Source organism: Lontra canadensis, unplaced genomic scaffold (assembly GCF_010015895.1).
Source record: "Lontra canadensis isolate GAN:19392208 unplaced genomic scaffold, GSC_riverotter_1.0 scaffold32, whole genome shotgun sequence".
NCBI lineage: Eukaryota > Metazoa > Chordata > Mammalia > Carnivora > Mustelidae > Lontra > Lontra canadensis.
The window spans coordinates 6,127,748-6,669,932 of NW_022631026.1; the positions used below are offsets into that span (position 1 = coordinate 6,127,748).

The 542,185-nt window shown below is 48.2% G+C and overlaps 6 protein-coding genes, 2 long non-coding RNA genes and 1 other non-coding gene across 24 annotated transcripts; 6 read left to right on the forward strand and 3 right to left on the reverse strand.

The window, feature by feature from the left end:
• Positions 1-43,762: 43,762 nt before the first annotated feature.
• Positions 43,763-210,491, forward strand: ASAP2 (ArfGAP with SH3 domain, ankyrin repeat and PH domain 2). 4 transcript variants are annotated; one of them, XM_032866807.1, is made up of 29 exons: positions 43,763-43,963; positions 101,830-101,902; positions 121,059-121,204; positions 137,421-137,495; positions 139,211-139,260; positions 141,429-141,558; positions 145,978-146,063; positions 152,471-152,546; positions 152,812-152,898; positions 153,736-153,744; positions 162,207-162,310; positions 162,403-162,472; positions 167,666-167,753; positions 172,443-172,491; positions 172,574-172,740; positions 174,889-175,022; positions 182,702-182,796; positions 188,543-188,732; positions 190,063-190,148; positions 191,992-192,107; positions 192,971-193,038; positions 194,287-194,400; positions 196,385-196,637; positions 199,042-199,176; positions 200,445-200,616; positions 204,903-204,952; positions 205,371-205,462; positions 205,912-206,034; positions 207,991-210,491. In XM_032866807.1, the coding sequence occupies exons 1-29, from the start codon at positions 43,838-43,840 to the stop codon at positions 208,063-208,065; spliced, it is 3,039 nt and encodes a 1,012-aa protein (XP_032722698.1). In that variant the 5' UTR covers positions 43,763-43,837; the 3' UTR covers positions 208,066-210,491. The 4 variants fall into 4 exon arrangements, with proteins under 4 accessions (XP_032722698.1, XP_032722700.1, XP_032722699.1 ...); XM_032866809.1 differs by lacking the exon at positions 199,042-199,176; XM_032866808.1 differs by lacking the exon at positions 153,736-153,744.
• Positions 210,492-211,084: 593 nt separating this feature from the next.
• ITGB1BP1 (integrin subunit beta 1 binding protein 1) lies at positions 211,085-223,573 on the reverse strand. Of its 4 annotated transcripts, none has more exons than XM_032866812.1 (8): positions 223,432-223,573; positions 220,291-220,383; positions 218,783-218,886; positions 216,476-216,554; positions 214,542-214,678; positions 212,671-212,763; positions 211,783-211,932; positions 211,085-211,336 (listed from the first exon to the last, which is right to left on the reverse strand). In XM_032866812.1, the coding sequence occupies exons 3-8, from the start codon at positions 218,852-218,854 to the stop codon at positions 211,265-211,267; spliced, it is 603 nt and encodes a 200-aa protein (XP_032722703.1). In that variant the 5' UTR covers positions 218,855-218,886; positions 220,291-220,383; positions 223,432-223,573; the 3' UTR covers positions 211,085-211,264. The 4 variants fall into 4 exon arrangements, with proteins under 4 accessions (XP_032722703.1, XP_032722702.1, XP_032722704.1 ...); XM_032866811.1 differs by having other exon boundaries at positions 218,783-218,885; positions 220,273-220,383; XM_032866813.1 differs by lacking the exon at positions 220,291-220,383 and adding an exon at positions 221,984-221,988 and having other exon boundaries at positions 218,783-218,884.
• Positions 223,574-223,702: 129 nt separating this feature from the next.
• Positions 223,703-268,730, forward strand: CPSF3 (cleavage and polyadenylation specific factor 3). 2 transcript variants are annotated; one of them, XM_032866819.1, is made up of 18 exons: positions 223,703-223,874; positions 228,174-228,237; positions 229,376-229,473; positions 235,026-235,154; positions 236,383-236,560; positions 238,356-238,445; positions 240,211-240,361; positions 245,964-246,139; positions 247,371-247,529; positions 248,333-248,479; positions 251,346-251,498; positions 253,305-253,413; positions 255,973-256,071; positions 257,184-257,278; positions 258,792-258,879; positions 263,698-263,767; positions 266,249-266,345; positions 268,424-268,730. In XM_032866819.1, the coding sequence occupies exons 1-18, from the start codon at positions 223,825-223,827 to the stop codon at positions 268,523-268,525; spliced, it is 2,055 nt and encodes a 684-aa protein (XP_032722710.1). In that variant the 5' UTR covers positions 223,703-223,824; the 3' UTR covers positions 268,526-268,730. The 2 variants fall into 2 exon arrangements, with proteins under 2 accessions (XP_032722710.1, XP_032722711.1); XM_032866820.1 differs by lacking the exon at positions 223,703-223,874 and adding an exon at positions 224,220-224,278.
• A 2,293-nt stretch (positions 268,731-271,023) lies between these two features.
• Positions 271,024-281,828, forward strand: IAH1 (isoamyl acetate hydrolyzing esterase 1 (putative)). Of its 4 annotated transcripts, none has more exons than XM_032866821.1 (6): positions 271,024-271,149; positions 272,436-272,488; positions 277,252-277,400; positions 278,571-278,732; positions 280,194-280,315; positions 281,501-281,828. In XM_032866821.1, exons 1-6 carry the CDS (start codon positions 271,069-271,071, stop codon positions 281,681-281,683), a joined length of 750 nt encoding a protein of 249 aa, XP_032722712.1. In that variant the 5' UTR covers positions 271,024-271,068; the 3' UTR covers positions 281,684-281,828. The 4 variants fall into 4 exon arrangements, with proteins under 4 accessions (XP_032722712.1, XP_032722715.1, XP_032722714.1 ...); XM_032866824.1 differs by having other exon boundaries at positions 271,032-271,149; positions 277,284-277,400; XM_032866823.1 differs by lacking the exons at positions 271,024-271,149; positions 272,436-272,488 and adding an exon at positions 272,505-272,617.
• A 1,089-nt stretch (positions 281,829-282,917) lies between these two features.
• ADAM17 (ADAM metallopeptidase domain 17) lies at positions 282,918-335,700 on the reverse strand. Of its 4 annotated transcripts, XM_032866815.1 has the most exons (19): positions 335,462-335,700; positions 323,283-323,415; positions 318,917-319,047; positions 317,403-317,491; positions 309,911-310,079; positions 308,250-308,383; positions 306,362-306,451; positions 304,086-304,199; positions 302,423-302,567; positions 302,226-302,314; positions 300,515-300,667; positions 295,563-295,762; positions 294,423-294,526; positions 289,506-289,640; positions 287,831-287,961; positions 286,947-287,025; positions 286,124-286,212; positions 284,185-284,235; positions 282,918-283,718 (listed from the first exon to the last, which is right to left on the reverse strand). In XM_032866815.1, the coding sequence occupies exons 1-19, from the start codon at positions 335,544-335,546 to the stop codon at positions 283,368-283,370; spliced, it is 2,472 nt and encodes an 823-aa protein (XP_032722706.1). In that variant the 5' UTR covers positions 335,547-335,700; the 3' UTR covers positions 282,918-283,367. The 4 variants fall into 4 exon arrangements, with proteins under 4 accessions (XP_032722706.1, XP_032722707.1, XP_032722708.1 ...); XM_032866816.1 differs by lacking the exons at positions 323,283-323,415; positions 335,462-335,700 and adding an exon at positions 319,910-319,941; XM_032866817.1 differs by lacking the exons at positions 317,403-317,491; positions 318,917-319,047; positions 323,283-323,415; positions 335,462-335,700 and having other exon boundaries at positions 308,250-308,403; positions 309,911-310,001.
• LOC116873309 lies at positions 316,092-316,198 on the forward strand. Its single transcript, XR_004383782.1, has one exon. It is a non-coding gene; the product is annotated as a U6 spliceosomal RNA (small nuclear RNA).
• LOC116873156 lies at positions 332,403-339,303 on the forward strand. 3 transcript variants are annotated; one of them, XR_004383757.1, is made up of 3 exons: positions 332,403-332,587; positions 338,583-338,752; positions 339,022-339,303. It is a non-coding gene; the product is annotated as an uncharacterized LOC116873156 (long non-coding RNA). The 3 variants fall into 3 exon arrangements; XR_004383755.1 differs by lacking the exon at positions 332,403-332,587 and adding an exon at positions 336,263-336,662; XR_004383756.1 differs by lacking the exon at positions 332,403-332,587 and adding an exon at positions 336,263-336,412.
• Positions 339,304-358,767: 19,464 nt separating this feature from the next.
• YWHAQ (tyrosine 3-monooxygenase/tryptophan 5-monooxygenase activation protein theta) lies at positions 358,768-395,971 on the reverse strand. Its single transcript, XM_032866825.1, has 6 exons — positions 395,858-395,971; positions 395,107-395,464; positions 364,155-364,278; positions 361,545-361,708; positions 361,234-361,329; positions 358,768-359,505 (listed from the first exon to the last, which is right to left on the reverse strand). Exons 2-6 carry the CDS (start codon positions 395,398-395,400, stop codon positions 359,446-359,448), a joined length of 738 nt encoding a protein of 245 aa, XP_032722716.1. The 5' UTR covers positions 395,401-395,464; positions 395,858-395,971; the 3' UTR covers positions 358,768-359,445.
• Positions 395,972-420,900: 24,929 nt separating this feature from the next.
• LOC116873278 lies at positions 420,901-428,527 on the forward strand. Its single transcript, XR_004383768.1, has 3 exons — positions 420,901-420,941; positions 422,612-422,717; positions 428,252-428,527. It is a non-coding gene; the product is annotated as an uncharacterized LOC116873278 (long non-coding RNA).
• The last annotated feature ends 113,658 nt before the right edge of the window (positions 428,528-542,185 follow it).

The following is a 542,185-nucleotide window of genomic DNA, read 5'->3' on the forward strand; positions in this document are numbered from 1 at the left end:
ACCTGGGACCTGGAAACCCACCATGAGAACGGAGATCCGGACGCGGCCGCAGGATCCAGGGAGAAGCCTCACCCGCCAGAGGTCAGAGCCACAGACCAGCAGGGTCCATTTGCTGGTAAACACATGCGTGCGTCCACACGCATGCACACGCACACGCATGTCGGTGATGACTTACATGCATACACACCGGTACACACACACACATATACGTGTGGGTAAGTGTGTATGTGTGAATATTTTAGATGTGCATACTGGTTATTATTTATCTCTCCAAACGCTGGTATATGTGCGTGTGTGTACTAGTAAGCATATACGTGTGTGTTATACCCATATTCATCCTGGTGTACATAGACATATTAGTATCTATTCCTGTGATATATCAGTGTGCATATGTGTATGAGTATCTATTTACTAGTATTATGATGTCCATGTGTGTGTACTTACTGGTATGTACTCACGTGTGTGTTTACTGGCACACACAGGCACACACACACAGAATGCTTTCAGGCATACCGCACAGCCTCTAGTTCCCAATCCCCACCCCTCCCTTTTGCCCTACACGGGTCCCTTCTCTGAACTTAACTTGCATTTCCAGGTGCAGGGCTCTGACCCAGCAGCACCCCCTGCTGGTCACCTTGTATTTCTGGCAGAACCTGAAAGGCCACCAGCACTTTGAAGAGAAGAATCCAAGGGGAGACCTCAGGGGGTGTCAGGATCCCAGGATTCTCGGGTGACCCCAGAAGTCCATCTGCAACTCTAGAGAGGGACCCAAAGGGTCAGAACTGAAGTCAGTGAATCTGAGAGACTGGGGAAGGCTGAAGTCCAAAAGAGTCCAGGGGAGCTGGGAAGAGTGGGAGAATCTAGGCGGCAGAGGCAGGATGAGAACTCACACTTGCGTGGCTCAAGGGGTGAGCTGGCCCCAAGCTCTCGCTCAGCTCCGTTGCCCACCGCGGCCACGCCTCTGAACTGGACAATAGCACAGGGTGCCAGAGAGTTTCCCTTTCGGGGTGGGGTGGAGAGGAGGTAGTCTAGGGGGAGGGAAGGTTCCAGTGCCTTCCAGGGCTGGGATACTCAGAGTTCGAGGGAGTGAGCTGGCCCCTCAGGGACCCGGTTGTGGATGAGAACCCTAGAAGAATCAAGCCAGGAAACCAGAGCCTTAGGACATGAAAACCTGTCCCAAGGTGGCTCACTTGAACACGGTGGGGAGAGCTGGAGAGGAACCAGGGAGCCCCGAGTCCACCGGCTCCGGCCAGGGGAGCCCCAGAGCAGCACACATATGGGAGGTGGGCGAGTGAGGTCCCCACCAACGGCCACCCCTTCCCGGCGTGACCAGCTGACTGTGAACAGTCCTTCCTCACTGCAAGCGGGCAGCTGCTTTCCCAGGGCTCGGTCCTGCCTTTGGGGTCCTCCCAGGTGAGGGAAGGTCAGCGCATTCCTCTCCCAGAAGACAAGTTCCACCTTCTTGAACACAACCCACGTCTGCCTGGAGGTGAGCGAGCCTGGCCTTCTTCTGTCCTCTTCCAGCCAGGCTGCTGCGAGTCCCCGATCTCCCAGCTCCCCTGCACGGGGTCTCAACTCCCAGCTGCAAAACACAGACGCTAGAGGGGACAGTTTCAAACACCTTCCACTGTTCTCCAAAACTCAAACCCATCCAGCTAAGAGACTGCCAGCCTGGAAGGAGGTTGATGAACAGTAAATATGTGAGCAAAACCCCTCAGTATACAGATAGGAATAGAGTAAATACAGACGTTCCCCTGTGTCTGTCTGTCTGTGTGTGTGTTCACACACACACACATATGTTTCACTGACAGGGGCTCTATTGCAATGAGCATACGCATCCCCCCGATGGTGACTCTCAGTTCCATTCTCCGCTAAAGGGAACCGGGGTGCCTTGGAGAACCAGCTGACCCCAGGACTAGGGCAGAGAACACACACGGAGCTTTGATCTTCCATTGTACCAGAAGGCAAGGGGTGCTCAGACAGCAAGGGGACACGTCGGAAGGACACAGGAGCCACCCAGGGGCTCTTTGTTGGCCATTCTGAGACAATCTGGGCCCCAGATCAAGGATAATCCTCTGAGTAAACAGGAAACCGTGAGGCCATACTGACACGGATGAATGAATTGCACGTCTGAGGACGAACGGGGGAGTCACAGTTTCAGCACAGACCCCACAAGCGTTTACAACCCTCAAAGGGGAGACGAATGACTGCAGAGAAGCAGCCCGGCAGAAATCATTCAACCAAACCATCAAAGTGACCGTCGCATTGATGGGGACTCGTGGAAATCATGTGCCACTTGAACAGCACTTGTGGGATGTTCCTGCCAAGAAATTGGACCTTGTCACGATGGAACAGCAGGGGTGTCATCTATAAAATTATTGGCCTGACTCCTCAAGTGTCAAGGTCACAAAAGGCAAGACTGAGGATCTGGTCCAGCCTGAGGGAGAGTCAGGACAACTGAGGGCCACATGCCTCCTACATGTGGATCTGTTTACTCTCAAGGAATCCCGGGGACAGCTGGCGAGACCTGAAAGCCGGGCCGCCTCGCGCCCACTTCCTGACTTGAAGGGACGGCCGTTGCTAGGACCCAGTAGAAGGAAGTCTCTGCTTGTAGGGAATACGGTGAAGTAGTCCGGGCGATGCAGCAGCGGGCAGACAGCTTACCCTCAAATGGCTCCAGGTTACAAATATGTAATGTGTAATTTGTGATAAAGCTTTTCTGTAAATTGGAGATTTTCTTTAAAATCTTTTTTAAAAAGAATACATGCACACCTATGAAACTCTGGCAAATTCCGGAAAAGAGGAGAGCAGGGCTCTCTTCCTTCCAATGAGGAATTCTAACCAGGAAAAACTCTTTAATTGCACGTACCCAGCACAAGAATCTGGCCTGTGGAGTGGGATTCTCTGGCCCCACTCACTTCTTCCCGAAAACGCTGAGAGGACAGACTTCAGGAAGACAGGAGACGGGCAAATCTGGAAGCCCAGGCCTCAAGAATATTGGCATTAAGGGTAAGAGCTGCTTTTACTGAGCACTCGCTGTGTATGTGGGGCTTGGAGTCAAGTAGACCAGGCATTGAATCTTGGCTCGCAGTGGCTGTGTGACCTCGAGCAAGTTGCTTAACCTCTCTGAGGCTCAACTTTCTGTTGTATAAAATAAGGACTATAATGTTTACCTTATTGGGTTGTGGGGCAGATTAGAAAGAAGTATGCCCAACATCTGGTACAGTGCTGATTTCCCGATTGGATCTTTGGCAGGCTGCCTCAGAATCCCCTGGGCATCGTTTTCAAATACGGATTTCCACAACTCACTCCTAGAGAATCTGATCCAGTTCACCTGTCCAATTTCAGCTGCACCTGCCTTACCTCTCCCACATTCCACTTAGACCAAACAACTTAGTTTCCTAAACGCAGCACAGTCCATCTTACCTCCACTCTTTGTACACACGGTTCACCCACCCAGAATGCCCTTTTCCTTTGCCTGATTGGAAAACTCCTACTCACCCTTCAAAATCTGGCTGAAATGTATCCTCATTTGTCAAGCCTTTCTTCATCCCCACTTCCTCATACTCCCTCCTCTGTCTGACCAGTTGTTACTATATCAATGAAAAAACATAATTACCTTCCTTTTAGTGAACCTCATTATGTACTTTACAGTTCACATAAAGGATGTCATTTAAAAACGACCACATTGGGGATGGATTATTAGTCCCATTTTCCTATTTACATATGAAAAAGCTGAACTTCGGTAGCTTGCTCCAGGTCCCCCAACTGGCAAGAGACAGAGCCCGAACTCAGACTCCAAGAGTCCCTACGTCTTGTCATCATTGTCCTGCCTCTGTCTCCCAGATGGTGTGAGCTCTGGGGCATCAGTTCATCTCTGGTCCTTAACAGCCAGCAGAACCCCCAATACGCAATCAGTAGGGATCCATAAACGTCGGTGCCTAGCTCCTAGGTCCACACCTCTTCCGGTCACACCAGGCTTTCTCTGGGCTGGGCAAGGGGCAGAGCTAGAGACCTCTGAGGCTGGGAGGACCGTGCGCCTTCCAGCAAGGACTGAAGGAACCACACATGGACTCCTGAGGAAAGCATTGACCTTCCTCAGGTGCAGCACTCGTATCCACCAGCAGATGGCGCGCCCGCGCCATTCAGGCGCCGCCTCCGCCCACCGGGCGCCGGGCGTGTTTCCATCGGGCCTGGGTCTGAAGCCCTGATCGTCGTAATCTGTAAAATTCAGAGTTCAGAAGGAAAGAGTCACCAAGCAGATGACAGAATAACAACAGAGAGGGCCCGAAACATACTGAGGCGCTTCCCTTCCTGGGGGAAACCATACTGTTGAGGAGGAGCTGACTTGCTCTAGGGACACGCAGTGGTCAGGCTCCCGGTTTGGGAAAAAGGTGCAAAAGTGTGGCCTGGGAGCGCGGGCCACGGAGCCGCACGCGGAGGTCCCCTCCGCACCAGGCTCTGTGCTGGGGTGGATGAGACCCCGGCGTCCAGCTTCGTGGCACAGTCCCCTCGGAACAACCCTTGGAAACGGAATTCCGTGTTGTCGCGGTCTTTACAGATACGTTCTCAGGTTTCCCGCCCAGACTGAGAACACGTGGCCCGACACAGCACTCCAGGGGCAAACCGCTCTCTGGAAAGTGTCGCCGGGGGACCCCTGTGTTGGCATTTCTGGGCTGGTGACTCAGGGATGTGTGAGCGGGACTGAGAAGTTCAGTCCAAGAGCTGGGGGGGGGGCGGCTGCCGGCATCACGGTGTCCTTTGGGGGAGCTTGGGCGTCTCTTCCTCTCCCAGAACCTTCTCTTCCGTAGCCCAGAGCAAAGCTCTCTTCTTCCTCCCGTGTTCCATCCCAAGCTCCCTTCTCTCCCTCTGTGCCCTGTCCTTGGAAATCCTACCCAAGTCCCTGGTCTTGAGTATCTGGGAAGCCTCCAGGACCCCATAATTGAATGTACACGCATAAACAGTGTTGTGGTGATTACACAAATCTGTGTGTGTCCTGAAATTGCGCAGAACTACACACACACACACTATATATGTGTATATTAACTGGAGAAACCCGAAAAAACATGGTAGGTTGTACCTTCCTGGCTTTGATACCGTGCGGTAGTTCTCACAGATATTCTAACCATTGAGTGAACCTGGATGAAGGGTACATAAGACTTCGCTGTATGTTTTTTGCAACATCCTGTGAATTTGTAATAATTTTAAAATTTTTCAATTAAAAAAAAGTTGCTGCAAACCTGTATCTCCATGTTCAGCCCATACTCCGGTGCCGTGCCCCAGGCTTGTGTGTCCAACGACCACTCCCGACTCCAGACTCCCCCCGGCCCCGCCAGCTTCCTCAAACTAGCATGGCCAAAGGACCCCATCACCCTCCCCCACTTCCCAGTCCTCCGCCCGCCTAGTTGCTGCCCCGGGAACTCAAGGCCAGAAAGCTGAGGTGGGCCTCCCCTCTCTTTCTCCCTTGCTCCAAACAGGTCCAGAGGTCCAGGCTCTCTGTTCCAGGCACGTCTCTGGCCTGCAGCCCTAATGAACCTTTTTAAACACGAAAGCCATCCTACCATTTTTGGCTTCCAAGTGATGTATGTGCCCAGGTTTTGCTTTAAAGTCGGACTCTATAGTAGACATAGAAAATTAGCACAGGAAGTGACAAAACTCTCTCCCTGACCTAACCTTAGTCAGGCTCCCTGGGCCTCCAGACCTCGACGCGGGTGTCCTTCCTCATCGGGCCTGTATCACCAGCTGTAGCAAGAACCTGTTCAGTCAGTTTAAACACCCCCCCAACCCCTGCTCCCCCTTGATATCTGAGCAGGTTCCCATCCCCCGCTCTGCCCCAGGTGATGTCTGACCCCCCTGGCCTGCCTCCAGCAAGAATCCTGCCAGGGCGGGTTAACCAGAATCCCACTTACCCTCCACTCCCTCCGCCTCCCCTCGCAGCAACCCTCCGTCCAGTGGCCCCCGCGCCCCCTGTGGTTAGAGAGGCCCGCTGGTCCGTGCTGCTTCCAGAATGAACCGCCTCTGGCCCGGGCTCTCTTTCCCCGTCTCTCCACAGTTCTCGCTAAAGCCTATTTTGCCCCTTTGGCCCCAGGCCAGCTCTGGCTCTCTGACAGCTGAAGCACATTCGCTTCTTTCCTTGAACAAGGCTTGAGGAGCGAAGGGCTAGTGGGAGGGAGGCGTTGCACTTCAGACTGACCGGCTGTGGTAGAAAAGGGCCTCATCAGTCAAACCAAGTGGCAGAACTTGCACTTCCAGTTTCCAGATCCGTGGAGCTCAGAAAAAGCCTCCGGGTCAGCCCCCGGCTGCCAAGAAGTCACCTCATCTCTCCCGTTTGGCTTCCTTTTCTGTAAAGTGGGGACAATGGTGCGTGGAAATCATGCTTCACAGGTTAAATGAGACGACGTTTCATGTGACACAGGGTGTGGGCTCCAGCCATGACGGGCCGGCCTGGGACTCAGGCCACGCCGGGCCCTCAGGTCTGGTCTCCTCCTGCATCTGGAATTTCCCCTTCCTCCCCGGCAGGGAGGTGCTCCCAGCAGCAGTCCTCCCTGCTTGGCTCTATTTTCTGCCGTCTGGCATTTCTCTGCAGTTTATTGGACAGAGGCGTGTGGACTCTGAAGACGGAGTTCGAATCCCAGCACTAGGACCCGTGTGGTCTCGACAAGTCCTGTGTGACCTCTTCACGCCTCCACACGAGTCTAACCACACCCACAAGGTTTTGGCGAGAAAGTGAGAAGAGCCGCCTGGATGGAACAGAAGTGTGGTCGTTCAGGGAACGAGCTGCGAGATTCCGGCCGTGAGCCCTGGCTCTGCCCGTATCTGCGTGATTCAGGGCAGGGGATATGGCCACGTGTGCCTCGGTGTTCTCATCCATAAAATAGGTGCAGTGATGATGTGAAACAGTTGTGAATGGGCCTTACCTTTGTACAGTGATTAGCCCAGCGCCTGCACGTGATGGGCTCTGTGCAAATGTGTTGACAGCAACACAAGCATGGTCACGGTCGTTTCAGGAAGGATCTGGAAAGCAGAGAGGAAACTGGATGGGAGCGGCCGCAGAAAGCTGGACTGTGGCCAGCCTGGGCATGGACTGGCACAGAGCAAGTGTGGGGCCTGGTGCCAGGTGGGAGGTGACCAGGGCTGCTGGAGGGGGTGGGGCGAGGGCAGTGCAGCTGCTGAGGGTGTGGGCTCCCACCTGGTCCAAGTTCAGCCTCGCCAAGGGTGAGAGGGCAGGGGGAGTGCACCTCACTTCTCAGATCAGGAAACGGGCTGAAAACACCTTGACTGCTGGAGGTGAGTCCAGAGTCTCCCTGAACCTTCTGTCAGTACTCTCTCTCCTTCCCACCGCCCTCCCTAGGAGAAAGGTGAAGAAATGCACAGAGACAGAAGTGATTTCCAGACTTCAAGCCTAAGGAGCTAGGAGCCCCATGGCCAGAAGTTGGGAGGAAGTGTTGGGCCTGTGATCCGATAAGCCTTCCAGTCGTCGCCCGCCATATCCCTGCTGGGACTCCTTGCCCTGTGGCCCCCCCGTGTCCCACCTCCTCTGCCTTCTGTGCCCCACCTCCCCTGTCCCCCCTGTCCACTACCTTCTTCTCCCCTGCCCCCTCCCAGCCGCAGCTGGGCCCACTGGCTCTACCCCCTCCCCACCAGAACTGACCCCGCTGCAGGCCCCAGCAATCTGATTCTGACCCCATTCCTCCCTGGAGATCCCAAAGTGGAAAGACTGTCTGCCTTCTCAACCAGCCCCTATCCTGGTAGTGTTTGGTCCTCCAGTCCTCTTTCTGGAGACTCTCCCCTCCTGGGCTCTGGGACAGGATGCTCTCCTCACACTTGGTATTTTGTTGGTCTCCTTTGTGGTCTCCTCTCCCATCAGCTTCTAAAAGGTTGGTGGCCCTCAGGGTTTGGTCTTTGGTCGTTTCCCAGCTCCATACCCTCACTGCATACCACCAGCCCCTCTCCTCCTGCCTGAGCCAGGAGTGGGGTGGGAGTGGGTGCAGGGTGGGGGTGGGTGTGGGCACAGGGTGGGGAGGGGCTAAGATTGGGGGTAAGACTTGGGAGTTACAATCTCCAGGCCCCTCACCATCTGGACAACCAGGAGGGCAATTTCTGGTCCACCCACAGGTGTCGGGTCCACAAGTGGCCTTCTCCAGAGATCTCTGACCTTTCCAGGCAGTGGGTTGCTCCCTGGCCCAGTCCCTCACTCCACTACATTGTGCGGGAGGTGGGGGGGAGCCTCCGGTCCCTGCGATCACTGGATCCCTCGGGACATGAAAGGCGTGGCTCCCATCTCTCTCACTGCGGTTCCCCCGGCACCCAGTGCGCCCTGGCACAGGGAAGCATGAGTGTTCAATAACAATAAAAATGTCCAAAGCACGTTTCGCGCGAGGCCCCGTGCCGAGCACGTTAGCCATCACTGCATTCGCTGCCCTGCATGGCTGGTGCTTTAATAGCCTCCTTTTGCAGGGGAAGAAATGTGAAATCAGATGATTCGAGACCGCCGGGCTCGCGAACCGCAGTCGATGAAGAAGGCGAAGCAGGACAAGCGCTTTCGCGCCGCGGCCGCGCCCAGCAGAGCCGCGACCCAGCGCCGTCTTCTCGGCACAAATCACGTAGAAAAGGACAGACTATCCTCCACGGGTGCCGATGCCCACGATAACGGGGGTTCCTGCAGCCCAGGGAGGGGAGCTGGTACCAAGGACACCCAGTCCCAGCCGGCTTGGAATGACGGGGAATGCGCGGAGGCCGGGCACGGCGGCCCCGCGTTCCTTTACAGCAGTGGGGACAGGAACCCTGGGACCCTTCGCCACCTTGCTCACTGTCCCCAGCTCTGCAGACAGCTCAGCTGGGAAATTCGGGGGGTTCCCTGTTGCTTGCACTGTTATCGTCTGAGAAACCCTGGAGCCATGGAAGTAAAGACCCGATGACTGGTGGTCGTTCTAATCCTGGTTTCCTCACAGATTGTGCAATTTAGGACAATGCAATTCCAGTCCCCGTGCTCTGCTCTCCCCCTCTGCGTAACGGGGATGGTAACACCTCATGGCAATTGCGTGGAGACGAGTGGCGCCTGCACACCTGAAGGCCGGGAACAGCCCCGGGCATGCGGGAAGCTCGCGGAGTGTGTGCTGTGATGATACTAACCGCCGGGTCAGGGTCTGGGAGGGGAGACGGGCCAAGCCAGTCGAAGGAGGGGAACTAAATGTTCATCCACTCAGCAGGTACGTGTCTGGTGCCCCAAGGTCAGGCAGTGTTCAAGGTTGGGCCCCAAATGGCCCTGCTCTGGTGGAGCATATATTCTGGTGTGGAGACTGGATATGTGGGGAGGGGACGCTGAGCCTAGTAAATTTAAAACAATACGTGTTGTGTGCTTTGGAGGAGAGGAGCCCAACCCTGAGTGAGAACCTCACTCAGAATCCATGAGGAGAGGATTGGGCTGGGCCCTTCCCCCCACCCCGACACCACACCCCCACATCCACCTGAGCTGTGTCTCCCTGAACCCCGTCTTACCCTAAAGAAATGGTGGCTCAGAGAGGTTGAGTGACTTGACCAGGATCACACAGCCAGCTACAGACTGAGTCGGAAAGGTCAGTCCCAGGCTCAACAGAATGGAACTCAGTCCCCAACTTCCCACCGCTTCTAGCTGGGCTAACCAGGAGCGTGGCTCTAGAAAGGCCTCCCAGGAAGGGACAGACTCCAGTGCCTCTGAGGCAAACTGCTGTCCATCCCACAGCAGCTGGCCCTGGCTTTGGCCCCAGCCCCTCTGGATGGGGCCACAGGAAGAGCCAAATCATCCAGATCCGGAGAAGAGCCAGTGACGCACTCGGGCACTTGGCGTAGGGGCGGACATTGCTTCAGGTCCCCAGGCTGAGAGGAGGGCTGCTGGAGGATCCAGAAAGGGGGAAAGCTGACAGCTCATGTGGCCCACCGCTGCCCCAAAGATACGGAAACCATGGGGGGCGAGCTGCAGAGATACAACAACAATTCACATACGATGACAATGTGCACGAGGGCCCGATACTCAGAAATGACCACTCCCTTTGTTTGTGTCCCGTTATTTGAGAAAATTCTAGCACACATGGCTAGCTTGGAGGTGCACGTCACCTGCTACTCTTGCAGGAAATATCAGAAGCACCAGGCATGGCAGAGGCCCCCAGGACGGCTCTAGCAGCACCCCCACTCCTGAGGCACAGCATGTCCAACGATGGAGAGCTCAACCGCTTTAACTCACTTTAGCAAAAAGAACATTCTCTCAGCCGGGTTTCACGGGTGAGCGTGAGCTGAACCCAAATACTCAGTGTGAACACAGCTTGTGCTTTCCAAGCAGAGGGGAAGTTACTGACAGTCTGTAGGGAAGACTCTCACAGAGGGCCTGACCCCTGCTCTTCCCTTTCCGGTGCAAGCCCCGAGATGCAATGACTGTGGGCAGACCTTTGCTGAATCCCTGCGTGTTCCCTCCGCATCTGGGAGCACTACGGAATTTAGGAATTTAATCCTGCACGTAAGCCGCTTTCAGGAGCAGAGCCTCGGAGAGGCTGGATGCACTCACTTAGGTGTTAATGAGAGTCAGTCCAAGGACTTTTCTACTCCTGAAGCCATGGTTCTTGCCCCCACCCCCACGCGCCACTGCCGCCCTCACCCCATACCGGGTCTTCAGGAAGGCTGTCCAGGCCCCAGCCAGGCAGACAGGCACTCTAAGAGCCTCCCGTCTCCAGGGACCGTGGCTCCGTCCCCTCCTGCTGGGGCTTTTGCAATTTTATGACTCCATCATCAATAAGAGTGTGTTTTAATGAATGGACTTGGGACAGCAATTCATCAATTAGTTAATAATTGCATCTGATCGACTTTCCCATGAGGTTTGGCTCCAACCACTTTCCAGAAAGAGCACCAGCTGTTCCCTTCACCATCATCAGTCTCCGACTCGCTGGCCTGGTCGTGCCTCTGGCCAGAGCAAAGCAAACTGACTTAGGACTGGGGAGAAGAGTTAACTTGTACTTCACTAAATCATGCTCCTTTTATAGGTCATTTTTCTTAAATCGAATACTTTAAAATTCAAAAATGAAACAATCTCATTCAAATGGCATCCAATTGTGCAATGTGTTGATGTCATAAAGGGCTACGGTGGGGATGTACGGAGTCCAAGTGTGATGGGTCAGATGTGGGACAGGAGTGGCCGGGTGGACGTAAGTGAGCCGGCAGAGCACAGCTGCATCCCAGAGGCTCAGGAGCTGTCAGGAGCCTCTCCCAGATGCTCGGCCCGGGAAAGCGGTCGCCAGGCCCCCTGGCACCTGCTGGGAAGTTAAGCAAGTCCTGGGCTGTTGTCGACCATGTCTTCTCTTCTGGACGAGTATCTTACAACAGGGGTAGAGTCCGACCCAATAACCATTCTTTCTTGTTCACTTGTTCAATTGAACCTTGTTTCAGGTTCAATTCAAAGAAGCAATGTGTCTTGCTAAAAAAATTAAATTTCCCAGTCACTCAGCAATGACATGTGTTCCCATGACACAGTCTGCCAAAGGAGATTCTAATAGAAGATATCAAGCCAGTCTTCTAGGAAAGCCCCTTCTGCCTTCTAACCTTCCCCTCTTGTCTTCCTGGACAGGGACGACATGATGGCTGGAGGTCCAGCAGCCTGTGAACACAGGGCGACAAATCCCTACCAGGGAGAGCTGTGAGGAGGAATGGGGGGACCCTGGGTCTCTGAGAAGCCGCCATGTCAGTATTAGATCACCCTCCACTGGAAAGAAGAATATACCTCCCTATCTTCTTTAAGGTACTACCATCTGTGTTATCTCTTAACTGCAGCCAAGTTCAACCTCAAGGAGCTGGGAGTAGCCATACTCCATTATGGAGGCAGTGGGATGACCACTGCATGTTAAATATGAAAAAGCTCAGGGCAAGTACCCCGTCCAACCTCTTCTTGTTACATCTAAGGAAATTGATGCCTGGAAAGAGGAAGGCACGTTCCTAAGTTCACAGAAATAACTCGTGTCCAACTGGACCCTCATGCCAGAGTTCTTTCCACACGGCCAGTTGCTCTGCTCCAGACCACTTCTCCATAGCCCCTCTACCTTCTGCCCATGGAGGTTGGCCTGGTCTCTCTGGTCCTCTGGCTTCATTTGGGTTTGACCAATGTGGACTCCAGGTAGAGACTGAAAGGAGCGAGGGAGGTCAGGAAACTTATTCCCTGTGGGTCACGTGAGCAGGTCATGCCTCCTTTCCAGGAGGCCCTCTCCATGCTACTCTGGCTTCCCAGGTCCTGTAGCCCCTGGTCTGTGGCCTGCTGGCACAGCCCTGGGGTCTGCAATATCCCTGTTGCCCCCCGCCTCTGCTCACCTGTGTCCTTAGTGAACAGCATCTACTTGAACTCTGCTCTCATGACCAAACGACACATTTCACATCTCTCTGCTCTCCACTTTCTCCCTGCAGTTGCAGTTAAGGGCCCCGGGGGATGTTTAGCATTAGGGGATGAGGGTCGGTATCAGGTTCTTGGTCATCAAATACGTCTGAGCTAGCGTGATGTCCACGTGCCCATTTCTGCATTTGCGTAAGATGCTCCCACGCAGTGCTAACTTGTCGGCCAGACACAGTTCTCCGTACTTCGCAAAAAGCAATAGTAGTCTTCAGAACTATCCTATCCCGTGGCCACAGTACTATAGCAATCCTACAGACGAGGGGAGTAAGGCACAGAGCAGTTACGTAGCTTACACAAGGTCACACACCTAGAAGTGGCGGTTCTCTCTGTGCTCATGCTCTCTGTGCTCTTAGCTGCCACAGCCAGCTGTCCCTCCATGTGACTGTCAGCCCTGAGGTCCCCGCCACATCCCGTCTTCGAGGCCATAAGGATTTTCCAAGGCTGCTGATGTTACCATTCGTCCTGAGCCTATCTTCGTCCGTGTCATGGTCCCAACTGCAAGGCTGCCTTCAGGGAATCTTTCCAGAAGTTCTGAGCAGCCTTATCTGTAAGCCTAGTCTGCTCTGCCTTCAGGTCATAACCACAGCTGGGATTTCCCCCCAAACCCTACTCCAACCTGGGGCTCAGCCTGGGGACAGCGGTGTGCAGGTCCCCCACTGGTGGCCCGTCCTGGGTCCTCTTCCTGACTCTCTCTCTCCAGCTCAGGACCCCTCTCTAGTCAGCCAAGCGCAGGCGGAAGCAGGGAGAACCCACTTCTGCTGAATCACACACTATTCTAAACCCTTCTGCCCGTCATACGCCTTGATCATAGCTTTTGAAATGAAATCGATTCTCAGCCTTGATGCATGTTAAAATCACTTGGGGATTAAAAATACTTAGTGTTCAGGGGCACCTGGGTGGCTCAGTCAGTTAAGCCTTCGGCTCAGGTTGTGATCCCAGGGTGCTGGGATCGAGCCCCATGTCAGGCTCCCTGTTCAACAAGGAACCTGTTCCTCCTCTCTCTCCCCTGCTTGTGCTGTCTGTCTGTCAAATGAATAAAGAAAATCTTTAAAATAAATAAAAATAAAATACTTAGTGTCCAGGTCCCATTTGCCCTGGTCCGAGCAGGGATAGATTCTCAGCCTCCCAAGCGACTCTGATGTGGGTCCACCGCTGAACATCACAGCTTTAAAATCAAGAACTTGAAACCTTTGCTCTTGGATTCTGTTATAACCCTCTTGGAGCCATGGAAACCTCCAGTCTGGAAGGCGAAAGGGTGGGGTGGGAGAAGGTGGGGCAGGGAGGAGGACGGGAAGGAGAAGCGGGTTCCCATGGCTCATTCATAATGAAAAAGAGCAGAGAGGGTTCTCTGGCAGCGCCAGCAGCTGAAGGTGAGATAAAATCCCTGGCCTCCCGGTGGCACCACGGTGCACCGGCGGCCAAGGCCAAGGGTCCGCGGCCTCCTGGGAGGACTAGGGCTGCTTTGCAGCATGAACGTGGTTCTGGCTGCGGAGTGTCTGGGCCTGGTCCCCAGCCTTCCTAGAGACTCTGCGAGTTATCCGCCGGCCTACAAATACAGTCCTGTTCTACTCGAATTAGCCCGAGCTGCTGGATTCTGTTTACTTGAAGCCGAGAGCCTGATCGGTGCTGGAGCCGGAGGAAGAGCGAGGAAAGAGGGACGTGCTGCATTACAAGAGCACCAGCCGAAGACCGAGCAAGCGGGAGCGGAGCCACACACTCTCTCCCACACCGTCCCACAGCCTTGGCGGTTTGTCACATAAACCGGAGTCACTGGGTCATTAGAAAGGGCAGTGGGATGCCCACCCTCTGATCTTGGGAGAATTCAAATTCTTGGGCCTTGTCCCAGACCAACTGCATCGTAGACTTCAGGTTTGGAGCCTGTATTTCCTGCTTTCTTTTTTCTTTTCTTTTAAAGATTTATTTATTTATTTTGGTGGGGGAGGAGTAGAAGTCTCTTTAAGCCGACTCCCCACTGAGCGCGGAACCCGATGTGGGGCTCAATCCCACCACCCTGAGACCACGACCTGAGCAAAAACCAAGAGCCAACAGCACCACCCAGGCGCCCCTACTCCCTGCCTTTGGAATGAACTCTCCCAGCTGTGTTTGCAAACATCCGCTGGGCTAAAGGGTGAATTCGACTCCCCAGGTGAGCCTCCAGGATCGGTCACGGGTGCGGAGCTCTTGCGCTGGGAAGGAACGAAAGCCCACACCGGACCAAACGTGCATTCTATAGAGAGAAGTGATTGCCCAAGACCAGTCGGTTTGCCGGGGACAGGCGTGGAGAGAGCAGAGGAGTCTGGAAGACAAAGAGCATTGGATCCGGGAGGGAGGGAGCTTGTGGTCATCTGGTGTGATCAGTTAGGCTCCACCAGGAAGACAAACAGCTCCGATTAAGTAAAGCAGAGAATTTAATACACAGAATTGATTCCATAGATGGCAGAGAAGCTAGAAGAGCAAACAGATGGTGTAGCCATCCGGGGACGCGCGACAGCAGGGAGCCCCCTCCCTGGGTGAGAGGGAGAGAGGCAGTAATATTAGCAGAGGCCACGGGCAGGGCCGAGTGGCAGAGGCTGGAGACACTGGTGGCCCTTGCCTGCCATCCATCTCAGGGAGCTCACACCGGCCTCCCACCCTGCGCACTACATGGCCCAGGAAAAGGAAAACCCAAGATGCCTTTTGTCCCGAGCATTCCCCGCACCACCTAAGACACTGGCTGAAACCTGAGGCTTCCTGCCACACGTTGTGTTTCTCAGCTTGCTTGTGGAGGGAGGCCAACCTGGCCAAAACTGGGCAAGTGGAATTCTAGAAAGCACAGTCGGAAGGGCTGGAGCACCATCTTGAAGCCAGGGTCCTTGTTGACAGATAAAGGATCTGAGCCCCAAAGAGGGGACACGCCCTGCTCAAAGCCACAGCAGGACTTAGCAGTGATTCCACTTATCCCAGCATCTGCAGGAGCGTCTCTCCGTCTAGGTGACTCACTTCCCAGGGACCATGAATGAAGGAAGCAGGAGAGCTGTCCAGGAAAAGGGCAAGCCTTCGACATGCTCACCCCGCAGCCTGTTGGACGGGAAGGGGGCGTGACGGTCCGCAGCCCGGCCGGACTCAGCTGACGGTCCGCGGAGCAAGCCGGCCAGCATCAGCCGGAGCCGAGGGGGGCTCTGCAAGTCGGGGGCCCGGGTCTCTCCAGGGCTCTGCAGCTCGCCAGGCTGAACTCGGTGATCGTGAAGGTCACTTCTGGCTCTCGGATCTCACGAAAGCTGTCAGCGGCTTGCTGTTCTGCCTGTGTCATTTTATAAATCATGTCTGTTTGCAGAACGGACTGCTTTCATCTCAGGACAGTGCATTCGGCTCTGGCCGCTTGACCCTTCTGTCAATATTCAGCCCAGCTAAGCAGGGCAGCGCCTTCCAGCTTGGGTCCCCAAACACATCATTAGCTGGGAGGACACTGAAAGCAACACATCCTCCTGGCTGTGCTGTCAAATTTGACTTCAGAGATCCAAGGACATGTGACGCTTAGTTCCCTGTGAGCTGACCAATGCTTGAAAAATCTAAAGCGATCACACTGATGGGCTCTCACGATACTGCATGAAGTCTGTTTTTCCTAGTTCATCTAAGGCTATTTACTTTCCCATGTGTATGGGCAGATGAATAGAAATTCGGAGCATTCTCTTTGCAAAAGGGCATTTTTCTTGAGCTGATTTTTGTCTAGGAATGTCGAGGTACTTCACATCCCAAGGCATGATATCAGTGTCTGGGTAGAAAGCAGGAGCTGAGTTTTAATTTTGCCCCTAAGTTTGTCCTTCAGCCACACACTCCCATTGTAAAGCTGAGATTTAGTGTCTGGATCACGAAAAATGAGTGAACCTTTGGTGTGCACAAAGCTTTTTGAAAATCCATGCTGCTAACAGCACCTTGACCAGTAGTAGCTAAATGTTAGTCATTCAAATAACCAAGTTCAAATGCACTGTGTAGCCTCTTCCCAGGGCAAGGCACGAGAAATCAGCAAAGAGAGTAACAAATGGTTAAAAGGAGAAGCATGAAGAATGCGTTCTCCCAGTCTGGGCAGGGTGTAGCCTTGCCTCTTCAGAATAGGAGAAACAAGGGGCGCCTGGGTGGCTCACTTGGCTAGGCGTCCAGCTCTGGATTCCGGCTCAGGTCATGATCTCAGGGTTGTGGGATTGAGCCCACATCTGGCTCTGCGCTGGGCTAGGAGCCTGCTTAAAGTTCTTTCTCTCCCTCTGCCCCATCCCTACCCACCCCCCCACACACACATCTCGTGCACATATGGACTCTCTCTCAAAAAGAAGAAGGAGGAGGAGGAAGAGGAGGAGGAGAAGGAGGAGAAGGAGAAGGAGGAGAAGGAGAAGGAGAATCATACCCTTAAAAAAAAAAAAAAAGAATAGAAAGGACAACACAGTACAGAAATAGGTTTCTTTTGTTTCCAGGAGGCAATTCTCTTCCTGCGGTGGTTCCAAGATGCTGTCTCTCTGACAATTAGCCGGGTTTCCTAAGGGCTAAATAAGTAGCGCCCCCTGCAGTCAGGGCGAGTGAGGGGCTAAGAAAACCCTTGTAAGGGCAACTGAGCGGAGGCAGCCCAGATGTGCCAGGCAGCAGCCAGAGGGGAGGCTGGGGAGGAACCCTAGGAGCAGGAGAGAGGGTGCAGAGTGACGCCAGACAGACCGGGGACACGGGACCTACTGGACACCAGAGTGTGAGCCACAGGGCAGCGGACCCAAGTCAAAGGAGCTGGGTGTGTGTTCCCAGGACGGGCTTTCTGGACCGGAATGGTGGCGCACACCCCAGACAGCCCTTCTCAACTGGGATCCCGATACATTAAACTCAAATGTCTTAAGAAACCCACTGTACGCTGGGGTTCCTGGGCGGCACAGCTGGGTAAGCGTCAGACTCTGGGTTTCAGCTCAGGTCGTGATCTCAGGGTTGTGAGATCAAGCCCTGCATCAGGTTCCTTGCTCAGCACGGAGCCTGCCTGAGATTCTCTCTCTCCCTTTCCCTCCCACTCATGCTCTCTCTCTAATCTTTTTTAAAAAATCCACTGTATGTTAACATTGATGTGTCTGCCTTGTATGTACTCACACGTTAGGCATCCCCTGTAGGTAACACGTTCAGACACACGGAGAGTCTCACGGAGAAGGCTTACCGGAGAATCAGCACTTGTAAGGGAGGGATGCGCAGGATGAGGCAGAGGGGAGAGCCCAAGTGTGCTGTGAGGGGTCGTCACAGCAAAGACTTCAGCCGACCCCATGGGCGGGCTAGACTCGGTTGACCCTCCAGAGTTGTCTGCCTTGACAAGGGGCACCAAGAACATGTACCTCCTTCATTAACTGATCACTGGGTGCAGGCTGCCCCTGGGGAGGGCATTTCCTTGAATGAGAAAGTTTTCTATGACTAAGGGCCACACCTGAAGGATCGTCTGAGAGGAGTCAGCCACCAACGCCCCCAGCAGTCAGGGAGTGAGCGCCTCAGTCCAGGGTGTGGCATCTGGTCTAGAGGCTCTGGAGACGCAGATGGGATTGGCCCACGAGCTGGTGGAAGTTCAGAGCAGTCTTCTGAACGCCAACTACTGTTATTCTGGATTTGTGGATTTTCATTGTCATGGACTGCTCTGAGGCTTGCCTATTTTCATTTAGCCCGTGTTTTCTTTGCTATCTCTTTTCCTCACCCACCTGGGGCGGGGAGTAAGTACCCTGCCGAGTCCTGAAGGGACCGTCCGCACATCTGTAGGGGTTTGCTAGGGCTGCGGTAACAAATCATGACGGAGCAGGTAGCTTCATCTATAGAAAGCTCTGGAGGCTGGAAGTCAAGATCCAGGTGTCAGCAGGGCTGGTGCCAGGGTTTGGGGGGGGAGGGGAGGGACACAAGGGAGCTCTGTCCCAGGCCCCTGTCCCAGCTTCTACGGGCTTGCGGATGGCTTTCTTCTCCCTGCATCTTCACGCTGTCTTCCCTCTGCTCACGTCTATCTCTGTGGCCTCGCTTTACTCTGATTGCCTGGGTAAAAACACTCTAAGGTTGCTTTCTGAGGTAACGGGGCTTAGTTGCCTGTGGGGACAGTTCAAACCATAATGGATGTTAAACAAAGTTGCTGGCTCTAGCACGGGAAAGGAACAGTAGGAGGGAAGTTGCAAAACCCAGATTCTAGTTTTAGCAAGAGAGTAATAGGGGTTGAACTAGACGAGGAAAGGCAAACGGGTTTTACGTTACATGTCGTGTATCTTCATTCGCGGATGGCATGGGATCTGCTACTCACGTACTCCCTGAGTCCTTAATGATTGATTTTAAAAGATACAGTTGTGAGTATTACTCTCGATATGGAATATCAGCTGGGCACCTGGGTAGCTCAGTCAGTTAAGCGTCTGCCTTCAGCTTGGGTCATGATCCCCAGGTCCTGGGTTCGAGTCTCTGATCCACAGGGAGTCTGCTTCTCCCTCTCCCTTTCCCTGCAGCTCCCCCTGCTTGTGCTCTCAAATAAATAAGTAAAATCTTTAAAAAATAAAAAGTGAGTATCAACCAAACACCCATTGAGGAGACTTCAATAAGATCTCTTTTTCCTGTAGCCAAAAGCAGAAACAGAAAGAGAAAGGCGAGGACCCAGCCCCCAGATTCTTACTAGGACATCGGCATGAAACAGCAGAGGCCGTATCAATATTACATTAGCTCCAATAGTCCAAATGGCTGTGACCTGGGTTTCTCTATCTGGGCACTCTAGGTGTTTTCTTGTCATCGTAGGGGGCTGTGCTGTGCATTGTAGGATGCGTCGCAGCATCCCTGACCTCTCCCCACTAGACACCAGGGGCGCCCTCTCCCAGTATGACATCCGAAAATGGCTCCAGACATTGCCAGATCACCCCCAGCTGAGAACCCCCCATCTAGACCCTGTAAGGCAAGCCCGTCTACGGATTCTATTCTAACCCAATCCTCACGACTCTTTCCTCTGACAGTTCTGTCTTCCTGTAACAAGAAACCACTCTGAAGACCCAGATCATGTCATGACCAAAGCTGCTATAACCACTTCGCAAAAATGGAAACCAGCTAAAAATCCGCCACGGACAAGCACGACTGAGAGTCAGCTCTGCTCTCCACTGAGTGCTCAAGTGGGCAGACTTCAGGGTCGTAAACACAGGCATTCTGAGACAGGTGACCCAGGACAGTGGGGAAGTGCTGCCGTAGCAAACATTCAACCGCCGGAGGATGTTTTTACCTCGTCAGGGCTTTCTGCCCCACCGCCCCGTGTCTGAGTCTCGGTCTGCCACACACCAGCTGTGCGAACTGTCCTCTCTGAGCCTCCTAGGAGAGAACTGTCCTCTCTGGCTCCTCCCTGCAAAATGGGCATAAAAATATGCAACAGAACAAGAGCCAAACTATGGAAAGACTCCAGATGCCCATCGACAGATGAATGGATAAAGATGATGTGTGAGAGATATATATATAATGTGAGATATATATATATGTGTGTGTGTGTATATATATATGATATACATATCATATATATATACACACACAATGGACTATTACACAGCCACCAAAAAATTGAAATCTTGCCATTTGCAACAACATGGATGGAACTAGAGGGTATTATGCTAAATGAAATAAGTCAGTCAGAGAAAGAAAATCATCATGGGAGTTCACCCATACGTGGAATTCAAGAAAGAAGATCATAGGGGAAGGGAGGGAAAAATAAAACAAGATGAAATCAGAGATGGACACAAACCACAAGAGACCCTTAATCATAGGAAACAAGCTGAGGTTTATTGGAGGGGAGGGGGCGGGGGGATGGGGTAACTGGGGGATGGACATTAAGGAGGCACGTGATGTGATGAGCACTGGGTGTCATAGAAGACTGATGAATCACTGACCTCTACCTCTGAAACTCATAATGCACTACATGTTAATTGAATTTAAATAAAATAAAATACGTGGCAGAGACTGTTAATTGTCAACCCTAATAACCACTTTCGTCTTTCTCCCTGCTCACAACACCCCTATTTTAGCTGGTCATATGGCCACAGGGAAGAAAAGACTATAATTCCCAGCCTTACAAAGATAGAGAAATAGCCCTCCCTACTACTACCAGCCCCTCTTTCTTCCCATTGCTTGAAACAAGGATGGGGTCCCTGGAACTAAGGATATGATACCTGGAGCCCTTGCAACCACTTTGGACTCAAGAAGAAATTAAGAACAGAAGCCAAGGCTGAGGCAGCAAGAAGAACAAACAGATCCAGCAGAAAGGCTTCTGAGAACACCAGACATCCCTACCTCTAGACTTCCTTTACGTGAGAAAGAAATGTCATCTAAGTTAAACCGATCTTACATTAAGTTTTTTGGTCATACACAGTTCCAGCTAATCTTAGCTTTCGGTGAGGCTAATGAGACACACACGTAAATCTTCTAATGAGATACGGAGTGTGTTTAAATTGGGACCGGAAGCCACAGCTGGTCACTCCACCACAAGGGTGGGACAAAGCAGAGAGTGATGGAAAATGTTTTATTTATTCTTAAACATCTTATTTTAACTTAAAATGTGCATTTATTCCTTCATATTTTGAGTGATTTATCTAATTGGAGTTCCTCACATCTCATTGGAATTCCACATGTAGTAATTCACCCTTATTAAGTCTTTTATCTAAAATAAGGTTCTTCTTTTCTAGAAAACTCTATTTATACCCTCATGTGTTATTGGTTGCATTGCACGTGATTAAACTCTATAATTAAAATAGCAGGCGTTGCTGGCGGAAACGGGCTTGGACAACAACAGCGGACCCTCAGGAAGCGTACAGCTCTGCCGACAGAAACAGAGGTACGAGAATGTTCTTGGGAGTAGCCTGGTGACCATGAACTTCCAGTCTTTGGTGGCAGGGCCAGTAGGGTTTTTAGAGTTAAAAAAGCATGTCTGTTAAACTAGCAGGTAAATGAGCTCCACTCACCACCAGAGAAAGAGGGAACTCATCTGACCATGTGCCTTTTATATACCGCACGTTTTCTCATTTAAACTTCATGGCCGCTAGATTGGATACAATGTATTATTTCCATTGTACACCAAGGAGACTGAGGGTCAAGGAACTTAAATATTTTGCCCCACATCACACATAGTCGTGGGGCAAGGATTTCAATGTTCATCCGTGTAGTTCCAAAACCCCTCTCCCCTGCGCCCTATGTCTGCTTACGGAAGGAAAGAAGGGTCATCCCACTGAGCCGATTCGGTGTCTCGTGAATGGGAGAGGACTCTTCCTGCTCTGTCTTAGAATTGCTGGCAGCCAAAGTTGACAAAATACGTGGGAGATTAAAGAAAATCCCATACTTAGGAGACCTGCTCTTCCACAAACATCGCATCTTGTCACACCCACAGCTGGGGACGTGACATCCTTCCTCATCACATCCTTCCTCATCGTGAGCAGCCCCTTTGCCCGCCCGGGGCCTGCCGGCTTTTCACGTGGTCAATGCCTGTTCCTCTCCAGCTGTGAAATGTTTGACTGTCACCTCTGGCCAACCCTAACACCAGACACCAACAAGCCACCGTGCCCCACGGGGCTCCAGAGAGATTAATAAAAGTCAAAGAAGCTGAATCCAAGGCTGAACTCAGTTACCCTTGGAGAATAGTTTTGGAAAGCCCGTGTCAAGCAAGCGTGGTCTACCTGGGCCATCCATTCCTTCCGCTGGTGCTCTCTGGGCACTGAAGAGCCCTTAAGATGGTCTGTTCTGGGGCCACTCAGTGAGGCAGTGCCTGCTATCAAAGACTTTAATTTCATTACAAAGACTTCACACTCTGAGGTGACAGACAAAGAGCAGGAAGCAGGCTGATTGAGGTAAGCCCAAGGGGCGGTCCAAATAAGGATAATTCCTGCCATCCAGGTGAAGGGGAGTTTGCCCAGGAGTCTTCCAGAGGTGGGGATGGAGCGGAGCCTGGAGGGACGGGAGGAGGTCAGTGGGGAGGAAAGGATGGGAAGGAGAACAGGCTTCTGAGCAGAGAGCCCGGCTCACACAGAGGACCTGGGCATGGGGGGAAAGGGAGTAAGAGAAGGAGGGAGTCGGGCTCTCCAGAATGCAGGACCCTCCCAAGAGGATCTTAGAGGGCCTGGCCTTCCTGCTTAGCCTTTGATCAGGTAACCTGCACCTGCCATGCTCCTGGCCCCCCACCAGATTAAATCCGGTCCATCCTTCTGATTTCAGCTCAGAAATCACTTCCTCGAGGTCTTTCCTCTTATGTCCCCTGTTTCATAGGGGCAGAAACGGGGACTTTGCCTAGGGCTAGTACAGGGCCTGGAGCACACTAAGCTTCAAGTATATATGTGCTGAGTGAGTAAATGAAGGAGTGAGGGAATGAGTGAATCCATGAGTAAGTGAATGGGTGAGTGAGTGAGTGAATAAGTGAATGAATGAATGAATGAATGAGGGAGCGAGGAAGGAGACAGACCATCCGCGACATTGCAAACCATGCATAGAAGCTTCTGCGTGTATCCTAAAGCAGGAGGATCCCACTGAGGGTTTAGGAAGGAGACAAGAGACCCGTAAATAAACAGAGGGCGCTAACTCAGAACTGAGGTGAGGAGGGGTTGGGATTGGCCGGGAACAGGAGGTCCGTCGGAAGTCAAGTGGAATAACTAGGGAAGGCTCTGGGGGCTTGCTGACTGAGCAATCTGCGACAGGTGCCCAGTGCTTACCTGAGCCAGACGCCAGGTTAGCATTTCAAGCGCATGACATCATTGAATCCTCCCCTCACCCCTGCAAGAGGTCGTTGTTACATTATTATCCTCTGTTAGAAGCTGGTGAAAATCCGTGTGCAAATCCCTCAATAAAGAGTGGCCTGTGCCTGAATCACAGACCACCTCGCTCTGCCACCAACGTGCACCTGAGCCCGGGCATGTGGGCTCGGGTGTGCAGGGAGCTGAGAGAGGGGTGTCTGCACCACACAGGCTGGGGCGCAGGTGCTGGGTATCGGGGTGTCCGGACCCCAGCTCCGGGTTGCAGGACTTCACCCCCTACTCTCTCCTTCTGCCCTGCTGGCCTTTGTGTCGTCACCTGGGGACTGAGTTCGAGAGTTGGGGAGCTGCCCCCACGAAGGGAAAGGATGCTGGCCTGGCTCTTGAGCTCGTCATGAGATGCCGTGAGCCCATCTAGAAACGCAGCCTGGGCCCTACCGGACAGCAGAAGCAGAGGAGCACACCCCGTCACAGAGCTGTTTACATCTGTATGCAAATAATTCCAGCACGTTCAAATAACATTGACATTAGGAATCCAGCTGTCAGGGGACAACAGCTGCTATCAGGTGCTTCAGGGCACCTCCAAGGCATGTTTTCAGATTTCAAAAAACCTTGTGAGCCCACACTGTTTAAACTGTTTCCCCATGGAAGTTTCAGACTAAAGCTTCTTTGTTTCTGCCAAATGACTCATGAATGCCCTTTAAAAGAGAACGAAACAGACGTGTTTTGATGGGGAAAATTCATAAAGAATGCGGTGCATTTTTCCAAACGGCCATCAGACCATCTAATTTAGGCCACTAAGGTCAGGTCTCCGGCTGACCTTCCCCGTGAGGGCCTCGTCCTGGGCCTGGACCCGCTGGTGGGGGACCTGCCGACTGAGGCAGGGAAGGGAAGGCCAGCTTTCCCAGGGCTGTCAGTATTCCTGGGGTTCCATTTGAAAAGAGGCTTCCTGTTTTTCTAGAATGTTGTTTTTCTGGGTGCAAATCATTTTCAGCAGCATGATGTAATAATCGTCCGAAGATAAGCGAGCATTCAGATAGCACTTAACTGTGTGCGAACCATGGTCCCTGTGCAATGACTCCTTTAATTCTCACACTCTTCCAGATGAAGAACTGAGGCACAGAGATGGTGAGTCACTCGCCCCAGGTCGCTCAGAGAGGAAGTGGCATAGCTGGGATACAAACCAGAAGATCTGGCTACGAGTCTGGGCTCTGTGAGATGGAAAGAGCACTCCCCGTGGCAGCAGGGAATGTGGGTGTGAGTGTGGGCTCTACTCCTTACAGTCTGTGTGCTCTGAGTCTTGGTGTGTTACTCTGCCGCATGAGGTTGAGGCCAGCTCATGTTGTCGGAGGATTAGTCATTGGAGTGGGCTGGCTCTGAATGGCAGGTGAGCCCAGCAGACCCTCCAGGGACCTGACTCCACTCCCTCAGGCTTCCGGAAGTCATTCAGGCTCAGCAGACAGTGTCGTGTGGAATAAAGCAAGGGGGAGTATCCAGCAGGCCTTTAGGACATAGTAACTTATTGTTGTGAAATGTTCTGGATTGACATTAGTGGTGTCCCCTCACACATATACCATGTACATATGCAGGAGCTCCTACTATACACATACACACACACTACACATACACACATGCATGGGTTCCTAACACTTCCACACTCAAACAACAGACAACTGGAATCCAACACTGTATCACCTGGAGAACTTACTGTTAACATCAGTCTCGAGGTGTTACAGTACCTTGGCTTCGTAACCAAGGCCCAGCTTTGGCAAGTGGGGGCGCATATTTCCAGGAAATACAGCCACCCCGCATCAACCACAGGTCTCTTCCCTTTGCCCTGGAACAAGTTCTGAAATCAGAGCGGTGGAAGGCACAGGAAACAGCCCTCCGGGTCAGGTCCCTGGTTCCAGGTGTGTGTGTGTGTGTGTGTGTGTGTGTAAGTAAGTGATCCCAGACCCCAGCAGGGCTGGTGTTCTTGATGGGAAGAAAACAATTTTCACTTGGGTAAAGATATTACCTAAAAATGACTGTGTTAACTAGACAGAAGCTCCTGACTAATTCTACCTCCTGTACGCCATTTCCAAGCACCTCCCTGCACTCCCGTGCCCAGGTTGAGGCGTCCTGGCCGTTAGTCCTTAAACCCCACAGGGTGTTACCCATTGAGGCTGCTTTGAACAGTCCTGCCCTGTTCAGACCAATGTCCAGGGACTGTGTGAAAACCCAGAGCGCAGGATTTGCTTCAAGCAATTTCAGTGTAGGTTATCCTCCCCCCTGCCCTCCCATCCCCCACCCTCTCTGCCCCTCAGCGTCCATAACTACCTCCCAGATCTTGCCTCCGGCACCCAGATCCTATTCTTGATAGACCTCTCTCCTACAGGCCAATAAATCCCCCCTTTTTATGCTTAAATTCTTTGGAATTGGGTTTTTAATCTCTAATGCAGAAATACTTTATAAAGCATATTGAATGTCAGGCTAAGCAGTTTGCACACTAATTTGCTGGGGAGAGGAAGCCTTTGAAAATGTGCACGCAGACAAGCAGCCTCTTGTTGATCCTGTCGCACACACAACACTGGTGTGCCACCACGCACCCTGTGCTGAGTGGCGGGTTCCCACTGGTGTACCCAGCACACTCGCCACCCTGAGGAGCGCACCCGCAGTTTCATCCAGCAAATACCGTTGAAGGAGGATTATGGATAAAACAATGTGGTGAGCGCCTGCTGACACCCGGCACCCAGCTCCTGATGGTGGCAAAAAGGTGTATTGGGAAATCCAACTGGTTTGCATTCGTGTGCCTTGTTCTGGGTGGACCGGATGAAGTGGGGCACATTAGCCACGTGGTGGGGGGACCCCCCTCGCTAGAGCAGGGACAAGGGGACGGATAGCAGGGGCAGCCTGAAAACCAGGGACCAGGAAGGAAGTGGCAGTGTTTAGGATGACACTTCACAAGCAGAGGGCTAGAACTGGAGTACTCCTGTGCCCTTGCCTCGCTTGCTGCCCTTGCCTCGCTTGCTGCTCGATGACACTGAGCCAGTCCCTTAACCTCTCTGAATTTCAGAGCGGAGAAGAGCGCCTGTCTCGCTTTGCCTGCCGTGCAGAGAGAGGAGGGAAATGAAGTCACCGTAACGTGCCATCCACAGAGGGCTGTGAGAGCTGTCATAAAATCAGAGACACTGCGGAAGAGCTGCACAGACTGTGTGATGCGAGTAATTATTAACCCTTTCAGTAAGAACCTCAGGAGCATCACTGTCTCTTGCATAACTGCAAAGGCGAAGACAGCGGGCACTTGGGCCCTAAATGACAGGAATAATGACATCAGATCTCAGCTTGCCCCCTGCGCTGGGATGAAAGCATGAACACACATTCTCCCTCTCCCACCGAACAGCCCTCCCAAAGGCAGAGCCTGTCACTAACGAGAGAGACAGGCATGGGCCCAGGCGTGTCAAAACTTCATGTGTCGCAATGAACAGAAGTCAATTATCTAACCGCCCCCAGAAATTGCTTCCCTGGATGGTAGACGCAGCTATTAGCGGGTCCTTGGCAGCGACCTTGGTGGGCTCTGATGCTGCCTCTGGGCCAGGCCGTCCTGCAGCAGGGACCTCACCTCTCCCAGGCCCAAGGCCAGGACCAGCCAGCCCCCTTGTCATGGGAGGGTCCCAAGGTCCCATGGGTTCCCCACGGCCCAGCTACAAGCCCACAAGCTACCCCCTGGGCCTCTACCGGCCTAATTCCTCCCATTTGTGACTTGCTAAGTAACCTGGTTCGGCACAGTTAAACCTAGAACTTGGCGCCACAAAGAAAGCAAAAAGGACCAAATATCTGTCCCCACAGCAGCTCAGAGTGTGCTTCTCGACAGCTTCTCTCTCTGCCCAGCACCTCCGAACAGAGGTGGTGTCTCCGGGCTGCAGCAGGCCTGCGGGGGGTCACGGACCTCTGCAGTCAGATCAGAAAAGCGGCCATTTGGTATTCAGATTCTGTTTGACTCCCCTTTACTGTTCCACCAAGATGTTCTCTCCTTGACCTTGTGTGACCGGAAATATGAGGACAGGAAGCGGGGCTGGGCTGCACAGCGCCTTCCCCTTGCCAGTGGCCCCGTCCCTGTTCCGGGCCGGGGACGTGGGGGATAGCTTGGTGAAGGGCATTCAGAAACACCTTCCTCAAGGGGCTGTACCTGGACACATGGTGACATGTTCCTTCTGTGGATAAATGGAAGACAGCCTGCTGCTCTCCCTTCTGATTCACGAGGTTTTGTGTTTTTTTCCTTTTTTGACAGGGAACGTGTGATTTTTTAGTTGGTTTAATTTTAATGACATGCCACAAAATTCAAGAAACTTGAAGGGACAATTGCCTTATCATGGGGCTCCTGTCTTACTGTCTGGGTAGAAGGCGGGAAGTTCAGCACTGCACCTGACCGCTGGGTGCGACTTGCAGAAGACTGCTCACAGGAAGGCACTCGGAGCAGCAGGAGAGCATGGGCGTCAGAGCCAGGCGACCCAAGCACGCTGTCCCAGCTGAGCCCCCAACTACTTGGGTGTCCCTGGAAATCACTTCATAAAGTCCATTTCCTCCTCTGCAATACAAGGCCAACGTCCTTATAGATTGTAGAATCCCTAAATAAATCCCTAAATAAAGAATAATAATAAAGAATCCCTAAATAAAAAAGAGCACACACACAACATCCAATGAGCGATGTTATTACTTTTTATAAGAACTCTCACTTCTTACACACTTTATACATCCAGGGACTCCTGGTGGGCTCAGTCAGTTAAGCAGCTGCCTTCAGCTCAGGTCATGATCCTCGGATCCTGGGGTCAAGTCCCATATGGGATCCTTGCTCAGCAGGGAGCCTGCTTCTCCCTCTGCTTGTGGGCTCTCTCCCTCTCTGAACAATAATAAATAAATAATTTTTTTAAAAAACACAACTATCGACTAAAAGAGGTTACTTAAGAGGAAGAGACAATCATCAGAATCTATGTGATGATTATTTAATTCACATGTCAAACCTGATTCCAGAAATGGTTATGAAATAAAACATAAAGTGATCCTGTGTGAGAAGGATTCTTTTTTTTAAGATCTTATTTATTTGACAGACAGAGATCACAAGTAGGCAGAAAGGCAGGCAGAGAGCGAAAGGGGGAAGCAGACTCCCTGCCAAGCAAAGAGGCCAACACAGGGTTCAGTCCCAGGACCCTGAGATCATGACCTGAGCTGAAGGCAGAGGCTTAACCCACTGAGCCACCCAGGCACTCCAAGATCTTTCAAAGCATAATACATTTGAATTGCAGGCAACTCCACCCACAGACTTAAATACACTGGGCACTAAAGCAGCACTTGTAACAATGTTGCCTCCACATTAGAAACATTATCATAATTGGTTTCATGGAAAACAGGCACCTAAATACAAGCAGTCATTTCCCAGGAGAGGTCCGCAACGCACACCAGATGAGCTCTTTAGTTGAAGGTATTTCAGAAGAGGCAGAGCAGCCTTAAGGCCAAGTGCCGCGGCACAAGCCCGAAACCCCTACCCACACTCATCTTGCACACTCAGTCAGCCCGGGCACAAGGTACCTCTTCGTTGCAAGAAGTGCAATGATAACTAACATGCTATAAAACTCCAGAGAATTAGGAAAAGCCAGCAATCTGCCTTTCTGATTGGTGCCAGAGAAAAACGCTTCTCATTTTATTGCCTATGAAGATAAAATCAAACATTGCCTTGGCTCCTGCATGTTGTTCTGCTAATTCGACGCCCCCCTCCCTGACCTCGGGCTTGTATGGTGTGTGGCCACTTGCCTGCCTCTTGAAGCGCTGGCCACTGGGGCAGGGGCCAAGGCTTTTAGTACGCTTTCTCACGGAACTATGCCAAGAGAGATTCTCTAATAATTAGACCTGCTGTTCTGCCTTTCATTTTTACCACTTCCGAATATTTGCATCCTTCCAAGACTTGAAGCTCCAAAGCAGCTTTTAGAACCACCGTTGCAGGACTGGAGAGAGAGGGAGGTCTCATCCTCCTTCTGCGTATCGAAATCCCATCCAGTCCAATTCCAATGCCATCTCCTCCAGGAAGCCCTCTCGTATCTTGGCAGTCAGAAATGTTCTCTTCTCCTACTCCCAGAAACACTGTGAGCACCGCTATGGAGGCCACTTGTCCCTTTCTATGGCATTTATATGGGTATTCCTCTATATGTTTTGTCTGCCTTGGAAGACTTTAATTCCCTGGAGAGAGGGCCTAGTCTGGAGTCCTGGCTCCAGTGTGTCCTAAACACGTGGGTCTTCGCACAGGACTTCCCCTTTCCTATTTAATTCATAAGCTGTGCAGTGGGAACGACCATACCTGCATAACAAGGACGTTGCAAGGACATAACTTGTATAAAGCAAATGGCAAACTGTCTGGCCCCCAAGAGAGCCTCCACATATAAGTGAGTGAATAAAGGATTGAATGAATGCATGAACAGCTTGTAACTTCGGCAAAGTCATTTACTACTTGCGAGACTCCAGAACCCTCGTCCCCGCTCCCCACTGAAGGCAGGTGATGTAAATCAAACCTGTCCATCTGGCTGATGTTAAGACCCTTTCCAAAAAGGCAAGCCCACTCTTCCTTAAATTAGTCCTCACTGAAGACTGCTAGAAGCTACCATAAGCAATAAACACTCAACTAAACAAAGCTTCTAACATCTTCTCCGGAGACGCGCTCCTTCTAGTCTCTCAAGCCCAGATAGAGGCGTTTGTGTGGTTGGAAAGGGGACCCCTCTCTCAAGACGCTAATGCCGCCCAGTCCCCCACAAAAGCTTAATAATCAATGCTGAGCCTGACTTATTCACTTGCTTTGTGCCGCTCCAATGAGATCAAAAGTCAGACATCCTGACCAGACTTTTGTCCAAACTTAGGTGCAAAGCTGAGGATTTCCCCCATCACAAAAGATCAGAAGGCTACTGTAGAGCTCCCCATTCTCTCAGGAGCCCATTTGTTGAAATGTACTTTGTGTGAAAGAGAAAAGCCTTCAGGGACGGTAAAGTCTTGCGTGGTTTTGGAGTCTAGGGTGGATGGGGCCCCTCCAGTGGAGAAAGACATAATATGGGGAGGCCTAGAGGTCTTGAATCTCAGTTTTTCTGTATTCTCTTGTCCCTGGTATAAATTCATCTACTCAAGGAATGTTTTTTAAAATATTTTTATTTTTTATGTTATTTATTTATTTATTAGAGAGGGGGGGAGGGCGGAGCAGAGAGAATCTTAAGCAGGCTCCATACTTAGCGTAGAGCCTGACACTGGGCTCCATCTCGTAACCCTGAGATCATGACCTGAGCGAGACGGAGTTGGACGCTTCCTCCCCACTCCCCATGCCCTCAAGGTGCATGTTTAAAGCACTGACTAAGTGCCAGCCCTCGGGGCTATGAAGCTGAGTGGAACACAGACTGGATTCCCTCTGTGATCTCACAGCCCAGCGATGGGGACTGACACGTGATGTGAACAACACGCTAGTAGAATGAGGAACGATGCATCGTGGGATCCAAGACGGAGACGTGCCCAACTCGAGTAGGGCTGTGAATTGGAAGGATTTTGAGCTGCATTTTGAAACATGGCAGGAACTCACCAAGTAGACAGAACCCAAAGGGCATCCCTGCTGGATGAAAAGGTCTGTGCTAAGGCCCAGCTGTGCAGACGTGCGCGGCAGTGTGGGGAGCTACACACGGTTCAACCCATTCCCCAACGCGCAGCCAGAGATCTTCCAAAAGTGCCGGTCTGGCACAGCACCCGCTGAACTTGGCTGTACCTTCTGTTTAAAGTCTGTCCTGCCCCTTGGAGTGACAGCTCCAGGAAAGCTCTGGCAATCTTGCTCACCACCGGATGCTTGGAGACCTTGGGGTGGGGAGCCGATACGTAACAGAAACTCAGTGACTGGATGGATGGATGTGCCGAGTGAGGTCCGCAGAGAAATCAGAGTGAACGGTTGGGCGGGGTACATTGTGAAGGACCTTACGTAGCCCATGAAGGCATTTGGATTTTGTTCACAGACTATGCGGAGCCACTGGAAGATTTTTAAGCAAGCGCTGTAACTGAATTAGCATCTTCAAAGGATCACTTTCGGAGAGATAGCTCTGGCACCAGTGGGAACAGGATGGATTGGAAGGTTGTCTGGGCTGGACATAGGAGGACTCGTTCAGAAAGCTGCGTTCTCAGTGCTGGGAGGGCGAAGGCCTGGATCGGCTAGGGATGTGGAGGGGAAATAGGGCGGGGGCACCCCCGTGGGGCTGTTAAACAAGTAGAAACATCAGGGTCCGGGGGCTGACTCGTTCTGTGGGATATGGAAGAGGATTTAGGATGCTGCCCTGGTTTCTCTTTGGACCACCAGATGAGGAAAAAGAGCCAATTAAATCAATAGGACTATGAAGCAAATTATCTATTTCCTTTGGGTTGTTAGTCACTGGGACCTCCATGAAGGAAAGGCATCTTTTCTGCTCTCCTGATCAGCCTTTCCGAGCAAGGAAGCAACGGTTACCTGCCCTTGGCTCTGCCACAGATGCTCAGACTCCAGAAGCGTGAGAACCCTTGTTCGTCTGTAACCCAGGTGAGTCAGTCAGTCCTGTTAGAACACCGGCACCTTTCCATCTGATTTGAAGTCTCGAAGATGCGTTTTTTTGCTTCTACAAGCTCCAGGCTGCACTGCTGTGTCGTATTACAGAGCAAGGCACAAAGGAGGCATTGATCAGCAGGCCTGCCATCATATTCCTAGGTCGTTCCTCTGCCGTGTCCTGTCTCCAGCACAATGAGGGGCTGACCCAGGGTGTCCAGCAGCCATGTCCACAGGTCGGGTCCATTGCGGGTGGGGGCGGGGTGGGGGACTCCTTCCACATGCTGGGCACTGCCCAGAGAAGGTGGAGACTGGGAGCCCAGGCTGAGTTGTTATGCCCAGAGCCTTATGGAAAATTTGAACAGGGCCTGAGCAAACAGCATGGCTCACTTCTTGGCATCTGTAACTGGGACTCACCAAAATGCGATGTGGAGTCAGTAAGTGAGGTCAACTTTGGCTGAGAACCTCAGACAGAGGGGGAGAGTCAAGGAGGGGAAGGAAAGGGACACTGGAGCCGACGTAATCAGGATGTAGCCCTTGTTAGAAACAACTGAAAAAGGAACCCTTGGAGGAAAAGTGGTCACTCCAAATCCAGAGGCTGCCCACCCTTGCCCATCTGGTACCCACTCCTGAGGCTGCCCAAAGCCGTTCGCCAAACGCTGCTCTCCAGTCAAGTTCAAAGACCTGAGAAAACAACTCACAAACCCTTTCCAAGGAGAGTCACACATTCGGTCACACAGACTTCAGGAATTCCACGGAACTGGGAAACTGAAGTTTCTGTTTAAAGGCATGACTAGGTTCCTTGTACGACTAGGGGTTAGTACTTCTGCACAGAGGCAGAACTGTCCACAGCTCCAAATCCTGCAGGCAAACCCACCATTCCCTGGGTGGCTGTTAAGCAAGCCCTTCCAGAATGACTATTATGCACTTTCAGATCCCTTGGGAACGCTTTGCTCTCAGATCATAGTTTTGCCAGTGGTTCCCCAGGGAGCTGAAAAGAATTAGTGCGCTTATGGAAGGGGGCTGGCCCACTTAAAAACACCCTCCCCTCTAGGATTTGCCCCAACACGTGCTTGTAAAGAAGTCCAAAAGCCTTGGTTTTGCTCCCCAAACTTGCTTCCTCTAAAATCTCCTGGGGAATGTGTTAAAAACCCAGGTGTCCAGGTCCCTCCCCCGAAGACTGATTCAGTAGGTTTATAGGAGGGCCTCCCGGAATCTGCCTGGAAATTCTCATGATTAGGCAAGGAATAGCAATGCTTTCTAGCCAGCGGTCGCAGGTGTAAGGGGCAGGCCAGCCTACTCTCCTCCCACCACACCCCCAATAGGTGGGCAGTGACCCCAATGGGGAGGCGATCCTGCAGGCCTGGGTGACCACAAGGATCTGGTCATAGGAGAGGCCGAGGCAGGGCATGGGGACATTAGGGAGGAATGTCCCGGAAGAAGGAAAGAAGGACTCAGTTCAGAGATGAGGAGGTTTGCCGACGACCCTGCATGTCCTCCAAGTTCACCAGGAGATCATTCCTGAATAAGCTGTGCTAAAAGAGGCTGTCACTGCTCAGATTATGAGTCACGACCATAGGATGGTTTGGCCAGGACCTGTCCGGGGCACGGTGGTGGGATGAAATAAGGGAGACCATCTGGAGAGTTAGGAGGAAATGTGTTTTGGGGAAGGTTTCATCTGCGCTTCCCACGCAGGCGAGTGCCTGAGCACTATCTGATTCTCATTCTCCCTTGAACGTGTCAGGAAATGCTTCGTCCGTGGCAGGAACCGCTGTCTACTCTAATTTCATGTCAGTGACTTGGTCTGCAGGTGCCTTGCTGGCTTCCCGCTGCTCTCCAGCCGGGCGCGGACTCAGGCCAGTCCCTTGGGATGCCCGGCGCTGAGAAACCCTCCTGGCTCAGTTGAGTAAGCAGCCAGACGCTCCAATCCCCCGCCGCCTTGACTGTGGGCTCCTTCCTGAGGGGCCTTCTCTCTCTTTCTCCTACTCAGCCACAGGCCCTAGGAGTCCCAGCTGGAATTCGTCAGTGAAATACTGAGCTGCGTGAGCCTTCTCTGACAGCTTTAATTACCAGCTCAAGGAATCAAAACAAAAGTCGGGAAGAGATGTCAGAGGCAGAAAAGCAGCAAAGAGTTGGTTGGGTCCTCCTGTGGCATGAATAACAGGAGAGGGGAGGTTTTTCCTTCGAAGTTTTGGCTCCATTTGGGGAGTTCGCTTCCTAAGAGGCATTAAAAATCCCTTATTGGACCAGTTAAAAAAATAAATGACCCCAAGAACGATGTAAGGGACTCACACTCTATTTTCTAGGGTGGGGTATAAAATGTACGAATACAGTATCTTTTATTGAGCATCTACTATGAGCCAGGTATTTGACTGAGATAGTCTCCAATTCTTAAGAAGGCCCTCCTAGGCATGTGGCCTACCTCCCTGCCCCATCCGCACCTTTCCAACAAAGCTCAGGCTCTTCGAGAACTTTGCTCAAGGTAACAGAAGGCTACAAGGCCAGGATTTGGACTTTGGACTCCAAAAGCTAGAAGTCACACTTCCTTTTTTTTTTTTCCTCTTTCTTTTTTTCCCTTTTTTTTTTTTTTTTTTGGTCTTTAACACTTTTTATAACACTAATTTGTATTTTGTTTTGGTACCGGCTTTACTGAGATACAATGAACATACCCTACTATCCAACCATGGAAAGTGTAGCCTTCAATAACTTTTAGTGTATTCACAGAGTTGTGCAGCCGTCGTCACAATAAATTTAAGAACACTTTCTTTGCCAAAAAGGAACCCCCATATCCTTTTACTATTGCCTCCCTTATTCCCAGATCCCTTTCCCAGCCAGAAGCAACCACTAATCTACTTCTGGTCTTTCTAGATTCGTATATTCTGAATCTCTTCCCAAAAACGCAGTTATCCAATATGTGTCCTCTTGTGTCTGGCTTCTTTCTCTTATCATCGTGTTTCCAAGATCCATCCACATTCATCCATGGATTGAATTGTGTCCCTGCAAAACTCATATGTTGAAATCCAAACCCTAACACATCTGAATGTGACTTTGTTTGGAGAAACACTGTACATATAATCAGTCATGCTGGAGGTCATATATGTATACTCAGCCATAGTGAGTAAGTGGGTCCTGACTCCCGTATGATTGATGTCCTTATACAGAGGGGAAGTTTGGCCACAGAGACACGGATGCAGGATGAACACCATGGAAACACAAAGAGATGAGAGCCATGTGCCTGTAAGGCCAGGAATGCCAAAGGTAGCCACCATCCCTCAGAAGCTCAGAGAGAGGCACGGAAGATTCTCCCTCACAGTCCTCAAAGGTGCCAACCCTGCCAACACCTTGATCTTGAACTTCTAGCCTCCAGAAGTATGAGACAATACATTTCTGTCTAAGCCACCTGGTCTGTGGTCTTTGTCACGGCCGCCCCAGGAAACGAAGACACACTACGTGAATTCACCCCATTTTGTTTATTCACTTGTAAGTTGTCAGATATTTGAGCTCTTTCTACTTTTCAGCTATTATGAATAAAGCTGCAATCCACCCTTGTGAGCAACTTTTTGTGTGGACATGTCCTCTCGTTTCTTTTGGGTGTGTGAGTACCTAGATGTGGAATTGTCAGGTCATATCGGAAGTACGTGGCCAAACTTCTGGGGAGCAGGTAGACTGTTTTCCCAAGTACTTACACCATTTTCTAATCTTTCCAGTGATATACGAGGATCTGGGTTCTCGACATCTTTACCAACATTGTTATCGTCTGTCTTTATTATCATGCCCATATGAGTGAGTTTGAAGTAGTATCATATCGTGGTTTGACTTGCATTTCCCTGATGACTACTTTTATTGAGCCTCTCTTCATGCGCTTCATGGTCGTTTGTGCATCTCCTTTGAAGAAATGTCTATTCAGATCTGCTGCCCATTTTTCCATGGGTTTGTTTTTTATTATTGAGTTGTAAGAGTTCTTTATATATTCTAGATGCAAGTCCCTTATCAGATATTTGCAAATATTTTTCCACAGTCTGGGGGCTTTCTTCACTTTCTTGATGTATCCTTGTTAGCACTAAATTCTTTAATTTTGATGATGTCCAATGTATATATTGCTAATTAGTGTTTTATCCACCTACTTTGCCTCTAGCACTTGCCCCTCTGCAGTCAGTTTTCCAAGAACAGCCAAAGTGATCTCTTTCAAAGTATAAAGCAAACGTTGCCAGGGCCGGTGGCGTGGGAAAATCCTAAATATTCGCCTGTGGGATCTGGCACCATCCACCTCTCCAGCATCATCTTACACTCTCCGGCTCACAACATCCCAGCTGCTCTTTTCTCTAAGACCTTTCTCGAAGGGTCTACCTAGCTCCTGCCTTAGGGACTTTGCACTTGCTGTTCCATTGTTGTCAGCTCCTCTGGAATATACATCCACCTGTTCTTCTCCTCCTTCTAGACTCAGCGCAAATGCTGCTTCCTCCAGGAAGTCTTTCCTGATTGCCCTCTCTAATGTCGCAGCTCCTCATCCACCCTAAATCCTCTTTATTACATCACCCTGTTTCATTTCTGCAAGGGGACTCACATGAAACTTTTTTATTTATGTAATTACCATCTGTCTCTCTCTGCTAGAACCTAAGTTTGATAGCAGCAGTGCCCTTCTCTGGCTCGTTCACTGCTACATGTTCGTTTTGGGGACGGTGCTGGGCATACAGTAGGTAGTAGGTAAGTACTAGTGGAGTCCCAGAGCAATGGAACAGAGCAGCAACTAGAGTGTAGTATCGCACAGTGCCTCAGAACTGACAGAAACCTTCATAAATTTCGGGGTTGGAGAGAACCTTCATCCTTCCGGTTTTACCAAGTCCCTTCAGTACAGCACAGTTTACATGATTTGGAATATTGGGCCTCTGACAGGATGAAAAAGCTAAGTGGTGTATCCTTTATGTACGTGGGAAAAATCCTTCTCAAATTTTAAGACGCAGACAAATTACCTAGGGGTCTTGTTAATGTGCAAGGTCTGATTCACTAGATCTGGGATTCTGTACTTCCTCCAAGCCCTCAAGTGATGCTGATGTTGCTGGTCTGGGGACCGCACTTGGAGCAGCAAGGAGTGAGGGGACAGGAGCGCCTTAGTTCACATGAGATGATGTCACACCACCGCCATCTTGAAACTAGTAAGTCTTCCCATATCAAAGGAAGAAATCTCCACATTTCAGTCTTGGAGGGGTCGGGTCATGAAACAATCCCCTCCTCTCCACCTTCCAGTGCAAGATTTCCCTCTACAAACATATCTCTTCCAGAATACTGGAGCCAACAGAGAAAGCCCCATTGTGGGAAAAGTCCACATGCTTTCCTATATCCCAAACTATAGATTTTCTGTTGAATTGCTATGCCTTCTCTCATTTTGTATGCTGAAAGAGAAGCACTTACATGCGATTCAATTCCATGAACATTTACTGAGCACCTACTGTGTGCCTGCCTTGTGTTTGGAGCTAAAGGTACACAGACCTCCCCTTCTCCTCCAGGAGTCTAGTCCAGTGACCCCAGTGAGATGAGGAAACAAATGGGCTAATCATGACACAATGTGAACATTTCTGTAATGGAAGCATCCAGAGCTCTGGGGCAGCTGAAGTATTTTATTTCCAGAGTGAAGCGGAGACTGATCAGGTCAGTGAAATGAGTGTGCCCATCTTGTCTGACTCTATTTGGCTGACCCAGTTGCTTCACACACCAAAGAGAATGGGGGAGGGGATGGGCACAGGAGGGACCAAGGGCTGGAGAGGCCTTTCACAGCGTACTAAGGTATGGAGACCGGCACGCCATTCCATTTCCTAACCAGAGCACTGGAGACGATGTCCAAAGCACCACGGAAGCACAGGAGAACACGGTTGACTCAGCCTACAACATCTGTCTGTTCGTTTTTTAAGTAGGCTCCACACCCAGTGGGGGGTTGAGCTTGGGATCCCATCAGATGCTCTACAAACTGAGCCAGTCAGGTGCCCCTCAGCCTAGAATGTTTAAAGGAGTCCTGGAGGGGCACCTGGGTGGCTCCGTCAGCTAAGCATCTGCCTTCGGCTCAGGTCATGATCCCTGGGTCTTGGGATTGAGCCCCGCATTGGGCTCCCTGCTCAGCGGGGAGCCTACTTCTCCTTCTCTCTCTGCCATTCCCCCCACTTGTGCTCTCTCACGCTCTCTGTCAAATAAATAAATAAAATCTTTTTAAAAAATAAATAAATAAAAGAGTCACAGAAAGGAGGTTTGGGTTTGATCCTGAAAGATGATCAGAAGTTTGGCAGATGGGCAGGAGGTTAGAGGGCTCCAGGCTCAGGAGCACTGTGGTGAGGAATTACTTAGAAACTCATCGAACAGGGAGAGCTGGGCGTGGCCCAGGTGTGGGTTCCTGGAAGGTGAGTGACTGAGGATAAGGCCAGAGCCCAGGGGACGCTGGGAGCTAGGACATGCCCTCCAGGAAACAGAGGAAAGGCAGAAGACCATGTTCACTCCCTGTATCGCAAAAGGGCTCTGTGATTTGGGAAAAATGAGAAGTTTAGTGCAGTTAAAATGGGGTCAGCAAACTCTTTCTGTAAGGGTCCATATAATATCGTAAGCATTTTAGGTATATGGGCCTCTGGGTGTGGGGGTCTGTGGCAACTATTCAACTCCACCCCCACAGAGACTCTATAAGTGCATGGGTGCGGCTGTGTGCCAATAAAACTTTATCAACACTCGCATTTGAGATGCCTATTATTTTCATGTGTGACGAAGTGGTATTCTCCTCTTCTACTATTAGAAAGTGTCAAAACCATTCTCAGCTCAAGGACAGTATAAAATCGGGCTGTGGGCCATACCTGGCCCCTGGGCTGTAGTTTGTGGACCCTGGGGGAGAGCTAGGCTGAGAGAAGGTAGTAGTGGCGGAAGCTGGGGACAAGCCTGGCGCAGACTGTGACTGAGTCTCAGCTTTATCCTGTGGTCAACAGGGAATGGCTAGAGCCGTGCGGGGCCGGGATACAGTGTCCAGATGAGACACAAGTGGACATCCATGCCGCCTGAGGGCGTCCCAGGAAGCCCGAGAATGGAGCCAAGTTGAAGGGGAAGCCGGTGATTCGCAGCAAGAAAATAAATTAACGCAAGCACTCTTTAGCAAAATCTATTTGCATGCAGAGTGCTAATTAAACTTTCTTTGCTTTTTCATTAAAACAGACCACACCCTCTGTTGGCACTTAATTGTGTTGTTCTAAGTACTTAAAAACAACAAATGGCATTTGCTTAATTACCCTAAGATAATTTTTATTAACACAAGTTGCCTTTGCGTGTACAGTCCAATTTACTGAGGTTTTTGTCCCACTCCGGCTTGATCCTATTGGCATGACTCAGAGTGGGAAGGTCTCATGCTCTGCCTCCTGGCAGGGAAGATACAATTATACTCGGGAGTGGGCTGGTAAATGTTTAACAACTGCTGGGGTGGGGGGGGTGGAATGTGTGTATGCATACATTTATTTTAACTCTCACTGATATAAGGGATATGCAGTAGACAATTTATAAATAATACCAAATTATACAATATTCTTGATTATAAATTCCATACAGCTAATTGATTCTCACAGAATGCTTTCATTTCTTTTCAAACTCTTGTATTCACGGCAATCGGTGTGTGCGACTCAACCATGATTTGACAAAATAAGACTATGAATAAGTGCTTGATTATGATCCAGCTCAGAGAAGTGGCTCATGTCATTGACAAATGAATATAGTTCTGACATGAATGTTGGTTGATATTTCTGTCCATGTGAATAAGTAAAACAAAAGTGAAGCCATAAAGATGTATGTTGCAGCTTCATCATCTGTCAATGACATGATCGACTCTTCGCTCAATCGTATCCGTTTACCAATACTAGAACATGACCTCAGATGTTTTCACTGTTCACAACATAAGGGTTACAGACATGACATGCTTTTAATCTGCGTTATTAACATTTTCTCTACCGCTTATTTAAGTTTAGACAATTAACACGACAATAAATAAAACCTTGGTTTTTAGCCTTCGTGAATATTCCCACCATGGACGATTTCAAACTACCAGGGAAGAGATGTGTAGTAGCACACCACTAGAATAGTGTTTCTACCATACAGACACAATCAACTGCAAATTTTCTGAGAATCTAACTGTCCATTCTTTGCAAACAGCTCTAGCTGGTTCGGCATCGTGCCGAGTATGCCTCAATTTTCTAGAACTGTCTCTTGCAGTTCAGCAATCAGACTGTTACCCAGAGAAACTGTTTTGTTAAAACAAAAAAATGAACAGACCTCATGTATCTTAATATGAAGTCAGCTATGAGTAAATCAGTTTGTCATCTAAACTTATCAGTTTAACAAGATGACATCTCAAAAATTAGCTTTAAACATCCTCCAAAACATGCTCGTTCTCACATGTCTAGGACCAATGATTAAATTCTCAGTAATAATATGGCCCTTGTGACACCCTTTTGTGCCCAAACTAACATGAAACCTGGATCATGGAATCAGGGCATTCAAAACTAGCTAATCCAGCTTCTTTCATTCTACAAATGAACTGAGTTCAGAGAGGTTAATTTACTTATCAGAATCACAGAGAAGCAAAACTGATATCAAAACTCAAGGTTTCATTTGTAAACCAGTTTCTGTGTGCTAATTTTTTCCCCCTCAAGTGCAAGGTGAGATCATTGCGGTACACGTATTCAAACTTCTCTCACATTGGGATAAGTGCCTCCCTTTAGTAATACTGTTTTGGGGAGAATGTTGTTAAGCTGTAGAAAAGAAACTTCTGGTTATACTTACATGTTCTATCACTAGGGTTGTTGTGGGGTTTTTTCCCTCCTTATTTCATTATACTGTTTACCATAATTCTTTAAAAGGCACAGATCTACTCATTCTAAGAGTAGTTGTTCACAAATTAATAGCAAGTGAACTGGGTAAGTCTTGTGTTAAACCAGCCAACCCTCGAAAACAGAGTTAGGAACACATTTTACACCTTGACCTGAGAGTGAAAAATCCCAGGTTCTTGAGAACTACTGGAGACAGAAAATTCCTTTGGAAAATGGGCTGTTGGCCAGTCTCAGCAAGCTGCTGAAAATGTCATTTTTGAGAGGAGAGTTTCTTTCCTGTTCCCTGGAAATGACAAGTCTGCAACACCAAGTTTCTTTTCTTTTCTTCTTCTTTTTTTAAAATTATTTATTTATTTTTTATTTTTAAGTAATACAAGACTACAACCTCTTGTCTGAAATTCCTGGGGCCAGATGTGTGTGGAATTTAGAACTTTCCAGTTTTTAGAATGGTAATACAGCACATACACTGGACATTCTGAGTCGACCCCAATAGGGCCTGGGGCAATACCCCATAATCAAGCACATTTATATTTTGCAACAAAACATGAATATTCATAAGACGTGGGATAAACAAGACTATAAAGCTTCACGTCAGTTCACTTCAGGTCAATTTCACAACTGAGATTTTCAAAACTTTAGGTTTTCAGTGCTGTTTAGATGTGAAAGATCTTGATACAGGGAGTGCAGGCCTTTAATGACGTTATCTGCAAGTTCTTCCCTTCATGCATTAAAAAAATGTGTGTGTGTATGTGTGTAATGTTTTCTCAAGCCACGTTCAACTTTAATTTTATACTTTTTTGGGAACTACTCATTCTCATTGTATTAATCTTAGAGGCACATGAGCTGTGTCTTGCTCTGATCTTGCTTTAATTCCCCACGTTTGCATGGAACAAGGTTTTCTGTGATTCTCAGGGGTGTCTGTGAGAACACTGCTTTCGTGTTCTGTCACAAATGTCCTCTTTGCACCACCAATGGACCTGACAATGACTTGCTTCCCACCAGCCCTCCTATCCACTTGTATAATGCAATGCAGCTTTGCAATTTTATTTCTGTGGCTACTAAAGGTTCCTGTAAAGATACCTGAAAAGTTATATTAAACTACAGGAAACAAATACAGGAATGGCCTATGAAGAGAGAGCGGAAAAAGAACATCACACTCCACTTTGTCCCTGCAAAAGAAGTCTTGATCAGTCTGGATAACGCTGTACTAGACACCAAGGAAAAACACGACTTCCTTGTCTTAAATCCTATGGGCCTGCTAGACATTAGTCTTCTAAAAGTCAAGACTTGAAAAATTAACCAGAATAGTCTCCAATGTCGACAACGAAAGCTGTCGCTGGAAAACTAGCTGGGAGGAAAACAGAGTTGGCCTGGTGTAGGGGAGGATGTATTAATATAAATATGGGCAGGACTTGGATTGTACAAATTTGCATATAGAGGAAACCCACCAAACGCACCAGAAGAGTGAAAACACATAAAAGATAGAAGCAGAGATGCTATTCTTCTAAAAACTGTAACTTATTGCCTGGTGAAGTCATTCATAAAAGCTATCCACTAATACGGCTATTCCGGACAGCTAAATTTCACTAAATGCTACTAAAATACCAAAGGCCATACATAACGTCTGACCCAAGCTGCCATGTCATATAGCGAATTCTTACATGGGAGCTTAAAAAAAGATTGTTTGGTCCACTGTCCTGCAGCTTTGTCAGGAGACCGCTTTGTCTGACATATTGAATTTCCAGTGTCTCTCACACTTCCTCCTTTTCAGATGCACAAAAGGTTTTTGTCAAGTTTCTCTTGGTTTCATGGCTGGCAGCTACAGAAACCACGCCACATGCCTGGTGTAGAGTTATAGGATGTGACTTGATTGGACTAGTGTCTTCAGAGCTTCTGGATTTTTAAAAAAATAACTAGTAAAAGTTTCCTTAAGAGCTGTTAGGTGAAAATCTGTTTACGAATTCAAACTCTGTATTGGCCCAGTTATGTACGAGATCTGCCTGCCCTTGTTGCATGTTCTCTCTGAAACCACATGAAAAAGAGCTTCCTCTGGGCTCCCATGCCCTCCCGGGGTTCCCTGCCTTTCCTACAGAAATTCCACCTCGGGGCATCCAGTTATCCCCCCCCCCGATGGGTCCTGGTCTAGCACCCTAAAACTATTCCCAAGGAACCCAGAAAGATCTATGCTTCTGTAAGCTTAGGGAACACGACTGGGACATTCACTAGGGCCTTGTGAGCTCTGCAGCGAGACTAAATGTGAGTCCCCGCCGCCCCGGGGGCCTTCACTGTGTGCTCTCTGGCAAACTGTTCTCTGTATAAAGCAAGTAACCCTCGCTTTCCGTGCCTCGTGAGGCTGCGAGGATGAGGCGACCTTACGGAGAGCGCGGGAGCACTCACCATATGCTCATTTAGTGTGACTGTTACCGAACCCCAAACTGGCGAGGGGGTGCTGCCTCGCGGGGCGCGGTACGCATCTGTCCCGCAGTGCGGGCCCGGGGTGGGGGGGCACCGTCCGGCAGGGGGCGAGCTGCTCATACTTTCTCCCTCGCCCGGACGGGCATTCCCGGCGGTCCTGGCGGGGGGGACCCCAGGAAGGTTCCAAGCCCCGGGTGGGGTAGGGTCCACAGGGGTGGGCTGCGGCTCGGCCCAGATCGGGACGACTGGGCTCTCGCCTGCCCGCCAGGCCCGGGGGGCGCGCCCTCGAAGCACGGCGCGCGACGCGGGGCCCCGGGACGCCGAGACAATGCGGCGCGCTGCGGCTGGAGAGCGCCTCGGCGGGCCGGGGCGCGCGCCGCCTTCCTTCCTGCAGGCTCGGCTTCCCGGCGGCGGCGGCGGCGGCGAGCACGCGGATTGGCGGCCCGGCCCTCCGCCCCGCCCCGCCCCGCCCCGCGCTCCGCCGGCCGCCGCCCCCGGCCCGGACCCGCCCCTCTCCGCGGGAGTCGCTCAGGGCCCGCGGCTGGGTGGCCCTCAGTTCCCGCCGGCTCTGCGCGTCCGCCTCGGGTCTCGCTCGGGCAAGGCAGGCAGCGGAGCCCTCGGCGCGGCGGGCGGAGCGGTCGGGCCCGAGCTGCGCGGGGGGGCGCGCGCGGCCCCTGCTCCCGCCGCCTGGCCCCGCGGGCGGCCGACCCGCGCCCTGCGGCGGCTCCTGCGGCTCCTGCGGCCGCGGCCCGCGCCCCGGCGCTTCCCTTTGTCCGCGGGCCGGGCGAGCTGCGGGCGCGGCGGCGGCGGCGGCGGCGGCGTCCGAGCGGCAGGTCGGAGCCCGCGCGGCAGCTGAGGCGGCGGCTCGCCCGCGGCCGGCCGCCCGCGCCCGCGCGCCGAGGCGATGCCGGACCAGATCTCCGTGTCGGAATTCGTGGCCGAGACCCATGAGGACTACAAGGCGCCCACGGCCTCGAGCTTCACCACGCGCACGGCGCAGTGCCGGAACACCGTGGCGGCCATCGAGGAGGTGAGCGGCGCCGGGCGGGCGGGCTGGCGGCCCCGGCCTCAGGTGGCCCCGCGGCCCCGCGCCCTGCCCGCCGCCCGCCCCCGCGCCTGCCCCCGGCGCCCGCAGCCCGGGAAAAGTTTCTTTTCCTCAAAATCTGACGCGGCCGGGTCCCCCCTTCCCGACACAGAAGCCCTTTGTTCCGTGTAGGTGGCTCCGAGGAGATGGCTGATGGCTACCTTGGGCCTTTTTAAGACCCCCCCACCCCCGGGCTCTTTTCCCCCGCGGGGCCCGGGGCCCGGCGGCTCTCCGCGGCGCGGCCAACTTTCGCTGGGAAGGCGGGGTGGGCGGGGAGCGGGGACCCCCGGCGCGGCGGGGGTCGTAGGCTCGCCCACCCTCCCTGGGCGCCCATCTCCCACTTGTTCTGGAAGAGCTCCTGGCCACAGCCTGCCCCGCGGCGCAGCCGTGTGCTCCGAGCCCCGCTGCAGCCCTCGCCGCCTCTGCCCCACGGTCGGGCGGGCGGGAGGACCCCGGCGGTCCAGCAAAGGTGTGCACACCTTAGCGGGGAAGGCCTGAGCGCGTTCTCGCCGCGCCCGGGAGCCGAGTGCGGGGAGCTGTGTGTGTGCGGGGCCGGGGCTTCTGCTCCCAAGATCTTTGATAGCCTCCCCCAGGTGCGTGTGTCTCACCTGCTTGAACCCCTGATCGCCTCCCTCCCCATCAGCCTGGAAAAGGCCTGATTTTAGTCAAGTGCTTTCAAGGTGCAAAGTCATCATGCCTAGTGCTAACTGGTAAGCCCTCCACATCCTGCGGAGAGAGCACTTGGGAATGAACAAGCTTAGGTCCACAATCCCAGCAGCCTGCGGTGAAGGGCCGAGTTTCTGACCCAGGGCCCCCGCTGGCTGTGTGGTGTGGGGCAGCTCCTCACCTGTCTGCCCTCATTTTCCTTACCTAGCAAACGGGACTAGTAATACCTCCTTTCCCGGCTTATTAGGAAGGTTAGAGACGCCGTGTGTAAGGTGCTTCGCACTCTGCTTGGCTCATCATAGGTAATCGGTTTACCAGCCACACGTGTGCCCGTGTAGAATAGATGATTACATTTCTCGTGGCCAGAATGTCAAGTTACAGCCTTAAAATGGGGGTATTGTAGGGATTTTAGAAGATGATGATTGGGCTAGAGTGAGTGAGGGAAGGTCACCACAGAGCTTTTAATTAAGTGATCCCATTAATTTTTTTTTCCCCCTCTTGAACAAAGCAGCTGCTGTTAGGAATTGTTTGGGGGAAAATCCAGAATGTTTCCTTTAATGGGAATTTTTTTTCTTTGTAGACATAAACAGTCAATAATAGGCAAAATTATAAGTAATAGATTCAGCATTCTGAATGTTTTAAGTATACCTAGGGTATCGTCTGGCCCTCCCTCCTTCCTTGTCTTCTTTTTTTGGTGGAGGAGGGCTTCATGTAAACCTTTTGTAGTGAGTTCTGTAATCCCACATCACTTAATTCTGCTTGTGTCAGCAAGGCATGAAAAGATGGCTTTGAAAGAAGAGATGGGGATGACCCAAAGAAGTTTTTCCAGAAGTACTGGTTGAAAAGCAAGGGGAACATTTTCTCGATGTTTTGAGAATACACTATTAATAATGTCTATGGAAGGATTGCAATCAAGTAGCTGAGCATTTCCTTAGGCAAGGAAGCTTTGTACATGATGCCTTAAAGAAGGCTTGACTGTGTGTAAAGTTCTGTTTCTTTTCCCCGTTGCAGTTTGTCACTTAAATATTACCACTGGCAGATGCTGGGAAGCTAGGCAAATAGGAATTGCTCTTAAAATGGGCATCCCCTTCCTCTGATTAATTTTAGTTTGCTGTGTATAATTCCAAAGCTGTGCAGGAGATTACCCGAGAGCTCAGTTACTGAGCAGATTAAAAAGAGACTGGATTTAGTCATTTTATTAAATTGCAAGCTTGCTCCATGTTGTCGTTGAAGCACACAAATTGTTTAAACTCTCAAAAATGAAAAAAATTGAAATCGTTACAGGTCTGTCTTCACTTTAAGTAAAGCCACTATTCATACTATGATGATGAAATTTGTGAGTTTGGATGTATGAGATAACTCCATTTGAAAGGTGTTTACTCTCTCAGAAATCACTTGGATTCCTTTAAATGATGCTCTGTTCCCGGATGGTCAGTGTTCATTACCATTACCAAAAGTTTTTCCGTATACACTCTTATTAAGAAGTGATGCCCACATATTTTGGTTTTCAACAACCATTTACTTTTCATACTGAAGTGAGACAGAGAGTGGGTATTGTGACTTGTTATTCATTTAACAGAAATAAAATAAACTTAAAATTCGCAAGCTCTTGGCTCCATGTTTAAATAGATGAGTCATGAAATGAGCAAATTAATTTTAAACTGATAAAGCTTTGTGAACCCATTATTCCCCATATAGGTTGTGTCTGATAAAAATCACTGTACAACTGCAGTGTGCTTTTTTGATATGCATACCTGCGGCTGGACTGTTAGTACTTACTGGGTCCCTATCTTATACTATAAATGTCACATTTGTTACCTCTGTTTCTCATCCCGGCTTTATACATGAGGAAATTGAGACTCAGGATAATCTGCTCTAGGTTATAGAGCCTAGTAAATTGAAAAGCTGGAATTGAACTTGGCTTTGTGCTGTTTTCAGAAGTGTTGCTGTTTCCCGTTACTTTCTTTTTTAAGATTATTTTAAAGTAACCTCTACACCCAAGGTGGGGTTGCGTTTACAACCCTGAGATCAGGAGTCGCGTGCTCCACTGACTGAGCCAGCCAGGTGCTCCTGTTTTTTATTACTTCTAATAATGCTGAATTCTCAAAAAAAAAAAAATGATGTTTTCTCTGAATTCCTTATTTTTAGATAGACGTGAGTTCAAGTTCAGACTCTTACTACTTGCCAGTTGTCTGAACTTGGGTGAGATACCTAACGTTTTCTCACTCGCCCCAGCACTAAATGCTGGATGACAATACTTCTCTTCTTCAGAGAGTTGTGGGGCGGGTTTACCGAGGTAGTCACAGCACTGTACCGCACAGATGACTGGTTTAGTAAGCGCTAACTGCTTAACAGATTATATTATAGCCAATCCGTGGAAACTGGTGAGGGCTTTTGCACCAATATGGGATTTTCATGGGAGTTAGGAAGAGTCGGGGAAATGGATTAATGGTTGAATGAGTTACGTGAATGGAAAAACTATGTCTGTTAACCCATGCTTTTTTTTTTTTTTTTAACCAGTTTGTTGTCTTCGCAGCAGATCAGCACATAGCTATGTTTTAAAATACTCTCCCGGTGATCACTTTCTCTGGGTGAAGTAATTATTGTGCACATTTTTAGCAAAGTCTGCTGCTACCACTAGATGGAATCTGCCCTGTGTTTTTGGAAATAATGGAAAAAAATAAGTAGTTGTGGCATAACTCTGAAAAGTGAGCTTTTCCCCTCTTTGGGGGGGATGTTATTTCTGTCTCGGTTTCTTCGAGTCTCTAGGCACTTTAAAATATTCTCAAAATAGGAAAAAATCGTGTACATACTTGGAATATTCGTGATTATAAAACCCTCCTGTAGTGCACCATCCATTCTGTTTTGCTTTTTTGGCTTTGTTAGATACGTAGTTTTAAAAATAAATTTGATGTTGACTCGTAAGTATTAAAATTTAATCTACTTCCTTCCGGGGCCATAATTCTCTACTATGTTGTCCTTGGTTACCTTGGAAATCTCATTGCTGTCACAAGCACAGGGTTCTGACTGCAGGGGTAAAATGAGCATCTGGGCTGCCCAGATTCCCAGGGGCCTTGCTGTCCTTGGGGCCAAATGCCCCTCCCAGCAGTTAGAGTGGGAACCTGGCCCATGTGTTTTTCAGGCAAGAATGTGGTTCTGAATCTTAGCTGTTTGTGAAGAGGGCTCTTCCAAATCCCAGCCCACCAGATCTTGGGTCTTTTGTCAGAAGGACATCATCTTTTTTTTGTCCATGGGTTTGAGTTTTTGGAAATGAGGTTGTGTGGTCAAATAGGGCCACCTTATTTATGCTGTGTTCTGAAATCTGGACTTAATGTGTTTGGAAATTTTTGAGTCATTTAAGGAGGAAATGATCTTCTGTTATGTAATTCCCCCCCTTCCCGCAATTCAGTTTCCCTGTTTCTTGTGATTAACAGTGGAAATACTAATGGTACTCCTGGTGGGTTGCAGGCTCTGTCATGCAGTTTTCATTGAGTCTTGTTGCTCGCTGGGTGATGGGAACGGAATAGCAAGCGGAGTTAAGTTCTGTCTTTGAAGGAACCTGCAACTGAAGACAGTGAGGCAGACGTCTAGAAAGAAATCCATGCAATAAACCAAGTCAGTGTGAGGGCTTTGGCTGTTAAGATTGTCCAGCACCGCGGATGCCCGGGGATGGCATTGGTCAAGTGTGCTTGGGGCTGTGGTTAGGAGGGCTTTGTATAGTGTGTAATTGAGTCGTGAGGTGAAGGTGGTCGTCTGTGGGTTACCACATGCTTTAGTCACTGAAGTCGCAAAATGGCTGTGTCTGCCTCCCCGCCTTAGGTAAATATTAATCCACTCCCGAGATGGTGGCCAACTGGGCCTCTGATGGGATTTTCCTGGTGTGCAATTTATAAAGCGCTGCTCAGGCCAAGAATTCGGAGGGATCCGTAATTCTTCGCTTGGGCTCCACATTTCCAGACACGGCTGCCTTTCTTCATGGAGCGTGTACATCGTAGGCCTTACTCTTGAACATGGTAGCCTAAGGTTCCAAATTCCCTTTCTCCACTGGACTAACCGAAATTCAAGCGCTCGGTAGTATCTGTGTGTACGGACAGTGTAGATATAGAACATTTTCATCCTTGGGGAAATTCCTGTTGGTCAGTGCTGTTTCGGACCTTGCAACTCAAGGCGGGGCCCACTGGCCAGCAGCACTGGCATTACCTGCCGGCTTGTTAGCTCTGCAGAATCTCAGATCCCACCTAGACCCAGAGCTGACTACGTTTGACTACCATCCCCAGCTGTATTACATGCATATTAAAGTTTGAGAAGCACTGTTCTAAGAGCGTGACTCCGGGTGCACATTGGAATCACTTGGGGCTGGGGTTGAGGGGGATTTGTAGAGCACAGATTCCTGGGATTTTGTAGAACACAGATGTCTGACTTACTGGTTTGGGTGGGGCCTGGAGCACTGGCATTTTTTAAAGCCTTTTTGCAAATGGGGTTGGTAATCCCTGCAGTAAACAGATAATCACGTAGTGTAACTGACATTACGGTATCAGTGATAAGTGATAAGAAAAGTTGAGTGGAATTCAGGACTAGAAAGGAACTTGGAAGATTGGGAGACAGATCAGGAAAGGTCTCTCTGAAGAGGTGACATTAGAGCAGAGCCTGGAATGCAGTGAGGAAGCCAGCCAGGGCAGAGTTAGGATGGAAGAACAGCGTGTGCAGAGGCCGGAAGATGGGAGCGGGCTGGGGCATTTCAGGACAGGAAGAAGGCGGTGGGCGAGGAGGGAAGGACGAGGGTGGGCAGGGCCAGGTCACACAGGCCTCCATGGTGTTGGGAGGGAACTGGACCTTGTTCTGCTGGGATGGGAAGCTAGCAGAGGGTTTGAGTAGGAATGACATGATCTGAGTGACATTTTACAAATGTCACGGTGATGGTTCTAGGGAGAACAGACTGGAGAGGAGAGGGGGAGACTAGTGGGGCTGGGAGTCTGGTGCAGTCATCCGGGCCAGAGGGTCCTGGCCTCGAGAGGAGCGGTCTGGCGGAGATAGTGGTGTGCTGGGGAGAGGTGGGCAGAACGGACGGCCGTAGAACCTGGTTCACCCAGGCGACCTGGAGAACAGACCCCTGGTGTCTCTGGCGAAGCCAAAGCTCTCTGCTGCTGCTTTGTGTCAGCCTCGAGGCCGGCTGTGTGCTGCCAGCCTCGCCTGTTCAGGAACTTCTCTTAGGACCAGTCCTGAATATTTCTTTTGTTTCAAGGCAGACCGGGGTCAGAGAATATTAAAGCAGAGTTATGTAGACCTGGGCCGGAGGGCCGTGAGCGCGTCTCTCTGTGGTTTCTAGGCCGAGGGTGGCCGGTGACACTTTCTTGGCCGTCAGATGCCTGAGATGCTGTCCCTGATCCAGCTCCCCAAACGCTCCTCTTTCCCTCCTAAAAAGAGGTGCTGAGTTCACCTGTCACTACCCTGCGATAGGAACCTGCCTCCTTTGCTTACACTTGATTGTGTCCTATGGCCTTGATGCTGTTGCCGGGGCCCTTCCGGGTGCTTTTGTACCATTATCATTTTATCACGTGCATAATGTAGAATAAATGGGCCATTAACCAGAGCTGGAGTATTCCAGCTGGATTTTTATTTGTATTTGGTTTTATTGAGTTTATTGATTCGTAAATGTATGTTGGGCCCCTACCAATCCTTTGTCTCTGCCGGGGGCCAGCGTTGTGCAAGTGGACTGGGCTGGCTCTGTCCCTATAAGCCACTTATATTCTCATCTTTTAGGTGCAGTTGTAGTTTTTCCTCTTAGCCTTTTTCGTGCCATGGACCCCTTTGATACTCTGAGGAAAATCTTGGGCCTTTTTTCAGAAAGACGTCTTAATGCATCAAATACAATACAGAGAGATTCAAAGGGAACCAAATATACTGAAATACAGTTAGCAAAATCTTTGAAAAATCTGTTATACCAAGATATACTTCTTTTTTTTTTTTTAAGATATACTTCTTTACTAAAGCAAATATCAAGATTTGATAGTGGGTCTAATAATAAGTCCTTTAATTTTGAAATACCGATGAGTGTAAGCAACACTGTAAGATATTTCAAACTCCGAAGTTATATTAATATATCTTTTATTGGTGTCACAGATGCTGCTAATAGAACCGTGGCATGTTGCTTGCATTTGTAATTGAAGAAAATGCTAAATTTCAGTTAGGGACGAGATGTCATTCTTTTTTTCCAATCCAGGTTTATGGACCCCTTGAATTCAGACAAAGAATTCAAGGCTTGGTGGTAGGATTCTTTCAGTTGTTTTGGGACTGAGAGATTGACTCTGGAACAATGCTCTTTAAGCAGGCGTCCCAGTCATTACCCCGTCGGTCGTTGGGCTGAGCGGGTTCCCTGAGTCCAGCTGAGAAGTGTTCTGCCCGAAGCCAGTGTTAAGATGATCCTGTAGCAAAGGTGTTGGGAGGAACGGGGGTGCTGGGTGAAGCTGTCAGCTGTGGTTTGGCAGTCATGGTGGACCCGCCCGTTTTCAGGGTTGGGGCTTGGGAGTTTCTTATCCGGTCCCATAGGTTCGTTCACGCACTTGGCCGTGCCTCCAGGTTCAGCAAGACTGAATGCACCTGTGAGGCCTGTCCTCGGACCCCTGAGCTGGCTGTGCCGCCCTGCAAGCCAGCTCCCCCGTTTAGACCTTCCCTGTTTCACTAGCACGTACCACACACTCCTTGACTCTGTAGGGCAAGCTTGTCTGTGAAGCAGTGGGATGTTTTCAGGGAGCCGCTGCGCAGGTTTGAAGGGAGACCTCCCGACCGCTGTTCTCAGTGAGATGACGTGTTGGAAATGATGCGCGTGTCTGGGATGTCCGCAGCACGCCTGAAGTGTTCTCGTCTGTCCCTTTTTTCCTCTCGCCTTTCTAGCATTGTTGGGGTGCTTACTGTGTGCCCGACAGGCTTTAAGATCTCTCCCTGTACTATTACCCTGTTTAATTATTACAAAACCCTACGTGGTTCAGAGGACCTATGCTACTTTACCAAGATCGCAGAGCTAGGAGAAGTGGAGGCAGGATTCCAGCTGAAGCATCCTGACAGGAGAGCCTTCTCCGAGCAGCCAGCTTCCTCTGTTTCCTCTGGGCTGATGCCGTGTGGCCAGCAGCACCCCTCTTGCTGTTAGCGATAGTGAGTGGCTTCGGTTGTATTTTTCGAGTTGCTGCTTCTGGGAGATCCGTACTGCCCTTCCGCTTCCTCTCTGTCCTTGCTGCTCTAGAAATGGCTTCTCTTCCTCGCTTCACTGCTCTGCCGACGTGCCCAGCCCTGCCGAGCCAAGTGGCCCAGGGCTCTGCTCAAACCCTGGCAGGAGGCCTGCCCTACTAACGGTATTATTAATGATGTCACCTTTCCACTCGATCCCAAAGATGGTTTTGTCAGTGTGATTTTATACACAGATGCTGTCCATAAAATCAGGGGGCCCATGCAGACAGCTCCCTCTAATGATGGACGTCCTTGTCTTAGGATTCTAGCAAGGTGATCAGGATTTAGAGGCCTCTTTCATGAGCTTCCCACAAGAAATCACATCCTTATATTTTATACATATATATATATATTTTTTTTTTTTAACTGCAACAGTGGCTGACATTTCTTTGAGTCGAGCCTTAATTGTGTTTTAAGGACTGTGCTGTGTTTTAAATAGATCGAATCCTTTCAGTGATCCTTGAGGTGGGTCCCATTGTCTCTGTCCCACGGTTGAGGAAGTCAGGGCGCAGACCGGTCACCTGGCTGCAGCTCCCCATCCCACACCGCTCGTCGACGGCACCGCGGGCCACACGCTGACATCAGCCCGGCCGTCCTGGCTCTCAAGCCCCTTGGTCCTTGCGTGCATCACCTGACGTCTCCTGCTGGCGTCTCTGTTCTTCTTCAGGTCTCTCTGGGGGGTCTCTGTAGTGCAGGCTGATCACCGTAGACCTTCTGTGGGCTGCCCCCAGGACCAGCAGACACTGGGCCCTGGAGAGGTGCTGGGCGGCAGAGGTGTTTATTAAGTGACCTTAACTGCCTGGAAGTGAGTTAAAAGGAGAGATCTGGCTTCCTCAGCGCTGAGGGACTGCGAACATTGTCGCGGCTCTGTGTAAAGGATGCCACAGCCAGGTAGGCAGGGATCAGAGCCGTCCGGATTTCCCTCTTTGTCAGCAAATCTGTGCTTTGAGAGAAGGCCCCTGGAGGGTGAATCACAGATGCGGCGTGTCCAGGCAGACTCGGGCTGAGGCTCTGTTCCCTGTTGCCAGTCAGGGGCCTTGGGGGGAGATTCTGAGAGGAGTGGGGGATTCTCAGTCCTCCTGCTGTATCAATTCCGCCGATAGCCCTGACCTGCTGCTAACCAGCTCGTGGTCTAGCCTCAGCGGCCTCATTTGCGGAACGGAGAGGAGGATGAGCTGAGCTGCGGGGCTTCTCCGGCTCTTAACGTTGTGTGTCCACCCGCCCGCAGCACAGCTCACCTGCCTCTGGTCACTCTTCTCTGATCATCTGCTCTACTGTCGTTCCCGTAGCGGGTCACGCTCATACTTTTCAAGAGGTTGGAGGTGAAAATAAGCTTTACCTCTTCCATTCCCCTTCGGAGAGTCCCTTCCCCAGAAGACCGCTGGTGTCAACAGTGTCGTTGGTTCTTGAGCTGCGTTAGAAGAGGTAATTCTGGTTCTCATTTGGTCTCCGCCTTGCTTTATGACCTTGGGCAAGGCACTGCTCTGAACATCCGGTCTCTAAATTGAGAGCTTGGGATTAGCTGATCTCTGACTACTCTTTCAGCCTGAAAATCCCACAGATCTTTGCATTACATACATTGGGTTTGAAGGTTCTAGAATAAGTGGTGGCAATAAAAATCATCAAGAAATGGCTAATTTGTACTCCTGAAAATAAAGTGTAGGTTCTGAATTATATTTTCAACTTGAGTTTTTTTTTTTAAAAAGACCTTTCTGTGGCTTCCTGGAGTGTTTGTTATTATTGTTGTTGTTGTTATAAATTGAGATACAATTCACATATCATAAAATTCACCCTTTTAAACTAATTCATTGATTTTTTATTTTATTCACAAAGTTTTATGTCCTCCACTGTCCAGTTCCAGGACATTTTCATCACACCAAAAAGAAACCTCTTATCATTAGCAGGTACACTCAATTCCCCTTTCTGTCAGCCGCTGACAACCCCTGATTTATTTTCTGTCTCTATGGTTTGCCAATTCTAGACATTTCATGGGATTCATGAAATGAATTCATGAAATGGGATTCATCCATTTTTGTGTCTTCTACACATCCTTGTCAGTGCTTGTTATTGATATGTGTGTGTGTGTGTGTGTGTGTGTGTGTGTGTGTATTTTTTTTTTTTCTTTTAAACAAGAGGGAAGGAGGAGGGGCACAGGGAGAGAGAGAATCTTCAGCAGGCTTCACGCCCAGCACCAGAACCCGATGCTGGGCTTGATCTCAATACCCTGAAATCATGACCTGAGCTGAAATCAAGAGTCATTTGCTTAACCAGCTGAGCCGGTCAGGTGCCCCTGTTGTCTGTCTTTGTTTTTGTTTGTTATGATGGCCATCCTAGTGGCTGTGAACTGGTATCTCATAGGCTTGATTTGCATCTTCCTAATGGATGATTTATGGTCCTGAGCATTGTCTCATGTGCCTGTGGCCATTTGTATATTTTCTTAAGAGAAATTCCGCTTCAGATCCTTTGCCCATTTTTAAAATGGGTTATTTGTCTTTACTGTTGGGTTGTGAGACTACTTCATATATTCTAGAAACTAGACTCTTAGCAAATACGTGATTTGCACGTATTTTGTCCGGTTTTGTGGATTGTCTTTTTACCCACTTGGTGGTATCCTTTGAAGCACAGAAGTTTTTAGTTTTGCTAAAGTCCAGAATATCTATCTTTCGTTTGTTCTTTTGGTATTATATCTAAGAAACTATCACCTAAATTACAGTCACAAAGATTTATACCTATATATTTTTCAGAGAATTTTATAGTTTTAGCCTTGACATTGAAGTCCTGGATCCATTTTGAGTTAGTTTTTTATGGTATGAGGTAGGGATCCAACTTCATTCTTTTGCATGTGAATATCCAGTAGTCCCAACACCATTTGTTGAAAAGAGTTCTTTCTCCATTGAATTCCCTGGGTATCCTTTTTAAAAATCACTTGTTTTTAGATATATGGGTTTATTTGTGGACCCTGAGTTCTATTCCATTGATCTTTCTGTCTGTCCTTATGCTAGTACCACACAGTCTTGATTACTGTAGGCTTATAGTAATTTTTGAAATCAAGATGTGTGAGTCCTTAAACTTTGTTTTTCCCAAATTGTTTTGGCTATTCAGGGTCCCTTGCATTATTATGTGAATTTTAGGATCGACTTGTCAATTTCTGCCAAAAAGCCAGCTGGGATTTTGATGGATTTTGCATTTAAGCTGCAGATCAATTTTGGAAGTACAGACATCTTAACAACCCATTTTTAGCATTTTCTCATCTGTTACCTTGGGATGTTTTTCATTTATTTAAGTCTTTAATTTCTTTTCTTTTTTTTTTTTTTAAAGATTTTATTTATTTATTTGACAGACAGAGATCACAAGTAGGCAGGGAGGCAGGCAGAGAGAGAGGGAGGGAAGCAGGCTCCCTGCTGAGCAGAGAGCCCCATGCAGAACTCGATCCCAGGACCCTGAGATCATGACTTAAGCTGAAGGCAGAGCCTTTAACCCACTGAGCCACCCAGGTGCCCCAAGCCTTTAATTTCTTTTAATGATGTTTTGCAGTTTTCGTGTACAGGTCTTAGACTTCTTTTGTTAGATTTATTCCTGAGTGTTTTATTCTTTTTGATGCTATTATAAATGGAATTGTTGTCTTAATTTCCTTTCTGGATTATTTATTAATGCATAGAAATATAATAAACTTTTGTATATATTATATCCTGCAATCTCGACGAGTCTGTTCACTAGTTCTCATAGAGGTGTGTGCGTGCATGCGCGCCTTAGGATTGTCTCTATTTAAGATAATGTCACTTGCTAATAGAGATAGTTTTATTTCTTCTTTAACAATCTGGGTGTCCTTCATTTCTTTGTATTGTGTAGTTGCCGGGTCGGTTCCTAATCATCTTTAAATGTCCAGTGCGTTGTGCAGAATAGGGGCTTGATTACTTTGTGGGATGACTGACTTAAGAATTAAAACATTTTGTATGTACAGCCAAAATTCCTTATGTTTAATTTCTTTTGCTCCTTCTCATCCGGGCTCTGAATATACTAAGGAACTTGGAAGACTGGTCTGCTTGGTCTCTGGTTGCACAGTGAGGTTGGGCTGGTAAGTGGGTCCTGATACTTGCCTCGTTCAGCCGGGATGTTCAGCTTCAGCAGCCGCCTGGGAAGTTCACGGCCCAGGAGACGGCCTTGTCTGTTTCTGTAGCAGCAAATTCTGAACAGCCCGTTGTCTCTGCTGCTTAACGTGGCTTTTGGGTTGCTCCTTTTGAGAAGCATCGTCTTGATTTGTTCACTGCAGAGACCCCTTACTTTTTGATAGAAGGTAATTGTTGGGATTCCTGGTTTTCTTCTCACCTTGTGAATCTCTGTTTTGGCACATAGGAATGAGGTGTGTTTACTGCTGGAGCTGCTGGGCTGTCAGAACCTGTGGCTTTTCTTTGTCTTGGTTGTGGCTTGCCAGGTCGCCGGCTTTTGATTCAGAAGTGGTGCTGCTGGATTGCTTGCCAGCGGGAGTGGCCCACGGTAAAGATCGTGAAGGAGACAGAACAGTCCTTCACCCTTTTCGTCTTCCTCCTCCGTCCTCCACGCTCCTCTGTCTTTTCCTTGGGGACCAAGTTGCCTATGCTGCAATTTAGGTGGTGTCTGACGCTTAAAATTCTCTCCCTCTCTTTCTCCCCTGCTTTCTCGCCTACCTTCACTCCTTCCTTGTATTTCCAGGCCCAAGGGGCCGCCTTGTGTTTTCTTTTTAGAAGATGATATTCTAGCCAGAGGGGACTCAGGAGGGAAGCTTTAATTTGGGATTTCCGGCCGAGGCCTGCCTTCCTACATCTCTCCAGACCCACTGGTGAGCTGCTGCTTTGCTGATGACATTTAAAGTTGGCCTTCTTTCCTGCCATACTGCCTCCATTTTCCAGAACTGGGTTTATTGTTCTGTGTTTTAAAAAATGATTTATTATCTTCTGTGGCAATGTGGAAGGAACTTAATTTTTGAAGTGCACAGTTTTTTTCTTTATGGTCTCAGCAAAGTAAAGGAGGCTTGATTGATCTTAGGACAAAATTGCTTTAGTCATAGCTAATATGAAATCTCCTAAGGGCTCCTGTTTTATTTGCTCTTTTAATTTATGAACCACCTTGTGTCTCCTCAAGCGTCTGTGCATGAAGCCAGTGAGCCTGACGCGTCCCATTCTGGGCTTTATTTCTGCGAAATAAAGGCGAGCTGCTGCAGGGTTCTGATGCTGTTCGATTTGGGGTTGGATTAGGGAGTACTAGTGTCAGCCAATGAGTGTTTCAGGATTTTGTAATTGCTTTTTTCCAAAGTAAAATACAGCATAAGGTTAAATAATTAAAGCTGGGGACGTAACTGGGAAGTAAACAAAAGGACCCCCAAGTAAGTGTAAAGTAGCTGCTAGGAACCCCATTTTGTTTCTCTCTAGGTCATGTCATCCTCAAGGTTCTAGAAAAGACCATGGAGTAAAACAGAAATAGCAGAGACCAGTGCTCAACAGCTGAGGCCAGTGGAAGGGAGGAAAAGAAAGAATTAGACTCTTGCCGAACGTGGGGCCACCCCTGCTGCAGGAATTCCTGGGGCTCCTACAGTGCTATGGCAGAGCGCGAAGAATAGGTGCTCTCTGCTGCGGGGGGCAGGGAAGCATGCGGTCCACTGAGGAGAATTTGCATGAAAATAGTTTCTGGCTTTTGAGGTGTAATTTTGATGAGCTTTAGTTTCCTGAGAAAACTAATCTATGTAGAACACCTTCTTCCTTTGGTGTTGGCCCAAATGAGGCCTTTGGTATAGTTTTCAGGATGGAGTTTGGGCCGTGGGTAGCCTGATGTAGTAATCTGTTTCTGGGACACGCAGACGTAAGTGGGGACAGCCCTTGGCCCTCAGTTGTCTGCTCTTCAAGAGTGTGAGAGGGGGGAGAATGAGCCATGTGGTTTCCTGCCCGACCTCAGAGTGTTTCGGCACTTCCTTTTTGGGGTGAGGGAGCTTCCAGATCCGGAGTTCCCCCTGCTTGCAGTTCCGAGCTCTCATGTTGGACCTTCACACCAGACTGTGCCTGGCATAAGGTGTAAGTGTTACTTATCTTTGAATCCCAGCAGCCAACATGGGGCCCGGCCCATAGTTCTCAAAAGTGTCTATTGAATGTGAGAGCGCGAGAGTGCAGGTAATTGTTTTGATTTTGTGATTTTATATCTTTCCCTTCAGAAGGTTTTCTGTGTGTTTAGAAATAAATTTCTTTTTACTTGCCAAATCAAGATTGTCATGTCATCCTTTGAAACAGGAAAATCTTTTTCAGGGTTATCAAGATCTCTGCTCTAAAAAGCATCCTAATTAATATCTAATTTCTTTGTTGAAAAATATATTAATCATGTCTTTTCTTCTGTAAACCCTTCCCTCACATCCCCAGTCCATCAGGACCACTTTCTTCTCTGAATTCTTTTTTTTTTTAAATTTATTTTATTTTTAAGATTTTATTTATTTGACAGACTGAGATCACAAGTAGAGAGGCAGGCAGAGAGAGAGGTGGAGGCAGGCTCCCCGCTGAGCAGAGCCTCAATCCCAGGACCCTGGGATCATGACCTGAGCCGAAGGCAGAGGCTTAACCCACTGAGCCACCCAGGCACCCCTCTTCTCTGAATTCTTAAAGTAATTACTCTCTGACTCACTTTGTTGGTCCCTTTGTATCCATCTGTCCATTCCTCTGTCCGTCTGTCCTTCGATCCGTGTTTTGATCCATCAGTTGATCAGTCCATCTGTCCGTCCATCCATCCATCCATCCGTGGCACAGACCTGGGATGTCTCAGGTGCCAGAGCCCAAAGTGTTCTGCATGTGTGGAGTATGGTGGCCCAAGCAAACGTGGGCGCTCTGTGTATGCTGGGGGCGGCCTTGCTTCCCTCCTCGGTGCTGACACACTTCTGAAGCAAGAATCTCGTCAAAGGAGGACACAGGAAGGCGTAGCTTGAGGTGTTGTGGAAGTTACAGCAACGCAGTTTGGCTTTGGGGTACTTGGAGCTGCCCCTCTCTGGTCAGGGCAGAGGTTGGCATATTATAGCCCACAGCTTGTTTTTATATGCAAAAAAAAAAAAAAAAGGTAAGCTAAAAATAGTGTTTATAAGTTAAAATGAGTTATAAAAACCCAAAAATCTAAAGAGTATGCCACAGAGACTGTATATGTGCCCATAAGGCCTAAAATATTTACTGTCTGGCTCTTCATAGAGAACGTTTTCCCAGCTCTGGGTGAGAGCACGGAGTATGAGAACAGAGTCTTTGCCAGCCTGCGCCGGATGTGGGTACAGTGAGCTTTAGAGTTGCTTAGTCTAGCGGCCCATGTGTCCCGGGAGCCCCCGCTTCAAACACCTCTGCTTGCTGCGGTGACCTGGAGCTTGCTCCCTGTGGAAGCAGTCTTTTCTGTCCAGGCTTGCAGGGAAAAGGCTTTTGAGTAGGGGAGTGAACTGAGCAGAGCCGGGCTTCAGGAAGAAGGTTTGGCATGGGGTGGGAGGGTGAGTAGGACCCAAGGCAGGAGCCCAGTAGGGAAGCAATGGCCACTGCCCAAGGAAGTGCTCATTGGGGTCTGAAGTAGGGCAGTGGGAATACGGTGGAAGGGGGGGCGTACTGCAAGGGAATGAAATGGCGGCAACCCATTCGTCAGACCTGTCTTCGGGCTTCAGCCATCTCCTAGAGTCGGTTGGTTTGTGATTGGTGGTTTAGGCTTTCATCTTTCCTTCATTAAATACATAGATCACCTGCTCTGTACTAGGGTCTGGGCTCCACAGAGTTCACACCTTCAGGGTTCTCGTGAGCTAGAGGGGAGGAGAAAGAAGGATTGTTCCAGGGAGAGGAGGAGGGAAAGCTATGGGGGGAGGTGACAGCAGGCCAGCACCTTGAATGTGGGGTTTGTTTCATGCATGCACGTATTTGAGAGCACGTGGTACCCCCAGTGCCTTGCACGTAGTAGGAACTCAGGTTGAGTGTCTGATCTCTGGTAGTGTATCACATACGTAGCTATAATGCCATATGTGAGAGGTGCACATTATACCAAAAATATTAGAGATACAATCTTTCTCTGCCTTTAAGGAACTGACCACTTAACAATAAAAGATCAACCATGAGTTTATTCATTCAGTACTTACTTATTTTACCTAAGGCACATTATGTACCTACGGTCATATATGCTTAGTAATCACTGACATGCGTATGAAGAGAGCAGGGGCACCTCCTTTAGGCCAGGCGGGACTCACAGGTCTGCCTGCCGCCCCTCTGGAGCTTTTTCCCCCCTTATGATATCTTTTGCCTCGTTCCTTGGCTGTCCTGCCACCTGTTGCAGGCGTTAGTGACAGGCAGGTGGGTGCAGGAAGCTGAGCCAGAGACGTTGTGAACCCTGGCCTCTGCCAGGTGCTCCCTGGTGCCCCAGGAGGGATCATCCTGGATCACTTCTCCGGCTTCATACTGGGCTCTTAGCCTTGGGGGCGTGTCTGAGTGGCAGGGAGCACTAAGGAACAGGCACAGGCAGCCTGGAAGAAAACGCATAGAAGTCTGTTGCCCACCACTCGAATGTCAGCCATCTATAGACCGGGCTTTTCCCTTACTTGTGCATAGCTTTCCTGCATGTGCTCTCTGTCCGGATGCTGCCTCTCCAGTTCTCACTCCAGGCTTGAGAAGGGCCTGAGGTCTAGAGAGAGACTGCAGGCTGAGCACCCCTTGGTCTCGGAGCTGGTCCCTACCACCGGGCCTGACGGAGGCGTGGAGGGTGGCTGGGGCAGGGTGATTGTCAGTGGAGCCCAGCCCAGAGGGGTGAGGATGGGGAGTTCGGTGTGCAGACCAAGGTGGGATGCTCGAGAGTCGTATGCCTGGGGAACTATCAGATGGCAGAGGATTTCCTCCCCTGCGTGGCTCTATAATCCTACCCATCTACCTTCTCAGTCTTTCTCCAGCCCTGCTGTGCTTAAGAAGTTTCCATCCATCACTTCAGCCTCTGTTAGCTCCCCGTCCTACAGCCTGAGGACACTTCGCTTCTGCTGCACCTTTAGCTCTTCGTTATGAGGGCATGTGTGCGGTGAGAGGACGGCGTTGGTGTCCTGTGCCCTGTGCCCTTCAGTGCTGGGCACCGAGGCCCTCCCTGAACGTCTTTGGATGATTAATCTCTTACGAAGCGAGAGCACCATTCCCACTGTGGGCCTGTTTCCTGCGTTTGTGTTCTTATTTCCTGAAACCAAACTGCAAACTCCTGAGAGCAGGAGTGCTTTTTTTTTTTTTTTTTAAAGTAAGGTTCTTATTTTTATTTATACTTAATTTTTTTCAAAACACAAGTTGGGCGGGATGAGTCTTATGCCCATTTTGCAGCTGAGAAAACAGCCTGCCAGAGATTTAATGGCTTCGTGAAGTAAGATATTTAGTTTGGGGGGTAGTCGTGAGACTTGAACAAGGATTTATAGCTCTTGCCCAATGAATGACTGCTCTGTTACCCAGAACCATCTGAGCAGCTGAGAGCTGCTCAGTAACCATTTTATTGAGTTAAAAAGAAAACATGTGGGTATAAAACATTGAGGAGTACAGGTGCACAGCCACAGATTTCATACACTTAGAAACCTCATTGGCCAGTCTCTAATATATCTTGGAATATTATATCAAAAACTAATGATGTACTGTATGTTGGCTACTCAAAGTAAAGTTAAAAAAATAATAAAAGAGATTGCAAGTGTTGTATGTGCATTGTTTGTTACATGTTGCTATCTGTAGAAATGACTAGAGAGGACAGATAATTTAGAAATATTTTCACATCAGAGAAGAGCTAATAGTAGCCGTTACTATTAATACTAGTGGTATTAGCTGTTCCAGGAAAAGGTACTGTTTATTATTATAAGTAGATAATAGCAGGATTGGAAAGGAAAGCTCAGATAACATTATGAGTGTAGGTGTAATTATAATTTAAATGCAGTGGGGGGAATCTTTAAATTAAAATGTTTTTAAGAACTCCCGAATCTGAGTGTAAGCATCATTTCTGTCATGTCTGTGACAGGAGGTACTCTCTGACCATATAACCATGAGAAGCCATCACTCTTGAATTATTTATCATTGGAATGAAATATCCTTTTGAGAGAATCTTATCTTTCTTTAGTGTTAAAAATGTTTCTGTCGTGTGTCACAGTATTCTGGTTATGTCGCATGTTCCCTTTTTTACATCCCTCCCACTCACTTGGTTATCCTTAAGAAGAGAAGGGGATTCGAGGTGGTAGCTGAGTGGTACCCAGTGTTTGAGTCTGTAATCCCTTTTTTTATGATTTTCTCATTCCTTTTGGTTGCTTTGTTTTGATGTTTTAGATCTCTTTCTTCGGAGAAAGGTGATTGGGTGGCTGCGGGAGAAATGAGCCCATTTGGAGGCTGATGATGTATTTTTGTTATGTTGGACATAGTAAATGGTGCCCTTCCTCCTGAGCAGAGTTCATCTGTGAATGACGAGTGAATGGTCCTCCATCGTTCCAGCTGGCTGTCACATAGCCAAAAAACCATTGGTGCGTTTGAACACTGAATTTCTCAGAATCCCAAGGGACAACAGGATGTGTATGTGAGCCGGCACACCCACATGCAAATTATGTCTGTTGGTACCTAATACATGTAAATTTATGCTGCTCTGTTGACAAAGACACTGTGAGTGGTACTCTTTCTGAATAGTGCTCTGTAACTAAAATTTTCGTTTTATTGCCACAATCTTGAAGTACATCGATAGTCCTGTTTCCTGATGATTTTCTGTGACATTTCCAGCGGCACCAGAGGTGGAAGATTTCGGTGTCTCCTGGAGGGAGTGCTCCCCAGCTCTCTGCTAAGGGCCATGACTGTTCCTGGTGTGGGAATGTGTCACTGGTGGCAACAACAGGGGTGTTAGCCCCACCTCTGTTGTCTTCACCTTCTGAACTTTCCTGGGCCTTGAGGAGAAGCTCTGCATTTGCTGATACCCAGCCCGAATGCTGCCTCGAGCCAGTGCTGAGCTGGGCTCTGGGGCAGCTGTGCGGGAGGTCAGAGATGTGCGCGCCCTCCCGCGTGTGCTGCTAGCCTGGTGGGAGAGGGCAGCCCGTGTCTGGAGAGGAGGGTGGGACTGCTGTGGTTAGCACTGCTTCCTGCGAGAGCCTGGACCTTTACTGGATCTGGAAGCACAAGCAGGTGTGAGGTAGCCTGGAACAAGGCCTGGAGCCCACGAACACCACAAGGAGATCTGTGGAGTCAGTGGCAGACAAGTGATAACAGAGAGATAGGAGAGAGCCTCCTGGAAGGGACAAAGTACTTGAGCCTGGGCGGGCAAGACGAGTTGCCTGGAGAAAGGTAAGAAAGTGGAGGGCCAGGGCACCTGGGTGGCTCTGACTCGTGATTTCTGCTCAGGTCATGATCTCAGGGTCATGAGATGGAGCCCCGCGTCAGGCTCCACGCTCAGCACAGAGTCTGCTTTGTCCCTCTCCCTCTGTTCCTCATCCCTCCCTGCCCCATGCTCCTGGGCGCGCGCGCTCTCTCTCTCTTTTTCTCTCTCTCAAATAAATGAATAAAATCTTAAAAAAAAAAAAAAAGTGCAGGGCTCAGTTGGGGAGGGCCATGCGCACTGTGTTCACCTCTCCATCTGGGCAGGGGAGGTGTTGGGGCCTTTGGGCCCTGTGGGCTGGGGTGGAGACGTGTGTATGGAGTGAGGAGAGGTTCTCACCCAGCTCGAAGAGGAAAGGAAGGCGTTGGTTGGGAATAGCTTCATGATTTTGCAAGAAGAAGTTGTTGTGTTTGCTTATTTCACATCATTCACGGGAGCTCTGCCTATCCTGTTCAGGCACTGGGGCCCTTCCTAATGTGAATAAAGAGAGCGTCCTGGATTTCTAGGAGTTGACAGTTTTGGGGTGTAAACAGATGCGTAAACAAACAGTTAGGATGTGGTTTGATAAATGTGGCAAGAGACCAAGGCGGTCGCTATGGCAACATCAAGTTGCTCCTAACAACGTGTGGGAGTGAACGGGCTTGCTTGCCCAGGGCCTTGTGCGGAACCCGGCGACACAGTACAGATGAGCCGCTGTATGCTGGGATCTGCCTGGTCCTGGGTGTGCAGGTTTACTGTGGAGGAGTCTTACAGCCCCCCTTGGGCTGAGTCTGGGGCCTGGGAAGTCTGTGGAACCAGCCAGAAAAACTGTGCCATGACTGGCCCCCCAGAGCACAGTCCTGTAATCAGACTGCGGGCAGCTTTCCCTGGGTGGACGCAGCCTCCTGAAGAGGAGGGGTGGGAGGGTGGAGGGGTGGAGGCGTGGAGGTTAGCCTCTGCAAGTGGACCCAGGTTCTGACGAGAGCCAGGTTGCCAGGTACAGTGCCTGCATCTCCTGAACCGCTTGGTAAGGAGGCTGTGTCTTCCCAGCACTCGGTGAAAAGGATGTTTCTTGTTTTCCTTCGCGGCGGGGAGCAAGGGCAGGGCTGGGGAAAGCAGAGGGGAGGTGGTTAGGCAAACATATGCATTTTCTGATCCCTGGAGCAGCCCTCTCCGTCAGATCAGACAGGATCTGTGTGGGTCGCTGGGAGGACAGAGGTCAAGGTGGCAGCGGCATCTGTGGCAGACACGAGGGCCAGGTGCAGTGCCTGGTTGATAGTGCCATGAGCACAGGGCCGCAGGGTTTCGTGGACCGGCGAGTTGTGGAGTGTGAGGGAGGCCCTCGGCCTGCCAGCTTCTTGTCTCCCGGCAGCACGAAAACCTGCCAGTTGTAGAGAGGAGACCACTGCCTGGCTCGACTTGGTCTGTGGTTATATGTCGGTCACTTTCCCTGTGCCACTTCCTTCCTCCTCTGTCGTATACCAGCGTGGGCAAGAGCATTTCCCCTTCCTGCCAGCAGGATCGGTGGTGCCGTCCCTGGCTGCTGGGAGGGGGTTCCTGCGTGGTTCTGCCCCTCCCAGCTCTCCGGCCAGACTTGTTCCCTCCTGGGAGCCGCTGACAGTCTCCCTCGGACTCCCGCCTGGGCTGGAGGCTCTGCATCTTGTTCTGCGCTCCAACTTTCCCTTGCTCAGCTTTCCTCCGACCTCGGTCCAGAGGGACTTGTTAGGGGACTTCGATGAAGTCATGTCTAGGTCTGCACCCCTGGTTTTAGTGGGGTCTCGTGTGGTGGTGGTAGCCTGGGCTTCATGATGTCATGACCTAGGCCTGCCACTTGCTTGACAAATGCCAATAAATGGTTTTTACTTGCATGACGAAGCCGCCTCGGTCTGGAGGCCTGGGCTCTGCCTGGTACCCATGTTCAGACATCTGACTGCCTGCCCAGCTGGTATGGAGGGCGCCTGCCCTCACTGCCCACCCCTACCTGACTTTTGTCGCCCCTGCCTGTTTGAGGGCCATGTTCTTGCTCACGGACGCCCCTGAAGCAGGAGGCCTGGCTGGCTGGTCCTTTGGCGTTGCTGGATGTGACCCCTCCTGCAGTGCTTTTTGGAGACTTCCCGCACTTTAACGTGTTGCCATCGTAACATCTCCGCGTCGCTGGGGTGGGTCGGGGTGGGGAGGGGGAGGGGTCTTCTGGCAGCCTCGCCTTTTCCTGCTGCAGGCGGGAGTCAGGGCCACGCGCCGCCCCGTCGGATCTGGACCGGTGCTCCATTTGGAAAGTGCTCTGTGAAGCCACGCGGCGTGCCTCCGAGTGGTTAGGAGTCCTCTCCCCTCGCCTGCTCTGACTCTTCTCCTCTCCCTCGGCCGCAGTGGGCACTGGTTGCTTCTCAGCGCGCCTCCCCACCGGCCGCAGTCACAGAGCTCACCCCGGAACAGACGTGGGCTTTAACTTTGGAGCTTAAAGCTCCTCGTGACTCCCTCGGTTTTTTGGCTCATGACCAGACTCTGGCCCCAGCCTCTCCGGCCCGTCCCCATTCTCCCCAGCAGCCACACTTCACGCATCACCCGGCCGCGCATCCCTGTCTTCTCGCGAACGTTCTCTCAGCCGGCAGAGCCACTTCCTCGTCCTCTCGTCTCTGCCAGTCCTAGAAAGTTCAGCGGCGCATCTTTGGAGGCTGTGCTAGGTCCTTCTCCCGGCTTTGCACCGCCTCTGTGGCGCCCCTCTTCAGCACGTGAACGGTCACACCACAGCTGCCTCCGAGGACTGTGACCTCGCTGAGCGCAGAGACCTGCTTATCGTCTGATGGCCTGCACTTGGGAAACACTCGCTGAGGTACGGCGGCTGGTGTTCTGCCAGTGCTGCCCTCGTTTTCCTCATCACCCTCAGCCCTGTGATGAGGCACCGTGCATCATCTCTGACCTCCTGTGCTCCAGCCATGCCGCCTCCTGGCTGCTCCGCACACGCGGCCGCGTGCTTCTGCTGCACCTTTGCTCTGGCTGTTCCCTCTGTCCCGAGCTGTCTTCTTTCCTGCCAGGTGCTCCACGTGGCTCACTCCTTTTCCCTCTTTGAAACATCACCTTCTCAAGAGGCACTGCTCATGGTTTACACCAGTTGCCTGACTCTCCTCCCTTTCCTCCCACAGCATTTACCACCGCTTAGCCTAGTAAGTTCTTTACTCATTACACTGGTAATATCTGTCTCCTCCCCTCCTCCGCATTAGATCGTAAGCTTCATGAGGGCAGGTAGTTTTGACTCTTTTATTTAAGGATGCATTCCTGGGACCTAGATCATGCTTGATGCATAATATAAGTTTGTTGAATGAATAAAACTGGCCAGCAGGTGCAGCTTAGATCACAGGGAGTGACCCATGGTGTTCCAGAAACAGCAGTATTGCCGGTCCCTAGAAATCTGGTTTCTTTGGCCAAAGAGAAGAGACTCGGATTCTTAGACGGTAGTGCTGGAAAGCGGAATTCGTGAGTATAGATCCCCTAAAAAAGTGAGAGCATGTGTGAATGGCTCAGGCCCTTGGGAATTAGAGTGGTGACCCATGAAGAAGGGGTGGAGATTGCCTTGCTCCTCTGCAGGAAGGAGCTCGAGGGTGAGATGCGGCGCAGCCACGGTCTCTTCTGTTCCAGCAGGCTCCGAGGGTCACCTGTGTAGTTCTAGGTTAGTTCTAGATCGCTGCTCTTTATGAAGGGACAATGCTGCCAGTCTGTGCTCCTTATTTTATTTTATTTTTTTTTTACTAGTGGGACCAAAGTAGCTCCCCAGCTGAGTGCTTCAGAGACGGGGCTTGAAACTGTGTGAGTCATCTAGTTATGGTCCGTGATGCTGGGAGATTAATCCCCGGGGTTGCTTCAGTGACAGTGATTGGTGCCCACGTGACAGTTACAGGGGAAGCAGGTGTTGTGTTGGGGCGTGGAAGAGTCTCTCAGATAGTGAAGGCGCTGAGAAGCCCTGGTGACCTCCTGCCCTGTCTTCCCGTTGGTAGCACTGTCCTATTTCTCAATGTCAGGGTCTCTACAACAAGCGTAGTCAGGACAGACGTCCAGGTTCGAAGGTCCCCTTGGTTAGAGGCTTTTATGCTTCTCGAAGGTGTTTCTTTTGCAGGTCCTGGTAGTTCTTCGGTGTTTCTGATCTCTTTTCAGACACAGCTTTTTAGAAATTCTTCACATTTCACTCCTCAATTACGCTTGTAAAACTTGTGTGGTGACCTGGGACCAGCGTGCTTTGCAGGAGCTCAGGGATGCGGGAGGAATGGCGGGTCCCGGGAGGAGCTCCTGGCAGTGATGAGAGCATCGGTGCTGAAGCCAGCGGGGTCTGGACTCCCACACTGACTTCAGCAGGTTCTTACTGGCGTGACCTCGGGTGGGGAGGCTCCTTCACTCTCATTTAACAAACATGTAACACTTCCTAGTGCCAAGCACTAAGAGCTTCACAAAAGTTAGATGTATTTAATCCTTCTGACCACCTTGTGGTCATGTACAGGTGTCATCTGTGTCAAAGAAGAAACCGGGACACAGAGGCGAGGTAGCTGCCCAGGACGGCGGAGCTGGGCCAAGTGGAGCCAGCTTCAGCCCCGGCCCTTGCCCTCCGAAGCTCCTGCTTTCACCACGATACTCCCGCTCTGCCTCTCAGCCTTCTAGCTTGAGCCTCCTAAATCCGTAAACCAGGAGCCGCTAATAATGCTGCCTGGGTGTGGGATTGGTGTAGGAATTAAATGAGAAAAGTCCCGTAGGTCACTTAGCCCGAGCTTGTCCCGTGGAGAGGACTCATGGCCGCTGGTGCTGCTGCTGTGGTCTAGTGGAGGGAGGTAAGATGGGGTGCAGATTCTGGCACAAGGCAACGTGTGCCAAGTGTCCTTACGGAGCACGGATAACAGAGATTACTTCTGGGGGCGCTAGGATGCCTGCGGGGAGGGGAGGACAGGCATTGGATAGATCCAGAAGCTGGGGCTCTAATGGGTTAAAAAGCCAGGGTTTGACTAGCTGAGTGGGTGTGACAAGGTGCAGGAAGATGGATTTGTTCTGGGGTGCAGTGGGCGGCACTCTTGAGTTGAACGGGGGTAGGGGTTGGGAGGGTGGGGGGTTGGGAGAGGAGTGAAATGAAAGGCCAGGCAGCCACTGTGGGGTCAGGTCACAGAGGGCCCCCCGCCCCCCCGCCCCCCCACTTCCTGCCTTTTGAATGCTTCATTAGCTTTGCTTATTGTCTTTTTGTTCTCTCCCTTTAGAAATTTTCTCCCATACCTTCCTTCCAGAGGATTTTTAGAAATAACCGATTTTTCATGACTCACTGATCGGACACATCCTGTTTGGGGAAGTGTTGAGAGAGGAATTTCGCAGTGGTGCGAAGTGTGTTCCTGATGATGAATGGCGGGGTAGGAGGGAGGCAGGGGGAGCTGCTCTTCTGCTTCCCCCAGGAACACCCACTGCCCCCACCTGCTTCGCTTCCCCCGGTGAGTCGAGTTTCTCCAGGTGCACCCTTTCACTGCCTTGACCTGGACTGTGCCGTCTGGAATTCTCCCTTTTGTGTCATAGGCAGGGATCTGTGTGTGGCTGCAGAGTTACTAATGATGGTGTTAATCAAATTAGAGATGGGGCCTGGAGTTTTGAACCTGATGGAGTTAGATGACCTTTTGAACCAAGCAGATGGCCTGTCTTCGTGTGAGCCAGGGTGGCCGTGACAGTGTATCCCTGCTCCCCTGGTCAGAGTTGCTGTCAGAGCCTTATTATAAGAAGCAGCGAAGGCGGCCTTGCCTCTCAGGGCCGACAGAGCACATGCTGTGCACTCCGTTGGCTCTTTCCTTTGGATGGTCTGATTTTACCATAGCTTGCTGGTATTTCAGTTTTTAGGATAGGCCTTGCTCATTCTAACAGAGGCCGGATGTTTTAAATCACTGCGCAGTGGCTCTCTTTTGTATAGCCCGAGGCCTTTTGGCAGGCTGATTGGAAAGCTTGGTACATCAGGGAGGGAAATAATAGAAAAATCAGAGGGAGGGCTCTAGCGGTGGAAAGGGCTGCACAGTGAGGCCCAGCCGTGCTTTAGACTGGAGCGGGCTCTGGTGCGGGGCGGGCTGGCGTGGGGGCAGGGCACTGGGAACAGTGAAGATGCTGGGGAGGCTGTCTTGCCAGAGATTTGAACCCTGAGGGGGACCTGGAGACCTTTGCTGGAGGATGAGCCTGGGGAGGCTGTCCCTTGAACCACGGTGGGACAGCCGGAGTGGGCTCGAACAGAGCAGCCCAGCCTGGGCAGTTTGGCCTCTCGGGGACTCTTGGCGAGCTCCAGGGAAGTGTGTGACCCCGGGGGGGCGGGGGGAAGGGCTCGGGAGAGGCGGGGGTGCTGCTCAGCCTGTGGCAGTGCCCGGCCCAGGTGTCACTGGTACTGCTCCCAGAGCCTCAGGGCTAGACCATTGCCAAGGAACTGGGGGCTTGGCGGGTGCAGGGGCAGCCCCCTACACCTTGCTCCTCTTGGGCCGCGGTGTCCTGGTGAGAGGAGGGAGGTTCTTGACGGGCCCGAGTGTGTTTTAAGTTGGACAGGATGAAGATGATTTAGAAATTTTCATAAGCTGAAGTTTAATCAAGTGCCATGAAGAAAGATGGAGATTTCAGGGCACTTGGGTATGCTAAGTCAATGGAGATCTCTAGAGAGTTGCGTTAAAATGCTGATCTTGGACTCCGAACGTGTTCTCATCTCTGCCCATGTTATTTTTTACACCCTTTAACCTTGCACTGTGCAGAATGCCAGATGACCTCCTTTTGGGATGTCTTTTGATTACTTTTATATTATAAAGATGAATAAAATTAAAATTACCTAAGTACTCCTACAAAGAGCTTGATTTTAATTTGCTTTTATAATTATCTGTATTGAAAAATCTTAATTCAGTATATATGAAAGTGGGAAACTTTCCACTTGAGACTTAAGGGGAAATTGAAAGATTGATAGAATTTAAAAAATAATAAAATGCAGCCTATTACCCCATTATTGTGTGTGCATGTGTATGTGGGGGTGTGTGTGTGAGCTACACGATGCATTTTACTTTTTTAAAGAAAAAATGCCCTGCCTTTGAAATTTGAACTATAATTTATTTCCAGCACAGTTAAAAATTCTTTTTTCTGTTGCTTTTCTTTCTTGTTCTTCTTTCCTGCATCAGATAAAAGGTGTTTATTTTCTTCTGAGGGTGTGCTGACTTCTAATTTATTTCTTAATTAAAGTTCTGCCTTAAACTGAAATGCTTAGATGTTATCCTTCTAGGCTTTGGTAAAAACTGCTGTGTTCTTGGGCAAGTCACTGCTTCTTCCAGGAGCTCAGTTTTCTCATCTGTGACACCAGAGAGACAGAGGAGCCCTGGTTTCAGTTCTCACATTCTAGGGTTTTATAAACAAATGTCTTTGTTCTCAGCCTTGGTAGCAGCTGACGTGTCCACTTTGCAGAACTTTGTCTTACCAGAATGTGCAGAACCCTGATCACTTCATCTGACCTCAGGTGCAAAGCTGCTTTCATTTCTATATTACTTTAAGTTTGTTTCTCCAGGGTTTTCTGATTTATAAGTCAGAAATTTCCTCTCCAGATGGGAAACCACAGAGCTTCAAGTATTTCAGATAGAAGTATGGTGTCGCGTGTGGGGTGGGGGAGGCGGGTGTGCAGGGCTGCAGCCTGTGAGCGAGGAGTTCTCAAGTGTTGTTTCCTGTTTGGGTCACCGTCATTGTGGTGTAATGTACATATAATAAAACTGATAAAAAAAATTATTTATTTACTTGAGAGAGAGTGCGCACACCGAGGGGCAGAGAGGAGAGAGAGGAAGAGGGAGAGAATCCCAGGCAGACGCCACGCTGAACATGGAGCCTGACTCAGGGCTCGATCTCATGACAAGATCATGACCCAGGCTGAAACCAGCCGTTGATCGCCCAACCAGCTGAGCCACCAGGTGCCCCTAGAACTTAGCTGATTTTAAGGGTACAATTTGGTGAGCTCTGGCAAGTGTAGAGTCATGTGATCACTACCACAATTTCAATGTGAAACACTCCCATCACCCGGAGAGGTGATCTCCTGCTTTGAGCTTATTAGTTGGTGGCTCTAGTATCTTTTTTTTTTTTTGTAGATTCCTTAGCATTTTCTACATAGATCGTCATGTCATCTGCGAATGCCAAGTTGTACCTTCTTCCTCTCCAATCTGTTTGCCTTTATTTATTGCTCCTGCTTCATGGCACACTCCAGGCCGCTGGTAGTATAGTGTTGGGTAGTTGTGGAGAGAGTGGGCATCCTGGGAAATTTCTGACTTACTTGCTGACCCTAAGGGGAAAGCATTCAGCCTTTCAACTGGTGCGTGTGGCCGTAGCGGCAGATCTTTCATGTAACCCCTTCATCGGATTCTCCGCTATTTCTAGTTTGCTGAGAGTTTCCCTCGAGAATGACTGTTTAATTTTGTCAGATGCTTTTTCTGCATCGATTGAAATGACCATATGGTTTTCCTTTTTTAGCTTGTTAATGTGGTGAATTACATTACATTTTTAATGCTGTGACTACCCTTCAGCATGGAAGCCTTATGTGTAGGGTAAGCACGGATTTTGTGTCAGCATATTGGGATTTGAGTATTAGCTCTTCTGCACTTCATAATTTCCTCGTAGATTCAAGAGTTCTTGACAGCAGTTACGCCACAGTCATTCCAGTAGGGTCTCGTCTGTTTAAGGGTAACTCTGTTAACCTTTTTACAATTTCATTTTATTTGGGGTAGAGCGAAGCCATGTGTTTGTGTGGGAGACAGCAAACCCTTCTGTAGGTTTTGTTGTATGCCAGACAATAGGACCTCTGAGTTCCCACAGTGAGTGAAAGGCGTGGGTGCCATTTCCTTCACTTTACAAATGAGGAAATTGAGGTCCTGCTTCTTGGAGGTAAGAGAAGTAAATTTCCTTTCCCCTGACATTAACTGAGCACCACTGATGCCTCAAGTGTTTAGATCCATCCGACTGGTACAAAAGCTTTTCAGTAGGCAGCATCCTCATTTCTGTAGGTGAAGAAAGTGACTTTCCCAAGACCACACAGCTGGTGAGAAGGAGGGCTGGATTTTGAATTCAGATCTTCTGTTTCCAAGTTGAGTTCTTTTGAGGTTATTACTTTGAGGGTGGTTTAAGGGGAAAGGATTTTAGTCAGGATGAAAAATTAGACCATCTCCTAAAACAAGATGTGGACAGGATTTTCACAGTGGGTCTTCACAGACTTACCTGAATACCAAGAAGGAACAAAAATAAATTCCCAAACTAAATATTATTAGCTCATATATTTATTAGAACACCCATTTTCCTCCCTAACTCAGCTTAGGTTCAGGAAGATATTTTATCTATATTAAGCAATGCTTTTGCAGAATTTTGGTTGACCTGATAGGCATGTAAAGCATTAATTCTTTTCCTGATAATTTTCAGTGGAAGGTTTTCTGGGAAGCCATCGCCCTGTTGCCACTTTGTATGCTAAGCTGCGGTTATGGTTATGAGTTCTTTGAGTTCTGGACACATAGTCCGAGTTGAGTATATACGTACACCTGTGAAAATGAAACTGATTGAAGTACATGTTCATGCCTCAGCAAAAAAAAAAAAACAACAGGAAAAGAAAGAAAAAGTACTGTGATTTTCCTATGGTGGACATGGATATTTCAAACTCAGCCAACATGGACTGAACACCTATTTTATGCCAGACACTATGCTAAGTCACGGAAAGGGAGGAGAAGAGAAAGGAATGAAATTTTGATCTGGGCCTTAACGGATGCATTCAACAGACAAAAAAGAGGGCAGAGGGTTCTCTGGTTGCATGTGTTAGGGTCCAAATAAGTTCATTTTTTAAGGGAGCATGTTAGATTAAAAACTTTGTGTGATTGGATGGACACATGTGAATTTCAAACCAGATTCTGCTCTTTCTTAGCTCCATACTTCTGGGCAAGTTGGCTCTAGTTTCCTCATATGAAAGCAGAAGATGAAGGTGCAGGCTTTCAGTGTGTGTTTCTTGTCTTAGAAGTGGTGAAAGGTCCGTGCTGTGTGCTGGAATGAAACCGGATTTTTTGGCCAGACAGTGATGGCAAGTGTTCTGTGTGGGCAGTGATCTTGAGGAGAGCAGACTGTGGTGGTTTGCAGGTGGAATCGAATCTGGCCTGGACTGGGGGGAGACGCAGTTTCAGCCCCCTTGCCGGGACTCAGCTGACTTTGCAGATGCCTAACCCAAGCCGGCACGTTGGTTGCAGTTAGATGTTTGCTGATTCAGTACACTAAGGTTCTACAGTGACCTCTGGGTCTCTGCTTCTATGAGCCTTTCCTTCCAGGAGGATCAGCCCCTGGGAAATTGATGCTGCAGACCGGGAATGGTCCCAGCTCTGCGGCAGCTCCATACGGCCTGGCGGGGATGGGGGCTTGATGTGCCTCCAGCCTGGCCTGGAATGAGTATCTTGTGTTGGAACAGAGTGTTGCTTCTGTCCTCCAAGCCTTCTCGGTGAAGAACTTTGGGCAGATAAGTTGGTGGCCAGATCACTGTAGGAAGGAGGTGACCCAGAGGCCAGGACGGGAATCCAGCTGATCACCATATGATCACTTTTTTGCTGTTTCCTTTTCTGCTCCAACTTTTCTTTCTTTTCCTACCTTCTTTATGGATGAAAATTGCCTTCTCTAGGGCATATGATATTGGGGAAGCAGCTTATGATCGTGTGAAGACGGTCAGGTGAGACCCTTTTATATGTTCAGACCATTAGGTGTGAGACTTTGGGGAACATTGGCTCCTCCCTGGATGTAACCAAGGCCCAGTAATTTATGATTTTTTTTTTTCTCGAAAAGGATGCATAAGCAGTCTTGTGTGCTTGCTTTATTTTGGCCTAATCTGAATAATGGCTTTAAGTATTTATGGAGAGAAGGCATATGGATTAACAAAAGTTTGTACTTCAGGTTCCAAGAACAGGAATGGTTTGCTAGAGCTAGCCTTGAAAAAATTTTCATAAAGCACATTTTTGTTCATAGATTACAATCACAGTTGGTATAGGAAGTCAGATGGGAAATGTGACTAAATCAGAGAAGGAACTATTATCATGATTTTTAAAAAAGCATCTGCTTTCTATATGTCATGCAGATTAATTCACTTAAAATACTTTTGAGATCTAGTTCGATGGAAAGTCAAAGATATACTATATTTTGCAGGAGGGTATGGATTAGAGAATGAGGTAGCATTTCTACTTAGGGAAGCTAGAGCTTGTTTTGTTTTTATCTAAGCTAACGTGAGGTAGCGAACATACAACTAGGGCTTGCGGGTGTGCATCCGTTCGTTCCTTCATTTGTTCATTCATTTACACATCAAGCAGTTGGAGTGTGTACTGTGCCTGTTGCCCGGAGTTCTACAAATAGGGACCTTCCAGGGCTCATAGTCTGGTCCTAAGAGACAGATACAAGTCATTAGGAAATAGTATGGTAAAAATAGCCAGCAAATTTTGTTCTCCAAAATGAGAGGTGGTGCTGTGTGTTGGTTTTTATGAAGTGTGTGTGTGTGTATTACACACACTTATATTTTCCTTTTGGGAATTAGTAGAGAAATTACTTTCATGTAAACTCATTATTAAAGGAATTTGAGGATATTCAGGCCTTCAGATAGAGAGTACCTTAACACACCATTAAGATTAGGATTAATTTAAAATGCTTGATTTTGGAGTACCCGGTGAAGGTTAATTTGTGGAGGCAGAGAGGGCTCTGAAAATCCTTGAGTAAGGGTCTAGGGTTTATGACGCCAGTGGAACAGAGCGCCCTGTACGAGAGCACGGTTCCAGCTTCCGGCACAGAGCGTGTGGCTCAGTCAGTGCTCCTGGCAGAACTCGATACCACATCAGCTGAGGCACATTTCAGGTGGAGCCGTTCTGCCTCAGTGGCTCTGATATTTGCTTGGTTGGAGAACAGAAGCAGTAACTGGCGCTTTCAGGTGGTGTGACAGTGTAGACAGCACATAATGACTGTGCCCCGAATACTTCACCAAGCACCCATGTGTTTCCAGAAAGAGCAGGGGATGGATGTAATGTGTATTTTTTTTTATAGTATAATTGGGTTGTTTGACATGAAGGAAACACATTTCACTACGTTCTCTTTAAGGCGTCATACGAAAGAATGGCTTGGGTTTGGTTATTTAGCCTCCGTGCTGAAGTGTGTGCGCGCTGTACTTGGTGACAGGATGGTGCCCGAGTTCATTTGCATTTACGCCTCCTGTAAGGCAGAGGGGAAGGCGTGAGTCGCGCAGGCCTGGGTTCGGATGTGAACTTTCACCTTTTAATGGTAGCGTGGCCTCGGGCAAGTGACTGCGTTTCCCACTCTGCGGAACTGGGAGGTCAAGTGTAATCTCGCACGTTCTGCTTCCTGCTGCGCACGGGCAGGGTTCAGTACAGGGTTCGGTAGGAGGCGGTAATGAGATATTCCTGTCACTGATAGAGATTCCAGGAACTGGGCTTGCTTTTGAGGGCAGAGCTGGGATCCCCCCACGCAAGAGCGTCCGGTCTGGGAACGACTTGCGGTCCTGGCTGAGGAGGACGGTTTTCTGGACCCTTTGGTGGCTGTGGTGTGGGAGGTCGGGGTTGCTGCTGCCGTCGGGGGTTCTGGAGACGCCCGGGGTGAGGGGTGCCTCCCTTGGAGCTGGCTTGCTTGGCCATTCACGGCGCAAGACGTGGAACTTTCTGTAAAAACAGACCCTGAAAGATGAGTCATCACTTTATTTTTGGTCATTTCTCCAAGTGATGGCAGTTTCCTTCTGTAACACCCTCGGTTTCCAAGTCTTTTTTTGCACATACTGCTCAAATACCACCTCACTTCTTCCGAACTTCCGTGTCTAGAGCGGCAGCACTCCCCGCTGTCTGTGTGTTCCTTCAGTCAAAAAGCAGTTACGGAGCGCACCGGCGGCTGCTGCTGCGCTGGCCAGCGGGGCGGGGGTGGTGGTGCAGGGGCCCCTGCCTTGCGCGGTTCACGTTACCTGCCGTCTCCTGCCGTGAGCTTTCTCTCCTTCCCGGTGGTCGCCTCTGACAGTAGGTGCCGCGCACCTCTCCGTGCACTGTCTGTCTGTCCGCTGGAAAGACGTTAGGCGCTCCGTGACAGCAGACCCTTCATTTTGTTTGGCTTGCCCCCCGCTCCCCAGCGGCCAGAGCAGTGCCCGGAACATGACTGGTTCTTGGTCAATATTTTGTTCGGGCCTGGATGCCAGAAAGGTGAGCCCCCCTTTGGTAATCAAGCCTTTAACAAGTAGTGTATAGAGCGTGTGGTTATTTAAGTTTTGCAGGAGGACAGGCGGGTGGTGTGCCCTGGGGCAGTGAAGGAGCACTGGGCTGGGCCCTGCAAAGCTCATTTAGGGGCCTTGGTCCTGCCCCCGACAGACTGTGTGACTCTGAACAACTCTTCACGTTTGTGTGGAAAATCGGATGGGATTCTCTGTAGGGTCTTTTCAGAGCCCATATTCCCTACATGCTTACAATAGGCACACCTAAGCGCCTCTTGACGCCCGGTGACCTTTCTCGTGACCCATCTACTACCGGGCAGGTGAACCCTGCGACGTGTCCAGTCATTCAGCCGTGCCTGCGGCCTCGCCCCGGGTCCCGGCTTTTAAAACCCTGCAAAATGTCTTTAGTAATCTTTCGTACAATGCACCTCTCTTGCTTTTCTCTCCTTGATGCTCTTGCTCCGTATCTGCACATCCAAATCCTCCAGCCCGGATGGGTCCTCGGCATAGGGGAGGCTCGTCTCTGGACGTTCACGGCTTCCGCGCAAGGCTGCGTGCGGAAGAATCATCCAGTAATGTTTTGAATTGAGAAGGATCTTCTGGCTGACGGCAGTTTGTCTGTCTGTGAGTTTCTGGTTAGCACACCTTGCATGGGTCTGATATCGGGGGCAGCGACCGGAAGTCTTGCTGAGGACGAACCCTCTGCCCCTCAGTGACACAGGTGGCCTTGCCCTTCGCCGGAGAGGTGCCATCTTGGAATGGTTCCAGATCACCCGGTGCCTGGGGAAGCCGTCGGCCCTCCGCGGTCTTCCTCTGCACCAGGTGATCGTGTTACCAGTTTGCCTGTCTACTGGGATGTGCTCTCGTGGATCTCATTCTCTCATGGGCTCCCTTCTGTTGGTAGCTCAGCGTTTCGATTTGAGTGCTTCTCTGGATTTTCTGGCTGCTTCTGTTAGAAGGCTGTTTAAGGTCGTGTGACATGGAGGAAGGAACTCGGACGGCATTTGCATTCCACGGTGCGGATCCCACCTGTGCTGCTCACTCTGTCTCATGTCTCCTGTCTTTGGTTTTAAAAGCTCAGTCAGGCCTCCGCTTTCTGAAATTTAGGAACGATCCTGAGTCATTCATTAACGGAGATGGTGTTCAGTGAGCACAGGCTGGTGCCGGGCACAGAGTAGGTGTGCAGTGAACAGGAGCTCGTACCGTTATTTCCGCGCGGGCTAACAGTTCTGCATAGTCTCTCTCCTCCTTACTCTGTACTTCATGCTCTTGGGTTTAAAGTCTGGTGCTAAGTTTGGCTGATCCAGGAAACTGTCGCTCTTTGGCCTTGTTCCCCGCTCCACCCCCCCATACACACACGTAACTTCTTTATGATGTGTCCCCCAGCTCTTAGGCTTAATTATGCTCCACTTAGCTAGAGGTCAGCCTTTTAGCAGCCTCTGCCATCTGGAATGTATTCAGACGCCGGAAGTCAACAGAAAAGGCCTCTCAGCTCCGCGGCCCTCGTGTCTAGGTCAGACGGCAGGTGAAGGGGAAGGCCGCTGACGCAAGGCGGAGCAGCTGGCCGCGGAGAGGATAAACGCCCCGCGGAGTGGGGCCTTTCAGCGTGGCGGCCGGCAGCTCTGTTTCCCCGGCTGACCATCCAGCGTTATGAGGCAGCCAGGCTTTCGTTCTGCACGTAATCCTGAGTATCAAGGCCGAATCACACTGAGCCTTCTGTATGTAAGAAAACAGGAAAGGGGTGCCTGGGTGGCTCAGTTGGTTAACTCTCCGGCTCTTGATCTCATCTTAGGCCTTGATCTCATGTTTGTGAGTTCAAGCCCCATATTGGGCTCCATGCTGGGCATGGAGCTTACTTTAAAAAATACATATTTTTTATAAAAACCAGGAAAATACAAAATTTGTTTCTCTCGGATTACAACCAAGATCATTAAAAAAAAAAAAAACTTGTCTTTTTTCCTGGGTAACTAATTTATGTGGAACTCTCCATTTTTTAAGTATAAGGGAAATACTAGGATATCTTGATTCCTGCCACCTACTTGCTAGGTGATCCAACAAGAGTTAATTGTTTGAGCATCCATTTCTTCCTCTACAAAACAGGGATAATACCACCTAGCTCACAGGGTCGCCAGGACAACTGGTGAGACGCTGACATGAAGGTGTCAGATACGGGTGCTGGGTGGGTGTGGGAATTCACTCCTCTTTCCTGCTCTTTACTCTGTGTACAGCAGTGACACCTTTGTGTAAATTTTCTTACATCATTTGAAATGGCAGTCATATATTTCAGTTGGATTGTAAGTTCCGTATGGTGAGGGACCTTGTCCCTGATCATGGTTTCTGTCCCCAGTGGTCCCTGCCACTATTGTTGGCTCTCCCAAGAGCTCAGTGTTGGCAGTGAGTGAGGCTGGCCCTTGTGTTCGTAAGTCACCAGGAATTCGCCTTGTCCCCAAATCCGGAGGATGAAGTTTGTGTTAAGTAATGCTGTCCGATTTTTGTAATCACTCTGCCCCCATGCACATAGACTTTCAGACTCCTAGAGTTTTCGGTCTGAACGAGACTTTATTTTAGCATTCCTGTGGACAAACTGCGTGTTGTGAGATAGACCAGCCCAGACAGGGGCTGAGAGGTTGTCCACTAGCCAAGGCCACACAGCTGGTTAGTGGTGGGGCCAGGCTGGTCCTTGGGTATCTGTGTAGACCAGGTTTCTTCCCTCTTTACAACGCTGATGGGGCTTAGTGTCTTGTTTGTCTGCTGTGAAACTCCAGACCCTAAATGTGGAGTGAACTCTTAGCATGAACTTGGTTTGTGCACTAGGCTCTGTTGCTTACTGCTGCCCCTTAACCTCACCCTGTCCTTCTGCCCTCATGTCCCCAGAGGGCATGGCACGGCTTTCCTCTTAGCAATTTTCATGTCTGTGATGATTGCAGTGTCTGAAGGGTTTCATGCTTAGGAACTTGAGCCGCACATTTGGATTTGCCTTATTCTCAGACGGGAACCGGCTTGAGGGGATATCAGAAGGCCCGGCCTGCCACAAACACTCCTCTAGAAGCCTGCTGGGATTGTCCTGCAGGAAGGACCTTGCTGAGATCATGGGGGATGATTCATGGAAAGGAAATGATGGGGGGACTTGTCCCACAGATGGGTATATGGGGCCTTAGCAGATAGAGCAACACAGTGTTGAAATGGAGGGCAGAGCGTGGACAGCCTGTGTGGGGCTGGAGCCTGGGAGCCTGGAATCTTGGCAGGAGCTGGAACCTGCCTGCCACCGCTCGTGCCTGGCGCTCAGCTGAGTATAACCCTTGTGGGCTGAGTTGAGTTGGGTGCCCTGCTGGCTCCAGAGGAAGGCACAACCTCCCTGGGGACATGCAGAGGATGCCCCAGGGACTTGGTCAGAGAGGGGTGGCCATGAAAACAGCCTGCCAAGTTTCCAGACTTTGGTTTGGGGCCAGTCCTGCTTAGGTGGGGAGAGGGTAGGCATGTCAGGATGCCACCTCCCACCCTTCATAGGCTGCGTGGTGCAGGGGGGAGGGGACAGGAGCAGCGGCAAATCTGGGTTTACACCTCTTCCCCTTTGGACCAATTTCTTACTTGGAAAATTTATTTTATATCCTTAGCCTCAGTTTCATTGTCTGTAAAATGAGGAAGTTAATACTTGCCCCACTGCCTCGTAGGATTGTTGTGAAGCTAAAATGTTACACAGGATCTCCTTTCAACAGAAACTCTGTCGTCATCACTTTTAACATTTAACATGCTGCCTAACACAAAGTGGGTGTTCGACGTTTGTTGGGTAAAAATCTGTTACTGTAAGGTGTGTTATACTCCTGGTCATTATTGCTAATAATTCAGCTGATGGTATTTGACCACAGACTTCAACCTAAGCAAAGGGAAAAAAACAAGAAATGTAAAGCAGGATCATTACACGGTTGTTTCTAGAAGGCCCAGAGTTGCCTAGCGCTCCAGGTGCCGAGTGTGACGTTGAAAGCTGTCAGATCCATGCCTTGTGCAATGACTGGAGCCTTGGATCATGAATCACTTCCCGAGCCTTGGAACATGTCATGTTTTCCAGTGCTGTGGTGGATGTAAGATGCGGGGCACATTGCCTGGTCCCCAAGGAGAATAACACAGCAGGGTGGTTTGGCTGAAGCCAAGTCCACAAATAGCCATCCAATGCCACAGAAAGTGCTGCGAGCCAAAGAGAGGGACAGGTAATGCGCTGTGGCACTCAGGAATTACACTCAGAGCCTGGGTGGAGGGGAGGTGTTTCGGCCTCTGATGTTGATCTCCTGTTAATGTGCCTCGTAGAATCAGACAGTAGCTGCTAGAGGGGAAAGGTGTCACAGAGAGTCAATTAAATGCAACCTTTTAACCGTTCTGAACGGTTTGTGAGCAACACACTGAGGCCAGCATTGTAGGCCTATAGAAATGGAGAAGACACAGGCCTTACCCTCTAGCAACTTCAGATCTAGTGGGGAAGACAGTTTTTCAACAATGAATTACAAAACATGGCAGGGTTAAGTAGATTTTCTTAAAAAGATGGTAGGATCAGGGGCGCCTGGGTGGGTTGGTGCCTCTGCCTTTGGCTCAGGTCATGATCTCAGGGTCCTGGGATCGGGCCCTGAGTCGGGCTCTCTGCTCAGCGGGGAACCTGCTTCCGTTCCTCTCTCTGCCTGCCTCTCTGCCTACTCACGATCTCTGTCAAATAAATAAATAAAATTTAAAAAAAAAAAGTAGGATCAGGAGCGCCTGGGTGGTTTAGTGGGTTAAGCCTGTGCCTTCAGCTCAGGTCATGATCCCAGGGTCCTGGGATCGAGCCCCACATCGGGCTCTCTGCTCAGCAGGGAGCTTGCTTCCCCCACCCCCGCCTGCTTCTCTGCCTATTTGTGATCTCTGTCTGTCAAAGAAATAAATACAATCTTAAAAAAAAAAAGTAGGATCAGAGAACCCTGGGAACCCCAAGGGGATGGGGAGTCTTCAGACGAAGTGGCATTGGGTGGATCTTGAAGGCTGAAGGGTTTTTGTTGTTGTTTAAGATTTTATTTGTTCATTTGACAGAGGGCACAAGCAGGGGGAGCAGCAAATGGAGAAGCAGGCTCCCTGTGGAGCAGGGAACATGGTGCGGGACTCGGTCCCAGGACCCTGGGATTATGACCTGAGCCAAAGGCAGATGCTTAACCAGCTGAGCCACCCAGGCACCCCAAAGGCTGAAGGGTTTTAATTGGAGGAGGGATGGAAGTGGGAAAAGGCATTCCACTCAAGGGAATGGCTTTAGCACACAGGCTGAGGTGTGGAAACCCATGGCTTCTTCAGGGAACAAGCTGTTTGGTAGGAATGGAGTATAGTGGGTTGGCGAAGGGATTGTGAAGATAGGCATTGGAAAGAGCAAGGGGGTCACAGAGTGTTGAGAGCTTCAGTTGTCATATTAAGGGGTTTTATTCTATGAGCCGAATGGGCCTGCTGGTTTTCCACCGGGTCTCTTACTTTACAGAGAAGGGAGCTGAGGTCCTGAGAGCTGAACTTCTTCCCACAGGTGCCTCAGTGGTTGCACCATTGGCACAGGGCCCTGTGGGGCAACCTCTGGGCTCTCTGTCCTCCCAGTGTGTGCTGACAGCTCGGGAACTTGGCCTAACGCACACAGGACGTGCAGAAACTGAGAAGCTGGGTGCAGAACCGTTCAACCCCAGTGTCCGTTGAGTGGGACTTAGTATGTTTAATAACTAAAGAGAAAATGTGCATCTGCTAAAAATGTGTTACCTCATTTTTCCTTTCCTCCATCCTGGCTGGCAAGTGATGGGACCCAGTGCCCCTTGGGAGGAGGAGAAGGAACAGTGGGGACAGTAACCTTGCTCACTAGAGAGGACAGGCATCTTTCCCAGGGGCCTTCGGTTTGTGCTGGAGAACAGAGTGCTTGGGAAGATGGGATGCCTTCAGGAGGGATGGAAAGGGGAAGTCACCTTAGCTGAGCAGTATTAATAGCTGACAGGAGGGGGTTGTGTGGTAAACAGGGCTGGGGCGGGCCCCAGGTGAACTGAGAGGAGACTTGAGGAATGGGGAGTGTGTGCCAGTATCTCCATTTTTCCTTTCCTTACATTTTTTTTCAGTAGTTATCATGGGAATTATCATAATTCTTTGGTCAGTGGTTTGACCAGTAGAGGTTCGAGTGAGTGGTATGCTGCAGAACTCTCCCCGTCTGGGAGACGCTGGAAGTAGGGTCCTCCCCGGTGTCAGGACAGCCATTAACACACACCGCACAGACGCTGACAGGTGCTGGTGCCCAGAGCGGGCGGTGGGGCCAGGCAGGGCAGACGGATGGCTGATGATGTTGGAGCCGACAGCTGTCGCAACTGCATTAGACTTTGAACGATTGAAGAACCAGCGAATCCAGAGAATTTCCTTTTAAAGGCCTTTGGAACTTTCAGTTTAGGAACTTAGGGTGCTGGGGTATATTCTGTTGCATTATACCACAATTTATCAGCTCAGCAGTTGGTGGGCAGTGGGGTTCTTTCTGGGTTGTGACTATTATGAATAAAGCTACCGTGAACACTTGAGTGGAAGTCTTTGTGTGGACATATGTTTTCTTTTTTTTTAAGTTTAAGAAAAATTTTTATTTCATTTTTTTATAAACATATAATGTATTATTAGCCCCTGGGGTACAGGTCTGTGAATCGCCAGGTTTACACGCTTCACAGCACGCACATAGCACACACCCTCCCCAGTGTCTATAACCCCACCCTGTTTTCTTTCTTGATTTAGGCAAATACCTAGGGATGGGATTGCTGGTCATAGCAATGTGTGTTTCTAAGATACGGCCATACCGTTTTCTGAAGCGGTCTTGCCATTTTTCACTTCCACTGGCAGTGTGGGAGAATTCCCGCTTCTTCACGTCCTTGGCACCGCCAGCCATTTTAGCGGGTGCGTAGTGGGATCTCACTGCAGTTTTAACTTACATTTCCCTGATAACTAATGGTGTTCAGCATCTCTTCGTGTTCTCGTTGGCCATTGTGATCTTCATGTCTTTACTTAGACCATGTAAGTTGCTTTTTCCACGTTGCAGTACATTATGAGAGCAGAGATTCTAGTGAGTGTCAACTGGCTGTCACTGGAAGGGGCCGTTCAAGAGAAGCGGAACATTTAAGCGGAACATAACGGTCATCTGTCACAAGATGCTGAAAGGTGCACTCTGCAGAAAAATCCTGCAGGTATTCCGGGGAGCTGGGATAAATCATTCTTATCAGAAAAAAATTTAAAGAATCCATAACCTGCAATTTACTTGAAAAAATTCTCCTGTGGAGTGTCGAAGAGATGACCTCATATCATCTTGCCATTGTGGAATGATTTGATGTAGATGAACACTGGAGCTTAAAGTGGTAGCATGTTGGTTCTGTGTGTTCACAGCCATGGATCGTTCTAGGTGGTGCCTTACAGGGTATGGAGTTCACCTCCTCCCACTTTTCAGAAGTGAAGCAACTTGCCCAAGATTATGAAGGGACTGATGGGCAGATGCAGAGACCCTAGGGTTCCCCGGAAGTTCTTCAGGATTTCTTTATATTATTTTTATCTTTAATATTGCCAACAACTTAAAAAGTTATCGGAAGCCCATTGGACATAGCAGCATTTTTCTCTGCACGTCTCCCGAGGCAAGGGAAACGAGCAAAAGTAGACTACTGGGACGGCATGGAGATCAAAAGCTTCTGCACAGTAAAGGAAACAATAAAATCAACAACCTGTGGGATGGGAGACGATATTTGCAAATGATATATCTGATAAAAGGTTAGTATCCAAGGTATATAAAGAACTTATACAACTCGATACCAAAAAGCCAGATAATCCAGTTACAAAATGGGCAGAAGACATGAGCAGACATACAGGGGCCGCCAGACACGTGAACAGACAGAACCTCAGCATCCGTGATCGTCCGGGCAGCGTGGATCAAAACCCCAGTGAGGTAGCACCTCACACCTGTCAGTGGCTAAAATAAAAAACCCAAAGACAGCAAGTGTTGGTGAGTACGTGGAGAGAAAGGAACCCTCTCGGCACTGCTGGTGGAAACGCAAACTGGTGCAGCCACTGTGGAAAACAGTGTGGAAATTCCTCAAAAATTTAAAAATAAGCTGCCCTGTGATTCAGTAATTGCATTACTGGGTATTTGCCCAAAGGAAATGGAAACACTCATTTGAAAAAACGGACAACCATATGTTTTTTGCAGCCTTATTTACAGTAGCCAAGATACGGAGGCAGTGCAAGTGTCTGTGGATTGATGAATAGTTAAAGAAGATGTGGCGGGACGTCTGGGGGGCTCAGTTGGTTAGTGTCTGCCTTTGGCTCAGGTCGTGATCCCAGGGTCCTGGATTGAGCCCCACATTGGCTCCCTGCTCAGTGGGAAGTTGGCTTGCCTCTGCCCTTCCCTCCTCTCATGCTCTCTCTCTCTCTCAAATAAAATCTTTTTTAAAAATAAAGGACATGTGATACACACACGCGCGCGTGCACACACACACACACACAATGGACTATTATTTAGACATAAAAGAAGGAAGGCTTGCCATTTGCAATGACATGAATGGGGCTAGAGAGTATAATGCTAACCAAAATAAGTCAATCAGAGAAAGACAAATACCATATGATTTCACTTATATGTGGAACTTTAAAAAACAAAACCATGAATACAGGGGGGAAAAAGACACACCAAAAAACAGACTCTTAACTACAGAGAGTAAACTGGTGATTTCCAGAGGGGAGGAGGGTGAGGGGATGGGCAAAGAGGCTTAAGAGTGCACTTGTCTTAATGAGCACTAAGTAGGAACTGTTGAGTCATTATAATGTACACTTGAAACTAATACAGCACTGTATGTTAACTACACTAGAATTAAGAAAAAACAAAAATAAGTAACATTTTTTTAAAAGAGAAAAAAAAATTATCAGAGCAAGATTTATACTATCCTGTTTCCATCCCCTAGCAGTGAGGTGATGTCCCAAAACATTTTGAACTCCTGCTAAGAGTGGACTTTCCCATTCACGATGAGTGGAGTGCAAATTCACCGTCCGTATTTGTGTGTCTCTTGGCGGCTCATTTGGTGTCGAGGAACACTTATTACCTGGAGTTGTTCCAGGGCTACAGCTCTTAGGTTAGGTTATTTGTAATGCCCTGTTTTGATGAAGGAACATATGTAGATCTCGGTTCATAGAATGACCAATGCCGATCGAGAGCCCGATCAGCAGCCTTCCTAATCGGTGACACAGTTATAGGCTCGGACATACAGAGATTGCAGAAGAATTGCTGTTCGAGGGAGGAAAGCAGGTTATCCTGGAGGCACAATTCATTCATTCAGTGATTATTGTATTGAGTGTCAGCTATGTGCCAAGCACAACTCTGGGGTGACCAAGACAGAAAAAAACGGTGTGGGCCCCAAGATGTTAAAAGTTGGTGTTTAGGAGTGCCTGGGTGGCTCAGTCGGTTAAGTGTCAGTTGGTCTCAGCTCAGGTCTTGATCTCAGGGTTGTGAGTTCAAGCCCTGTGTTGAGCTCCATGCTAGATGTGGAGACTGTAGTTTAAAAAAAAAAAATTGGGGTTTAGCATGTGTGTATGTGCATACGCCGTCTTCAGTTACAAGTCAGGCAAAAGCAGCAGTCGATGTACAAGAAGGAATTGTTGTTTCACAAATTAATGCCACAATACGTGGCATTTATGTGTGCTTAGCAGTGACTAAGTTTTAGAAGCTTAGTTGTTGGACATACTTGAGATAAGGACTTGCAGAGGATATTAGATGGCGTGAGTGGTAGGGAGTTGAGATTAATGTCTTACTATTTCAAAGCTTTTGAATTAGTTTAAATAAAGAATATTGGGATGTTTTGTTTTGTTTTGTTTTTAAAGAATGTCTGTGACCATCTGTTTCTATTTATATGTGCAAATCAGAATTTTCCCCATCTTGAGTAAGAGCTCTGAAGGGAAAGTGCAGACCGTCCGCATCCACGCTGCCAATTTTCAATGAATGAAAACAGCCTCATTGTCTCACTGAGTCGCGTTGTAGGACGTGATTTTAAATATCTAAACAGTTTGTATACTAGGAAGATGAGCTTTCTAATCCACTGCATACAGACGAATTGTGTTCTAAAAATCTGCCACCAAGTGAACAAAATCCATCACAGCTCTCTCTCAGCCACTTGTCCTGCCCATTCACATTCTTGCTCTCTCTCCCGGATGCACCCCCCACCCTCACGCCAGCTGGCTGCCCATGGGAGACCCGCAGAGCCCTGCTTCTCTGGTGATCTTGCCTGTTCCATCTCTCTGCCTGCGGTTCCTTGCCTTCTAACAACCTGTCACATCTGCTTACCTCCTGCAGGAAGCCTTTCCCGGGCAGAGCCGGTGGTGATGGTGGTGGGTGAGTGCTGAAGGCTGGATGCGCGGGGTTTCACGCACTCCATATTTATGGAGCGTCTGTAGGTGTCACGCGCTGTACCAGGTGCTGGGGCTGCAGAGACAGAAGTCGTGGGTCCCCGGTAGGAGGGTGGTGGTCTCCTTGTCTTTATCCCCTGGGGCTCTGTTGCTGGGAAGTCTCTGTTGCCGTATCACAAACGTGGTTACGAACAGAATCTCAGACAACTACATGAAGAGTAGCTGCCCAGTCAGCCTTCTGGAATGCTCGCAGGTTTTACCCCGGGATGAAAATAGCTTTGTTTTCTCCATTTGTCATTCCTGGTTTCTTGACTTTTAAACAGTCGTCTGCTTTGTGCAAACGAAGGAAACAACACATGATTCCAGAAAGAACAGGCTAAGAGGATTGGGGGCATCTTTGAACTGAAAAGGAAATCGCAGAGATGGCATCTTGGTTTTATCGTTGCTCCGTGGCCTTGGAAAAGTGACCTCGCTTCCTTTCCAGGCCTAGTTTCTGCCTTGCTGTAACATCACCTGCGAAAGAGATTGCCTGCTCTCACCTCCACGACCCCTGCGAATATAGTCCTGTGTGTAGCTGACCTTCCAGTGAGCGGTCCCCACGGATGCTTGGCTGTTCTTCCCATCTGTCTGAGAAATCCACACCAGAGAAATGCAGTGGAATTTTAAAAAATTGTTAAAAATTACTTTTTTGTTGTGACCGAATGTTTGCTTTTACATATGGGATAGGATTCTTCATAGTATTAATAGCTAGCCATTAATTGGTTTTACTGACACTTGCAAGCAGGATTTTTCATTTCATCTGGAAAGTTGACTTTTATATCACATGTATTGGAACATAATTGTACTTGCTCTTGGGAAGCAGTGTTGTGAGAAGAGCGGTTTCATACAATTTTACATCTGGAACTTTGGAGAAATCACTGGTCATGGGCCAGATATGAGGGGTGACACAGCTTGGGTGGTGTCCAGTGGTCTTGGCCTCCCTGCTACCACACCCAGGCCCTTATCCCCACAATCCAGAGCATTCCCTGTTGCTAATAAATGGAAGCCTTTCGTGCCCCTGGGCCATATGGCTCATGGCAACAGAACCCATCACGCTGCCCTCTCTTCCCTAGGCTACTGCCGTGTCCCTAGCTTTCAGGAGGATTAGTGGGTAGTCTGTGTATTTGCTTTCTCAAGGGTCAGGAAATAAATACTTTGCACGTTAGCTTCAAGGCCGAGAGCACTCTGTTTGGAGAAACCTGGGCAATCCTTACTTGTACATTTTCTGTCTTTATCTTTGTCCCTCTCTCCTCTCCTTCACCCTAAACCAGTAGCACCATTATGTACAGTGTCTGTTTTTAGGACTCAGCATTGTGGGGTTCCCTGGGAAGCACAGGGTACAGCAGGGCCTTGTGTCTCCGTGGTAGGGAAGCGTGATGACTGTGGCCCTGGGATCTGGTCCTCCCTGCTTCCGGCATGTGGCAGGGAGGGCAGCCACCCCTCAGTATGGTGGCTCAGGGAACCCACGCCATTTCTTTCCTTCCTGTTTTATCAGCCGGGGTTTCGAATTTTCTTTTCTTTGGATGGAGACCACATAAAGAAGACTAATGGGCTGAAGCCCTTCCTGGGGGAGAAATGCTCACATCCCCAAATCCCGAAAATTAACAGCCTTCAGTAACCCACAGAAGCCCAATAAGGTTCTGAGCTGCCTTAGCCAAGAGCCATTCATGCCTTTTGCTGCGTGTCCCATCCTCTCCCACTGCTCCTCAGTGACAGGGACCCTGCCCTGCCTTTGTCCCCTCTTCCCCCTATTCCTGGCCTCACCCCTGCCACCTTGTTTTGCTCTGTGACCTGCCCTTCCTACCAGCTGGCCATGCTCTCTGGGCTCCTCCTAAGCTGGCCTTTCCCGAATTTCAGTCCCATCTTTTACTCCTGCTTCCTGGGTGAGGATAGTTACTCAGAGGGCAGAAGAAGGAATGAGGCTGTGGCGATCTCTGATGGGCCCTTATCTCCACTCCCACGTTGCTCCCCAGGGGTTCTCAGACCTCCCCACTCTGAGGCCAGCCCGCCGCTCACAGTGCAGCACCATTGTGTCAACTCCTGTCCTTCCAGGCAGGGGGACCCCGTGTTGGCATCTGTGTTTCCAGCAGGGGCATCTTTTACATGAACGCTGATGATGCTTGTCATGTACGCCGGCCAGGCAGCCCTGCCGTGTTTGAGGCTGGAAGTGGGCTGCTGAACTTCTCCACACCTCCTTCTCAGCTCTCACACCTGGGCCCTGGAGGGTTCTGCATAGTCCTAGGGTCAAGCAGAGGAGAGTGGGGGACCCCAGTTCTGGGAGCAAGGGGAACACGCATCAACCTGTCCCCTGCTCCCCCACCCTGTAGACTCCTTGGTATAGGGAACCCCACTTAAAAAGCAAGGCCTCTGGGCAGACTTTACCTGCTCACACCTTCTGTCCAAGCTCTGTCCACCTTCTCCCTACCCTTTGGGCCTGGGGTTAAACGCATCTGGGGAAAGTTCAGGGAAGAAGCCCACACAGACTCAGTCTGTTGGTTTAGGGGGTGGAGGGGTGCTGGGTGTCCATAGTGCGGTCTAGGAGGGGGAGCCGTGGGTTCCCTGTAGTATGGCCCTTCTGGCCCTTGGTCTTTACCATATGTGGTGAGGGGGGCAGCTGGAGGAGAGCTAGAGCAAGACCCAGGTCCCCGGTGCACTTGTCCTGCCCTAGAGCCAGTTACTAACTAGGCAACCTGCCTGCGCGCTGGGCTGTCTCTTGGGGTGGTGGGACGGCAGTGTCCTCGCTTTCGCCCAGATGCTTGCCGGTGGCCGGGGCTGTGCTCATACCTAGCGTGTGATCGTCACAAGATCCATATCAAATGGGTGTTAATGTCCTCATTTTAGAGATATGGACACTGGGGCCCAGGAGATCAAGGAACCTGTGTGTGGAGATGTGGGAACTAAGGCCTAGGTCTGTGTCTCTTGAACCCAAGTTCTCTTCTCTTTACTGCACCGCTGGCTGTCATGGCAGGCCTGGGTGAGAAGGATGAAATGGGGTGCAGGGTATGTTGTCTGGGGGCAGGAAAAATGCCTGGCGGTTCCTGCTCAGCTTCTCTCTTTCCCCTCACTGCACTTCTTGTATTACAGAAATAAAAGGTTAGTTCCTGGAGACGACAGACTTGGGGGCAGGGAGCTGTGGATCCAGGGAAGGCGCTGTGACGTCTGTGTGTCTGAGTAGGGGAAGGGGCACAAGAGGTTTAGTGAGTGTGTCAGCCTCATTTGCACACTCTCCCTCCTTTCTGGAAGAAATTTAGGGGCTGGCTTTGTGTGTGTGGCACGCCATTTGGGGCCTGAACGAGCCTTGTGGTTCCTTCCTTTGTTCTCCCTTCCTCATTCTGGGTTTCCCTCCTCCTCCCTACTTCCCATTCCATGGTAGGGCAGTGGGGCCAGGTCTCTGGGATGGGAAACAGGAACTGAGAAGTGGAAGATCAAGACATGGCGAGATTAAAGACAGTGGTCATTTGTCTTCCTCTTAAAGCCCAAGAGTGGAGTGTGCAACCTGGACACAGGTGAATGGCGGCAGACGGCCCACCACCACCACCACCACCACCTGCCTGCTGTCCACTCCCCTGGCGCCCTGGCCTGTGGGAAGGTCCTGAAACCACACAGTTGCTCACGTCAGGTGGTCTAGGTGGGTTCGCCTGCGCCTCCTGGTGAACGTCAGATGCAGCACGGCGGGGGTTGTGGGAGCGGGGCAGTCCTTCGGGCTAGGAGACCCCATTCTCGAGGACTAGGAGCAGACGGCATCCCAGGTGCAGGAGGAGCAGCCCCGAGTGGTTTTAACCCTGGACTAGGAAAAAGGCTTAAAGGAAGCCTAAGGGACAGGGGGACGAGGGGATGACTTACCCCCCAACATCAGGCGAGGTAGCCGCGGAAGTCCAGAGGGACCCTGTGCTCCTCCTGGCTCTGGTCCCCGAGCGCTTAGAAGCTGTGGCGGGAGGGTGGATGGGGGCTGGATGCTTGCTCCTCGGTCTGCTGGCGCTCTGCTGGCATTTCTTTCGTTCAAAGCCAAATAAACAGCTCTGGGCACGTCCAGCTCTTTGAGTCAGTTTTCTTTTATCTTGAACTGGGGAGATGGGTGGTGGTTTCGCAGATGCCGCAGATGCTGGGTGAGGTAGTGGAGGCTCTGCGTGGCCGTGGGACGTGGAATGCTCTGGCCTTCTCGGGCCTCGACGTCCCTCTTGAGACCACGCGGCTGCTGCTGTCTTTGGAACTGAAAGGCTTTTCTCTCCATTGCCAATGACTTTACCTGAGTCACTTTGTTTCTGTCAACACCCCTGGGGCCTGGAGACCATCCAGGGCCACCCCCTCATTTCAGCGTGGCCATCTGTGGGGAGAGGGGGCACAGAGCGTGGACTGTGCTGGACCGACGCACGTGTCACACACGTGCGAGAGGGCAGGCCTGCCTGGAGGCCTTGCTTTGTAAGTGGGGTTCCCAAGGAATCTGCAGAATGGGGGAGCCGGGGGCAGGCTGACCACAGCTGCCCGTCTGGTTCCCCTGCACCCATTCTGTCCCATTAGACCCTGTATGTGAAAGTCCAGAGGGGACAAGTGGCCCCCTCCCCCAAGGTGGCCCGAAGCACCCTGCTTTGTCACTTGCTGTGTGGCCCTGCCTCTGCCCATGTCACACCTTTGGGGAGCTAGAAACACATCAGGAAATGTTTTGAAGATTTCAAATGTTGATGGGGGTTGGGAAACCTCATTAATGCAAGTGAAAGGCTGGCATGAGCTACAAAGGTATTTTTTTCTTCGTTTTTTTCCCGTGTTACCATAACCATTATCAGGCCTGGAAATATTTTTCTTTCCAATTGCAACAGTACTGGGGTGATGGTGTGCCCGGACAGCAGCCCCGCTTACTCGGCATGTGGCCCCTCAGAGACCCAGAGGGCAACTGCGGAAGCTGTCAATGATGGAGTGCCCCCAGTGTCCCAGACAACTGTGCACGTTGATGACCTTACCCTAAGAAGCCAGCAGGACCACTCCCAGGTTCAAGATGACAAAACTGAGGTCAGGGAGGGGAGGTGATTTTTCTAAGGTCATGCTGCCCTTATGTGGAGTCTGGTTTAGAAGCCCGTCTGTTTGGTTAAAAAAACCAGTGACTTGTAGCCACACTGCTCTATTCTAAAGGGTCCAGCCCAGAGGGACCAGAACTGAGATCACATTCTGTGGGGTTCATTTCCTTTTGGTGTCTCCCTGGCGGTGACATGGTGGAGTTGGGGGTGTGCCTGGTAAGAGGGAACGAGGAGGTCTGAATGCAGTGATGGTTTTTCCCCTTTCCAGTGTGGGTATCACCCGAAGTGTAGCTCCCGTTATAAGAGGTACTTTCTGGAAGAATGCATAAAGCCCAAACGTGGCAGTGAGCTGACAGCAGAAAGGCCCCTGTCAAGGGCGCAGTTGGCATGGTAGAGCCGGTAGGCTAAAAGGCACGAGGCCGGGGACAGAACCCACAGAGGGAGTGTGAACGATGATTTCTGGGCGGACCTCCAGAGCCCCCGGAAGCAAAGTCCTGCTGAGTATTCCCTGCCTGCACGTGGGGCTCAGAGAAAACAGCTCTCTCACGTCTCCTCTCTCCTGTTTGTGTTACTGAAGTGTTCATATGGCTGGATCCTGGTTTCCTGGGGAAATCAGCCTGGCTCGCGATTACATTGTCTTCTGGAACTGGGACAGATGTGGAAGGCTGACCTCACTCCCGACTGAAGGTCACCTTCCCAGCCTCTCCCGCTGCTTCTGTGTCACCAGGCCTCCAGCGCCTGGCCCTGTGCATGGCCTCACCCCTTCCCTTCCTACTTCTTTCAGTGCTATGCGAGCACCTTCCAGTGTGATGTCCCCTGTTTTCTTTGTGATTGTTCCCCTGAGAGGGCCCATTTCCTGCTTGCCTCTGGGCTCTGCAGTCAATCCGGGGAGCAGAGCTGAGTAGTGCAGTGTGGAAGGTGTCGGGGGACTTCAGGCCAGGCCCTCTTCTGGGAACGGGGCACCAGGGGTTCCTCTCTTTGCTGCTGGGGTATTGTAGCTGTCTTGGCAAAATTCTCCTTTCTCTTTTCAACTCCCCCAGAGCTCTTAGAAGCTCTTTCTCCCGAAGTAGAAATCAGGATGTGAAGCATTTTTATAAAGCTAGAATTCATTATCCCCTGGTTCCGTTTCTCTGAGAGAGTGAACTAGAAAAGCCTGAGTTCCTGCCTGACGTCTCCAGCGGTAGGGCTCATGGGAGTCCCCGTGGAGGCTTGGTTCTTCAAGCTTGACTTGAGCCTCGAGGCTGTCCTTGCTTAACATGGCATTTTCACATAGTTTGTGTTCTCTTCCCACCGAATGTTTTCACGTAGTGTGACACAGTCCACTTCGGTCATGGTTAACAACTGCCCAGAATCTAACCGTGCGGATGCCATGTCATCTGTGTGGTTATTCCCCTTGGTTGGGCATTTGGGGCACTTGGGGAAGTCCTGCTGAGAACGTCTTTGTGGAAATAACTTGTGTGGAAAGGAGGGAGGCCGCAGGGCTGTGTTTCTGCAGTTGGGCAGGAGGCAGAAGGACAGGAAGGGCTCTGGTAAAGCCCTTTGCTGCTCTGGCAAGCTTACTTTCCGGAAGACCGGAGCAGGCTACGGTGCCTTCAGCTGCCAAGTCAGGGTGCGGCTTGGTGACACCAGTTTTGTTTTGTATTTCATTATTTTTTTAAGTTTATTTATTTATAATCTCCACACCCACCGTGGGGCTCAAACTCACGACCCCCAGATCAAGAGTCACATGCTCTACCAACTGAGCCAACCAGGTGCCCTGTTTTGTAGTTCAAACCTCAGCCTTACCCACCCCCCAGTGCCTTTGTTCTTTTGATTTGTATTTCTTTTATCTGCCCCGGGGGGCGTCAGTGATTTTTGTGTTTTTACGGGGTCTTTGCTTCCTGGGTGCAGCTTCTGCTGCTCTCAGCCAGTCAGTCTGGGTTAGTGACATTCCCTTGTACTCCAGAGAGCTGGTGATCTTCCATTAGCTATCTCCAACCATAGAGAGCACACACAAATAGATTTTTGTAGTAAATATTTCAAACAGTACCAAAAAATGAAGTCTTCCTTCTTGGTCTTTTCTGTCTCCTTATGGAACCCCTGTGCCAAATTCGTGTGTCTTCCAGGATTTTTTTTTCTGTGTACACATTTTTATGTATGGAAAGATGCCATTTTGAGTTTTTTTCTTTATTGTTTAATCAGATTCTTTGGCACATTTTTATGCTCAAATCCTCAATGTCCTACTTGATCTGAAAACTATAAAAGGTAATGTTGAAGAACTTTGTTTTCCTTAATTTAAAAAATTTCAAGTATAAGGTATTCATGTTGATGATAGTTTAAAAGTAGAAAAATCCAAAAAGCCCTTCCAATTTTCTCTGAGACAACAAAAATTATTACAAAAATTATTTGTTTCCTATATCTTTATATACACAGTTTGTGTGTATGATACAACACTTGCTTGTCCTCTAGTTTATAACAGTTTATTTCTTGGTTACAATTGTTTGTACGTGTGTGTGTGTGTGTTCAGTTGGTTCATAAATCACCTTATACCCTCCTGCTTTCCCAAGATGGTATTTTGAGAAAGGTCTGTTGCATTTTGACCTTTGGAAGCTGCCTTGTTTTGCATTCTCTGTGCCCTGTATACCCACGTGGGTCAGGGTCAGCCACATGCACACAGGCTGGGTGTGTGCTGGTGCCCCCTTCCCTGATGATCCCCCCCCCGCCCCCCGCAGCCCCAGGTTTGGATGCACTGTTTTGAGTACCTGTGATTGAGGACATGGTCAAGGTCTAGTTGACGGTTGGGGTTAGGGGGCTGGCTGTCCTCTGAATAGATGCCCACTGAGCTACCGACTTGGTTCTGGCAGAAATGCACAGAATTTGAGACATTCTGAGGAATAAAAACAACGTGTTGGAGAAAAATGAAAGAAATGTATCTTGTTTGCCTGTCCTCCAGAGCTGGCTGCTTTAGGAATTGGCAGGCTTGGCGACTGTCTTCACCTCTGTCTCCAGGTTACTGATTTGTGTCCTCTGCTCTCGGATGTCTTAGAAACGGGACTAGGGGATCTCTAAGTTCCTTTCACTCATGGTGTGTGACCAAAATGCTGAGCTCATGAATTACCCCTGTGAGGCAATTTCATTTTGGCAGCCTTTCTGGCTCTACCCCCAAACTCTGGTTGATCTTAATTTCTTTTCCATAAAGAAGACTTTAAATTTATTTTTATTCAAGTTAGCAAATCATACACACACACACACACACACACACGTAAGGAAATATACTACAGTTAAAGAGTGATTACGAGCAGACCCTCATCCAGCCATCCTGTCCTTCCTGGTCACGGTCAGCATTCAGAGAGCACTCCCCGCCCGCCTGCCTGTCAACACCCTCAGGGTGGTTGCCCGCCCCACCGTGCCCAGCCGTGCCCAGCCATGCCCCGCCATGCCCCGCCATGTGATAGACATCTCCTCGCTTCTGTTTGTAGTTTTATCAGCAACATTATTCATCCCTAAACATAAACCGTATAATCCGCTTTTTCTATCCCTTTAAACTTCTGTGGTAGCATACTGCATGTAGACTTCTGCAAATTGCTGCTTTTGCTTTACCATTTTTGTGAAATTCCTTTATGTTCTGAGTGGGTAACGTTTGTCCGTGTCCATGTGCCATTTCGTCCATTCGGGTTGGTCCAGTTTTCAGCTGTTTGCAAGAGTGCCACGAACCCCCTTGTCTTCTGGTGCAGATGTGTACATACTAGGAGTACCCTCAGTCTTATTGGAGAACACCAAGTGTGCCCTTCCAGTGTGTCCTGACGCATACGTGTCTCACACGGCTGATTTAGTTTGCATATTTATTTGATCGTGATTCTCTGTGACACCTGCTGTTCTCCAGGCCTCTGCTTTATTCCCAGAAGGAAGTCAATCCATTATTGGTCTGGCCTTAACCTGAGCCTGTAGGCCACAGTGCATTTCTGTGCATCCCAGAAGGCTTCTGGAAATGTTTGACACTGTCATTAATGTTTTGCTTTGAAAGCGAAGTGAAACGTGCGATGAGGCAGAGCTGCCATCTAAATGTTTGTCTGGCTCTTCCTCGGCAAAGCCATCCTTGGGCAAAGCCAACAGATCTGAGTGTTGCTTTGTTTTGTCCTTTGGTCTGTGTCTTTCAAAAATGTCATTGCCTCTCAGGTTAGCCTTTCATAAAAGGAGCGAGGGAGAGGAGCTGGGACAGGAGAGTGGAACAGGACTCCCAGGCGGCCCACCACGGGGGCGGGGGGGGGGGACCTGTGGTCTGCCATTTTCTTTTCCTCCAGGCAGCATCTTTGGGTTCCAAGGAGGAAGCCAGCCCCACCCTCCCCTTGCCGGCTCGAACTACTAGCGACCAAACCGATGCTGTGCCAAGAGGGACACTGGGCTGGCTGCCAGGGTTGGAGAAACCTCTGTGTGAATCCTCGGGGCCAGGGTCAACAGACTTTGTAAAGGGCCCGACAGTGAGTATTTTAGGCTTTGCAGGCCTGGAGGCAAAGTGGAACATATTATATAGATGTATTAATAAGAGAGAAAATAAATTTCCATAATTTTTTTTAACAAAGTTCACAGTATAACACTGGATGTAGCCCAGGTTTTCGGTAATGCTGGTCTGCTCATCAGAATCAGGGAGTACCTTCTGGGAAGATCTCTGCAGTGAGGTCAGAGCTGCTACTCCCCTTCAACTCATGGTCATATCGGTTGGAAACACCCATCTGTGCAGTTCCTCAGCTCGCGGCCCCACAAAACCCAGCCCGCCGCAGGGGCCCACCCGCTCCCGGCTCAGCTCCTCAGACACTGTGGGTCTCGCCCCCGCCGTCCAGCATGAGGAGGCGGGGGCCTCCGTGCCAGCACGGACGTCCCCGTGGACTCTGGGAACACAGAATAACTTCAGCCCTCTCAAGGGAAATGGGTGTGTCCCACGGCCACCTCTGGGCCAAGCCCAGGGCGGGCTAGGGGAGAGGAGAGGACCCCCCAGATGACACCAGTGACTTATAGGACCGCCTGCGAGGGTGGCACACACGGGTCTGTAGGCACAGGGGAAAAGCATAGAGGGGCTGGTGCGTTTAGAAACAGGGTGTTATGTGGGGCTGCAGCTCCTGAGAAAGGCGGTGAGACGTGAGGAGCTGGATTTTTTATTTTACTACATTTTAATTAATTTTATTCTCCATGTTCCTATGGGGCTAGGGGCTACCCTACTGGACAGCACAGGCCTGAGGAGGGAAGGAGTGAGTCGGGATCTCATGCCCCATGAGTCTCAGGGGCACCTTCCTTTTGCCAGCTGCAGCCCTCCCGGGAGCCGTGGTCCGTGGATGAGCCCCCGGGCCTGCGGGGCGCTGCTCGCCCGGATAAATCAGACCCGGGGCCCTGTGCGCAGTGGCTCAGGGATCAAAAGAGATGCTTTTGGAGTGGTTGGAAACGGTTGTTTATTTTCCTCTAAAATATCTGAGACACATCTCTGCAGTCTTGTTTATGTGATAAATTTACTCTGGGAAGCTCGTTTTATAAAATGCAGGTCGGCTCTGGCATAGAGCCTCAGAATTAATGGGGTTTGGCTGGTCTTGAACTGTTGCTCTGTTCCCGCGTAGGTGTGTGTTGGCCATTTAGTTTTGGCCCCTGTTTATGGTTTTTACACACACATTCTGGCTGGGGCTCTGGCTCTTCTTCCTCCTTTTAAGCTTGGGTAGATCTGGGGGGAGGAGGGGTGAGTGCCCGGTCTGCTAGGAATCTCGGCCTGATGACAGACACCCTTGGTTTCTTGAGGCTCTTAAGTTTTGTTGTTTTTTTGGTTTTAGGATTTCAGGGATGTTTTTGTATGTAATTGACAGAAGACGTTTCCTGGCACTAGGGTCTTAATCATTCTAACTTCTCCTGATCAAGTTTAATCTCATTTATCTGTAAATATGCACTATAATGAAGGGTGTGTTTCCGAGTGGGAAGGTAATTGCCTTTCCCTCTTGCAGTTTTAATTTAAAATTACCTCTACGCCTACCTCACCTTTATTTCCAGGCTCTGAACAGACCCCTAGAAAAGCAGCAGTAGTTACCGCTTATCCACTCTTCCTGAGTTCAGGAAACAGCACAGCCCCTTTAATAACAGAGCTAGAAGATTCCATATGGTGGCCTATTTTTACAAGACTTGTATGCAGGAGGAGATCAGGGAGGGGTGTGCCCCACAGTATAATGTGGGAGGAAATTTTCAACGGTGTTCAGAAGCGTATTTCGTCTGTGGTCGGCCTTCCACACCGAGGTAGACAAGGATTCTGGTGCCCATTTTTCTCAGCACAATTGAGTCAAACCCTGTGGGCACAAGATTACTCTGTCATCTTTCAGGGTGCCAGAGGCTGGAGAGCAAAATCGGTTGAGGAGGCAGAATAGGTCTCCCTGTTACTCACTGACTTTTCCAGAGTGTCTGCTGCCCTGTACCGATCCCATGTGGCTTCTCAATCGTGGGGCCCAGCCAGGTCCTTCACCCTTGGATAGCCTTTCCCTGAATCCACTTCCTGCCTGCGCAGGTCCATTGTTCCTGCTGGGGCCTGAATGACCTTCAGGTACAGCTCTCCCTTCTGTGCTGGGAAGCCTTCGGTGGCTGCCCATTGTCTCCAGATCAGCCAGACACCCTTGTCAGCCTCTTGAGTCCCTGCCTGGCTTTCTGGTCTCGGGGGCACTACTGAGCTGTTTTTTGGTCCTGTTGTATGTCAGCTTTCTGCTGGGCACTGAGGACACAGCCATGAGCAAGTTCCGGCCCTTATAGGAGACCACTGAAAAAAAGTAAAAAGACACAAAAAGCTAATTTTATTAACATTTAACCTAATATGGCCAAAATATTATCATTTTAATGTGTGGCACTGGCCATATGTCCGTGCTCACTAGGCACATGTGCCTTGTAGTTACCCCAGTGGACAGCACAGGTCTTGAGGCGAGTGGGACAAATGGAAAAGCCGGCCAGTACAAGACAGTCCGGGACTGCTGGCTTTGTGTTTATTTAGGGGATTATCTTGCTAGATTGTGAATTCCCAGCAGGCATGGGCATTGCCCTGTTTTGCTTACCCTTGTAGCTCTAACACCTGGCTTAGTACTTAGCACATAGTAGGTGCTCAGTAAATTTTATGGGCTGAACTACTGAGTTCAGCACAGGATGCTGCAGGAGGAGTGAGCAACCTGTACCAGAAGGCTTTGGGGGAGAGGGCGCGTCCCTGAATCAACTTGCAGAATGGGAGCTGGGTCAAGAGGAGGCAGGGAGAGTATGCTAAGGAGGGAAGAGAGTGCGTAGTGCTCAGAAGTAAAAGAGGAGGAAGGTTGGGGGGAGCTGCAGGAGTTCATTGTGACGGAAGCTTCGGGTACAGTTGGGGAAGGAAGGGGGTCAGGAGATGGGGCTGGAGAAGCAGTGAGGCCAGGTCACGAAGCCGTTTCAAAGCCGCCGTGGAATCGCTGCCTTGTTCTGAGGATGTGCAGAAACAGGACCAGCGTCCTGGGTGGGCACGGCCCCTTGAACTTGTGCGGTGCGTCTCTCTCCTCCGCAAGCGCCGTTTTCTCCCTTCATACCTCCTGGGCCACAGAAAGGGCTTGGTCGGAATGTTGGCTGACCTGCGGTTCCGTGGTGGTGTCTCCTGCTGCCTGTGGGAGGCTTGAGGAGGAGGAGCAGGTGTAATTACCTGAATGCAGGTCAGAGATTGTTCTAGCAATTCCCGACCAAATTCTCTGCAAGCGGGGGAGTAGATGTTGTTTAGATCAAATCTGTCTTTCAGTAATGGCCCTTCACTTGAGGATCGGGACCTTCCAGAGCTTTGATGAGTGATTGAACTTGGGTCTTTGTGAGGGTTGTGCTCTCGGACACACGGTGGCTAGAGCTTCAGGAACCAGTGTTTCTGACGCGGCCCTGAACAACTCCTGTTTCCGCCGTCACTGGCAGAACCCAGCCAGTGGGCACTCGCGTTGCAGGGTCCTGATCGCTGGGCGGCGGCCTGGGGCGGGAAGGTGGATGACGCTTCCAGAGATGGAGCTCAGCAGTGAGTTTCATGGCTTCTCTTCTGTCTCCAGATCCCTTTTCCCATCTCAAGGGAAGGCCAAGAACAGACTAAAGATGACCTAGGAAAATAAAAGCTTATTCCCTACGAGAAATTTTGACTTTCTTATGTCAGTCCTTACCTACCTTCCTACAGTATGTCAGCAAATAATGCTTTTTTTTTTTTTTTAAATTTCAAGTAGACTCTGTGCCCAACATGGGGCGTGAGCTCCCGACCCTGCGATTCAGAGCTGTATGCGCTACAGCGGAGCCAGCCAGGTGCCCCAATAATGCTTTCTATTTTTTAAATTTTTATTTATTTATTTTTAAAGATTTTATTTATTTATTTGACAGACAAAGATCACAAATAGGCAGAGAGGCAGAGAGAGAGAGGAGAAAGCAGGCTCCCCGCTGAGCAGAGAGCCCGATGTGGGGCTCGATCCCAGGATCCTGAGATCATGACCTGAGCCGAAGGCAGAGGCTTTAACCCACTGAGCCACCCAGGCGCTCCCCCAATAATGCTTTTTAGAACATAACTTCTCCTGGGGCGCCTCGGCCGGGTGAGCAGCGGACTCTTGGTTTCGGCTCAGGGTTGGGGGAGTCTGCTTGAGATTTGTCTCTCCCTCTCCTCTGCCCTCCCCATGCTCGCTCTCTTTCTCTCTCTCTCTCACTCGCTCTCTAAAATAATAAAGAAATAAAAATCTTAAAAAAATAGCCATTGCCGCTTTAGAATGGGACTCAGCATGCTGTTATTGAGAAAGTGGATTCAAGAAGGGATTCATCCGGGGCGCCTGAGTTAAGCTCACTCTGGGCACGAAGCCCACTTGGGATTTTCTCTCTCCCTCGACTTTGCCCCCCGCCGGCTTGCATGCTCACTCTTAAAAACATAAATATGTGAAGGCGATTCAGGAAGGCTGGACATGAGGAGCTCTGCTGAGGTGGTGTGCTCTGCCACTGATGACAGCGATTGAAACTTTATGATTAAAACCCGTGGCGAGTAATAACGATGTTCTTACTGAGTGTCACCGCATAGCAGGTGTTGGGCTGGGTGCAGTTCTTGGTTTCTTTATGGTGACCCTGTGATCGCTGTCACTCTCCCAGTTCATACATGCTCCCTTCCTCCTGTCACAGCCGAGAGTGATGCATTGTTCTTCTGCAGTATTTAATTGGGTTCAGAGGACATTTTACCCCCCGTGACGTTTGCGAGAGCAGAACTGTAATTAGAATTCCTGATCTGCGGGGTCATTGAGCAGGTACTGCTTGCGCTTCCTGTGGGCGAGGCTCTCCAGGTGCCATGTGCTGCTACTGTGTGGGGGTTGATCTCGTAAAGTGTGATATTCAACGGAGTATAATAGAGGAATATTAAGTACTTCAGTGTGTCCAATTAATCATTCAACCTTGCAAAGTAGGTTTTGTTACGCCCTGGTTCTGGAAGGAAGCCTGGGCTGGGAGAGGATTAAGAACATGCCTTCTAACCCAAACAAATTCCTGTCGGGGTCTTTGCAAGTCCGGAGTGGGTTTGCCTTCCCCCAGACCCTGCTGCCTCTGGGTGGGGTGGTCTGGCTGGGGTGGGAACACGCTGGTGGCAGATCTGCCTCACCACCCCCTCGTTGCTCCTCTCCCTGCTCCCTGCCCTTCGCCTCTCTTGGGAAGGAACACCTGGCAGGTGGGCACAGATAGAGCCATGCTTGGTCCCAGGGAGGACTGAGACAGGGTTGAGGTAGAGTCGGTCCCAGGTGAAACTCCTCGCTGTAGTGGGCCGGCAGCCAGTGCGCGGCGTGGGCAGAGGTGGCTCGCGTGCTTGGTGTGGGTCAGGCACCCGGGAGGGTGTGGCTTTGGGGATGACCCCATCGGCACACCACACTGAGGATGTGTCCCCCAGAAGCCGCTCACCGGGGCCTCCAGAGTGGCCGTCACAAGGCCATTCCCTCATAGTCGTGATCTAACCCCAAACACGTGTTAATTAATACCACTTCTCTATATTCTAGGCTTTGGATGTGGACCGGATGGTTCTTTACAAAATGAAGAAATCCGTGAAAGCAATAAATGTCTCTGGGCTGGGTGAGTATGCATTCTTTCCTAGGGGTTTCTTTGTGCACATCCTGGCGTTAGCAGTGACTGAGGCCCTAATAGTGATCACCAATAATGAATAATCAACCAAACCTTTTTTTTTCTAGGCATGCAAATTGTAAAGTTGAGTTGGGATGTTTCGTTTTTAGAAGTGTGTTTTGTTTTGTCAGTTGTCTAATTTTGGAATGGCGCTGTGTCTGCCGCCCCTGCCCCCCACCCTCCCACGGTCCCACGCGCTGCTTCCTGTTCTCTGAAGTGCGGCTGAATTTCCCACCACAGCCCTGCATGAACCAGCTTTGTCTAAGTGGTGGACAAGGACACCGGCCTCATTGCTGCCTCCGTTGTTTGGTTTCTGTGTTAATCATGTCAGAATGGCCCTTCCGTTGCTCTCATCCAGTGCTTGCCTTTCTTGTTGGGGATGATGATTAACATACAAGCACCATCAATTTTTTGAAGTAATTTCTGCTAGACTAATAAACTTTTTTCTGACTTAAAGATTTCAGGCTGCACACATGTGGCAGGTCTGCCCCCTGCTCAGAACCTTATAGGTGATAGACGTAATTTTTTTTAAGTCATGAAGTGACTGTGTCGTTTCTCTCAGAAAAGCCAGTGGCAGCCTTGGAGGGCTAGCAGTGGTGAGAGCTCCCAGAGACCGTGGAACCAGGTGACGGACTGCAGAGAGCAAGGCTGGCTTGAGGGAGAGCACAGTATTGCTGAGTGTGACAAAGACACTCCTGTTGCTTGTGGCTGATGGCCGGGAGGAGGACAGGGCCTGGGATCTGTGCCCACAGATGCTGTCAGGCCACAGGATCACCCTCGTGGTGTTCCCTTTTATGACAGCAACAACTGGAGTAAAGGACAGGGAATGCTACAGGTGGTTAAAAGGAGGGAGGGGCACAGATGGGTCTGGAAGTACCTCTTGTGCCCACCCCCCACCCTAGTTCTGCTGTTGTGAGCAGCAGCTCCAGGAACAGTGTTTGCCTCCCCCAGGGAGGGCTGTGCAAGCCAAGATTGTCAAGAGGCCAGTAGGAAATGTCAGCTACAAAGATGGTACAATAGTCAAGAATGGCAAGTATATTTAGGAAGAGATTTAACAAAAGATATGCAGGAACTCTATATTAAAAACCACAGAACACCACTGGCAGGAATTACCTAAATGCGAGGTATATGACGTATGTGGGTTGGAAGACTCGACGTAGTCACGATGTCTGTTCTCCCCCAAATTGATCTCAAGATGCACCACAGTCCTAATGAAAATTCCAGCAGGAGAATTTGATAAGGCGATTCCAGAACTTATGAGAAACACACAGGACCTGGACTGTCCCAAGTAGTCTTGGGACAGAGACAAGTTGGAGAACTTAGGCGATGTGACTTCAGGTCCTGTGAGACTGTGGTGGTCTCGACTGTGTTGCCAGCAGGGGGCCAGCAAAGAGATGAGCGGAACAAAAGACAGAGTCTAGAAATAGACCTTCACTGAGAGTTGTCTGACTGTCAGCACAGTTGTCGAGGCAGAGCCATGGGAGACGAAGGTGTTTCTAGCACATGGTCCTGGAACAACTGGATCTTTCCATCAGAACAAAGGAAGTACAGCCCTCTCTCCTACCCTGCGCAAGCAGTGCTGTGAAATGGATCGTAGATTCAGACATAAAAACTAAAGCTGTAAAGCTTCTTGAAGAACACAGAGGAGAACATCTTTACAACACGGGGCAGGCAAGGCTCCTTGGAAAGCACACAGAAGGCAATAGAGTAAAAAGAAAATAAAATTGTTAAATCAGACTTCCTCAAAATGAGACACTTCTCAGTGCTCAAAAATGCTATTAAGAATAGCCTAACGTTTGGCGGGTCCCCAGGCAAGAAGGTAGAGAGCTCACAGTTGAGGAAACTAAGTTAGTAGGGCAATCAGGGCAGGACTCCAAGTAAGAGTGTACGATTAACCCCCTTCAAAAGGCAAGGGAGGTATTTAGTTACTGGAACCGGAAAAGAGCCAGTAAAAGGTATGGAAATAGAAGAATATGTAATTGTTGAAATAAAGACTAAAATTTACTAAATGGCAAGCTGCCCACATAGGAGGAGAGGATTAGTGATGCCCCGTGTTGCCGGGACATGAGTTAAAGGAGTGAATGGATAGTGCAAAGTAAAAATCAGGCGCCTCAGAAAATAGACGGAGACGGACCAATATAGCACCCGTCGTTTGGGGAAAAGCAGAAAAAGGGAGAGTTTTTAAAAAGTAATAGCTGACAAATTCTCAAAAAACTAAAGAAAGATTTGCGATCTCAGGTTGAGGGGTACCTGGGTGGCTCAGTCGGTTGTGTCCAACTCTTGATTTTGGCTCAGGTCATGATCTCAGGGTCGTAAGATAGAGCCCCGTGTTGAGCTCCGCACTAGGCGGAGCCTGTTTAAGATTCTCTCTCTCTCCCTTTTTCCCCCCACCGGCCTCTCCATAAGAGATAAAATAAGACCTCAGATTGGGAGAGTGACTGAAGTGTGAGGAAAACAGATTATACACGCACATGTAAATGTGCATACACACTGTGTGGTATGTGTGCAAGTGCGCCTGTGTGTGTGTTTATGGGCGGACATGGTGTACATATCTCAGGACATACCCTATCTTGACCTCAGGGATAAAGAGAAGATTAAAAATTTATCAAGAGGGGGAAAAAGCATATATATATATATATATATATATATATATATATATATGAAAAAAGATTTGGGGGCAGGATGCTAAAAAATGACTGTATTGGTATTTTGACTTTATAGATACTTTCCCCCCTTCATTTTCCATTATTTTATGTATTGTAACATATTGATGTTACATGATTAAACAGGAATTGAGTTGTTTCTGGTTAAGTTCCAAAAGAACGTGAAAGAAGTTCAGGAAATCAAAGAAGTGGTGGGAGGGACTTAAGTTGTTCATGACTAAGCTTGCTTGTCCTGACTGAGTTCGAAAGCTTTTTGGACCTGGAACTTGTGACACTCGCTGTTGTACCCTGGAGCAAATCGCTGAGCATGTTTTAGCCCTGGTTTCCTTGTCTCTGAAATAATTCAGTTGGGTTAGAATGTGGATCAGGGTGATTTTGCTCCCCCCAGTTTGGTTACTAACAACTGAGAGGTGTGCGGGTGTGTGCACAGACTGTGGGCACTTGTGGATCTGGGACAGGGATGCTGCTAAAATCCCATGACGCACGGGACAGCTCCCAGCAGAGAATTAGCTGGGCCCACATGTCGGTAGTGCCAAGGTTGAAAATTCATCTCGATGGTCTTCAGAGTCTTCTACGGTTTCGTTTTGTTTTTTTTTTTAAAAAGATTGTATTCATTGGGGCGCCTGGGTGACTCAGTTAAGCGTCTGCCTTCGGCTCAGGTCACGATCCCGAGGTCCTGGGATTGAGGCCCATGTCGGGTTAGGAGTCTGCTTCTCCCTCTCCCTTTGCCCTTCCTGGCTTGTTTCCTCTCTGTTTCTCTCAAATAAGTAAATAAAATCTTAAAAAAAAAAATAAAGATTGTATTATTTATTGGAGGGGGAGAGGCAGTGGGAGAGGGAGGGAGAGATCCATCAGATGCGTCACTGAGCACGGATGGGGCTCAGTGCAGAGAGCAAGCCCGTGACTCTGGGATGATGACCCAAGCTGGAGCCGAGAGTCGGATGCCCACCCCATTGAGCCACAGGTGCTGTCACAGTCCTCTACAGTTTTTAAAACAAAACAAAACCAGAAACCACCACCGTGCTTAGCTTGCAAATGCATAAACATCGATTGATTGATTACCTGCCAACTACTGATTTTATGAAGGAAGTAGAATTAGTTTTCATTGAGTAACGCATAATGAAATAAATATATGTAGGAAAGTACTTTTTATTTAAAAGGAAATAACAAAGAGTATAAACCTCTTCACTCAACATTTCTGTACATTATGTTAATCTTTACAGCTGACTGTTCTCATTTGACAGACGAGCCACCTGAGATCAGAGGGCTGCACGTGTTCCTGGGCCGCTCCGTGGAACTTGGCTTCCTGCTTGCCCAGGGCTGTGTGCTGGGCCCGTTCCGTTCTGAGGCCACCGTGTTTTCGGGGTGTCTGGCCCACTGACCATCTTCAAGATTTCCAGAAATCACTCAAAGATGGATGCTTAGTTCTTTTGACAAACAATAGATTTCAAAAAATATCTCAGGAGTGGTTTTTCGTGTTTTTTTTTTTTTTTTAACCATGTTCCCTGGGGCTTTTGAGTTTGTAATGTAAGGCTAGTTTAAAAGAGGGAATTTTTTTATTCTGATGAGTTTCAAGAGTGATTTTGAAGTCCCGTGTCGAGAAGGCTGATTGTTTTCTGATCAGAAATAAAAATGAAGGACTGTGCTTCTCGTGCCAGCATTGGCCACGTGACCACGGCCAGTCCTGAGAAGGACCTGCGTGTCCCCATAGGCTAGCCCGGTACCCCGCCACATAGCTTTCACAAGCCAGCGTAGAGGGAGGAGGTGTAAACACACAGTGTCAGGAAGCTAGCCTGTACGAATTTAGTAACACTTGTGTCACATCTGCCTTTGTGACCTATATTGTCTAGCATGTGCCACAAACCTCCTTCCTTTACCTGCCCCAGAGTCGTTTCCTAAAATACAGCCCAGTGATGTTACTTCTCTGCTCGAGAGTCTGCAGCGTTTTCTCATTATCCACTTTGACGTTCATGAAGGCGAGTTCCAGATTCTGGGAGAGATGAGGAAGGCCTGCGTAGGCTGTAGCAGTAGGGAAATTGGGGTCAAGCACAGGTAAGCAGGTGTCTGTTCCTGCCGGACTGGCCGGAGACTTCAGCCTGCCCCTGTGGAGTGTGGGAGGAGGACTCTCTTAGCCTTTTCCAGATCTTTTTGCTTATGAGATCGCCACTTCCTCCCTTCATCGATCCAGCGTAAGCCTCGGCTCAGTAAACACAGCAGGACGCCAGAGGCAGACCGAGCCCCTCACACCTCCTGGGCCCACGCTGCCTTCCAGGGGTCCTTCTGGGAAATAACGTGCTGTTTCCCCAGTGTGCCACGTTCTGTGCCCTCTCCCTCTGCACTTGCTCTTCTGTCTGCCTGGAAGGGCGTTTTGCCACTTTCTTAGAGGAAAGGGAGGCTTGAGGAAGGGAGAAGCTGGTTCTGGAATTTTAACCTCACACTTCAGGCACCCAACCTGTGTCCTTCCTGAGGCGCCACACAGCAGGCTGACCGTTAGCGAGCCCTTGGTGGTGGGGCTGTGCTGGGGGGCTGCTATTTCTGTCATCTCTTACCCGTCTGGTAGATCCTGCCAAGTCTGACTTGTTATGAGGCCATGAATCTGAATTATTTTAAAGTCAGAGTACGGATCCCAAAGGCTTTATTTCAGAGCCTTGTGGTTGCTTCAGAGAACTCACCTTCTTCGGTGACTTCTGGAGGAAAACCCTTACCTTTTCTTTCGATGTGCTGACACCATACACAACATTTTTGGAACTCCTCTCCAGAACTGCTTTTAGTTTCATATTCCTTTGAATATTTTTGGTTAGAGGAGTGTGAGGATAAATGAAACTTTTTTAGAACTAGACACCAGCAATCCGTGGGGCATATTCAGGAAGGGATTAGCCGCGGGCGACCGCAGTCGGGCTGGGGCCCTGTGAGCGTCCACGCATGCTGTCTCTCAGGGCGGTCAGTTCCAAGAGGAGGCCCATGTGGTTTGGTCATGACTGTGCTTCATGTCCTAAGCCACTGCTTGCCTGGGAAGAGCACTCATTTCACGTGTGATTAAAAGAACAACAGAAAGAATTCACCATTCATGCCTTACACCGCCTCATACCTTTCCTGTCTTGAGTTCCTTAATTTCTCTGAGACTGGGGCTTTTCTGCCTGCTTTCCTGATTTGTCATGGGTTGGCCCCAGCTGACCTCTAACTGATCCCCACCTGTCCCCAGTGTCTCTCTGCTGTAGGCTGTCTCTGTCTCTGTATACCGTCTGCTGTCCAGCCCCACTCCTGGTCTGGACACAAGCCCTCCTGTCCCAGGCTCCTGTTGAAGACGTTAACCTAAAAAGGTTACTTACTCTCTTATATAAGTTTTCTGTGGCTGCTGGGACAACTTACTGTAAACTGAGTGCCTTAAAATGACACATTTCGTTTTTTCCCTTTTGTGGCCCTCACTGAAGCCACAGTGGCCAAGATGAAGTTTAATCCCTTTGTGACTTCTGACGGGAACCAGAACTGTGAAAGGCATTTTGGTGCGTTCTTCCACATTTGTGGGAAGATTACGTTTTCCCCCTTTGCAAAGAGCTGAGGCAGAAGTACAGTGTGGTGGAGTCATCCGAAAGCGTGGTGGAGTCCGGGTTGTGCCAGCTCACTCCAAAGGTCCGCAGATTGACAGAGTGGTCCGGGTTTACAAGAAGACCTACGGCGTCTACACTGCACGAGTACGTCCAGCAGGACAGGGCGCGTGGCACAGCTGTCCATGTGGGCATTCGCCCTCGCGAGGTGGTTATTACTGGACCAAAACCTGGCAGAGACCACAAAACGATCCTAGGATGGAAAAGCCGAATCTCGCCAAGTAGGAAAGGAAAAGGGCAGACACAAGGAGATAATTGAGAAGATGCAGGAATAAAGTAATCTCATATACAACTTTCAAGAAAAACTGTGAAAATGAGAAACGGACAGATTTATCTCGTGGCTCTGGAGAACCCAGGTCCGAGATGGGGCCCGTGGGGCTAAGGTGATGGCGTCGGCAGTGCTCCTTCTTGGGGGTCCAGGCGAGAGTGCTTCCTTGCCTTTTCCAGCTCTGCATCCTCGATCTGTGGCTTTTCATCTTCGAAACCCCTCACGGCCGGTGCAGTCTTTCTCACACTCGTCACTGTGACTCTGTCTCATTTTGCGCAGGCTGCCCTAACAGAACACCCAGACCAGGTGGCTTCATCCGTGGACGTCTGCGCCTCATAGTTCTGGAGGCCGGAAGCCGGAGGCCAGGGGGTCCACATGGCTGGGTTGTGTGCAGGCTGTCTCCCTGGCCGGCACGTGGCTGCCTTCTCGCCGAGTCCTGTCGGGGTGGACAGTGAGTAGGCTCTGGGGCATCTCTTCTTGTCAGAGCACTTACGCCACCCTGGGAGCCCCACTCTCGTGATCTCAACCAGACCTGATTATCTCCCAGGAGGCCTCACTACACATACCATCACCCTGGGGTGGTGGGGGCACCCTGACACCGTTTTGTCCATAGCGCACACAGACTCTTGCCTCCCTCGTGCATAGCTCAGGATCTTGCAAGCGCCCTGGGCCCGACCCCAGTGACCCAGGATCGCCTCCCCATCTCAGGTTCCACTGATGAATGACTTGAATTTCACATGCAACCTCAGTTCCCATCTGTCAAGTTGCAGAACATCTTCACGGGGTCCAGGCATCGGGACGTGCTCGTCTTTGGGGCGGAAGGGGGCATTCTTCTGCCTTCTGCATCTCACCTCTAAATTCGGAGTTTTGCAGTTGAGTCCGTTGGAAGAGTTCCTAATACACAGGCCCTGTTTACCCTTGCAGTGTTGTTCTTTATTGTTCTCGAACAGGTTTGTGTCTGCTGGGCTTTGCCCCTCAGTTAGATGGCAGGCCCTTGAGGTCGGCGACTAATTCTTGGAGGCGAGTGGAGTTTGGGATGAAGAGCACGTAGGTGTTAGAACCCAAGAAGCCTGGAGTAGAAGTTCGTGTGCCCCCCTCAGAAAGCCTGTCATCGGAAATTCTCGAATCTTTTTGAGCCTCCATTTCTTCACACATGAGACAGGAATATTAATATTTTGAAAATATTAGTGAAGATTAACTGAGCAACAAGGCAGAAGTGATAGGCATGGCTCAGGGCACGCAGTAAGCACAGAGGCCGCAAACACGCTCGCCGTGTGTTCCCTTCAGCGGCGGACACCGAGGCCGGCAGAGCCGTTGTCCATTTTCTTGAACCTTCCTTTGTGTGTTGTCACGTTTCTGCTGCAAGTTCTGAGACTGTCCTCCTCGTGTAGGAGAGAAACTTAGCATTTTAGATGTGAGCAGTCTACTTGCGGCCGACTGCTGTGCTCCGCTGGGTGAGGGTTTGTACAGACGGAAGCAGAAGGGGGTTCCGAGATGCTGTAGGGCAGCCAGATGTGTTTTTACAGCCGGGGAGCCGAGGCTGGCTTTCACCCTCTTCCCGGGTACCTACAGTGTCACCTCAGGATTGTCTCTTGGCTTACAAAGCCTGTTGTATATACTCTCTTGCTTTCTAGGAAAAAAGTTTGCCAACCTCTGCGTTAGGGTAGTGGTTTTGAAACTTAAGAGTGCCCGAGAATCCCCTGGAGGTCTTATTAAAACACGGGGTGCTGAGCGGCTCCATCTTTAGAATTTCTGGTTCAGTAGCTATAGGATGAAGCCTGTAGGATGAAGTATTTGCTGACTGAGTTCCCAGGTGACGCTGAAGCTGCTGGTCTTTGAGGATACTCCCCCCCACACACACACATGCACACACACGCACGTGTGACTTTTTAAACATTTGTCCTGAGCCAAAGTGTAGCATGTGTGTCCCCACAGATAAAAAGCAAGTTTTCCTACATAATAGCAAGTATATTACATTTGCTCCCATGTTTCAAAAACAATGACAGTCCAGCTATCTTCATTTTCTAGAAATCTTGTGTATAGGTTTGCAGAAGCCTTTATTATAATGGTTTGTTGAGAAACAGTTTCTACAGTAATTTTTCCCACTCATCATAAGCTGCTTTCTGACCTCTTAAAAACATCCAGTTTGTATTTGTTCTAAAACTTTTTAGTTTAAAATGTCTCAAGCTCTCTCTCAGTCCAAAGGTGTTCTTCTCCTCCCCTGCACTGGGAAGTTGAAGCTAACATTTTTTAGCTGTTTGACCTATCAGTGGGTGGAAAATTCATCTTTATCAAGAAGGAAACAACGGGGAACTTTCATTTTCACTTCTCTAAGAATTACTGTATCTTGAAGACTTGGTGCAGATCTTACTGAGAGAGGGATATCTTCTTTACCCTCTATCTGAATGTCCTAGAGTAGTTGTCACTTCCCTTGAAATGAGAAGTACAAAGAAAGAAATGCTGATTTTCCTGTAAATCCTTACCATCTTCCTTTTACAGAAGAAAATGAGAATTTAATAATTTTGTGTATGTATTTCTCCCTTTTTTACAGTGCTAATTAGAATATGGCTATTAAATTAATCCCGAGCTTAAAATTAATACAGAGAACTTTTTCTATTATACCTATATAATTTAAAGATCGAGCAGTTTGAAAGAAACCTGTGCAGTAGTTGAGGAAGTGATGTTTCATTGTGCATGAAGAAGGTACTATATCTGGCATGATTTTCTACTATTACGTGAGAAAATAACTAAATCATAGTAATCCCCAGTGATTGGCATGAGTAGGATGAAACGGGTATTCTGCTACTTTGTTGTGGCACTGAAAGCTAGGGCATGGAATTTTTTAAAAGCAGTTTGGTGGTTCACCTCAAGAGAAATAAAACTCTTTATGTGGGAAGATGCCCAGAGATGCTCATTGCATTGTCCCAGTTATCTCAGAGAAAACCTGAAAGCCTCCAATAACTGAATTAGGATATACTGCTTGATGGAACTGTGGTTATGTAGCAACATGAAGAAAAATGCTTATGATGACATTTTCAGAGTATAAAACTCAGGATACAAAATACATGTTACCATGTCTGTGATCAAAAGGAATAGGAGATTATGACAAATGATAAAGAAAAGAAAATGTTTCTGTGTGGATGTTCATAAACTTGAGAGTGGAGGCATAATAATCTGACACCCAAGAAGTATTTGTTGTGGGGCCAGCTCTGTGCTAGACAACTACCTCCATGAATATAGTCTGCACAACATCCCTGTGAGTTAGGTACTATCAGCAACTCCATTTATAGGTGAGGTCAGTGAGGCACAGAGTAGAAATCTGCCCAGGGTTCTCAGCTAGCAATTACAGAAGCTGAGATTCAGAACCAGATCTGCTTCCCCATCTTTGCTTTTGACCGTGGAACCCCACTTCCCGGTGCTCAGTGCACCTGCTGCAAACGAGGGTCCATAGTGGAGAACGAGCGAGCAATAAGGCTCTGGGACCCTCCTGGATATCAGCTGGCGGAGCCATGGTGAGCCTTTTGAAGAACTCCAAGTGGTTTTGTTTGACCACAACTCAGCATGAACCAGTGTGTGAGAAGCTCAAAGCTGAGTCAGGTGACCTTGGGGGAAGTATGTTTAAAAAAAAAAAAAAAAAGTTGGTTACCCTGTTATTGAATTGTAAAAGCAACATTTTAAGAGGGACCTCAAAATCTTAGAGCTGAAAACCTCAACATAGGAGGACCCTGGAAGGACCTAGTACTTAGCTTGGGAGGTAGGGAGAGGGCTTATGAGGGCATTCTCTAGGACCAGGAAGTGAAGCTTATTATCTGTTCCTTTCTAAACGGTATTTTCATGGGAGCAAGCTTTGACTTAAATATGAGAGAGAAGTGAGCTGGTCATTGGAAGGATTTCAGCAAAGGCTTGGTGCCTCTTCTACGGAAGTTGTAGGGGTGGTGGGGTCATGGACTCTTGAGACCTTGAGATGTCTTCCACTTACGAGTCTCTGAGATGCTTATGGTCTCTCTTCTGCTGGTTAAGAAGAATGATTAGAATTTAGGTGGGTAACTTGTGGAATCCTGTCAGCAGTGATCAGCATATTAATCACGGAAGGATGGCTAATCAGAAGGAACGCTAAGACGCGTGACTTAAAGTCCCAAGTATTAACATGAGTCATACTTAGGGTCACCATATTTATTTGGTAGGGAGTTTAAGCTCATCTAGGCTGGGTTTTTTCACCTGGTAAGTAGGGTCTGTGGACAGACTTAAAGGGTCTGTGCATCCCGAAAATTGTATGGGAAGTTACATAAAGATGCTTTGTCCTGGAGAGCTAATCAGAAACATTGTTCTGATTTTTACTGATGTCTGTGATAAAAGATTAAAGAACCAGTGATCTGCTAACCCCCCATGTTTTATAGATGTGGATATCATCACAGAGTTGACTGCCTTACTTACTGTAAAACATTGACTACATTTTTTCAGCATTGTTCAGGGGGTCTCCGAGCTCTGTTCACTCGCCCAGAGTCACAGAGCTGAAAGGTCGTGTGCGTGTGTACATATGTATATATGTGTTTATTGATCTAAAATCTTGCCTGCACGAGTAGCAGCTGTTACCTGAGGCTTGGAGACCATTGGTTTTTCAAGGCTGCTGGTTCCTGGGCGTGACGACTTGGGAGGTCTTGGCACACCACGGAGCGGTCTTTTCTCCTGGTCTGCAGTGCTCTCAAAGAAGTGGGGCGGGGTGGGGGTAGGGAGGAGTCTGGTGAGCATCTGTAAGTAATGGGAATTGTATCCTTAGGGATGGGGAGGCAGAAATCAAGGGGGGAAAAGGCTGAAAGCAGTTTGCCGTGACAAAATGAACACTGTGTAGTGTGGCTGGTCAAGCCGCTTTGCCAACAGGGGGCATCTGTGTAATTGGATGTAAGGTTTCCAGTAGCCGGGAGTCCGGTCAGCAGATGTTGTCTGCCTCCCTGCTTTCTGTGCCAGATACCTGGGGATCCCAGGCTAAAGGAGAGCCGTGCCAACTCTGCAGCCAGAGCCTCTCCCTCCTTCTCTGATGTGGTCGCAGAGCAGCCCTAGGATGGGAAGCCGCTCTTTGGATAACTTGTCTGGGGTGAGTCAAGCAGCTGGCTGCTTGCAGCTCTCATCTCCTGGACCGGCTTCTGAAGGACGAAACTCATAAGCTTTACCTCCTCTGGGAAGCCTTTTCCATCACCAGCCCCAGAAAATGTATTCACTTCCCCATTTCGAGCTGCAGTTCTCCCTCTTGTAATGTATATGGTGATGGATTGTTCTCGAGCATTTCTTGTTTCTCTTTGTCTTGCTGAGCTGTGCATTGGCAGGCACCAAGCTTTATTCATCTTTGTCCCTCCAAATCCAGCTTTCTTAGGTGCACGTCTTACCGTGTCACTTTACAGCCTTTGGGGGCCCTTCTTTACCTGGGATGCATCTGGGCCCTGCTGGCTGCTCCCTGTCCTCTGGCCACACCTGCCCCCCCGCCCCCAAGCCCCCCAGGGTCGTTCCGTCTCTGGCTGTGCTCTCTGCACCAAACTGACCGCCTGTGCATCTTTCTCCCTTATGGAGCTTTGCTTCTTGAGGGAGCGGCTCTGCTTCCCGGATCTCCGTGTTCTTCAGTGCTTGCTGCAGGAAAGGATTTCAACATGATTGGATTTTTACCCTTTAGTACCAAGAATGTTCTCGACAGAGTGTGGGTATTCGGGAAATACAGAAGAGTAAATAAAAGTGAACCTTGATGGGTTTTCTGTATCTGAGCCTGTAATCTGAAAGGACAAGAAACTGGCATAAAAAATAAACCTCGTCTGGTGCATCAGTCTCAGTCCCCCCACCAAGGCGCTTTCGCGAGCGGTGGGTGTCTTATGTTGAGGCATCTAGGGCTGCGTGGGGTCCTTCACACAGACTTCCAACGTCACCGTGTTGTCGTTTATCAAGGGCAGGATCAAAGAATACGTGGTGATCTCAGACGACAGTGTTCCTGTTTCAGCAGCCAGCCCACACCTTGACCTTAATTAATAACATCATTGCTCGCTTCCTGTGTTGGACGTAAGCAGACTAGATATGTCCGTGATCCCTTCCGTAAGGACTGGTGCTTTCCATAATGTCAAAGGGGACGCCCCAGGAAAGGGTTAGAAAAAATGAGCTTTGAAAATAGAAAAGAGCACAGGATGTTGGAGACGTTGCAGGTGACGGAGCTCCAAGAGAGGGACCACGTTTCTCTCGTCTTGCTTGTCTTGAGCGTGAGCTTAGTTAGGGGTTGTCAAAGAGAAGGGTGTTCGCATCAAACCCTTTCTGGTTTGTAGGTCCCTGTGTCTTGTCAGAGCCATTCAGGTAGGTACTCAGGTTCCAAAGACTGCCTCTGTCGTGGCGGCTTGTCCGGGAGAGCCTTCGGGGAAGCATTCACGCTGTGATACCCTCAGCAGGCACAGGCACAGAGAGCCGGAACGCCCTAGCCATGGCAGTGGGCATTTCAGTCTGTTCTATCGTATTGATTCTACATGTAGTTTTCTAGTTATAAAGATGATACACGCTTAGTTTAGAAGATTGAGAGGAGCAGTAGCACAGCCTCATGGCCGGAGGCCATTCCCACTCCCCGTGTGCGACAGGCTGCGGGGCGGGACGGTGACCGCGGCCCCCGGGCTGGCTGTTCCCACTTCCACGGGAGCTCCCACAGCTGAAGGCTGCGCACTGGGGGAGGATGCGGTGCTGCATAGACAGCGGGGCCCGGGCCTGTACGCCGGCTGCCCTGGTGGCGCACTCACCGTTTTCACCACCGCTTAGCATTTTGATGGATTTTCCTTTCAACCTCTTCTCTACTTCTAACTTTATAAAGTTGAGACTAAATATACAGTTTCATATCCTGCCGCCCCTTTTTTTCTTAAACGTGTTTTCTGTGCTGAGCTTATTCCTACTTCATGATGTCAGAAGCCTCCAGAATGTTCCATCTTATAGAGATAGCTCTTCACTCATTTGCACATTGTTGGCGCTTTGTACACTCTCTGTTTTCACTCTTGACAAGTTATTTTGCACACACACCTCTGGTCACCTGGATTATTTCCTTAGAAGGGATTTCTAGAAGTGAGATTATGGGATGTCAAAAATGTCTTAGACTTTTGATACAGATTACTAGATGGTGAACTGAAAGGTTTTCATCTGGGCTGACTCTGGAAATAAAGCTCTAAAAATGGTTTTCTCCCACGGGATGAAAGATCACAGGGCAGAGATCCTGTCGGAAACACGATTATCTTTGACTTGAAGCAGTTGTTCCCCCAGGAGCCTTTGTGCTCCAACTTGGACGCAAAACCAGGCGATGTATGGGGTCGTCAGCGCAAGAGGAAGTGGTCTCCTTCGGGTGCACTTGTGCAGATTGTGCTGACATTAAAATGGTGGCACACGGTTGAATATTAATCAGCGTGCCATTGGGAGTGCCTTTGTAAAGCTACTACCGGAGGGAACATACGTCTCTTCTTACGCGCCCTTGGCAAAGCAGCCTGCATGGGTGGTTGGTATGTGGGGGTGTCAGCAGGTGTTTGTGTCAGCTGGACCCCTGAGGGGCCCATGGTCTGGCCGGGAGCAGGGGCTTGGACTGTGCCAGTCAGGGTGGCCTGCCGACCCCCGTTTCTCTGGTTGTGGCCCTTGGTGTCTGGGTTACCAGTGTGTGTGCTTGGCTGGGGGCCAGGAGCACATTCGTGTTAGCCTAGAGCCAAGAATAGTGGCTGTGATGGACCCATGGGGGAATGTTGGAAGGGGCGTCAGGAGACCAGAGATCTTGTTCCAGCTCTGCCGCACACCTGCTGTGTGAATGCGGGCAAGTCAGCACCTTCTCTGAGCTTCGGTTCCCTGTATGTAAAGGGAAGATTCTGGACTAGGTCCCATTTCAACTGAGAAGACCCAGCAGTGGGTGCGGGTGGCACCTGGGGCCTGGGCTGCCGTGGGATGGAGTGGAGAGCTGAGAGCTATGGGCATGCAGGGACTGGAAACCTACAAAAGCATTCATAGCCTCTGAACACCTGGGGCTCCGCGCTGCTCCCTGGGGTTGATTACCTGCCTGTTCCTTCTCTGGAAATTGCTGCCTAACTTTGGAACCTCAGTTCAGATGTCCCCTTCTCGGAGGCTCCTAATCCCCACACCTGCCACGTTGCAGGCCATCGTGGTGTGGATTCATGTGTCTTTCCCTAGACATTGATGCCAGCTACGGTGCTCACTCTTGTGTGTGTCCCGCCCCAGCGTACGGCCTTACCCCTGTTGCAGGGTTGGAGGTGATGAGCGAAATATTTGAGGTGGATGTGGAGGTTGGTGGAGGGTGAATTGACTGGGGCCCGGGCTGACCTTTGGCAGTGCTGGGGCCCTGGGCTTGCTTCCTCCCTGCGCTGGGCCCGCTGAGGAGGAGTAAAGGGGCTGCCTTTTGTCCTTTTTGGATCCAGCTTTGAACTATATACACTGGGCCTACTCCTTGATAGGAGGGTTTGTTTTTTTTTAAAACAACAGAATCAAGTAAACTAAAAAGCACACAATAAAACGCAGTCCTTCTAAATGGATGCATGCTTGCTGGCCTCATAAGAGATTTTTCAGTGTGAATCTCTCATTTCATCCCTCTGATTGGATTGGTGGGAAGTGGGACTTTGGGGCTGTGAGGTGTGGGAAATGGAAGGGCTGTGGGGTTAGAATGGAGAAGAAACGGGGTCTTTCTTGTCCTGCTGCTGTGGTCTCAGGGACTTGGATTCTCATGTCCCTAAGTCCCTCCCACATCAAAGACGTTTGGATGTGGATCATTAATAAGAACCAGAGTTTAAGATATATTTGAACAACGGGGGAAGCAGGAGAGTGAGCTCTTTTTAGAGAAACAGCTTTCAACAATTTTGTAAATAAAAGCTGATAGACCAGTTTGGGCTCTTTTCCAGAAACTTTATTCCCAAGCTATTTATTTCAGGTTCCTATTTTAAGTTTATTTCTGGCAAAAGAAAGATAAAGGCACTCAACAACTTTCTGTTCTCGAGTAGGAAAATCTCAAATTTCGGGCGATCTGGAGCAGTAGCTCAGTCAGTGAATACGTATCTGTGGAGGGTTTACTGTTCCTACGGTGGGGACCCTGCTGGGTGTTTCAGGAAGACACGGAGAGATACGAGGCTCTCATATTTATCAAGAAGTTACAAATCTGTTTGCAAGAAGAGAAATTTGTGTTAAAAACCCCAAGTAGATCAGCATGAAGAAGTTTCCACTGACCGAAGCTGGGACAATTTGAGCATCAGAAAGTAGATTACAGTGGATCAGAACACTTTAAATATAAGTATAGGAAATCATGGTGATGATGAGCTCAGAACTTCACGGATCATGATTAGAGTGTGGGAATCAACACATTGTTTCAAAGACTTATAAGGGAAAGAATTTTTTAAAAAAGATTTTTATTAGTTTATTTCATTTGACACAGAGAGAGATCACAAGTAGTCAGAGAGGCAGGCAGAGAGAGAGGGAGAAGCAGGCTCCCTGCTGAGCAGAGAGCCTGATGTGGGGCTCGATCCCAGGACCTTGGGATCATGACCTGAGCCCAAGGCAGAGGCCTAACCCACTGAGCCACCCAGGTGCCCTGTAAGGGAAAGAATTTTTAAAAACACCCTATACCCAGTCAGTTGAGAAGCCCAGAAGGAGGGGTGATAGGAGGTTTGTTGGTACTTCTTGGTGCCGTAATGTGAGGTCTTGCTATTCCTCCTCTGTGTGCAGTTGGCTGACTGCCAGTGAAGGGAAAAGATAGGTTCCTCCTCCCAACTGGTGACCACGGGCTGTGAGGCAGCCCGCAAGGTGAAAAGAGTGGTATTCCTGCCTACGTCTTACCAACTGTGTGATCTCGGGCAAGTCTCTAAGCCCTCTGAATTCCACTGGATTTATTCAGAAGATAATAGGGATGATAATATTAAGACCTCACAGTGTTACCAAGTTAAGTTGAACAAAGGCTTAAAGGCCACCTAATCGGCATTAACGACAGGGAATTCCCTCCCCCTGCCTTTTGGGTATTCGCGTAGAGCGGCACAGGCACGATTTTGGGGGGCACCACGTGGCTCCCAAGGCGACTTTGGCCTTTGTATCCTGTTTCTCTAACCCAGTGGAGACCTCAGCCCCAGATGTCTGCTGTGGCTGTCACTCCCTTCCAAAGCCACGCTGGAATTGCCCACGTCTTGGCCACCAACTCTGAAACAGTTATAAAAGAGCATGTGGTTTGGAAGGAGCTTTCCTTTGCTGTTAAACCACATGTGCTCGAATTTTCTAACTGAAGTGAACTAGACGATGTAACTGACCCATCTCTGAAATAGAATTTTAAAAATCTAAAACGTGGGCCCCTGTTTGGGCTAGGGAAGCTGTTTTTCTTGTTGAACCGAACACTAGTACAGAGCAGCACAGTGGGCTTTGGGGTGAAATGCACTTGGATATGAAGCCCGGCTTGGCCGCTTGCCGGCCCTGTTTCCCAGGACAAATATTTGATATCTTTGAGCGCCCCGACTTATGTTCACCATGATGAGGAAGAATGCGTAGGTCTTATTACAAAGTTGTTGTGAGGTGTAGAAAAAGGATACATTGTCCGTACTCCGTAGAAATGACATCGTGCTCCTGTTTACCGTGTGTGCTGTTGGATCTTTGCTGAGCGTGGCTGAGCTCGTGTCCCCACGCTATTCTTTGCTTCTTACCCTAACCTTGTGAGTATCTCACAGCGGATCTCTAACCTTCATGTGGCTGAGACATTTGACCATTTACTCACCAGTCCCACGCCCCTGAAAGGCATGGGCCTGGAACCCAGATCTTCTGGGAGCGCTTCCTACTCTGACACACATTCTTCAGGGCCCCTGTGTGTGTTTTTCTGTCTTGTTTGCTGAGTGTAGTCTCAGAAATGCATTTAATTTATCTAGAACTCTCAGGTCCTTTTCTGAAATGGCAAAGAAAAAAACAAGGAAAAGGGCTCGAACAGCGAAATTAATTTTCTCTTATATTTGTGAGGCCAACGTTGGAATCCCCAGAGGCCAGTACTGGAGGTCTAGGGCATAGCTCCTCCCTGGTACAATGGACAGGCACACCATTCATGGATCACAGGAATCTGGCTTGGGGTCAAGGGCTGCCCGTCACAAATAAATGTTCCTCATGTTTCCCCGGTCACCAGGCCCAGGAATTGGCATTGGCCGACAGTGGTTTAATTTACCTGAGGAAGAATCTGATGGCATTCACATACAAGTTTATGCTACATGTCTGTCTGCCCCGTGGTGCTTACAAAGTGGTCGTGTTACATTTCTCGTTGAAATGAGGAAAACGTAGAAATCAGGCGCCTGGGACTCAGATGTCATTTAAGCATCTGCCTTCAGCTCAGGTCATGATCCTGGGATCGAGTTCCGTTTCGGCCTCCTTGCTCAGCAGAGAGCCTGCTTCTCCCTCTGCCTCCTGTTACTCCTCTTGCTTGTGTTCTGTTTCCCTCTCTCTGACAAATATATAAATAAAATCAAGAAAAAAAAAAAGAAATCAGGTGCTTGATGAAAACAACAGTTGTTTTATCACAGACTGGCTGGATTCACTTAGAAATGACCTAGAAGTACGGGGATTATAGTCAACCACATTAACTTACTAGAATTACCTGGGCCCCTCCACCTGCCTCCATTTCTGAATCAGAGTTCTGAAGCAGGGTGGCGGCTTCTACAGTCTGATAAGATCTATGTTATCATTTTGGTGTCCAAAAGGGATTGGGAACCACTGAGAGGGAGACTCAGAATCCAGGTTTCCATGCATTAAGGCCTAATGATAGTAAAATGCTGTCAGATAGATTACACGGGTTTGCTTTTTGTTGTTGTTATTCGGACAACAGTGTGTTGTCTTGTATTTAAAGCACAAAGATAAGTAAAATTTAGTCCCTGTCTTCTAAACATGTCTAACGTTGAGACATACGTTCCCAATTTCAATGTCCATGCTGAGACCAAGGACAGGGGCACAGGACAGAGTCATGGAAGGCTTCCTGGAGGAAGGAGACATCTGTGGGATGTATAGCAGTCGGGGAAGGCAGGGCACCTGAACAGAGGATGTTTATGAGCAGAACACAAGAGACACTCCGTTGACCTTTGTGGCCCCAGCCTGTGCTCCAAGGTCCACAGCTCCTGCCGTGTGGAAAGGAGAGCCGTGGCATGTGGCTTCTGGTTCAGGGCTCACTAGAGAGGAGCGGGCATGTCTTCCTGAGTTTCTAGGAGAGGACCGAGTCTCCTGGCGGGGCTGGTGCTTCCTGCCATCTTGTACACCACAGAGGGGTCCTAGGAGATGTGGGAGGCCTCGGGGTACCCTTGGCGCCTCATCTGACATGCTGGAGGCTGGGGGCTTGTTCAAGGAGGCTCTTTCCATCTTGGTCGTCGTCGCGCTCCTTCCTTGGGATCTGTTGCCAGTGCAACGGGACCGTTGTCAGGACAGCGAAGTGATTTCTGTTCCTGGTGCAGCTCGACGCTTTTCAGATTCGTATCCTGCTAATGTGTTCAGTTTTATTCACAACTTAGGAAGAAGCTGTTAAGCAAGAGGTTGGAGAGGTTGCTGTACTAACGGGGCGTCTCCCACTGCTGTTATAGCTCACGTGGAAAACGAGGAGCAGTACACCCAGGCTCTGGAGAAGTTTGGGGGCAACTGCGTGTGCCGAGATGACCCGGATTTAGGAAGTGCGTTCCTGAAGTTCTCGGTGTTTACAAAGGAGTTGACAGCACTTTTCAAAAACCTGGTAAGTGTCATCACACAAGTGCAGCTGTCAGGCCGCGGGTCAAGTGCGTGCAGTTCCTTTAGTCGGCAGGGTAGCCTGTAGAGGGTAGCCGAGGTGTGTCTGCTCGTCTGGAAATACATTTCAAAGCTCATGTGGTGCCTAAAGGAATTATATTTTCTATACCCATTTGGTCACTTTGGAATAAATTTTAGAATTGTAATTCTTACAGTAACATGGCTTTTTGAATTCAAGTGGGCATTTTAAATATACACGGCTGTGGGACAAAATGGATAAATGCGTTCATCTTCTTAAGGGCCCCTGACTTCAGTTTTCAAGTTTATAAACTACATAGAATCATCTGTTTCTGGTAATTATGGTGGGCATTTAAACTTAGAATATTTAATAAATATGTTCCAGGCCTGTCTTACACAGCAAGGTAACCTATAATCAAAGCACAGAAATTGCCATGAATATTTAAAGGCCTTTTATGCTCCCAAATGCAAAGCCTAAAAAAAGTCGCTTTTTAAGCAAGTGGGAACGTGGAGTTGGGACTCTTGCCTGTGGCAGGTGCCGGGTAACGTGGGTGAACGGGGTTCTTTCTTGTGCTTGGCAGCTCTGGGCCTTCCTTGCTGTGGGAACAGAATTCTGAACAAGTGGGCAGCCTGAGGGGGTGTTTGTGACCCCGCTGCCTGGCTTCTTCCACAAGGGGAATACACACTGGGATGGCCCCAGCCTCCCTTTCCTGTTTTTCTCCCCCGGCTTCAAAAGGTCATGGGTGACCGGAGCAGGTCAAGGTCGCAAACAGCAGTGCCATTCTCATTTCTCCTGTCAGCAAGCAAATAACAAGTGAAAAAGTAGCTCATCATTCTTGAAATGGTGATGATGGTGGGTTCGTACGTCTGGCCGTGGCGGGGCAGAAAGAAGGGAACATTGTGTAGGAGTTAAAACGGGGAAGGACAAGAACCAGATCCTTAAGGCTCTGGGTCTCTCTCCCCGTCTTCACTTGTAAGAGATTTCAGTTGGAAATGGTAAAATTAAAAAGCTGTTACTGTTCTTAAGTTTTTTACCTGGGCTCATTTGCAATCTCTTGGGGACTTTTGTCGAATTCATCACCCATTTCTTCCTGCTTCCAACAAGCTGGTGGCAAGCATCCTGACTGGGGATCCCTGGTCCCCCATTAGCCCAGCTCCCTGGACCCTGGCAGACATGCTTATTAGGCTGTCACCACGGAGTCAGATTGGAGCTTTTTTTTTTTTCAACTGTAGAAACTGAATGGCCCCAGAGACCTGTGGGGGCCTCTTGGGACACTGTCAGCCCACAGCCCACTCTCCCAGCCCCTCCATGGGTCAGCCCCTCCGTGACTCTGGGCACCTCACGCCAAAGTATGAGTGAACAGCCTCCAAAGTGAGAGACCAAAACAAGCAGAGAAGAGGACTTAGAGAGGAAACCGGAGTAATGCAGACAGCAGAAGAAGCTTTAAAGAAATTGTATTTAGGGGCACGTGGGTGGCTCAGCTGGTTAAGCAACTGCCTTCGGCTCAGGTCATGATCCTGGAGTCCCGAGTTTGAGTCCCACATTGGGCTCCCTGCTCAGCGGGAGTCTGCTTCTCCCTCTGACCACTCTGCTCTCATGCTCTTTCTCTGTCATTCTCTCTCTCTCAAATAAATAAAATCTTAAAAAAAAAAAAAAAAAAGAAAGAAAAGAAACTACATTTAATTCTTCTGAGTGATGGGGCGCCTGGGTGGCTCAGTGGGTTAAGCCTCTGCCTTCGGCTCAGGTCACGATCTCAGGGTCCTGGGATCGAGCCCCACATCGGGCTCTCTGCTCATCGGGGAGCCTTCCTCCCCCTCTCTCTGCCTCTCTGCCTACTTGTGATCTCTCTCTGTCAAATAAATAAATAAAATCTTAAAAAAAAAAAAAGCGAAACAATAGAAAAGTAGAAAACAGATCACAGACATGATGATGAATCCTTCAGGCCCATCAGTCAGTGGACAGGCGCCTCAGAAAGAATGAATGGAAGACAGGAGGGCGTCATGAGGACAAGATGGTCCCTGAACTTGAACCACTCGTGTCTCCAGATTGAAGGCTGGTCAGAGCCCAGAACAGGGAGGGAGGAGCCCTCTAGGCATATCTGTGTGAAAATGCGAACAGTCTTCACACTTCCAGAAGGCACATGGTGGATTAGGAATCAGTGGTTTCTGACGTCTCCTCAGTAGCACTGGGAACTTCAAGGCTTGGAGCAAGGCCACTAACCTCCTAAGGAGCAGGATTCCAACCTGGAGCCACAGGCAGCCGCGCATGCAAGTAGAACCAGAGATATTTTCAGTCAGGCTAGACTCAAAACGTTCAGCTCCTGTGCGTCATTTCTCTGAAACTCCTTCAGGATGTGCTTTAGCAAAATGAAAAGGAAAGCCAAGAAAGAGGAAGATGTGTGAGTGAGGAACAGGATTGAGCCAGAAGGGAGGCGGCGGGAGGGATCCCCGGAGGATGAGCAGGGCCTCAGGCAGGGGTCTCCCCGACCCCCTCACCCCCACCCCCACCCCACCGAAAGCAGCTACTCTTTCCTCTCCATTCAGCTGCTGTCCAGACCTGGCTTTTCTCAGTGTAGCATGGAGGGAGTAGTGCCACACCTGGTTTTGTGTAGAGACCCCCGCTGATTGCCTGACACGCTTAGTTTACTTAATCTTTACAACAGCTCCCTGGAGGGAGTCTGGTTCTCCCGCTCTGGAGACGGTGTAACTGAGAAGGCTCTGGGGTCTTTAAGGAGCTGGGGACGGTGGAGAAGGGCCCACCTTAGCCCTCCTCACGGTGGAATCCCCAGGAAGCCAGCTTGCACTTCCTTGCCAACATGAGCTGTTGTACAGTTAACGAAACTGCCCCTTCTGTTCTCAGTTTTCTGCAAAACTGAAGACCAGGTAGGCTGGGACCTTGCCGTGGCGGCTTTGCCACGTTGAGCATTGCGGGAATCAGGAACGGCGACAAGGCCCGGCTGCACACCTTTTTGCCCTGAGGAAGCCGGCAGTGGCCATTGCTGCTGAGCACCCGCGGGGTGGCAGGCCGCGGGCTAGGTATGAAGGGGACACTCGCTCGGTCCTCCTGACCCCTGTGCAGGACAGCTCCTGCTACCTTCGTCTAACGGGGGCACAGACTCAATAAATGACTTCCCGGGTCTGTAGCCAGCAAGCAATAGAGTTGAGATCACCAAATCCATGCTGTGTCCATGGCGGCATTTAAAGAAGTTAAAGTTTCTTGTCAACTCTTCCGGAGGGAAAAAGACGGAACAGGAAGGACGGCGGTGCAGGGAAAGCATCAAGGGAAACATGGGTCGGGCGGAGCTGCAGTGGCCTCTGCTGTGGGGCCTCAGTTTCCTCTGTGGTGGAAACACCAGGCCCACTCAGGGCCAGCATCGAGAGGAAAGCGGTGGGGGGAGGGGGGGTCTTTGTCAGCTAGAGCCCAGCTCGCGGGTGACACCCTCGTGTCATCAGGAAACAGGAACCCAAGTCCTGGTGGTAGTGGCTTTGAGTCTGGATGCCTCCCTTTGCTTTCAGCTTGTACTTTATGGAGTTAGGGTTGTTGATCCTGTCTCTGGCAAAGATCAGAGAGAGGGAGAAAATCTCTTACTTGTGCCAAAATTAAATTCACCAGGCCTGATTTTCTGGGCCAGGGCCCGTGGCGAAGCCATCCAGCCACTAGAGCACCGAGGGGCCTCTTCTAAGAAGCTGTTGCTGAGAGTGAGCCGATTACAGGAGAATTCTCCTTTTTTGGTATTTTGTATACCATTCTTACTCCTATTTTTGGTCACATCTGTCCTATCTCTTATTTTTAAAGCCTTGCTTTTACTTTCTCTCAGGCATTTAAAAACATTTCCATCTTGGGTGGCTAAAGATGGTCCATTCTCCCCTTGTCCAGAAAGGAAAATTACCACCTACCTGCTTTGTGGCGAGAGAGGATGTTTATAAAGCAGTTGGAGCGTCTCCAGAGAAAGGCCAACTTAATATAGAGTGAGATTTTGTTAGTAATGGGTGAGATTCTCACTTTCAGAGAGCCTATGAATTTTCTCTGCAGTTATGCAGGATAAGGGGAGAAATAAGGCAGCTCCAGAAATGTAACATGTGTGAAATGAAACTGGTTATGAAGTCAGCCCAGTTTCTTAGGTTCTTTTCCTCTTACCAGATGGATGTGAGAATCCTGGAAGGATTTTCCAGGGACCACTTCTGTGCTGGGAGGTAGCTTTCTAATGAATGGCTGCATTAGAGGACAGATTGTAGAAAGGTCATTCCCAGATATGCTGTCCCTGTCTTGGTTTCAGAGACTTGGGGGTGATATGTATGTGCTCCCCGTCTGCAGAGCTGCCCTGGGGGGAAACAGGACCAGCAGATGCTCAGGGAAGGACGTAGTCCCTATGTGAGATCTGGGGGCAGCCTTGGGGCTGAGGAAATCTTACTTCACTCACAATGAAAGAGGAATCTGAGGGATGCCTGGGTGGCTCAGTTGGTTAAGCCACTGCCTTCGGCTCACATCCTGATCACAGAGTCCTGGGACCGAGTCCTGCATTGGGCTCCTTGCTCAGCAGGGAGCCTGCTTCTCTCTCTACCTCTACCTGCCACCCTGCCTGCTTGTGTTGTCTGTCTGTCTGTCTCTCTCTCTCTCTGACAAATAAATAAACAAATAAAATCTTAAAAAAAAAAAAAAAGAAAGAAGGAGGAATTTGAAAATTCCACCGACCAACATACACCTAAGTTAGGAATTCATTTTAGGCAGCTGTTGGGTGTTACAAGATATTCTAGGAGCAGAGCAAAGCGCTAGTGAGGTTCTGTTGGGGTGTGGGGCTGCCTGGGACCTTGTCCTTGTGAGTGGGCAGAGCCTGGCAGAGAAGCGTCCCAGCCTGCCGTGTGGATATCAGCTGGGTTCTCCTGCCACATCCTCCGGTGTGGTCCGACTGAGCTCAGTCTCCAGACTAACAGAGCGTGTCACATCGCGTGGAGCACAGAGAGCTTTCTGCTAGGTGTCTTCACCCTCCGGACTTACGCACATGTCTCCTCTCTTTCTTTTTAAAGACATTTTTATTTATTCATTTGAGAGAGAGCATGTGCACATGTGTGAGAGCTCAAGCAGGGGGAGGGAGGAAAGGGAGGGGGGGAAGCAGGCTCCCCACTGAGCAAGGAGCCCGATGCGGGGCTCAATCCCAGCACCCCGGGATTGTGACTTGAGCTGAAGGCAGATGCTTAACCCACTGAGCCACCCAGGCGCCTCGTACTTCTTCTCTTTTAACTTCATTTATTGAAAATGTCATATATTAAAATGTCTTACCTTCTTATTATTAACAGGGGCACTGATCATGATCTCTTCTTTTTGGGAGGAAGACTTGTTTTGGACGTTAATTACTGAACTATGCTGAAATTTAGAGAACCCCTGGCATTTCGCACGTGGTCTATGGCCCGTCTCTGCCCCTAGACTGGTGCCAGACTACCCACTTTCCATTTCGGACATTTTAGTATCCTGACACTCTTGTGCCTGCTGATTGCTGGGTTTTACAGCCGCCGGCGTCTGCCTCCACTGTTTCTCCTTCCACAGCGCTGGGAGCTGGAGCACAGGATGGCTTGGCTTGCAGGCTCTTGTATGCAAAGTAAAGATCTCCAAGCTCTGAGTGCCGAGGGCTGGAGAGCTGGGCGGATGGAGTCTGTGGACAGGCCAGCTGCCGGTTACTCTGGATGCCCAGAAACCTTTGCGCTGACTTCTTAACTGGCCTTATGTGCAGCTGGAAATTCTTTGTCTTAGACTTGCAAGTCTTCAGCCCTGTAAGCTGCTTCCTACACTCCCAAGTCCCTGACCAAAAGTAAAAGCATGTCCTTAGTTTAACCAGAACAACAAAAGCAGCAAAGCTAATGTGAGAGCCTCTGTGTCTTGGTTGTAGCACAGACACCTCATACGTCTAAGTGAACTTTGATACTGTTTCTTCCCTTCTTCCTCTTGTGGAAGACATTGCTCCCTCCCTGTATTCCCCCGGTACACGGACCTGTAGAAGTGAGAGAACGTGGGAAAAGCTGGGGGTGGGAACGAGGCCTCCAGAGGTTGATCAATCGCGCGCTGGGTGACTGGGCCCGCTCTGGCGCTGTCCAGGCGGTGAGCGCTGCCCTCTGGCCAGGGACACACAAATGCTTTTATTAGAAGCATTGTGTGCTCCGATGGCCACGGTGCGAATGCCACAGAGCCCGAGGACGTGGCCCCCGCCTTGGGTCCTTGGGTCTCTGGGGTGGAGGTGGGGCCAGGGAGTCCTGTGGGCGCCACGAGGTCCTCAGGACCATCTGCACGTGGACATGGTGGCAAGTTCATGAACACGTGCCTTGCATGAATCTCTAATGACTTGTCAGATGCGTGGAGGATGCACTATTAGGGACTAATCAGTTGAAGCGTTAATGAGCTCCAGACAGGGTTTGTCTCTGTTCTCTCTCACCATCCTGTGTTTTCTCAACTGGTGGCTGCTAAAGGGACAACAGCCATGACATAGGGGACTCTGTGAAATCTAAGTGAGCATGTGTGGACAGACGGGTGTGGATGAAGGCGAGGGTCAACTGTCCTGGCCGCCGCAGAGCAGGAGGCCAGATGAGAGGCCTCAGTGATCGGGAGGCCACAGGGACTGTTCTCCTGCCTGGGTAAAAGCCGGGACAAGTTGCAGTAGCCCAAGGAGAAGCCATAGGGGGAGGAGGGGACGGCAGGTGTTTGCTGTTCCAGGGGAGGTTGGTAAGGAGAGAAGACTGATGAAGGGCCAGAGCTGGTGGCTGGACGAGGTGGTGGTACAGAAGGGGGTCTGCGAGCTGTCAGAGTCCTGCTTCCCGTGTCTCCTCCTGTTGGTGAGGGGCTCGACCCGGAGTCCGGCCCCGGCCCCTCTGTGGGGAGTCATCCGCCAGTCTGTGTAGATAAATTCAAGGTCCTAGCTCCTCTGTGTACCTTCCCTTCTGTCTGGGAATTTTCAGCTATTAATCGGTCATTCCTTGAAATCGAAAACTTGGCAAACCGCATCGGTACCTGCATGTCTCAGATCCTACTCGAAGAGCGTTTAGACATTGTCTCATCCCTGCCCCAGAGCCCCTAGCCTGGACTCCAGTGGAATCACCTGGGGCTTCTTAGAGATGCAGACTCCCAGGCCCTTCTCCAAGCCTCCTGCACCAGAATCTTCATTTTCGTTAGATCCCCAGAGGATGAGAAGCATTGATCTAGAGCAGTAGTTCTCACAGTGCGGTTCCCGGACCAGCAGCAAGGGCATCACCTGGAACTTGTTAGAATAAAAATCACGGCCCCACGCTGCACCTGCTGAATGGTGGTTCTCAAACTTTGGTGCAGTGGTAGCACCGGGAGGGTTGTTAGAACACTTTGTTGGGCCTATTCTCAGAGCTCCTAACCATGTGCACCTCTGCTGAGTTTCCCCGTGACGCTGACGTCACCGGTCAGGAGCCGGCCACCATAGAGGACAGCCGGTGAGGTGCCTCCGAGGCTTACCCCCAGGGAGACGGGGACGGTGATGCTCGGGCCTCGATGGAGCCCGCAAGTATCTCCCATCCTTGGATTCTAGGAGGCAAGAAGTTTGAAACACCCTAGTTGATGCCGTCGTTTTCATGTCAGGAGACGCTGTGGAATCCTGGGTGGTTCTGCTGCTCTCGGGGGCCTCGGAGTTAGCCGTCCGCGGGGTTCAGCGCGGCTGCGCGGAGCTGGAGGTGCAGCTCCCGCCCCTAATGGAGGAGAGGGGCGGAGGGTCCCTGTTTTCTCTCCACTTAGAACGTGAAAGATCAAAACAGCGTGACTTGCGGAGATGCAGCGTGGAAGGCAGAAACCGACCGCTAAGCTGTAGCCCGCCGCGTGTCTGGTGTGAAAGCCGCCGGGGTGTGTTTTTGGCAGCTGGCTGGTTGTGATCCTTCAGTTTGTGTTAAACTTAACCCGAGATCAGCGTGGCTTCCCCCGCCCCCTTTTTTTTTTTTTTTAAAGATTTTTATTTATCTGTTTGACAGAGATCAGAAGTAGGCAGAGAGGCAGGCAGAGAGGGAGGGAGGGAAGCAGGCTCCCTGCTGAGCAGAGAGCGCGCTGGCCTTGATCCGGGACCCCGGGATCATGACCTGAGCCGAAGGCAGAGGCTTTAACCCACTGAGCCACCCAGGCGCACCCCCCTCCCTTTTTAATTAAACAAACCAGCCGGTTCTTCGGCTTTTGGCGGCAGCCTGGGTGGAGATGGGGGTGATTGTGGGGCGATGTGTGCTTCAGACCCCAACCGGCCAGGGAAGAAGTCTCTGCACTGACCCCAGAAGCGAAAGTGACCTGGATGGTTCTCCTGATGAACCGCTCGTGTAACAAGGAACTAGAAGGGAGCTCCGATGTAGGTGGCCCCTCGGAGGGAAGCCCGTATTCAGCCTCCCAGCTCCTCCTGCTCCGGTCTTGGGGGATGAATCTGTCTCTGGCAGCGACAAGCTGTGGGACAAGCTGTGGCTTCAGCTTCTCTGCTCAACTCTGCTTCTTCTCATTGGGATTTGGGGACCAGATGGGTAACTTAGCCCTGTCTAGCTTTGCCCATCTGTAAAATGGGGATAGCAGCACCTACTTCTCAGAATAGTTGTAAGGTAAGGGTTAAATGACAGCAAACTGCCCAGGGCCATTTAGGGATTTAGACCATTATACCCAATACCATCTGCTTCTACAAAAACCTTTTTGCCTGCATGCCCATTCTTTCAAATAAGCCGTCTTTGGAAAGCACAGAGAAAACTTCTTTGAATCCACCAGGCACACTGCCGCCTCGGTGCCTTCATGTTAGGAATTCCCTCTGCCAGGAATGTTCTCCCACTGGATTCTCCCCCGGCTCTGTGGCTCCCTTGGTCCACTGCTCGAATGTCACCTTCTCAAAAGGCCTTCCGACCTTGATTTGAGAGTCCAGCCCCTGAATCATCATAACACCTTTCTTTGTAAGGTTTGTTGTAACCCCAAACTGAAAATAACTCTGCAGCCTGTGACAGGAGTCGTGATCCCCCGACTGTAGTCTTGCCGGATCGTGCAGCAGTGCTCAGCGAGGAGCAGGAGTGCACTGTTGGTGCCGCAGCACGGATGGCTCTCCAAGTAGGGAGCACTCACTCTCCAGGCAGATAGGAAGGCGGCCACAGAGAGGAGTGCGCGCCGCCGGATTCCGGAGATGTACAATTCTGGGGAAATGAAAACTGTTCTCTGGTGACAGAAGTAGATTGGTGGCTGCCCGGGGACTGAGGAGCTGGGAGATGGGGCTTGCAGAAGGGGCACAAAGAAACTTTTAGGGGGTGGATATGTTCACTGTCTGGATTTAGGCGATGGTTTGATGTGGGTGTTTGTATGTATATGTCATAACTTACCAAATTATATACTTTAAAATGTGTGTAGCTTATTATATGTTAATTATACTTTAATAAAGTTGCTTAAAATTTGTTTAAGCTGTTGGGTTAAGGCATTGCCATTCCGTAGAACTTTTGCATGGGTGGGACTGGCCAGTATCTGCTCCCACGTAATTAGCCAGTAGCCTCGTGGAGGTCTTGAGCACTTGAAATATGGCTGTTGCAACTAAGGAGCTCCGTCTTTAACTTGATTTAATTTTAATCCATTTAAATGTGAGCGGGTATGTGTAGCTGGTGCCTAGCACACTGGACAGCACAGGTGTATAGCTGTACCCGCTACCCCAGCACACCTAGCAACACCACCCACACGTCCTCCTGGGTCTTAGGCTCTGGTTCCCGGAGAGAACTGGAGGTTTCCAGCAGGTGGTGACTGTTCCATACATACTTATGCTTAGTAATACTGAAACCTCTGCGAAGAATTATGCCCTTATTTGAATCAGTGAGGTCTGAGGTCTTTTTTCAACTTTCCACCCCGACGAGGTGCTGGGCCTCCTTGTGGTTGGCCTTTCTTTGAAGCTTTGCTTTTTTATTTGACTCTGTGATTGAGCAGCATTTGCTCATGTTAAAAAGAAAAGAAAAACTCCACAGATCTCAAAGTGTCATTGCCTCTGAGGTTTCTCATGAACGAGACAGATTAAAATAAACTTCCGTGACACAGGTAAGTCTCAGTGAGATTCTTTAGCTGTGTTTTATATAGGGATCCATTGGCCTCTTAAGGACAAGCTGATTATCCCCAAAGAGAACTGGACCCTGTTGAGGATTTTGGAGGGGAGCCCTGGGAAGACCTGTTCTTTTCTAGGTTCATAGGCCTGGAGGTAGGAGGTCTGCCCAGTGACTTTCCCTGTAATGATTCTCTCTTCTTGTGCTGCTTCTTAAAAATAGCTCTGATAAGAGAATCCTGTCTGGGATTCTCACTTGGCAGAGCCATCTTCCTCATTGCCTAAGTCAAGGAGGTGGCAGCACTGAGGTTCCCAGGCAGGGTGTACAGTGGGACCAAGATGGAGCCTTGGCCAGGTCAGTAGCCAGTGGTCGCCAGTGACCAGAGCTAAAGGAGCAGGTGAGGCGGTGCCCCTGGGAGCTCAGGAAGCATAGGAGGGAAAGTGGAAAGATTTTATAGAGTATGGAAGTGACAGAGCAGGGACAAGGAATTTTAAGACCACCACCACCACTGCCACCACAAAAAAATAGGAAGAACAGCACAGAAATGTGGCTTCTGGATGGCTGTGCCCCCCCCCCCACCCCGCCCATCATCTCCTCATCGGTGTCTATTCCCCGGGTGGGTGACAATCGCGTACTGAGGTTTTTCCTGCTTTCTGCTCACTAGCCTTGTCTGCCCCACCGACTGAATCATTTTATTTCTCCTTGTGAGTTCACAAACCTTTGACTACTTACTGACTCATCTCGTCAGACTTTTCCAAGTGAACCCAGGAAAAGTGAAGACAGGGAGAGAGAAGAAAGGATTGTTACTTCCAGGATTGCCTATATGCAGGGCACCTGCCTACTCGGAGAACATGAGACTCTTGATCCCAGCCAGGGTCATGAGTTTGAGCCCCATGTTGAATGTAGAGATTACCTAAATAAAAACTTTAATCAGGGCGCCTGGGTGGCTCAGTGGGTTAAGCCACAGCCTTCGGCTCAGGTCATAATCCCAGAGTACCAGGATTGAGTTCCGCATCAGGCTCCCTGCTCAGCAGGGGGTCTGCTTCTCCCTCTGACTTTTTCCCCCTCATGCTTGCTCTCTCTCAAATAAATAAAATCTTAAAAAAAAAAAAAAAAAAGGTAGGGGTGCCTGGGTGGCTCAGTCGTTAAGCGCCTGCCTTTGGCTCAGGTCAAGAGCCCAGGGTCCTGGGATCAAGTCCGGCATCAGGCTCTCTGCTCAACATGAAGCCTGCTTTTCCCTCTCTCTCTGCTTGTGTTCCCTCTCTTGCTGTGTCTCTCTCTGTCAAATAAATAAATAAAATCTTAAAAAAAAAAAAAAAAGACTCCCTATTTGCTGTTGGTATTAGATCCCTAGTCAATAGCAGTGATTGAGCTTAATAGTCTATAATCCGATCATGCTAGGTGTTTCAGAAAGCCATGTTACATAATACATGTGTTAAAAAGTAAGTCAGACCACAAGAGAAAGCCCAGTGCTTGCTATCACTAAGGAAATATTCTGGTTGGATTACCCAGGGATGGTTTAATTCTTCCCATAGGTCATAAAAATTTCATTACTCATGAATTGAGGCCTGGGCTGCTGAGCACAAGGATGTGTACTGGTTTGGGCTGTGGTTTTCACCCCTGTGGGCCAGAACAGAAGATGGTTCGTTCAGCTGTGGCCCCGAGGCACAGGGGACTGCCCGATCACACGGAGAAAGAGTCAGAGCCCGACCTTCGTGCCTCGGGGCACTCTTGCCAAGACAGAGCACCTGGGCTCCTGTGTGTGTGTTCTCCAGCCCAGGCAGAGACTAAAGCCGTCATTTCCTGGGACGCTCACCCTGAGTCAAAACATGGAGCCTTAGAAGTGCAGAGGCCCGTGTCCAGGAGGACGAAGCTGGATTAATGAGTCCGTCCATTGATAGGAATTCTGTTAATATTTGTAATGGTATATTTTTTTTAATAAAAACAGCTTTATTGAGGTATATTTTACTTACTATCTCAAGTATATAAGTCAGTGATTTCTAGTAACTCTGCCAAGTGGCATAACTGTGACCGTACATCGGTCTGGAGATGGTTTCTGCTCTCAGTAAGGTCCCTCCAGTCCTCTCACAGTCAGCCCCTAGCCATCACTGATCTGCTTTCTCTCTCTTCTGTAATAATTAAGCTCATTATTTTCTGACTAGGGAAGTACTGGTTTCTTATTTTAGATCATTTGAATAACTCCAGCAAGAAAAAGCCACTGGAACGAAGGCCAGAACCCCCTTGGTCCATCTGGCACCTGGACGTCCCTTCTCAGCATTGTCTTCCCTGCCCTTCCCTGTCCCTCTGCTCACGTGGCTGCCGTGGGCCTCTGCCCACTTCTCTGTCCTGCTTCTTTTGCCCGGGATAGCTCCCCACCCGATCTTGCAAGACGAAATGCTCCCTCTTTCAAAGGTGTGTCTCACATAACCCCCGATCAGCAAAGATTTCCCTGGTGTCCAGGCTAAAAGTAATTTTCTTTTCTCCAAAATTCCGTGGTGGTTTATCTATGGCTCTCTGGAGTTCTCACAGGGCAGTCTGCTTACTTAATTCCGGGCTTTATCTTTCCTATTAGCCAGTGAGTCCCTGGGACTGAGGTTCTGTCTAATCCATCTTTGTCTGCTAACCCTCTGTGCCCCTTCGTCTTCATCTCCTGTCACTCCCTAAGGACCCTGTGCGTCTCCTTGGCAGCTGTGGTGGCTGTCGTGTCCCGGTCACTGTAGGCTGTGGGCCCCATCCACGACATCGGGAGGGAAAGCCGAGCCAGCCAGTAGGGTAGCCATCGGTGTCCACTCCTCAGCTTTCCCGTTTCACTCTAGATACCAAAGCTTAGTTTCTCTCTCCTGGACCTGACTCCTGTCCATCAGTACCTGTGTTCTTATTTGAATTAAATAGAAGATGGTCTTAAAATACATTTATAAACCAGACTCTGCATTCTTTCCCCTGCTGTAGAGAATCTTGTTTTCCTCACTTATTCATGCGTACACTCATACTTAAACATGCCTCTTGTAACAAACGCACTAGACTTCTTTCTAGTAATAAGATTTTTAATCTGCAAGCACCTTGTTTCTCCCCCCAACCTACTGTATAACCGAGTTGTGCTGGTGGCTTTGGTGCTCCCCTCGGGGCTGTGTTTGCTGCCCTTTCTTGCACTTGCCTCGTCCAAGATGGCGCAGTGTTGGCTCCTCTCTGGGCAGTGTTCAGGACCAAACTGATCTGTGCCTGACTCTTAGCCATGGCTCTTCGTGATCGTGTGGATGAGTGGGCAGCATCATGAGGCTCAGTAACTGGGACAGACCCCTCCTTCCCAAGCCCAGGTTAGCCTGCCTGGCCGCTCAGAGCCAAAGTCATTGTCTCTCTCCAGAAGGAGCCATTGGTGTCTGCACAGAGTAAAATACGCTGCATGTGTGATGTCTTAGACTTTCTTTGTTTCATTCTTGGTGTGTATAGGGGCACCTGGGTGACTCAGTCAGTTAGGCATCTGCCTTCAGCTCGGGTCACAATCCCAGAGTCCTGGGTTCGAGCCCTGCATCAGGCTCCCTGCTCAGCAGAGTATGCCTCTCCCACTCCCTCTGCTGTTACCCCGTGTTCTCTCTCTCGTCAAATAAATACATAAAATTAAAAAAAAAATTTTGTTTTAATTCTTGGTGGGTTTATATATTTATTCTTCCTGTGAGACGGCAAGCATTGTGTTTTTATCTTTGTAGGCAGCTGGTTGCTGTCTTTAAAATACATGCTCAGTAAATACGGGACGGACAGATTAATGAATTCACATATGCATTTGCTCTATGATGTTTGCTCTAAAGGTATTAGTGAATCTCTAGAGTCTGTCTCTTATGTATTAGATGCTCCAAATAATACTGCAGTATATTGATTTCCTCAGTATTTCTCAAGCACCTGCTCTGGGCCAAGTCCTGTGCTAGGGGCCGTGGAGAATATAACACGAGTACGCTCAGAGCTGTCCCTTAGGATGACGGTGTGAGACATGAGATGGAGCAGGATAGGACCTGTCAAGTGCCTGAAGAAATTTCTAAAAAAGAAAATATTGGAGGATTTGGGCGGGAGGGATCACTTCCTGCTGGCAACTGGATGGAGGGTGTTAACGGAGAAGGTGGCATCTGGGGAAAGCCTGATGGACGGGAAGCCTTCGGACAGGGGTGCGGGAGGACCCTCGGCCGGTGGAGCAGGTTACGTCCAAGTAGGGAACAGCAAGGCCTTCCACTTGGCTGGGTACGAGGATGAAAAGTAGAGAAGGAGGTTGGACCGTGGAGGGTCCCAAGGGCAGGAGTCGGCTCAGCCCTTATCAGGGGCAGCACCCGGGATGAATCCGACAGCACTGCAGGGGAGAGGAGGGTCACGCGGAGAGTAGGGGCTGGTGGCCAGGAGCCTCCTCCAGAGGAGGGGCTGAGAGACCCACCCAGGAATGTGGCAGCGAGAACGGCAGGTGGGGAGTTGGTGGAGAGCAGCTGGGGCGCGGAGAGGAGCCGGGCGGGGGCACCTGCCAGAGGCAGCAGGGCTGGCGGGATGGCAGCCGGGTGGGGCGTGCGGCTGCGGCTGCGGCAGGCATCCGGGCGGGGGCAGGTGTAGAAGCAGACAGGCGTGCGGCAGCCTCTGCGCTCGGGGTTCCTCCTGCCATGGTTTACGGCGGAAACCAGGTGTGTTTGCTGTCAGACGTGATTCACCGGCACAGCCTTCTTTCGTCAGTCTGCCTTCCAGTCATCCCTGAGACCTCGCCTTAACTCTGCTTCTCTGTTCCAAAAACCTAACCCTTCCGGCTGATCCTCGCAAGTCCCCGCTGATTCCGTTGTGCCATGGCGGGCTGCCAGGTGCGTGACAGACATTGAGCTGTGGAAGCCTTGGACCATGGTTACCCAGAAAAGGCATTTCTGTAATGACAGTCATGAATCGATCATTTATTTGGCAGGATTGGTGGTTTGGGACAGGCATTGTCACACACCTTTGTACTATTTTTCAAGTCAGTTTCTTCCTCCCATTTTGAGGATTCATATGCCAAATAGTGTATGAAAATCAGATCCCATGTTGCCTGAAAAATTGGGCCCAGAGTTGGTTTTCCTATTCAAAGTAATTCTACTAAAATTAAAATTTTCCTCTGCTCGGTGGTAAGAATAAATGCACATGGTTCCAAAGTCCTGACTTGCCTCTCCTCTTTCATAGGCCCACAGTCTAGGTGTGCGTATCCCAAAGTGCCACACGTGCCACACGGCCCCGGCAGTACCAGCTGGCAGTTGTGTTGACTTAGGGCGATGGGCTGAGCTGGGGAGAGGAGAAAGGAGATCTCAGCTGTGGCCAGGGAGGGACTCGGTGGGCCTCAGAACATGGGGAGCCGGTGCCTAATGGTTCCCAGCCAAAGCTTGGTGTCTTCACTTCCCACACTGGCAGCCAGCGGGGACAGCCTTGTTCACTGTGAGTGTGCTCCAAGTGTGTGTCAGGCTTGATTCTAGTCAATTTAATCTGTGGTGACAACGTGCTAAGCCTCCATCCCTTGCCTTCGTGCTTCAGGGAGAAGAATAGAGTACCTCAAGACCTCCCTCCCTCCTTTTCTCATTTTTCTCCTTTTCCAGCAACACACACACACGTCCCGCATACACCCCACACCTCACATGCACAACACGTGCAACACACACTCGTTTCTTTTCCTCTCTCTGAACTTTGACTCCTACATATTCACGAAGAGACAGGGGTCCCCTCGTTCTCTTCTTCGTTCTGAGTTCCCCTGCGGGGGGCTGTTCTGGGGAGATTCGGGTCTGTGGGCCCGAGACTTCAGTAAAGCATAGCCCAGGATGTTGGAGCTGTGAGTGAGAGAGGAAATGTGTGTTTGTGATTCTATTCGGTATCTTTAAAGTGGTTCTGCCATCGGTTTCAAAATAATTTTTCTTCATCATAATGATGATCTTTTTTGCAAACTTCATAGGTTAATAGTAGAAGGCTGTTACTGTTGTGAAGAGTTGAGAGACACAGACTTTCTGTGAGTTGTGTTTTTATCTGCAAGGTGAGTCCGCCACGAGGATCGGAGCGTAGGAATAAATAAGGCTGTGGCACTCGCACCGGCCGGGATTTCAGGGAAGGTTGATTATTACCAGATGTTCTCTAGCGTCTTGCTGTCCTTTCTTCAGATTAAAAAGGACATCAAATAAGAATTTTGTTTGTTTGCTTTTTAGATTCAGAATATGAACAACATCATCTCCTTCCCTCTGGACAGTTTGCTGAAGGGGGACCTAAAAGGAGTGAAAGGGGTAAGCTGTCCAGGACCCAGCTCACCGGGACAGTCCTTGGGGGAGGTAGAGTCGCGGTCATACCGGCCTGTCCAGGCATGACACACATGTGCCTTCCTACTGGATGGCAGGACGGCTACTTGCTGCCTCGGTTTCCCTCATTTTGCTATGTTCGCACCACCTTTCAGCCGTACTGCTGGTGACCCATGGCCTTTCTGGTCATCCTGCTGGTGCTGTAAACGTGGGAAGGGCAGGAGGGCGGGGCGGGAAAGAAGCTCCTTTGAGGCCCTTAAGTGGTTTTCACCCTCTCTCAGCTGAGTGGAGAAGCCTGGGCAGGGAAGCGTGGTTTTCTGGCCGGTGTGTCACTGGTTGACCACTGGGCAGAAGAGTGTCCTTGCAAAGACGTAGTTTCCCAGCAGGAAACTCTGCACCAGTAAGGCTCGAGCCGACTTTATATTTCTGTCCTCCAAAGGACGTTCCTTGTTCAGGGAGCGCCTTGCCACCAGTCGGCACCAAAGCTGTGCGTTGTTGCGTGTGCGGGTGCGGAGAGGGCGGCGCGACTGGGGTCTATAGCAGACGCCAAGCAGTACCCGCTCCAGCCGGTCACCAGCACAGGAGGTGTGTGATCCGAGGGGCCGGGGATTGTGCCCCGCTTCCTAGATCAGATTCTGCGGTTGGATCTGCACGTGATTCCCAGTCACATCTGGCTCATCCGGAAGCTGAGGCTGGCCAGTCTCTGCGACCTCTGCAGGGACCTCTCAGTATTTCGCTCCCAGAACCTGTCACGCAGGGCACCGGGCCTGGCGAGCCATTAGGACACTGTGAACATTCCTCATTGTCCCGGGCCAGGGTCCTAGAGAACACATCTGTCGAGTTAGCCAGTGGGGTAGGGGGGCAGGGCGCATAAAGCAGAGGGACACACACGCAGGTTGGGGGGAAGCATGATGGGGCGCTGCTTCTGAGGCTTTTAGTATGGCTTGAAGCCCTGAGTCTGGGGCAGGAGTGGGAGAGGAGTCCGTGGTGGGGAAGACTAGTTCCTGGAAGGCCTCAGATGCCGGGCTGTGAGCTTTGGCCTTGTCGTAAGGCCAATGAAGAGCCAAAAAATAAAAAATAAACCTCCTCCCCAAAATGAGATTCTTCTGATAAAAGAACCCTGTTAAAGGGCACATACATAGGTAGGAACCACTTGATAGAATTTCCAGTGGCTCAGTATGTGCTTTTGAGCCAGGCTCTATCAGAGCGTACGAGGTCCCAAGTTCCAGATCGAAGAGCAGAATCAGGAGACCCCAGGAGAAAGCGAAGGGCTTTGATGTCGTTGTTGTTGGACCCAAATCAGGGGTACATCTCTCAGGGGACATTCCCCTATTCATTGAAAAAGTCAGAATCCCTTTTTTTTTTTTTTTTTTTTTTTTTTTTGGTGGAGAGAGGTACTAAAACTCTTGCCAATGAGGTGGTTCTCTGGGGAGGATGTAGGTCACACACCATGGGCCATGGGTTCACACGCACTGTAGCGGACAGCGCATGCGCACCAGTGTTGTCCGCTTCCTCTGTGCGCGTGTGGCATGCCGCTGGGCTCACTCAAAGCCTGAGCTCTAAGTTCTTTATTTTTCATGGGATCGTATACATCATTTATTACAGAAATTAATGCTTCTTTCAGGACTAGTCTAGGAAAAAGTAAGTTGTCTTGCCCAGAAGCCAAAATTAGTTCTGTTTAATTTATGCCTCTCTGTTTACAGGATCTGAAAAAGCCTTTTGATAAAGCGTGGAAGGACTATGAAACAAAAATGTGAGTGTTTCCTTTTTTTTTAAATGCAGATAATTAGAGATCTTAATTTTAAATTGAGCTTTAATTGCTTGAAGGTATTTTCTAAATAAACCTTTGCCCAGGGAAGAATCCACTTAAACCCATGTTGCTGGGGTTCATGACGAGGCCAGATGCTTTCACACTCGGCGTCTAAATTCAGCAATGCTGCGGACCTCTTCAACGAGTTTTTCCAGGTCCCTTTTCTGCAATGTCATAATGGTTACAGAATGTAATTTTCAGAAAATCTAATTGAAGGACATTAAGGTCAGGTTTGTCGAGAGATGTTTCTTTCCTTTTTAAAAAAAAAAAAAAGTTTTCCCCACTTTGTCACCGTTAGGGCAGCAGCACCGTTTTTGGACTTCATGTTCCTGGTGATTTGCAAGAGTCGTCTGCTTTTGGCTTTGTGTCTGACTTTTCCCTGAAACACCAGTCCCTTGGTGTAGGAAGAGAGAAAAGAGAGATTGTTGCAGCTCCCCGCATTAGCCTTATCTGATGGCTCGGTCTGCCCTAAGGACAGGAAGAAAGTGTCGGTGGGTTCTGGGACGTGCAGTGCGGTGTCCGCTGGAGTTGGACCCGCTCCTGGTCGGCATCCGGCAGTCCTCGGCACACTTCAGATCACAGTCCCTCCTTCCGAGCAGGGGAGGGTTTGGCTCGCTGGGATTGGGCTGGTGATTGTGGGGATAGTGGTTTCAATTACTGTAAATACTTGAGAGGCAGAAAATATTTTTAAATGTCTCATGTTTGCTTTGTAATTACTGTGCGTTGGGTAATAATGTAGAGTTTTCTGAGTGGAAATAGAAACTTCAGCATGAAGCCATCTGGTAAAGCAAGAGGTGTTAAGAAGAAAGCGGTTCCAGATGTAGCTATAAGTATTTAACTGGACTTGGGATTTGTGGCGGGGGTCGGGGGTGTTGTTTTTAAAACCAGCCCTGGGGAACTCCTGCGTGGCTCAGTCGGTTAAGTGTCTGCCTTTAGCTCAGGTCGTGATCCTAGGGGCCAGGATCAAGTCCAGCATCGGGCTGATGAAGCCTTGGATGAAGGATCACAAAGCTCAAGCCCAGGAATACCAAACCTTTCATATTTGTCCCCTCCTGGAAATCCTGAATTTCCATGCCCAGATTTCCGTGCTCAGAGTTGTTTGGCTCCCCAGATTCCAGATCGCACCCATGGCATGTACTCACAGATGAACACAGAGAGAGAGTTAGAGTGTCTGAAGGTCTGTTCAAGCCAGAGAAGCTCCTGGCCCTTAGCGTCCTGCCTCTGGATACGGAGCAGTGCCCTCGACCGGGAAGGACCACCATTCCTGCTTTATAGACAGACGCCAGGACTCAGTGGTTTGCTTCTGGTCAGCTAGCGAGAGGGTCGTTGAGCCAGTGCCAGGAGGTGGCTTCCCATTCAGCTGCTGCCGCCGCCCTCGAGTGCCCCCAGTGAGATGCTTCTGCCCTTTACCAGACCTGGGGAGTGAGGGGTTTGAAGAGGGTTGTCAGAGAGACTCCTCGTTCCGAAAGGAGAAGCTTTGAAAGGAGAATGAGATCAAATTCTGTACAATGAGAACGTATGTAGAGCGGGGACAGAATCACTCACAAAATCACAGAACCTGGGAGTGCAAAAGCATCACATAATTCTCGGATTAATTTTTGAAAGTGACTCTTTCCCCACTTCCGTGCGAGATTTGTTCTACAACAACGAGCACTGCCCTAGTCGAGGCAGAGCCCGAGCAAGACCTCACTCGGCCAGGAGGCAGGCGGAGAGGAGCAGAGAACGTGGAGGAGGGAGGGAGTCTTTGCACCACGCATCCCCCCTTTGTGCTGCTCAGCGGACACACTGACAGACACCCGGACAGACGGACAACGTGCCGCCCTAAAGGAAACCTCTGAGGTGGGGCAGGCTTTCTGTCCTTCTGACCCAGACCCGGCACAGAGTAGGTGCTTAGGAAGGTATTTTTGAGCCAGTACTCAGCAAGAAGGGCCAAATCTGACACTCTTAGGACCAAACGCACTTAACTTTCCAGTAAGTTAAGAGGCCGTCTTATTTCCAAAAGACTCCCGCACGCTTGTATTGCAGGCCAGGTGACGGGATCCCTGCAGCCCGTGTAGTCTGGAGGGCCGTGCCTGAGGCATCTCAGCTCATCCTTGCTTTTTCTGCTGCAGAACCAAAATTGAGAAGGAGAAGAAGGAGCACGCCAAGCTGCATGGGATGATTCGCACCGAAATCAGTGGGGCTGAAATCGCAGAAGAGATGGAGAAGGAGCGGCGGCTTTTCCAGCTCCAGATGTGCGAGGTGAGCCCCCAGGTGCAGGCTGCGGCTCCACATGTGCAGGGTGCACCCTGGGGGTGTGGGCTCTGGCCCGAGATGTGCAAGGTGATAGCGGGGGGTGCAGGCTGCAGCTACCGATGTGTGAGGTGATAGCGAGGTGTGCGGGTTCCAGCTCCAGATGTGCTCGGGGAGCCCCAAGGGTGTGCGCTCTGGCTCCAGATGTGCAAGGTGATAGTGCGGGGGTGTGAGCTGCAGCTCCAGTGTGCGAGGGGAGCCCCGGGGGTGCAGACTACGGCTACAGATGTGCAAGGGGAGACCTGGGGTTATGGACTCTGGCTCCAAATGTACAAGGGGAGCTCTGGGGGTGCGGGCTGCAGCTTCAGATGTGCGAGGGGAGCCCTGGGGGTACGGACTCTGGCTCTAGATATGCGAGGGGAGCCCAGGGGTGCAGGCTGCAGCTACAGATGTGCGAGTGGAGCCCGAGGAGTACGGACTCCAGCTCCAGATGTATGAGGGGAGCCTCAGGAGTGTGGACTCGGGCTCCAGATGTGCAAGGGGAGCCCTGGGGGTGCAGGCTGCAGCTACCGATGTGCAGGGTGAGCCCCAGGGTGCCGGGGTTGGGAGGGGCCTGTGCAGATTCCAGCAGGTTATGGGTTCTAGGTGGGCTGCAGACAGCCTGCCTTCACCAGCTTGTGAACTCCTCAAGGAGCGCACACCTCCCGGAGGCTTCCACGGCACACCAATGCGTCAGTGGACTCCATTTGTCCAATTTCTCTTACTAGGGAAGCCTGAGTGTCCTGGAGGGTGGGCTGAGCTGAATCTAACACTAGCCATTAATTAAAGGTAGAGAAGGATCTAAAGAAACGTCCTGTCTGGCCTCCTACACGTACCCAGACTCACCTGGCGCTGGTATGTTGCTACAATTGTCTCTCCGTTAGTGTTTTTAATGAGGTGTCTCGGTTCCCATTATACGGTGGAATCTGTGAGGAGGGCCAGGGAGAAGGCAGCTGGAAAGCCTGCAGCTGGGCCCTCGTGGTCTGAGTGAGAGAGAGAGTGAAGCACGTTCTACAGGAAGCTGAGCCACCTGCCTGCAAGGTGCTTCTCCCCAGACTCACTCCTCAAGGCAGGAGGCCCTCAGGAGCGCCTCTGGTCAGCTCTGTTCTGCTGCCTTAGCCCTTGCCTCTGGGGAGGGGGAGGGAAAGGGCAGCACTGATGCTCTGGACGGGTCCCTGCTAGAGGCTGAGGGGTGGAAAATACCAGAAACCAAACCCAACCCTTTGCTTCCAGCCTTTTTATGCCTTGCTTGTGGGTCTTTCTAAAAAAACACCTCCGGAAACCACGCCCAGCTCTGCCTGAGGGTTCACTCACCTGGTAGTGGAGATGAAACCCCTTGAGCTGGACGGCGTGCGTGCAAGGCCTTGCAGACTTCAGCTTTCCGTGTGCACAGTGTGGGGACGACCATGAGAGCTCCTGAAGCGGACCCAGTGTGCTCTCAGTGCCCCGGGAGCAGGCAGCAGCAGAGCTAAGCCACACGGCACTTCTGGACTTCAGAATGTTTGTTGATTGCAACGGGGGTCTAGCTTTTAGAAGTGTCTATCTTAGGAGTCTATTTAAATGACTTTTTATTCCCAGAGCGATCTCTTAACTGGTCAGTGGAGCAGAACCAGTTACAGGATAGAGGACAGGCTATTAGCCTGACGGCCTCTCCAGCTCTCTTCTTTTCTGTTTGCATGGAATTTCTTTTTCAGCCTGTGTGTATCTGTGACTCTAAAGTGTGTTTCCTGTAGACAGTGTTTTTTACATCTAGTGACCGTCTCTGCCTTTTGATGGGATTGTTTCATCTGTTCACATCTGACGTTGCTACTGATGTGCTTGCGCTTATGTAAGTCTGCTGTCTGTCGTTTTGTGTCTCTTGTCTTCTTTGTTCCTTTGTTCTTCCTTTGCTTTTTTTTTTTTTTCATTAAGTGAATATTTGGAAAGTTAACTAAGCTCCCAGTCTTACTGTAGAGAGGAGAGTGGATATTTTTAGATCCACTTTGTTTTGCAAACAGATCTCATAGGGAACAATACCTGCCTGGCCCATTTCACACGGTGTTAGAGGAATCAGCCCAGAGGTCTGAGATGGGATGGGAAATTGCTGTCTGTTACACAAATACTAGGTATTGTTTTTGTATAATTGCAGTAAAATTACGTAGCGGTATTTTACAAAGAATGGGTTTGGAACAGGTGTGTGTATGTATGTTGTGTTCAGGTTATACTCTCTTTTTTTGGCTGGTAGGGAGGAAACACATTTGCTTAAACTGCAAAAGACTGCTTGTTGAAAAACGTCTAGTGAATTGTGAAACTCAATTAGTGTGTCTTTGAAGTAAGGGGTGAAGTGAGGGGTGCTGCACTGTTTGCTGTGCTGTGCACCAGACAAGTCACCTTTCCCCTCCAGGTCTAGGTGAATGCGTCCTGTGCACTGGTGAAATAGTCCGTTGTGCTGGAAAGGTACTGTCTAGAGGCCGGCTCTCAGTCACACACCTGCTGGGCCAGCCCCAACCCCCCGCAGGGGTGCGGGGGGTGGGGAGGTTGGGTCCTCAGGTGTGCTGAGCCTCAGAGCTCTGGCAGTTAGCCTGACGCGTGCAGAAGCAGAGGCGGAGTCACCAGAGGAGGACACATCCCATGAAGGATGGCCACGCGGGCCAAACAGAAGTGGGCTAGAATGTGCTGTCCACGGGGGAAGGAGGAACACTTGAAAAGCAGCCCCCGCAACGCACCCCCCCCCCCCAATCTGACATCTCAGAGTGAATAGATGGCTGAACTTGATCATGGTAAAATCGTTCAACCAGATCCTTGCACGAGATGTCTCAAGGTTCATAAATGCTTTCCACCGTTTAGATGTTTAAAATTTTAGTTGCCCAAAATCGAAGCTAGAAGGATGGCTTTCAGGTGTTTATTTTAAATGCAAAACGAGTTTTTTAGAGAATTCAGTTTGCCCTAATTAAATAGGTAGGACAGAGCATCTGTGCGTGGGGAATGTATGAGAGATCCTGTTGGTTTTCTGTGATTATAAAAATAGGCTCTTTTAAAAATTAGTCTATATATATGAAGTTAAAAATCACCCCAAATTTTACTCACCAGAAGATAAGTGCTTTGACATCTTTCATATATTCCTCTGTACCTTCATAAAAATAATTTGTATAAACAGGATTGTTCTCTACTGGTGCTTTCTAACCTGATTATTTTGACTCACTCGTATGTCATGAGCATTCTCGGTGCCGGAAAGTCTCTGCTTTATTGGCCTCATGGCTACATAGCAATTTTTGTGTGCGGCTGAACCATACTTTAATTTTCCATTCGTTACATTTGGGTTGCCATTCGTTACTTTTACAAACAAGTCTGCACTGAACCTTGTTTTCTAATCATCTTTGTAAACTTTTACAATTATCCTCTTGGAGAATAAGTTCCCTTAAGTAGAATTTCTGTGTCAAAGATCTACATTTTAAGTTTTGACTTAAATGTAAGTCAAAGTGAACCATCTTATTAACCACGTAAGCATTCTGAGGCTTTGCCAAGCATCTTATTCAGTTAACAGTGAGTAAGTGTCAGACCGAGGGAAGGAGAACACGTAAAGGTGCTTGATGTCGGAAAAGCAGATTTTGTTGTCAGCTGTTTCAGAGCAGCTTCCTCTCCGGCTGGACTCTGCGACTTGACTGTGAGCTTCCCAGGTTATGGCTGTGAAGCCTGTGTGGTCAGCAGGGGTGGCCCCTCTTCCGGAGGCATCCAGTCTCGGGGATGACATGTTCTTGGAGTTCTTTATGCCACTTCCTGACAGAGGAGGGGCCAGGGAATTTATGGAGTCTTTGTTCTGTAAAACTTTAGCAAAAAACAAATGGATTTCCTGAGGCTGGTTTTGTAGATTCCTGGGACTTCCGGATATTTTAGTGATCATTCCTGAGTTCTCCAAGTTAAAAATGACTTTCGCTCATTTTGATTTAAAATTTCGTTTTTATAACAATCCCATTTTCTTCAATGCCAGGATTAGAGACGTGGTGACAAGAGTCTCAACTACTGAACAGTGGCAGTTAGTGTTGCAGACCATGACCTGCCCGGAGAAGGGGCGGCGGGTGGCGCAAAGGATGCAGACAGAAAGAGCCCATTCACTCCAACCATCTGCCTTCTCTGTGCAGCTCCAAGAAAATGTGCTCTAGCGGGTTAAGATCCAGTACCTTACTACTAGGAGTTCTTGGTGCCTTAAGTTAAATATTTAATTACTTGGATGTCGGATATTTCATTTGGCACCAAAATGAGAAAAATACGTAGTTTCTGGTGTTTCAGAAAATACTCACCACCTGCCGTGACCTCTCCCCACAGTGAAAGCTGTCCGAGAAGCAGAGAAGCCGATCTCTGCTCAGAAGCCTGTTCTGGGTCTGACATACCCTTTTGTGTTTTTCTTAACAGTATCTGCTGAAGGTCAATGAAATTAAGATTAAAAAGGGAGTGGATTTACTTCAGAATCTGATCAAATATTTTCATGCCCAGTGCAAGTAAGTTCTTTTTCTTTGTTGTGATGTTATTTCAGCTGTTTCTGTCTTTATGGCCACTTTTGGTAGATAACATAGTGTTGGATCGGGGAAAATAAATATTCCTTTAAAAGTCTCATAAAGTGCAGTACTAACCCATGCTATTAACACGGCAACCCTTGGAAAAACATGTTAGACGGAAGAAGTCAGACACAAAAGGCCATATCCTATAGGTTTTTATTTACTTGGGAGATCAGGAATAAGTAGCTCTACAGATGAGTGATTGCCAGAGCTTAGGGGGAGTGGGGAATGACTGCTCATTGGGGTAGTGAAAATGTTCTGGAATGAGATGGTGCTGATGATTGCACAATTTTGTTAATATACTAAACCCACTGAATTGTACACTTTAAAAGGGCAAATTTTGTGGTTTAAGAATCTTTCTCAATAAACAATAAAAGTAAACAATATAAAGTCTATAGTACTGATCAGATGTATTTACTTTGCTCTTTTCTGCAGAGGGACATGCTATTTGATCTAACACATGATTCACAGATGGTTTTTGTTTGCAAGAAATTAAATGGGGTTAATGCAGTATATTAAATCAAAGAAATACTTCCACATATTTATATTTTTAAAGATTTTATTTATTTGAGGGAGAGGAAGGAGGGGGAGAGGGAGAGGGAGAAGCAGACTCCTGGCTGAGCAGCGAGCCCAAGCTGGGGTCGATCCCAGGACCCTGGGATCATGACCTGAGCTGAGGGCAGACACTTAAGCAACTGAGCCACCCAGGCGCCCCAATATATTATTTATCCTATAAAGCAAGTGATAATGCTGAGCTAAAGAGGCTGAATATGATAGAGGAGAAGCTTCCATCTTTGGGGCTACCTCACGTACTCAGCTTGGCCCGCACGTGGGCCCTACAGAGCCTGACCCTCATCGTGCCACGCTTGCTCCCCCCACTTCTGCCTGACCGCCAGTCGTCACACAGACCGGCCCCTGGCTCACCTCTCACTTGCTGAGTGGGTGCTGTGTGTCCGGCACCATCCTGGTTGCCGGAGACAGAAGAATGTACATCACAGACGTAGTCCCTGCTCGAATTAGGTAGGTAGGTGGGCTTAAGCAATAGGTTTATGATTGCATATTTGAAACGTGTTTGGAAGTGTTGGAATCTAAGAAAGAATAGAAGAGAAGGACCTGATTGAAATCAAGATTGAGGGCAGACACAAGATTTTTCTCCCTTTTTTTCCCTCTTCCTGCTGTGTTCTCCAGCCTCCAGACATAGTACCTAGAGCATAGTAGATATTCAAATTCATTTTGAACTAGCCGCACGCGTCTTTGAGGAGACATGTATTCGGAGATCTAAAGGATCTAGCAGATAAGGAGTAGGGGAAGAACATTCCAGGCAAAGTCTAGATCTCAAGGCAGGAAAAAGCCCAACGTGACATAAGCATAATGAGTGAGGGGGAGGGTAGTGTGACATGAAACCGGACGGAAAGGCAAGAAATGTGGACAGCCTTAGGAGCCTTGTGAAAGGTTTTAGATTTTATTCTGAGTGTATTAGGAAGCTCTCAAAAGTTTTAAGGAGGGGATTCATTGAGCGGATATTGAGCTCCTGCTATGTGCCAGGCACTGTTTGAGGTTCTCGTGGTACTTCGTACGCATGAACCTTTGGTTTTGATGGCGTGGATAAGCAGTAAACACAGGAGAAAATATGTAGCAGTTCTAGGGAGTGGGCATGGCTGTGAACAGGTGGAACATTGCAATGGGAGGAGAGAGGGCAGAGTTGATGGGAAACATCTGGGAAGACTTCTCAGTTCCATTCCTGTTGTCCTAAGAGACAAAGAGGAGGGGTATGGGCGATCACTTAAGGACACAGTCCTGCCCCGGCACCATCTGGGAACAGTGCTGTCTTGGCCTAGACTGCTGACAAAGCCAGCTGTTGAGAAATCCTTGGAGGTTGAATTGCCCCACCTGTCTGTCACTTGTCCCCAAACAGTCTGTGTCCCACACTGATATACTTTCGCACACACAGCTCTCTTTGCTAGAATGTCCTGCTGCTCCCTTTGTGCCTTCCTCTAGCTTCTGGTCATCCTTGAGACCTGCCTACTGCTCCTTTAATGTCGCCCGGTCTTCCCCTGCTGGAATTACTTCTCTTCCTTCTGCATTATCACTCTCCCAGCTCTGTATCTCCAGGATGGTATCTTTTACACTGTCGTGTCTCCCACCCAACTGGGTCTTCTCTGGAACGAGGCCATGACACTGATCTGTTTCATCTTCAGTGCGCGGTACATGTACCTGGCACATAGTTGTTGTGGTGAGTTGCACGGTTGACTCAGCTTGACTTTGGAATTTGTGATACAGCGTTGATGACTGTGCGTCTGTGAAGCAGTTGAGGTCCAGCAGCGAAGGAAGCTGTGCCGTATGGTTCGTCCTGAGTTAGAGGAAGGGCTCCAGGCTTGGAGGAAGAGTCTCGGAGGATGGAGAAAGACCCCTAATTTGTAGAATTTCCGAGATGAACTATTTTATAGAGACTCAAAATTCTAGCTTTGTGATTACCATGCGGATGACTTCTTTGGTTTTCATGCTTGTAACCTCGTGTGAGGCAGATTAGGAAGTGGGTCGCTTCCTTGCTAATATTTTATTTCTAAGATACTATTCTGGGATTTCCTTTTTTCTCTTTATTTTGCCCAAACTGATCCGTTGGGTAGCAACAAACCACTTGTGGAAAAGTGAACTAGTTGGCCTTTTATGGGCATGAGCTCAGTAACCTTTAAAAACGATGAATCTTCCATTACTTCCTCTGTGTGTGTGTGTGTGTGTATACACTGCCTGTGTGTGTACTGCCTGTTCTTCCCCTCACTTGCACAGCTTTGACTTTCCTAATTCCCATTCTGGGGGATAAAATGCAGAGCTGGAGTGACTCAGCCACTGGACAAAGGACCATGTAGCCGTGCATTTTTTGTTCTGGGAGCTCCTGCATGTTCCCCAGTTAGCGTTCCCAGTCTCCTGTCCTCACCCCAAGTGGGCGCTGTGCGCGGATGGCCTGGAGCAGCCTGCGTGGCCACCACGCGTTCTCCCACGCCGCTGTCTCTGCAGGTATGAAGAGGCCTCTTGGTGTAGACTAGACTCTGGAGTCATGTTTGGTGGTCACCCTTAGAACCGCCTACATATCTATTATCTTGCATTTTATTCATTTTTGCTTTTCACTTTCAGTGTTCTTGAAGTAGTTTCATGTTCTTTGTTTTTTATTTCGTTTAAAGAAAGAAGTTGCATCTCTGCCTAGCTCCTGGAATAGCCTTAAAATCTGTCTTAATAGCCTTTGCTGCTGAAGGTTGAGGCTTTGGAATCTAGAAGTAGGGCAGTCTCTAAAAGGATAATAAAACAAAAGCAGCCGTGTTCTAGTGGTGACGAATGTTGAGTTCACTTGTTCTTTGAGCAGTTACCCGCTGAGAACCACGATGACCAGCTGTTGCCAGGTGTACTTGGGATATGCCATTGAATGAGACACAGGCTGAGGGTGCGGAGGGCAGGTGGGTCTTGGGCCATGAGGAAGGGGTGCTCTCATGAAGCCTGTAGCCAGAGGGAGAGGCCACCCTGCTTGGTGGGAGCTTGAAGATTGAATCGCAATGGGCGTGTTTTAAAGGCTTGAGAGTTTGGTCAGACTGGGGAGAAAACATTTAATAAAAAACAAAATTGATATTTAGTAATATTGATGGTAAACATTGATTGAAGCTTGGGAAAGTGTCAATGGTTCAACCTAAGAAACATGTGCCAGGGTTTGTACTTAGAAATGTCACAGTGGGGGTGACCACGGGGCAGGGGGGACTCAGCTGATTAAGTGTCTGCCTTTGGCTCAAGTCATGATCTCAGGGTTCTGGAATCAAGCTCCACATCGGACTTCCTGCTCGGCGGGGGGTCTGCTGCTCTCTCTCTCTCTCTGCCCTTCCCACCGACTTGTTCTCTCTTTCTAATAAAGAAAATCTTAAAAAAGGGGGAAAAAAGGAAATGTCAGAGTGATGGGGCATCTTACTGGCTCAGTTGGTAGAGTATGTGACTCTCAATCTCAAGGTTGTGAGTTCGAGCCCCATGTTGGGTATAGAGAATAAAATTTTAAGAATAAAATTTAAAATAAAAGCAAAAAATAAAAATAAAATAAAAAATAAAATTTAAAATTAAAACTAAAAAAAAAAAAAAAAGATGTCACAATGGTAACAGCCAGCAAAGCGGTGACAGAGCCCCTTTCTTTGAAACTTTCTCTAAGGCCTGAAACTCCCTCCCTGAGGGAGGGCATACCTAGGTGCCAAAACATGCCTTAAGAAGGAGGGTACGACTCTGCCTACTTGTACTCTCTATCTCCGTGTCAAATAAAAAAAACCTTTTAAAAAAAAAAAAAAAGGAGGGTACGTGGGGCACCTGGATGGCTCAGTTAGTTAAGTGTCTGACTCTTGATTTTGGCTCAGGTCATAATCTCAGGGTCTCAGAGGTCAGAAGACAGTGGACACAGAGCCCTGGAGAAGTCACCATTGCCGTATCCCAAGCATATTCCATGTTCAAGAAAAAAGCATTAGGAAAAAAAAAAAAAAAGAAAAAAGCATTAGGTAAAATGTAGGGATGAGAATATAAAGTAAAGAGTTATGCATATATCTAAAAATTAAGCTTCGAACATTCTCATAGTGCAGGTTCTGTGATTCCTCATGCCTGGCTAGTAATGGTTCAGAACCCACATCCTGTGTGTGTATTTCCCTTCCTGCTCGGAATTACTGTATTCAGTGTCGTGCCACATTACCCTCACAGCCCCGTCTGTTCCTTGCATACTTCACCTGGGAAGGTCCCGCAGTACCCTTGCTGAATTTCAGAGTTGGTGAACGTCATCTCACATGAACACGTGAGAAACCCAGATCACATTTTGAAGATCATCTCCCTCCACTTACCTGGCTGAAATTGGAGACTCCTTCCTTCCTTCATTAATTTATGTTTTCATTCAACAAATACCGTGTGCTTGAAATGTGCCAGGCTTTGTGGATACCATGCTTTCAACCTCCTAGAACTTTGGGTCTAAGGGAGGGTGGGTATATTTTAAATAATCACACTAATGACTACATAATGCTAGTTGTGCTAAGGGTTTTTGTGTGTATGTGGTTTTTTTAAAGATCTTATTTATTTATTTGAGAGAGAGATTCAGTGAGAGAGAGCACGAGAAGGGAGAAGGTCAGAGGGAGAAGCAGACTCCCCAGGGAGGCGGGACCCTGACACGGGACTCGATCCCGGGATTCTGGGATCATGACCTGAGACGAAGGCAGCTGCGTAACCAACTGAGCCACCCAGGTACCCTGTGCTAAGGGTTTTGAAGCAAGAGACAGTGCTCTGAGGCATTATAGCAAGGAGACTTCTTTTAAGAGGTCATGGAACCCTCACTAACAAAGTGATAGCTAACTTAAAGTTTGAAGAGTGGGTGGGAATAATCTAGGCAAAACAGAAGATATCTGCAGGGAGAACTCTTTGGAAAACTGAAATAGCATATGCAAAGGGCCTGAGGCAGGAAGGATCTGATGGCCATTGACCGAAGGCTGTTACCTCTGGAATCTAGTGAATGCTTTAAAGGGGCAAATGATGCAACCTGAAGCTTGGGGACATAGAAGCTTGGGGACATAGATTTGGCAGAAGCCAAATCATACAGGGCCTTGTTATGTTTTGAACTTTGCTCTGAGCTTATGGGAAAGTGTTTTCTACATTCCCCTCAAAAGGGTTCTATGGCATGCATCAGAGGCAGTGCTGAGAGCATCGACCCGCCGTGGTACAGAGAAACTTGTCTAGCTCCTCTTATATTTCCTGCATCACTTATTATAAACGACTTCACAAGCATGGAGTTCTGGGCTTTAAAAAGTTTCCTTTTGATATGTGATCTCAAGTTCTCCAGCCACATTTCCCTACTCTGTAGATGGGGTGTGGCCATTCACCTGCATCAGACTTGCTTTGTTTTGGGGTTTTTTTGTTTGTTTTTTTCCCCCTCCGCCTTCTCTTTTCCACTTAGCTGTTGACTGTGCAGGAAGGTTTCTTAGTGTCTAGCTCTTACTTACTTCCCATACTTTTCTGACCTCAGACTTTTCCATTCCCAAACCAGCGCCTTCACTGCCTTTTGTCAGTAGGTGCCTACTTCCCATTATACACTGAAAATTTAGGGCTCCTTTCATACGGGTCAAGAGCAATTATAAACACACTTACTGCGGGTCCTTTTCTGTCACTTCTTGCCGATTTAAGTGTCATTTTATTCTTTGTTTGCCTGATACTTTGAAGTTTGTTTTATATAGTCTTTTCCCCCAGGAATTACATCATGAGTTCACTCACTTTCTTTTAAACGAGTGTTTTCTCCATGTAGTAGCATCGTTTCCTCTTTTATGAAACACTATCTCTGTCTCTTTTTTTCCTCTTAGTTTTTTCCAGGACGGACTGAAAGCAGTTGAGAGCCTCAAGCCTTCCATTGAGACACTTTCAACAGACCTTCACACAGTAAGTGGCTTCCCTCCCACATAAATGAGTGTTGAAACAGTTTTTATGCAACGAATGCTTTGATTTAAATGTTGCTTCTGTATGATCCCACATTTGTAAGCTGACAGCCGGGTGGCCCCGTGGACGATGGAGTCCCCGTGGCCATCGCTGTCCTGGCCGGTGGTGGGGAGGGAAGCATTTGTTGCATTTCTGTGGCCATGCCCTGTGACCTCCAGCACCTCCCTGCACCTCAGCCCTGTTTCTCTCTTTGTTTTGTTTTTTAAAGATCAAACAGGCCCAGGATGAAGAAAGAAGGCAGCTGATACAGCTTCGAGATATTCTGAAATCAGCTCTGCAGGTTGAACAGAAAGAGGTGAGGGGATTTAATTTTGAAAGATGGCTCTTGTATACCTGTGTCTCGGAGGCTTTGGGACAGACGAACGTGACATTCAGGTCCTCCAGGAGCTCACGGTCCACTCTGGGGCTCTATTGGGCCAGCACTGAGTGTGTGGTTTACTCCGTAAGTTTGGTTTTCTGAAACCCATCTTTTTAGATCTGTTTATTTCATGGGCCGAGTGTTTGTTTACTGGAGACCCAGCCTTCATGGCAGTGTATAACCCCTCCGCTCTCTAGTCTTAGATGAGTAGCTCTCAACATCTGTTACATGGGTACTCGGTATCAATGCTTTTGATTTTCTGCCTGGAACTTTGTGATTTCCGTGGCCCTGTATATGTGGCTGCAGCCCACTTGGGCATCACCAGGTAGCCACCGCACCCTCAGCCCTGAGATCCCACTCTAAAACATGGGGACCTAGACGCTCTTACAGTGGCATTTCCATGAGCAGGAGCCCTCAGTTTCTCTGGGATCACCTCTTTCCTATAATCCCTTTCCTGCATGCTGACACATCCACGGTGACAGTGTTTTGGAGGATTTTTAAAAACATGTTAAAAAGTAAATTTTTAAGGTAATTCTACGATCTGTTTACTACAGGGTGGGTATTATAATATGAAATTTAACATAATCCCCTTCCTTGTACATAAAGGAATGTATCTAAATGTATAGCTAGTCAATTTCAGATAAATAATGATTAAACTACTTAGCAGAGCGTGAAGGTCACGGTGGGCAGTTTGCTATGCTCAATTTTAAGTTCCTGTACTAAAACTGAATATTGTTGTTTCTCTCCCAAATGCATTTACCTTTGTGACCGAAGTCTAGGAGAGTAAGTAGTTCAGCATTTTAATCAATTGGAGAGTTTTGCATGCTTTCTTCATGAATTTAAATTACTTCCTTCCATGCATACATTAATAGCCAGTAGCATTTTTAACCCACTGAGCCACCCAGGCGCCCCCGCCAGTAGCATTTTTAATTTTAACCCTTTCTGTGGGTTTTATTAAAGGGTAAAGAATTTGGATTCACAAATACTACTGAATGGAAAATTTCCAAGTTTGAGGTTTATACGTTTGCTGTTGTCCCTTCCTGGAAGCAGAGTGACTCACCCCCTCCCTCCCCTTCCACTACCTAGCTGAATTCTTCATGTGCTTCTGGAGACCCCCTCTGCTCACCCCAGCCCTGGTGATCTGAGTTCCTGTTCTTTCAGTCAGGACAGACTCCTTATGGGTTATTGGCTGTATCTTCAAGTGCACAGATGCTTTTTCTCTAGCTAGACCTTGAGCAGCTTGAGGATGCCCTCCTGCCTTCTGTGCCTCGCCGGCCATCGCATTGTGGGACCATATTGCTCATTTACTAGGCTTTCGATAGACATGAGTCAGCTAAGTGAGGTTGGCAGATCGAGGTCATATGTGAGTGCTCGAAATTACCCATGGGATGGTGGCTTCCTCCCAGTCTGGAGAATATAGATCCTAACACTTTAATGTTCCCAAACGTGGGCAATAAGCAGAAAAATAAAATGGAAAAAAAGATCTTAGAGTATGGAGAAAATAGTGGCTTAGATGTGACTAGAAGCATTGATGCTGGTGTGGGAGCCCCAGCGCTGTCAGAGCAGCCAGCTCCCCAGCACAGCTCTTGGGGGCGCTGAGAGCCGCTCTGGTCTGAAGAGGAACATCAAACCCACAAAGCCAAGCTCAGGTTTACAATAGAGGAGAGCAGAGGCTGGAGTTGAATGGTCCTCTGGGCACAGTACAAAGGCCATGTTTACTTGGGCTGAGCCGAATTAGGAGGTTTGGGGAAACTGCCTGTCATCAGCTGCTAATTTATGGCTTTGCAGAAAAGTGTAGCAAATCCACCAGCACACACCAGAAGTCTTTACAGTTTGTGGAGTTCGTGTGTTTTTGCTGACCAGCCCAGCTGCCCACAACTGCCCAGAGGGATCCTAAGAACCTTCTTTACTGCTCCTCTTCAGCTTTCACCCAAAGATGGAACTCTCCAGTCTCCTGCCCGTGGTTGTGTCGTACTGGTTGTATTAATCTCTGCATTGCTTTTTGATGATGGTATTCCATAGATCGGATGGTCTTTGAACACAGGCACCGGGAAGAAGGAAATGTGGATAAGTGGAATTTTATATATTATTAAAAACATTTTACGATTGAGGTCCTGTCTCTTCCCGTTACAGCAAGAATTGACCATTGGGCTCTCTCCTTATTTAGCTCTCATTCCCTTTTTTTTGGATTCTCTCTCTCAGACTTAGAAAGCTGAAGGTGTTGATAGTTTTTATTTAACGTTTACAAAAATTCTTGCTGCATGATTTCAGTTCATGGGGTGCCTGGGTGGCTCAGTCAGTTAAGTGACTAAAGAATTTCAGTTCATGTGAATTAGGTAACATGCCCCAGGGAGACTGCACTGATGATTGGTGGGAGCTGCTCTCCGGTTTCCTTCCTGTGGGTCTCAAACCTCAGTCATGTGGTCTTTGTGAAGAACATGGCTCTTGTATATGGCGGCTTTGGGCTGCTTCTCTTTGTCACATTTTGGGAAGAAGACTGTGCCGTTATGATCCCGGTGCCCCCATACCTCCTGGCATTCGTATTTTTTGGTATTTCTGCTGTCTGTAAAGAAGATTGTGATGTTTGATTTTTGCACTTTTATTACGAAAATTTTCAGGCTTATAGAAGAAATACCTGTGCAGTAAATGCTTATATATGCATCGTAGTTTTTTGTTTGTTTGTTTTTTGTTTTTTAAAGATTTTATGTATTTATTTGACAGAGATCACAAACAGGCAGAGAGGCAGGCAGAGAGAGAGGGGGAAGCAGGCTCCCCGCTGAGCAGAGAACCCGATGCGGGGCTCGATCCCAGAACCCTGGGATCATGACCTGAGCCGAAAGCAGAGGCTTTAACCCTCTGAGCCACCCATGCGCCCCTGTGCATCGTAGTTTTAACACCTGGGAAAGTTAAAGCCGTCGTCCAGTATTGCTCATTCTTGCATGAGCCTTCTCTGCTTCCCCATCCACGTACGTCCCATCTCAGTGGAGTCCTGTGGACAGATTCCACTGCAGTGCTGGCAGGTTCTCTGACAAAACCTCACTGTCGGTGTGAGCTTCTCTGCTGTTCGCTGTTGAGAACCCAGACTTATGCCATTTGCGGGAGGGCTCGGCCTCTGGGAGCCAGTGTTGGTAGGCCAGAGGGCTGACACCACAATGATTTTCCCACTCTGGACATCTCAGGTGTGGTCTCTCTTTATGTCAGCTTTAGGCTCCCCCCGCCCTTTTCTTTCTGTCTCTCTCTCTCTCTTTTTTAAAGATTTTATTTATTTATTTGAGAGAGGGCAAGCACAAACTGAGGGAGGCACAGAGAGAGAAGCAGGCTCCCCACCCAGCAGGGAGCCCAATGTTCGGTCCCAGGACCTTGAGATCATGACCGGAGCTGAAGGCATACGCTTAACCGACTGAGCCACCCAGGCGCCCCTGTGCTCCCACTTGTCAAGTGTCCCTGTCCGGTAGGGATGTGTTTGAACAGTACGTGCTGTCCAGGGAGCATAGTTCTGTGACGGCCAGAATTTGCTTCTGGCTCGGGCTTTTCTGGTGTAGGCTCGCGTATCTTATCATGCCTGAATCTGGCTTTAATCACACCCCTCCGGCCAGGTGTTCACTTCCTTTCTGCCAAGCTCCCAGTGGCCCGACTGTCCTTAAGTTTGCCCTGCATGGAAGACTTGTTCGTTGGTCACACATTCAACTGCCATTTTCTTCTCTCCCCTCTCTCTCTCTTTCTAAGATTTTACTCATTTTGGGGAGAGAGCAGTTGCGGGGGAGGGAGCGGGAGAGAGCATCTCAAGCCGACTCCGCACTGAACACAGAGCTTAATGCGGGGCCTCATCTCATGACCGTGAAATCGTGATCAGAGCCCAAAGGCTCAACTGACTATGCCACCCAGGCGCCCTCAACTCCCATTTTCTTAGCATTTACTCTAGGCCAGGCACCGCACAGAGTAAGATAGGTAACAGTTCTGGCCTCTTGAAGGGCTTGCAATCTGGGGGTAGGGTCAGAAACTTGGGGAGAGCTCCAGGGGCAGGGAGCTCCCAGGACAGGTGTCTCCCCCGTGTGGGAGACGGGTGTGTGTGCCGGGCAGCTTCGTGTGTCGGGAATGTGGGTTTGGAGGGGATTCAGAGTCCGCAGAGTCCCAGCAGGTGGGGCAGGTGGGCCAGTGCTGACCAGGATGGAAAATTCGCCTGCGAAACTGTCCAGCAGAGCAGAAGAGCTTGAATTAACCGTAGGTCTTCACTTCCTACTAGGATGGCGTGGAGCAAGTTCCCTGATCCCCCCACGCCTTGGTCCCTTCTGTGCAACAGGAATGATACTGTTAGGAGCCATACAACCTCGGAGAGTTGTTACGAGGTCTAGAGCAGAGTCTCTATAAAGCACTCCACACATTGTCTTGAGAAATAGCTTGTAGTTCATTCATTTAACGGAGACTGTGCTTACAGATGCAGAAGAGCCTAAGTGAGCCAAGAAAATAAGTAATTCCCACCCTTGGTGGTTGCACAGTGATGGAAGTTGGGGTGTTGTCTCTGACAGGCCGTCCTTCGGCCCACTTGATGCTCCTCCCCGCCTTGACTTAGGAGCCACCCCACCCCAACCTCCAGTGATCGTCCCCACTCCTGATCCCCGGCTCTCCTGCTTCCCCGACTGCCTGCCTCCACACACCACTGCCTGTCGCCTCTCAGCATCAGAGTCTGTCTGTGCTTCAGCCATGCCTGCTTGCCTCATTTCTGGGTTTTTCCAGGCACTTGATAACTGCGACTAGAATCCAGACAACAGGCCGCGGGCAGCTGGGCTTAGTCCACAGGTGCAACGGGAGTCTGAGAGGGGAGAAAAGCGTACTTGCTGGAGCCCACGCAGCAGTGTCAGAGCCTGGATTTGAACCCTGGTCTATTCCACTGCAAGCCTGTTCCCTTTAGTCAGGTTATGTGACTTTAATAACACCACGTATCAGAAGCTTCTTAAAAAATACCCAGAGATAATGGAGAACGTGTGGGAGTGAGATTTGAAAGTGCTGTTCTTAGACCGTGGCTTGGCGCCTGCCTAGCAAAGCCTCCAGCTCCTGGTTGTGTCCGTGAGAGTGGGCCACCTGTTGTGCCCTGAGAAGGTGCCTGGGCGTGTGTGGGACATACTTGGACATGACCGCTCTCCCTTGGTAGAGAAACTTTAAGCATCCAGGGGTGACTCCTTGGCAATCCGTTCATCACAAGAATTATCTGAATACAGACTTTCTAAGAGGTCAGACAGATAAAGTGTGTGAGTTTGTTGTCATTTTTTAGATGGATTATTTATTTATTTATTTATTTATTTATTAGCGAGAGCATGAGCGTGCACATGACCGGGGGGGAGGGGCAGAGGGAGAGGGAGAAGCAGACTCCCCGCTGAGCAGGGAGCCCAATGTGGGGCTCGATCCCAGGATCTCGGGATCATGACCTGTGCTGAACCAGACACTTAACCGACTGAACCAGCCAGGCACCCTTAAAGTGTGTAAGTTTTTATGATGTTCTAGGGTCTTAGGGATCTCAGGGTTACTTCTGATGTAATGTGTAAACCTTTATGTGTATAACATATGCAACGTCATCACTCTTTTTTCCCCTGTCCTCAAATATTAAATCTGCTGCTAATCTGTCTTTGCAGGACCCTTATGTAACACTTCGTATGGCCACATGAACCTTAGGGTCACGGATGGTTCCAAGTCTGAGAACTTGCAGAGATGTCACAGGATAGAGGATATGTGCCTTGTGAGCATCCAGAAAATGCCCACTTAACCTGTGTGATTTAGAAATACGGATAGTCTCCATGTTGTAAGACTCGCTCAGTCAAGTCCTAGGCTTCCTTGGCTTTTCTAGGGAAGTGCCGAGTGTGATGGATAGTCTCCGAGAGCCCGGGTAACGTGGATAGCCCAGCCCCCAGCCACTTGCCTCTCTGTGTGTTAGATTTTTCTTTTCCTCAGAAATACAGGCTATTTTCTCTTGGATTATATTTCATTGAGCTGCAGTCTTGGTTATGTGAAAACACAGACTTCATTTGTTGCCCTTTTACCTGGTCAGGTATTGTATAAAATACCTGTATGAGCAGGTGAAGAGAGGCCGTTTTTGTTGGCTCACCTAGAGGTCACCTTAAAGATGCTGAAATAATTAGTTCTAAAGCAGATTCAATTTCATGTCAAACGGATTACGTTCCTCTTACTTACACATTTTAAATTGCACAGCTGCAGACTTGCTTCCATGTTTTAATTGATTAAGGAAATGCCTAGTGCAAAGAATAAAACCATAATTTCTTCCTTAAAGTCTCTGGCAAAGGGTCTGATTCTGCTGAAGAGAGGAACGCCCTTTATCCTGCTCACAAGGCCTGTGAGCGTCCTGATTAATATGCTTGGTGCGAGCACTTCCAGCGGTGTTGTCACATGACTCCCCACTCACTTTGTGCAGGGCTTTTTTTTCTCCCTAAATCAATAGTCGTATTTCTTGGTTGTGCGATTTAGTCTTTTGACAGGTTTATTTTTAGTCTTTCACAGACATTAGTATAGGTGAGCAACTTCTCTGTTTCTCCTCCACCGCTTTTATTCCCAGTAGTGCTTAAAGCTGGGTTTGCTCTAGATTTCTAGTGCTAACACTCTGCCCTTTTGAGAGAATGTGGAAACTGGCACCGTCCTCACCTGATGAATGAGTTGTTTGCCCTGGTTGTCTGGAGGCAGGAGTGCTGTGTGAACTCTCTGTGAAAAATGAGGACATTTCTCCTGTTTTGGGGTCTGATTTTTTAGGCTTTGTTCTCAGTTCAATAATGGGATGCTGAGCACTTTATTGTTTTCTCAGATCAAGATTTTCTTTTAATTTTCTTATTTTGCAGAGTTGTCCCATATATATTTCACAGTCCCCTATATATTAAAAAAAAAAAAAAAAAACCTGTGCTAGACAGACCATGTTCATGGAATGGAGGACTTAATACCATTCAGATGGCCACAGCCTCCGGACTGATTGGCAGATTCAGTGCCATCCCTGTCAAACTCCCCTCTTCCTTTTTACAGAAATTGACAAGCTGATTCTAAAACCTGTAAGGAAATGCAGGGGACCCAGAACAGTCCAAACAGTCTTGAAAAAGAACACAAGTCAGAGGACTCACACTTCCTGATTTCAGAACTCACCATAAAGCTGTAATAATCAAGACAATGTGGTACATTATGGTGACTAACATAACACAGTTTAAAAAAAAAAAAAGGACAGTGTGGTACTGCCGCAAGGACAGACTTATTGATAAGTGAAACAGAATTGGGAGTCCAGAAAGAAACCATTAGACATATGGCCAGTCGATTTTTCAGCATGGGCGCTAAGACAATTCAGTGAGGAAAGAACAGTCTTTTCAACACGTGATGCTGGGACCACTGGATGGACACAAGCAAAGGAATGAATGTGGATACCTATCTCACACCATAACCAAATATTAACTCAAAATGGATCCGAGACCTAAATGTAAGAGCTGAAACTCAGATTCTTTTTTTTTTTTTTTTTAAGATTTTATTTATTTGTCAGAGAGCGAGAGAGAGTGAGCAGAGGCAGACAGAATGGCAGGCAGAGGCAGAGGGAGAAGCAGGATCCCTGCTGAGCAAGGAGCCAGTTGTGGGACTCGATCCAAGGATGCTGGGATCATGACCTGAGCCGAAGGCAGCCGCTTAACCACTGAGCCACCCTGGCATTCCATGAAAGATTCTTAGACAAAAACATAGGTATAAATCTTCATGACCTTCGAGTAAGCCAGGTTTTCTTAGATGTGACATCTAAAGTCCAAATGACAAAAGAAACAATAGATAAATTTCATCAAAATTTTAAAATGCTATGCTTCAAAAACCTTTAAAACTATCAAGAAGTCAGGGGGCTTGCTATTGTCTTCAGATAGAAGTGGAACTCTGACTCAAGTCTGTCTGTCCCTTCTACGCCTTGGCCTACTTTATCTTAGCTACGCTAGCTGTCCTGGTTTCCTAGAGGACGACCACAGCTGCCGCTTTCCTCTCCATGCCTTCATGTGCTGTCTGCTCTGCCTTGAACACCCTGCCCTTATTCTCCTCCTCTTCTTGCTTTCGTCTTGAAAACTCCCTCCAGACTCCTGTGGCTTCCTCCACTTGGCCCTTCACTTCTAGAGTGTTTGTGTTCTTGGTTGGATCACATTGACTGTCGTGCGTTAATTCTTTCTTCATTCAGCAGTGCCTGGTTTCCCCAAGGATAGTGGAGATGAGACAGAGAGCCTCTGGTGAGGGCGCATGGAAGGAGCATCGAGGGGGCGTTGGAATTCCCTTCCATTCTCCTCTCTCGCCCTAACAGGCTCTGCATCTTAACTAAATCACTTATGTTCATCATGTTTCTTTTTCCCGTGTTACAAAATGGAGTGGGTGGAAGCTTCTCCGTAAACAGTTGGCCTGTGAACTCTGTTCATGTTTTGCTCCCCCATTTCCTTATGTCTGCCGGAATTTCCAGTGCTAGTATGGACAGCTCCTTTCCACACTTGGCTTGGGGCTTCGGATATCATCTGTTCAATAGTTGAGCACCCACTGGATACCCAGGGTTTCACTGACAGTCCTTGGCCTTGAGAAGCTGAAGACCAGAGTTTCCAGTTGGGGCAGACTCCGCCAGATTCTCTGCTGGCCAAGGGAACAGTCTACCCGCCAAGGCTGAGGCAGTTGGGTTCAGTGCTTCAGCCCCTCTGCTGGGTCGATGGGTCAGAAAGGGAATATGGTTCAATACTGTTATGTACCAGGTGTTCGCACATGTTCTCTTATTCAGGCCTTACTCTAGTTACCATTTTACTGGGTATTGTTTTCCTATTTTCCAAGGAAGAAACTGAGGCAGGGAGCTTACGTAACTTTCCTAAAAGTAAGAGGTAGAAACATTGGGGATTTTTCTTTTCTAAACGTGCTGCCTTTTCTAACACATCTGTTACCTTTCTTGTGGAGGCTGCTTTTGCTACACCAAGAGCTTCTTGCCATTATCAGGGACTTAAATCTCATAATTAAGTAAAATCCGTAACTTCCAAATGGCTCATTCTTCATCAGCCAGTTGGGGGATGCTGGTTTGACATTTACTTCAGCCTCACAGGTGGCATTAACGAATTCCTAGGTATGAGTTTTATGTCCATTTTTTTTTTTTTTTGGTGTGCCGATAGGTGACATTTCGCTAGTTAAAAAAAAAAAAACAAACTTAAGGACAGCTTTTTAAAAACTTGGAATCTGGACAGGATTAAAAACAACTTCTCGACCATTTTTAGGATTCGCAACTTCGCCAGAGTACAGCCTATAGTTTGCACCAGCCTCAGGGAAACAAAGAGCACGGGACCGAGCGGAATGGCAACCTGTACAAGAAGAGTGACGGGTAAGTGACCCTGTGTCTGGAGGTTACGTGTGTGAGGATCTCCTGTGTCCGAAATTGCTCAGCTCTTTTTTTCTCCCCCATTTATCTGTAAGGATCCGAAAAGTGTGGCAGAAAAGGAAATGTTCGGTTAAAAACGGTTTCCTGACCATATCCCACGGCACCGTAAGTATTCTCTCTTAATCGTGGGCTGCTGCAGTGGGGTGAGGGGGACGCCAGCCTCTGGGCACGGTTTGGCCTTGACGATGCCTTTTAAAGCCCTCCCTGCTTGGGGAGCATGTCGGGGGTCCTCCTTGACGTGGGGCACCTGACCCCGATGATGCTGCTTCAGCCGGGAGAGCCTTGTGTCCTTGCCTGCCTGACCTGGTCTGGCGGTCTTCATTTAGATGCCGGTGGCTTCCAGAAGCACACAGTCCCCCACTTCCCAGGTGTTTTTGTCTCTGGAAATGGAACATCCCACTGGGGAAGATTCCTGCTTTTCCATGAAAGGGGAAGCGTTTCAGTAGTCAGTACTCTGAGACTCCGAAATCTAAGAAACAGAGATTTCAGTCACGTTATTGTAGAAATCTAATACTCTGCGCCCAACCTTAAGACCTTTTTCTGTCATCCTGTGTGTAAGAATCTTTGCAAGAAACAGAGGCCTCTATGTGGGGCCTATTGATAGACCAATCAGTCTGAATAAAATGATTTCCTAATCTATCTTTCAGACCAGGGATTTTAGCCACAGTCACAGACATAGTTGTTCATACCATGGTGCTGTTTCCCACAGTGGCTCAGCTGTGTCCTCACCTTACTGGTAGGATAGGATCTGAGAAATACCATGTAGGCTGGGAGACACTTTTGAAATGGTCTAAAGGCTGCGCTGTTGCTGTTTTGGCGCTGATGAGAACACTGATGGTGGCCGGCCTTTCTGTTCCCCAAGCAGGAGGCCTGATACTTTGTGCATTCGAGCAGCCCCAGACCTGTCACGGGATTGGAGATAACCCCGAGTCTTTGTCATCCCCCCATCCCCCGTTCCTACCAGTTCCCACCACTTCCCCTGGTGACAGGCAGAGCCGGGCAGGAGCATAGCTGTAGACAGGTCTCGGCTCAACGTGGGTTTCAGAGAAACAGCTCTTCTCGTGACTCGTGTGAGGAAACAGAGGAGAACCCACGTGAGGCAGGAGCTGCAGCCTGGGTTATGTCCCACTGGGGGCCCCTTCGTTTTCACAGACTCCACGTGGGGAGGAGAGACCAGGCCATAGCATATGTCCAGTGTCTGTAGGCATATCTTGGGACCTGTGGTCTAGGGATTGAATGTGTCTTTTGCCTGGGCAAATAGAGATCGTGTCTCTTTTCTAAAGACCAGCCTTCACTGGCCTCCATCATGGTCATGACATCACTCCCCGGGCTGTGCACTTTGGATCCTGATGTGACGTTCTTTCCGTGTAGACGTATGCCGGAATGCTGGGGAGGAGTGCTCAGGCCATGGAAAGCCGGTTTATCTAGTCACTGTGCCGCTTTAAAATTAAGACCGCAGACTGGATGATGGCCAGGATCCCTCCCTGCTCCAAATGCCTGATTCTGCGCCCTGCTTTCAAATGATGGTTTTCTACTCAGTTGTTGTTTTAATTCAGGTTTATTGCCTCCATGCAGAAAATTTCACAGACTAAGACGGAATTTCATTTTGTGCCTGTTTACAGCTCTTAAGTCATTTGGTGTATTTGCCTCATTAAAGCCTTCTGCTAGACCCAGGGCCTCGGCCTCAGGCAGTGAGCGGTTCTCCCTCCGAGACAGAAGTGAAAACAGGCCTAGGAATCCTTTGCTCGCAGTGTGAACTTGGGCTCACAGCACGTGCATTACTTGAGTTTTTCTAGAAGACACAGAGGCTCCGTTTCCTTTAAATGCCAATGGGTCGCTCCCGTGTCAGGCAGATGATACGGTTACAGCCAGCTTTACCAGCGGGCCCACAGCTCACCTTGTCACACACCTTTCGTATTTAACAAAGCCTGTGTGTTTAGAAGGGGGTCCCTCTCGGGAATCTGTGCGCGCCCCATATGACTCATCCTGCCCTTCGCAGACTGGGCTGGGAGCTGTGGGAGCAACCGTTGCCTCTGGCCCTTGGCCTGGCCAGGAAAATCAGAGGGTTACTGGAGCAGGAGCTCTGCATATGCCACAGCGCTGTCCTTCTCTCCTTCTTCTGTATGCATTCTGCACACTCTGGAATGGGGGATCCCCCCCACCCCGCACACATGCACACACATGCATGCCATTGCGCCCACACGGTATTCCCGTGCAGCGGTGTGAATTCGCCTCTGCCAAGAAGGGGGTTTGAGAGATGCCTTTTTGTTTGATTTGGTTTGGATTTGGCTCCTTGTGTAACTTACCTTTGTAGCCAGCATCTCCCTGACTGGCTAATTTACCATCGGGGGAAAAGGGCAATTGTTCAAAGACCTGATCAAGTAAATGGGGACCTGAGAGCAGTATCTGGTGCTCAGCGGAGAATCAGATCTTGACGCAGCAGAAGCACAGGGTGGGTTTGCACTGTTTGGAAAACCAGTTTCTTCCCAGGAAGCTGGCAGCCTTTGGGAAGAAAGACTGTTGTGTTCTGCATTCTAGCAGAGGGACGGTGATAACATCCGGATGAATTCAGTGAAAGCCATAGTTGGTATTCCCCATTAGCCAAGATTAATTGTGTTTTCTGGCACTGGGAAGGAGGGATCCTTGGGACCAAATAACTAATTGAGTATCATCTTTGCCAAGTGCATCCCTTTGCCACACTGCCAAAGGCTGGGGTCTTTTTAAACTGGAAGAAATGTCCATTTTTAGTTTTAATGGTCATCAGTCATGAAGAATACAGACTTCCTATTTTAAGCTTGAGAAATTGGGAAAAAATCGAATAGCATTATTAAAATGAGAGGAGCTCTGATAATCAGTGCCTTGAGTCAAATACAAAAATCTTACCTGCTCCTTCCTTTCTATGAAGCCAGAGCTTTTCAAATTAAGCTCTCAAAGAGCTCTGGTGTCTGCTGCATTAGGTAGAACTCTTCTGTAGCCGAATTCAGTGATGACACCATTCCCCCCAACCTGCAGCCGGGGAGGGAATTGGAAGGAGAGCATTTCCTCTATTTAAAAATTTCCTCCCCTAGATTTTTCCTCACGGCTTTGGTGTCAGCTACCCCTTAACCTGGATGGACAAACAGCAAACCGTTATTCATGTAAAACAGACTGACACTGAGCAGGATCAGCCGTTGTAAGATTTGGGGACCTGCTCTGATAGCTGTTACTTTGAACTTGGAGCCACCTTCATGCCTTTAGAGTTCTTCCAGTTCACACAGAGGCACTGACTATCTCCCCATGCCTTCTGGTGTTTGTACGCTGTGAAGGACAGTCTGTCGTGGATGGTCGGTGTCTTGGTAAGAATGAGCAGCTCTCCCCGGGGCCCAGGGAACATGAAAGAGGACAAGTTAGAGGGCGCTGTGCTGCCTCGCAGCAGTGGAAGGTGTGCACAGGTATGTCCAGGCCCGGGCCTCTGCTTTCCATGGAAGGCCAGGAGCTGCAGTGAAGAGCTTGTGCCCTGAGCCCGAGCTGCTTGGCTCAGGTGTTGCTTCGCTGCCCCCAAACTCTGTAAGGCCCATCCTGTTCACCAGTCTGTCACCAGCCCTGTGTATATACCAGTACCTGTGCCAAGCCTCGGTGGACACCAGCAGTTTCAAGTAGGTCAGGAACGTCTCCTAGATGCATATCCACAGTTGTGTGATCACAGGAGGCGATGGGTAGACATGTGCTTTATGTGGTAAAGTGCATGGTTGCATCGTGGTCTGGTCTCCCGCTTGGCGCTGGAGAAATACATTGTTCGGTGTATGGGTTCCGGGATGAGCCAGGTAATTCTGTTGGTGAAGATCCAAAATTGGATTGATGGTACTTTCACTTGGAATTGTCGAAGCTTGCAGGATTGGATAGAGCTTGAAGCCTTTTAATACTGATTTCTGAAGGTCCAAGGCTTCTGTGAGGCGTCGCTGACTGCAGAGTATATCCAGTGAATTTCATGTAAGAGATGAGCCCAGAATGGCCACCAACCAGGAGAGTCTGGTCCACCCTGTTTACCCAACTTCTGCTTATCCCACCTTCCTTTTTATCAAACCCAAACTATTCTCATTGCAAGGATCCGTCCTCTTTTAACAGCCTATGCTCCCTTACACCTCCTCTGTGAGTTTAGTGGAAAGGGGTCCATAAATGAATGAAGGTCCCACAGGTCTGCCAAAATGTGAGCTCATTTGTGTTTCTCAACAAATCCCAAATCCAAGCTTTCGCATCCTATAAATGCGGCTGGTGGCCATGGTAGGGCGAAAAAGAGGTTGAAATATATGGCATTTTGTTTGATCTTTTCCTTCAGCAGCTTAGGAGGTGGGTGAGATAAGCCCATTCATATTTGGAGATTGCTCCAAGATTTCTGAGAGACATTTTACCATTTGCACTTTTTGTTTTCCTAAAATGATCTATTCTTTGATCTTTGCTTTTTTTGGACTAATTATGGTGGTTTTTAAAATTGCAATAAAATTCCCATTTTGACATCTCTCTGACAAAAATGTATTATGATCTTTTGTTGCCAGTGTGTTGGGGGATTTGGGGGTACTTCCGTGAATTAGACAGGTTTTGTTAAAACTCAGGTGACAAATGGTTAGCATTTAGGATTATCAATCTGTTATCCGTTGTGACTTCAAAAAGTAAGGAAAATAATTTCTCTGTCATTTTTGTGCTATGAGATTTCTGTCCTTGGAAGTGAGTGTTTACACTCAGGAAGATACTTCTAAGATCACCAGAAATTGAGCTGGGTGCCCAAGTCACCCAGCCAACCATCTGTGTCATCAGTAGGAGTTGGGACAGAATGTCTCAGAGCATTAGCCGTAGAGCATTTTGATCTCAGGGAGCCCACTGCCATCGACCTCAAAGCCAGCATCACTTGTCCCCTGGCCACCAAGTATCCCTCACAAGAAGTGGCAGCTGCCTTCCAGGGGGCTGAGATTTAAGGGAATGCTGTGTTATACCTTCCCGCGTAGTCTGCCTTCTGCCAGCTATCTTTGCAAACTAGTGGAAACTCTCCTCTTGCTATATATATATTTTTAAAGATTTTATTTGAGAGAGAGAGAGAGAGAGAACAGAGGCAGGGGGAGGGGCAGAGGGACAAGCCCAGCTGGGCACAGAGCCAGACATGGAGCTCGATCTCAAGACTGTGTGATCATGACCCGAGTCGAAGGCAGACCCTTAACAGACTGAGCCAGCCAGGCGCCCCGCGTTCGTGCTGCATTTTAATGAGAAACGATGCCCTGTGATTTTCACTCCTTCCCACGCATCTCCCTGTGTCTCTGTCTTAAACAGGCTAACCGGCCTCCTGCGAAGCTCAACCTCTTAACCTGCCAAGTGAAGACCAACCCCGAAGAGAAAAAGTGTTTTGACCTTATTTCACGTAAGTGTGTTTCTCAGGTGCTAGGCCACAGACAAATGATTTTCAGCTCTCTACTCGGACATCAGTCCCGTTTCAGAGAATGAATTATCAAGGAGAAATGCCTTCATTTCAAGTGATAGACATGCATCCTCTTTCCGCTCCTCACTGTTTGCTCGCCGGGCCCTCCCGTTGAGGAGCTGACGCAGAGGGCGGCCCCGCTCTCCTCATGGTCTCGTAAACTAGGAGAGGACACTGGATCTCCTCACCCCACGATCAAAAAGGACGATTCTGTTGTCAGGGCTTCCGTGGTTTGGGTGATGTTCGAAATGCTGGACAGCTAACATGCTCAGGTCCCAGCAAAAACCTGGAAACTTTCATTTTTGAAATTGTCTGTCTTCCCCACCACAGGATTTGTCTTTCTGCTTCTATATGCTTTTTTTTTTTTTTCCTGTGGTGTGCACAAAAGAACTGCTATAGAACCATCTGTTGTGAGGAGTGTCTACTCAGCATCCCTAAGAAGCAAGGAAAGGACTAGTGTGTAATAATGGAAACAGGATTGGCCTTTGCTTGTGGCACTTTCAGGTGGTAGGATTACAGTCTGGGGGAAGGAAGAGGGCAGATCCCCTTTCAAAAGGAGGTCTTAAGGGATTTAGGCACAAGAGTTGTGTTTATAGAGGAAAAGTCTAGACCATGCTTTTTCAGAAGGTGAGCACGGTCTTAATTGCCTCAGTATCCAGAGTGCGATGTGGCTGCTTTTTAAGATGTCTGCTGGATTATATTACTGAGGGCCAGGAAGGTACTTCCTCTATGAATTAGAGCAAGCTTAGGAGGGAATTATTACCACCTCCACTTCTCTGGGTGAGGAGACGGAGGCCCGTGGCCCTGCACCCTCGTACCCCATTGTCCCCGTTGTAGTGTGCGCTGTGCTAAGTTGGAGGAGAGCCTTGAGCGGTATGATGTGTGGAAAGGGTTTGGGCATTGTTCCATCCTTCAGATTCTAGACTAACTTGTAAGATAAAAATGGACCTTATCCTACTTCAACCCCACGTCTGTCCTCGGTCTCGTGAGGCCGCATGTGTTTTTACCCCTCTCTGCCCTCAGATCCTTCATCCTCATGAGACAGTGGAAACGTGCAGGACTGACTGTAGTTCACAGTGGGATCAAGGGGCGCTTGTGTGGCTCTGTGGGTTGAGCGTCTGACTCTTGATCTCGGCTTAGATCATGATCCCACGGTCAGGAGATCGAGCCTCACGTCAGTCTCCACTCAGTGGGGAGTCTACTCGAGATTCTTTCTCTCCCTCTCCCTGTACCCCCTGGGCTCACTCGCTTTCTAAAATAAATAGATCTTTTTAAAAAAAATAATGAAATGAGGTCGCTCCTGGGGTTACCTGCCTCCAGAGAGTAATCGAGTTGTATGTGAAGGGAGAGAACTTGATGGCATAAGCTGATGTCAGCAAGTGACTGGGGACCACTTGGAGGCTTTAGGCCAATTCTTTTTCTGAAGCAGTGCCTCATGGTAAGCAGCATGTTGCCCTTCAAGACCTCAGGGGCACTTAGTAGTTAACGGAGCGTGCCTGAGCTGCACGCACATGGAGAGGCAGAGGCAAACCCTTCCCTCCGCTTGCCCTGGTCCGTCCAGTGCCCCTGAGGGCCCCCTCCCCTACCCCGCCACCACCATGAGATACATTTATTTCACTCTTGTAAACAACCCCAGAGCACTCCCAGCCTACACGTTTTTAAATACTGCTCAGGCCCTGAGGAGGGTCAGTAGATGGTAAGTGTGCCTCACTCCCTACCAAGCGTGAATTATTGCATTCCTTGGACAGGTGGGAAGGTGGGCCTGTGTAAATCTGGTTTCGTGTGAATGCTCCGGTGAGCCAGCATTTGCCAAGATCCCATCAGTATTTTGCTCTACTACCTAATGCATAATAAATGTCTTTGGGCAAGGGCTTCCTACCTCTAACGCACAGAAGGGCTTCCTGATTGGGTTTGAGGTGCTTTTGGAAATTTGCCAGTCTTTTGTCTTTCTTTGAAAAAAAAGCTCTTGTTTCTTCTTCTTCCCACTGTCCTTCAGTGGGTAGAGTGAATTCCAATCCCACGAATTTTTCATCCTAGTTTTCAAAAGGTGTTACTCTCCTAGGAGTAGTTGTGGCGAAAATGCTTTGTCGCTGTGCTGCGTGGGTTTGGTTGTCCCAGAGAAGCCTGAAAGCTGGCCAGGAGTCCTCCAGGGAGACACTGCCAAGTGGTGAAGATGATTTCTTGAGCGTCTGGAGAAGTTTGGGGCTCAGGGTCATGTCTGATGGTGCCTGACTCGGGAAATGAGGCTGTCACCCTCTCTGTTCCTCCCCTGCCTGCTGGCCAGGCTAGTGGGACACATAACACGAAGATGCGTTTGAGCTCTTGAGATGTTTGGGTGGTTGGGGAAATAAAAGTCAAGTGGCACGTTGGGCAGTGAGGAAGATACTTTAGCTGTGGTCTCTCAGGCCCCCAGAGTCACCCTCCCCCTGGGACGCCATCCTGAAATGACCCAGAAGAGTAAGGGACTGACAGCTGGGTTCAGTTGGTTCCCTGCAGGGCCCTCCGTTACCGTGCTCTCCCCAGCAGGCATTCCCCACTCGGAGCCAGCTCTGACTGGGCCGGGGCTCCTCAAGGAGGGTGCTTCTGGGGCAAGGCTGGCCCTTCAGGAGTTTGTCCAGCTCTGTTGCCCTCAGATTGACCCCCCTGCTTTGCAAATTCAAGTCCTGTGCCACTGTCTTCAATCACGTAGTCACCCTTGGCAGAATGGAAGGTGCAGGAGAATTTGGAGGTGACCTAGGTCAGCGCCCTGAATAGGACGGACCCACCGGGAGCCGGTGTCTTTCCAGGTCCACGCACTGGGTCTGTGGCCGGTTGGAGCTCGAGCCTCAGGGAAAGAGGCAACCCTTCCTGGCTCCCAGCTACCATCTTCTCTTGCCTTTTCTTCTCTCTCAGAGTTGAAGCTGCTAGAAACTGTTCTTGAGTTCAGGAGCATCTCGAGCGTGTCTGTAGGAGGGAGTTCTCACTTGGGAGTTTTCATAGGCCGTTCCCCTGCTCCTCACTTGTCAGAATATAGCATTGGTCAGAGGAAATGGGCTGCTTCCCTGGCCTCCTTGACTCTCCTCCTCGAGCTATGCCCATCTGGCGGGGAGACGAGTCAGTGAGAGGACACGACCCCTGGCCCTACCCGCCACCAGCACAGCTTTCCAAGAACTCTTAGCCCCACTCAGCGTGGGGTGTGGCTCTGCCCCTCCGGGTCCCACCTCTGGATGAGGCCGTTCCCATCAGAGCCGGAGGTGGGAGACGTGAAGGGGCCTTGCCCTCTCTTTCTAGCACTGGCACTTCCACAGTGGATGGAAGTGGATCAGCCTCTAACATCCGAATCCTGAAATTCAGTTCATTTTTCTGAACTCGAATCTCTTAAGTCCTGTCCCTCTCCCTTAGTGTCAGAAAAAGGGTGGAAGTGGGTGGGAAGAAGCGAATGGGACCATCAATCAAAACCCTGATTCCTCTGCCGCTGGCTGCGTTCGTCTTTGCCACTTACCCTCCATGGGCCTCGGTGTCCCTCCAGCCAGCTTGCCCCGAGCTGCGCTCAGGACCAGCCTGCCCCAGGGCTGTGAAGACCACCACTGGAAGACTGACTGAGCTCATTCAGAGGGGCCCGGAGGGTTCTCTGTGTCCCTAAGGACAGTCGCTGCTCTGCTCTCTGGAGAAGTTGGGTCTCCTCTCTTTTTTCATTCTGTTTGATTTTAAAATTTAATTTTCCTTTTGGTCTTGGACTGACTATAGACAGAATCCTTGTATAGCCCTCACCAGCTCTCAACCGCTTGTCTAATAGTGCACAATTCGTGTTACCAGCCATGGTTACCTCTGTGGGAACCCGGAATTAACATCCTGATGCTGTTCATGAGGGGTCTCACTGGCCTTTCCACGGGTGCTCTGGGACTCCCTGAGGGTCCCGCCGTCCGTTTTCACCTCCTCTTCCTCTGCTACAGGCTGAAGCAGTGTCAGAGTCTGCCCTGGCCTTCCATAATCTTGATATTTGTTTTGAAGAAGCTTGATGGGTTTTTTGGTCAGATGTCCCTCAACATGGGTTTCCCTGATGCTTGCCCACAGTTGGACTGAGTTTCTGCCTTTTTGGCAGGAATAGCATATCCCATGCCGCTCCTCTTTGCTCCGTGCACAGGGGTCAGCAGTCTGGCCCGGCCGTGTAGACACGGCTATGTTTGCACACAGCTATGTGTGAGCTGAAGATCTCGTGTCCCGTCTTCGCTGGGCTGTTCCTCCTGCTGCTGGGCCCTGTAACACAGCCCTCCCACAGCCTGCTGGAACTTTCTAAGAAGGCCAGAAAACTTCTCAGATACTCAGGAGGGAAGGCTTTTATTATTCAGAGGGTTGTAACAGTTACTTCCGGAGGGCCTGCTTTGTAGCAGGCTTTTGAAAAGCTGTTGATGGTTTCCATCCTGGAATAGCTGCTGTTTGGGGGAACTGGAGTGGAGGACAGGGCAGGTTTGTGAATTGGGATGACAAAGCCATGATCCCCGAGAGCAAGGGCAAGCAAGGCACGGAAGGACACGAGGGAGGGCTCACCGAGAGCTGCTGTTACTCCCGGGGTTAATTATAAACCGCTTCCTGCGGGAGTTGTGTGTGGATTACCGTGTGGCTCGCAACTGACCAACCCCTCTTGCCGCACAGATGACCGGACTTACCACTTCCAAGCGGAGGACGAGCAGGAGTGTCAAATGTAAGTTCCTTGGAGGCGGGCCTTGGGGCCGGGACCTCATAGTCCTTGGGGATTTAACACAGCATTTCTGTTACTTTTCTAGATGGATGTCTGTGCTGCAGAACAGCAAAGAAGAAGCTTTAAACAATGCATTTAAGGGGGACGACAATACCGGGGAAAATAACATCGTCCAGGAACTGACAAAGGAGATCATTTCCGAAGTGCAGAGGATGACGGGCAATGACGTGTGTTGTGACTGTGGGGCCCCAGGTGACACCCGTCCCCCTCCCTCCCCCCTAGCTCTGGTATAGTCACATCTCATTCTGATTCACAGGGCGCGCGGCTGCATCCTGGGCTGTGTGCAGACGGTGGGAGGGGAGGGTGGGAAGACACCTGCCTCCAGCCCCCGCCAAGCAGGGCCGCGCAAAGATGGCCCGATGGAGCTGAAAAGATTTAAAGCTTTTTGAGAAATGAAAACGGAAGCACAGAAAGCGGGTGAAACCAAGGTCATCCACTCATTGTATTGGCTGTGCGGCCATGTGGGGGCGGCTTTTCCTGGGATTTACTCCCCCCTCCCTTTGTGCTACTTTGTAGAACTTGTGCAGCAGCTTTGAGCCTCTGTCTAGTCTGTGGCTCCAGGAGAGCCACTTTCTTTGTGAGGTCTGGGTTTTCCTGTATGGAAGATGATGGAACCAGCATGGAGTGTTTTCGGGTCCTTTCCAGAACCCTTTCGGGTCCTTGCCACGTTCTGTGAAATGAGATGTTTCTTTCTGCATTTTGATGAAGCCTCTCTGGGGCTTCATTTTTTTTAACCGACATAGAGCATCCTCGTAGATTTTAATAGCTAGCGTTTTAAAAGCTTACAGAGTGGATTTCTTCTGATTACGATGGAATGGTGCTGGGAGGTCAGGGGAGCTTTGGAATAGCTGTTTCTGGTCATTTACAAAATGAGAAAGATCATGGAACGGTCAGTTACCTTTTCATTCATCTTATTCTATGAAAGTTCTTACAAAAAACGAACACAACAAAAATAGAGCGGGCAGTTGAGAATTGCCGGGAGGTTCCTGTTGCCCCGAAGGCCATATATCTCGGGGTAGTTTGAGGAACTCCCTCAGGGTCAGAGACCCAGGAAAAATTATGTTTTGGCAAGAGATGAGGCCAGGAGCGGTAAGTAGTGAATCGTGCTTTTTCTTAAGAAAAGATGAGGACGGTGCTGTACTTGGACATTGAAAACACTCCCATAAAGAAGTCAAAGCTTTGTACATTTCTCTTTGCAAATGCCGAGACAAGACAGCTGACGTGAAAGTTGACATAAAGCAGTCGAAACACACTCCTACCTGCTGAGAGGGTGTACAGCCGTTAGAGTAGAAGGAAAAACACCGATGCCCAGGCGTATTTCCTAATGGATACAATGTTTTATAACTTGAACATTTACAAACAGAACTTGACAATAATCTGGTGACCCAGGTTATGCTGTTTCCCTGCTGTGAGTTTCCAAGGGCAGCAGGCTGTTCCAAAGAGAGTGGTACTTTCGGGTTCTGATGATGTGCTCGAGTAGGTTTTATTTTGAATGCCCTATTTGCAATCTAGCTTTCATCTGTCGAGCACATCTTGAGTGTCTGCCGTGTAGCCAGCGCTTAGTAGGATGCCTCAGTGGGTAGGTAACTGCTCTGAGAAGCACAGTGACCAGAGGCCAGCATGGCCTTGGGCCTCGGGACAGGCGGGGCTGCCGTCTGGTCCCGCACACCCTCTAGCAAGGCCCTTCTTGTCGAGCCTTCTGAAGACACCTGTCCTGGTCACCCGCTGGTGCTTTTGTACTTGCTAAATGAATTCTGTCAGTATCTGTAATTTCTGAAGCTCTTGGATCAGAACTCCTCCTGCTGCCCCCAGTATGCTGAGCACAGAGTATGGCATCAGCACGTAGTAGGTGTTCTCCATCATTACTGTTAGCATTTTGCGAAGAAACGAATTTTAAATCTGTTCCCCATCCAGCACTAGACTGTGGTGTTTTTTTAAATCTCCCCTTTGTTAGTCTGACAGAGGTTGGCGATGGGCATGGTCGGTGTTCAGGAGAGCCCTCAAAGGCCTTGCCCAGTAGAGGGCGCTGTGTGCTGTGTGTTCTTCCACGTGACACCTGTCCCTGGAAGTTCTTAATGAATGGAAGGGTGGGCAAGATGAGTACAGAATGAGTAAAGAAATGGAGAGATGGGATGAGGAGGGAGAGCAGACATGTGCACATGTGAGCATTGTGTGTGAATTGGTGCTAGTGCAGAGTGGATGGTGACTGAGAGCTCCCGCTGGGTCAAGGATTGAGAGAACGCTCGTGCCCGACTCCACATGCAGTAACTCTAGGAAAAATGTTGTGACCCTGGGCCGCCACTTACTGCAAATTCCAATTTTCCCTGTTCTCTTTGGCAGATCCTACATGGCTTTCCACCAATCTGGGCATCCTGACCTGCATTGAGTGTTCTGGAATCCACCGGGAGCTCGGGGTTCACTATTCCCGGATGCAATCCCTCACGTTAGATGTCTTAGGAACATCTGAGCTGCTGGTAATTCTCAAATCCTTGATTTTGAAATGGAAATGAGTGAGCTGAAAGCTGAGTTTTTATTTTGGTTTCTTGAAATTCCACTGGGCTTGATGGTAGCTGATTTTTGCCAGATGGGTTTGGGCAATTAGAACCTTCTCGGCTACTGGGAGCTGAAGGCACTTGTTGTAAAACTTGGTTCTTAATTGAATCAAGTGAAGTGAAACGAAGGCTGAGACAGTTTTAAGATTGTGGACTAGGGTGGTGGCGGCGTCTAGCTCACCCTCTTCCCAGTTCCTTAACCACATGCAGGACCGAAGCCCAGAGACAGGGATGCGTTCCCCCGGAGCCCCCACAGATTCCTCCCAAGTCTGTGGTCATCACTCGGCTCAAGCCTCCAGTGCTCTCTTCCTTGGCCCCTTACTGTCGCCCTTTGGGGGAGATACTGGTCTCTGCTTTTCCTGCCTTTGTTTCTAAGGAAGGCTTTCATTCGTGGTTTGGTGACGCACATAAGCCATGCAGTGCGGCGTACATCGGTACTAGGAGGCTGAAGCACTTTCTGTCACGTAACGTCCAGAGTTTTGAGACTGGCCGTGCTGAGGAAAAGGCACATCACACAAGGTGTTTGAGACCACCTAAATGGAGCTTTTGTGAACTGCTTTCAGAGTCTGTAATTGCTGGTTGGAAGCAGTGTTGGAACTCTTGGTGTAGCTGGGCCTTGGACGGTGAACGTTAGGTGGTTACAGATCGCCGTTGATTGTAATGAAAATAGCTGTAGTCTTGACAGGAAATCAATTACTGTGGTCGGTATACCTCTCAAGGGTCCGTATGTTTTATTGATGACTACTCTGGAACCAGCATGTCTGAACTTAGAAGCCGTTTTGAACTATCTTGTCAAATCCTTGCAGTCTTTCCAGAGGATTCCTTGATGGTCTTGAAAGACAAAGTTGGGAGAAACGACTGTGAATTCTGGTCTCCCGGTTAGTAATGTCCCTGATGACTTCAAGGTTAGGACTAAGCTGGACTTGGCAAGACTCCAGCGGTGTATCCTAGGTTCCATGGTGGGGTTATTGTTAAGGTCATGGTGTGCTCCACCTACGTCTTACAGCCACGTGTGTCCAAGGGCTGGTATCCTGGGCAGCTGATGGTGGCATAGGTTTGAGATTCCCATGATATGTTTTCAGAGAAACACAAATTCTCTGGTCACCTCCAGTAGTTCTGTACCGGCATTGCTGGTTTTCTCAAAACAGTGGGAATAAGAGTTGCTTATTTCGTACAAGGCCCTTCACAGAGCAATCGTTATATATTAGCTCATTTGCCCTTCACGACAGCCCAGTGACCTTGGTATTTATCCCCACTTTACAAGGGCAGGACTGAGGCTTAGAATGTTGCAATGTGCCCAAGGTTATATAGTTATTGAAGTGTAAGATCGGGGGTGGGACCCTTTCATCTGGTCCCAGAGCTCACACTTAACCTCTGAGTGGCCCGGAACATTAAATGGCCTTTGCGGAGGTGAGTCTTGGCATGTGGTAAGCATCACTGCCATCCCTCCTGTCCCTGTACCCATTCCTGTGCCCAGCCAGTGTTGAACATCCTCTCCACATGATGTCAATACTCCCACCGTGGCCTTTTTGTCAAATCCGTGCCGTCGTCAGTAACCTGCATGAGTTACTGGCTCTGTGTGGGGAAGAGGGGCTCGGTGACGCACCCCGTATGGGGAGTCCCCCTCATACACAGTGGTCTTCAGTGACTTCAGAAACAGAGCAGTAAAATGATTCAGTGATGAGTTTTGACTGTACTTTGTTTTTAATATAATTTATGTCATGGTGAGTTTATATGATGTAATTTTACTGATGGCTCTCATGAGCCTGTGGGCGCCTGACCCCAGCACATCTGTTACATCTGCTTAACTGTGTCCCAGAATCTAAGCTGACTGCTTCGTGAGACTCTTGCCCACTAATCAGGAAAAGGCCAAGAAAGGTGGAAGAGAAGACGTTCACATCTCAGTGAAACGATGAGGTGGCTTGACACCGGGTTCGAATTGGTTTCTCTCTCCCAGGGCCTCTGTCTACATGTGCTCACAGGAGTTTAACATTTGGGCAGCTGTCAGCCCTGCCCGGGAACCGTCAGGCAGAGCCTGCTTATGTAGTATCTGCAGGAGTTTCCAGAACCTGACCTCTGCTGTAGTTCCAGAAAAACAGAGGGGTCGGGGCACCTGGGTGGCTCAGTCAGTTAAGCACCTGCCTTGGGCTTAGGTCACGGTCCCAGGGTTCCAGGATCAAGCCCCACATTGGGCTTCCTGCTCAGCAGGGAGCCTGCTTCTCCTTCTGCCTCTGTCTCTCCCCCGCTTGTGCTCTCTCTCTCTCTCTGTTTAAAAAAAAAAAAAGAAGAAGAAAAACAGAGGGAAAAGGGCCCCGAATCTTGTGAGGTTCTCTCCCACCCTCTGCTTGCCCCTCAACTCTGTCCGTGTGGTCAAGTGGCTGCTCACAGGAGTTGGGCTTCTCCCCAGCCCTACCCATTGTGTGTCAGAACGGTGGGCCCGACATCCTGTCCCGAACCTTTACCGCTCGGCTGGTAAGTCAGGCGCTGCGTGGACGGTGTGTGTCAGGGCTTAGGCTTCATTTATAAAACATGAGTTCAAGCCCTTCTTAAGATTTTATTTCTGTATTTTTTAAAGATTTCTTTTAGAGAGAGAGAGTGTGTGCTTAAATGGGCAGAAGGGCAGAGGGAGAGGGAGAGAATCTCAAGCAGCTTCCGACACAGAGCCCAGGACGCTGACTGAGATCACGACCTCCCAAATCATGAGTCGGACCCTTAACCGACGGAGCCGCCAGGCGCCTGTATGAGTCCAAGCCTTTTTAGAGCACACAAGTTCTGTTCTGCGTAGATGGTCGGAAGCTTGCACAGAGAATGTCCCGAGGCTTGACACATAGAAGTCTCTGTGTGTGTATTTAGAATTACGTCTGGCACATCGTAAGAACCGCGAAGGATGAGCCCTCCTTATTCTCCAAGATGCCTTTAAATCCTGTCAGAAGAGCGATCCACGTGTCCTAACGTGTGAATCCATAGGGACATTCTGCTCGTGTATGAACCTTCAGGGGGCACAGAGCAGTAACCCCGGCCCTTTGGTTGAGTTGTTCGTCCTGGTGTGTGTTCTTGTGCAGCAAATGTTGATCAAACTGCTCCACACTCTTTTTTAAGAGGGTGACCTGGAAAGCAACTTTCCAGCGACTTCACGGGAGCATCCTGGGCAGCGTTGCTGTACAGGCTCAGTGAGTCTCTGTCCTCCAGGTGAATCAGCCCTAGAGCCCACATCCCAGGGTGGCGGGCTGTGGCGAGCCAGGATTTTCGTTCTCTGGCTGGCATGGTGCTCCGAAACAGACGGTCACTGTGTAGAATGTCGCTCCTGTCCTCCCATATGGCCTCACCATGTTCTTCATGATAAAAACCTTTCTGCTTAATTCTATAAATTATTTTCTGGTCTTAGGTTTGCATACGGTGCCCCTGGATGGAATGCTGTGGCAATTTCACCATTTCCTTTTTTATTATTTTGGGTTCGAAGCATGCTTGATTTCCGTATTACCTGAATGGGTTTCAGCAGCATCCGTGAAGGTGGCTGCTTAGCCGTCATCGTTTCTCCTCTCCACTTGCTTTTGGAATCACAGTTTACTCAGAGAGAAGCTGGGTCCGTGAGGGTACTCATTAGTTCCGGGAGGCCATGTCATTTGAGCTGGTACTCTAGCATGCAAACTGCTTAGTATCCTTAGATTTTAAAGCAAATCTGCTTTCGAAATCCTCCTGGTAAACATCGATTTTGGGGGAAGGTGAATTTCCTCCCTAACATAGGTCATCATTTCAGGGTTGATTTTCTGTTCATATGTAGAACACTGCCACTAGTGCTAAGGTCCTTGTATCATACAATCCACTTGACATCCTACATGAAGTTAATAAAGGAAAATTTGATATTATGAAATTGAATTGGGGTCAGTAATTTTAAAATCTTTTCTGTCAAGTTGAAGGGCAGGGTCGGTGAGCTCGGGAGCACATATTGGTGACTGAGAAGCCTGTGTTCCCTGACTCCTCCTGCCTCCCTTCTCAAGAGGCTGTTAACAAGCTGTGCAGTGTGAAGTAGGGGCAGCTGACAGCTGGCGTGAAGGAGCGCGCGTGGAGGGGAGGCGCATGGAGACCAATATTCATCTGGGACCGAATGAAGGCCACTCCCGGGGCTGCGAGGCCTGTGGTACCAGCTCCCACGTACTGAGCGACTCGGGCTCAGGCTTGACCTCGGAGCTTTGTGCACACTGCGTCTAACCTAAGCAAGGACCCTGTCTTACAAGATAGGGCTGGAGAGGTGAGGCCAGGATTTACGCTCTGGGCCCTGGACCCCAGAGCCTGTGTTCTCTTTTTCTTTTTAAATTACATCTCTTGACCTTTTTTTAGCCACAAACTGTCAGAAAGAAATCAAGGGGTGCCTGACTGGCTCAGCTGGAAGAGCTAACAACTCCTGATCTCGGAGTCTTGAGTTCGAGCCTTGTATTGTTAGAGATTACTCAAAAGAAAAAAGTAAACTTGGGGGGGAAAAAAAAAAGAAACTGAAGACCAACACACACACAAACGTGTGTGTGTGTGTGTGTGTGTGTGTGTGTGTGTATAATAATTTATAATTACAGCAGTATTACTGAGAAGCATATTATATACTTTGTAAAATATGTCAAAAATAGGATGTCTAAAGCCTTGGGTGAAAACATAATATTTTTAATGAAAACATAATTTCCAACATTCCCCAGAGTACCTCTTTTGTGCTCCCTCTCTCGGATGTCAAAATTGCGAGCTCACAGCATTTCTTAGCTCTGCCTGCGGGGTCCAATGCCCACACTTCCCGGGGCCTTCACCCACGGTGCAGGAACGGCCTGCCGTGCTCTCTGGCCTTCCACACTGCTGGGATGTGAGCGGCGCAGAAAACAACACCCCATTTCCCTGCATGGATCTGGAAGCAGCTGAGAGATGAAAAATCTGCTTTGTTACTGGGAGAAGCCAGATGGGTTGACGAGGCTCACATGCGTGGTAACAGCTCTAGGCTCAGGCAGGAGGAGCCCCCCGCCCCCAGTGTGGCGTCCTGTGGGCACAACGGGGCTGAGGTCCCCTCCCCGGGAAGTTCTTTCCCTCATTTGCCCACTCCTCCCCTTGCCGGGCGGCGAGGGGGGCATAAAAACAGGGAAGATCTCCTCCCTCCACCTGGAAACATGAAACAGGTGTTTTGCCCATCCTCACCCCAAACTCTAAACGCAATTTCTGGTAACACGTAAGGCCTCTTTCTGGCTCCATGGACCCCACACAGGTAGGGGCTGCAGATCTCCGGGAATGTGGGACCCCTGGTCCCCGGGAGAGGCACGCAGGGTCCCCCGCAAGGCCAGCGGGCTAAAGCGGCATCTGGACCGGGGAGCCGCCCTGGTGACGCGCGTCTGCCATCTCCACGCTCGTCGTGCTCGGCCCCGGGCCGCTTTCCCGGCCTCGGCGCGTGCATCTCTCTGCCGGCGTCCCTCGCGCTAGACTGAACTCTTGCCTCGCAGGGTCACAGGGTCGCATCTCACGCTCAGCACCCGGCACACCCGAGAACTCAGTGGGCGTTTGTGGACCGAGAGGGTCTGACGTTTGCTTCGCCGAGTGACGTGGCACTCCAGATGCCCCAGACCCTCCTCGATCTGAGCTGCCCTGTGTCTCCCTCGACGTCACTCTCAGGGTCCTCTGGGATTGGAAGGCGTGCGTGTTGGGGGCTGCTTCCCACCAGCCTTCCTGCTTCCTTGGCTCCTGCCCACGTGGCCCGCAGGGACCCACATTTTTTGGACATGACCCTGCAGCCTCCATCTGCAGATGCTTTGCTTTTGCTGGGGGTCCTGAAGGCGTTCTCTGCAGCCGGAGATACTCGCTGGAACTTGGCAGAACCGTGAGGCGGCACATTTCTCCGCATTGGACGAGTGTGACGCACGGATGTGGTGGCTCCCTGGACCAGCTGTCCCCCGGTAAACCAGCCAAGTCCAAGCAGAAGGGAAGCAGCTTTCTGAGTCCCGGGGAATTCTCCTCACAGCCCCCTCCCATCTGCTTACCGCAGACTCAGAGGCATGTGGGCCCCGCGCACAGAGGGGCGCTGTGGCTTTTCTCTCCTTTCCCTTCTGGAAAGGACAGTGCTCGGCGAGGGGACAGTGTCCACATTATGTCGAGAGATGGGGTTGGGAGAGCAAAGCTGGGTCTAAACAGGTCTGATTGTGAGGTTCAGTCCTGGATCTGTCACTGACAGTCCAAGAAATCCTTTGCAGGCGTTGACTCCGTGGTACGTCAGTTCTGTCACCTGACATGGTTGCCCATCAGCCTCATTCTTGGGGAAACTGCAGCGAGGCCCTGGGGTTTTGTCACCTGACAATGGCTTGAGACCACCAGGCCAGGACTGGGGACCCGGGTGGGGTCAGTTAGTGCTTGGTGCTCCAGGCCATCTAGAATGCTTTTGTTCACTTACCAGGATGATAAAATTAAGAAGGTTCTTCACAAAGTTAAATCCGACACATGTCCCCAGTCCTTCGGCGTCCCTCGCAATCCCATTTCGCTGTGTTGTGTTACCTGCCGCCAGAAAGTTCCACGTCCTCTGACTCAGACCCCTTCGGCCGCTCCTTCAGTCTGCTCCCTGTGGAGAGAGAAGGGGCTGCTCTAGCAGGAATCTCCCAGAACCTCCCTGGTTACTCTGTGTCCACTTCCCTCCTCGAGAGCAGAAGCAGAGGCCCCTGCTCCCTTTCGCGCCGTTGTCAACACAGAAGTTAAAATCGCTCTCCTCTCAAAAGCCCGGTGCTCAGGGCTCCCCCTCAGTTTTGTTTCATTAAGTCTCTGTCAGGTGCTGGGCTGCGTGCTGGGATACGACGATTAAACCCCTGCCTTTCAGGATCCTGGTCACTCAGAGTCCGTGCATCCAGTCAGAAGATGCCAGCCGCCGTCCTGTTCGCTGGTCTAAAATAGGCCGTGACATTTGTCTTCCCATCTGCTGCGTCAAGCACAGTGCTGAGTGTTCAATGAGCGTTAACTGAAATGTGTTCATTTAATTTCTGACAAATCAGAAGGTTGATTGTTGAGTGAGGACCTTATATGTGGAACAAATGCATTTTTAGTGCTTCTGTTTATAGAATGTTTTCACCTAAATTGTTCCAATTTATTATTACAACCCAGCAAGGTAGGTGTCATCCCCATTTTACTGATAAAAAATTGAAACTTGGAACTGACTTGCGTGTGGTCACAAAACCAGAAAATCGAACTGTGATTTAAACCTGAGTCTTGGCTTCCTGGCCCCACACGCTCTCCACTGTGTCAGAGCCCCTCTTTGCTGGCCTAAATAGGTCTTACTAGATCCATTTCACTTGGTTAGTGAGGTTTTCACGGGGTGGATAAGGATGGAAACTCAGATTGGACTAAGTTACTGCTTCTTCCTGCCCATCTAGGTGCTCTTTCCAGGGGATATTTTATGAGAACATTCCTCTGTAACAGACGTCTTACTTCTTATTGCTGGTTTTATGGGTACCTTTGGGGTGTGAGTTTTGTCTGTCTTTATTAACGGCAAACCACTTTATTGCTGTATTTCTTAGTAGCCATTAAATCAATCATCAGATGCGTGTGTAGTGTGTAGCGGTTGAATGGATTAATACTTGAGACTTCTGTTTTTGCAGCTTGCCAAGAATATTGGGAATGCAGGCTTTAACGAGATTATGGAGTGTTGCCTTCCAGCTGAGGACTCCGTCAAACCCAACCCGGGCAGCGACATGTAAGTATGAAACTGGCTGTTCTCATTTTCTGAGCAAAGACTGGCTTGTACCTGAGCCCGAGAGACAGGAGAATAACAAGCCTGGGGTATCCCAGTGGTTGCTTCTTTAAGGAATAAATCAGCCTGCGTGTTTTTTTATAAGTCACCTTCTTGGGTGTCCAAATAAAATTTGGGTGTGGCTGGTTTTTTTGAGGAAGAAGCCACAGGCAGGCGGCTTTGGCCGATGCTGTATGTCTGAGGATGAACAGCGAGCGGGTCACCCCCTCGCCTTCTGCCTCAGGGAAGTTCTCTCTCCTCTTCTCTCCGCATAAATTCTCAGCCACTGGGAGGCTAGTTGTCATAGAGACATGACTACATATCACTTTCTTTCTCAGGATCCTTGCAAATGTGGAGTGTTTTCTTCAACAGGAGTGTTTTTGGTTTTGTTTTACTGTTGACACAAAACCCGACCGAGAAGCTTTGATGCCTCACCCTGCATCCCGAGGCCCCGATGAGGCAGAGCTGATAGCAGGAGATTTTCCTGCCAGTCTTAGCGAACAGAGCACAATCACCCAGATCACACTGGTCTTTGAGAGTGAGAAGTGGAGGAGGAGCAGCAGGTCAGGCAGTGGCTGTCCTGTCGGCTCTGGGCAGCTGGGGGTTGCGATGCAGAGTGGGGGCAGACGGAAGGGAAGGGGGTGTCCCCAGGGCAGTAAAGTGCCTTCAAGTGGTGAGCCTGGATCCAGGTGTTCCAGCAGGAGAGGAGGAAATAAGAAAAATGTTTTAAGGAAGAGTAGGAAAATTCATTTACAGAGACAGCATCGCCCTTGGAAGATGCTTGAGAGGGCACGGATGGTGCAGGTGCTCCTAAGGGACGTGAGCGAGGACAGTGACCTGTGCTTGAAGACAGCTGCTGCACCCGGGAGGCCGCGCGCAGGCCCGTTCCAAAAGCTGAGAACTTGGGTGTTTGTAACCCGTTTGTTCGACGAGCCCTTGGGAAGCTGAGGTTGTAGGATCTGACTTCCTTCCCACTGAGGTGAGGTAACTTAGTGCAGTTAGACAGCCTCGACCTCTAAGGGCGCGAACCCGCCCCGACTGTCAGCTATCCGGCATCGGAGCCGAGCACTCGGTGGGTGTGGGGTTAGAGTCGGTTCACGCTGGAGTCCTACCGCTGCTGCTCGTGCTGTAGCATTTCTGTGAGGCTGGATTCCAGGGACGAGGTCACTGTCCTCTCTGGACGAAGAGCTGGGCTGCAAATCTGTTTTCTCACCAGACCTGGAGTCGCAGCCGCTCCCCTGTGGCGGGGCCGGGGCAGGCTTGTGGGCTTCTCGGAGCCTCTCCTCTAACCCTAGCAGGAGACCGCGCCCCTGCCCCCGGAGCCATCGGGGTGCTCATCGGTGCGGGGGAGGCCACACCGGCCCTCCGGTGCTGTTGGCAGCCTGTTTGCTGGCCGTGGGTGGGTGGTGGAGGCACCGTGAGGACCGCACGCGGATCCCGCAGGCCCCGGAAACTGAGGGGGCTCGCAGTTCGGGTTTCCCCCAGAGTTAGCCGGAGCCAAGCCAGCTCTTCCTGGCATAGCTCGAAGACCCAGCTTAGTAAAGGACACTCCAGGGTCCGGGACGGCACATTTAGTTTGGTCGATACCTGCGCTCAGAGAGAAGGCACCGGCCTCCTGGACTGCTGTAATAGTGATCGGCTGTGAACAAAGTGTACAGTAAGTGAAGTAGTTTCCTCCAAGTACCTGGGGTACCAGGCGGGCAGTTTGTTTATTCTGGGGATAGACGATTCTAAAAAGTGAACACTATCTGCTTCAAATCCTTCCGTATAAGCATTCTGTCTGCATTGAAACACCCCCCAACTGTGGCACAAATGAAAGGGAAGTTTAGCCCTCCCCCTCTTTCTTCCCTCCAAAATGAGGGCGGATGGCCAGTGTTATGGCAAAATGCCACCTGCTTTCCTACCTGCTCAGGTGGAATTGAGTACCAGGCTCTCTGCTCCCGTAGCATTTGGCTCATCGGGGCACCTGGGTGGTTCAGTGGGTTAAGCCTCTGCCTTCAACTCACATCATGATCTCAGGGTCCTAGGATCGAGCCCCGCATCAGGCTCTCTGCTCAGCGGGGAGCCTGCTTCCCCCCAATCCTCTGCCTGCCTCTCTGCCTGCTTGTGATCTGTGTCTGTCAAATAAATAAATAAAATCTTAAAAGAAATTAAAAAAAAATAAAACCCTTCATCCCACTTCCTACCATACTGAGGAATTGGTACCAAGTTCTCTGAGAAATTGCATCTTCCTAGCTTTTGTATTTCCCGCCCCAGCGTGTTGCTTGTGGGGGTTCAGTGCACACGTAATGAATGGTCGAGTCAAAGCTGAAGTCCCAGCTCTGTGGCTACTTAAACAGGCTGGCATTCACTAGCACGTGAGAAGGCGTGTGGCGTTGCTGGCTTTATCTCCGGAGAACACACCATCTGCAGATAAATCTGTTAAAAGGGAAGCCAGAGACCCTCTAGTGGCCTGTGAATCCCCAGATTTGGGATTGGGGGGTATGCCAAAAGAGAAAGGGGTGGGAAGGGGGAAGCAGGTGGGTTAATGTCTGTTTACAGAGGCCGCGCTGCTCCTCCTGTGTGACTTGGGACCCTGACACAGGCCCGTCCTTCAGAAGGACGAGAAACCTCTCCTGAACGTGGGCCAAAAGTGTTGTTATTCTAAGTTCACTGCTTTTCTCCAAAAGTCGAAGCCTTTCCAAAAAGCAAGAGGTGGGGAGGGGATTGGCGCTGTCGGAGGGAACTTCCCTCACAAAGCCATGGAGCATGGTGGTGCATAAAGCAGGTCTGTGCCCGGGCTTGGGGAAGGATGACCTTCAGGAGACACAGAGCTCTGGACGGATGAATAACACATTAAAAAATAAGTAAAGAGGCCAGTATCTCTCTAGCTCCTTCCCATGGAGGCGGGGGAGGTCACCGTGGTGATGGTCCCACAAGGATTATTGAAACTCCCCAAGCCTTGACGGCCATCTAGACCAACCACTCATCATAAGAGACCGGTAGAATTTGAATCACTGTCAGATAAGGCCTGTCGTCAGGCTCAGGAGGTCACTGAGCCGTTCCCTGTGTGCCACACTGTGCTAGGAGGCCCCCTCGGGAACTTGCCTGCTGCGTGAGGAAATAGAATCTTATGTCCCTCTGTAGACTTCAGTTGACTTCTCTGTAAGGTGGAGACAGGGTTCATAGCCCTGGTACGATGACCGATGGGACTACACGTGTCAACTCGACCTGTAAGCCTATAGCGGTGCACGTCTGTGGGGGGACACACATAAAGTTAGCACAGTACTCATAGTCTGCATTTCACAAACACCTTAGGTCAGGTCGTCAGCAGTGGGGAGTGACACCCCAGCTACCCTCTCGGACCCTGAAGGGAACCTGCTCGCTCCTGGCCCTGGGCCATTGCAGCCCAGGCCCTGGGTGCTGACCTGAGGGGCTTGGTGACCAGTTGGGACAGCAGAGGCCGTTGGCACAGCCCTGATGGCAGGATGGTGGTGGGTTGGGAGCTGAGAAGAGCCGTCCAGTTCCACTTGGCACTAAAAGCCTGTTCATACCGCGCTGGTGTTTCTAGAATGCTGTGCTCCATGCCTAAATGTGCTCTCTCGCAGCCCTATGAGCATGTGTTGTCACGGAAAGGGCTTTGCGCAGTGACCTTGATGGGAGGCGACAGAGCCCGTCTGAGCAGCCAGCCATCCAGCCGAGAGCCTGGGCTGTGCCGTCTCTCGGAGCCGACGCGGAAGGCCCTGGCTTTCCCTTCAGCGTCCCAGCCTAACTTTCTGAAACTTCAGGGCACTTCACTTTCCAGAAAAAGTAGTTTCTAGAAAGGAGCCCAGGACCTTGATCCTGTCATGCCATTCTCCCCGTGTCTCTGTGCATCTGTTGGCTAAAGTTAAGTTTTTGTAGTGTTGGTGGAATTTAGTTTTCGCGGACACGATTTTTTCTTTTTCATTTTTAATTTTTTTAAATTATTTTTATTAACATGTAATGTATTATTTGCCCCAGGGGTACAGGTCTGCGAATCATCAGTCTTACACAGTTCACAGCACTCACCATAGCACAAACCTCCCCAACGTCCATCACCCAGACACCCTGTCCTGACATGCTTTTTTCTAACAGATTTATTGAAATACAGTCCACATGCGTTCAGTTCAGCTGTTTAAATGTCAGTTCAGTACTGTTCAGCGTGTTCGCGGAGTGTGCCCGCATCACGGCGATTTTATTTAAAGATTTTGTTTACTTGAGAGAGAGAGAGCACGAGTAGGGGGTGGGGCAGGGGGAGAAGTGCCCGCTGAGCAGGGAGCCTGACGCAGGACTTGATCCCAGAACCCTGAGATCATGACCCGAGCTGAAGGCAGACACTTCACCGACGGAGTCACCCAGGCGCCCCATCACCATGATTTTAGAACATTTTCATTCCCCCGAAACCAAACCCCCGCACCTGTTAACCAGCAATACCCCTCCTCGCCCTCCACTGCAGGCCCTGCTAAGCCACCTTCTGACTCCAGAGACTTGCCTCTTCCCGGAGTCCCGTGGATACAGTTTCATACAGTGTGTGGCCTTGCGGGGCTCCTCTGACTCCAAGTAGTGTTTTCAGGGCTCAGCCAGGTTGCGGCCCGCCGGTACTCTGGCCCCTACACGGCTATGTGGAGAGACCGCATTTTGTCTGTCCGTTGGTGCGTTTCTGGGTTGCTCCCTGACCACCTCGCCCGGTGGCCACAGGGAAGTTAGCATCATTCACAAATCCTCTCCACGCCTTTTATTGATCTGCTGTTACCTTAAGGTCCTTGCAGTAAAATGCGGAGACCTCCTGACCAGGAGCTGCTGTCTTCTTTGCTGCCTGTCTTTGAAGTTCATCAGCAAGTCCAGGGTCCTGAGGACCTACCACGTGTCCTGCAAGTGTCAGTGCACGTGCTTGTCACAGTTCCATGAGGGGGCGTGCTGCACACTTGCACAAATAAGACTTGATGCCTCCAGGGGTGGGATGCTTGTCCCGTCGGTGTGGTGGGGGCGGGATTTGAAACTGTGCTGTTCTTGGCTTCCCAGAGTTGCTGCCATTGCATGCTCTGTGGGGAGGTAGAGTCTGTGAACGCCGTGCCACGGGAAGGCCAGAAAATAGACCGCAGAGACTGGCAGTTTGTTCTGGTTCACGAGACCTGTGGTGCGTGCCTTTCCTGCCAGGCACAGTGCCCATGACCGAGGAGATCGCGTCTTCCCCTTGTGGAGGACCTCCCGGTCTGCCTATCTGGGCCAGCTCCCATTGGCCCCTGAGTAAGCCCCAGGAACCCTGCACCAGGCCTTGAAGCCTCTTGGGTTGGAAACTGGAAGATGGCAGCGCTTCTTAAAAGGGCTCCAGGGGCGCCTGGGTGACTCAGTGGGTTAAGCCTCTGCCTTCAGCTCAGGTCGTGATCCCAGGGTCCTGGGATCGAGCCCCACATCGGGCTCTCTGCTCAGCGGGAAGCCTGCTTCCCCCCACCACCTGCCTCTCTGCCATCTTGTGATCTCTCTCTCTCTGTCAAATAAATAGATAAAATATTAAAAAAAAAAAAAAAAGGGCTCCAGGCATCACTGACATTGGCGCTGCCACAGTCACACAGCGGCCCCCTTCCTACCCGCCAGCTCTTCCCTCAAGGAGGGGCTGGGCAGGATTTTTAAAAGTTGTTCCTGATGATTGAAGGTTAGATGTTTGATAGAGGCCCTTAATCGTTTATAAGGCAATTATGCTTGATTTCAGGAATGCCAGAAAGGACTACATTACTGCCAAGTACATCGAGAGGAGATATGCAAGGAAAAGGCACGCAGATAACGCAGCAAAGCTTCACAGCCTTTGTGAGGCCGTCAAAACAAGAGATATTTTTGGATTACTCCAAGCGTATGCTGACGGTGTGGATCTTACAGAAAAAATCCCGCTGGCCAACGGACATGTAAGAGTGCGGCCCGCTCCTTCTCAAGAAAGAGGAGAAAGCGGAGGGAGTGTCAAGGCAGTGTCATCAGAAATGCTGACAGAGTGGGATAGTTCTCGGAAGAAAGATAGCATCGAGTTGTAGGGAAGAAATGGGTGGTTTATTCTTTTTTTTTTTTTTTTTTTTTAAACCTATGATGTGTTCCTAGCCCCAGGGGTACAGGTCTGTGAATCCTCAGGCTTACACACCTCCCAGTGGGCGGTTTATTCTTAAACCAAAAATAGAATGCCAGCCCCGGAAGGAAAGGCCAATCCTGGGTGGGGAGGGAGCGTCCTCTCAGGGACCCGAGTGACCCGCGCGAGGTTCTGTGTCTGGTGAGCGGAGATCTGAACTCTCAGTAGCAGCTGCTGGGCCTCCCTGGGAAGGAGAGCCCCCAGCCTGCGCCCTCCTCCCTGAGCGAGGAGCGGAAGAGGGACACCCTCCAGTTGATTGGGAGAACCTTGTTGAGCAGGGAGGTCTCAAGGTGGGGTGGGGTCTTACTGTCAGGATCAAGTCCACAGGAAACCGGTTACCAGTGTCCTGGGTTGGCATGTATCCTAATTCTCTTCCATGGGTGACTTTGGAGAGACACACACGCAGTCCCATGAAAGCTCCTTGCCGTCGTAATGAAGGCGCAGGGAGCTGTGCCGCGGCCAGAGCACGGCGGAGGCTGGGGGCAGTGGGTGGCCCTGGCTGGCTGGGCAGGCCAGGCAGGTGGATTGGGGACACACCCCTCTTTGCCCCATGTTCCCCATTGCATGGATATTGCTTTTGCCTCCTGCTCTCTCGCCTACCCACCTACCTGAGACAGCCCTCATCCGGTCTGTCCTCCCCACCTGCCAGAACTCACTTTTAGAAAAGGCATTGGGGTCAGGTGTCCCCTGGTTTAAACCGAAGGCAGTGTGGGCATTAACGCTGACAGCCCTGTCTGTACGTGTGGAATAGAAAACACAAACACGTATCAGACACTGTGTACAGGAGGCCTGGGGAACCTTCCTGGTGTCCTTCAACAAAAGGGCCCCACCCTTATATGCTGTTGGTTCTGGGGTAGGGACTTAGAGGTTGAGGAACTCTGAGATGAGACCCTGAAGTTCTCACTACTTACTGTGGAGGAAGGAGGACCAGTCTCAAAATCGTAGGTGCCAAGGGCAGAGTTTCCTCTGGAGACTAAGGGGGCTATATGTCTTAGAGATTAATGTTTTGAAAGAAAGAATAAAAGGCTTTCGGAAGAGAGATACACAATTTCACTTACATTGGACACAAAACTGAATGCTGCCCTTGGGATTCTGGAATGTTTCTGTTTGGTCTTCAGGAGCCAGATGAAACTGCCCTCCATCTTGCAGTCAGATCGGTGGACCGGACTTCTCTCCACATCGTAGACTTTTTAGTTCAGAACAGGTAGGTGTTCTAAAGTTAGGGGAGCTGTTTGATTTTATTTCCTGGTGTTTCCAAGGAAGGATCAGGTTCCTGCCTCATTATGTGGCCAAGATGCTGGGATTTTTTTCCCAGTCTTGAACATGAGCTGTGGGACAGGAAGAGAACTTCCAGGAGTGGGCTATTAGAGAGTAGTCCCCAAAAAGCCCTAGAGTGTGAAGACAGAGACCCTTCTTGGTACCTGAAAGACCTGTCCTCTAGCATCTGGGACTCAGGAGCTATCAGGCTCGTACATCTGAATTCTGGGCACGGGGGGACTATCTGTGTCCTCCACATGCCCCCACCTGGTGTGCACAGAGCCGTCCCCATGCTTGTCCCTCAGAGTGTCTCACTGGACCTAGGCAGGTGCCCTGAGCAGTGGGGACAGTAAAAGGGACGCACAGATCCATACTGGGACCACCCACCTAAGCTGGGATCGTAAACCTCATCACTGGACTGCGGGCATTTTGTTTGGTTTGAAAAGTTGTTTCTGTTTTTTAATTAGAAGTTCCCTTTCAAGAATGTGTGTGCCTGCTTACCCGGCCTCCGTAGTCCTGTCGTGTGCATTCCGCCCCGGGTACGGCACCCACCTGGGGTAGCCGGCCAACCAGAGAGGCCCGGCACGGTGTACCTTGACTCCCTGATCATGGTTTGGGGTGTGTGGAGGGGGAGGTGCTGGTCAAAAGCCACTGAAATTGTGCCAAACAGAGTGAAAAATTCCACCTGCAAAAGCAAAGTCGTAGTTTGCATTTTGGCCTTCCCTGCTGTTCGTGGTGGGGAGGGGATGACCAGGGTTAGAGGAGCTGAAGACAGGTAAGCAGTTTGCCAGACTCCGTGGAAGCCACCCTCTGCGGGGCCTGGACGCCTGCCGGCGCATGGTGTCACAGTGGCTCAGTGGACCGTGGATGAAACAGCCCCATGACGCCATCCTCCCTCAGCGTAAACTCTTGGAGTGTGAGAAGGGAAATCCTGGTTTCTTCCGGAGTAGAAGGAGGGCAGCAGGAAGAGGGGAGAGATCAGAAGATGAGGCTCATTTTCCCCGAGAGTGTAGCATGTTCTGTTTTGATGAAAGCAGTGGGTATCACCTGGGACAGTGCCCCCCGCCACGTGTCCTTCCACAGGCCACAAAGTCCCATGGTCCCTCCTGCTCAGAAGGACAGCCATGTTTCAGGGCTGCCTCCCCCAGTAGGCTGAGTGGCTTTGTAAGAGAAGCGCAGTGTCTTCTGGGGTAACCCGCACTTGTGTTTCACCAGAAGGGCTTTAGAGACCTCAGGACTGCCCCGCTGGCTGTCTGCAGGGCAGCCTGGGGCCCACAGACACACAGGCGTTTGCACATTCTGGGCTTTGGGAAAGTGGCTCTTCCCCTTCCTGGCAAGAATGTCAGTAATAGGATGAAAAAAAGCTCTCCCTGTCCTTCTGCAGGACAGGATGGCAAGTCCCACGGGCTTCCTGAGGCCCAGACGGACACTTCAGGCTCTGGGTGCTGATGGGGAAGCGGGAGGGATGCTGCGGTTCGGGGCTGGCCCAGGAAGCAGCAGGCTGAGCCCCCCTCGGCCCCCGCTCAGCAACAACACGGTGCCCTGCTCCGGCCTTCGCGCTCTTACTGCTGGTTCCCTGCTGGCCTCACACCGAGACCCCCCCCACCCGCGCGAGCGGGGCCGGCCTGTCCCACCACCTTGGAGGAGGATTGCAAGAACTCCGCCGCAGTGTTCGGTGGCTCGAGGCCTCTCTTGCTCACGTGCCCAGGCCCCTCCCCAGCCAGGCAGGGCTGGTCCCCTGGCCTGTGACTCACCGATCTTTCCCATCCTCGGTCCCTGTTCTTGGCCAGCGGGAATCTGGATAAGCAGACAGGGAAGGGCAGCACGGCCCTGCACTACTGCTGCCTGACGGACAACGCCGAGTGCCTGAAGCTCCTGCTACGGGGGAAGGCCTCCATTGAGACCGGTGAGAGGGCGGCCGCCGGCCTGGGCTCCCGTCCGCCAGGGACACCCAAATCCTGCCATCTGAAGTCGGGGGGCCTCTCCCGTGTGCTTGCCAAGGCTGCCATGGTCCCATATTGGCCAGCGGGTTCCCTCCATCTGGGACGTAGACTTCCCGTCATGGGCAGGCTTCATAGAGCTTATGAGAGGCAGAGCATGGGCCCTGCACAAGTTCCTTGTGCTGAGGTGACCTTGAACGAGGTTTGGGGCATCTCGCCCTCCTCTTCAGAACCCTTAACTCCTTTCTGGCTCTGGGTGGGAGGTTTACCAGGCGGTGGGGAGTCACTGTTCTCTGCCCCTCTTGGCACCGAGTCTCCTCCACAAGGGACCCTGATCTGCTGGGCCTTCGTCCCTCCCTCTACCAGGGGACCCTGATGCACTGGCAGCCGCCCGAGGGCAGGCAGCTGTGATTGTGCCCTGAGGGAAGTGTTCTTGAACTGTTGAACAGAGAGCAAAGGACAGAAAGGCGGCGCATGCCTGCTTGGCCAAGTTTTCTTTCTTTCTCTTCCTTTCTTTCTTTCTTTCTTTCAAATAAGCAAACCTTGCTGATAGATGCTTATTTGGAAGAAAATACACAATTTCAGATTCACAGACTGCTGAGGAGGGGTTCAGTTCTGCTTCTGTGGTCAGCGCAGACTGTCTTAAAATCTTTCCAACCATACGCTGCTGCGGTGTGTTAGGATGGGGAGACCGGTCAGGCCTCCCTGCCCCACACTGTGTAGCTCATTTCCACTTCGTGCTGCCTCCCTGTGTCTTGTAACTGCCTCTTGATGTCAGACCTCTGCTTGCTTTTGCCGTAACACCTCCATGTGTTGTCCTGCCTTTTAGCCAACGAGTCGGGAGAGACGCCCCTGGACATTGCTAGACGCCTCAGGCACGAGCACTGCGAGGAGCTGGTGAGTCTCCCTCCGGCTCGGATGGGTGAAGGCGCCCTGCCTGGGCCGGGGAGGGGCCCTGCCCTCTGGGAGGAAAGTCTTCCCACATTTGGACCCTAGACGAGACAAGCAGGAGAAAGCATACTCAGGGAGTCCTTTGAGATGAGGGGATCACCCCCATCATAGTGACGCTTGGAACACAAGTTGGAATTTGCTGGTTGGACACGTGGCTGGTGGCCATGGCATTGCCTGGGGCAAATGGAGCAGAGATCCGGAGGCCACCGCCGCTCTGCCCCTTCTCTGGAGTCTCTGAGCTGCCAGCCCTTCCCCTTGCGGCATCATCCAAAGCTGGTGTGCGGATTTTGTTCCCCAGTCCCAGATCATCTGGATTGTTCTGCACCATCTTTTCCTGTCCCGTTCTAGAAGGAAGGGCAGTGTGGCCAGTGGACAGAGCCCACGGGGTCAGGCAGCATAGGGGCTCCCGCTGGGAGCTGAGGAAGTCATGCCGATGCCAACTCTCCCACTGGTTCCGTATTTGTAAGGCGGAGTCCGCTATAGCCGTTCAGAATTAGCGTCGCGCTTTGTGACACTGAGCAAGTGCGCAGTAAATCGAACTAACAGTGACTGCTGTGGAAGGGTAGGAGAGTGAGGGGTGCTCAATGCTAAATACTTGATATCTGCTGATTTAATTTTGATAGCCCTTCTGACTTGGTTTCTTCTGTTAGCTGTATTTTACAGATGAGGAAACAGGCGCAGGAGGGTTAAGGACCTTGTCCAAGCGCATACAGCTACTCTGGCTGGGGAGAGAGTTAAGGGCTAACATGCTAAGACTCCCACTGAGTCTAACGAATTCGCTTCTCCTGTTACCTCACATGGAATTGGGTATCTGCCTTCCTTGAGAGAACGGCGAAAACACTCACTCACATCCTTGCTCTGCGGGCCTTAATCTTTCGTGCGGGCCGGGGGGCTGGTTTCCAGTTAGTGACACACGCATTATCCTCTGTTGAGTTTGCTCCCACGGTGCCCGTCAGCACCTGCAGGCTGGCCATTAGCCTTTAGATCTCCGGTAGCCCTGGCCTGCGCACGGTGCTTTACAGTTCACAGAGCACTAAATGGGCGTTTCAAGGTCCTCGGTGAAGGTAGGGAGTGGGGTCTCAGTGGGCTGGCCTTGCCCTGAAGGGTCCCTGCCTCCCCCCTCCGTGCCTCCCACCACCGCCCATGGGTGCCCAGCTCACGGGCGCCGGCGCCGACAGCCCTTCCTCTTTTCAGCTGACCCAGGCCTTGTCTGGGAGGTTTAATTCGCACGTCCACGTCGAATACGAGTGGCGACTGCTCCACGAAGACCTGGATGAGAGCGACGACGATGTGGACGAGAAATTGCAGGTCGGTGCCGGGCCGCAGATTGTCCGGGAGGTTCTGATGGGCTTCGCTCCGAGCAGGGTGGACCCCAGAGTGAGATTAGGGCACAAGGTGGTTTTGTACAAAACGTCGAGTTAACTCTTTGCTCCAATCTCAGTAGCTGGTTTTGCCTGTCCCGCAGCTGTGCCCGCCTCCCAGCTCCTGTGCGTGTGGATGTACAACAACGTTACTTGGGTCGTCATCAGCTGCTCACCTTTAGATCTAAGGGAAAGATATTGGGGAAGGGGTTGTTTCTAGTGGGATTTAGAGGAAGCCCCGTGCCGTGGATGTGGTCAAGAGCCAGGGCTCCCCAGTATCACAGGTCAGGTTCAACTAGCTGATCTTTAAAACCTTCACTAGAATTAAATGACCGTTAGAGCTCTGGGTCCAACTTTCTCCTGTATCCGATTGGGTCATGGAAGCTTCAGGAGAGGTTGACTCAGTCACGAAGCCAATATTTAGAGACCAGCTTGAGGCCAGAGGGCAGCTGGTCTCAGAGTCCAGCTCCCTGCTCATGACACTCTACCTGGCACACTTGGGGGACCCCTGGCAGGTTACCATCTTCACGTGGGTCTCAGAGCTTAGTCATACCCCAGCAGACTGACTCCAGAGCCCCCACTCCTAGCTGCTGGGAAATTTGTGGGGAATGCCGTGTCACATTTCCCATTGTTTACTGTAGGACTCGAATGTCCTGATGTCTGATTATATATATTTATGGCATTTCCAAAACCTTGACTGTCCTTGTGTGTGGCTCAGTTAACATTCATACTTGCTATTTCTTTGACTAAGAAACTCCTCCACTGAGTTAGCTATAAAATGGTGTCCAAGTGAGAGGTACTGACTGTTGTTATACTTACCGATCCTAAAAAAGACTGGAAATAATCAGCCCCAGGTCAAACCAATACAGCCGGTCCCATAGTCCACTTAAAAGTCTGACGGCAAGAGCTCACATTCTTCCTCCCACTTGCTCTGTTTCCAGCAGAGGGAATTATAGTTCATACAGCCTTGGGCTTTGTTGAATTTAAAATGTGTGTGAAGAGAACTAGCCATCAGGTTCTGCGTAGCTCAGCTGAGTTTAGGCCATTGGGTTGGCCAGAGCCTTGAGTGGGAGGTGGCCCTGCGAGGGGCAGAGCGGTATGACAGCTAGTACTGTTCCTGGAAGCCCGGGGGGCTGTGCGAGAGGAGCACAGTTCAACCCACTGAAAAGATGAGGGGTCGGGTCAGCAAGGTTAAGGTAGTTGCTCAAGATTGTAGCTCTTAGAATGAAGTTGATATTGGAAATGAATTAGATCTGGTTTACACGAGTCCTCATTTCATGGGGAGCAAGGGTCAGCAAACCAAAAGGGTCAAATAATTAATATTTCAGGTTTGTGGGCCTAAAATATCACCATCTTTACTGCAACCACGCAGACGTGCCAGTGGCTTGAAAGCAGCTATAGACAATATATTAAATGACCAGGCACGACTGTGTTCTAATAAAACTTTATTTATAAAAACTTTATTTATAAAAACCACGGGCCATGGTTTGCTGATCCCTGAGTTAGAGGAATCGCGAGACTTCATTTCATTTGGGAAGAGCACCTGATGTCCCCGGAACTTGGCGCCCAGCTTTTGGGGGTTGGCTACAGCGGGGTGCTCAGTTGGAAGTGTGTTTACAAACAGGAAGTGCGGTGGAAACAGAGGTAGGTTAAGATAACGCCGTCGAGTGAAGGTGAAACAGACTGTGTTCCCAATCCTTCCCAGAATGGTGGCTTGTAAATTACAAATCATGGCATTTGAGGCACTAGGGGGTGGGGGAGGGTGTCTCCATGAAGATAAAAGGAACTTTCAAATCTCACAGCTCTCATGTTACAGTTGAGAGCCCAAAACGCACCTGCCCAGGTAGCCGCGATGTGCACGAGGCAGTCACCCATGGCCTGGATGCTGTGACCAAGGGGTTGGTGTGTGTGCGTTTCCCACCCTTCTGCAGCCCAGCCCCAGTCGGCGAGAAGACCGGCCCGTCAGCTTCTACCAGCTGGGCTCCGGCCAGCTGCAGTCCAACGCCGCGTCTTTGGCCAGAGACGCTGCCAGCCTGGCCAAGGACAAGCAGAGGCCCTTCGTGCCCAGCATCTTGCAGAATGAGACGTATGGCGCGGTCCTCAGCGGCAGCCCGCCTCCCACCCAGCCTGTGGTCCCCAGCACCTCCAGCGCCCCCCCGCTGCCTCCACGAAATGTTGCCAAAGGTACTGCACGGCCGTAGCTCAGAGGGTGTGGTCTGGTGTTTGCTTTGAGAAGTTTATAGTTGCCGTGCCCCCTGCTAGGTGACATTTGGGGATTTTTTGTCTTAGAGTTGTGTTGTTGGTACCCTAAAGGAGCTCTTCGTTCTTAGGGTGCTGAATGGTGGTAGAGCATCTGACTTGATCCTTGTCCTGGGCAGAGGTGTGGCATCTGCTTGTCACGTGGGGAGTGCAGGGACTCCCCCGGGCAGGCCTGAGGTGCGTGGCTCGGCTCGTGATGCTGGTCCTGCGAGACATTTTCTTGCAGATCTTCTTTCTGTTCCTTTTCTCTCTGCTTTTACCACTCACTACCCCTCTCCCCGCCCGCCTGCATTCTCTCCTGTTTCCTTTCACCCAGCCTGCAGTCAGCCAGCTTGTGGTGCCTCTGATTAATTTTTATCTGTAATCCCCATGAAATGAAAGATAAAAATATGCTAATTTGGGGAAGGATACTCAGCTACACTTACCTTAGTTGCTCGGTCCCAGCAGAATGAGTTTGACTCAACAGATGCTTGTTTTTCTTTTTATGAAAATGGAAACTGAGGCCCCCAAAAGTTAAGTGAGTTTCCCAGGGCTGAGGGCCAACTGACCCTTCTGCTCCTTGAAGGTGGGTCCAGCAAGTGACCAGCACAGCTCATGGCCAGTGGCCTCTAGGGGGCATCCCAGGAGAGGGAGGGCCAGAGCCCACAGGGTGTGGTGTCCGGGCTCTGTGGCTGCTGTGGGCTGCTGCTGGTCCAGAAAGAGGTCCTGCAGTGCACTGGGGCCGCAGCTGCTCTCTGGGAGGGGGTGTGACTGAAGGTTGTGGCTTGGGTGGGGGAGCGAATATGGCAGCTGCCATCCGCTGGCCCTGTGCCTCACCCCCCACAGGATCCTGCCTCCAGCACCCAGGGAGGTCTCTCAGGGAGGCCAGAGAAGGTTGTTGGGCCTGTTGTTTAGGTCACTGACTCACACCCCCAAGAATGAGCCCCTGAGAGGAGAGCAGGCGCTGCCCAGGCCAGCCCCAGAAGCAGCTGCCTCACCTCCCCCATATAGGCCGTGGCCCCTGTGTGCCCACACCCCGGGCAGTGCCACCCCTGGGCTCGAGGGAGCCATTCCTGAGCAGGAGAGTAGCTGCAAGGCCATGTTCCACGGCTGCCCTCCTCCCTGTCACCTCCTTGCACTGGCTGGGAGGGGCCCAGGGCGGCTGAGGGCAGCAGCCACGGTCGGGTCCTTGTGGGGCCTCTTATTGTCTCCGCAGCCTCCCCCACACCCTGTGTGCGTGGATTAATTTTGTAATCCAGAGCTAAAGTGATGTGGTCCCCTCCACCCCGTTAGTGGCTTTTATTGACTTGTGTGTCATGGGAGGAAGATTCTATTTTGCTCTGTTCGTCATGTAATAGGAACAGAAAACTGTTCAATTTTTTTCCTTTTTTTTTTTTTCTTTTTTCTTTTGCTTTTGGTTTTGTAAAGTCTTAGAATGAGAGGGTTTGGGATTTTTTTCTTACTTTTTTTTTCTTTTTTTACTATCTGTGTAGTTAGCTTTTTGTCCTCCTCTGATGGTGTAGACAGTCCTTCATCCCAGTAGCCCCACAGAGAGTCCCTGTTGTTGACCGTCTAGGCCACACCTGGCCCTGCAGCGAGTCCCGCCCAACAGAACCGCAAAGGGAGTTAGCATTGCACTGCCCGCACCAGGACAGACACTGGGCACAGCAGAAACGCCCCATGCGGGTGTGCCCACATTCTCCCCAGGCCTGGCCCCCTGTGCGGGCTACGCACAGCCTCAGGCACAGGTCACCCCTGTGCACGGAGCTCTGTGGGGGCAGAGGAAGGACAGCGACCTTGGCGCTGCTGTCCCCCCCGTGTGTCAGCTGAGCCTCCTGGGTGTCATGCGTGCTGGCTTTTAGCCAGAAAGGTTTGCAGGAGGTGGGGAGCCCTTCACCGGTCTCTGTCTGCACCCTTCTTTCCTCGTGCTCTGAGAACACATGCTCCCCCGACCAGGGAGGGACGCGCACAGCCGCGGGAGCCTACAGCCTGAGCCCCGTGCTCGGGACGTGTCACTGTGGCTATTTGTTTCCCTCTTCAAACCCATATTTCTATTTGAGAAAGAAAATCAAGACTGTGAAAACCAGCTGGTAATTCCCCCAGAAGCATCCTTGGTCTAGTCTGTCTATATCGTCCATCAGATGCCAGAGACAGGAATTTTTTTTTTAAATTAGGATTCTGTTTGTGGTCTTAACGCTGTTCTAGAAGGGTCATACCGACCATTTTGCGAGTGAGAGGATCAATAATGCAGTGTTCTGTTTCTGTTTTTGTTCTGTGCTTGTGCGTGCCTTCCTGTGCGTGTGCGTGCGCGCGTGTGCATGTGTGCGTGTGCACGTGCATGCGTGTGCAGTTCAGACCGCCTCCTCCGCTACCGCCCTGTGGAAGACAAACTCTGTAAGTGTGGACGGTGCAAGCAGGCAGCGATCTTCGTCAGATCCGCCAGCTGTCCATCCACCGCTGCCCCCTCTCCGCGTGACATCTACCAGTACGTTCTCGCCTTTTTCCTTTCTTGCCAGTGGGCTCTTGGATCTGGATGGCTGGGGGGTGCTTTTGGCAGCCGCGTGGGGAGAGCTGCAAAGCCGCACGCCCACAGGCAGACGCTGTCCGGAGCCCGACCCCGTGTGTGCCCCTGGCAGCCCCTCCAGCCGCCCTGCCCGGCCGCAGCCTGCTGCCTGTCCGCACCCTCGCCCCGGGGGGCCTACGCGCTCCCCTCTGTCTCCCCCAGCCCTCGAGCTACACTCTGTCCTTTCCCCGCCAGCCCAGGGCTTCACTTCCTCTGGCCATTTGGTGGTTCTCGGTATTTGGGCACAGTCATGTGGATGTGATCTGGTTTGTGTTTTTCTCTGATGTCAACACGTGGGTGAAAGGCCCAGGGCTGGGGGGAGGGGGCTGGGGCAGAAGAATGTCTTCACGGGATCAGTGGGGCCAGCCCTGAGCCTGTCCCCTTCCTGCTCCGTGTGGCTGGGCTTTGGCAGGAGGAGCTCCGGCCTCTTGGGCAGGGCTCGGAGAGCAGTGGGTCATACCCGGCTTGTTCCTGTGGGTTTTAACCTCAGCAGCGCCCGGCCGCAGCTGCAGACAGTGCCCTGTGCGCGTGCACGGGGGACCTGCAAGGCTCCTGGGGTCCCTGTCCTGTCCTGAGCATGGCGGTGGCCTCAACAAGGATGGGGCGTGAGGACACTGGATCTTGGGGAACAGCACTAATGTTTGTCACAGAGGGGCAAGGAGGGAAAGGAGCCTGGGGCTTAGGGCCCAGCTCCCTGCCTTACCAACTCTCTAAGTTTCCGAGTCTATGGAGAAACAGTTACCTCTTTGCCCTGCAGCTCCCCTCACAGACTATGGAGGCTTTACTGTTAGTTCTTTGCAGGCCTCTCTGATTGCCCTGCTGGAAGCCTGGTGGAATGGGGAGGACCCATGGGTCAGCTGAGGACCCAGCTCACCTGGTGGGGGTGGGACCAGGGGCAAGACCCTGCCGCTGTCTCTCCAGGTCTCAGGGTGGCTTCTCCACAGAGAAAGATCCTCATGGGCTCATAGAAACATTTTAATCCTAACCTAAGGCTTAGAAGGACTCCGTGCCAATACGGTTTTCTAAAAATCTACAGTGAAAGGAGGATGTTTTCCCTTATGAAATCGCTGTTTAAAAAAAAAAAAAAAAAAAGAAGAAGAAGAAGCCCTTACCAGAGAGCCTCTGATGAGAAGGCTGGGGATGGTACGAAGCCTGACCCTCTGTATTCCTCTCCTTTTCTCTTTCCACAGATCCCCTGGCTCCCACACCGCCCCCTCCAGTAGCAAAAACGCCCAGTGTGATGGAAGCCTTGAGCCAGCAGAGCAAGCCGGCCCAGCCCGGGATCCCGCTGAACAAGGCCCTGCCCCCGCCCCTGCCGCCCCAGCCGCCCAGCCGCCTCCCCCAGAAGAGGCCTGCCCCCGGGTAACTGCCTGTCTTCAAGCCCCCCAGGGTCTGGCTGAATTGTCATCCTTGCTTCTTGCATTCAGGGAGCTTCCAAGTGGCAATGGCCCCATTACTTCATCTGCTGAAATTTCTGGGCAAACATTAGAAACCTCCAGCACTTCTACGGTATAACATTTGAGCTCAGGTGTCACCTAACGAATTCATCAGGGTCAAGTGTCTTAAAAATAACTTATCAAGCATTTTTTTAAATTGTAAAAATTTCACACAAATGTATATCTTACATCCACATAATGAATTTAGACTCTGTTCAGGAGACACTGGGTTTTGGGGAATTAAAGTCGAGATGCCGGGCCTCTACTTCCAGTTTATTGCTCACGCACAAGGTTATCTTGCTTCCTCTGCAGTGTGGGGCGTGTATTTCCTACAAACTAGGATATTTTCCTGCATCAACACAGTACAGCCAGCACAATCAGAGAATGAGCAAAGACGCATTACTACCTTCCTACTCTCAGCCCCCCCAACCCCAGGTTTGCCACTTGCTCATAGAACATCCTTTACCAGAGAGGGATCCAGTTCATGGTCTCAGGCTGAATCCTGATGGTGGGAAATGGTTTCTTTTAGTGGCAGTGATTTTTCAAAGCCAAGATCTGAGTGCTTCCTGTGCTCATGGCTCTCGGAGGGTTGCTGCTCCCAGGCAGGCCCCTGGGTGGTCAGAACCAGGGATACACACACGAGTATGTGTAGGTGATCATCCATGTAGATACACACTTAGGAGGGACATTTATCTCTGTATTTCCATCTCGTCTTGAAGTCCATGAGCTCACACTGTCTCTGTTTCAAACCACACCAAGACTTACTGACCTAAGACACAACCATTTATGATGCTCCCAGGTGTCTGTCAGGAATTTGGATCAGCAGAGCGAGGGTAGCTTGTCTTTTCTCCACAAGATCTGGAGCCCTAACTGAGAAGTCTCAGAGACTGGGCATGGATTGGCACAGGAAGTGACTCGTAGTCGACGGGCCCATTCCCCTCTCTGCTGCACATATCTGGTGGTTGCTGCTGGCTGTCAGCTGGGGCTCTTGGCTGAAATACTTACCCATACATGGCTTCTCCATGTGGCAAGAGCTTCCTCAAGTCATAGTGGCTGGGCCCAAACACGAGTCCCAAGAAACAGGCACGACCCTGGAAAATTCTGCCTTGTGTCCCTGGTCAAACAGCAGCAGAGTCCAGACTCAGGGTTGAGGTGGGGACAGTGCAGGAGCACAGGGTGGTCGCAGATTCCAGATCTCAGAAAAGAATTTGGGGGCAGTGTTTTCAAAGCACCACAGGGTTCATTCTCATCCTCTCTCTCTGTGTGCTCCTTACTCCCTTTTGCAGTGGTGAGAAATCTGGCTCCCGTATCTGCCTCCATCTCTTCCTCTCCCTGCTGAGCTCTGCGCTGTGGAGGTCTTCTTCACCTTGGTGGGGCTCTCTCCCTGCCCCGTCAGGCCTCTTGTCCCTGCTGAGGCTGTCACTCCCCAGGCCGCTAGGTAGATGATGGAGCCTTTCAGGATAGAAACTATATCCTTCAGTTCTAAGAAATTTCGTTGATTTTTCTTAATGTCTTAATTTCTGTTTTCTTCTTTTATTGCTTTTAATCGAATTCATATTATTCAGATGTCAGACTTCCTTGGCCTTTCCTGAATGTGTATTATCTTTTCTCTTTATTCTGATAAGCTGACATCTCTAACAGACTTTCCCTGAGTCAGTCTCCGTGGTTTAACATACGGCAGTTGACTTCTTACACGAAGCTCAGTGCCCTTTCTGTTGCTTGTACAAGCAGCGGCCCTGAGGGGTGAGTGGGAGACCCGGACCCCCTTCTACTGCTGGTGCCACTTTCCTCATCCACTCCTGCCCTTTACTTCCTTAAGGAGCGGCTGAGAAGGGTGCTTGGGACCAGAGCCAGTCCCAGGGCTCCACCTGGAGGCCGGGGCTGGAAATGCGGCTCCGTATAGCCCAGAGGGGGCTGCGCTGGGCCACCTTCTAGCTTCCGTTTCTGCAGTGCTGGCGGGCTGGCTTGCTTGTTAAGTCTGCCTTCTAGGAGAGTTTCTTCATTTGCTTCTTCCCGTTCTTTTACTGAGTTTTCATTCCAGGTGTCATAATTTTCAAGGTAATAGTATCCTGTTTGTTTCATGGAGTCATTTTCTCTCCTCTCAGATTATTAATGATGGGTTTGGGGCGGTGTTTTCATTTATGTTAGCTTTTGCTTTTCTGAATAATTTGTTTCTTCCATGTCCTTTGTCTTGTTTTCACTTCTGTTATGTTAGAGGCTCTTTCCTGTAAATCTGGCGTTCCCTACCCCAGAGTTGCCACTTTCGCTGTGGCATTAAAACGGACCACACACCGCACCCTCCGCGCAGAGCCGCCAGCGTGGGCTTGGCTGGTGAGCGTCTCACTGGGCAGTTTCACTGGCAAACCCTGAAGAACAACTCAGGTTCCTTAGAGAATAGTCTTTGTCTCTCGCCTGAAGGGATCAGGTTTTCTAGGAGTTGAATAAAGAAATAAAGTTGAGCTTTTACTTAGTTCCCCTCCTTTTTTTTTTTTTTTTTTTTTAGAGAGAGAGGTGGGGGCAGGGGCGGAGGGAAGAGAGAAAATCTCAAGCAGACTGATGTGGGCCTCGAGCTCACGTTCCTGAAATCATTACCTGAACTGACATCAGGAGTCAGATGCCACCCCAGCACACTTAGTCCCCGTTTTTTTAAAGATGCTCCTCAAAACTGCACTGGTGTACCCCCTAATCCAGACACCCTCTGTTCTGCCCTCTCCAAGAACAGAAACTTCTGTCTGCAGTGGGTTGAGAGAGGGTAGTTGCGAGGCTACTCAGGGTTGGGCTGGGAATCCAGGGGTTCCACACCTCCTTGAGCATATCTGGGGCCAATCTTTGTGTTTATTGCCGAGCTCTACCCGCCCCACCCCCCCGGAGCTTATAAGCTTTGGGGGCTCAGAGCACAGATGGGGGTCCTTCAGGGCCTCCTCAGTGTGCGGGGTCCCCCTCCACAGGCGAGCTGGCCTGGTTAGGATTTGTCCCTCTGGTGGCCACTTCCAGAATGTTTCCTCTTCAGGTTCTCTTTGTACTTCTTTTGGTTTCGGTTTTTTCTGATCTTTTCCTTGGGAGAAAGTGGGAGTAAATGTATTTCAGTCTGCCTTTTTTAAGCAGAAGACTCAGAACTTTTTTAATGCTCCTTTGTAAGTAAGGTCTCTTTCGACAATGTAACGTGTACATCCTCGCCTCCCTGTTGGGAGCAGCGCGTCCACGGTCTCCTTGGCTCCCGTGTTGAATTTCTGGATGCGAGCCTGGCGGTGGCGGGCAGCTCCAAGAACAAGGGGTGTTGGCTGCCAGTGCCTGGGGTTGGGCACGGCTGTGCTGGGAGTGTTCCCTGTCCAGTGTCTTACCTGCTTCTTGGGAGCGGCTTCTCTTGTGTGGCCAAAGGGAGAGCTGGGGAGGGGGACAGAGTGGGTGATGCTAGGTTAGCTCCAAGACCACTTCAGGGGGTGGAGGCCTGTCCTCGCAGCCTGGAGGGTTCTGTTATGAAGCAGCCACAGCCAGCTGCTGGGGCTGCTTGGTGAAGGAAGCTCCACCCTGGGTCAACTTCTGGGCTTTTACACGTGTTCTCTCAGAGCAGGCCTCATCAGCCGCACACCTATTTTTTTTTTTTTAAGATTTTATTTATTTATTTGACAGAGATTACAAGTAGACAGGCAGGCAGAGAGAGAGGGAGAAGCAGGACCCCAGGACCCTGAGATCATGACCCAAGCCAAAGGCAGAGGCTTAACCCATTGAGCCACCCAGGGACCCCCCCCACCACGCCTATTTTTGTATGGCCCACAAGCTAAGATGGTTTTCGGTTTTTTAAATGATTGAGAAAACCCAAAAGAAGTCTCTGTCATGACACACAACAGTTACGTGGAGTTCAGACGCCCGTGCCCACAAACAAAGCATTTGCGAGCAGGGCCCTGCCCGCGGGTTTCCGCGTTCTCTGCGGCGGGTGCTGTGGTGGCGGCGTGGGGTTTCATCCCCAGAGCCTGGAACATGTACCGTCTGGCCCTTCAGAAAAATGGTTTGCTGACTGGTGTCTTCGAGAATCAGGCCTTTCCTGTGAGTCTTTTCAGTTTCTCCAAAATAGGCATAAACTCGGTGTTATGTTTTCTTCACTTCAGTCTGAGATGGCACAGGTGGCTCCTTTGGAAAGGGGGTGAGGTGGGGGTCAAGAACGTGCCTGGGGGGGCCTCAGGCATCAGTAAATCTACTTTCCTCTTTTTTTAGGGCTGACAAGTCGACCCCACTGATCAACAAAGGCCAGCCGAGAGGACCTGGTAATTCTTTCCTCTGGACCCAGGGTTACTGCTGCTTCCATGGGGGCAGCGTGGGAGGGGTTCCCGGCCGCGGCCGTGACGTGCCCTGTCTTCCCTGGAGCCCCTGCTGCTCTGGACTGGGTCCTGCCTTCCTGTCCCCTTCACGTGGGGGCCGGGCGGGGAGGCCCAGGCAGGGACCCACATGCCTGTGGAGGAGCTGGCGACATCTGTCCCACTCCGTGACACTCACATGCCTGCACACGGGACAGGCTGCCTGGAAGTCACAGGCACTTGGGCCTTTGAGGGGCTTTCCCCTCCATAGATCCGGAAATCTCTGGAAACCTGCCTTTCCGGCTGGCGAGGCAGTTGCAGTCATTGTTTGCAGCTCCCTGGTCACGCCGGAGGCATACTGTGACGTTGCTTCTTACTGGCCCTGCAGGAGTGGAGCTCTCTGGACCCGAGGCTCTGGGCCCGCTGTGCAATGCTGCGGCCCTGCAGCCCCCAGCCCCCATGCCCAGGAAGTCACAGACAGTAAGTGGAAGAGCCCCTCCTTTCCGGCCTCTCGGCTCGGGCCGGCAGTGAGCAGACTCTCCAAAGAAACAGGTCTTTCCCTCTTCCCCTGGGGGGGTGGGTGGGAGGCCTCTGCCTGGATCTGGGCGAGACACGAGCCCAGAGCTCTCCAGCCGGCGGGCTCAGCACCCCCAACACAGCTCCAGGACTGACCCCCACATGCGCCCAGGCACCAGGCCGCCTGACTCCAAGCGCTCTGCACTCCGCTGGGATGGCTTAGCTTTCCCCTGGGCCTCCTAGAAGTCCCCCAGCCCCGAGCTACACGATCCACCCAGCTTGACACGTGTGGGCTCCCGGGCCTGGGGTTAGGACCCCTGGGATGAGTTAGAAACAAGGCGGCCCCCTCCTCTGCCCCAGGAGTTGAAGCCTCCGTGCCACACTGACCTCTGACACTTCCTCTTCCCGATCAGACCAAGTTAAAGCCCAAGCGGGTCAAAGCTCTCTACAACTGTGTGGCCGACAACCCAGACGAGCTGACGTTCTCCGAGGGGGACGTGATTATCGTGGATGGGGAGGAGGACCAAGAGTGGTGGGTGAGTTGGGGGCCAGGCCCGGGCCGTGTCTGGGAGGGGCGGGGCTGAATCCCTGCCCGCCTGGCCCGTGAGGCCCGCTGCCCATGCGACCCCAGGACTGCTGCCGCGCTGCCCCTCCAACGTCTCTTCCGCGGACACCCATTTCTGTGTGGGCCTCACTTTACCTGGCTGGGGTCTCCCACGTGAGGGCGCCGTCCCAGAGCGCACTTCAGGGCCTGAAATGAGGCTTTGAGTTTAGAGAAGGCGCCGTCCTCCCCGAGATGGCCCGCGTGCTGGAGGGAGGCGTACAGAGAGCTGACCGGGGGGCAGAGTCCGTGGGTGTCGGTCTTGGTCCTGAAACGAGTCGGAACATCCACGTGGGAGTGGGACGGCGTGAACAGGGTGTTCACCAGGTGTGACCCTAAGAATCCAGACGCAGCGCTTACCAGACTTGGTGACGTCATGTCACTAAATCTCAGTCCCCTCGTCTGTGAAAGGGAAGTCACCTCAGCACCGATGAGAGACAATACCGCAGGCCCCAGTAAGAGGCTGCTGTCAAAAACGAGGCCCGTGGGCCCTGCGTGGGAGGCTGGTGGGGTCCATCCCGTGGTGGACACGAAGGGCCCAGCGCCATAGGTGGAGCTCGGATGTCGCTCTGCTCTGTCGAGTGCGAGGCACGTCAGGTGGTGGCCCTGGCAGGGGCTTTGTGACCTCGGTGCCCTGTGGTACTGCTGGCTCTTTCCCCTCACAGGACTCAGGGGTCCATTGGCCAGAGCTCCGCCTTCTGTGGGCTTGCGGCGCCCAGCAGCCAGGCAGGGAAGGGGGCTGCTGCCCGTGGTCCTGGTTCCGGCCAGCCTGCCCGGCCTTTGTTCCCTGAACCCTCACTGGGTGGCCGGACCTCAGCAAACACCCTCCCCGCCCCCCGGACGCCCCTGTCCCAAGAGCCGCAGCACGTCTGGCTTTCACGCTCGTGTACAACGCGGCATGAGGGTGGGGCCCCCCGGCAGTGGACTCAGCCTTCTGGAAAATACCTGTTCGTTTCCACAACTGGAAATACAGAAAGGCGTAAAGAAGAAAATCGGTGCTGCCCGTAATCCCAGCACCCCACCCCCCATCTTACCAATTACATTACAGTGATTTTCTTTTAGCCTTTTACTTACCTGTGTAATTTTACATGGTTGAGGTCGTACTTGGGGTATAACTGACATATTTTACCCAGAGTGAAACTCAGGGACTCTCAAAGCCTCTGGTGAACGCTTGACTACATTTAAAGGAGCCAACTCACACACTTTCTGTGACTTTGCACCTCACAGATTTCTGACACTCAGTTTCTTCAGGAAAGAAAGGCATGCTGGGCGCAGGAGTCAGACAGCTGACCTGCCTGTGCTCCTGTCCTGTCCTACCAAGGATGCCAGGACCGGGGCGTGTGCTTCCGTGCAGGCCCCCAGCCCGCCTGCCCCAGCGCCCCAACAGTTGGCAGGCACTGCACTTGACCCTTGAACAACGCGGGGGTGAGCTGCGTGCGTCCGCTTACATGGGGGTGTTTTCTGATAAGTGCAGGACAGCACTTAAATGTATTTTTTCTTATGATTTTCTTCAATTTTTCTCTCTAGCTTACTTAACACAGGAGGTGGAGTACATGTAACGCACAGGGGTGTGTTAGCCGACCGCCCGAGTTACCTGTGAGGCTTCTGGTCAGCAGTCGGCCTTTTGTAGTTAAGATTTTGGGGAGTCAGAAGCTAGATGCAGATTTTCAACTGCAGGGGTGGGGGTGGCACGTGGAACTTCCGTGTGGTCAGGGTCAACCGTATTTGAAACAGGCAAAGAAAAAAGGGAAAACAGTTTATCGATGTCTTACCCAAGTCATTCTCTCTAAGAAATTCTTCTGAACACATTTTTTCCCCAAGTGCTATAGCATTGTTCTTTGAAGTCTCTAACATGTAGAATGTTGATAACCACCTATTTTATTCATTTCAGATTGGCCACATCGACGGAGATCCCAGCCGCAAAGGAGCATTTCCCGTATCATTTGTGCACTTTATTGCTGACTGACTTGCTACTGAACAAAAACACTTCTTTTATCAGTTGTTACGTTCCTGTTTGTTATTGGTACCAAAATTCTTGCCAGATGACCAGTTTCATGAGATGTATTGTCTGGTAGCCCACTTCTCTCTGACCCTGCTCTTCTCTTTTACAAGCTCAGAGGCAACTTGTATGTATAAATGAATTGTTTTTATAATTTGTGGTTTTCATGAAATACTGCCATACTTTTATTAGGGAAAAATTGAATTTCCTAAAAGGTGAACTGAAAAGTTATTTTAACTCTACGTAATCAATATCTTCTGTCTACAGAATTAGCTGAACCTAGAAGGATCTGAGTATTAGACATTCTTCCAGCTTTTCCCTGGCCCGCTGCTAGAGTCGGTGACCCTCAATGCAGTTTTTTAGGAAGTCGGTAAACTTGCTTTAGAAGTAGCCCAGCCCTGGACTTCCTAGAAAAAATGCTATCAGTTCACCTTTAAAGACATTTTTTTTTTTTTAAGATACACTTAAAAGATTTCCTTTGGAATCCACCCAAGGTTTAGTTAAAGCAACTTGAAAACTTACACCTTAGCATCGTGCTTTCCAGCCCTAATTTGTGAGTTCGCAGCTCTCATTGTGTTCTGCATGTGCGTGTAGCCTGTTGTGAGCAGTCCCACCTAGCACACCCGCCCGTGGCTTATTACGGCGTGTGGTAATAGCAGCTAACTCAGTTCCTGTTCTAGAAACCTGCATTTCCTGAATTTGGTTAAAAACTAAGGATGATGGATTGCAAAAACAGTTCTTTAAACTAGTTTATATAAGCTTTAGGTGTTTTGGAATTCGCCTTCTCGACCCTCCTGCGTGTCCCAGCTAGAGGACGGTGGGCCAACCCCCACTGTTCACACACACCTGCTGTTTCCCACTGAGCATACCACCACCTTCCCTTTTTGGCCCCCGGGAATGTTTCCTCAATTTAGCGTCTTGTATTTATATATTATACCAACAGGAATGGTAGATATACTGTTTTGAACTCGAATCTGTCCATCTGTTTGTAATCAAGAACATAACTGAAATCTGTAGGTCCCAGGTAATAAAATCTTCCTGAACAGACATCCCAGTTCCACAGCGGAAGTCCCATAACGTCATTCTTAAACTGAAGCTACTGGGCGTGGGGGGGTTGGGTTGAGTGCCATAAAATCGGAATTCAGTAGTTTCTCAAACTTGACTGTCGTACCTCTATTTAGTAATTGTGAGCATATGATTCATAGCAGGAATATTGGACACTTTGGCACTCTTTGAGAATAAATAGGCCTTGAATGCCCACTCGGATTTGGACCAGAAGTGAAGGGGTAAGCGTAGGTCTGGGCTTGGAAAGCGAGGCAGCGATGCCTCTGTGGTGACGATGGTACATTTGATGGGAGCAGCCCGTCCTCATTAGGCAAGACTCTTCTAAGTGCAGAGCTTTTTTTTTTTTTTTTTTTTTTTTAAATTGCGTTGTACTTTTTGTTGCTGTTATAAAGGAAAACAGAACAAACTGGAATGTTTTATGATGTTGTGTGGCGATTGCTTTTTAAAGCCTTTCAGAGTTCTGGGTAAAAATGTGTCAGCTCTGTAATTAAAGTTTGTTTTCTTTTTTTTTTTAAAGCACTACATCTGTTTTCACTAATTGTTAATTTCTGTTGTTCGAACCCTCCATTTAGTTAATTCCCTCACAGATTTAAGAAAGTAAATAGATTTTGCACAGCGCACTTATGTGTATTTTAACACAGTCCTCTCGCAACTGTGTCTTATAATCAGCCTTTTGGCCACTTGGCGCCAACTATCCAAGGAAGTAAAGTGGATTCCCGGCACCCTTTCACACCGGTCCCAGACTAATCCAGCAGGCTCACTGGTACAGAACTATCTCAGAAATACTTTCTCCAGTTGACAATTCGGTGGTGCTACTGTGCAGTAATTACTACTACTCTTGCCAGAGGAGAAATTATATTAACTTCCCTGATAACATCCTTTCCTAGTTATTTGCTCTTTGCAAATTAAAAAACAACGGAGAGGAAGGAAAACCTTGTAGATAACTATTTATATATAAAGTTCACGTTTCATGAACCTTTGCTGCAGGATTCTGGCATCCTGCGTGCTGTCTGCCATCAGATCGGACTCGTAGGGGCGAGGGCTCCCGCGTGCAGACTCCTGGGTCCCGGGTGATGCGCCCCGGGGCGGGGAGCAGCCTGCGCAGCCGGGGGAGCGACGTGAGGTGCACGATACCCCATTCGTCCACTTGATGACTTCGAACTAGTTGCAGCGCAACTGTATATATTGTATAACCCGAATCAGTTCTTATTTTCGTTGTCCGTAACGCGGTGACTGATAATTAGTTTATAATTGGAGCATGTTCAGTAAGTTGACTCCTCCTGTTCACTAGTCATTTGACTGGAAAAAATAAAATACTTTTAAATGGACGTGATGTTATTTGTGATGCTTTTAATCCTTCAGGCCCCACTGCATGTGAAAATGGTCCTTTAGAAAAACCCACCGGCCCCCCGTACAGGAGATGCTCTACGCTATCTGATGCGCGCGGTGGCCTTTCTTCTCTGAGGTAGAGACTCTGGTTGACCAGCATGCCATCCTGACCTATACTTTTAAAGTTTTACTTTTTGTGACCTGAGTTGGCCGTGTTGCTCTTCCAGACCAGGGTGACCAGAGCTCCCAGCCACGTGCTGTACAACCCACAGCCGCGGCCTCCTCAGAAAGCCCTCTCTGCTCACCCACTCACTGCCTGCACGTCTATCACACTTAGGTGTTAGGCTCATTGGGGTTTAAAAGTGACAGAGGAGGGGTACCTGGGGGGCGCAGTCAGTTAAGCCTCTGCCTTCGGCTCAGGTCATGATCTCGGGGCCCTGGGATCGAGCCTACCTCAGGCTCCCTGCTCAGCGGGGAGTCTGCTTCTCCCTCTGCCCCCACCCCGGCTTGTGCTTTCTCTTGCTCTCTCTCTCTCATAAATAAAAGTGACAGGTGAGGTTTCTTTTTTAGTCCCAGAAAGCAGACAACCTCATTGAGATTTAACTGTAATAAGACGTTTTAATAGAAAAGCAAATGACCACTATTTTATACACTGGTTTTCTTCAGAAAATCTCAAGCAAGGGATCACTTTCGATTTCCAGAGTAGTTCAGCACTGCAGATGGAAACCCACTGCCCTTCCGCACGAGGCTGGCTTCCACTGGGCTGCAGAATTCAGGCTTTCTCAGATGTTAATACAGAGTCAAAAGCGGTGGATAAAACTTTGCAGATGGCTTGTGCCTGTTCCTGCGGTAAGTGAAAAACACACAGTAAGAGACTTCACCGACCTCTTCCTAAATTAGCGTGGCCAGCAAATATATAAATGTGCCCCTCTCAGCACCTCCCCTCCACCGGCACACCAACAGCTCTGGGAGGGCTGGTCACCACGTCCCCTGGACCGCCTCCTGCGCTCCCTCTGGGAGAAGCCCCTGGAGGCAACGTGTAGGAACTGGGCCTTTGGGGACAACGGCGACAACCAGAAGGGGCTGCCCTGCCCTTGAGATAACTGCACAGGTGAGTGTTAATCCTGGCCCAACTGACCATGCACGCAACAGGTCCAGGCAGCCGGCCGACCGCCGAGCAACAGCCGGCCCGTGGCTGCCACGTCTCCAGCCGCTGATAACGCTGGCGGTCTCCTCTGGCTCTACCCACCCCCTGTGAATGGGACCAAGCGAGGTGGCAGGAAACCTCACCAGGCTGCTGCACTGGTAGACCCAGAGGCTGTACTCCTTGTTGCTGGCATCGGTGGTCTTCAGGGCCAGTAAGCTTTTTCCTGCCCCCAGGCCATCGTCGTAACATACCATGTGGATGATTAAATATAGAGCGTGCCGGTGTAAGACGTCCTGGGAAGTGAGGGAAGGAAAGCGTGACATATGGGCATCTTCTGAGCAGAATTTACTGTGAGGCTCTGAGCAGAGTGTATCTATGCATCTGGCAGAAAACAGTGGTAGAGGTTTTCTTCCCCCCCCCCCCCCCCCCGCAAAGAGATATTCCAGAATGGTCAGTTATGGGGCCGTCTGCCTTCAGGGTTATCCCTTCCTACTTAAGATTCCAGAAAGACAGGAGTAAGATCTGAGTTCACGGTCCTGTTCTTTGTGCCCAGCACCCAAGCTGACAGCTGCCCTGAGCCAAAACAGCCTCCTAAGCCAAAACAGCATCAGCGGCCCGCAGTGGGGGGTGCTGGCTGGGGGGCCCCACCATCCGGGAGCAGCACAAGGAGGCCTCTCTTCAGTCACCCTAAGAAATCGATCATTTTTTTAAGACCAGCTGCCAGGATTGTTTACCAACCAACAGTTCTGCAAACACGCAGAGAGAACAAGTGGGCCCTTAGCAGCCTGACTCCCAGCCTGGAACCCACTTTTCCCCTAATAAACTCTATTACTGGGCGCCTGGATGGCTCAATGGGTTAAAGCCTCTGCCTTTGGCTCAGGTCATGATTTCAGGGTCCTGGGATCAAGCCCCGCATCGTGCTCTCTGCTCAGCAGGAAGCCTGCTTCCCCCCCCCCTGCCTATTTGTGATCTCTGTCAAATAAATAAATAAAATCTTTTAAATAAATAAATAAATAAATTCTCTTACTTACATATTGATCTGATGATGATACTTTTATACCATACTTGGAAACTCCCATGATAAATTCTTCCTCCAGAGGAACGAAAGGCAACTTTCCATCTTGCTTTGAAGTAAAAATAAATCACGTGAGCTACGTTAAAAATCCGTAAATCCGTAAATCCAATTAGTCAAGTTTTACATCTGGCCATCACAAATCCATACCCTTTCAAGAACGTGGGTTCACAACAGCCCAGCAAAAACTGTTCCTCAAAGAGGCAGAAAAACTGTCTCCAGGGTTTGGTTTGGTTTTCACGGTCCACAGATCTGAGCAAATCTCACAGCCATTTGTCTTGATGTTATCCCTAATTTAAAATGGCGATCCCTCTCACAGATCCCAGCACGGCTTAAATATTCACATTAGAAAAATAAAGCTATTTAGCTGTCAAAATACTCAAGACTTGTGCTGACGTCAGCACAGGAAACCATCAGGAAAGGGCTGCAGGACCCACTCCTGAAAGCCATTTTACATCCGTCCCAGTCGGCAGGCACGTCCGCTTGTCCCCACATCCCAGGGCTGTGAGACTGATGTGCGGTTCCTGGGAAACAGAGCGGCAGGTGACAGCTGATGGCTTCCCAGCAGATTATCCAGGTTTACCCCCAAACCAGAACGCCGCCTAACTTGCCTAATACACAACAGAACGGAGAGAGTGGGCCATCAGTCGATGTCCGTGCTGAGCTGTCTGTGTGGAACCACCTGCCCGCGTTGAAAAAATTCGAGTAAAGCAGCCGTGTTCACATGCCCCGATTCCTGGGTCCTCACGTGGCTACGGTAACTCCTGGCCAGCGGTTTCTCACAGGAGGGCTTGAGCACTCCAAGAATCAAGAATTGGGATACACCAACGCGAGTGTGTTGAGGGGATTTCGACAGGCCCGAAGTCTACGGGCCCTGAGCAGCTCAGCAGTCCCGATGGCAGGAAGCTAATCCTCGCGCGCTTCTGGGGCGCAGATGTCATTAGCGACCTTTTCAGTGTCATACTTTGGGGAGGGCTTGCTTGCACTCGTTGGGATGACAGGCGTCAAACCAAACGCTGGGACACTGCCTGCACCCGGACCAGCAAGAGGTCTCGTGGGACGCACATTTGCCGGCTGCTTCCCCTCAGACGGGAGAGACCTCCTGTGCTCTCCGAGGGCACGAAGCCATGAATTTAGTGACCCGTTCCTCCATGAGTCACCAGCCACACAGCCCGAAGAGTAACCAGCGCTCTAAGAACAAGCGAGGGACTCTTCCCCTTGTGGTGATGACCCTTTGCTTAAACAAACACAAAGACCTGCGATGGCATTTTCTGGAAACTCAGGAAGCACTAACTGTCTTCGGCCCATCCACTCCGACACTGGCAGGGGTACAGATCTTACAGTATCTGAGGCCCTGACTTCACACCTTGGCTTGGTCGTCACTTTCATTCTTAATTTTCCTTCATAATCATTTCCTTTTTTTGAAATTCTTGACCGAGATGTGTCTGGAAGCCCACCTCCCCTCAACTCTGGTTGCTAACGGTGTGAGGGCCCGGACACGTCACCTCCGCTAGGAGCCACATTACTGGAGGGGCAGTGGCTAGTTGGGGGGAGATCTGGAAAGGCCAGCAGAAGTTTTCAAAGACAGACCTACGGTGTATATAACCCATCACCGTGCTCAGCTCCTCATTTAAACAAGGCAGTGAGCCCCGACAGAGTAAAAAGTGCTACTTTTGAAGGAAAGAACTCTCTGTTCTTGTGGGACTCCCCATCTCTAGGCACCATGTACCACCTATGATCACAGTGCTTGGTAAATATTTAACAGTGATAAAAGCGATTCTCTAGAATGTTCTAAAATTTAAATTTTTTTTTTTTTTTTTTTTTTTTTACCTGGGCAACATCTATGTAATTGATGAGGTCTAGAGGCCCTTCAAGACTTTTTCCTTCAGAGAATTTCAGTTTCTCAATGGCACCAACATATTTTATTCGAAATTCTGCACAGGTATCTGAATTGTTGTTGCTTTGTCCTAAAGGTAAAAGAAAAACCGTTAACAGTAAGACTTCAAAAGAAATATCTACATTAGAAAGTGTCCTCAATCCCTTCACAAATAAAAAACACTGTGTCATCAGAACTTAACCTTTAATGAAAATTTAAAAAAATTCTAATGCAGGATTACTTGAAGTAATAGGAAAGAACTTGGAATTTAACCTCTTCCTCCATGACTCACAATATACTAAACGTATAAAAATCTCAGTAAGAGGGGCGCCTGGGTGGCTCAGTTGGTTGGACTGCCTTCGGCTCAGGTCATGGTCCTGGAGTCTTGGGATCAGGTCCCACATCGGGCTCCCAGCTCCGTGGAGAGTCTGCTTCTCCCTCTGACCTCCCCTCTCATGCTCCCTCACTGTCTCTCTCTCAAATAAATAAATAAAATCTTTTTAAAAAAATCTCAGTAAGAGTAAATTAAAACAGGACAGGGGCGCCTGGGTGGCTCAGTGGGCTAAAGCCTCTGCCTTCGGCTCGGATCATGATCCCAGGGTCCTGGGATCGAGCCCCACATCGGGCTCCCTGCTCAGCGGGGAGCCTGCCTCCCCCTTCCCTTCTCTGCCTGCCTCTCTGCCTACTTGTGATTTCTGTCAAATAAATAAAATCTTTAAAAAAAAAGAGTAAGTTAAAACAGGAGAAAAATAAAATGTCGACTAGATAATGATTGAGTACCTTCACGATACATGAAGATATTTAAGCTTTGTTTTTTTGTCCCTCTTTACTATGTTCACTGTTAACTTGTTTTCCTGACTCAGCAAACCTGGTCTACATAATAATAACAGGTTTTTTCCTGCAGAATAATGCCAGACAGAATAATGCCAGACAGGAAGTCCCTTCACACGAGCAGATGTTAGGGTACATGACACAGGCAACAGGCTGAAGAACCGTGTGCTAGAAAATCGAGCCAGGGCCAACAAGGCCACCATGCGTCCCCGTATCTGCCACGTTAAGGCGATACTGTGTGGCTACTTCTAGGTTATGCGTATGGTTAAAAAAAAAAATGCCCAAATATAAAAATATATTATATTTTTATAAAATATATTAAATATAAAAATATATTAAATATTTAAAAAAATTAATATTTTTAAGGCATCTAGACCTGACACTACTGTGCTCTCTTGTACGTGATATGGTTCCTATCTTCATCCCCCGCCTCTGTCGTCCCCACTTTCCAGAGACTGTCGAGTCTAGGATTCTAAAGGGAAAAGTACAAATACACTTTCTTGTAGACAAGAAAAGGAATATTTTTTTTGTATTTCCAATTAGATGCTAGCTGTTCTCTGGCCTGGGTTAGAAGCCACCTTTTGATTTGTAAAGAGCTACTAATCTCAGGTGGCTGCACGCACGTTTGCAAGGGTCCGTGACAGGGGCTGCCCTAAGGACCGTGAGTTCCCGCGGGCCCCCAGCGGCTGGGTCTCTGCGGAAGCAGCTCCTCCACACTTTCAGTCCACAAGAGGCTTCCCCTGCACCCCACGAGCCATGCAATTCCAGTAGAACTCACACTCTGCCACCCCATATCCTAAAAAGCTGGTCTGAAACCTCTGAACTGTCACCACGACGTTGGCCACACGTTTGTGCTCCGGGCGCTGTGAAGAGCCGATCGCCCCCGAGCGGCAAGCGGCCGACCCCCTCTCACCAACCCACGTCCCACCAGATCTTGGGCCATTTCCAAACTCCCGCCCGACACGGCAGAGACCGAAAACCTCAAGTGCGCGGGGATTCACCGCGCCGCTGGGTGAAAGGACGTGAGCCTCGCAGAGCCGTCCCAGCTTCTCCGCACCTGAGCTCTTGGTCGAGTCCGTGTCGAGGCTGGCCACGGTGCTGGATCGGGAGAGCCCCCCGAGGCTGGAGTCCACGGACTGAGAGGCAGCAGACACACACAAAGGCAAACAGAATTAGACACGTCTTCTTGCGAGTTCTCTGCCAAACATTCGCATTACTCGTCGGGGACAGCTGCATCAACGTCGACAAAAGCAGGGCAGACTAATGGACTGGGGCAGATTTTTCTAAAGACGAATTCTACAGCAAACTTCAAAACCCAGGTAGCTCCACCTGCCCTCGCCAGAAGACAACATCAGGTAACTGCGGTGTGGACACTCCCAACATGAGCAAAGCCATTACCCCTGCCTCCTGGTGAGGCCCCTGGTATTTGGGTCGGGTGTGAAAATCTACACCTGGCTTCCACGCGATGCCCAAAAGGAACCCCGCGTGGCATGCAGGCGGCGAGTATGATTCTACACGATAAAACGAGCAGAGCTAGCCAGCGGGTGACCGATTTACCCGAGGTTACATCAGGGAACTCGCCCAGCCCCCCTCAAGGTCTCCTGCTCCCCACCCACGTGCCTCCGCCATTGGTCCCACGGGTACCTGGCCCGCTGGGTCACGTGCAGGCCACCTGGCAGACGGAGCACAATTACCAGGGTGAGATGCAAAGGAAAACCAACACGGCTGTTAAGCAAAACACGGAGACTCATACGTGCTGGCGCGGCTTCCACAGAACTGTGCTCTGGGTAGGCTTTGTTCCTTTGGAAACGACATTCTGTGAAAACTTTTGATTTCACAGTCCCTCACTTCTTTGCACCTCAAGTCAAAATTAGATATTAGAAGAGCAATATTCTCAGATTTTTTCCATGTTCAAGAAGTGAATCGAGGTGAATGCGAAAATGCATCAGGTCTTATAAATCCGTCTTTTCCCTTTTTCGGTAACTGCCCTTCTCAGAGTAAAACGTAAAGTGAGAAGAGAGCTGCAGGCACAGAGACGTTCCCCGTAATGCTACATGTGGGACCGAACACTGGAAACACCGCACACACTCCACGGGAGACGGGAGGGAACCGGAACGAAGATGCTGTTACAGCCTGGCGCAGACTTCCGGGATGAGCTCACCCCGCGGACTGAGCAACAGCGACCTTCTGTGCCCGGAGCTACTCGCCCACGCGGGAAACCACCCGTCCCCAGCGAACCTCTCTCTGCTCGAGCACAGCAGGAAGGGAGAAACTGGTCTGCTGTTCCCACGTCCAGAACAGACAGCAAGGAAAGCTTACATCAACCTAAAGCACAAACCCAACCGTCACAACTTGGCTTGGAGACCACACGGAGGGTCACCACCATCTCCGGGGGAAGTCCTCCCGCGCAGGGGGCCCCTTCTGCCCCTCTCCAGTCCCCATCCCCCCAGCCACATCGGAGAACCCAGGGCTTGGAGCTACCATCTCAAGCCACCAGCAAGTTCCCTTGGGAATCCGAAAATCTACTCCGCCGACAGCGAGCCATCGGGTCTCCCTTCATCCTTTCTCTGGTCTGGAAAACAGGAAGCGGGCCTGACCAGTTTCCCAGGCTGAGGGCCTCACGCCAGGGCTACAAAGCCAACAGCAGGGAGGGCCTTGACTACCTTCAGTTCAAAACCCTTCAAGAAAACTCCGTCTTCCCACTGAAAGGCAGGATTCCTAAAGCGTGAAGTTTCTGTGGTTCTGGCTAGGAGCATCTCTGCTCAGTGAAAGTCCCGAGTGGCAGTCATGTGCGTCTCCACTCCCTGTGGTATGGCCACTGGTACCCGGGGTGGTGCCCACAGGCTCCTCCCCGGCCTCATGGCGTCCTGGCACTCGCATGCTCTCAGGGTGGAAACTGAGAACCACAGACCGGGGCCAGGGATGAGGACTCAGGCCTCGACGGTCCCTTTGCAGTCACAGACCCCACTTCTTTAGCGTCCTACACATGGCATTTGCCTCACGATCCTAGTCACTCGCTATTAAGTAAACAGAATTCTAGTGGTGCGCACACACCCCACACCCCGAAGCTCAAGAGCTCTGGCCCCTGCACAGGCCTGCAGTTCCGATCACGCAGAACATTCAAAATCAGCGTTTCAGTGAGACCATTCTCACGCCCTGTGCCACCCGGGTTCGTGAATTTAATCACCTCGGGAACTCTCCAGAACAAAAGAAAATTAAATTAAGCACAGACTGTGTATCTAGTGACAAAAATGAATGTCAAAACACACCTAGTCTGAGGTGGTTAGGATGCTTTGTGTAGAATCAGTCATGAGAACCCAAATGCTCACTGCGTTACGATTCCGGTCCTGGTTTCACCCCCTACCTTGCTCTTAGTACTGATTTCACTACTCTGGGAACTGCTGCTACTGTGTCGCTTTTTGCCTTTCCGAAACATTTTTCACCATAGCTGGATCCCAACGAGCTCCTCTAGAAGAACAAATGGTGGTTAGTCAGAGCAAGAAAACCAACTTGAGATCACTTTATGCGCAACAGGAATAAAAATCCTCAATTCGGGGGCACCTGGGTGGCTCAGTGGGTTAAAGCCTCTGCCTTCGGCTCAGGTCATGATCTCAGGGTCCTGGGATTAAGCCCCACATCAGGCTCTCTGCTCAGTGGGCAGCCTGATTCCTCCTCTCTCTGCCTGCCTCTCTGCCTACTTGTGATCTCTGTCAAATAAATAAATAAAATCTTTAAAAAAAAAAAATCATCAATTCCTTCCCTGGCCGCAGTGTATTCCTCCTACTGGATACAGAAATCTTTTCCTCTGACCACCAAATCTGGACGCTACTGCTTCATTCTTTCTTTCCTTTTAGATTTCAAAAATCTAACCCAATGCACCAAAAGGACAGCAACCTTCCTTTCGTACTTGGGGCTGTGAAAGGCATTGCTCTCGGAAGTGAGAGACACACTCGGAACACTCAAGTGTCTTTCTTCTCTTTAATCAGCTCAAGAATGAGCAAAAGAGGTTCCGCGCTCATTGACCAACGGAGATCCTGACACCCAGCTGCTGTCTCGGGCTGGCATCCTGTGGGTCGTGGCGCTTAGCACAGAGGACATGGCTGCCTCTCAGAAATGGGCATTTTTCTCGATGTCCTGAGCGATCATTAAGTAAAAGTTGACACTAAAATGTTCCCAGGCGCCACCTCTCTCCCACAAGGCTAGGGAAGGAGGCGACCTTAAGTTGTCCAGAGTCAGTCTTACACGTATCCCTAAGTCATTGTTAATGCCCTGGAAACAAAATTTATCCTTGCGCATTTCACAGGAGCACATCTACTATACTTGAAAAATTACTGACTGGGGCGCCTGGGTGGCTCAGTGGGTTAAGCCGCTGCCTTCGGCTCAGGTCATGATCTCAGGGTCCTTGGATCGAGCCCTGCATCGGGCTCTCTGCTCAGCAGGGAGCCTGCTTCCTCCTCTCTCTCTGCCTGCCTCTCTGCCTGCTTGTGATCTCTCTCTGTCAAATAAATAAATAAAATCTTAAAAAAAAAAAATTACTGACTAACCTGCATAATAGTTCATGGTTCAAATGCTTCCAAAGACATTACGTCACTTTTATCCCCACGACAACCTGGTGACACATTCAGGTGCTCCAGATGTTTTTCTTTTTTTTAAGGCTTTCCCTTGCCTGCGCTGCATATGATGCTGGGGGCTCCCAGCCGCTAGCCTCAGCGGGCCTACGGAAGGGAGGTTATAATCTGCATTTTATAGATGACGGACCTGTCACCTGTTTTTCAGGAGGCGTCACGAGTAAGATAACCTCACAAATTTTTACTGAAGATCGGATTCTACAGAGGGAACGAGGGAATCTGCTTACGGTAGAAGGAATACTACTTTATTGTCTTCAAAGGTCCCACAGCTGGTATTGCGCACAGAGAACCTCCTCTCATTCTGACATGGTCAATTCTTTTCAGGAAAACCGGGTACCTAATGAAGGAAAAGGAATGAGTCAACCATGGGGCAGTCACTGAATGTCCTTGCTCCCATCAGAAGTTTCTCCCACTCTATCTGGAAACCCCATTCTCAGTCTACTCCCTTAAGCCACTTGCCTGAGACTGACTCCCAAAGCCCAAGCTGCCTCTTTTTCATTAGCTCCATCATACAACTTATTTCTAGGTTTTTGCTTGATTCGTGAAGTAGCAAGAAAATCTGATTTGTTCACTCATTCCTGAGGGAGTATCTCTTAGGTGCTGGGAGAGATAACGCCCCTGATCTGACCTCAGGGAGCCCATTGTCAGAGGGATGAGACAGCCCAACAAGAAAACCAAACACATGGCTAGAAACAACCGATACAAGGAAAGCAAAAGCGAGTTCAGGAGAAGCAAGTTCAGGATTTGCAACTGATGCAAGGAAGGGTGAGCATTTTAGACAGAAAAAGATGCTCTGAAGAAGTGAACAGTAAGGAGACCTGAAGAAGGAAGGGAGGGTGGCCACATAAGTGCGGAGGAAAAGCATTCTGGCAGAGAGTAGGGCAAATGCAAAGGTCCTGAGGGCACATGCCAGCTGCAAGGAACAGCGACAGGCCAATGTGGCTTTCGCTGGAGCGGGAAGGAGGGAGAGGGACAGAGCCACAGGAGGCCTTGGAAACCACAAGAAAAGTCTGGGGTTTATTTTGTGTTTGACAGAAAGGTACTGTTAAAAAGCAGTTAAGTGATAGGATGAGACTTCTGTTTCAGGAAGATGATAAGCTGCAGGTAGAGAACTAGCTGCATGTTATATAAAAAGAGAGAGATGAATTATCAGGCTATACTGGGGATCGCTTGCTGCCATCGATCACCTAGCCTTCAAGGGACAATGTTCAGACGGACGAGATGGCAAGAGAGCCTTATTCCCAGATCTACACAAACTGGGTTAACCTAGCAGCATAAAGTGACATGTTAGCACTCTCTGATTGGTCAAAATCTTTATATGTATTATATTTAAGGACATTATATCTTGTGTGTGTTTCAACATATGTATGTTTCAAGATATATGTTTCAATATATATAATAATTTTAAATGTGATTTTAAAATAAAATTTGATTCTATTGCTAGTGAAATCCTGAAGCATCCCTATAAGCCCCCAGAATACTAGAATGCTTGAAAATCACCCCATTGGTATTATCATGTCTTTGCAAGTCCTTAAGACTTTCCATCACCAGTCTAGGAGCTGAGGAAGGGAAAGGCATTTCATTAAAGTCTTTGAGATCTGCTGCTATTTTGATGCATGTTCTTAAGCAGATCATTCTTGTCTCTAAATTATTCATGCATGAAAATGAGGCCAAAGATACTGATTGTCACTTGGATGTTCCGAACTTGTCAAATGCAAAAATGCCTGAAACCAACCCTTCATCTCCCCTTCCATATCTGCTCCACCTCTCCTCTCTCCCTTTCAGGAAATTCTAGCATTTCTGGTAGAAGCCAGGAAATCACCAACTGCGCAAAGTCCTCCAGGCCCCACATCGAATAAAATACTCAGATCCACTGACTCTACCACCTGAACAGTTCGCTCCTCCACGCCTCTAACAGGCCATTGCCATCACTAGACCACTGCTGTGTAGGAAACTTTTTCATCAGCTGATGATAGCAGTGGCTGGATCCTGAACCCGTAACAATGCACAGATACACAGTTTGTCGTGCCATTTAAGGAATTCGTGTCCCAATGCGACTCCCTGACACTTTAAATCTACCACCAAGCTCCAGATAAAATGATTTCTTTCAAACTCAAATCTAATGTCCTTATCGGGCTTAAAATCTTTCGCTGACTCACCAACATTAGAGACCAAAGTCAAAGCACCCTGCCAGGACCCACAAGGTCCTGCATGACGGGGCTCCTATCTACCTCTCTAGTTTCATCTTCACAACCAGCTTCATACCTTATTCTCTAAGGAATACAAAGTGTTTCCAGGTTCTGGGCATGCACTCTGCTCTGTTTCCATGCTTTGCTCCTGCCATCCCAACTGCCTGGACGGAATGCCCTTGCACCTTTTATCCAGTCAGCTAATTACTCACTTTTCAAGACTCAGTTCGGGCTGCTTCTTAACTAGAAAGCTTTGGCTGGACCTTCGGGTTGGGCTAAGGGACTGGTACTCCACACCTCGAGCATATACCCAGACCCTAGCATTAGCCTGCTGTTGCCTACTTAGAACTACCTTAGAACTATCTCATCGTGAGCTCTCAAAGATGGGAGCGAGGTAATTCACCTCTGTGACCCCAATGCCTGGCACAGGCTGGCAGAGGACATGCTTAATGACCTGAAGAACCTTCGGGGAAGATGACGTCCAAAGAACTTCCTGTCTTGAACACCTACCGTGTATCGCCCAGTGCGAGGTGCTCCAGATACCAGTGACCCTCGCTAACGACCAGCAAGGGTGCAGTGGCACAGCCCCTTTCAAACGAAGAAGCCAAAACTCCAAGGGACTTGGCCAAGGTCGCCAGGCTACTCATGGATGGGGCCAAGTTCGGCACCTAGAGAGACCCCATCCTGCTTCCCACCTAGTCCGCGCTGTTCTGTTGTGCCTGCCACGTGCAGGTGCGCACGGTGACAGCAAACAAGACCCACTCCACCCGGGCCCTTCGCGGTGAGGGAAGAGGGGAGGGGGGACGGGTGCAGAAACCAACAGGAGCAGCACGAAAAGGCAGTGCTCCTCACGCCCCACAGGGCACAGCCTGACTCGGGAAACAGCCCTGCGGAAGCTCCCACTCCCGCCGCCGAGTCCCACAGGGCAGAACCACACACGACACCTGTCGTCGCAGGAGCTGCCCGCCCACCCCAGACAGGAACCGCGCACCGGGCGCACCGCATCCTCCCGCAGGCCCGCGCCCCGCAGCCTCGAGGCCTGGGTCCCGGACCCCGGGAAGGTGGATCCTGGGGGAGACCGCGGCCCCCGCGGCCCCACCCATCCGCCCCACAGCGGGCCTCCCCACCCGCGCCGCCTTCGGAGCCGGCGTTCCCGGCCAGGCTCAGACCCGGTTCGGCCAGGGCCCAGCTCTCACCTCACAGCCGCCGGCGCGCCGCCGGGGCCGCCTGTGGTCGGGGTCAGACACCCGGGGGAACCGACGCTGGGGCAGCCGCTCCAGTTCTAATTCCAGCGCCAGCTTTTCCGGCGCCCCCAGCCCCGCCCGCCGAGCCCCGCCTCCGAGACATCGCGCAGGCGCGGCCTGAGCCCGCCCCAGATCTCCGGGCTCCGCTGGGGGAGGAACCTCGCGCCCTAGCGCCGGCGACCGGAAGTCGAGGGGAGGGGCCTAGTGTCGCGGGCCCCGTAGTGCCGGAAGCTGTGGCCTTGGTGGATGGGGTGTTTCTACTATTGGCTCCCCGTGGCTCTGCTTTCTATTTAGAAGACTCCCGCCACCTGTTCCTCAGCCCCGCTTCGCCTTCAGACTTCCGAGATGTCTGCGATTCCTGCTGAGGAGAGTGACCAGCTGCTGATCCGACCCCTGTAAGGGCCCAGCGAGAGAGGGAACGAAGCCAGGGGCTGTGAGAGGCGAGGCGGGGTGGCCGGGTGGTTGGCCTTCTAGGTCGCCCCCTCGCCGGCAGGCCTCTGGAGCCGGCCCTTTGGTCCGCAGTTGCCGGCCAGGCCTCTCAGGCTGAAGGGGTCGGAGAGCGGTGGATCGGAACGGGCCGGCTAGGTGGAATGGGACTTGGCTTTATTCTTCAATCTCTGAAGATGTTGTGGGGGCGGGAAAAACTGTCGGGGCCCCTGGGCGCTGCAGAGTGGCAAGCCTGGGAAGGCGGTGATGCTGGTGGCGGCAGGATGAGAGGAGGAGCTGGGTTAGGCTGTGGCGGTGCGAAGAACTAAATGTGTTCATTATTTCCTCCAGGACTTGACGTTTGCCAAGCAAGGTGTGAAAGAGGGAATCAGTTAGCTGTGAGTTTTGACGTTCTGACTTCAGACCCTAGCAGAATAAGAAAGACAGGGGAGGGAAAGAGCAGAGGTGTTAAGGACAAAAACTCAGCTCTTGGTTGTCCATGAGAAGGCTCGTCTTTCGGTGGTGATGGCCTTCTGCCCGGGAAACACTTTGCAGATCTGGAATCGGGCTAAGAGGGGGGAAAAGCTGTGGAGAACCTTTCCTGATAGACACCAATTTGAATTCACAGACATATAATTAGATATAAGTTGGCCTCTCATTCACTTGAGCGTTTTTCAGAAGATAGACGGTGTCTGCTCATCCATTCGTAAGGACGAGTTGAGCACCTCCTGGGAACCGACCGCACGTTTCCCACTGCCTAGTTCACACCTGCCCTCTCTTCCTGTGTTCAGCAGACACTGAGCAAGTGTCCAGCACCGCACTAAGCACTGGAGATGCGAATAGGACAGCGCCAAGTTAACTGAATTCACCCTTTCAGAAAGAATTGCAGTGCAAAGTGAAAAGTTCCGGAGGGACAGTTTGGAATAATAGGAGACCCTTACTTTGGGATCAGACTTGGAATTCAGTCTCTACTCTCTCACTTGCTGGGACAGCAACTTCCCCAAACCCATTTTTCTCACGTGAAGTTAATATGGCCTCGTTTATTGTGAGGATCATGGTAGGTGCTCAGTAAGTGGTGTATTCTGAGTGTACGTACACATCGGCGTGCACTGAGCGCTGGGAGAGTTATGGAAAAGGGATTTCTAACAAGTTGAGAAGAGAAGGCTAGTTCCTGCATCCTGGAAAATACAGTGTGTGACCTGAGCCTTAAAGAACAAGTAGGAATTGAAGACAGGTCAAGTGCAGGGCAAGGATGTTCCAGGCAGCAGAAGTGGCACAGGTGAAAATGAGAGTGGCCACAGTTTGTGGCTGGTTTCCTCGTGGCTGTGGTTGAAAGATTAGCAGATGAGGTGGGAGAGGCTGTCAGGGACCAGCTTGTATATATATAACTAAGGAGTCTGGGCATTTATCATGTCTGTTCTAGGGAGCCAATGAAGGGTTTAAGCATCGAAGGGATATAGTAGGAACTGTGCTTAGGAAGCATCACTGCTATCAGCAGTGTAGCAGATGAATAAGAGTGGGTTTGGTGGTGGGAATTCAGGAGGACGAAATTGAAATAATGCCTGTGAAAAGCAGTGAGAGTTTGGAATGAATGAAACGAACATCAGTGAGTTGGAAAGAAGTAGGTTTCGGAGACTAAGGAAGTGAAATCTTTATTTATAGTTTTGTAGCTCGTCGGATATATTGGAAGGGGTATTTGTGGAGAGGAATGTTAGGATGCCTTGGATTCCTGGGTTGGGCAACTGGTAAAAGGTTGTTATTCACTCGAGGAGTGCGGGAGCTGGGGCAGGTCTGGAATAAATTTGGGAATTCTTTTGTTTTATAACAGCTTTACTGAAATATACTTTGCATACCATACAACTCATTAGACGTGTACAATTCAGTGATTTCTGCTATATTCACTGAGTTGTACAACCATCACCGCTATCGAATTTTTTTGTCATTCCAGAAAGAAAGCCTGAACCCGTCAGCAGTTACTCCCATTTCCCCCCAACTTCCCCAGCCCCTGGCCACCACTGATCCACTCTCCTTCTCTACAGATTTGCCTATTCTGGACATTTCCCTTAAATGAGATTATATAATATGTAACCTTTTATGACTGGCTTTAGCTTCTCCCACTTAGCATAATGTTTCCAAAGTTTATAATTGGGGAGTTTTTAGTCAGTAAGTATTTCTTGAGATTTCTTCCATATCAGGTGCTGCAGCTGAATAGTAGTTAACAACATAGGCGATGTTTCTGCTCATAGGCGTCTTCATTTTCATAGTGAGGAACAAACCGTAAACACGTAGATAGAGTAACTTCATGTAGTTATGTTATGATAGAGTTGTGCTAAGGGCAAACAAGAGAAGGTAGTCAAGAGGAGGCTCAGAAGGTGACATTTGGACTGAGACCCAAATAAAACAAAGGAGCCAATCCTGTCAATATCTGAGGGATATTCTGGGGGAAAAGCAAGTTAAAGGGACTTGAGGTGAAAACTAGTTTGGCACATTTGAACATAAGGTGCCTGTATGATAGCCCAGGAGAAAGAGCTAAATGCCAAGTGTATTTCAGAGGTCTGGAATTCAGAAATCCATCTGGGCTACAGATATGGACTGGGAAGTCATTAGCATGTCAAAAACCTGAGACCAAAGATCACAAAGCCTGAGAAGTGGGCCAAGGAGAGCCCCTGGCAGTATTAACATTTGAAGTGTGGGCAGAGGCTCTGAGTATGAAGGAAACTCTGGAGGAAAACCAGGGTCACCAGGGTCACCGATGAGAGCACGACTCAGAAATGTCAAGGGAGAAGCTCTCAAAGGGGGATGTCGCCAAGGGGTGATGGGCTGCGCAGAGAACAAGGGAAGGGCGGGAAAGGCTATTTGCACTTGGCGACAAAGAGCCACGTGGCAAGTACAGATCCAGAGGAGTGGTTAGCCAAAGCCCGCCTGCGGGGAACTGAGGCACGGAGGTGAGGAACCAGCAGCGGGAGCGAGCACGGCTCTTAGGGGGCTGGGGAAAGAAGGAAGTACGGAACTAAAGGACATCAAAGTGGAAGGATTTTAATTTTCGGGCAAGAACGCAGTAACACATGGCAGCTGTGAGGCGAAAGTAGATGGGAGGGGCAGAGTCGGTGAAGCAGCGGCGTCCGGGGCCTCAGGAGGACGGAGCATGTAGAGTGGAGAACGAGGTAGCGAGATGGGCCTCGGACAGTAAGCGAGCTCTGCTGTATCGCTTCGGGAAAAATGGAGGGAGACACAGTGCTGGTGGGTTGGTAAGTGAAGTCAAGGAAACAGGCAAAGATGAGCTGTAGAAGGCCCTTGCCTCGAGTGAAGAGGAAGATAGAATGGGGAACGGGGACAAAGTTTGAAATAGTTGCTATGGAAACCAGAAGAGGAAACTGAGCTAGGGATGCTTAAGAGGTTGCCTCGTGGGCCAGCGAGAGCGGGCAGCCAGGAATTCACGGTAGCACCATGGTCATTGATTTTCTGTATCAGCATGGCGCCCCGCGCTAGGATCTCCGCTTGGGGAGCCACCTCGTGTGTCTCCCAGGAAGTGGCCCAGGTTCCTTGAGATCATGGCATTTCCATATGATGCACTGTGGTATTGAATGAGTGAGTGAAATGTTACCTAGATGAGTGGGGAAAGACATCAGAGAAGGTGAGGGGTTGGAAAGACAGGCGAGGTTGAACTTCAGGTGCATCTTGTGATATCTGGAATTTAAGGCTGTTGTGCTCATTTAAGAAGAAAGGAAAATTGTCGAAGTGCTTGGCATCCAGTGTCTTGAAATAAGAAGTTAGAGGGCAAAGGGACTGAGATGCACGGCTATGAATAAAATGTCTATTTAAATTTAAGCTATAATGTAAAATGTAAATATATATTATGCTCTTAAAGGCAACGAAAGAATTTTGAAGTGCTTACAGGTTTACATTTAAGTGCTAATCCTGGAAGTATGAGCTCATCATCTGCGTAACTGCCAGATTTCCATTACATCATGATTTAACCTTAACCTTCAAAAGACTGAGCTTAACCTTGGGTTTCTTGTATCTGTACCATCTTCTCTGACCATCTTAGCAGCTGCAAAATCCCTCAACTCCCAAGGATCACTTTCCATCTTTTCCCATTTAGACACTGTTCTTCCCTGTCTTTGTGTAAGTTTCTCAAACTCTTAGCTGCCTCAGATAAATGCTATCATCAAAGGGGGCATAATTTACATTGTAAAAATGTTTGGATTTATTGGGCTTGATTTTTATTGTTTTTAATCATCTTTTCTTCTCCCCTTGAATGTTTGCAGTGGAGCTGGGCAGGAAGTAGGAAGATCATGTATTATCCTGGAGTTCAAAGGAAGAAAAATAATGGTAATTATGTTGTAGTTGGGACAACGGTACAGCTCTTTCTGGTTGGGGGTTCGATCTTTTCCAGAACTGTAGTTCTCTGTTTAGCTCCCAGAAAAATGTCATAGTCGGTATATGTAGTCTGTGCTGTGTAACATGAATGTGACTAAGTAGTATACACTTCGACTTAGTAATTTGACAGAACATTAAACTGAGAAGATGTAGTCTAAGATTGTAAAATTGTCAACCAGGTCTCCTGAACTATTGCTTCTTCAAGGTCCCTCTTCTACTCTTGGAGGGTCAAGCCAACCTGACTGCCCTCCCAGGTCCCCCCGCCCCCAGTGGCAGAGCGCCAAGGAACTGGGTGCCCACACCCACGCGGAGCTCCAGCTACCCCCGTGCAGCCTGGAGTGACAGAGCCCTGGTTCGGCAGCTTAGCTACCTAAGTTTGCATCAGGGCCCCGACCTTGGGCAAGGCAGTCTGGCTCTAAGCCCATTTCCTTCCCTGAAAGACAGAGGGATTAGAAGAGATGACAACATAGTCCTCACTAGATAGATACTTCGAAGGCTCGAAGGCTCATGGTGTTCCGGTGGTCCCACCTCTGTGTTTCTCCGAATCATTCCAGAACAGGCAGGTGTCAGGTATTGTCGGTTTTTTAGTCATTTATTGTATTACTGTGCTAGTAATGTCCCCGAAATGAACAGTTAAGTCATGAATGGCTGACTTTAAGAATTCCTTCCCCAACGCCTTAAAATACTTCAGTTGCCCTTTTCTGGTAAGTTTCCCATTTCTGATTACTGTCTTCTCACTAGAGCCAGATCTGGCAGTAGTGAGTCCATAAACTTAAAATGCTCACCGTCTTCTGATACCAAAGTTTTTGAACAAGAGTTCACGCATTGTTAGAGCAACCATAAAAACTAGCTGAAGAGAAAGTCTTTTATCTTGTATCCTGTGGCTTAAATGTGAGCTGTATTTTCTATTTGTTTTGGAAATTGAGAATTGTTAATGGCATATTTGAAATGTTTAGTAAGAATTGCATCGCGGATGTTACTGTATACAGTCCCTCTTGATTATTGTGTTGGTGGATTGTTATAAATACTGGCTATTAAGTAAGTGTTAATAAAACGTAGGGGAGTGTGATCCTTCTCTCTGCTCTTTCAGCTGGACTGCGGGATCCACCCTGGCCTAGAAGGAATGGACGCTCTTCCTTATATCGATTTAATTGACCCAGCTGAGATTGATCTCCTGTTAATTAGTCAGTAAGTTATTTCCTTTATTAACGACTCTGTTTTTCAAGAACTATTACTATAAAGATCATTATCAGGTTTTAAGATTCTGGTGTTTTATTTTATTTTTTAATATTTTATTTATTTATTTGACAAGAGAGCGAGCACAAGCAGGGGGGGCAGCCCGGGGGGGGGGGGGGGGGCGGGGAGCAGGCTTCCCGGCTGAGTAGGGAGCTCCATGCGGGGCTCAATCCCAGGAACCTGGGATTATGACCCAAGCCGAAAGCAGACGCTTAACTGACTGAACCACTCAGGCGCCTCATTCTGGTGTTTTAAAAGAGTGTTTTCTGGGACACCTGGCAGCCTCAGTCAGCAGAGCATGTGGCTATTGAACTCAGGGTCATGAGTTTGAGTCCCATGTTGAGGGTAGAGTTTACTTAATTAAAACAAATTTTTTTTTAGGATTTATTTATTTAGAGCACACTAGAGTGGTAGGGGTAGGGGCAGAGAGAGACGGGGAGAGAGACTCTCCAGCAGACCCCCCCCACCCAACAGAGCACGGAGCCTGACGTTGTGTGGCTGGTCCCACGACCCCGAGATCATAACCTGAGCCAACACCAAGAGTCGGATGCTTAATAAAAAGAATTTTAGGGGCGCCAGCGTGGCTCAGTTGGTTGAACTTCTTTTTTTGTTTGTTTTTGAATTGGGCCATTTTCCACCACTTACTTTTCAAAGGTCAGGCTTTAGTTGATTTGGTTTTTCTTGCAACGTATTCTTTGACTGCAACATTTTCTTCAGCTTGAAAAACTGTGTCCCCACGAGTGGACACTTGGTAAGGCTTTATTATAAAAAGACAGTTTTACACACTGTTGTCTGTTTCTTTCATATTTCAATAACTGTGTTAAAAACTGCTTTAAGGAACTGGGTTAAAACAGTTATTAGAGGGCGCCTGGGTGACTCGGTTAAGCATCTGCCTTTGGCTCAGGTCATGAGCCCAGGGTCCTGGGATCGAGCCCCACATTGGGCTTCCTGCTCATCAGGGAGTCTGCTTCTCCCTCTGGTCCTTCTCCCTCTTATGTGCTCTCTCTCTCAAATAAGTAAATAAAATCTTAAAAAAAAAATTCAAACCAGTTATTAAAATTGAAGAGTATCGCATTACACTATTTTGAAGCAATAACAATTTCCAATTAAATGGAATTCATCTTCCTCATAAAATATAAACATATGTCCATTAAGATAATGCAATGTCAGATGAACCAGTACCTATTTCTTCACCATTATTCCTATCAGTAGAGCTTTTAAAAAAAATTTTATTTAAATTCAATTAATTAACATGTAATGTATTATTAATTTCAGAGGTAGAGGTCAGTGATTCATCAGTCATACGACACCCAGTGCTCATTATATCACGTGCCCTCCTTAATTTCCATCACCCGGTTACCCCATCCCTCCACCACCCTCCCCTCCAGCAAGCCTCAGTTTGTTTCCTATGATAAGAATCTCTTATGGTTTGTCTCCCTCTGTGATTTTATCTTGTTTTTTTCCTCCCTTCCCCTATGCTCCTCTGTTTTATTTCTTAAATTCCACATATGAGTGAGATCATATGATAATTACTTTTCTGATTGACTTATCTCACTTAGCATGATACCCTCTGTTTGCATCCATGTCATTGTAAATGGCAAGATTTCATTTTTGATGGCTGAGTAGTATTCCATCGTGTATATGAACCATGTCTTCTTTATCCATTCATCTATTGATGGACATCTGGGCTCTTTTCATAATTTGGCTATTGTGGACATCTTTGCTATAAACATTGGGATGTAGGTGCCCCTTTGGATCATACATTTGTATCTTTGGGATAAATCCCTAGTACAATTGCTCAGTCATAGGGTTGCTCTATTTTCAACTTTTTGAGGAACCTCCATACTGTTTTCCAGAGTGGCTACACCAGCTTGCATCCCTGCCAACAGTGTAAACATAGTATATAGTAGGGTTCCTCTTTCCCCTCATCCTCACCAGCACCTGTCCTTTCCTGACCTGTTAATTTCAGCCATTGTGACTGGTGTAAGGTGGTATCTCATTTTGATTTTGATCACTCCCTGATGCCAAGTGATGTTCAGTAGTTTTTCATGTTTCTGTTAGCCATTTGTATGTCTTCTTTGGAGAAATGTCTGTTCATGTCTTCTGCCCTTTTCTTGAGTGGATTATATGGGTGTTGAGTTTGTTAAGTTCTTTATAGATTTTTGGAAAAGAGGCATTTGCAAATATCTTCTCCCATTCTGACCGTTGTCTTTTGGTTTTGTTGACAGTTTCCTTTGTTGTGCAAAAGCTTTTTGTCTTGGTGAAGTCTCAGTAGTTGTTTTTTTTTTTTAAGATTTTATTTATTTATTTGAGAGAGAGAGAGGTCACAAGTAGGCAGAGAGGCGGAAGCAGGCTCCCCACTGAGCAGAGAGCCCGATGCGGGCCTCGATCCCAGGACCCTGAGATCATGACCTGAGCCGAAGGCAGAGGCTTAACCCACTGAGCCACCCAGGCGCCCTCAGTAGTTCATTTTTGCTTTTGTTTCTCTTGCTTTGGAGACGTGTGTGGTAAGAAGTTACTGCATCAGAGGTCGAAGAGGTTGCTGCCTGTGTTCTCCTCTAGGATTTTGACGGCGTCCTGTCTCACATTTAGATCTTTCATCCATTTTGAGTCTATTTTTGTGTGTGGTGTCAGGAAACGGTCCAGTCTCATTCTTCTGCGCGTAGCTGTCCAACACCATTTGTTGAAGACACTGTCCTTTTTCTGTTGGATGTTCTTTTCTGTTTTGTTGAAGATTAGTTGACCATAGAATTGCGGGTCCATTTCTGGGCTCCTTATTCTGTTCCATTGATCTGTGTGTCTGTTTTTGTGCCAGTACGATACTGTCTTGATGATTATAGTTTTGTAATAGAGCTTGAAGTCTGGAATTGTGATGCCACCAGTTTTGGTTTTCCTTTTCAATATTCCTTTGGCTATTCGGGGTCTTTTCTTGTTCCATACAAATTTTAGGATTATTTGTTGCAGCTCTGTGAAAAAAGTTGATGGTATTTTGATAGAGATTGGATTGAATGTATGGATTGCTCTAGGTAGCATAGACATTTTAACATTTCTTCTTCCAGTCCGTAAGCATGGAATGTTTTTCCATTTCTTTTTGTCTTCCTCAATTTCTTTCATGAGTACTTTATAGTTTTCTGAGTACAGATTCTTTGTGTCTTTGGTTAGGTTTATTCCTAGGCATCTTAAAATTTTGGGTGCAATTACAAATGGGATGGACTCCTTAATTTCTCTTTCTTCTGTCTCATTGTTAGTGTATAGAAATGCAACTGACCCTTTTGCATTGATTTATATCCTGCCACATTGCTGAGTTCCTGTTTGATTCTAGCAATTTCAGGGTGGAGTCTTTTGGGTGTTCCACATAAAGTATCATGTCATCTGCTTAGAGTGAGAGTTTGACTTCTTCTTTGCCCATTTGGATGCTCTTTATTTCTTTTTGTCATCTGATTGCTGAGGCTAGGACTTCTAGTCCTATATTAAATTAACAGTGGTGAGAGTGAACATCCCTGCTGTGTTCCTGACCTTGGGGCAAAAGCTCTCAGTTTTTCCCCATTGAGAATGATATTCGGTGTGGACTTTCCATAGATGGCTTTTACGATATTTGACATGTGTTCCCTCTAGCCATACACTGTAGAGTTTTAATCAAGAAAGAATGTTGTACTTTGTCAGATGCTCTTCCTGTATCTGTTGAAAGGATCATACGATTCTTGTCCTTTATTTTATTAATGTGGTGTATCACGTTGATTGATTTGTGGATGTTGAACCACTGTTGCAGCCCAGGAATAAATCCCACTTGGTCGTAGTGAATAATACTTTTAACATACTGTTGGATTCTACTGGCTAGTATCTTGGCAAGGATTTTTCATCCATGTTCATCAGAAACATTGGTCTATAATTCTCCCTTTTGGTGGGGTCTTTGCCTGGTTTTGGAATCTAAGTAATGCTGGCCTCATAAAAAGAGTTTAGAAGTTTTCCTTCCATTTCTGTTGTTTTGAAATGCCTTCAGAAGAACAGGTATTCATTCTTCTTTACATGTTTGGTAGAATTCCTATGCGAAGCCATCTGGCCCTGGACTCTTGTTTCTTCGGAGATTTTTGGTTACTGCTTCAATTTCCTTGCTGGTTATGGGTCTGTTCAGGTTTTCTATTTATTTCTGTTTCAGTTTTGGTAATGTATATGTCTCTAGGAATGCATCCATTTCTTCCAAATTGCCTAATTTGTCAGCATATAGTTGCTCATAATATGTTTTTATAATTGTATTTCTTTGGCATTGGTTGTAATCTCTCTTTCATTCATGATTTTATTTATTTGGGTCCTTTCTCTTTTCTCTTTGATAAGTCTGGCCAGTGGTTTATCAATCTTACTAATTCTTTCAAAGAACCAGCTCCTAGTTTTGTTGATCTGTTCTAAGCTGGGGTGGCAATCCTTATTTCAGACAAATTAGATTTTAAACCAAAGATTGTAATAAGAGATGAGGAAGGACACTATATCATAATTAAAGGGTCTATCCAACAAGAAGATCTAGCAGTTGTAAATATTTATGCCCCTAACTTGGGAGCAGCCAATTATATAAACCAATTAACAACAAAATTAAAGAAACACATTGATAATAATACAGTAATAGTAGGGGACTTTAACACCCCCACTCAACTGCAATGGGCGGATCGTCTAACAGATCAACAAGGAAATGGGGTTTGAATGACACACTGGACCAGATGGACACCACAGATATATTCAGAGCATTCCATCCTCTTTAAAGCGACAGAATACACATTCTTCTCGAGTGCACAGGGAACATTCTCCAGAATAGATCCCATATTGGGTCACAGATCAGGTCTCAACTGGTATCAAAAGATTAGAATCATTCCCCGAATATTTTCAGACCACAATGCTTTGAAACTGGAACTCAATCACAAGGGGAAACTTGGAAAGAACTCAAATACCTGGAGGCTAAAGAGCATCCTGCTAAAGAATGAATGGGTCAACCAGGAAATTAAAGAAGAATTCAAAATTCAGGGAAGGAAATGAAAATGAAAACACAGCTGTTCAAAACCTTTGGGATGCAGCAAAGGTGGTCCTAGGAGGGAAGTACATAGCACTGCGAGCCTTTCTCAAGACACAAGAAAGGTCTCAAATATACAACCTAACCTTACACCTAAAGGAGCTGGAGAAGAACAGCAAATAAAGCCTAAACCCAGCAAGAGAAGTGATTTAATAAAGATCAGAGTAGAAATCCATGAAATAGAAACCAAAAGAACAGTCAGTTGAGCTTCTGGCTCTTAGTTTCAGCTGGGGTGGTGATCTGGGTGTTGGGCTCTCTTTGCCACCAGCCCTGCAGAACACAGTGCTCCATTCCTTCTCTCTGCACATAACCTCCCCTTGATGCTCTAAAAGTATTCATATGCAACTGTTACATAGGACTTTTCTGTACAATGAGCAGCAGTTTCATTCCAGATGGTATATGATGGGTAGTATTTTAAGAATTGACAATCTTTTTGTTTCTCTTTAAGTTTCCATTTGGATCACTGTGGAGCTTTGCCCTGGTTTCTACAGAAGACAAGTTTCAAAGGAAGAACATTTATGACTCATGCCACAAAAGCTATTTATAGATGGCTTCTTTCAGATTATGTCAAAGTCAGGTAAATTGCTTTATTAGATTCATACAGGAATTTGCTTCTACAGAATACATAAAGTTCAAATTGTGGACCCTTTTGTGTTTGGAAGTGAGACACTCTTTTTTACGCACAAGGCTGTCATTAATTTGTCATTCAGTATCAACTCCTTAAATACCCATCGTGAACACAGCACCTTCCTGACCATAAAGTGTTTATGAAGTTTTTACATCCTTAAATCTTTGTAATTTAGTTGAATTATAATGTATGCTAACAATATTTTGTAAACAGAATTTTATTATTTTATTAAAATTTGAGATCAAGTACATGATACACTAATAGAGACTGAAATCTTATTTTAGAGTATTTGATCAAAGCAGATTACTATCTTAAATGAAAAAGATTACTGAGGATTTTTTTTTTCTAGTTATAAGAGGATAATAAAAGTTAGAAGCATTTTTGTGATACCTACAGCATAAATTATTAGCCTTCAAAAGTTTACATCTGTATATTCCAAAAGTAGCTCAGAGGTAATTTGTTATTCTTCAAGTATAAATGTAAAAGAATGGAAGAGTTACCCTTAGTAATTATACTGCTTACCGCTTAAATAATGCTAACCATGTGCAGACATAGTCCTCACTTCTCAACGTATGTTAACTCATCTTCATTTTGACTTCATGCTGTAGGTTCTGTTATGAATCCCATTTTACAGGTGATGAAACTGAGACACATAGAGGTTAGGTAATTTGCCTGTGATGGTCATGGAAAGAAACAAAGCTGGGATTTGGACGCAAGCGATCTGGCACCAGAGTCTGTGGCCTTAACCACCACTCCCTTTTGCTTTTTTAGAAGTACATTAGCATAATTTCCAGGAGAAAACTTACACTACATTTTGTAGAGAAGTCTTTTCACATCCTGATGGGAAACTCTGCTGTGGTTCAACATGTGTGAGTGTTTGAGCGAGTTTATCTGAGGAGTGTTGGGGCAGACAGAAACATTGAGAAATACTATCATAAGAGTACTATGTACTTTGCTTAAAATCATGCTTTATAGCTGTACACACCAAACCTTTTTATTATTATAACTACCGAGTCAAAAAATACCCAAAACGTCCAAGAGATTCTAAGTCGCATAATCCATACACAGTGAAAGAACTTTTGTGGCTGTTCCTCCGATCACAGACAGTCTCTTCGAGTTGAAAGAGTTTAAAAAATCTTGCCCTTAATTGTTTGTGTTGGCCTTTTTAAATATTTAGTAATATATCAGCAGACGACATGCTGTATACAGAGACAGATCTGGAAGAGAGCATGGACAAAATTGAAACCATCAACTTCCATGAAGTTAAAGAAGTTGCAGGAATCAAGTTTTGGTGTTACCACGCGGGCCACGTCCTCGGAGCTGCCATGTTCATGATTGAGATCGCGGGTGTGAAGGTACTCTTGCTCTTATAGCTTCATCCCCAAGAGAAATCCGTGAGAGCTTTGTGCCCCCAAGTGACACTGAAGGAAGTTCCCTAGGACTGCAAGGTGTCAAACACTGAACATAGGATAAAATTTAGTTGATGCTTTTTCCTTTCATTTTTATTTTTTTTTTTTTAAGATTTTATTTATTTATTTATTTATTTAACAGATCACAAGCAGGTGGAGAGGCAGGCAGAGAGAGAGGAAGAAGCAGGCTCCCTGCTGAGCAGAGAGCCCGACGTGGGGCTCCATTGCAGGATCTTGGGACCATGACCCGAGCCGAAGGCAGAGGCTTTAACCCACTGAGCCACCCTGGCGCCCCTGCTTTTTCCTTTTAAATATCACAGTTCATACCCCCACAGTACGACTTCCTGTATCAAAATTAGAAAGAGTAAAGTAAGCTTCTCAAAAGACTAAAGTTCCTTCACGGTGCCATAGGATTGATTCTTTCTAGGGTCCTTTAGAAAAATGATGAGGGCAGAGCTTTCTGTGTAGCTGTACCTGTTTTGCTTTCAACCCTGGTTGGGCATTCCTCTGGCCTTGGTCTTCTGGGATTCAACAGGAAGCCCCAGAAAGGGATGGGGTGTTGCATGAGTGACAGGTATTCATCAGAATCCTTGCCACCATCCTTGTAAAACCTAGATGGATGACAGCACCAGCTTTTATATCTGCTGCACGTTGGAGTCACTTAGGGACCCTGTTTAAAAATACTCAAGGGGCACCTAGGTGGCTCAGTGGGTAAAGCCTCTGCCTTCGGCTCGGGTCATGATCCCGGGGTCCTGGGATCGTGCCCTGCATCAGGCTCTCTGCTCAGTGGGGAGCCTGCTTCCCTCTCTGTCTCTGCCTGCTTCTCTGCCTACTTGTGATCTCTCTCTCTCTGTCAAATAAATGAATAAAATCTTAAAAAAAAAAAAAATACCCATCAGGGCACCTGGGTGGCTCAGTGAGTTAAGCCGCTGCCTTCAGGTCATGATCTCAGGGTCCTGGGATCGAGTCCCACATTGGGCTCTCTGCTCAGCAGGGAGCCTGCTTCCCTTCCTCTCTCTCTGCCTGCCTTTCTGCCTACTTGTGATCTCTCTCTGTCAAATAAATAAATAAAATCTTAAAAAAAAAATACTCATCAAATCAGATTCTGAGGGTATGGCCTTGGCCTTTTTTTCCTTCCTTTTTAAGTTTTCTAGGTGATTCCTCTGTGTAGGCAGGGCTGAGAGTCAATGCTCTGGAGTAATATTGCCTTGAATTGTTAGCAGCTGCTCATTGATTTGAACTGTATACACATCCAGTTGTACTAAGTACTACTAAATCATTTATCCTTACCATTTGCTCAGAGGCACAAAAAATAAGCAGAAAGCCCAAATGCAGATCTGAACTCCCATGTGAAATTTGATGCATACCCTGTGTTTTTGTCTTACACTTTAGATGGTTTCCATATACCTCCGTAGATTTCTTTCCTCATCATGCCCTTTTTGTCCCCGGTGTTCAGAGCATTTCTTGGGTTTATAAAAGCACAGGTTGTCGGTGCTGGGTGCGTCTGGGAGTGTATCATTCCCCCAAGTTAGAGTGAATAATGGAAACACTGGGTGGTTTGTGTAACTCAACTGAGATATACACTTTTAATTAAACATAATTAAGTACTGCATCTAAATTTCATCAGTTGTAGGCTGTTTTTTCTACTGAACATCACCTTAAGATTTTATGAGCTTAATGTCTTCACTAGTAAAACAAAACCTTCCAAAATCCTAACTGTCTAGCTTTATTTTTTTCACAGCTTTTGTATACAGGTGATTTCTCAAGACAAGAAGACAGACACTTAATGGCAGCTGAAATTCCCAATATTAAACCTGATATTCTTATTATTGTAAGTATTTGTGCTGTTTGTTTTAATTAGTGTAATGGAAGCAGGATTTTTTCCAGTGGGGAAAAAATATGATATCATTTTCATAATATTAGTTATCAGATGTAAATGAACTAGTGTTTTTTTTTTTTAATTTTTTTTTTTTTTTAATTTTTATTTGAGAGAGAGAGCAAGAGAAAGCACAAGCAGAGAGAGGGGTGCAGGGAGAGGGAAAAGCAGGTTTCCTGCTAAGCAGGGAGCCTAATGCAGGGCTCGATCCCAGGACTCCACTGGGATCATGACCTGAGCCGAAGGCAAACTCTTCACCAACTAAACCACCCAGGCGCCCCTACTAGTATTTTTAACTTTTAATTTTTATTTATTTATTTATTTATTTATTTTGCTTCTCTTAGCTCAGCTCCACCTTCTTGCTGTTCAATGTGTTAACTCTGGTCTCCTATCAGAGATGATAGGCCACCTCCTCTAAAGACTTAGTATTTTCATCTAAGAGAATTACCCCAAATTCACAGAACATCTTAAGGGGGTTGTATAGAAATGGTGTGACCCCACTGCCTTTTCCATGGTCACTGTCTTTCAGCTCATCACCCCTGCTAACTTTCTATGTGTGTGTGGTCCAGCTGCCTGCTAGTTTGCAAGTCACTGTCCAGAGCTTTTGGCTTTTGATGAGGGGTAGGGTGGTGGCTGATGAGAAATTAAAAAATGTGTATTGGTGACAGTGAGGTCAGGGATTAGGAGAGAGATCTTTTGGGCCTATGGTATATATATATATGGTATATCTCAAATATATTTAGTAAGATGGAAGAACTGTCTGTCTCTCCCACACCACCTGTAACATCCCCCAACCACCCAAGTATGAGAGACCCCGGCATATTGCTGTCCCTAAGCAACACATAAAGGAATTCATTTTCACTCAGCTAATGGTACCCCACATATAAATTGATCTTAATTTAAGGGGAGCTTTGTGTTGTTTTTTTAACCATCAGAAAAAAGTTATTTTCATTATATCTGGTACTTTAGAGCAGTACCTCTCAAATTTTGATGTTGCATATGAATCACCTGGTCATACCGTTAAAATACAGACTTGGATTCAGTAAGTCTGGGCTGGGGCCTAATATTTAGCACGTCTAACAAGCCCCCGGGGACGCCCATGCTGCTGGCCAGTGGGCCAGACCTAGTGAGGTTTAAGGGATATTCTTAAACAGAACTATTAGAAACAATATCTATTTATGTTTTACAGGCTCTGATTTATCAAAGATGGGAGAAATACCCCTTTTCCCATCCATGGAAAGCAAGATGGTTTAAAAAAGAATTATCTTGGGGCGCCTGGGTGGCTCAGTGGGTTAAGCCGCTGCCTTCGGCTCAGGTCATGATCTCAGGGTCCTGGGATCGAGTCCCACATCGGGCTCTCTGCTCAGCAGGAAGCCTGCTTCCCTTCCTCTCTCTCTGCCTGCCTCCCTGCCTACTTCTGATCTCGCTCGTCAAATAAATAAATAAAATCTTAAAAAAAAAAATTATCTTGAATAGGGAAGATTCAGTTTTAAATTTTTTCCTGATTCCTCTTTCTAAAAAGTTCTTACTGCAGAGGCAGATCTGAATTCTAACGTTTTTAGTTGCTCTTCTTTCCAGTTAGTATTATAACAGTGTGTTCAAGTAAATGGCATGTTAATGGAGAAATGAATCACTTTGCCGCTGCATTTTACTGATGTTTAACTTTCGTATTCTTTGGGAATCGTCATTCTTGGTCTCATACTTCCGACGTGTCATTTAGGAATCTACTTATGGGACCCATATCCATGAGAAGCGTGAGGAGCGAGAAGCAAGATTCTGTAACACTGTCCACGACATTGTGAACAGAGGGGGCAGAGGTCTCATTCCCGTCTTTGCTCTTGGAAGGGCTCAGGAGCTGCTCTTGATTTTAGGTACGCTTTTTCCTTTTACGGGGGGGATTCTCAAAATCTTGGACTGCCTTTCTATCAAGATAATTGCCTGGCCTCGGATAGGTCATTCTGCCTTTCTGGGCTTCAGTTTCTGCCTCTAAAAATGTAATGCTGTAAAAGCCCAGAGGAACAGTGACCCTTGGGCACCTCTACTGGGAATATAAGTGGTTCCCTTTTCTGGAAGTTGCCAACAGCCTCAGAACTCTGCAGTGAGCTGAGTCCTAAAAATATGTCACCCTTTGACCCAGCAGTACCACCTGTGGGAATAAATGATACAAAGAAAATTTTATCATTAAGGGTATTCATCATTTTAGTAGTTTTTAAAAAGATTCATTTATTTATTTTAGAGAGGGAGAGAGACAGGTTGGGGGGCTGGGGCAGAGGGAGAAAATCTTGAAGTAGACTCCACGGATCGAGGAGCCCGATGCAGGGCTCAATCCCGTGACCCATGAGGTCATGACCTGAGCCAAAACCAAGAGTCAGATGCTCATCTGAGCCACCCGGGAGCCCCCATCATTTTAGTATTTTTAAAGAACTATCATGCCAGTAAATACCACCTTGTAGGAAAAAAGTCTTATCACAGTTGAGTAATTGTATACTTTCACATAAGGTATCATTTGAACAAAACAATTAGGGTTCAAAACAATATATACTCCAGTCCTAGTTAAAAATACACAGATGAGGGGCGCCTGGGTGGCTCAGTGGGTTAAGCTGCTGCCTTCGGCTCGGGTCATGATCTCAGGGTCCTGGGATCGAGCCCCGCATCGGGCTCTCTGCTCATCAGGGAGCCTGCTTCCCCCTCTCTCTCTGCCTGCCTCTCTGTCTACTTGTGATCTCTGTCTGTCAAATAAATAAATAAAATCTTTAAAAAAAAATACACAGATGACTGGTAAGATGTTAAATCTGGACAGTGAGAAAGTGGATGATTTCTTTTTCCTGCTTTTCTCTATTTTCCAAATGCTTCAATGAGCATATGTAACTGTTTGTAACCAGAGGACAATGGGTGTCACTCTCTGCGTATATTTATACTTAATGATCCTTCTAACTCGAACATTCTGTGACGCTGTTTGGGGAAAGCACTCCCCTTAAAGACTGTGTTTGCAGCTTCAGTGTGAAGAGCTAGAAATGGTGACATCAAGCTCTTGCCCTCACCTCCATCAGTAGGATGATAAGGATAAGTCTGTCCCTATTACACTGGGAAGGAAAAATGGGGAGAATCATCCGTGAGCAATAGGACGTAGTAGGGGCAGCATTTCTGGCATCCCTAGTCAGTCCAGGTTTCTCCCAGCCTTTTTTTCTCACTGCGCGTCAAACTCATCCTTAGAAGTGTTGAACTGATTGTGAGATGGAGCCGTGCGTAGGGCTCCGTGCTCAGTGGGGGACCTGCTTGGATTCTCTCTCTCCCCTGGCTCCTGCTCTCTCGAAAATAAATAAAATCTTTAAAATAAGCTAAATAGAGGCGCCTGGGTGGCTCAGTCGTTAAGCGCCTGCCTTGGGCTCAGGTCATGATCCCAGGCTCCTGGGATCAAGCCTGCTTCTCCCTGTCTCACGTCCCCCCTGCTTGTGTTCCCTCTCTCTGTGTCTCTCTCTGTGAAATAAATAAATAAAATCTTTTTAAAACTAAAATAAGGTAAATTAATAAATGAAAAGTCTCCATAACAAAGTAATTTAAAGAACAGAGGAAACTGGGAAGGGGAAACCATGTTGTTACCATCACATTGGGTTGCCGGATTCAGCATATAAAAATATAGGACAGCCAGCTAAACTTGAATTTCAGATAAATAACAAATAATATTTTAGCACAAGTGTCTCAAATATTTAATACACATTCTTACCCTGGAAACCTTTTTTTCTTTTATATAAAATTCAAGTTTAACTTGGCATTCAGCATTTTTCTCTGGCGAGACTACCATCAGGGCATGTGTTCTGGTTCCTTTTCTGAACCAGGACTGCTCTACTCGGTTGCTTATTCCTTTTCCCCTAAATTCTCCCTTTTGATGTAGCAAAACAGACAGGATGGTCATTGGGATGAGTGGTTTCAAACTTCTTCTGTGTTCTAGCCATATGATCTTGAGGCCAACTTATTTAACTTTTCTTTGACATTTGAAATTTGTCCGTAAAAATACAAAAAAATAAGAGAAGTGATATGACCTTGGGATGTAGTATGCATTGCAAGGTATTTGAGAAATATATGAAAGTGTATAGAAAACTTTGACGCTATTAACTTTAATTACATCTGTAAAAACATGAGCAGAATAAACTGGAGGGCAAAGCAGGAAATAGATTTGTCACATTGCATGACAGGAAAAGTCCCTGTCCTACAGAGTTTTCACTAAGACAAGTAGAAAAAATAGCATTCCCAACTCTTCAACCTTTTTTAAAGCCTGTTTCCTAATCTATAGGATGGAGATGACTCTTCATAAGGTTGTTTTTAAAAATTAGAAATAATATGTAGGGTGTCTGGGTGGCTCAGTCGTTTAGTATCTGTCTTCGGCTCAGGTCATGATCCCAGTGTCCTGGGATCGAGCCCCACATGGGGCTCCCTGTTCAGTGGGGAGCCTGCTTCTCCCTCTCCCACTCCCCCTACTTGTGTTCCCTCTCTCGCTGTGTCTCTCTCTGTCAATTAAATAAATAAAATCTTCAAAAAAATAAAAGGAAATAATAAATGTAAATTGGATACTAGGCACTTAATACATTTCCTAAATGCAGGTGTGCCTAGGAGAATAAATGATATCTTTTGGCCATTCTACTCTTAAAATATTTTGGAATTTAATGAGAGTTTTCCTCTAAAATGAGACTTCTTTAAAGGTGTATTGCCCACACAGTTTTCCTTTATTATCAGCAACTGGCAGCTTTTTAAAAAATATAGTCAAACAATAATGTGACTATCCTGTTTTTTGTTGTTGTTTTTAAAGATTCTATCTGTGTATTTGACAGAGAGATATCCCAAGTAGGCAGAGAGGCAGGCGGGGGGGTTGGCGTGGGAGGCAGGCTCCCTGCCTAGCAGAGAGCTGGATATGGGACTCGATCCTAGGACCCTGAGATCATGACCTGAGCCAAAGGCACAGGCTTAACCCACTGAGCCACCCAGGCGCCCTGACTATCCTGTTTTTAAGTGTTCAGTAACAGTTTTAACTCTGGCAGCCCTGTTTTGTAACTAACAAAGTCTGACTACAAAAAGCCTAATTTTGATAAGTCTTTGAAATATTGAGAGTACATTTCTATTTAAAGCTATGCCAGAATTTAGTGTCCCTCTAAGGTAATAAATTATGGTTTGTTACTCACCGTAAACTTCTATGTTTTTAAAAGCTTCCATGTGATCACAATGTTCTTTTCAGGAAATAAGTTTTGATTTTGTAAGCTTAATTAGAGCCAGGCTAATTTTCTTGAACTTTAAAATATGTTAAACAAAATGAAAAGGAAACCTGCTGAATGGGAGAAGATATTTACAAATCATACATCTGATAAAGGGTTAATGACCAAAATATATAAAGAACCTGCACAACTTAAAATTTTAAAAAAACCTGATTTTAAAAAAGGGCAGAGGACTGGAAGAAGTGTTTTCCACAGAAGACATCCTGATGGCCAACAGGCCCATGAAAAGATGTCCAACATCACTCGTCATCAGGGGAACTGCAAATCAGAACCATAGTGAGACACCACCTCACACCTGCCAGATTGGCTATGGCTATTTCCAAAAAGACCAAAAAAAAAAAAAAAAAATGAAAGATGTTGGTGAGCATATGGAGAAAAGGGAACCATTGTGCACTATTGGTGGGAATGTAAATTGGTGCAGCCACTGGAAAACAGTTTGGAGGCTCCTCAAAAAATAAAAACTAGAAAGGCCATACAATCCAGCAGCCCTACTTCTGGGTTTTTATCAGAGAAAATGAAAACACCAGTGTAAAGACATAGTTCATTGCAATATTGTTTACAATAAAGCCAAGACATGAAATGACTTAAGTGTTCATTGATGAATGAATGATAAAGAAGATGGGGTACATAGAGACAATGGACAGTGTTACTCCGCCATAAAGAAGAACTGTCTCTCCGTTTGCAACGTGTGTGGACCTAGAGGGTATTAAGCAGCGAAATAAGTCAGAGAGAAAGACCGTATGACTTCACTTAACATGTGGAATCTAAAAAACAGATGAACAAACCAACCAAGCAGAAAGAGGCTCTTAGATACAGGAAACAGACTGTTAGTTACCAGAAAAGGGAGGGCTTAGGGTTTGAGCGAAATAGGTAAAGGGGATTAAGATGTACAAATTTCCAGTTAGACGATAAAGATGTTACGGAAATGCTGTCCATGGCATCGGGAATGTAGTTAGGGGTATTGTAAAAACTTTAGTGACTGGTGATAGCTAGACTTACCATGGGGATCATTTTGTAGTCTATAAAAAATACTGAATTGCTGTGAAATACACCTGAAATAGGATATCATATGTCAATTGTACCTCAATTTGAAAAAAAAAAAAAAACGTTAGCCTAGCGAGGGCTGGGCACGTAGGAAGCCTTCAGAGCCTGGAAATTACTCCCTCGGCTCCATGATAGCCTCTGCCCCTTGCCCCAGAGCTAGAGCACAAGAGAGGCCAACATGTGTTGAATGAAGAAGCACCCTTTCCAACCAGAGGCTGCATCCCAGAGCCTTGGACCCCCTGTGGGTATCAAATCCTAGCTGCCCACATTCTGCTGTGTGCATCTCAGGCAAGGGATTTGTATTTCTGAGCCTCTGTTCTTTCTGTAAGATGTGGTCTGTGGGCGCCGACACTCTGGGAACCCTGCTCAGCACTCCCAGTAGATGGCAGCCGCTGCCTATGCTGCTCGCCTCCCTGCCTCCGAGCTGCAGGGCCACTAGGGAAGCCAAGGGGCAGGAGTTAGAGCCTGGATTACAAGCAGCCTATAGCAAGCTGACTGACTGAAGCAAGACTGAATGTATGGGAAGGTATTCGTGTCCCCAGACTGTCCAGGAACAATGGGAAGCCGGCACAGAACAGGGCCTCTCCTGTGGGCAGAAGGCAAGATCCGCTAGCAATGTGTCCCAGGAAGGACCCCCCACTTACTGTTACCTGGGTATCCACAGGCAGGGCCAAGGGCCCCTGTGAGAGGCCTACCAGGTGCAGAGCCACAAGGACGAGGCCTCCTGCTGAAAGGAGATGACCTCAAGGAAAACAACCAAGTTCCAAGACCAGCAGCCCCACCCCCCACTTTCCATCCCTGTGCACAGCAGTGTCTTAAATGTGGCTCACCCTTAATCAGGGTGATAATTACTGCAGACGTAGCGGGCATGTTGAAGAAATTGTGAGCTCATAATCAAATTGTATTTCTAATCCTCCAGGGGGTTCCAAACCTTGATATCTCTGCTATTAATACATAAATTAGTCATTTATAGAAATTGTGAGAGAGAGAGATATATGTAGTTGTATAAATATGTAAGTATTTATATATATAGGTTTGTAAATCCACATATACATAATTCTATGCTTTATTTCTTGGTTGTCTGAATTTCTTAAAATTCATTTATTATTTGAACTTTTTACCCCACATAACAAAATGAAATTTGTTTCTTATAAAATCTGTCTAGATGAGTACTGGCAGAATCACCCAGAACTCCATGACATTCCCATATACTACGCGTCCTCTTTAGCCAAGAAGTGCATGGCCGTGTACCAGACGTATGTAAATGCCATGAATGACAAAATCCGCAAACAGATCAACATCAATAATCCCTTTGTTTTCAAGCACATTAGTAACCTCAAGGTGAGTGCTGGGGAGGGACCCGGGATCATAGGTGAGTCAGCAGCACTCACAGCCGCCTGCCATCAATTCCGGGGCCCAGTCCTTCTTGCCGAGGTCTCGCTGTTTCTCTGGCCGGCACCGTTTTTCTGCAGGAAGACAATAATTTAGCAATTGGCATTCTTTCCTGCTTCAACAGTTTTTGCCCCTTGTTCCAAATCTGCATACATTCTCAGTATTTCCTATGCTGATTAAGTTGGGTCTCTCAGCCATAGAAATAGGAAGTCCTGATGAGGAAAATACCTTACGTTATGTATTAAGTTTTTCTATTCTTGCTCTAACCTAATCGTCTTTTCGATTCCCATTACCCATTCCATCTACGAAAACTTCCGTGTTTACTTTTGTAGAGCATCCAATAAACAATAAAACCTTATTTTCTTTAGTTAAAAAAATAGTTTTAGGGACTCCTGGGTGGCTCAGATCGTTGGGCATCTGCCTTCGGCTCAAGTCATGATCTCCAGATCTTGGGATCGAGCCCCACATTGGCTTCTCAGTTCAGGGAAGAGTCTGCTTCTCCCTCTCGCTCTGCCTCTCCCCCTGCTTATGCTCGCTCTCTCTCTCTCTCTCTGTCTCAAATGAGTAAATCTTTTTTAAAAAATAGGTTTAGAAAAATACTGTTTTATTAAAACTAATGCTTTAATCTTAGAAATAATGCCCCAAATAATTGAGGTTATAAGTAATTTTCTAGTTATAAATGGGTTCTATTCATAAAATACTGTTTTTTAAGTTACTTTTTAAGAATTAGAGCCAAGTTTTCCCTAGAAACAACGTTGAACTTTTTGGTTGGATTTCTAGGCCAGCTCAAAATACTCATGAAGCACACAAGGCCATTGTGAGTGGGGAAAATTCTTTCCGAGTTCTATCTTGGACAGATAGAAAGCCGTTTGACTCTTGCTTTTTTCCTGCCCACATATCTAGCAAAGAAAATGATCCTATTCCTGCCCATTAATACCAGCAGGAGGTTTAAAAGGTCCCTGTGAACTAACTGCCTTTTATCACTTTGTTCCCCTTTTATTCCTAGCCTAAATTGTTTAGGATCTTAGAAACTGGACTTAAAATATTTACTAGTCTCATCGAGACCCTTTCAGTAGTGTGATTAATCTTTTTACATAGCTTTTTGTTCTTTAAAAACGAGGAATGCCTTGCCAAACCCTGGTACTCAGCATGCCTCTACCTTTCCTTTTTCCCCTCCTAGAGCATGGATCATTTCGATGACATTGGCCCCAGCGTCGTCATGGCCTCCCCAGGCATGATGCAGAGTGGCTTATCCAGGGAGCTCTTTGAAAGCTGGTGCACGGATAAGAGGAACGGCGTCATTATAGCAGGGTACTGTGTGGAAGGGACACTTGCCAAGGTCAGCCATGGTCTTAGACCACTGTGTTCTTCCTAATCAGAATTGCCAAGGTGGCACAATAAAGCCTGAGAAGCGCCCATCCAGTCTCAGTAAAAACTATGAAAAGGAATCGATTTGAGACAGATGCAAAAACATGGATGCCCTCATTCACTGAAGAAGAAGTTTGCCAATGTGTGTCCTCTTGAAAAGTCACAGGAGGGTGTCTGGGTCGATTGCCTGTCTTCCTGCTGACACGCACAGTCGATGCTGGCCTGGGGATGTGCACATGGTGGGAAATGCGTGCAGAGCTCCAGAGGCCGTTTCTGAACATCCCAGCCTCGCATCCTCTTATTTCCTCTTTGTAGAACTTGCCTTATTTTTTAAAATACCTTGTGATTCCCCAGTTTGACCGTTTTTATTATTTTAGGGTATTCTCAAGTCACACCATGTTGGCCATGTATTTAAAATAGATTTCCAGAACAGAAACACATCTGTCTGAAAAGTGACTTTTTAGAGCAGGACAATAGCTGGGAATCCAAGTTTGCCTTTCTGGCCATAAGTTACAATTGCCACTTCCAGTACTCCAAGTACATTGAATTTTAGTTAACCTGCTTACTTTCCTGATTAAATATTTGCTTGACCAAGAAAATAAGTATTTGATATTTACTAAGTCAATGGTTAGAATGCTTTTCGTGCTAAAGGTCCCAAATTTAACGTAAGAGTTTGTGGCTGCATTAACAAATAGAAAATGTACTTTTCTTTTCTGATTGGGTAGTTTATTTGCTTTGTTTCTTTTATTTTTGTTTTGTTTTGTTTTTTAACAGCATATCATGTCTGAGCCAGAAGAAATCACTACCATGTCTGGACAGAAGTTACCACTGAAAATGTCTGTTGATTACATTTCTTTCTCTGCTCACACAGATTACCAGCAAACCAGTGAATTTATTCGTGCTTTGAAACCGCCTCATGTGGTTAGTCTATGACTTTGACTTATAACGTTAAAGAGGAAGAAAACATACCCAAGAAACCGCAGCTGGTTTTCAAATCAAACACTGCCTATCATTAAGGTGGCCTTTTTCATAGAGCGTTTCTGGGAGCACTTGGACCTGGCCTTTGCAGCTCCCTTCTGAGTTAGGCAAGCTGTGCGCTCTGTCTCCATTTACCCGAAGTCCCTCATCAGATCCCCTAATCCCAACTCCACTGCTCTTTCTGTCATTTTCTGCGGCCTCTCCCGTAACCTAAGAGCACAGGTTTTGCTTGTAACTGCTTGTTTTGAATCTCAGCTCCATCTCTTACATGCTGGGTAACCTTGGGCAAGTTACTTAACCTCTCTGTGCCCTATTAGTAATTAGGGATAATAATACCTCATAAGGTAATTGTGAAGAAGGGATGAGAGAACATAGATCTGAAGCATGTAACATGGTACCTGGCAGGGAGTAAATGCTTAATAAAATGGAAAGAAGAGAAAGATCATCTAATAGTAAAAATTCAAGATCCAAATAGATATGAAATCACATAGCTCCTTACTGATGTGATTTGTTTATGTTTGTAAGTTTCATGTAATACAAAAGTAACAATTCTGTTTTGGTGGGATTGGGGAGGTATAAGGGGAAAGCTTAAAAAAGGTATTTTTAATCAACAGAACACCTTGGGAATTTTGGGCAGGGAGAAACAGATGAAGTGTGCTTTCTAGATTTATTGAAAAGTAGTTTAGAGGAAATAACCTTTTGCTAGTCTTTTTCTCCTTAAATTTTTTCATTGTGGTAAAATATATGTGACATGGAAGTCGCCATTTTTATCTGTACAGTTCCATGGTTTCAATCACATTCACAGTGTTGTGCAACCGTCACCAACCCCTATTCCCAAACCTTTTCATCGCCCCAAACAGAAACTGCCTACTCAGCAAAAATTCCCCATTTCCTCCTCCCCAGCCCCAGGTAACCTCCAGTTTACTTTCTGTCTCTCTGGATTTGCCTGGCGTAGACAGTGCATGTCAGTGAAATCTTACAGCACTTAACAGAATGCGTTCAAGGTCGGTCCGTATAGTCGCATGAATCCGACTCCCTTTGTGTGGGTGAACAATGTTCCACTGTCCGTATAGACCACACGCAGGCACGCGGTGTACACACGCCCCGGTGAACCCTGACCCGTGAGCATCTGTGTGAGGCCCTGTTCTCACTCCTTCAGTATATGAACCGAGGAGTGGGCTCGCCGGCTCGGAGTCTCGTTCAGCTTCCCGAGGTGGCTGCGCCATTCTGCGTCCCCCCGCCCCTGCCAGGGCACAAGTGTTCCCATTTCTCCACATCTTCGCCAACACTTGCCGTTGCCTTTTGTAATCACAGCTGCTCCTAGTGAGCATGAAGTGGCATCTTGTGGTTTTGGTTCTCACTTTCCTAATGACTCGTGGTATTGAGCGTCCTTTCCTGTGCTCTTGTGTTAATTTTTGAGTTATTTCTGGCCTGGGAGTCCTCGCAGGGCTTTCCCAGTGGCCCTTACTCAGTAAGCAGAGTCTTGGGTGGAGAAAGATTTCTCGCCTCCTCTTTAGCTGTGCGAACTGTCGGATTTCGTGACGTGTGGGCCCCTCCCAGGCCCCCTCGTGTATGTGGGTCACGGATGCACTCGCACGTGTTAACGCCGGCGAGGAGGGACCGCACTGCCCTTTCTGTCGGCTCCACCGCCTCTTCCTCAGTCCCATTTCATTGCTCTCCAGGCTCGCTCTCTGCCGACAGCTTAAATTCCTGGATTGAACTCGATGCTTGCTTTCCTTCAGTAACCAGGTCAGCAACAGTATGATCTGCATGATAGAGTAACAGTAGTATTAGGGGTAACGACAAGTAACAGCTAGTGTTTATTACTTACCATGTGCCAAGTACTATACCCATGTTTTAAGTAATCTCTCCACCTGACACAGGGCTCGAACTCATAACCCTGAGCTCAAGAGTCACGTGCTTTACTGACTGAGCCAGCACGGCACCCAGTACTCTGGTTTACATGTATCAACTTGCTTACCCCTTACAACCAACAACTGTTTGTAGATGAGAAAATTGAGATGTTAAGTAACTTGCCCAAGTTGACATAGCTCAGAAGTGTTTAAGGAGCCAGGATTTGTGTTTGAGTGCCAGACCTCAAGGTCAGGGCTCCTTACTCAGCCATACGCCTCTGCCCGGTAGTAACTGCTGGGTAGGCTTCTGTGAGCCCTGGCGAGAAATCATCTGCCAGGAGTCTGTAGGTTAAGAATGATCTGTCTTGTAAAATACAGATTATAGAAGTGAATGGAGAGAGGCCGGTATCTAATACAGTTATTGTAAATACCCCTCAAAGGCAGTTTCATTTGGTTCAGAAATATCTTATTTGGTATTACTATAATAAATGGAAGAAAATACCAGAAGTCTTTTTCTTCCCCCCATAAGAAGCTTCTTTTGAACGTCTTGTATTAAGAGACCTAAAGGAAACTCTATTAGTAAGAGTAGCAATGGTTTCGTGCAAGAATCCTGCATCTGAAGCCAGTGGGGGTTACATATGTCACGGGCGCTGTCCTTTACAGTCGAGCATAGAAGTCTGGAAAAAGTCCAGCTTCCATAAAGTTGTGTAGCTCACTAGTGGAAACACCTGAAGTAGAAGGGTCTTTACTCTCTTAAAATAGTTCCACTTCAGGATTTTTAAAGCCAAGCAGAATGAAAATAACTGTACAAGTTTGACTGACAGGAGGTCCTTCAAAGTTGTTAAGTTTAATAACGTCAAGTATATGTCTGTTTCATGTACTGAAGTCAGATGGGGGCCATCGTGAAGCCGCACTCAGCATATTTCCCTGTGGCCTCTTACATTCATTCTCTGTAGATTTTAGTCCATGGAGAACAAAACGAAATGGCCAGATTGAAAGCAGCCCTCATTCGAGAATATGAGGACAACGATGAAGTTCACATAGAGGTTCATAATCCTCGGAATACAGAAGCTGTGACCTTGAATTTCAGAGGAGAAAAACTAGCCAAGGTAAAAAGGTTGTGGTTTCTAATCTTATCCAGGTCTTTCTAAAAGGAAATGTATGCTTCTTAAAAATAATAGTCTTCTTTTCATCAAAGCAAGTTAATGTCCTTAATGATGATTTCTCTCTACTTAGTATAGTATAAGAATTTTATCCATATGCTTTTTTAGGTCTTCTGGTCCTACTAATTCATTTCTTCACACAGAAAGTTTTCAAGTACATTAGATCTTAGTGCAGTTGAATTTGATAGCTTTGTTTTCTGGCTTTTGTTTTTGTTTATTTTTTAAGGTTTTATTGACTTTTTGAGAGTGCAGAGGGAGAGTGAGAGGGAGAAGCAGCCTCTCTGCTGAGCAGAGCACAATGTGGGACTCGATCCCCGGACCCTGAGATCATGACCTGAGCCCAAGGCAGAGGCTTAACCAGCCGAGTCACCCAGGCGCCCCTGCATTTGATAGCTTCGTAATCCTCGTCTCTACTTCTTTTCTTCCCTGTGTCTGAGAATAAACAAATATTTATTACTGTTTTATTACTATATCTAATAGTGTTCTGTCCACTGCTGTTTTTCCAGAAGAATCTAAAGATGGCTCATGTGTTTAAACATAAATGTGGAATGAAGGAATATATAAAAAAAACTGAAAAAATTTGTCCATTTTTGATGTGAAATACAGTGTTTTCAGGATTTAAAAATAAAATAGTTAAAAACCTTACCTGAGGGCGCCTGGGTGGCTCACCATTGGTTAAGCCACTGCCTTCGGCTCAGGTATGATCCTGGAGTGCCAGGATTGAGTTCCGCATCAGGCTCCCTGCTTGGTGGGGAGTCCGCTTCTCCCTCTGACCCTCCCCTTCATGCTCTCTCTCTTATTCTCTCTCTCTTTTTAAAATCTTAAAAAAAAAAAAAAATCTTACCTGAGATTTTAGAGGGATGCTATAAGGTATCTGTATTTGTCCTTCCTGTTAAGACTTTTTTTTAAGATACGTCTAAGGAAAACTTTTTCATGATTTATCTGAAGTTTTAAATATCAGACATGTATTAATGAGCAACTTTACAGCAATTCTTGTAATACATAGTGAGCCAGATGTAAGAAGGCTAAATGACGAATATTCTTCCTTGCAGTGAGTTCACGAGGAAAAAAGTCAGCAAAAGCTAAGATGTGAGGCTAAAGAAGGACAGATGATTGTGTTTCCTCCTCAATTAACTCCTATTCACAAAACTTTCCAGCAGCCAGTTTAATGGAAGCGACCTTGTACCTATAGAAAAATGTATTTAGTGAGCAATCTAAGAATTGAATTTCCCCAACTCTGCTGGTTGAGATTTGGGGAGGGGGGACTATTTTATAGTCTTACAATTTAGGAGAGGCGGAGTTGAACAAAATTAAGCTGATTTCTTTAGAGCAGGACTTTTCAGAGTTTTTATTTTTTTTTTAAGATTTTATTTATTTATTTGACAAAAGTGTGTGTACAAGCAGGGGGAGCAGCTGGCAGAGGGAGAAACAGGCTCCCCACGGAGCCAGGAGCCTGATGCAGGGCTCGATCTCAGGACACTGGAATCATGAGCTGAGCTGAAGGCAGATGCTTAACTGACTGAGCCACCCAGGTGCCCCCCAGAGTTTTTATTAGGCCATTATGCTTTATAAACCTTCAAGAAATATATTAAGCAGCATTTAAGCATTTTTTTAACTAGAGGGGCACCTGGGAGGCACAGTTGGTTAAGTGTCCAACTTTTCAAATGCCTAATGGTCATCATTATGATTGAGTATCTGAATAATTGCATTTTCCAAAATTCTCTTTCCTCCTCCTCCTTTTTTTTAAAATAGGTCATGGGCTTTTTAGCAGACAAAAAACCAGAACAAGGCCAGCGGGTCTCGGGAATACTTGTTAAAAGAAACTTTAATTATCACATACTTTCTCCGTGTGACCTCTCCAGTAAGTATACTATTAAATGTCAAACATAAATTGATTTTCACATTGGAAGAAAAGCTATGGAAACTTCTCTTCCTAATGGCCAAATCTTAAGTAACAGCCAAGTAATAGAAATTGAGTTAATAATCCACACAGTGTTTGAATTCTTGGTGAACTTTTTTCATAACTGGGAGCATAAGTTCACCTCCAAGGTTAACCGCTCCTGCTGACCCTTGACAAGCCTGTTTTCCACCTTTCACAATGGAGTCGTCGTACTTTTATTTTCTGAAGTAACTGTGGACTCCCCACATGTCCATTTTGATTCTTAAGACCTAGACTTCCACATCGCTTGCTGGGCCTCTACGTTGTGTGCCTGTGTAAATGCTGAGGCCGTTACCTTTGCAGTACATATGGCATTAGGTTAAATAACTGTGCTCCGTTTTATGCATACAGTGCTAATAAAGTATGAGTGCTTTATGAAAGGATAAGAAAAAAGAAAGGAGAAAAATTAAAAAATAAACAGAAAAATTGAAAGAAAGGAGAGAATGTGATCAGTCGGGTGAATAGAACAAAGCCATACACTAGATTGAGGGTGTATTTCGGTCTGTTAGAAGAAACTACATCCCAAAATTTTAAAGAAAGAAAAACATGTATATAAAAACTAAGGTTAAAGACAATGAAAGGATAGAATCTGACTGTAAAAATGAAAATTAGAAAAGATTTTTAAAAAGGAATTGATAAGTTGATTGAAAAAGGAAAAGAAGAAAAATTCAAAAAAAAATAGAGAAAGAAAATAATAAAAAAAATTCAACTTTGAAAGACTAAAGAATCATGGGGAAAAGCCATGAATTCTCCTGTATTCCCCTACCTCTGGAGTTCTGTGGTTCTCACTGATGGGTGAGCGTGGTCCTGGCTGGGTCTTCTTGCTGATCTTCTGGGGGAGGGGCCTGTTGCTGTGATTCTCGAGTGTCTTTGCCAGGGTCCAGGCTAAGCAATCTGCTCGGGTTTCCTCTCGGGAACTTTTGTTCCCTGAATGCTTTTTGCTTTCTGTACAGCTTTGGAGGCCGGCAATGGGCAGCCTCCCAGTCTCTGTCCCAGAGCCCCAGAGCTGAGAGCTCGGGGCCCTACTCCTCATGGCGCCCTCAGAGAAAAGCAGCCAACCCCTCCCGTCTCCCTGGTCTCCGGCCGCACTCCGAGCGCACCCGGCCTGTGACCAAGCGTTTCTGTCTCTGGCGCTCGGCCCCGTTTGGAGTCTCCCAACCCAGCAGCTTCCTGCCGCGCTCCCATGCTGTGCTGCTCCTCCCGGAGGAGGAAGGTGGATCTCTCCGGATCTGCCACTTGTGGGGTCCCTGCTCGAAGAGTAGTGGTCCGAGTGTGCCTTGGATCATGGTTTATGGCAACCCCGAGCTGAGAGCCCCCCTCGGCTCCACCTCTGCCGCTGGCATCCCTGCTCTGACACCTGGGGGCTCTGCCACCGTCAGACACCCCAGGTCTTCCTGTCACCCTGAGGGTCCTGAGACTACACTGTCCCAGCAAGGGTTCCACTCCCTGCCTAGCCTCTAGAGCAACATCCCTCCGTGGAGTGGACTTCTCAAAGCTCCGATTTTGTGCTCCGCTCCTCTCTCGCTTCCTGGCAGCCAGCAGACGGAGGCTCTCCCCGCCGGCCCCACGGTCTGTCTTCCCGTCTGTCTCCTCGGATTCACCTCTCTGCACGTCCCACCTTCCAGAAAGTGGTCGCCTTTCTGTTCCTGGAATTGCTGCTATTCTTTTCTTCCGTCTCCTGTGGAGGTCGTAGGTGTTTAGAATGGTTTGATAACTACCTCGCTGAAATTCTGGGATCAGATGAAATTTAGACCTCCTGCTCCTCCACCATCTTGGACTAGGCCTGTGGAAGGACAAGGAATAGCAGCATTTAGGTAGTCCTCTGTGAGCTGGGCCAGCCGTCAGCTTGGGCACGTGACGCGGTGGGGTATACCTTGTTCCCCTCTCCAGCAGTGAGAGCGGTCCTACTCTGAGCCACGGGTGCTGGAGGGTGTCGGGTGCTGGAGGACTAGGGATGCATTACAAAGCCCAGCCCCAACCCCTGGAAAGCTGCCTCATGAGAGAAGCGTTCTTGTCCAGAGCTGGTCACCGTGCTGATGAGTGACACAGAGAAGTGCCTAAGTATACGAGGAGAGAACCGGCCTAGAAGAGTCGGGAAAGGTTTTGCAGACCAGGCAACACTTGTATCTCACAGTGAAGGATTGTCGGGAGTGGCCAAGCCCAGAAGACAGCAGAGGACAGCTGGCATACTGGCTTGGAGACCTTCAGGGACCTGATGTTTCCAGGGCAGTGAGACTGCTGTCGTATAGCTGAAGCACAAGCTAACTAGTCAGGGATCAGGGGTGGCCATGGGAGTTCAGGGGGGAAATGTAGGGCGGGAACAAATTAAGGAGCACCTCACGCGCTTCCTGAGAAACATGTTCGGATTTACCTTGCTTTAACTCCCCTCCGTCCCTGTACATGCAAATTGTAGGTTGCAGATTGTATTTTGTGCAACTCGTAGTGTTACTTAAAGTGTATTTATTCTGATTTCCTCTTCAGATTATACTGACTTGGCCATGAGCACTGTGAAACAGACCCAAGCCATTCCCTATACCGGCCCTTTTAATTTGCTCTGTTACCAGCTACAGAAATTGACAGGTGTGTATATTTGTTAAAATGCACCGAATTGTTTTCTGCTTTTGAGTAAGATATGTATATATTTGGGAAAGGATGTTATTTAATTTGGGTAATGGTCCAAAAATTTGTACAAATTTTATTTGCACTTTGCTTGAACACGTTATCAGCTTTAGGTGAATTTTTGAAAATGTACTCATAAATTTTTTAAATTATGTTATACTTTTTATCCTTGATTCACTGAAAATTCTAAGAACATCCGTAATCTTTGCTGTGTGTTTAAAATCTGCTATTGTAAACTATTGCTAAATTTCATCTATTTCTTATTCAGAAAATAAGGTTCCTGGTTCCATCTAGTACCAGACTATACAGCAGGTTCTACAAAATACATGACCACTGGCCAAAGGCCAGTAGAACAGTAAACCTGTTCTCTTTTCATACTAGACTCTTCTGAGTTAGAGATTTTTGTGCGTGAACATAATGAGGGGCAATGACTAAGTTAAAGGGTGTGGCTTCCCTCTGATAAGCAGGAACTCCGAGTAACAAGTTACATTCTCTATTAATATGCTCTTCATAATTCAGATAGCAAAATACCACCATAAAATAAACCAGTAGAAGGAAAATCTTTTTTTTTTTTTAACTTCACATCCTCCTGTTAGAATTTATAGGTCTTAACACAGAAAGTTAATAAAATATGTCTGAATTAACCCTTAATTAAAAGGTTCCTGGGAGGACCAGAAAAGTCTCCTCATAGCAGAATATTCCTATAGAGTGATGAAGGCAGAAGTGACTAGTTGGTAGTAGCTGACTAGTCTCGTATTAAATTTTAAGGTGCTAGTGGGTAAATCTTTGATATAAATGCAGATTTTTGACAGTCACCAAAGTTAGTGACTGATAAAATGCTGAAGGTCCGAGGTAAATCCTGCTTTGTTATTTTTTTAATACATGTTGAGATCTTTCAGTTGCTACAAACATTCACATAAAGCTTAGTTATTTGAAATCTGACTACATAAATGAGTAAATTAACTTTTTTATTGAATATCAAATTTATTTCAACTGTCTATAAACGGAATAATGATGCCTCTGGAAGATTATCAGAAAATTATATACATCTTGATGGTACTTCTTTTTCTCAGGTGACGTGGAAGAATTAGAAATTCAAGAAAAGCCTGCTCTGAAAGTGTTCAAGAATATTACTGTCATACAGGAGCCAGGAATGGTGGTGTTAGAAGTAAGATAAGATTATTTACTTTAACTAGGAGGGGGAAAAAATTTTAAGACTTCACATATAATTGTAGAGAAAATTTGTTTCTTCTCAATCAGGAAACATATATAATGTATGTGTGCATATTTTTCTTGCCCGAATCAGCTTAAAATATGACACAGCTGGGCATTTTCTATGAGTTCCAATAACATAGAAACTAATATCAGGGGCACCTTGGGTGGCTCAGTTCGTTGAGCATCCAACTCTAGATCTCGGCTCGGGTTTTGATCTCAGGGTCATGAGTTCAAGCCCCACGTTGGGCTCCACACTGGATCTGGAACCTGGTTGAAAAGAAAAGAAAGGAAACTAATATTAAATTAAGGCTTAATATTTAGTATATGTAGTGAATATAGGTCTCATGTGAGAAGTTTCAACTAATTCTGAGATTGCCCAGGATATCTTCAGTTATATCAAAAGAGCCCACGTTCTCAAGATAAAAATCAAATTCTATTACATTGAAACAAATAGACTGGTCATGCAGCACTTTTTAGAGAGCGGAATTTTAAAAATCCGAATAAGCAAAAGTAAGGTGACCCAAATACACAATGGCTAGAAACCGTTGAGTATGATTCCTACTATTAGAATTTTAAATTCCTACTGGTAGAATTTGGAACCCAGACACCAAATTAATATGATGGTTGATTTTGATAACTTGGCACCTGTTAAGTTTGGAGAAGGACTTTCAGAGTGAATCCTGGGACTAAATGATCCAGGGAGATCCCTCCTCTGTTTCTCCGCCTTGGGGTAGAATCCGATATAACTTCCCCATCCAGATGGTCCACTGTTCTGTTCTTACACAATTTTTTAAGATTTTAACCATTTCTTTTAGAGAGAGGGAGAGAGAAAGCACGCATGTGCAAGCTGGGAGAGGGACAAAGGGAAAAATTCTTAAAGCAGACTACCTCCTGTGTGCAGAGCCCATGTGCAGGGCTCGATCTCACGACCCCAAGACCACGACCTGAACTGAAATCAAGAGTCGGACCCTCAGCTGACTGAGTCCCCAGGCACCCTCACACATTAAGGAAGGTGTTTGTTCCTGAAGTAATTCACCTGGTCCCACCCTAGGAAAATGGTCTTGGAGCCCTGGGCGTGTGCAGGAGCAAAGGGTCCTAAGCTTCGTGTGGGAATCCAGAGGAAGTGTTTAGAACTACTGCTGTGTGCTTATGAGGCCCAGTGCTCAGAGATCTGCTTTTGAGTCCCAGCACCAAGTTACTGCTGGGTTAGCTCATGCGCGACCTCTGAAAAAGGAAGGTGTTCTGAGGGCCAGGTGAGGGGATGCCCACAAAGCCCTTGCCACAAAGGCTGTGCTCAGCAGATGGCAGAAAAGCCCAGCGTTGTTAATTTCAGGTTGGTTTCACAGTCAGAGAAAATGCACAAAACAGAAGTCATGTGTGTACAGTCGGTGGATGAGCGGGGAGCGCTCACGGCTTTTGTGGTCAGCCCTGTTCACGCCTTCCTAATACTGCCTTTTGCTTTGCAGTGGCTGGCAAACCCTTCCAATGATATGTATGCAGATACAGTAACAACCGTGATACTGGAAGTCCAGTCCAACCCGAAAATAAGGAAAGGTACAGAATGATTGCATTTTGGTCAGTTGATTCTCTCATGTCTCCCATGGTCTGCGAATTAAAAAGCAGAAGACAAAATGCTAGAACTTGACATCTGCTTGTTCCCCTCCCGTAGCCTTCAAGATACAGTATGTGCGTAACACCGCATGTCACTTACGTTTTACTTCTTGTCGTGCGTCTTTTATTTGTGCTGTTGCCCAAAGTCTGGTTGCCCTGAACACTAGGATAAAATTCCTTAGTCACGGTCCTCTCAAAACCAATTTAATCAGAAATTCCAAACTATTGCTGAACAGAGCTAGCGTGTCTATCTAGTAAGAGAATCTGCGGCCCTCTTGGGGTTTGGTGAAACCTATGGAACAGAATGGAGTCTCCCTTTAGGGCAATTTCGCAGTCACTTTATGTTTCCTTTTCTAAGTCACCATTTTCAGTCACAGAAGACACTAGTGAAGACAGGTGTGTGATTTCTTTACAGCTGTGTCTATTTTGTACATAATCCAGGGTAACGCTTCAGTGGCACGGAAGGTAACCCTTGAAGAGTTTGGGGAAGCCTCCCAGCCTTTACCCTTCTCCTGGTGCCAGGTCTTGTCCTCCGAGAGAATGGTTCTCTGTCGTGAAATTAAAAAAAATAAACAAATAGGTAGTGTTTGATTGCAGGAGGAAAAAACGTTTCACTGGATACTTAATGATCCATCGTCTTGTAAGTGACTGCATCTGTGTAACGAAATGAATAAATATGTAGACAAATCTAAATTATTCATCTGAGGTGCTGGGAAGCGCTCGAATTTGTTTTGAGGAATAGTAAAACATCATGAAAACGTTCATGTGGACACCGCTGATGAGTTGTGTTCGTTGAATTGGCTCATGGGGAGTGGACACCCCTGTGTGCGTGTTGCGTGGCGGAGGGAGCGGTGCGTCTCCACGAGTCTCACTCAGTGTCACAGTCTGTGCCCCTAAACGCAGAAGTACACACGTGACAGAACAGCTCCAAAGGCGGTTGTCAGGTTTTTCGTATTTTACTATTTTACATTTTTCTTAGGTGATAAAAATAGAACAGGCAGAGCGCCAGGTGGGGGTGTGTGTGGGAAGGAGGGCTTTCCTTGTGTGGCTGTCCCAGCCCGTGAGTGGTGGCGCGGTGAGGGACAGAGCAAAGGGCAGAGAACAAGAAAAGGTTCAAACCCAGAGCTTTGCGGGGTGCGCCGTTCAGGATGGACGCCCGCTTCCCCGAGAGCATGGCCTTCCCTCCTACCGCAGATGCGGTCCGCCCAGACCAGATCGCTCAGACCTGAATCGCTTTAACCTCCCGGGCTCCTTTCTGTTCGTTGTGTTTTGATAACCCTTTTGTAAGAGGAAGTCTGTCTTGTGGTATAACACCTGATGTCAGTATTCTTGTCAGATATGTGGTTGCTCTTCTGAAAAATGAGACATCTGTGCAAAAATGGTGTGTTTCTAGGCTGGTTAGGATGCGGGGGCGTCTTCGGGCCGAGTCACGTCTTAGCCACCCTGAGCCCGTTCCATGCCGTGAGGGGGCCACGGGGCGTGTTGGGCCTGGGACTGTCCGCTGTGTTGTCCTGATGCCGCCTGCAGCTGTGACGAAGCCGCCGCTTAGCGACTGTGCTGGAAAGCGAAAACAGACGTCAGCAGACGTGTCTGTCCGGGCGGAGCAGACGAGCGCGGAGCTGCTGTGGAGCGGCCTGACTGCCTCTTCGTACTCGGGTGCGAGTGGAGGGCGCCTCACTCTGATCTGTGCTGGCTGACAATGGCTGCTCTATCCTTAGTGATCATTTTTAGTAACAGAGTAACAGTGCAGACATGGCTTCCTAAGGTTGGCCTCCGGGCACTTCCCAGGGATTCCGTGCACACAGGCCGGAGGGGGGTTGGTCCCCGAGCTAACTGTGCTCAATCAGCAGGCCGCCCTGGGTTCCCTAGTTCTTCCCCGCTTTGTGCTGTGTTCAGCAAAGGAGAGTCTGTTCTTCTGGAGTAACGAGGTGCTTGCAGAGCTAACATGCATTTGACAAATATTTATCGAGCACCTTCTGTTGGGCAGGGGTATTTCTAGGTGCTTAGGGCGCAGCAGTGGACACAGCAGGTGGCTGCCCCCGGGGAGCTGGTGCTCTAGTGAGCGCTGGGGCAGCTTCGTAGGGCTTGGAGCGGGGGCAGAAGTGTGGGGTTTTATGGACCACTTTAAGGACCTTGTAGTCTGAGTGAAGTGGGTTGCGTTGTAAGGTTTTTAAAGGATTAGGCTGGTGCTTGTTGAGAGACTGGGAGGGTGAGTAAGAAGGCAGGCGTTTCATTCCGGGGCTTTTGTGGCGGTGCGGGTGGGAGGTGGGCGGTGCGGGTGAGGGGCTGGCGAAAAGTGTTTGGTTCTGGAGAGATGCTGAAGGTCGAGCCCGCAGTCTTTCCTGCTGGGTTAGGTACAGAGGGTGAGAGAGAGCAGACAAGATGAATTTTAAAGAGAGAAGACAGAGACCTGAGGAGTGTTCGCGCTACGTTAGCCTGGAAAGCTGTCACCCGTGGGACGAGGTGACAGGGTTTTTAATAAGCAGAACTAGCTTCTGCAGAAGCTGAAAACAGCACGAGGCTGACACTCCCTTTCCTTTTGCTGCATGTGAGGGAGTGGAGGACTTCATCACATACATGTGTTGTGTAACGAACTTTCTCCTACCCAGACTCGGTATTTGAACTCCTAGAACAGAGTCAGCAACCAGGGCCCACAAGCCAAGTCCAGCCCGCCCCACTTTTGTAAAGTTTTATGGGAAGACGGCGATGTCTGCGTCGCGCCTGCCGCTGCTGTCCGGGTGAGCAGAGCAGAGCCAGCTGCTTACAGCAGAGACCGCGGGGCTCACCAGCCTCAGATGCGATCGGGCCGCGTTCGGAGCTCGGCTGGGTCTGTTCTAGAGATGCCCTTTGCGACCGGGCCGAGTCTGCTTTGCTAGCATCCCTTCCCCTTTGTTTCTCATCCTGCCAAGACTTGGGTCCAGACTCTGGAAACACAAGTTGTGTTTGTACCTGTGTGTGTGTTTAGCCCCAATTTCAATTTCCGTATCCCCTTGTTCTCGTCAAGGACACACAGCCAAGCTGAAGCAGTTTCAAAATGTGTTCTTTTATGTTCTTCTGTTGCATTACGTCCTTCTGTTTGGCCCTGCACCTGTTTTCAGCACGTCCGGGTGCTCACCCGCACCCCCGCTGGGCAGGCGTGCATAGCAACTGTCTGATTTCATGCCGTCCGCTTCCGATCATGCGGATCTCAGGAGTGTGTCACAAAGATCAGTGATAAATAAGCAGACAGGCGGGCATGAGCACTGAGTTTGGAAAGTTTCTTTCAGTAGTTTCATAGCTTAGATGTTTTTAGTGTATTTTATGAGATTTTACACGTCAGTTAAATGCTTGTTTAATACTTAATAGAATTAATGATTACAATTAAAGCATAAGTTGTATTATGTAGCTTTCTTGGAGGGCATCTGGTTCATTGTATATTCAGTTAAAACTCAGACTATTTCAACAGAAGGAAAAAAAACTTTCTGCCGCAACACTGTGTGTTGTGATGGATGGTTAACTGCACGTGTGATCATTTTGCTGTATATACAAATATCAGATCATTATGTAGTATACCTGAAATTGATATGTCCTATGCCACTAAGATCTGCATTTTTAAAAAAGAAGGAAAAACATCATGAATTAAAAGCAATCAGAGTACCTGTAGTCAACAGAATAATTGAGGAGAAATGACAACCTGGCTCTTTTCCACAGGGTAGGTTTGCTGCGATCAACCTGAAACCCTCAACATCACTCCACAAAGAAACGTCGTGTTCTTTAGCTATAAGCCCTCAGTCAAGACAGCGACCAATCTGCTTACTTTTTTTTCCTCCCACTTTCTCTGTGAATTTATCTCTTCTGGACCCTCCATAAAAATGGAATCGTAATACATGGGGTTTTATGACTGGCATCTTTCACTTTGCGTAACGCTTCCAGGTTTCATCCATGTTGTAGCATGACTCAGGACTTCATTCCTTTTCGTGGCAATGTAATTTTCCATTGTGTAGACGTACTACAGTTTGTTTCTCCTTTCCTTAGTTGATAGACTCGCGGCTTGTTTCTCCCATGTGGCTGTCATGGATAACGTTGCTCTCAGCATTCGCATACGTGTTTTTGTGTCGACATGTTTTCAGTTCTTTTAGTCTGCACATGGGAGTAGAGATGCTAGGTCACGTGCTAACAGAATGTTCGCTTTTCAAGGACCTGCCAGACAGTTCTGCACAGTTTTGCTGCTGGTGATGGGCGGGGAGGCACTTCCTGATGTCCTGGGGCACACTTGAAACTCCACATCCCTTTCCTGAACCATCAGGTTCCTGTGTTTTGGGGTGGGAAGCTAAGTAATCTAACTGGGGCATGGTGTTAAATAGTACTCTTATTAAAATCACTATAGGTGCGTTACATAGAGGAGAATGCGAAAGTTAAACCATGTTGTAGATAAGACAGAAGCTCTGGAGAGCCCAGACGTGCCCCTGGGAATCCTGAGTTACAAGTTCACTTTCGCTCAAAAATGAGATGCAGAAGTTTTGAGGAACATTGCAAATAAAGTGTAAAATGTAACATTACAAAAATAAATGTCATCTTGTGGTTCTGTATTTAACAAGAACAAAAGACGAAGCCAAGAAAACAGCGGTTTGCCTCGGTAGGAAGGTGGTGTGTTTGTCACTGCAAGGATTCCATGGTTGACACCTTATCTTCTCAGTGGCAGTCTGTGTTCTGATTATCGACTCGGGAACGAATCTCAATAAGAATTTAAGAAATTGAACTCTGTTGCTTTCTTTCTGCCAGGTGTGGTGCAGAAGGTTTCCAAAAAATTAGAAATGCATGTTTACAGCAAGAGGCTGGAGATCATGCTGCAGTAAGTGTTGCCCCCATGACTGCCCCCCAGGGGTGGCGAGGGCGGGGGGAGGGGGGAGGCCGGGACTGGGTTCTGGCTCACCAATAGTGGTGAAGCTTAGGCAGGTCGCTTAGCTGCTCTGGGGGTCTGTGTCTGTGTCCGTAAAGTAGTTTGAACCGCATCCTTCCAGCAAACACTCTAGTTAGTCCCAAATACCCGTGACCTTGGTTAGCCATTTCTGGTATAGTTGACTACGATTCACCCATCTTTACTAAGGACAAGTACTAAACTCTTGCCTGGTGTTACTGTGCCCTTAAGAATCACTACATATATATTCTCCTTAAGTGTCAGTTCTGCATGAGGAGTGGTTTTCTTCTGGACTCGTCTCAGATAGTAAGTCTGTAAACTATGAATTACCTTTAAACTCAGCATTTTTTTAAATACCAGATATGTAGTACTCTTTAAGACTGATTTTGGGGGGCTCCTGGCTGGCTCAATCAGGTCATGAGTTCAAACCCCACAATGGGTGTGGAGCCTCCTTAAAATAAAAAAATTTTTAAATACTGACTTAGGATTTTTTTCCCAGGTAAAATAATGATTTGCATCATAGGGGATAACCACCATTTAAGCTATGTATTATGCCAAGAAAAGGAAAATTAAAAGATTTGAATTTAATTTTATAATTTCCACATCTAGCACAGTGCGTTGAACATAGTATCTCTCAAATTCTTATCGAATAAGTGACTGCTTCTACTTTTTTTTTCCACTTTTACTAACTGCCTCTATTTTTTAAATTGAGAGTTACCTGACTAGACATCTTAACAAAAGAAGGTGCTGTGCATGTTTGGAGGTTTGACGTTAACATTTCTGTTCTTTCTGCCAGATTCCTTACCAACAGTCTTTTAAGGCAGCCAGTTAGCAGCTTTTAAAAAATGGACAGGCTTTCAGGGGTGACCTTGCTAGAAGAAGCTACCACACGGCTTCAGAAAAATGTTCTTGGTGCTGCCATTTTGATTTTAAAAAGCATCTCAGTCATACAGACCAGAAAGCAGCTCACAGGGCTTGCTTGCCCAGACCCACCGCCCTGGCCATCTTCCTCATGCTTCCACTCACAGCCTCGAACTGTGAGAAACAGGAATGTGAACTAAAGAGCCAAAGCTTACATTGATCTCCTGAACGTGCCAAACCAGCACGTTTAATCTCCCAAGTCGATCATAATCTAAAAACTCCAGTTCTTTAGGGGCACCTGGGTGGCTCAGTGGGTTAGGCCTCTGCCTTTGGCTCGGGTCATGATCTCAGAGTCCTGGGATCAAACCCTGCATCAGGCTCTCTGCTCCACGGAGAGCCTGCTTCCCCCTGCCTCTTGGCCTGCTTATGATCTCTGTCTCTCTCTCTGTCAAATAAATAAATAAAATCTTTAAAAAATTAAAAAATAAAATAAAAACTCTAGTTGTTTAAATCCTTAGGATTTAGGATTGCATAGGAATGCGTTTATTGGTTTCTTTAAACAAACCAATAATTGATTACATGAACATGAAATATTTTTCCCTACCTTTTGAATATAGTTCTGGTTAAAATATAGCATTTTTCCTTAGTAACTAGGTTTCCCAGTCAGTTTTACTCAGACATATTGATTGCCGTTAACTGATTACCGTTATTGATTACCTGAGAGAGCAGGAGGCTGGCCGGCCCTCCCCACGGCCCGGCGGACCTCCACGTGGTCAGCGTGGGCCCATCGGGGGCTGACTGGCTGGCTTGTCGGCTTTGTGGACTGCCCTTCCCGGCCTGTGCCCAGCCTGCTGCCTGGACACTGGTGGCAGGTGCCTGGGTACCTGACGTGGACGGATGTGGAAATTAGTGCTTAAACTCTAGCTCCTCGGTGACAGGCGCAGGGTCTTAGTGACGTCCGTCCCTGAGAAGACGGCACATAGCAGATGCTCAGTGAAAAGAGTTTAACTCAAAAGAGGCATTTGAAATCCATCCAGGGGAGCAGACAGCGGTGGCCTGAGTCCGTTCAGTGGCGATACCTGGATTTCAGTACCAGCCCCACGGCCTCCTAGCTGTTTTCGGGGGCTCCCTGCATCTTGTTTTCCTCCTGTGTGGAAGGGGCTTCTCAGTAAGATTACTGTAAGTTAAGATCGTTCGTATAAAGTGCATACACAATGCCAGCTGAACAAAGTTTTTTGTTGGTTTTTTTTTTAAAGTAAGCTCTTGGCCCAGCATGGGGCTCGAACTCATAGCCCTGAGATCAAGAATCACATGCTCTACTGACTGAGCCAGCCAGGTGCCCCTGAAGAAAGCAGTCTTAATGATAGCTATGTATTTTACCCATTTTATAAAATTAATATGCAATGTTAAAAAGTACATCTGAGGAACAGGTAGATGTATTCTACTTCAGAACAAGGGCAGTCTTCAATATCACTTTTCCCCCAGGACGTAAAAATGTATTTGACTTACATGTTAATGTATCTGCACTAATCTGGCATCTTTGTTTACCTTAAGGGACATATTTGGAGAAGACTGTGTAAGTGTGAAAGATGGTTCTGTCCTCAGTGTCACAGTGGATGGGAAAACTGCTAATATCAACTTGGAGACACGGGTATGTAGCCGCTTCTTCCCACATTTCAGGACACTTGGAAGAGAAAGCGAAAACAGAAGTACTCTCTGGTCTCCCACGCGACAGCTCACTTTAGCATTTTGACATTTCCTTCCAGTTTTGCTTTTTCCCCCTACATTTGCTCTTTATAGGCTGTTTGTTATTATATGTGAAGTTACACAGTCCTGCTTTTTTTTTTTTTTAATTAATTTATTTGACAGAGATCACAAGTAGACAGAGGGAGGAGGAAGCAGGCTCCCCGCTGAGCAGAGAGCCCGATGCGGGGGCTCAGTCCCAGGGCCCTGGGGTCGTGACCTGAGCTCAAGGCAGAGGTTTAACCCACTGAGCCGCCCCCCAGGCGCCCCAAATCCACTCTTTTTAAGCTTATTTATTTTTTTAGTAATCTCTACACCCACTGTGGGACTCGAACTCACGACCCCAAGATCAAGAGTCAGATGCTCTGCTGACTGAGCCAGCCGGGCGCCCCATGTTCTTGCTTCTTCCCCATCTGCACAGCACACATTTCCCGTGTGCACTTTCTAGTTTCCCTTTGCCACGAGAGGCTTCAGTCCACCGCAGACTTTCTCTTGTTTGGCATCCGGTTGATTCCAGATTTTTTCAGAAAAGCTGTTCCTGGCTTTACCAGCAAGGTCCAAGTGGCTTTTCCAGACGTCAGGGTTCAGGATCGTGGGGCCTGCCCTGGTCTCACACTACAAACCCTGCATCATTATTTAAGCATAAACGAATACGTATATCTTCCAGGCTCGTTTTTGAAGATTCAAACAGTTCTACTAAATAACATAGATTTTAAATTTCTTTTATATTCTTTGAGGAGACACTAGTTAATTTTATCCCACTAGACAAATACGCTAAGAACATAACCAAGTGGTTCACTAGGGAAGAAATCTGGACAGCCAGCAAGCACACGAAGCCAATGTTCAGCTCCAATCCACTAATAATTAGAGGAAATACAGATTGAAAGTCCTCACTGTTGGCTCATCACGCGGGCCCAGGTGAGCCAGAGTGCTGGGACCTGGCGCCGGGGAAAACCGGGCCATTTAGTCTCAGGGCATTTTGGGGCGGGGAGGGGACTGTAAATGAGGTGGCGTGTTCTTTCTGCAGGGGAGTTTGGTGAAATGCCTGGAAAGGCTCAGAAAAGTAAAAGCTTTACCCACAATTCCACTCACTGGATTGAATCAAAGAAAATAGACAAGTTAATGATAAAATAATTGGAGCAAAGATATATGTGCATGGATTTCTACTCTAGCATTGATAATATCGACAAAACTGCAAGAGACCGGATTGTGCAAGAATACGAGACAGTAACTAATTCACTGAATAAACAGATTATGTGTATGTTGTACACCTCGACACAGAGGCCCATACAGCCAGCTGTCGGTTGGGAAGGCGGCAGTGTGCATCACTGACGGGCACAGTTGTCCCCCGGTATTGGTGAGGGCCAAGAAAAGTTAGATCGCAAGTATGATAAATTGCCCTATTTTGGTTTTAAAGAAATATGTATGTGTAGCTCAAAGTCTAGAAGGTTATACACGGACATGTTCACAGGAGTTAGTAGGTTCTAGAATTAAGGGTGTTATTTTTTCTTCCCTTACTAAGTTGTTATATAAGCAGTATTTACAGTATGATAAAAAATATTTTTAAAACAGCATCTAGTGTTTTGTAGCTGGGAAATAACTAGATTATTGGTATGAATCAGATTTAATGGCAAATGTTGAGTACCCAAGGACACACATCGCTTGCTAAATAATTTGTGTTACACAGACTGAGTTCCTAGTAGTGTCATTTACTGGGTCAGAATATGGGCTTTGAAGTAAATATAGTTCACTAGATTTTCCATTTATTCCTTTTACCAAAGTGAGTCTCTAATTAGACCCAGTGATGGTGCTGTCGGGCATACGTGTGTGGTGCAGGCCCGAGGGCCGCAGCTTGGGGTCCCCCGGGGCCAGGCTTCTGTGACCCCCACCTTGTGGGGACATGATTCTTGAAGAGGATCAGCCTGTCTTCCACGTAGCACTGGTAGACACTTAGGTCGAAAGGCCTGTTTGTGCTTTCGCTTTCAGACGGTGGAATGCGAAGAAGGAAGCGAGGACGACGAGTCCCTGCGGGAAATGGTGGAGCTGGCCGCGCAGAGGCTGTACGAGGCCCTCACCCCCGTTCACTGACGACGGCACGTCTCCGGCTCTGAGAACGCTTTTTCTTACGCTTGACTCAACTTCTGTTACTTAAAATACATTAGTTTCTTGGGAATAGCCTAGTTACCTGTGATCTCAAACGGCCTCAATTCCAGCAGCTGGAGTGCTACTCAATTAGCAACTCATGTGTCCGTTATTCCAGAACTACCGAATAAACTATTATTTTAGAATTTGATTCTGCTTCTAGGCACGTGTGCTGCTGCCAGTGAAACCTTCCAGATCTGCTTGTAGCAACCGGATCAGAAGGTCTCGGTGTCCTTTTTAAGAAAAGGCGTGATGGTTTGTATTTTCAGTTTCATATTCTGAACGGGAATAGAGATTAGCACTTCAAGTGCCTTTTCTGTTTCTTCCCTCCTGATACTTTTGGCACATTCGTTAATTTGTACATTTGTAAAATTATGACTTTTGGGATTCAGTGATACTTTCTTTGTGTAGTATCTACACATGCCATTCAGAAATACTTGGGCTATTATTTTTATGCCTCAAGCTCCAGGGGATTCAGGTGTGAGTTGTTGAATTGCTCTGTGTATAAATTAAATCACTAGGCCAGTTTCCCGAAGCGCCTGTAATTCAGACTTGTGATAACTGGACACAGGAGCGTGGGGGGCGGTGTGCTGCGGGAGCAGGTCAGCCGGGGTGTTCCTTGGGGTCCGCTTCCACGCACAGGTCCGACTGCCCCATGTGGGGGACCGAGCACGAGAGAAGCTCGCCCTCACCTTCACGCCCACCTCGAGAGTCGGTCTCACTCACCATCAAGCTGAAGACATTCGCCAACCACGGTCTCTAAATTCCACTGACCCTGTTAGTCTCTCCTTGCCTCACCTCTTAGTGACTTGCAGCCACCAAGCGCTCCTTTTCTGCATTGCTGTGACAAGCTTGAGTGCACAAATCTGAAGTTTTACTTGAATTATTTCTGTAAGAGACCCTACTTTTGTCTCTAGCCCAAACCAAAGCTCTAAGCGTCACCTTTCGTGTCACCTAAGATTTTGTTATGATAGACTTTTTTAAAAGATTTTACTTTAGAGAAAGCAAGAGAACCAGTGGGAGAGGGAGAGAATCCCAAGCAGACTGCTCCTCACCACGGGGCCCAAAGCGGGGCTCGACCTCACAACCTGAGCCAAAATCCAGTCAGGCACTCCACCGACAGAGCCTCCCCAGCGCCCCTGTTTTGAGAGATTTAAAACATTTTTAATTAAAAAAAAAACTATCTTAATACAACAGAATATGTACAGTAGAAAGGGAATGTGCCTTTTCCCCTAGTCCCTCTCCCTGAGGTGACCGATTTAAAGATTCTAAACTGCTCAAGTCTCCCCTCGTCTTCCCCTCACGGTGGCTCCGAGTCCCAGTCAGCCTGGCCCCTCCGGTTCCTGCCACAGCGCCCGCTCCTCCAGTTGACTCGGAGACACACGCACCTGCTCCCAAGCCCGCCCTGCTGAAGGCCCGTCAGAGCTTCGCTGTCATTAGGGTCGCGTCCAAACGCCTTAGCCAAGCCTAACCTTGGCTACATGCGGGAGTCACCTGCGGGCAGTAAAAACAGACCGAGGCCCGCATCGCGGCATCAGACGTCAAGTTCGTTGGTCCGGAGTGAGGATCCTTTCCGAGCACATTCTGAAGCTCCCCACGATTCTAGTTGAAGCTGGGGAGCTGCTGGCGCGGAGACCTGAGGCTCTGCGTCCCGCCTCCTGCCTCTGGCTCCGGCCCTTCTCCCGCCAGGCGCGCCGCCCCCGCCGCTGCGCGTGCCCGCCGGGCTTCCCATGGCTCGTTTTTTAGCGACGGCCATCATACTGCGGGGCACAGCTGGGGGACGAGGACTCTGAGCAAACTTGAGCCCTGGAGCTCCTGGGGGTCTTCGAGGTAACCGCCCCCCACCCCACCCGCCCCAAGGCTCTGTCCTTGGCCCCTCTGGCGTCCTGCCGGGTACCTGCTCGAATGCCCCCTCCCCCCATCTTACCCGGCCCGCCTTCAGCAAGAACCCGGTTCCTAGTGATCGTAGATGCTTCTACCCTTCACCCCGCTCGTCGGCTGTGGGGCCCCCACGTTCCCTCATTTCTCCCCGCTCCTGCAAACCCCATCTTCGTCCTTGAACAGCCCGCCTTCTGCAGACGTCTCAAGCTGTTCTTTAAGGTCAAAACCTCGATAAATGCTTGAGTCCGTTTACTGAACGAGAGGCGGCCGTGCGGTGACCGCGCCCCTCGGAAGCACTTCCCCACGGTCTCCCCACGCGGGCCCTTGGCGGAAACCTCGCCCCGCCCCGGCACCTGACAGGACGAACAACGAGCAGCGAGTCCGACTTGGAAACGGACAAAAACGAGCGTTCCAAGGGGCAACGGCTAGCGCACGGCTGGTCGCCAAAGGGGTTCAGCCCGCGCAGCCCCGGGAGCGCGGCGGGTAGTCATCCCGCGGGCGACGCGACGGCCACCGAGCCGACCCACGGCTCCGCGGGCGGCCCCGCCCCCGGCCGCTCGCCCCGCCCCGGATATCCGGCCCGGCCCCGCCTCTCCGCTGGCGGCAATATGGCGCTGTGCGAGGCTGCGAACGGCGGGGCTTCTCTGGCCTGGCCGCGGGTGTTGCTCTTCGGAGACTCCATCACCCAGGTACCGCCGCTCGGTCCTCACGTGGCGGGTCACTCGGGCGCCCACGGCCGCGCCCTGCCCCGCTGAGAGCGGCGGGCCGGGCAGCTCCGCACCGGGCCCCCGTCCTCCGGTCTGCCCCGCGGTTAGCTAGGCTGCCTCCCTGCACCCCGCTTCCCCCGCACGGGCTGCGGGGAAGGCTGAGCGCCCCCGGGTGGGATCTGCCCGGGGATGCCTGCAGCCTCCTGCAGCCGCCGCCTCCAGCGCGCCCTCGGACCCCCCGGCAGCCGTCCCCTTTCCAGCTGCCCCGCCTTCGAGATACCGGTGTGGGTGGCGCGGGACTTGCACGGCCGTTCCGTTGAGCCTGTTTTACGGGCGGGGGGAGGTGCGGGGACTCGCCCCCGGCCGCGCCTCGGAGTGTCAAAGCCTGAGTTCGCTGCTTTGCGTCAGGTTTCGGGATAATCAGGGACCCGGTCCGAGGAGGGGCGCCTTGTTCTCACCTTAGAGTCTGTCTTTTCCGGACCGCGCTTTGTGTCCCGCGCGCGGGTTCCGGAGGGGTCCCCTGCGGGAGCGCGGTGGCGCCTGTGTCACCTGCTGAGGTTTCGTGCAGCCCGTTCCACGCAGAAAACACTTGGAACCAGTTTCGCCTCTGCTTCCTCTGGTGGAACAAGCTGGTCATGAATACAGTGTCTCCAGGAATAACGTAGCAGATCCCATTTTCACCCAATCCCATTAAAGAAAAATACATGTTCTACTTCGGGGAGGAAGTACGCTTTCAAAAATTACTCCCGCGGCGGTTGTTTTTTTTTTTTTTTTTTGTCTCTTCAAACATGACTTCCTCAACCACTTTTCTGTGTATGTACCAATTCTTAGGCAAATAGAGCAATAAGTGTTCTCCAGATTTATAAGAATATGTTTAAAAAAGGTTCACCCCGAGTTCTGTGATTAACTTCCTTATTTTCAATTACGGAAATGCAGTTCAGCCTGGACCTTCTTTCTTAACTGAACATACAATCGATTTTTTCTCTCAAACATAATTTTAAGTAGCTTTTCAAGGTAAAAATGACCAGTATTAGTTCTCAATAAAATGCCGACGACTGGCTCAAATCCAGTGGATAGGGAAGAAAACTCCGCCTAATTTCCAGAGTGCCACTGAGGTTTAGCTGTAATGCCTGCCTCTGAGCGGGGCTAAGGATGGCCAAAAAGTCTGGGAGGAGGAGAGGAAAACAAAAGGAGTTGCTGACCAAAATATCCCTCTCTAAAATGTGCCAATTACATGGATGAGTAGTAACGGACTTTTCCTTTTTCAGTTTTCTTTCCAGCAGGGTGGATGGGGAGCGTCACTGGCTGACAAGCTGGTCAGGTGAGAATAGTTTCTAGATTGATACTCGAGTGTTCATTGATGGAAAGCTGTAACTGCATCCCAGAAGAGAGAGTGAATGATAGAGTTTCGAACAGTAAATCCCTCCTTCATCTTTGCCAGCCTTTCCTGGTTAGTATATACAGGGTTGGGGAAGGGTAGGAGGAAGGGCAGGCGCTCGGGGTTCAGCAGAAGTTTTGCAGATATGAAATCAAACCCTAAAAATTGTAGAAAAGATACTGGGTTTGGAGCCAAACACAGTTATTCACCATCTGAAGAAGACAAGTTCTTTTCCAGTTATTACTGTGGGTGGGGTATGATTTAAACAAGTAGTAAGGAATTCGAGTGAAAGAAAGTAAAGTATATTCATAAACCAAAGTTAGAATCATTTTTAGGTAGAGGTTTTTGTCCCCCCAGATTCTCTTTATAAAATAGGTCAGAAATAGTAATGATTTTGGCATTCTCTTTGCCAGACTTAATGTAAGCATGTGCTAAGGAAGTCATCAAAAGGGGAACACTGCCCCAATTCAGGAGGTTAAAAAATACTTAGAAATATTTTCCATATTTAAAACACTAAACACAAGTATTTAGAATATCCGTCCCCTGATCAGGAGTTTTGTCTTCTTTTTTAGAAGAAATAAGCAGGATGTACTACCAGTTTATTAATATTTGAAAATTTCTTCACCAGTATAATTAACATACCAAGAAAATGTATTTTATTTCCAAATGTGAAATGTGTTTTAAAATGTCTTCACTTCCTCCTTCATTTTTATCCCCTAAACAAGAAATGAAAAAATTGACCTTCCAACTTTTTCTGTTCTCAAATGCTTTCCCTATTTAAGTGGACTTAATCTAGAAACATGGACGTATCACTCAGTTTTCCCTTCTGTAAAATGGGAGAATTATAATTGCTAAGTTTTACTGAGTGCTTACCAGGTGCCAGAAACTAAAATGCTTCCTGTGCATTGACTCATTTAATCTTTATAACCACCCTGTGATTTTATAGACGAGAAGAATAAGGTGCAGAGGGGTTTTAACAAGGTCACTCACAGCTAAGAAGTGGCAGGTGGTGGGAGCCGGAGGTCCTGAGCCTCCGGAGAGAAGGTCACCTGCTTTCATATTGGGAGGCTTGGAAATGCTAATGTGAGCTTGCTTGGGCACCTGGGACTTGGCAGTGCTCACTAAATAGTAGCTTTTACATTTAGTAATCCCATAACTGTTTAATTGGCCTATTAACCTTTTCTGAAAAGCTAAATAACTCAAGTGGCCTGGAAAGCTGCATCTCAAATGTTTTACCAACACATAATTTTTACCAAATGTTTCCTAGTGAATAATTTTAGTACTAAAATCCTGTGAGAATTGATAGTTTACACATATGCTTGCTAGAAGACCACTCAGAAGTTATTTTTCAGAATTGAGAGCAATTACAAGAAAAGACAGTCGGAGACCATGTGTGGTCTGGTCTGTTGCCTCCCGTCTCTGACTACTGACAAGCATCCTGTTGAGGCCCGCAGGGCAGAGTGGCTGCTGACTGAGCCCACGGAGAGGCTGCACCTCAGTGAACTCTTACCCCTTTGGGCTCCATCACCCTTCCCCCCCCCCTGCCTGGAGTGCCCGCCTCTGCTGGGCATGCACACCCAGGCCACGTTCACTGGATTATTAGGAACTAAAATGCCACAGTGGGGCAGCAGAACCCAGGCGTAGGGGACCCCTGTACTTTGACTGGGTCCACTGGGGAAACCGGGGGGGGGGGGGAGGGCTATGGTTGGTGCTGACTGGCATGGGGGGCTATGGAGGCTGAGAAGCCAGGCAATTCCACTCCGTCCCTTTTTAGCGTCAGAGCCGCGTTCTTTCTGGTCCACCCAAACCACTGGCCCTTAGGCGGGCGTTTTCGTCTTTAGCTATGCGAGCCCTTAGGGTGAATTTTCTTTTTAAGGATTTCAGAGGGGGAGAGAGAAAATGCGTGGGTGGGGGAGGGGGCAGAGAGTGGCACAGGCAGGCCGAGTACGGAGTGCAGGGGAGGGAGGAGGGGGGCGGTGGATCTCACAACCCCAAGATCCAGACCTGAGTGGAAACCAAAAGTCAGAAACTCCACCCACTGAGCCACCCAGGCGCCTCGGGGTGAATTTTCAGTGTCTGCTTCAGCCACTTGCACAGCCCTGAACTGATTCACGGCTGGTTTGGTGTTTTTTTGAAGTGTAATTAACATACAGTGTTATGTTAGTTTCAGGTGGACTGATTCAGTGTTAAATGTAACCCAGTTTCCAAGCTGTACAGTTAAATAAGGCGCTACTGTGAGTGCCCTTCCGTGCGCTGCCTGCATGGAGAGCAGTAACTCAAATACATCATCGTGTCCCCCAGGGACCTCTTCTGTGTTTTAGCGTTATAAAAGCATTCTAATAATTCTTAAATCTGTTTAAATCCTTTTAAAATTTATTGATATATTTTCATTGGGTTCTTTAGCCGTATCTCAGTATTTCTTTAACCAAAAATACTTGAAGGATTTGGAGGAGTTAGAATAAACTCAGCTTTTTGTTTTTTAAAGCTCCTGCTGTTTGCTTTTTTTTTTTTTTTTTTTTTTTGTGTTTTTTTTTTTTTAACTGACATAGATCACAAGTAGGGAGAGAGGCAGGCAGAGAGAGGGAAAAGCAGACTTCCTGCTAAGCAGAGCCCGATGAGGGGCTCCATCCCAGGACCCTGAGATCATGACCTGAGCCAAAGGCAGAGGCTTAAGCCACTGAACCACACAGGCGCCCTTGCTGTTTACTTTTAAAGATTGGCCCTGCTTGGTTTATAAAATGGCTTAATCTACGCTGTGCCTGGAAGGCAGTGTCCTCGAGCTAGATGTTTGATAAGGAATCTTCCAGTTTGTTCTCACCCTTTCCCTCTGCATCTGAACTTAGATGCTTGTTATTAGCTGAGAATTTAAGTAAGAGTCTTGAATTTGCCAGTATCCATAGCCTTCGGAGTAAGTTGGGCACTTCTGATGGTACTGTTCAGAGAAATTCATGTAGCCTTGTCCTTTCAGAAGGGAGCCTCAACAGCGTCAAGTCTGGGCCTCACCCACTTGGACTTTCTTTCCTAGTTCACAGCCTTATAATTTTTTTTTTTTCAGTATGTAATGCCTGCCATTCATTGAGCTCCCTATGTGTATCTGGCTACTTTTAATCTTCATGCTGCCTAACAGATTAGGTATTAGGTCCTGTTTTGCAGCTGGGGAGCCTGAAGGTCAGAGAAATGAGGTAAATGGCCAAGGCCTGATCTGCTAGTTCAGGGCAGGGAGGTCCAGACCTGGCCGCTCTGATTCCAGACTTTCAGCTTTTCCTGGCCACATCACCCAGGCCTGAAGGGAGGAAGCTGCCTTGCCTTCTGGTTTTTTAAGCATTGCAGTGACTAAACCATTGGAGGGATATGAAACAGATTCATCTTGTCAAAATTTTCTTTTCTTTTTTTTTTTTGGCCCAGTACAGGCTTGAACCCATGACCCTGAGATCAAGAGTTGGACGATTAACTGAGCCACCCAGGTGCCCCAGGAATATTCCGTTTTAAATTAACTGAGTCTTTAAAATGGCTTGTCAGCTTTTTGTAATCATTATGCATGAAAAACACCAAGACTCACACTTAGAAATAAATGCGGCTGAATTTTGTTATTTTGTCCCCAAGATGTATATAACGTTTGAGAGCTTTTCGAGAAGTGGTAAACCAAGTCCCCTCCTGTTGTCTCAGCATCTGCTTCCGGCCTTGTGGCCCTGTGTTCTCTGCTGAGATGCAGGAATTGGAACTACGCACCAGAGTAAACCACGTCAGTTTGCTGACTGTAACCTATACTCCGAGGGTTTTTTAATTTTCATTGTGGACAACTTTAAGTGTCTACAAACATACCTGGGTTCCTGGCCACTAAGTAAAGGAACAGGGACACGAACCCAGGCGACTAGCTCAAGATCCATGGTCTCTCCCTTGTACCGTACAGTACTGTGAATCAAACCACGTATCTTTAAGGAAGCAAAACAAACACTACAGACATGTACATATAAGTATATATATTAAAATTGACTCAAGACCACGGGTTGGGCGTTGGGGGGGGGGACACTGATGATGATGTGTCCGTGTAGGTTTATCACTTTCAACAACTGCCACCCGGGGGGAGGGGGGCCGTGCATATGGGGGGCAGGAGTGTGCAGGAACTCTGTTCCTTTGCCTTTGCTGTACCCCTAAAATGCCTCTCAAAAAATAGTCCATAAAAAAGTCCCACAAATCATCTATATATTATGTCCCCAAATAACCACTGTTAGCCTCAAGCCCCAGCTTGTAACTTTCTGCCCAGGCTTGCTCGGATTGACACCGGTCTGCTGTGACCTCCTGGTGACAGGACCTCCCTCCCCACCCCCCACACAAGTCCGCAGACAAGATGCTTGGCCCCTTTGCTGTTACTCATCACCCCTCTCGTCAAGGAAAGACAACCTAGATCTTGGAAAGACTTAAGGACGCCACGTTCAACGACATGACTGCTCTTCCCAGAGGGAAGGTGCGGCGGGGGCGCCCGGCCGGCTCAGTGCAGAGAGCCTGCAACTCTTGATCTCGGGGTCATGAGTCTGAGCCTGGGTTGGGTGTAGAGGGGACTTAAAAGTTTTAAAAAGTGAAAGCCACTCAGAGCCGCGTGACATCAGCAGGTGCAATGGCCTGGAGGGTGCATGCTGGGGGCTCCCTGCAGAGGGACTAGAAACTGTTCTTTGCCCACAATTCATTTTTTAAATTCTTCATTTCAGAAAATGTGATGTTCTGAATCGCGGATTTTCAGGTTATAATACCCGATGGGCGAAAATCATTCTTCCAAGATTAATCACGAAAGGCAACAGTCTGGACAGCCCAGCAGCAGTTACAATTTTCTTTGGTGCCAATGACAGTGCGCTGAAAGGTAAAGGCATTCTTATGTTTTTCTAAGTCATTTTTAGCTATTTTGTATTGAGAAAGAGCACGTGCGTGTGAGCATACATGTCTGGGGGCGGGGGCAAAGAGGGAGAATTTTTTTTTTTTTTTATATTTTATTTATTTGGGAGAGAGAACAAGCAGGGTGGGGGCAGAGGGGAAAGCAGGCTCTTCATGGAGCAGGGAGCCCGATGCGGACCTTGATCCCGGGACCCCGGAATCCTGACCTGAGCCGAAGGCAGATGCTTAACTGACTGGGTCCCCCAGGCGCCCTTGAAGGGATTTCCAAAGCTCTCATACTTGGAGCTGCCGAGCGTGGGGTGAGGTGGGCACATGCTTATGGAACTGGTGGGGAAACTTGGGATCTTTCTGGAAAGATACCTGGTGGCATGCGTCAAAGGACTTCCGCCACCTAGAAATGCAGCCTGACACTCGGGCGGCCGCGACGCCCGTGGTGGCATCTGCGGCAGCGAACGCAGGGGGGTTTGCGTGGCGAAGTGGCCGCGCCGAGCTGGTCTCCCGGCAGCCGACCGCGTTCGAGGGTCACTCACAGAAGCGCCCCAGTGTTCCGTGAGAGGAGAACAGCGTGGCTCCGCGCGCTCCGTGTCCTCTCCGTGTCCGGAGGCGCTCGGGTCAACGCGAAGTGCTTCGCAGCATCCGGCAGCCGCCCGGGGAGCTCTGCGCGGGGGAACCGCGGGTGCTTGGCTTCGCTCCTGTCACTGCACCCACGTGTGGCCTGCAGTGGGCCCGCGAGAGTCCCCGCGCGCTGCACGGGAGCCGGGGCGGCGGTGAGCCTGCGCAGCCCAAACGGTGGACTCAACAGCGACAGCGGCCGCGTGTCCAGTGAGCGCGGCCCCTGCTCCGGTGCACCCCGCGCTTCGCGGAGGTCGTTTCCACGGCCCCGTCGGGGGGACCCAGTTCACCCCTCATGTGACCCGTGAGATGCGAGCACGGAGAGGCTGAGCAGGGCCCCCAGCCAGGGCCTCGGGGGTCCGGGGGTCCACGGCGTGAAGAGCCGCCCCCCGCCCCGGTTTCTGTCCTTGTGCCAAACCAGCAACGTCAGGAGTCCCAGGATCTGTGACCCCATCTCCACCTTCACTGCGGTCACTTGGAGCAGGCGCGCGTGTGCAGTGTCCGTGTGTCCCCCCCCCCCCGACAGACGAGAACCCCAAGCAGCACGTCCCGCTGGCCGAGTACGCGGCGAACCTGCACACCATGGTGCGACAGCTGTCTGCCGCCGGCGTGCCCGCGAGCCGCGTCGTCCTCGTCACGCCGCCCCCGCTCTGTGAGGCCGCGTGGGAGCAGGAGTGCCTGCTGCAGGGTGAGCGCCGCGGGGGGCGGGGGGGGTCCCCGGCTCAGGCCACAGCTGCCGCGAGTCTCTCGCTGAGGCCTCGTCGCCGGGGCTGCGGGGCCCGACCTGGTCCCGCCGGAGCCCACGTGCACACGTGGCCAAGAGCCTGCGGCGGCGCTGAACCCCGATGTCCCCACGCGGGGAGGCCTCCGGACTTCGCAGCCGCTGCTGTGCTCGTTTGTGTGTGAACGTGGCCCCTTCTGCCGCCTCGCCTGTGCCCCCGCCCTTGGCAGTGGGACCGCTCCTGCGCCCGGACCAAGGCGGCTCTGCGCGCTCGCCGGCCCGGGCAGGCGCTCTTGTCCTCCCGGGGTAGGGAGACCGTGTGTGGCTCTCCTGCGGCACCCGGAGGCGCTTGTGTCCCCACCACTGCTCGTCTTGGTACCTCTAGGTGCTAAGTCAGGACCTGGCCAGGTGCTCCGGACACAGAAGTGACCGGAATCCGGTTCCTGCCTGTTGCAGCAGGGAGGGCGGCAGTGAGTGGGCTCTAACGGACGGGTTGAAACTGTCTGTTCCAAGTGCGGAAGCAGAATCTAGAGATGTCCAGAAAGTTCCCCAAAGGAGGTAAATAGGGCAAGTTCACCCTAAGAAGAGGACAGAAAGGGAGGAAGGGGCCAGAGTGGGGACCCCCAACGGCCGTCCTCAATGGTTTGGGAGCCGGCGAGTCCGTCCTGCCCGCAGTCCGTGCTAAGCCTGGGCCAGCAGGCTGCCAGTTAGAGCGACGTCGGCGCTTCTCAGACTGCCGGTCGCAACCCATCTGTGGGTCCCAAAACCGGGCGAGTAACATTTTTTGAGCAGAACAGAAAAAAGTCCGCATCTGGGACATAGTCGGCCTCGCTCTGTGAGACCCGTTCCACTCCCGTAGATGCGGCTGGAGGCCTGGGAGGGCCGCAGAGGTTCGCCAGCTGGGCTTTGAGCCACAGGCTACGAGCAAGTTCTCCCGAAGACAGGCCCGTAGGCGTCCTTCTGGCCACAGTGGCCTCTGAGCGAGGGCGGGTGGGAGCCGCCTGCACAGTCCCCAGCAGTCACAGCCCGGCCCTCTGCAGACGTGTCCACAGCCCCTCCCCACTCTGCCCTTCTCTGGCTGAACCCCAGCGAGCTTCACACCAGTGCCGGGGTCTCTCCTCACATACCCAAACTTAGGGTCTCGGCCCGGCGTCCCCCTTGCTGGCCTCCGACCCCCCTCTGGCCGCCTCTGGCCTGCGTTCCAGCCGCAGGGCTCTCCTGCCTCTGACTTCCGGTCCACGTCCCCTGCAGGGACCAGCCATGGCTCCCTCGTCCCCACGGTCCTTGGTCCCCCGTCAGGTAGCACAGCACGCGGGGACCATCCTCCCCCAGTCAGGGCCGTCGGTGCGTGCCATGGCCATGCCCAGGCATCCGGGTCAGCGGGGCTGGCAGAGGGCCAGCTGCCACCCACACACTCGCTCTCAACAGGCTGCAAATTAAATCGTCTGAACTCGGTTGTTGGCGAATACGCGGGCGCCTGCGTACAGGTAGCCCAGGACTGCGGGGTCGACGTGCTGGACCTGTGGACCCTGATGCAGAAGGACACTCAGGTGCGTGGCTGGCTCGGGCCTCAGGGTGAGCACAAGCCCACAGACGGGACCCCGCTCTGAGTAGGCACGACCCTTGTCGCTGTGACCACTTAAACCAGAAAGCCGGGGTTGGGGGGGACCCCTTGCCCAGCCCGGTTCCTTGGCTGCACCCAGCGGCTGGCACCCTTCTCCGGGACAGTCAGGAGTGAGCACAGAGTGAAATAAAGGAGCCAGAAATGGTTCATATTTAAGGACATGCCGGCCAAATTATTGTAATGCCCCCACCCCCATTATAAAACTCATTAAAAGGTAAAATGATTAAGCAGGCCAGGGGTGGGGGGCTAAAATTCATAGGTGGAGGTAGGTGGTTCTAAATCTTTTGAAGCCGGAAAGCCCACTTGCAACCATCAAAGGTGAAAGCCGGCCCCGCAGCGGTACAGCCCCGGGAGGGCAGTCGGACGCTTCTCCGTATCCGGTGTCCCCAGGACCCAGCAGCGGCTGTGCTGCGCGTTTCCCTTATGAGGCCAGCACTTGGCCTCCAGGCCTCCTCCCGGACCTCGACTGGGCCTGGCCCGCTTGTGGTGTCGCAGGCCGGGAGCAGCCGGGGCAGCAGCAGGAGTCCTGGCTTCGTCTGGGCTAAACGTCCATCCAGGAGGTCCGGGAGGGCCGTCCTGCTCCGGGGGGCGGGGGGGACTGTGCACTGCCGAGAGGGGCTCTTACGAAGTCCTTCGAGATTTTCTAGAGTGGGGTGGGAGGGGGTTTTCCTGAGATCTCCAAAATGCAAGAGGGGGCACTGAGGCCTGGGGCAGCGCTGGTCTGGGGGAGCTGTGGCCCAGCCGGCACCAGCAGGGCCGGGGGTGGGCTTGGGGCAAAGCCTGCTCCCCTGGAGCAGCGGCTCCTGCTCGGGCCTGGGGGTACAAGCTCCTTCTGCCTGGAAACCTGCCCCCGGGACTAGGGCCCCCAGACCCCGAGCGCTCCTAACAGCAGGTCGTGTTTTTGACATTAAGGTGCCACGTTGGCTCCTCCAGCCTCTTCCATCTGAGGAGCCGGAACAATGGCTCTCCCTGCTGCTAAAAGCTCTGGGGCAGGGGGCAGTGCACGGCCCACGGGTCACGGAGCTCAGGGTGCACAGGACAGTGGGGCTGCAGCCCACGAAGGGCTGGGGAGCAGCGGGTCTCCGCGGTTAACTTCCCTCTTCCCCTGCAGGACTTCTCATCCTACCTGTCCGACGGGCTGCACTTGTCGCCAAAGGGAAATGAGTTTCTGTTCTCTCACCTCTGGCCTCTCCTAGAGAAGAGAGTCTCCTCTTTGCCCTTGCTGCTCCCGTACTGGCGGGACATAGCCGAAGCCCAGCCGGAACGGAGCCTCCTGGGAGACGGGGACCATTAGCCACAGAAAAGCCAGTCTGCCCGGTAACTTATGGAAGCGGACAGTGCCACAAAGATCCCAGGATGAGTGATCAGACCTTTGCTCGTGACCTTGGAATACGGAACCTCTGCCACTAAGATCAATAAAAGCCTTAGAATTTTTAGGGAAGCTCTGCCCCTCGGTGTGCTATGTTGTGGTGACAGCTGCCTGAGGCAGGTGTCCTCAGTGCCTCAGCTACAGAAGCAACCCTGGGCCGCCTGCTAACTGTATACATGGAAAAAAAGTAAAGACAAAATTTGTTTAAAAAGTCTTAATTTTATAAAAAACGATTTTCTTACATGGAGCTGGGAACCGTTCACTCTCACATACACCCACTCACCTATCAGATTCCAGGAGCGTAACTAAACTATATGACGACTAGTTAAGACAGCAAACACCACAAGGTATCAGTTCAAGTATTAGTGTAACAGGCATCTGCATAATGAACGTCCTTAGAAGAAAAGATTTGATTTGTCACAGGTTCAGTTAATTGCCCTCAAAATTTACAAATTATCTGTTAGAATGTGTTGGCTGTGAGCACATTTCAGTACGGGGGGAAGGGGAGCTTTTAACTCTTAATTTTAAGGAAATCAGAGTTCAATTTGATGATTTTTATCCTTCACAAAGTAAATGCACACAGCCCTGAAGCACTAAAGCAGGAAGTAATGCAGTGTCCCCTGCGGTCCCCACCGGGGGTGTGCAGGAGCCAGCTGTGGCGGCAGAAAGCCGCAGGCCCGAGGGAAGCCGCAGGCCCGAGGGAAGCAGCAGGCCCTCCCTGCTCAACGGAGCAACTCGGCCTTTCACGACCACTGTTCTCTGATGAGAACCAGCTCACGTACCTCGTGGCCACTAGTGTTGCAAAGAGGAAACCACGCTCTCGTTTCGAAGTCGCTCAGGTTTTCTGAATGGCGCTCGTTTTAAGTGCGGCAGTGGTACTAGACAGACTTAGAAAACAAACTTCCCGGCAAACTGGGGCCCTGAACAGTTGGCAGGAGTCTGTCCATTCAGTTTGGCTACTTGTAAGCTAGACTGTTTTAATTCTAGAAAGTGCTAACCTCAGAATTTGGGAAACCATATTCACACATCTATCTTTAGGAAGAAGCTGGGTGGCTCTCCCTGCTGCTAAAAGCTCTGGGGAATGCCTAAAAACAGAACCCACAGTTGAGAAAGAACGTATAACTCTGTTTTCTCTCCTTTGTCTTTACTGAAGGCAAAAAATAAAATCTGTGTTCCAGTTGTCCTCACAAGTAACTGCTAAATGCCTCCCAAGAGTCAGCGGATCATTACAGTGTATTAAAAAAAAAAAACAAAACCCCAAAAACTGATCTCCTTAATCAGTGCTGTTCTCAATACAAAGGTAAATTTACAAAAATGTAAATATTCATAACCTAATCCAGCTGTATTTTCTGCTTCTGCACCACAGGTTGAAGGGTATTTTAAAAACCAAAAAAAAAAAACTAAAACCTGAAAGCCTCAAAATAAGCCAGATTCTCCTCACCTCTCCCAAAGGACAGGGCCCTCGGCACACAAGCAATTCCCGAGTGTGACGGGTCCAGACCCGCGACCGGCCTCTGCTGCGTGGTCCCTTCGTCCCCCGCCGACCCTCGCAGCACGGACGCGGGGCTCCCCAGTCCGCCGGCCGCAGCCCCGTGCCGGGAGCCGCGGCCTAGCACTCGGTCTCCTTGCTGCCCACGCGGTTCTGCCGCTGCAGCTTGAACGAGGCGGCCTTCTCGCTTCTCGGCACCGGACGGCCCGTGAGGTCCTCGAAGGACTTGGCGGCGGTGCCGCTGTTGGGGAAGGGATCCTTCTCGAAGCCGTCCTCGTCCGCATGCGAGTCCGTGCTGGGGTCCTCCTGGATCGTGTCCATTCTCTGGGGCTCCAGTTTGGGAGCGGCGGGAGGCGGCGGCGGCGCGGAGGCGACCTGCAGGGGCTGCGGGCGGCCGGGCGTCTGGGGCGCGGGGAAGGGCTTGATGATGCGCACCGAGGCGGAGTCCATGCTGCTCAGCATCTCCACGTTCTGCGAAGAGCCGGAGTCAGAGACTGGCCCAGGTCCCACAGCTCCCCCTGCCCCCCCCGGCACGTGGCTGTCCCCTCGGGCACAGTGACCCCTCCCGCTAAGCAAAGGCAGAGGTGAGGCTCCCCCACCTTCCACATGTCCTACAAGTGGCCATCCGAGTCCCAAAAGAGCGCTCAAGAAACAATCCTCAAGTCGGGGTCTCAGGACAGGGAAAGTCAAAACCTTAAACCAGGTCAGTGCTGAACAGCTAAGTCCCAGCCGGGGCGGGTGCAGCCTCCCTCCCGGCTCTGCCTCCCTCGAGCCACTAAGGGCGGCTCCAGCCTGGACCCTTCCCGCCGCCGCAGGACGTCCCACAGGCAGAGACGCGCAGCGGCAGAGGCCACAGGCCCTCGCTGGGGCGGCCAACGGGCAGCCCTGGCTCCAGCAGGGCCCCGAGCGCCTGCGGGACTGGCCCGCGGGTACTTACGCTGGGGTGGAACAGGGACAGGGACTCGTACTGCTTGTCCAGTTTCTTATCCTAGGAGGAAAACGAGCAGGGAAAGGTCATCCTTAAGCGATGAACTGCCTCAGAACACGAGTGTGCCGAGTGTCAGCAGGGCCAGTCGATGAGAAGAATTATTTTAAGACTGATGTATTTGAAAGAGTGAGCCAGCACAAGCAGGGTGAGGGGCAGAGGGAGAAGCAGGCTCCCCGCTGGGCAGAGAGCCTGATGTGGGACTCGATCCTGGGACCCCGGGATCATGACCTGAGCCGAAGGCAGACGCTTAACCCACTGAGCCACCCAGGCGCCCCAGTGACAAGAATTTCTTACAACAACTTTGTGAGTTCTGCCACCAGCCCGGAAGTGCTTCCTTTGCCCTTGGGGCCATCAGTGTTTTGATGTCAAGTAAGCAACTAGTCAAGAAACGCTTAAGTATGGCTCTTCTGGCAGAGTTCCCCAGAGGCAGGTCCCTGAGGGCAGGGGTCACACCAGGGCACTGCTGACCTCGGGGCCAGCTGCCGGGGGTTAGGGACGCTGCGGGCTCACCCACCTGGTACAGGCCTCCGAATGCCCCAGCCCGCCCCGCCTCAACACTCAGCTGTTCCCAGAGTTCACTGTGGCCCAAATTCTTAGAGGAACTGAGCCCGGAGCACCCGCAGCACACACGGCTCCAGCTGCCGCCCACAGTGGGCAAGGCAGGACGCGGAGCCCGGAAATCTAGGCCTGGCTTCCAGCCCAGCTGTCCCCGCACATTCCGTGGTCAGCGACCAGGCACCAGCCTCCGCCTATCTAGCGGCTTTGCTCCAAGACCCAGCGTCAGGCCTCGGGCACAGCGGCAACTCTCAAGGCAAACAAAGCAGACCGGCCTCGTCAAACAACGGTAACGGGGGAGCGGTGGGGGCGCCACTCTCGGCTGCTCCCGAGCTCTCCCTCCCCACGCCCACCACGCGCACCACCGAGGAAGAGCGGCTCAGGGAGGCCCCGGCAAGACTGGAGCAGAGGAGTAACACCTCATGACGCAGCTGCGCCCGAATGTTCCAAGCGCTCACGTGAGGAGGCGTGCCCGAGAGTTCCAGAGCACAAGTCTGCAAGCCTGGATCTGATCTCTCGTCTCGACAGCAGACAAATCATCTTTTTCCCACAGAAGCCAGGTGAATGAAGTTGTAAGAGTTGTTTAAAGTCTCCAAGTTGATGAATCACATGGAGTTCACGGGGGAAAGCCCAATGCACCTCGTTAGCGGTTACTCGTTTCGAAGGAAGATAACGAAGATTGCTCCCTCTTACCAGAGGGGGGATGTGACACCCGAAGCAATAAAGCAAACAGGAAACCACTTGGCGGAGGGGCGCGACTGCGGCGTGCTGAGGTTTGCTATTTGCTCTAACAAAGCCTGAAACGCTCTTATTTCAAAGCTTCACTCGGAGGCCCTAGGCAAGTCCAGTGAAACAGTCTCCCGGGCTCAGAAGTGTAACATTCCTCCAATTACACACGAGAACATATATCCACATACAAAAAGCATACTTCTTTTTAAAAAACGATTAGCTAGGGGCACCTGGGTGGCTCAGTGGGTTAGGCCTCTGCGTTCGGCTCTAGGTCGTGGTCTCAGCGTTCTGGGGTCGGGCCCCACATCGGGCTCTCTGCTCGGCGGGGAGCCTGCTTCCTCCTCTCTCTCTCTCTGCCTACCTCTCTGCCTACTGTGATCTCTGTCAAATAAGTGAATAAAGTCTTTAAAATAATTAAAAAAAAAAACGATTAGCTAAACTTCTCACAAAATAAGCTTTCCCAGGGAATAACACCAAAAAATGTCACTGGAAACATCAGGTCAGATCTTGCTAAGAACCAATTTTATCTTTTCCAAAAGTTGTAAGATTGCAATTGCTCAAAATTCTAATAAAATGTCTCATTACCTACAAGTTGGTGACTTACCACGCAATGGACAAGAATGCTGAAGGGGATCCAAAATATCAAGGAGAAAACCAGGACGGAACCTACGATGTTGTCCGCTAAAAACTTCCCTGTGAACAATTCCAAACAGTCAGTGTTCTGATCAAGTACTTTAGACACAAAATTAAACGCTCTTATTACCATGGTGTCAAATGAGACAGACTGCCGGCCAGGTAGTCCTACCGAGGCAGCCCAAGAGGCGTCTGTGTCCCCTGTGCCAGCCCGCACCATCCCCCGAGCTGTGGACACTCCTCCAGACAGAGCCCTGAGACCCTCATGCAGGACAGACCGCATCACACAGTGCTCAACACGATCCCTGAGTGACGGTGTCAGGAACCAAGCACACAGAAGGCTACTGCTCGCGACGATGCGTGACAGGACAAAGTCACTGTCATCGGGTACTATTTTTCTGACAATGAATTCCGACCCTGCAAGACAGAATACGTTGCTGCTTCTGCAAAACCCGAGGCCCACTTTTTGTCTGACCTGAGGCTCACATGAAACCGGATTCAGATTTACAACCTGCAGGACTGAACCAGGCTTACGGTTCCAGTGTCTACTTCTTAAAGATACCAGAATTTCGACAACGTGTGGGCTTCCCTTGTCTGAAAACCTGCGCATCCGCACGACACAGCGGGAGAGCCGGGTGTGTGCTTCATCTCAGCTGACAAAGCTGCGTCAGGAACACCGTGAATATTTCCATCTGCTTCAGGATCCGACGTAGTAACCCAAAAGCACACTTTCCTCATGTCATCACCAAACTCTGCTCACTTCCAAGCAAAGAGCCACTGGGGAAATCACCTACCAAAAGTATTGATGCTCAGCTGGTCGATGAAGTCCCAAAACCGCTCGATGACGTCCTGTACTCGCTTCTCACACTTGCCCTGTGAACACAGAACACAGCAGTGCCCAAAAAGGACTGCGTCAGGAGCGGCACGGCTGGGTACAAGGGACGGACATGAAAGGCTTCAGGAAATCACAGCTGCAGGGGCCCAGTTTTGGACACAGGGACCTAACGCAGCAGGAGACACTTTTCACTTCCACTTCCACAATCAGCCCATTTTTATAAGTGAATTTAGAATTCCCAGGAAACGAAACTTGAGAAAACCAATTTTGTTTAAGACAGGGCCCTCTAGCAAGGGCTGCACGGACCACACACATGCGCGTGCGCGCACACACACCAGGAGGAACCTAATCAGACTGCCTGGGAAGCCGGCCTAACCCCTTTAAATCCACGCCTGTGACTCCATGGGAATGAAATGTGTTTCACTGGAGGGTAAGAGGGCCTGATGCAGGTGCGTCGAGCCACCTCTGGGTCTTTCCTCTATCAGCACTGGTTTTAAATCAAAACTTGCAATTTCACAATCTTAGTCAATTTTATAATTAATCTAGAAAACCAAGTCATTAACACACACTGCCTAAAACGAGCCGACTCTAATAGAAAAGCTCCCTCCCCCGCAGTCACTGGATTCAGGGTCCCCTGCTCGGGACAGAGCGTGCTCCAGCTCCCCGAGAGCACCTGGCACCTCCCCTCGCGTCATGCCCACAGCCTGCCCCAGACAGACGAGAGCAGCCAGTGGGTGACAAGGGCACGGCAGGACTCTCGCCCCTGGCAAAATCAAGTCCTCATAGTATCAAAACTGCCCGTCTGGCTGTCACAGAAAAAGCTGTATGGAAGTAAATACTCACATTCATGTCACAGAAGCCCACCGTACAGGGCTTCCCTTTCCTCAAGAATAAATTCTTCTGTTCAGCGTCAACGTAGGGCACACACCGGCCCGAGGGGTCCCTGCAGCACACCTTGCAGGAGTTGTCAGTTTCTGGAACAGAACCGGGGAGCATATGGACAGCCGGACTGCAGCCTCGTTCCTCCTTCCCTCCTCTCCTCCCCACCCCGCTCCCCACGGGGAAGGAAATGCCTTTATTTTTCAACAGCGAACGAGCCTTCGTGCACCCCCCAAGACTAAATTCTGAGTTCAGGCTCCTCAGTCCTCAGGCCACAAGACAAGGACAATTGACACCAAAGAGCCTCCCTTAACGGAGTAAAAGCCGAATGAGTCTCCTTCAGATCCCTTATGATTCTCAACGTTTCTCTTCATCCCAACATTCTTGTTACACCGCCGACTTCAACCCTTGGTATCGCCGTTTCAAATGCTCCCCGGGAGAACCGAGGCTCCAGCGAGAGCCAGTACCGCTGCGACACAACAGCCGGGTGCGGGCCGCAGGGAGCCGCGGGGTGACGTGAGCGCAGGGGCTGAACCTCCGTCTACACCTACCGCCCACAGCATGTGGGTCACGGAACCAACTAGGCACCACATAGGCCACGTGGCACACACACCGACAACAGAAATGGCCAAAATGTCAACGGACAATGCAACTCGGGACAGTATGTGACCCAGAGGAATCCCTGGTCACTTACGTGGGAGAACCTGGAATCAACCAGAACACAAAACCCAGCAAAAGCGCTCGAATGGGAAAGGAGACCTTTCCATCATTCGTCCAGTGGTCAAGCATTTCCTGGGCGCTTACTGTGGGTCTCTCCAGGCATCCCAGGCCCCCTGCCGCTCCCTCGGGAAATGACCGGCTTGGGATCTACCGTGTGTCGTCTCCCGTATTTACTGCTGCTACCCCAGAAGTGCCGCTCCCTGCACCGTGCGCCTGGGGGTTCCCAACCCACTGGCTCCGACTTCTGCATGGTTTTGAAAGCAACAGAAGCCTCCTGAGGTGAGGCAGGGCAGGAAGCCGGGAGCCCAGTCGGTCCCTTCTCAGACTCGGGAGTCCCAAAAATAGAAGGTGGAAACCTGAGGACAAGCGTCTGAGAAGCCAGCGTGATGTCGCCAACCATCGCTAAGCGAGGCCCCTGCCCCAGACATCAGGCAGGGAGCAGAAGGCAGCAGGCTCAGCCCTGGTGACGAGAGCAAACACCCTAACGGGCAGGGTCAGACCCTGGGGCCAGCTCCCTCTGGCTGAGGTCCTGAGGAGCAGGAGTCCCCGGCCGGTGGCCGCAGCGGACTCCTGCCGTGCTCACGCGGGGTACCACGTGGCGGCGGGGCGCAGCGAGGACACTCCTCCACCCACCCGCCCACCCGCACCGCTTCCTCCTCTCCCGCCCCTAAGCCTGCCACTTGGTCTGAACGTGGAGAGGAAGGACGACCGACAGGCAGGCTTTCACGGACAAGTCAGCGGACCGGATGCGGAGCTGGAGGGCGCCCCCAGACCCCGCTGCCCTGCCCCGCCCCCGGCTGGGATCTCACCACCACCCCAGCCCAGCAGGGACTGCCGGGCCCCCGGAGGGAGGGACGGGCCCAGCAGGCATGACTGGCTCCCCTCCGGCTGCAAGGACGCGGCACGGACGTGTGCTCACCGTTACACGCGCAGGACTCCCGCTGCTGCTCCCGCTCGCAGAAGGGGACGCACTTCCCATCTTTACACTTGCCGAGATCCAAGCACACCGTGTCGTCCGCGGCGTTGCCGGGCGGGGGGCACTCACTGCTGTTACCTGCAAGCACGCGGGAAGCACACAGGTCGCCGTGAGTCACGCGGCAGAAGCAGGCCTCAGGTGCCCACAGAAGTTGGCACCGAGCTTCACAAGGGCACAAAGTGGCCCAGGGTCAGGACGCCAGCGGCCCGGGCCCAGCAGGCCACGAGCCAAGAGTGCCTGGCTGCGCGCCTAGCCCCATGCGGTGCACATCCCCACACTCCCACCCCGCCCCTCAGCCACTATTTAACATCTTGCTTTTACCTTTCTTTTGTGAAACGTAACTACAGATAACAGGACACACACACAGGAGCACAGACGCACCACGGAGCAAACGTCGCGGCCGCCACCGGCCTGAGAAGCAAGCTCTGCGGGAGGCTCACGGCAGCGGCCGGCCGGGCTCCTCCAACCTCACCAGCGGCCACTCCTGAGCCCTCAGCCGGCGTCCAGTGTCTTCCCCTCTCCAGGGTCTCTCCCTCGGAACCATAACATACGCTGTTCAGTCTACCCGGAATGTTCTCGTTTCTGCCCTGGAGGGCACTGGCTGGCTTTTTCTCACCCTTAGCTCTGGCTCCAAGACCTCCCTCAGACCTCCCGCGGCCCTACATTCCCCCACTGCTTCCATCCCTACAGCTGCTTCTCTCCTTCAAGCGCACATTTTGCAACTTATGGCTTTTTTTTTAAAGTAGGCTCCACACCCAGTGGGGAACCCAAAGTAGGGCTTGAACCCATGACCCTGAGATCAAGACCTGAGCTAAATAAAGGGCACACCAGGGTGGTTCAGTCGGCTAAGCGTCCGCCTTCAGCTCAGGTCATGGTCCCAGAGTCCTGAGATCGAGCCCCGCACTGGGCTCCTTGCTCAGCAGGGAGCCTGCTTCTCCCTCTCCCGCTGCCTCTGCTTGTGTGCTCGCTCGCTCTCTCTCTGTCAAATAAAGAAATAAAACGACCTGAGCTGAAATCAAGAGTCAGGCACTCAACTGACTGAGCCACCCAGGCGCCCCCAATTTATGTCTATGTGAGGATGTGGTTTCGGTTCAGACTGGTGAGCTCCACGAGAGCAAAGATCAAAACTAGGAATAAATCAACTTACGTCGGATCTCTATCACACGCCTAAGTACCCCAGAGGTATTTCTTAAATGAATCAATGATTCTGCCGGACAAAAGAAAAGCCACAGAAGGATGTTAAATTCAAGTGAGAGGATGGAGTGAGGGGCTCTTTCTGGAAAGCGAGCAGCACACGCAGTTAAACATGACCGCAAGAAGAGAACTACCACATGCGGACGGTGGCGAGAGCCGGAGGCCTGGCCCTTCCCCTGACAAATGGGACCAAAGCCCGGAGTCCGAAAGAACTCAGGACTTGCAAGTCAGTGGAGTGGCTTGGGAAACTCAGAGAAACCTGTCTCAAACAAAAGAAGCCCTCCACCAAGTACCTGATACACACTGACGCGGGCACGTCACCTGTGCCTCTGGTCTGACGAAACCGTTTATGCTGCTGGGCACTCAGGGTCAATAGGATGGGCACGGAACAAGTGTGCGGCTGCTGAAAGGAGGCCATGGGGACAGGGTAGCATGTCAGTGACGGGGAGACCGCACTCCCCGGTATTTTCAGTGCGTGCTGCTGCCCTGAACACACACGTGCAAAATGTCCCACAAGTATCCGCTGCACACGTGTTCTCAGCAGACTAACGTCAGGGCACCAGATGCAGAGGACAAGCATTAAACACACAGAGCCACCTAGTCTCCAGGCTCCCGAGACTCTGGGTGCATCGGACCCCACGGGTAAACGGAGTAGGTGGCACAGGTCACTGCACCTGTCCTCAGAGCCGCTGGGGCCCTGGGCCTGGGGGAATGCGGCAGAGGGACCAACAACGTCCACTTCGAGCAAGGTCCCAGGAGATGCGGATGCTGCTGGTGGTCAACGCAGGGTCTTTATAAGGAGTTAATATTTTGCTAGCTGCTCCTTCATAGAAAATAGCGAGGGAAAGAAAGGCTATTCGATAAGAACGAATAAATTTTTTCCAAATTGCTTTGATAATGCTTATTTAAAAAGAATTTTTCTGAATCTGCTTTATTACTAAAACCAAGGCTGACATACTGAGCACAGCTAGAGAATGTTCGTGAGAAGCTTGCCTGAGCCGTTCCAGCTCCTGACAACTGGCAAACTGCAGCCGTGCTAACAGGTCTCAACGTAGGAGGCACGAGTGGCGCTTATAAAATGCACGTTGAAAAGGCAAAGGAGGGGCGCCTGGGTGGCTCAGTTGTTAAGCATCTGCCTTCGGCTCGGGTCATGATCCCGGGGTTCTAGGATCGAGCCCCGCATCCGGCTCCCCACTCAATGGGAAGCCTGCTTCTCCCTCTCCCACTGCCCCTGCTTGTGTTCCCTATCTATCAAATAAATAAAATCTTAAAAAAAAAAAAAAGGAAAGGAAAAGGAAAAACCAAACTGACACAGAGCTTCGCTAGGAAGGTGAGAACCAAAAAGGTAACCAGTGGAGCTGAGGCCGTGGACGCACAGGAAGCCTCCGATGCCACGGGCGGGAACGTGACACCGCACACTGCTAGCGCGACAGCCCCGAGGCTCCTCAAACGAGGGTACGGCTACCATCCGACCCAGCGACTCTGCTCCTGGGTCTCGACTGGGGAACGACAGACACGCAACCACACAAAATCTTGTACAGAAATGTCCACAGCGGTGTTAGTCATCGTCAGAAAGCGGAAATAATCCCAAAGCGCATCAACTGATGAACGAATGTAACATAATGCGGCACAGACGAACACAACGGCGATCCCTCAGCAACGAGGACAGACGACGACGGCTTCATGCTATGACACAAGGCGTCCCAAAAACCTGATTCCGGATGAAAGAAGACAGCTGCAAAGGGCCATGTACTGTAGGATTCTGTTTATATGAAATGTCCAGAACAGGCAAATACACAGAGATAAAAAGATCACTGGTTTTCTGGGGCTGGCGGGGAATGAGGACATTCAGTGATGGCTACAGGACACAGGTTTCTCTTTAAGGTGATGGAAACGTTCTGACACTGACTGCTGGCAGGTGCACAAATGCGAACACCTTAAAAACCACAAACTGTACACTTTAAATGGGTGAACAGGGCACCTGGGGGACTCAGCGGGTTTAGCATCTGCCTTTGGCTCAGGTCATGATCCCAGGGTCCTGGGATGGAGCCCCACATTGGGCTCTCTGCTCAGCGGGGAGTCTGCTTCTCCCTCTGCCTGCTGCTCCCTCTACTTGTTCTCTCTGACAAATACATAAAAATAAAATTTTTAAAAAGAAAAATTAAAGTTTCTGTTCCGAGATGGACAACAGATAGGAGGAAGGTATATGCAACTTATAAACCAATCAAATTATCATACAATGACTCCTCTAAGTCAACAATATCAAAAAGACATGAAACCCAATTTTTTTTTTAAAGATTTATTTATTTATTTGACAGACAGAGATCACAACTAGACAGAGAGGCAGGCAGAGAGAGAGAGAGGGAAGCAGGCTCCCTGATGAGCAGAGAGCCCGATGCGGGACTCGATCCCAGGAACCTGAGACCATGACCTGAGCCGAAGGCAGTGGCTCAACCCACTGAGCCACCCAGGCGCCCCTGAAACCCAAATTTTTAAAAATGAACCATATAGGGGCACCCTGATGTCTGTTATTAGAGCATGCGACTTTTTAGGTTTATTTAATAGAAAGAGAGAGCAAGAGCTCACAAAAGGTGATCAGGGAAAGGGGCAGAGGGAGAGGGAGAGAATCTCAGAATTCCTGCTGAGCACAGAGCCCAACGTGGGTCTTGATTCCACAACCCAGAGACTGTGACCTGAGCCAAAACCAAGAGCTGGACCGCTTAAGTGCCCCAGAACACGCAACTCTTAACCTCAGGGTTGTGAGTTCAAGCCCCAGGTGGGGCACGAGGAATACTTTAAAAAAATTTTAAAAAGAACCAAATATATGAACTGGCTATTGACAAAAGGAAAACTCTGCATAGCTAACAGATAAAAGGAGACACAGGTACCTTCAAGAAACATGCAAATATGGATGAGAGATCACTTTATACTCATCAGATTGGCAAAAAACAGAAGACCATCTGGGTAACAGCAAGGGCTGATGAGGACACTGGGACGCAGGAATCCACACACACTACAGGTGCATCATGACTGTTCTAGAGAGATCAACACGGGGCCACTTCCTATGACCAAGCAACTCTGCTCCTCCACATGCAGCCAGGAAACCCTTACAACACCTGGGAGACAGGTGGGAGACATCTGTTGAACTCCTATCTGCGGTACCCCCAAGATGAAGGCAGTCCAAGCCGTCACTAGTGAACAGGTGAGTACCATACACTACAGCACACAAGTAAACTCAGCAGGGGTCCGAACAATGACCATGAACAGACACAGATACACACTCCACAGGCGGCATGACAGGGATACTTCATAAAAACTGGCACTGAGTTTAAAAAAAGATCCAAAGCGGAGTATCATCCTGGCATGTTAAAAACACATATATACACAAACTAACACGGTATTATCTTCCAAGGAAATACACACACCCAGGCAAATATTAGACGCATTACAGCACTGCCCGTGAGAGGAAGGAGGTGATGGCAATGAAGTGGACAAAATAAGAAAGCAAGCACAACGGGTCTGGCGCTGACCGCTGGTAAGTGCATCTCGAGCGAAGGAGTACGATTCCGAAGGCTGTTTTCATCTGAACAAAATACAGTGTTGTTTCAAGCATACACATGGGCACCTGAGCAAAAGCATCCCAGGAGAACCGGCAAAAGGACTCACCTGTGCAGTAAGACACGCCTTTGCAAGTAGCATTGATCGCCTCTTGGCACTTCTTCTGGGCAGCCTCAAACTGACAGTTTTTACAGCAAGGACTGTTCCGGTCACTGCAGAGAGGCAGACAGGCACAGTTCCAGTCAAACGTCAGCCCCACAGCAGGCACTGCGGTCACGTCGGGGCCTGCAGACGGCGGGGGAGGCCCCTCGGCTGGGCCCCTCGGCTGGGCCGCGCGATCCTGCAAAGTCGGCCTTCCCGGGCGCCGGCCCGCCTGCACACGCTGTCTGCCCTTCCTGCGGCGGCCTCAAGCAGGAGCGCAGAGAGGCCCGAGGGGACTCATCCTTGGAACATCTTGGTGTCCCTGGTTTTCATTAACTTGATACAGTAATTTAAGAAAAGGAAGACCTATGCCTGCAAGGCCAGCAATGGGGAGGAAACGAGGCAGCCGGAGTCCGAGTTCCATCAGGATTTCCGCTGACAGTAAGCACCACACATCGTTCACATCTGCTACTCACCATCAACTCGAGGTTTCCTCCTCTATGCTAAGCCAGGCACCAGTCCGCAACATGCAAACACAGGTACCTTCTCATTTGTAACCTGCTTCCTCTGCTTTAGTGTATGCCACTGAACATAGTCTTCCACACGGTTTTATTGCATAGAAACACAACAATTTAGATCTCAGGACTGCCGCCTGGGCCTAATATCTTGTTACTCTAAAATAATGCAGCAGGGCACCTGGGTGGCTCAGTTGTTAAGTGTCTGCCTTTGGCTCAGGTCATGTTCCCAGGGTCCTGGGATCGAGCCCTGCATCGGGCTTCCTGCTCAGCGGGAAGCCTGCTTCTCCCTCTCCCGCTCCCCCTGCTTGTGTTCCCTCTCTCACTCTGTCTCTGTCAAATAAATAAAATCTTAAAAAAAAAAAAAAAAGAATGCAGCTGTGAACATTCTCATTTAATCACCTCTCTCGTTTCCTTAAAAGACTCTCTGAGCTATGGGATCCTGAATCAAAAAGTCTACAAGATTAGAGATTTTGTGACATAAAGTCACACTGCTTCCCAGAAAGCAGTTTCCTTGCTGTTAAGGAGAAAAGGACACACACGCGCCCGTGAGCCTCCCCCCCCACCCCGGGTCGCCACTGCCCGCGCTCACCTGCACTGCACGCCGGCCCTCAGCATGCAGTCGCTACTGCAGCACGTGTCGTTGTTCAGGTACATGATGCCGGGGTCGCACTCCTCTCCTTCGTCCACCCTGGAGTTCCCACACACTTTGTTGCTTCGCTCTTGAAAACACTCCTGGGACTTACTCTCGATGGTCTTGTAGATGGACTGCTTACTGCAGTTTGAGAACATCTTGCAAGAGGAAGGGCCACAAAGGAACCAAAATAATACCACGTCATTCCCAAGTAGTGTTTGTGTTTCTTCTCTAGAGACAAACTCTCACTGTAAGAGCCACAAGCAGAGCCACCTCAAAGGTCTGTCAAATTCCACCCCTGTCACCTCAGAAAGCCGGCTACGTGGAATCGAGCTGTCCCCCTCAGCTGGGTGCACAAAAGCTGGCGGGCGTCTGGGTAGGAGCCAAACTTCTCCCCAGGCAGGCCGTACAAAGACAGAGAGCACGCGTCCCGGCCAGTCCCATCCAGAGGGCCGACGCTCTGGCCGCCCTCAGACTGTCCGCTGGCACCCAGCGCCGCGGCAGTGACCGTGAGAGTATGGCACACGCCGCCATCTTCCTGGACAGGACGACTCAGAGAGGCAAAACGGAGTCTATCTCTGATCTACCTCCTTTTCCCGGACTGTGTGTGCCAATGACCCATGTTTCAGGTTTTTAAACAGATGAGCATAGTAAGAGGCAGGATATTACATACAGTCTATTAAAGGATAAAAATCCAAACTGTTACCTAAACAATCACATGGGTCTCCAGGATTTTAGGTTTGAGATTTCTACAGGTGACCAATGTCCCACAGGAAGCCTCTACCCTCACACTTCTCCACTTGCAATACAGAACCCGGGAAACGGCTTCCTTATAAATTTGGGGATTTTTTACCAGGAGCTCTGAAATGGAGCCCATTTCCCAAATCATCTGCAATTAGCAAGAAAGGGAGTAAGAGGCTGAAGGAAAACCTGGGCAGTGATTCCTCGAGGCAGCATCTCCACAACTACTGCACAGTTGCTAAAATGGCTTCCCTTTTGCCCCAGATGACAGCCACGGAGCCCCTGAGGAGCGGAGGGCACAGGACCCTCCTAAGGGAACAGTGATCGCTGAATCAGATACTGAAAGGATTACTTTTAGAGTGATATCCAAGACCTTATCACCCTAAACAGAAATATTAACCAGATCTTTGGTTTGTTATTTTTGTTTTTTAAAGGTCTTCCTATTTATTCTAAGGCGAAAATATTTAAGGGGTCTGGTTATTTCAGTCTAGGCCTTGGGCAGTTAGAATTTGCTGGGTTTACTCACAAGCACTGCAGATTTGTGAACTCAGTTTTAGCAGTGCACTCATGTGAGACCAGATGCTAGGAAATTAAAATTCACACTGAAGCAGTAAGCAGCCTCCTCGCTAACCTGCCACAGCTACACTCCGAGGGCCGGGGTCCTTGGGCTAAGAGCTAAGAGAACAATTTTTATGCTTCCTGAAGACCTCTGGCCTTCTGTTTGCACCCTTCCCACACCCTCTCCTCTTGCGCCAACAAACCCTCCTACGAACTCACCCCCCTTGTGCCACATGAGCACAGTGAGGCCTGAGGCCTCAGCAGCTTGCCTGTGGGAGGTGCCAGGCCCTGTCTTTTGAGGTCAAGGAAACGGGAGCGCTTCTTACCTAGTTACAAACATTTTTATTAAGAAATTCATTGAAAATGTAGATTAGAAGACGCCCAGTATCTTTTTTCCTTTTTTTTTAAATCTTCTTTTTTTTTTAAAGATTTTATTTATTTATTTGACAGAGATCACAAGTAGACAGAGAGGCAGGCAGGATGTGGTGGGGGGAAGTAGGCTCCCTGCTGAGCAGAGAACCCTATGCGGGGCTCCATCCCAGGACCCTGGGAACATGACCTGAGCCGAAGGCAGAGGCTCTAACCCACTGAGCCACCCAGGCGTCCCACCCAGTATCTTTTTATTACAGGATCACTACTTGGGAAAACCAAACTAACAGAAAATACACTAAACCTGAACTGCTTAGGACAAAATAAATAAATGGACAAATTGTTCTTATTTGATAAACTAGCACCTCCTTTTCTTGTCCCTCACTTTTCATTTAGCTTAGCTCCCCATCCAACATGGGGCTTGGACTCACAACCCTGAGATCAAGAGTCATGTGCTCTACTGACCAAACCAGCCAGGTGCCCAGAGAGTTGCCCGTGTTTTTTTGGTTTTTTTTTTGTGTGTGTGTGTGTTTTTTTTAAAAAAAGCTCTATGCCCAATGTGGATGACTAGCGCTTCTTGAATTTTTTTTAAAGATTTTATTTATCTGTTTGAGAGAGTGAGTTAGAGAGAGAGCATAAGCAGGGGAGGGGCAGAGAGAGAAGCAGAATCTTCACTGAGCAGGGAGCCCAATATGGGGCTCAGTCCCAGGACTCCAGGGGATCATGACCTGAGCCAAAAGCAGATGCTTAACTGACTGAGCCACCCTGGTGCCCCCACTTCCCTAAATTAAAAAAAAAAAAAAAAAGGCTCTAGTCAGGCACTATTCTCCTTAGAAGTCATTACAAGGCCATGGAAGAGCTCACAGGGAAATTTCACAAGGAGAACTTGTAGAGGACAAGTCTACAAAGTAAGACAATTTCCCCCAAAGTACTCAAACCATCCTCAATAACAAAGAAGCAATTGACCAGAGAGTGTACCGTCTAAACTACAGCCAGGAGCCAAATGTGGCTATTTCAATTTCTTCCTCCTCACCACATACTTGACTTTTTATTATAGAAATGTTCACACAGCTGCAAAGTAGACACGATGGTATCGTGAATGCCCACATGCCCCTCCCCAGCTTCCACAACCATCACATTATGGCTTCCCCCTCCTCTGCGCCCTCACCATCTCCCCTCACGCTGGGTTGTTATTATTGTTTGTTTCTTAATAGCTTTATTTAAGGCATATTTTATATATCACAAAATTTACCCATTTCAAGTGTCCAAGTCAGGGATTTCCAATAACTTTACCAAGTAGGGCAGCCATCACCACAAATCAGCTTGTGGACATGTTCTTGTCCCCGGAAGGTCCCTCATGTCCTTTTACAGTTAATTCCCATTCCCAGCTCCAGCCCTAGGCAATCACTATTGAATTTAAATAAAACAGAATTTAGAAAGAATAATAAAATAAAATAAACAGAATTTAAAATTCAGTTACTTGGTCTCTCTGGTCACATCTGGAGTGCTCAACAGGCACCTATGGCTAGTGCTGCTGTATTAACACAGAATGTTTCCGTCATCCCAGAACCTTCTACTGAATAGCGCTAAGCTACAATATACACGATTAGAAATGCAGAGAGGGCGGCTGACTGGCTCAGTCAGTTAAGTATCTCTTGTCTTGCTTTGGCTCAGGTTGTGATCTCAGGGTGGTGAGATGGGGCCCTGTGCTGGGCTCCACAGGGAGTCTGCTTGAGATTCTTGCTCTCTGCCTCTGTCCCTCGTCCCCCTCAAGCACACATTCTCTCTTTAAAAATAAGTAAATCAGGGATGCCTTGGTGGCTCAGTTGGTTAAGCAGCTGCCTTCAGCTTAGGTCATAATCCCAGGGTCCTAGGACTGAGTCCCGCATTGGGCTCCTTGCTCAGCGGGAAGCCTGCTTCTCCCTCTGCCTGCTCTGACTGCTGTTCCCCCACCTTGTGCTCACTCTCTCTGATAAATAAATAAAATCTTTTTTAAAAATTAAAATTAAAAAAATAAATCAATCATTTAAAAAAAATAAAATGCAGAGACAAATCTGAGAAACAGAGGATGTGGCAAGTCGGAGGAATAGTGCAACAGGGAGGGCAGAGCTCCTGGGGCACAAGCTGTCAAGCAGAGGAAATATAAAGCTTAAGGTGCAAACCAAGAGAGGAAGAGAGCGTTTATACTTAAGAGCCAAGGAAAAAGATGACAAAAAGAATAAAAGAAAGAAACTTCCAAAAGCAGGGTCAGGGCCAGGGAAACACAAAAATAATCCCTTCCTCTAGCTCCCTGCCAGGCTTTAAATTAAAGCCAGGGCCTGGCTCCAAAAAGGAACCAGGAGAAATACTTCATCATCTTTCCCAGTTAGAGCCAGCCCTCTCTAACTCGGCACCACCACCAGTGTGTTCTCCTCCTGATGCTTTTTGCCACTTAAGTGAAATGCACAAAACAGACACCTGTGAACACTTGCAGAGTCCGTCGTAGCCAGGCTTACTTTCTCCCATGGGATTAGTGTACTCTCAGAAACCCCTGGCAGTAAACTTCATTTATTTATTCAACCAATTACTACATGCCAGGGACCCCTGCTAGGCACTAGAGACAGAGCTCTCTAGGGAAAGGCATGGGCCTTTCCCACAGGGGTTTATAATCTGGCAAATTATGTATTTTATTGCAAAAGTTGATGAAAACATGCAAATTAAGTAGAGTTAAAAGGAACAGCTTGTATAAGAAATGACATGAAATTTCTGGGGAGCCTGGATGGCTCAGTTGATTGAGTGTCTGCCTCTGGCTCAGGTCATGATCCTGGGGTCTGGGGACTGAGTCCCCACATCAGGCTCCCTGCTGAGCAGGGAGCCTATTTCTCCGTCTACCCATGGTGCTCCCTCTGCTTGTGCTTTCTCGCTCTGTCAAATAAATAAAATCTTAAAAAAAAGAGAGAGAGAGGTGACATGAAACTTTTAACTTACACCAGACCCTGTCATCTAAACCTCTAACATGAGCCATTACTATCACTAATTTTCCATATAGTCCCCATCAACACAATTAACTTTAACAGTCCAAATGATAACATAAACCAGATTCGATGCACCACACCTCACTCTAAAACACACAACCAAGTTTGAGGGTACTTTGTAATTCACAGTTCCAGACCTGGAATGGAAGGCTCTTCTGAGCTCTCATTATAATTAAACATAATAGTCTCTTTCCTTCCTTACCCAAAAAAGCTCCAGAAGATACATACCTTATTGTTCTCATGATCTCCACTCACGGCGATGGGATACATAACGTATTTTCCTCCCTGGTCCTCATTTGGGGCACATTCTGCTAGGCCATCCGGATCATGCTCTGCTCCGAAATTGTGTCCCAATTCATGAGTTGTTACCAGGTCGGCTTCCTTAAATGATCATGCAAAGAAAACGCTATGACTTAATATCCAACCGTCAGCTACTGTGGCCAGCGAGGCCCTGCTTTTCTTAAATGGGGTCCTGATGAACGAGATCAACAACAGAACAGCAGCAGGACTGTGGCAGTTCGGTGTGTCCAGACTGAAGGGCCCAACACAGTGGGATAAAAAACCTACAGCACGTATAACGTTGGAGCCAAACTACCAGTGTGTCAAAAACTAGTACTTCCCATCAATGCCCATTCTCCCCTTCTTCCTTCCTTAAAAAATCCTAATTCTGCTCAGGTTGGCAGTGTACTCTTAAAATAGCCTCTTCCCGTATTTCTTTGAAGGTAGGTCAGGCTGTCCAGTGAGATAGAAACAGAGGGGGTGGGACTTCCAGAGTTTTTTTTCTTTTACAAGGGACAGACGAGGCTCTGTCCTCCTTTTTGCAACACAGAAGAGAACCATCTTGTGAGCAGAGGATACGCATGAGGACCAAGGCCTGTGCTCAGAGGGGCTGAGTGAAAACTGGGAAGATCCTGGTTCCCCGAGGGAGCATCACTAAGCTGCTTCAGCATCCACAGGACGCTGTCCCTGACCCTGTGGTTGACTGAAGCAAATACACCTCTTAGAAGTCACTGTTTGTTGGATTTTCAGTTTATGGATTTGCTGGAATGTGCCTAACACATTCCTAATGGATGTATCTGGGCAAAAACAAGATCCTAAAATCTTCTAAAGGAAAAAACGGGTCACATACAAAGGATAAAAAAATCAGAATGATTTCAGATTCTAAGGGTGACACAAAACACTAGAAGACAATAATGGAACAATGCCTGCAAATGCTGAAAAAATTTAATTATCAATCAAATTTAAGTGTAGGGTAAAGACATTTCAGATATGTAAAAATCTCAATTTGCCTCTCATGTACCCTTTTCTTAGGAAACTCCTGGAAGATATGCCATACCAAAATGACAGTATAAATCAAGAAAGAGCATGAGCAGGGGCTCATGGGTGGCTCATTCAGTGAAGCATCTGCCTTCAGCCCAGGTCACGGTCCAGGAGTCCCAGCATCAAGCCCCGCGTCAGGCTTGGTGGGGAGTCTGCTTCTCCCTCTGACCCTCTTCTCTCCCACCCCGTCTTTGCGCTATCTCCCTCTCAATCTCTCAAATAAATAAATAAAATCTTAAGAAAAAAAAAAAAAAGAAAAAGAAAGAACATGAGGTCCAGGAAACGAGAGAGTCTGGGAAGTCTTTTAACGACAGCTACACTGCAGGACTGGGAACCGAGCAGCCCGCAGAAAAGCACAGGATGAAGGGCTCCAGGAGGGGTGACTTCAGGAAAAACAAGGACGCTGACCAGTCTCAAAAGAAATCTCACAGGTAGCTTTTTATCTTTTTCTTTATATTTTTTATTTTCACATTTCCCACCAAAACACATGTATTTTTTTAAGCAGAAGCGAAGGGAAGTATATACCACTTTTTAAAAAGATACCTACATAAATATATACAGCTAAGGCTCTACTAAAACAAACTCAAAATCTATCCTTTTAAAAAATAAGAGAACATACCTTTGTAAGGATGGTTTTACCATAATTTTTTGTGCTGGTCAAGCCACTATTCAAATAGATATTCTTCTTTCCAATTGGACTATAATAAGCTAGAGGACAAAGGAAACAGAGACAAATTGCTTATCGAACACAGAATAACAATATAATCTAATCAGCCTGCCATTCTCACACATCTGCAAAACAAACGGAAAACTTACCCTTTGGGCAAACACCTCCGTGGCTGTTGGCTCTGGGAGAACCGACATAAGCTAACCCAAGGGTTCCCATATCAAAATCTTGGTAGGTGAAAAGATGTGCAAGGCAGACCTTAGATGCTTCTTCGGCTATATCAAAACTAAATTGCTTTAAGAAAAAAAGTATTCTTAATTAGATTAACAATTACATCAGACATGTTTCTACCAGACCCTGGAGAACACTGCCGTGTGACTGACTGCAGCCCTCCATCAGAACACACACCCGCCGCACAACGCTTGCGTACAATTTTCAGCCACCGATACAGGAAAGAAGAGGAGTACCATCTAGTCCGGGTGGGGGACAGGACAGGGAAGAACTTGGGGGCTTTTTAGAGCAGCTCAAAACCAAGAGGGCTGGTGTGAAGCCGTGCAGCCCAGCCCTGGAGACATTCCAATTCCGTAAGTCTCAGAGCCTGGATACTCTGTCCACGGGATGTCAGCACCGAATACCAAACAGAACCCCCTTAAGTATTTCAAGGACTCCACTGGTTTTGTACGTGGTGGTTTTGTTTTTGTTTTTTATTTTCAGTAATCTCTACACCCAACATGGGGATCGATACCACAACCCGAAGATCAAGACTCGCGTGTTCCTCCGACTGAGCCAGCCAGGTGCCCAGGGTTTTGGTTCGTTTTAAGTTTGCTCTGGTTTTCCAACCTCCAGAACCGTGAGAAATAAACTTCCGTTCTTTAAGCTGCCAGTGTGCAGCGTTTCGTTACCAGCAGTCCTGACGACCGCTCCCCTTGCCGAGCCTCTCGAGAAGTGACCTGGCTGGGCAGCGGGTCACAGCCCAGAAGACACGGAGAGTAGGCAACACAGGCAGCACCCTGCGCATCTCGACCTGGATGAAAAGCTGGCAATATCCTTTAACTCCAAGCTCTGAAAACTTAATTTCTGCCTTGTGAGACATAAGCCACACTGTACGCGGACTAACCCACAGAGACAACTTGGGTAAGTCGCGTTGTTATGAGCTGCGAGTCTGCGGTAACTTGTTAGAGCAGCCAGAGGAAACCAACATACGCACGAACATATCAGAAGATCACTATCACTTCCTGGAAGGCAATTCTATGACAAAGCAATTGCATACACAAACTCAAGACGCTGAAATATGTGGCAAAAAGGATCAATCATACCTGTCAAGGCAAGACTCATAAGGCACAGAACGTTTAGGCTATCTTCAGATTTCTAACTAGAATATAGTCACGAAGATTTTTAAATCCTGTAGAAAACTTTCACATCTTCAAGAAAACTTTCACATCTTCATACTGTTTGACAATTACTGACCTAGCAGATCTACTGATAAGTTTCAAAGAAACCTGAACAGAATGGTGTGCAAAAAATGTTTATATTGAGTATACATTTTCTAAAGTCTCAATACTTCAACTGGATTCTTGAAGATATTAAGGTCAAGAAGAACCGCCTTCTAGCATTTTTCATTTTGACAACCTTTTGGCCCGTCTTGCTGTTGGCCCCACTAAAGGGTCACTGCTGGGTTACTGGGATGCGCTGCTTCTGGTTCTCAGTGACCTTTCTCAGTGCGCCCCTTCATTGATGCAGACACGCCCCATGTGCTAGAGAAACCACCAAGCGAGCTAACAGCAGCACCACATCTGGGACTCCACCACCTACCTCTAGCAACATCTTCACATCCCAAGCATCCTTTTCTTCATTTGGGTAACTTTTTGCCATGTTATAGTGCCTTTCACCGGGTTTCACCTCTTGTGGAGACTTGAGAATGCGGATCTATACTTAAAGAGACAATATACTTAGAACACTTCAGAAAAAAGTCACAAGACTGAACAATACTGCACTGTTTTAGCTATGCAAAATAAGATCATCCACCATTCTAGAAAAAATATTTTAAAACTACAATTCCAGCTCTAATATTCATTTAAAAAAAAACTGAGAAGCTTATGATATGCTTGGTATGATATGGTAAACATGTATGTCAATGGCTTATTATTTATTATTATATTACTTATCAATTTATAAATGTATTCCTCAACTCTTATTTCTTCTACATTTAGTTTGATAAAATGAGAACCTGGGTTGCTAAGCCTAAAATATTTACTCCAACCACAGTCAATGATTCAGAGACAAAGAACTAAATGTCTGTCACTGCACCCCACGGAAATAAAAGATGATAAAGAACAGGGGCTTTTCCTTGGACATAAAGTAAAAAATTCATGTTAATCCTGCTTTAATAAAAAAAGGAACAAAGGCTTTCCTCCAAAGGAGATGAAACGTATCGACCAGTGAGTGTGTTTAAGGAAAAGAACAAAGCCATCTCCGCTTAGCCATTTCTGGCCTCTCTTCTGGATGTGCCTGCCTGGAGGGCGTATAATCTGGTCCACTCCGCCACCATGTGGCAAGCTCACAGGGAAGGGCTTTGCAGCTTTGGTGGTGGGTGGTCAAGACCAATTCTGGGATGAAACAGATGGAAACCCACTGTGATTGCACATCTAAATCATACTCTCCAATCCTCCTATTATCATTATTACAAAGCTGGCATTTCAAATCTACACTGCGCCATTTTTCCAAGTGGCTCCAACTTCTTATGGCAAAACGGAGTTTTATTTATTGGTCTCCTAAAACCTGAACATGATTCTGCTGTTTTAGACAAGTGAGGCAGCTTTCTATGTACCACAATGGAACAACCATCAACATAGACACAAAATGAAAAAGCAAGGTGCAAAGAGTAGAGCACACCACCATGTGTCAAATATACACATACACATCCACATGCTACACATGCACCAAATCTCTCCGGGACGGTACTTAGGAGACTGTGACATGGATGTCTCTGGGGAAAGGGACTGGTTTGACAATAGTAGAGGTTGAAGAGACTTACTTTTCACTGGCTTTTGTACCATGTGTATATATTACCTAGTCAAATAATAACTTAAAAGAAAATGCAAAACAGTAAAAGAGAATGGAAAAGGGAAAAATAATTCTCTTAGTTTTATACAAGTACTATAAAAGTTTAACATTTATATAATATGCATGATTTCAAAAATTTTGTTTCTTAATCTCTAAGTTCTATACTACAGAACCTTTAAGAACATGGTTAATTTAGCACAAAGAGCCTAGAAAAAACAAGAGATAATAATTTGTATATTAAATATCTGTCCAAAGCAATACCCAACTTCAGAATTTTTTTTAATTAGTCTTATAATTTTTGAACAATGTTTACTATGAGATATAATTAAAATGACATCAATATACCATTACTGGATGCGCTCTATTCACAGATTAGAAGAAACCAGAAAATTCTGAGGAAAAGAGACCTACTGGTTCTATATGCATAAATTCCTTGCAAATGTATACACAGTATTTCTGAGTAAATTTCTAAGGATTCAACAGTATGTGCCAACATTCTAACTGAAGACATAAAGCATAATCAAAAAAGTAAAACAGTGAAGGGGGATAAAAACATAAATTCAGAGAAAGAAGAGATCACAGCACGGGCACCTAGATGGCTCAGTGGGTTGGGCATCTGCCTTTGGCTCGGACCATGGTCTCAGTGTCCTGGGATCGAGCCCCGCATCAGGCTCTCTGCTCAGCAGGGAGCCTGCTTCCCTCTCTCTCTCTCTCTGCCTGCCCCTCTACCTACTTGTGATCTCTCTCTCTCTCTCTCTCTGTCAAATAAATAAATAAATAATCTAAAAAAAAAAAAAAAAAGAAGAAGAGATCACAGCTGCCTCAACGAGCCTAAGAACAAAAAACTTCACAATCTGTAAATAATTCAAAAACACTATACAAATCAGATGAAAATCACTGGCATTTGAAAATTTGTAAGATTAGAGTTGAAGATAGGTTTTTAGGTTCTGAATACAAGTGACACATATTTGCATCACATCACTCAGCGGAGTTATACAGCCACAGCCACATCCATTGGTAAATACCTGCTCTATCTGTATTCCATAACCTTTAAAACCCGCGTTGTCCCATGAAGTGTTCCGATAGATGTCATCCACTCGGTCAATGAGTTCTATCTGCGTTTAGAACAGAAAATGAGAGAAAGACTTGTATGTTTACTGCGCTGCAACATGAAATAAATTCTGCAGGGATTAAAATGGTCAGTTTAGAGAAAACACCACGTAAAAAGTTTCCACCTATTCACAAAACTAGCATTAAGATGGTAGTCTTCATCACTGATGACACTAACAAAAGAATTATTCCTCGCCTCAAGCTTAGAGTATTATTACCAGAATCAAGAAATGGTACAGTCCGTTTCAAATTTTAGGATATCAATTGCATATGAACCAAAATATCAATAACAGCTTCTAAAAAACTGCCATTCCATTAAACTATAAAAATGAAATTTAAAAGTCAACCGGTGTACCTAAAATTTGCCCTTTTTTGTTTGTTTGCTTGTTTGTTTAAATTTGCCCTTCTAAGAAGCAATCCATCGCCACTCCATCTCTCGGCAAGAACCTCAGATGCCTTCCTCAGAAAGAGGTGAGGGGCACGGACGGATGCTGCTCAACCTATCCCCAGCCCTCACCGGGCAAAGTCCAGCACCAAAGCCTGGGCAGAGAGAAGGAGAGGAGTGAGCTTCCACTGGTCCCCCTTACTTCTGTCCTCTGCTTTCGGAGGGGAGGTAAGGTAGACAGAATACTGAGGGAGGACGAACAACGGTGACCCCAACTACATAAGAACAAAATGCTCATTACCCATCTTTTCCTCAAACAGACTAGTCCACTGTTCACAAACTGGCTGCATGAGGCTTGTTCTAGCAACTGTGAAGCAGATCAGCGATCTAAAACTTGTTCTTTGCTTATAGTAAGTGTAAAACTAAGAACTGCAATTTTTCAGACTAGGCCTCTCGTTATATTCCTATTTGTGGGGTAATAAACAAAAAATAAATTAAGGCCCTTAATACAAAACCCGCATTAAGAAAGGAACATTTTCAAGAAACAATCTCTCCTACTTAGGAACAAGAACAGTGATTTCACACACTACTCCTACTACCCTCATAAGAAATTCTTTCACTTGACATTGGAAGGGGGGAAAGCAGGGTGAGGGAGGGTATGAATAAAACACAGGGAATGGAAAAAGCAAGGCCATGAGAAAGACGTCTTTGGGGGCCTATGCTCTTGGTTCGTGAATAGCGGCATTCTCTTTTATTCCCTCAACAACATTTTGTCAGTGCCAAGATATAATGACGAATGAGATCATACTAACAAAAAATGTCAATGAAATGGGATTCCCTGGCTTTTCAAATTATAATAGCAAAGGCACAAACACCCAGCGTCAGTACTTCTGTAGCCCTTCCTCTGAATCTTTGCCCTACCGTTAGTTATGACCATAAGAGTCCCATCGACTCCACGAAGTCATATTCCGACAATTAGCTATTTTATACAATAAACACCAAACTGACCATCTTCTCTGAAATATACTTATAAGCAGAGAACACACACAAGTCCAGACTAATACTTTTTTTCGCTCTGGGGCACACATCCAACCATGTGTCATGGCCGTTACTACAGCAGTGATGTTTTCAAAGAGTTCACTTGAATAAAAAATGTTAAACCTTAATATGCATGAAAATTCTAATGTGCAGAAAATACTAGTTCAAAGATAAAGTGGATTTTCAAAAATTTGAAACTAGACTCTCTACAGAGTAGTGTAAGACCTCAGAGAGCTCCCTATTATCTTAGGAAATAACAGAGCAACTGAAATAGATCTCATTTCATTACATTTCACAACACAGAAGTCTTTTCTTAAATGGAATATGCCTCCCTACCTCGATTTTGTGTCCAGTGACCTGATCCAATATCTGATACTTACTAAGTAATTCGTGGTTGTACTCTCTTCCCCTCTGCCCATGTATCTGTAAAAGCGATGATCTGCTACCACCAACAATTTACACGTGTTCTTCATGGGATTGGGGTCGGCTCTTCTCTTCACTCGATGAACAAGCTCTAATATGAATTTGTATGCACTATTAAATCAAAATTCATCAAAACAAGGAGTTTTTTTTATAATAACACTTTAAATCTAGCATATTTTTGAAACAAACATTATTTGAGCTTAGTATCCTTAAAGACTATCTTCAACCAAAAAACCATATGGAAGAAGACAGAAAAGTAAAAAATAATAGGAGGTTTTAAAATCATAGAATTCAAAACCAAGGTAAAGGGCCTCCTTAATTTTTTTTTTTTTAAAGATTTTTTTTTTTTATTATTTATTTATGAGAGAGAGAGCGAGCGAGCACAGGCAGACAGAATGGCAGGCAGAGGCAGAGGGAGAAGCAGGCTTCCTGCAGAGCAAGGAGCCCAATGTGGGACTCGATCCCAGGATGCTGGGATCATGACCTGAGCCGAAGGCAGCTGCTTAACCAACTGAGCCACCCAGGCGTCCCCCTCCTTAATTTTTAAAATAAGGAAACTTAAAAAGTACTTAAAGTAAAACAATCTAATTTATTGTTGAACTATGAAACAGTCATTTTCTTCTAGAAGTTTATAATTTATGCAAAGTGGTAAAACTATCAAGATAATCAGACATTAAAATTAGTTTATGATAACAGGTCCTTTTTCTTATCAAATATTCAATTGAGAATTTATTTATATACAAAAATGTCAGTCATATTTTCTAAGTCTTCAAAAATCAGGACAATAGAGTACTTCTCCAAGATGGTTAGTTTTTTAATGACCCTGGGGTGCTGGACTAGCAGAGTTGGTAGAGTGGGTGACTCTTGATCTCAGGGTTGTGAGTTCAAGCTTGACATTAGGTGTGGAGATTACTTTAAAAATAAATCCTGGGAGTGTCTGGGTGACTCAGTCAGTTAATCGTCTGACTTCGGGTCAGGTCATGATCTCAGAGTCCTGTGATGGAGCCCTACTTTGCGGAAAGTCTGCTTGTCCCTCTCCCTTCTTCTCCCCCTCCCCCAACACATGCGTGCACACATGTGCGCACGCTTTCTCTCTCTCTCTAATACATACATAAAATCTTAAAAATAAAAAAATCTTAAAAACATATATTTATACAAATATATAGAGCGATCTGTCCCAAGACTGAAAACCTCTTTCTAAATAGTACAGACCTCTCCTTGTACCAACTAATTTCTTATAAACTTACCTAAAGATTGTCTTTCAACAGTATTATTTTGTCATTTCTAAGTACCCAAGAAAAATATTTTTCCCTCCTCTCCACACCCACTTAAGCACTATATATCATCAATCCTTCTTTAATATCTATTTACCAAAAAAGAAAATTTCCCTCAGATTATTCAATTTCCTTTTTCTGTAGACTTTTTCCAATCTTTACTGTTACCATTATTTTCTAGTATTTTCAGTTTTTACATTATAAGCAAAAGTATTAAAGAAATTCCTGGATAATAACTCTATTTTTCAAGTCAAATACTGTAATTATGAATCAATTAACAACCACCCCTATTGAAGACAGCCATAATGCTTGTTTCTTATTTGATATATATTTTTAAGTCTTACCGTCAGGTGGCTCTCTGTCTACCAGCCCTTTTGGAAGCAACTCTTCATTATCCGCCTTTATATAACCACATACTTTTGGAGACTGTAGACGTGAAACATTCTTAATATCTTCAGATTTATAAACTAATATTCTTTTGTCTTTAGTATCATTAATTAGTCTCCAAAGTGGCTAAAACAGAAAACATACATAATTGAGATGCAAAATATAAGAATTCCTAAATACTCAATTCTTACAACATCCTTTGCTTTTAAATAACACTCATTTCCAGGTTAAGTAAACTAACTTGTCATTTAATAAAAAATAAATCATTTCAGGAGCCCCTGGGTGGCTCAGCCAGTTAAGCATCTGCTTCAGCTCAGGTCATGATCCCAGTATCCAGGGATCACGCTTCCCCTGACCCCCACACACTCTCTTACACTCTGTCTCAAATAAAATCTTAAAAATAAATAAATCATTTCAATTTCTCTTAGTTTCTATGCTGATAAATAAATACATGGGTTACTCACCCTTTGATTATATCTGTATTCAAAAAAAGCATTATTTTGTACAAATTAGGAAATCTTTTTTTTAAGATTTTTATTTATTTATTTGACAGAGAGAGATCACAAGCAGGCAGAGAGGCAGGCAGAGAGAGAGGAGGAAGCAGGCTCCCTGCTGAGCAGAGAGCCCGATGCGGGGCTCGATCCCAGGACCCTGAGACCACGACCTGAGCCGAAGGCAGCGGCTTAACCCACTGAGCCACCCGGGCGCCCCAAATTAGGAAATCTTTTAAAAGATCCAGAAAAAGAAATACGTAACCTTTTTCATTCACTCAGAAACATTTATGTAACACCTGCTACACACCAACACCACTCCAGGTGATGACCTATAGCAACAAACGGGAGATGAACCTTCTGTCCCTATACGCTTCTCATTCTGGTTTCCTTAGTATCTTCTTGCCATATAGGTTTTATACACAGGAGAGAAGACTGAAAACTTGCAGCAATGTGCCTAAAACGCACCTCTTTCAGGGAAAGCCCTTAAAAAAAAAAAACACTTCACTTCCCCTATTGCAAGGTCATAGTAAATCAGAACTAACGTATTTGAAAGGATAACCAAGTCAAGAACTAACTTCCTATAAGGATGCTGGTCTCATCCAACCAGGCAGCTTGTGAGGAAAGTACAAAAAACACATCATATGTACACACACATACAAACACCCCTGTATTTTATATATACGTGGATATATGCAATCTCCCTCCATATCCATCATGGAGATGAAAATCTAAACCACAAGGATGTGACTTCACATCCACCAGGATGGCTGGAGTCAAAGACAAGTAACAGGTTTTGGTGAGGATGCGGAGAAGTCAGAAGCCTCACACACTAGGGAATGTAAAATGGTGAGAGTGTGCAGTGTAGACGCCACGGAAAAGACTGGCAGTTCCTCAAAAGGTTTAAAAAAAAAAAAGGTTAAAAATAGAGTTACCATATGACCCAGGAATTCCACTCCTGTTATAAACCCAAGAGAACTGAAAATGCATGCTCACACAGAAACCTGCTCACGAACGCTCACAGCACATTCTTCGTAACAGTCAAAAAGGGAAACAACGCAAACATCCGACTGATGAGTAAGCACAACGTGGCGTCCCCACAAAGCAAACCAGTGTTCGGCAGGAAAAAGAAATGAGGCACTGGCACAGGCTACAACGTGGATGGACCTTAAAAGCATTCTAAGAAGCCTGTGATAAAAGACCGCATAGTGCGATTCCCTTTCTGTGAATGACCAAGCGAATCTGAAGAGACCATGATCCGTGGTTTCCTTGGGCTGGAGATGTGGGCGCAAAGAGCAGTGGGCTGCTAAAGGGTCCAGTACTGCTTCTGCGGGTGAGGACAGTGTTCTAAAATGGATGGTGGTGATGACTTCCGTAACTCTAGGATATACTAAAAGCCAATGAATTTCATACTTTCAGTGAGTGAACTGTACAGTATGTGAATTTTATCTCAATAAAGCTGTTAAATATAGCTGACTCTTCCACAATGCCAGGGTTAGGGGAACTGACACCCCCCCCCCATGCAGTTGAAAATCCATCATATGTAACTTTGATGTCCCCAAAACAAATACTAACAGCCTACTGTTAACCAGAAGCCTTACCAACAACATAAATAGTCAATTCACATATTTTGTACATTAGATGTATTATACAATATATTCTTACAATAATACTTAATTTTTTCATTATTTCTAGGCTACATGGTTCATCTGCAAGTTTTTTCAAATTGTTGCAAATCTCCACAAATCTTTCAATACATTTACTGAAAAAATGTGTATATAAGTGGACCCATGTAGTTCAAATCCATGTTATTCAAAGGTCAAGGGTACGTGTGTGGATCTTCTTTCATAATCCACATGAGGTAGATTTGAGAAACAATGAGCAGCAGAGCTAGCAGAAACCTCAGAAAGTTACCTAACCAACACCTTGGCTGTAGGGACCTTCGTCTGGCCTACAAATAGGAAAAGACAAAAATGGTTTTTTTGGATGAACATTTCTAAATTCATATTAAGTTTCCTGATATAGTCAGTATGACACAGAAAAAAACGTCAGGGTTTGGGATCAGAGATACCCAGGCTTAAACCTCAACCATACCCCTAACTGTGTATCTTCAACAAGTAACTTATCTGAAGATAACTTTTCTCACTGGGTAAAGTACTAATACACCTATCTTGAAGATACATAAAATAATGAATGCAGTTATATATTAAGATTTCAAGATAAGAGTAGCTACTATTACTGCTAATAAAAGCAAATCCTATTTTCACCACTATTAACAATTAGCCAGAAAAAGTCTTCTGATGAATAACTAAGAGGCAAGAACCTCTTGGACCCTAAACTGGGGGGGAAATATCTATGATGGAGATTTTGAGGATGACTGGATGTTCTGACTATGCATTTTTAGATTATGTTTGTTTACTTAGGTGTGTTGTTTTTTTGTGGCCATGTAGAAGAATATCCTTACTGTTAGGAGATGCACACTAAAGCATTCAGGGGTGAAGTGTCATCATGTCTATAACTTATTTTCAAAGGATTGGTGGTGGGGGCGGACAATAAAGCAAACATGGTATTACGTTATTAGTTAATGAAGGGTTATAGGGTATTTTGTAATTCTTCTGTAAATCTGAACATTTTCAAAGCAAAAAGGTAGGGAGGAGAAAATAATTCTTATGATTAAAGTTTAACCTAGGCTTATTTATATAAATAGCAAACTTTGTTGATAAAATCAGCAAAGGCTTAAAATGTTTAATAGTGAAATGTTAAAAATAAGATATATACATTTTCCTGTTGACTCTTATGTCTAAGATTTTATCATTTTTGTATCAGGCTAAATGCAGGTAAGAATTATGTAATAAGGGATATAAAAACTGCCATTGTAGTAAACCACTTTTTTATTAAAAGATTATTAATCTCATGTGGAAGTCCTTCAATAAACCTGCTGAGTTTACTTTTAAGTAAACGTCGCACAATAAAATATTAATTATATCCATTTTTTTATTTAGTGAGACAAGGAGATATGGATGGAAACAGAATTGCTAATTCTCCCCAAGAAATTATTTGGAAAAGTGAGGAACCTGAGCAAATTTAGCTGGGATCGTACATGTACACATTTTGAATTAAAAAGGAACAGGTTCTTCTAAGGACATAAGCAGACACATGCACGGTGGCAGAAACAATGTTGAGCATTCCCCACGCTGTTTTCTTTCTGAGCACAAGACAAGAGGATATTTCCCAGGCTTCTTTGCAGGCAAGTCAGAGACAAGCGTTCCAGTCCCACCTGGGTGCAAGTGATGTAGCCACTTCCAGGTCTGGCCCTTAAAAGCCCCTGCGGGATTCTCTAGCTTCATTTCCCATCTGTGGCAACCTTGAAGGATGTGTCCAGACATCAGAGCTACAAGCTGGAGAAGGACGACCCGACCCACATCCACCTCGGTGAGGGACGGAACAAAGCTCCACGGCTGCCTAGCTGCAAGGGCGGCTGCTGCGGAACCCTGGCTCAGCCGACTCGGTGTCCTCCCCAAACCCACGAGATTTCCGATCACCGAGACTGTCCTAACTAAATGCATGCCCCGAAAGGCGTGTCCAAGCGGTCTGCTAGAGCACTTTCACATACTATTTATTTGACAGAGAGAACACGTGCGCACGCGTGCGCACAAGCAGGGAGCGTGGCAGGGGGAGAGGGAGAAGCAGGCTCGGGATCCTGACACTGGGCCCAGCCCCAGGACTCCGGGATCGTGACCTGAGCCAAAGGCAGGCGGGCACTTAGCCAATGAGTCACCCAGGCGCCCCTGTAGCATTTTTTATTTCAAAAAATGAGAAACAAAACAAAAATGAACATCAATGGGAGATGGTTGAATAAACAGTACCATGTTAAGGGAACCAACAGGCAGCGTTTATTAAAACCTTTAGGGGCGCCTGGGTGGCTCGGTCGGTTAAGCCTCTGCCTTTGGCTCAGGTCATGATCTCAGGGTCCTGGGATCGAGGCCCACCTCGGGCTCCCTGCTCAGCGGGGAGCCTGCTTCTCCCTCTCCCTCTGCCTGCTGCTCTGCCAGCTTGTCTGCTGTCACATAAATAAAATACTTTTAACGACCCTAATGTAGATCTAAATTTATTAATATGGAAACATGTTCACAATTATACTTGAATTTTAAAAAATGCATGACAGTATATGTTAACTAAACTGAATTTTTTTAAAAATTTAGAAAAAATGTGACAACAGGGGTGTCTGGGTGGCTCAGTTGCTTAAGCGGCTGCCTTCTGCTGAGGTCATGATTGTGCACTCCTGGGATCAAGTCCTGTGTCGGGCTCCCTGTTCAGTGAGGATCTTACTTCATCCTCTCTCCCTGCCCCTCCACCTCGCTTGTGCTCACTTTCTCTCTCTCTCCTCCCCCCTCAAATAAATAATCTTTTTAAAAAACTGCATGACAACAAACTGTACATACTGTATGGTCCTAATGTTATAGGAAAAAGTATAAACACCTAAGTGTGCATACATGTACAGAAAAAAATTTGGAAGGATACTCATCAAAATGTTAACAGTAGTTCTATTTCTCAGTAAGGTTTCAGATATATTTTCTGAAAATTTCTGGGAGTACTTTTTAAAATAAAGGTACATTTTAAAAATGGACTAAAAGAATAAGGAAATTTAAGAATTAACTAATTCGCCCATTTTGAAGTAAATGCTCATTTAATTTGTGCTAATTTTCTGACTCTTTCTGGTAAGCTAAACTCCCCACAACACTGACATTAGATGGTCTACATACTAGCAGACCAAAATAGACCGCAAGGCCAGAGACAGACTTCTCTTTCACAAGGATGGACAAATGACTAGTGGCCATGCAAACTGGATGTTATTAAAATTTATAGTATTGGGACGCCTGGGTGGCTCCATCGTTAAGTGTCTGCCTTTGGCTCAGGTCATGATCCCACGGTTCTGGGATCAAGCCCCGCATGGGGCTCCCTGCTCGGCAAGGAGCCTGCTTTTCCCTCACCTTCTGCCCTTCCCCCTGCTTGTGCTCTGTCAAAAAATAAAATCTTTAAAAAAAATTTACAGCATTTATAGCACCAGCATGTGGTCCTAACCCAATCAATCAGCACTCAGATACACATTAAACTTTCATTCTGACCAACTGTAATTACTGTTTCCCCACAGCTGCTGGTTCGGTGTCACGACCACCCAGAGTATTTGCATCTTCCTAGAAACAGAAGCTTCAATCCACAAATCTGTGGCAAGCGTTTTGTTTTCTGGCTTAGTGTAGGACACAGGGTTATACATCCTGTACAAAACAGCTAGTTTGGTTTCTACTGCTAGTACTTTAGTGGAAGAGCGGCCCAGAACCTGAGTTTTAGTTTCCTCTTCTAACTTTTCAGAATATGAACTATCGCCTTTTATTGATCTTACATTTCCTGAGCATCTAAGAGGGAACAGGAGAAATAAGACTTGACTTTGGCTTTAAGAACATTTATACTTATAGTAGGATTATTAAAGAAAGAATTAAAAAATGAATCAGGAGAGAAAGAAAGTTTTTCCTCCCATTATCCATTCCACATGTGACCTCTCAGTTATGGCATTTAGAAATAGAGGGTGCATTTATGACAGCTTCTCAGATGTGTAGAAAATATTACCTTTTTTATAAAAAATCATCTAGTGCTCGCTTCGGCAGCATATATAATAAAATTGGAATGATACAGAGAAGATTAGCATGGCTCCTGCACAAGTATGACACGCAAATTTGTAAAGCATTCCATATTTTTAAAAGCTTTTGCACAGCATAGGAAACAGTTAACAAAACCAAAGACAAATGACAGAATGGGAGAAGATATTTGCAAAGGACATATCAGATAAAGGACTAGTATCCAAAATCTATAAAGAGCTTAGCAAACTCAACACCCAAAGAACAAAGAATCCAATCAAGAAATGCACAGAGGACATGAACAGACATTTCTTCAAAGAAGACATCCAGATGGCCAACAGACACATGAAAAAGTGCTCCACATCACTCGGCATCAGGGAAATACAAATCAAAACCACAATGAGATCCCACCTCGCACCAGTCAGAATGGCTACAATTAACAAGTCAGGAAATGACAGACGCTGGCGAAGATGCAGAGAAAGGGGAACCCTCCTACACTGTTGGTGGGAATGCAAGCTGGTGCAGCCACTCTGGAAAACAGCATGGAGGGTCCTCAAAAAGTTGAAAATAGAGCTACCTTACGACCCAGTAATTGCACTACTGGGTATTTACCCTAAAGATACAAACGTAGTGATCCGAAGGGGCATGTGCACTCGAATGTTTATAGCAACAATGTCCACAATAGCCAAACTATGGAAAGAACCTAGATGTCCATCAACAGATGAATGGATAAAGAAGATGTGGTATATATATACACAATGGAATACTAGGCAGCCATCAAAAGAAATGAAATCTTGCCATTTGCAATGACGTAGATGGAACTAGAGGGTATTATGCTGAGCGAAATAAGTCAGCTAGAGAAAGACAACTATCATATGATCTCCCTGATATGAGGAAGTGGAGATGCAATGTAGGCGGGTTGGGGGGTAGGAGAAGAATAAATGAAACAAGATGGGATCGGGAGGGTGACAAACCATAAGAGACTCTTAATCTCACAAAACAAACTGAGGGTTGAGGGGTGGGGGTGGTAGGGAGAGCGTAGTGGGGTTATGGACATTGGGGATGGTATGTGCTATGGTGAGTGCTGTGAAGTGTGTAAACATGGTGATTCACAGACCTGTACCCCTGGGGCTAATAATACATTATATGTTTATAAAAAATTTTTTAAAATTATTTTTAAAAATCATCTAATTCACTGGTAGAAACTTCAAACACAAGGAAAAAAGAAGTAAGTATCATTAAAGACCTTTGTCTTCTTAAAACAACTGGGAAATGGCTTTTTTAACAGCTCCTTCCGCCCCCCAAAAATGTACATATAGATTTACCTCTATATTATATTCTGCCCCATCTGTGTTGATTCTTATTGTAATATCATCATCTCCTATGTGGGCTAGAACTCTAGAGTCAGGCTCACCTTAAGAGAAAAAGAAAAATCCATCATTAAGAAATACTTATATCAAAAAATAAACTATGCACTAGTGTCAATAAAAATCAACAGAGTCCTTCATCAGAGTGGAATGTGCCTAGGTACTGTAGAAATCTGCCACAAGAAACAGAGGCACCAGTAAGCAGCAAGATAGTCACATTTCCAAAGAGTAGCCTCAACTCATCTGAAACCTTTCTCTTTCCCTCAATCTTCTTGTAAAAATTTCCTAGTGTGTTATAGAACAAAACCAAACAAACGTGTAGATGTTCTTCTGAAGTAATATCACTTATGACTGGTTAACAAAGAACTAAGAGAAGGGTGCCTGGGTGGCTCAGTTGATTAAGCACCCAATTCTTGATTTTAGCTCGGTCATGATCTAAGGGTTGTGAGATCAAGCCCCCACAGGCTCTGCGCTTGGTGTGGAGCCTGCTTAGGATTCTCTCTATCCTTCTGCCTCTGCCCCCTCCACCTCCTCCTCAAAAAAAAAAAAAAAAAAAAAAAAAAAAGAGAGAGAGAACACAAATAAACTAAGAGGAGGGCAGAAAGCATGATCTGGAATACACAGGGCTTGCTCTATTTGCAGATTTTTTTAAAAGATTTTATTTATTTATTTGACAGAGAGAGCGGGAACACAAGCAGGGGGCGTGGGAGAGGGAGAAGGAGGCTTCCGCCAAGCATGGAGCCCAATGTGGGCCTCAATCCCAGGACCCTGCGATCATGACCTGAGCCAAAACAGATGCTTAACAACTGAGACACCCAGGCGCCCTATTTGCAGATTTTAATGCCATTTCTTTTTCTGCAGAGGAAGTTCCAGAAGTAAGCCACAATTGCTCATTTGATACACCATCTTAGATAAGTACTTAACAGATTCATAAAGTCAATTATTTTACCTCCTAGCTTCCCTGTTTAAAATCTCATAAGGGAAGCCTATGATCCTTCCCTGAGACAAGAGGTTAAATTCTTATCAAAAGGGAGGAAATACTGCACCTGGGTGGCTCAGTGAGTTAAGCCTCTGCCTTCGGCTCAGGTCATGATTTTAGGGTCCTGGGTTCAAGCCCTGCACCAGGCCCTCTGCTCAGCAGGGAGCCTGCTTCCCCCACGCCAACCACCCGCCCGCCTGCCTCTCTGCCTACTTGTGATCTCTGTCACAAATAAATAAACAAAATCTTAAAAAAAAAAAAGGAGGAAATTCACTGTAATCATTAAAATAGATAATCAGTATCCATGCTAAGATAATCCTCATTTCCTCCTGTTTGAACGTTCCTCCTTTCAAACTTACATAACTTAGATACAACAAAGAGCAGTCCTTTGACACCCCTTCTTCCTCCCACCAAAAAAGAATATGAAATCAAACTAGATCTGGACACCTAATACCCCCAGACACAAGGGCAAACAAACAAGCTTCATACTAACCAACTACGTGTCCCCTGAAGAAGTCCTGCCATTTGACGGTGTACTCACTTTCATCTTTACCATCTACCACCACGACTTTGAAATTTTGGGAAAAGTGTTCAGTACTTGATGTCAGGTATAATTTAAAATGCCTAAAGAAAAACATGCATCCACATTTTACTGTAAGCGCATAAAATTTTCACATAAAATTTTACTGCACATAAAATTTTCACATAAAATTTTACTCTAAGCACATAAAATTAAGCCTACTTAAAAATAACTTGAGATTTGACATTAATAAAACACTATGAAAGTTATAACTGTTTTACTAGGTACTTAGCATTATTTCACCTACAAAGACGAATAGACAAAATTTTTTTTTGACAAATTTCTTTAGGCTGTTAAGAATTCAGCAAAACAGAAGACCAGAATTAGGGGGGAAAAGATTCAAACAGCTTATGGGTTCATATTTCCTGGAGACTGTGAAGAATAAGGAAACACACATGGACAGTTTAAGTTCAAATCCTGCTTGTCTAAAAAACTTACCAATGCCTGGTATTAGGTATAACTTACTGAATACCTACTCAGCGCTACATGCTCTGCTTACACTGTCTCCACTTCACACAGTAAATATCGCCAGTTGAAGGTCAATCAACATACTCAAGGTTACACAGCTAGTAAATGATGAACCTGGAAACCAAAGTGCTGTATTTCAAAAACCTATACTGTGATGCCTCTAGCAATCAAGCCAGTTTTATTGCTCTGCAAAATTAATCACTGCTACTTCCTATATTTAAAAGCACTCATGCTTTTTTTCTCCTTCTAAAGAGAACTTCTCTTGAAAAAAATTAATCCGCAATTCCTACGAGGAAAATAAATATAAGATATCCAACACAGACATTAAAATACATACTTAGTTATTTAGTCAGCTTAATATTCTTTTGTTTTCTACCAGTTTCAGTTCTGACATAAAATCTGGGTGTGGTGAGCAAGAATTTTTCAATTATTATTTACCCTTTCAATGTGCCCATGAATACCGAAGATAAAGGTATGTTTCTCATCTCAACCACAGGAACAAATTTTGTGAACTGTGGGGCTGAAACTATGAAATGTTATTTCCCGTGGGTTTGCCTAAGTCTACACTGCCAGAAAGAATCTAGACTGGGACTGTCTCCATAGCAACAAGTATTTTTAACTTTTTGAGCAAAACAAGGTAATTTTAGTTCGCTTGTGGTTTTTTAATGGTCAGAGGGACAGAGAGACAATAGAACATTATTTCAAAAATCCTTAGACTATCTTCTCCTGTTCTCCTAAAACATATCTTCCCACACATTCACAGCTACGATTTTTTCCGTTACACTGATGACTTTGTTTAAAAAAATCTTTAAAAAAAAGCAAGCCTATTCTAAATGCATTATTCAGTTTCAGAAACCAAAATATCTGATCATTTACAATTACCATCTAGTAATGAGCAGCTTCACATTGGTAAGTTCGGCCCTATATAAACTGATCATTTCAAATATCCCGCTTTGTTTTCTTTTAACAACACAGTGTAACAGAAAGGGCTTTGAAGTCTGACAAACCTAGCTCAAATCCTGTCTCCACCACTTAGTGCTTGATCTTGGCCTTTACCTCTGAACCTAAGTATCTTCATCCACAAATGAAAATAATACCATAATACCACCTACTAATTGAATAGTTTTGGGGGGTTAAATGAAATAAACTATTTTAAAGTACCTGGTCCAAAGTTTTCCTACACGGTTAGATATATCTCCATTTAAACACTTCAGAGGAGGTGCCTGGGTGGCTCAGTGGTTAAGCACCTAGCTTTGGCTCAGGTCATGATCCCAGACTCCTGGGATCGAGCCCCACATTGGGCTCCCTCCTTGGTAGAAAGCCTGCCTCTCCCTCTCCCCCTGCTTATGTTCCCACTCTTGCTATGCCTCTCTCTGTCAAATAAATAAATAAACCTTAAAAATAAAAAAACTAAAGGTGGAAACTCTGTAAGATAAATTACAAACCTCCCTGCCTCCTTACACAGAGAGATAAAACACAGATATTGTTGAACATCCTCTTAAACAATCAATGTCATCTGGTGCACCTGGGTGGCTCAGGCATTAAGCGTCTACCTTCAAGCTCAGATCATGATCCCAGGATCCTGGGATCAAGCCCTGAATTGGGCTCCCGCTTCTCCCACTCCCCCCTGCTTGTGTTCCCTGTCAAATAAATAAAATTGAAAAAAAAAATCAGTGTCATCTATGAGACCCGGAAGAGAGGAATGTGTGAGGTTATGGGAATATTTCCCCCACAGAAAAAACTTTACAAGCCACCTCCAACCTAAATTGAAAAAAGAAACTCAGAAAGCTAAATTTTGAGTTCTTATTTTGCAGTCTTCCCCTTATCCTTTGCTCCTATTTACCTCTTACTACTATACCTGCTCCTTCACCAAAATCCCTATCAGCAGAGCTAAAATAGCACAGACTTGAATTCAAATCCTTTATCTTCCACTTACTAGCTGTGTGACCTTGAGCAAGTTACCCAACTTCTCTGAGTCTCAATTTTTTTTTCCCCCAAAAGCAGAGAAACGAAAACTTCTTTGTGGAGCACAGTGAGAATTAGAGATAGCACACACAAAGTGAATTACACAAAGTAGCGGATAAACTAGGACTATGATTAATATCATCACTGCTCAAATTTGCTATAGGTCTGGAAGCTGGATAATCAACACAACAATTTGACATGAACTCTGATAGAAAGAAATTACTCAGAAATAATCTAAGGATAATGGCAATAACTTAAAAAAGCCAAAAAAGATATTATAAAATATATTTGCATGAAATATCAGTTACACATATGATAAATATACTAAGCATGACAGAATAAACCAATCAGAAGAATGATAAAAGGATACAAAAAAGGTAGACACAGAAAAATAAATGACTTACAAAACCATGAAAAGATGCTCAATTTCACACAAAATGAAAATCAAGACAACTATGAGACTCTATCCCCTTTCACAGGGACAAAAATTAAGGGCTGATAAAAACTAGTATTGCCAAGGATAACAGGTTATAGGTAAGCTCATACACTGCTGCTAGAACAACAAACTGGGCTAATGTCTTTAGGAAGAAATATGGTAACATCAGTAAACATTTACAGTATGTATACCCTTGACTCATTCTTTCAGGAATGTATCCTATAAAAATACCTAAACAAGGTATAGTCACAACGATAGTTATCAGAGCACTGTTTGCTATAGAAAGCAAAAATCACTTCAGTTAAACAATATGTATCTATGGGTTATTAGAGAACAAACCATTACAATTCCACGAAATAGAAATATTTATGCAGCTGTTAAAAAGGAGGTAAATCTACTTACCTGTATTATCTACACGTACACAGATCTATATGCAAAAAATATGCATTAAAATCTTTTAGAAATTTATTTGGGAAACTTCTGCATTTGCGAAGTTTGAGGAGGACCTGAAAATTTCTTATACCCTCCATAGTTCACTTTTTAAACCAAGTGCATGTATTATTTTCTTTTTTAAAAATATTTGCTGTGGGGAGCCTAGGTGGCTCAGTCAGTTAAGCAACTGCTTTCAGCTCAGGTCATGATTCCAGGGTCCTGGGACTGAGCCCCACATCGGGCTCCCTGCTCAGCACAGAGTCTGCTTCTCCCTCTGCCCCTCCCTCTGCTCATTCTCTCGCTCGCTCGCTCTCTCTCAAATAAATAAACAAAATCTTAAAAAAAAAAAATTTAAAAAAGTAAAAACAGGCCTTCATCATTTGTTGTTCAAATACAGAGTGATTCAGTCCATTTACATTCTCTGTGTGTTTTGATATTAGTAAAGCTCCCTAAAAAGACTTTAGAACAAGACCTACAATTATCTAACAGATTTACATCTGCAAAACTAAGAGAAAGCAAAATTACTGCCCAGAGAGACCATATTGATTTATGGCACTATATTAATTTATTACCACAAGGCTGTGAGGTCCTGAACAAATCTTTGATTTCTAAACCTCAGTGTCTTCATATATAAAATAAAGATATTATTTAGTACACAGCTGATGGTTCTAAAGTAGAAAAAAATATTTTAGGGTATTATAAATCATTCAATTAATTAAAATCCTTTTTTAGAATCCCGTAAACATCATTACCCCATCATTAATACCTTTGGAATACCCATTTGTTTGTTTTTAATAATCAGCACTATGAATTTTGGAATAAGCAATAAGCAATATAAGAATTATTACTGACTATAATTATATTACAAATTTTTAAAATGTAACTTCCTAAGACTCCAGTAAACACCCTTATTCTTCTACTTTTGCCAAACTAAGCCCCCCATTGCCCCAATAGTTTTCTATAAATAATCCAAATTACCTTTTCAAGGCTGAAAAAGTCAGTAGTGTTTCTAAATGTGTTGAGGCCTGCAGATCCCTTTTTCTTACTGAATGCTGTTGGATATTGGATAAAGAGAGGATATCGTAGTCTGAGAGTAAAGAATCAAGCTTTTCTGAAACAAAGGTAAAAAGGTTATTAACACCTAAGCTTACTAATTAATTGTAATATCACTAAAATGATAAAGTCTGACAAGAAACTCTTTCTGACATAATGCATTTTGAAGTGCTAAGGACAACCTATGAAGCATTCTTGCCAAAATAAAAAGCAAAAAAATACAAATTAAGCTGAATTTAATCAAGATGTAACTTCCAGTTTTTAAGACACAAAGGGATTAGATTGCCAAATTAACTAACAACCTTAGAAAACAATCAGCTGCATCCAGAATGTCAGAATCCCTACAAAATTTTAAACGACCCAGTTTCTTCAGGAAATAAATGGTATGGGAAAGAAGCGACAAGCAAAGACATAATACAATGGTCCTCCCTTATCTGCGGTTTCCAGTTGAGAGGTTTCAGTTCCCGGAAGTCAGCTGTGGTCTATCAGAAGTGAGTCCATCAGTGTGGTCTATCAGTATGTGAGCCTAACACTAGGTCAAAATGCCTGTATCACTCACCTCACTTCATCTCAATATTTATGCAGTTTATCATCGCACATCATCACAAGACGGGTAAGTATAGTAAGATCTTAGGAGGGGCACCTGCCTGGCTGGCTCAGATGATACATCATGCAACTCTTGATCTTGGAGTTGTGAGTTCAAGCCCCACGCTGGGCAGAGAGCTCACTTTAAAAAAAAAAAAAAAGGACTTCGGGAGAGACCACATTCATGTAACTTTTATTATGGTCTATTGTTATAATTGTTCTATTTTATTATTACTGTTGTTAATCTCTTACTATGCCTAATTTATAAATGAAACTTTACCATAGGTTTGTATATAAAGGAAAAACATTCTACCCTAGGGTTCAGTACTATCCACAGTTTCAGGCATCCACTGGGGGTCTTGGGACGTATCCCCCACAGGTAAGCAGGGACTACTATAGACAAGGACACAATGTGTGAACCTAGATCCTAGATCAAACAAATGAGGAAAGATACTTGTGACAATTAGGGAATCATGAGTTCATATCCATACTAGATGTAATAATTTTGATATCTCTGAGTATCACATTACATCATATTACACAATCAGCTAAATTCTAAATTAAAGGCATTTCTGGCTTGCCTGCTTAGAATTTCTAAGATGAAGGTGACCAACTTGACCTGACCACTGCTAACAATTCCTTATCAGTTAATGTGTAGTATGCAACAGCAACAAATGTATTAATGACCTCAGTAAACCAAAGGTAAAATCTTTACAGAAAAATTACATTTTCCAAATTAAAGAGCAAAAAAGTGGTAATATCCCAATCATTGCTGCCTTCAACAGACACAGCAAAACGAACAATCCACTGGACATCAGAAAGTAGAAGTGATAGGACCAAACTAATCCCTGAATAAAAACCAACATTAATTATTTTACCCGAATGACTCGGAACCCAAGTTCCGTTCCCCCAATTCAAAGCAAAGGTGCGCTGCCCCAATGACAAAACAAAATGTTTTTATTTGGTACAGAGCAAAAGTAAACACCATAAAGTATATGATACCAATGTAAGTCACTTTTCATCAGCAACTCTGCTACCTCTTCCAACACCAGGAGGGTTTTGGAAGACAATTTTGGTGACTGGAGTCTCTGTACAAACTGTCTAAAAATATGTGAGCTGATGCTTTGCGTTTCTCTCAACAAATATCACTACAGAGGGAATGGTATTCAAAATCATTCCACCGGACTTAGAATGGCCTTAAAAATATAACACCATGGGGCGCCTGGGTGGCTCAGAGGGTTAAAGCCTCCGCCTTTGGTTCAGGTCATGATCCCAGGGTCCTGGGATCGAGCCCCACATCGGGTTCTCTGCTCAGCGGGGGGCCTGCTTCCTCCTCTCTCTCTGCCTGCCTCTCTGCCTACTTGTGATCTCTGTCAAATAAATAAATAAAATCTTTAAAAAAAAAAATATATATATAAAACACCAGGAGCTTAAAATACAAGTATATTGTTACTGAGGTTAAATATGCCCATAAAACCACTTTTAAAAGAACTGACCCAATACTCTTCTCTTCCCTCTTCTCCTAAATATGATCCTCAATTGGTTCATTCACCCAATCATTAATTCACTGTTACATGCCAGACTCTGGTCTCAGTACGGATACAGCATTAAGTACAGCAAAGTCCTTGCTTCCTATAGCACTCGCGTCAGTAGCAGACAGACGATACACAATATAGGTCAGTGCCATGGACACTGAAGCAGAATAGCAAAGACAGGGACTAGGCAGGGCCAGAGTGGTCAACAGAAAGATGCTTCGCTGTTACACAATATTTGGGCAAACCTGAGGAAAACAATAGGTAAGCATGCGGTTATACAATAAAAGTAAATTTCATCAAAGTCCATCCAAGTCGGGGCACCAGAGTGGCTCAGTCGGATAAGCGACTGACTCTTGATTTTGGCTCAGGTCATGATCTCAGGGTCATGAGATCGAACTGTGCGGGGCTCTTTTTTCAGTGGTGAGTCTATTTCTCTCCCATTCCCTCTCCCCCAGTGTGCTCGTGCTCGCTCTAAAATAAATGCATAAAATCTTAAAAAAAAAAAAAAAAGGCCATCCAAGTCTCTAACTCAAGATAATATTAAATAAAATGACAGCAAGTTCACACTTTTTGGCTACCGCTCGTTTTTCATCAATAATATTTCCTTTAAAATACAATCCTGGGGCGCCTGGGTGGCTCAGTGGGTTAAAACCTCTGCTTTTGGCTCAGGTCATGATCTCAGAGTCCTGGGAGCCCGCTTCCTCCTCTTTCTCTGCCCGCCTCTCTGCCCACTTGTGATCTCTGTCTGTCAAATAAATAAAATCTTTAAAAAAAAAAAAAATCCATAGAAAAGCTGTTTCAAAAAGGCATCATTCACTTTTATGCCAATAGATGGGCCTTGGTGATTTGGCCTTGTTAATTACAATGCTTAGCAGCACCAATGAAAAACCTTCAAGAAACTTACCATTTATTCAACTTTTTTTTTTTTTTTTTTTTTTAATGTAGGCTCCCTGCCCAACGTGGGGCTTAAACTCATGGACCCAAGATCAAGATTCACATGCTCTACCAACTGAGCCAGCCAGGTGCCCCAATTCAACAATTTTTGAGTGTGTGTTTTGTCACGTAATCTACACCAACATACCTGGTATAGTATCCCCTTTTTACAGATGAAGAAACAAGTTCAAGGAGAAATACATCACAAAGCTAATTTAGCACAGAACCAAGATTTGAACTTGGGCTTCTCTGGCTGAAAACCCCAAGCTTCACTGACATCATACTTGCGAAATTCCTTAAAAATATCCTAGCTCTGGGGTGCCTGGAAGGCTCAGTCGGTACACCATGTGACTCTTGATCTCAGGGTCTTGAGTTCAAGTCCCACATTGGGCGTGGAGCCTTCTTTAATTTTTTTTAAAAGTTAAAGAAATATATATATTCTAGGAGCAGCTGGGTGGCCAAGTCAGTTAAGTGTCTACCTTCGGCTCAGGTCATGATCCCAAGGTCCTGGGATCAAGCCCCAAATCAGGCTCCTCACTCAGCAGGGAGCCTGCTTCTCCCTCTCCCTGCCGTTCCCCCTGCTTGCACTCTTGCTCTCTCGCACTTTCTCTCTCTCTCTGTCAAATAAATAAATAAAATCTTTTTTTTTTTTTTTTTATTTGACAGAGATCACAAGTAGGCAGAGAGGCAGGGAGAGAGAGAGAGGGAGGAAGCAGGCTCCCTGCAGAGCAGAGAGCCCGATGTGGGGCTCAATCCCAGGACCCTGGGATCATGACCTGAGCTGAAGGCAGAGGCTTAACCCACTGAACCACCCAGGCGCCCCAATACATAAAATCTTAAAAAAAAAATCCTAGCTTTTCTTGACCTTTCTACTTCTTGGCCTCCTACTTTTTGATGTGCTAACCAAACATGATCTCATCTCCCTCTGAATTCTGTAGCCCTTTGTTAATACCTTTTTTCTGGCTTTCTGTTTTATATGTCTTATTTCACAGACTGTAAAACAGCCAAAAGGGAGCTGGGTTGCTCACAAAACCCAGCACAGCACCTTGCAAAAAACAGCACTGCTGTGTGTACAAACTGCACAAATCTTCAATGCTGAGATGCTGATACAACCCTTTATAGCTCTTCAACTTCCCTGATACAGGTTGGTACATGAATTCAGTTTCATTCAAGATCATAATCACTCCTACTGCCTGAGAAACTTAACCTCAATACTGTAGTGTCATTGTCAATAACACAGGCCAGTTGTTCTTGAAGTGTGGTCCCCACACAGCAACATCACCTGGGAACTTGTTAGAAAAGCCAGTTTGGGGGCACCTGGGTGGCTCAGTGGGTTAAGCCTCTGCCTTCAGCTCAGATCATGATCTCAGAGTCCCGGGATCAAACCCCGCATCGGGCTCTCTGTTCAGCGGGGAGCCTGCTTCTCCCTCTCTCTCTCTCTGCCTGATTCTCTGCCTGCTTGTAATCTCTCTCTGTCAAATAAATAAATAAAATCTTTAAAAAAATAATAATTAAAAAAATGATGTAAAAAAAAAAAAAAAAGGCCAGTTTTCAGGTTTCCTCAGTCCTACTCAGAAATCCTTGGGTTGAGGCCCAGCGATCTGTGTTTAACATGCCTTCCAGGTGATGCTGATGCACTCAGGTTTGAGAACCACTGAACTAGGCTCAAGGAAGCAGCTCAAAGTGAAGATAAAAGCTTTAGGCACAAAGACGGTCCTTGTTCAGCCTTGCATTATTTTCAAGAACAAAAATCAGAAAGAAGGTAAATTAATAACGGAGAAACAGATAAATTATATGCCACTTACAAATGACCAAAAAAAAAAAAAAATCTACAGTCATTAAAAATGCTGGTAACAACAGGCTTTTAAGAACATGGGAAAATATTTACACTATCATATTAAACAAACAAGCGTAGATTAAAAAAACTATTTGTACTGCATGATCTTAACTATGTATAAAAATAGGTCTAGAAAAAAGAAAGAGCACGATAGTAACATCACTGGTTATCTTTAGGTATATTTTCCATAATAAGCACTTTGAAAATGTAGCTTGCTAAAGCACTTCAAAATACCTAACTAATGTGTTTCAACTGTAATTTGTCCTCTTATAATAACTAGATATCACACACTGGATGCCCTGGGGCCATCGCAGACAACACGGTACAGGCGCTCCCTCCTGCAACAAGCGGAGAGCCCGCTCTCACTGCTGCCCTTCACGAGCAAGGAACCTCTCAGCCACCTCACTGTACTTCGCCTCCGAATTCCAACCACTGGTAATCTCAACTTTCTACAGCTGTTTCAACAGAATGTGAAACACTTCCCAAGAGTTGATCTTTTATCTGTATCCAAATCTCTCAATAAACTTAAGTATAAGCCACTTCATTATCTCTCTTAGCACTCCACAATGGCGGCCCAGCACTCTCGAGAACGAGAACACCTTCTGTGCTTTCTCCAAGTTGTCCCAGGAGTCCTGCAAACAACTGAGCTTTTCTCATTTTAGCTGGCTACAAACACAAAATTAGAAAACAACAGACACAATTCAAAAGGTCAGACTAGACTAGATACTCCTTTATTTAGGTATTTCCTGCCCAACCCTCCCTGCTCCTCTCTGCCACATGCCATGGTTTCCCTCCCTTGGCCTCCTCTAGTCTTAGAGACCCTGCCCTCCCTTACTGCTCTTGTAAATCTGCCACCCCACTGCTCCCTTTCTGCATACACATCCTGCACTTGTTTCCTCCCTTCCAGCACACCCCACCTAGTAATTTCTTCAACATGTACTGGAAGTGTCCCACCTTCGAGGCACCAGGGATATAATGGAAAAGAAAGAGAAATGTATTTCTTATATTATGACACCAAAGGAAAGACCCCACACACAAAAAAAATCATAAAGTATGCAAAGTACCAAGAGAGAGGAAGCTGCAAGAAGTTATGGAAGGGGGCGCCTGGGTGGCTCAGTGGGTTAAGCCACTGCTTTCGGCTCAGGTCATGATCCCGGGGTCCTGGGATCGAGTCCCATATCGGGTTTCCCATGCTTTGTGGGGAGCCTGCTTCTCCCTCTCCCTCCCTCTCCCCCTGCTTGTGTTCTCTCTCTCTCTCTCTGTCAAATAAATAAAATCTTAAAAAAAATGATTTAAAAAAAAAAAAAAAAAGAAGTTATGGAAGGACAGAGCAGGAGGGTGGCCCCTGCCTGGCAAGCCAAGGATGCTTTCCCAGGGAAACAGTACTGAAGTTAAGACCAGAAGGATGATGGAGCGCCTGGGTGACTCAGTGGGTTAAAGCCTCTGCCTTCGGCTCAGGTCATGGTCCCAGGATCCTGAGATTGAGCCCCACATCGGGCTCTCTGCTCAGCAGGGAGCTTACTTCCCGCCCCGCCCCAGGGTGCCTGTCTACTTATGATCTCTGTCTGGCAAATAAATAAACAAAATATTAAAAAATAAATAAATAAAAAGAAAGTTGAACTTTAAAAAAAAAAAAAAGACCAGAAGGATGAGGAGACCACCAAGACAAAGAAAGGACAGGGTTCTAAGTAGAGCGTATAACACATTCGCTGAGGTTCCCAAGAAACAGAACATAATTTTCAAAGAAAAATGCAACTCACTGAAGCTGGAGGCAGCAATGGCACACAGATGGGAAGAGGTGTGAAACTGGAGGCAGGCAGAATTTGGTCGTAACAGGCCAGAGAACTAAGTTAAGGATTTTGGACTGTGGGTAAGGCAACGGCTGTAAGGAATTTCACTGGGACTGCAGTGTGGAGTGTGGGCGAGAGGGGAACAAGGCCAGAGTCTGGGAAATCAGCTCGTAAGCAGCCAAGCAATGAAGGCAAAGATCACCCAAAGACCCCCAAGGTTTCTGGCATGGGTATGTGGGTAGATAGTGGCACCACGTTCACTGAGATTAAAAAAAAAAAAAAAAACATGAGTAGGAACAGTTTTGGGGGAGGAGCTGACAGAAAGGGACAGCTGGATGCTCAAAGATTCTGGAGTTCCCAACTACATCTTGTTCTTTATATAGTGTGCAATTACACTGTTCATTTACAAAGGACTTTTCTGCATTAAGTCATCGTATATTTGCAGTTATGTTACTGATAAGTCGCATAGTGATTTTAAGCAGGAAGAAATCAAATGTGCTTTGTACGATTCTCAACACTGACATGAGCAGTAAAATGCAGCTGCTACTTCATTCCTTCTATAGTTCTCAAAGAATAAGGAGAAAGCTGGAGCTTCAGGCCTGCAATAAACTGGCTTTCTCCATGGAGTTGTCAAATGGCCTATAGATTTAATAAACCTACCACTCCACCCTTCTTTCACACCCAAATTGTTTCATCGCTGGGAAATGCTTTTATGGCCACTGACTTCTATAATGACAAACTATACCCATATTTCTTTTGTCAAGCTCAGAGTTAACACTTTTAAGATAAAACCAATATTTTAAAGGGTTTTTTAAAAAAAAAAATTTTAAGATTTTATTTATTTGTCAGAAAGAGAGTGAGCACACACAAGCAGGGGGAGCAGCATGCAGAGGGAGAAGCAAGCTCCCCGCTGAGCAGGGAACCCGATGCCGGACTTGATCCCAGGACCCTGCAATCATGACCTGAGCCAAAGGCAGACACTTAACCCACTGAGTTAGGTGTCCCAGGATAAAAACAATCAACTGTTGTACAAAATGAGTCCAGGAACATTTGTGGACTTTTTACTTAATTTCTCTTCTTTTTGCAATAAATTGAATATTCTTGGAATACAACTTGGCAAGTATAATGCAGAAACCCAGCAGCCCTCTTCTCATTCTCAACTGCTCTGCTGTGTGACGCAGAGTTTCCCAAGATGACACTATCAGTGCCATGCTCCCAGTTCTGGCGTCAGAAATGGAAAAGAAAAAGCCAGGACTGCTGTGAAGTGTTCAGTATGCTTGTGCAGTAGACCCATGGGACCTGAATGTCCTTCAGGACTCCCCAAATTATGCAAGAGAAGACAGTGACCTGGCCAGGTTACCGTGACGTAGGCCCTAGATGTAGGTGAATCCCTCCCTGTGACTAAAGGATGAGAAAAAGGAGAGCAGTGCTCTCTGCTAGGCAGTGGACCCGGAGCTTGGGAATTAACAACTTAATTTTCTGGGTTTACACCAGTTAGTGGGGGATGGAGGATGAGCTACCTCAATAATTCCCCACCAAGAATTCTTCGGCAGGGACAAGATTCCCCAGCAAGACCAATCACATGGAAATGCTGAGCCCAAGAAAAGTCAGCACAGCCCAAAGGACCCTCTAAGGAAACAGATTGGTCCATACACAAATCTTAGTTGGGCACGGAGGCTAATTCCACAATTTCCAGTACCCCTGTCTCTTCCTAGACTAAACACTGTATCCTATACTTCCTTCTCATCAAACAAGTAGACAGGAAGTAATTTTGCACGTATTATATTTGAAGTGCCTGTGAATACAGAGATGGAAATATCAAGTGGACAGTTGGATACATGAGTATGGAGCTTCAGAGAACAAGTCCAGATCAGAGTATATATTTAGCAGTCATCAGAATACAATGAAATGTAAGTGAAACCAGGACAACAGATGAGACGTGTCAAGGCCTGCGACTCACGTTAAAAGAAAACGGAAGAGAGAAAGATGCGGTATGGGCAGATAGATACCAATCCCTTTGGTTGATTTCAGGGCTAAGTTAAGGGATATATGAAAAAGCACTTGATTTCACTTCCCTACCTCAGTAAAACCCGTTTCCTACTCCAGTCCCCCCTTTCCTCTATCAATCTTTTTCAGACTTTATTTAAATTATACTTTCAACTGAAAACACCATCCCTCACAAATACAAAATGGTAAAGAACACAAAACTCAATGACACTTGGCCTCAAAGGACACCTACACTTAATATTCTCGAAACTCTGTAAAAGTTATACGATTTCTCCCAATGTCTCCACCATGGCTCTCTGCTTAACTCTTCATTCTATTCTAGAACTACAGTCTTCTCCTTGACTAGTTCCAAGCAGACTGGCATGAAATCTCCCTTGGAACAGTTAGGGTGATCGAGTGTTTCAGTTTCAAAAGAATGCAGCCTGTAAGCAAAATTAACATCAAAAGAGGAAGCCAGATGTCAAAATATTGAGCAAAATGGGGCTGTCAATAATGAAAAACAAGCACTGCAATGTGGAGAATCCCCACACCAATAACCTCAAGGTAAATTTCAAAATATGTTTCAGATGCAAACCTTCATCCCTCATCTGTGACCTATATTTTTTCCCTCCACCCACTACATCCTCTTTTATTAAAAGTAACACAAAGGGAAAACACTTTTGAAATCAGAGTGAGACTTATACACCCCAGCTGCAACTTCAAGAAGATATCATCATGACTAAGTTCACATGACTCATAACTTTCCTGAATTATGCAATTCATAACAGTTCAATTGAAATCATCTTGGGTGTCCTGTGGAGTACTCCAGAAGCCAGGATTCTAGTATATATTTCTATCCTTCAGAAAAATGTTGTCAAATCCATGGTGGGGGGAGGGCATGGGTGGCTCAGTCAGTTAAGCATCTGCCTTCAGCTCAGGTCATGATCTCAGGGTCCTGGGATTGAGCACCCCCCCACACACACCGCAGGCTCCCTGCTCAGCAGGGAATCTACTCTCTTTCCCTCTGCACCTAAACCTGCTCTTGTTCTCTCTGTCTCTCAAATAAATAAGTAAAATCTTTTTTAAAAAGTTATCAAATCCCTAATCAATATTTAGTACTGAGGGGCACCTTGCTGGCTCAGCTGGTAGAGCATGCATCTCTTGATCTCAAGGTTGTGAGTTTGAGCCCCACATGGTGGGTAGTGTTTACTTTTAAAAAATTTAATACTGAAATTATAGTAACATTTTAAGACCAGTAGGCTATAATAAACCATGCTCTTTAACTATAAAACTATTTTTTGATCTTTACCATCTAAATAATGGTAAGGTTAAGTTAAGCAACTAATCACATCCGGAGCCATTAAACACACACAGACTCACTCTTCAAAAGAAAAAACTACTCATAAGGCAAAAATTTATCACTGTGAGAATACGACAACTCAGTACACCTTTCTGAGACTCTTTTCCTACTGTTTTATTTTAAAAACTAAAACATGATCTATAAGGTTTATTTCAACACTACAATATGTAAATGCCCCCACCAGGAGTGTCCTTATTTTCCCTCTTCACCTACCTAAACTTAAAATCTGGCCTTGAGTGCCGCCTCCTTCAGGGAGCCTTTGATAACCTTCCGAGGCTAGGTTCAGGTTAGAAGAGCTAGTGCTCTTCTAACATTATGTGAATACATGGTAAGTCTATGCATTCTTCTGGCACTTGTGGTCAGCACTTTGCAAATTAAAAACACAGCCAAAAAAACAAAAAAAAACCCCTCTATGATCTGTGAATGTTGTGGAGGATTCATCTAGAAAGTAAGGTTTTCCGTTATACTATGTGCTTCCTTAGGATTCCTGCTACCTATTTTTCCACCTGTGAACAAGAGCATGATGATAAAAAATGATACAGCTGTGCTACAGTAAAAATATAATTTTAGTATCTCAAAGTACGTTTGTTTTTATTGACATTTATTCTTATGAAGTAGATCCTTACTCTATCTCTCCATCCTGACCATCACTACCTCAAAATTTCCCTTCAGTATGTACTGACTTCTCACCTCTCAGCCCTTCCTAACAAGCTCCCTTGCCTTTCATTACACTAGTCACCTGTAATCCATTTCGGTTTGAGATAACCACAAAGCAGTAGTTCAGGTGAGAACACTCAACAGCTTTAATACCCTCAGTCACTTACCATTTCTGTCCATTAAACTAAAAAACTGCCAGGTAAACTAATGTGAAAGTTTTAATTAGCTACAAAGAAAACCCACATGTGTCTCAACCGACACAACACGACTCACAGAATCATGGTGGGATCTGGAGACCAATACAACCGTGAAAAATCAACTTTGAACACTGGGAAAATATACTGTGATTCGTATTTAATTACTAAACTGTCTTATATGTCAACTTCCGTAAGGCAAAGAATCCTAAGACTTCGTAAGCTTACACAAATTGCACATCTTTTAGTGTATGTCCATTCTAAAATCCAATCTCTTCAGAAAATCTAAGTAAGGGGGTGGCGGGGCATAATTGGGTGATGGGCATTAGGAGGGCACTTGATGTAACGAGCACTGGGTGTTATACGCAACCGATGAATCACTAAATTCTACCCCTGACACTAGTAATACAGTATATGTTAACTAGATCGAATTTAAATTAAAAAAAAAAGTGTCAGTTGAAAAAACAAAAAAGAAAAAAGAAAATCTAAGAACCCTCTACTTCCTGGGCTCAAAACTGTTCAAATTGGTCATCCCTGGTAATTTTTTTTTTTTGGTTTAAAATAGCAAGGAAGTCATTCAAGCAGTATCAAAAGAGTTGGCCTGGCAGGTTCAAGCGCCCCCTCCCAGCACCCCCATAAACTGCAATTTAAGTAAGTACACGCTTACAAAGGTCGCAAAACCCAAGTCCAAGATGAGCTCTCCAGTCACCGCCTTCCAACCAGATTACTACATAAAGAACCTCCTACAGAAGAAATTCTAGGTTGCTCCTTGCAGAGCCAGAAAGAGCTGTGGAGCTTTGGGCCCTTCCTATCCGCAGCCCCCCACCACCCACACACACACCAAGTCCTGGCTTTGGCAGAACACCTTGGTAGGGCAGGGACCTGGACCACATCTCCCTCCCCAAATACGAGGCAACACCACCCCCCTTACCGCTTTCCAAAACACACTCCCCGAACACCAACTCTGGAGGGAGACCCCTCCCAGGCCCTCAGTCACCACCGGGGGGCCCTGCCAGTATCCCTTTCCCATTCAGAAGGACAAGCCCTTCTCCCTGCCTTCCCTAACTCCGAGAGCCACACCCCCTTTCTGTACCGAAAACTTTGGGACGCGCCACCGTCCAATACCCCGCCCCTAAACACCTGAAAGTTCTGCTCCCCCGCTCTTCCCCGAAAGCAGCGCGCTCCAGGCGCCCGGCCGGCCCTAAGCCAACTCTCCGGGGTCTTTACCGAGTCGCTCCGGGGAATCGTCCGGAGATCGTGGCGCCAGCACGAAAGGAACCACGCTGGTCAAGAAGAGGAGACACTGCCTCATGGTCCCAGCCCGGCCACCGGCTCCACCGCTCTAGGCAGCCTTTCGCCTGACGGGGGCTCGGGACACTGCTCACATTGGGAGAGAAGGGGATCCGCCCGGCCCTGCCCCTCAAGCCTTTCTCCTCCCGCGCCGCCTACCGGAAGACTCTAGAGCCCGGCTCTATGCCCCCGGAAGTGCAGGGAGCGCTCGGAGAGGGCGGCTCAGCCGGCTTCCGGCCGCCGCCGGCCCCCGCACCGCCCACAGCCGGAAGCCGGGCGCTGCGCGGCATGCCGGGAGCCCGTCGCTCGCCACGCCCCGTGCTGGCGCCCCGCCCCCTCACCGACCCTCCGTGGTCCTCTTTCGTCCCCAGTGGGTGCGGCCGGCGCCTGCTCTGACACGGCCCGCAACGTCCTGACTCGACCCATCTGGCCTCGCCTGTGTCCCCGGGTGACCGCCACGAAGGAGGTGGGAGCTCGGGAGTAGGCCCTCAGAGGCGCGTCCTCCCGCCTCCGTGGTCTGGGTCCTCCTTCTGGTTAGGATCCCCATTATCCTACCACCTAGTGCCGGAGGGCGGACGGGGAGGGGCGCCTGGCCCGTTTTGCTCGGGGGGAACGACCCAGACACGAAGCTCATGGGACGCAGGACGGCCGAGGCCCTGCGCCTGACCCCGGAGAAGCCCCGTGCACGCGCCAGCCTCCCGGACCCAAGTGGAGTGTCCAGCCCGGCTGTCCGCGGCCACCGGTGGCGTCCGTCGTAGCGAGCCCGGCTCGGCGGAGGGAAATGATCGAGAGCTGTCTGAACGCGCGTTTTCTTGTCGGCCCCGCTGTAGGCAGGGGGTCTGCAAACTCAACAAAGATTCCAGAACCCCAGCCCTAACTGCTCATCCGGTGAGCGCGGGAGCCAGACTCTTCAGCCGGCTTTTTACAAAGTTCTGCTTGCTTTGTGTAGCTTCGACTGGAGATTTCCCAAAGCAGTTTGTGTTTTGTTTTGCAATCCTTTCCATAATTTTAGCTCGTGTAGTTGAGTGAGAGTGTTTATAGTACTGAAGAAAACATTCTAACAGCATTGGATGCTTATTGCTCTTTTGGTTCAACTAAGATTTATAAAAGTAGGACATAGCACATTTTCCACTTAAAAGTGAGTGCAACAGCCTTTTCTCCACTATGAAGTGGTAAATTGTTAGGAATAGGATGTAGCCTTGCTCGGTGAACTTTCAAGGCTAGTTCCTGATAAAATACACAAACTGTGGTTTAAACAGGTTCATTGTGGCTTGCCTCAGTAAAATCTCAGCATCTTTCCAACAGTTGTTACCCATAGTTACTGGCTTTGCATTTTTGGCTTAAGTGAACCTGGTACGTTCATCTGAGCTATGCCTTCATTAAATATAAACACGTGGCTTACCTAATGAAAAACGTAAGCAGAATTTCATCTCTGTAAATTGCACACAGCTTAAAAAAAAAAAAAATTGTATCCCTTGGGGTACCTGGATGGTTCAGTTAGGCTTCTGGCTCTTGATCTCAGCTCAGTTTTGTTGTTTTTTTTTTGGGGGGGGGGGTTTTTTAAAAACTTTTTTTTTTTTTTTTTATAATTTCAACTAACTAACATACAGTGTATTAGTTTCAGAGGTAGAATTCAGTCATTGGGCAGTTGCATATAATACCCAGTGCTCATTATATCATGGGCATTAAGGAGGGCGTATCACCCAGTTACCCCATCCTTCCACCCACATACTCTCCAGCAACCCTCAGTTTGAGGTATGATTAAGAGTCTCATGAGGGGTGCCTGGGTGACTGTGTGGGTTAAGTGTGGGCCTTCAGCTTGGATCATGATCTCGGGGTCCTCAGATAGAGCCTCACATTGAACTCCCTGCTCAGCACGAAGTCTGCTTCTCCCTCTCTCTCTGCCCCTCCCCCACCATGCTCTCTCTCCCTCTTCCTTCTCTCTAATAAATAAAATCTTTAAAAAAAAAAAAAAGTATCTTATGGTTTGTCTCCCTCTCTGATTTCATCTTTTTTTTTTTCCTCCCTTCCCCCCAGCTCAGGTCTTCATCTCAGGGTTGTGAGTTCAAGCTCCACTTTGGGCTCCAAGCTGGGTGTAGAGCCTACCTAAAAAAAAAATAAGATAGAAGATTTTAAAATTGTATCAATTGTATCCCATAGAAATGTGACCATTGTATACAATTTTAAAACACAATTAGAATATCATCTCCCGAACAGCCAGGCACCATACTCTGCAGCTTGTAACTTTAGTAGATCCTAGATTATATTCTTTTGGCGTCTTTCACAGCTCTAAGATGTCTTGCTCATAGGAAGCATTTAGCTGTTTAATAAATGCCATTTTTAATTTTTTTAAAGTAGGCTCCATGCCCAACATGGGGCTTGAACTCATGACCCTGAGACCTAGAGTCACATGCTCTTCTGAGTGAGCCAGCCAGAAGACCCAATAAATGCTGTTTATTTAAAAGTAACGTTCTTGGGCGCCTGGGTGGCTCAGTGGGTTAAGCTGCTGCCTTCGGCTCAGGTCATGATCTCAAGGTCCTGGGATCGAATCCCGCATCGGGCTCTCTGCTCAGCAGGGAGCCTGCTTCCCTCTCTCTCTCTCTCTCTGCCTGCCTCTCTGTCTACTTGTGATCTCTCTCTGTCAAATCAATAAATAAAATATTTTTTTAAAAAATTAAAAAAAAAATAAAAGTAACGTTCTTTTCTTTTTCTTTTTTTTTTAATTTTTTTTTAAGATTTTATTTATTCAACAGACAGAGATCACAAGTAGGCAGAGGCAGGCAGAGAGAGGGGGAAGCAGGCTCCCTGCTGTGCAGAGAGCCCGATGTGGGGCTCGATCCCAGGACCCTGAGATCATGACCTGAGCCAAAGGCAGAGGCTTAACCCACTGAGCCACCCAGGTGCCCCTAAAAGTAACGTTCTTAATCCATTTTCTTATTTATATCCAGAAGTCCTAGATTTTCAGGGATAGTCCAATATGAAGCAATCTCTCCCATTTACAAATACATAACACTCAAATTAGGGTTTCCGATTTGAGGTTTGTCTTTTCATTTATCAGCAGTCCCTATCTTTAAGATAAATTAACACCACGTGGGAGAGAGAAAGAACCAGAGGAACAGAAGAGGGATACACTGGATAGAAGAACTACTAGTTCAGTGATCTTCAAACAGTTACTCTCTTATCCCCAAAAGAATTGATCAGGATGAAATTTGCAGCATAATGTATAATGTAAGTACATTTAAAATTGAAATTATTAGAGGTTGTTCTTTTAAATTTACCAAATAGGATATCTGAGAGATTTGGTAGCCACAGTGGTCACCAGCCCCCACACAGCCCCCCCAATGATCCTTGCTTCTTGATATTCGCACTCTCGTATGGTCAGTCTCCTAACACATTGGACCAATAGCATAGAGCAGAAGTGATCATATTTCACTTTCAAGATTTTAAGAGACTAATTTTTCCATCTGCGGTGCTCTCTTTCTTGCTTGCTTTCTCAGGTCACTTGGTGGAACATTCAGGAAGCCTCCAGAGAGGCCCACAGGAATGGAGATCACCATCCCACAGCCAGCAAATACTGAGACTTGCAGAAGACTACACGAGTGAGCTGGGAAGTGAATTCTCCAGCCCTAGGCAAGCTTCAAGGTGATATTAGTCCCCCAGCCCAACAACTTGACAGCAACCTCTGGGGACCCTAAGCCATTCCCTGATTCCTGACTCTCAGAAACTGTAGGAGAGAATAAGTGCTGTTTTAAGCTCCTACGTGAGAAGTAATCTGTTACAAAGCCACTATCATCTGCTTAAAAAAAAACAGCCAGGGGGCGCCCTGGTGGCTCAGTGGGTTAAAGCCTCTCTGCCTTTAGCTAAGGTATGATCCCAGGGTCCTGGGATCAAGCCCCACGTGGGCTCTCTGCTCAGTGGAGAACCTGCTTCCCCCCCGCCCCTGCCTATCTGCCTCTCTGCCTACTTGTGATCTCTGTCAAATAAATAAATAAATAAATAAATCTATCTAACTTAAAAAAAAAACAGCCAGGAACACCTGCTTGGCTCAGTCTGTAGAGCATGCAACGCTTGATCTCAGGGTCATGAGTTCAAGCCCCATGTTGGGCATACCACCTACTTAAAAAAAAAAAAAAAAAAAAAAAAAATATATATATATATATATATATATATATATGAACGGGTTGGCTGGATCCTAGGTTCCTCTTTTTTTTTTTCTTTTGAAGATTTTATTTATTTATTTGACAGACAGAGATCACAAGGAGGCAGAGAGAAAGAGAGGGAGAAGCAGGCTCCCCATTGAGCAGAGAGCCTGATGTGGGGCTGGATCCCAGGACCCTGAGATCATGACCTGAGCATGGCGGGGGCTCAACCTACTGAGCCACCCAGGCGCCCCCTAGGTTCCTCTTCTTAACACCAGAAGTGGTTCTTTTAATTTAGGATTCAATAAAGGTAATTAAAAGATTCTTGAGATTCACCAATCTCATGCTATAAAATGAATTCTTTATAATTTATATACTTATTACAAGTGAACTTAAGAGTAAAGTAAATTACAAAGAATAAAATATTTACAATTATTAAATACCTATCACCACATATGGTTGCAGAGTTAACTACCAGATCTGTACAAGTATTGATAAGATGGTGTAAATGATCAGAGAAATAGCTATTTGGTTCTGGCTGAGTTTGAGCTTTTTTCCTGTCATCCTAGCTCTCTTTCTCTTATTAGCTGCTCTCTGTCCTATTCTAATCCTACCACGACTTCTAGATGAATAGTGCCTTTCTCCCTCCATTTCTAAAATGCGTATTATTGCTGCATCTGTATGTTGTTGTTTTTGTTTTGGTTTTGGTTATTTTTTTTTTTTGCCAGTGAACAAGTCTGTGTGAAGCTAGCACTTCAAGAAACATGAGCCCATTCATAAATCTCTGTCCGATAACAAACCCACTGCTGAAATACAACTATCTACAAAATCATTGACCGAGAACTCTAGTTTCTGAGATTTTAGTTCAGAAATGGTAACCTATTAAAGATTCTTTTAGAAAGAAAAGTGAAAAATAAATCATACGCGGGGCAAAGCATAATATGGGAGGGTCCTCACCAATCAACAGATGACTCTTGCAAATTTTTTAACTGGGGAAGGAAATAACCAGGCCTAGTTGAAAATTGAATAATACCCCCACCAAGTTCAAAGAGAGAAGGAACCCAGACATTTCACTGAAAATATTATTTCAAGGAGATACACTTATAAAATTTTAGTAACTGTTTCTCTCTCTCTCTCTCTCTCTCTCTCTCACACACACACACACACTTTTTTAATGCCTTTTTCTTTCTTTTTAAGATTTTATTTATTTGACAGACAGAGATCACAAGTAGGCAGAGAGGCAGGCAGAGAGAGAGGAAAGGAAGCAGGCTCCCCACTGAGCAGAGAGCCCGATGTGGGACTCGATCCCAGGACCCTGAGATCATGACCTGAGCCGAAGGGAGAGGCTTAACCCACTGAGCCACCCAGGCGCCCCTTAATGCCTTTTTCTTATCAGGGATCTTTATCACAGGATTCTTTGCAGCCACTCCCTGGACATGGTGAGCAGAGAAATCACACCTCCTGTATATTGTATGCCGCAGAAAATAGGTAGCTGGGCTGGTTCTTTTTGTTCTTCAATCTCTTCTTTCACCCTTGAGATCTCAGAGTAATTAAGCCATACGTATAACTAAACGGTAGACTGGATAAAGAGAAAAAAAAACAAAAACTCGTGCTGGTTTGAAATGACCTCAGGTCTAAAATGGCCACAAGTCATGACTCTTGGTTTGACAGGCCCCAGAGAGGAGGCCATTGATTTCCCTCTGGTTCTACAGTGGCCAGTGACAGTCACTGAAAACCTTTTCTATTTAGCACTTTTTAGCAGAACTCCATTTGTTGAATGTTTAAACTCTGGCAATTCTACTAGTATTTTAAGAATAATATCCCCAAAGGTAATGAAATCATTATCTCGAAGACTGTCATGTTCATTGCAGCATTGTTTACAATAGCCAAGATACAGAAACAACATGTTCACGGAGAGATGGATAAAGAAAACGTGGTACAGACCTACAATGGAATATTATTCAGCCTTAAAAAAGGAAATCCTGCCATTTGCAACAACATGAATGAAATTGGGGGACATTAAGCTAGGTGAAATAAATCAGACACAGAAAGACAGACACTTTACATGTATAAAGTCTCTCAGTTGTATAATTTTTATTTTTTTATCTTTAAAAAAGTTTTTTTAAGATTTTATTTATTTATTTGTCAGAGAGAGAGAGCGAGAGCGCAAGAACAAGCAGGGGGAACAGCAGGCAGAGGGAGAATCAGGCTCCACACTGAGTGGGAGCCCGATGTGGGACTTAGTTCCACATCTTAGTGGACTTAGTCCCTGAGAATATGACGTGAGGCAAAGGCAGATGCTTAACTGACTGTGCCACCCTGGCATCCCAAGATGTGTAATTTTAAAAAGGTAAACTCAAAGAACCAGAGGGTAGGAATGGTGGTTGCCAGGTGCTGGGTTAGGAGGGGTGGGAATGGGACATGTTGATCAAAGGCACGAACTTTCAGGTTTTGTTGTTTTTTTAAGATTTATTTAGGGGTGGCTCAGTGGGTTAAAGCCTCTGCTTTCGGCTCAGGTCATGGTCCCAGGGTCTTGGGATCGAGCCCCGTATCGGGCTCTCTGCTCAGTGGGGAGCCTGCTTCCTCCTCTCTCTCTGCCTGCCTCTCTGCCTACTTGTGATCTCTGTCCATCAAATGAATAAATCAAATCTTAAAAAAAAAGATTTATTTATTTAGAGAGAGAGCATATGAACAGGAGGAGGGGCAGAGGGAAAGGGAGAGAGAAGATCCAGCAGACTTCCCACTGAGCACAGAGCCCAACACGGGCCCAGTCTCAGGACCCTAAGATCATGACCTGAGCCAAAATCCAGGGCCAGACGCTCAACCAACTGAGCCACCCTGAGTAAGTTCTGGGGATCTAATGTACCGTATGGTGACTATAGTTAATGATACTGTATTCTATACTTGAAATTTGCTGAGAGTAAGTGTTCTTACTATACATACACAAATGGTAACTATGTGAGGTAGCAGACGTGTTAAATAGCTTGATTGTGCAAATTATTTCACAATGTGTAGGTATATCAAATCATCACGTTGTACATCTTAAATATACGCAATTTTTATTTGTCAATTATACTTCAGTAAAGCTGGGGGAAAAATGATACCAAAGAGACCCACATTGTACATTTGCCCTCAAAAGGACTTATATTTCAGAAGATGAAAGATGCGTAGAAACAGAAACACACACAATGTGATACCTTTAAAAAAAAAAAAACACCTGAACACATGCATTTTTTTCATATTTTTTTAAAACAGAATTTTCATTTTGGACTAATTTTAGATTTACAGAAAAGTAGCAAAGTTCATACACAGTTCCCACACACTCATCACCCAGCCTCCCCTAATGTTCACATCTAACATAATCATAGTATTTGTCAAAACTAAAAAGTTAGGGCGCCTGGGTGGCTCAGTGGGTTAAAGCCTCTGCCTTCGGCTCAGGTCATGACCCCAGGGTCCTGGGATCGAGCCCCGCATCGGGCTCTCTCCTCTGCAGGGAGCCTGCTTCCTCCTCTCTCTCTCTCTGCCTGCCTCTCTGCCTACTTGTGATCTCTGTCTGTCTGTCAAATTGAAAAAAAAAAAAAAAAACTAAAAAGTTAATGCCAGATTTCATAATTTTTAAGATATTGTGTCTTTTTGTGGCCTTTCAAAACAATGATAAAATACCTAACAAAATTTACCATGGACAGTACTTTCATAGTGTTTGTCCAACCTTCACCACTATCTGGTTCCAGAACATTTTAATCACCCCAAAGGAAAATTCCATACCCAAATCACTCTCCGTTACCCCCTCCAAGGACTTAGCAAGCCTAATTGGATCACACAGTTTGGCTACTCATAATCTTTCTGTGTTTCCCAGTCCAACTCAGGATACCACGCTGCATTTAGTTACATTGACTTTTTTTTTTTTTTTGCAGTAATCTCGAACTCATGATCCTGAGATCAATCAAGAGTCCCATGTTCTTCCAACTGAGCCAGCCAGGTACCCCCAGTGTCCCAGTAACACTGTTTTACTCTTTAGGTTTCATAAACTGTTTCTAAATAGTTCATTCTGTAGAGAAGCACGAGTTAATTTGCTTAATTGGTTTTCAAGAAAATTGTCCGGTGTGATCCCTCACTACCTCCCCTCTGCACTGCTCTAATAGCTTCTGATGTGACTTTCTTGCCTCCGCTTGCTCCCTACCGACACCCCAACTTAACTAGGTTGGGCTGGCTGAATGTCTTCTCCTCGTTTCTTGCTTCTTTCATCATCCATTTGTTTTTTTCTTTTTTTTAAGTAGGCTCCAGGTCCAGCAATGGCCCAACATGGGACTTGAACTCATGACCTTGAGATCAAAACCTGAGCTGAACTGTTGGAGGCTTAATCAACTGAGCAACCCAGGTGCCCTTATTGTCCATTTGTTTTAACTGCCTTGTTGTCTACTGACAGTATCTCACTTTTCTCCATCAGAGCGAAAGCTCCAAAGGGAAGGACCCTGCTGCCTTCGATAGCAAGTAACACTGCTATGCATAAGGAAGTCAAAGGTGTTTATTTTTTTTTTTATTTTTTTAATTTATTTTCAGCGTAACAGTATTCATTGTTTTTGCACCACACCCAGGGCTCCATGCAATCCGTGCCCTCTCCAATACCCACCACCTGGTTCCCACAACTTCCCACCCCCTGCCCCTTCAAAACCCTCAGATTGTTTTTCAGAGTCCATAGTCTCTCATGGTTCACCTCCCTTTCCAATTTCCCTCAACTCCCTTCTCCTCTCCATCTCCCCATGTCCTCCATGCTATTTGTTATGCTCCACAAATAAGTGAAACCATATGATAATTGACTCTCTCTGCTTGACTTATTTCACTCAGCATAATTTCTTCCAGTCCCGTCCACGTTGCTACAAAAGTTGGGTGTTCATCCTTTCTGATGGAGGCATCATACTCCATAGTGTATATGGACCACATCTTCCTTAGCCATTCGTCCGTTGAAGGGCATCTTGGTTCTTTCCACAGTTTGGTGACCGTGGCCATTGCAACTATAAATATTGGGGTACACATGGCCCTTCTTTTCACTATACATCTGTATCTTTGGGGTGAATACCCAGTAGTGCAATTGCAGGGTCATAGGGAAGCTCTATTTTTAATTTCTTGAGGCATCTCCACACTTCAACGGTGTTTATTAAATAAATAAGTTATCTGACATACAGCCAGATGTCTCAATTTCCCCATTTTAATCAAACAAATTAAGTAATTTAATGCTTGTAGTGGGTAGTACTGTGTCCTCCCAAAAAGATATGTTCAAGTCCTAACCCCCAGAATTTACAAATGTGACCTTATTTGAAAATAACATCTTTGCAGATGTAATCAAGCTGAGATGAGGTCATGCTGGATTAGGGTGGGCCCCAAGTCCCATGATTAGAGCTCATGTGAAAGAGAAGCCACACACACACCATATAATGATGGAGAGGCAGAGTTGGGAGTAGGGGGACATGGCTGGCTCAGAGCGGAACATGCAGTTCTTGATCTTGGGGTCATGAGTTTGAGCCCCATATTGAGCAGCGCTTACTTAAAAAAAAAAAAATGAGTTGGAGTGATGCAGCCCCAAGCCAAGGATGTCAAGGGTTGCCCACAACTACCAGAGGCCAGGAAGGGGCAGGGAAGGATTCTCTCTTCTAGAGCCTTCAGAGGGAAAATGGCTCTGCCAGCACCTTGATTTTGGACTTCTGGCCTACTGGACTGTGAGAGAATAAATTTCTGTTGTTTTGAGCCACGCAGTTTGTGATTATTTGTTACACAGACCTCCATGGAACACCGGGGTTGGGGGTAGGGATGTCTCCTCCCCTTTTACCTTTTCTTCTGAAATTCCTCTTGCCCAGAACATATTTCTGGCCATCAAAAACTTAACTACCCTTGGGGTGCCTGGGTGGCTTAGAGGGTTAAGCCTCTGCCTTCACCTTGGGTCATGGTCTCAGGGTCCTGGGATCAAGCCCCCACCTCAGGATCTCTGCTCAGCAGGGAGCCTGCTTCCCCCTTCTCTCTCTGCCTGCCTCTCTGCCTATTTGTGATCTCTCTTTGTGTCAAATAAATAAATAAATAAATAAATAAAATTTAAAAAACAAAACAAAACAAAAAAACTTAACTACCCTTCAGTGGCCAACTTAAGATACTGCTGTAGATTCCAGGTCTCCTTGACCATTTTTCAGTACTTTTCACCTTTGGAAGATTCCATGGTAACTGAAAAAGAGTAGGCAGAGAACAGTTAACCAGGGGAGTTTAGGAGACATTTTTCTGCTGGTCACAAAGTATCTACCAAACCATGAGAATTAGTCCCCTAATCCAAACCCAAGTGAAGCTTTCATGCAGATTTAATTAATTTCAACATTATTCAGTATTTCCCCCCAGGGTTTTTCTAAATACTGTGTCATTTCCAACCATGGCAGCCCTCCTATCAAAAGGTGCAGAAGGACAAATGTTGTCTGGTCCAGGAGCTATGTCTCATCCTTTGTTATACCATAATTTACACTTTACCTCTAGTTTCTACTCTGTTCTCTGACGATTTTATTATGGCTAAGAAAGGAGGGTATGGACTTTGCAGCCACACAGTCTGGGCTTGAACACTTGGCAATTGGACAAGTCACCTCGTGTTTAAAACAGGGAGTTAAGGGTGGCCTGGGTGGCTCAGTGGGTTAAGCATCTGCCTTTGGCTCAGGTCATGATCCAGGGGTCCTAGGATCGAGCCCATGTGGGGCTCCCTGCTCAGCGGGGAGGCTGCTTCTCTCTCTTTCTCTGTCTCGTGTGTACATGTATTCTCTCTCTCTTACAAATAAAAATCTTAAAAAAATATAAAACAGGGAGTTAAGAGAACCAGCCTCATAGGGTTTAAATGAGAGGCTGGTGTTGTCTGGGAGGGATACAGGAAAATAACTGTAGCGTTTGGAAGCAATTTGTTGGGAGTGGCAGCATGATCAAAGGAGAAACAAAAAAGCCATACATTATGCAAATATTTGGTCTTTCAAAGCCATTTAGACAGAAGGATGATGACAATGACAGGTAGCCGCAATGAAGAGAATAAATTTACATTTTCTTCTACTCCTCCCTGTCTTCTTCTAAATTTTAACAGTAAAGCTCTTGTGACTTATCATTGTACAACTGATTCCATGCTCTCTAAGAATCCCTGAGGCCAGGTCACCTGTGCCATATGGACACAAGCTCTTTGCTTCTGTTCCCAGTTGGGGGAAAGCTGTCCCTGTCCTTGTCTATACACCGTTCAGAGAAAACGTGTTTAGTGGGCATGGGGACTGACTCCATTTAAGGAATCTTGGTTCATGAATCTGTTCCCAGAAACTAAAATAACTGGTTAACAGTCTTGAATGATTTGTTCTTTGCTTTTGGGAAAATTCCAGTTGATTCTTGCTTGAGGGTAAACAATACAATTCACAACAAACTCCTACAATTTTTGACCTAGCCCAGCAATTTAATCTCCTCACCCACTTGTCAAAGGTCCTAAGAAGTAGCTGTGTGCCTGGCCTTCTGCCCCTTCCCTCCCCCTGGCTGGCCTGCTGGTAGAGAGTGACTTGTGAGTCCTAAGATATCCCAGACATCAGGCAGCAGGAGACTAAGAGGAAAGCAGCAAAGCTGGAGGTAAGTAGGTCCTGAACGAGAAGTGTCAGGATCTTAGGAGAGGGCTTTTTACACCTTTAAAATAACTCAATGATTTTCCATAAACCATGTCAGCTGAGGGGCAGAGGAGAGGAGGCCCATGCACAGTTGGTGCTCAATTAAAGTTTATTAAAGAGAGAAACAAATTTAGGCTCGGCGAGTTCTGGCTGATTAGGAATTAGTCTGTCCTTTTTATACAAAAGCAGATTTTTTTTACCCAACATGTGGTTTAGGAGAAAGAGGTCACAGGGCTGGGGGTCTGTGCTGCTGACTCCTTGCTCTAAGGTGGTAACACTCCCATGTGAATGGCGTCCTGAGTTGGGCAGTACACAGTGCACACATCTAACCATGGCATCACTGGCATCACTGCAAGAGGTCAGGGTCTGGGATCTTGATCAGCGAGCTATGCTTATAGAACCATTGTAGAATCTAGATAACAGAAAGAAGCACTCTTGCTTTCATGCCATTCAGATTGTCCATGAAAACCAGCGAGAACTGTTGGTCTAGTGGTGCTTCTCTCCAGTGTGGGAATTCCTTTTCTATTTTTGTTTTTAAGATTTTATTTTTATTTGAGACAGAGAGACAGAGCACAAGAAGAGGGAGAAGCAGGCTCCTGGGAGCGTGATGCGGGACTCAATCCCAGGACCCCAGGATCATGACCTGAACCAAAGGCAGACGCTTAACCAACTGAGTCACCCAGGCGTCTCCAGTGTGGTAATTCCTTAATTCTGATCTACATGATCACTGCGCAGTCCTGTACTTTGCTTCTGAGAGACGGATCACACCAAAGAGCCAGAACATTAACAGACTTGCAGGGGTGGGTGGGTGGGGGAACATTACCTTTTATTTATTGGCTTACTCAGAGGCAATGTAGACCAGATAAGTAAATTCATTCTGCATTACAACACTGGCTTATTTCCGGCATCATGTACAGCCCTTAATACTTCATCAGTATGACAATCTAGTTATATATTGACTTATTTACAGTCTGCATTATTCTAGAAATAATTTCAAAGCAGGTATCCATTAAAAATTCTAGGTAGATGGGTGGCTCAGTGGGTTAAGCCTCTGCTTTCGGCTTGGGTCATGATCTCAGGGTCCTGGGATCGAGCCCCACATCAGGCTCCCTGCTCGGCGGGGAGACTGCTTTCCCCTCTCTCTCTGCCTGCCTCTCTGCCTACTTGTGATCTCTCTTTCTCTCAAATAAATTTTAAAAACTTAAAAAAAAAAAATTCTAGGTAGGGGCGCCTGGGTGGCTCAGTGAGTTGAGTGTCTGGCTCTTGATTTTGGCTCAGGTCATGGTTTTGGGATCCAGCTCCGTGTCAGGCTCCATGCTCAGTGAGGAATCTGCTTCAGGATTCTCATTCTCCCTCTGCCCTTCCCACTGCTCTCTCTAAAATAAATCTTGAAAAATAAAAAAAAAAATAAAAGATTCTGTCTTCTCTATTAAAAAAAAAAAAATCCAGGTAATGGGGCACCGGGCCACATGTTGGGAGTGAAGAGTACTTAAAAAACAAGCAAACAGAAAACTAAAAAAACAAACCTCCAGTTAATGACATGGATGTGATTTTTAAATATACAAGGGCCATAGTTGTCATCTAGTTCAGTGATGTTTTCAAGCCCCCCTCTTTTTTTGGATTGTTGTTACTTTTAGCTATAGCACTCTCTCCCCAAAAGGAATCTTTTGCAGAAACAATGCAAAAATCCATTTTATATAGACCAAAGCAGAGCCTTTGGATCTGAAATACTCACAAAACATCTTCATAGAATCCCTAAGCCTTCCTGAAACTTCCAGAAAGAGAAAATCTAGGGATTTTCTCAAAGTCCCCAGAAAGTTAATAGCAGGAATAATAGCTCAGGCCTCTGATCTCCAGTCTGGGGGCTCTGTCGTTTAAGTAATGGTTAATTCTTTAGATGACTCCTAAAATTGGGCCCCAGCTGAGATGAGTTAGGTTTTGATTACCAACTGTAGGACGAGTGTGCAGTCTAACACTGGTAGTAACAGGGACATCCACACAGCACGATATATGCAAAAAGAACATCTGGAAGGCCAATTATTCACCAGTTGTCACCTCTGATGCCTTAGTAACAGGGCAAAGTTAAGTGCTTTACGCAAAATTAAAATGAGTTTTGGGAGACGCAAGAGGGTACAATGTTCTCTTTATACAGTTAGGAGCTCTCAGCTCCTGGAGAGGTAGGGGGAAATTTGCCCTTGAGATTCTTCTTGGGGCGCCTGGGTGGCTCAGTGGGTTAAAGCCTCTGCCTTCGGCTCAGGTCATGATCTCAGGGTCCTGGGATTGAGCCCCGCATCGGGCTCTCTGCTCGGCGGGGAGCCTGCTTCCCTTCCCCTCTCTCTGCCTGCCTCTCTGCCTACTTGTGATCTCTGTCAAATAAATAAATAAAATCTTTAAAAAAAAAAAAAAGATCTTCTTAAGAAGAGAAAGTTAGGGGCACCTGGGTGGCTCAGTGGGTTAAAACCTCTGCCTTCAGCTCAGGTCATGATCCCAGGGTCCTGGGATCGAGCCCCGCATCGGGCTCTCTGCTCAGCAGGGAGCCTGCTTCCCTCCCTCTCTCTCTGCCTGCCTCTCTGCCTACTTGGGATCTCTGTCAAATAAATAAATAATCTTTTTTAAAAAATAGAGAATTAAAGCAAAATGATATAGTGGCATGAAACACAGTACATTATGGAGACATCTACCAGATTCCTACTATTGCCTAAACCAGGTCCTTGTTGTTCTGTTCATCTGGGAAAACGTCTGGCATGTCATAATCAAATATTGATTGCAGGCAAAATACATAAATTACTGCATCTAATCCTCTAGCAATCCTTTGAAGCATTATCCCTATCTTACATATGAGGTAGTGACTCACCCAAGGTCGCAAGATTGAAATCCAGAGCCATTTGACTTCACCTTCATAACAAACCCCTGAAGAATTTGGCATAAGTTCAAGACCTCTATTAGCAGGTGGTAAAACATTCTAACCAGCATACTATAATATGGAGATCAGCCTACTTTTCCACACTTCTGCAGGCTGCACTCATGTCCCATGCCCAAACTCAAGCCATTTCTGCTAGCACACTCCACACATTCCATTTATGGAGATCTACTGAGCCACTACATGCGACATTGTTTTGGGTTTTTGGTGTCCCAGGTGTTCATTACACACATCCCCTCAGACCATACACTTGAGAAGTGAAGCCAGCCCTTTTAGATCATCAAATCCTATTGCCAAACACAGGACTGGAAACATACCAGGTGAGCAACGTTCTCATTATTTCATCTATTAGAAACTTTAGCAAAACTTGCAGAGCTCACTTCGGGATCTCTGTCCCCCTACAGGAAACACCTGTGGTCCAGCCTGATAGAGCTTTCTAATCTTTTTACTATAGCCCTGCACCTTAAAAAGCAAATGAAATATGTGAACACAACACTATATGCCTACATATTAGCTCTTCTTTTAGATCTTTTAAAAAAGAGAAGCAGGAGGGATTGGTGAATACATATAGAGGAACTCAAGTGCTCTACTTCTAACAGGAATATTGGGCCCCCAGTTTGACCCTGGTGACCCACAGAACCATTAGTCAGCTTACATGATGCCCTAATAAGTTCCTAGGCCTCCTGCCCATTGCTGAGATACATCCCTGGCTTCCTGCCTCAAGCTTGGGGGTAATCTCCCATCAACACTAATCTCCCACTAACACCTAATACAGACCTCTGGCCTCACCCAGCACCCAGATCCCTGGCTTCCTTACCTGTGTTCTTAAGGATAAAGCCACCAAGTTTTCAACAGATTGTTATATCATGAAATCTGCTTGGTCAGGGTAAGAGTAAAGCTGTATTTTATTTTTACTTTTAATAAAAAACTGTTGACCTGGGCAATGACTGGGGGCCAAGACAGAATTATCCAGCTTCTGGTGCTCTTCTGCATATACAACCCAATCGATTTCAGTTGCTGAAAGGACGACCCTCTCATTCATCAGCTTCAGGGGAGCACAGATCTCAAATGTCCTGCTTCACCCAGAATCCTGTTAACTTTGCACTTCCCTGGTGTTAAATAATTGTTCGAGCTTCCTTAAAGCAATAGTTCAGAATTACCAAGTCCTGACCAGCATCAGCACCACTTTGGAATTTGTTACAAATGCACATTATTTCCCCCACACCCATTGAATCAAAAACTGTTTCAGCACACCCTCCAGGTACTCTGGATGCCTAAAGTTGATAATTACGACCTGGAGGCACCATCAATCACTTATCAGTTAACTCTTGAGAAAGGAAGGCATTTCTATATATGCCTACTCTCTGGGTCTTGATTTTTCTAATTTTAACACAATGACCTCTCCCCATTTTATTCCACCAGAGAATGCTAATTAGAAGCAAAACTATTGCTTAATTTTTTTTTAAACTTTGCATTCCCAAGTTACACTGTCATTTTCTTTTTGTGTCTGCGTCCTTGAAAATCTAGGGCAATAGTTCTGTTCAAAGTGTGGTTGGTTTTCTGAACCACAAGACTGTGTTCATCTTATTAGATCTTTCCAATTCTGAAATTAGGTTTCTGTCCCACGTAAGTGTTGCACATACATATATTCCACAACCCTTTACCCTTGGAAATACACATATAGGCTCACGGGCAGAACAGGTGTCTACCTTTCATTGGTAAGAAAACTGAAGCTGAGCGAGAGTAAGCCTACAACCGGAGGGGGCAGAGCTGCAAGTTCTAGGACCCAGTGCAGTCCTCGGCTCCTAGTAGGTATTCAACAGTGAACGTATGAATGGCTGAATGAACGTTAGACCGTTTGACTTCCAGGCTGCTGCTCTTTCCACTCAGGTCACACTGTCTTCCATATTATGCAACTGTGGGAACAGACAAGTCTTGGAGGAGTTAATAATCTGGTCCTATTCATTGTCCTAGCTCTGAAGTTGCCGTGTTGCCAGCAATCGGAGAACACAGGTCTTCAGAGATCTTTGCGGTGAATGCTCCAAGGTTCTTATCAAGTTCCAGAATAGCTCAAAGAACACCCATCTGTCAAGGACAAAACGGCTAAAACGCAGGGCCTTCTCTGAAGACCCTCAGGTCTAGGATGGAGAAAGGGAATGAAGTACGAAGTCCAGACAGTTGAAAAACACCCTTGTGAGGTCTGCTGAATGGGAAACAGGAGGTCTAGTCTCTGCCAGGTGTTTGAGTTCTTCAAGTCAGAGAGTATTACTGAATGAATGGCACATGTATTTTTTTAAGATTTTATTATTTATTCACGAGAGACAGAGAGAGGGAGGGAGGCAGAGGGGAGAAGCAGGCTCCCCAGAGAGCAGGGGGCATGATGTGGGACTCGATCCCAGGATCCCGGGATCATGACCTGAGCTGAAGACAGATGCTTAACCATCTGAGCCACCCAGGCGCCCTGAATGACAGGTTTATTTTTACAATAAACGCCAATTTCCGGGATACACAACCACGCATACTCAGAAATGAGGTTAACCTGAGCGTCACTGAATCGGCTTAATTCCTTAATTCTTTTACATCGGTGTTGAGGTTGCCCTCTAAGTTAAATTTCAGTTGGCTTTAAACAAACCTCTTCACGTTTTCACCAATGACATCTAGGAAACAACAGTAGGCTGTCACAGAAAGAAAACTGATTTTTTTTCCCCAAAGATTTTATTTATTTATTTGACAGAGAGAGAGATCACAAGTAGGCAGAGAGGCAGGCAGAGAGAGAGGAGGAAGCAGACTCCCCGCTGAGTAGAGAAACTGATTCGGGGCTCAATCCCAGGACCCTGAGATCATGACCTGAACCGAAGGCAGTGGCTTAACCCACTGAGCCACCCAGGCGCCCCAGAAAACTGATTTTTGTATATATAGTCAAGTATCTATTAATAACAACAGGGCATTTCTAAATAGCCGAGGTGACAGTGACAGCTATCCACATTATCACAAGCAAAAGCAGAGCAAATGCCCTAGCAAAGCAGAGAACGAAGCCAGCCTCCCACAGCCCAGCATCTCAAACAGATGAGCCTAGAGCATGTAATTTTATGTCTGAATTAGCAAGGAAATTACTAAACCTTTAGTTCAAATTATAGTACTTAACCCTTTTAATAAGCATTTGAGTAAGAACCCCAGATATCCCTAAACAGCTGTATTCCAGCTCACACAAAAGAAATGAAGGGCCTAGAATTGTAAGGCCTCTTGGACTTTTTTTTTTTTTAACTCAGAGCTCAACCTGGAGTTTTGAAGGGATTGCACTTAGTAATTCGTATTGCAGGAAAGCCCTGGATAAGCCTCTTTGCTAGTGGAGTGAATGCTAACTCTGTCCTCCTTCCAGAGTCTAAGTACTTCCTTGGGAATCTCAGGCCAAGGCTGTGACATGTTGCAGAAACGGTATCTGAGGACAAAGGAAAGAAGAATTAAGCTTTCCATAATCATTCACGTAATGTGGAATAAAAGCATCACTTTCAAAAGAGGAGGTATCCTCTTTTTTCTAAAGGGCATTAAGGGACTCATTGCTCAGCACATTCTAAAGTAGAAAGTGTTGCCATGATCACAATGCTGTAAATGTAAGGGCCCAACTATTAAAAACTGGTATTCACTACAGGAAAATTATGAATTTATAGTCCAAGGGCATGGATTACCAAAAAAAAAAAAAAAACCCTGTAAGATCACCTAACGGACATGGTTTCCAAACTCATTTGAAATCAATTTTACATAATCCACTGTTTACATAAACTGATTTTACAAACTATTACCCTTATTAACATGTCATGTATTTTCTATCCTATTATTTTAGTGTAAGCTCTATACCCAGCATGAGGCTTGAACTCACGACCCCAAGATCAAGAGTCACATGATGTACCAACTGAGCCAACTAGGCATCCCAACAATTTTTTTTTAAAGTAATATTTTATTTATTCAAGAGAGAATGCAAGTGCGCATGCGCGCGAGCATGACTTGGGAGGCGGAGAATAGAGAAGGAAGGAGAAGCAGACTCCCTGCTGAGCAGGGACCTAGACTTAGGGCTGGATCCCAGAGTCCCAGGATAACAACCTGAGCCAAAGGCAGATGCTTAACTGACTGAGTCACCCCGACGCTTCCCAAAGATTTTTTTTTTTTTTTAAAGATTTTATTTGACAGAGATCACAAGCAGGCAGAGAAGCAGGCAGAGAGAGAGCAGGAAGTAGGCTCCCTGCTGAGCAGAGAGCCTGACGCGGGGCTCAATCCCAGGACCCTGAGATCATGACCGGAGCCGAAGGCAGTGGCTTAACCCACTGAGCCACCCAGGCGCCCCAAGAATTTTTTTTAAAGTAATCTTTACACCCAGTGGTGAGCTTGAATTATTATTTTTTAAAAGATTTTATTTATTTGACATAAAGAGAGAGAGGTCACAAGTAGGCAGAGAGGCAGGCAGAGAGTGAGAGGGAAGCAGGCTCCCTGCTGAGCAGAGAACCTGATGCGGGGCCTTGATCCCAGGAGCCTGGGATCATGACCTGAGCCGAAGGCAGAGGCTTTAACCCACTGAGCCACCCAGGTGCCCCAAAGTGGGTTTTAATTTAAAACCCCAATATCAAAAGTCCAACGATCTACCTACTGAGACAACCAGGCACCCTATTTTCCACCCTTAAAAAAAAAAAAAGAAAAAGAAAAAAAAACAAAAACAACCTTGCCAGTGACAAAGTTCCCACGATCCACCACCTGGATATCATCTAAAACATGATATAAGTAGTAATCTACTGTCATTGGTTTAAAACTCCAAAAAGGGCAAGGTAGTGCAGGAGCTGAGTACCAACTTGAAAGTAGGCTACTCAATTTCAAATCCTGACACCACTACCTCGCCTGGCGTCTGTGCTTCAATTTTCTCCTCCATAAATCAGGAGAAAAATCTAACCTCCAAATTTCATGAAACAGTTTTATCTGTTGAGATGCTTAAGAAATGGAAACTGTTGAGATGGGAAAGTCAGGCCTCAATATGCTGGCCCCAGACCACATGTAGCAGCATGAGCGGAAGGCTGGGCTGGAATGGCCTGATGGCCCTCCCACTGTATGCACCGAATAAGGGCCTTCAACGGGAAGCATACACAACAAACAACATATGTAAACCGTAAATTTGACAAATAATGCTTGGCAATGAATGTTATTTTCTTACTCTTCTGAAGATTGTCAAAGGGCTCACACCTTAAAAAATAAACCAGAGAAACGTACATCAAAGCCTTCATTTTCTAAATCTGAGTGACCAGAAGATTTTCATTGAAAATCCTTTTCATTGAAAATCCTTTTCAACCTAGCCAGTACAGAATTACGGAGAATTGGCTTATTTGCATCTAGTTCTTCCGCCTAGTTTCAGGCCAAACATTAGCTAGTTGCTGGGCCCTCAGTAAGTCAGTTGGTCTTTCTGGATGTTTCCATACCATGAGTTAGGTCTAACATATCCTACAATTTCTCGAGCTGCTTCTGAAGTTTTACTCAAAGGGCAAAACTGACAGATTAAGGGGACTGGGGGGAGTTGAGGAAGAGGTAAAACAAAAACAAAAAAATCCCCAACCTTCCAAATATGATAGGAGGATAAACACTGTTATTTATTCACTCTGCAAACCAAAGCACCTAGAGCACAACAGTGGCCTGAGATGAACTTGGTCTGGCATCTGCATTCAAACTCTAGGTCTACCACTTAATCAAGACACCTAATTTTGGACAAATCATCTCATTTTTTTCTGATCAGACGTCCCATCAGTCAAGGGGAAATGCACTTGGCAGGGCGGTTGACCGGATTAACTATGAATGTGCACGGCACTTGACCAGGTGCCGGATCTCCTCAGTCAATACTGGTTCCTGTAAGGCAAAAGGGCTGCAACATTTACGGAAATGCTCCAGGAGCTATAATTTTAAAGTGAAGAGGAATCCTCCAGCTTTCTTCTCTGGGTATTTATTACTACTTACTCCCTTCAAAACCTCAGTTATGAAGGCATATAGTCACTGACAAGTAAAATGTGGATAAGCAGTAAATGGCAAGTCTGCTTCAAATTGGATTTCACGATGATGATGATGATCTTCGTGTCTTCAGGTACTGTGGGTTCCCTTAGCTCCCGCTGAAGGGATCCAAAAAAGTGCACTGTGGTTTATATTGGAACTTAACTGCAATGTCCTCAAAATCCCACAGTACTACACACGGAGTGCATCCATGCTACCTGACCTCTTGCCAAGCTCATCAAATACAAACTGAGAAAGGAAGACAACAGATGCATGTCAGAAGAAAACATACAGCGTAACTGCCTTCACCACTTTAAAGTGAAAATCTTCCTAAACTATGTAAAGAATGATGGTAAGCCTAAGTGTTAGTTTTAATACATTCAGATGGCACTCACCCATTATCAGTCCAAATAAAATCCAGCTCACAATGTGACAGTAACAATCACATGTCCATGCCTGTCATAGGCCTCAAATGTTTTTCAATGTTTGGCTCAACTCCATAAAAATCAGTGTGTTTAAAAATTACAGTTCTGATTTTCTCAAATTATTTTGCTCTTCTACTAGAATTTTTACACAGCTCCCTTAGAGGGTTTTTCATGATTTTAAAAAACCAAAGGAACAATCTCTACTGATAAATATTTAAAGTTATATACCTACATATATTTGGCCAATTCTGCCCCCACAACCAAAGTTTTTCTTTTCCAATCTAAAACCAACAAATCATAGCTCACACTGTATGTTGGAACAGAAACTCCAAATGCTTCTATTTTGGATAGTCAATGTCAGAATGCAATCCCCCCCCAAAATTATTTTATTAAAACCGAAAGGACATTAAAAAAAAAAAAACCACCCGCCAATTAAACTTGAACTACAAAATAGGTGTTAACATTTAACATTTCTGATGTCTGAAAGTAATTTAAAAAGTTCAAATACAAACACGACTTTGAACCTTCCCTCCACCAGAAACTTTGCTCACGTATTCCCTTCCCCTGTGAAAAGGTGTTTTCTCTCCTACTCAGTTTTCAGCAGTGATCTACAAACATTCTCTACATCTAGTGCAGGCAAGTCCCAGAATCAGAAGGTCAAAGGAGATACCACAAGGCTGCACTCCTTTTAAAGATGCCACTTTCTCCTAAAGTAAGGAGAGATTTCAATGAGACTAAATGCTGAGAATAATCTGCTTTTTAAGAAGGCAGTCTACTTTGGGGGTGCCTGGGTGGCTCAACTGGTTAAGCATCTGCCTCTGGCTCAGGTCATGACCCCAGGGTCCTGGGATGGAGTCCTGCGTCGGGCTCCCTCTTCAGTGGGGAGTCTGCTTTTCCCTCCCCCTCTGCTCATGTCTGCTCTCTCAAATACATAAATAAAACCTTAAAAAAAAAAAGAAACAAAAAACTCGAAGAAGGAAGGCTGCTTTGGTAACTCAGTGATTACACAGTACTTACCAATACTTGTTAAGATGTGATAATTCTTTCTTCTAATTCACAATGTTCTTCCTATGTTCACTGAAATTTTTATTTAAAAAGCAGTCTTACTGATTTAGATTTCTGGGGACCAAAGTCCATATTTAAATGGATATTCCTCCAAGTCCCATTAAATTCTCTTCATGGTCACTTTTAGGAGATAAAGCTACACAGCTTTAAATAAAGCTGTGACTTTAAAATAAATTCTCTGAACAATACTTAATAAAGGGTAGTGTAACAGCTCATGTAATATTATAAAACCAAAATTATCTGAAACTCACTAATGGTACAACTCAATGTTTACAAAAACTGAATTACTTGAAAACTAAGCAATATACTCTCAAATTTTGGCATTCTGCTTGAATATCCACTGAAACATCCTTCTAACACCAGCCAAAGCACTCATATTCACATAATTAACTTTTCTAGTTTCAAAATGTCCACTTTATTCCCTATAACATGTAACTAGGCGTCATTTACATCTGAGGAAGCGATGGCCCGCACTACTGATCTACGGTAAAACACTAACTCTTAAGACATGTAGTCCAATTTTATATATTTCCAGGCATCCCTAGACAAGTGGATCACAATGCAGGTACAAATCATTACTACAGTTTATATAAGATAAAAGGGAAGTTATCAATAAACTTCATAAAGTAGTAAATTCATCTGCCCCTTAAAATGAGTGTGCAACTGTTACAAAGCCATAGTGAATGGTTTATAAAATGTAGTTTTATTTTACGTTACTCTGCTGTTACATAGGGCATAACATTTTCGCAAGGCCTTTTTGGGACTACAGTCAATGATCAGCAACACACAATTGTGGTCCAACTCTCTACACGACAGGCACTAGACAAACCGGACGCCCTCTCGTATGTGCATAAATCTGCTCGGAAAAGTACTAACGTTTTAGACCTGGACTTGTGTACTTGATTTCCCCTTTCTAGGGTAGTAAGAAATGACATGCACTTTCATTTGCCAAAAGCAATGCTTATATTCTTGCAGCAACGTGCTATTTCTATTACACAGTAAAGTGAACACCAGAACTACAAAGGCAGGAGGTGTAAGTGAATTTTTATTGGGAAGGGAAGTTGTCAACTTAAACAGCAGCAAATGAAGAATGAATAAGGAAACTTCCTGTTGTCACAGATACACAAGACCTCTGTCATATATGATACAGGAGGCATTTTAATTTGTGACCCCCCAGCGCAGAAATGCCAAATGCTTTTCCATTCAATCGAATACTTCTGGATTCCTACCAAAAAGGAATACATTAAGAGCATGGAAAAGTTGCTTACGGAAAGGAAACCCCTGAAGAGGAAGGGAGGGAATGTAGAAATTAGGGAGTTATGCAGAACACTTTGTAAATTGTAATGACTACATTTTCATATCTTCACAGTAATACAAAACACAGTCACTTGCAGAACTGGTTCAGATTACTTCAATACCAGATACATTTTTAGTCCTCTACAGAAGTGTTTGGAAGTTACTTGTGTTTATAGGAAATGAAGCTATTAATACTTTTCTACAGCAGTAACTGCACACCAGGAAGGCCAAGACAAACACAAAATCAAGGAATGGAGTTTTTCCCAAAGCTGCAGTGTGAAAAGACTATAAACAGTTGATTCCATACACATGAGTGGGTTCTTTGCTATAGGAAATCCAAATGGAATAAGGAATGGAGATGAGTAAAAAGGTTTCTTGAGGGGACGAAGGATGACCACCCTGTATGCATTTAGTTTTCTGCCCCTTCTGCCGCATCACATTCTTCTCCTGCACTGTCTGATGTCCATAACTAGGAAAAAAAAAATCATAACGTTATCCAGACAACAGAGACTGTGACTAAGAACGGATGTTAAGATTTCTCAAAATCTCAACTACCACCAACTCCTCCTCCAAAGTGTATCTTTGTAAACCTTTCACTATGTATTTACAAATGACACACAAACACACACTATTCGAGTACGTTTTTCAAGCTTTCTCTCTTTTAACAGTGTAATTTCAAAACAACAAAAAAGGCAATATCCTTAGAATTTAACATTCTCCCCATTCGCAGCAGCCCAATGCTCTTCTGAAAGCACTACTGAAATATAATTTATGAGATGAATAAGGCAAAAAAAAATTTAAGGGGGGAGGCGAACCACCGTCATGATAACAGTTTCCAAATATTTGAAAGGCCACCGTATGGAAAAAGGGGCAGACCTACTGCACCTCTGGCCGAGGGTTAAGTGGCAGCAGGTGACGAAGTTAGAAGAAAGTAGCAGTGGGCGTGAAGACGCACAAAGCATTCCTGAATTAGCCAGGATGTTAAGACGGATTTGATCTCCAAGCAACTCTCCAACTGTAGGATGGAATGATGAAGCGAAAGAAGGCAATCATTAATAGCTACTGACCACAGCCAACAGCAACACCCAGAGGCTAGTGGTATTTACAGCATTCTAGAAAAGATAGAATCTTATATATCTTTAAGTTATTGTTAAAGTACTAAAATAAATTAAAAAAAAAACAAAAACAAGTATCGCTAAAGAGCTGTCTCTGTAAGAAAATAAAACAAAGCCAGTTAAGAGAGACAGCAGCTCCACGGTATTCCCGAGGGGTACTGGCTCAGTGCTTTTTTTCTATGGAAGTGGTTTATGCTCATCGTTCTACTCTCACCCCACGAGCACCAGGAATTCTAATGGCTGGGAATGAAGTGTCACAATTTCCTTGTTTAGCAAAGTTGAACAGATACGATACTAACTTAAGAAAAAAATAATCCTTTCCAGCGAAAGATAAAGGTCCAAACTGAGGCCGTGGAGAATCAGACTCACATTAAAAGGTACAGTCCCCTCTGCCAAATGCTGTCTAAAATTTTTGACACATCAAATTTATTTGCACTAATAAAAGAAGCTAAGTAAAGTTGAAATTCTATTTTTTTTTCTCCATTACTTTTCCATTCATTATCTGCCCATCCAAGAAGTAGGGAGAGAAACAAAAGAAAACAAAGACAATTAAATGGAACAGGTTTTGTCCTAGAGGGATAAGTGCAGTAAATGGAGGTTAAGGGTTACTCCCGGTCAAATGCCCGTAAGACATCAGGTAGATTTCACAAGATAAATGTTTATTAAAACCAGGCACTTCAACGTGATTTTAGGAAAGCTTATAGTGCCTAACTTGCTGTAGCTAATTTACCCAAAGGAAGAAAATACTGCAACCACAACAACTTTCTATATTAACATAATTTATCAACATCTTCATTCCAGTGATATAGTAAGGAATATTAAGAGTTCCTATAGTCTTAGTACCTTCTCAGGAAGGGCTAGGTCTGATAAAATGCCCAATCAACTTGGAAATCTGCCCACAGAAGAACAATACAATATACTAACAAGCACTGAATACTTTTGCTTGCGTATCTCTATATTCATTTTCTAAGAGAGAGTGTAGCTCCTACACAACCCACCTCAAAAGACAGGGAGACTGAAGTAAAATGTAAATGCCTTTTTTCTTAAAAAGAAAATAAAATTAAAAAGAATGAACAACTCACTGTTAGGTTGTCTCTAAGCAACTGCATGATGAGGGTGCTGTCTTTGTAGGAATCTTCATTCAGTGTGTCAAGTTCTGCGATGGCCTCATCAAAAGCCTGGGAAAAATCGTAATACCCATGGTAAACAGTATCTGTGTCAACACAAACTGATTACGATTACAAACCATTTTTATAAAATAGCTAAACATCCACTTTATGTTCTACTATCAATTAAAAACAAAATTCAATGGAATCATTTTCAAAGATTCCCAGTTTATGATAATGATCTTACCAGTATGGGAAAGAACTTATGAGAATGACCTGAAACTTACCGTTTTAGCCAGGGTGCAGGCAAGCTCTGGGTTATTAAGGATCTCATAGTAAAACACAGAGAAGTTAAGAGCCAGCCCCAGGCGGATCGGGTGCGTGGGCTGCATCTCTTTCTTGCTTATGTCAAAAGCCTCTTGGTAAGCTCCTTGGGAATTATCTATCGTTTCTGCAAAGGGGGGAAATAAAAGCACAATACTGAAAATATCCGTCAAGAATATATAGAGCGTATTAACCTTTAAAGTATGCTACTAACTCATACAGAGCTAGATTTTTCTGTGGCCTTCTTTTAAAAGCATAGCAATAAACCAAAACATTACCTTGTACTGGGTTACTGAGAAACTAGTTTAACAAGTTGCTTGCTTCAGCTTTTAAAAAAACCCCAACAACATGAGACAGTTCAATTGGATTTTTCTAAATCTGTGACTAAAACAATTTTCTTTTTTGGTATCTTTTAATTTTACTAACTGGAAATGCATCAATTTAAAAATAATTTGACTGATACATGTCAATAATATCTCAAGAACGCTAGGAAAAAAATTTTGGCTCTAATACCTCTTCTCAAAATAACGCAAACACTTTACAAAGATCACCACCACCAAAATCTCTATTTTTGTGATTTGTGAAGACAATACTGATCCTTGCTATCAAGATGTATTGTGTGAAAGGCCATATAAAAGTGTCAGTATAAAGAAGAAAATCTACTCTGACCAGAGGTTTATTACTGGCCTAATAAAAATGTCACCTTCCTGAAAAAACTGTTCAGTAAGTATGACCAATACTACTCTGATTGTACCACCCATGCTTTCAAAAGGGTAAATAGGTTTTCTCAATGAGACCACTGGCCCATTACAGCTTTAGAAATACTGACCAAACAGAAATGTAAAGTTAGCCTTTTATGGTGTAAAGCATAAATACGTGCATTTTCTTCCCTCGAAATGGCATATTTATTGATCTAAATATAGCTGGTACAGCCCTCACATAGTAAGGAGTTCTTGCTGTTTCGCATAGAAGGAAATACTATAATGAGTAATAGTAAGGTGTCTCAGCTCCTAGGCTGTAAATATAGACTATCTATGAGTCCCAGACTATTGGGAGTATTCTATGGATGGGAACAGAAATGCCAATGAGCCAGAGAAGGTTAAATTAGATTAATGCTGGAACTATGGTCCCAGTATTCAAAAGACATTCCTATGACTTGCAAATATGTCACTTTCAGCTTTGCTATCTTTAGGACAACAGAAATTATGCATTAGTAAGTTAAGTATACAAATTTTATTACAGCAGAATACGACAGTGTCTTCTTTATAGCTTCACAATTACACTGGTATTTGGGATGATAAAACTGTTCCACTCTTGTTAGTACCTCCGTGAGGGCAGGAAGCCACGGTAACTCCTTGAGAGTACACACTCTTTTTGGATGGGGCAAAATTAAAAACAAGAATAATGAGCTTACTGGAAATAAGGAATAAGGTGCAACTTCTACCTAGAACTTGTAAGTATGAGCAGGCACATACACAATATTTAACAGGACTTCAGCTACTGCTTACTCCAGGAGACGGAGTCCACTGCTAATAAATCACTTTGATTTTCTTTTTACAATCCAGTCCAGCAATTAAGTTATTCTCTTCCCTGTGTCTATATTTTCTATGACAAATTATATACCAGCAATACTCTCATCTCACCTCTCTTCCTCAGAAATTTGGTTATATAAAATTCGCAGTACATGTAATGATCCTTTGAAATAGGTAGGTAGTAGTTAATAAATAACAGTGTCAAACAGAAGAAGTACAACATCCTGTTTCTTTATTCTGATTGTAACTTCCAACTAAGTTTCAAGGTACACGGGTGCCTGGGTGGCTCAGTCATTCAGTGTCTGCCCTCAGCTCAGGTAATGATCCCAGGGTTCTGGGATCGAGCCCCGCGTCAGGCTCCCTGCTTGGTGGGGAGACTGTTTCTCTCCCTCTGCCTCTGCCTGCTGCTCCCCCTACTTGTACTCGCTCTCTGTCAAATAAACAAAATTAAAAAAAAAAAAAAAAAAAAAAAAAAAAAGTTTCAAGGTACAATGATACAAAGGGCCATGTTATAATACAATCTCTCAAATCATATGCAAATGACTAGGGGGCAAAAATATGCTGAACCTCCCCCCCAAAAGTGCTGAACCAAATTCTAAGGTATAAAAGATTAAACCTCTTTTATTTTTTAAGTAGGCTCCATGCCAGTGTGGAGCCCATCGCAGGGTCTGAATTCAGGACTGTAACCTGAGCTGAGATCAAGAGTAGGATGCTTGAGGGTGCTTAACCAACTAAGCCACCCAGGCTGCCAAGATTAAGCATCTTTTAAATAATATTTTAGCAGATTATTATCAAAGAGCTTTTGAGTTTTTCAAAAACAGCACATAATGTAAATTGAGACTGTTTTTATTTTTAGAACATTAAGGTAACATTATTAATTTTCTTTTATGAAGATTCCAAGATTTTTTTTTTTTAGGATTTCAAGATATTTAAAAAGTTAAAGAGGGCCCAGAGATTACACAGAGATTACTGTTACAGTGTCTCACTTATCCTCCCTTCCTTTTTTATTTTCAACTTCACCCATAAATCAAACATACTTACGCTTTCGATCATCACCACATGCAACTTCAGCAAGGTACCGGAAGTAATCTCCTTTCATTTTCAGATAGAAAACCTTACTCTCTGGATTAGTTGCATTGGCTATTAAATACTTATCCAACAATTCCTGAAAGAAAGAAGATAAAATATCAGGTACTAATTAAAAGCTATTTTATTACAGACAAGAACAACGATATGCATTTGAATCATTAACTACCACAGTAACTACAACCACACCGCCTTGGACTTGAAGCATGGGCTGAGAGCAGGGGCCATGTGGTTGTCATGAGTTGAATGCTCTGGCTCATAGCAAGGCACAGTTTCCAATAGTAGAGTCAGGGTTGCACCAAACACTAAACAGAAAGAGTCAAGTCTATTCACCCATCCATTCAAGCATTTCTTGGTACTGGCTGGGGGCCAGGCACTGTATTTGCCAGAGGGGATATAAAGAAAACATAAAGTTCTTGCCCTCAAAGAGCTCACAGTCTAGTAAGAAAAGCGGTTAAGTACACCATTACCATATGCCAGGCATTATGAGATATGTGTCTAAGCGACACAGAGAGAGCATCTGGCTGTGCTGGTGATGGCTGCCGCAGACAGGCTGTCCCTGAAGGGATATTTGACTCGTTAAGAAGAGAGAGCAGGATTGTAGCAGTTTGAAAGTGGGATGCGCCGTCATCTTTTTTTTAGGGTGTGTGTGTGTGTGTGTGTGTGTGTGTGTGTGTATAAAAAAATTCCAAGCCTAACATGGGGTTTGAACTCATAACCCCCAACATCAAGAGTCACCTGCTCTATTGACTGAGCCAGCCAGGCACTTCAGACTGGGGAAAGACATCACGTATGAAGAACAGTAAAGTCCCAGAACAAGTCAGCCAGCACGGCCCAGAGCAGGGCGGGCTATTTTCAGTGTCTTCTGCAAAGCAATGCTCATCCAAAATAAGGGTAAGTACAGGGATCAAGAGAAAGCAGTCTAGAAACACATAGAGCAATCTGACAGTCATGTCAAATGAATTATTTGAAAAAATCGGGTTAGCAATTAAGTACGTCTTCATTCTCTATTTTATTCAAAGAAATGTACCCTTGAACCAGTGAGCTAGTGCCTCTCAAACTGAGGGATTTGTACAAGGTGTGCAGAAGAATAAAAAGTCGCAGAAGAGGGGTGCCTGGCTGGCTCAGTCAGTGTGGCATGCAACCCTGATCTCCGGGTTTTGAGTTCCAGCCCTGCACTGGGCGTAGAGATTACTTAAAACAAAAAAGTCACAGAAGTCAAATATGATAGAGATCTTTTTGGACTATCGATTTTACTTGATGGTAAGTAAAAATTGTTTTGTAATGAAAAATATTATGGAAGAAAATAAAATTCTCATAGAAATTTTAAGATACTAATACCTGTACCTTACAGGTTTGTTTGGGGAATAAAACCAATAAATGGATGTGAAAGCATGGTATAGTTTCCGCATGTTAAGTACTCAATGTTAGTGATTAACCAGCCAGGTGCTCCCACTCTTCTGCCTAGGTGCAAAGTTTGAGAAGCACTGATCTAGGCAATGCAACACTAGTTACAAAGTATAAGCAAGGAACTGACAGTCATGTTTGCGTTCTGGAAAAATAGCCCCCTATATTATCAACTAAACATTACATAAAAATACCAACTACGATACAGAATTACAAGTTTGGAGGAACTCAGTTAAGACTTTCAAATTCACTTAAGTATATTACCAAAGAAGTAAAAGATTGTTTACAGACTTTTAAAAAAGGCTAAGGAAAAGTTTAGAAAATGTAGTTGTAACTCAAGAACTTTCCTGTTGTTTATCTAAAAATGGCCTAAACAAAATGCAGTGGTTACATCTGTAAGTTATTTTGAAGAAAATAAACAAAAATGTTAAAAAAGAAAAACATATTTTAAATTCTTAATTTTTACAATTTACATAAAGATATTTTAAAAGAGTCTAAATAAAGCTCAGGCAAAATTCTTAATTTTAAAATTAGCTAACAAAGCCCCTGAAGGCTATATATTATAAAATTGGCAAACTCTTAGCAAAATTGTGGCTTCAGTCTGGAAAGCTGCTGGACCAGGAGCGCAGCAATGGAGGTCGGTAAGGGCCACACCCAAAGAGAAGCAAGTGTAAAAACTAATGCCTCCAAAGCACCATCCTCTTAACTGAGACAAGGTTCAAAAGATTGGGTTGTAAGAATTTCTTCTGCTCAACATCACCAATTTTAAATAGTTATTAAAATGAGGGGCGCCTGGGTGGCTCAGTGGGTTAAAGCCTCTGCCTTCTGCTCAGGTCATGTTCCCAGGGTCCTAGGATGGAGCCCCACATCAGACTCTCTGCTAGGCAGGGAGCCTGCTTCCTCCTCTCTCTCTCTCTGCCTGCCTCTCTGCCTACCTGTGATCTCGGTCTGTCAAATAAATAAACCTGAGAAACTCTTTCTCAGAATCTTAGAAATTCGTACAACTTTACTTTTTTACTCGAATACCATTTTTATCGATCATGGATGATTTTCAATTCAAAAACTACTTTGGGTAACACCTGAATTTAGGATTTTTGTAGGGAGGGTGGGCAACAGTGAGACTGCCACAAAAAGTTTACTTGTTCTCAAATCTCAAACTGAGTCACAGTCATCCCTATCTTCTCTTTTTAAGGTTTATTTATTTAAGAGATTGGTGAGTGTGAGAAAGCAAATGAGCAGAAAGCCAACCTGGGGCTTGATCCCACGACTCTGGGACCATGACCTGAGCCCAAGGCAGGCACTTAACCAACTGAGCCCCCCAGGTGCCCTAGTCACCCCTATCTTAAAAGAAAAATCAAACAAGACTGGATTCTGAGAAGTTGTATTAAATGATGCAAACACAGTATTTATTCTGTGGTAATCACCACCTCTGCTTATACCCAAACTGAGGAACTGTAACATAAAACAAAGTGCCTCTCACTTTTCTTTTTCTCCCAAGTGAGTCAGTCTGTTAAGATCTCAGAGGATCTCCAAAAAGGTGCCAACTCTGTAGAAGACATTTAGTCTCACAAAAAGGCTACTCGGTACCTTTAACACATAGCACTTTGTGATTAAACGTGGGAGAAGAGGCTGAGAAAGCCCGAGTGGAGTGAGGACTAGGGGTGAGAGGAGAGATGAGATTCTAGCACTATCTGCCGCCCTCGGTCCCACAGCCAGATGTGCGCGTGCTCATGAGGATGGCTTCCTGGCCTTGCAAAGATTTTTGGAAAGCTGCTTAACAGCTATTGCACTAGTAACTACAGCTACTTTCCAGCTTCAACTCTTCCTTTCCCATACGACTGACAACACTGGCTTTTGTAAAGTGACTTCACATCACTTCCCTCCTGAAGGGCCAGCCAGGTCACGTGGTTCCTCATCATCCGCCACTAGCTTGTTGTGAAGGAAAACAACAGTTACAGAACACTTCTGTCTTTCCACATGCTATCAGTAGCACAGGTGTGTATTTTAGCCCAACAAGACTGGCTTCATGTCTTCTGCTTCATGTCTTACCAAATTGATCATGGCTGTTATCCAGTAGTATCAATACCAGTATTATTATTATTATTATTATTATTTTAATTTGACAGAGATCACAAGTAGGCAGAGAGGCAGGCAGAGAGAGAGGAAGGGAAGCAGGCTCCCCACTGAGCAGAGAGCCCGATGTGGGACTCGATCCCAGGACCCTGGGATCATGACCTGAGCCGAAGGCAGCGGCTTAACCCACTGAGCCACCCAGGCGCCCCTATCAGTATTAATTATTAATGCCAGATAGAATAAGGGCTATAAATATTTAAGATATATAGCCTAAGTATACAACTTCAGAAAAAAAAAATCATTAAAAAAACTCAGTATGGATAAGAAATCTTTCCACATAAGGTCACTTGTAAGAAGTCACGAGAAAGGGAATCTGTTAACCACATCTACACAGCTAAAAGCTCCCCTGCTAATTTCTCCTGTGTGTTACTCTTGTTGATTAAGCATGAGATCCCTTTTGTAGATCTTCAGCCCACAGATTTTATGATCCTGGAAGGTTTGGGGAGCTAAGATTGTAGTTCCCTCCAACACAGACAATCACTTGGGTAGAAGGCAAGTGATGCATTCTTTTTTTTTTAGATTTTTTAAAGATTTTTTTAAAAATATTTTATTTATTTCTTTGACAGAGATCACAAGCAGGCAGAGAAGCAGGCAGAGTGAGGAGGAAGCAGGCTCCCTACTGAGCAGAGAGACAGATGCAATGTGGGGCTCAACCCCAGGACTCTGGGATCATGACCTGAGCCGAAGGCAGAGGCTTTAACCCACTGAGCCACCCAGGCGCCCCATAGATTTTTAAAAGATTTTTAAAGATTTATTTATTTATTTGAGAGACAGCTCAAGAATCTCAAGGTGACTCCCCACTGGGCATGGAGCCCGACACAGGGCACAATCCCATGACCCCTGAGATCATGACCTGAGATGAAACCAAGAGTCATACAAAAAAGACTGCCCAAATTACAAGACGGACTAATAATTGAGTTCTAGACCACAGAAACTCAAACCTGAGCAAAGTCAGAGGAAAAAATATCAGTGCCTATACAGCTCATTTTAAGAGATGCTGAAGGATCTTAGAATAAGCTTAATCTCATACAGATAGGATGGCAAAAAAAATAGAGAACTGATCCAGAAAAACTGTGAAGAACTATATTAAGAAATGAAAATGTCAAGCACTTATATTGATGCAGATTTAGTCATAGTAACCATTCCTCTTCAACCCCATGTCTTGGAGAAAAGGCTAGGAAGAAAACAAAACTTCACTCATACTCTAAGAGTGAATTATTTTGGCATATAATCATCCTACCATCACATCAACAGTTTTTTGGACTTTGGTCTTTGTTTTTAAAGATTTTATTTACTTGACAGAGACACAGCAAGAGAAAGGACACAAGCAGAGGGAGTTGGAGAGGGAGAAGCCGGCTTCCCCGCAGAGCAGGGAGCGCGATCCGGGGCTCATGACCTAAGCCAAGGCAGAGGCCCAAGGGACTGGGCCACCCAGGCGCCCAGTATCAACAGTTTTGCTGAACAATTCATCAGGCTTTGATGGTAACATTCCCTGGAATTCAACAAACTAAAACAGTACCTTACCTTAAATTCATTTAAGTGGTTTCTGTTTTACAGACAAAATAAACTGGCTTCTGTCCCTCATTATATAGCTTAATAAACTGATTTACTGAGAAGAGTAGGTTAACTGATGAAAAGCCTTAAAATACAAACAAAATAATCAAAAGGAATCAAAAAATATTCTTTGTCCTATTAGTAACTTACTGAAATTCACTAATGAAACACTATTAAACACACTGGATCTCTGACTTTAGGGCATATATACGAATCGTCATCTGCATATTCTTATCAGCTTGATCAGCACACATTACCATATAAAAACTCACTGTCTATTCACTCAGCAGGATCCCAGTGTCCTTCAGGTGCCAAGTCCCATCAAGCACTTTCTGTATCACTTACATATAAACAACCACTGACAATTACAAAAAAACAAACACTAGAGTCCAGAAATAGGTCCAAAATCATAAAATTAATTAAATGGAGCCAGAATCTGAAACTAGAGCCAGTATTTCTAATTACTACCCTATAAAATAAGGATTAATGTAGCCAAAAATATCTAAGAGCATTTGGCTATACGTTAGATATATACTTAGTAAAACAAAACCAAACAAAAGAATATGGTGCAGAGGGCAATATAATTATTTAACAACTGGAACATTTACTGAGTGGTAAAAGCTAAACTTCTAACACTCCAACTTTAAGCACTGTATACAATACAAAGAGCCACTGACATGGTAGGTACGAAGAACAGTCTCTAGATAGTAACAGTCTCTTGCTCAGGTTGATTAATCCAAGACACTGAAATCAAAGTAAAACTCAAGACTCAAGAAGGAGGTCATATTTCATCCAGAAAAAAATTATGCAAATATAATCACCCCGATTTGGGGGGGGCCAGGGGGATATTTCAGAAGCTGCATGTGACAGGTTGGAATTACAGGGTGGATCCAAGAAGACGAAGATAAAGGACAAGAGTAACTTTAGGTTATTTTAGAATGTATGATTTTAGAAATTAGATTATCATTCATGAAAGTGACTTCTGTCATTAGCTTTTGATCTTGTCACAAATCACAGCTTCTCAAAACTCTGTTTCTTTATATATAATGAGTATTAAGATCCAAAGGCCTTCCATTCTCAGAAATTACCATTTTAAGTACAGGAGCTAGAGCTGATTCTCATAAAGGATTTGCTGCCTTCAGGCAACAAATCACCCAAAACATGATCCAAGTTGATCAGATTTCACAGCATCAATTAATCCATGGAAATATTTTCTACCCTTAATAAAATGAATGCCTTGAACAATTAATAGCTCTTGCACTATTTAAAAATTTTACTGATTTAGAACTATTAAGTCTTGGAATCCAAGTCTCGAACTCCAACTCTGGTGGACAGCTAAAAAAATGAAAGAATGAAGTAAAGCTTTTCAGAAATAAGAGAACAATGACCAATGTGAGAGATCCCAAGGGCTGTGTGATTTAGCGGACATCACATGGCAGATGAGATCAGTTACAGTTCAAACTCAAGTTGCAAAGCCTATTCTGGTCCTTACTTCCTTTACTTAAAAGCTTGTATCAAATCCCAAACCTCTACAAACAAACAAAATTTCAACAGTAAATTGTACCACAGGAGTAGTATGTCCTGGTTAGCCCAGGACCACCCCAGCTTAAGCCTGCTGTCCCAGTGTAGTACTAATGCTAAACCTTTCATTCTTAGTAAGTACCCCACTTCGGAAGATATATACTCCTTCTCAAGATAAGGCATCATTCATAATTCAGAGCATTGTTTCAATACTAAAAAGTAAGGAACTAAATCTCTTGCTGTACCACTTAACATTCGCATAGAAGGTGCTAAAATTTTTAGGCATGTGCTGAGAACGGAAGGTGAAGTCATGTTAATAGTAACAGTTTTTTCTCTGAACATTTTAAAACTTTTTGTTTTTTTATTATTTTTTAAAAAAGATTTATTTATTGGGGGGAGAGGACAGAGGGAGAGGGAGAAAGAGAATCTCAAGTAGACTCCTGGCTGAGTAAGGAGTCTTAACTTGGGCCTCAATCTCACAACCCTGAAGATCATGACCTGAGCTTGGAGAAAAAAAAAGAAAAAAAAAAAAAATCAGACACTTAACTGACTGAGCCACCCAGGCACCCCTGAACAGCTTTTTTTTATTTTTTATTTTTTTAAGATTTTATTTATTCATTTGACAGACAGAGATCACAAGTAGGCAGAGAGGCAGGCAGAGAGAGAGAGAGAGAGAGAGAAGAAAGCAGGCTCCCTGCTAAGCAGAGCGCCCCGATGTGGGGCTCGATCCCAGGACCCTGAGATCACGACCTGAGCCAAAGGCAGAGGCTTAACCCACTGAGCCACCCAGGTGCCCCTTTATTTTTATTTTTTAAAGATTTACTTACGAGAGAGTGGGAGAGCGCATGTGTGCAGGGAGGGGGAGGGTGGGAGGAGCAGAGGGAGAGACTCTAGTACAGACTGGAATCTGTATTTGAAGGTTCTTGCACTCACGGGGATTCTTGGGGGCAACATCTGACTTTGTTATGCTTTACACTTTAGACATGTGTACATTTACGTATGGAAATACATATTGTTTTACTACAAATTACTTTTATTTCTCCCACTAGTCTTAGTGTATATTATCTTAATGTATATTTAAAATTATGTGTAGGTATATTACTTACTAATTTCATTTTAATTTAGTTAAGGACACAGAAAATACTAGTTATAGATGGGGTTATTTGAAAGAATAATTGAACAGGGAAGCCCTGCATTGGGCTCCGTGCTCAGCACAGAGTCTGCTTACCCTTCTTCCTCTGCTCCACACCGCCCCCCAATGCGCTCACACTCTTTCTCTCTCTCTCAAAGAAATAAAATCTTTAGATTTAGGGGAAGGATTCTTCCTTCCTTATCTGTATCTTCTCTTGACGCACAGTAAGACTCTGGTTTCTATTAAAATAATGCATAATACATGGACATCACAGAAAATTCGAAAGTGATAAAGCTTCTCTCCTCTCCCTGGGTTCTTAGCCATCCAGTTCTTCCCCTCCCTCAAGGAAACCATCATTACTACTTTCTTGTACATTTCCCCAGATATTTTATACATTTAAAAATCCACGTTCTCCCTCCCTCATGTCGCATACTATACACTGCTCTATACCTTGCTTTTTCCATATAATAACCCCTCTGAGATCGTTCCATATCCATATAACTGCCTCTTTGTACGCAGATGACTGCACAGTCGTCCACCAAACAGGCAACTTTTGATATTTCCCACAATGGACCAAATGTACACTTTATGCTAAGGATAAACTGTCCTCCCTGGAGGCTGTTTTCAATTTACAATCCCACTGGCACTGTTCTGAATGTTCCTAGTTCTCAACATCTTCTGAACTCAGAAAAAAACATTCTTTTTTCTTTTTTCCAGTCTATAAGGGAAAAATATATTATTAGAGTTTTGTTTGTAGTTTTATTATAAATGAAGTCAAACCAGTTGTAAAACCAGTTGTATGTCCTTTTCTGTTAACCCTGTATCTACATCATTTGCTATTTTCCTAAACTGATTTGTAGGAACTCTTTATAAGTTCATGATATGAGTTCAGTTCCCAGATGTATCTTATATAAATTTCATGTATTTTAAAGACTGGCAATTAAATGGCATTTATTATATTAATATCTTCTATTATATTAAGTTATATATCATATTACCAACATTTCTGACCAATATGAGAAGCACAAATTAATGGGACTTATTCAATGTGAGCACAAATAAAATTCACGAACAGAAGATTTCTAACTAAAATACAAGTTTGAATGCAGGTTTACTGTGCTGTCCACCTGACCTCACCAAACAGTAACATATTTTAACCGCTACCCACATGGCAGTGCGTCAGAAAAAAATACCTCTACACACAGAGACAGAACACACCTCGATCAATTTAATATGGGGTACTTCAGAAATCTGAGATTCATTACCTTAAAATAGATGGGCAAAAACAAGACTTTCTGATTCTGGCAGTACAGGGAAACTGAGCAGACCTTCCCTTCTAAAAATAAACGAAATCCCAAAGAGAAGCAAATAAAACAGAAAAACCGTAACAGAGCTCCAAAAGAAGAAAGGGAGATCTGAGGTGCTGGACAGGAAGACAAAACAAAGAGCTAAAAGTGCCAGTTCATAACAATGACAATGGTGTGTGCAGGGAATAGGGGCCTAGAAAAACTTCCGTCTGTCACTGCTGAGAAATAGCAAGAAAACTATTTCCTGGGCTTTGCGGCCCATGGGCAGAGTCTCCCACAACAAAGAGACCTGAACCCGTGTCCGTGCAGGTGCTATTCAGGTTTTAGTCCATACGTGACGCGTGAGTCCACAAGCTAAACGTGTACGTAGAAATGGGCCAAAGCCTAGTGTGCCCGCAGAAACGAATCGCCAAACCGCCACAAAGACGCTTCCACAATCCGAGACACACACAAGTTCCATGGAAAAAATGACATCCCTGCTATTAAAAATAACAAACCCACCATGAGGGAGTAGCACGCAAACAAGAGGTTAGTACCCAAGAACTCAGAAACTGAGTGTGTAACAAAACATAAAATAAGCATGTTAAAAATGATTAAAGATACACATTTTAGTAGTTACGGATTAAACAGATGCTGCTGCCCAGGACTAGCTTCAAAAGAGGGGTGGGTGGTAAGGGGTGTTTCTGGGGGGGGGGATATAAAGAAAACCCAATTCATAATTGCCGAAGCTGGGTTATGAGTTATTAGAACATTCTCTTTGTTTTTGTAGAAGTCTGACACTTTTATTTGATTAAAATAACCAAAAAAGATTAAAAAAAAAAAAAAAGGAATAAGAAGCTAGGGGGAAGTACATGATACAATAAATTTTTTTTAAAAGGCAGTCTGGACGTGAGGGGGGAGGGGAAAAGGTTTTTAGAATTAAAAGAGAAAATTAGTAAAAATAAAAGGCCCATTTTAAGAAACTAATCAGAACACAGAACAAATAACTAACAAGATGAAAAAATTATGTGTAAGTCTAAAGATGCAAATAGAGGTCTAAAATATGATGTTTAGGAGCGCCTGGGTGACGCTATCTGTTAAGCGTCAACTCTTGATTTTGGCTCAGGTAACAGTCTTGGGGTCATGAGATCAAGCCCTGGGTCAGCCTCTGAGCTGGGCATGGAATCTGCTTAAGATTCTCTCTCTCCCTCTTCCCCTCGCACTCTGTCTTACTGTCTCAAGAAAAAAAAAAAAAAGATGTTTAAGATAATACGTGAAAGGAATTCTAGAGAGAAGAGAAAGAATGAGGAAGAGATGCTATACATGAATGCAGGAGTAAGGCTGAGGCTCTCCCAGTAATAGTAGAGAAGACAATAATCTTCAGAGTAGAAACATACACTGAATCCCAAGAAAGAGAAAATAAAAATAAATTCATACCTAGATCATCATGGTAAAACTGAAGAATGCCAAAGACAAGAAAATTCTTAAAAGCAACCAGAGAAATGACACGTTACCTATAAAGGAAGAAACAACAATATGACTGACGACTGATTTTTCATCCGAAAACAAGTATCTTCAAAGCGCTGAGAAAAGCAACTGTCAGCTGCAATTCTTTAACCAATAAAAGTACTACATAAAAATCAGGTGCAAAATAAATTATCTATCCAGACAAAGACAGAAGTTCCCACTCAGACCTATACTGAAAGAACCCTTTTAGAGTGGGAAGGAAGAAGTAATGGAATAAAAGAGAAGGCACCAATTAGAATAATTACAGTAACTAAAATTTCAAGTAACTGAAAAATTCCTGGTCTGAATCTGTGAAGTTTCCACACTCCTAAAACTGTAACAACACAGAATTATTGTGAAGATTCTGAATAACAATACATGTGTGATACATAATGTGTGTAGTGGGTAGTATTTCAGATTACCTAGAAATACAGAAATTCTCTCAAACGTAGTATGTGCAAAGAACTGAGTTGGCTGTAAAAGGACATGTGTCTCCCAACCTTTTATTTTTTATTTTTTTTAAAGATTTTATTTTTATTTATTTGAGAGAGAGTCAGTGAGAGAGAGCATGAGAGAGGAGAAGGTCAGAGGGAGAAGCAGACTCCCCATGGAGCTGGGAGCCCGACGACGCGGGACTCGATCCCGGGACTCCGGGATCATGACCTGAGCCGAAGGCAGTCGTCATCCAACCAACTGAGCCACCCAGGCGTCCCCCCCAACCCTCTTTTAGAGGATTATCTACATTTTTAAGTATATTAATTTTTTTAAACAAGTGTCTGCCTTTATGACTGGACTTTCAAAAATCTGAGGACTATGAAAATTTGCTGTCAGGAAGAAATGTTTCATTAGAATAATCTAGAATCTCAAATACTTCAATAGTTCACATCCACTTTAAAGTAACTAACAAGGTGTAGATTAATTTCAGGTATTTATTGGCCTGACTTTAACCAGTATCTACAGGTTAATGACTCCGAAATCTGCCCCTTGCTCACTGGGGCAGTCTGCTCTACAGTTCTGTACCTCAGTCTATTCATCTATAAAACAGTTAGTGCCAATCACTACTGCTTCACTGGGCTGTCGTGAAGATTAAGTGAATCAATTCAAATTACTCAGAATACTGCTTGGTACATAGACCTCAAAGAACATATACCAACACACACATCTTTCTCTCACACACTAGACTGAGGGCTCCTCAACACATGCACTTGTGCGCGCGCGCGCGCGCACACACACACACACACACACACACACACACACCACCCTGGATGGGCCACTGGGACTTTAAACTTTACTCATTAAAAAATAAAATTTGCCTTGTGAACACAATGTGTTGACTCTCCTCCCCTACTCAATTTTTCTTAGAAAAAGCACTCAGTTGCCTTAGGTTAGAAACCTGGGTATCATCCTGATGTTTCCTTTGGCCTTACTCCCCTAGCCCTCTGATATTCAGCGACTCAAACCCATGGATGTAATTTTATCCAAGTCCAGATTTCACTTGGAAACCTCAGACGATAAGCATGGTATACTCTGGGACATCTTCCTCTCCTGAACTGTAACCCACTGAAGGAAAAGACTTTGTCTAGTTTTGATATACGAAAATTTGTATAGCAAATTAATAAAAATGCAAGACTTGACTATAATCTGACATAATGGAAAATAAATATACTTTAAAAATAAGGATTACTCAATCAGAACAGAAAGAGACATGGAACAGAAGAGGATGAAGAAAACAATCCAATATATAGCCCAAGGAGTGTAAGCCACAGTCCATCAACCCACTGGCAAACGCATGCCCTGCTGTGGACATCATGGCCATTACACATTTGAACAGCCACAGAATTCCTTATCATGAGGCCACATTTACTAAACAACTTCCTGATGATCTGATTTCTGTGTGAGTCTATCTGCCTACTGAAAGAGAACATATTGGTCATGCCAACACACGTACTGCCAAGTTTTGTGCTAGTTATCCCTTACTCTAAACGAATAATGTTCTTGGTTTTATATACCAGTCACATCATCTTGACTGTTTGAGATCTACCCCTGAACCAGCCCCCGCAACCACACAGTGTGTTTGAATCCACAAGGATAAAGGTCGTACTCTGAAGTGCAGGAAACTCAGGGAGGTAATACAACCCATCCGGCAATCCATTCACACTCCCAACTTCTCTGTAGCGTTACATAGTTCAGTATCCTCGTACATTTGTAAATGATTTTCTATTAGATCTCAATATGCCTTCAACAGAAATAAATTTATTTCCAAACCTATTTCTATACTTACATTCCTTATTTCTATTTACTATTCCACCATCCTCTTCCCTCTCCTAGCTACCCAAAGCCATCAGCAATGCTTTTGACTTTCACTCTCCTTTCCCCATCCCACCACCTGATGTCAAGCCCTACTGATCCTGCCTCTGTAACAGTAAGTTGATCTATCTTCTCAGTCTCATTCCTATTTCTATTACCCAAGTTAAGCATATCATTTCACCTCAACTAATCCAATCACCTAACTGATCTACCAGGCTTTAGCGGTCTTCTCTCTCTAATCCATTTTATACCCTGCTGCCAGATTAACCTTAAATTCCATTCTGGGTTTGTTAATAATCCCCTGTTTAAAAATCCCAAGGGCTGGTTAAAGAAAGAATAAATTTCTAGGCTCACACATCATCATCCTCCAGAATCAGACTCTGACCTATAGCCTCCAACTCACATAAATGGTAAAGAGATATTCATCCCCTCTGCCATCGCACGAGCAGGGTGAAGCTGGGAGAAAAATCCACCTTCCCCAGTGTATCATATATACTGGGTAACACTGTCTTGACTGATGCGCGACCTTTACCATTCCTTCCACAGAGGGAGAGCACGGAGCACCGATGAGGTGCCTCCCGAATGCCGGAAGGAAAGTGTACCAGCAAGTGGTGCAGTAGAAGCTGGCAACACAAGTACTGGGGGGAGTGCGAAAGCAAACACGGGAGTAATCTCTAGCACTATTCTGAGGAGATGGTACTTAGGTCCACGAACACAGTCCACTAACACAGTAACAGCAGATTACCTCTACAGAAGCCGAATGCAGCAGGTGTCAGAGTAATGAGTCATTAAGATTATCCAACTATTGCCTTTGTTGGATTTCTATGCTCACCAATTTCCAAATGCTAAATTCGATTCCTCCTGTAAATGTATCTGTAGGCAATAAACATGACTAGACCATCATACTCTCAGTTCCACTCTCACTGGACCAACATATTAGATGTGGAGCCCATCTAAGGGGACAAATCCTGGACCGTAACTGTACACTACTGTTGTTTTAGTGATCTGGCACCCCTGTCAAACAAACGAATTCTTCCTTATCCTGACATTGGTGGCAGTGGGGGAATCCTTGAAAAAGTGTTATTAGGCCATTACAGCAATAGTTGCTACTTATTAAAATTCATACAACTCCAGGGTATTCATGAATGTGCATGTGCATTCCTGGGAGAAAGAATTGTTAGTGTTAGTGTTAGACTAAAAACCACCATTTATGTTCAAACTTCTGAAACGTAATTCTAAAGGTAACAAAGACCTAAAATTCAACACTGGCTGGGATATTTGTCAAATTTACAAATCAATATGACTACTGTGTCATGATAAATTGTCATCATGGTTAGAGAATAAATATGGATTCTTCAGACCCAAAGGGGTATGTGCTACTCTAGTTATAACAAAAATAAAAAAGCCAGATTAGTTCATACAATCAAGTGGTTAATTATTTTTGTGGGCAAAAGAAAGTAAAGAGCTTAAAAAAAAATCATCACATGATAAGCAGAGAGGAAAGGCAGAAAAAAAAAAATCCAGGGCTCTCAATATTCAGTAAGAGAGAAAAAAGCTTTATCTATTTCTCTGCCTCCTCCCCATTTGGGCGGGGGGGTGGGGAGGGCTGGGCAGCAAAGCAAAGTTTACTGAGAATATTAGGCGAAGATGGCCTTTCTATGACACAGAGCACTCCCTCTGCTCCCCTCAACAATTAGTACTTCACAAAACCCAAAACGAATAAAATGCTCTTGTATAGAATGTTCATCCTATCTTCCAACTCAGCTACAGAGCTGTTATGACTACGGTGTTGAAGACACATACCAAAGAGTTTAAGACTCTAACACATATAGGGGTGTCTATGAACTCCCATGTGCCAGTATCAAAGAAAATCACTGTCCCTGTACCCTTACTTCACACAAAGCAGCTGACCCAATTCCAGATATGAGAAACAAATGTCATGCCCAGTCCTTTATCTCTGACCTGTCTGCTGTATGTCCTCACATTTTAGCAGGTGGGTATTAGTGGTCTTAACAGCAAGACAGGGATGTTAAGACTCTCTGTTCAAAGATTCTTAACTCTCTGGCCAAGATATGCAGGTTTGGAAGGACAGTTTAAGACACCCAACTAGTAGTACCAACACTACTTTCTAAATTTGTCAATCTGTACAAAAAAACAATTACACATACACAACCACAAGATACCAACATTTACAGATCAGTGCTACCAAAAGAACCAAGGCTAATACCAATGTCTATACTTCCTTCCCCTTAGAGAACTTGCAATTTACTGGTATCCAGAAACTACTCTAGCCACTGATTTGCAAAGAAAAAGAAAAATGACAGTGAAAAAACAAGTTTTCCTTAAAAGGAAACAAAACAAAACAGGAAGTCAAATTGTAAGTTTAGTACTGACAGATATCCTGATACCTAATAGAAAGCTGTTCTAGTAATTAAAAACAGGTTAAAACTGCCTTGCTAACTTGGTGTATGGGTCAAGTTTTGAGATATCCTAGAAAAACTACGAAAAAAAGGTAAGAGCTTACACTAGCAAAATACCAGTATACTTTCATATAAACTTTGTCTTTTGTTAAGTCTATGACAAATTGGATTAAGCCATTTCTACATTACAGAAATTATATAATTATTTGCAGACTAATTTTTCCATCTGTGGCTAAGCTATACCACATATAATTATCTCTGCAATATATACATAAGCACGCACACACACAAACGCATACATAGTGCTCTAGTCTACCAGCCCTGTTACAGGGCACAAAGGGAAGAACAGAGTCAAAAGGAATTTAAGAAACTGTGGTAAACGGGCGCCTGGGTGGCTCAGTGGGTTAAAGCCTCTGCCATCAGCTCAGATCATGATGCCAGGGTCCTGCCCATCAGCTCTCTGCTCAGCAGGGAGCCTGCCCCCCCCTTCCCCACCGCCTGCCTCTGCCTACTTGTGATCTCTGTTAAATAAATAAATAAAATCTTAAAAAAAAAAAAAAGAAAAAGAAACTGTGGTAAGAAAATCATTCTGCATTTGGAACTAAATTTGTATGGTTGACTGATTACATTCAACTGAACTACTGGGTACAGCACAAAAAATAACCTTGAAAAATAAAGTAGTGCTTATAGTATAGAGAGGAGAAAAGAAAGATGAAGTCCTTGTTCTCACATACCCTTAAAGCTTACCAATACTGATCTGAATTGGTTGCAATTTATTTTGGGGGCAGCCACAAGAGGAACTCAGGACATAGGTAAACTCCAAACCATACGGAATTTTGCCTCAGGACAAGACTTGGTGAGAAAGAAAATGTTACATTAATAGAACAACACATTCTTACACAAGGGAAAGAATTACAAAGGTAAGAAGTTCACAATATAGAGCAGGAAGTAGTTCCTTGTGGCTGGAGCAGAGGGAAGGAAGATTGAGAAAAGAGGCTAAAGAGCTTCTAAGTCCCATTCAGGAACCTGGACTCCTCCTGACATGGTATAGTTACAAAATTCTAACAGTCAGTGATTATCTCCTCCCCCAAGTTTTTTAAAGCAATAGAAGCATGTATCGAAAGAGATAAAAGGCAGCTGCTCTAGCTGAAGAACATGGTTATGTAAGGCCCCAGTTTGCCCCTATTTCCACACAAGAGAATCCAGAGAAAGGAGAGGATTTCCGAAGAATGGGGTCTGTAGGAGGCTTTACAACAAAGGCAGTGGAAACGGAAAGAGTACTTTTCTTTTCTTTTTTTTTTTTTTATTTAAAGATTTTATTATTTGACAGAAATCACAAGTAGGCAGAGAAGCAGGCAGAGAGAGAGGAGGAAGCAGGCAGAGAGAGAGGAGGAAGCAGGCTGCCCGCTGAGCAGAGAGCCCGATGCGGGGCTCGATCCCAGGACCCTGAGATCATGACCTGAACCAAAGGCAAAGGCTTTAACCCACTGAGCCACCCAGGCACCCCAAAGAGCACTTTTCTAGACAAGTTGAATTTGAGTTCACAGCTAACTGGCCTCAGTTCTCATACAAGTAAACACATTTCATTTATCGATAATGGCATGCAGAATAGTGTAAGATAACAGATGGGAAAGTATTAATAAGCTATAACTTGTAACTGACTATGGAACAAGTGCAGGGGCACCTAAATTATCTTGCAGGACACGTGTGATTTTAACATACAAAAACAGCAGACGGAAAGCTGTACACGTGAGAATAGCAGTAAGCAGAGGGATGGAAACAAGCTCCAGAGTGTTTTGGGCAAACAATTGGCTGGAGCATTAGTATGGTGCAGCCACAAGTTTTCCTTAAGTGAATTTTTATGCCAAACCATTTGATTATTTTTCCATAAGCTAAGAATTGCAGATCAAGGATATACTAATTAACATTTCAACAACTGGTGCAAGGCAACTGAATAGCCACATGGAAAGAACGAAGGTTGGTTCCCTTTCTTCCCACCATATACAAAAACGGACTCAAAATGGACCAAAAACCTAAATGTAAAACCTAAGACGTTATAAATATTAGATGAAAATCTAAGTGTAAATCTTTGTGACTTTGGATTAGACAATGGTTCCTTACATATTACACCAAGAGCACAAGCAACCGAAGAAAACAAGTTAAGTTGGACTTCATCAAAATTAACTTTCGTGTTTCAAAAGACACTATCAAGCAAGTGAAAGACAACCTACAGAATGGGAGAATATATTTGTAAATTATATAACTGATAAATGTATGGTATCCAGAATATATAAAGTACTATTACAACCCAACAAAGACAACCCAATTAAAAAAATGATCAAGGATTTGAATTGACAATTCTACAAAGGTTGACAGTGAGCATAGGAAAATGTGCATAACATCGATTAATCATCTAGAAAATGCAAATCAAAAGCACTTCATATCCACTATGACTGTTGGTGAGGATGTAAGATACTGGAACTCTAGTGGAAATTTAAAATGGTGCAGGCACTCTGGCAATTTCTCAAGTAGCTAAACAGTGTTATCATATGACCCAGGGATAAGACCAAGAGAACGAAAAGATGTCCACACAAAAACATGTACCTGGAGGGCCCCTGGTTGGCTCAGTTGGTGGAGCATGTGACTCCTGATCTCAGGGTTGTGAGCTTGAGTCCAACGTTGGGTACAGAGATTACTTAAAAATAAAATCTCAGGGGCACCTAGATGGCCCAGTGAGTTAAGCCTTGGTTTTGGCTCAGGTCATGATCTCATGGGTCATGGGATCAAGCCCCATGTCAGGCTCTGTGCTTGGCAACAAGTCAGCTGGAGATCATCTCTCTCTCCCTCTCTGCTTCTCTCTACCTTTCCCCCCACTCACGCACTCACTTTCTCTAAAATAAATAAATAAATAAAAATCTTTAAAAATTTTTCAAAAAAAAAAAAAAGGGTACATGAATGCTCATAGTAGCATTATTTCAAATAGTCAAAAGATGGAAGCAACCCAAATGTCTAAAGACAGATGACTAGATAAAAAATGTGGTACATCCATACAATGGAATATTATTCAGGCATAAAAAGGCATGATGAATCTTTTTTTTTTTTTTTTAAAAGATTTTATTTATTTGACAGAGAGAGATCACAAGTAGGTAGAGAGGCAAGGAAGCAGGCTCCCCGCTGAGCAGGGCACCCGGCACAGGGCTCCATCCCACGACCCTGAGATCATGACCCAAGCCAAACGCAGAGGCTTAACCCACTGAGCCACCCAGGCGTCCCAACATGGATGAATCTTTAAGACATTACAGTAAGTCAAAACAGATAATAGAGTGTATGATTACATTTATATGATGAAATTCCAGAATAGGAAAATCTACAGAGAATGAAAGTAAATTAGTAGTTGTCAGGGGCTGGTGGAAGTGGAGGGAGGATAACTGCTAATGGGCATAGGATTTTTGTGATGATGAAAATAAATTAGGTAATAGTGGCGCTGCACAATTTTGTGAACATGCTAAAAACCACTGAATCATATACTTTAAATAGGTGAATTTTAGAGTATTTGAGTTATATTTAATTAACACAACTGGCTAGCTCAGTCAATAGAGTATATAAGACTTGATCTCTTGGCTTCAAGAGTTCAAGTCCCATGCTGGGCATGGAGTTTAATTAAAAAAAAAAAAAAAGATAAATATGAACTGATACTCCCAAGTCATTAAATAAAGACAGTGGAGAAAGAAACTTCTCTAATATAAAGAGTATCTGCAACAAGACAAACTATTTTGTAAGCATTTCTTTGAAACTAGAGGAAGATCATTAAGTTTCTTTACAGGAAGAATAGGGAAAAAAGGGATTACTTGTATAGCACTCATAATGACTTTAAAATATAAGTAAAATATCACTAAAATTTTGAATGCATTGTCTTTGTCTTATTTTAGGAAATATTTAAAAACAACAAACAATAGTAGCACACAGGATCAGATGATCAGAGAACCCTTGTTAAATTAAAACTGTTTAGAGTTTTAGAGATTAATTTTTAACTTCCATCATCCCTTCAATCCTGTTTTCCCCATAAACTCTCTAATCATAAATTCTACCGCAGGAAAGACAGTATTATATCTTATGGAAAAATGTGTTTTATTTTATTTAAAAAAAAATGCTTTTATTTCTGTGCACAATAAGCGCGTGCACATGCGTGCAGGTACGGGGAGGGAGCAGAGGTAGAAGCTGACTCCCTGCTTCGGGGAGCCCAGTATGGGACTGTATCCTAGGACCCTGGGATCATGACCTGAGATATTAACCTACTGAGCCACCCAGGTGCTATTTTATTTTTTTAAGTAAGCTCTATGCCCAACATTAGGCTTGATCTTACGACCCCCAAGATTAAGAGTTGCATGTTCTACCAACTGGGCCAGCCAAGAGCCTCCTATAGAAAAATATTTTAAAACAATTCTTAGTAGGTCCTCCAAAGACTCAAGATTCGGGGATATGCTGCTTTGGTATCTTCAAAGAAAACTGAAAGGAAACTATTTCCATCAATAGCCGAAATAAGTTTTATAAACCTCTGTCAGGCCATTTACATTAAAAGCAGAAATTCTCAGAAGTCTGTGTCAGACAAAAATGAATCACAAAGAGGGTTTTTTTGATATCTACATAAAGAGGATCACCTTTTTTCTTCCTAAGAATGTACAGCTGGTTATAAATAAAACAGAGGTACAGCCTCCTTAGTTATTCAAACTACACCAGGTTACTCTGCACACACTATATATTAATCTATTTTTTAAAAGATTTTATTTTTAAGTAATCTCTATATCCAACATGGGGTTCGAACTAAAGCCCCAGATCAAGGGTTGCCACCCCTCCAACTGAGCCAAGCAGGCACCTTGTTCAGCATATTTAAACACAGTAATAATTAAAGATAAAAAATTGTAACAAGAAATAATACAAAAATAAATGTCATTTTCTTGACAAAGCTCATCTCTGTACAAAATAAATGAAATGCAAACTTGGATATGAAAAGATATTTGCCAAACAAATAAACACTACTATTTAAGTATTTTCTTTACTCTTCAACTTTGCCATTGAACACAACCAAAGCACACTCCTTTACTTCCTTCCCCCATTGACTGAAGTTGTTATTCTCCTGATAATGTCTCTAATTAAATGGTTCCCAAGTTTTCTTCTACTTCAAATATCTTGGCAGGTATGGGGAAGGAGGAAGAAATAAAAACTTCCTGGGGAAAATCAGTATCTGATAAAGGGTCCCATCTCCATTTGAAGTCACTTCAACATAGCACCATTTCCCACTTCAAAAGACAGTCCCTGGATGTTTAATTATTATTTAAAAATTAAATACAGTAAAAACTAAATTACATTAATAATAACTTTCATATAGCATGATTATATTAACTGGACACTCAATCATGCCAAACTCTTAAGTTTATGACATCACCAAGAACCAATACCTGGTCTCTGTAATGAGCCTTTGAATAATCTAAAGTATTTTCTGATTAAAGGATGCATAAACCCTTAACCATAACGTTTCTAACCTCATGCCTAGTGCATCAAATTATGACAGGGGAACAAGTGCATGGAAGATCTAAAAAATATATTGCTGGGGCGCCTGGCTGGCTCAGTCGATGGAGCGTGTGACTCTTGATCTTGGGGTTGTGGTTCAAGCCCCACGCTGGGTGCAGAGTACTTTTTTAAACCAATCCTTGAATAAATAAATAAATAAATAAAATATATTGTTAAATACTTGGAAATAGTACCAAGCTGAAAGATCAGAATGCTCTGTGTGTGTGTGTGTGTGTGTATAGCTCTATATACATATATATGACACCTGCTGATATATATGTGTCTAATACTGTAGTCCTTTAAAGAACAAAACTTTTCTGAGCATATTCAAGTAATGCTGCTTGGTGAATGAGCAAAACAATATGGAAAGTGGGAGTACTAATACGAGTTGAGTAACGCCAGCAAGAGCATCTTGGCCGGTAAAAAGTCTAATCTAAACATCAGTATCATTAGTTTTAAAGCATTTTCACTTACTTCCCCACTTGTTTCGCATGGTTACCCAGACATTTATAAATAGTGATCTAAGACCGTCCTTTAAGAAAAAAGCATTTACGTTAAATTTATATTAGCCCTTATAGTCAGGGTGCCTAGGTGGCTCAAGTCATGATCCCAGAGTCCTGCATCAAGCTCCTTGCTCAGTGGGACACCTGCTTCCCCTTCTGCCTGCTGCTCCCCCTGCTTGTGCTCTCTCTCTCTCCTTTCTCTCTCTCCAACAAATAAAACCTTAAAAAGAAAAAAAAAAAAGCCCTTAGACTTATGTTCTTACCACCTGTACCCCACTTCTCCAAGTAAAGCCTACATAAACATACAGGAGAGGGAAGGAATGCTCACAGTTAAAGTTAGTAAACTAAGGATAATACATGAGACATGTTTATTACCAAATCCAATTGGAGTAAAAGGTCCAGAGGACAAAAAGATCATGGAAAACAGCTCATGTGAACAGAATATGTGAAATAGATAGTGAAGATCTGTGTGAAAGACAAGTTTTCTTGAGATGCTTCAGTCTTTAGTCGTGCTAATAGCAGACCTATCTCCAAAAGCTTTGTAACTTTCACACCTAAATGAAACCAACTGCAAAAGATCATTACCTACATATTTCATTCATGCCAACTCTATTTTGGGGTTGGTAACTCAGGAGTAAAAAGAGAGATCATCTTAATATTTTACTACCATTCTCAATACAAGGAAGCAGAAGTCATTCCAACATACCAGTTCTTTAATTTTTTTTCAGGAATAGGGACTCTTATTACTCGATATCTAAAATCAACTTTTCCTTTTTCTTTGTTACCAAGTCTGTGACTTTTCCTGGTCCCCAAACCTATATTCTTAAAATAATTTGAGGGATGAAGGGATGGGGCAATGAGAAGGGAGGAGGCTTTACAAATTTCATTATCACCACATAATGAATGACAACTACTCAGAAAACTGCTCCAACACCTGGTGATGATGATGATTAGCAAGTTTCAATGCAGAATCCCCACAGAGTAGCAATTTTCAAAGTGTGGTGTGGGGACCTTTAGGAGTCTCTCTTGCACTCTTTGGGGAAGAGGCATGAAGTCAAACCATTTTCACAATATTAAGATGCTATTTGCTCTTTCACGGTCGCTGTTAGATGAGTGGAGTTTTCCAGAAGCTGTAAGAGATGGGATACTGCAATAGACATAACGTAAAGCAACACCGCTATTTACTTTTCTCTTAAAAGTTATTATTCCACTTATATGAAGTGGAATCTAGAGTAGAAGTGGAATCTAGAGTAGTCAAATTTAGAGATGGAAAGGAGAATGGTGGTTGACAGAAGGGGAGAATAAGGAGTTCAGTTGGAGAAGATGAAAAAGTTCTGGAGATGGCCGGTGGTGATGGTTGCACAAAGTAAATGTACTTCATGCCCCAGAACTATACACTTAAAATAGTAAATTTTTAGGTTATGTATATTTCACCACAATTTTTTAAAAAGATTTTATTTATTTATTTGACAGATACATCACAAGTAGGCAGAGACAGAGGCAGAGAGAACAGGAAGCAGGCTCCCTGCTGAGCAAAGAGCCCAATGCGGGGCTCGATCCCAGAACCCTGAGATCATAAGCCGAGCTGAAGGCAGAGGTTTTAACCAACTGAGCCACCCAGGCTCCCCTATTTCACCACAATTTTTAAAGCCACACAGTATGTTAATTTCTAATGAGTTTATTACTCCAAATGCATTCTAAATGGCTTACAAAATTCTCACTTTTAATTTCTATTAATGTAAACATCTACAGGTATAATCTATACAAACAAAAGCTTTCGGGCTCCACAATATTTTTAGGTTTGTAAAGATGTCTCTTGAGTCCAATAAGTTTGAAAAACACTGCCCTAGAGGTAGGGTTGGCTGGCTCAGCCAGCACAGGACTTTTGATCTTGCGGTGGTGAGTTCGAGCACCACACTGGGCACACAGTTTACTAAGAACAAAACAAAGACAAAAAGACACTGCCACAAAAAACACTGACCAATACTCAATTAGGTAAGTCTTGCACTGTAACCCATAACTCCATCAATCTAATTAACATTCATCGCCAAATAAAACAAAAGCTTTGGTGCCAAATCTATCAGTCCTTTCTTTGAGGTGGATACTGATACCTTTCTATATACATGCTCGTATCTTGACATCAGTAAGACCTAAATTTCACTGTTTACTTGCCAGAGGTTTTAAAGACCGTCCATCACAGCAGTGTAAAATGTCAAATCCTTAATTCATGGCTACCACCAGCTACAGTGAACACCCCTATACCCACCACCCAGACTTTACTATTAACCTTTTGCCACACTTGCTTTATCACATACCCAACCATCTGTTAAGTCTTCGTGTAAACTGAACACACCAGTATGTGCATCACTGGTTTGTTTTTTTTTTTTTCCCTCTTGAAGCAGAATTTGAATAAAGTGAAAGGCATAAACGTTAGATGTACATTTGGTGAGTTTTCACAAATGCATACACCAGTGGCACTCAAACCCATACCAACATAAAGAACATTACATTCCCTCCAGTCAAGTCAATCTCTGCCTCCATCCCTAGAGAGGCCACCATTCTTCTGACTTTTCACGCATGGACTACTTTTGCTTGCTCTAGAATTTCATATAAATGAAATTACATGACGTACTTTTTATCTTTTCATCGTTGTTGTCAAAGATTTTATTTATTTGACAGACACATCCAGAGAGGGAACACAAACAGGGGGTATGGGAAAGGGAGAAGCAGTCTCTCAGCTGAGCAGGGAGCTGGATGCGGGGCTCGATCCCAGGATCCTAGGATCATGACCCAAGCCAAAGGCAGATGCTTAACGACTGAGCCACCCAGGCATCCCCATAATGTACTTAAAAAAAAAAAAATTGTATTTATTTCAGAGAAAGTACACTCGCACAGAAGCGACGGGGGAGGGGGGAAGTGGCAGAGTGAGAGTCAGAAGCAGACAAGCAGACTCCCTGCTGAGTAGGGAGCCCGATGGGGGGCTTTATCCCAGGACCCTGAGATCATGACCTGAGCTGAAGGCAGACAATTAACCAACTGAGCCACCCAGGTGCCCCCATGATGTACTTTTCTGCCCAGCTGCCGCCTTTACTTATTATCATGTTTTTGAAATTCATCTATATCATAGTGTATATCAAGTCCATTCCTTTTTATTGCTGAGTAGTATTCCAGTATATGAATATACCACAGTTTACCCACTTTACTATTAATGGACTGTCACCAGTTTTTGGTTCTTAAAATAAAGCTGTCACAAACATTCTTGTCCAGGTCTTTTTCTGGACCTGTCCCTTCATCCCTCTTGTGTAAATACTTAGGAGTGAAATTTCTAGGAGGGAAAAACCTTCTTAATTATGGAGAATTTCAAACATATGCACGAGAGAGAATAGTATAAGGGATTCCCATTGAAGCCAGTTCCCCCTGTACTGGTTTAGAAACCCTCTTGTTTCATTTATGCCCCCACCCATTATTTGGAGGTCCTAGATAGCATCATCAGCATTTTTTCTTTAAATACCTCAACATGCAGACAATGTTTTCAAATATGGTCAGATTATTTATCATGAAATATTCAAGAAACTTTCACCATTGATTTACCTATATGGATTAAGAGTTTAAAGTATCAATGTTTAAAGAGTTTAAAGTATCAATAAACTATAATTTTTCTTCTTTTCATATCTTTTAAATGATGCCTTCTCTACCACCCCTCCTTAATACCTAGAGAGTCAATGGTACAAAGATACATTTTGTTCTTACTCTGAAAACAACTAGAGCTAAACACAAAACCTAGTATTGAGAAATATCACATAAAAATATCAGTATGATCAAGCCGATCTCCCAACTGTTAAGCACCCTGAATTAACTAACCCCATGCTATGGTACCATTTTGTAAGTGAAACTGTACACAAGACTTAAAAAAAAGTCCGGTAACTAGCCCTTTCTAAGAACAAAGGTAGTTCTCATTACCTCTAATACTGAACAAGGAGGTAAAATTTGAACCCTTCCAGTCACTAGATTTTTGTTAGCCTTAAAAACCTATCTGTGCTGGAAATAAGGAGAAATGGCCATTCTCCATGACTGCTGCTGATGGTGGAAATGCACAGAATCTTCTCAGAGGGCCGTGTGAACAAAAGAAAAGCCCATCTTTTGATCTGGAAATTTCACTTCCAAGAACTTAACCTAAGTAAATCCCAGCATAAAGCATGCAGCAAGGATGTTCTTCCCAGTGTTGTTTATAATGGAGAAAAACTGTTTACAACCTAAATGTTCAACAGAGCATTACTATAATTAAGCAACATCCAAATAAACACACACCAAGGGTTTAAAAGCCTAAAACCACATATGCATATGCACATAAAAATAGCATATATGTTACAAATGAGAGGGGAACTCTTGCTGTTCATCAATTTTAATCACCTCTTTCTAATAAATTTCTTTTTAAATTCAGCTGCACCTTCTTAATCTGTGCCAAGTTTTTCAAAGGGCAAAGCTTAGAGCTTTGGATACACACGATTCACATCCTTGAAAATACAGGACTCAATGATTAAGTTCCAGAAAAGTGAACTCTAGAATTGAAATAGCATATACACAATAGTAACAAGAAAAAAAAAATGAAATCTAGACAAAGCGTTCTGACAAGATGCCAGCATGTTAGTAAGAACTCAAAGGGAGGGGTGCCTAGGTAGCTCAGTCGGTTAAGGGTCTGCCTTGGGCTCCCACCCCCTTTCTGCTCCTGTTCTCTCTCTCTCCCTGTTTCTTTCTTTCTCTCTCTCTCTAATAAATAAAATCTTAAAAAGAAGAAGAAGAAGAAGAAGAAGAAGAACACGAAGGAAGCATTACACAATCTAGTACAACGTAATACCGCTCACTTTATCCATGACCCAGCCCAGAGCCTCTCAAGCTTGGCATCACAGACACTTTGGGCTAATTCTTTACTGCTGTGGCTTTTCCCGTGCATAAGATGATGCTCAGAGGCATTCAGACCTCTAACTCATCCTATGTTAGTAGCAGCCCTCCCATTCTCGACAAGCAAAAAATGTTTCCAGAACTTCCTAAATGTCCGCTGAAGGTAAATTCACCCTGGCTGAGAACCACTCATCTAACTTTTACACTTGTATGTCTGTATGCACAACATTCCATTCCATCTCACTCTTCAAAAAACAACTCTTGGCTTCAAGGAGCTAATAATCTAAAGGCAAAAGATGCTAGAGTCAAGAAGTTTTAAAACTTTATTGCAATATCCTGTATATAAGGAGGGCTTCAAAATTAAAGACTGGGAGTTTTACCCACCACAGACCTATCTTCCCGCCTTCACAACTTACAGACATAATATAATGGCTTACATTAAACTGAACAAATTCCTTGAAACAGAGATTCACACGGTCATCTTCAGTCAGCTACCCTGTATTTAGGGCCAAATGCATTTCATTTCATTTCATCTAGTCATACCACTTGGGTTCAGATCCCTGCTCTACCATTTACTAACTCCATGATGTTGACCAAGTTACTTAACTTCCTTATGCCTCAGATCTCTCAAGTTTAAAACAGAAGTAATAAGAATCAACTTAACTTATGGGAACCAGGTGAATATAAAATGCTTAAAATAGTGCTTAGTGTTCAGTAAGTGCCCAATAAGTATCAGTGACTTGGTACTATTTTAACTAGAAGCCCATTAAGGCAGGCACCATGATCACAATTTACAGATGAAGAAACAGGCCAAGAGATTAAGAAACTTGCCTGTGGTCACAAAACTGTAAGGCTATGGTGCAATGATTCCAAAACAGTCCATATGATTCCAGGGTCCATAATTTTTCCATTATGTCAATAAAACTACATTAAGATTCATTAACTATCAAGATCAGTCTTATTTCAAAATAACCAACACAAGACATTTTCAGTAAAGACTAATTTAGAATCCTTAACTAAATTCTAGCGTATTACTGAGTTAAGGTCACACTGCTTTTACACAGGAACACAGACAATGTTCAGTTTTGTTATCCCATTTTAAATGGTTCTTATTTATATGCACCTTAGCTTCAGACATTATTTATATATTATACCAAAGCAGCTTATTAAAATTAGTCTACTAAAAGACCATCAACACCCGAGGATAACACAGGGTTGTCTGAGTCAGAAGTTATCTTGTATACATTCACTAAGTGTCTTGTTCTTACTCCAAGGTCACTGACTTTGTAAATGACAGATTTTGTTCCCAAGTCCCAGAAGGCTCTGGTGAAACTCTGGATTTCTTTGATTTGCCCTGATCTTACACCTAAGTCCTTGATGACTCCCAAACACGCCACACATGCTGTGTACAATGGCTGGCTGTCCTGTAACTTACTAATCTTTCTTGCTTAAACTTTGCTCCTCCCCATAAACCAACAACTGGTGCATCACCTTCTTCTCCTGAAACCGTTTCACTATAGTTGTTAGTTTTCCAACATTACATACACTGTCAATGACATGTTCTTCAACCTGGACTTTTAAAAATTACTCATCTTAGAGTTGGGAGAAAGTCAGAACACGGATCAAATGGCTAGGACCTGTATGTAGAACTTTCTGGTCCTCCAAAATGAGAATGAAAAGTGACCCAGAAATTTAGACCAACCCTCTGGTTTTACAAAGAACACGGAGACACGGGTAACTGTGTGAAATCTCTAATCTAAGATAACTCTTGGAGATAAAGAGTTCGGTCTTGGCCATTTGGGCCCTCTTAATCTGCTTTGCTCTTCTGCTTACTCATTTGGATTTTAACATTTGTCCCTGCCTCTACCGTTCAGTATCCTCTCTCAGTACAGTGACGATCCGCCACCGTCATTTTGAGTAAACAGTCCAAATAACCCCACTCCCGACCCACTGCTCTGTAACAGAGAAAGAGGCTGAGAATCTCTGGCATTTAGGACCAAAATTTTGCCCATCCTTCAGGTTACTCTTTACTGGTCTTCTATAACAAGTCAGTTGTACTCACTTTCTCTGCACAAGAGTCATCTTCCTGCTCACCAAAGGAAAAAAGAGAAAATCTCATTTTAGCACCCAGGTCCAGAATCTCACTCTTCCTTCCTCATTATTTTGGTAGACTTTGCATTAAATTACTAACTTATTGATCATCAAACTCTTGCTCACTAGTCTATCACTTCCTCCTTGGCTGTCAATTAAGGCTACAAGCAGGTAATTAGCACTCAAACCATGAATTCTAGATACTGCAACATGTACACCATTCAAAAATCTTCAACTCCCTCACTGTCAACCAAATGAAAACATCTCACTCTTGACCTTCTCTTATATGGTTCCCACCTCCCTGTCCTGATTCTCCTCCAACAAAGCTCACTCCAAAAACCACGTTTTGCGAAGCCTTTCCTGAGGGTTTCAATTTCCTTTGAACTATGTAGCATTTTGTTCGTGAGCACCCTATGGGAATTATATATCTGGGATTTTTCACAGGCACTCCGTATTACCAATTATTAGGGGACAAAATCTATGGTTCTTAGTTTTGTTCTTCCCCATACTGCTTAGCAAAGTGCCTTGCACATATACCAAGCTCTCAAATACAGTTGCCAACTTGAAGATGGGCTTTCCCGGGATTTCTTTATAGGCTGCACATCAAGTAGCAACTAGTTTCTGAAGCCACATTTTGTTAGTAAAAATATTTTACTTACACCCTTGGCATCTCTAATCAAACTAAATTCTATTTACTTGGCAGAAAAAATTGTCCTCATTTCAGGGGTTCTCTCCTATACTTGGCCTCTCTTTCAAGTCACTTGTCAACTAAACACAACTCTTCTCTACTCGTGCCATCATAAAAACTAAATTTCTAAGAACCACAAAATAAAGATATTCCTTCAGCCCAGAGTTCACTTGCGGGAGAACAGGAAAAGCTCTGTGGTAATTCTGAATGGGGGCGAGGTAAGTAATAAAATGCGAATAAAACTGGAGAGAGAGACTGAAACACGCTGTGAGAGCCACCAAAGTAGGACATACAGAGAGAAGCCTCTCCTTAACATAACGGAAATCTGCAGGAGTACTCCCTTGCTAACAGAGTCAGTGTTGTGAATAACCATCACAATATGCTACTGAAGTCTGCCATCACTTTCAAGTTGGCAAATTTCTTGTAGACAAGTTGCAGCAATTCAGTTTGAAAAGCTTTTAAAGTGCCTCTTCCATGCCAGCGCGAGTGGAGCTAAGACCTATAAATATAACATAAAGTACACACTGTGCATTGCCCCTTTACCTGCTAGCTCCATTAGCCATAATTTTGAAGAGATCACCCATTATTTGTATTAAAAAACGAGGTTAAAGAAGTAAAAAGGAAAATTTCCTGCCACATGTTACCTGATGGCGTAAGAAAGAGAGGGCTGGGAAGAAAAAGAAGCATTTTCTCTGCTATTGCTTCCTGAATAATCACCAATCTAGCATGCTTGCCTTTCAAAGCCCACCTAAAATGCCAAGAATCAGTAGGCCTTTTTTTTTAAAGATATTTATTTATTTATTTATTTATTTGACACAGAGGGAGCACAAGTAGGCAGAGAGGCAGGCAGAGAGAGAAGAAGGGAAGCAGGCTCCCTGCTGAGCAGAGAGCCTGATGCGGGGCTCCATCCCAGGACCCCGGGGTTAATGACTTGAGCCGAAGGCAGAGGCTTAACCCACTGAGCCACCCAGGCGCCTCAGTAGGCCTTTTGTAAAAATGGTACTTTAAAAAAAACCACTCCAGGATATAACGCTGGCATTTTAAAATTTAAAAACTTAGGTTACTGATCAAAAGCCCCAATGCCATGACAAAGCTAAAAATATTCTCTCCCCCTAGTAAGAGTGAATCAGAGCGGTCACCTACTCCACCCAATAGGCGCCCTTGTTAAGACTGGACAGTTCAAAACCTGGAAAGCTTTCCTTGCCTGCTCCACACCAGAAACGAATTTGATTTGACACATTAGTATTTAAGTGTAACTAAGTAATAGCAAGACAGTGTTACCAAATACTGAAATTTATCAGAACATTTTGTGCTTTGGATTTATCTGTACCTTCTTCAGTTACTGAACTTTCCCCACCCCCTCCACTCCTTTCAGCACGGAAAAGCTCAACAGATAACTGTCACTTGAAAAATGAAGTACCTGCTCAGTTTTGCGAAGTAAATTTCCATTACTAGGTTTGGGACGAAACCCTACTACACACACTGTCTACATCGAAAAGGTGCCTGCACCTTCTTTCAAACAGGCTGGAGCCTGTGAGTTGATTCCGTTCGTTTAAAGGGGTTCCCAGATCGCCTCAGTACGCTTGAGAAAAGGGTTTTCAGTCTTGCACAAACCTACTTGGATGTTTCAAAGTTACACAGTTTGGAAAAGCAGCTTTCCGAGTGTTAAGAACTGAAGCAACACATGCAGGAAGGCCAAGGCTAAGCCTGTCAAACCCTCCACACGTCGGCAGACGACTAGGCAAGCCCCGGCGCACACGTCTCTTTACCATTCCCATGAAATTCTCAATGAAAGGCTTCACACACAAAAGGGCCTTGGCGCCCCAGTCGCACAATTCCCGGGCTCCCGCCGCCCGGTCTCTCCCCAGCCCGGACCATTGCAGCAGACTCACCAGCACCGTGGTGCAGATGGACCTCAGCTCGGACTCCACTTTCTCCCGATAGTCCTTAATCAGCTGCAACTTCTTGTCCGAGGTGTCGGTTTTCTGCTCGATGCTCGAGATGACCCTCCAGGCGGACCTGCGGCCGCCGACCACGTTCTTGTAGGCCACCGAGAGCAGGTTGCGCTCCTCGTTGGACAGCTCGGCGCCCTGCTCGGTCACGGCCTTCATGCAGGTGGCCATGTCGTCGTAGCGCTCGGCCTGTTCGGCCAGCTTCGCCTTCTGGATCAGCTCCGTCTTCTCCATGGGGACGCGGAGAGGAGAGCGAGGGCGAGCACCGACCGGGATCGGGAAGAGGCGTGCGGACGGCCTGCGGGCGGGCGGGGGCGCAGACAGAAAGGCGGGGGCGGCGCCGTCAGACAATGCGCCCGCCGCCCCGGGCCGCCCGCCGCCCGCCAGCCGCCCCTTTTGTCCGTCCCCGCACGCGCCGCCCAGTTGAATTTCCCTCCCCCGCCCACGCTCCCCGCCGGCGCCCGGGAGGCCGAGGGGCGCCCCGCGGAGGCGGCCCGCGGCAGGGGAGGAGGAAGGGCCGCTCCCGCGCCCGCCCGGCCCAAGATGGAAGCGGCCGTTGGCCCACACCTTGCCGCCAGAGCCGTCCCTGAGGAGCGCGGCGTCGAGGCCGGCCGCTCCCGGGGACCGGCCTCCCCCCTGCCCTCAGGCCCGGCCAGGCCCAGGAAGGGCCAGGGGCGACGGCAGCGCTCACCTTCACGTCTCCGCGGCCGCGGCGCGAGTCCCACCACTTTGATCCGCTTTTGGCTTTAGCCGAGGACCCTCCCGTCTCAGCCTACCCCGGAGCCGAGGGGCGGGCCGCCGCGCCGCGGCCCTCGCTCCTGCCGCCCAATGACGCGCCGAGCTGCTCCCTAGAGTCCCGCCTCCAGCTCCGCGGCTGGCCAATGAAGACTGAGCGCGCGGAAGGGGGTAAAGAGGGCGGGGCGGGAGGGGAAGCGGAGGCTAGGAGGGTGGGTCGGCTTGGGCAAGTTCGGTTGGCCGGCAGGCTGCGGCTTCGGCCACGGGGTTTCCTCCAATTAGATCCAGGGTAAAAGGACGTCACTGTTGCCATGGCGATGCTGTTACCAACTCCCCTCATCCTCCCCGCCACCCCCAGCACTTGTGGGTGCGGCACGGGAGCGGGAGGCTCGCCCCACCTCTCCGGCGGTGCCCGCGTCCCCTGCTGCGGCACTGCTGCAGATGGTGCATTGCATCTTGTGGGCTAACGCCGCTGCGGCTCTCCTCGGCTCCGCTGAGCAGGGCCCGGGATGGTGACAGAAGCGGCTGTGGGTCGCACGAGCTCGTTCTTTCCTCCACCTTCTCGTTCGTGACAAAGGTTTGGAGCTCCATACCCTGAACCCAGCCTTGAATGACGTTGCGACTGGAGCTCCGAATCAGAAATAATCCCATCCCCACTGAGAAGGAATTCGTCCCTGGAGAAAGTCGCCTAAGAACGACTTTTTAGGATCATCTCAAGTTTTCAGACGGGCACCCAAAGCCAAAAATTCCCTTGGAAAATTCCCAAGAAACTCCAGGCAGGTCTCTCCCGCAATGGCCGGGTATTCTGATTTTATTCTGACACTCGGAATAATCCGGAGTAAAGCACGCATTAAATACCCCTGCCCGCCCAAAGCAGCTGTTCTTATATCTCCGTCTAGTCTTTCCAGGTTATTGTCTAAATACATGTTTTTTTTTTCACATCGTTTTATGTGTAAATGGGTTTTATTTTCTGATGTTATTTTTGAGAGGACACTAGAAAACCTCGACTTCTAGATGCTCACTTTCGACTTCTCCTAGACTTTTCCTGTTCAGACCCTTCCGAAGTGAGAAAGTTTGCCCCAGATGCCTTTTACTGGGGACATCACTAGCACTTTCTTTTCTCTTTACACTAGGCACACCCCTCCAGCCACTCCCTTCTCTCCTGGCCTGACAAATCAGGTGCCTGTCCCGGGTATCCGGGAAGAGGCCTCTGTGCCATCTTAAGATGAAAATTGCCATCTGGGCTCACACTGCTGTGATTCCAGTTCCAGCAAGTCCAAGGGAATGGATCTTTGAAAGCCAAAGAATGCCACAGCTGAGAAAGAATTTCAGATCCAATGGTGGCGGGGCGGCTGGAGCAGATCTGGAGAATCTCTAGAATGGATGATCTGACAGTTCACACAGATGGCAGGAGAAGGTACAGACTCTCCAGAAATGTAAACTCCCTCCTACGTGCCCCTCCCTGTCCTAACTTGTAAAGGTTGCTTTGTGCTTTGATGGACAGGAGAGGCCTGGGTTGGAAAGGGCCTGTGTCAATGCAAAAATGCCTCACTATGTCCTAGCATTCTAACGTAGGGCCCTGCTGTTATTTCTGGAATCCCTAGGGCCAAGCTGCAGACACAGAGTGTTTATGGCCATGTGGGCTGGGATGGAGCCGGACACCAAGAAATCCCAATAGAAAGAATTTGCATGTGGAAGGTCAGATAAAATGCTTTCTGTATAACCAGGGAACTTCATGCTTAGAAATTAGAGACAGCACTGGCAAGGGGACATACCGGTGGAGGTGGACAGGGGACAGAGACCCTTGAAGGCTATCGTCAGGGGACTGGCCCTCTGTGGTAGGCAGGGAGGGAAGGGGCAGACACACTAATTCTTTGTCGGAAAGTCTGGGCTGTGCTGCCATCTCCCTGGGTGACCTTGGGCAAGTTTTTGCTGCTCTCTGTAACTCAGTCTCTAAAATGTCTGCTTTCCTTCAATCATCAAATATTCATTGAGCACCAGCTCATACAGTTACAATCATCTGCAATCATGGGTGAAATGTGCTTCAAAATAATGGCACACTATGAAATTATAAAGTATTTTATGGGGGTCTCAAGGGACACGGGCATATCTGAACACCTCTACACCGACAGAACTTGGGAAGAGAAAATTAAAGCCCTGGGCACTTCAGGTTCCCCGACACATAAAAAGCTAACACTTACTGAGTGAATACATGCGTCAAACACCATTTTAAGTCTTATGTATTAACTTATTTAATCTGCTTAATGCCACGTGAAGTCCACACTACTATGATCATCCCCTCTGTCTCATGGATAAGGAATCTGAAGCACAGAGAGATTAAGCATTCTGTGCAGAATTCCTAGCTGGATGTGGACCTTTGCAGGTGATCTGGGCACCCAAGCCCATTTCTGTTTCCAGTCTGCCAGATCTTTGCTCAGTGCTGTAGGGACTCGAGGAAAGATCAGACTAGTCTCTGTCCTCCAGTTTCACCTCCTGTAAAGATAAAATACGTTAAACCTTCACATCCGACATGATGGCAAGCACTCTAGGGAACAGACAACTCGCAAAGAAAGTACTGACAAGTTACTATTTATTTGTCTGATGTTCTTGTTATTTTCACTAAATTCCTTGGTGAGAAGAAGCTGCTGGAGCCAGAGGAAGCATACTGATTCTGAAGCCTGAAGATCCGACATTCCAGCCCTGCTATTTATTTCCAGTTTGACCTTGGATGCCTTGATCCCCTCCAGACTTCAGTTCCCTAACCCACGAAAATCATCGTGCATCACATGATTGTTGTAGAGCTATCACATAGGAAGATGCGCGCATCGCAAATGTTCAGTAAATGCTAGTTTTCTTCCTTCTTTCCCTCTGTTTGGGGATGGGACACCGAGGAGGGAGGGAGGTGCCCGTCGTGAGGAGCCTTATCTCTTCAATCACTTCCTAATTAGTGGAGTTAATGGCCTGCAGAATGGCCATTGTGTAAGTTTCAGAATGAATGAGTCCTCCCAGTTGAGTTTACTCATAAATTGTTTCGGTGGCTTATTTGCACAGAGCAGTGGGTCAATTCAGAGGAACTTCTTCCTCTCCCTCCACATGGTGGATATTTTACTGACAAACAAACATTTGAGTAGGTCTCTTCACCCGAATCCCTGTGTAATCGTTATCAATATTCCTGTTTAGTGGCTCGTTGGAGAGCTGCCCCCTCTGTTCACTCTACCTGGAGGCACTAAATGAGATCCACATAGAGCCCAGACAGGCAGAGAAATCAAGGGAGCTTGGTCAGGGAAGTCTTCCAGACTTTCTCTGGCTTAAGGCTGGGTCAGGCCTATAGGACTCAGTTTCCCATCAGGCCTGCCATGGGAGAAGTTTATTCTTGCCATCTCTAGGCGTTCCTCTGTGCCCATAGTTACCCCATTTCTGGCATCTCCTGGACATCCCTGGGGCCACATAACTGTGTGCTTTAAGGAAAAAAACATATCACGTCATTCCTTCATTAAAAACCATGTAAGTCTAAGGGCGCTTGGGTGGCTCAGTCGGTTAAGCATCTGACTCTTGACCTCAGCTCAGGTCACGATCTCAGGGTCCTAAGTTCGAGTCCTGCATTGAGTGCAGTGTGCAGCCGACTTAAAAACAAACACGTAAGTCTTCAAACGATATTTCTTCTGTCACGACTTGTGTTTTAAGAGGAGAGTAAGCTCTTCCATTTGAAGAACAAAACTTCACTGGTAGGATGTCAGGAATCCTGAAGCAGCTTTTGGTCACCTGGCCTCTTGGGGAAGGGCCCCGGTACTCTGCCATTTCTCCAGCATTTCCTATGTGCCAGGCAACAGAGTATTTTTTAAAATGTTTGATCGCTTTTGTAATGATGATAGCGGTGATAATGTTAACTGAAAATGAAATAGCATTCATTCTACCAAAAAAGGAAACAATACATAAATGTTCAAGGGAGAATCCAAAGATCTTGAGAGCCTGACTCTGAGAGGTGACTGCTGCTAGTGTTTTGTTGATCGCCTTCTAGATAGCTCTCTTTTTGTGTGGATACATGTATGTGGTTTTACATTAATGAGATGGCATTCTTCACTTTGTTCAGTGTGATGGCTAATTTAATGGCTCAACCTGGTTTGATTTGATCAAACATTATTCTGTGACGGTGTTTTGGGGAGAGATTAACGTGTAAATTGGTGGGCTTTGAGTAAGCGGATTGTGCTCTGTGTACTGTGGGTGGGCCACATCCAATCAGTCAAAGGCCTGAAAACAACAAAAGAGTAGTTTCACTTGAGCAAGAGAGACTTCTCCAGCAGATGGTCTTTGAACTTCATCTGAAATATCAACTCTTCTTCAGTTTACAGCAGACAGCCTTCAGACTCAGACAGAAACATTGGTTCTCCTGGGTCTCCAGCCCATAGGCCCACCATGGAGATTTTGGATTTGCTGATTCCTTGCAATAACTATCTTTCTGTATGTATACACATCCTATCGGTTTTCTTTCTCTGGAATATCTTGACTAATACAACCAATAACTTTCTTTTTTTACCCAACAAATGATATGATATTTTTAAATACCTTTAAGCATATGTCTATGACATAATGATCTATCTCTCTCAGTAAGACTATGAGCTTCCTGAGGGTAAGAGTTTTCCTTCCCTCATTCCTTCCCTTCTTTCTTTCTTCCTTCCTTTCATTTTTAAGATTTATTTATTTATTTTAAAGAGAGGGAGAGATAATACCCAAACAGGGGAGGGACAGAGGGAGAGAGAGAATACTAAAGCAGACTTCTTGCTGAGAGCAGAGCCCAACCTGGGGCTTGATCCCAGGACCCTGAGATCATGACCTGAGGCAAAATCCAGAGTCAGATACCCAACCGACTGAGCCACCCAGGCGCCCCACTTTTTAAATTTTTAATATAAGCTCTATGCCCAATGTAGGGCTTGAACTCATGACTCCAAGATCAAGAGTCATATGCTCTACCAACTCAGCCAGCCAGCTAGGCACCCCCAAAATTTTCTTCTTCTTCTTCTTCTTTTTTTTGTTTTTTTTAAAGATTTTATTTATTTATTTGACAGAGAAAGACAGCGAGAGAGGGTACACAAGCATGGGGAGTGGGAGAGGAAGAAGCAGGCTTCCTGCTGAGTGGGGAGCCCAATGTGGGACTTGATCCCAGGCCCCTGGGATCATAATCTGAGCCAAAGGCAGACGCTTAAGGACTGAACCATCCAGGCACCCCAAGAGTTCTTTTTTGATCTTGTATGTCTACTACCCTCTCAACAAAAGGCAGGTATTATAATCCCCACTGTGGTTGCACAAATTGATCCTCGGGGAGGCTACATTACCTGTCCAAATTGGTAAACAGTAGACTTAAGATTCACAAACAGGCCTGTCTGATTTCCATCTTCTTCTGCCACAATAAACCAGACTCTGAGCCACCTATGATGGAAGAAGACAGAAGCTCTGATGTTTGCAGCCCAGGAATAATGTTTAGTCATTTGACTCTGGTGGGTGGAAGTCTCTGTTTTTACACTCAACACATCTGCAGGGAAAGGGCACCTTCTCGGTCCTGTCTGTTCCCTTTAGTTAATTACATGCCCATTTCTCCGTTTAGCCTATGGCCTTCCAGCGGGCAGGCCTTCCTCTGCCTTCCATGTCCCTGGTGTCTGATGGACCCATAGAAGGCATTTAGCGAAGTTTTGTTTTGTGAGTGAATCAAGGCCATCAAGGGGACATTTCCAATAACAGCTATTGTTTGCACTGAACCATATACGAAATCACTAGAATGGTAGGAAATTAACAAATGCCATAAACACAGGATTACTTGTGCTATGAAGAGCATATGAAGAGCTTTGAAGTTAGCACAGAAAGTCGCTGAGCCATCAGAAATCCTTCCTTAACTTCCCACACGAACACGTGTACACTCCTAACTCAGGATCAGTTTCTTGCTGGGTCTTTCAACAAAGTATTGAAGGGGCTACCACACGCCAGATACGGTCCTAGAGGCTGGGATTCCCCAAATGATTAAGACACAACCTGTGCCTACGATGACCTTGGAGGAGAGCCCAAATGCGGGTGCCAAACCTGGAGCTCAGCAGGCGCTGGGAGGCTCGCCCTCCCTTTTCTGGTCCCCACGTGCTCGCCTACCCGGTTTCAAGCCTGTGGGGTCTAGAGATGGCTGTTTAGAAGGCAGAAGTAGAACTATGCCTGGGAGTCCCTCCGAATCCATTCGACCTTCTCACCTGATGATTCAAGTGGAGTGACAGCTGAGGCTTTAGAAGGCCTGTCCCCAGGAGCTGACTCGGGATCCCCTCTATGCAAGGCAATCACTTGTCAGGGTGGAGACATCAAACCCACAAAAAGCCCATGAAAAAGCTCAAGAGGTTGGTGCTCATTAGTTGAAGGGCACAGGGCAAAGATATCTTGGACAGGGCTGAGGGGTATAGCCATGGGCCTTCATCATCACACAAAAATGTTCATGATGTTCTCGTGTTGTTGCTGTTGAAGAAGTCCATTATGTACGCTCTATGTATATCTATGTATTTGAGTTTTTGTCCACAAAGCAACAAATCTTCACCGTCTCCCAAATTATGACTCATCAGCAGACAATTCAGGACAGTTGAACGGCGGGACGAACACAGAACAGTTCGAGAACAACGCACACGGACGTCGACTGTGTGGCTCTCACAGTAAGTCTGTGAGAGTCGAGAGAAGGGAGACTCGAGCTGGAGAGATTGCGCCGACAGATGTCAGGCATCATAAAGCTTGGGAAGAAAAGGGGTCCGGGTAGGAAAAGGGGAGAGCCACCGAGAGGCGGCAGGTCTTTGTTTTCTGCCTGTCTGCTGCCCCAGTGGATGCCTCTGGAAGGGCAGAAAGGCTACCCTTGCTCCTCCTCGTGTGGGAGTCAGCTTTGGACAGGGCTGACCCCAAGAAGGTAGCTCTGGACGGCGTGTTGGAACACAGACCACCCAGCGGAGCTCGGTATCCAGAGCTAGAATCTCTTCTGCCTCTTTACCTCCTTTGGCCATAACTAGCTCAGCCACCCTGGGGAGGTGGGGACCCTTACCTCCTGGCCCCTTCCCAGGAAGGATCTTGTAAAAAACACGAGTCAGACCTTTACATTACTTTCCTGCTTAAAATCCGTCAGCAGCACTTAGCAGCAGCTCCTAGCTGGGACGGCCTGGGTTTGAGTCCTGACTCCGACACTCACTAGATGTGTGATCTTGGGCAAGGTCCCCGAACGAGTCTGTGCCTCAGTTTCCTCATCTGTGAAATGGGGATGATGATAACATTAATACCTCTTCAAATGGGCCAATAGGAGGATTTGATGAGCTCATATCGATCAAGCGCTTTGAACAGTGCCATTTACGTGCTCCTGAGATAAATAGAATCAACTCAGAATCCTTCCAGGGACTCACGAGCCCCCAGGGATCTTCCTGAAGCCCCTCTCCTTATCTCTTGGCTTTCCCCTCTCTTCCTCTTGGGCCTCTGCTCCCTCCGGGCTCTGCCCCTGCTATCCCCTCTTTCCTACATCTTCACCTTCCCATTTCCAGGGTCTCTGCAGAAATGACCCTCCTCTCCCCTCCCAGCTGGGTGAGCTCCCTGATCGTGAAGCCCACAATATCCCTTCTCCTGGTCCGACCCCCTGACAGGCTGAGGCACCAGGAAGGCAGGATTATGCCTCCAGGATTTGCTTGAGTAGCCCCGGTGCCTGGCCCAGCGCTCGGCAGAGGGCTCAGTGGATACACTGGGTGCTGAGACACCGTCGGCCAAGTGGACACATGTACCAACGATGGACGGTGGGAGGAGTCAAGGCCACAGGACAGGGTGAGCTGAGGCTGCTTGCTCAGGAAGGCTTCGAGGCTGGCCTGGGTCCAGCCCCCAGCCGGAGGCACCCATGGCTCCAGCCAGGAGGGGCTGGAGCTCCAAGCAGCCCCCTAGGGCGCTCCTTCCCCGCAGTTCCTTCCAGCTCTGTAAACTGACTCCCAACTGCCCCGGCCCGGCCGACGAAGAAAACCCAGGCAAGCAGCCTTTGGCAGAACAAGGAATTCTTCTGAATGTAATAACTCCCTGATTAATTTGGACAGTTTCTCTTCTGGATTTCCTGAAAGGCAGTATAAGCCCAGGTAAGAAATTTGTTTCCATACATGGAAACGAAACACAGGAAAGTGTGTTCCATCAAAAGCAGCCCCTGGAAGAAAGGAGCCCACACCACCCTGATCTGCTCTGAATATGCCACGAGGGGCCCAGGGACCACGATGGCTCTAATCAATGCCAACGGACGAAGGATGCGCAGCTCCTCTCCCTGCTCCTGGTCCTGCAGCTCGGAGACTGACCAGCCAGCCCTTCTGCTCAGTGCTGCAACAGCTGCCCCACAGCTTCTGGAAATAAAGGGGGAAAGGCAGCAACTTGTCGTTTCTTGACCCAATGTTTTTAGAACACAAAACCAAAATAAGAGAGATTTTAAAAACCCCCAGCCTCCAGCAAGTCAGTGAAATGAGATTTTGCTCACCAACGGCAGGCAGAAGGCTTTGGGCGGGGGCTTTGATGGAAGGTTCTGGTTGCCTGTGTGGGGGATTGGGAGGCCTCCTGCTGATGCTCAGGCCGGCCCAGACCAGAGCATCAGAGGGTCCAAAGGACCCTTAAAGCCTCAATGAGAAAAGCATCTGTAGCCACATGAGCTAGGAGGTGCTCAGAAAATGCAGGTTTCCCTTCCCCTTCCGGAAGACCTGGGACCCAGCTTGGACAAGGTTAATTATTACATTAGAGGCCTTAGCTGCAAGTCATAGAAACTGACTCACGTCAACTTACATATGAGACCATTACTTCTTGCTGATCACGAGAAAGGCTGGCAAACCAGGCGTCTAAGATGGCCGGGCACTGGGGCGGGTACATAGCTGGAACCACAGCCCAAATCACATTGCAGACCTTGCTCAGAGATCCCTGCTGTTCCAGCCACTGGACCCCAGACACCCGCCCCTGCTGCTGGACAAGACATGGGCATAAGACACTGGGCCTTAGACCCTGCATTGGCTCCGTCCTCATTTGAAATCCAAGGCAGCCTCGCTGCTGCCCCCAGAAGGGATTGTTCGCCACCATCCCCCTTTCTTTGGGTCATTCATTCTAGAATCAAAATCCTGGACAGGGCGTCTGGCCAAGCCAGAGTCATGCACCACAACTCTGTGTAAGACGGAGGTGGGGAAGTAGGTGTCAGGAATATAGACCTTCCAGGGAGGAAAATGGGCTTTACCTCCCACTAAAACTCATAAAGTGAGGAATTCCTCAAACAGCAGAAGGGGTTTCAAATGCCAGGCAGCCTGGAAATGGCCCATGTCGCTTGCAGTTATACTGGGCAAAAGCTTGGGGGCACATGAAAGTTGGGAGTCTGGGGAAAGACTTAGCTTGGATCCCATCTTTCTCCGGAAAAAGGAGACGGGGCTTTGCTGTCATTGACATCTCTACCTGGAAGGCTTGTCCCCACTTAAACTTGACCTCCTCCCAGATCCACAAAGATCTCTCTCTCTCTTTCTCTCTCTCTCTCTCTCTCGTGGAAGACGCTATTCCACATTTAGATTGCATCATACTTTTAAGAAATGAATCACTTCATTTATGTATGTCTTGCAAAGCTCCCCCAGGGTGGAGACAAAAATCTTATTCATTAAACAGTTAACAAACATTTATTGAGTGTCTGCTAGGCCTTGGGGAGACTGAGGGGACAAAGGCAAGGCCTGTGCCTGAGAGAAGAAGGTCATATCTGTACCAGGTGTGTCGAGGTGGGAAGGCTTCCCAGAGGAGGTGACCTGGTTTAAATGAGTCTTGGAGAGTAAGATGATCTTGATCACTGGGGGCAGGGGGAGAAGTACACTCTAGAGAGAAGAAAAGCATAGACAGAGGCGGGCAGTAATGAGAAAGCGCAGTGTGTCTGGGTAATAGAATGGATGGGACGTGGCGTGAGGGTGTGGCCCCCTGCAAGGAAGTGGGAGATTGGGTCGCTAATGAAGGGTGCGGCCACATGCTGAGGAGCCTTGCCTGTCTTTCTGAAGAGCGGGTGTTACATCCTGAGACCACTAGGAATCACCAGGTTCTCTTTATTTTCTTTCTTTCTTTCTTTCTTTATTAAATTTTTTAAGAAGCTCTGTGCCCAATGTGGGGCTTCAACTCATGATGCCAAGATCAAGAGTCACGTGCTCTACCGACTGAGCCAACCAGGCATCCCTATTTTTATTTATTTATTTTTATTGTGGTAAAATAGATAGAACCTGAGAGTGACCATTTTAACCATTTTTAAGTGTATCATTTGGTGGCAGACGCGTTGGGTGGTTAAATATTTTGGTGATCACCGCTGGGTCGTGGGCTTGGAGCTGATGCGCCAGGGAGCCACACCCATGAGCATTTCAGCAGCGGGATGTCAGTTGCTACAAGGGACTTGTACCTCATGATGAGACAGCAGGTGGTTGGGGACTCATGTGCTGACCCTTACTTGGCTGGCGTTCTTGAGAAGTGATGGAACTGCCGAGAAGTGATTAGAGAGAGAGACCGGAGAAAGGACAGGATGAGGACCCTCCCCAGAGGAAACCTCTCTGAGGTGTTTTTTTTTTTTTTAAATTTTATTTATTTTTTTGACAGAGAGAGAGATCACAAGTAGGCAGAAAGGCAGGTAGAGAGAGAGAGAAGCAGGCTCCCCACTGAGCAGAGAGCCCGATGCGGGGCTCGATCCCAGGACCCTGATCTCATGACCTGAGCCGAAGACAGAGGCTTAACCCACTGAGCCACCCAGGCGCCCCCCTCTCTGAGGTTTCACACGCAGGATACAGGATACCTCTGAACCTCTAGGTGAGGCACCCGGCCCCCACTCTTGGTTTTTGCCTCCCTCCCAGCCCTCCTCCTGCTCCTGGCCTCCCTCCTGCCCGCCTCCCTCCCTGCACTTGTGCCTTTTCTCCACTTCCAGCGTCCTGCCGCCTTTGTGACCAGTGAGGATCCATTCATCCTCTAAAGCCAATATTCTCCTCTTTCAAACTTACCTGGACCTCTCCAAACTGCCCTGAGCCCAGGGCCACCACGCACCTGATGGTGTCTTTGCAAGGTTCGGGAAGACACAGCCTGCGAAGAGACCCTGCTGATGCCGCCCCGACCGGTCTACCCACCGGGCAGGTCATCTGGGAGGCCATTTCCCCGTTCCCCCCAGCCTCGGCCTGGTAGGACACAGCGGCCCTGTTGATCGATCACCCCGCACAAATGCCCTGGAAGCCGTGGGCATTGCATTTCCGGCCCTCTGTTGCAGTCGTGGTTTCCTTCTTGTGGCCTCTCCAAAGCCGGGGACTACAATGTCTGTTTCTGGGCCCCGAGCAGCTAGCTGAGAGACGGGGCGTTGTGGCGTCTTGTTCACAAACGTTTACCTCAAGGAGAAAGAGAACTACAGGGACAGGGCAAGGGGTAGGTGGAAAGAAAGAGTCTACACCCCAAGTCCCCCAGTGCCCTGGGCGCCGTGCTCCTCTTCCAGACAGGGACAGCCTCGGAGGGAGGAGAGCAGCAGTGGGCACAGCCGAAGACCGGAGGGTAGTCTTAGGGCTTCCTGGCCACTAGGAGGGCTCCTCACCCAGCCTCCACCTGCCCAGCCCCATGGTCTCCGCTGTGTTTAGGGCCGGGGAGAGCATAACTCAGTACAGGCTCACGTCTCACAGGGTGTGTTTGGGGACAGGGGACCCTTCAGGGGACCTGTCTCAGGGTTTCAGGGACAAGGAAGGGACCTCCCCAGCCAGGGTGTCTGCCACACCCTCAGGTTTCTTCAGAGAAACAGGTGCCAAGGGCCTGTCAGAGTGGTGGCCACTTTTCCTGAGCCCTGTCCCAGCGGGGGCTACAGAGGAGAACAGGGACCCCGTGCCCCTGAGGGGTTCCCAGATCTGGGGGGGGGGTGGTAAACCTTGCTAGAGTACAATACAGGGTGTATGGGAGGAAAAAGCTTGCCCCGGATGCTGCGGTAGCCCCAAAGAAAGAGAAAGAGATGAATGCCATCTAGGAAAGGATATCCCCAAGCAATATGGAAGGAAGGAGGAGGGAAGGACTTCCTAGAGGAAATGACATCTAACTTGGGTTTTAAAGAATGAATAAATGCAGCCCAGCCTGTGCAGGGGGGAAGAAAATTCCAGGCTGGGGGAACAGCATATGCAAAGTCACAGAATCATATGTGGGAACAAAGTGGGCCCGGGAAAGCATGAACGGGTGGGGGCCTCACGTCCTGGGCAGGGAGATGAGGAGCAGGGCTGGAGATGGAGGCAGGAGGGAGACCCAGACAGACTGTAAACAGATTTCATGTTTGCAGAGAGAGCTGTGAGTTACACGCCGCACTCATTCAGCTTGCTGTCATTTACTGAGCTCCTTCTGTATGCAAGCTGCTTGTCTTCTGACCTTCTCCTCTGTCCTCATTGACCTCTGCCACTAATTCCTGGGGATGTCTGAGACGCCACACAGTCTAGACCCATTCTACAGATAAGGAAACTGAACTCCAACTACGGAGTGTGACATCTGAGAGCTCCCAAAGGCTTAGTGGCAGAACCAAGACTGGTAGCTAGATCTCCAGATTTCCCAGTGCCTTATAGTTGGTGGACAAAGCAAGCCCCTCAAGGCTGAAACTGCTTATTTCTTTAGGAATAGAAATAGGCCATGAAATGACATTCAGGGCAAAGAAATCCAGACTCTCATCTGAGGTTCAGGAATCTGAAGTTCATGACTTGTTGAACAGACGTCCATTTCATCAGCATCTTTCTGAATTTGAAAGACCACGTGCTTGCAAGCGCCGAGGCCTCCTTCCAGATTCCCTTAGAAGCCTACTTTTGAGGCTGGCCTGTTGGTCAGCCTGTTGCTGACCTGCACGCGGTCCACCTGCACGGTGTGGGGCCTCTCCCGGGTCCCAAGCTGACATCATGACCTGTGGCTGTGCTCTCAGGCCCCTGCCAGCTCTTTCTCAAAGTCACCCTCCCATGCCATCCTACCCATCTTCATTCTCTGCTGACATCGGCCTTGCTAGTTTGCGGAGACAGCAAGTATGGGAGATTCGAAGCTGTGTGCTCCTGGTTTTTCTGGAAGGCGCCAGGCCCTGCAACCAAGTCGGGTTTGCAGGGACAGAAGTAAGGGGGAGGCAGCGGCTGGTGCTTGGGCTGAGGGCCTGCGGAGGCCTTGCCTAGGGGGGGGTGGTCTCTCGCTGAGAGCTTCATTCCTTAAATTCTCCTGGGATGCTTTAATACCATTCCTCCCTGCAGCCCAGGTGTGGGACTGCAACTTCTGCCCCTGGTTCCTTCCTCTGGGCCCCCCACCCCATCTCAAGGGCCATCTCCTGACCTGGTAGGCAGTGGGAAGCACCTCTGCCCAGCCAGTGTGGGATGCTCGGGACCGGTGCAACCTGAGGCGTCCTGCTTGTGTGGGGTGGTGGGTGATGCCCTGGTTTGGGGTCAGATAGACAAAGCGCATATCTCAGCTCTACTTGCTGTGTGACTGTGAAAGTTTACCTGTCTTTTTTGGGCCTTTATTTTTGGAATAGGTGTAGACCAGTGCTGTCTGCTATGGTAACCACGAACCACATGTGGCTACTCAACCCTCGAGTTGTGGCTAGTCCTGATTGGGAGCTGGAACTCAAAGGCACACTCGATTCCCTCCCGTGCTGGCTCCAAAGGGGACCAGAGACACGGCTGGATGGGCTGTCGGTGGCGTGCCACAGAGAGAGCATGCTATCTTCCCACACCTGGCCCGGGCCCCGGGGCCCCACGCTGGGGGAGCACTGGGGTGTAGACTGTGGATCCAGCAGGATCTTCTGGCGTTGGCTTTGCCACTACAGTCTGGGTGACTTGAGACAGCTACTCCTTCTTTCCAAACCTAAACTTCTTTGTCTCTTGAATGGCCAGGCCCCTGGTGCTGAGTCATTCCCCAGGTGCTATTTGATTTTTAGGTTTTGTTTTGTTTGTTTTGCCACTAGATGCTCCTTGGCTTGTAGGTGCATCGTCTGGTGGAAATGATCCTCTCCCTCTGTGTCTTTGTCTTCACGTGGCATTTTCCTTTCTTACCAGGACTCTAGCCCTATAGGATTAAGGGGCTTCTCTACTCCAGTACGACCCCATTTTAATTAGTTACATCTGCAGGGACTCTATTTCCAAAGAAGGTCACATTCTGAGATACTGGGGTCAGGATTTCAATATCTCCTTCCAGGGGATATAATTCAACATGTCGTACCTCAGGAGGAGCTGAAATCAAGGTCTTGCCTTCTCCCCAATCTCACTGCTCTCTGCTACTGGCAGCCACAGCTTCCTTGCCTGTCAGCTACTCTTTCTGGGTTCTGGTAATTATTTTTCCCCTTTGCCCTGGAACTGCGTCCCTATCTTGTTGATTTCCCTAAATGCTTGTCCACCTCTTTGTAAATAGCTCTTGATTACACTCTCTCCAGTTTCTCAATTTGTGCTTCTGTTTCTTGATGTGCCTTACTATCCATTTACCTTTCCACCCACCCATCCCCCCGTCAGTCATCGATTCATCCATCCATGCACCTGTCCACCCACCATCCACCTCTCTGTCCATCCATCTGTTTACCCATCCATGTACCCGTTCACTCATGATCCATCCATCTATCCATCCATCCAACTACCCTTCCCTTCCCCTTCTGCTCTGCACATGAAGAGTTCACTGTGGATGCTCAAACCTCAGCAAACACTAAGCACTGTGGTTCTGGCTGTGGCCAGCTTTAGGTCCTGTGCCAAGAATGTAGCAAATAATACACAATGCTTATTCTCCAGAAGCCGGTGTTATAGTCCATAGATACGAATAAAATATATCCACTCCATTTCCTGATAGTTCTCTGTATCCAGTGGCAGAACAAAACAAAAACCTGGGGAATTACTCAGCACAATTTGGAGAGGAATTAGGAGGTACTTTCTGCACTCTGTTATTTTTTTTATTTTGAAGTAATTTGGCTCTAAAATGTTTTGTTTGTCTTCTAAGAGACCAGATTAAATAATCAACGTCTCCGTCTGAAAAAGGTTCCCTGATGGCCAGATGCCATCTACTGTATCCTGGGAGGATGGCTCTTCCTCAGCGCCCCAAGCCAGGCCTCCGTCATTCTCTGGTCCACCCAGAAGGGAGGCAAGTTCTGAGATCAAACATGGGATCTGGGAAAGGGATCAAGCCGGAGGCCATTTGGATTCTGGGCACAGCCCTAGCAATGGCTTCTTTGAACAGTGCCTGGGTAATCTGTAAGGGGCTGAGGAGGTAGGACAGGTTTGCAGAAGCCCACTGAGGAGCTGTACCCCCTCCAAGGTTGAGTCAATTTGAGTCAACTCTGGGGGCCTTGGCGGAGCCCCGCAGATAGCAATTTATCATGCCAGACCTGGCTGCACATGGGTAATACACTAACTGCCCCTGGTGGCTTCGTAACCTTTTTTTCTTTTCTTTTCTTTCTTTTCTTTTTTTTTTTTTTTTTTGAGAGAGAGAGAGAGAGCTCACGAGAGGGGAGAAGGTCAGAGGAAGAAGCAGATTCCCGAATCACCCAGGCGCCTGCTTCATAACTTAGCTGTATTGAGAATGATGCACTAGGGGTTCAGGAGATTTGCCTAGGTCATGCATCCAGTGGGCAGGTGTTAGCCGTGAGGTAGTGGTGAGATTTGTTAAATAAATATGTACCGAGTGTCTACTATGTGCCTGGCATTGTCTGAATGTTCAACACAACAGATGAGATGCAGAGAGAGAGCCTCGAACTCTGGAGGGCTTCTGCTTGGGGGCGAGGGAGAGATAGGCTGTGGGAGGAAGGGGTATACGATGACCACACAGGTCCCCCTCCATGGGCTCCAAAAACTACAGAGAATTGAATTGGGTGTGAGCTCTCACAAGGCGGAGATCCTGTCCTATATTGTCTGCCCCCCCCCCCCCCCCGCCCCGGGGCTCAGTACACAGTAGGTGCTCCATGTACTTGACAGCAATGAGTTGATTCTGACCTGGCCATGAAGCGCTACAGAAATGGATACATGGGGAACACTCTGCATTCAAAATGTTACGCTAACAGGCAATCAGCAAAACGGCTGGGTGGAAAGGCAGCTCCCTCCCCTCTCTCTTCCTGTCTATCTCTATGGTGACCATCACTGGGACTGGTCAAGGTCAAATGTGGTCAACCTAGCATCAGTCCTCCCAGGAACTCCAGGGGCCGTTTCTTGGGTTTTATAGCACCGCATGAAGATCTTTCGTATTTCACGTGATGAATCTCCACGCACGATAGCAGTCTTTTTGCTATTGCACCAGTAGGATAAAAACATTGCATATATTTTTTAAGGAAGGAAAAGCATACCATCTCTTTACCATAGAACCGATTCAATCTTTGCATTTCCCTTCCAGCCTTTGTCTGCATGCGTGCACTTTTTACACTCAGTGGTAATCACACCGAGCATCTATTTTGCATTCTGCTTACAAAGCCTTTTTTTTTTTTTAAACATTTGTTCTTTCATATAGATTCTGTGCTTGGGGCCAATCTTTGTTGGCCCATCAGTTTTCCTCTTAGGAGAGCGTCACTGAAAAGACAATGGGGACATTCTCATTGCTTGCATTGGGTGTCTGTGAAACGCTTTGTTTTCTGGAGCTCTACAGACTAGGGAGTTAGCACAAGAGCAGAACATAACAGACTTTTCATGCAGATTATTTGTATTGTTATCTAAATAGGGTGTTCTATCTGCATGGGAGGAAACCTCCCAATAAATCAAGTAGACACAGAGTTGGTGGCGAATCCGGAGTCTGTCACTCATTTGTTGTGTGACCCTGGGTCCCTCACCTAATTCTCTGCTAAAGTTGGCACGGGAGTGTCCCTCTTACTGGGCTGGGGAGAGAAGTTACGGGAGACACACCCTGGGCTTTGGCCCTTAAAGAGTGTGGTCTGTGTACGACTAGAGCACCACGCTCCCTGTGTGATGCTGTGATGGACCCTGAGCAAGTCTCTCGGAGCCTCAGTTGGTGCATATGTGAAATGGGGAAATACAAGTCCCAATGAACTGACCAAAGAATGAATACAAAAGTGCTTTGTTAATTAAAATGGTGTCTGGTCCTTGCTCTACTCATCATGTATCTGTTCTCCCTTGGCTCCAGAATGAGGTGTGCAAGTCTCGGGATGAGTTCAGAAGTGTGTCCTCCTACTGGCAGCACAGCGGCCACCGACTGGATTGGGCCAGCAGCTTCCGGAGACACTGTCCTTGGGCCCCAGCTCCGAGTCTGAGCTGCCTCAGTCTCCCCTAGTCATCTGTGTACGCTGCCCTTTCCCTGGGGCCCCATTCCTGGGCAGCCTCAGCTGAGACGCTGTGGATTCCATCAAGAGCCAGGCTTTCAAAGAGCCTGCAAGTAAGTGGGTGCACAGGGTAGGGGGGGTAATGGGCCCAGGACAGCCCAGCCCACCCCAGTCTAGCCAAGGGGTGGGGGTGGGGCAGGCACAGCTCCAGTTGAACCTACCTGACCGGAAGTGTGGGTTGACAGTCATCTGCCCTTCCTCCTTGCTTTTTCTCTCCTCTTTGTTTTCTTCCTTCTCTCCTCCCTCCTCTGCCCACTTTCCTCTTTCATCTCACAATGCTTCCTGCCACTGGGCCCTACAGATACAACTGGCAGCCCCCTCGGTGGGCTGGGATCTGCTGCACGATTCTAAACATTGTTTAGAAACTTCTAAAACGAAGCAAAATCAAATGATCAAGTTTTGAGCCCCCCTTCCTGCAAAAAAAATTTTTATTTTTTATTTTTTTGGTTAACTACTGCTGGGAAAGGAAACCAGGGAGAAAACCATTTGCAGATTATCTCAGACTTTGAAGTGAGAACCGCAGGCCTGACCCCAGTTCACCTACAGCTGACTGTAAACAGAAACCACAGCCTCCGTGAGCGATGTGAAGCAAGGCTCACACCCGCACACCCCAGCACCCCCTCACTACCCCCTCACCACCCGCATGCTCGGCTGCCCCCCAACCCCTGCTCAGAGCCCCACACCCTCCAGAGACGCAGCAGCCAAGGGGTGCTCAGACCTTTCCCTTTTCAAGATTTTTTTATTGAAGTGGAACACATCCACCAGGAAGCACACTGCTGATCGTCTTCCCCTGGTGCGGGCCCTGGGCTCCTTCCTGCCACTGCCCACACGTTACCCATCGCCATTTTCCTCTGCGCATCCAACTCCGCACTGGGTCAAGCTCCATGAGGGCAGGCCCTGTGTGTTAGGATGTGAGCCAGACCTTGCTGTTTGCTGGTTCTGCCTCTGTTCCCTCCTCTGAGACAGCTCTGGGTTTTGTTGGGTGGAACTGTGATCAAAGGGCCTTGTCCTTCCTTGGTCCTTGGTGACAAAAAGATGGAAATGTCTGGAACCAGGTTTTGAAGAGCCCGTCCTCTGGCTCCTTGGGTTTTCTCCTCTGAGAAGCTGGCTCTTCAGCTCTTCTGTCAACATTGTGAGGTACCCTGCCGGAGGGCCCTTCTGTCTCTTACAGTCAAAGAACCCAACCAAAGATGGTGCCCTCTTCATCTTCGTGCCCCCAGATACGGTAAGCGGCCAAACACACAGCAGGTCTCAAAGCTGTTGGGTGGAATTTAGTGGTGTTGACTTCCCTTTCAGTCTGTGGGCTACAGAGACACAACCTAACAGGACTCCCACCCCAACCGGCAAGTCTGGTCCCTCCTTTCTCAGTAGGTTTGGGCCCCGTCCTGAATGAACCCTGTGGAATTCTGACCAAGCTACCCACTTTCAGCTTCCCCATCATCTCCTTTCTCTCTTCTCAACCCCTGACCACCACCCAATTCTGCTTTTCCCAGGAGATCTAAAGACATTAAACAACACCACTTGAGTATATCAGCTAACAGAATGCACAGGTCTCTTAAAAATCAGAAATCGGTTGGGATCTTTTTAAAACGTGGATTTAGAAGGAAGGTTTCAATACGGGCAACTAAGTCATAGGTCCTGACTGGGGGAAGGCAAGAGATCCCATGCCTTTCCTCTCTTTCTCAGCGTGGCCTTCCTCTAGCACTTACCATCAGTGCTACTACAAGAAAAGCCCCTGTTTCTTCTACTCACACTCACACCTACACTTCTGATGCAAAATGTGTGGGTTTTCACCCCACACTAACTAACTCTCCCAACACTCGGCACCAGCTGGGTTCCTACAGTTAATTCAGTTTGGACACCGACTCCCTGTGGTTAGTGCAGATCGCAGAGATGAAGGGTGGGTACCACAAGACTGCCTTTATTTCAGATGCCAACAGCAAGGAGTGGAGCCCCAGCTTCGCCTGTACTTCTGTCTAATATTGCTACAAACTGAGGGTTCCCATACCCGCCCGCAGGTTCGATAATCAGTTCTCATGGCTCGCAGAACTCAGGGAAATATTACCCACACCACTCGCCAGTCTATTAGATAAGGAAGGACACAGGTGAACAGCCAGGCGAAGGTGTACACAGGGCAAGGTCCGGAAGGGCCCCAAGTGCAGAGGCTTCTGTCCCTGTGGCCTTGGGGCATTCTGCCCTCCCACACGAGGGTGTGTTCACCAAACGGGAGCTCTCTGACCGGCATAATGTAGGGATTTTTATGGCTGCTTCGTCATGTAGGAATGATCCATTATTAACTCAATCCTAGCCCCTCTTTCCTCCACAAAGGATAGGGGCTGGGGCCGAAAGTTCCACACTTCTAATCATGGTTTGGTTCTTCCTGGTGACCAGACCGTTCCCGAAGCCACCGTGGAGCCCAGGGACTGTCGTCTCATCAAAACAAGAGATGCTCCCCTCGTGCAGGAAATCCCAAGGGATTTAGTAGCTCTGTGTCAGGAACCAGGGACAATATACATATATGTTTCTTATTGCACAGTTACTCCTAGAGAAGTTAATGAATTGCAAATGTGAAGTGACCGTCTATCGTTGTCTGGTATTGTCACTTAACTACTGAATGCCCATGCGACGTTTGAGTACTTTACTTTCTTTTATAAAGATTTATTGATTTTTATTTTAGAGAGAGAGAGAGAGAGAGAGCTTGTGAGTAGGGGGCGGCTCAGAGGGAGAGAGAGGGTCTCAAGCAGACTCCCCACTGTGTGCAGAGCCAGACACGGGGCTCGATCCCACAACCCTGTGATCATAACCTGAGACGAAACTGAGAGTTGGGCGCTTAACCGACTGAGCCACCCAGGTGCCTCTGAATGCTTCCCTTTCTTAAACTCACACAGGGTAGAGATTTGTTCCGTCATTTTTGGACAGAACAGCTGCCCAGTAGAAAAGCAGGGGAAGGATCATTGCTTCCCTGAATCTATTACGGCTTTCTGCCTTTCTTTCCAAGTTCACTTTTGTTTATAGACATTTTCTCTACATAGAAGTAGAGAGAATTGCATATGGACCACCAAAATCTATCACCCCCTTTCTGCAATGATCATTTTGCTCTTCTTATTTCATTGACACACCCAGCAACAGTTTTTTGGGATTTTTTTTGTTTTGTTTTGTTTTTTGCTGGAGTAGTTTAAAGCAATCTTAGTCATCATGACATTTTAAGACTTCAGTATAGACTTCTAATAGGACAAGATTAAAAAATACTTTATTAATTTATGAGAGAGAGAGAGAGAGCACACACATGTGTGCACGTGGGAGGAGGGGCAGAGGGAGAAGCAGACTCCCCGCTGATTAAGGAGCCCGATGCAGGACTCTATCCTAGGACCCCATGATCATGACATGAGTCGAAGGCAGAAGCCCAACAAAATGAGCCACCGAGGTGTCCTTCTTAATATCATCTTAATACTCGGGCCAGATGCAGTTTTTCTCAACTATCTGAAAAGATGCTTTTTACAGTTGTTTTGTTCAAATTAGGACTCTTAAAAGAGTGCATGTGACACTGGATTGGTATGTCTCTACGTCTGTTTTCATCTCTTAAGTTTCTCTCTCTCCCTTTTTTTTTAGATGCCATTTTTTTGGTAGGAGTAGCCGGGTCATCGGTCCCGTGGATATTTCCCATGGTTCAGATTTGGCCAGTTGCACCTGTATGGTAACATTTGGCAGGTCCCCCATCCCAGGATGCCAGATGTCTGCGCTGCCCTGGGCCTCCTGGTGCGGGCCTGCCTTGTTTCAGAGTAGCTTAAATGACAGATGTTGTGGCCCCACGTTGAAACAGGGAGGACTAACTCCTGGGAACCCTTCACCAGGGACAGATAAATCCCCCAGCTTCCCCACCTTCTGTGGGTCTTGTTCTAGATGGTTCTTCGGAGGGTCCCCAGCCGGACCGAGCCCAGTCATCCAGTGGTAACCATCCCTGATTGGTCTTGTTATTAATGTATTAATAAAGGGTGACCACCTGCTTCGTTTTCTGTTCCCCCAGGTTTCACTTTCTTCATTCCCTCACTTTTTCCAGGGACCATCTCCCAAGTGAAACCCTCTGCCCCAAATCCTTGTCTCAAGCCCTTCCTCTGGTGACTCTACAGGGTTGGCCAGATTTAGGTTCCTTTTTTTTTTCTCTTTTTGGTAGTTTGGCATCTCAGGTGCTGCGGTGTGCTTTCTATTGTCCCTTACTGCCACCAGCAGCGTGTCGGATGGGGTCCTGCTAGTATTTGTGCCTTAGAATATCAAGGACCCAGCGGGAAGCTCCAAGAGCCTTCCTCTAATCTTACCTTGCAACCATTTTGGATGGGCTCCCCTGCATTTATAGCTAAGCTCTTCCACTGCTGATAGATGTTTTCTGCCTGTAGGTAGCACGCTTTCCGTTCAACAGGAGGTAACGTGTCCGGCCCCCCTCATGTGTCTCTCAAAGCAGCAGCATTTGGTTCCCCTCCCCTCCACAGAGCCTCTGTGCGTGAGTCATTTCTGCTGGGGGTCTGTGTGTTTTCAAGTCCTCATGGACAGAACACTCGGTATCACAAAACTAGAAGCTCAAGCTCATCCAAGGTGTGTTTTGCTCAGCTGGCTGGCTGTTAACCAATTCATGGGAGGCTTAGCACCTTGTAATGGAAAAGCAGAGTGGGGACTACATTGGCTGGGCGAGTGCATGAGTGTGGCCGTGTGAGTGTGTGTATGTGCGCGCGTGTGTGCATGTGCACACAAGACCTCTTTCCCCATTGGGTGGTACAGATCACTCCCTACTTAGTATAATTTTTCCTTCTGAAAAGCCTTCCCTCTTCTTATTCCACTCATTAGCCCCAAGTATCCACCCCCTCCCTGTGCAAAATGCCTGAAATGGAACACGGTAAGGTAGAAGGTAGCTCCGTAGTGAAGATAGCATGGGATTTTGAGTTAGACGATCTGATGGTTCACTGTGTGATCTGGGGCAGTCACTGAACCACTACGGGCTTGATTTTTCTTCCCTTTAAGTTGGATATAATAAAACTATGTGTTAGAACACTTTGACTTAATAAATGAAATGAGAGTGCATTATGAAAAAAAGAATACTGTCAATAGTAAAAGCTTGTATGAACAAACGGGGATATTTTTATGTCTCAGTGGGGATAGATTTTCAATATTTCCTTGGACAGGTTTTGATAGGAATAAAGGAAGGAGATCAAACCAGACAGGGTGCTTAGTTGCAAACAACAGGAGCAGACTCAGCCTAAGAGAAGAGGACAAGACACTTTTCAACAGTATATCGAGTGGTTTTCAGACCTGGCAGGTGCATTTGAGGATCAGGAAGGAGGAGCTCTGGGCAATGACCACAGTCATGGCCAAGACCGTGCTATGGACTTGGGACACTGGCATGGCCACTTGTGAGCTCAGGACGGTGCAGCTTGCTCTGGAATGAAAGGTCTGTGTCCTGGGGCAGTTGGTACCTCTTGCTACCAGATGGTTCTCTGTGGGCTCTGCTCCTTTGCCAGCATCTCGGTGGGCCTCTGAGGGGCCCAGTCACTGTCTGTGCCCCCTTGTGGGAAGCTGGGTCTATGGGCCACTGGTGTCTCCATCTCCATGGTGGGAAACACTGAGGGAGGAGATCCCAGATCAATAAGCAGGAGAAGCAGTGGGATGAGGTGGGAAGCTGATGGAGGCCAAAATAAACACTGATGCTGTCATACTATTGATTATTGACCAAGACTTCCTGACAGATACTTGTCGAGGAACGACAGTGGCTGAGTATCGTGGCAGCCAGATAATAGACAGGACATAGGTAATTTCTTTTTTTAAGGTTTTATTTATTTATTTGACAGAAAGAGAGATAGCAAGAGAGGGAACAAAAGCAGGGGGAGGGCCAGAGGGAGAGGCAGAAGCAGGCTCCCCATTGAGCAGGGAACCTGACTTAGGACTCCATCCCAGGATCCCAGGATCATGACCTGAGCCAAAGGCAGATGCTTAACGACTGAGCCACACAGGTGCCCTGACATAGATCATTTGTGCTCTAAAACAGAAATTATGTAAACAATGTAATGCCACAGAGTGAAGTCATTTGTAGCCATTACTAACAGTCCTTATGAAAATGTGGGAAGATGCTTTTGATATATGCTAATGAAAAGCTAAGGAGCAGGCTAACTTGTATCCGTACTTGATTAGAGGTGTTTAAGAGAATTGTGTGTACGGGAGCTAATGTGCAAAATAGAAAAGAATTATTTGGGGTTGGGATTATAGGTGAATTTTATTTATAAACACTTTTTCCTGAAAGGAACTTAAGAAATGCAGCAAGGATTGTGAGATACATACTTAGAGGCAAAATAAGAATTCCTTGGGGAATGATGTTACAGTATGCAAAACCTGACCAGCATCCCCGTGTGCTACACCCAGAACGTTCCAGTTGCAAAGTAGAGGAAGCAAATGCAGGTCAGAGGTGCTGGTAATGTGGACACCTGCCTCTCTCTCTCTCTCCCTTCAGAAAAGTTGATTCCCAAGACTTTAGCAAGTGGCCCGTTGCTAAACCCTGTGCAATGTTTCTTTGCTGCTAGGACTCCTTCACCCTTCTTCTGCCAGATTTTACAACGCGAGTCTCCTCATCCAGTGCCCCATCCCTGATCATATTTGCATGAATTGTCCTCAGTCTGGGAGGAGAACGCTGTGCTCTTGGCTGGAAACAGGCTTACTTCTAATTTGTCCACTTCTGTTTCTCTTGAGACCATGATCCAGCACTCATCCTGCCTCTGAGCCCACCAGCCAACAGACCTGACATCAGCAGGAGAAAAATAGATGCTGTCTTCTTGACATAAGAACTTCAAAATAACACAGGCTGTGAAGTGCTGAGCTGCCCCCAGCTTACGGGCTTGTTTCTTTGACAGAGGAGGCATGCAATACGTACAGTTGGGAATTTGCCACATGGAAGCCCAGTTCACATAGGCTGGACAGGCAGAGGCTTCAATTAAAGGTGGCTTTCGTAGAAACAATTACATGCACAGGATCACTCAAGTCAAGGTCACGGGGTTTGCTAGATACAGTCAGAGGGCATTTCCAAGAGGTGGCCCTCAGTCTTCTACTGGCTGTATGTAAGCTCTCTGTCTCTGTCTCGAAGTTCTATTCAGCCCCATAGCGGCTACCTCTCCTGTTTCATCCATGACTTGAGAGGTGGAAAATGTAACTTGGTATCACTCACTTAGATGTGCAGAGAAAAATAAGTGCAATTTTTAGATTTTCCATAATTGATATGGTCTTCCTCCTAGCATCCTCTCTCCTCCACCCTCCACTTGCTGATTAATGGCAACAATTAATTTACTATTGAATCCTGTTTCAACATGGTCTGATCTGTCCATTTAACTGGACCTGTTAGGGAACTTCAGTTTGGATAAAGATGGTCAATCGATAAGACTCTTCTCCTTTTGCCTCTCGGGCTCTGAGATGGTGTCTGGGTGTATGGAGAAGACTGTACCTTTGTTTATAGCAACAGTGGGGACTTGGGGTGCCCAATGATGGTGTCCTCTACCCCTCTGTCCCTGGCTTATAGGTTTGGTCTACCTGGACTCCTCCTGCTTGCCGAAGTCTGAAGCTAATGGAACTTGCTACCTGGCTTCTGCCTACTTGGCATGGGTTCAGCCGGGCACCCTGGCTGCAGATCCCTGAGTGTTTGCCCTTTCTGGCACCCTGCCCTGCCTGGCTGCCCACCCCAAGTTCTGCCATGGTTCTTCTCCTCCTGTCACGACAACCTCCTTAGGTAAGGCCTTCTGCCTTTGATATCACCTTGAACTGATTGGGTGCTCTCTTTACCTGTCCATGTCTGAGCTTGGATAGTGGATTTTGAGAGTTCCATGTCATCTGCTTTTTCTCCTCACTGTCTTCCCTCTCTTTCTTCCATCCATGAAGCCAGGGAAAGTGTGGACTTTTCCTGTCCTTCCCCTACCTCATATCTGTCTCACTGACCCTCCAGCTAAACTTCAGTGATGAACGAGATCTCTCCTACAAGCCTCATGGGAACTCTGTAGACTCCCATATTTGATACGCCAAAGGAATAAAGGAATTTGGAAAATCTTTTCCTTAGATAACAGCCTGACTTGCAAAACAATTTCCTGCTGCCAGAGGTTATTTTTGGATATAGAAGCTCAGTATTACTTTATTACCCATTTTTTGGTTCCATTTGTAACAGACTCTAAACTCCCTCTGGCAAAGGTCTTTGTACTTGTGAAAACACCATAATTCTATTCTGGGAATCCTTTACTTGGCGCTCAGTCTGTCTAAAACTGGGCTTTTCCTCTCCCATTGCTGACTTCATTTTCTTAAAGTTCTACTTTGATCGTGTCACTGTCCCATACAAAACCCTTCAACGGCTTCTCCTTGCCTTGGAACCAACTACTTGGGCTCCACCCTCCATACCTCCATCTCCCCAGACTCTCCTTTATAACTGTCTCTTTAGCAATACCACCGACACTTTTTGCTTGCTTTCTTCCAAGTCTCTGCTCATCTAAACATCCTCCCCCCTTCTGCCTATTAAAATCCCAACATTTCCCAAAGCCCTCTGCCAATTCCATCGCCTCCGTGATGGTCTTCAGAGCATCTCGGTGACCCTCTCCCTTCTGTCCTTCCATAGCTCTCCTGCTGGACACTTAACCCAGCCTGCTTCATTGAGTTGGCACAATGGAGTCTGTACCGTGAAGGTGGTTATTTGTGACAGGGAAGCATGTCAGAGTCCCAGAGTCAAGCTGCTTAAAGCAGTGATTGAAAGACAGAATCATCTCCTAGGCAGAACCTCTCTCAGGAAAGGAGCAGGATGAGCATGATTTCATGACTTGACCATAATCCATTCAATGGAATTAATGGATGAAATAAAAAAAAAGAATGTGTCAATGGAAGTGAACACAGACTATAGAAAAGCAGGGTGTCTTTGGCCCTGACCAGGTGACATGAGTTTAGCATCCCCACGGCAGCCTGTCCCTGCAGCGGAAGTGAAGGTGTGCGATAAACATTGCTGATGACACTAGCCCAGTCTCTCACTCTCCCACCTTTCTCTGGCATTTGCCTCCTATGTAGACACCCTCAGAGGTGCTGGCGAGTTGATCCAAACATTCTGGGACTCTAGGCAGCTGTCTTTGGGTCTTTAGCTCACACACGGGTGACCAGCTAATCTGCCAGTCTCAGGAGCTTGGTCGTGTGAACCAGTCTCAAGTGTTTGCCTGAGATCAGACACCGAATGCGATGACCATGTCAATATCATGTCTGCTGGGGGCTTTGTATGGGCTGTGGTCAGCTTGCCCAGGGAAGATCTCTACAACAAAATACAGCGCCTGTCTTGTTTTTGTAATAGTTCTAGGTTGTTTAGGGCAGGAAGTGTACCTGCTATTGGTGTGTGCCTTTGTAGCATGTGTCCCATGCCCTTGCATTCGATTATAGGCACCCAGGAAATAGCTGCTGAACAGACCTTAGAAGCTGCCTCCCCGGGAAAAGGAACTTGCTGAAGTCCCGAAACAGCAGTAGCAATGGACAATTTGGTCCGGAGGTAAGACCTACAAAGACAAAGTGTGGGCCTTAGGATGACTGTGTGTGTCCTCATGGATGTGACCCAGCGAGAGAGAAAATTATTGGACAAGCTGGAGGAACTCCATTTAACAATGCTCACAGGGCACTTTGCATCCCAGCAGTAGTGCACAGATGAGTAAACAGTCTCTAGCCAGGGACCCAAAGTGGCTTAGAGAATTCAAGACCAAAGAACCATGGAGGAAATTTGGCCAGGATACATTCCCATCGTGTAGGACAGGCCCCAGGCTGAGGACAGGCCCCTCAGGCCATGGACAGGCCACCTCATGTTGTCTATGTAACTCGGGCTGTTGGCAGGCTCCCGCAGGCCCCCACTCTCTGTCTGGGAGTGCACCCCTTCTCTCATGCATACATTTGCTCCAACTCTCATTCCCTTGCTCTCAGACTGAGGCTGCCTCCTCCAGCTGGGACCTGGCCTTGCTTCCAGGGGACAAGACGCAATGCTCTTCTGTTACTTAATTTTTCTGCCGTTAACCCTTTCTATCTTGATTACTGTTTAATGAAACCTTGTCTCCAGAGACAGTTTCTTCTTTAAAACCACACACTCTTAGAAAAACATAATTCACAAAACCTAAAATATAGAGGGATTAAGCAATTGTACACCAAAGTGCACTAAATCGAAAATAATAGATTATTTGCAGGGTTGCTGTTAAAATTTCAATTTACACAAATCTTACTTGGGTACAACTTTAGGAACCATTGTATTTGGCAGAAATGGCTCATCTGAGTGAAAAAGAAGGGACTCCATGGGGTGTCTGAGTGGCTCAGTTGGTTAAGCGTCCGACTCTTGATTTTGGCTCAGATCATGATCTCAGGGTCATGGGATTTGAGCCCTGCCTCAGGCTCTGCACTGGGCATGAAGCCTACTCCAGATTCTCTCTCTCCCTCTGCCTCTCCCTCCTGCCCCCCTGCTCTCTGTCTCTCTGTCTTTCTCTGTCTCTCGAAGGAGGAGGAGGAGGAAGTGGTAGAAGAGGAAGAAGAAGGAGAAGGGATTACACATATGCTCTGGTGGGTTTGGGTTCTGGACGAGAATTCCACAGGGAACTTTAAATCAGGGTCTTCTGTTTTGCAGGGACGAATGCATCACTGCTGGGAGGATACCGTAGGTGATCCGGGCTTGAGATAGCCATACTGCAAAGCCCCAGAGAGGAGGGTCTAGAACGGGGACAGTGCTGAACCCTGACTGTTCCCACTAAAGGACTGCATAACAAGGGAACACAAGAAGCAGCCATGGATGAGGGAGGTCTTCCATTCAGCTCTAGAACGTGTCTTCCTGCTTAAAGAAAGGCGGTCTACAAAACATCCCCCAGGCCCTGCTGCTGTGACCCACATATAGAGAGGAAGATTTTCAGAATTGTTCCCCCTGGAAAGAAGTGCCTGGAGAGAACACCCATCCCCACGTTGGATCCCCACAGAGATCCTGCAGGACAAATGAAAACATCCAGGCAGGAGGACCGCAGATAAAGCCCGGGCCATTGAGATGGAAACTGGCAGACAGAAAGAAGGAGACCTCTCTGTAGAGTTCATGGACACCAACAGATCCTGTTTTGTCATGGTTTTTTGGGGCTAGAATGGATCAAACACCAAGACGGTGATGAGAAAAACTGACCTGGGCTGGAACCGGGAGACTACACCCAATGCCCCCACTGGGGGTTTAAGCAACACCCAACGGGGTGATCTTGGCTGGTAATGCCAGACTCCCTCTGTGGTCATACTTTTATTCTGCTTGTGTGTTTATATGTATGTTTATATCTGGAGCCACCTCTAAATTAAATTTAATTTTTTCACATTAAAACATTCATAATTTTTTTTTAAGATTTTATTTATTTATTTGACATACAGATCACAAGTAGGCAGAGAGGCAGGCAGAGAGAGAGAGAGGAGGAAGCAGGCTCCCTGCTGAGCAGAGAGCCCGATGCGGGGCTCGATCCCAGGACCCTGGGATCATGACCTGAGCCGAAGGCAGAGGCTTTAAACCACTGAGCCACCCAGGCGCCCCAAACATTCATAATTTTTAAAATATTTTTTAAAGTATTTTTATTTTATGTATAATGAATCAGCATGAAGGCAGGGACCCTGGATGACCCCATTCAAGAAAATTCGTTTAGTCCAACCTAATGCAGCCTGTGTCCGCTGCGTCCTGATGGAAATACCAGTGGCACCTTTTGTGATCCTGGTTACTGGATCAGACGGAGCTGGTTAGAGCAGACCCAGCAAGAACGAGAACCCTGGCCAGATTTCCCTGTATGGCTCCCGAGTAGAGGTGCCAGGGACCCGTCTTGCCGTCTCAGACACAACGAGGCAAAAGGCGTGCGTGACCTTGCCGTTCTCTGTGGATGTTCCTGAGTCTGAGTAATCGGAAACACACATGTGTAAAGAGACACACCTGATCCGTCCATTCTATAGCGTGGGGGCGATTTTCTGCAGCTACCCTCTCCGCTCTCGAGGTACAAAATACGAAACCCTCTGTAGGAATTGATTGGGAAAATACATGTCGTGGCCACTGCATCCCTCTCTGGAGGGGAGCCTGGGAAGGGTGAAGTCTGGTGGGATGGGCTCTGTCTTGTCCTTGCTCATGCCTGGTCTGCGTTTTGCTTTCCTTGGGCTGGGGCCAGACCCTGTTGGAGGGTTTGGTTTGCTAACTGGCAGGCCCTTCTCGGGGGCTGTCTGGAGACCCCGAGGCTTGGGTAGAGGAGCTGATGCAGTGCCTGGCAGGACTGCACCCAGGTCCTGGTGACTTGAGCCTGAGGATGAGACAGCCACCTGGACACAGCTCTTGGCTTACAATGTGTAGATTTGAAACCACAGTCAGCAAGTTTACACTCTACTGCCTTCGATTCTCTAAGCTTTGTTTCCTTCCTAGATATTTATTCTACTTACAAAGTAAACTATTTTAGACAGTGGACGACTGGCAGAACATTCCCGACTCTTGCGATGGCCCGGAAGACTCTTCAGTTGCATGATCTTATTTTCCAGAAGGAACCATGAGCCCCTCCTCATGCCTTGGAGCCTCCTCTGCCCAAGTTTTCTGGACTTCCGGTGTTTGCAGCACTTGCTGTGGGCAACGCCCCCTCCCACAGGCAGCTTCCCCACCCCAGCCTCAGACAGGCTCCTACTTCAGCTTCCTGGCCCCGACCTGGGATTTCTGGCTCTTCCTGACAATGTGTCTCAAAGCCCTCTGGTCAGCACAGAGATGTACAAGCTCTTTCATTTTCTCACCTGTGACATATTAAAGGCATTGAAGTCTCAGAATTACTCCCTCGGTACCTTTTAATCCTTCTCAATGCCCTCTGGGAAGCCATAGCCAGGGGACAAAGCCATTAGTGACTCTCTCTGACTATGACACAAAGTGGCTGATGGGTTTCTCACAGGCCCTGTCATTTTTTATTTTTTTTAAAGGACTAAATGCCACTGTGGCCGTCCGGCGAATCATAAATACCACTACACGTCTGGGCTTAGCAGAAGTTCAATTGAAGTGCAACTTTGCTAAGACGTGTGGGTTTTATTTTATTTATTTATTTTTAAAGATTTTATTTATTTATTTATTTGACAGAGAGAGAGAGAGAGAGAGAGAACGCACACAAATAGGCAGAGTAGCAGGCAGGGGGAGTGGGAGAGGGAGAAGCCAACTCCCCGCCGAGCAGGGAACCTGACGCCGGGCTCGATACCAGGACCCTGGGATCGTAACCTGAGCTGAAAGCAGATGCTTAACAGACTGAGCCACCCAGGGGCCCCAAGATGGCTCTGTCTTTGACAGCAACGTCAATCGTGGGTCAGTGGCCTGTAGGTGTCATGAGGCAGTCATCAGGATCTTCCGGGGCTGGCGTTGGTGGTGACAAGATTCTTTGAAATGGAGGTGCTCTTAAAACTCATCAAATCCAATTCCCCAGTTTGATAGTCAGGAAAGCGAAGTCCCAGAGGGAGGCAGTGGCTTGCTGTGTCGTTGTGACCGTCACTATCATCACCACCATCCTCTACCATCTATCTAACACCTGCTGGGTGTACGTAGCTGACGCTACAAAGAGTAAGGGGTGGTCTTGCTCTTGAAGGGTTTGCCGACTGTTGCGATGATGGCTCTTGCAGGGAGTTAGTAGCCAAGCTCTGACTAGAGTCCAGGTCTCCCTCTGGACTGCTGGGGCAGTGCCTACCTCATTACATCCTCTTGCATCACCAGGGTCACATGGGGCTGAGTGTCCTTAGGTGACAGGGCAACTAGGACTATAGATCATTACGGGTGAAATGATGACGTCATTGACCTCAGAGGGGATCCTGGCTCAGTGCTCAGTTCAGGCGTTGGAGTGGGGTCTGGGCTGAGTGCCTGACAAGATGAGCTATAAACATCACCTAGGGAAGGATCTCATTGGCCCAGCTTGGATCACGTTTCCACTTTTGGGCCAATCATCTGTGGCCAGAGGACGGAGTCAAGGAGAGTATAGAAACTCCTGTCAGAATCAAGTGGTTGGAGTCAGAGGAACAATTGTCAAAAGTAGGGATTTTTTTTTTCCAGGCAAAGGAAGAGGTACCAGGCCAATAAAGCCATAAGTGTCCTCTATAATTGTAGATGCTTGCTCAAAAGGATACCAAGGATGTTTAAAGAGGAGAGAGGTTCTGCCTCACTGGGGATTAGGGATGGCAGACTAGACATGACCTTTAAAATGGAAAACAAAGGGAGAAGTGTTGGAAAAGTTAGAGAGGCAGGAAACAAAAGGCAAAGCAACACATAGGAGGTAGTAAGCTTTGTCTAGAAACTAAACTGGAGACCAGAAAGGGAACAGTGCGTGGGAAATGAGGTTGCAAAGTCAGGTCGGGGCTAAATCCTGGAGAACTGGATGCCAGAATTTGGGCTTTAGTTTGTAGCTATTGGGAATAGGATTGCCAGATGACATACAAGATGCTTGGTTAAACCTGAGTTTCAGATAAGCAGCAACTAACACGTGCATGGACATAATGACGCTGGAAAATTATTCATTTAGTATCTGACATTCAGACTGAACCAGGCATTCTGCATTTCTGTTTGCTAAGTCTGGCCATCCAAACCGGGGAGCCAGTGAAGGGGTTTGAGCCAAGACATACATGAAACTGTTGATTCAGTCCAAACTCCAGCACCTCTTAGGTCTAGAATCTTGGGCAATGAAAACTGATGCCCACGATCATGAGTCAGGCCTTGTGAACCGCTGCGGTTCCTTGAACTCCCACAGCAAGACTGAATTCCCATCGTGGGGCAGGAGCATTGAATTCACTCTTAATGCTCTCAGCTCTGGCACGTCCATCATCCTTTGTCACTGTGGTAACTCAGTTGGAGCCATAGAATTCAATTAACCAGATACCAGTTCCCTTGAGGATGACTTAGGAGTCCAACTCCTCGGGATTGCTGATGTCATCCACAATTGATCCCCTCAGAGAGTCTGGATATAAACGCAGGCAGAGATGAACAAAAAGGAACCACACGTTTACAAACGTGTCACCTGCTCTTCTTCCCCCATCCTTCCTCCACAGCTGAGAGGTCACAGAGGTGGCCTCAGGAAGCCACACAGCCCTGGACATCCTGGACAGCTGTGAAGAAGGACCTCAGCCATCTTCACAGCCAGGCCCCTGGGGGAATTGTTACCCGCACACCCACCTGCAAACTCTCTCCACAATTTTCATTTACAGCAGCCCAGAGTCAGTTGGGGAAACACACCCTCTACAAAGGAGTGATTCAGACAACCTGATCCCAGTTTCTGGCTTCTCTCTGCTCGGCCCTTCACACTCTCCCCATCACAGCAAGATTTAAAAAAAACAATCGCGAAGGAGATGGCATTTGGGATCTTGCTCAGACAATCCTAGAAGTTTCTAGAAGCTACCAGAAGCTTCTTCCTCCAAGTGGCCTCCATTTTTGCTGCAGTCCCAAATGATTCCATATTCAGAACTCCTGGGGTGTGAGCAGCTGACCACCGCCTGCAGGAAGTCCCAGGCCCACGTGGTCTAGCCTCCTTCCACAGCCATGCCTCTCCTCACGTGCTCATGGTCACCTGCCGTCACAAGCCACAGTACCCCCCAAGCACCCCGCTTGCGGGCAGATCTCTATGCCCTTGTGCTCGTTCTCCTTCCCAGCCTAGGGTCTGCTACCTGCCCTCACTAAGTCTTCAGCTCTCACTCACACATGGGCTCCTCCAAAGGTAGACTTCTCCCCCTTCAGCCCCCTTCCCTTCCTCCCTGCAGACCCTGCCCACTCTGTCACTCCCAAAAGGTGGCCCCCACCCCGTCTGTTTATATTCCTGTCTTAACTGAGGGGCTGCTCAAGGTCAGCACGTGTGACCCTCCTCTCTGTTCTCCCGCGGCTCGACAGAGTGCTAGGTACAGAATGGCGCTCAGCACCTATTTCCAGCTGGTTTGAAAAGTAATTCCAGTATTGCAGAAGGGTCCAAAATAAATAATAAATAAAACAATAAATCCTGTTTCCTGTCCGGCCTCCGTCCCACTCCTCAGAGGCATTTCTGGGTGTTTGCTGTATGGACAAGCGAACCACATGAGCCAACGTGCACCCCGCGGGTCACATGACACACGCGGTTCGCTGCTTCCCATTTTGTTTTTTTATCAGTGTATCTTAGATAACTCCCATGTCAGTATGGCTAGATCAGCCTCATTCTTTCTATAGACAGCATAATACACCATAACGTAAGCGTAAAGAAATGTATTTACATGATCCCCTATTCATGAAGATGGAATTTACATTTTTCCTTCATGTATAAAACAATGCTGTATGGAGGGTCTCCCTTTTTTTATGTACCTTTCTGCCCCTGTGCAGGGATAGTCATCAGATGCGTTTCTAGAAATCAAACTGCCAAGACATAAAAAAGGTATTTGGAATTTCTCAATGCTCTGCAGAAACACGCAGTCAATTAAATTCCTGGGTATGGAGTATGAGTGGCTTTTTCTAGAAACCCTGACCATCAGGATGTCTGATCAAACTGTAATTTTTATCAGTCTGAAAAATGTAACTCACTGTCCCGACCCGCACTCATTTATTGATGAGGGAGGTTGACTTTCCGGGTACTTTATCCATGTCCGCTTCTCTTTTACAAACTGTGTCATTATGATTCCTTTGTCCATTGTCATACTTGGTTATTTCTCACCTTCCTATTGATCTGTAGAAATCCTTCATATTTCAAGGACATTAGTCTGTTTTCATATCTGCAGTGATTTTTTTTAGTTTTTGTTTAATTTTCTTTCTTCTTTCTTCTTGCTTATTTTTGACACACCAAAGTCTTTTTTTTTTAAAGATTTTATTTATTTATTTGACAGACAGAGATCACAAGTAGGCAGAGAAGCAGAGAGAGAGAGAGGAGGAAGCAGGCTCCCTCCTGAGCAGAGAGCCCAATGTGGGGCTCGATCCCAAGACCCTGAGATCATGCCTGAGCGAAGGCAGAAGCTTTAACCCACTGAGCCACCCAGGCGCCCCACTACACCCAAGTCTTAAGTCAGTAGGGAACTCTATCAACGTTCTCGGGGCTTCTGGGAACGTGGGCTTATTACACAGAAGTAAATAAATGGAAGAATAAACAAGTTCCTGGGGTGCCTGTACCACATTTTAGAATTTACACGCTACATTATTATTTTCTCATGTGTGACGTTATGTCTCCAACTACATCGAAAGCTAGACTCGCTGTCGCTGCTTCTCCGTCCCCCACAGCGCCCGAGGCACTAACGCCGAGCGCTTAGGTTTTGCTCAGATACCACGCAGGCCCCAAGGCCCGGCTCTCTGGCCTCACACACCTCGAGGGCCCAGCCCCACTGGGCACCAGCTCTGGCCTCCTTCCTCCATGCACAGGGATCTGAGCAGCAGGGAGAAGCCCAGCCCAGGCTAGGACCCCTCTGAGCCCCAGGCTGGGAGAGTCTGAGCAGCTGGGCCCCCATGCCCGGGTCTCAGCAAGTGGTGGGCCTGACATGCGAGGAGGTGGGCAGGTGGTCAGCCTTCACTGACCACCATTCCTTCTCGAATTCCTTGCTGGCCTGGGGTTGAGGGGCGGCTGCTGCCTTCCTGCCTTCGGGCCAACAATGGTGACACTGTGGTTGAGGTACACACAGCGGGCGCTCTGCGTGGGTCTGGCTGCTTCCAAGAGGGGTGCCTACTGAGTTCTCCTTGTCTCCTGGGCTTGGGCTCTTTCCTGACGCCTGCCTCCCTGCAGCCACTCCCCCTTCCATGCCCACAGGTGTGGTTGTTCTGGGTCTGGACCTCAGACTTATGCCCGAGCCCCAGCACCTGCCAGCATCACCCTCCCCCTCCCACCTGCCAGCCTTTGGCCCGGCTTTTCCCTAAAGGGACATGGGACTAGTGGGACACTCCTCCCACAATTTACCTGGTTAGTACACATTCTTCGTATGATTAAACGGCCTTCTATTGAGTGTCTGTGTGCCTGACTCTGCTTGAAGCTTCACACATATTGTCTCCTTTATCCTTCACCAACAAAGTCTTGAGAGTGCTGTTACAGGCCCATCTGCAACTCAGGAAGCTGAGAGTCAGGGAACGAAGTCAGGTATCTGAGATTTCAGAATCTTGGAGGAGTGCGGTCAGGACTCCAACCATCTCTTTCCGCACCTGGAGTCCTTGAGGCCCCTTTGGGCATCACGCGCCACCTGCCGAGTGGAATTTCCTTCCAGGCCCTGCTGTGGGCTTGTCCCCTAGCCCATAGTACCCCCCACCCCCGAGAAGCAGGGAGTCAGTCCAGCCTTTCCCGGGCCATCCCCAGCCACCCTTGGCCATCCTGATGTACAAGAGGGTGTCTTGTTCTGTTTTGCCTGTCCCTACAGGTTTCACAAATGTCTAAACAACAAGGGGAAAAAGCATCCAGTTCCTCCTCATCCCCCCCAAACTGCGAAAAGCCAGGCTATTTGTAAATCTTGACAGCAAGGAGGGTTGCTCCCCCCAGCAGATTGGAGGCCCTGCTCCCAGCATGGTGCTAGCCGGAGACCAGCCCTGTACCCCTCGTCCGGCCCCAGGCCACCTTGTTCCTTCCCAAGGAACATATGCCGTGATATTCCTGGGAAGGAATCTGGTTAGTGTTCCTTGTGCAGCCTGTCAGGGACTCAAGGACTGACGGAGGGAGGCGTTGAGCTAAGATAATGGGTTTTTTCTTCCCCTCTCAGAACATCTTTAAAAATTATTTAGTCATCGAATGAGACAACATATGAGAATATTATCAGAATCAATTCAACCACAGACATCCTAAAAACTTGAAGGTCCTCAGAAGAAATTATTAACAGGACAGTGTGTATTGTGTAAATGTCACCCACATACATGTACTAATGTAACGTGATGATGTTATACTACATAAAACATAAAACGTTACTGTTCTATGATTTTAAAAAATATTTTTGGCATATTTCATTTGATTTGGAAAAAAATTCCATATGAAAATATACAGTTCTATTTCGTTGTTTCTCAAAGCTATGGCATATTTGAGAGTAGGGTATTTTTTATTTTATTTTTTAAAGATTTTGTTTGTTTGTTTGTTTATTTACTTGAGAGAGATCTCATGAGCAGGCCGAGGGAGAAGCAGACTCCCGGCAGAGCAGGGAGCCTGATGTGGGGCTCGAACCCAGGATCCTGCGGATCATGACCTGAGCCAGAGGCAGACACTTAACCAACTGAGCCACCCAGGTGCCCCAGGAGGATATTTTTGAAAGATTTATTTGTTTATTTCGGGGGGGAGGGGCAGAAGGAGAGGGAGAAAAGCGGACATCCCCTTAGCACGGAGCCTGACATGGGGCTCGATCCCACGACCTGGAGATCTCGACCTGAGCTGAAACCAAGAACCAGACACTTAACTGACTGCACTACCCAGGTGCCCCTTGGCATTAGGGTTAACCATCACTTAAAAAATGTTACATGAAACCTTCTCAAATTATCATGGTCCTTAAACCCCTCAGGAAATCCGGAATCCTCGGGGAGTCCTTGAAATCAAAGCTATTTTCATACTGACGCTAAGCCACTCTGCCTTTGCCACTGTGCTGACAGTTCTCTGGGTGGTTCGAGAGCATGGTGGGCAAAGGGCTGGTGCCTCAGAGAGGCATCAGGCAGGGACCCCCATAGTGCTCCAGTGGCCACAGAGGTCTTCAGCACCCCGCACCCCACAATGGAAAAACAGTCCAGTTTCACTTGAGAATGTCTTTGATGAAGCAGTAGAAATTACTAATGTTATTAAATCTCAAATTTTAAATACACAGCCTTTCAATCTTCTGTGTCGGAAACTGGAAAACGATCGTAAAGCACATCTACACATCCTGAAACGTGGTGGGGGAAGAAAGGCACAGCAGGACCAGCCTGCAAGCAGAACTAGCTGCATTTTCCATAGAACATCGTTTTGGCTCGAAAAGCACAGCTGATAGGCAGAAGAGGATGACTCCAACTTGATATTTGGCAAATATTTCCACGGAATGAAAGACGTGAACTGTCTCTTCAAGCAAAACAACTGACAGTGTTTGTTGCCAATGAGAAGATTCAAGTTTTCAAGCAAAAAATTAGACTTTGGAAACCTTCTATCTGCCACCGTGTGCTCGGTAGCCTCCCAGGACTTAAAGACTGATGAGACGTGGTTAAAAATTAATGAGTGCGTGTATGTTTTTTAATATTGTGTGATGAATTGTGTCAACAGTTGGAAGCTGTATAACTCAGAGAACCAATATTTTCCAAACAACAAATGCATTATGTTACAAAATCATGCATGGATAAAAGATCCATTCAAAGTTCAAGACAGAACGTCAGATTTTAATGTAACAGTATAAAAAGAGTATTGATATGGATTCAGATTCCACGTTGCAACTATCTTCGAGAAACTACTGAGAAATACTGTCAAGAAGAATATTTACAATAGTCTGAAGAAGGCTACTTCAATACTGTTCCCTTTTTAAACTACATTGTCTGTAAGTGCAGCTGTTCTTCAAACAAACCAATATATCCCGATGGATTGAAAGCGTGTGGTGTAGGACTCCAGCTGTGAGTCTAGGACAGGGTCACTCTCCTAAGGTTTTTTTTTTTTTTAAGATTTTATTTATTTATTTGACAGAGAGAGATCACAAGCAGGCAGAGAGGCAGGCAGAGAGAGAGGAAGGGAAGCAGGCTCTCTGCAGAGCAGAGACCCTGACACGGGGCTCTATCCCAGGACCCTGAGATCATGACCTGAGCTGAAGGCAGAGGCTTTAACCCACTGAGCCACCCAGGTGCCCCAATAGGTATTTTAAAATTTAATCAGTTTTACTTTCTAATATAGTCCCTATTGATAGATCTGCCCACAGAATTTTAAGCTTTTGGGGTTCTTTGATCATTTTTTTTAAAGATTTATTTATTTATTTGAGAGAGAGAGTGAGGCAGGGAGGGGCAGAGGGAGAGAGAAACTCTAGCAGACTCTGTGCTCAGCACAGAGCTGGGCGTGGGGCTCGATCTCACAACCCTGAGATCACGACCTGAACCAGGTGCTCAACTGACTGCACCACCCAGGCAGCCCAGGTTCTTCAATAATTTTTAAGAACGTAAAAATGTCCTGAGACTAAAACTTCCGAAGATCTCTGCTCTAGATAATGAGTTCTCAGACCTGGAGCCTCGTTGTTATACTTGACCTACTTTGGACAACACAGGAAGCTCAAGGTCATTCAAGAACAAAGATCCAGGGCACTTGGGTGGCTCAGTCGGTGAAGCGTCTTGCCTTCGGGCTCAGGTCATGATCCCGGAGTCCTGGGATGGAGCCCCACATCAGGCTCCCTGCTCAGCGGGGGTTCTGCTTCCTCCTCAGCTTGCTCTGCTTTCCCTGCTTGTGCTCTCTCTTTCTGACAAATAAATAAATAAATACAACCAAAGATCCATTGTGCAAATGATCTATGTCCCCATGTCTGGCAGAGTCTCAACACCCAACACACGCACATACACACTTCTGGTTCTCAGGTTTGTTAAACGTAAGTATAAATTTGAATCAATAGGTTCTAAATGAAGCAAGAAGAGAGAGTAAAGACCCTCCTTTTTAAAATTTTTCTCTTCTCACTTAGGTTCTCAATTTCATAACACCCATTTAGGAAACTCACAAGCCATGGTTTAGGAATGTATAGATTCCCAGTGTTTTCTGGGAAAATGTTTTCTTTTTAAAAAAAAATTTAAATTCAATTAATTGACATATGCTGTATTATTAATTTCAGAGCTAGAGCTCAGTGATTCATCAGTCGCATGTAACACCCAGTGCTCATTCCATCACGTGCCCTCCTTAATGTCCATCACCCAGTTACCCCATCCCACCTGCCTGCCCTCCAGCAACCCTCAGTTTGTTTCCTAGGATTAAGAGTCTCCTCCAGTCTCTCTCCATCTCTGATTTCATCTTGTTTTATTTTTGGGAAAATGTTTTCTATAGACTTGCTACTCCGAGTAGTGGTCCATGGACCAGCAGAGCAGCCTCAGCATTTTCTGTGGTTTATTAAAGATGCAAATTCATCATCCCCATTCTAGACTACTAAGTCAAAATATACATTTTGAGAAGATTCCCTAGTAATTTGTAAGCACATTAAAGTTCGTGAGGCCCGGCTCTAGGATAAGCACTTCAGAATCAGAGTCTAAAATTCAAAAGGACTTCCAGTTTCCAGTATGGTTGCCAAGTTACTTAGATAAATTCTCCTACAGAGAGAAACTAAAATATGGGTAAGGTATTATCTTCATTAAAGCATTGAAAAGATTTCAAAACAGCAAGAAACTACCATACTCTAAATGAAGGGCACATTCATTCAGAGAGGTGAGCTTGAACTAAAGAAGTTTTTGCCCCAAAGTGGTTTGGTAAACCCAGAAAATTAGAACTCGAGTTTTGACAGATTCTCAGGGTGAGAGATAGAGAATTAAAACCTGAAAGTGGAAAAGCCCCTGAGTCAGAAACTCTCAAGCCTTGAACTTGGTAATGTTCCCAGGTGCCTGGAAAAACAAATGGAAATCCTCTCTGAGGAAGGTATCTTTAGCATGGGTGACAAATGATTCCCACAAGTGGTTTTTTAAATACAACGAATGGAACAGTCACAGATAGGCTCCCAAGGAAACTAGGCTCCACGAACAAGAACCAGACTGTAAGATAACTATGTTATGTTTAACAAAACAAAGGCAGGCTTGGAAATGTCCTCAGAGAATAGAAATCTAACAAGAGTCATAGGGCCAATGTGAAAAAGAACCTAATAGAACTTGTAGAAACAAAAATATTCAGTAATTGAAATAAAAATTAAAGGGATATCCAAAGAATAAAAAAATTCAGAAAGATATAAGCACCCTATGTTTATTGCAGAATTATTTACAATAGTCGAACTAAGAATCAGCCCAAGTGTCCATCAATAGATGACTAGATGAAGAAGAGGTGGTATGTCTATACAGTGGAATATTACTCAGCCATGAAAAAGAATGAAATCTTGCCATTTGCAGCAACACAGATGGATCTGGAGGGTATAATGCCAAGTGAAATAAGTCAGCCAGAGGAAGACAAATACTGTATGATTTTGCTCCTATGTGAACTTTAAGAAACACAACAAACAAACAGACTCTTTAAACTATAGAGAGCAAACTGGTGGTTACCTAAAGGGAGGTGGGAGTGGGTGGTGGACAGAGTTGAAGGGGATTAAGAGTACACTGATCATGATGAGCACTGAGTAATGTATAGAGAGGTGAATATATATAGTTGAATATATACTTGAATATATAGTTGAATCACTATATTGTATACCTGATACAAATGTAACATTTATGTTAACTATATTGGAATTAAAAAAAGAAGAAAAGAACTAAAAGGATGGGCTCCACAGACTGCACATAGCTAAAGAGAATATTTGTGAATTGTAAGATAAGTAAGAAGAAATTCTTCTCGAGTACAACGTGGAAAGACAGAAAGATGGAAATTTCAGGTTGAAAAGACAAGAGGCAAAGAGTGAAAAAGTCCAGTGTGTGTATAGATGAATAAAATATATATAACATGTATATAATTTGAGACCTAGAGAGAGAAGAGTAAGATAATGTGGCAGCAGTGATATTTGAAGAGATAATGGTCGAGAATTTTCTGGAACAAATAAAAGATACTGATTCACAAATTTTAGAAATGCAATAAATCTCATGCTGGATCTACTCTGATATATATTGTTGTGAAGTTTCAGAAAATCCACCAAAAGTGATCATCCTAAAAGCAGCCAGAAGGAAAAGTCACGTGAGCCACAGCTGGACTGAGAGTTGACATCTCAACGCAGCACTAGAAGCCAGAAGACAATAGAATCCCATATGCTGAAAATAATTGTAACTTCGACTCCTACACTCAAATAGAAACATCTTTCAAGATCAAAGTAAAAATAAAGACAGTTTCACATCAAGGACAGTCAAGAGAATCTGTCACACAAAGCCCTCTACTGAAGGAAATTCTAAAAGATGTACTTCAGGTAGAAGAAAGAGAACCCCAGCTGGAAAGACTGAAGTGCAAGAAGAAATGAGGAACAAAGAAACTAGAAAATGTATGAATAAATTTAAATGTAACATGGACTATATTAGGCAATTTAATAATGTCCTGTAGGATTTGAAAAATAAGAATTAAAATAGGTGACAACCAGGGCTCCTGGCTAACTCAGTTGGAAGAGCAGGCAACTCCATCTTGGGGTCCTGATTTCAAGCCCAGGTTGGGTTGGGTGTAGAGATTACTAAAAAAAAAAAAAAAAAAAAAAAAAAGAAAAAAAAAAAAGAAACCAAAAAGAAAAAACTTAAAAAATAAAATAAAATAGGTGACAACTGCATAGAAATTGAGGGTGAAGGCAATGGGGTTAAAGGAAAGAATATTCACTGAACTTAGACTTGGTTAGGCTAAGAATGCATGTTGTCACCTCAAAGTAAAGTCTGAATATATTCAAACAGAATATGTAACTCCTAAATGAATGGGGAGGGGGAGTTGAATGCTAAAAGATAATCAGTCTAAAAGAAGGCAAGATATGAGAGAAGAAGAAACAAAATGGGCAGAACAAAAATATATTATTTATTTATTTATTTGAGACAGAGAGCAGAGTGAGCAAGTGGGAATACGAGTTGGGGGGTGGGGAAGAGAGGCAGAGGGAGAGGGAGAAACAGACTACCTGCTGAGCAGGGAGCCCACTGTGGGGCTCAATCCCAGGACCCTGGGATCATGACCTGAGCCAAAGGCAGATGCTTAACTGATTGAGCCACCCAGGTGCCCCCTAAAACTTTCTATTATAGAAAATTTAGATAATGTACAAAAATGAACAGAATAGTATAATAGAACTCATGCCCCCATCATCCTAACACTTAGTACTCTAGCTACACTTCCCTCTTTCATTTTTGTTCCCTAGCATAATTTAAAACAAATCTTAGGGCAGTTGGGTGGTTAAGCATCTGACTTCGGCTCTGGTCATGATCCCGGAGTCCTGGGATCGAGCCCTGCATCAGGCTCCCTGCTCAATGGCAAACCTGTCTCTCCCTCTCCTTCCGCCTGCCACTCTACCTACTTGTGCTCTCTCTCTGTCAAATAAATTAAAAAAAAAACTTTAAAAAATAAAATAAATAAATAAAAATAAGACAAATCTTAGACATCACATCATTTCATTCATAAATATCCTAATATGTGTCTTTATCAGATAAGGACTTAAAAATATGGCACCACAATACTGTTCTCACACAAGTGGTATAGCTAAATAGAAATATATCAGAAATTATGTTACACGTAAATGGATTTTTTTTTTAAAGATTTTATTTATTTATTTATTTATTTGAAAGAAAGAGGGCATGAGTGGGGTAGGCGGCACAGAGGGAGAGGGAGAAGAAGATTCTCCACTGAGCAGGGAGTCTGATTTGGGACTTGATTCCAGAACCCCAGGATCATGACCTAAGCCGAAGGCAGACACTTAACCGACTGAGCCACTCAGGTGTCCCTAAATAGTCTTGTTAAAGACAAAAATTGTAAGACTGGATAAGAAACAAAATCTCACTTTATGCTATTTATATAAAAAACATAAAGAATTAGGAATGTGGAAAATAAATAATGGAAGTGCTGATCTCACCTGAGACAGGAGGAGCCCTTACCCCACTTACAAATGAGGAAAGAAGGCTCTGGAAGCTGATTGGCTCTCGGTCTCCCTATGGCCCCCCCCCACCCCCCCACTGGTGAGGGGCAGAGTCTGAACTCCAGGTCAGGGTCCCAACACCTAGATGACTACCCCCTCCACATGCCATGGTGCTTTATGAGGCCTGAGAAGGAGAAGGTGTTGGGGGTTCCTGAGGTTGGGGGGCTGGAAATCCACTGAGAAGGTGGATGTCTGGGCTCCAGTGACAGGTAGAGCTTGGGGTGCGGGTGGGGTGGGTGGGAGGGAAGGGTCTTTAAAAGGGAAGGCCAAATAAAATAAAGTAAAATAAAACAAGATAAAATAAAATTAAATAAAAGGAAGGCAAGAGCGAGGTAGGCACCAGCTCCAGAGTCCCTTAGCAAAGACCACTGGGAGAGAGAAATAGGAAGACAGAAGGTTGTGTGGCCCCTTGGTGGCCCTTGGTGCCTTTTGCGTGCTTGTGCGGTGGTGTCTTTCCCGGCTGGGGCCGCAGGAGAGAGGAGTGTGAGGAGGTGAAGGTCCGACCTTGGCCACCTTCCAGGAAGAGCATGGGTGCCTTCCGGTAGCCCCGACACTCCAGGAACACCGCAGGCTCTGGGGTGGCCTCAGGTCACTTCATTTCAGGAAGCTCCTACCCATGCAGCCTCCATCTGCTTTTCCTCCGTTCATTCCAGCAGACGGAAAGGAATTTTAAGAAGGAAAGGCAGCCGCGGGGGATTCAGAATTTGTGATTCATCCAGACCTGTCCAGACCCATCTGGGAGGAAAGCTGTGTAGCTTCACGGCAAATCTGGCAGATGCCGCCAGGAATCCCATGGGGCTGCCAGCCCTCCCGGTGTCGGCTGCGAGGGGCCGGCTGCTCCCGCCACAGGGGCCTGGCGGGAACCCAGCCTCACGCCCACACACACACACACACACACACACACACACACACTCTCACTCGGGACTTAACCATGTAAATAAACACACACATTTTAGTTTCACCTCCCACCTAGTCAGGTGTTACCTACATGCAGACAGACAGACAGACAGGCACATCCAGAGTTCCGTACGTCAACATCAACGCTCTTCTGCTTTTCTGAGCACCTGCCACTACTGGTTTGATCGTGGGAAACCCGCTGGGAATGACACCGGCAGGCACGGACTGGGGCCACTGGAGGCCAAGAACCGAGGAAAGAAACGTACTTTCCCAGTGCATCCAGAAAAGCAGGGGCTCTGAGCTGCAGCCGCCAGCCTCTCTCTTCCTAGGGGTCAGACCTCTGGAATAAGCACATTTATATTTTCTGAAGAGCCAAGTGCAGTCCAATTTCCCTAGCATGGGAACTGTCGCTAATTAACCCAGCCAACGGCACTGCCTGTCCTCGATGTGGTATCAAGAGCCGTGTCAGAAGTACAGGCATTGGAGCTACACAGACCAGAATCCTGGCCTCCATGCCATGCTTTCCACCTTCTGAGCTCAGTCTTCTCATCTGTAGAATGGGGACATCAGCCTCCTTCAGTCGTGAGGACGGAGTGAAGTACCATGCACGAAAGACAGGGCCCGGGACGCAGTGGTTGCTTGGTAACTATTGATTTTCTCCTCTCCTGGTTTCTCCTCTCCAAACTACACTACTCACCTGGGCCTTGAGGGCAGAGAATAGAGTCAAGGCTAGCGGGAACTGACAGTCTGGTTACAGCTCTTTCTCCCTGCTGGCACGGCCCCACACCCCTGGGCCAGGCGCCCTCTTCATGCGCCTCTCTCCTGTGGCCTCCCAAATTTAACTCCCTGGTTCTGTTTGCAAGGGCAGAGTGCAGGGGAGGCCATTTGAGAGGCAAGCACAGGGCTGGCCTACTCCAGGAGGGATAGACAAACCAGGCTCCACAAGGGAGGGCTGATGGTGTCCCCCAAAGTTGCCAGGGGGGTGGAGAGAATGAATGGCATGGAACCATGGTGCTTCTAGTACAGGGCCTGGCATTCGAGAGACTCTGACTGTCCCTCCATTTGCGCTTTGATTCATTCTTCCGGCCCTAGAGCCCTTCTGTGTGGGAGTCGCTCAGAGAGGGGATGGCAAATTGGCAGCCCGCAGGCTGGATTTGCTTTGTTCGGCTTATTTCCCAGTATTTCCGATAGATTTCCAGATTCCCCGCTTCTCTTAAAAAATCAGAACCTCTGAGAGCCCTGATAGCGAATTCCCTCGAGGCAATAGCTAAAACACAGCAGGTCTTTATGGAGGTACAAGGGTATCCCACTTGGCCATAGTCCACACTGAACCCTATCGCCTGCCTTGGGCCCCTTCCCTTGTTCCCATCGGTGGATGTTCGTCCTGCCCCATGGATATTTGTGTTGCAGACGTAGCTTGACAGTTCCCAGTCACCCACCCGGGGGGAAGGAAAGGACATAGATCTAGAAGGACCCTTACAGGTGATCTTGTCCCCTGGGTTTTAATTTTTTTGACCGGAAAGAAGATCTAAGCCAGAGCTAGACGACAGCAGAACTGTTTTGGCTGAAGCAGGACTTGCTATAATCCAGCTTTTGTTTAGGGAAGGAAACTGAGGATCACATTGGAGACTTGGACCTTCCCTAGGAACTTTCTGGCAAGGGCCACCCAGAGTCTGATGCTGCTCACCGTCTGAGGGCAGATGCTAGGTGAGGAACGGAGAGAGGATACAGGGAGGATGTCAGACCTGCAGAGTGGAAGGAGAGCTGCCAGGGGAGGGGACCTTGCCGGCAGGGACCCAGAAGACAGATCTGCCCCACCTTGTGAGTTGCCCTGAGATGTCCTGGTGCCAAGCTCCCCGAAGGAAGAACAGCTGTGCTGGGTTAACAGCCGTCCGTGCAAGCACTTGCCATGTCTTCCGGCATCGTGGTGACCCCCGACCTCATGCTCTCGGTGTGATCCGCCTCGACCAGGACACGCAGGCCCTGGGAGCAGGCAAGGAGATGAAGGGCTGTGTCAGGAAGTTCACACAGAAGAGGGAGATTTTGTTGGATTAATGAGATTGCACGCCTTTTGAAAGGGCCTTGAGGAGAGTCAAGTCCTGAGTCAGGCTTGGCATTGAAAGTACAACCACCATGTACGTCCGTTGGGACCCCTCACGACAGCTGGAATGATCTTTAAATATCAAACACCTCCATGATCCGTGAATCTGAGTGTTCCCGAAGCCAGCAGTCAGAGGGCGGGCCGCTCAGGGGTGACCCGGATTCTTTTTGTCCTTCTGCTCTGCTGTCCTTTGCCCTCAGGTAAAGCACTGGTGGTGATAAAGCCCTAACAGACCCAGCTGCCACATTCCAGGACAGTGTACAGTGACTATTTCCTCCTGTGTGCCTTTCTCCCCTTTTAATCAGGAAGGGAGCTTCCCTGGAAGCCCCCAGCAGACTTCTTTTCCCTTGTATGGGCCGGAACTGTGTCACAAGCCTGTGCTGAACAGGACAGTTAGTGGCCAGAAAATGAAGTCACTACAATTGTCCCAAAGCCCTGGTGCCGGGGGCTGCCCCGGCCCTGGAGTGCTTGGCCAGAGAGTGGGTACCAGACACTGTGTGGTCCTTCTAGAAGGGAGGAAGGAGGAATGAGCTGCTGGCAAGCTGTCAACAGGGTCTCCCGCACCAGCTGCCCACCCCCTTCCTCCCAGAAATTCCCTGAAGCTGGTGGGGCAGGAAGTCACGTCCACACCTGTCTCTTTGGACTTCCCCAAGAAGCCATGACATCCTAATTTGGGAAATGGGCATCCCCACAAAAGTGAGGCAGCAGATCTGTGGTCGCTAAGCTTGTAAGCGACGGGCTTGAATCAGCCCAGTGCTTTCTAACCCCCGGTGTGGAGCTCTGGTCTCCACGCCCCGCCTCATCCCGCACCCCGAGACTGGATGGCAGGGGGCGGGGGGCGAGGCAGCAGAGTGTGGGGGGAAGGATGCGGCCAGGGGACCTGGGTGGGGTCACGGCTCTGCCACTCACTTCCACGCAGCTTCCTTTCTCTTGATCTCAGTTCTCGCACTAGTGTGGAGAGGGATTGGACTCTTTAATTTTTAAGGCTGCTGCTGGCTCACACAGCCTTTGACTTAAGAGAATCCAGGGCTCCGAGGAAAGCAAGGAAGAAGCCGCCGCAATGCTGGGCAGCAACCGGCGTCTGAGGGCCTCGGCTCCCCCGTGCAGGGCTCATGAGTTCATCCTGAGGCCCGTGCCAGCCCCTGTGGCTTCTCAGCTTTCCATCCTGGTCTGAATGACACAAAGACTAAAAATACCGGGCTCCCGCGGGCCCGACACCCGGCTAACGCCCTGCCTTGAATCACTTCATTTTCCAGTTTTAGGTGCCACACATGAGGGCCTGGGACAAGCCACACTTGGCCGTGTTGACGCGCAGCAACGCCACCTGCTTCGTCAGTGCGGTCAGCCGGGAGAGGCCCGCTCCTGCTCTGTCACTTTTCCCAGCCGCTGAACTGGGCGTGTCAGGAGCCTTTGAGCCTCAGTCTCCTCATCTGGAAATCGGGGATAATTATTCCCAGGTATAATGTCACTGGAAGGAATCGATGAGATCGCATAACCCAGACTAGGGGCTCAGGCTCTGTCTATTCCTACCTTCCCTTCCTCGCTGCTTGGTACTCCAGGGAAGGCTCTGGCACGCCATGGCTCAGACCTGGGCTCCTGCTGCTCCTTCCTCCCCTCCGAATCCGATGCGGGCTGAGGAAGGAAAGCCCTTCCCCACATTGCTTCCTGAGGTCGTCGTTAATGAACCATGCGTGGTCACCGCAGGGAAGAAGCCGCTCACGGGCCGTCTGTCCGAACATGTCACTGCCCTGTCCTAGGTCAGGGCTGCGGGGTGACGAGCTCCAGGCCTCCTACCTCCCACCTCCCCCTTTCCATGAGGCTGGCTGGAAGCGGAGGATAAAAGAGTAAAAATCGGATGCTCCATCCACAGGTGAGAGTCAGCCGCTACCACAAGGAACCCTCTGACCTTGACCTGGTTTGACTTCCCAGACTCTCTGTTTTGTCTTCTTCCCAAAGAGAAAAATCAAAACTCCTCCCTTAGACCTCCTGGGAGGATGTGAGAGTCAGAAGAGGTAAGTCTCTGGGAGCATAATATATATATGTACGCATTTGTTTTGTTTTTTATAGCCCGAAGACAGTCTCTAAAAGACTTGAGTGCGCACCCACACCAGATTGGAGATCAAATTTAACTCAATGTTTTGTCCGTGACAAGAATTCCACAAACATCCGAGCGCCCACTGGGTGCCCGGCTGCGGGAGGGGCGGAAGGCAGAGCGGCATTAGACGGTGTGTGACTGCCTTCCACCGCTGCTTGGCACTGAGGCGGAACGTCCACCTCACGCGTTCATCACGGTCAAGGGCTGGCTTGACTCAAGAGGCTTACGCCTTCTCGCTGGTTCCGGGCCTCTGCGCCGGTGGCTGTCTCCAGGAAGCTCAGGCTTTGTTCTGCCCAAAGCAATCTACACATTTAGTGCAGTTCCCCTCAAAACACCGCCAGCGTTTTTCACAGAGCTGCAACAAACAATCCCAACGTTTGAATGGACCAACAAAAGACCCTGAATAGCCAAAGCAATTCTGAAAAAGAAAAACATAACTGGAGACATCACGACTCCAGATTTTGAGGAGGGTGGGGGGTTGGGGGAGCCTGGTGGTGGGAATTAAGGAGGGCACGGATTGCATGGAGCACTGGGTGTGGTGCATAAACAATGAATCTTGGAACACTGAAAAAAATAATTAAATTAAGAAACAAAACAAAACAAAACAAAAAAACCCCGCAAAGCTATAGTCATCAAGACGGCATGGTACCGGCACAAAAACAGACACAGAGATCAGGGGAAGAGAACAGAGAGCTCAGAAATGGACCCTCAACTCCATGGTCAACTAATATTTGACAAAACAGGAAAGAATGTCCGGTGGAAAAGAGCTGGTGTCTTCAACAAATAGAGTTGGGAACAGTGGACAGCACATGCAGGAGAATAAAACTGGAACATTTTCTCACATCAAATACAGACTCAAAATGGATGAAAGACCTCAACGTGAGACAGGAAACCATCAGAATCCTAGAGGAGAACACAGGCCGCAACCTCTTTGACCTTGGGCGCAGCAACTTCTAGATAGACACGTCTCCAAAGGCAAGGGAAACAAAAGTGAAAATGAACTGTTGGGACTTCATCAAGATAACATCTTCTGCACAGCAGAGGAAACAACCAACACAACTAAAAGGCAGCCTACAGAATGGGAGAAGAGATTTGCAAATGACGTATCCGATAAAGGGTTAGCCTGACGGCCGACAGACGCTTAAAAGATGCTCAGCATCACGCATTGAAAGTGATGCGGTGGGATTTCATCAAAACCATGATGAGCGACCACCTGACACCTGCCGGAATGGCTGAAATTAACAACACAAGAAATAACAGGTGTTGGCGAGGATGTGGAGAAAGGGGAAGCTCTTACACTGTGGGTGGGAAAACAAGCCGGGGCAGCCACTCCAGAGAACTGGACGTTCCTTAAAATGTTAAAAATAGGGTCACCTGGATGGTGTCGTTGGTTAAGTGTCTGACTCTTGGTTTTGGCTCAGGTCGTGTTCTCAGGGTCGTGAGATCAAGCCCCACGTCAGGCTCTGTGCTCAGTGCTGAGTCTTCTTGAGATGCTCTTTCCTTTTCCCTCTGCCCCTCTTGCTCGTGCTCGCTCTCTAAAATAAATAAATAAATCTTTCTAAAATGTTAAAAATTAGAACTACCCTACAATCCAGCAATTGCACCACTGGGTATTTACCCAACTGATAGAAAAATAGTGATTCGAAGGGATACATGCACCCTGATGTTTATAGCATTATCTACAATAGCCAAACTGTGGAGAGAGCCCAGATGTCCATAAACTGGTGATGAATAAAGAAGATGTGATGTAGACAATGTAATATTACTCCACCATCAAAAAGAATGAACTCTTGCCATTTGTAAAGACATGATTGGAGCTAGACAGTATCATGCTAAACGAAGTAAGTCAGTCAGAGAAAGACAAATACCATATGATCTCACACAGATATAGAATTTAAAACAAATGAACAGAGGGGAAGGGGGGAAGAAAAAAAGGAGAGACAGAAACAAGCCATAAGAGACTCTTAATGACAGAGAACAAAAAGGGTTTTGGGGGGGGGGGGGGGGGGGATGGTCTAGATGGGTGATGGGGATTAAGGAGGACACTTACGACAAGCACTGGGGGTTGTATGTAGATGATGAGTCACTGAATTCTACTCCAGGAACCAATACTGCACTGTACATTAGCGACCTAAAATTAAAATTTAAAAAAAGAAGCAGACTCTAGTCAACCGCCCGTTGCCCCTCAGTGCTGCCCCACGTTTCCGCACGGGAACGCCACTGCTTGCTAGAGCCAAGACAGTAGTAATAAGCCACACCACTCGTTTTTCTCCTTTGCTTTTACTTTTATGGACTAGGAACTACTAAGGAGTCAAATAGTTCTAGAAGGTCTGTGTGAAAGCACGACGGGACTCCCCTGCCCCTCTCACCCATCCTTCCCTCCCTGAAGTAGCCACTCTCACTTCCCCCCCCGATGACCTGGGGTGACCTCCACATCTCTAGATAACACGCTTGCATGGGCGCTCTTCAGTTTTTTGGTGTGGACGCTATCTACTGATTGCCCAATAGGAAGATGGAAATTGAGCGCATTTGCCATCCCTGCTCTTCCCATACGTGAGGACCGCCCTTCCTCCCTATTGAATTAGGGTGCAACTTCGGTTAGATCGAGTAAGTCCATGATAGTAAACGAGGGAAACACCTTCTACGGTTAAAAAAAAATAGAGTGAATTACAAATCCTTTTCCTGCTCTATGGACTTCATTAGGCCTGAGGTTAATTATCATCTCGGTTTCACAGTCTGATTTTCTGTGTATTTATCACTAATTCCACGCAGGCTTGCACTTGTCTAAATGTCCTCTGAAGACCTTCAGAAGCATCAGGGGCTCTTTCAGTTTTGTCTTCCTGAAGTCCATCTCTCTGGCTCCTTCTTACCTTCTGGACCTGTCACTCTGCGTCTGGGGCTCAGCTGTCACCCAGCATTAGTCTTTGCTTCATCTGGGGATCTTCCTCTGCTGCTCTTCTGTGCTGAGTCATGGAATCTATGTACATGTTTTAAGTAGGTGCCACACCCAGAATGGAGCCCAACATGGGGCTTGAACTCACCACCCTGAGATCAAGACCTGAGCTGAGATCAAGAAGCAGGTGCTTAACCAGCTGAGCCACCCAGGCGTCCCCATGCCTAGCTTTTTGAATGTGACTTGTTTCCTGTCCTGGAAGCTTACAGCACCCTCCCTTGGTCCACGATATTCTGAAATACCACAGTGATGAGCCCTGATGGGGTCTGAATTTTCTCTAGAGGTCTCCAGACGGCGAAGACATAGCTTTTCCGTCTCGGGCAGGGTGTGAGGGCAGCTGTCCTGGCTTCAGAAGTCCCATGTTCACTGAGCCCTACTGTTTGTGGGGAGCATGTAGGCCCTCAGCTCTGCCTGGCATTCTGGCATCCCAAGAGCCACTTTTCACCCCTTCCCAGGGTATAAATCTCTGGTGTTCTCCCAGGATGGGAAAAGACAGGTCCCCATGAGCAGGGGATAGAAGGGACCAGGAGACCCAACTTCTTCTTTGCCTACTTTAAACGAATCCTCCTTAATTGTCCTGAGTCCCCGAGCTTCCTTGAGAATTCTGAGGTGTCCACGGTTGGTTCTCACTGTTCTTCACTGTGGGTTTGAGAGTTTTCTTTCTTGGGTCTTCTAGGTCCATTACTCTTCTTGCATCTGCTTTCCAGTCTCTGAAACACTGTTATGGTCTGTTTTGCTCTGTGTGTGTGTGTGTGTGTGTGTGTGTGTACATACGCACACACATGAACCTCTTTACCGTACCTCCAGGAGGGTTTTGCAAGGAATTCAATCTGGATGTTCAGTTTGCTGTTTCAGAAGCCTGGTTTAAACATTATGAGCAAAGTCCAGAGGCCTCCAGGCATCCGTGCACACCATCAATACACAATGTTTTTCCTATCGCAGAGCTGGTGAGAACTTTTTCAGGCTGGGGGTCAGTGTTTGGAGAGAAGCTGAGAAGAAAACAAGTGACGTGCTGTTGTAGGTCCTTGGGAAGATCCTGGCAGGGTGTAGATGGGAGTGGCAGAGAGTCCCAGATAGGTTGGGGACACTTGTGGGGTTCTCTAGGGAACCCCCAGCCTGGGGATCCCCATGCTAGAAAGCCAAGCAGAGCGAACTCCGCCTTGGGCTGAGCCCAACAGGACAAGGCCAGCCCAGGAGTCGGATGGGAGCCATGTAAGCTCCTTGGGAAAAGAGATAACCCTCCGAGAGAGGGGAGAGGGGACCTGAAGTTGTCAGACCAGGAGGACCTTGAAAACTGTTCCCTTCAACGTCCCCATGTCAGGGGAGGGGATCCTGGGGCTCAAAGAGGTAAAGGGGCTTGTCGCAGGCCGGTCGGAGAAAGACAGTTCCTTCCGTGATGCCTCTGAAGACGGCGGATGGAGAGGGATGGTTTCCTCGCCCTGGGAGTCTGAGCCTTCACCTCACCCAAGCTCTCGGTCCTGATCTGCTCCATCTATGGTTCCTCCAAGCCTTTTTGATAAGGCTTATCTTTTCCACTGACTGTTCTGAGCTGACTTCCAGGCAGTCATGTGACCATGCCAGGGGCTCTTGGAAGCGGACGCTGAGGCAGGGGAAGGAGCTCACCAGCCAGAGGAGAAAGGACACCCCCGGCAGGGAGGGTACAATGCCATGCAGTGGTTCGTGGGTGGATGGCAGGAATGTGCGGGATGAGAGGATAAATCCCCGCAGATCCCACGGCAGAGGGCATCCCCCGGGGAGGGGGCCGGGGCCAGAGGGCTCTGAGGACCCAGGCTTCCGGCAGTAGCTGGGCAGACTCAGATCTGAGACCTCAGTCCTCCGGGCTGCCCCGTGGCGCCCACCAGCTGGTATTTGTGGAACGGTCCCCACCGTGTTGCCGGGGAAACGAGGCAGCCGTCACCACCACTCCCGGCGCTGGGCTGCCAACACCCACCACACCCGGCACCGAAGCTGCAGTCAGCCCTTTCTGCCAGAGTCACCCGCATACCAGCTCTTCTGCCCTGAGTGGGGGTGCTGCTGGGGCCTGAGGGCATGACCTCCGCTTCCTGAGGGCCACCCGCCCCGCCCCCCCACCATGTCTCTTGGCTCTGAGCTCTGGGCAGCCCGGTCCAGGGAAGATGTGGTTGGCTGACGGTCAACGCTCAGGTGTCAGGGTCCCCAAGCTCCCCTTCCTGCCCTTTGTTTGCACTGGCGCCGTCTCCCCACCGGGGCCACAGACCGCTGACTGCCTGCCTGCGCTGGGACGTGTAAACAGCAGCAGACCCCAGAGTGGGCGCCCCCCACTCTCCTCCGCCCCCACTGGGCTCCATGCACTGGACTTTTGGGGCGACAACAGCTGCACACAGTCAAGGCCAGGGCAGCCAAAGGGCCCAGGCCAAGGAGTCCTAGGTCTGAGTCCTGGCCCACTGCCAGCAGCCTTTGTGGCCTTGGGCTCCTAGAGGGCCTCTTCAGAGTGTAACCCCCACACTGCTTCCTGCGGGGCTCTGGGAGCAAGTGAAGATCGGCCAATCGGGGGGTGGGGGGGTCGTGCAGGGGTGTGGACAGTGACAGGAAGGAAAGTCCTGGGGACAAGCCCCCCATTGGGCTCCCCTTTCCTGGGTAATGAATCCCAAATCCTGTCACCCTACCTCCCCGTGATTCAGTAGCCGCTTGCTGAGTCTGAGCTCAGTGGCCAAGGGGCAGATGAGGCTGCGTAGGGGACACAGGAGGAAACAGCCGCGATGCTGTGGGATGCAGACTGGGACAGAGGGACACACAGCCACCGACTGACTGCAGGACAGAAAGCGTGGCAGAGAGGAGGACATTTGAGCCGGGCCTGGAGGAGTGGGTAGGAGTTCACTAATCGGGTGAGAAGCAGAGGACAGAACACAGTGACCAGAGCCGGAAAAGCGAGAGGCACCGTTTGCAAGACAGGCAGGCGAGGGTGTCAGGCTCCGCTCGGGGCAGCGCACGGAGGGGCAGCCAAGCCCCGGGCAGAGGCCTCGAGCGCCATGTGGGGCGCTGTCCCCAGTGCCCAAGCGGGGTCCCCTTGGTGGCCAGGGGGACCAGGATGAGGCTCGCGGTGTGGGACTTCAGGCTGGGTCGGTCTCTCCTCCATGGACCCCATGAGCTCCGTTTCATCTCCCACCGTCTCCCCGACGCCCGACCCAACGCCCCACTGACCCACATAGGGCCGAGAGCCGCCTTCCTCTCGGAGCCCCCCTGCGGCGAGTTCACTTCGTCCCGGCAAACTGGGAGTGGACTTCCTGAAGGACTCCGGTTCCGCAGGTGGCAGGTACAGGCACTTGGTATGACAGTGGCCAAGAGGGCCTGCCTGGGCTGGATGCCAGGTGAGGCTCAGCCAGAGGACCCTGAAGGCCAGGGTTGGGGGGAGGCTGCTGACAGGGGCCCGGCAGGGAGGGGAGAGGTGGGGGGCGCGACAGGGGCTCAGCGGACTCCCAACAACGGGCTACTCTGTGGGGGCATCACGGTCGGTGTTTGTAGAAGTGTTTTCAGGCGGTAATTTTTTCTAGTTTACGTTTCCCTGACTTGCTTGTAGATTTGACCACGTCAAACCTTTCCCACCTTCGAAACCGAGTCCTCGGTCATTCATTCATTCATCAAACATTACGAAGCACCTGCTTTGTGCCGGGCGCTGGGCGAGTGGTGGGGAGGCCCGGATGAGACCTGATTCCGCCTCTCGCTGAGCCCACAGTTTTGTGGGGGTGTTAACACCCTCACATCGGGAGGGACACCCTCAGGCTGCCACCATCTCGGGTCTGGGTGGACTGACGCCTCCACTCGGGGCCGGGCCAGCGTCAGCTCCCCACCCTCCTGCCCTACAGCCTCCTCATCTGTGAGGTGGGTAATAAAAATCCCATGTTGAAGGAACCCTGAGACTCAGGGCACCCCCACGCTCTGTCTGCATTCCCTTCGGGCTCGCTGGAGGCTGTGTCTCCCCCGTTCCTGTTTTCCTGTCAGAGCAGAAGCAAACTTTTCTGGAAGGTCAGGCGTCCTGGAGCATCTCCCCCTCATGGCGGATGTGTGGGAGGACAGTGAGCCTCACACCGCCTGGGGCTCAGAGCTCAAGTGGGGGTATCTGGCCAGCAGGACCTGGCTGTGCTGTTCCCAGAACCTCCCAAGGTGGCCTTGACCCCGGCCGTCCTGCAGCTGGTGGGTCCCCTGAGTCTTCCCTCAGCCCGGAGAGGGCGTGTCTAATTTTTCTGCTAAGGGTCTCCCTTTCTCAGTGTCTTGTTTGGACACCCAGGTGGAGCCAGAGGGGTCTTGAGGGAAAGTCTTTCTCTGCCCAGAACCAGGCCCGCACTGCAGGGCTTGTGGGAGACTGAAGCCTTGCCTTGAGCCCACAGGACAGCCTTGCTTAGGGGGCTTGTCCAGCCAACTCCCATGAGGTCTGCCACGTGGGTCCCTTAGGTTGGTCATCCATCTGTCCGTTGGTCTGTCCATCACTGGGCCCCGTTGTGGGTCTACAAAGAGGCGTGGGTCCAATCTCAAGGAGCTGGGTTTAGTGGGTGTGGCCTCTTCATCCTTCCGCCTGCCTGGAAACACCCTTGGGTCCTGGCAACGGAGGTTGCCAGTGTTAGTGTCCTTGAAACTGAGACCTCAAGGACTTCACCGGTGCCCAGGTTACTCCGAATCCCCAGAAGGCTCTCCATCCGAGGACTGAAGACAGGGCAGGGCCTGCCCTTACTTGGCTTAGCTGCCTGGTGTGTCCATTTTACTGATGGAGGAACTCAGGCACCCAGAAGTTAAGCATCGCAGGGATATTCATGGGTCCCAAAGCATGTCCAGTGGCACGGGAAGATGATTACAATGCTGTGTTCAAAGGCAAAATAGGATGTGAAATTGTGTAACCAGCATGATCCATATAGAGAAAGACCACATAGAAAAAACTCAAGGGGAATATGTCAACACATTAACAGTGGTTTCATTCAGTGTTAGAATTACGAGTGGGCTCCCCCCTGACTTTCCTTCATTTTTCTAGACTAAACAAGAGGTTTTAAACATCTCTCCTACTTTGTCCCGTTTTCCAGTTTTCTGGGCACTCTCTGCACTGGGACGGACACACTATTCATTTCCCACCTCTGCTTTGATAAGTAGAGAGGACAAAGCACCAACATTCCCATTTTCAGAGGCAGAGTGAAGTTAAGTGACTTGTCACAGAGACAGGAGCTGTGACAATAATAGGGGTCCTTTGACTCTCAGGTCCTTGCCATTAAGTGATTTCACAGCTGCTCAGATCCTGACGGACACAGCGTCCAAAGGCACTCGGCGTTCAAGCTGGATTCGGAGACTGTGTTTCCAAATGGGGGTAAGCCGTGGTGGGTCCAGGCTTGGGAGGCCCTCTATGAAGAAAAGAACAAAATAGAAATACAAAATTGGGTGTGAAAGTAATATTTAGAATTACAAAATTTTAAAAACTGATAAATATCACAAATAACACAAAATCCAGAAAAATAATGTATTTCTATTAATTCCTTGTCTGACACATTTCCATAATACATTTTCTGCATCATTTTAAAGCCCTGTTCTCTTTGAATGCCTCTTCATAGGACGATGGTTTTGTATTGTTTTCTAGAGAGACGGTGATGTGTAATTGGCTTGGAATAAGCATGTGACTTCACGCCAAGTCATAGTCACTATTTATAGAACCACTACAGTCTGTGCTCTACAAAGGCAAAAATTTGGATAAACTTTATTTTGTGCAATTCCCACCAACAGAGAAAAAAATATATGGCATGTTTATAGGTGTGAATAGTGCATCCCGGACTCTGCTCTCGGTGGCAGAGAATTTCTGTTTTGGCTGAGTTTTCATGAGAACATAATTTCCCATTTAGGGATTTGACACGTGAGATCACTGGAGGGCTTCTCTTCCGGCTCTGCACATTTCCTATGTTGTTTTCCTTCCACCGCCGCCCACTTCCGGTGCCCAATAATCTTGCGGACCTCAGGATACGACCTCTTTTCCTTCACTTCCATGCTGCAAGCTGGGAGAGTTTGTACAATGGGATGTTATTCCCAAGCCTAAACTTTACAAGGAAGCGGCTATGAATCACATAAAGGTGTCCCCCCGAATCCGAGCTGAAAGTGTCCCCCACTCCACTTCCTCTTAGCTGGATCCCACATGGCCATTCTAATGTCACCTGATGCTGGGGCTACCGTAACAAATTGCCACGAGCCGGGTGCCTTCATGTAACATTTTCTCACGGTTCTGGAGGCTGGAAGTCTGAAATCAACCTGTCAGCAGGGATGCACTCCCTCTCCCAGCGCTCTAAGGGAGAATCCTTTGTTTCTTCCAACCTCTGGTGTTGCCTGGCTTGTAGACCCATCACTATAATCTCTGCTTCTGTCCCAGTGTTCTCTCCTGTGTCTCCTCTCTTCTTATGGGGACACCGGTCATCCTGGATCAAGGGGCCACCTACCCCAGTGTGACCTCATTTTACCTTAGCTAGTTACATCTACAAATAACCTATTTCCAAATAAGATCATATTCTGAAGTTCTAGGAAGAACATGAAATCTGGGGGGAGAAGGGACCACCAGGATGCTTAATTTTGTGTGTCAGCTTCACAGGGCTCAGGGACGCCCAGCCGTCTTGTAAAACATCTCTGGGTATGTCTATGAGGGTATTTCTGGAAAAGAGGAGCTTTTGAATCAATGCACTAAGAAGATGTTCTCTCCAGCATGAGTGGATGTCATCCAGTCCACTGAGAGTTTCAACAAAACAAGAAGACAGAGGGAGTGAGCTCACCCTCTGCTCGAGCGGGGACACCCACCATCCCCTGCCCTTGGATATCGGTGCTCCCAGTTCGCTGGCTTTTAGACTCAGATCAGGACCACTGTTCTCAGGCCTTGGCCATGGATTGAGTGACACTGGCAGCTTTCTGGGGTTTCCAGCTTGCCGATGACAGATGGTGAGAATTCTCAGCCTCCATAACTGCGTGAGAAAATTCCTACATGTCCCCTTCTGATATAGCCACAGACACCCTTTATATCTTGACTAACACAGACACTCTTCAACCCAGTACACAGGGTAAGCCAGAGCGGAAAGAAACAGTGACCTGAGCCCACCAGGGTTAAAACAGCTTACTTTTGCCGGTTTTACAAACATCCTTGACCTTGTGAACACATTGCTTGCCTGTGCCAGGGCCTTGGAGGCACCTTTGTGGGGAGTGGGTGGTCGCGGGGACTCTGAAGCAGAAGCTTCCTTCAGGTATAGGAGAGGGGAAACTAGGGTTGCGGGGAGACAGAGAGCTGTCTTCAGAAGCTGGTGAGATTTGGGTGGTGGGAGCCCAAGGGCTTGCTCAGGGGACGAGGCCAAGAAGAGTGTGCAGGGCTGAGAAAAGGGGCCTCTGGTTCTCTCTGGGGGAAGGAGGTCCTTATTACTCAGGAGGGCATGAATCAGGGTCCCAGGGATGAGGTGATAATACAAGACCCCAATGTGTGCTCCCCACTTTCCCTCGTCTGCCCTGGGATTTTGGAAAACCAAGCGCCTTCCATCTTGACTCTTTCCACGCTCTTTACCTCGTGACAAGAACAGCCGTAAACATGATGACTATCTATTGAGCTATTCGTTCAGTAAATCTGTATTGAGGGCCTGCAAGTGCCAGGAATGTTTCTAGGTTCTCGGGATACAGCAGAGAGCCAGAGAGACAGTGACTCTCACGCACCTAATTACTCTAGGGGGGCCAAGCGCGTCCTGGGAGGCCCTCCAGCTTGTGCGTCCTACGCAGGTGTCACATTAAAGCCTGTCCATCAGACACGTGCGCCACACACACACCACTCACACACATCATACCACACACTTCACACCACACGAAACACACTTACCACACCACACACATGTACTACACACCACACACCACACACACTTCACACCACACAAAACACACATGCCACACCACACACGTACCACACCACACACATATTTCACATTACACACCACACACATGTACCATGCACTACACACTGCACTACACACCACATACCGCATACCATGCGCGTGCACACACACACACCACACACGCCACACACACACCACACACACCACACATGTCCACAAAGTGTGATTATCCCGCAGGTGAACTCAGCACTGGACCTCACAGGCCTAACCCTCTAATTTGGCTTCCAGAAGCCACGGTTTTGGATCCAGATAAATCTGGTTCAAGTCTTGGCTCTGTCACTTCCCGCTCGCATGGCGTGGGGCAAGTAATCAAATCTTGCAGTGTTTGGTTTCTTCCTGTGGAAAAGGCAGTGACCACAGCCATTTTGGGGCTGTGGCAGGGATTGGTGACAATATCGAGAGCCAGAGGCTGCTCTTGGGTCGGCTTACCTCAGTTTCCTCACTTGGGCCCTGACAACACCACTATGGTGGGGGAGCTCTGTGGAAAGTGCTCTGAGAACCTGGGCAGATGGCAAGCAATGAGGCTACAAACCTGTCCTCAGGCTCCACAGGAGCTTTGTCTTCCTGGCAGACAAAGGCTTGCTCCATGCAGCAGAGGGCCGCTCTGGTCACCATACTGTCCCCACAGTGCTGACCCAAACCAGGGCACCATTGGACCCCAGCCTCCAGCCTCCCTGACAGGACAGCCCCTGCGAGCGGCCAGGAGGGGCCCGAGCAACCCTTTCCCTTGCTGTGGTTTATCATCCTGGCAGGGGACTCATTCTGCTGGGAAGGGAGATTAATCCGAGAATCAGGCTTTAGAAGGCAAATCATTGCACAGACAAGCATTCTTCCTGGAACGCAGTTGTAAACAGCCCTGGGGGCCTCCATTCTCCCTTCGGCTGCACGGCCTCTGGGTAAGCTAACCTGGCAGCCCGGGGTTTCCAGAAATCTCCATGGACAGCTCAGGTGGGGTGTTCCGGAAACCTAGCAGGGCTGTCCTGAGCAGGGGCCTCCATTCACACAGTAATTCAGTGGAGGATCTCAGAGGATGGCTGGCAGACGCGCACACGCACAGGCACACACACTCACACACACATGTGCATGCACACATGCGCACACACGCACGTACTCACAGAAGAGACAGAATTTGCGTTTCTGGAAAGCCTGAATCTGTGCTTATTCTCATGCAGGTACGTGCCCTCTGGTAGAAAGAGCACTGAACTTAATACAAGAAGAGCTAATTTCAGGTTTTGTCTCTGCCGGCCCAAGTTCACAGGAAAGCAGACTCTGAGTCTCAGTGTTCGTGGTGACCTCGTGGGAGGGCAGGGCTGTTTGTCAGTGCTGAACGGACAAGATCACGTAGGTGAGGGCCTGGCCGGGAGTAGCAGGAAGTAGATAACAGGCATGTTGGTCCCTCCTTTGAGACGTTTATCAGCTAGTACTGTGTTAGTTTGGGAATGTTTTTGAAAGTGTTGGCCTGAATGTGTTCTTCCACATCCACACGTGAATTCGTCAGCGAACTGGCAGTGGGGAACCAGGAAAGGCAGCTTCAGGGGGCTCGAGGTTTGGTAGGGGGTGAGATGAAGCAGGTGCCTCCTGCCCAGCCCACCGCGCTCCTTGGTACGACAGTCCTGAAATGCAGACCTGACCCCACCACTCTTCTTTGTATTCCGAGTGGCTCCCCAGTGCCTCACCGGAAAGCCCTTGCTGACCTCAGGCCCTTGGTGCTGGCTCCCTGGGCCCTGTAGACCACACCCTATGTCTGCTTCCTCCCAGCCGCCCACCCTCGGGCAAGGCCTTGCCTCTGGGACACGCCCTCTGTGTTTTCACAGCCTGTTGGCTCCGTCCCTACTGACCACTAGCTCTCTAACCAACCGGCTGGGACTCCTCGTCCCATGTATGTCCCTGTCCCTTAGGCCCATCATCACAAGGCACTGCTGTCCAATGTTTGTTGCTGCCGCTTGTCTTGCCTGGGTGTCCCTCCAGGGCCGGACTCTATTTTGCTCACCCTGATTCCCTGGGCCCAAGTCCAAAGAGCCAAGGGCAAATACTTCCCAAATAGAGTTGAATTGGATATTTAAGAAACAGGCTTCTTATTTTAAAAGTGCCTTATTAGTCAGCAGTTTTGGAAAGACAAACAGTCCTGCAGAAGCATGTGACCCTCCCACCCTTGAGGCAGGAGGCGGCCCTTGGGAGGCCGGTCTGCTGTTCAGGACCACAGAGTCATGGGGCCACAGGGCACGGCCACGGAGCACACGGAGCACACGGAGCCACAGGGACGTGGCCACCAGGCTGCCCAGAGCTCCTGCTTGCTGCTCCCCCCGCCACCTCTGCCCCGCCTCACGGCTCCCATTTCCAGGTCCGCTCTGTGCCTCCTCTGCATGGGCCCTCTCTGGCCTGTCATCTCGGTCATTTCAGAAAGGAGGGGGATGCCTCCTTGCAAGCGCTTAGCGACATTCCCAGCGGCCCGTGGGGAGCGGGCGCAGCAGCGCTGTGCCGCCCGAAACTTTCTAAGGCACAGCTCTTGCTCACATCTGCCCCTGGCCTGGAAGCCCGGAGTAAAGAATTACGACGACATCCGCACCGACACGACGACAGTGGGAGCCTCCCAGGTGCCAAACACAGGAATAAGCTCGTCACAGATTCGATCTCTTGTCCTCACGCCCACCCCGTGTGAGAGCCCGTATCCCCATTTTAGAGTTGGGGGGACACGGGGGTCTGCGGATTAAGTTGCTTGCCCAGAGCTACTGGAGGGGCCACGCACCTGCACTTCTCAGCTCTCCGACGCAGGGAGCTCTGTGCCAACAGCCCGCTGCTGCCCCTACACCTGCTTCCGTGAGTCGGGCTGCCAGGGGCTGCTCCCCACCAGCTGACCAGGGATGGGGCACACTGGGAGAGGCGGGTTTCCTCCGCTGGGCGCCTCTGGCTCCGAATCCTTGGCCCCTGCTGGACCCCATCAGAACGCACCCGAGACCCTTCCCCCCCCCCCACCCGCGTCCCCCCTTCATCCCACTCACCCCTGCCTCATGGTCTGACAGCTCTCCCAGCCTCCCCTAATCCCGCTCCGTTTTTCCTCACCAGCTTCGCCCTGAGAAATCTCTAGCACGGCTAGTCTTGCATGGTGACTGCTGTGTGGAGACTGGAACAAAGGCACACAGCTAAAAACATGCCTGCTGGTTGAACCAGAGCTAGCCTTCCATGCTACCTCGCTGCCGTGCTAGTCCCACGCCAGGGTCCGGCCTCTAGGATCTGAGTGCAGTGGGTCCCAGGGACGTCTGCACTGTGTCCTTTTTTTTTTTTTTTTTTAAAGAATTTATTTATTTATTTGACAGATGGAGATCACAGAGAAGCAGGCAGAGAGAGAGGAGGAAGCAGGCTCCCTGCTGAGCAGAGAGCCCGACACGGGGCTCGATCCCAGGACCCTGGGATCATGACCTGAGCCGAAGGCAGAGGCTTTAACCCACTGAGCCACCCAGGCGCCCCATGCACTGTGTCCTTAAAGGGAAGTCCATCACAGGTCCTCTGAAGCAGGTGACACCTTAGGGGAAGCAGAGAAGTAGGACGGAAAGAACCTGGACCCCTGAAGGCTTTGCGGAGCCCAGACGAGCAGCAGGTCTGCTGGACTTGCACGTGGGAGGGAAATAGCACGTGGCTGTGCTATTCCAGTTTCAATCACGGCTGCTTTGAGCGCTGGCTGCCGCACTTACACGGCAACTCGGATTCGAATCTGGACTTAGTTGGCAAAACTCTGCACTTTAAAGGGCCTCATTTAAAGCCACATCAGTGTGAAGGTGTCCCAGCGTGGAGGGAGGCAAGGGAAGAAGGGAATGGACAAGCAGGCAGTTTCATGGTCAAGGGAGCCAAGGCGAATGGGTTTTGGGCGGTGCCTGGCAGGGCATCAGCTGCCCTTGGTACATGGTGGCTGTTACTGTTAATGTTACCGTTGTTGCTACTGAGGTCATTTCGGCAGGGGTGTGAACATCGAGCACTGTCTAATGTAGCCTGAACTAGGGAAGGAAAGTGCTTTACAGGACTTGTGCAGCAGTAAGACGACAAGCTAGCAGGAAAAATTCAACCCCAAAGCAGAGGAGAGGGTTTTCCAACCCACAGGGGAAGCCCTCCAGTTTGTGTAGTGGGCACCTTCTCCCCGTGACTTTGAAGGCCCAGGGAAATGGAAATCAGCTGTGTGGTTGGGTGGGTTAGGCTGGGCATCAGCACCCCCACGGCGCCCTCCCGCCCCAGCCCTGAGTGGGGCTCTGCGTGGATGCCAGTCCCCTGCAAGGATTCTGGGAGTTGGCTCTTCCTTTCCCTTCCGCTTGGTGTTTTCCAGAGTTAGGGGCTCGGGCATATCTGACTGCCAACCCTGCTCAAGTGGCAGGAGGACAGGGTAACACCAGCTTCCCGGCCAGGGTCCCGAGGCTCTTTGCACCCTGGGCACCCCACTTTCCCTCGCAGTCTGACGCACTTCTCCCCGCCATCCCGAGCCCTGCTCCTGGGGCGGTGCTATTCCAGCCTTTCCCTCCCCGCCCTCTGCTCAGCTCCTCCTGGCTTTGCCATGTCCGGGTCCCACGTCACCTCCCTCCGTGAAGCCGAGCCGGCCCCCTGCCACCTCCTCTGTGCTTCCCTCAGGATCCCTCTGGGGGTCCTGTTCATAAGGGTCTTTCCCGGGGAGGAAGGATTCCAAAGAACAGGAATCTCACCATCTTCCTGGCCTCTGACCCCAACAGCCTGCAAGATGCTCGGCACAGGGAAGGTTTAAGAACGTTTCGATGGATGAACCAAGACTCAGCCACTTGCTGACAAACCCACAGTGTTGGAAGTGCAGCGACATGGGGAAGAGGGAGAGCATTGTCCCCGTGGAGAGGGGCCGTGGGGATGAGTATCGACGGGAGGCCTCTGGGAAGCTGAGTGCCAGGGATGTTGGTCACATCGGCTCAAGAACAGGCAATTCCCCACCCTGCTGACGACGGCGACTGCCATGGCCACATGGAGCCAGATGCAGTGACACGTCATCGATCCCTTATGTCCACGTGGGTCTCTCATGGCTAATGGCTGCAGGGACACACAGATGGGAAACCAAGACCCAGAGCCGAAGAACTCAATCACCCAGGCTCTAAAGGCAGAGTTTCTGATCTCCTGCTCTGCACATGGGTCATGAGCCACTGTGGGCTTGTGGAGAATATTCTGGACTCGGGAGTCTGGATATCTGGCTTCAGGTGTGGTTTCCACCCCTTGGGGAACTTGGTGTCATACTTCTCTCCCTGAAGACTCAGTACTCACGTCAGATGGGGACAGTTTCCTTCCAGGTTACTTCACTAACATGTTCTGACAAGAAAGACTATATATGGGAAGGTGCCTGGGTGGCACAGTCAGTTAAGGACCGACTCTTGGTTTCGGCTCAGGTCATGATCTCAGAGTCGTGGGATCGAGCCCTGCGTCAGGCTCCGTGATCAGCGGGGAGTCTGCTTGAGTTTCTCTCTCTCTCTCTCTGCCCCTCCTGTTGTGTGCTCTCTCTCTCTCTGGAAAAAAAAAAGAATATATATGAAAAGCTTTCATAAATCATTAAAATTTCTCTCATATGAAGATTTTATTTTATATTTTTATCTGAGGTCTGCAAATTAGATGAAAGACCAGGAAACCTAAAGTGTGCAACCAGTAAAGATATGATTTAAAAAGGAAAAAAAAAAAACTGGGGAAAAGCAAACACCACTGTATGATTAAACCTAATAACCAGCATGCATGGTAGAGCAAGTTTTGTCTCATTTTGTATTTGCCTTTTAAAATCTGTTAAATCTAAAAAAAATAATAATAAAATAAAATGAAATCTATTTAATCTGACCTGAAGACAGGACCCCCCCCATTCCATTCCATGGGGTGGGTGCAAGCATGTTATGTGGTTTATCTCCAGGTGGTGAGATTATGGGTGTTTTATGGGTTTTTTCCCTTATCTTTATTTCTGTACTTTATCTGCATAAACATGTAAAATATATAAAATCAGTGAAAGTTTGTGAACTTGGTGGAGTGGCTCTCATTGGTGGAGTGGCCTCTCTACCTGCCTTTTTCTGGGCCTCGCGGAAGCAACGGAGAGGTCAGGTGATCCCAAGGGTGCTGTGGCTGGTGTACACTCAGGCTTCTCACTCTCAAAGCCGGTGCTGTTTGCACCCACTGTATGCTCCTGACTGGCTGGCGGGGAGCAGCGTACACTTAGGGATGGGGCATTCTCTCTGGTTCCTAGAGAATGGAGCTTCTAGATGCTTCTCTGCCAGGCATGGAGCAAGTGTCAATGAGGGCCTTTGGCATGTCTCTGGCTCTCCACTTTAAACCAGGCTCATCAGAACCCATCAGACACACCCCCCTGCAGGAGCTCTGTGTGTCCCGGAGGCTTCCCGGAGGAAGCAGTCTACCCTCCAACAATTCAGAGCTACGCAGGCCTTGGGAGCTGTAGTTTGGTACATGAAACCCTGCGGGGCTGTAGGTCCTCTGTGGGGCTGAGCTGTGGGTGGGAACCTTTGGCCTGCTCTGCCCGTGGCTCTCACCAGCTGGGAGACCACCCAAGGAAAAGCCCATTTGTCTCACTGAGTCTCAGTTGCTCTGGTTTCAGAATGGGGACGGTGGTTTCTACCCTGTGTAGGCCTTGAATGCCAAACTAAGAAACTCTGGTTCATTTACATGGAGGTGATTTTGCCAAGCAGAATCCCAAGGGATTCATTCCGCCCACCGGGTTCACTGGGGTCTCAGCGGCAGGTGGCGAGCAGAGCCTGAATCAGATTTCCGCTGGAGAGAGCACAGCTCCCGGCTGAGAGGAGGGGCAGAAGGGGAGGCACACGGCATCTGACTCTTCTCAGGTCCCGAGTCAGCGCTGTGATGACCTCAGGGTCAGGGTCATCTCAGCCTGTCCCTTCTCCACTTAGGAATCCAACCGTGGCCAGGGAAGAGGGGTGAGGCCAGCGCCTGCAAGGTTAGCGGATCTGGGAGAGGGAAAATTCCCTCTGGGAAAGGTTTTTTCCTGATGTTTCTGGAGAACAGGAGCCACTTCAGAAAGACAAGAGACTTCCTCATTAAACCCTCGGTGGGCTCCCGGGTGTTTTCTCTTCTACACGGTTGCTCTGCCATGAGAATTCTATTATTTAGTTTTTTTAATCAACGGAATAGGGAAAAGGAGCTTATTTCATTCTATGTGTCTAACAGCTGGAGGTGTGGAGAGGTAGATGACCTGCCTGCGGTCATAGCTTGCTTGTGGTAGACCAGAACTCCAGTTCTACCTTCTAAGCCAGGGGACTTTCCCTGGCCTGCTCCTGCCTGCGATGATATCTTTAAGCAAGGACTTTAAGCCTTGGGTGAAAAACCATCTTTTCCACTTACCGGCTGTGTGAGCTAGAGCATTTATTATTAATAGGGTGTCCAGATAAAATGTAGACTACCTAATTAAATTTGAGTTTCAGATAAACAACAGTTTTATTTTTTTAAGATTCTATCCATTTATTTTTGAGAGAGAAGAGAGAGAGAATGCATTTGGGAGAGCACATATGGTGGGGGAAGGGGAGAGGGAGAAGCAGAATCCGGACAGAGTGGGGAGCCAGACAGGGGGCTCAATCCCAGGACCCTGAGATCATGACCTGAGCCCAAGGCAAATGCTTAACTGACTGAGCCACCCAGGTGCCCCAACAACAAATAGTTTTTTAGTACAAGTATGTCCCAGGCAATGTTTGCTAAGTCTGGTACTATAGACCAAGTGCCGAAATCCTACCCCTCGAGGTGATGGGACTGGGAGGTGGGGCCTTTGCATCAGGTCGGGAAGGCAGAGCCCCCATGAATGAGGTGAGCGCCCTTGTACCAGAGACCAACCCTCTGTGACCCGCGACGTGGGTTCTCACCAGACTCCAAGCTGTGGGCCACCTGATCTCGGACCTCCAGCCTTCGGAGTTGGGAGGCATACATTTCTGCTATTTCTAAGCTGCCCTGCCTCTGGCATTTTGCTGTAGCGGCCAGAGCAGAATAAGACACCTGGCAATTGTAATTATTCTTTGAATTAAAAGAGGGAAAAGACCAAAGTGGGGCTATTGTGAAGAGGGATGGTAGTAATACATTAAAGAATAAAATAGTTTTCAATGAGTGTTAACCTACGCAGACTTCCGTAGGAGGCTGTATACACGATCTCTGGCCTTCACCCCAACTTCAAACACTTCCTACCCAGGGCTTGGTCAACTTTTCCTTTAAGGTCCAGATCAGTAAATATTTCAGGCTTTACGGGGCCTACACAGTCTCGGTCCCAATTACCCAGCTCTGCTACTGAAGTTCAAAGGCAACCAGAGGCAGTACCTAATAAAAGGTTACAGTTTCTTCTAATAAAACTTTATTAACAAAAACAGGCCAGGGCGAGATTTGGCCAGGGGAGTTCGGGGACTCCTGACTTTCTGCTGGGAACTGGCTGCCTCTTAGGTGACTTGACCCCAGGTTGCCAGCTTCTGTCTATTTGCTCATCACTCCCTGATTGCCAAGCACAGGTGTTTTGTCCTTGTTTGTCAGCAACCTGGCCACCCAGCTGTGGAGACCACAGGCCCGGGTCTCACTCTCCTGGGGACCTTGCAGCCCCCTTGTGGGCCCACCATGAAGTCAGTGAACAAGGTCCCCTGGTACCCAAGAGCTGCCCTTCCCTCCGCCACAGACGGCAGGTGGGCCACGGAGGGGGCTCTAATTACCCTTCTCACTGCCAAGCCATTGTCATGGCAACCTCGCAGCCACCACCTCCCCCTCCAGCTCAGTGTGGAGGGCTGTGCCCACGTGTAAATGAAGTCCGGTGGGGGGCCCAGGACGCCATGGCAGGAGTGGAAAGAAATAATACAAGGCCAACAATAATCACCATAAAAGCAACATCAGAATTGTCCATGATGTTCAGACAGGAAATAAAATAATTACAAATTTTGACCAGTATTGTGAAGGAAACACACAGGGTACCGAGTGAGAGATTAGCATGTCTGTGGGCTACACCTACTGAGATGGTATGGTGAGGACAGGCCTCTCTCAGAGCAGGTGAAGGCTTACAATGAGTCCCGGGCAAGGCACAGGGGCAAGGGCACCTTAGGCAGTAGGACTTGCACGTGCAAAGGCACTGGGGCAGGAAAAGTGTGCATGGTCAAGGAAGGAAAAGGAGACCCATATGATTGGAGTATAATGAGTGGGGAGGAGAGTGGCAGTAGGTGAATTTGGGAGGAAGACATGAAGAACCTTTAGGTCACAGTAGGTGTGTTGGTCAGTGCTGCGGGCTGAACGTTTGGGCTCTCTGCAGTTCGCAGGTCGGAGCCTTAATCTGTAAGGCGATAGTATTTGGAGGTGAGGTGTTTGGGAGGTAATGGAGTCTAGGTGAGGTCATGAGGGAGGAGTCCTCAGGATGGGATTAGTGCCTGACCAGAGCTCACTGGTTCTTCGTCATGGGAGGTCACGGCAAGAAGGTGGCCGTCTACAGGCCAGGAGGATGGCCTCACCAGAACTCGACTGGCCGGGCCCTGAGCTCGGACATGCGGCCCCCAGAGCTGTGGGTGGTGAATTTCTGTTTTGTGAGCCCCACAGTGTGCGGTGTTTTGTTACAACAGCTGAACTAAGACAGTCAGTGTCAAGTCCAGGGTCTGGGGAAACAGGAACCATTGTACTTCAGAGGGACTCGAATACAGGGTTTGGATATGAAGGTGTCAGAAGGGTTAGAAGAACAGAAGGGAAAGGGAGCAGTTGGAGGAGCCAAGGAAAGAAAAGGATTGTTATCCAAAGGCTAGTAAGGTGTGGTGCCCCCGGGGCGGGACAAGAGCCATCCTCCAGTCCTTGTTGTACAAATGGGCACATCACATCAAATGGGGACACATGGATGGAGCAGTATGTTAACCGTCTGACTCTTGGTTTTGGCTCAGGGTCAGGATCCCAGGGTCAGGAGATCGAGACCCACAGACGGCTCTGAACTCCGCAAGGAGTCTGCTTGGGATTCTTTCTCTCCCTCTCCCTCTGCTCCTCCCCTTGCTCGAACTCTCTCCCTCTCTAAAGAAATAAGAAAAAGAAAGCAGCACAGCAGGCAGAACTTTTTTTTTTTAATTTTATTTTTTATAAACATATATTTTTTCCCCAGGGGTACAGGTCTGTGAATCGCCAGGTTTACACACTTCACAGCACTCACCATAGCACATACCCTCCCCAATGTCCATAATAACCCCACCCCCCCTCTCCCAACCCCCCTCCCCCCAGCAACCCTCAGTTTGTTTTGTGAGATTAAGAGTCACTTATGGTTTATCTCCCTCCCAATCCCATCTTGCTTCATTTACTCTTCTCCTATCCCCTTAACCCCCATGTTGCATCTCCTCTCCCTCATATCAGGGAGATAATATGATGGTTGTCTTTCTCCGATTGACTTATTTCGCTAAGCAGGCAGAACTTTTAAAAGGAAGGACACCGTTTTTATTATTTACAGCAAAAAAGGCTTAAGTATTAACTAAAAATGTGCCATAATGAATAAATAAAGAGTACCTATGAATCACTTTAAAAAAGACTAACAGCCAGCACAAAACTAGGTAAGGGCTGCCCACACATGGATGAGAAGACACCAGTTCACTGATGGTGAGAGAAATGGAAAATCAGGCTACGGGGGACACCATTTCTCAGCTACCAGATGGATGTGGAGCAGACAGATGGGGAGCAAACAGTTTCAGAGCACGATGCAGAGAGAGGGGCCAGACTCGCCAACACCCCGGGTTTCTGGTGAGTGTGTGAACGGATCCCACACCGGAGAAGATCAGTGGGGCACACCCGTCACACCTCGAGTGTGCAGCCCGTGGACCCGCCAGGCCCCGCCGAGGATCCGTCCTCCAGCTGCGCCCGCACCTGCAGAAGGCACGTGCCTGCCGGAGGCGCTCATCGCAGCCCTGGAGCCCTGCTGGTTTGCAGACGGGTGGGGACAGCTTCAGCGTCCATGGGCGTCGGGTTAAATAAGTCAGAGGATCCAATGTAGCCATCAGACCTAACCTTGTCACTAGCTGTGACAGCGACTCCGGGTGATCGCAGAGGTGGTCCACAGCTGCCAGACTCAAATGGCGACTCACCGTTGTTCCTTCGCTCTCCTCGGTGACCATCTCAGACCTTGTTGTCCCTCCAGAACTCCGGCAGCTCGTCCCCCAGCCTGATTTCATGAACTGTCCATAGCCCTTCTCGGTGCGCACAACCCCACCTAGCGCCTCCCTCCTGCATTGGCTTTCCCTCCGGGGGATTATTCCCCATAGCGTGGACATGCACTATCTTTTTTTTTTTTTTTTTTTTTGGATCTACACTCAAGATCCGCTTCCAGCCCCTTCCCTGAACTCCAGGCTCACGTGTACAGTGTCCTTAAGACCCGCACAATGGCTCCTGCCTGGCTCCTCTCAGACCAGCAGCCTGGAGTCTCCTGGGCCCCTCCTCCCCCCGCCCCCTCTGCCTTCCCCCCACCCCAAAGCACCGGCCACCTGGCCGTTCCTAGTCTCGAAAGCCTGGGTCCTGCACTGGCTTCTCCTCTCTGAACCCGTCTTTGGTGGACGGCGCAGGCTGCGCCCCCCGCCCCCATCCCTGACTCACAAGCTACCTCCTCCTGGAGGCTTTCCCGACCAGCTCTAAAGCTGAATGTTAGCATCTCCCATGCCCCAGCTGTTCTGCTTCTGGATACAAGCTCGATCGGGCACATATTCATACATTTCATCTGTGCACCCAAAGACACGTACAGGAAGGTTTCTAGCAGCAGCACTCATGATTCAACTTCAAGTCACAGGAGCACCTCCTTCTGAATCTCACCCAGAGTCCCACAGAGGGCCCAGGCGCTGTCAGGAGAGGTGCCCAGCCCTGCCTCCCGGCCTTTCCTCTTGGCTTCTTCCAGAGCTGAGTGTACTTTCTCAACTGCCTAGGAAGACAATAGAGCTAAGCTGAGGGCCAAGCCCTGGACCCAACTCTTGAGCTTGAATCCCAGCTCCCTCTCTTTCCTGCCGTGTGATCTTGGGTACGCTACTGAATCTCTCTGTGCTTGCCTCCTTATCTGGAGAATGGGGATCATGGCAGCACTTCCCTGATGGGACATTATGAGAATTAGCCGAGTTCACACCTGTGCATGTGTTGGAGAGTGCCTGCTGCAAGGAAGATGGGAGTCTTCCCAAAATCACGATGGCTAAGATCCGTTGAGCACTTGCTATGTGCTAAGTGCTTTACCCATGTTACCTCCTTCCGGGCTTGGAGGTAGCTAGAGATCTCTCCCTGTGGTTCCACGGGGGACACTGGGACAGGTGAGCTCTCCAAGGGCCCATGGTGGGGAACAAGCAGGGTTTGCTTTCTCTTTTATTGGCCTCTTACGCGTGCATATGGAAAGATCCTTAATCTTGGGTTTCTTCAACAAGAAATGCTGGCAGATACAGGGAAATCTATGCCTTAAATTGCTTACTATGCAAGATCCCCAAATGGGAGACCCAGACAGTGTCCTCCTGGACTCAAGAGGAAAAACAATGGGAGTTCTTATTCAAGCCCCTGGAAGTCACAGGGCGTTGGTCCACCAAACCTCTCAGGCCTGAGTTTCCAGGAAAACGGAGCTAGAACCTCCTGAGTTCAGTTCTCCTGGTGGATCTGCTTAGTAGAGGGTGTCTGGGTCTCCTAGACCCACATAATTTGAAATCAGCACCCCCCAGTCTTCCCCTTTCTCCACTCTGCAGCTGAGGGCTGGAAAGGGAGGATGTATTCCCCAAGGCCACACAGCAAGACAATGAAATTGAAGCCTCCTGACTCCCAGGTGGGCCTGCTCCCCTGTGCTCTACATCATACCTTTCCTGGCATCAGGAAGGTGCCTCCTGGAAGGCACAGCCCTTAGAGGGTATTTGGTCTGGGGCTTCTCTATCTTGCTGCCCATTTGAATCACCCAGAGATCCCATGTGTGGGCCCCACCCCAGACCAGATAAATCAGAATTTCTGGGGAAGGCCAGGGCACTGATACTCTTTTAAAGTTCCTGAAGTGACTCTAAATGCAGCCAGGGCTGACGCCCACTGCTCTGGCTGGAGAGATGGGAATGAGCCCCAGAGATGGAAATGTCTGAGCTGTCATAGTTATTAAGACCAGAGTGGACCTCACACCCGCATTCAGTGCTCTTTCTAATCCAATACACCGCTATACCCTGTGCCCACCCCCAGACCCTTGGAAAGAGCCTTATATCTGGTCCACATCAAAGTGGTGCCCAGCCTGGCAGGGAGTGCGTCAGCTCAGATCCATCTGGAGAGCAATTCAGATCAAGTAACTAGAAAGTTTAAAATTCTGGTATCACCATAGCAGAATTCACTCATTTCCAGGCTTTGAGGGTTTTAGTCGCCCCACTTTCCCCTAATTGTGTTGTCCTCTCCCCTTCTGGGGCAAGGTCTCTATCATCTCGTTATTACAACGTGCTTGTCCTATCCGTGGAGCGTGCCACCGAACAGGTGAGCTAAAAGAGGTCTCAGGGAGGGTAAGTGACTTGTCCAGGGTCAATCATCGAGCTTAGGTCTGCATAAAGGCAGAGAACATGCTCCGTCTCCTGTCTTTTGCCAACTCTGTGCAGCTCCTTCCTGGATGAGCTCAGACCATTGGCCACTTCATTGCTGGTCACCACGCCCCGCATCTTACCCCGAGGAAGCTCAGGGCAAGTCTTCGGTGGCCCCTGCTCTTCCTTGCCCGGAATCCACTGACCCGGGTCATTCCAGGCGCCCCGAAGGGCTGGTGCAGTGTAAGACGGAATCTGAGATTTGTTTCTGGTCCACAGCCAGCTCTGGCTCCAAAAATCCGCCTCCTTATCTCCGCAAGGAGCTGGCATAGCCCGAAGGACCCTAGAAACCTGTGTTTCCAAAGAGAAACAATTAAATTAGAGCCAAAATTCAGGGAAGTTTTGTGTTCAAGCAAAGCCTGTCATCCGAGGCCTGGGTTTTCTTTTTCACTTGAAATGAGTGTTTATGCAGATTTGTCACGAACGTTTAAAACTCTTGACTTGCTCTGGAGCCGAACTCGGCTTTCCTAATTGAATAGGGAATAATTGTTAAAGCTCGAGACCAATGTTCTTTTCAAAATTGCATGTTTTACAAGAGCTGCGCTTGAAAACATATAATTCTGCTGTTGTGAAACCGTCACATCAAGGCGAGTTTTGGAAACATGGAAAAGTTCACTCCGGGAACGGGGGTGCTGTCATGCTAGGTTGTGACAGTCCGGAACACCGTCTGGATACGGCGGAGAAGGCGACACAGGCACTTGCGGTTTGGTTTCCCAGTGATACAGGCAGGTCGGTAGTTTGGGGATGGAAATCAAATGTGGAGACTGGGTCACGTTCACGCAGGCTGCCAAGCAGCTTGAAGCCAGTCATTTACATCGGCTGGGCCTCAGTTTCCCTGATTGTAAGATGAGAGGGTGGGGCTAATGCCCCCGAATGACTCAAGTTCACTGAGAAACTCCTCTTCTCTCTTTGCCCTCCTGGCAGGCGAAGGTATCAAACTAGATGACTCAGGGGAACAACGTGGTCTGAAAATTCCAGAATTTCTGAAATTTTCTGTTTGCCATTGGGCAATTCCCAATCCACAAAAGGCACTACTGGGCTTTCACATCCATCAGGACAGTCTTCCCAAGGAGGTCAGAATATTTCCTCAACTCACTGTACCTGGTTTCAAGTACAGGGCACTACAGGGTACCAGAGACTGTCTGAAATACTTGGCACGCATCCACTTTTTAATCCCAGCAACAATCTCATAAAGCAGACCTAGGTGTTATCTCCATGCCCACCTTACAGATGCGGAGACTAAGAAGAGAGAGGTGTATGAACCTGCCAAAAGGCCTAAGTGGTGGAGCCTGGATTTGCCAGTCGAGCTCCAGAGACTTTGCTCTTGACTGCCACCATATGATGAATTTAACCAGAGATTAGAATTCTCTCATTTAACAAGATGTCCCAAGGTAAGGACAGGCCAAGGGCAATTCCCTCATCACCAAGGACTGGGGTTCTTTTCATTAACTTTATGCCCTGCCAATCCTTAGCCTCTTTGCTTCTGTGTGCAGCATATCCCTCCATGTCACAACAGGGCTGCAGCAGCTCCAAGTATGACATTGTCATCCAGCAACCCCCAAAGGACAGTAAAAGAAAGTCCCTTCTTTATGGTTCTTATTAAGATGAGGGAAGCTCCCAACTCCCCCAGAGACTTGCCCTTATGTTCCCTTAGCCAGAATGAAGTGACACACTTGTTCATAAACTGAGAAGAATGGGGTCGCCATAACTGGCTTAGACCCATGAAGACCCACCCCTGGGGGCCTGGGAAGGGTCACTGCTTCTCCTGAACTCTAGGGCTGCCTGAGAACCTGAATAAAACCAGCTTCTGGCTTGTTGGCAGGGAAGGGAAGCCAGAAAGGGTGCGGGCCTGCCAGCCCCGCGTGATGTCTAGCTCTCCCCGCAACCTTACAGCAGAGAGGCTATTACCATTCCGTAAATAAGAAAACTAAGACAAAGACAAGGAGTTCCTCGGCCAAGCTCAGCTAATAGTGACAAATAGGCCGGCATCCCCAGCCCCAGGCCACCTGGCAAGTCTGGAAGTTAAGGCCTCTCCCCGCCCGTCTCAGGCTGATGGTGTTGGAAGATTCATGGTCCTGTCGGGTGGCTCTCACCATCCCCTTCGGGCGACAGCATGTCCCGACGATGGTTTACTGGCTGGGGAGACGCTCATGCAGTGGTTCCTCTCCCTGCAAGGCAAGGGGAGGCCCCCAGCGGCGTGGCAGGGGCAAGATGGCTCTCTGGCCTCCCTTTCCAGGGGGCTGTGGTCCGGAAGGCAGGGCCTCAGGGCGGGGTTTTCTCTCATTGCCGTTGATCAGAGGCGATTCTGCACTGGGGTCCTGGGTCCCATTCCAGAATGTTCCTGCGGAGAGGCGGGTCCCACGGACCTGGGCTCCTCCGGCCTCTGTTTCTGCTTCACTTAGGAATGCTGGCCCTTTCGATTTTCTGAGCCCCCAGAAGGAATCAGCCCCCCTCACTGACCCGGACGCCCCTCCTCCTGAAAGCAGGGGCCTGCTCTCCCACTAGGACCAGGGAAGGTGGCTTCCTACTCCCTCTCCCATCCCCGGGCTCAGAGCTGTGATCTCCGCCATTTGTAAGCCAAGTGGACACACTCCCGAGGCGAGGTGGGTTTTCGGGAGGCTGAGGCAGCTGGGCATTCCCCTGACCTCCGGTCCAACCTGTGGGGTCATGAACCATTGAGAAGGTCCTGGGACCCCCACTCCCAGGCACAACAGGGCGGTGGGTCAGGAACAATGTGCTTCTTTCTCAGAAACAGACAAGGACACAGACCTTGACTTTCCTCTTCCCGCTACTCGTGTATTTTCCACTCTCACCCGTCCATGTGCTCATTCCTTGGTCCACTCATTGGAGCGCACGGAGCCCCGGCTGCGGGGCGGGCATGGGAGCACAATACCAACCCCCAGACACCCCAAACCAATGTGTGTTCAAGGTTCTAACCTCGTCTGTGATCAAGCTGGAGTCTCTTGAAAAGGGATCCACAAATGGGGGCAAGTTAGTGGGGATCTCTCTGGCACCATGCCAAAGGGACGCAGGGGCCATTATTTTTAAGAAGAGCGTCTGCCTTTCTAGCATTTCTTAAATCTTTCCAGGGCCGGTCAGATCACCCCCATACCTGTGGGCCTCATGCACCTGCTTCTGAGCTCTCAGGAGAGGTTAGTGGGTCCAGCCCTGTCAGGGGCCTCTAGGGAGTCTCCGTGAGCATCGGAGGAGGCCCGCAGGGCCACTGCCCCAGTGAACTGGGGTGTCAGGGCTACGGCCTGGCGTGGCCAGTCCCACAGGCCATGGGCTTCTTTCCAGCTGGGCAGGCTGAGTGGGGGTATCCACAGGGACCTGCATGAGTTGGGGGCTCCCTGGGAACCTGAAACTTTCTACGGGATTAGCGCCCCATGGAGAGACCCTTCAGCACTGGGAGAGGAACTGAAGCGGGTCTGGACCCGCCTCAGGACCCCCGCAGGATGTGGGCACCGAGATGCTTGACTTCCGATCTGGTGGCACCTGGTTGGGGAGGGCCAGTGACTGGTTTGCCCCCAGGCCCTCAGCCCCATGGAGGGGCCGGCCTGTTTCCAAGCTTTGCTCTGCCCTTAGGATTATTTTAAACACATCTGTAGAAGCTGTCGTGTTTAATAAAATATAACCTTTTAAAGGCATCACTAAATTTATCATGACATTTCATCCTTGCCCACGTTCTCAGTTGAGAGATACTAAAAGCAAAGCTACCAGCATGTGGGGCTTTGCCATAAAGCAGTGTTACAAAACGTACTGTAAGAGTACCTTCGAAATGTCAGGGGCCGGTCTTGCTGCGGGGTGACAGCCCCCCCCCCTGCCGTCCTCGGAGGCAGCCACTGGGCAGTCAGCTCTGGCTGTTGGAAAGCCTGAAGTCACGTTGTGTCTCACTCTGCCTCCGGTCACATACCTGAGGGTCCCACCCTCCCTCCTCGGTCCCACTCTTCTCCCTGCTGTGATCTTTACGGTTTCTCCCTCAGCCCCACCAGGGACCAAGGAGAAGAAAGGATGGAGCTAACCGATGTCCTCATGAATCCAGAAACACCTCCCCCTCCGGACTGCCCACGCTCTCTCAGTCCCCCTACCCCGGGAAAGCAGTAGAAAGACAGGAGAACTTAGAATCACAGGACATGGGGGTTCATTTCCTCTTCTGCCTGTCACTAGCTTTGAGACTTGAGGCAAATTCCTTTACGTCTCACACTATTGCATCCGAAAATGAGATGTATAATTCCGGCTCCCCGGGCTTTCAGCAGGATCAGGTGCCTGGTACTTAGTAAGTGCTTCGTAAATATTAGATGAAACTGCGTTGTGTTAAAAGTTTATAATATTTACCTTGGGGAGGACTTACACTGAGAAGTGCACTCAGCGGACATGAAATTCATATATTCCCCGGGCCTTTCTACTGGCCATTCTTTTTTTAAAGATTTTATTTAAATTCAGGTTAGTTAACATATAGTGTATTATTAGTTTCAGGGGTAGACTTTAGTGATTCATCAGTTGCATATAATACCCACTGCTCATTCCATCAAATACCCTCCTTAATGCCCACCTCCCAGTTACCCCACCCCCGACCCACCGCCCCTCCAGCAACCCTCAGTTTTTTCCCTAGAGTTACAAGTCTCTTGTGGTTTGTCTCTGTCTCTGTTTTCATCTTATTTCATTTTTCCTTCCCTTCTCCTATGTTCATCTGTTTTGTTTCTTAAATTCTACATACATGTGAAATCATATGGTATTTGTCTTTCTCTGACTGACTTATTTCGCTTAACATAATATCCTCTAGTCCCGTCCATGTCATTGCAAATGGCAAGATTTCATTCTTTCTGATGGCTGAGTAATATTCCATTGTGGATATATAACACATCTTCTTTATCCATTCATCCGTCGATGGACGTCTGGGCTCTTTCCATAGTTTGACTATTGCGGACATCGCTGCTGTAAACATTAGGGTGCACGTGCCCCTTTGAATCACTATGTTTGTATCATTTGGATAAATACCTCGTAGTGCAATTGCTGGGTCGTAGGGTAGCTCTATTTTTAACTTTTTGAGGAGGCGCCCTACTGTTTTCCAGAGTGGCCACACCAGTTTGCATTCAGGGTGAGAGGGTTCCCCTTTCTCCACACCCTCGCCAACATTTGCTATTTCCTGACTTGTTAATTTCAGTCACGCTCACTGGTGTGAGTTGGGATCTCATGGTGGTTTTGATTTACATTTCCCTGATAAGCGATGTTGAGCATTTTTTTCACGTGTCTGTTGGGGCTGGTCATTCTCAAATGACATTTCTCTCAATCTGTGGCAGCCTGGGGAATTGTCCTCCACTCTGGGCACTTGTCTGCTCTAGAGCTGCCCAGCCTTTGCCTTGGGCAGTGCCAAATAAATCCAGGCAGCTGTCCCTCAGTGCCTTTGTGGACTCATGGTCTGGGAGGTATGGCCGGTTACCCATCCTCATGCCTACCTCCCCTGTCCCTACCCAACCCAGGGATTCCAGAAGGCATGGCATTCCTTGTGGGACCCACGGGGCAAACCTCCCGTCATACCGTCAAGACCAGGCTAAAGAATTTGAGGGCCCAGCAAAAGAAATATGGGAACCCTTGTTCAAAAGTTATTATGAATTTCAAGGTAGCGACAGTGGAAATTAACCCAAGGGCAAGACGCTTGGAAGCATGTGGTCCAGTGTGACTGTCCACAGCGTGTGTGACACACAGGGCAGGCCTGTCACGGTAACAGTGTGTTACAGTAGATTTGTGTCTGTGTTCCAAGTGTTTGTCTTGTGACGTCCTGTGACCTCTGATGTCCCCATCCATTGTGAAGATGCTGCCCGTGGATCAAATTGTCTGCAGGGACATGTCCCTGTCTTCCCTTGTACACTCACTGTTGCGTGGGCCATGACAAGTCTCCTTCATGTCCTGGGGTCTCAGACTTTTATGAAACCACTTATCGATTTTTTTTTTAAGACCTATTTATCTATTTTGGAGAGAGAGAGAGAGAGAGAGTGCACGCGCACAGGCGGAGGGAGGGGCAGAGGAAGAGAAGCCCAAGCAGACCCCACACTGAGGTCAGAGCCAGGTGCAGGGCTCAATCTCACCACCCTGAGATCACGACCAGAGCCAAAACCAAGAGTCGGATGCTGGACGGACTGAGCCACCCAGGCGTCCTAGCGTGTGTTAATTCTCATTTAGTTTTAAATATGGCCTCTCATTCTATGACTCAGACGAAAATCCCCATTTCAGACATAAATACCAGCATCAGGCTTAAGGACAACCTGATTCCCTCTCTAATTTCAATTCTCTCTTCCTATAAGTGAGTTCTTTTCCAATAGACTCCTTGGATGTGTATGTGTGTGTGTGTGTGTGTGTGTGTGTAAAAAGGTTCAGGGGCCCTTCCTTCATGAGTCCTGTAGACATGGTTAAATTAGGGGAAAGACAGCTTATGTGGAGTATCAAAGTCTTCCTCCCCATCTAAGATTTTCTAGAAAAATTAGAGGTGGCAGGGAGCCAGGACATCCAAGCTGTAGTCCAAGCGTTTGGCCTTCGCGTTCACCCCACGAACATTCGTGAAGCATCTCCTCGCACCAAGTGCCATGTTTGGTGCTGGGGGCTCAGCAGGGATGCGGGCAGCCACGGCCCCCGCCCCGAAACAGAAGCTCTCCCCTCTGAGAAGGGAGGGAGGAACGTCAATCAGCAACCTAGGCCTTGTCTGAGAATCAACAACTGTGTCTTTCCCCATCTCAAACCAAAATAAGACCTTCCTTTCCATGATATGTGTAGGCAACCAACAGAAGGACGTCATGTGCATGACCAGCATCGCATCCCCGGTGCCGGTCGCAGATACGATCACACGATCACAACATATGACAGTCGCCACATCTCAAAAGCTCCTGTAGTCCGTTGTTCCATAACCACAGGAGCACCAAGGTCAGAGCCATGGCTGGTCCTGGTACATCTGACAGTCAGAGAGAGGCTCCTGTGCTCCTACAGGCACATTCTTACTTTCTGCCAGCTTTGCTAAGTCTCAGTGATTTCCTGTGTGAGCCTACGTGTTGTATCTTATTCCTTCGAAAATATCATTGGCGGTCACCCCCTGAGGGGTTTGTGGCACAGGAAGGCCAAAAGGGAGGGGACCAGAAGATGAGCCCCCCATTGGCTCCCAGTTACTCCTCCCCTGCCAGTGGGGACAGGAATGGGCTTGCGCTCTCAACCACGTTCATCCGGGAAATGGATTTGTTGTTGTTTGCCTATCTTTTGCTGAGCTGGGCCGGGCGGTTGACAGCCTCAGGAGCTCGATGCGGTGGAGGTGGGCTTCCCCCACCTACCAAGAGGACCCCTCTGCACTGGGGAGACGGGGAGGACATTTGCTGAGCATGTACGTGCATCTCCCCATTTAATCCTCTTGGCAAGTCTGGGAGGTGGTTCCTATCCCCATTTAACATTTGAGGAAATTGAGGCTCGGGGCGGTGAAGGGACTGATGCCAGGTAATCCTGTTTGCAAGCGACAGAGCTAGGACTTGACCCCAAAGCAACACTGTCCTCACTGACTTTGCGCCAGGTGACCTCGGGTGTTTTCACCACTAGGGTGACCTTGGCTGGGACTCAGGGCTGTTTGGGCGTCAGATAAGGCAGGTATAGCAAGGGTGACCCATTATTGTCGTCGACAGAAGGAGCCTCAGAAATTCAAAGCAAATGACTGTTCTCCTCTAGGGTGGTCTAAGAAGTCTTGAGACGGGCAGTGACAGATTCATACTCAGGGAGGTAGAAAGAAAGCTGGGGGGCTGGGCATCAGGGCTGGGGGCAGTGAGGAGGTCAGGCTGGACCGGTGCGGGGGGTGAAGGGGGCCAGGCAGAAAAGGCTGGTGGCCTGGAATGGAAGGTTGTTTGAGCCCCATGGCCAGGCTGCACAGTTTACACTTGTCCCAGTGGGTTACTGGGGAGCCATGAAAGGTTCTAGAGAAGGGGAAACACTATAATGAGTTTCAGTTTAAGAAATGGATTGGGAAGTGGCAGAGGATTTATGTGACAGCAGACTGGGGACAGGAAAGCTGGCTAGGCAGTGACTGCCACAGCTCAGATGAATGGTGAGGGCCTGCCTCACCCATGGGGAAGTGTCGCATCTGTTTACAGCAGGCAATAAAACTAGCAGCGGGCACATTTTCTTCTTCCTTTCCAAGTGGCCAACCATACTGAAGATTCTAGAAAAGAAAGGGCAATGGAAGGTAAAGGTGCAGCTTCAGGCTCTGGAGCCCCAGTACGTGGGCTCAAATCCCAGGTTTGCCAGTTACTTACCCCCTGGGAGACCTTAGACAACCTAACTGACCTCCGCTTGCTCTTCTGTAAAGTGGGGAGAATACCACGGCCCTGGCAAGGAGCCGTTGAGGTTAAGTGAGTGGACCCATGTGGCTAGTGCCGCTCCTGTCTATATGTAGTTGGTGCCTAATAACTAGGTGTGGAATGGATGAGTGTTTTAGAAGGAAGAATTCCAAGAGAGAAAATCAGAGGTGTTTTGTTTTGTATGTGAAATGGAAAAATCCAGATAAGAAAGACAATGGTTTTGTTCTGGTTTACTTCCTGATACAGTCCTTTTCAGTGTTTGGGGACGGGAGGGAGGGAGTTCCTGGCCCTCCCCCCCGCCCCGCCGCCCCGCACCCCCAGCCCTATCCCTCGGGGTTCTGCCCACATCACTCCCTTCAAAGAGCTGAGCAGGGCAGCGGGAGGGCTATGTGGTTGAAGGTTTGGGTTCTGACTTTGCAGCTGGGCATGGCCTCAGCGCCCTGCTCTGGGGTGCGGTGGGGACTGGGGTGTGACCCTGCTTTTGGTCAAAGCAGCTACAGAATTCCTAGAGCAGGTCAGCTGTTTCAACATCTGAACACTTGCCTGAACCCTTCTCTGATTGCAGATTGTCAAACAGCAGTCAGTTTCCTGGCCCCCCACCCTACCCCTTCTAACAGGAGTAGAGGAGGGATGGGACCCAGGACCCCTGGAGCTCTTCTCTGCCCATTTATCCCAGCTTTGGCCACCTGAAGGTGGGACTCCTGGCATGGCATTTGAGGCCCCCCCACTATTTGGGGCTCACCCCAGGCACAGCTTCCCCAATCACTGCCTTCAGCCTCCTTGTTGGCTCAGGGCACTTCCTCTGCTGAGAATGACTTTTCCAGAACCACATTGGGGCAGGGGTGGGACACAAGGAAGCAGGCTGAGGGGAGGACAAAATCTGTAGATAACTGCATCTCGTAGGCTCCAGAGAGGCTCTAAATACACTGTTGCTCTTTAAATTTACTCATCAAGCCAGATTTTCAGGCAGGCTTTCTCAGGTCTGTTATCCAGAAAACCTGACTCATGGGTTAGGTAGCTGGCCAGGAGCACACGGGAAACAGCGTTCAAACCCAGAATGCAGGCCCAGCTGATTCCAAGGCTCCTGGATGCATTCCTCCCTCCTCAACCTAGTGAGATGCAAACTAAGACCGAGAGAGACGTGGGGAGAGATCACTCAGGCACGGGACCGGAGGGATTGCTGAGAACTCCTCGCAGGGCTGGCCCTCGGTCCTTGATTGCCAAGGGTACAAAACTGACCATTGACGTTGATGGAGCTTTTAGCTGAAAAGGAAACTCAGGTGAGCACAACGCCAAAGCTCCAGGAGCCCACCACGGTCCTCAGCATTTACTGAGCTCCAGCTGTGTTCTTGGCCCTGAGGGGACACACTCCAGGTTCTCCTGCCAGGGAGCTGAGGAGACCTGTTCATGGGTGTCCTGGGCCCTGGGCCAGGGTGGGGTGGTGAGAGTCAAGAACAGGTAGGGAGAAAGAAGAGGCAATTTCACGAAAGACCATTGTTGGGACAGTCCTCTTGGTGGGCCTGGATTATATTAGATTTTGACCCCCATGACTTTTGGGGGGATAGCTTATCCCAGAGAAGACAACTGTGCTCTGAGAAGACTAGTCTTGTTGGGTGTGTGTGTGTGTGTGTGTGTGTGCGCGTGCATGTGTATGTGTGCTGTGGCGGGGTGGGGGTGTCCAAGGGACCACTGGAGCTGTCTCTCCTTCCATCGCCCCCCCAGATGGCCTCCCCCTGACTCAGAGGAGCTTTGTCCAGCAGCAGAATCTGAGGTATGTCTGAGGTGGACAAAGCCAGATCTGGAACCCCGCCCCCAGGAGACCTGGACCCCCTGAGGGGTCAACAGGCCTGTTTGCCCACAGTGTCAAGAGATTCTCCACAGCCAGAGGCAGTCAACAGCCAGAGCTCCAGCAAAACTGCCTCAGGAGCAGGGAGGGTGATTCTGAGGAACCTGGGGGCACAGAGGGAGCACTTCCTGGGCAGAGACTTGGGAAAACCCCAGGTGGAGGCAGCTCTCCCAGGGAGCGGCCAGAGGTGGGTTCGACATCATGAAAGAGGCAGCTGCCAGCTGCTCTGCTAAGTGCTGACGTGGGGCCTATGGGATGGAGCTGAGAGGAAGGCCCGGCTGACTTTTCTCCACCTCAGACACATCCCTTTCCAGAAGCTGGTGGGCTCTCAGCCAAAGGGGGCCCAGCAGCCGCTCAGAGTTAATGGGGTCGCGGAGCATTTGCCAGCTCCGAGAATAAGAGCTCGAGGGAGGGACAACTCTGGTTCTGCTCCTCGCCAGCTGGGTCACCTCAGGCAAGTTCCTCGAGGGCTCCGATCCAAGTTCCTCTCTGCGAAACGAAACGGGACTAAGCCGCCGACCTCACACGGAAGCTGTGGGAACAAACCAGACAATAGAAGTGAAGCAAGACTCCTGAGTCACCAGGGAAATGCAAATCGTGTTCGATGAGATAACTCCTCACACTCCCTGGGCTGGCCAACGCTTAGAAAGAGTGACCACAGCAAGTCCGAACAAGGCCGTGGAGCAACTGGAAACCTCACAGGTCCCTCATCTTCCAGAAGCCTCTGATGAGCCCTGTTGCCCCCACTCAGGTTGTTCACAGTGATGTTTACTGACAGGAGGCCTTCCTCTGTCTCCTCGGCACGAGGGGCCTGGTCCCTGTCTCTGAGGCTCAGATTTGGACCCCCCTCCCCCACCAGACTCCATCCCCCTCTGGACACTGTCCACTGCTGGTGGGAGGTGTGTCCCCCTGTTCTTCGACATTCTATGGGGTATTGGCTATTAGTGACCATGGCATTTCTGGGTTTCCTCGAGGTCACTCTCTCCTCAGGACTCAGACCTGAGCCCACAGAAGCTGGGCTGGAGGACATGCCAAATGGCTGTTCTGAGCTCGGGTGCAGAGTCACTCAGTCCTTCCCCTGACTAGGTTCTCTTTCAGGCCAAGCCTGCCTGGCTCGCTGGATTTTCCCTCAGGATCCAGGGGGCTCCTCAGTCCCTCACGGAACACAGGTGCTTCTTGCTGGAGCCGTCCCTCTAGTCCCTGAAGTGAGCTCTGAACATAGCAGGCATAGCATAGCTAGCTTCTGGCTGAAGCCAGAACCTTCCCCTCATATACACACAAACATGCAGCAAAGGGCTTTGCCAACACATAGTAGGTACTCAATAAACATCGACTCTTTCCCTCCCAACATGGGCACACACATGCACACACAGACACAGAAAACGTGTTACCCTGTGGGCCCGCGAGTCTGGTGAGGCTCCTCTGAGCTGTGGAAACTCTAGGGCCCAGATCCGCATGCGGTGTAATTGCTACACATAGGAATCCCTTTCCTTTGCTAGATGCCAGCTACCTGTGGAGGATAAAGGGAGAGGAAGCAGGGCTGGGCAGAGAGGAAGTTCTGGGGGCACAGGATGGAAGAAACTTCAGGAAAGGGGGAAGCCTGGCCAGCCCTGGGGGCAGGGGGCATGTTAGAGGTCTTTGGTCCTTCCACACACTCTGCCCAGAGAAAGACAGGAGACCAGGACATGGTCCCAAAGGGAAAAAGTCAGAAGAGATGCTTTGGGCGGGAAGAACCCATCAGAGGCACCGTCTGGGTGGAGGGAGCCCCCACGGGAACCAGCAGCGCGCTCAGCCTTGCTGCTCTGCTGGGCCTCCCCGAGGACGAGGACGAGGCCGGCAGGCGGGAGGGGGTCCATGCGAAGGCGTGCTGGAGGGAGGAATGAAAGCTAATGGTGGATGGCTGCCGTAGAACCTGAAAAGGCCCCAGAGAAAGGCCTTTGACACAATTTAGGAACCCAGCGGAGGCAGGGAAGGGCTCTGGTTTAGAACGGCAAGGCCAAGAAACGCACAGCGGTGCTCCCTCCTGGCTCCCCTCCCCCCCTCCACACCCACCCGTCCTGTTGGGATCCAGGACAAAGCCTTCCTTCTGGGAACGAGTCTTCTTGAGTGCATCGGTGTGGAAAATAAGACGGCGTGAGGGGCGCAGTGGGGCGGGCTGCACGAGGGTCCCGTAGACCTGGTTTCCTATTTTGGTTCTGCCACTTCCCAGCAAGGTGGCTTTGGACACAGTATTTAACCTTTCTGACCTCTGGGGGACTGGACGTTGCTTTTTACTAGTTCTGAATTATCTATTGTGTCTAGCACAGCACACGAGCGTGACTAATGGCGTCACTCCTTCCTCCGTTCAAACACTCATCAATCACCTCTCCCATCTGACCAACTCACTGCCATGTCCACTGTCCTACCAGCTCCCCACATTTCCCTGTCAAACCCCAACAGCTGGACGCCCCTTGGAGCGCATCCTCCCACACTCACCCCCACACTCTAGTCACATCACCACCTACGGCTGTCAGAACCTTCCAGGCTCCCCGGTACTGTGAGCATCTGGAGGTCCAGCCCCGTCTGAAACACACTCCACTCCAGCCCTCCTCCCCTCCCCAGGCAGAGCGAGTTGGGCCCTTTCTCAGCTCTGGAAGGCCCTTACACACGGGGCCTCTCGTTTGACGGTGATCAGGATGGGTCTGCCTCCCCTGTGGTCTGGGGGCTCCCAGAGGACGGCACTTTCATTCTTGGCTTCTCCCTGTGTCCCTCAGCTTCTGGCGCAGAGTGAGGGCTGAGAAGATGTTGAGGCCTGAAGGTAAAAATACGCTATATACACGGTAGAAGTATGGGTGGAACGGCGTCCCCCTCCAAACCCTCAAAAGATATGTTGAAGTCTGTGATGAGCTGAATTGTGCCCCAAAATGTACATATTGAAGTCCTTGTCCCCACTACCTAGGGCCTCCCGTGACTGTATTTGGAGATGAGGCCTTTGAAGAGCTGATAAGATTAAAACAAAACCTTGACAGTGGGTCCTACTTCAATCTGACCAGTGGCCTTCCGAGAAGAGGAGATTAGGACACTCAGAGTGTCACACTGGAGAAGACGGCCACGTGCAAGCTTGGGAGAGAGGCCTCCAGGGAAACCAAACCTGCCAACACCTTGACCTGGGATCGCCAGTTCCTGGAACCATGAGAGGAGCAGTGTGTCGCCGGCATGGCCCCGTCTGTGGTGCTTGGTTCTGAGTCCAGACCAACCGATACCAAGTCCTAACCCCCAGCACCTCCCAGTGTGGCCTTATCTGGAGCTGGGGTCCTGATAGCTTTAGTTCGTTAAGATGAGGTCATCAGGCAGGGCCCTATTCCAGGCCGCCTGGTGTCCTTAGAAGAACAGGGATTTGGACAGAGACGGGCACACAGGGAGAGCACTGCGTGAGGGTGAGGAGGGCTCCCTCGGGGACTTCCTGTTCCAGACACGTGAGACAACGCGCTTCTGTTGTGTGAGGCCCCCCAGTTTGTGCTTTGTTACAGCAGCCCTGGGAGACACAGGATGGAGATTTAAAAAACAAAAAACAAAAACAAACTCCAAAGGATTATGTTATTACAAGTTCATAGACGCAAGGGGTTTTCTGCCAATGGCAGCACAAAACTCTGGGGACTGCACCAAATTTTTGGCGATGAGCTTCCAGTGCCCTCCTCCATATCAATGCTTGTCCTTAACCCCTGTCTCCTCTCAGCCACGTGACTCAGTGCTACGTTCCTCTGCGCTGGCCCAAGCGGGTGTGCCCCGAGAACCACGCTCTGCCCCCAGACAGGCTCAGAAAATACTGTCGCCCGCTGAGCTCTATCTGCCCAGGACTGTGCTAGCTCCCTAAAACATGCCCTCTCCAGAAAACTTCCACCCGGACCCAGCCAGCTCTCAGCGCGTCCCGAAGCCCTTGACGCCAAATTTTTGAACCTTCTTCGTAGTTCCCAACGTGGCCATCCACAGCTGGTTTCTGTTCTTTCCCTTCGCTGTTCCCTGTCCAGCTACACACCTGTCCACACGCAGCTCCCAGGAAAGGAGAGAGGGTGGAGGAGAGGACGGAGCCCAGGCCTCTGGGTAGCTGTGGGAGGAGAGCTGGGGCAGTCCGCTCTGCCCACACTTCCCACTTGGGCCGGAGAATGCCCCCTACAGCTCCACGGGCTGCCCTCTATGTCTCATTAGGGCCCCAACAGTATGGGGGCGCTTCTCACACCAGCCCTTCTCACCCCAGGCTCACCCCCACCAGGGTATCTGGATATCAGCTCGTCAGCGTGGGGCCCACGCAGTCTCCACACTTTGAACCCCCGTCTGCCCTTTCCTGGTGGTGCTCACAGCCGTGACTCCACGGTCCCCCAGGGTCCCCCAAAGTGCAGGCCCCCACCAATAATCTCCATACTGGGAGAAAGTGGGGGGCCCCAGTCTGTATTCAGCTCTGTGGTTCCTCCACACTAGTGCCCGCTGCTCCTCCCTCAGCCCTGGGTCACGGTCAAGGTCAAACCCATCCTGCCCGCCGGGCCTGTGCCTCCCTCCCTAACCACATGGGGCTTCACAGGCAAAACAGCCCATGCTCTGTCTTCATCATCCGCACCTGCACTCACAGATGTCCCTGCTCTGGGGGGATATTTCAGTGGAGGGGACCCCAGCTCAAGGGGAGCCCCGCTCCTCTGTGACACTGCTACCCCCGCAGGGTCTCAGGAACCTCTGAGATGCCACAGGGGCTGTGACGCGTGAAAGGGCTTAGCTTGAGGCATCTGCGGGGACACAGGCAAAGAGGAAGCAGGGGAGAAAGGCAGCCCTTCCACAAGGCCATTCCCAGGACCGGCCACGGTCCGCTTTCCACTTTCCTCAGGCCAGCACTCAGCTGCCAGGGCCTGCCCCCGCCACCCACATTTCCTGTCCGACCTGTCCCACTTACATCCTCATCCCTTCCTTCCCTCCAGTGTCCCATCTGTGCTCTGTCACTAGTTTACTGTGGCCTGTCTCCTCCTTGGAGCAGCCGGTCTGAGAGCCAGGGGTTCCATCTGATGTCGACACGATGGCATGGGGTGGGATCTGGTCCTGACGGCATGAGAAGGGGGTTGGGAGGTCCATGACAAGAACGCACAGAGTGGGGTCGCCGTCACTCTGGGAGGCTGGGGTGGGGGTGCCAGGCCGGGGGTTGGGGGTGGGTTCCCGGAGCTCTTCCTGTCAGCTTCTCCTGCTCTGAACACCGCCTCTGCCTCATTCTGTCTCTTCCCTTGGGGCATAATGAAAAGAACCTTCCTAAACCCGGTGCATTTGTTCTCTGCTGAAGAGAAAATAAAGAAACCATAGTGACCAATTTTCAACATCCCTTGAATCCGTCAAATGAGACCTAGATCAGGGGCAGCTCCCCGGGAGCGCAGTGAAACGGTCCCCCTGAGCCTCAGGCTGCCCCGGCGGTACCCCACCCCGCTCTCTCCGGGACAGACGGACAGATGGGGCGGTGCGACTGCTGCCCACCGAGGGCAGGCATTCCACACCCGTTCCTTCATTTCACTGGGAAGTGGCCCCAGGACGTAGGCAATGTTATTTCTCTCTGTATCACAGATGAAGAAACCGAGGCCCGGCTGTTTGCCCACAGCCAAGGAGCAGGTCCTGGCGGCAGGATGCTGCTGGGGCTCCCAAGCGCATTGCCTGCTCCCCCCAACTGTGCCTTTTTCACTGTGACCCCACTTAACGTTCTTCAGCCAGACACAGGCCAAGGCCTATCGCCCTTCCCTCCGTGGCTCCGTTTGGGAATCTGGCGTCCTTCCAGCACCCTCTGTGACTCCATGTGGGCCCCTTGGTTCATACTCCTTTTGACCTGTAGATGTTAGTTTGGTTAAATAATCTTCAATTTACCACCCATGGACATTATGTCTTTAGGCCCTCCCTTGAATTCTCTGAGGTCAGGGATGGTGTGGGGCCCACTGGACTGCAGAGAGACGGGCTGCAGAGACGGGGGCACTGGATCTATATAGGACCCCGGACTGGTACAGGAGGGCCAGGGACTCGAAGCCAGGCCCATGCCTTCTGGCTGGCTGCCTCCTGTCTGCTCCTGACAGGCTCAAGCAGGGTGGGCACCAGAAGCGAACTCAGAGCTACAAGCAAGATAAACACGTGTTTGGGCCACCCAGGTGGTTCAGTCGGTTAAGTGTCTGGCCCTTGATTTCAGCTCAAGTCATGATCTCAGGGTCCTGAGATTGAGCCCCACGTCAGGCTCCATGCTCGGCGCTGTCTGCTTGATATCCTCCCTCTCTCTCTGCCCCTCCCAACTGCGCGCTCTCTCTAAAATAAATTAAAAAAAAAATTAAGAAAACCAGCGTAGGTTTAAAGTACAGCAGGTTTTCCATTGTCTCATCCATGTGCAGAAACTACTCTGATCCCCGGTCTCCGTCGACAGTGGGGCTGCCTGATGGGGAAGGTCCCCAGTAGGTCTGGGATTCAGGTGGGAGCAGAGCGTGGAGCTGACTCTCCGGTCAGCGGTGTTTCCTCCCTTCACCGTCTCTGGTCGCCGAGATGGAGTGTCCACTGTTGAGCCTCCGGCTGCCTTTAGCTCCTTGCATGACAGACCTCGCCCAGCCCTTCTTAGGAAAGACTCTTTTTTGCCGCCAGCACCTCAGATGTCGCTGCAAGCCTCAAAACCAGGGTGGGGTGACTTACCTGCCAGCTGTTGAAGGCACCGGATGCTGCTGGCCGTAAGCAACAACTCTGGTTAAACGTGGGTATTTTGCAAAAGAAGTGTGCTCACTGCTGTAGGACAGAATTTCGTGAATGACATTAAGCATTTATATAGCACCAGTGGTTTATGAAGTGCTTCTGCACTGACAATCGTGACCTCTGTGTTAGGGCCATGATTCTAGAAGGACAGCCCAACTCCTGTTTTAGGGCGTTCTTTACGTCAACAGGGCTCCGAAACCGGGGAGGAAGGCTTCCAACATACTTGGCTTGGATGTGATTTTTAATAACCCTATTTATTTTTCATAATTATAACCTGTAGGAAATGAGACGAGTCACAAATATCAGATTATAAATGCTACTCCCTTCTGCTGTGTTAACTCCTCCATATCCTGGTAAAGAGCTTGTCAGGGTTCAACTCTATGTAGCGTTTCTATTAGAGACAGGAGCTGGGAGACTCAGTCTCTCAATTTCTAGAACTTTAGTAAAGTCTCAATGATAAATAAATAAGCAAATAAATAAGCTTTTTCCTTTTCCTAGAATTTTCTCAGTGTTCTCACTAACTAGCTTTATTCTTCATTTGTTCATTTATAGTTACAAGACTCTCTGTCCTGTTGTGGGGCACTCCCAGTCCAGTGCATGGTTGGGAGGTGGCACCAAGGACCATGACAAAGCAGACATCTGTGCTGTGACTGACAATGGAAGGCAGAAGGAGGTATGGGAGCACAGAATAGAGACAGCTAATCCAGGCTGGGCCTATCAGGGAAGCTTCCTGGAGGGGGTGACATCCAAGAAAGATAGGTGAAGGAATGGAAAGAAGTCCAGGTAGCAGAGTGAGGCTGGAGACATGAGAGCACTGTGTACTCGAGGGACCTGTGTGGTGAGATGGCCCTTAAGGAGCACAGTGACAGTGGGGAGAACTGAACTTTAACTCTCAGCCCAGAGCCCTGGGACTCCAGGAACCACTGGGACATTTCCAGCAGGGGAAACATTCTCATGTCACCTTTTTCGTCTTCCAGGCACAAATAAACAGTTACTGGCATAGTTTGATAGTCAGTATTTCCCTGGGGCAAATGAGTATAATCTCCACGAGCAGAGACTAATTCTCTAGACCTATAGTTCTCCAGACCTAGAACAGCGCTGGGTCATCGCGGATGCTTGGGAAATCGGGAGAGGAAGGGAGGGAGGGAAGGAAAGGCAGGGATGAGCTCTGTGAGCCATTTGAGAAAAGTTGTCCTGGCCACGAATGGAGGAAAGCCAGCAGAGGGTCTGTCGGGTCCCGGGCGTGAGGTACCAGTGACAGTGCCTTTGTCATCATCACCCAAGTGACAGGTGCAGTGGTCTGAAGGCAGTGGCAGGGGTGGGGAGGAGGGGACGGAGAACTGAGAAAAGCCAAGCAGATAAGTTCTACACAACCTGGTGCCTGAGCGGGTGAGTGAGGAGAAGTAGTCAATCCCTCTAAGGGGGTCCAAGGCCCAGACTCTCAGTAGGACTCTCAGTCCTACTGAGTTGGTCTGGGGTGCAGGAGGCAGCGGTAATTCTCATAAGATCCTGGGGGGCCCTCAGGTACAGCCAGGCTGGAGAAGCCCTGGAGGGGAGGGAGGACTTCCTGACCTCAAGGCTTCGGGAGAGAGAACACAGGAGGGAGAGAAGGCTCGGAAGGGTCAGCACAGAGAAGGAGGTCGGTCATAAGATGATGCTGCTCACGTTTGCGGCATGTGAATTAAGAAAGAAAGATGTCAGCTGGTTCTTTGTTGTTCACGGAGCTGAGGTGAGGCAAACAGAAACAACTGGATGTTTATTCTGATCAGGAGCCAGAGAAAAGGCACTGAATGTCTTTCTTTTCAATGGGAATGATTCTGTGCCACGGGGGCCCTCAGAAATTCTATCGGCGAGGCCGCTGTTTTCAGGCTGAGCGCTGGGTGATGGGGAGAGGCGAGGGGCCTGAATGGGGACTTGCAGGAAATCACAGAGCAAGCCATTTGACAGGTGCCAGGGACAGAAGGGCCGTTTCCCTGCACGGCCCTGCTTCCAGCTTCTTCCCTGCGCCGCGGAGCCATGCACTGACTTTGTTTCATAATACGTTTCTTAATGGGCTCCGGCAGCCCTGATGCGGCTTTCAGATTCCATTTGTTCCTTGGATAATGAGCTGAGCCTCAGAGCCACCGGAGAGAGACCTAATGCTTATGATATATACCGCCGGGGGCTGTCTGCTCCCCCAAACCTCCAGGCAGAGGTTGTGCTAAAGTCGTCCAGCCCAGTAAGGCCGTTTGTGTCCAGGCAAGTGGCCCTCGGTGACTAATAGAAATCCAGCTTTATCTTGGCCAGAAAGACCTTTGGGAAGCCGCATTACTTTTGTTTGCACCGAGGAATGGAGCCCGTCTTTAGTTCCTTTTGGGGAGACTGGCCTGTGGTTCCCCAGAGAGTGCTTCCCCAGGAGCTCCCAGACATCAGACTCGCCAGCTGTAATTCAGCTCAGCGGCTCCCGGGTCCCGCGTACGAGGCACAGTCTGCCTTATTGTTTCACGGCCTCCCAGCTCAGAGACCGTGGTGACGATGGGGCCACCTGAATTCCCATAAAGCTTCAAGCAGTCATTTGGGCTGGATGCAGTTGGTCAGGCACAGGGAGAGCTACCCCCACCCCCAAGCTGGACAATTCCGTCTGGCTTCCCCCGCCCCAGCAGTCTGAACTTTAAAGCTGTTATTTTCCATCTGGACTCCCGGGAATTGGGTTATTATGGTGATAGACGGAAGAATGGGTTTCTACAATTATCATCCAGGAGAACAATGCACCAGAGAGAAACCCTAAGTGTTTCCAGAAAGGGAGGCTGTGGGTATTGGGGCAGCGTGTGAGCTGAACAAGAAACAGCTCTGCCAACCCCTTGGGAACACCTTGGGGTGGGTGGGGCAGCCCTGGGCGCATCTCTACCAGGCGATCAGTGGATCTGGAAGGGCAGGAAGGACCATTTCCTTTAGGGTTTTACCGCACCCTTCGGGGAAGAAAAAGCTCATAGCCATCAGGGGTCTCCACGACACCGAATCAGTGAGGATGTCTGGTCATGAACTTCCAGAACACATTCAGTCTGATTCAAAGAGAAGCGTTGAAGACCTCCCGGTGCCCGATGGGAGTGGGGGCGGGGCGGGGACGGGGAAAGAACGCCCTTGGCCATGCCCTCCCTGACTCCCGCAGTCCTGGACTGAGAACTGGGCACGTCCCAGCTAATGCGCTGGTACGAGGTTGGACGGCGATATGGCTCCTGCCCACCAGGAGCTCCTGTATTCGGCCAGTAGACAGGGCGACCTGATGGAGCCATAGAGGGAGGGACACTGACCCAGGAGTTGTGAGAGAGACACCAGAAAACAATGTAAAAGATACCCCAAAGACATAGGAATTTCTTTAGAGCGCAGGAACCAGGGAAGGCCGAAGAGAGGAGAGAATCTGGGTTCGAACAAGGCATTCGACCAAGTGTCCTGGTCAACCGTAGCCAGAGATCATGGGTCTGTAGCACTGGCCATGTTCTGGGACCTGTCTCAAGAGCTTTACATATATTAACTTATTGAGTCTAACAACCCTTTGACGTAGTTACTATTATTATCTAGATGAGGGAGCAGAGGCACCAAGAGGTTGAATAACTTTCCTTTAAGATCACGGCTAATAAGTGGCAGAGCTGGGATCTGGTCCCAGGTCATCTGGCTGGACACAACACCGGTGTGGTTAGGTAGATTTCTTCTGGCTGAGCAACCCTAGTCCAAAGAGGTTTCTGTATTACTTTGTTTGATCTCATCAATTCTAACTCAGGTTATAAGAGCAGTATGGCATTCTAGAAAGTGTGGGGAAAAGAAAAAAGTGTCCCCTACAGTCCCCACTCCCCATGGTGACTGCATGATGTTGGCAAGTGGGGCTAGAATCCGGCCTGCCTCCCGCTCACCGCACTGTGTGCCGTGGGGCTGTCCAGAGCCACGTCCTTCCCTAATTCACACAAAAGGATCCTATGGGCTCTCTAGGGCCATGACATAAGGAAAAGGAAACCGACAGAAAGGATCAGCAAAACGTGGGAGGTAAGAACAGGCTGCGACTCAAACAGAAGTTCTCTGCTTCACCTCTCTGGTCACAGTTGTCTTTACTTGTCTCACAGGGAAAAGCAGAAATTATTAACAAAATTAGCTGTATTTTATATTCTTGATGTGTTGTATATATTCATGGCCAAGTCAACTGGTGCGTAAACTCGACCTACATCCCCTGGAGTCTGCGCTCAGGCATTCCCTATGAGTCCCCTGCAAGGGGTTGTTACAGAAAGATCTCTTCACGGGCTGGTTCTTCCTCAGAGCTGGAGTCAAGGTCACGGTGTGCAGACCAGCTGAAAGCCATAGACAACCCTCTTCCAGAATCCTGCCTGCTGTGCCACCCAAGTAGAGGCAAGGTTACCCTTTTAACTATCTTTCCCCTTGTTTTCTCCATACTCATGTTTACACGATGATTTCATCTTGCATATCGCTTTTCTTGCTTGGCATATGCTAAGCATTTTCCATAATGTCAGAATTTCCACACCTGTCATTTGTGAAGCATAACTGTATAGAACCCCACTGAGCAGTGCTCTGTAGTATGATTAATAATTATCAAATAGTTTACTTAGCGGAGAAATGCCAGCAATGAGGGTCAGGTTGAGCGAGGGGCGTACTGAACAGAGGCAGCTGGACGTGTCCTTCCAGTCCCACGATTCTGGGGTCGGTAAGAGAGTTGGGGTCTTCCCCGCATTCTCTAGACCCACAAGTTACTTGTTAACAAATGGTTAATAAATCCCTGGGGGGCACCTGGGGAGCTCAGTCAGTTAACCGACTGACTGCTGGTTTCAGCTCAGGTCTACGTCTCAGCGTTCTGAGTTCAAGCCCTGCACTGGGCTCCATGCTGGGCATGGGGACTACTTAAAAAAAAAAGAAAGGAATGAAGGAAAGAAGAAAGGGAGGGAAGGAGGAAGAGAGGGAGGAAGGGGGGAAAAAAAGAAAGAAGTCCCTGGACTAAAATTTTTGTCTTGGGTTTTTCCTTTGCAAATCTTCCTTCCTTCCTTTCTTTCTTCCTTCCTTCCTTCCTTCCTTCCTTCCTTTCTTTATAAGAGAGAGAGAGAAAGCAAGAATGGGGAAGAGGCAGAGGCAGAGGGAGGAACAGACTCCCCACTAAGCAGGAAACCCGATGCGGGGCTCGAACCCAGGACCCTGGGACCATGACCCGAGCCTAAGGCAGACGCTCAACTGAGCCACCCAGGCGCCCCTCACTCCCAGCTGAAGCAGCAAAGGAGGAATTTTCTGAAGCGAGGGACCGTTCCCACTTCCGCAGCGGCTCTCCTCTCCAACAGGTGGGAGCAGAGTGCACAGGCCTCTGTGACTGTCCCCAGCTTGATGGAGACCTGAGGGAGGCAGACATATGTCTCCCAGGTCCTCTCGGGGTGGGGAAGTACACCCCTCCAGAGAAGGATGGCATGCCATTTTCCATAGAACGGGTTTGCTTTGTGAACGGGGTTCCTTTGGCTCGAAGTCCACACAAGCAGAGAGGGATAGAATTTTCTAGAAATTAAGTCTCCCCTGAACCCTCAACAGCAGGAACATCTTCCAGGAGCCCATTAGAAATGCAGACTCTCAGGCCCTGCCCGGACGTGCCAAACCAGAATCGGTATTTTATCAGAATCCCAGGGGGTCCATAGGTACAGGGAGGTCTGAGAATCCGTCTTCTAAGGACTTTGGTGTGTGTGTGTGTGTGTGTGTGTGTGGTCATGTGGTCTCCTCGTCCTACTGTGGGATCTGGGGGGGAGCAGGGTCAAAGTTTCATTTGCCTGTGAATGAAGGAGCCAGTGGGTCCTTGGGAAGTTTTTAAGGAATAAGCTCATTCATGAAATGCCTTTACAGACAGAACGGATGTTCCTAATTCTTTCCCTCCACTCTCCACCTGAGCAAAGCAACGGCCTTTCCTTCTTTTCTCCTCTCCCAGACCACAGGCACGGGGGCAGCCCCCATGCAGGCAGCACCCCCACAGTCCCACGCACACACTCGCGGGGCGCACAGGCCCTCTCACCCACGCCTGGCGGAGCAAGCGGAGTTGGGGTCCCGGCAGGTGAGCTGAGTTGGGGGCCTGAGAACCTGCGGGCAGGTGAGGCAGAGGAGGGCAAGCAGTGGGCTGGGGGCCCATCAGGACGGTCAAGCAGCAGCCCAGCAGGGTGGGAGCCCCCAGTTTGGCCCAGAAGCTTCCTTGCCTGGCCTGGGCACAGCCTCAGGTTAGCCTCAGGCCAACTCTGGGCCTTTGGGGCCAAATCGAGTTAGATCCACTCAGAAATGTCCTTCCTGCCGCTCTCTCCCTCCATCCTGCGGCTGTTCCAGGCTCGCTTGCTGCTTCCTCTCTCCCCTGCTCAGCCCTCACCCTCTCCTGGAACAGGCCTGACTCAGCCCTGTCCTGGGCTTGCCCTGCACCTCCCACTCATTTCCCAACACCACCCAGAGAAAGTCTTTTAAATAAGACTTCGGTCAGGTCATTCTCTGCTTAAAACTCAACAGCAGCCCATTATCCTCAGCAAAAAGCTCACATTCAGCCCAGCGTTCTAGAATAACCCACTCACTAATCACTATCTACGGGCTTTCACATGTGCTAACATGGATTCATTTTTTAACCCCCACAACCACCTCCTCCAAGCAGCTACCAGGATTACCCCCATTTTATAAGTAAGGAAACTAAGATGTGGTGGTTTGGGACTCATAGCCAATTTTAGGGGCAGATCTAAGTTCACACTGAGGCAGTGGGACGGCCAAGCCCTCACTCGTGGAATTCAAAGCGTATCTCAGACCAGGCCAGGAGCATGATCTGGGTGCTTGTGAGAAATGCAGAAGCTCAGGCACCCCCCAGACCCACTGGGTCAGGATGCACACGCACACGGAGTCCCAGTGACCAGTGTGCACAGGAAGTCCGAGCACCGCAGCTCCACACCCCTGCTCAGAGCCCAGGAGCCTCATTCCTTCTGCCCTGACCCAGCACCTGTCAGCCCCAGCACACCCCCGCCCCCTTCCCACCTCCTGATCCGGCTCGGAAGCTTCTGATCCTCGCACTGCCCTGAGTCTGAACCTTGCCTGTCCCCCCCAACCCTCTGCAGTGAAGACCTTGATCTTGTGACTCCGTGAGTTATTACGCATCAGCCTGGAGGAGCATGACGGCTCTGCCTTTTTTCTTTCCCTTCTGACATTTCCCTCTTTGATTTATGGCCCTGTCGCCAGCAGGGGTGAGCAGGGGCCTCCCAGCAGAGCTGGCTGGTGCCCTCTGTCCCTCTGGGCCAAGCATCTGTGGAGGGAGAGGCCGGGCTGGCCCTGGCGCCTGTGGGCAGAGCGCGCGGGGAGCAGGTGGGAGAAAGCAAAGGCTCCGGGTCAGGCTGAAGGGGCTTACCCCTGCCTCCGACGCCGCCCGGGTGACCTCATTCCTTTGTGCTCTCATTTCCTCCTCATGGGCTGGAGAGGACAGACAAGCCAGAGGGCTGCTGTCATGAAGAGGAGAGGAGATGCTCCGCGTCGAGAGAATGGAGTATTTATACAATTGTCATTTGACGGGATTCTGGGTGGTCAGAACTAGAAAGTCCATGAGAAATCATTAAGAGGGAAACTGAGGCCCGGAGACACCATGTCCCGTTCAAGGTCCCATGGCCAGTTGTGAACAGAACCAAGACCACATGTCCCTTCTCTCCTGACACACGACCGTGGCCCTTTCCACGGCTTTATTCTTGGCACTGGAAGATGGAGTCGGGAGGTGGCTCAGGAGAGAACAGTGTGGAGTCGAAGGGCCAAAGACCAGCATTTTGTGTCTGTGGATGAACTCCCTGGGGGAGAGCACAGCAAAGACGGCCAGTGGGTGCCCCTGCTGGCCCCTGCGGGGCCCCGGACTTCCGAGCGAACAGGCCGGAGCTGGGGTCCTTCTCCTGCCACTGGGCAGGTGCAGTGAGAGGAGCTACGGTTCCTGAGTCTCTGGCACAGACAGGCAACCGGACCAGCCCCTCCCAGCTCTGCCAGAGACACAGACCCACAGACAGTGCCCAAACCCCGAGGGGCGCAGGCACACAGAGGATACACATACAACACACAGTGAGGCACTGCCCGCCGCCCCTGGGCTCCGCAGACCGGAGTTGGATGACAGCACCTGCGCCTACAGGGCACACACACACACACACACACCTGTGCGCAGCCCCGCCCAGACATATACACCCCCCTCCACACACACACTAGCGATCTGCTCCGTGGGGGAGGGAGTGGGTGCACAGTGAGCTCCCAGTCTTGGCCTGAGCAGGTGCGTGGGTGTCCCCTCGACCCAAATGACCCAAACGGGCAGCGCACAGCAGTCCTGCGGTCCTGCGGGGGTGGCGAGTGTTGCCATGGAGATGAGAGCCGGAGATGAGAGCCAGAGATGCCACGTTGGGAGGCAGGCTCTGCGTAGGCGGCAGAACACCACAGATCCGCTGGTTGTGGGGAGGGAGGGCAAGGCTCAGAGGGGCTGGGCAGGGATGGAAGTGGGGTCCTGGGGGTCGGGTCGGGGGTATTGAGGTGCTCTGGGATGGCAGGACCAGCTGCCTGAGTTATAGGCTGGATAGAGCTTGCTAGGGGGTCTCTGGCCAGCTGCACAAAGCCCGACTAGGGGGCTTCTGTCTTCCTATCGGTGCCACACCACCCTGGCCCCATTCCCTCGTGGCAATCATGCCGGTTCCAAGCCAAGGCCAAGCCCACAGCGAGATCAGAGCAGGGCCTTGGAAGGGCAGGGTAGTAACTAGCTTTGGGAAAACAGCAATGCAGTGAGGGTCTGGCTGGCTCCCCAGCCTCTCTGTCCTCTTCCCTCCTGCAGGCCAGTGGAATGGAAATCACACGGGATCGGAATCAGATAACAACTCCGGAGACAGCTGCCACCAACTGATTCTGAGAGTGACGGACCTACCCACCGCGGCTGAGCCCGAGAGTTCACAGATGTGACGTGGGGTGAAGAACACTGACCTCCACCTCCAGAGTGGCGGGGCCCAGCAGTGGCTCTGAGCAGAGCCTGTGGTTGGTCCCCAGTGAATTCAACTTGACAGACAATGAGCACCTACTATGAGCCAGCGCGGCGTGGAGCTCCCGGGAGTCAGTAGACAAGAGGGACGCGGCGCTCGGCTCTCGTCACGCTCACCAGCGAGCAGGGGAGAGCAGCACGTCAGTAACAGAGTACAAGGCAGCTTAAATGGACTCTGGTCTCAGCCTATTTAAGCAGCTCCTGGAGAGCACCTGCTAAGCGCCACGTGCATACACAGAGGCCAGAGCAGCCACAGACACTCGGGTGCTCCGTGGGAAGCAAAAGACAGAAAAACAATGATAGTCTGGGGAGCCTCCCTCGAATGCATCCTGACCTGTCGTACAAAGCCAGGGGCCCTTAGTCTACGTTACCCACGTTGTACAGGTGAGAAGAGCGGTGGTTCAGGGAGAACCAGTAAATGACTGTCCCAAACTCAGACCCACCCCCGGTGAGGGTGCAGCTGGGGTTCAGCTCCCCTCTGGTAGGGCCCAAGAGTCCCTAACCATCAGCTTCTCCTGTCCTCACGGTCCCAGCACCCCCCCCCCCCCCCTGCTTCCAGAAAGGAGTGTGCCAAGCCAGCAGGGCCCTCCTGCCTGCACGAGAGGGGCTCTCCTGGCGGCTTGTCCCTGGCCTGGCCTGGGTTGGGCCATTGCCCCCCCCCAACTTCCACCTGCCCCATTTCCTCCTCCTTGACGGCCTCCACCAAGGCAGGGAGAGGCTGGAGTCCAGGGATACGGACAGAAGCTGAGTGTCAGAATCTGACAGATTGGCTCCTACTTTCCGGCCCTGCTTGGGCAAAGTCATTTCACTTCTTCTCTGGTCTGAGAGTCAAGAGGGTTGATGAGCTCCTCGGCCCACATATGGGGAGTGTGGGCACCATGGGCTGTACCCTTGCCCAAGTCAGCACCCCACGTTCACAACCAGGGGCTCTGTCTGCGCTTCCTGATGGGGCCATCTCCTGTCTCCTCTTTCTGTGCCAGGGAAGGTGGAGTCCAGCCTGGCAGGATAGTGGGTAGAGGCTGGGCCTCGTCTCCACAGAGAGCAGGGTTCCGATCCTGTCTCCACCACTCCTTTGCTGTGTGTCCTTGGGAAAGCTACTGGATCTCTCTGAGCTTCTACCAGCAGATGCCTTTTCTTCCCCTTGTACCTCCCTGGCCTGAGACCTTGTCCTTTTCCAGGTGCCCCTCCCTGGCTTCTGTCACAAGAGTCCAGCAGGTCCCTGGGAGATGAGGAAAAAGGGAAGCGAAGCAAGGCACCAGGTGCTGGCAGGTGGCAGAGTGAAACCAGCCTGGGCAGGGGGTGGGAGCCCTGCACCTTCCCCTTTCTGGGTGAATGTTTCCTGGCTGAGGATGGCAGCGCTTGACTCCCCAGTGCTGAGAGCCTGAGGCTAGGGTGCCCCTTGCTTACGCAGTGGAAGGGTGAGGAGAAGTGGGCTGAATGCAGCTTTGAATCGGGTGGCATGGAGGAGCCCAGCCAAAGGCCTCGGTGGGAGAAGGGCTGGCCTGGGCTCAGGTGCTGGGGGAGGCAGGTGTGCTGTGTGGGGAGGGGACAGTGCGCTCGCAGACATCCACTGGGGTTTCTGTGGAAGTGTTTGCTGTGGCAGGAAAAAAATTCTGTCACCATGGCAACCTAATGTCTTCTTTACCAACCTAAGTGCCTTTCGGGGGAATAATCTCAGAGATGCCAGGAATGGGTAAATTTAGGGGCTTCTGGACACCGGCCTTAGAGCAACCAATAACATCCTTCCACACCCCTCCCTTCAAACACTCACTCCCTCATTCATTCACTCATCAACCACTTATTGGTCCATACCAGGCACTGTACTAGGTCCTGGGGATGCAGAAATTCATCAAGGAGGTCATGGTCTGCTGAAAAGACAGGTGTGTAAATGATGAGGATTTGCAGAGTAAAGACTTTCACAGGGAAGTGGGAGAATGCTGACGGAAAGTGGGAAGGCTTCCTGGAGGAGGTGACCTTTCCAGGGAGAGCACCCCACGCAGAGGAAACAGCAAGTGCGCAGGCAGAGAGGAAAGGGGGCACTGACAGCTCCAGGAAGTTGCATCGGGGGGAGGTGGGTCTGAGACCCTTGCGGTGCAGAGGTCAGCTTGGGAGTCCAGCTGGCTGTCCACACTTGAACTCCAGCTGTGTCACTCCCAACCTGGGTGACCCTGGGCAAGGCGCTTGGCTGCTTGGTGCCCAATTTTCTCATCTGTAAGATGGAAATCATAACATTAGCCACTGTTTGGGATTGTCGGAGAAGTGGGACTGTGTCCACCGCTGTGCAGGCCAGGCCCATTGTGATATGATTATCAACAAGCACTGGCCTCCTTCCTGCTGCCTGAGCTGCTCAGAGAAGGTGTGAGCAGGAGGGAGAGTCTGAGCCCAAGTGCAAAGTGTGTGGGATGAAGAGAGATAGGGCGGAGAGAACAGAGACGGAGGGGCCCCAGGAGGCTCCTCCAGCATCTGGAATCCGTGGAGACCATCCAGCCCAGCCCCCTGCCAGGTCCCCACCCACTCTACAGATGAGAAATCTGAGGCCCAGACTTGCCAGGGCACACGGCAAATTAGTGGCAGTGTGCTAGAAGGGTTGGTGTTCAGGAAATTAAAGGAGGCTTTATATCTGACCCGAATAAATAATTTATTTCTGGATCTTAATAATTTAAAAACCTCCATTTCGTTGGCGCCTCACCAAAAATAGAAGCTTTCTTCATTTTTGATTCCAGTTTTCTTTTTAAAGTAGTATGTGGGAGCAGGGGCCGAGGGAAGGGTCTTGGCTTCATCGTAGCAGCGCCCCTCAGACAGTCCCTGAGCCCCAAAACTCTGGCTGGAAAAGTGACAAGTGGCCCTCCCTTCAAGCCTCCTCCCTCCTTGGCTTTGGTCAGTCCCCACCTGTCCCAGGAAGGACTGCGTGAGAGGACTGAAGCCTAAGGAGAGTGGACAAAGAGGCCTGGGGCCCTGGTGCCGTGGAGAGAGGTGATGGTCAGACCTTCCATCCCCCGACCTCCCCCAGGCTCCCTTTTCCCTTGGGCCCACGGGGTCACGACACCATCCTTTTAGAGTTACCAGGAGAGTTCCTTGGGTCCACGTCCACAGTGGTCCTGTCTCTGCCCAGACCTGGCACACAGTAGGCCCACAGCCTACCGGAATGTTTGTCCCTCGGGAACAGGCCTTTTCGAAAAGGCAGGTGAGCAAATGGCCCAGAGGCATAGGAGGGAAGGAAACTGCTTGAGGGAAAGCGAGATCCCATGGCCTCTGGATCAGCTCCCTAAATCCCCACCAGCCAGGAGCTCTCCTCTCCCCCTACCACAGCCCCCAGCGGTCCCTTTGCCATCTCACAAAGCTGCAGGTTGGAAAGGACCAGGGTCTTTTCCAGGGGAAGCCAGCCAAGCAGAGGTCTCAGAACATGGCCCTGGGAGCAGCCAGAGAGACCATCTCTCCAAGGTGCTTAGGAACCTCCTCGTGCACTTATTCCTCATGCTCAGTGACTTTTCCTGTCCTGGTCCCCTCCCTGGAGCTTCCCCAGAGGGTACCCGCAGCTCAAGGTGTCGCTCCTGAGCCAGATCACACCCACATGCACCGCGCCCGCTTCCCTCACCTTCCACCCAGACTCCCGTCCTGAGCGCCCGCGTCTCCCTCTAAGAAGGTCGTCAGGCCCTAAGCCTTTGGCCCTGAACCCCTCAGCCTGTTTGGGGCATTCATTCCTTCCCTTGTTTCCACATTTGGCTGCGAGGGTCTGTTGGTAACAATAACCCCTAAACCAGCACCCACACCCGCCCCCGGAGAGCTCTGCATCTTAAAATGCTTTCTATCGGGATGCCTGGGTGGCTCAGTTGGTTGAGTGGCTGCCTTCTGCTCAGGTCATGATCCCAGCGTCCTGGAATCGAGTCCTACGTCGGGCTCCTTGCTCGGCAGGGAGCCTGCTTCTCCCTCTGCCTCTGCCTGCCACTCTGTCGGCCTGTGCTCGCTCTCTCTGACAAAAATAAATAAATAAATAAATAAATAAATAAATAAATAAATAAATGCTTTCTATCAAATTAGCCCCACCCCCACTAATCCTGGGAGGTAAACAGTTATTATTAAGTAACTTCTCTGAGGACACCAAGCTGGTAAGTGACAGAACCAGGGCAGAAATCAAGGTCTGCCTCCCCACCTGAACTCTACACCCTTCCCACTCTCGCCTCCTTTAACCAGTTGGACCTGGACAGCCCTGGAGAGAGGTGGTTTATAGATAAAGAAGCCTAGCAAAGTCACGTATATGCCCAAGATTCTGGAGCAACCTACGAGTCATTAGCCAGGGGCAAGTCGTGGTCACCCCTATTTCCACCCAGAGAAGCTACTACAAAGGTCATAAGTCTGATCCCACAAAGTTGCTTCCTCAACTAAGAATGCCTCTGTGCTAGGTTCAGCTTCTCTGTGTTAAAAAAAAACAACAAAAACAAAACAACAACAAAAAAACCTCTCCTGAAAATGAGGTCAGGTTGTAAGTGAGCCTGAGTGTTCATTCCTGGGACAGATGGCAGTGTGGGAACCCACGGCTGGTCCCCAAAACAGGGCAATTCCCTACAGAGATGCTGTGTATTGGCCCCAACCCCTAAATGCGGGGTTTAGAGGAGAGGAAGAGACAAGTCTTTCCCAACGTATTTAGGGGGTGCCCCTTTGCCTTTTCCCTGGGGGGCAGGGGGTCATGACGGGAGAGCTCAGAGATGAACCCGAGAAAATTCAGCCACCATTCTGCCCGTGGTCCCAGGCGTCAGGCGTGCGGAGGGAGAGCTCAGGGATTCCAAACTTAGTGACTTCAGGCAACGAAGTTCTCTCTCCAACCCTGACCCCTCATCTGGGAAAGTGGAGGTAACTCCTGTCCAGCTCTTCCCCAGGGTGACTGGGAAGATCAGTAGAGGCTGATGTGAAAAGACGCCTCCACCCCAGGGCAGTGCACCCAAGTGTCAGGTTTGGGTGGGGCGAGTGATGCAGCAGGAGGACAAAGAGCCACAGAAACCATTTTGATTAGAAGTGGGGACTCTGAGGTCCAGAGAGCGGAAGGTGCTTGAGCAGCAGATAGGGGCAGCGTAAGCAGGGGTCCCAGACCAGCCATCTGCCCAGGCCTGGCTAAGTGAGCCTTCCTCTGGGCTGGCAGGGGAGCCTGCTTTGGGCCACAGAGATGCCCTGGGGCTCACACCTGGGAGAAAGGCACTCTCGGCGTGTTTGGAGACATATCTTACCAACACTTGCTTTGGCAAGGAGAGGCCAGATGCCGCACCAAGTTCCTAATGAGACACACCAGTGGGGACTGAAGATTGCTTCTACCTCCCCAGGAAGTCCAGCAGGATTTTGGGTAGATCTTGTAAGAGTTCTCCCTCCTTACCCCAGAGGCCAGCCACGCCATCCTGTGCCCCAGGGCTTGGCCAAAAACATCCCGTCAGCTGGTTTTCCTTACCTACTCCCCTGCCTGGGGAAGTCCTATTCACCTTCCAGCCTGCCCCTGGCCCCCTGCTCCAGGATGCCTGTCTCTACTGCCCCGGTGGAAGTAGGTGTGCCTTTCTCTCCCTGCCATGAAGCATGGAGCTATGGGAAGAGTGAGACGCAGCTGTGGAAACCTGGCTTCACCTCTCGTGTCACCACTTACTAACAGTGAAACTGTGGGCAAGTCACTTGGTCCCCCTGGTCTTGTTTTCTTATCTATAAATTAAGGATAATGACACTTATTCTGGTGGTTGCTGGGGGAGGAGGATTAAATTCCTGTGCTGAAATGCTTTTGAGCACCTACTAAGTGCCAGGCTCAATTTTAAACATTTAGGATGCAGCGAACAAGACAAAGTCTTCATGGAGTTAACATTTAGTGTGTGAGAAAGATCGTGAACATGGATAAAGGAAGACAGTGAAATGGACAAAGTCATAAGTAATAACAGAGCAGGTTAGGAGCATAGAAAGTTGCTCATGGGGGTTAGTATGCACTCTTTCAGATGTAGTGGGGACTTAATAAATGCTGACTGGATGGATGGATGGATGGATGGAAGTATGGATAGATGGAAAGATGGAAAGAAGCGTGGATGGATAGAAGGGAGGATGAAAGGAAGGAAGGATGAATGGACAGATGAATGGATGATGGATGGATGGATGGATGGACTGATGATGGTAGGTGGATAAATGGATGGATCCAAGGAAGGAAGTATGGAGGAATGGATGGAAGATGGATAGATGAATGAATAAATGATGGATGGACGATGGGCAGATGGATAAATGGATGGATGGATGGATGGATGGATGGAAGTATGGATAGATGGAAGGGAGGGAGGTTGGAAGGAAGTATGAGTGATTAGATGAATGGAGGATGGATGGAAGAATGGATGCATGAATGGATGATGGATGGATGATGCATGAATGGATGATGTGTGGATGGATAAACGGATGCATGGATGGATGGAAGGATGGATAGAAGCATGGATGGATAGAAGGATGAAGGAAGGAAGGATGAATGGGTAGATGAATGGATGACGGATCAGTGGGAAAACGGACAGATGCATGGATGGAAGATAGATGGATGGATGAATGGATGATGGGTGGATAGATGACAAATGAATGGACAATGGAAGGATGATGGAAGGAAGGATGATGGTAGATGGATAAATGGGTGGATAGATGGATGAATGGATGCTAGATTATGTTTCCCTCACCTTTCATAACCAATACTGCCCACAGTTGTAGCCCATTACATCTTCTTTTTAGAGACGTTCTTGAACCCCTGAGACTGGCTCTGGAGAGACCAGAAGGGACCTCTGGAGTAGAGGCAGGTCTAGCTGTCCTTCCACACTGCCTCCTTGTCTCATTACCATCTCGGAGCAGTCTCACTTACATGGAGACTCTTGTACACATGGAGAGCCAGGGCAGCCTGACGGGGCAGAGAGGCCCACACATGGCCCTGGAAAGAGCTACTGGCAGCACACAGCAAGAGTGCCAGGCACTGTGCCAAGGGCTTTTTCTGCTTCCCGGACCGGCCCTCACAACAACATGTCAAGAGGACCTCATCTCCAGAATGGGATGCTGAGAGGAGAGCTGAGGGGAGAGGAACAAAGACCAACTCATGGGGTCCTGGGCCATTAGAGTCCTCAGGATCTTTAAAATCCTCTGAACTGCCTTCTTGTTGCTACAGGGAGAAATGGAGGCCTAGTGAGGGAGAGGACTGGCCTAAAGTGGCACAGGAAGTCAAGGATGACAATGGGGTCCCAGTGGGCGAGACATCTTTCCACATCAGACACTGTCGATCACCACCTGAGTCCCCGCCCAGCTCTGCCCAGCATTTCTTTAGCTGTACCCGGCCCTTGGCCCTGACCCCTGACATCTTCCTCATTCATCTCCCTACATCCCTTCTTACCTAAATCACAGGTTGCCCTGCTTGTGGCCTATGTCCTAAGGCCTACTGTCAACCATGGTGATGACAGCTGTCAATGCGTGACTCCTGTGTGTGACCTAAGATCAGACACAAACCCACTCACTCCACATGCTCTTCTCTAGAGGGCTCCTCTCTGGAGCCAGGGTCCCAGGAGCACCGCTGGGGGCGGTGGGCGTGGATGGAGAGGACAACGTGCCTGGGGCAGCACTTCTCAGCGCCCCTGAAGGAGGGGCTCTGCTCTTGCCTCAGCTCGCCGGCACAGGCCCCACATTTTTCCATCCTGCTCCCGGACCTTCCCAACGTACTCTCTCCCCATCTCCGCCACCTCACAGAGAGGTGACACCTGTCTGGCTGGATAGAAGAGCCACACACCAACCTTCCCTCGACTCTGGGAGAAGTCGAAGGCCAGAGGGTTGGCAGGAACCCAAGGGGCTGATTCAACGCAGCATGAATCAGGGAATTCTGGAATCACCGACTGGGAGGGCCTCCAGACCACAGAGCTCTAGAGACGCAGGCATTTCACAGCACAGAGTCATGGAATCGTGAATCCTTAGAATTACCAAATCAGATATTTTGGGGATTCTGTGGATAAAGTGGTCTGGGGGTAAGAGAAGGTCTGAGCACGTCACAGCTCGGCGAAGGGTACGCTTGTCCCGGCTCCTCCCCATGGATGTGTCCCCAACCAACGTTCTGATGCCTGGAAGTCAGCCTCACACACCTTCTGGTCCATTGCTGCCTGCCAGCAGGTGACCTTCCCACTCACAGCCACAGAGACGGCCCCTCCTGCTCAGAAACCTTGACGGGCTCATTCTCGTTGAGAGGACACGTCCACAGGCCTGAGCTTGGTTGGCGAGGTTGCCTCCCGACATCCAGCTCGCCCTGTCCTACGGCCCCCCTGCTTCCCCACACACTGCAGGGATCGTAAACAGGAGCTAGCACACGGCCCGATACACACTTCTTGTTTGCTGTCGACTACGTCCACGACAGCCCCGGGGTGGGTGGTCTTCTCTGGGGCGGCTCAGGGCTCCCAGAGACAGCGACCCAGAGGGGGAACATGGAAGCTACTGGCCTCTCCAGGCCCAGCCAGACACCAGACCGGCTCTCCTTCTGCTGTGTTCCACGGGCAAAGCCATCCTGGAGCATCGCGCCCAGACTCCAGGGAAGGGGACACACACCTCACTCAATGGAAAGAATGTCAAAGGATGTGTGGCCATCACTGGTGCACCACAGACGGGGCTGTCCCAGGAGTGGGACTTGAGGTCCCGGCAGCTGGGGCCAGATGGAGGGTCTGGGCAGGTAGGCAGCATTTGACTATGTGACGAGCCGTCCGGGGATGCCAGCACATTTCCGCTCGCTCCTCCCAAGCCCGGGGGCTTCGCTCTAGGTCTTAGACCCTACAGGGGCGGATGTGAGAACATCTGTCAAGTTCCCCATTCTCAGCTCGAGGAGTCATGGCCACTGTTTCTGGTAGAAGCACCACAGCGCTTGGACCACATCAGAGAAGGGCCAAGCACAGACTCTCCAGAGCTCAGGCAGGATTCTCCATCCTTCGGGGGCTCTTGGCTGCAAAACCAGAAACCAAGGCTGGTCAGCTGGTCGTCCGCCGCCAAGGGCTGGTCTGTGTGTGTGTGGCGGGGATGGGGGGTGCGGAGGTGGTTGGGAGGGTTTGTTTTGGTTTTTTGCTTCCTTGTTGTTGCTGCCATTTAGGACTGTAGAGGGGTCACAGAGAGGCAGAAATCGAGGGAGCCCCAGGGAGATCAGCCAGAGGAAGCCGCAGCCTGGCCAGGCCCTGCTGCTGTCACACCTTGGTCTCCTCTTCTGGGTCACGGTCATGGTCATGGCTACCACTGGATGGCAGCATCAGGGCCTGGGGCACACCCCAGGTCCCCCGCAGCTGGAGGCAGGAGTCGGGGACTTCTGCCTTCCTGTGCCCATAGCAGGAGGCAGGCAGATGCTGGGGACGGCCACCGGGCACGAGGAGGGGTGACGGAAAGCCCGGAGGGAAACATCAGTCCAGGGCTGGACCCTGACTCTATTTGGTGGGACATTTTTTTGGAGAAAAGGCTCCTCAGTGACCGGTTCTGGGAGAATGAACACAATTTTTCCAGGAAAAGCAAGGGGGATAGGTGCTCAGACAGTCCTTGTAAAGTGATAGGAGTGAGCCCCTCTGAACAGCCCGAAGGAGAGGGCTGGATGGGGTCTGCGGTGCGGCTCTGGTTTGCCAGCCCCTGTCTCTGGAAGCTCGTCTCCTCCCTCAGAGCAAGGCCGCCCACAGGGGACACCATGTCTTAACTGCTTCTTTAAAGACACGAGCGTGTCACCCAGCAGGTCACTGCAGCTCAGGGGTGTGGGGGGGCTGGTGGGGAAGGCAGTGTTGTGTGAAACAAAGGACCACAGTAGCAGATGGGCCGGCCAGCAGCAGCTCCCACCCCTGGCCCAGAGCGGGGGGCCCCAGCTCCCCTCTGGAAAGGACAGCTGGGAGGTCTACTTCAGCGTTCATTTCAACATGTCCCCCAGGAGTGGTACCCTGTGGCCTGCCCCCAACCCACAGAGGGGTCCCTGTTGCCTGTAGATCAGAATGGGATGGTGCGCAGGGGGGAGCCCAGCACAGGGCCCCATTCCAGGAGTAAGAGATGGGGACCAAGGCCGAGAGAACTCTGTGCAGCAGACCCCGGGAGGAAGACTGCCCGCCTTTAGTGTCCCCCGTATACCTTCGTCCTTTTCCCTACTTGCCTCACTTTACTCAGCAGGTAACTACTTAGGTTTTGCTGCTTTTTTTTCCTACGGGGCTCCCATGTACCTACAAATATCAGTGTGCTTTTCTCCATAATCCTTGTAGGTCGATTTAATTTTCAGGCCCTGCTGAAGACCTGAGAGGGGAGAGGTCAAATCCTTCCCCCCCAACACAAGGACACAGGCCCACCGCAGGGGCTGCAGGGGACCCCTGCAGAAGTCCAGGTGGGGCCTCGGGACCAGAACAGACCTCAGGCCCTGGCTGAGCAGGGAGAGAGCAGACAGCACATCCTCCAGGCTCTGACCTCACTCAGGCCGAGCAGGGGTGGGCAGGGGTGGGGCGCGACGCTAGCGGACAGAGGAGCCCGCTGGCCAGCCCCACGCAGCCCGGTCCACTCGGTTCTGTCCTCTGACCCAACCCTGCAGACTCCAGGTTTCCAGCAGCTGGTGGACAGTTGGCAGACAGGGGAAGGAGAGGTGGGGAGGCAGGAGAATGGGGAGATGTCTCCAGCAGCTCCAGACTGATCTCCACCGCTAATAAAGTCCACAAAGAAGCCTGTGCCCATCCGTCGGGAGGATGTTTCTCACGAGGCACCGTTAGCAAACCAGATCGGCGGAAATCCCTACCCCATAAAAGGCAGCCAGTTCAAGTCCTGCCCTGCCAATAGATGATGTGGACTTTGGGCAAATAAGCTCTCCTGTTGGGCTTTCATTTCCTCCTCTGTGCAATGAGGGGAAGTGGGTTTTCCTCCCGGATCTGGGAACATCCCATTTTTAGGCTCTCTGGTCTCATACTGCCTGTTAAAAATAAGCAATTTCTTCAAGAGGTGAAATTCTCTCTGTTAAGTTCTTCTAGAATATAAAAAGAAAAATTAGTCAGCAAGTGCGGAAATCCTGTTTCTTGGGCAAATTTCCTTTGGGTTCTAAATAAGCAGACCTCAGCGGAAGAGAGCCCGCATGCTGGGGCTGGGAGGCCCACACCACTTTGCACCACCCTCCTGGAGGAAAGGACCCACGGGCCCACAGGAGGCCATGTTCCTGTTGACTGCTGTTGCCAAGGTAACACGAGGCCAGGCTGCAAACAGGTAGAAGCAGCTGGTTCTTCTTGCTTACCTTGGAAATCACCAGGAAGCTGATTAAATTTTCTCAGCATCACAGCTGGGAGCCGAGGAGCCTTCTCCTCCTCCTCCAGGCAGCACACCTGGCTTCCCATCTCTGTGCTGCCATGGATGTCGCTCAGCTATGGGACAAGTCACTGCCCCTCTGTCTCCCCGCCTGCAACACGAGGGGTCAGAGGTATCCGTGGAAAAGTCCTCAGGCTTTCAGAGCCCCCCTCACAGAGCACTATGGGCGTGAGGCTGACTTTCATCCATTTTTCCCCCAAGGGGGGAAACAAAAAACTTTCATTTTGAGCGCATAAAATGTAGAAGCCCTACAGCAGCAACACAACCCTACATAGAATAAGGAAGGTTGAAAGAAAATCAAACACGAGGAGCTGATGATGGTAAAATGTTAACTCCCTTCAGTTAGTCTGTGAATTTACAGCGAAACCATTATAATGATTGACAGGTTCAGCTGGGGGTGTCATTGTGGTTTTGGGGGAGAGTTACATGGCTTTTAAAACTCATCAGAATCTACTGAGGCGCCTACATGTTTCTTCTAGAAGCTCAAAGCGAATCGAAACAGTGTTTATTGTTTTACTCCTCTCCATCTGGGCACGTCCAAGTCCCAATATGGTTTAAGTGATAGTGAATATTTTCTTTCTTTCTCCTTCCTTCTTTCCCCTTTTTACTTTCTTTCTTTCTCTCTCTCTCTCTTTCCTTTCTCCCTCCCTTTCTCTTTCTCTCTCTCCCTTCCTTCTTTCCTTTCTTCCTTCCTTTCCTCCCTTCTTTCCTTCCTTTCCTCTTTCCCTTCCTTCCTCCCTCTGTCCTCCCTCCCTCCTTCCTTCCTTCCTACCTCCCTCCTGCCCTCACTCCTTCCTTTCTTTTTCTTTCTTCTTTCTTTCTTTCTTTCCTTTTTTCTTTCTTTCCTTTCTTCCCTTGCTTCCTTCTTTTTTTTCTTTCCTTCTTTCTAAAGGAGATAGTATATTGAGTACCCTGCAAGGGAGTGGTGGACAGGATAGCAGAGAAGCTGTCTGCTGGACCTTTGGTTTCAATCAAAATATAAGACTTATCCCATCTAATTCTAGAGGGACCAATCGAGTAGAAATAACACATTCATAATAATTATACTAGAATCATCTATACTTGAAGAACGCTATCTTAGGAAATACAATCTATCAGCCTTTGATAAGAGCAAGTGTGGCATCAATTAAATGGCAGCAATTAAACTAAAAATACTGATCAGAATTACTTTTTTGAAAGATTTATTTGTTTATTTTAGAGAAGGGGAGGAGGAACACAGGGGAGGGGGAGGGGCGAGCAGACTCTGGGCTGAGCACCGAGCCTGAAGTGCATCTTGATCTCATGACCCCGAGATCATGACCTGAGTTGAAATCAAGTCAGATACTCAACTGACTGAGCACCCAGGCGCCCCGATCAAAATTGCTTTTGAGAGAGAACCGAGTCCAACACTCTGCTGTGTGGACATGCGGGCCCTGCTGCTGCGAATTGTACCCACAGAAGACCTTGGTCCCTGAGCCCTTGTGGCTCAGCCGGCCTCCTCCCTTGGGGACCTGAGGAGCTCCCGGAGCCCTGGGTCCCTCCGCCTCTGCCCTGGGCTGAGTTGAGGGTGCAGAAGCCACGAGGGAAAAACTGGGCCTTACGTCTGCCTTTGCCAACTTGTGTCAGTGTGATCTTACCCGTTGAGCTGGGCAGGGCTGCCCACCATCTTTCTGGAGCTTTCTTCTCCTTTGAGAGAACAAGAGGTTGTCATAGAAGGAGGTGGTTCTTTCCAGATCTCCCTCCAGGTCTTTGGCCGTCTTCTCACGGGAGGTGCCCTTCTGAGGGCTGCTGATGTTGCCACGCCGGCGGGGGGGTGGTGGCGGGGGGACATTCTCCCTTGCTCAGCGGTCCATTCCCTCCATGACGGCGGTTCGGCTGAGTTCCCTGATGCCTTCTCGGTGAAGTTCAGGCAGGGTTTGAAATTTGGCCTGTTTGAAATGCTCACTCAGTTTGGAGACTCTGTCCAGCTGTAAGCACTTTGCTCAGAAAACTCTCCCCACGCTCCTCTTCCCAAGACTTTGGGCGGAAGCGGTCAAGGTGACAGCATCCGTGAGTTTCTGCAAACCGACCTCTGACAGAAAGTTCTGGTCTCCTTTCCCCAATCCACTCTTTCCGTCTGGATGCAGGTTGGCAGCATCAGTGGGACGTTCTCCAAAGCGAGCAGGAAAGGGTGTCTCCTCAGCCTACGCCCCCTCAGAGACCCTGTCTCCCTGTGCACCTTCTCTTCCAGAACCTTCTCCTGCTGTCCCCTGGCTTTCCCGAAGATGGGTGTTTTCATCCAAACCTCCACATGGTCGTCTCTGAAGTTGTTCTACATTCTTCTGAGAGGCTTTCAGGAAGTTTTTTGGCATCAGGCCCTTGGGATGGGAGGGATTTCAGTGCATCGTCTGTGTGTGAAGGCAGCCAGCATCAGTCCTTGGAACAAAGCCTCGGGGGTCACTTTTCTGTTCTTTTTCCAGAAGGTTGACTGTGTCAGGTGAAGAGCTGGGTCTGTTGGCATCTGTGCAAAGTGTTGCTGAGCGTGTAGTATGTGGCTCCCGGGGTCCCCTTGACTCACCACAGCTTTCAACTCGGGCAGAAAACCTCTTGGCTGGCTCTTTTCCCTCCTTAAAGTATGTTGGTTCTTTTACTGTAAAATCAGTCACAGCGCTGCATACCAGCAGCTCCCAGGGAAACCCGGAGTCTTGACCCCTGCCTCAAACCAGCAGAGCATGGCACACTGGCTCCAGGACCAGTGGGAAGGGATTCTGGGGGGCTGTCATCAGGCCCCCTCAGCTCCAAAGGGCCCTGCAGCTGTTTTTGCCGTTCTCTCTCTATATAATAGCTGACCACAAGGAACCCTGAGGAATGTTCTAGAACTCTGACCCAGACAAGTGCCCCCCCAACCCAGACAGACCCCTGGTGGGTGGAGGAGGGGAGGCCAGGTTCTACAAGACAGGGCCCTCTGCCTTTGCCCTGGTCACTGCCCAAACAGAGCAGCACTGTGTCTGGCGCATGAGGGTGGTGGACTGGGCAGCCCAGCCACCTCCAGCTCCAACCGGCCCTCTGGGAAGCCTAGGGACCAAAGCAGGGCCACACCGAGATCCGGGCGCTGCTGGTGAGCATGTCGGGGTGTGTGGTGTGTGCACTGCGGGAGGACAGATGTACCACATTCCCTCCTGAGGTTCCTTCTCCGGGCTCAGAGATTCCTCCGGCAGCTGGAAGCCCAGCCTGCCCACCAAGGTCACGGGGCTTCCTTCTCCGTCCTTGCAGGCTCTTCCCTGGTTCATGTCTGCTACCTCCTCTGGGCAGGGGCAGACCACTGAAGGACCCGACCCATGGGATTCACTTTTGACCTGCTTTCCACTCGGAGGACGTCAGGAGAAACTCATCCAAACGGGCAAAGTCTTAACCTTGCACGAAGGTTCAGTGGAGCCCCTTTGCCCTGGTCAGGCCCAACACTCCTGGGTGGGACTCCCAGGTGCAGAGGTGGGGGGTAGGGAGCAGTGACCCAGGGCCAGGTTCAAATGCACCTCTGTGGGGCTCAGCCGGACAGCAGGCCTTCTCTCACCGAATGGGCTTCAGAAGCATCTCACGGTCCTCTTTTCTCTCTGGGAGGCTCAGACCTAGTACCTTCTTGTCCATCACCCAAATCCGCCATAAGCCACCGTCCAAAGTGCCTTTGCCTATGGCTAGAGATCCCCAAGTAGATACGGGGCTCCAGGGTGGGACCAGGCCTGGAGGGCAGGGGATGAGGGGGTCAAATATCTGATTGGGGGTCAGTCGCGCCCTCCCTTCCCTGCCCTTCACCCGGTCCCTCCCTGCCCGAGGAGGGGCTGCCGGTCCCTGCTCCAGCACCTGGAGCTCCACAGGGCCGCTGGCCATTAATGGTTTCCTATCAGGTTTGTGCTTAAGATTTCATTTGCGTAAATGTTACCTTAGCTATAAAAACCCATCGCCACTGAACAGAACACTTAAACATGGTTAAAATGTTAAATCCTGTTTCTACTTTATCATAATAGGAGGTCTGACCAATTGCTGGGTTGGATCATCTCCCAGGCCCCTTCCGGCACCGGATGCTACACGTTGTCTGCTTTGCTGTGCTCCTTCCATTAAGCTCCCGGAGGCCCCCCCTTCTGTGGAGCACTTTGGAGCAATGCGGGTATCCCGTGGTTAGACAGGGGAGCAAGGCCTGCCGAAGTCCTGGGTCCCTGGTGAGCACTGCAGCCCAGAGTGGAAAAACTGGTGGGGACAGAGGGAAGGGGGACGTTTTCACTAAAAACTAGAGAGCGGCCCTTCCCCTAGTTTTCGTTGTCTCCAAACACAGTCTCCCAAATAAGATAGAAGTCAAAGGAGTAAATACATACAAAGGTTAAATTCCAATATTACATAATGAGGTGAAAAGGATTTTTTAACATCATTTTAGCAACTGGTATCATAATGCCTCTTGGCATAGGGGGAAGGACTGTCTTTGTTGAGGGGGGAGAATTACCTCAAGTGACCCCAGGCCCCAGGGCCTCCAGGATGGTGGAAGTTGTTCTGAGCAGGACAAAGGGGAGATTTGAGATTTTAGTTCTGAAAAGGAGAGAAGGGAGAAGGGAGCCCCCTGAGCTGGGGGAAAGGTAAACAGAGGAGACATAGAAGCTGGAAAGGTGGAGAGGTGGAAGGGGAGCCGGGTGGTGAGAGGAAGGGCTCTAGGAAGAAGCTGTCTGAGCTGCTCAGGAAGCCTTCTCACCTACCAGAAGCTCAGGGAAGGGCCAAGACTCACTTGGAGGGGTAAGATCCCCAAGGCTCCCCAAGAGGGGTAATCCTGCCCCACCCTGACACCCACTGGATGCCTCTGTTGTTTCCAGAGGGGAAAAGAGGGGACCAGTGGGAAATAGAGAGTTTTTCCAGGCACTTCCAAGCTTCCCCCTCAAAAACAAGCCAACAGACCTGCACAGCTGTGGCTAGACCCCAAATAACCTCACCTCAAGGGCTGGCAGAGCCTCCTAGTTACAAATACCTTGTAGCCATGGCATCAGGACCGAGCCAAGGGGCCCCCAACCACAGCAGGCCTCCCTGCCCCCCGGTGCCTATAGGAGCCCACCGGAAGTCAGCGAGCTTAACAGCGGACACAGAGTGCTTACGGAGCTGGGTGCCACTCCCAGTGAGACCCCACAACAGCCCATTATTACCATCTCTTCTCAAAAAGAGGAGGCATCTGCACAGAGAGGCTCATGAACCAGCTCGAGATCACACAGCCGGGGAGTGGCAGAACCAGGACTCAGACGTGGAAATCCTGACCCCGTCTGTGGCTCCAGATGTTGCCTTTTCCTCCCTCAGAACTGGGAAAGCAGCGAGGGGTTGAACACTGTTCCCCCTTCTCCTTGGGCGAGCTGCCTCTCAGTCTTAACTCTCCTTAGGAAAAGTCAGATAAGAGGCTGAGGAGCTGGAAATCTAGGCCCAGAGCGGCCTCTGTGTCCCTTTGCTGCACCCTCCTGGTTAAAGCAGCCACAGGCCAGTCCAGACTCAAGCAGAGGAGAGAGACTGCACCTTTCAAGGTTGGTGTCCTTGTCTCTCTTCTACGCATTGGAAGATCGAGGCTCAGAGCCGCGAAGTGTCCAGGGTTATAGAGCTTCGGAGACAGAACCAAGGTTCACACCCGGGACAGCAGCTCGGTCTGCGCGGTTCTAAGGCCCAGACTCCTTTCCCCGCCTCCTGCCAGTCTCGCAAGGCTGACTTCAACATAGAGCCCGGGGGCTCCCCCCACTCCCACCCCGGGCTGCAGCCTCTCCTCTGCACTTTAAAGTCACAGGTTTCAGGCCCTGCTTTCTGGAGTTCAGCTTGAAATGGTCTGACGTGGGGCCTGGAATCGGGAATTTCAAAGCCCTCAAGTGATTTTCATTGCAGCCAAGGGGGAGGACACTGTTTACACCAAAGAGGCTCCCTCCCTGCCTGTGGCCTGCATGGAGAACCGTTCCGGGACAGTCCTTCCCTGACCCTGAGCATCCGTGTTCCTCCCTCCAGCTCCGCGGGGAAGAGGAGAGTCCCCCTGGCCAGTCAGCGTCCACCAAGGAGGGGTGGACGAGAGAGGTCCCCGTGAAGCTTATTTGTCAAGGTAAGAGGCTGGAACATGGTTTAATAGTCTGTGAGCTTGATTTATAACTTTTGAATGTGTAGACACTGAATACGTGGGCCTCCAATGGCCCTGGGTCCTGACGGTGTTAGGATAAGGTCTGCAAAACACCGTCCTCTGGAAACAGCGGCCTGGGAACTGGTCCAGGCTGGAGCAGCCTCGCGCATGGGTCCGCCTGGTCAGTTCCAGTTGTCCCCTCGAGTGTCAGCTCGGATTCCTGACTCCCCGGGGCGGACGGACGCTCGCAGGGAACTGGAGCCTGCTTCAATCTCAGCGCCCACTCACCAGTGCCGTGGGGACTGTGGGGAGGCCCCGACCTTGGCCAACACCCCACGAATTTTCTAGACCCTGGCGCGGTGGCTGCGCAGGGAAAGCACACATCACCCTGAAGGTCATCGCCCGCCGTAGTCCAGGAGCTCAAGACACCCCCACTTCTCCGTCCGTAACGTGCACCCCAATCGGCCAGGCTCTTGGTAAAGTGCAGACTCTGACTCTGTGGGCTCTGCTCTCCGGCTCCAGGCTGGCTCGGCCACAGCTCGCACGGCGTCCCCGGGGGACACGCCCCTTCCTCCCGAGCCGCTCCCGCAGGCCCTTAACCATCTTGCTCGTTGGCCTCTGCAGGGTGGGGCTGGGTTAAGACGGTGAGGAGTGGGACCCAGCCCGCGCACCCACGGGCCCTCAGGCTCCTTGGCAGACACAGCTGAAAACCTCACTCAGATGTCCCCTCCGGCTCTGGGGCTCTGGCCTCAGAGGCCGGCGTCGGAACCTACTCCTGGGCCCTTCCCACCCTTGCTGGGTGGCCCAGGGCTCCAGAGCGGGTGCTGAGAAAACGTTCCTGGATCCGGTGGGACCTTCGGCAGGGAAAGGCTCCTACTCATGGATTCGGGGCTACGCTGTTTTAAAACAGCCCCATCGTGCGACGCCTCAAACTCCACCCCAGCCGAGCCCCTTCCTCATTGTATTGCCAGGGTCTGCTTCTCCTCTAGATCCCGCGCTCTAAGACACAGGCCATTTTCCTCTCTCTCTGATCTCGAGCTCAGCGCCTGGCGCACAGAAGGTACTGAAAGGACCCGTATCCCGCTGCCATCAGACATGCACGCTACTGTGCAGTGGTGACGTTTCCAGATCTTGCCACCAGAGGGCAGGGGCACACAGCAGCTGGAGCACCCGCAGATCCAGAGGACAAGTTGGGGTGGGGTGGGTGTCTCAGACCCCAGGATCCAGGCCCCAGCCCTCTGGAGGGAGGAAGGCCAGGTAGGCCCAATCTGGGGTGGGGAGCATCTCAGCCCTTCCCGTGCTGATCCCAGCAGGAGCTCCACAGGCCTCCCCTTCCCTTCCTCTCCTCCCCACTCCCTCCTTCCCTCCTGTCTTGCCTCTGCCCTCCAGATTCCTGACTCAGTCGTGACCTTGTGTGCCTTTGGGCCAGACACCTTTCTCTCTTAGTTTTCTCATCTGTAAAATGGGAAAATAACATGCGTCTCTCTCCCCCCTGGAGATTTGGGACCCTCAGCACAGGCCTGCCACTCCCCTCCTGGCTGAACTGGGAGCTGCTGCAGCCACTGGAGGACAAAAGCTGCGTCTGCTCTGTTCACGAGCAAGGAGCAGGAGGAATAAGCAGGTGGGTAAAGGTATACGTGAGGGAAAAATTCACGAGTTGTTCAGAGCATTTTATTGGTAGCAAAGGTATTTTCATGCCCAGTGCCTAAAGCCTTCCCAAACTTCTCAAACTTCTTGGAGCTTGGCTTCAGTTGGAGTCAACTCAGGTCCTGTCCCTCTTTTGAAGCTCCTTGTCTCTGTGGGACCCCCAAGGGCAGCGGCCCTAGGGGACCTTTGGCCGTGGTCTAGGCTGTCCTAGAGAGGCTGGGGATAAGAATTTTGAGACCTATGAGGTTTTACTTGTCCTGCTGCAGGACGAGCTGGCCAGATTCAGAGGAAGTCGCTGCCAGCGGGGACCCCAAGATGTTCTAATCCAAACCCCAGGGAATGGAGGACGCTGTGACCAAGTCAGACCTGGGTGACTGCTAAGCTCCTGTCCTCTCCTCATGCTGCCTCCACAGAAAGGGTTTCTGGGCAGGCACGGAAACAAGATGTGTCACACCAGCGGATTCTTGGTCCCCAGCTGAGCTCACAGCTTCCTTAGAGCCAGGCCTGTCTCTCTCCCGGCAGCAGGGGCCACCTGTAGGGACTTGCCCGTTGCTGACCCAGATTTCCAGGCCGCTCTGTCAACACCTCCGGGGCAGGGCAAAGCGTGGCTTCTCAGAGGCCCAGAGAGATCTGTGACCAACCTCACAGAGATGCAGCCTGCCACGGGAGCACCTCCACCTGTCCCTGAGGAGTCCGGCTGCACACAGGGCACAGAGGGCGGCCACGGGCTTCCTGGTATCTGCGCGGCTCAGCCTCTCCCGCCCCCGCCACCCCCCAACTGTCCTCAGCGCAGCGAATGAAGAACTCTGTGCCAGATGCTTCTCAGGGAGTAGGCAGTGGGCAGAGTCCCACAGAGGCATCATGGGCATGGAAAATTTAAGAACCTGCGATGGAGGGTGCCATGTTTGTGTCTGGGGCCCGTTCTTCCTCATGACTCCTCCAGTCCCCGCTCCCCCCATCCTCCTGCTCTCCTGCTGCCCTGGGATGACTCAGAGCCTCCCCATTTCTGCTGCAACCAACCCCCCCGCCCCCAACCTCTGCACAGCCAGTTCTCTCGGGATGGCTGATCTTGTTGCCACACAGCCTAGAAAATTCTGCCTCTGGCCTGGGGCTCCAGTAGCTGAGCCAGGATGAGACATGAGTCACAGGGTTGTGTCAGAGAAACTACATGCTGAGGAGTGGCCAGAAGTTGTCCAGAACCCACAGACCTGGGAGCCTCCTCTGTCAGGCTTGTGCCCCGCCCTTGCCCTCCCCGCTGGCCGCCCTCGGGCCATGACATCATCCCGCTTCTCTCAGCTCCTGTCAGCCTGCAGCAGCTCCAATGGCCACACCTGATCAATGCCCTCAGTGCAGGGTGGGGGCCCTTGACAGTCCATGGTGGCCCCCCGCCCCAAGCCCCCAAAGCCCCCATTATGAGAGCTTCACCTGGATGGCCCGGAACATGCAAATGATATTCTTCCTAGATTTTTCTTGGAGTACAAGCGCCCAGTTAAAATTCTTTGTAAAGTATTCCTGGACCCCCAGATGGATTCAGGAGGACCCCGTTTGAGAAACGTGCAGAGAGCGCAAGTCGGTGACTGGGGACGAGTCTGGCATCTGGTTTGCTGCCCGCAGCCCAAGTGCCTACCCTTCTCTTCCTCCAGCTCGGACATCTTTGCCTCTGGGATTCCTCGGACGCATCCCGGGCCCTGCGGTCCCCCAGACACTGGGCTTCAGGCTTGTGGCTGCGTCCGGAGGGGCTGTGTGGCAGGCTGGCCACGTGGGCAGAGTCCTCTTGGAGCAACGGGGGGTGGGGGCTGTGGGGGCGGGGCCAGGGCCGTGCCTGGGGCTGGGAGGCTCTGCCTTACCTCTCTGCGGCAAAGTCACCCCTCCATCTTCAGGGCGGTCTGCACGGCGGCAGGCCGCTTTCAGAAACGCTCCGGATGTCCCCGGAGGGGAGCCGGGGCAGCACAGGGGGATGGGCTCTGCGGGAGGCCTGGCCTGGGCCAGCAGGTGGAGGGTCCCCAGGAGGGATGTCCACTGGGTCCTCCTGGGTCTTGGCAGAGAAGTCCTGACAGCCTGTTGTGTTCACCGTGCCAGGCCGCCCTGAAATGGGGCCTAGGCTCCCTCCCTGCCAGCAGGAGGGTTGCTGCCTTCGTTTTGTAAGAGATTAGGAAAGGGAGAGGGGGGCTCATCAGCTAGAGCAATGGCTCAGGAGACCAAGCCCAGAGCTTTCTGCGCACACACTGCAAGTGTCAATACTCAGACCAGAAGGTGTTGAGAGCTCATTGGCCCAAATGTTCCCTGTGAGGGAGGCCTGGCCCTGGCCCAGGGCTTGACCGGAGGATGTCCAGCCTCCCTGGGCCTGCTGGCTCCCAGCCAGACCTCTGGCTGCTCAAACCGCAGGCCGCTCGAGCTCCTCTGGGCCTCAGAGTCCTCATCTGGGCAACCTGAGAACCAGGCCATGAAGTCAACACACGTGGACCAAGAAGAGGGGTGACAGCCTCTTAAGGGAGACAAGACTGGGTGTAGTCGCAACCTGCCCCCATTCCCTCTTCCTCAAAGCTCCCCAGTGTGCAAGACGGGCGTGACATCTCCCACACAGGACACGTCCTGGAGGCACCGCCCCACTGCCTCCTGCCGGGCTCGGGGACAGGCTCGTGCCTCAACCAGGCCAGCCACCCGTTCCCCCTAGGATTTGAATTTTGAATGAGGGACAAAACTGTTGGACATGGTGGGCCAGCCCTCCTGGGAAGCTGCTCTTCCTCTTAGCCCTCTTAGCCCCCTTACCCTGATGGTTCCCAGTCAGATGGGAGGCCTGTTCCAAAGCCTCTAGAACCGCCTTGGCTGTTGCCCGAGCCTGGTTCTCTACTCTCCTCTGCATTTATCTCTGTGATGGGTTGAATGGTGTTCCCCCAATTCATATATTGAAGTCCTAACCCCAGGACATCAGAATGCGAGCTTATTTGGACATGGGGTAATGGCGGATAGAATTAGTTAAGTGGGACCCTCATCTGCTATGACAGGCATCTCCATCGAAGGGGAAATTTGGGCACAGGCGCACGTATCCGGAGAAGACCGTGAGAACAAGCATGAAGGCAGCGTCTATGAGCCAAGCGGAGACTCCCGGAGTACCCTACTCTCCCTCAGCCCTCCGAAGAAACTAACCCGCACCTCTCTTTCCTAGAAATAAAAGCGCACTAATCACGCCTATGCAAAAAGTGGGTCTTCAGAACGTTCATTTCTCAGCAGAACAGGATGTGTTGACATTTTATACAACAGTCCCGTGAGCGGGGGCAGTCGGACTCCCCCTCTGAGGGGAGGATGTGTCTCGGCAAGTGGGCAGATCTGGTTCTGAGCCTGCAAGCCTGGCACCCGGAGGCTCTGGTGGGTAAGTCCTGGACGGCGGAGAGGGCCGGGCTCTGCAGCAGCCTTTCCGGGAGGGAGCAGGCCTGTCTGTCCCCGCGGCGCCCTGCCCCTCCCTGACCTGCCCGCACTGGCTGTTTGCTCCGTGCTCCTTCACACCGTAGGATGAGTTAAGGATGGGCTTTGTAGAGGCTCCCGCTGTGGGCTGTGTGGCTGGGCCCACAGGCTGCCTCTCCCCACTACGGTGCAGTCAAAGATGAATCTTAATGGAACTCTGACTGACTCGGTCTCCCACAAGGGGCAGAGACCCTGGTCTCCAGGCTTCCCCAAGGAAAGTCTGCCATGTTTCTTACCCACATGTCCCTGGGTGGCTTCCTCCAGAGGGACACTCCCTCGAGCCCTTGGAGGATCCGTCTCACTTTCTTCCTGCTATGTGACCCTGTGCCCACTGGCCTCTTCTCCCCAACCCATGGCCTTTGCTTAGCCTCCCCTCTGGCTGTAGTGCCGACAGCCCACCTTGACCAGGAGCCATCGTGGAGGGCTATTGACCAGCAGCTTCTGTGCCAAAGCAGGACTTGCCCTCAGTCCTGACCACAGTGGGCACTGCTTCTGCCGTAGTGCCAGGACTCTGTCTGCCAGGCCTCCCAACCCGCTCGCATACCTCCATCTCTCCTGTCTCCCCTGACTCCCTGCGTTCAGCTCCTGAGGGCCTGGACCTCCACCGCTGACCCGCTCCCTCCAGCTTCCTCAGGCACGCTCCTCCAGGATGTGTCCTGACCCCACAGCCTGAGGCCTGGCCTCCAAGGGTGGCCCTACCCAGCCACCCTGCCCCAGCTTCTGTGGGCTCTGTGCTGGCCGGCCTGGCCTACCCACTTCTCAGGCTGGCCTGGCAGTCACGTGGAGACTCGGCCCTCCACCCTGACTTCTCCCTCAAGCCCTGTCTTGGCTTGACTCAGAACCTTGGCTCCAAACCCCAACTCCCCTTCTGCTTCTGATCCTGGGATGGGCCTTGGTCCCAGGCAGGCTGATGGGAGAAGAGTTAGGGCACTGGATCCCCGTGCAGCAGCGGATCTGGCCCCATGCGTATCACCCACGGTTCCCCCAGCCCCTGGAGGATGGCGGAGACACAAAGACAAAGAGAACAGTGAGTGAGAGTTCACAGACTAGAAGCAAATGAAGGCAAAGGGATGGACATAAAACCAAAGTTTCGCATAAGGGCCTGCAGAGCAGGACAGCAGCCGGGAGACTCTCCCCTCCCTCCCATGGGAGTCCACAGTAAGAGTCCCCTGAGAAAAGAGCCCAACCGGCCCAGGCTTGGAGATGGGCTGGGAGGGCAATGGGGATCAAGTTAGAGTGGGGGCCCGTTGAGGTCCAAGATTAGCCTGGCTGGCCCCTGGCCCCTTCCACAGCTTTGCTCTCTGTAATAGACACCATCTGGGATCCATCCAGATGCCCCTGGGTCCCCTGGACTCCTTCTGGGTGCCCCTCATTGGCATCTGCTGCTCGTGCTTCTCCTGGCTTGCCCCTGCCACTCAGCTGGGAACCCTGGACTTGGGCTCCAGAAGCCACGTGATGGACACTCAGTCCCCAGGGTTGCCACTGGCGGGTGACTGGCTAGTGGTTGTTCTCTCCCAGGGTAGGACCAAGGAGCAGAAATCGCCAAGAGGCCACAGGGTACAGCAGGCAGCCCGGCTTTACCACTTCCTGGGCTGGGAGACATTGGGCAAGGGACTCCGCCTCTCTGCGAAACCGAACAGGTAATTCCTGCCTTGCGGTTCCTGTTGACTAGATTAGCAATAGTGTCCACAGTGGGCGAGCACACAGGCACTCAGAACCAGCAGCTGATGTTCCCTCATCCCACGAGATAGTGTAACTGAGAAACAACAGCCTCCCACACATGCACAGACTCACCCTGATCCTCCCAGAATGGGTGCCGCCTTACCTACCTCCTTCCTTTAGCAAACCCCGCCTGGAGACCCCTCGGACCTGTGGGTGAAAAACCAGGGGCTCCCACAACCCCCAAAGGTCGCCGGCTTTGGGGAGCAAAAAGGGATCCAGACTGCCTGGACCCAGCCTGGCAATGCTGAGGAAGACGGGACGAGGCTGCCCAATCCCCCAGGGAGGGGAGAGGGTGTCCAGGTGTCCCAGCCTGGATTCCCCCCGGGGGCTGGCTTGGGAAAGGCGCGCGGCAACCTGGCAGGTGCTCATGTCCACCGCAGGTGTCCCGGCTTCCCCCACCCTAAGGAAATAGATTATGGGAGGGGCCTGGCCAGAAGGTGAAACTGAGTAGGACAAGCAGTTACGGGGCTAATGGGCGTGGGGGTGGGGGGGGGCGCACGCCCACTCCCATGCGCATGCGCGCACACGCTACCCAGCCTGGCCCACACGCTGACAGCGCAGTTTCCCCAGCGCCTCCCCCTACCACGTGGTTGTACGTTTGCTCTTCTTCAGGGCACCGGGATGCTTCCTGCAGGGGCAGGGGTGTAGGTCATTGGGGGGCGAATCTCCTGGTGCAGCTAGGTGCCCGGGAGAGGCTTGCTGCGTGGATAGTGGGGAGGGGGTTAGGGTAGTGATGGTGCCTCTCTAACAAGGAACTTCAGGTAGAGACGCCCTTGGTAGTGACCGGAAACCACTCTCTAAAACGAGCCCACTTAACGATCTTTTAAGCAACCTCCAAATAACAAGCAGAACTAGGAACCGTGCGCCCCCTCCTTTTCACACAGACACTTGGAAGGGCGTTTCTAATGTGAGTATTTGGGAATATAGTAATTGAATATGGTGTGAGTGGGTTTTCCTTTCTATCTTAATGAAAATGTTATGGGTTTTGCCGGGCAGAACACTGTGTTTATGTTTCGGAATTCACGGAATTGATTTTCTCCACAAGTATCCAAATCCTTCTCCCCAGCGTGGGAAAGCTGGGAGGGCACGCGTGCTCCCTGCCATCCTCTTATCTCCCCTTGGTCGGATGTGAATAGTAGAAAAACTGATCAGGCAACCAGAGAACGGAGTTCTGATCCTGCCCCTGGTCAATTAGGATGTGACTTCAGCAGCTTGTTAACCACTTTGAACCAGTTTCCTCTTCAGTTAAACATACTGGCCTTGCTGGGTTTGTACGGGAACTAAGTGAATTTACGTTGGTTTATACTTTTCCAACTGGGCTATAAATTCACTTGAAAAAGTTCAGAAATGCTCTGAAGCCTCGTGAAGCCATAGCTAAACAAGTCCCTTCACCAAAATGTCAAAGATCTGAAGAGACACTATTTCATACCAAAACAAACATGAACTTATAATAGCAAAGGGTGTTAAAAATATAGGGATGTTTAAAATTAAAAACTGAGACTTCAAAGAAACATCAAATCTGGAACTCACAGTTCCAACCTCTGTGCCTGAACTCACCACAGCTCAGTTTCTTCCCTGTTATGGGTCTGGACTGTGTCCCCTGCTCCCAAAAGATATGTTCTTATCCAATGAGTGTGACTTTATTTGGAATAGGGTCTTTGCAGATGTAGTCCAGGTTAAGATAAGGCCATGAAATTTGGCCCTTAATCTAATGTGACTGATGTCCTTATAAGAGGAAATGGCATCTGAGACAGAGACACACGGAGACAGTGCCATGTGGCAGAGACTGGAGTGAGAGCAGGAGGTCACAGAAGGCCAAGGATGGAAAGCCACAAGATTGCTAGAAGCATGGACAGATTCTGCCTCCCAAGCTCTCCCTCGTCTCCCACCGCACACTGCACTCCCACCCACACTGCACTCTAATTGGTGGCCGCAGAGTTGATGCAAAGCTGTGGTGGGGGGGAGGGGGAGGAGAAGGGAAAGGTATCACCACCTACAGGAACAGGACCAACAAATGAGACCTTCCCCTTCCAAGGGCTAAAACCATCTTTTCCTGGAAGGAGCCCCTGCGCACCCCTAGTGGCCTGTCCTGATAGGGATGGGGTGTCAGGACAGGCGGGCTGGCAGGGCGGGTCTTCCCACCCAGTATTCTGGGACCCCAAGCTTTAGGATCTGCAGACCGGTGGGTCGTCTGCATTTGGTGCAATGACAGTTCATGGCCACCAGGTGGTGCCCGTGTCCCCCCAACCAGGGCCAACTGAGGCCACCTGTACTGGGCGACTAGCCTGGGGGCTCTAGGCTGAGACCTCAGAATGCTGGGGCTCAGTGAGCTGGGTGATGGGGGAAAGGATCCTCAAAGCCAAGGGAGCCTTGTGAGAACCTAAGACTGAGAAAGTGTGTCTTGTCGACAGTTCCCAAGGCTGATGGTCCTGAACCTGGATTCGTGAGAAAGGTCTTAGTTTAAAATCACAGTTCCCCAGTCTTCGTGATACCTTGTCCTTGTCATTTCACATGCCTCAGTGTTGTTCAGGGACTAGTCCTAGGTTTGTGGGCAAAACTGGAGGGACAAGATCCTAGACAGACAGACTCGACAGGTCAGGGTATGGAGTTAGCTCAAAACATGGGAAGCCTCAGAAAGGCTACATGTGAGGGAAGGAGGGGGGAAAAAGGCAGGGGACTATGGAAGAAGTTGTGTCCTGAACTGGGGCAGTGGGTGAGGAAGAGGGCAGAGAGAAGTCAGCAGTGATTGTACCCATCCACCTTGTCCCAATGCCCTTTGGTCCACCTCTCTGAAACTGCTGCCCACGTCCTTCTCTGGATGGCCACATAAGGACACAACCTCCCCAGTCACTATCTCAATCAGTGCCTCTCCAGTCCTGAGCCCATGCTCGGTCTTCCCATCAAAGTGTGTCCTCCGTACATCCCGTTCCTTCAAAGCTCTGCTAAGAGCGGGCTGACGAGCCCTCCCGTCAGTCTGTGCCATTCTGTTAGCAAGTTAGGCATGCACACACGGCACTGTCTGGGGATGGGAGCCATTTAACAGGCATTTTAACCCCGCGCGTACAGTGTTCTAGTCCAAAGCAGTGACCTAATAATGAAATATCGGGCAGGACGGCAGACCCGAATTGGGGGATGACCAGCTGTGGAAGCTAGAAGCCTTCTGAAGTGCCTCAAATCCTATCAGAGAAAGAGACCCACAGAGTCACCAGTAAAAACAGCTTCCTTGGACCCCAGGACTCTTCTCTGGTTCCCAAGGCCATCTCCTGCTTAATTCACAGGGGACAGTGTGTAGACCAGCTGGTCTACTATCAGCATTCAACTCTCCCCTGCCCCAGATCCTGTCCTGAAACTGGAAGGCGGGTTATAGTCTGAACCCAGAGTAAGGGACCATTTTGTGGTTCAATGAGATGAAGTCACTTACTCAGGGTTCTGTGATAAATCTTCATCAAGGCCAGCTCAGAACTGTGCCTCTGTAGCTCTAAGACCAATGATATTTGCGTCTTACAAAGGCAACTGTATTTGGAGGAAGTCTTCTTGTTCATTACTTGCCATAATAATTTCAGGCAGAGGAGCAGATTAGCTCAGGCCAGAATAATTGGCATTTGACAAAATCTAGTGAAGCCAGTGTTTTGTTTGCAAAGGATTTAACCAGGATGTTATTAATGCCTAGCCAGCTAACACTCCAAATACTATCCAGATGCAGTCTTAAAAACCGATAAATCCAACTACATAAATGTCAAAAAAGAAAGAAAAGAAAGTTTTATATGACAAGTATAAGGAAAATCACAATGACATACTGGGGGAAAGTATTTATATATCAAAGATAAAAGACTAATATGGTTAATAGTTAAAGAACTCTTTAAAATTTGAAAGAGGAGCATCTGTGGGGCTCAGGTGGTTAAGTGTCTTTCTCTTGATCTCAGTTCGGGTTAATCTCAAGGTCATGAACTCAAGCCCCACATTGGGCTCCATGCCCAGTGTGGAGTCTACTTAAAAAAAAAAAAAGTTTAAAATTTGGAGGAAAGATCAAAATTCCAATAGCAAACTGGGCAAAAAAAAAAAAATCATGAACATACGATTCACCAAAAAATGAAATAAAATGGCCCTTGAAAGGCATGAAGAAATGTTCAACTTCACTCATCATGAGAGAAATACAAATTGTACTGATGCTAAAATGGCATCTTCACCCCCCAGGCTGGCACAAATTCAAAATCTTGAGCACACACTGTATGGGAGAGGCCACGGAGAAGTTGTGGGTGGAAATCATACATTGTGGGTGGAAATCAAAATGGTAAAGACTTTTGGGATGATTTGACAATACCAAACAAAGCTAGGTATGTATTTAACCCTTGCCTTAGCAATCCCATTTCTAGGAATTTATCCTGAAGATATGTTTCCAACAACATGAAAATACATATTCACCTGGATGTTCATTGTAACATTATATGTAATGTCCCATTATCGTGGGATAATGATAATTAAGGTTAGATGAGGGCATTAAGGTGAGGCCCTAATCTATTAGGACTAGTGTCCTTATAAGGAGAGGAAGAGACATCAGAGATCTCTTTTATCATCTCACAGAGGGTAAGGCCTCCTGAGGATGCACTGAGAAAGTCAGCATCTGTAAACCAGGGAGAGAGGTCTCACCAGAAACCAACCTTGCCAGGGCCTTGATCTTGGACTTCCAGACTCCATTTGGGTTGTTTAAGCCACTGAGTTTGTGATTTTTTTTTTAAAGATTTTATTCATTCATTCACTCACTCACTCATTCATTCATTCATTCATTCAAGGGAGAGTGAGTGAGCATGAACACGAGTGGGAGGGAGGAGCAGAGGGAGAGGGAGAAGCAGACTCTGTGCTGAGTGGGAGCCTGATGCAGGGCTCGGTCCCACGACCCCGAGATCATGACCTGAGTTGAAATCCAGAATTGAGCCACCCAGTGCCACTGGTTTGTGGTATCCTGTTATCACAGCCCGGGAAGACTAATGAACACACGCAGCATTTTCTGCATGAATTAACGGATCTGGACAATGATCATCAGGACTGATCACACCCATGAAAGAAAGAGAACCAGGTCTGGGTACCTCCGATGGCACCGGTTAGGTAGTGGTCTTCCCCAGACCAATAAAAACAGCAAAACAAAGCAAAACAACCCTGAGTCTGAAACACTTTCAGGTCTAACCAGTAATTTACAGGAAGTACGGGGGTCAGAGGGACCCGTTAACCAATACCACAAGATGCAATTAGCAGAATCCAGAATGTGGGAAGTTGGACAACAGAAAATTACCAGGTTTTTTCAACAAAAAATTACTAGGAAAATAAAATGGAGGAGATGCCAATGGATTGGAAGAGACTGAAAAAAAAAAGTAGCAAACAATCACAATGGAGGAAGCTTTAAGAAAACATTAACAAAGAAAAAGAATTTTAAGGTTATCAAGGAACTACACTGACTAGGTTTTTAATAACATGAAGGAATTGCGTTTTATTTTATGTGTTGTAAATAGCATTGCGTTTATTTTTCCTGAGGGGCGGTTATCTTTTAAAGATACATACTGAATGAAATATTGTGTCTGGCACGTGTATGAAATAGTAGGTCTCTGATTTGGTTCAAAATGATCCAGAGTGTCTCTCTACTTTTAAACACCTGCAAATTACTATAATAGAAACAATTTTGTGTGCAGAGTTTTTTGTTTGTTTGTTTTGTGAACGAGAGAGAGAGAGAGAGAGAGAGAGAGAGCGCGTTCGAGAGCACACCAGCTGACATGTGGCTGGATCTCATGCCTGAGCTGAAATCAAGAAAGTCAGTTAACCCACTGAGCCACCCAGGCGCCCCTTGTGGTGAATAGTTTTAAACATAAGAAGCAAAATTAGATTTTTTTTTTTTTTTTTTATCTGATCCCACTTAGGTAAATGAAACACCTATACACAAAACAGCTCACACTTTCCAAGAACACAAAAGTGATAGCATCTAACGGGCGAGGGTAGGGAACGAGAGAATTCTTTTTTTTTTTCAGTTTGTTTTTTTCCAAGTTTCTACTGAAATTCCAGTTAGTTAACATACAGTGTAATATTAGTTTCCGGTATACAACTGAGTGATTCAACACTTCCAGGCATCACCTGGTGGCCGGCAGGACAAGTGGGTTCCTTCCTCCCCATCACCTGTTTCCCCCAGCCTCCCCCTCTCCCACCTCTGGTAACCATAGGTTTGTTCTCTATAGTTAAGAGTCTGTTTCTTGATTTGTCTCTCTTTTCCCCCTTTGCTCATTTCTTTTGTTTCTTAAATCCCACATGCATAAAATCATCTGGTGTTTGTCTTCCTCTGACTGACTGATTTCACTTAGCATTATACCCTCTAGCTCCATCCTAAAGGAAGCTCAAGACAGGTTTTTTAAAGACCAATGACGACGGTCTACCATGGACCGAGGAATGGATCAATGTCATCCTCTGCACTTGAAGTCCAGGGAAAGAGAGAAGGTGGGAAATGGAAAAGCACAGGATGCACCAGAAATCCCTGTGGCCCCACCACTCGGAAAGAAGCATCGTTGACATTTTGGTTTTCCTTCTAGTGTTTTTGCTACATGTACAGAACATGATCCTTTCCTTTTCACTTGTTTCCCAGCTTCAGAGACACGCAGAAATGCGTAAAAATTCCAGATTACCTGTTTTATCAGGGGTGACGTTTGGGCTGCTTTCTCTTGTCCGGTGTTAATTTTCTCATTCTGAAAATCAGGAACGATCATAACCAGCCTCTTAAGATTGCCTGAGGAGGAAGTAAAACCATCACCGTGAAGAGCATCTGAACTCACGGAACCCGGCAGGGACGCAGTAATTCCAGCCACTTTCTCCCTAGAGGGGCACTGGGGCGGCTGCCCCCGGGGACTTCACACACCATCTTGCAGAGAGAGGCTGTGGATCAGTATTTGTCAAACCAAAAGGAACTGAATGGAGACAGAGCCAGACCTCACATTTGGTTTTTCATCTCAAAGCATCTTCCTTTCCTGCCAGGACATAGACACCAAAAAAGAAAAACAGGGTATCATGCATGCTGAGTTTTTTTCCTGTGTTCTCTTCTCTGGGTTTTATGTACAGGCAAAGGAGCTCACTTATTGGGGCTCCCAGTTCTCACAGCAGTGGTGAGACACCCCAATTTTTGTTGTTGTTGTCTGCAGCATTTTCCAGGGAAGAGTTCAGAGATGTGGAAATTGATGGAAATGCTGTGAGAAATCTTGAAAAAGGCTTCCTGGCTGTGAGGAATATGCAGGTTCACTCTTGAGGACCCAAAGCCTCCTGGAGGTGTCCTGCTCCCAGCGTCTCTGCTTCACATGAGCTCTTCTGGAAGCCACCACGCAGGATAACTTGTCACTTTCCTGACACACGATGGGGTGGCCAGGCCCAGAGCTGGGGACAGGTGCCCAAACCCGTCGTGACCCCGGCAGGGCTGCGGGTCTCCCAGGCCTCTGCAGCAAAGCTGAGCTTGCCAAAAGGCCAGTGGGTCCTGTGAATGTTTTCAATCTGTATTTGGCATTTGTTGTTAGGAAAAGTTGTAGGTTCTGTTGGCATTTGTGAATCACGGACTTTTGGAAGTTTCTAGAACTTCTTTGCTTTTATTATTTTTTTAAGATTTTACTTATTTATTTGAGAGAGAGAGTGTGCACGAAAGGGCCTAGCTGGGTGAGGGGCAGAGGGAGAAGCAGACTGCCCCCGACCAGGGAGCCCAATAGGGGGCTTGATCCTGCGACCCAGAGATCATGACCTGAGCCAAAGGCAAATACTTACCCATCTGGGCCACCCAGACGCCCCTGGAGTTTTTTCTTATCGCTGTTGAGCAGATCTTCCTTCTTTGGTGTATCTGCTTTGTTTGGTTCTCATCATCATGATTTTCGTGGTTGCTTCTCCCCGTAAGAAAGCCATGATAGCTGTTGCTTGTAAATCACTCCAGAGCTCTGGTCCTGGACAGGTGGCTCAGTCTTTCTTAGTCTGGAAAGAATTTTTCCTGAGGGCCGTAGTTGGATTTCAAGGAAAGAGCCCTGCCTGACTTGCACACGGCTGTGTTCACAATCACAGAAGACCAGCTCGGGCCAGGCTCTGCTTGGTGTGTCGGGGGATGGAGTCGAGTGGGAATTGCTTCTTCCTTAGAGCGATGCCAACTGATGCAAGTAACACACATGTAAGCTCTAGTTCCAGTGCTAACTAGTTGTTACTAACTAGCAGGTGCCCTTGGCAAGTCATGTCCCCTCTTGGGGCTTCAAGAACCCTCTGAGGAACGAGAAGTTGGCCTGGACAATGCAAGTGGCTTCCCTGTCGTCTCTCCCAAAGTCTGTCCAGTTAATAGAGGCCATGCCGGGCCGGCCTGGAGGCTGGCTCTTTTCTGGGTCGTCTCTGTTTGAGAAGTAGACAAGGAATAGCCTGCCCAGGGCTGCAGAGCCATCTTCATGGCAAGTGTTACTGTAGTCTTGTTTCCTATTTTTAATAAACGCTGAAGAGCAAGCCCCCCCACCCCACCCCCTGCCCCGGGGCTGTGCCGGGCCCCGATGATGGCTGACCCCGTACCAACTTGCCCATTAAGGCCACAAGTGCTGGGAACAGCAAAGGAAAATCAAATCTCGGTAAAAATCATGGGCTTTCTGGAGCACAGAACTTTATCAAATTCCAGTCTACTGGTAACATTTCAGCAGAGGCTTTTGCTCGAGTTTTGGAACCGCAGGGAGATTTAAACCAATCACCATTTGTTGAGTGTCACCTGTGGTGGATAGTTCGGGGTGCCTGAGTCTCAGCCCCGAATGGGAATCAGACATGGCCTACATTTGAATAGCACTTTCCAGTTTCCAGCGTATAGTCACAGGGTCTCAGTTAACCCTTCCTGCAACCCTGGGAGGAACCAGCAACCCTAGGGGTGATGTGACTTATTCAGTAAGGAGAGGCCAGTGTTAACCAGAAAGGCCTCTGCTTCGGCCTGGGTCACGCAACACAGAAACAGTTAAATTGCTTGGAGACACAGCCTCGAGTGTTCAAGAAATGTATTATTGTTGTCCTTTATGAAAGGTTCTTGGGTGTTAACATTTGATATAGGTCTTAAGATGAGTATGATTCCCCCCCCCCTTTTTACTATTTGAATAGGTCATCATAGATTTGGAAAGCATGACAAACTAACAAACAAAACAAAAGACTGGTAATCCCAGTACACAGGTGTTGTCACTGTACATGACTTAACATTGTTCCCTCCAGCTTTTTTCTTGACTTTTTTTTTCTTTAACTGGTTGAAATCACACTCTTGATGTAGTTTTGAACTGTTTTTCTCTTTACCTTACATTTTATCACATGCATTTTGAATGGGCTGAATTCCAGTGGGAAGCCACAGTGTACAGCTAGGGAATGCCGTGCTAAGAACTTAGCTGGAGAAAAGGTGTGGGGACAGGGAAAGGCAGGGCCTACTCAGGAAATGGTGAGTAATTCTCTGAGGCTAACCTTGTGGTTCAGGGAGGATTTGTAGCGTAGCAGGGAGGCTGGGAAGGCATTCAGTGTCAGATGGTGGAAAGTCTTGAAAAGCCCCTTAAGGAATCTGTATTCTCATTAAAGAACTTACACTCTACATTGTACACATTTAGAAACATACAAACAAGAGCATTTAGAAATAATTCACAATCTGCACAAATAGACTTGCTATTAATGTCTGATATATGTATAACCTTTCAACGTCGTTCTGTACACATATATCTCCTTTTTACCCCAAGGACACAACACACTGATTCTTCTTTAATCTGATTATAAGTCCACAGATGTCTTTCTTGGTCATTCAAAATTTTTTGGCAATAATGATTTTTAAACATTTGATGCACTGGGAACTCTGTGTTTAAACAAAATCCTACCAGGAACCGCAAAAGCCAAAAAGGATAAAAATAAGGCTACTGTGATCAGAGCATGAGTGGAGACTCTGACGCCAGCCTGACCCTGGAAGACACCCTGACCCCATTCTGAAAGCCACTCTTGCATCATGTCATTTTTATGGCTGCATGGTAAGAATACAGCACCGTCTAGTTAATCGGTCTGCTCAGCTGTTCCCAATTTTCTCCTTTGTAAATTGATACTGCATTCTTTGAGCACATCCCATAATTATTTCCCAATGAAGGTTTTTGAACATGGACATGACATAATCAGAGCTATTAGTGCGGATGCCAAATACAGTAAAATCTGACTTAACTGGAATTCAGCTAACCACAATCCTTAATTACCCAATTTTCTTTTACTCAACTTTGGGAAACATAGAGGAAACTCCCTCTCTTCCTCCCTCCCTCATTTTCTCTCTCTCTCTCAAACACACACACACACACACACACACACACGAAAAGAGAGAAAGAAAATTATGAAATATGGATAAATTTAACAAATATGTGCAATAAATGTACTCTGGAAAGTACAAAACATTACTAAGAGAAATTAAAAATAAGTATAAATGGTAACATATACCATATTCATCGACTGGAACATTCAATATTGTTAAAATACCAATTCATACCTCTACCCCCCCAAATGCTAGTTCTCCTGCAAACTCATTTATAGTTTAAACACAATGAGATTCAAAATATGAACGGGGTTATTTTAAAATTCAGTAAGCAAAATTTAAAATGTATGTGGACAGCCAAAATAATATCGAAAAAGAGCAGAGTTGGAGGACTTACACTATCTAGTTTCCAGATATACCATAAAGCTAAGAGTAATCAAGATAGTATGGTACTGAACTAAAGGTGACATATAATATAAACCAGTGGAATAGAACAGAAAGTCCAGAAAGAGGTCCCCACAAAAATATGGTCAACTGATTTTCTAGAAGATGCCAAGACAATTAAATGGAAAAAGGATAATCTTTTCAATAAAGGTGCTGGAATAATTGGTTGGCTATATGCACAAAAATGAACTAAAACTATAAACCTTATTTTGAAAAAACAGCAGAAAATCTTAATGACTTTGAATTAGGCAAAATTTAAAAAATAGGACACATTAAAAAATCAATACTTTGGACCATCAAAATTAAAAATGTGTGATTTTTGAAAGCACAGTTAGGAAAATGAAAAAGCAAGCCACAGACTGGGAGACTATGTTAGCAAAACATACATAAAATAAAGGATTTGTGTTCATAAGATATAAAGAATACTCACAACTCAATAATGAGAAAAGAGAACTTAAAATCAGGCAAAACATTTGAGTAGACATTTTACTTTAAAAATACAGATGCCAAATAAGCACATGAAAACATGTACAACATCATTAAAGAAATGTAAATTTAAACCAAAGGGAGATACTACTGCATATCCCTTGAAGTGAATAAAGCTTACAAGATTGACAATGCCAAGGTTTGGCTACAATGTGAAACCACGGTTTACATTTACTTACAAAGTTAAACATTCCTTTATCGTATGACTCAGAAATTCCACTCTTGGGTATTTTTCAAGTGAAATGAAAACATTATGTCCAGACAAAGATTTATACGTGAAGACTCATAACAGCTTTGTTCAGAGTAACCCCAAACTGGAAGCAATCCAAATGCCCATCAATTGGTAAGTAAATAAAGAAAAATCTGTATCTTAATGGAATCCTGCTTAACAATTAATAGGTATGAACTACTGATACACCCGATACCATGGCAGAATCACAAAAGCATTATTAATGAGAAAAGCCATATCTAAAATGAATACACAATGTATGTGTTTTTTTTTTAAGATTTTATTTATTTATTTGAGAGAGAGACAGTGAGCAATGGGGAGTGGAGGAAAAGAGGGAGAGGGACAAGAAGATTCTGCACTGAGCACAGAGCCTGCTGCAGGGCTCGATCCCACAACCCTGAGATCATAACCTGAGCTGAAACCTAGAGTCGGATGCTTAACCAGCTAAGCCACCCAGGCACCCCTACACGCATCGTATGTATTTATACTAAGTTCTAGAAAAGTTCTAGAAAAGGTAAGTCCAGGGGTGTCTGGGTGGCTGAGCCTTTAGCTCAGGTCATGATCCCAGGCGTCCTGGGGTCAAACCCCTTGTCCTCAGGCTCCTGCTCAGTGGGGAGTCTGCTTCTCCCTCTCCCTCTGCCTCCTCCTGCCCGCCCCCACTCACGTTCTTGCTCTCTCTCTCAGATAAATAAATAAAATCTTTTTTTAAAAAAAGGCAAGTCTATGGTGATGATAACAGATCAGTGTTTGCTAGGGGTTTGGGGCTTGAAGATGGGAACTGCAATGTTCTAAATCAAATTTTTTGGTAGTGGTTGCATATGTGTATAGGTATATTTATACACACACACACACACACACACACACATATGCCAAAACTCCTCATGTACACTTAAAATCGGTGAATTTTGTTATAATAAATTATACTTCTAGTGGGATTGGGTTCATCTTTGTTCACTTGTTTTTTGTCATTTGTCATTCTTCTAGCCATTTAGCTGCATATGTAAAGGTTCAGAATTGCAGTGTTTTCTAATGTCCAGGATAGAATCTGTGTTTCTGTTCATTATTTTCTTTGTTGTTTTGAGGCAGTTTTTGAGGAAGAAAGAAGTAGGAATGTCTTCCTCTCACCATCTTAAACTTGGAAGTCTTACAGATGATATTTAAAACCATGGGACTGGAGCTATCCATGTTTCTTAATGCATTACTTAACATTTCAAGATGCTATACTGAGTTCCTACAATGATAAATAAGGACTGAGATCTCTTATACCTCCCTACTTCCCCTTGCCTCCCCCCAACACAGTTATAAAACAATTTTAGTTATATAGTGAGTATATAAACTTGATCATGACTACACAAATGGCATTTACTAGAGAACCACATTAACACCATGTTCACACCAAATTTCTTATTCAGTCCCTCACTTTTACTGGATTTACTCGTTTCCTCCTCTTCTTTCCATATGCCTGATTTTCTACACATCATTCATTCTTCCTAACGTTCTAACAAAGTCTACCTCAATTCTATCAATAATGTTTTCCATAATCTCCAATATGTCATATACTCTTATGCCTAGAGACTGTCGTCTCAGAGCCTTCCTACCATGCTCTTCAATTTAGACTGGGCATTATACAGATGCCATCTGGAAATTTCCATTCACCATCATCACAGGGACTCTTAAGCTTTAGATTCCTTGCTTCCTTGATTCTATGGGTTCCTTCCTTGGTTTACTCCCTTCCTTGTTGGATCATCACCTTTGGTAGTCCACTAAAGGTACAAGGAAAGGGAACAAGGGAAGGAAATGATATTGCATGCCTGACATAGTTTACCCTATCTGATGGACGGTTTGGCTGAATATAGAGTTGTAGGGTGTGGACTGGAACGCTCAAGTCATTGGTCCCTTGTCCACAAGATTCCAGTGTGTTGTGGAGAGGGCAATAGATTATGATTCTTTTCTTTTTCTCCCTAGAAGTTTACAGCATCTTCTTTGTATCCCTGATATTCAAAAAGTTCCCATGGTGTACCTGACTCTGGACCTTTTTCATTATTTTTGCTAGCTCTTTTGATTTGGAGATATATGCTTTAGTTCTGAGAAATTTCCTTGTATTATTTCCTTGATAATTTTATCCCCTTGGCTCTCTATCTGGCATTTCTACCAGATGGTTTTCAACCCTGCAGACTTACTTTCTTGCTTTATTTTTTCTCTGCTATTTTCCATCTCTTTTGTCTTTTTGTTCTGGAATGATCTCTGAATTTATTTTGTATATTAAGTTTTTATTTTGAAGCTGTCTGATTTCTCCCAATTCTTTTTTCTACTTGTTATCTGCTTTTCAAGTTAGAAGCCTTTTCCCACATCCAGAGGTGCTGGATGCCATCAGCTCTCAGGAGCCTAGAAAACTCTTTGCACATAAGCCAGATGTGGGTCCGAGGGCTTCCGCCTAATAGGACAGAGTTCAAGCCCACTCACTATGAAGAATCCCAAATGGTAGTTTCTGAAATTTAGACCAGAGAAGACTCCCGTCTCCTGTCTGGGGAGCTGTAAAACTTGCTACTAACATTCTGGAAAGGAAGTTAAGAGCAGTATTCAGATGTCACTCAATTCCCCAGTTTCTAGTCTGTGCTTCCTCCTGCCCCACCAGCCTGCTCTCCAGTTCCTCTTCAACTGCCATCACCTCCTCCTTCCACTTCCTTGGTCCTTGTGGACTTGGCCTTTTATTTTGGTGGAAATTGGAAATAATGCATTATTCAGCCTGCTCTGTGTTGTTTCAGTGATAAGGAGACTGAAATCCAGAGAGGGGTTGCCTTCTCTGTAGGACCCCATGACTCCCCAAGTCATTGCTTCTGTCTGCTTCTGCCCGGATCTCAACTTCCTCATCTGTAAAATGGAAGAGTAGTTCTACATGACTTTCAGAAACTTTATATTCTGGAATTTTATGTTTCAAGAAATCAGAACCTGATCTCCATGGCTATTTAAAAAAAAAATTTATTTATTCATTTTTAGAGAGGGAAGGAGTGTGTGCACAAGTAGGGGGACAGGCAGAGGGAGAGAGGGGTGGGGGAAGCAGACTCCCTGCTGAGCGGGGAGCCCAACTCGGGGCTCGATCTCAGGACCCTGAGGTCATGACCTGAGCTGAAACCAAGAGTCAGAAGTTTAACCAACTGGAGCCACCCAGATGTCCCTCTGTAAGTATTCAATCGGTCCTATTTTTGGTGCTTTTATGATGTCCCACCAATCCCCTTCATTTTAGGGGGCGGAGAAGGGGAGAAGGAGAGAGAGGATCTTAAACAGGCTCCACACCCAGTGTGGGAGCCCAGACATGGTGCTCGATCTCACCACCCTGAGATCACGACCTGAGCCGAAATCAAAAGTCTGACACTGAACTGCCTCAGCTACCCAGAGCCCCCACCACCCAATCCCCTTCTAAGACTTCTTCTCCCCGTCTCCCAAATCAAGGGCTCCAGGCAAAGGCTGGCTTCGTGGGTGTGCGGCCTATCCGGTCACACAGGACCTTATACACTTGTTTAATGATCTGCTGTTGCCCCCTGAAAATTCTTACTAAGTTTTGAACCAGGGATTCCACTTTCATTTTCTGCACAAATTATGTAGGTAGTCCTGGCCATGGGATGGTCACCAGCCAGGACTGCTCTTCCAAGAATTTTCTAGCCCATAGCCCGAGCTACAAGTCCTGCGGCTCTGCTGAGTTCACTTCCTGAAAGGGAGGGAGGAGCAGGGAGAGGAGGGCCCCATGACTAGAAATGGGTAAACCAGCCCTCAACAGGTTCTGCAGCTTGCCTGAGATCTTATCACTCAAGAGTCTGGGAAACTCCTGAGTTATTTAAGGCAAACTCTGAGTACCTCACACGATCTTAGAAGGTTGTTTTGCTTCTGTTTAATTGGGGCTGTGCCTTCTGGCGGTTGATGTCCTTTGACAAGGCAGTTTTGGATCCAGAGAACTTTATTTATATCCATCTACTCATTCACGAAACAAACCTTTAGGAAGCACCTACCCGGGGAGCAGGGCGAGCAGGCTCTTTGGAGCAGACAGAACTGAGCAAGATCCCCCCCACCCTCGTCCTCCTGCTGGCCGCATGACCTGGCTTGACCTCCTGAGTCTCTGTTTCTCTTCCTGTTTGATGAGAAGAGAACAATTACCTCCCTGCTCAATGATGAGATGACCTGTGCAATGGGCCAGGTGCCGAGCCTGACACACAATGGGCCCGCAAGTACTCATTCCTCCAGCCTTCCTCCCAGCACTAGGCAAACCACAAAAGATTTCAGCTTTGGTTGTGGACAGACCAGGCCATGAGCAGGTCTCGGAACACCTAGAAGGTCCATTCATTGGGTGATGTACTAGAGTCTCTCTTCCCTTCAGCAGAAATGCTGATGGGAGCCCAAGGAGGAAGGCTCATACATCTGAGAAGTGCCCAGACAGTGTTTGCTTTCAGGAACATCCCTGTGCTTTGTGATTAACGTTTAATAGGTTCCAAGAAAGCTTTGAAGTTAATAATATGTCTCCCTCCCTTTCAACCTATGATGCTCTTTCCACCGATGGTCTTCAAGTGATACACTTGGTCTGTGATGAAATTTGGAGGCTCTTGCAAGCAGCAAGTTAAAGACTTGCTCTTATCTTTATTGAAAACAAAAACTTAAAAGTCTAGTTATGAAAATCAAGCCCACAGAGAGGCGTGGCACAGGAATGTGTCCTTAGAAATGCCTCTTCCGCAAGCTGCCTGTTAAGGGAGATAAATGGGGGAATGATCTGGTAAATTTAGCCTCATGACCATTGATGGCATCTGTTTTCACTTTCCAGTTTACAGAGCTTTGAAAAATTCTTTGTGCGCTGTTACCTCCTTCGTACCCTACACTCTCAGCAGGTGTTTTGTTGAAGTTATTATCCCCACACTGCAGATGAGAAAACTGGGCCCCAGAGAAAACAGGTCACATAGCTACCCCGTACGTATCAGGGCCAGGATTCAAATCTGTTCTCCTTACAGAGTCTCTGCTCTGTTGGGTCCTTGAAATGATATTTAGCTATTTCCATACTTAGTAGAACCTCCTTAAGTGAACTTTCAGTGGAGGCGTGCTGGGTTCCAAGCCCTGGGATGCTGGCAGAGTTAGGAAGTCAGGATGAGGCAGTGGGGCCAGCTCTAATGTGGCCACTAGGACCCCCGACCAGGGGCCCTGCCTGGTGGAGTGGTGGTCACATTCCTGGAATTCCCACAGCCTGGTCAGGACAGAATAATGCAACCCCTCAGGCTCATCAGGCGCCAGATCTGTCCTTCCATCCACTCAAGGGCTTTGCTTGGACTTTGCCTGTAATCTCCCCTCTCTCTCCTGCTACCCAATATTGCTTTGCCACGAGCGCACGAACATGCTGCAACCTTCCATATTCAACCCCACCGCATCTCCCTGAATGGCTGACCAATTCCTTACTCTTCCTTTCAGCAAAATTCCCACAGGCCTTGTCTACTCTTTCCTCCCATTCTGCCCCGAATCCATGCCAATCAAACTTCGACCCTTCCTACTTGACTGAAACCATGTCGTCCATGATGACTATCTTGCTGGGTGCTGGGCTAAGCTCACCCACCTCTTAACAGCATTTGACCTTTCTTCTTTCTTGAAACTCTAGTCATATGGCTCTGGTCACTGCCCTTCATCTATGATCTACTCTCACTCCCTAGGTGTCTGCATTTAGTCCTGGGCTTTAAAACTCATGTCTATACCACGGCTCTGAAATTCACATCTCCGGCCAGAACACCTCCCTTGAACTAGACTCATTTGTGCAAATCCCTATTCAGTATCTCCTCCTATATTTCTCACAGTCACTTAACATGTCCCAAATCTGGATCCCCGCCCCCGACCGCCCTGCCCGTCACCAGCCCAGGGAAGGGCTCCACCATGACCTCACTATGCCATCTTCGATGCCTCTCTTCTTCTCACAACTACACCCAGTCCTTTGTTAACTCCACCTTCAAAGTGAATCTACTTCTCCTTGCCCACTGTGGCACCCAAAGTCAAGTCCTGGTCCTCCCAGTGAGTCATCTTCCTTCCTCCTTCTCCTCTATGGTTCGTTTCCCACAGAGACCTGAACAGTACTTCAAAGTGTAAATTAAACCTTGCCACTCCTCTGTTCAAAACCCTTCAACGACTTCTCAGCACACTTAGAATTAAATTGAAATGTCTAACCGTGGCCTCAGAAGGAATATTCAAAACACCCATATTCAATAATATATTCATGTATAAGAGTCTATATAAGTGGAAATTTTAAAATGTATTCCCTTTTAATTTTTAAATAACCCAAACTAAATCTGTTTATAGAATAAAACTTCAGCACCTGGGTGGCTGAGTCAGTTAAGTGATCAACTCTTGATTTATGCTCAGGTCATGATCTCAAGGTTATGAGATCAAGCCCCGTGCGGGGCTCTGTGCTGGGTGTGGAGTCTGCTTGAGATTCTCTCTCTCCCTCTCCCTCTGCCCCTTCCCCACCATCTCTGAAATAAATAAATAATATTTTAAAAAGAATAAAACTGCCAACAAAATAAATTATAACAGAACATTCACCAAATCAGTCTAATAACTTCTAAGTCATTTGTTGGTTTTCAGAAATTATTGGTGCGTGCTTTTGATATGTTCTCACAAATTAAGTAATGCCCCTATTGGAGCTATGGCTTGACAGAAGGAAATGCACCCAACTTCTCCAATAACTTCCTCAATAAATCAGTAGCCACTAGGTTAACTTGTAGTCTCAAAATGGAGAATTTCTCTCAATAATGATATTGTGTGTGGTAATGAATTGTTTCTCAGCTGCTATTCAACCAAGAGCAATTATGTTCAAATATTTCCTGATCCTTCCAGTGTCATCTGATTCTTTCATATTCAGTATCTTATTGGCTAAGTCACAAAAGCCTTTTGTGAAGCACCAGGTCTAATGGTGTTGAGCCCAATCCTTCCTGAGAGGCTCAGGGTGTGGTGGCCCAAACTGTGGGCACTACTAGGCTATGTGGTTTTGGCTCCTAGCTTAGACACTTCCACAAATTTTAGATAACCTTTGATTTCATTTTCTTGTCCAGAAAATGGGGTTCATGGGTAACCAGTCTAGAATGGTACCTGGCTCAGAAAATGCTAGATACACATTAGCTCCCACTTTACTAAGAACACCCGGTGGTTAATGCCCTTGAGTGGAAGGCCTGTGGTGGGTTTTGACAAACACACACCCTTCAATGCAAGTGAAATTGGGTATGAAGGGTGAAAAATGGGAGCTACACTCTGGAATCTTTGGGCCCTTCCTTCCTTGCAGCCTCCCACCCGGGGAGGAAGTACTGCTATTCCAACAAAGCCCCAAATGCTTGGCTAGTACTTGTGTGGGGCCCCCACTTGTCTGCTCCCCCAAGCTCTCCCCAGCCTCTCTGAGCCAAAATTCCATGAAGGCTATCATCCCCACAGACCGGCACCCGGTTAAGTGGGAAGTACAAGGCAGCCGTGCCCTGCTGACCGGCCCCCCTGTTGATCCATGAGGTGTCCCTTCTCCCTTCCTTCTTCCCTGGTGGGAGCCAGTGTGGTAACCAGGAGGTGCGATCTACCAGGAACCTCTGGTATCATGCATGGGACAGACTATGGATGTACTGGCTGATATCAGTTCTGTGGGGCCAGGAGACCTCCGGGCAGTCAGGGCCCTGCCCAGTGCTCTCACCCCGAGGCCCACAGCTCTACCTCTTACCCATTATCCTGGCCACACTGGCTTCCTTTTGTTTCTCAAACACACCAAGCCTAGTCCAGCCGCAGGGCCTTTTCACTCTCCCTGGAATACATTTCCCCACATTCCTGCATGGCTCTCTCCACATTCCCAGCTTGGCTCGATGGTCCCTCCTTCGGAGAAGTCTTCCTCATGACCCTGTAAAAATTCTACTCACTTCACCCCACCCCACTCACCCTATATGCTTACCTGGCTTTAAAGCGTGTATCACTCCCTGAAGTTATAGTTTATATTTATCTGTTTTCTATCATTCTGCCATGATAGATATGGTGGAAAGAGCGGATGACAAATACTGTTGCAAATACTTTTATAAGACGCAGAAACTGCTGAAAATTTAGAAGAAAATGAGCGTTACATGTCTCAGGTTTGCAACGTGAAGGTTTGCTATCCAGCAGGAAGAAATATAGATATTTCCAACAAGTCCCTGCTCCCGGTAGCGGCTGGATTCCATTTCAGTCATGGAACATGGGAAAGATGGCTTCTGAGGGGCTTCGTGGGAAGGTGCATCAGAGAATGTACGTTCTCCACAGTAAGTCGCATCTTTCATACGAAAGCGACTTGGAGATACCATATCCATGGAACCACCGACTAGAACCACTTTGACAAAATGGCGGAAGAGCTCTGGGATGAGGCTGCAGACGGTCGGGGAGATTCGCGGGTACCTCCTTCGCCAGCGGCGAAGGGCAGCGGAAGCGACAGGCAGAGGGGCACGTGTGGCTGTGGAATGCCCTGGGCATCGTTGATTTTATAAACTCGGGACCTTTCAGATGTCAGGAGATCCTTACCGTAACCCATCCGAATGTCCACAAACATCCTTTGTTCTGCACAGAAGCCTGTTGTCTGTCGCGTGGCAAAAGACTCAGAAGACCTGTCAGACTTACAGGTGAATCATCTTTTTTCTCGTGAAACAAAAAGGCAAGTATTCCTGCAATGATGAGAGGCTGTCCGTAGTAACGCCACTTGGGAGGTGTTTTCCGAAATTGTGAATACACTTAATTTGTCCCTTCGGGGGTAAAGGGGCTGTTTCGACAACGCGCACAGCCGCGTGGCCGGGTGTGCTGGGCGGCCTTATCCTCACATTTACGATCTCAGATGTCCAGGGGGACCCCTAAAGGTGCCTGGCAATTTAGCCGATTTCTGATTTAACTCTCCCCTTGCCCAGAGGTGTTACAGCTCTGACCCTTCCTCGGGCCTCGAGCAGCCCTCCCGACTCCCACGCTCTGCTCATGACCTCCTTGCCGTCTCACCAGAAACAGTCAGAGGAGCCCTTTCCTCGCGTCCGCGCTGTGCCTGCGCCGCAGGCCCTCCCTTCCTGGTCCCGTCATGGCTGCATCGTCTCTGCTGCGGCCGGTCCTTCTGCCTGAGCTGCTGACCCAGCCCCCCCCCAGCTCGGTGAGAGCCCCTGCAATCATTCCCCGTCTCCCCGTGCCTGAAACAAGAGAGCCACGAAACCAATCCGGAGAAACAAAACTCTGCCTCGGCTTTACGCTGCCTCCCAGTGATAACGCTCTCAGCCTCCTTCTCGCTCCCTACTTCAGTATGTCAGAGGGGCTGGGTCTCGGTCCTTGGACCTTTCTGGCCACACAGCCTTGATGATTTCATCCACGCTCCTGACGCCCAGCCGTTCGCTTCCCCCTGAACATCAAACTCTTCGACTCAACAGCACCGCCTGGATACTGAGTACACAGCACTAACTTAAGCGTCCCAGCCAACTCCTGATTCCGGCCTCCGCTCGGTCATGACGCGCACATGCGTCTTCCCGGTCTCCACAGATGGCAACTGCATTCTCACGCAGGTTCGGACCCAGAACTTTGCGGTCACCTTCCCTGTCCTCTCTCACCCCCCGCATCCGGTCTATCAGAAAGACTGTCCGTGCCTTTGAAATCTGCCCAGAGATTGACTGTTTCTCCTCAGTGTCTGCCCCTTCACCCTGCCCTCAGCCCACACATGGGCTACTTCAGTGGCCCCTGAAGTGACCTCCCTGCTTCCTCCTGCTCCTCCTGCGTTGGTGAGCATGGCCGCCTCCCGCCTGCTCCTCCTTCCCTTACGTCCCCCTACTCCCCCCTTACTCTCCTCATCCCTAGAGAGATCCTTCTAAAATATGAGTCAGTTGCTGTCACTCTTCTGTCTTCCATCTCACTGAGAATAAAACCCGATGTCCTTCCTATAATCCCCAAGACCTTATATCCCTGATCTGGCCCGGTCTCCTCTCTGACCTCATGGTCTCGGCCACACACCTCCTTGCTTTCTCAGGGTCACCTCACCGTCTCAAGGGCTTTGCACCTGAAGTGCCGATCCCCCACCTATCTGCATGGCTCAGTCCACCGCTTCTTTCAAATCTCGTGATTTTGCCTCAGGTTGTGATCTCAGGGTCCTAGGATGGAACCCCATGTCAGGCTCTACACTCAGCAGGGAATCTGCTTGAGGATTTCTCTCCCTTTCCCTCTGCCCCTCCCCTTTCTCTAAATTTAGTAAATAAATCTTAAAATAAAATAAAATAGCAACTCCCACCTCCAACCTTTCCTCCTGTCTATTCTATTTTCATGTTCTGCTTTCTCCTCATGGAAGTTTTTAGCCTCCTGACATATTTTTTTAGTAATTTGCTTATGTATTTAGTATGTGTCTCTGCCAGCTAGAATGTAAGCTTCATGAGGTAGAGACTGTTTCTGTCCATTGCTTTATTCCATATGCCTAAAACAGTGTCTGGCACATGCTAGGCTCCCCATTGCTTAAGGAATGAAAAAGCAACCACTTCTTTGGAAAACAGGTGTTCTATGGAGACTGCATTTTGAGAATGAATGTTTGCAAATGTTCCCATTGGCATGAAAATATTTTTTTTTTGTGAGGTGTCTTTTTCTGTTATGATCCCTTTAAAAAGAAGTACTAAAGTAAACTAAATTTAAGACAAGAACTACAAATCTCTATCACACAGTGTTAAGACAAGATTAGTTTAATTACAATGTTCCTAATACTTTCATTGAAAGGGAGGTTATTTACATTAATAATATTTTAACTTATATGGATATTTATGAGCAACCTATAATATACATCATTATATGCTCAAAACTCTTTTCTGAGAGGTTGCTGTCTGGAGGAGGAGGCTTTTGGATTGGATTAGTTCTGGGCGTGAATTTTAGGGTTTTGTTATAGAACATTCCAGTTCGAAAAACCAATTCCTGTGGCTTATCCATTACTTTGTAACAAACTAGTATGTATTGTAACAAAGTACATTACTTTGTTTTTATTGGCTTAAAAACAAAAACCATTGTATTGATTTGGAATTCTGTCAGTCAGGAATTGGGGCAGGACTTGGCTGGGTGGTTTTCTGTTCCAGGTAGCATGGGGCAGGGGCTGCATGTAGCCAGTGACCGGCTAGGCTGGGAGATCCCAGAAGACTTCACTCATACGTCTGACACTTCAGTCCTCTGTGTCGCCTCCCTAGTACACATGGCGCGACTGGGCTTCCTCACAGCATGGTTGTCTCAAGGGAGTTGGACTTCTTGCCGCTGGCTTTCAGGACAGCACATTTGAGGAAAAGCAAAAGCTGCAAAGACACTGCTTGGAAGTTAGACAACACCATTGACTCAGCATTCTGTGGCTCCAAGCCGGCCACAAGACGACGGCTGATTCAAGGGGCAGGAAAAGGACTGCATCTTCCAATGGGAAGACGGGAAAGAACGTACGTCCACTTTAAATCCACCACAGGCTTCTTTTGCACGTCATGATTCTGTGAGATGCATCTGTGTTGTTGCCTGTAGCATGAATTCATTCTTTCTTATTCCTGTATAGGATTCCATGGTATGACTACCACAATTTGCTATTGATTCTCCCACTGACGGACATTTGGTCATTGTAATTTGGGGCTATTATAAAGAAAGCTTAACGAAGATACTTGCCTGTATCTTTTGGTGAACACATGTACTAATTTCTCTTGGGAATGTATCAAAGGGTAGAATTGCTGAGTTGTAATTAGCAGACAGTTAGCATTTCCTCCAATTTTCCAAAACATTTCTGCCAGTTTACACTCCCATCAGCAATGTAGAAGAGACTGAGTTTATCCATGTTTTTGCCAAGCCTCAATATTGTCATTTTTTTTGAAGATTTTATTTATTTATTTGACAGCCAGAGATCACAAGTAGGTAGAGAGGCGGGCAGAGAGAGAGAGAGAGAGAGAGGAGGAAGCAGGCTCCCTGCAGAGCAGAGAGCCCGATGAGGGACTCAATCACAGGACCCTGAGATCATGACCTGAGCCGAAGGCAGAGGCTTAACCCACTGAGCTACCCAGGTGCCCTATATTGTCATTTTAACTTTGGCCATCCCAGTGGATGTATTGTAGCATCTCCTTGTGCTTTTTAATTTGTGTTTTTCTGGTGAATCATAATGTTGAGCAGCTTTTCATGTATTCATTGATCTTTTAACTATCCTCTTTGTGAAATAGTGCCTATTTTTTTTTTTATTTGTAGTGGATATAAGTCTTTTGTTGAGTTTATCCATTGTAAATACCTTTTCTCAGTCTTTGGGTTGCCT

Bases quoted from the DNA above. Each gene is read 5' to 3' on its own strand.
- ASAP2 (XM_032866807.1), top strand. From the start codon at position 43,838: ATGCCGGACCAGATCTCCGTGTCGGAATTCGTGGCCGAGACCCATGAG. The intron at 139,261-141,428 runs GTGAGTGTTTCC...TTTCTGCTGCAG, and splicing joins AAGGACTATGAAACAAAAAT to AACCAAAATTGAGAAGGAGA. The intron at 206,035-207,990 runs GTGAGTTGGGGG...TATTCATTTCAG, and splicing joins AGGAGGACCAAGAGTGGTGG to ATTGGCCACATCGACGGAGA.
- ITGB1BP1 (XM_032866812.1), bottom strand. From the start codon at position 218,854: ATGTTTCGGAAAGGCAAAAAGCGACACAGTAGCAGCAGTTCCCAGAGT. The intron at 216,555-218,782 runs GTAGGGGGTGAA...GCTGCCTCTCAG, and splicing joins AAATCAGTACTAAGAGCAAG to TCCGTGGACTCCAGCCTCGG. The intron at 211,337-211,782 runs GTGAGGTTTCCT...CACTTACCGCAG, and splicing joins TCTACCAGTGCAGCAGCCTG to GAACAGGCACAAGCCATCTG.
- CPSF3 (XM_032866819.1), top strand. From the start codon at position 223,825: ATGTCTGCGATTCCTGCTGAGGAGAGTGACCAGCTGCTGATCCGACCC. The intron at 247,530-248,332 runs GTCAGCCATGGT...GTTTTTTAACAG, and splicing joins TGGAAGGGACACTTGCCAAG to CATATCATGTCTGAGCCAGA. The intron at 257,279-258,791 runs GTAAGATAAGAT...TTTGCTTTGCAG, and splicing joins CAGGAATGGTGGTGTTAGAA to TGGCTGGCAAACCCTTCCAA.
- IAH1 (XM_032866821.1), top strand. From the start codon at position 271,069: ATGGCGCTGTGCGAGGCTGCGAACGGCGGGGCTTCTCTGGCCTGGCCG. The intron at 271,150-272,435 runs GTACCGCCGCTC...TTCCTTTTTCAG, and splicing joins TCGGAGACTCCATCACCCAG to TTTTCTTTCCAGCAGGGTGG. The intron at 280,316-281,500 runs GTGCGTGGCTGG...CTTCCCCTGCAG, and splicing joins TGATGCAGAAGGACACTCAG to GACTTCTCATCCTACCTGTC.
- ADAM17 (XM_032866815.1), bottom strand. From the start codon at position 335,546: ATGAGGCAGTGTCTCCTCTTCTTGACCAGCGTGGTTCCTTTCGTGCTG. The intron at 304,200-306,361 runs GTATTTACCAAT...CTTTAAGTATAG, and splicing joins ATGGAATACAGATAGAGCAG to ATCCGCATTCTCAAGTCTCC. The intron at 289,641-294,422 runs GTGAGTCCTTTT...GCGTGCTTGCAG, and splicing joins AGGCGTGTCTTACTGCACAG to GTAACAGCAGTGAGTGCCCC.
- YWHAQ (XM_032866825.1), bottom strand. From the start codon at position 395,400: ATGGAGAAGACGGAGCTGATCCAGAAGGCGAAGCTGGCCGAACAGGCC. The intron at 364,279-395,106 runs GTGAGTCTGCTG...TCTTTCTTTCAG, and splicing joins CCATCTGCACCACGGTGCTG to GAATTGTTGGATAAGTATTT. The intron at 361,330-361,544 runs GTAAGTTTCAGG...GATTTTTCCCAG, and splicing joins CCTGCACCCTGGCTAAAACG to GCTTTTGATGAGGCCATCGC.